The sequence below is a fragment of the Bos indicus x Bos taurus genome, chromosome 7, assembly GCF_003369695.1.
Source record: "Bos indicus x Bos taurus breed Angus x Brahman F1 hybrid chromosome 7, Bos_hybrid_MaternalHap_v2.0, whole genome shotgun sequence".
Lineage (NCBI taxonomy): Eukaryota > Metazoa > Chordata > Mammalia > Artiodactyla > Bovidae > Bos > Bos indicus x Bos taurus.
The window spans coordinates 7439704-7921779 of NC_040082.1; the positions used below are offsets into that span (position 1 = coordinate 7439704).

Genomic DNA, 482076 nt, shown 5'->3' on the forward strand with positions numbered 1-482076 from the left:
AGAAGGAGCACAGTCCATTTCAGTGAGCATATTAATTGGCCTCTGTGCATTATTTTTTCTTTGATGACTTAATTTAAAACCATTTTTGCCGAGAAATCTTCTGAAAGGGAACATGCGATTTTCAAAGAAAAGTTGTGAGACAAGCTGATCAAAGTGCCCATCAGCTAGAATAACATTTATCACATAAAACGGAAAAACAAAACGAACAGCAAGAATGAGCATGGGAGACAGCCCTATGCTGCCAATCAAGCAGTGCTTCACCAGTTCAGAGAGAAGACACCGGTCAGTGTGCTGATGTGATATCCAACTCAGTCCTAGGATTGACCTCCTTATCTCCTGCAGAGAAGAAGTTTGAGAACAAAGTATCACCACTGAAACAAGAGTAGAAAAGGTATCATCAAGATTTCCTTCATACTTACGTTTGTGTTGATATTCAAGGGCACAAAAATAAAACACATTACACTGAGTATGATTTATAAGTAGCAAGTGCCAAAAACACACACCATCATTTAAAACGCACAAAACTGGTTATCACACTCATTTAGCTTCACACTACACTATTTCAAAGAGTTATTTTATGATATTCACAATTGCAAGACTTTATTCTAGGTGTTCTGCCCTTTGCTTTGTGTTTCTATACAAGCAGTTTAAAATTAAAGTCATTCTTTATAGAAAATTATTTTGTTTTCTTCTAAATAATACATCCAAGTGGAAATTCCCGTCACAATCATGAAAAAAAATAATGCATCCACCAAGAGAGACCTCTACACTCAGCAAAAGAAAGAATATCTTAGTGTGTTCCCTTTGGTATGTCCTGTATCTACTTGGAAGGCATTAAATGGCTTCTTTGAAAAAAGTCTATTGGCTTTTCTGTGTCTCAGTTGCAGAATATTGATAGGAAAAACAGACACAATACATCTTCTTACTCAATATGTCCTACATAATGGATTAGGCAGAAATCACACAGATGCTGTCTGTATGTCCCTACTTCTTTACTCAGTCAGAACATCTTAAGTCTTTTTATAAACCAAACGTATATCTTACATACTATTTGATTTCTATACAAACAATATCATATGGGCAAGTTGACTTCTGTCTAAAAGTTATATTTAAAAAAATAAATAAATAAAAAGATTTTGAACCTCTTCCATAGACTCGAATCCATAGGAATCGAGTGGCTTGTTCAGCCTCCTGAGCGGTGACAGGTTTTCCATCAGGCATTGCTCTGAAAACTGAAGGAGATCATATTAGCACCCTGACTCAAGTGACATAGTCCAGCAGAGAGTCAGTCCCATCACTGATAGGAGATTCAGTGAGCATAGACTGTGATTAAATGTTTCTTACTGTATAACAACCATAATACAATAAAGTTTAAAAAGAGACATACACTTTTAAGTAGTGCTGTGGTGATTGAAAGTTTCAAATTAAAATGGATTTATGATAACTGGGTTGCTAATATAGGCAAAATGATCCTCTCAATATTGTTTAATAAACCTTGTTAAATCAAAAAGTGTTGTAGGATAGGACTTGTCTTAAATAAAGTTGAAGTAATAATTTGGGATTTCCATGCATTTGCAAAAACTATTTGATTTTTTAATAGAATCCAAGAAGATATGATCAAAAGATATAATGTTTAAATGCCCACTCATAACAAGGAAGCGTTATTCCTATTCTTAAAGGTAAAAAGTATAAAATCAAAGAAACACGTATTGATTTGAGGCATCCTTTGGGGGAAAAAAGTGGTCTTCTTGTATGTGGCTGTGAGGTAGAGAGGTGAAGTTTCCAAGCCATGGTGACTTTTTTTAAAGCTGATTTCCTCCTTTATGAAAGAGCCTGTTTCACATTTTATGCTCACAGACTAGAGAAAGCAGGCTTGTGGTAAAGCCATAGAGTGGGAAGTAGTTTACATTCTGTGCTTATGTGGGAATAACAAATCAAAACCAGACACATGTTTGGTTTCAAAAGTATGGTTTTGTTATAGAAGATTTACTTAACGTTTGAAATACTGAAGTGCTATTAGCCTGGGGTTTGGATAGGAATAGAGAAAAGTTAACAGGTTGTATTTTTGCCAAAGTATTGATTTACATTCCACTGAAAGCCTCTTACTTGTTTTATATATTTTTTTCTGTATTCATAGAAACAGAAATCTGTGCTCAGTATAAATATCAAGTTATAGGACAAATGATTAATATAGGGTGTTAAAAGTCTGAATTTCTAAAATAAGTTGAATTTACTTCAGTTCTGAGATGAAGACACTTCTAAAATATAGGTTCATTCTAGTCATAATTAAAATTAGCTACATCTAGCTTAAAAGTTCATCCATATCCTTTAGACCAACTATTTGACTGTTTGGATCCACATAATCTCAGAACCAATGTTACTGGTTACAAAGTAAAGCCAAACTGAAGAATAACATTATTTGCTTTTGTTTAAAAATAGCAAAAAGTAGCAAGTAAGGCACAATTCATAGAAAATTTTCCCTTCTGTCCCCGATGCTAATACCTGCATTATAGATAAGAATTAGTAAACTGCTTCTCTCTTTTTGCTTAATATTTTATCTTATTAAGAAACGATTTCCTAAACCAATTAAGTATAGCAATAATTTTTGGATTGATAAGACAAATTTACTATCTGTCCTTTTTGGTGTAAATCCTTCATTATGCCCAATTTTTTGCATATTATAAGCATTTAAGAATCACTTCTCCCTATACCAGTCACCGGATTGTGTAAGGTGAAATGTGTTGAATATGTTTGTTGTATCTTGATTCAGTGAGAAAGGTCACAGTCACATTTTCCCCCTTGTATGAACAATTCCCTGAAGTGCACCAGCTTGGGCCCATATCATTGAGTTGAAAATCTAATTTGGAAATGGTTCTTGTTGATCTCCCATTTACTGTGTTTCTCCAACACATTCATCCATCAGGACTGACTCCTTGTTGTATAACTATTTCCCTTTATACGGATGTTTACAGGGAAGTCACCAGATCTGTTCTTTCAATGCTTTATCACCTAGTTTTGAATACCGATGTGACTCAAAGTCTTCTAATTTGCAATTCATCTTTTACTGTCATCGGGCAATACTAATATATTTGACCTAAAGATAACTGAAACATATTGAGTTTTCATTCAACAAATCTTTAAAAGCAAGAGCTATTTTAATCATGTCCTGAGAAACAGGCTTCCCTGGTGGCTCAGAGGTAAAGAATCCACCTGCCAATGCAGGAGACATGGGTTCCATCCCCATATGTCGCAGGACAACTCAGCCCGTGGGACCACGACTCCTGAACCTGTGCTCTAGAACCCGGGAGCTGCAACCAGTGAATCCATGTGCCGCAGCTACTGAAGCCTGCATGCCCCGGAGCCTGTGCTCTGCAACCGAAGAATCATCACAATGAGAAGCTGGAGCACCGTGACTAGAGAGTGCCTCCACTGGGCATAACTAGGGAAAAGCCATGCAGCAGCATAGACTGGAACTGCCAAAATTAAAATAAATTAAAAAAAATGTTTTTGAAAAAAAAAAAAAGAAAAACAACAAAACACATTAAAAAATTAAAAGTCATAATGTACTAAGAAAGGAAAAGAGAACTAGTTAGACATCAAAGTTTTGTGGGAATCAAAATAGTTTAGAATATTAAAAACATTTGGAAATATAAAGTCTTTCTTGTATACACAGGTATAATGTAGCAGAAACTAAGACAATTCTTAGAGGGTCTTCTCATGCAAAAATCATACAGAGTGAGTTACAGTTAATGAGAGGGAAATATCCTGGGTTTGTTCTCTCAATTCCAAAAAATAGTGTTCTTATGAAAACTTTTAAGGAAATCATTGGCTAGTAAAACAGTTTGGGTAGTAAAACATCTGAAATAGTTAATCTTAATTCAAATATTTCATCAGAAAAAACACTCTTCAGTCATAGAGGTCTATATTTTATCTACTAATTTAAACTCTAAAATGCCCTCAAATGGGATATTGTTGGAATATAAAGAATCTTTTATAATATGTTTTCATTTTTCATTCCGTACATCTCCTTACTCCTTTATGGTAGATTTTGTAATCTTGCTGCAAACTTAAAAAAAATAATAAAACTATTTCTTGTTTATGGAAAGTTTCAACAAAAATTTGAAAATGGTGATATAAGTTAGAGCCTCATCTGTTCTTTATAAAAATTTTGATGTGATGCTTGATAGAGCTGCTGCTATTAACTTTCTTAAGAATTTCCTGTGAAACTTCACATGAAGCACTATTTGTCTGGGTACAGTGTTGGCTTTGAACACATACTGTAATTTTAAAAAATAGATGCTACGGCCTGAATGTTTTCCTCCCCCTTCCCCCAAGTTCACATGTTGAAACCTAATGCCCAGGGTGGTGGTGTTAGGAGCTGGAACCTCCGGAGTATGATTAGGGCTGAGGGGCTGACCCTCATAGATGAGATTAATGCTTTGAGGAAAGAGCCGCAAGACAGTCCCTTGCCCCTTCTACAATGACAGCACGAATCAGCAGTCTGCAAGCCACAGGGCGCCTTCACCCAAACACTGGTCTCTAGATCTTAAATTCCAGCCACCAGAATGACGAAAAATAAATGTCTATTATTTACGAGCCACCCGGTCTGTGGCTTTTTCTGTTGTTGTCCCTGTTATAGTGACTGAATGACAACAACACAGTATTCAAAACGTCCGAGGACAACGAACCAGATGTATATCATTTCAAAAGGTAAAAATGTAGTTTCGTGGAATTGAAGATTAACAAGTTGACTCATGCAAAGTGGACTTTATTAACTTCATGAACTATTTAGATATTTTATACAATGTATATCTAAGATGGTTACATACTTTTCCAAAGGGTTTAAATCCAGAATGTATGTCTCAAATTATTTTACCGTTTCTTAAATACTTAACAAAACAGGTGGGCTTTGAAATTCTTATATTTGTAGAGTGGATCTAGTCTAAGTGGATGTGTTAGTCGCTCAGTTGTATCCCATTCTTTGTGACCCCAGGGACTTGGGCCCGCCAGACTCTTCTATCCACGGCATTTCCCAGGCAAGAATACTGGAGTGGGTTGCCAGTCCCTTCTCCAGGGAATCGAACCCAGTCTCCTGCACTGCAAGTAGATTCTTTACCATCTGAGCCACCAGGGAAGCCAGGGGTCTAGTCTAAACTTTTACTTAACAATCACTTGGTTTGTTGAATAGTTTGGCTTTCTGGAGATAGATGGCAGACTCTTAAGAGTGGCAGTTTATGCCATCTAGGTTTATGTGAAAGGATAAATTTACAGTATGCTTTTCAGATTTCATAGGAGATGGCACATATGATAGGAAAGATGGTGCAATTATTCTAAAAATATCAACTTTATTTAATTTTTCATGGAATACTTTTCAGTTCAGTTCAGTTCAATCTCTCAGTCGTGTTCAACCCTTTGCAACCCCATGGACTGCAGCACACCAGGCCTCCCTGTCCATCACCACCTCCCGGACTTTACTCAAACTCATGTCTGTTGAGTCGGTGATGCCATCCAACCATCTCATCCTCTGTCGTCCCCTTCTCCTCCCACCTTCAATCTTTCCCAGCATCAGGGTCTTTTCCAATGAGTCAGGTCTTCGCATCAGGTGGCCAAAGTATTGGAATTTCAGCTTCAACATCAGTCCTTCCAATGAACATCCAGGACTGATTTCCTTTAGGATGGACTTGTTGGATCTCCTTGCAGTCCAAGGGACTCTCAAGAGTCTTCTCCAACACCACAGTTCAAAAGCATCAATTCTTCAGCACTCAGTTTTCTTTGGGGAATACTTTTATTATCATGAATACCTAAATCTTGCTGCTATATCTACACAATACTGGATTTCTCTGTAGTTTTAAATGACTGAAGTGACAGTTTGGTGTTTTGTTTGTTAGTTTTACAATAAGCACTAGAAAGGCAAAAGTAGCGGTAGCTTATTTTCTGATACAAAATTAAGAAGTACAAATAAATGTACATGTAAATCCTTAGGATAGTTTGTGCATTATAGTGATTGATATTGTACATATAATCAAGTTGACCTCTGGCTATAGGGGAAGCATCATTCAGATTTTAACTTTTCCTTGTTTTTTCTAAACTCTGAATATTAAGCAATGCCAAGAAATAAGATAATAAACCTTATTATTATTTTAATATATATCTTTTAAGAAGACAAGGGTAAAAAGGCTTGAGAAATTAACAACAGAGGAGAAAGTTTCGTCAGCTATAACCCAAGTTTTAATTAAAACCATGATTGATGGCAAGTGCCATCTTGCAATGTGACCTCTAGAAAGATCTACAGCTGTTGACTCAATTGAGAAGACGGTCTCTACTCTTTTCAAAGTAAAACACAAAGTATATAAATCATGTTTAGAATTATTAATCACATGAATATTACGTTAATAATTTAGAAATCTGAAGACAGGCAAAAATGTAGTCCTGAAAAATGAAGGAGCTTTGGGGACGCCTTATTTGGTAAGCCACCATTTCCAGATTATTAAACTAATCATTTAAAAAGAACTTTTCACTGCATTAATCCCATTTAAATTTAAGACAAACACTGAATAGAGATGAAGCTCTATTAGTCGCACAATGTGAATCAAATGGGACTACCGACAGGGCTGGAGAGAAGATACTACAAGTTCAGAAGACATCATTAGCCAAGAAGCGTTTAGCTAGGAAGGTGTCTGAATTGGAGAATTCCTTACCCACCAAGAGTGGTTTTATATATACTCCCAGATGATTCAATCTTTAGAAGAAAGCAAGTGAATGGATGGGACTCACAAAAAGGAAGGAAAAAAGTAAGATGTTCATTATGTTTTGACATCGTTGATGAAGACCACGGGGCAGCTGTGCAGCTTTTCATTTTTTTTTTTTTTTAAGGGATTTAAACAAGGGTCTAGAAAAGCCAGCAAAACCAAGGTCAAACACCCTCTGTCTAGAACTCCCTGATATGAGGCCATTAATGCAAAACGGAAAAGAACTCTAATTCCAAGAAGAAAATTAAAAGACAAAGAATGTTGTGGCAAAAATGTGTTTTCAATAAAAGCTAAAAGCATGTGCATTAAATAGTTTGAAGAAGAGACATTTTTAGTGTCCATCTTTAAGCAAAGGAAATTCTGCTATTTAGACATCACTATGTGTTTTCAGGAAGCGGAGCAAAAGGCAACAAGCTTAAAGAGCATTGAGTGGGATTTACTATAAAAAAGATGAGATTTCCTGCACTAGGAGTTGTTAAATCCAGGAATAAGAGACAGAAGGAAGCTGTACTTTCTTTTGAAGGGGTAGAGAATTAAGGTAGCTTCTCATCTGTCAGGAAAGTTTAAGGCAGGGTGAATGGATTAGGTGACCTTTCAAAATTACTTCCATCCCAGGGTTTATGATGTCAGTATAAACCAGCAGCCCCAGCTGGAAACCTGGCCAGGGACCCCCCGGCTCCTGCACGCGTTTGTGCTTTCGCTGAAAGCTCAGCCAGGTAACGTGCTAGAGAAACTGACGGTCACTAGCGCAAGCTTGGAGTCAGAGAGCTTGGGTTCTAAAACTGCTGAGTTTCAGCGTCTTCAGTCACGAAAGGTGGGTAACTGTCGTACTTGCTTCATTAGCCTGTTGAAAGAGTGAGATGGTGAATGAACATAAAGCGGACAGTATGAAGTGGGAACAATAAATATCCATGTTCTCATTAGACCCTATTCTGCCACTGCAGCAACCATTGCAGTACAAAATAATGTGAACGTTCTGCCTTTCTTTCTTGTCTATTTTCCCTTATATCGTCTATTCCTCCCTGCTTCTCTCAAGAGGAAAGCTCTGTGTCTATCAAGAAAAAAATGAACAACGAAATTTCACCAGGCAATACAGACTGCTGCTACATGAGAGGTAGATAAAGTAAACAGCTAAACGAACACTAAAATATTCGAAAATTCCCAAATATTAGTAAGCTATGCTTTCTGGAGTGAAATTTGATGCATCTGTTAAAATACTTTGTAAAGGTTTCTATTATTAGAAAAAAAGTTTTTGTTTTGTTTTATAAAATACAGCTTTTATGCTTCCTCCTGTCTTTATAGTGTTCTCCAAAAGTTATCAGCTATTAGTCCCAATCATTCTTCTAGGAAGGAACTGGCCCTTACCCTTTATTTTTGACATGAATATAGACTTGGCTTGTAAGTATACATATTTAATAATTTTTAAATGTTTAGTATACACATTTAATAATTTTTAAATGTTTACAAGTGTATCTATTCATACATACATAAATATCATTTGCAGTGGCTATGAAAGTTGTTAGTGGTGAAATAACCATAAATCTGAACTTACTTCTATTGTATCAGGCTTTTACTATAGCTTAGTACAAAAACCAAACCTTCATTTTCTTCCTCATTTTTCTTTGGGATGAAATCTTTGTGAACCAGTAATATGTTATTAAACTAATCAACAAAATGCATGAATATATACATAAAATTATGTATACAAATTATATAGATACTGTTTTTAAAGTTGCATATATGATGGCTTAGATGGCAGAGAATCTACCTGCAATGCAAGAAACCTGGGTTTGATCCCTGAGTCAGGAAGATCCCCTGAAGAAGGGAATGGATACCAGCTCCAGTATCCTTGCCTGGAGAATTCCAAGGACAGAGGAGCCTGGTGGGCTACAGTCCATGGGATTGCAGGGTCAGACTCGACTGAGTGACTAACACTTAACAAATACGTTTGTATTTGGCAATTGTTCTGAATAAACTCATGCGATTCCTGTTTACATGTATATTTCTACCAAACAGGCAACATTTATTTATTTATTGCTCAGTATATAATCTCATAAAGAATACTTTCTTCTTTGCGTCTACTATTTTAAAAGTGAGCCAGTCATTTAAATATTTCTGTTTATTTTCTAATGATATTCAAATATCTCAAAAAATATTGTACTAATCATATTGATAAAATATGAATGATGATAAGAAAAAAAAATCAGCAAGCAATACCCAAGGCCTGTCTTTTTTTTTCAATTTGAATACAGTACTATTGAATTTATTCATTGCTTCCTTCATTCTAGGCACTGTGTTGGGGACACAAAGCCAAATATGATATATGCATTTTCACAGCATGCTGTACTGTTTTCCACATTTGATTATAGATAATTACATCTCTCCCCCCAAACTGTAAGCTGCTGCTGCTGCTGCTGCTGTCACTTCAGTAATGTCCGACTCTGTGCGACCCCATAGATGACAGCCCACCAGGATCCCCCGTCCCTGGGATTCTGCAGGCAAGAATACTGGAATGGGGTGCCATTGCCTTCTCCGAAACTGTAAGCTACTGAATGGCAAATGCTCTATTAGCTTTTTGTCTTTGTATTTCTAGTGCCTGACAAACATTCAGCTTTTTGAGTGATGGAGTCAATGAATGGAACTAAGGGACTGAACTAAGAGTTTATCTCCAAGAGAACTGTTCTCTATTTTCATATTAGACACCAAAATAATGGGATAAAAATATTAAATTTCTTATTCACTATGGGAGTATCAGACACCTCATTTGAACATATGAGAGGAGGGCAGTTACCACTTGCTTAATATTCACTGACCAGCTAACTCTATGTCTTTTGGTATTAAGCAACTTTGGAACAATTATCACATCATGTAAGTTGCCCCTGAATTACTTTGCCCTTTCTAGGCTTTTGTGTGTTTCTTTGTTTATTGTATATAAACCCCAAGTAAACACTGATCAACCGCACGCACACATCACCCTTGTTCTTTAATAGAGACAGAGGTAATTCATCAAGTAAATCTTATAATGTCTCGCTTCTTGTTTATAAGTCCCCTGATTAACCATATCATTATTGCTGTTTTCATAAGGAGACCTAACATGGTGGAGAAAAGAAGACACATGAATACAGCTAACTGATAATAAAAGAACTGATGGAAAAAAAAAAAAAAAAACACACAATTCTGTCAGTCACCTTAAGAAATGTCACCCCCAGGAAAATAAAATTGAGCGTATAGCATGAACCGCATATATCTGCTTACATCCCTTGGGCCAAAAAAAAAAAGTCTTATTTATGTCTTTCACGGCTCTGGCTTACTGATCTTCTCTGGACCTCTTGACTGTCAATATTTTTGTTTGGGGGGAATACTTTTTCTCTTTCCAAGCTGAAAGAAAAATACAAGCTTGTTTTCTCCTTCCCTCCAGGATGGAAAAGAAGAAAAACTGCACTTAAAAAGAAACTATTTTAAAAAGCGACTGCCGTAAAAAAATGGAAGCAGATACATGCCGTGGGAAGAATTCAAATGTGTGCTTATTTCATAAAAAAGTTAGCACTGACTGCCCTCACCAAACTGATCTTGCTATATTCATCATAAAAAAATGAACTCTCTCCAATTAAAAAGATACAGGGAACCCCAATATCTTAACAGATTGTGTTAAATAGAACTATCTCATATATATGTGAGGACCTGAGCCTGATCTTCACAAAGAGATGATAGTGATTTTGATGAGGGCCGCCCTAAGGATACCTGTTGACTGGCTAGGTATTATTTCTCTTCTCTCCATTCCAATCCAAATCAATTAAGGTTATGGAACTGCCAATATGACATCTTCAGCAGTTGTAAATGTAGCACTGTATTACAGATTCAGATTCCACATACCAATTCACTTCTAGTTCACACACACACACAAAATGCTGTTTTAAAGTCTCTATTTATTCTAGATTAACATCTTATTTGACTACTGATTGAATGTTTTAATGCTTGCGATCCTATATAATAATAAAAAAAAATATTGAGCGCATTTACTTCACTGCCTACAATTCAACCAGCCAACTCATAAAAATATCATTTTGGATCAAGTTTTTACCTGATTCCAGGTATCAGAAAGTTGGGGAAAATTCCAAATAAATATACATGAATCTGCCATGCAAAATAATAGGTGCATCCATGCTTTCTCTGTTTGAAGGTGGCATGCTCTGCTAATCAACCAGAATTCCCTGTGTTACAAACTCATATAATATCCTTTAGACACCACCAGATTCAAAATGTGTTTTTTCCCACTAGTCTCAAAATGTCACAAAGATAGAAGCTCTGTGATTTGAAACAGAAAAGGTTTTTGAGTGTGCCTCCTTCCTTTATCCACCCTATTATATGGAATAATATATACACATTTACACATTATTACTTATTCTTACAATTAGCTAAAATGTACAGGTAAAGTCAGGGTGTTTGAGCACAATTCCATTTTATGCACCTGTGTATTACTCTGAATTAAAAACAAGTCATACAGTTAAAATTTGAAAACCTGCTATACTAGGAAAGTTTTTTTTTTTTAATTCTATATGTTTTGTTTTGCTTATATATATATATTTTTTAATATCACAGTGTACTTGCTAACAAAAGACAAAGTGTTAGTCACTCAGTCATGTCTGACTCTTTGTAATTCCATGGACTGTAGCCCTCAAGCTCCTTTGTCTACGGAATTCTCCAGGCAAGAATACTGGAGTGGGTTGCTATTCCCTTCTCCAGGGGATCCTCCTTACCCAGGGATCAAACTTGGGTTTCCTTCGCAGGTGGATTCTTTACCACCTGAGCCACTAACAAATGTTAGAGTCTAATTCTCACATTAGAAAACATGTATGAAGAAGAAAACAAAGAAATTACAGTAGCACTTTATTTAATATTTGGTTTTAATGAAGCAAAGACAAATACTCTACACTTAGCTCTCCACATCTATTCAAATATTGATTTAGATATTTTACAAAAAAGTTCAAATCACAGAGGGAAAATTACAGCTGAATAAAGTGGGCAGAAGCTGGTGCCCTATACTTGTCAAAATTATTGTTAGGGTTTAATGGACTGGCAAGATGAATAGCTTTCATGGCAAAAAAAGAACGAACATTTTGGTCAGGAGTTTAATGAGCTCAATGAGATGCTTACATGTCCAAAAAAGCACACAGAACATCTGGCACTGGTGGTTAAAATGATAATCCAAGGGTTGTTCTGAATGCTATGTAAAAAAAAGCCAGCAACCTGCTAACATCTACTTAAAGTGATAATTTCGGAGATATTAGAAGTGGGAAATCAATATTGTCCCCCAATTTGCAGTCCAGATAATACTCATGCTTTCATTTTCTGAAAAATAAAAATTTTATTTCCCCTAAAATTCCCCAGATCAGAAAATCTATTACACACACCCAGAGAGACACACACAAAGTAGACAAAGCAATCTGATATCTCTTAGCCTCTGGTAGCTTACATTTAAATAGCCATTGAAATAATCATCTATTTTAAAAATATCATTAAGCATGAACTTATAAAACAAGAGAACAAAGAGGAAAACAGATGCCATGAATTTACTGGAAATTAGAAAATTCGTTTATAGCACAATTGTAAAATCAACTTGGAAAGTATTCTACATTTTGAGCGCTTAGTTGGAAAACTGAATCAGTTAAGAAGAAATAATGTTTCCTCTTGCCATTAGTACTATCGTTTTTGACTCTCTGAATTGGAAGCTGGGTTTGCATCTCATTAATATGTGCGTGACTGCAAGGAGATCCAATCAGTCCATTCTAAAGGAGATCAGCCCTGGGTGTTCTTTGGAAGGAATGATGCTAAAGCTGAAACTCCAGTACTTTGGCCACCTCATGCGAAGAGTTGACTCATTGGAAAAGACTCTGATGCTGGGAGGAACTGGGGGCAAGAGGAGAAGGGGACGACAGAGGATGAGATGGCTGGATGGCATCACCAACTTGATGGACGTGAGTCTGAGTGAACTCCGGGAGTTGGTGATGGACAGGGAGACCTGGTGTGCTGTAATTCATGGGGTCGCAAAGAGTCGTACACAACTAAGTGACTGAACTGAGCTGAACTGAATCTGTGTGTGTGTGCTCAGTTGCTTCCGTCGTGTCGGCTCTTTGCGACCCCAAGGACAGCAGCCCGCACATCTCCGGTGTCCATGGCATTTCCCCGGAAAGGATAGTGGGGTGGGTTGTCATTTCCTCCTCCAGGGGATCTTCCCGACCCAGGGATGGACCTGCATCTCCTGAGGCTCCTGTTTGGGCAGGTGGAGTCCCCGATTAACCTCCCCATGCAGAATCACTAGGACGGAAGGGTTAATAGATGCTCCTCTGTCTCACTAGACCTATTAGAGCAGTCAACATATCTTTAACGTTGTGTAACTTTTGACTACTTTTTTAATGTCAGCCTTTTCACGTTGCAGTAAGCAGTTGTACTGTTCATCAGCTTGTGAGTATGTGTCCAGAAGACCTGTGTTCTCAGCTTTGGGAGTGGGTTACAGAGGCCATGGTTGAACGTTCCATTGTTTTTCAGAAAAATATTTTAAAATATTTTACAATAATAATATATCATATACAGCACTATTATAAATATATATCAATATAATGCATTTTTTCTATACAGTGTCTCCATTTTTATAGCCTTAAAAATTGAAGAGCAACTCTGTACTATTGATTTTGTATAGTAAATTATTTAACTTTTAGAAAAATTAAAAGAAAAGTTACTATTGTTTCAGACAGCTTTCTTCATAGAATGTATGGTATATATTAGTAGATAAGGTATATTGATGAGGCAAAATTTTGCTGATGCTGATATCTCGTATTGTACATGCTGGACAATTCAAGGTGAGTAACTTAAAAGACACCATTCTTAGTTGCCGATGTTTGCAAATACAGTGTCAAAATATTTCTAATTCCTTGAAAAATATATTTAGAAATCAATCACAATAAATGCATGACATAAAATACAAAATAATGAACAATATTTACACAGTAACATGTTTTCAAAAAGTTTGTGGGTGTGAACACCCATATAGAAGACAATATCAAAAGTCAAAATACATAATAAGATTCTGAAATACCATTGATGATTTTATGGTGAGCAGTTATTTATCTTATTTACATGAAAAATAACTAAAATTTTCTCATAAGAATATGTCTTGTGCTAAATGTTTGTGATAATAAGCCATAACCAAGGTATTACCTTATGTATGTATTTTTATAAATATTTCCCATAGCAACACTCAGTAAAATTGTTTATACATTTGTGTTCATCATATATCCACTGTATATTTCTGGCAAAAGTTGGAATTCTCCTTGTGAAAGTCATACTACTTTTGTCAGGCATAGGGACTTCTTATAACATTGTTTTAAAAATCTTGGCTAAGGTATTTAGTGAAAGTGAAGTCACTCAGGCGTGTCTGACTCTTTGCAACCCTGTGGACTGTAGCCCACCAGGCTCCTCCGTCCATGGGATTCTCCAGGCAAGAGTACTGGAGTGGGTTGCCATGCCCTCCTCCAGGGGATCTTCCTGACCCAGGGATTGAACCCAGGTCTTCCTCATTGCAGGCAGACGCTTTAACCTCTGAGCCACAAGGTAGTTAGTAGATAATGTCAAAAATAAAATTATCAAAATTTTATAGAAAACTTGGAAAATTTTACTTTTGTCTTAAATGTGCAAAAAGTGAATGTGGTATACTGTAATACCAATAATCTATGCTCTTTGCTATTAAGCATTTACAAATCTCAGGACTGCATCATTATAATTAAAATAAATTGCCCTAATAAATCCCTAAAGCAATTATCAAACCGTACATCTAAATGCTATTTATGTAGAAAGAACAATAAAGTTTGCATAGCTTGAATGAATAGGAAAATCAAGATATGTTACTACAATAAATAGGAAACTAAACATTCCAGATGTACGCAAGGTAAGCAAATCCACTTTGTATTTCAGAAGTACAGATGAAACAGTCTTTTTACTCATTGCATGAAAATGATTCTGTGTTAAAAGGAACCCCCTCTTTGGTCAAAATTACATTTTGTATATAAAGTAGTGATCAAAATAATTTGAAATTTCCAGGTTTTCTAGACTTGGAGGAAATGGTGACTAAAACCAAACAAACCTGCTTTAACTTAAACTCTGGTTCTGATTCATGATGATCAAATGTTAATACCACCCCTCACTTCTCAAAAACAAAACAATATTTATAACAATGTCATGGAATGTATGTAATTCCATAGTATCCTCAGGGAGCCAGAAATCAAGAAGCATCCCTGAAAGGTCAAGAGAAGATAGAAGTAGATTATAGAAAGAAGGCTCAGTTCAAACATAAGCAAGGGGACAGTTCTAAAATATGGCAGAGAATGCATATTCTTCTCTGTTTGATCCATGTAGCCAAAGCCCACTATGAGTATATCAATCTACAAAAGTATTTATGTTAAAATGCATCAGTAAAAAAATCTTCATCAGACATACTTGATGGGTAGCAGTAGGAGAAAAGGGAGAGAAAATGGAAATGAATGAAATTCGGCTTTATTAGGGGGGTGCAAATGTTCACTGACACTAACCTTGACTGAAAAAGTAAACATTGAAAAATATAACACTTAATGTGTATTAAAATAGAATGATGAGATTCAACTTTCTGCAAAGCTGAAGTAGTGGGTTAGCAGTTTAGAATCATCATTCTTTAAACATAAATAAGCTATCCTTACATCATATATATCTAACACATATATATTGTATATATATGTGTGTGTCTGTGTGTGAAAGCAATGGGCATCTCCAGGGCAGTACAAATTTGTGAGGCAAAGACCTATGAGAGTAAGGATGCACACATGTGTACCCAGGATTTGGTACTCTTTTTTTTTCCCCCAACAGATATTTAACTATGCATAGCAGGAAGCTGGCAGGTTAATAAGCTGAAAATAATTTTGAACAGACCATATGGCATTAAGTAGATGGTGAGAACTGAACAAAGGCTTATTCAGTCCTTGGGCTTTGGCTGGCAAGCTGAAGTGGTAAATCCTAAGAGTAAGGTCCAACAAGAAATAAACCAGTCATCCCCAAAATAAAAATCCAGCTTCAATTCACCTCAGTCTTTTATCGGATTAAGGTGACCAGGGATTTCTAGTGGTCAATCTCAGCCATGTTCAGAGGAGGATAATTGAGAATCTCAAATAACCTTAAAATTTTTAACTTAAAATTCCAACACACAAGGAAACTAAACTGCGACTGTAAATTGCAAAACAAATCGGAACATATAAAGAAACTACATGGGCATTGGTAATGTATAATTCAGTTATCGACTTTAAAATAACTACACTTTTCTAAAAAAGGTCTGTATAGACAAAGTTGTGGTGTTTTCAGTAGTCATGTATGGATGTGAGTGCTGGACCATAAAGAAGGTTGAGTGTCAACGAATTGAAGCTTTCAAACTGTGGTGTTGGAGAAGACTTTTGAAAATCCCTTGGACTGCAAGGAAATCAAACCAGTCAATCCTAAAGGAAGTCAATTCTGAATATTCATTGGAAGGACTGATGCTGAAGCTGTAGCTGAAATACTTTAGCCACCTAATATAAAGAGCCAACCCACTGGAAAAGATCCTGATGATAGGAAAGACTGAAGACAAAAGGAGAAGGGGTGGCAAAAGATGAGATGGGTAGATAGCATCATCCACTTAATGGGCATGAGTTTGAGAAAACTCTGGGAGATAGTGAAGTGCAGGGAAGCCTGGCATGCTGTAGTCCACAGGGTCGCAAAGAGTTGGGCATGATTTCGTGACTGAACACCAACAACAGTACAGGTACTTCCCTGGCATTCCAGTGGTTAAGATTCAAAGCTTCCACTGTAAGGGGCGTGAGTTTGACCCCTTGTCAAGGAACTGAGATCCCACATTCTGCAAGTTGAGGCAAAAAAAAAACTTAAAAATAAACAAATAACTAAACTACATATATTTAAGAAATTAAAAGATTACATTAATCATCAGAATACTACAAAAATAAGGAAAAAGAACAAATGAAAATCTGACAAGTGAAAATATAATTGATGTTAAGAATAATATGCAATTGCTTATAGAATATTAGATGCAGGTAAAAAGAGAATGAGTATCAAAAGGCAAATCAGGAAAAAATAGCCAGAATAAAACATAGAGATTAATGAAGTAAATAATATAACAAATGAAGAGGAACTAAAAAGCCTCTTGATGAAAGTGAAAGAGGAGAGTGAAAAAGTTGGCTTAAATCTCAACATTCAGAAAACTACGATCATGGCATCTGGTCCTATCACTTCATGGGAAATAGATGGGAAAACAGTGGAAACAGTGTCAGACTTTATTTAGGGGGACTCCAAAATCACTGCAGATGGTGATTGCAGCCATGAAATTAAAAGACACTTACTCCTTAGATCCAACCAGTCCATCCTAAAGGAGATCAGTCCTGGGTGTTCATTGGAAGGACTGATGCTAAAGCTGAAACTCCAGTACTTTGGCCACCTCATGCGAAGAGTTGACTCATTGGAAAAGACCCTGATGCTGGGAGGAATTGGGGGCAGGAGGAGAAGGGGACGACAGAGGATGAGATGGCTGGATGGCATCACTGACTCGATGCAGTTGAGTTTGGGTGAACTCCGGGAGTTGGTGATGGACAGGGAGGCCTGGTGTGCTGCAATTCATGGGATCACAAAGAGTTGGACACGACTGAGCGACTGAACTGAACTGAATATAACAAAAACAGGATACATAAGAGGTGTAAACAGTGTTCCAAAAGATAAGAAAGAAAATGATGCAGAAGCAATGCTTGAAGATAAAATGGAAGGGAAAGTGGCAAAATTTATGGAAGACATCAACACATATATTCAAAATACAAAAATCACAAGAAGAAAACCATACAAACAAAACCATAACTAGGAACTTCACAGTATAACAACTGAAAACCAAAGGTAAAGAAAAGATCATAAAAGTATGCAGAGAGAAAAGAAGTCTTGTCAAAAGAGCAACAAGATTGAACCTGAATTATCAACAGAAATAATAGAAAGCAGAGGATAAGAGAATGGCATGCTTCATGTGCTGAAAGAAAATAATTTCCAATTTGAAATTCCATACCCAATACATTGCCAACTTAGAATTCTATATGCAACAAAAATATCATTCATTTAAAAAATTTTCAGGAGAGTAAAAGCTAAGATACTTTATCAGTAGCATAAGAACACTAAATACATCATTAAAGAACTTTTCTCAAACATAATATGAATGATCTCAGATGGAAATTTGTAAATAGGGAAAGAAATACAGGGCAACATAAGGTGTCCACCCTCACCACTTTATTTAGCAGAGGTTTGGAAGTCCTAGCCATGGCAATCAGAGAGGAAAGGGAAAGGAATCCATATTGAAAATGAAGTCAAACTGTCACTGTCTTCAGATAACATGGTACAACACATAGAAAATCCTAGAGGCCACCAGAAAACTACTAAAGGTCATCAATGAATATTTTTTTAAGTTGTAGGGTATGAAATTAATATACAGAAATCTCCTGCATTCCTGTACATTAACAACAAAAGATCAGAAATAGAAATTAAGGAAACAATCTCATTTACCATCACATAAAAAAGAATAAGATACCTAGGAACAAACTTACCTACAGAGGTATACAAACTGTACCCCAAAAATGATAAACACTGATGAAAGACATCAAAGATGACACAAAGGGGAAGATATACCGTGTTCTTGAATTGGAAGAATCAGTGTTGTCAAAATGACTATACCAGCAAAGGCAATCTACAGATTCAATGTAATCTTTATCAAACTACAAATCGCATTTTTCACAGAACTAGAAGAAAAAATATTAAAACCTGTTTTCCAGGAGGCACAGTGGTAAGGGTTCTGCCTGGCAATGCAGGAGACGCAGGAGACTAGGGTTCCATATCTGGGTCAGGAAGATCCCCTGTAGGGGGAAATGGCATCCCACTCCAGTACTCTTGCCAGGGAAATTCCATGGACAATGGAGCCTGGTGAGTTAGACACAACTGAGCAACTGAACATGCACTCAGGCATGGGAACACAAAAGACCACAAAAAGCCAAATCACTGCTGAGAAAAAAAGGGAGCTGGAGAAATCAGGTTCCCTAACTTCAGATTATACTACAAAGCTACAGTAATAAAAAAAGTATGGTGCTGGCACAAAAGCAAAAATACATGTCAATAGAGTAGGATAGAAAGCCCAGAAATAAACCCATGAATTGACGGTCAGTTCATGTAAAAAAAAAAATTAAATTAGAACTTTCTCTAACACCATACATGAAAATAAACTCAAGTGGATTAAAGACCTGAGTGTAAGGCTGAATATTATAAAACTCTTAGATATAAACATAAGCAAAACACTCCTTGACATAAATCACAGCAATATTTCTTTGGATTTATCTCCAGGAATAATGAAAATGAAGACAAAAATAAGCAATGGGACTTAATTAAACATAACAGCTTATATAAGCAAACATAACAGCTTATATATAGTCCCATAAGCAAATGGGACTTAATTAAACATAACAACTTATATACAGCAAAGGAAACCATAAAAAAATGAATAGACAACCCACAGAATGGAAGAAAATATTTGCAAACAATGTGACTAACAAGCGGTTAATCTCCAAAGTTTATAAACAACTCATGCAACTCTATGCCAAAAAATCCAAAAAAACTCAATCAAAAAATGGATAGAAGATCTAAATAGACATATCTCCATAGAAGACATACAGATGACCAAGAGGCACATGAAGAGGCATTCAATATTGCTGATTATCAGATAAATGCAAATCAAAACTACAGTAAGGTTTCACCTCACACCAGTGAGAACATCCCTCACCAAAAAGTCTACAAACAATAAATGCTGGAGAGGGTGTTGAAAAAAATGGAACACCTTCTGCCTGTTGGTGGGATTGTTAATTGGTGCAAACACTATGGAGAGCAGATGGAGGTGCCTCAAGAAACTAAAAAGGAAGCATCACATGATCCAGCAATCTCACTCTTGGGCATACCTCCAGATGAAAACATCGTTTGAAAGGATACGTGCACCCCAATGCTCACTGCAGCCTTGTTTATAATAGCCAGGCCATGGAAGCAACCTAAATGTCCACTGACAAAAGAACAGATAAAGAAGATGTGGAACAAGTATACAACGGGATATAACTAAGCCATGCTGCTGCTGCTAAGTCGCTTCAGTCGTGTCCGACTCTGTGCGACCCCATAGACGGAAGCCCACCGGGCTCCCCCGTCCCTGGGATTCTCCAGGCAAGAACACTGGAGTGGGTTGCCATTTCCCCCTCCAATGCATGAAAGTGAAAAGTGAAAATGAAGTCACCCAGTTGTGTCTGACTCTTAGCGACCCCATGGACTGCAGCCTACCAGGCTCCTCTATCCATGGGATTTTCCAGGCAAGAGTACTGGAGTGGGGTGCCATTGCCTTCTCCAGTAACTAAGCCATAGAAAGGATGAAATGCCTTTTGCACCCACATGGATGGACCTGGAATAATCATACTAAGTGAAGTAAGTCAGACAGACAAAGACACATATTATGTATCACTTAATACATGTATATGTAATATGTATTATACATTATGTATCACTTATATGTGGAATCTAAAAAAAAATGATACAAATGAATCAATTTACAAAACAGAAAGACTCACAGACTTCAAAAATAAACTTATGGTTACCAAAGGAGAAAAGTGACAGGAAGGAGTAAATTAGAAGGTTGAGATTAACATATACACACTACCATATATAGAATAGATAATCAACCAGGAACCACTATATAGCACAGGGAACCCAACTCAATATTAATTAATAACATATATGAAAAAAAAATCTGAAGAAGAATGAGTTCAGTTCAGTCCCTCAGTTGTGTCTGACTCTTTGGGACCCCATGAACTGCAGCAAGCCAGGCCTCCCTGTCCATCATCAACTCCTGGAGTTTACCCAAACCCATGTCCATTGAGTCAGTGATGCCATCCAACCATCTCATCCTCTGCCATCCCCTTCTCCTCCCACCTTCAATCTTTCCCAGCATCAGGGTCTTTTCAAATGAGTCAGTTCTTCACATCAGGTGGCCAGAGTATTAGAGTTTCAGCTTCAACGTCAGTCTTTCCAATGAACACTCAGGACTGATTTCCTTTAGGATGGACTGGTTGGATCTCCTTGCAGTCTAAGGGACTCTCAAGAGTCTTCTCCAACACCACAGTTCAAAAGCATCAATTCTTTGGTGCTCAGCTTTCTTCACAGTCCAACTCTCACACCCACACATGACCACAGGAAAATCCATAGCCTTGACTACACCTTTGTTGCCAAATAATGTCTCTGTTTTATAATACGCTCTCTAGGTTGGTCATAACTTTCCTTCCAAGGAGTAAGTGTCTTTTAATTTCATGGCTGCAGTCACCATCTGCAGTGATTTTGGAGCCCAAATAAATAAAGTGAACCACTGTTTCCCCATCTATTTGCTATGAAGTGATGGAACCAGATGCCATGATCTTAGCTTTCTGAATGTTGAGTTTTAAGCCAAATTTTTCACTCTCCTCTTTCACTTTCATCAAGAGGCTCTTTAGTTCTTCTTCACTTCCTGCCAGCAGGGTGGTGTCGTCTGCATGTCTGAGGAGAATGGATGTATGGATATCTGATTCACTTTGCTGTACAGCAGAAACTAATGCAACATTGTGAATCAACTATTCTCCAATGAAAATTAAAAAAAATTTAAACAGAGAAGCGATATGCTACTAAGAAAAAATATATAAGACTAAGGACTTCATCATAGATGCTGGCAACCCAGTTAAAATACGTTAAGTTTCTAAGCTATTTGGAAAGAACTTATGATGTGTTCAAAGTCCATGTCATCAATTCTTAAGTCAAATTTTCATAAGGTATCCCATTAAATATTCCATAGTTTTCTTTTTAAAGTTTGAGTGTTTTTTTTTAAATTATTTTCTTTTTTTTTTAATTAGAGGCTAATTACTTTACAATATTGTATTGGTTTTGCCATACACCAACATGAATCCGCCACGGGTGTACACGTGTTCCCCATCTGGAACCCCCCTCCCACCTCCCTCCAGTAGAAGTGTTCAAGCAAAACATCTTTATTATTTTTATTTTTATATTTGATTATATTAAGCCTGTAAATTCATTTTGATATTCACCTAGAATATACGTATGCACAGAGTGGCAATATATTTTATATCTATAATCTTTAGCTAGGACTATGAGGCTGGTGTTAAAAACCTGTAGCTTCATAGGTGCAAAGTATGTATATTAATATAAATAAAATAATTTGTGGGTATTCAGTAAGATAGCTAATTCTAGGGGAAATGTAATTGTTTTCAAAAATATTCTCAATCTGTGCTGTGCTTAGTTGCTCAATTGTGTCCGACTCTTTCTGACCCCATGGACTGTAGTCCGCTAAGCTCCTCTGTCCATGGGAATACTCCAGGCAAGAATACTAGAGTGGGTTACCATGCCCTCCTCCAGGGGATCTTCCCAACCCAGGGATCAAACCCAAGTCTCCCACATTGCAGGCAGATTCTTTACCCACTGAGCCACCAGAGAAGCCCAAGAATACTGGAGTGGGTAGCCTATCCCTTCTCCAGGGGACCTTCCCGACCCAGGAATTGAACCAGGGTTTACTGCATTGCAGGCGAATTGTTTACTAGCTGAGCTACCAGGGAAGTCCATTCTTAGTCTACCAGAATATAGATAATGTTTATCATGAAAAAGCAAAATTTGACTAGCATCTTCAGAAGAATAAAAGCTAATTGATGTGTTTTCCTTCCTTTCAAAGTATTTTAGAATAAAGAGTTAGGTCATTTTAATTATAAGAACATTTTAAGAGAAATTTGTTTTTGAATAATTTTCCAGACATTATTATAGGGAAAAATATCTAGCTGCTTTTGACACTTGCTATGACAATCTCAGCCTAAGTACACTAAGAACCAAAATAGTTTTAAATTGGTCACTGCAGATGATAAATTTCCACTGAGTGTGCTTAACAAATAGAAATATAAGAATTGGAATAATATGTTTCGATTGGGACTTACACTAAGCAAAGTCTAGTAATGTATGATCATTTCTGGAAAAAAGAATCAATAATGTTTACAAATTAACTACCAGGCCTAGGATACCCTGTTGTCAGATATTCATTTGTCAACTAGAGGAGGACTATTCATGTAATGTCATGGAATGAACAAGAATTCTTTCATATTTATCTCATGGATTTTTTTCTCCTTTTGAAAGCATAAAATGCAAAAAATTCTTGCAACATAAGGGAGCATGCAGTAACTCTCTGAAGGGTTGGTCACGGTGTATAAATGTGGGTTGAAAATGTTTTCCTTCTTCATATATTGTTTTATATAATGAGCAATTCACTATCTTAAAGAAAAAACTTAGAGAAAGAAGTTGGCAAACACAAATATACAAAATGATTATTAGATATTAAGAATGTGTCATCTTTCTACCACAGAAAAAATCTAAGTAGAGTTTTAAGTCATCTGCAAAAGAGCAAACAAAAAATCTAGACTTGCTTCCTGAAGTCAGCATAGAGGCCGTCTAGGTATCTAGGGGTAAAAGGTAGAAGAACAGAAAGCTCTCTCTTCCACTTCCCTATGAAAATCGTTCCCGTCTCTGAGGGGAGCCGGTGCAGAAGCCTTCCGCCGCTATTGTGAGTTCGTCCATTGTGCTTCTCTTTTCCATTTTTTTCCTCCAACCCAACAGAATTGAAGTTTACTTACAAACTGCGCCCCCGCCCCCGCCCATATATCTGAGCTTTGACTGACAGCAAGTTTATTCCGTAACTGAACTTGAATGGCACTGAACGCTTCAGATACTCTTTCCTCTTGCCAGGTCTCTTCTTGCAAGAAGACACGAATCTCTGACTTGATTCTGAGGGAAGTGCTTTCTATCCACATGTGACTTTTCACTCACTGAAATGCATGACAAGAGTTGAATAAATAACACCTACAGATACAATGTGGGCATTTGTTCAATGTATACAAGGCTCTGAAACTTCTAATATCATTATGGTTCTTGAGCATGTTTATGTACAAATGAAGCACACTCAGTCCATCTCAGAGAACTGTTTATTTAACCTCAAAAGCTTGACTGCAGCCAATACAAGCAAGATAATTCACAATACATAGCGAATCTCCATTCTGACACTTCTATTCATTCAATGGTATTCACCTTTCCTTTTTCATTTTACTTTTTGAAGTAGAGTTATAGAAAGGTTTGCACATTTAAAATTCCCCACAGACAATAGCTGTAAAATAGTCACAATACAATCAACAGCCAGGAAGTTGAAGCACACTTCCCTATAGTGCAGGTAAGTCAGCAAGTAGAAGATCAACATTTAATGCGACAGATCCGTATCTGTTTACTGTGCTTTAGAGCGATGGTACTTTAAGTTAGGATTTATTTTCTTCAGTACACTTTATGCAGAAATGTCTCTGAAATTTTCGTATTTTAACAAGAAGTGAAAACAGTAACCTGGGTTAATGTGAAACTTTCTGCCAACTTTGTGCATTTCTTAGAGCACACAGCGTTGCAAATATTCACAAAGAACATTTTGTATGCAGTATTCACCAAACTCAAGTGCAGAAGAAATACCTTTTTAAAGGAGAGAGAATACCTTTTCCATTTCAGTAACAACTTTTACCTAAACCATTCTGATAAATTTTGCATAATTACTTCACTCAGTTCTTGGTAAAGATAGTGAATGATGTCTCATTAAACTACTTTAAGTTAAACAGCTCTCACCAGAGGAAACATTTCTACAAATGCAAAGCACTGTAACTCCTCCTGTACACTTCTGTTTGGAGAAGGGAATGGCAACCCACTCCAGTATTTTTGCCTGGAGAACCTCATGGGCAGAGAAGCCTGGTGGGCTACAGTCCCTGGGGTCACAAAGAGTCAGACATGACTGAGTGACTAAGACAGACACACACACACACACACACACACACACACACACACACACTTCTGTTACATCTAGTAATGGCCTTGGCCATGGAGGGTGGAGAAGAGACTCCAATTCAATTTGAATTCTTTTCAGAGTTAGATGTATCAGCTTTGTATTGATAATTAAGCACTGACCATACATTAAGTTTCTTTAGTAGTATTATATCACAGCTATTATTTTCTTATGTTTTTAATTTTAGCTATTTAAAATTAGTATATATGTATTAAAAATTAGATGTACAAAGGATCTGGGTATGTATTAGTGAATAAAGATTATGTAGTCCCTGTCACGGACAAGGCAATGGCACCCCACTCCAGTACTCTTGCCTGGAAAATCCCATGGACGGAGGAGCCTGGAGGGCTGCAGTCCATGGGGTCGCTGAGGGTCGGACACGACTGAGCGACTTCTTTCACTTTTCACTTTCATGCATTGGAGAAGGAGATGGTAACTCACTCCAGTGTTCTTGCCTGGAGAATCCCAGGGACGAGGGAGCCTGGTGGGCTGCCGTCTATGGGGTTGCACAGAGTCGGACACGACTGAAGTGACTTGGAAGCAGCAGCAGCAGTCCCTATCATTCTGGATATAGTGAGGAAGATCAACAATAATTTAACAGAAGATAAATAGATGACTAGCATAAATCAAGGAAGGAGGTTTCAGTGCAAGCATCAGAGATGGGGTGGGGGTGGCCTTCCTGATATTTAAGGAGAAATCAACAAGAAGGAGCCAGACAGCTGACGAGACATGAGAATGGAAGGAAAGCTGAGGCTTTGTGCTTGAAAACCCTAACACGGGGGACGACCGGCCCCATCTGATGAGCAGGAAAGACGACCTCAGACCCGCGCAGCAGTGGACAAGGGGAAAAGGACTCAAGACCGGTATGAGTGACGAGAAAGGTCTTGGCATGTGGTTCAAAGGCCGTAAAAAGAGCCTGGATTAATGACAGGACGAGCAGGACACGCATCAGTGTTGAGTGGTAGAGAACAGGAATGTTTTCTCTCAATGTAATAGCGATGTGATGAAATACTGACATTGTTTTCAATAAAAGAAAGCTAAATAAAGAAATGCTACTACTGTGAGATCTTCTAATATTTTTAGTAACACTGTACCGACAATAGACTTATTGCCCCATGTCAACTGTCCACACGATAGAGGAGGAGGAAGACAAGAAGAAAGGGAAATAAATAAAACATTATTTTGTTTCTTAAGTCGATCTATTACAGGGCACTAAAGGCAGAGATGATGCCACACTTGGTATGGATCTCATGCTAGTCAAAACAGCTTCTTGCTCCACAGCTTCTATACTGTAAAGGAGCTCTCTAAAATAAATTGCAACTTTCCTAGGAGAGAAAAAAAAGAAAAGTTCTAATGCATGTGCACTGTAGCTTAACATAAAGCACACCATCTGGTGCTTGCTTTTTTATTTGGCAATGATCTATAATGACATATTATAACAGATTTTATCTGTTAATTACTAAGTAGCAAAAGTGATTCTGCTCTGAAATTCAACAGAGCAAAATAAAACAGTTGCAGTGGGGGAAAAAGTGTTTCTTAAGAATTGAAAAATTACTTCAGAATTCCAAAGTCTGTTTTGTAAAATATCACTATTACTCACTGGTGTACAAATTTATAGTAAAGGTTTAGAACATTTCTTATTGCCTGCATTTCCATTGTCTACTTCATAGATGTTTTCATGGTGGTGAAGTCCTTACTGTGTGTTATGGATAAAAACAGCAAAATATGTATATAGCAAAAAAATAAATAAAATTTCCTTAGTTTTTTAAACTGAGGTAAATCCAATGGCTTAATCAGGGTGCATCTCTATACTTAGGAAATGGACAAAAATTTATTTGACAGTTTATTTTCACCAAAATGTGAAAGAATGTGAAAAATGAAATTAGAAATGAATAACAAGTAATATCAAGACAGATGATCCAAACGGCCACTCCTCACGAACAGCTTTAAAGAATTATCTTGATCAACAAAACCTCCCAGAGCCCTGAAGGTTTGCTGCTGCTTTGGAAATAAAATACAGTTGGAAATATATTTTTCTCACATGAAGCCAGATGGCTGGAAGCACATTTATAGGAACACTAGTCAACATTTTCACTCTTTTAAAAGACATCAGTGACACTGATGGGCACTCTTTCTGCTAGAAGGCGTCATTTGCAGGTTCAAGGCAAAGTAATTTTGTTCCCTTAAACCTTTAAGTTTAAAGGATTGAAAGAGAAATCATAAAGTTATATAGACAAGTGGAAGGAGTTTTCAAAGATTATATGTCCAATCAAGCTTAATTTGACAGTGGATCTAACTTGTATTACAATAGTGGAGTGTAGAACACAATTTTAAAATCTTCTAGAGCTGAAAGAGATAACCATTTTCACTGAATTTTGAATCGAACAGCAATTTTGGTATAAGATTTTATACCTTGTTCTAGGATTACACAGATACACTTTTAACCTATTTTTAACCTAATTTCACCATAGGCAGTCAGATAGCACTTCTTTTTAATTTATTTGGATCTATTAGCTATTTTCTTCTTAGTCAATAAACTCCCAAATCTCAGCTTAGCCCAAAAGTGCTTAGAATATAAAGAACATTGACTGTCCTCTCTGGGAGCTAGGCTTAGTAGCCATGACACAAAGTTTTATTTGGTGCAAAGTAAACCAGGCATCTCAGTTACAGAATAAATGAACATTTTACTCACATTCAGAATATGACTTATGATAATAAACTAAATAAAGAGTACATTAAGGCTGTATATTGTCACTCTGCTTATTCAACTTACATGCAGAGTACATCACAAGAAATGCAGGGCTGGATGAATCACAAGCTGGAATCAAGGTTGCTAGAGAAAATATCAACAGCTTCAGATATGCAGATGATACTAATTAAATGGCAGAAAGTAAAGAGGAACTAAAGAGCCTCTTGATGAAGATGACAGAGGCGAGTGAAAAAGCTGGTTTAAAATTCAACATTGAAAATACTAAGATCATGGCATCTGATCCCATCATTTTAGGGCAAACAGATGGAGAAAAAGTGAAACCAGTGGCAGATTTTATTTTCTTGGGCTCCAAAATCACTGCAGACAGTGACTGCAGCCACAAAATTAAAAGACACTTTCTCCTTGGAAGAAAAGTTACGACAAACCTAGACAGTATAATAAAAACCAGAGACATCCCTTTGCTGACAAAGGTCCATTACAGTCAAAGCTGTGGTTTTTCCAGTAGTCATGTATGGATGTGAGAGTGGGAACGAAAAAGAGGCTAAGCACCAAAGAGTTGCTGCTTTCAAATTGTTCTGGAGAAGACTCTTGAGAGTCGCTTGGAAAGCAAGAACAAACCAGTCAATCCTAAAGGAAAGTAACCCTGAGTGTTCATTGGAAGCACTGAAGCTGAAACTGAGCTCCTACTTTGGTCACCTGATGCAAAAAGCTGACTCATTGGAAAAAGACCCTGAGGTTGAGAAGGACTGAGGGCAGAAGTAGAAGGGGCTGACAGGGAATGAGATGGTTGGATGGCATCACAACTCGATGCATGACTTTGAGCAAATTTCAGGAGATAGTGAAGGACAGTGAAGCCTGGCATGCTGCAGTCCATGCAGTCTGAAGAACTAGACAGGACTTAGCAACTGAACACCAATAATGAACCAATATAGCACTGTGAATAACTTTTTTCTATAGTGAAATCAGTTGTCAAGATGTAGAGAAACCAGCATTTCTTTGGCATCAACTATATCATAAATATAAGACATTAAAAAAATCTGTTGGGTTTCCCTAATTATAAACAGGATCAAGCTATGTCTGGAATTGGTGTACTGGTTCATTTTCATTTCACAATGAGCAATCAATTGTTAAATATTTTAATGACAGGAAACAGACAGTTTATCTTTTCAAAAGATGCTTCCTGACACACATCCCAATATCAATTCTCACATACCCCTTTCAGAAATACAACTACTCTTTCAGCTCTGTGTGACCATGACACTAGGCTCCAAGATGTAAGTAGAAACAATAGGTTGACTTTCCTAAACAAAATTTGTCTTTCCTTCCGTATCCACCTGCCTCTTCTTGCTGCCTGAAAAACAATGACCACAGAAGCACCGTGATGGAGCCTACATGGAAGCCACACATTAAACTTGGCAGAATGGCTTCACCAAACCCTTATTTTCAGCCAGTGGCCAGGCTGAACATAAACCACATTTTTTTTTCAAGTCGTTGCATTTGTTATACCAATTTCTCTACATTCTTAAAAAAAGAAAAAGAAAATAGAAAAAGTAATTTGCAAAGTCAAATAATCGCAATAATAATTTCTTTAATTTTAAGCTTTCAGTTTTCTAGTAACTCTGAATGAAGGCATTCAAGTTGACTTTCCAGTTAATGTCCAGGACTTCTTCAAACTCACAGAGTCTATTTTTATACCTGTTCTCCACTGCAAAATTCTTAACTAAACTGTATAAGTAATCATCTGCTAACCTTTAACACTAAATAATAATATATATCAATCAATATGTGAATTATAGCATAATGTGTTAATCATTTATAAAGGTGACATCTTACTGAAATATATTTTATATTTAATAAATCTATTTGGATCCAATAAAATTATTGCATATTGAATTATTCTGAATTTTTACTGCCTTTATATCACAGATGAAAGCAAACAGAATACAAAATTTAATTTGCAAGCCACATGTGTTAAGCCATATAAATGTAAATAAAGCAAAAACAAGTAAAACAATCTGCATATACATTCAATTAATACTGCTTATTATCAACAATCAGTATTAATTACTCCTAACACTAAGTATTAAAAGTAAATTTAAATATGTCTTAGGTGTAAGATGCCATATCCAGAAAATACATAGCTCTCTTAATAACATGCTTTTGCAAATAAAGCATTTGAAAAATTTTGATAACATATATTAACATTTTCATTAGGTACTGATATGATCATATTCTTTGCTATTTTTCCTTCTTTTTCCATGCTTATTTTCTCCTTATTACTCAATTTTGTATATGTGTGCTTTTTTGCATGTTGGGCTTTATTAACTTACCAGTTAGTTTAACTTTTTTAAAACAAATAATATCTGATACACAAACTTATTAAACTTTATATTAATAATCTATCACAAATTTGTGTTTATATCATTTCTTAATACTGTTGTTTCCATTTAATTTTTGATATTTATCTTTTTGAACTGAGACAAAATTTATTTTTAATTTAAAAATTTTTTACTGATAAAAGGTCTTAGTATTAGGTATATAGCATAATGATTCAGTATTTTATAGAGTATACTTCCATTTAAAGTTATTATAAAATGACAGTTATATTTTCCTGTGCTATACACTGTATCCTTATTCTCATTTATTTTACAAAAGCTTAATTTGTATCTCTTAATCATATACCATTACCGTCCCCTTCCCCATTTCTCTTCCCTCACTCCTAACCACAACTTCGTTCTCCTTATCAGTGGGTCTATTTTTGTTCTGTCATATATTCATATTTGTTCTTGTTATTTTGTTGCTAAGTCATATCTGACTCTTTGCAACCTCATGGACTGTAGCTCATCAGACTCCTCTGTTCATGGGATTTCCTAGGCAAGAATACTGGAATGGGTTGTCATTTCCTTCTCCAGGGGATCTTCCCAACTCAGGGATCAAACCCAGATCTCCTGCTTGGCAGGCAGATTCTTTACCACTGAGCCACCTGTATATATTCATATACATTCACGTTATTTTTCAGATTTCACATGTAAGTGATAACAGAGGATTTGTCTTTCTTTGTCTAATTTACTCCACTAAAGCCTAATACACTCAAGATCTAGCCACATGGTTGAAATGACAGAATTTCATTCTTTTTTATGGCTGAGCAATAATCCGAACATCTGCTTTATTAATTACACCAAACCCTTTGACTGTGGATCACAAAAAACTGTGGAAAATTCTTCAAGAGATGGGAATATCAGACCACCTTACCTAACCCCTGAGAAATTTGTATGCAGGTCAAGAAGTAACAGTTAGAACCAGATATGGAACAATGGAATGGATTCCAAATTAGGAAAGGAGCATGTCAAGGCTGTACATTGTCACCTTGATTATTTAAGTCACATGCAGAGTGTGTGTGTGAAAGTTGCTCAGTCATGTCCAACTCTTTGCAACCCCATGGACTATAGAGTCCATGGAATTCTCCAGGCCAGAATATTGGAGTGGGTAGCCTTTCCCTTCTCCAGGGGATCTTCCTAACCCAGGGATTGAACCCAAGTCTCCTGCATTATGGGTGGATTCCTTACCAGCTGAGCCACTAGGGAACTCCTATATGCAGAGTACATCATGCGAAATACCAGGCTAGATGAAGCACAAGCTGGAATCAAGATTGCCAGGAGAAATATCAATAACCTCAGATATGCAGATGACACCACCCTATGGCAGAAAACGAAGACGAACTGAAGAGCCTATTGATGAAAGTGACAGAGGAGAGTGAAAAATCTGGCTTAAAACTCAAAATTCAAAAAATGAAGACCATGGTATCAAGTCCCATCACTTAATGGCAAACAGGAGGAGAAACATTGGAAACAGAGACAGATTTATTTTCTTGGGCTCCAAAATCACTGTAGATGGTGACTGCAACCATGAAACTAAAAGAGCCTAACTCCTTGGAAGAAAAGCTATGACCAACCTAGACAGCATGTTAAAAAGCAGAGACGTTATTATACTGACAAAGATCCATCTAGTCAACACTATGGTTTTTCCAATAGTCATGGATGTGAGAACTCGACCATAAAGAAAGCTGAGCATCAGAGAATTGATGCTTTTCAACTGTGGTGTTGGAGAAGACTCTTGAGAGTCCCTTGGACTGCAAGGAGATCCAACCAGTCCATCCTAAAGGAAATCAATCCTGAATATTCATTGGAAGGACTGATGCTGGAGCTGAAGCTCTGATACTTTGGGCACCTGATACGAAGAACTGACTCATTGGAAAAGACCCTGATGCTGGGAAAGATTGAAGGCAGGAGGAGAAGGAGATGACAGAGGATGAGATGGTTGGATGGCATCACCAACTTGATGAACATGAGTTTGAGTAAGCTCTGGACGTTAATGATGGACAGGGAGGCTTGGCGGGCTGCGGTCCATGGGGTCACAGAGTCGGACACAGCTGAGTGACTGAACTGAACTGCATAGGTATATATACCACATCTTCTTTATGCATTTATCTGTGGTGGGCACTTGGGTTGTCTCCATATCTTGATTATTATAAAGAATGCTGCTATTCACGATGTTTCAAGTTTTCTTTTGTTTGTTTCTGCATTTATAACCAAGAGTGGAATTTCTAGATGATACGGTAGTTTTAGTTGATTTTTGGTTTTTTAAGGACCCCACATACTGTTTTCCACAGTGGCTGCACTATCTTTGGGATTGCCTTAGTTTGGGATTTATTTTAGAATCTATCTTAGTTTCCATCTCTCTTCCATGCAGTTTTTTCTTCCGTTTTCCTCTTGCATTTCACAAAGGTTCACACCAATGAGTTTATTTGCTTATTTCTTTGAAAGTTTTTTCAACTTGTGGGCAATCAGAAATTTAGATCACATTAGGTATGATGAGGGTGTAGGTTTTATGTACTTGTCTTTCTTCTTTTTAAACTATTGTGTTCTAATAAAAAATTAAATTTTGGGGGTGTTGAGATTAATAGCTATCATTGCCTAAGCTACTCCTACTATTTACTAGATTTTGTAGCTGTGTAGGAAAAAAAAATCTGAAAGCTAGACTTAGAAGCAGGAAGTGTAAAGACAGATTTAATTTCTCTTCTTTGTTAAATTTTTTTCCTTATATCATGAATTCTTTTTTAATAAAGCTCTTACTGTTAAGGAGATGGATATTCTCAAATAGACAGTGGATTGGCTGTACTTTGGTTCTAGATAGGGTTTCATAGTCCAAAAAGATGAAAGAAAAAATAAAAATAAAATGAAAATATCTTAATTGGTATTGTTATAGAAATCAAGTTTCACAAATACACATACACACATATGTGTGTATACATGAAATACATGTCACTATAGCTGTCCAAGTACGCCCCCCATAATTAATTGATTTTTTTGGTATATCTTCCAAAGAACAAAAACAACATTTTTCAGAACTCATTTCTTAGATTAAGTATCAAAACGGCTCATAGTAAGTACCCTACTCGTGGTTCCAGTTGTAAACAGCTCCGTTTAGAAGTACATCTATCATCCTCCTCCTTGTATAAATCAGGTACCAGGCAAGAAATATCAGATCAGATCAGATCAGTCGCTCAGTCGTGTCCGACTCTGCAACCCCATGAATTGCAGCACGCCAGGCCTCCCTGTCCATCACCAACTCCCGGAGTTCACTCAGACTCACGTCCATCGAGTCAGTGATGCTATCCAGCCATCTCATCCTCTGTCATCCCCTTCTCCTCTTGCCCCCAATCCCTCCCAGCATCAGAGTCTTTTCCAATGAGTCAACTCTTCACATGAGGTGGCCAAAGTACTGGAGTTTCAGCTTTAGCATCATTCCTTCCAAAGAAATCCCAGGGATGATCTCCTTCAGAATGGACTGGTTGGATCTCCTTGCAGTCCAAGGGACTCTCAAGAGTCTTCTCCAACACCACAGTTCAAAAGCATCAATTCTTCGGCGCTCAGCCTTCTTCACAGTCCAACTTTCACATCCATACATGACCACAGGAAAAACCATAGCCTTGACTAGACGGACCTTTATATGGTGCATTGAAACTGGGTGTTTGGAAGAGCACTTTAAAGAAAGCATTACTGATTCATAGGGAGGCATTAAAGCGACCTACAGAGGATAGTATGTTACTCTAGGGATAAAAAGAACAAAAAGTCTTCACAGTATCTAGCAAATGAGATGGCTTTATAGCATAAACTACCTGGCACAAACCAAGGCTGTCTGTTCAGAGAAAAAGCAATAGCGAAACAAAGCAAAACAAAGCAAAACAAGTATCAACTGCCAGGCAGAGAAACAGGAAAATAATCATCCAAAATCCAGTCATCTACCTTTCTTCTCTATCTCCCATCTCCTGCTAGCTCTTTTGATTAGTCAAACTGAACAGAAAATTGGAAAGAAAATCACCAGAATGATGAAGTTCAGACAATCCACACCCTAGGGATCAGTAGATCTAGAGAGGGGAAGAGATACTGTATATCCATACAAGCTTGTATTATGGAAAAGCTCACTGTGAAGATCATAACATCAAACAAAGTAGAAGCTCTGAGCAGAAGACAGTTTTGCAATAAAAATAAGCAGTGTTTCCCCATGCTGCACCAATGAATATTGCCATCAGATATGTTTTACATCCTCATTCTTTTTCTGTTTTGCACTTCCATCCAGTATTCCTTTAAATTTATGACTGAAGACAGCATACTCATTTGCAAGCTAATAGGACTGGTGATAGGTAATATGTGATTAGAACTGGAAATGAAAGTGCAATAATAGTATAGCAAAACCGGTTCAAACTCTCCCACTTTATTTTGAACAGACTAACTTCTAAGGCAAAAAATATACTTTGAATTTTGGTTTGCTAATCATTCAGTGGGGGGGAAAAAAAAAAAAACTTTCATGCTCTCTCAACAATGGAAAAGTAACTAACTTTCCAGGATAAAAAAATGTGTTCACTGTCTAACATTTTTACACTGAAGATGACGATGAGAAGAAGGCATTTTGTGGCATATAATAGCCATATAAATTCTATGTGACCCATTACCATGTGATTTTCAGTTAGAGTTATTTTCAATCCATCAATGATTAAGAGCAGAAGAAAGAAAAATGATATTAAGATTTGGGAAGCTGGTGACAGAAAAAAGTTGTTGTTATAACCTAGATTTGGGATACTGTACTCTCGTCATGTGTTCTCAGTCCTAATAATTAGTGTATTTACTATATAGTTATCCTGTTTTACTACCTCTTAATTTATTTTATTTTCATCTCTCAAACATCTTTTTTTATATAAAATTGATTTGGGTCAGAAAAGTATGGACAGTCTGCACTCAGCAAAACATTACAAGCTGATAAGCAGATGTTTGCCACAGCGAGAAGAATCTGACGAACTGTGATGAGAACATGCTAACTCAGATGACAAGTAAGGCAGAATGCTTTCCATGAAGTGGGATATGGAATATACCTAACAATGCTTATAGAGAAAACGAGAGACAAAGCTGGGACATTTAAAGTAATGTCCCATCTTCAATCTTTCTTTTATTGATAAGATAATTTCCCCTCCATTTCTGTGTTTTTGTGGACAATGCAGCGTGGTCAGAGAGTAATTCTGCTGTGAGCATGATTGTTTCCCTTTCAGATGCTGTTCTATATTACATTCCATTCAGGAAAGAATATGTTCCTCTTCTATATCACTAAATGAACTTTTCATCTGAAGGAAAAATACAGAAGTCATGGATTAGAATAAAGAAGAGAAGTTTAGACTATTATTTGTCTAGTGAATCCATTCCAACAGCATCATGTCATAAATAGTTGTTACATTTTATCAAACAATTGATAAAAGAATTATCCAAGGATAAAAATCTCAGATGTTATTCCATTTAAATAGTACTTCAAATACACAAATGTTCCAAGGCTTTTTTTTTTTTTTTTTTTTACTAACAACAGTGTACATTCTTTGTGGTTTGTGTGGGTGAGTGTGTGTGTGTATGTGAAGTGCACTACTCATAAAGAATTATGAGCACTTCAACTTTCCTTGGAGATGTTTAGGTGCAAAAAAGCTATTCACCATTTTACCTTTTGCATTTCACTGGAGATTTTTATATTTTTATTGGTTATATAGGGATGCATCTTGACACAACAAAGTTTCTCCAAAATTGTTTTCATGTATCAATAAGTTGGGTAGATAACTAAAGAGGAGAAACTATATTTTATTATATAAAGACAATTTAAATATGTGTGTATGTATATATTTTTTTTCTTTCTCTCTCTCTCACACACACACACACACACATATAGAGAGACATGAGACAGGAGACTGAGCTAATTCATTTTTACTGCTGCTGCTGCTGCTGCTGCTAAGTCGCTTCAGTCGTGTCCGACTCTGTGCGACCCCATAGATGGCAGCCCACCAGGCTCCCCCGTCCCTGGGATTCTCCAGGCAAGAACACTGGAGTGGGTTGCCATTTCCTTCTCCAATGCGTGAAAGTGAAAAGTGAAAGTGAAGTCGCTCAGTCGTGTCCGACTTTTAGCGACCCCATGGACTGCAGCCTGCAGAGGAAAATGAACTTAGGTTTTACTCAAAGCAAAACCAACTATAGCAACATGATAGACCTAGCCCCCGAGAAGCCACTGTGTCTCACAATATATTTAAATTAAACACTGCATCAGAAGCTCCCTGCAGATAGTTTAGACACTAACATCTAATTAAGTGGGGCTTCCCACGTGGCACAGTAGTAAAGAATCCGTCTGCCCATCCAGGAGACAAAGGAGACACAAGAGATGTGTGTTTCATCCTAGGGTGGAGAAGATCACCAGAAGTAAGAAATGGCAGCCCACTCCAGAATTCTTGCCTGGAGAATCCCATGGACAGAGGAGCATGGCGGGCTACAGTCCATGGGGTCACAGAGTCGGACACGACTGAGCACACAGCATGCATGCACATCTAATAAAGCAAAAATAAATTACTAAAAAATTAAATGAGTTAAATAATTAGTGCTGCAACATATTAGAAGGGTATCTTATTAATGAGATGAACAGTATTCTATTTATTTCAAAATAAAAATGGAGATATGGATAACTGAATAGCAAGGGAAGTTAAAAGTTGTCATAAAGTATGAACCTGCATTGCATATTTCTTTTTCTGAAAATGAATTAGACAATATTAATAGTAGATCATGAAAAGAAATAGAAAATGAAAGAATTGTGCTGACTTAAAAAACCAACACTCCAGCAACAAATTCTATCATGAGAATATCACCTTTCAAATGTAAAACAAAGAATGAATTCAGGTACTGGGAATGACATACTTAGCCTTCAAGCAAGGTTTCCATGCCAGTTCTAGTTTAATCCAAGTCATTGCAGCAGCTAAATGTCAAGGGCATGTGACAGCTATTCCAGGATTGATGTGCCATGAGCTGGCTACCTCACTTCACCAGCTCTTTGCAGACAGGTGTTTAACTCATAAAAATCATATTTAAAATGCTGGGCCAAGATCACTTAGATGTAGGATATTCCCTTCTTAGCAACCAAATAATAGCATGCATTTAAATTAAAGAAAACGTAATTGATTAAGGGTTTGTACAGCCTGTATAAATGAAGGGAAAAAAAAAATACAACCAAACTATCTGAACTATGCCCTGAACTATCTGAACTATTTTAATTTTTATTAAAAATAAAATCAAGAATAATATTGCAATTCTGTTCAGGGGCTTCAGCTTATCTCACTTTTACAGACATTCCCCACCACCGCCCCCCACTACTAACTCAGATTATCTAAACATGGGTGAACTGTGACTTCTGTAAAACATATTGTCTGACTGGATGTTGGATGTTAGAGTTTAAGACTTTGCAAGAATATATGAAATGTATCAGTTACTGGTCCTAATGAGGAATAAGAGCAGAGAAATGTTAGATAATGGTCAAGAGATTTTCTTGACCAAACTGAGATTTTCTAAAGTAGAAATTTCTACTGGATATCTAGAGTAGAATTTCCCTGTGATGTTGGCAGATTAGTATACAACAATGACTTCCAAATGATTTCCAAAAGAAGATAGTTTTACATGGCCTGTCTAAAACAAGCACTTCATCAAATATGGTCCACACATTTTCACTGATTATTTTCTGCATTACCAGTAAGGTCACATTTATTTGACCTGTTTTTGGATTAATATGACTAAACATTTTTTCTCATCTCTTGATAGTAATTGCATAAAAAATTATCTATCTTCAGTTTATTGCCATAATGCTACTTGCAGAAGAAACAGTTCACACTGTGTGAATTCTAATATTCTGCAAATGAACTGGAACTTAAAAATTCAGAGGGAGAATCTGAAATTCAGTGGTCTCCTAGCCCAGCTTCTGGTAATTACCATTATATTCAGGAAAGAATTCAGAATGTAAAGTTAGGTCAAAGCTATTCTCTGTAACAGTAGCAATGAAATATAATAGAAAGTTGCAAGCATACTACCTTCACATACATGCCGAAGTGTGGAATCCAATATATATTTGCCCTACAGAGACACTGTTCAAATGATGCATTCACCCGCTTGTACTCATCACTGCCATGTGGACCTTCAAACCTTCTCCTGGGCTATATACCACTCCTGAAATTGTGCCTTCTCACCTATTTTTATCTCAACCCCCTTACACAACCTATAATCATAGGTTAATGATCCAGTGGATGGATATCCTAAAACCTGTACTTTAACCCTGGATCTGCTGAGGTGCAATAGGTCAGGTAAAATCTAGAAAACTCAAAGGTTAAATTATTATCAGCATGCAAAAAGTTCCAGTCACAATCTCTATTTTTTTGTTGTTGTTGTTTTTGATTTAGACACAGAAGATGAAAATCAAAAGTAGTTTTTGGAAAGGAAAACTTACACATACAAGCACACTATGAAACTAGAAAAAGAAAACCAATTTTCACCCAAACATTGTGCACTAAAGGGAGAAATCTCAAACGACCCAGGAAAAAGATGAAATTCAGTCCAGTAGAGACTGGTTTTCTATTCTGCAGTAAGTTAGCAAGGCATTCATGTGACTTACACTCCACAGTGTTGGAGATGGCAAGAGCTAAAAGATTTTAGTTAATGAATTTATATGAATTTGGATATTTTATTGAATATTTCAAAAACAAAACAATTAGATACTAAATTAAAATTTAACATTGTAATATGATTATACAATATATTTAGAAAGTATCAGGATGCTTAACCAGAAAACTGTGTTTGTCCCAACAGTTCGTGTATATTCAAATGTAATTTGGATAAAAAATTAGCATCAGAAGGGTCTATTTTTGGAACATCGTGAAAAAATAAACTAAGAAATATAGTGTTCTAGAAATTCCAGGTGAAGATTTAGCTTTCCTATTTGTGCTGAAACTTATTTTACTTTAGTACTGGACAAATTAAAAAGGAAACAAACAAAAAATCACTTTGGATTAACTTTAGAGAAATTTGACTCCAATTTGTGTAAGAAGTCCTCTGCTTCATTGTGTTTCTCTACTCTCATTCAGAATTACACCAATTAAAAAATTCTGTTAGATGTAGTGAAATTAAATTCAATCATATTTATTTTTTAGCTATCTAAAGATACATGTTATTTATCTCAATTGCTTGTAAATGACTACACTGATTTCAAGAAGCAAACTTCAGCATCTCCTCGTTTAAGAGAAAAAGCTGAGAATCTTAGACCACATGGATGCTGTTTATCCAACTAACTACAAATATTTATTAAAAACCTATTGTTTGCCAAATAATGTAAAAGCTCTTAACAAATGAAAATTCAAAGGACACTCCACCAACAAACTGTTCAAAGGAGTGGAAATATAAACACACGAAATTGTCATTATAATGTACTAAAATTCATAACACCAGAAAATTATGGGAGAAATTATATTGCTTGGTTGGGAGGTGTTTTTCAACAGGAATGCAACTAGTATTTTGGGTGGAATGATTTCCCTGTACTCTTTAGACACTGTTCCTTAAACACTGTAAAATTTAGGCTTCCAGTAGAACTCTGCAATCATTATGACATACATGGTAATAACTCATAAAGCCCCCATTCATGTTTCCAAGCACCTCCCAGTAACAATGGGGAGAACCACTGTTACTAGGTATGTCTATGGATGCTGTCAAAGCTATCAATATCAATTCTATGAAAGGCAAGAACCTAGGAACCCATTTAGGTTTATCCAGATTGTCATGTGTTCATGTAAGGCTATACTGCTCATGAACAGCTTACTTAAAAGGCAAATTACATGTTAAGATACCTGTAATTCACTGTGAAACATTTCAGCAGAGGCAGCATGGTATAATATATAGTAATGTTAATGATTTGCACTTAAATCCTAGGTGCAGTCATTTGAATTAATCAAGAATTCACACAACAAATATTTTTAGGTATCCTTCTTATCAGAAAGTCAGTTATCTTTAGTTCCTATCAACACAAGAGGCTTTGCTGAATTACTGGAAGCCTAAACAAATGGATGGTCAGTCATGGAACTAATGGTGGTCAACACAGTGGACAGGCTGAAATATTTTAGAGACCCTTCCCATCCTTGCAAAATAGGAATGATTTCTATGGCAAACTGCTAATCAAGTCATGGCTGGTGCAGACACTGGAGAACTTTGAAAAGGGCAAGATTCCGCTATTTTACTATAAGTTCCCAACTATGCTGTAATGAAAGCTGCCTCAAAGCAAATTCTGTCACACATACCAACATTTATTAAACAATCACTCCTCAGCAAGGAGACACAAACAGTTTATATTCTGCCAGCTATATTACTTTTCAGTCTCTTTTTTTTTATGTTCTCTGATCAACTCTTTTCATGAAAGATTCTCTAGAGTCAGATCAGACAGTATTCCAGAGGAGGAACTCCATTACATTGCATGGCAAGCATCAGGGAGCCAGAAATTCTTCTAAACAGATAGAGGCACAGGCACACACAGGACTCAAGCTTCGGGTACCAGATGTTTCAGGACGCTTACCACCTGGTCCTACGGGGCGGGGGAGTATCCGACGCACATATCTTGAATATCACTAATTATTCCAAGATGCTGTGTTAACAGTTCCACACTCAACACGAGCAGTAATAGGCTACTAAACTTGGACACGACTGAGCGACTGAACGACAACAAATTTGCAACAATGACAATTTCTAGGATTTTATTTTATTTTAAAAGTCAAAAAATGTTGATATAGATAACAGAGGCTCTGGAAATTCCCTTATAAAAAAATAGTAGCTGATCACTTATGGAATATGGCTCAGGAAAACTGTATCTAGAGATGAAATGGAGACTAAATTTTATAAATATGTATATACACACATGTATATGAATATTATACTTGTATATGTTGAATTATGTTAAAATAAATTATTGAGAACATAGAAACACTTTAGAGTTAATCCCTAATATTCCTGTATCCAGTCATACAGGTGAGCAATTTAGTTGTCTAATGCAAAATAAAAGAATGCTTTTAGACTATATTTATCTATGTCTTCAGTGAAACTTTCTTATACATTGGAATCAAACATCTTAAAAAACATAAAACTGAAAATTCACCAAAGTTGCTAAATAGCTTGAATGACTTTTTTGAGTATGCTACCTAATAAATAAATGTGCAGTAGAATGTGGCCTTGGTCTTAATAACATGGAAGTAAGACTGTAGAGAAATAGCCTGCACTTATCTATCTTTAACTAGAAACTAAAAGAACTCTAGATATGCAAAACAAATTCCTTTAATATTAGCTTTCCTATTTTGTTGGTGTAGACTTCCTCAGATTTCCATATCAAAAAAAAAAATTTTTTTCCCATGTTCTTGGGCTCTACCTCCCTACTCCTTCTCCTAATCCTATAAACAAAACTGAATCTTACTACTGACAAAATACTCTCTAAATCCTGTCCCTATTAAATAATTTGTATTATTCATTTTACCTCCTAACTTTGAAAGAGAATTTTCTATCAGTTGATCTGTATTCTTTGCCTTCTCACAGTCCTTCCTAGGTGTCTTAAACAAACAATTCTACTGAAATTTCTCCCCAGGTTATCCTAGTTATTAGCTTTGATGACCTCCTCTGTGTCTTTATCTAAAAATTTCTCCTCAACTTCCCACACTGTTTACCACTGTAGTCTTGCAATGTTTGTCTTTTTCCCAGTCTTAAACCTTATGTAATCTTGCTAACCTCTTCTACAATTCAGGCTAGTGCTTTTCAGTTTATTTTTTAACTTTGGAATGTAAGAACCCAAAACTTATCCTGCCTATTTATTTATTTATGTATTTGTATTGTGGTAACATTGGTTTACAACATCATGTAAGTTTCCTGTGTATAGCATTACATTTCTACTTCTATATACATAATAGCATACTTAACACCAAAAATTTAATTTCCATTTCTCACGTGTTTTTCAATTTTATTTCCCAATTGCTCTTCCATTTCCACCCCTGAAATCTTAGTATCCCCAAGTCTTTTAATCTTATAATAATTTTCTATATTTTATCTTATCTTACCAACAACAAATCGGGCTTTCCTGATAGCTCAATTGGTAAAGAATCCACATGCAATTCAGGAAACCTGAGTTCGATCCCCGGGTTGGGAAGATCCCCTGGAGAAGGGAAAGTCTACCCACTCCAGTGTTCTGGCCTGGAGAATTCCATGGACTGTATAGTCCATGGGGTCACGAGGAGTTGGAATGATTGAAGGACTTTCATTTCACTTCACTTCACCAACACATCAGCAAAAATGGTTTTAACTCTCAACACCATGAAAGCTTTTACATTATCTCCTACTTCTTTATTTCCAGACTGGCCATCTCCATTGCCAAGCCTTTAAAACTTAAAACAAACAAACATACACACACAACCACCAGAGTATATGATTTCTTACCTATGTCTGTTTTAAATGTCCAGCCTGCCCAGCAGTTTCCAGGAGTCCCCTGTAGTCTACAGGGGATAAGAAACATCTCTGTAAATATAATACCTTGGGTAACTATGTCTAGAATTCTATGATTGGACGTGATAACTGAATAAAACATTTGAGAATTGAGGCAAGATTGCTAATGAAGATGCATTTTTAGTAGTAACTGATATCTCTTAAATGCCTCCTGAGGTGGATATGTCCTGCTAACTACAAAATTCATTCTATTAAGTAGGCAGTAAAAGGTAAGGTAGTATCAGAAGGAGCCTTCCCTTTTCACTCCATCCCAAGGCAACCCTCAAGGTCTTCTCTAATTAAAAGCTGAAAAAAAATGTATTTAAAGGACATATGCCTGAAAGGCTACCAAATTAGAATTTTCAGTGTTTTCAGATCTTGCTCTGCTCTTTCTTCTGCCACAAACCTTCTCCCCTTTAATTTTCTTTGTCAGAGAATGTCATTACCACTCATCACATCCACCAATATAGAAAACTGCTTTGCCTTCTGCTCTCGTTTTCATCATTCCAGATATAATTGTTCACCAATTTTGTTAACTTTACTTTTTAAAAAATTCTACTTCCTCTGCATTTTAAGGGGTAATTTCTTAATGTAGATACTCATTACTGTAATAAGTTTGAATAATAATAATCACAATGAATAAGAGGGTATAATTCATTGCTCCTCCTTTATATACCATCCCCTGACCATGGAGACTTGTCATATTTTCAGAAATATTATCTTATTTAAAAAGTATGTGGAATACCTCCAGTTAAAATGTGCCAATAGTTAAAAAGTTATTTAACAAATTAAGTTCAAATTTCTTGTTTGTTCTCTGTAGCTCCTAACTCTTTGTGTGCAAATCTCACTCTGATGTCATGTCTCAGCTTAAGTACTTCCTCCAAACTGACATTTTCCCCCATATTAGGAAACAATCTCTCCCTCTTCTTAATGCCTTAGAATTTATTTTTATTTTTCTCATCATGCTTTTCACTTTCAATCTTATGCTATAACTGTTTATGTGCACATCCTATGTACAATATGCAAGTCAAATACGTAAGTCAAAATGGTGAGCGTCTTCAATTTTCTTTGTTGTTCAGCCTCTCAGTCGTGTCCGACTCTTTGCCACCCTACGGACTGCAGCATGCTAGGCTCCCCTCTCATTCACCATCTCCCAGAATTTGCTCAAATTCATGTCTATTGAGTCAGTGATGCTAATTGTCTTAATGTACTAATAATCTGATGAATTAATAAATCAATGTTTAATTCTATATTTGGAACATACATATATAGGCTTAGAATTATTACAGTGAGAGCAGATTGGTATTGCTCAGAGATACAGAGCAGGTGCATAAGTAGAAAACTGTAGACAGAGACCAGTCGGGAGGCTACTAAAATACTCCTGGCAAAAGGTCATGAACAAATACATGAAAAAGTATGACTCTTATCTCATTGTATTTTACTATTCAGCTGCTTAAAGAGAAATATCCTTATTATAAATTGCCTCATAAATTTAAAGAACTGAAATCATTAAGCGTGGAAAGTTGACTCTAGTAAATTACACAGGTCCTGGCTGTCATTCTAAGATGGGAAGTTCTGAGGAAATGCCATATTTTCTGAAGTTATATATCTTAGTAACTAAATGAGGACTGCAGTGGGAAATCATCACTCTGTCTCAAACTCTGTAACTCTGTATAGCCTGGCTCATCTTTTTTTTTTTTTTTTTTTTGCATTTCACAGTAAGTAAAAAAACTGAAAGACTGGGTTGATGACTGTTATATCACAACCATTAAGAGGAAATAAGGCAAACTGTCCATCAAAGGAGTGACAACAACAAAAAAGAAATTATCGAGTTTCAAAACATCCAAAACTGATAGCCTTAGTAGCACAGTCATTTTCCAGTGGTCTACCCTTCAAATTTCATGTTCTAATAAGTAAAAAGGCCAAGCAGATGGCCACTGGTCTGGAAAAAAAAATCACCCCGGAAGTTTCATAAGTGTGATGTTTCTGAGTTGTATATATTATCTACCCACATTTTTCATACGGATAGTGTATGATCAAGCCACTCAAGATGGCTGTTCTCTTGCTCTCTATACACCCCAGTGCCTCATCTATATCCTACTCACCTAACTAATCTTTTACATACTTGCTCCAGACCCCAACTAATGACCGGTCTAACTTCAGCCACTGTGATAGATTGTGTCCCCCTTCTGGTTTCCCAAGAAAATGATGAGCTAACCTGACATTGATTCACATATAATTGTTTACCTTCCCTGCTCCCTGCCCCCGAGCGAAGGCTGCCCCCATGCCCTGCCCACCTTCTGCAGCACACAGTGGAGGATTGCTCCAAGACCTTGCTTTAGACATGTAGGCTTCCTCAGCCGTTAAACCACTGATGGCTCTGCTGTTGACCCCTAGCCCTCTTCTTGGGCTTGTGGGCCACCTGCATGGTGCAGCCCAACTGATAGGATATGCATTAAATATTTCTGCTATAATACTGAAGGCAGCTGGCTCTATTGAACTAGATACAGCATACTCAAAATGTTACACAAGAGCATAGAAGCAAATAAAAGCTGCATGAGTATTCAAATAAAACAGTAAACTAGAATTGTAAATTTGCATGGAAATGCTTCCTTCCATGGGCTTCCCAGGTGACTCTGTGGGTAAAGAATTTGTCTACAATGCAGGAGATACAAGAGATGCAGTTTCGGTCCCTGGGTCAGGAAGATCCCCCTGTCGGAGGGCATGGCAACCCACTCTAGTATTTGTGCCTGGAGAAATACATGGACAGAGGAGCCAGGAGGGCTACAGTCCATAGGGTCAGAAAGAGTCAGACATGACTGAACCACATAAACACACTTCCTACCATATATAATATATCACTGATCCAGAGCCAAATTTAAAATTCAAGTATCAAAAAAAAAAAAAAAATCAAGTATCCATTTTTTAAATTATACTGCATTATAGAGTAGCTAATACTAAGAGATATATCAGTTACCTATGCCCACTCTGTATTTCTACTGTTTCACTGGAATCAGGGAAAGAGCAGAACTATAACCAGAATAGAGTGATACCTCTCTAATTCCTTCTACAAAAACAAAAACAAAACAAAACTCTTATCTTCTGGTTTCAAAGACAGTGCCAGGCTTCCACCAAATGCTAAAACAGTGCTATATCATTATCATATATCTCATTTAAAGATCTTTCTTTTCCATCATCTTAATGTTTATGGTGGTTTCAACCACCATCTCCCAAGAGATAATCTACCATTTGAACCATTCCCCCACTTTTCCTATTAAAATATAGCTGCAAATGTTTTGCTTTCTTACCTATAGGAGAAATCTCTTGAACAGACGAGAAGCTTAATAAAGTCCTCTCAAAGGCATCAGGTTTCAATCCCTGCTGCTGCTGCTAAGTCGCTTCAGTCGTGTCAGACTCTGTGCAACCCCATAGGCTCCTCCGTCCCTGGGATTCTCCAGGCAGGAACACTGGAGTGGGTTGTCATTTCCTTCTCCAATGCATGCAAGTGAAAAGTGAAAGTGAAGTCGCTCAATCATGTCCGACTCCTATCGACCCCATGGACTGCAGCCTACCAGGCTCCTCCATCCATGGAATTTGCCAGGCAAGAGTACTGGAGTGGGTTGCCATTGCCTTCAATCCCCAGGATCTGTAAATATTATTTTAAAGAAAAATGTCATTGCAGATATGATTCAGTTAAAACTCTGGATATAGGAAGTTATCCTAGTTTACCTGAGTGGGCCTTAAAGACCATAGCAAGTATCCTTATAAGAGAGAAACAGACGGAGGTTCAACACTATATACAAATGAAGGCAGAGGTCCATGCAGTCAAAGCTATGGTTTTTCCAGTAGTCATGTATGGATGTGAGAGTTGGACTGTAAAGAAAGCTGAACACTGAAGAATTGATGCTTTTGAACTGTGGTGTTGGAGAAGACTTTTGAGAGTCCCTTGGACTGCAAGGAGATCCAACCAGTCCATCCTAAAGAAATCAGTCCTGAATATTCTTTGGAAGAACTGATGCTGAAGCTGAAACTCCAATACTTTGGACACCTGATGGGAAGAACCGACTCATTGGAAAAGATCCTGATGCTGGGAAAGATTGAAGGCAGGAAGAGAAGGGGACAATAGAGGATGAGATGGTTGGATGGTATGACAGACTGAATTTGAGCAATTTGTACATGAATTTGAGCAATTCTGGGAGTTAGGGATGGACAGGGAAGCCTGGCATGTGGTAGTCCATGATGTCTCAAAGAGTCAGACACGACTGAGCAACCAAACTGAACTGAACAAATGAAGGCAAAATTTAAAGTGACTCAGTTCAGAGAAAGGAACAGCAGTAGTAACCAAAGCTGCAAGAGGCAAGGAATGGAATCTTTTAGAGAGCCTCAAATGGATGCAACCCTTTCTACATCTTAATTTTAAACCTCTGAACTCCAGATATGGAAAATAATAAATTCTTTCTGTTATACACCACCAGGTTGGGATAATTTGTTACAACAGCCCCAGGAAATGAATATAATAATTTAATTAATAAATCCCAGCTAACTGGGTCAGGATATCTTGCCCCTGAAAGAAATGTATCAAAATGATGTACTCCTAGAGAAAAATCTCTAACTTAATGGACTATATTTCATATTGTTGGGAGTTTAGCTATGTTACTCACAAGTGTAAGAGAGTTTCTGAGTTGGAAGACTGTGAAGTCAGTAGGTATCACCTAAACCTCTTCATACAATCAAGTTTGGAAATAGTCAATCTTATAATAGTATCTTAAAGTATCTTTAACTCTTCAAACAGTTTATCTTTTTTCCCCTGTTATTTTTTTCTTTCAAACTCAAAATAGCAAAAGCACTAAGTTAATAGCCAACTATTGGAGTAAAGATCCTGAAGAGTTTAAGGCACAAGATCACTCCAGCAGCATTTGAACATTACACACCAGCTAAATCCTACCAGATATTAACTCAGAATACAGGCTGCGTTCTCCAATTAGAAGAGTGATCTATCTTGCAGAATGAAATCTAGTGAATCAGAACTACCTGGATATCATAAGAGCCAAGGTTCACTTTAAACAATTAGATCTAAGGAAGATAAAATGAGAAGACAGAAAACATACTTTGAGAGTATTTTTTTACAGAAAGCATAATTTTTGAAGGCGTAAGATACTTTCTGTGTGTATATTTTGTAAATAAGAGAGAAACCTTTGTTAACTCTTCTTTCTTTCCCTTCTATTCATTCTTCTAACTCCTATGCCTTGAATATGTAGCCTTTTATTCATAATTTTGTGGACCTGTATACTCTCTGAGCAACTTTATTTTTTCCCCTCTTCATTTTCATGAAGATAATAGACCAGAGAGGCAGCAGTCATTTTATGTGTGCTATTACCAGATTAATAATTTAGTAAGAAGAAAATTAGAAACGTTATGTCATAATTTTGGTTGCTATTTTATTAACACTTTTTGGAGTATAGTGTTTACTCAGAAAGGAGGACTGAAATAAGAATATAGCCCATTTATGACCACAAAGAATCTGTGTAGCTACCATCTAAGTCAATGGGAATCTGGGGTTATTATACAGGTTATATCATGACTTTCCTGTGCATGTATTTTGAAATACTGCTTGAGATTTTGCTGGTTGTATGTATACCTTGATAACTTGGGATGGAATTGGTGGGTCATAGAGTACACATATCAATTTTAATAGATAATAACAAATGACTATGCCAATGTGTTTTAAAATTTATACTCCCACACTGTCTTATTTTTTTTTTTATTTTACCTATAATGACAAGCACTATTTGCTTATAATGTGCATTTTCATGTGATGGAAAAGTTAAGAAATTTATCATACATTTAATAGCCATTTGGGTATCTTCTTTTATGATGTCACTGTTCAAAATGCAAGGCAGTAACTCTCTCAGGTTGCCTACATTTTCCTATTAAAGGAATTGTTTGTATATTCTTTGTATAAAATCTCTTGGTGGCATGTATTGAAAATAATCAATCGTTGGTTAGCTATTCCCTTTTACTACTGTCTTTAGATAAACATAATTCTTATATTCAATGTGGCATAATATTAAGCTTTTCCTTTATACTTAGTATTTCTGTGTCACACTTAAGAAAACATTGCTTACCTAAAAATCATGAAGATACTCAGATTATTTTCTAGAAACATTCTTACCTTCTACAGTACTCTTTGCTTGGTTTTCGTTTTTATATGATGTAGACAACGCACTGTAACTGCATTCTGCATGGCGATTGTCTGGGGAATGGCATAAGGAAGGCACTGTTTCTTTGTCTTAGTTGCCATTCAGTTCAGTTTGGTTCAGTCGCTCAGTCCTGTCTGACTCTTTTGACCCCATGGACCGCACATGCCAAGACTTCAGACTATGCTACAAAGTTACAATAATCAAAAGAATATGGTACTGGCACAAAAAATACAAATATAGATCAATGGAAAAGGGCAGAAAGTCCAGTAATAAATCCACCTATTGTCAATTCATCTACAACAAGGGAAACAAGATTATACAATAGAGAAAAGACAGGCTTTTCAATAAATAAACTGGGAACCCTGGAGAGCTGCATTTAAAAAAAAAATGAAATTAGGACACTCTCTAACACCATACACAAAAGTAAACTCAAAATGCATTAAAAACCTAAAAGTAAGGCTAGAAACTATAAAACACTTAGCAGAAAAGATAGGTAGAACACTCTAACATAAATCCCAGCAGTATCTTTTTGGATCCAACTTCTAGAGTAACAGAAATAAAAACAAAAATAAAGAAATGGGACCTATTTAAACTCAAAAGCTTTTTCATAGCACAGGAATCCACAAACAAAATGAAAAGACAACACACAGATTGGGAGAAAATATTTGCAAACAATGAAACCAACAAGGCATTAATCACCCAAATTTACAAACAGCTCATGTGGCTCAAATTTAAAAAAAAATAATAATAAACACCCCAATCAACAAATGGGCAAAATATCTAAATAGACATTTCTCCAAAGATGACATACAGATGGCCAAGGAGCACATGAAAGGATGTTTAACATTGCTAACTACCAGAGAAGTGCAAATCAAAAGTGCAGTGAGCTATCCCTTCACACAGTCAAAATGGTCATCAAAAAGTCTACAGACAGTAAATGTTGGAGAGGGCGTGGAGAAAACGGAACCCTCCTAGACCTGGTGGGAATGGAAATTGGTACAGCCACTATGGAGAACAGCATAAAGATTTTTAAGAAACTAAAACTGGAGCTACCATATGATCCAGCAGCACCACTTCTGGGCATGTATCCAGAGAAAAACAGTTAGAAAGGACACGTGTGCCTCAGTGTCTTTGAAGCACTATTTACAGTAGCCAGGACACGGAAGCCACCTAAATATCCATCGGCAGAGAAATGGGTAAAGTAGATGCAATGTGTATGTACAATGGAATATCACTCGAGTCATTAAAAAGAATGAAATAATGCCATTTGCTGCAACCCGGATGGACCTGTAGATTATCACACTAAGTGAAGCAAGTCAGACAAATATATGATATCACTTATATGAGGGATCGAAAAAAAAAATGATACAAATGAACTTATTTACAAAACAGACACAGACCACACACTTTGAAAACTAATTCATGGTTACCAGGGAAGAAGGGTGGGGGAGACAGACTGAGTCTGGGATTGACACATACACACTGCTAGGTGGTGCAGCGGTAAAGAGTCCACCTGCCAATGCAGGGGATGCGGGAGATGCAGGCTGGATCTCTGGGTTGGGAAGATCCCCTGGAGGAGGAAATGGCAACCCCCTCCAGTATTCTTGCCTTGGAAATTCCAAGAACAGAGGAGCCTGGTGAGCTACAGTCCATGGGGGTCACAAAACTTTGGACACAGCTGAGTGACTGAGCATGCATATTGAAAATAGATTACCAACAGGGATCTACTTCAAAGGACAGGGAACTCTGCTCACTGCTCTGTGATAACCTAAATGGGAAAAGAATCTGAGAAGGAGTAGATATACGTATAACTAAATCACTTTGCTATGCACCTGAAACTAACACAACATTGTTAATCAACTATATCTCAATATAAACTAAAACTTTAAAAAAGGCATTTCCCATTAAAGTCTATGATAATGAAAGCCCTGTATGAGTTGGCTCCAATTGTTGTTTTGTTTTTTTTTTTTCCTACTTCAGTTTCACTGGGGGCTTCCCTTTGGCTCAGCAGATGGTAAAGAGTCTGCCTGCAATGCGGGAGGCCCAGGTTCGATCCCTGGGTAGGGAAGATCCCCTGGAGAAGGGAATGGCAACCCGCTCCAGTACTCTTGCCTGGAGAATCCCATGGACAGAGGAGCCTGGTGGGCTACAGTCCATGGGGTCGCAAAGAGTCGGATACGACTGAGCGACTTCACTTTCACTTTTCACTTTCACGCATTGGAGAAGGAAATGACAACCCACTCCAGTGTTCTTGCCTGGAGAATCCCAGGGACGGGGGAGCCCGGTGGGCTGCTGTCTATGGGGTCACACAGAGTCGGACACAACTGAAGCAATTTAGCAGCAGCAGCAGCAGCAGTAGACTTTATTTGGTAAGTGGTCTTTAAAAAAGGTTTTTAGGACTTTCCTGGTGATGCAGGGAACATGGGTTTGACCCCTGGTCCGGGAAGATCCCACATGCCATAGAGCAACTAAACCTGCGCACCGCAACCAACGAGCCAGCTCACAGCAGGTGTAGCTCTGAAGCCTACACACCGAGCCTGTGCTGCACAATAAGAGGAGCTACCGCAATGGGAAGCCCACACACCGCCACCAAGAGGAGCTTCAGCTCACCTGCTCACCACGACCAGAAAGCTGTGCAAAGCATGGATGAAAATAAATAAATGCATAAATTTTAAAATAAATAAAAAAGATTTTCAAAACTTCATTACCTCAGATCTTTTATCAAGTTGTAATGTATGCTAATCCGCGAGCATGCTTTCTAATTTCGTCCTCCATTATTATCATTATGTAATTTTACTTTCATTGTCCCTCTTCATGATGCCTAACTTTTAATACTTCCCATAAGGGGCATTTTAGATACTGCTTCTTCCTTGAAAAATTGACAGTTTTTTCCTTCTACAAAGTAATGAGCAATTAGTAATTTTTATTGTTCCTTAGTGTGTTGCTTTATAGTAACACACTACATTTATTTATATACATTTTTTTCCCTCTAAAACAACTTACACATTCCTCTAGAGAGATAATTTAATTGTATGTGTATCTAACTTTGATAAATTGTATGATATATACAGAACTGATATTCAATAGGTTACATTTACTTGAAGGATTCAAAGTAAGTTATCACACTAGTGTTCCCTGGGACTTCAATTCAGAACTACCCATGCCAGAGTCCCTTCCTTTATATGTGACCTGTTTTGAAAAGTTATTACGAAATTTTTAAGTTCAATGTGGGTAACTTTAAGGACAATTAGTAAAATTGACAAAAGTTACAAAATAAATACATCATAAAATGTACTTTCTGGCTTCATTATTTAACACAAATATTATTTTTCCTTTTATCTATTTTCAGAGGAGACAGTGAATGCTTGATTATTCAAGAACTGATTACACAGTTTGCAAATTATCCAGGCCATTGACTTCTCCTCCCTTCCGCTGAGTGACTTTTGTCCATTTTCCCTTCATTAGCATTGGGAAATTCAGAGGAACTAAAAAATGTGCAATTCAAGCCATTCAATTTTGCTTCTTGCAGGGGAATAAATAATGAAGGACAAATTTCAATTATTTGTCAAAATAATGCTGGGAATTTTTAATGTTCTATGCCTGCCATTAATACAGTTAATTGACAACTGGCTCTATATTTGGTATTTGAAAATAAATTAGCATTCTTTATTGCCCCTTCAGCAAAATATTGTTCATTATGATGAGTGGCCTGGTGGCTCAGACAGTAAAGTGTCTACCTGCAATGCAGGAGACCTGGGTTCTATCTCTGGGTCTGGAAGATTCCCTGGAGAAGGAAATGTCAACCCACTCCAGTACTCTTGCCTGGAAAATTCCATGGACAGAGGACCCTGGTGGGCTGTAGTTCATGGAATCGCAAAGAGTTGGACACGACTGAGTGACTTCACTTCACTTCATGATGAGTGGCTAGATTTCAAGATTAATCAACATGCGTGTGCCACAAGCTCTATAAATTACTCCCTGACATTCCTAACTAAGTAGAAACTCTACAAGTGAAAGTTGTGTCCAACCACAATACTCCTCCCCAGTTACAGGGTTTTACCTTAACAGGTGAAGAGGCTGTCTTCTCAGGCACAACTCCTAGTAACATAAATATCACTGAAGGCAACATCTCATGTATATGCAAGTTTCATTAAGTATATGATGTGAGTTACATCTTGAATATCCCAAAGAATATGAAGTGAGCACTGGTAGAGAATGAGAAAGTTAATTAGGGCCGATTCAAAGGGCCTCTTAGGTAAGTATTTTAACGTTCAGCCTGTAACACTTTCAATAATATTAATACCTATTGCCAATACCGGAGAAGGCAATGGCACCCCACTTCAGTACTCTTGCCTGCAAAGTCCCATGGATGGAGGAGCCTGGTGGGCTGCAGTCCATGGGGTCGCTAAGAGTCAGGCACGACTGAGCGACTTCACTTTCACTTTTCACTTTCCTGCATTGGAGAAGGAAATGGCAACCCACTCCAGTGTTCTTGCCTGGAGAGTCCTAGGGACGGGGAGCCTGGTGGGATGCCGTCTATGGGGTTGCACAGAGTCGGACACGACTGAAGGGACTTAGCAGCAGCAGCAGCAGCATTGCCAATACACAATTCACTAGATTAAAAAAATGAAAGAAAAGAGAAAAAATGAAGCTAAAGGGTCTGACACCTAGTGTACAGAGAGACAACTTCAAAGAACTGTTAGTGGCTAAATCAACGGCATAAAAAAATTTGATTGATAGACATTCTATCCACTATCTCTAGGACCCTTCTGATTTTAATAAAAGTAGTTAACCCACAAAAAGTGGCAATTCTAACCAATGTTAATATCAGACATAGTGATTTTACTGAAATGAAGGTGACTAATCAACATGCAAAGACAGAAGTAAGTATGAAGAAATGAGCCATTTTCCAAAATGTAAATACAAAAAAAAAAAAAAAAACTGCAGAAAGAGCCTATCAGCAAATACATTTTAAAATAATGTAAACTATTTAGAAACACTATGGTATAAGTTAGAGGAAAGAGCAAAAATAAATAAATAAAATTTAAAAACCACAAGGATTTTAACCAGAAATAAACCTGGGGTAAAACTTAGAACATTCATACACAGAATACGACTGTGGCATTTTTGCTTGAATGTCTGCTAACACTGCCATGTTATTGTTGGGACCTACACCTGCCTCGGGCAGGAGTGTCTGTCAAGGCTTGTCTTTTTCTGCCAGACAGGTGGCACTTGACTCACTCTGGTGAATCAGAGGACTCTACTTGTGTGACCTAACAGAACCAATCAAAATCCTTTACCTGGAATTGAAAATGCATACATTTTCCCTCTAGGTTTACTGAGAAGTAATCGCCATGAAATACTGCAGAAGTCTACAAAGTACGACATGTTGATTTAATATACATATATCACAAAATAATTACCGCCATAACTTAGGTGACACCTCCCTCACGTCATATAATTTCCACTTCTTTTTGTGGTGAGAATATTTGAGATCTACTCTCTTAGCATCTTTCCGATATATAATACACTATTATTTAGTCACCATGCTGCAGTTTTAGATCCCCAAGCTTACTCATTTTATAACTGGGAGTTTGTGTTTGGACCAGCACATGCCCATTTCCACTATCGCCACCACCACCATCAACCCTGGTAACTAGCATTCTACTCTCTCACTGTTTAGCTTTTTTAGGTTTCACATGTAAGTGATACCGCACAGTATTGGTCTCTCTCTGTCTGACGTGTTATTTAGCATGATGCCCTCCCGGTCTGTGCATGTTGCCATTGGATTTCCTTCTTCCTCATGGCTGAGTAACACTCCATTGTACCATATCCTTAAGCCTCTTGACAGATGGACACTTAGGTTGTCCCCATAATTCACACCTTGGCTATTGTGAATACCATTTCAATGCACACAGGGGTACAGATAACTCTTTGAGATCCTGTTTTCAATTCCTGTGGGTATATAGCCAGAAATAGGGTTGCTGGATTATCTGGCAATTCTATTTTTAAATTGTTGAGAAGCCTCCATACTGTTTTCCTTATTGGTTGCACCAATTTACATTATGATCAATGAGTAAAAAGTATTCCCTTTTCTCCATATCCTCACCATTTGTTATCTATTTTTTAGTGTGATAGTCATCCTAAGACGTGTGAGATGATATCTCACTGCGACTTTGATTCCTATTTCCCTGATGACTCGTGAAGTTGCACACCTTTTCATGTAATCTGCAGGTGTTTGAATATCTGCTCTGGATAGATAGTCTATGCAGTACCTCTGCTGAATTTTAATTGAACTGTTTGCTTGTTTTATGTACTGAGTTGCATGAGTTCTGTATATATTTTGTGTATTAACCCCTTTGCAGACATATTAGTATAACTGGCACATATTTCTCCCATTCCTTAGGTTGCCTCTTAACTTTCTTGATTGTCTCTTTGCTGTGCCATTTTTTAGATTGATGTAGTCCCACTAATTTTTGCTTTTCTTGCTTTTGCTTTTGGTGAAATATGCAAAAAAATCATTGCCAAGAACAACATTAAGGAGCTTTTTCTCTATATTTTCATCCAGGACTCTACAGTTTCAGGTCTTGTGTTTAAGTCTTTAATCCATTTTAAGCTGACTTTTGTGAGGTCCAGATTCATTCTTCTGCTTATAGTTACCTAGCTTTCTCAACGTCATTTACTGAAGAGATTATCCTTTCTCCGCTGAGTTTTCTTAGCTCTCTTGTGAAAATATTAGAAGACTGTATATTTGTGAGAATTTATTTCTGGGATCTCTTTTCCATTCTGTTGGTCTACTTGTGTTTTTATGGCAGTATCAGTATATACCTGGTAGTATAGCTTGAAATCAGGAAATGTAAAGTCTCCAGATTTATTCTCTCTCAGTATTGCTTCAGATGTTTGGGGTCTTTTTTGGCTCCATTTAAACCTTAGGATTTCATTTTTTTCTATTTCTGTGAAAAGTGCCATTGGAATTTTGATAGAGATTGCATTGAATGTATAGATGGATTTGGGTAATATGAACATTTCAACAATATTAATTATTGCTCATAATCTTAGAGGAAGATCTTTCAATATTTCACCTTTTGAGTATGATGTTAGTTGTAGGCTTGCTATATTGACCTTTTTTCTGTTGTGATATCTTACTTTGATACCCAATTTTTTCAGTGTTTTTATCATGAAAAAATGTTATGCTTTATCAAATGCTTTTTCTATATCTATTGTGATTATCATATTATAATATTTTATTCTGTTAATATGGTATATCATTTTCATTGACTTGCACATGATGAACCATTTTGCAGCCACTTATGGGACAAGTTTTTGATTACGATGTAAGCTGTTTGTAGCAAGCTAGTGAATTTGGTTTGTTATACTTTGTTGAGAACTTTTAAACATAATTTCATTAAGAATATTGGTCTGCAGTTTTCTTTTTGTGTAGTGTTCATACCTGGCTTTGGTGCCAGCGTAATGTTTGCCTTGCAAAATTAATTATTTTGCAAGTGTTCCTTCCCTTCAAATTCTTAGGAAGAATGTGAGAAAGACTGGCATTAATTCTTAAAAAAAAAAAAAAAAAAAGTTTGGCAGAATTCACCAGTGAAGCCAGGAGGACAAGGGGAGAGGAAAAGGAACAGAACGCTGCTTCAGGAGTAATTCAGTTGGTGTATGTGCGCTCAGTCGCGTCCGGCTCTTTGCTGCCCCATGGACTGTAGCCCTCCAGGCTCCTCTGACCATGGGACTCTCCAGGCAAGAATACTGGAGTGGGTTGCAATTTTCTCCTCCAGGGGATCTTCCCAACCCAGGGATTGAACTCGCGTCTCTTGTGTCTCCTGTATTGGCAGAAGGATTCTTTACCACTGTGGCTCCTGGAAGCCCACAGTTCAGTTATATTCTCTTATTTGTTACTGCCTCTCCACATGTAAAAAAGCAGTCATATTTACTTCAAAATAGTCATGAACCCCACCTACTGCTTTATTTTTTTATCTCTCTCTTTCTTCAATTACTTGCCACTGCCTGCGGCAATACCCAGTGTCCAAAGCTTATTTGACATTATTTCAGGTCATTTTTCTCTTCCTTTTCTCAAGAATTACAGGATCTTTATTCCTCTATACAAATCCCTTTAGTGGTTCAAATCCATTGTTTCATTTTTATCTTTATAGCCCTGAGTTTTACTCACATACTCTAACAAGTCAAAAATTAAAATTCTTCTTTGTAAAAGCTAATTGTAAATAAAAAAGCAAAGGAAACCTTACTGAAAATATTGCGTCATATATAAATAGATGAAGAGACCCTAATATTTTAAGACATGTGCTGTTCCTTTTCCCTCTCCCCTGGTCCTCCTTCCTTCGTTCCCTTCTCTGCCTCCTCATCCCCCGATTTCTTCCGTCCTCCCCTCCCTCCTCCTGCTCATCACGTCCACCCCTCCTCCCCCTCCCCGAAAGGGCTCAGCATGGTGTAACGTGTATTCCCTTAGTTCTGAGAGTGGACAGGTCTGTGCTAAGTGATCAGTCACTCACTCATTCTTTCTTAGGTGCACTTAATTCTTAATTCCTAAATGAGTATTTTTATTCTTCCACAACAGAGATTACTTCCTAGAATATTACATATAAGGAGTACTCTTTTTCTGTTTTTCTAAATATTGGGTTAATAACATTTTTGCCACTACTATCTAACAATTGTTCAGAGTATAATTGATTTTACTGTCCAAACTGTGTCCGATTCTTTGCTATCCTATGGACTGTGTGCCCCCCAGGCTCCTGTGTCCATGGGTATTCTCCAGGCAAGAACACTGGAGTGGGTTGTCCTGCCCTCCTCCAGGGGATCTTCTCGACCCAGGGACAGAACCACCTCTCTTAAGTCTCCTGGATTGGCAGGCGGCTCTTTACCACTAGCACCATGTGGAAAGCCCAGTTCTGAGAATAGGTACTGTTTATTAAGACTCTATAGATATATTTGCTTTATGGTCCATTATCTATGTATCTTTTATCTGAACTCTTATGAAATTTAAGAAAAGAAGAACTGAAAAAAACCCGTTTCTTATGAAGGTAGATCAATACCCTTGGAAAGTTTTCTCTTAATTCATTGCTCCTATTGCACACTTGGCTGCTGATACACGAATATTCTCTTCATTCTATTCCGATACTCATTCTTATTCTCTAATTGTCCCTAATGTAAATTTTGGCACAAGACACCTTACTAGATACTTTAACAATTTATATATTGATAGAAGTTCATTCTTCTAAAGCCATTTCTATAAAGAAAAACTCATTTAAAGACAAAATAGCTAATTTGATTCTGACATGATTTTAGATGTTGCTCACAGGAGGTGAAAGCTTTGGTATGGTTCCAAAGTAAATGTATTATATTGCTCCCTGAAAATGTACATTTCCTGCTTTTACACATTTCAATTCATGTCATTTAGAATTGCTCTATATATTTCATTAGGGATGTGAATTGACTTCAACATATTATTTATAGAAAACACCTTTAGCCTACAAATTTCCATTGTAATTACTTATTAAGATGTTACTTGCATTGTTAATCTGAGCTGAAACAAATTAAATGAGATACCTAATTTACTTTTCCTTAAATCTTTTCTTAGGTGCACTTAATTCCTAAATGAATATTTTTATTCTTCCACAACAGAGATTACTTCCTAGAATATTATATATACGGAGTTCTCTTTTTCTGTTTTTGTAAATATTGGGTTAATAACATTTCTGTCACTACTATCTAACAATTGTTCAGAGTAAAATTGATTTTACTGTCCAAACTGTGCATTTATACCAACTGACATAAATGACTCAGGGTCAAAAGAATGATATATGCTTTCAAAAATCAGAAGGATTCAGCTCTAATCATAAAGACATTTATATGTAAGTTGTCTGATTCATGATGTGACTAAAGAACTTATTTAGTTCTCAGTTTTCAGGCCAATAAAAATGTGAGAGGTGAAGAATAAGATGATATTCATTAGGAGGAGCAACATTGATAATCCTAAGAACCCATAGACATTGGAATCAAGTTTGCATACAGCTCTGCTACTTAATGGTTGTGTGACTGATAAATTCATTTTGTGATCTAGGCTTAATGTTTTATAAAACAGGAATAGTGCCTTGCATGTCTTAAAGGGATGTGTTGAATGCTAAGTGAATAATATCCATAAAGAACCTAGCACAATGTCTGGCATATTGTAAATTTATAGTAAGTAATAACTATATTATTTTTGTTCTATATCCTTTCACCTATAAAATAAATGTGGAAAAATACAGCTATATATCACTGACTACTTGTGTCTATAGCCCTTTAAAAATCCATTTATTAATGGATAATTGTTATATAATCCAAATTGTGAATACATCTTTAAGAGCTGTTTAACATAAATTCTAAGTTGGCAAAACTAGATTATATTCTAGTATCCTGCTTTTCAAGTTCCATGTCACCAAACTAGTAAACAATTGCTTCAGCTGATTATTTGAAATGTTCTTCTTTATATTGATGTGATTTTATTATCCTGATTTAGGGATAGAGTTAAGCAGCTGATAAAACTTGTTGAGTATAAGAACAGTTTAGAGATGCCCTCCAACATTTAAAACAAAACAAATAAACAAAAAAATCTAGCTATATCCTACAGGGAAATTCATTCAAACACAGAACTCAAGAGGACATTTAAAGCACACATTTCATTGGGGTTTTTAGGTTGTACCAATCTTAAAAATCAGATATGTCTCAGCTAACTATTAAATTTCTCTAAACCTGGGTTGACTGCCTGTCAATACTCATCTCATGAAATCAACTAGTCTCTTTTGTATTAGACAATGCAATTCATTGGGATTTCAGCTTTCCAAATTCCTAAGCTCTTATGAAGTCAGTATTGGAAGAAAATGTTAACTTTGGGTGATCTTAAGGTCACCTGTCTAAAAGGAAAAAAAAAAAATGACTTGTCATGGAGGAAAGATAGAAACTGGATTCCTGAACTCACACAACAAATATCAAGTGGGCCTTTTAGCGTATATATAATATAACCTGCTTAATCAGCAACCTGTTGACTAATATCAGCACACTGGTACCATTAATTGAAGTAGTCTCACAATCCTGAGCTGTTTGCTTACAACATTTGGCTCATAGACAGAGCCACAAACATGTGAACTATTTATTTTTCCTTTTTCACTAAGCTCTTTCCCTTCCTCTGTATATAAGATCCTCAGAAGCAATATAAGAGCCTCAAAAGTAAACAACAGATAAACTCATAGCACTGAAATTTTTAAAGTATCCCTTATAGATTATTTCTCTGTTAGGCACTGCTATCGACTGAAAGTTTGCATCACTCTAAAATTCATATGTTGAAATTGAATCCCCAGTGCAATAGTATTTGGAGTTGGGAACTTTGGGAGGTCATTAGGTCATGAGATGAGACCAGCACATGAATGGTGTTAGTGCTCTTATAAAAAGGACCCTTGAGCTCGGCTCCCTCTCCCCTTCCACCGCGTGAGAACAGAGCAAAAAAAGGCCATCCGTGACCCAGGAAGCAAATCCTCATAAGACAGCTTCTGAATTTGTCAGCATCTTCACTGTGAAATTCTCAGTCCCAGAATTATGAGAAATAAATTTGTAAGCTACCCAGTTGGTGATATTTTGTTAGAGCAGCCTGTAAGGACTAAGACAAATAGCTTTTGCTTAATCTCCCTTATCACAACAGCATTGCTATATTCATTTTTTACTGAAATCACTGAGGCAGGGATTATTAACTAGTTCAGCTTGAAGTTCAAGGAAGTCACTTCTTTCTTACGCCTGATCCTGTGGATTTTTTTATAACATATAATAGTAATTTAAGAATCCTTTGAAAAGGCTCTTATGAATGTCAATGAGATAGTTTGAAATGCATATAAATGTAGAAAATTAATTTTTTCCAAGATTTTTTTGCATATCCATATATAAGATTAATTCTACATTTTATAGTTATTATACAGAGATTCTTTATAAGTTTATTGTGCATATCTTTACTACATTTAAATGCATATGTATATGGGTATTTCAAACATATTTTTATTTGGGAAATAGTGCATGCTTATATATAAAGCTTACTTTATCAGATTGAGTTCCTAGTAATGAAGACTGAATTGTTTACTAGCCAAATTCTTTTTTCCCTTCTAAGGACTTTCTGTTTCCTAGACTGTTGTTCTCTCTGTCCTCTATTTTCTGGATGCTCACCATTCATAGCGATTTCTCCACAGCTTTCTTAGATTCCAAGGAATTAAATATTCCCCTTGGCTATTGTTTTAGTTTCTGCAGGAGGTGACACTTTACACTCCTCAGGCCATTCCTCTAACTTAGACTCGTAACAGCAGCTGCTAACCAAACATAATGAAATCTACCTGGAATCAAAATGCGCCCTATGTATCTTCTGCCATTTTACACCAGCTTCTAAAATAATGGAGAGAATCAAAAGGGCTTATTACTTGCTAACTATTTCAAAAGCAATTATTTTCCATTTAATCAAACAATTTTGAAAACAGCTTGAATTGCATGCTTGTTCTGAATTTGAAAACTACTGCTTTTCCTCAGTCCATCTCTGTATAAATCTCAAGTCTGTAAGTATATAACATCTTCCTGGAGGAAAATCTCCTACCATATCCAGATAAATATATTTTCTAAAAGTTCCTGCATTTTCTCCCTATGGGTCTATCAAAGAACAAGAGCACTGTAGTGACTTCTACAAGGAAGAAGGCTATTTTCACCATCTAGATACTTGTGTTGGTAATACGTTTATAGAGCCTACCTATTCCTACCACAGGTAGGAAGAGAAATTGAAGAACAGATCCTTTTTAATCTATTAGAGAAATTTTTTCTGTAAACTATGTCGCTAGGGAAACTGTACTATTTCAAGAGCCCTTGTGGATAGCAAATCCTAACATCATCTTTTCTTTGGAAGTTATTCTGGCTGATGAAGAACAGAAAAGTGCATGATAACGTAATTTATCATATAGTACTTGAACTAAAAATTTTCATATAGTTTAGGAAGATAATGCTTAAAATCCCATGGCTTTTTGTCATAGACTTCAGTTATACAATCTGACATCAGGTATGAGGGAGCAGAGAAGTATTAAGATAAAGAACCACCACCAAGATGATTGGTAAAGAAATAGGCAGACTATCAATGATAACACTCCTGCCTCCCTGCCCCAGTGGTCTCATGCAGGTCAAGTTAAATCAAGAGATAGGTCCACTAAGGATGGAGGGGATATCCTAAAAGGGCTGAACTGTTGAGGGACTATCCTTTTTATTTTGCCTTTATTTTGTGTGACAAACAGATATCCCTGCTTTATTGTCCTGTAGTCAATTATTGCTCTTTCTTCTAGTTTAATTTGTATCAAGGGCTTACTGTAAGAAAACCACTACATTAAGTGTTCTCTGTATCAGTTCAGTTCAGTTCAGTCGTTCAGTCGTGTCCAACTCTTTGCGACCCCATGGGGGTGGTTCTGTACATAGTGGCAACTAAACACAGAAGGCTCTTAGCATCTTATATATATGGATGTCCCAGGATACTACATTAAAAAATAATACTCAGATAATTGCAATTTTCAATAAGCATAATAAAGAAGAAAAGTGGGGCCAGTAGTCGAGAAGGGAAAAGAGAAGTTAATATTGAGTAGTCTAAGATGGCCTCTCAAGGAGGGCATATTTCAGATAGGTTCTAATGAATAACAAGGACCTAGCAAAATCTCTACTGAGTCACTTCACTGGGACTGTTCCCACAAGTAGCATGAGACTCTCCAAGTCTGAATCCCCATTTGTTTGGAGCAGATAAGCTTAACTTTTCAACTGACTTACCATTATCTTCACTGGGTTTCTCTTTCCTTGGACTATACACCATAATGTTGCTGTGCTGTGCCTAGTCACTCAGCCGTGTCTGACTCTTTGCGGCCCCATGGCCTGTGGCCTACCAGCCTGCTCTGTCCATGGGATTTCCCCAGCAAGAATACTGGAGTGGGTTGCCATTTTTCTCCTCCAGGGAACTTTTCCAACCCAGAGATCAAACCCACGTCTCTTGCAGCTCCTGGATTAGCAGGCAGATTCTTTACCACTGAACCATCTAGGAAGCCCTGCATATAATAACCTTGCCCTAAAAGCCTAGCTCCTTTTCACTTGACTCTGAGCAGTCTATTTTCTCAAATAGTGAGAACACAATAAAGACATTCAACATCTAGCACCCTAGGAAATATGATGAATTGTTAAAAGTATCAGAGTCTTGCCAGGAATCTTCCTGTCTTTATTATTTCAGATTATGTTAATTTACTTTAAACCAATAGAGTCTCCCCGACTCCAATCTTCCCTCACCCTCCTTTCCTTATATTTTATCATATGCATAAAGGAATACAAAGCTGCCTCCATGGTCTTTTTGTTGTTGTTGTTCAAGTTTCCTTCTGTCCACAATCATGATCATGAGTATGGCGGCTAATATTTATTGAATGCTAACTCTCCCAGATGGCTCTATGGTAAAGAACCTTCTTGAGAATGCTGGAGCCACAGGAGACACTGGTTCGATCCCTGCATTGGAATGATCCCCCAGGGTAGGCAATGGGGACCCACTCCAGTATTCTTGCCTGGAATATTCCATGGACAGAGGAGCCTGGTGGGCTAAAGTCCATGGGGTCTCGAAGAGTCAGACAGGACTGAGCAACTAACACTTTCACTTTCATACATACTCAGATTCCAGAGCCTGCAACCCAGAAAAGAGAACTGTGACATGATTTTTCAGGTAGCATTTTCTAATACCAATTTTGAATGGGATTGAGTGGAATTCATATCCTCCCAGAGAAAAATAATATGGTATTGGTAAACTAATGAATATATCACATCACAGCCCTTAATGAAGGAAAAAAAATGTGAGACATTGGCACTTAAAACAATTATATATACATACTGACATACAAATCTAATAGCCTTTACAAAAAAAAAAAAATAAGGAAAACAGTCTGATCAATGGGGCTGCCAATCTGATCAAGATGGCTTGGGCTACTTAGGAAATTGATAGTTGATGAAGCAAAAAGCTCTGAAACCTCTGCCAAATCTGGCACAGAATTCTACTCTGACAACCACAGAACAGAGGATTTGCAAGTTTTCTCTTGCTGTAACATTTTGCCAATGTCAAAACAGTTCATTCTGCAAGCCTGCCAGTCTCCCACAAAGCTCTTCATTCAGTTTTTAAGGGAAGAACATAGATGGTAATCAAATGTCTTTGATTCAAATGGCATTACAGCTGACACATGAAAAGATTTAAAAGAAAGGAAAAAATAAACTGACTTCACAACTCCCATAGTCTTAAACAAGAAAGGCTCATCACTCAATAGAATGAGCACTTCCTATGGTCTTGACAGCCAGAATTTTTGTACAGCTTATTGCAATACAAATTCTCTTGCATGCAATTAAAAATGTGAATCTAACTTCAGTTTTCTAGTATTAATTAATAAAGTGGAAAATAAACCATCATAAAAGTTCTCAGCATTCATGAGAAGTCATCCAGACGGGGTGTCTATGGTGGTCAATGATATAGATTCTGGAGTCAGAAGTCCTAGATTTAAATCCCAGTAGGTTAGGTCTTAATCTCCTGGCAGTTAGGAATTATATATATATATATAGCTAATGACACTAGATTCTTGCCTTGCAGTCTAACTGAAAGGGCTCCATTCTATGACCAAGTTGTCCCCCTTTTTTCCCCTCTGAACCTCTCAAATGAATAAAAGAGATCACATGAGCTCTGAGGGAAAAAGTATAATTTAGACAGATAAAATATGATAAAGATGATTATAATTTGGTGACCAGTGTGGACATATAAAAATAAGGAGAAGCTGTAATTAGTATGCCTGCATGCCTGCTAAGTTGCTTCATTCCTGTCCGGCTCTTTGTGAGCCTACGGACTGTGTGCCCACCAAGCTCCTCTGTCCATGGGATTCTCCAGGCAAGAAAACTGGAGTGGATTGCCACGCCCTCCTCCAGGGGATCTTCCCAACCCAGGGATCAAACCCATTCCTCTTGTGTCTCCTGCATTGGCAGGTGGCTTCTTTACCACTAGTACCACCTGTGAAGCCCTATTATTAGTATAGACACATTCTATCCTTTCCTCATGCATTGGCTTCAGATGTAGTTTTGATATATAGATGAATTTTATGTTGAAAAAAACCTTTGGACTTACTACACATGAGCCAAACATATTCTTGTCAATGAACAACTTCCAGTAATAAACTTGTTTGTGTGTTTTAAAGTTATCCTTTTTGTACATAACAAATCATCTGTACTTTATTAACTTAAAAATACGTATATATGATTGAATTACTACTTAAATATTTATCTTTTCTTACATGAAGCCCTCACCATTGGCTAAGGAAAGATACTTATATAACATTACTTGAGTAATCCCATTTTAACTGAATTACTTTAAATGAGGCCTTCATTTATATCAGCAGAGAAAGAATTGTGCTAAGAATCTAATGTTATTGATCTATGTGAAAATTACACTGTGAGGTTCTCCTTAATTGTATGTCAAAATCTAGTTGGCTACAGAGGATATTTATTGTCAGCTTCCACTACAAGATCATGTTTTATTGCCAATATTAAATTCAAGCTAAATACAGAAATGTATACCTGCCTCCAAAAATAGGCCAATCATACAGAGTGAATATTAATTTATATTTGAATAAATGCAAATGTAAAAATTACTCTGACACAGTGTTCACTTTTGAGGATCTCAGAGACTATTACAATATATCACATCTGTCACAAAATAATGCAGCTTACTATGCAAACTACAATAATATATGGGGAGTAAACATCCATTTTTATCACAATAAACATTATTGGCTGCTGTATGATTCCTTAAATAAATCCTAACTCCTTGTTAAATAGTGAATACAATTTAAATATAAATTTAGAAAGGTCTCTATATAAAATGTTATTCTCCTAATTGTTATTACTTTTAATTTTTATGTTATTATTGCCTCCAAGTAGGGTAAGATTTACCTCACTGTGAATACGCCCTGAGATGCTACCATGATATCACTGAAATGTTTACCTCACTGTGAATACGCCCTGAGATGCTACCATGATATCACTGAAATGTTTACCTCACTGTGAATACGCCCTGAGATGCTACCATGATATCACTGAAATGTAATATGTGTTCTCTCCATGGACATGGCACAAGAGTGAGACTGTCTGAAGAAATGGGATTCAGAGAGAGTTGTACTCCTCAAGCATTATTCTTCTTAAAAATTAATTACTGATTAAAGATTTTGAAAAAGGCGTATTCTATTTTATATGTTTCCAAATGATCTAATTCAAAAGGAACCTCTCCCTAATGGCAGGTAGGCAACAGGTCATATTTCTGAAACAAGTCAGAGCCAACTTTTGCTATGGTTTAATTCCTGTTGTATATAAGACTTTAAACTCTAAATACATGTTCAAGGAGTCTTCTGGCTACCTACAACTTGTTGATTTTAGTTAAAAACTAAGAAAGAAGGAGAATCATTATTTCAACAATCGTGGAAATATTTTACTGTGCTAGAAGACAGGAGTATGGTACCAAAATATCTAGATTCGGACAGGTTCTGACTCAGTTAATCCCCAAGCTTATTTATTTTCATAATTTATCAGGCATTGGCTATGATTCAGATACATTCTTAAAACTTAAAACATATATTAGAGGTGTATCTCTGAAATCTACCTTTTATTACAATAACATATCATGTAATTTTTACTAATATTTTTATTTTATATATAGAACATGAATCCAATTAATGTTGTACTATTTTTCATATTTCAAATGAACTCACATTACTTACCTGAATATTTATTGCATCCTTTCTGGTTTCCTAATGTATGCTATAATTGGCATTTGAACTACAATTCAGTTGGAACAAAAGTTACTTTTAATGGTTTTTGATTGATTTGAGTATTTTAAGTGGGCAATAGCTTCCTTATTATGTGACCCTTTTCGATCTTCAGGTGTTTCTGGATGGCACTTTTCATTTCATTAATATATAATTTTATCAATATAGACTTTCTATTAAATAGTGTAGGATCAGAAGTAGTGAAATAAAAGTATATGTTAAAATATAATCAAATGATTACAAAAATGCAAAAACAAGAATCGAAGTTGCTCAGTTGTGTCCAACTCTTTGCAACCCCATGGACTGTAGCCTACCAGGTTCCACCATCCATGGGATTTTCCAGGCAAGAGTACTGGAGTGGGCTGCCATTTCCTTCTCCCAGGGATCTTCCTGACCCAAGGATCGAGCCTGGCTCTCCCAAAGTGCAGGCAGACTCTTTACCATCTGAGCTACCAGGGAAGCCCCAATAGCTTTCAAGCCAGCAGCATTTGATCATTAGCCTCTTTCAGTTTCTTACAAAATAAGCAAGAAGACACAGATAAGTGATTAAAAACATCAACAACACAAAATTTAATACTGACAGACAAGTCACCATCTTGGAGGAACTTAAAAAATATTTTAAGGCTGATAAAGTTTACCTGGAGGAAAAAGATCAGCTAAACTACTTAGACTCAGTCTAAGAGCCATGAGCTACTCAGTAACGGAACTAAACCAGATCATCTAGAAAAATAATGTTGGAAAACATGCTTTAAACCCCCTCACCTGTTCTAATTCAGGGACTATGTAAGTCAGCAATTCTTCTCCCTTGGCCGCTATGCTGTATTTCCATTCCAAGTCTCCACCCCCAGCACATGCATCTGCGCATCCACAGACACATGTAACATATCATTTTCCTCCAAAGACATTAAATTCCAAATAATAGTTTGGTGAAAATAAGAGTGGTGGAGTGTTAGCCATTATATTTTACTTTCTAGGGCAAATTTTTCATAAAAATTCAGTGTTATAAGAAAAAGTGGGAAATCCTAATTTTCTTGTAACTATAACTCTATCTCAAAGGATGGGATGGGGAACAGGAAAAAAGTCATAAAAACAAAACAAAACAAAAAGTATCTTTAAAACTTAAACTTGCCTTGGAACTGAGCACATCCAACTGCTTTCCAAATATATACACCAAGCAATAAACAGTAAGGCCAAAGGTAACCTACTCACTCATATTCATCAAATGCTTTGCCTAGTATTTTTACGTTCTATTAAGTAATGACTATTGGAGGGGAAAAAACACTATGGAGTCAAGAAAATATTAAAGAACCAACAAAATAATATGAAGACTACCAGGGGAATAGCATATTTCAAAAAAAATTACCTATTGTGAGATGCAGAAGAAAATACTCAGATGACATTATCTTCTAAGAATTGCAATAAATTATGGCCTTCATGTATCAGGGTTCTGAATTTAATAATTCAAAACAGCAGGAAATGAAAAGTACTTGTATCAAATAAAAAGAGATAAATCAAGAGAGATAATACTGAAAATTGACTGCAATGGCTGTCAGTCAAGTGGGTAAAAACTAACAGGGAAAAAATATAAAATCTTTTTGAAAAACTAGTAGAATTAAAATGAAATACATAATTCCCCAAACACTAAAATGATTTAAAAGCATAAAGAAGAAATCTATGATGTTGAACTGTGGTGTTAGAGAAGACTCCTGAGAGTCCTTTGGACTGCAAGGAGATCACCAGTAAATCCTAGGGAAAATCAGTCCTGAATGTTCATTGAAAGGACTGATGCTGAAGCTGAAACTCCAATACTTTGTCCACCTGTTATGAAGAACTGACTCATTGGGAAAGACCCTGATGCTGGGAAAGATTAAGGGCAGAGGAGAAGGGGATGACAGAGGATAAGACGGTTGGATGGCATCACTGACTCAATGGACATGAGTTTGAGTAAGCTCCAGGAGATGGTGATGGACAGGGAGGCCTGGCGTGCTGCAGTCCATGGGGTCACAAAGAGCCGGACACGACTGAGCAACTGAACTGAATTGAGAAATAAAAGAGAGCAAGCATAATTGAGACATTTTAATTTTATGTTTTATTTTCCAGTTGTAAATTTTTTTTTTAATCTTCTTGTCTGTTTACTCTCACTTAATCACTTCATCGAGAGGGTCACGCCCATCGAGAGGGTCAAACTGCTGCTGCAGGTCCAGCATGCCAGCAAACAGATCAGTGCTGAGAAGCAGTACAAAGGGATCATTGATTGCGTGGTGAGAATCCCCAAGGAGCAGAGCTTTCTCTCCTTCTGGAGGGGTAACCTGGCCAACGTGATCCGTTACTTCCCCACCCAAGCTCTCAACTTCGCCTTCAAGGACAAGTACAAGCAGATCTTCTTGGGGGGCGTGGACCGGCATAAGCAGTTCTGGCGCTACTTTGCCGGTAACCTGGCCTCCGGTGGGGCAGCTGGGGCCACCTCCCTCTGCTTTGTCTACCCGCTGGACTTCGCTAGGACCAGGCTGGCTGCCGACGTGGGCAAGGGTGCCGCCCAGCGGGAGTTCACTGGTCTGGGCAACTGTATCACCAAGATCTTCAAGTCTGATGGCCTGAGGGGCCTCTACCAGGGTTTCAACGTCTCGGTCCAGGTCCAGGGCATCATTATCTACAGAGCTGCCTACTTTGGAGTCTATGATACGGCCAAGGGGATGCTGCCTGACCCCAAGAATGTGCACATTATCGTGAGCTGGATGATCGCCCAGACTGTGACGGCGGTCGCGGGGCTCGTGTCCTACCCCTTTGACACTGTCCGCCGTAGGATGATGATGCAGTCTGGCCAGAAAGGGGCTGATATCATGTACACTGGGACAGTGGACTGCTGGAGGAAGATTGCAAAAGATGAAGGTGTCAGACTTTATTTTTTTGGGCTCCAAAATCACTGCAGATGGTGACTGCAGCCATGAAATTAAAAGACGCTTACTCCTTGGAAGAAAAGTTATGACCAACCTAGATAGCATATTCAAAAGCAGAGACATTACTTTGCCAACAAAGGTCCGTATAGTCAAGGCTGTGGTTTTTCCAGTGGTCATGTATGGATGTGAGAGTTGGACTGTGAAGAAAGCTAAGCCCTGAAGAATTGATGCTTTTGAACTATGATGTTGGAGAAGACTCTTAAGAGTCCCTTGGATGGCAAGGAGATCCAACCAGTCTATTCTGAAGGAGATCAGCCCTGGGATTTCTTTGGAAGGAATGATGCTAAAGCTGAAACTCCAGTACTTTGGCCACCTCATGCGAAGAGTTGACTCATTGGAAAAGACCCTCATGCTGGGAGGGATTGAGGGCAGGAGGAGAAGGGGATGACAGAGGATGAGATGGCTGGATGGCATCACTGACTCGATAGACATGAGTCTAAGTGAACTCTGGGAGTTGGTGATGGACAGGGAGGCCTGGCGTGATGCGATTCATAGGATCACAAAGAGTCAGACACGACTGAGCGACTGAACTGAACTGAATCTAAGGAAAAGAGCCCAGAGCCGAATAAAAACAAACTGGAGTTCTCAGCTTTTGAAAAGCAAAATATACTTTTGAGTGAAATGAAAAGAGAAAGAGTTTTTGAACCTCAAATGTGAAAGTTAATGCCAAACTATAAATATTTGGAAAAATAAAAAGAAATAGCAATAGCCAGTTTTGTAGGGCAGGATTTCGGCCTCCAAATGAGAAAGTTGAGTGAAAGAGAACTGTAGTCCTCACGTGGAAATTAGAGATGGTTTATCTACTCTTTCTACTTACAAGGTTACCTTCAAAAGACAAGGGTGAGATACAAGGCTCCCTTGGAGAAGTTTGGCAAGTCTAGGATTAAATGAAATTCTCAATGTCTCCCCAGATTACTGGTGAAATATCCTGTATCACCAAGATTGGGAAGAGGAGGGGAGATGACTAAATTTGGAACCTGGAGTGAACAGAGCTGATGCTGTTCCACCTACAACCTCCTGACTCGAAATGTCCATGGGACAGCAGCACAAGGGAGAGTTTGGAGAACAGATGTGTGGGCTGCAATTGGCTGAGTTGGTAAGATGAATTACTGCATCGGCAATGCTGATCACAAAAGAGAATCGGCCAGTTTGTAAGTAAAACAGAATTGTAGTGAGATAATAACTAGGTTTGGAAAAGCAGGAACTTAAATTTTTAAAGAGGTAACTTTGTTCTCAACCCTACCTAGTAAAAGATTAAACTAACCAAAAGACAAAAGGCAAAGGAGGAATAAAATCTCAGGCTTTTATAAAGATGAAATCAAGTCTATGCTTATCTATTCCATCTGTGGCAGACAGATTGTAAGACAGGCAAGTAATTTATTGGTACTTACACTGTATGTAATCCACTTCCCAAATCTGGACAAGGCCTTTGATTTGTATCTAAACAAGGGCAAAGGTGATGAGGTATTACTCGAAAGATTAGTTTACATTTTGGCTTGAAGACTCTGTCTCTCTTGTAGGTTTTACTGAAGCAAACTGCCATGTTTGATACGCCTGTAAGGTAAGGAATTAAAGGTATCCTCCTTCAAGCCAAGAGTCAGCATGGAAATGGGGCCTTCAATCAAACAACCCTTGAGAAATTGAATCTTTTCAAAAACCATGCAAACAAGCATAGAAATGGATTCCTTCCCCAGTCAAGAAGTTGGATGAGACTCTGGCACTGGCTAACAATTTTATTTCAGCCTTTACAAAAGATCATGGCAAAAGGAACACAAGGAACCAGATTCTTGACACAGAGAACTGAGATTTTATTTATATATATACATATATATAGTTTTAATCCACTAAGTTTTAGAGTAATGTGTTACGCAGCTATAGATATCTAACATAATACTTCTTTTAAAACATCTGAATGAATAAAGGTGTCTTGGATCACCACTAAGTTTATGCCACCAAGTAAATCATTTCAATTGATAAAATACTTCAGGCAAAAGAATTAAAGTCTTTCCAAAAAAAGAAGTATTAACTTGAGCTAACTGAAACCAAGTCATAAAAGTGAAAAATGAAGGCAAGAAAGAAAGGGAGAAAGTTAGATAAATCTAAGAATGTGCATTATTACTATTCTTCATTGACTATAATGGATATGAAGCACAGGATATTTTTAAGAGTCATACTTCTAGAGAATGAGCTCAGCCTCAAGAAGACTGTGAACTTTGAACATTAAATTGATACTTGAGTCCCAAGTTTGTTTAGGCAGAAGTCAAGCTGAGAAAGTGGCCCAGCTTCCAGGGAGGGTATATTTTTCAATGTGGCCCAAAAAGATAATTAAGGGAAAAATAAAAACAAAACCAAACTCCCATGGGTAACAGCTCAGGAGCTAGAGATCCCTAGAATGAGGGAAAATTCAGACCCACTTGAGAAACTTTCCCTGTCCTCAATGTAGGGGTTCTTGTAATCTCTGCCAAGCAGGATTTCATAATTAGTTGGAAGACCCGTGACCTACTGGTGTTTCCCATTCTCTGCCTTCAAAACATGCCTCTTCATTCTGGTTTACCCTGTTCCACCACCATATTTAGATAGGGGAAAGGGGAGAACTTGTCTTTTGAGTTCTTAAGCATCCATACCAAGTCAATATCAGTGATGCTGAGGCTACTGCATATCATGTAAAGATACTATATTTTGAGGTTACTCTGTGAATGAATGGGATATTTTGACTTTGCCTCATGAAGATGAGTGAATTTCACTTATGGAAAGGCCAGCTGAATATTTGCTGACAAGATGTTGAACAGGAGTAGCCCATTTAAGCTTATACCAAATAGTTTTCCTCTCCCCTTTTCGGGAACTGTGTAGGACTGGATTTTTTTTTTATCCCCTGTGAAGTTATACCTGAGTTTCTTTAGTCAACAAAATGTCAATAAATGGCTTGTATTACTTCTAGCTAAAGTTCTAAGAATCACTAAACATTTTAACACACATCTTTTCATTTCTGTGGCAATCATGGGAGATCATGTAGGAAGAAGCATCTATCAGAATGAAGCCTTTATTAGCCTGGAAATCTTTGTAAACATAGAGACTCAAGCTTTCAGGCAACCTGTGTGGGAGTATCATGAGCTAAAATGTCAAGTCAGTAAGATTAATGTAATATTTATGAACATAGGGTAACCGAGTCTATCCTAAAACTTGCAGACATCCTTGATTTCTGGATACGAATTTGAAGAGGATGATTCCAGTTTCTTAGGTCTAATGCGAATAGTTTAGCAGAATGGGTTTGGTCTTTGCAATTGAACACGAATAAGAAAAAGTGAAAATGTTAGTCACTCAGTCGTGTCTGACTCTGCAAACCCATGGACTGTAGCCCACCAGATTCCTCTGTCCGTGGAATTCTCCAGGCAAGAATACTGGAGTGGGTAGCCATTCCCTTCTTCAGGGCATCTTCCTGATTCGGGGATCGAGCCCAGGCCTCCTGTGCTGCAGGCAGATTCTTTACTGTCTGAGCCACCAGGGAAGCCCGTCAGTGCACGCTTCAGCTTTAATTCCGGTTCAGTCATTACTAATTTCCAGAAAACTGCTAAAATTTTCTGAACTTGAGTGTTCTTTTATAAAAGTGATATAAAAACCCAAACTGAATAGTTATTTTATGGAGTGAGAGAGCTCAGAAAAGGCAGGACCATGAATCATATGCAAACATAGTGTGTGCCCTGACTCTCCCTCCTTCCCTCTGATTCCTACTCAACTATTTGTTTAAAAATCAAAATTAAATCAAGTCAAGGGGCAAAATGCCATATGTGTATGTTTAGAAGAAAACATCTTCAAAGTTTACTACATAAGCTTATAAAGAGAAGTAGAAACGTACATTAGTTTCACTAGATTGAATGTTATCTATCATGACTGAGCCAAATTTGACAGTGTGGCAGGACCTGATTGATACTAACTCATTAGGGTGCCTTTCACTGATTTGTTTACAATAAACTTTGAGAGATTACAAATAAAAATGTCTATGCACATACAGCTCATGAACATTTTTATTACTCTTACATTTTAAATCCTACAAAATACATAAAGTTAATTTGGATCCTTAAAATAATGAGATCTAAACATTAACTTGAACCCATAAAAATACAAAATTTAATTCATTTCTTTAATATCTTGGGTGACTATTGTCCTATCTATGGTTTTATTAAGAAATCATCATACAGCTGTGTAGTTTTTATAAAATTCAGGGTTTAATTTATACTATACAACAAACTAGTGAGCTCAATGCCATTTAACTTTTAAAAAAAAAAGAAAAAAGTAGAAAAAAAGTTGCTTTTTTTGCACTCTATTTTTATATCTCATGGTACACATTAAACTATTATTAAATTGACAGAACTTGCTGTCTATTATGTGTTTTTCTTATCAATGTTTATAAGTAAATAATTAACTTATGCTATATGGGCGTCACTAAAAGAATTCCACAATTTTGAAAAGGCCAGAACGATAGAAGCACTGTGATGGACTAAAAGCCTTGACCTTGAGAGTTGTCATTAAACTCTTTATTTGGCAACCATTCTTTTAGTAATATTGCACAGTTCCTGCCAGATAGGCAATAAGAACCATTTCCTATTAATGTAGATTACAAATAATTATGATGTAGTATGGTACAGTGCATGTGTCAGTCGTATTTGACTCTTTGTGAACCCATGGACTGTAGCCCGCCAGGCTCCTCTGTCCATGGAATTTTCCTGGCAAGAATACAGAACTGGGTTGCCATTTCCTCCTCCAGGGGATCTTCCCGACCCAGGGGTTGAACCTGTGTCTCTTGTGTCTCCCCACTTGCAGGTGGACTCGTAGTATAGAAAATAAATTATTTATTTGATTTAATGGATAACCAATTTTTCTAAATAACAAAGAAAAAGAAAATATAGCCAAATTTAAATTAATTCTGAATTCTCCATTCAGTGAATGATTTAGGTGTAACTTGTTTCTGACATCACTTTAATTGCATTCTCTCTTTCTGCACAGTGTTGACCATTTTCAGGGATAAAACAGTGTTTTAGTTGCAATCGTATGTTATTAGTTTCATCTTGCTTTCTTTCCCAATTTCATATTATTTTCCCCTAAAGCTTTCTGCCAATATAAGGCATAGTAAGATTTTATAAAAAAGAAGAAAAAATCACCAGTGGGTCAGCTTCACATACCAAAGAATGTTCTTAGAATAATATTTTTAGCTAAATTTGGAAGCAAAAATGTTTATATAATTACCATAGAAAATGGAAAGGTCTACCTATATTTGTATTTTCAAAATTAAGGTCCATTTGTTAAAAATTTTTGAATTATTCAGTACTTCACACAGATAACTTTCTGCCTTCATGTTTAAACTTTAAAGAATGAAAATAGATATTTTACTGATGTGTTATTTCTCAATATATATTCCTAAATAGCTAAGGGATTAGATTATATGAATGGATATCATATAACTCCCTAGTGGAAAGATATGTTGCCTGAGTCTTATTATGAGAGTTTTCTTAAACATGTTGAAAGATGTCCTATAGGAGTAAAGATGAGTCTAAGTACTAATGGAAAAATAAACCAGAGTAATATAAACTTTAAAGTGATGAACTTTTCAAGATGTAAAAATTCCCTAATTTCATAAAAAATATAATACATGTATCCGCTTATTTTAAGAGATATGTTATACATAATACCTTATAGTGATATCTTATATATGGCATGTCATATACAGAATGTGGGAGAAGGAAATGGCAACCCACTCCAATGTTCTTGCCTGGAGAATCCCAGGGACGGGGGAGCCCGGTGGGCTGCCGTCTATGGGGTCGCACAGAGTCGGACACGACTGAAGCGACTTAGCAATAGCAGCAGCAGCAGCAGCATACGGAATGTGTGCGTGCATGTGTGTATGGTAAGCCACTTCAATTGTGTCCGACTCTGTGATCCTATGGAGTGTAGCCCGCCAGGCTCCTCTGCCCATGGGGTTCTCCTGGTAAGAATATTACAGTGGATTGCTGTGCCCTCCACCAGGGAAATTTCCAGACTCGGGGAGCAACCTGTATCTCTTATGTCTCCTGCATTGGCAGGTGGGTTCTTCACCACTAGCAGCACCTGGGGAGCCCATGTACAGAATACATATCATTTAAAAGACACACATGCGCACATAGGCATGTGCATACACAGGAAATACAATGAGTTCAGAGACTGTGAAAATAAATACTTCAAAACATCATTCCTATGAAAAAAAGCCCAACCCGAAAAGGCAGAAGTGTTTCATAGAAATCTTTGAAAATACTTTCCTACTTAGGAATAGCTCTAACCGTGTTTAATCTTGTTTCCTACATACAACATTTATATCAAGATAAATAATGAGACTTTTAAGCTTATGCATGTGAGGCTTTGATCAGAGACAGATTGTTGTATTATGCTTATAGCAATATCAACATCCAACTCAATACTGCCGTGTTGGCATCCCATGCCCAGCCGCCCAACAGAGCAATTCATTGAGAACCAGATGGACAGGATGCCCTACATGAGTTGGAGGCTCACTTAGTAGACAACAGATGGAGAAATATGATTTCCTCCGCAGAGAGGGCAAAAAGACTATTTTGTCTGCTGCTTTTCTAAGGAAGTCTTCTTGGAGATTGGATGGAAGCATATTTATTATGTTTACTACATATTTACTATGTAGGTTGAATGACGGCCTCCCCAAAATATATCCATGACCTATTCTCTGGAGCCTGTAAATCTTTACTTATATGGTAAAACTAGGACTTCTCTGATAGCTCAGCTGGTAAAGAAGCCAGAGGAGACCCGGGTTCAATTCCTGGTTCCAGAAGATCTGTTGGAGAAGGGATAGGCTACCCACTCCAGTATTCTTAGGCTTCCCTGGTGGCTCAGCTTGTAAAGAATCCGCCTGCAATGAGGGAGAGCTGGGCTCAATCCCTGGGTTGGGAAGATCTCCTGGAGAAGGGAAAGGCTACTCACTCCAATATTCTGGCCTGGAGAATTCCATGGACTCTACAGTCCATGGGGTCGCAAAGAGTCAGACACGACTGAGCAACTTTCACTTTCATGATAAAACTTGACTTTGTAGATCTGATTAAATTAAAACTATTTAGACAATTAGATGAGGGACTTAACTGGATTATCTGGGTGGACTCTAAGTGCAATGCAACAATAAATGAGAATGAGATTTCATTCATTTCATGAAAATGAAACAGAAGACCTGACACAGAGAAAAAGTCTTGCGAAGGAAGCAAAGGGAAGTGGAGTCAGAGAAGATGCCATACCACTAGCTTTGAAGATGGAGGAAGAGATCAAAAACCAAAGGATGCTCCCCCACAAGCTGGGAAAGACCAGAAAATACATTGTTCTCCAGAGCTTCCAGAGGAAGCGTAGCCCTGAGAAAATCTTGGTTTTGGCTCAGTGACACATTTTTGTATTTCTGGCTCCAGGAACCATAAGAAAGTAATACGCCTTATCATTTGCAGCAAACATGGAGAAAGTCAAGCTTAGAATCACATGCAAAACAACTGGAGGCTGTGGTTAAAGGCAATTCAAAGAAGATTCAAGATATAGGTTAGGACTTCCCTGATGGTCCACTGGTTAATAGTCTGCCTGTAAATATAGGAGACACAGGTTCAATCCCCCTTCTGGAAGATTACACATGTCAAGGGGCAACTAAGCCTGTGGGCTACAACTACTTCAGCCCGTGAACCACGACTCCTGAGCCCAGGTGTCCTAGGGCCTGCAGTCTGCAATGAGAGGAGACGTCACAATGAGAAAGCCACACACCACAGCTACAGAGCAGCCCATGCATGCCACAACTAAGATAGCCCACATGCAGCAGCAAAGCCCCAGTGCAGCCAACACGGAAATAAATGATGTTTTTAAGAAGATACAGGTTAAATGCTAGGCTAGGAGTCTCTAAGAGAGAACTGGAGAATAAGTCAGTTAGGAGGAACACTGCTGGGATAAAAAACAAATACCCAAGTATTAACTTCAGATACTATTCCTTCAAAAGAACTAACATTTCATTGGATTAATTTATAGAGAAGTTTATACTCTAGTGGATTTATTAAAATCCACTGAACAAAAGGCAGCAATTGGTGGTGTTAGCCATATGGGTGTGGTTAGGGAATGAGAGGAATAGAGCTCTATCAAAACTACCATCAGCCTAGGATAACTAACCATGCGCATAACCAAGGCTGTGCCTTCCTGTGGCCCGATAGCAGGCTTCACAAACATAATCCATAATGACTAGACAAATGGAAAAGAAAATCATAACAAACAATTGGCACCATGAAAAAATTTTCTGAAGACAACTCAAAGATTAGAGGGATATATTTGCAAGTCATGATCTGATAAAGAATTTGTATCCAGAATGTAAAAAATCTGTTAAAACTCAATATTAAAAAGTCAACTAATCTAACTTAAAATGGGCAAAGGAGATGAAAAGACATTTCTTCAAAGAAATATAAATGGCCAATAAGCACAAGAAAAGATACTTAACATCATTAGTCATCGAGGAGATGAAAACCAAAACTATGAGACAGTTTCACACTCCCTAGGATGACAAGAATCGAAAGGTTAGAGAATATCAAGAGCTGTTGAGGCAGTCTGAACCGTCTTAAACTGTTGTCAGGAATGTAAAATGGTGCAGTCACTTTGGAAAACAGTCTGTCAGTTCCTCAAACGATTAAACACGGAGGTACCATCAGATACAGCAATTCCACTCCTAGGTTCAAACCCAAGAAAAATTAAAACACAAGCCCACACAGAAATTTGTACACAGATATTTATAGCAACATGATTCATAGCAGCCAAAAGATAGAATGACATAAATTTCTATCACTGACATATGAATAAACAAACTGTGGTATACCCATACAATGGAATATTATCCAATCATAAAGGTACTGATACATTTTTCAATATAGATAAAAATTTTAAACATTATTCTAAGTGAAAAAGTCAGGCACAAAGGTCACAGTCTATGATTCTTCTTACCTGACATATCTAAAAGAGGAAAATCTTTTAGAAACTAAAAGCAGATGAATGGCTATCTATGGCTAGGGCTGGAGTGGTAAGATGGGGAATGGTTGTTCCTTTTTGGAGGGATGAAAGTATTCTAAATTTGTCTGTGGTGTTAGTTGGACATATCTGTGAATGTACTGATAATCACCTTAAAAGGGTGAATTGTGTGTTACCTGAAATTATCAATATGCCTAATGTAATATTATAAAAAGTTCAAGAAACTGTCAGTTTATGAGCAGGATAAGGAAGAATGATGAGGAAGACACATAGGAGGCCTTAGACAATGGAGAATATATTATTTCCAGCCTTGGTGATAGACACATAAATATTTTTTAAAGTATTTGTTTTTACTTTAATGTTTTATATATATATATATACACATTTATATAGCAATTATCATAGATGTAAAGCTAGATATAGAGATAGGTATTTAAAAACAGTGTATGTCAAGTAATTCAAAATTAATAAAAGAAAACCTAAACTAGGTATATTAAGTTTGATTCCATTCCTATCAACATACATATCATGGTTTCCATTGTATCAGACACTGCTTCTAAAATTGTATTGCCTGGTTTTGGTTTAAAATTGTAGTTGATAATTCATTAATACAAATATGACACTGGCTTCTGGTTCAAGCAACATTTCCTCTGACTCAAAACTATTATTGATTTCAAATGAAGTGTAGCTATTTAGGTAATACATGTGGCATATTATAAATGATTTGCACAAAAACAAAAATAAGTGTTGTGCCTTAAAGTGATACTCATAAGAGTTCGTATCGACTATGCAAAGGCCCAAATGCAAATGCTTTTTAAAAGCAGTTACTTCCCAACATTTACAGGCTTTTCTATAGAACTTCCTGCCATCAAATCAAGGTACTAAGTTGTAAGTTAATCTTCGTAGTTACAATTACTGGCTCAATATATGCCAATGCAACTATTACTCTAATAATAGATTATATAATAGTCATTTCTTTTGCCTTAGAAATGGAATGAAGGTAGATGGGAAAACAAGTAGCAAGAGATAAAATCATGTCAGTAATTCTACAATGTGAGTCTATCTGCTACTCCAACGTGGATAGTGATTCACTTTGCAGAATGATGTGAGAGCAGGGCACAGGTGCGTTTGCACAACTCTTTCAGTTCCATCAGGAGCACCCTTCAGCAGGCAAAACATGTCTGTTGTCACCGGGGTTGGGGGAAGGAGTAAGTATATTTGGGAACTAGCACCCTTGGGTAGTATAAAGGAGCATGGTTCACATTGTCTGAAATTGCTCATGCCCTGGTTCATCCAGCTGGTAATGAAGCAGTCAGCATCCCATCTCTGGAGTGGAATAGGCAATTATTCCAGCTTGAAACTCTGCCCTTGCAAATTGAGTGTGGCAACAATTCACATTGGCTGTCATTACAAAGTCTCTCAAAACAGGGTAGCTATCCGTATCAGATCACAAGGAAAAATCAGAGATGCCTAAAAAGTTTACCTTAACTCCAAATAGATTATCGTGTGGGCTGATGATATGGATATTTAAGCTGCTTTCGAGGAGACCTTTTTGTTCAGTTTTATTCTTCGATCTTACTCCAAATTGCTCCAAATAAATCTAAAATCCTAGTCACGTAGAATATTTCTGTAGAGTCTCATTAACCAAAACCTCCTGTCTTGCAATACAGTTAGAGAATAAAAACATCTCTCATTTCCGTCTAGTTACATTTTAAGGCTGTTACAAGAAATCAAGAAAAGAACAAACTCCTCTGGGAATTTGAACCTTAGATGTGCAAGTAAAACGTTTGTACTTAGACCTCTCAAAGCCAGCTCATGTATGTATCTTCTGGGGAGCTCTCAAAATAGTATCTGCGCCTGGGCCCCACCCTATACCAATTAAATCAGAACTTCTGCACCTCAGATGATTCTAGAATGTTCAAGTTAAGCACTAGTAAAAATTTAACAGGCGTACACATCACCTGGGCTTCCCTGATGGCTCAGAGGTTAAAGCGTCTGCCTCCAATGAGGAAGACTTGGGTTCTATCCCTGGGTCAGGAAGATCCCGTGGAGAAGGAAATGGCAACCCACTCCAGTATTCTTGCCTGGAGAATCCCATGGACATAGGAGCCTGGTAGGCTACAGTCCACAGGGTCGCAAAGAGTTGGACACGACTGTTTCAACTACAGATTCTAACTCAGGTGTTCCATGATTGGGACTAAAAATCAAGATTTCTATACATTTCCAGATAATGTGGATGTAGCTGGTTTATGGACTGCTTTGTTAAGTAGCCAGAATCTAGTAAGAACTTTCCTAGCTTAATCTTAGAATTTCCTGTGGAACTTTTTAAAATTCCTGTGCCCTTGACATCCTCTAGACTTGCAACACCAGAATTTCAATGGGTGCAATTCAGTCATCAGTAGTTTTTTAATGTGCCCAGTGGTTCAAATGTATTGGAAAGGTTGAATATCAGGGATGTAGGTGCCTTACCATTTCCCCAGCCTGACTTTTCCCCTTGACTTAATGACACAAAAATCTTCCATTAAACAAGTCTTGAAAACTGTGATTTCTCCCTCTGCTGCATCCACATATGACTTGCCATGTTTCATTCATTCAGTAACTGAAATATCTGCTGACATCCATGTCTCCTTTCAATTGTCAGCACATATTTAAGGCTTCAATTACCATTTGCCTACTATAGCTTACAACAATTTTTTTTTCAAACAATTTCTACCTAACTCCAATTATTTTAAAACCTGTTGAGTATATTTTACCTATTGTTGCTGAATTAGTCTCCTTAAATCATTCCTAATATATATATCCTTTGTTTAAGGCTTCCTGGTGGCTCAGATAGTAAAGAATCTGCCTGCAATGCATGAGACCTGGGTTCAATCTCTGGATCAAGAAGATCCCCTGGAGAATGGAAAGGCTACCCACCCCAATATTCTTGCCTGGAGAATTCCATGAGCAGTGGAACCTGGAGAGCTATATAGTCAATGGGGCTGCAATGAGTTGGACATAACTGAGTGACTAACACTTTTGTTCAGAATCTTCATATTGCCCTTTGTCTATAAAATCTAAGCAAAACCCCTAAATATAACATTCAATATTCTCTATATTCAGATCTCTACTTAATTTTCACTTAAATTTCAGTGTAATCTCTCATTATTTATAAAGCTCTCCTTTTTCTCACGTTTTTTCTCACCTACAACTTGGTCCTCAAACACCGCCTTATTATCCTGTGTATGACTATCTCTGCTATTTGTCTAACACAGTGTTCTCAGAATACTAAACCACACCTTACATCTTAAGAGCTTATTCAACCATAAAAACTACCTCTAAATCGTATTATACAAACAAAATAAGAAACCCTATGCTTGGACTCCCCTATTTGCTTATAAAAATTATGTTAAACTATTCAAAGTTTGCCTAATCTCTTTCCCAAATTTCTCTCGGCCTTAATAGCCTGGAACACAAAAACAGGATCTTGAGATTATCCCAGAAAGCTCTCCCCCAAGTAAAAGATCAATTAATATTTACTAAATTGAAATGTATAAATATTTTCCATTTGAGCATTATGTGCATATTAGTTAAAAAATATGATTTCTTCCCACAAGTTTACAGTTTACAGGGTTTAAATATGTAAAACAAATACCACATAAGGACATATAGTTAATTCCTCAGGTAGTCAAAGAGATTCATGATGAGATTGAATACTTTGAAACTGCAGCGACTACAACTGGTCCACAGATCTTGACATATAATAGCTTCCAAAAATAAATTCTCAGAATTCAAAGAGAGGGGTTCTTTTGTCATGCTTTCAAGAGAAATCTTGGGTTCTGTAAGTTCTGTGAAAAAAGATAATAATGGCATATTAGATGAGAGAGTAAGTATAAAGGCTAAGGGGAGGAAATGCAAATGGCAGGCTGGATGGAGAATGGAGACGCTGCTTTGGCTGTGACCATGTATGGCAGTTACTAGATGCTTTCAGATTGACGATGTCTGATGAACAAACATTTAGAAAGCATGAACTAATTAGTCCCATGTTGGAGTAAAAGATAGCCCACTAAAAATATTTAGAACACCATCTTACCAGCAAGAACAACATGGTTGAAATCAAGTACAGTTTTACTATTTACACAGAATAATTCCGAACTTATCTGAAGTGAAACATAATTTGCTTACTGGTTGCATGCATTTCATGCATGGCTATTGTAGGCTGAAACAATACAGACATCTTCTAAATAAATGTTTAATAATAATAGATTTAGAATTAGTACACACAGTATTTCACGTCATGGGAAGTATGTTATAAACCCAATTTATAAATATTATTTCAAAACGAATATGGTGGTGATACAAACATCTCTTCACTGCTTCCAAATACATTAGTCCAGCTTTATAGTTGCAAATTTTATAAAACTTTCCAATTCTTCAAGATATAATTTGCCATTAGTTTGACATTTCTCAATTCCTATCTTCAATTCCTATGCTGGGGTTTGAAAATGCAAATTTTTTCTGTAATTTTTTACCAAGTATTTCCTGAAAGTGTACTGTGAATTAGATTCTTTCAGTTCTGAATTTTTTCTTTCTATTGTAGCACTTTCTTTACTCTAGTTATTTTCAAATGTTTTATTTCTCTAGTATCTTACTGTGAGGATACTTAAAAGACGTAGATATTTACCAGAACAGTTGAAAGTAGTTTGAATAGTTTTTGAGTTCTCATTCTTTAAGTTTCATGCAAATTTAAAACCTATACCACAAAATACTGATTTTTAATATAAAATGATGCCATATATTGTTTATCCTTAGGAAAAATGTGAATGTCAATTAAATATGCCATATTTAAGCCTGATAAATACTACCACATACTTTTGTAGAGAAAGCTTCTTCATCTAACTTTGAAAGAAATAATTTCAACCCCATCACACCTAATTGTGTGTCTGGATCATCCTTTCATTTTTAAATAAGCGTGCCATAATTGTCTCTGAAAAAGGATGCACCATTCAGTACAATTTCTTTTAAATAGAATGCAAATATAGCAGATATTTCTGCCTTTAGGAAATCTGAAATTAAAGATGTAAGACACAAATAACAGAAGCAACGTGCCAAAAGCATTTTATACAATGAAAAGTATAGCATTTAAAGTAGGATGAGACCAAACTCTAAAATGAGGGTAATCAGGATGAATTTCATGAAAAGATAGTATTTCAGTTGGATATTACATATGAATAAGGTTTTGGCACATAGTCTGGAAACAGTAGAATCTGGAAAGAAGAAAATATCTGAGCAAAGGAAGAAAAAGAAATGTGCAAGGCCCTTTTCAGAAATAAAATAATAAATTGATTTCAATTGTCAGAGAGAATACATATAATACGTAGAGTTAAAAATGGAAAAGTAGACAAGTCACATTATAGAAGATCATGGACTTTGAAAATTTTTCTTCATAAAGTTATTCGGATGATGAAATGTGGGCTGGTAAGAGAACCAATCAAGAATGTAACTGCTATAATTGATATATCATGCTTTTGTCAAGATGCTGTTGTTTGGTTGTTCAGTCACGTCCGACTCTTTGCAACCCCATGGACTGCAGCACGCCAGGCCTCCCTGTCCATCACCAACTCCCGAGTTTACTCAAACTCATGTCCATCGAGTCGGTGATGCCATCCAACACTCTCATCCTCTGTTGTCCCCTTCTCCTCCTGCCTTCAATCTTTCTCAGCATCAGAGTCCGTTCAAATAAATCAACTCTTCACATCAGGTGGCAAATTATAGCACGACTTAAAAAAATATTGTCCAAGAGAACTGGGAGGAGCATTTGAAGAAACAAACAAAAACTCTTCTGATATGTTTCTAACTATAAAACTAGCTTGATTAGCACTTCTTCACTCTAATGGGTCAGAACACACATGAATTCAAAATTAAGTGCAAAGAAAATAAGCATTTCTGCTTCTGGTAATGAATAGATAATTCAGATTAACTTTTCAGCTGTGAACAACCAACAAAGCAAGAATTTTTTTTTTTAATATATCAACAAACTAACAAGATAGTGAGGAATTGTAGAACCTATTTCTAGAACAAGAATATCCAGTGAAACAAGCTCTGGTATCTAACAATTTTTTTACTGAAAGGTGTCCATGGATTCCATACCATGATAAAGATGACTAGGCCACTTTATAAGCTAAGCAGAGCTTTCCAAAGAATGACATGAGTAAGAAAAAACATATGTAGTTTAAGTGCCAAGGACTGAGACCTTGGCAAGCTTGTCAGAATTTGTGTAGGCTTATATTTTCGGATTAAGGGAAAAGTGGAAATAGCCTTCGAAAGGACTGTGGTTCAAATTTTAATCATTTCAATCAAGTCAATAAGATGATCTCTGATATCTGGGTCCTCTTGGCCTTAATGAAGAAATGTGTAACCCATTTTGGAAGTAGTTAACGTGATCTCATATGTCAAATCACTTTTATAACTTTTCATACTGCAAGCTGTTTGCGATTCATGAATTCATATTTGTAATTTGATCAAAATAGGAATGGATGGCAACAAGAGCACATGATTTGAAACCATGAAAAAGTAAAATAGAGAATCTAAATAGCTGATGGGCGGGCGTTAGACAATAAAGATATCAGACATAGATTTTACTATTATTCTGCCAGTAAATTCAAGAAAATAAAAAATAAAAAATTTCAAGAAGACTAGAAGTCAAAAAATATTCTACTGAAATTCCAGAATGAAGTCTATAAGACAAATAAACAGCAGTTCTAATAGCAGATTAGATTCATCTGAAGAATGACTGATTTGGAAAATAGATAAAAATAAAAGTTCTACAATGAAGCACAGAAAGGAAAAAAAATGGAAAACTTAAAACTAGTGGAATTTTCTAATATACATGGAATTTCTGTATCAGAAGCAGAAAAGAGAAAGAATCAAAATTTAAACATAATTTTTTTTCTAAAACTGATTAAAAGAAATCAATCTGCAGATCAAAAGAACACTACAAATCTTAAACCAGAAAGTACACATACAGGTTTTAGTAAAACTATTGAAAGTCAAAAGCAAAAGAGAGAAAAGAGGAATGTAATAATGAGACAGAACACAAAAGAAGCAATATAATTCATAAACCAATAAAACTATATTTTAGTAGAGAGAACAGACTAAATCTGTCCATCTATAATCTATAGCTCTGAAAATATCTTTCCAAATAAAACTTAATATCTCATGTTAACACTCAACATTATCAAATACGTGAATGAAAAGAATGAATCAAAAAATAATCAGAAAGCTGAATATTTTATATGTTAAAGCAATTATCACTAATTATGTTAAACATCATAGGGATAGGGGTCAAGTGTTTTAAAAGACTTCTATGGACCTTAGCCTGTCAGGCTCCTCTGTTCATGGAATTCCAGGCAAGAAGCCATTCCCTTCTCCAGGGGGATCTTCCCAAACTAGGGATCAAACTTGGGCCTCCTGCATTGCTGGCAGTTTTTTCAACCACTTGAGCCATCAGAGAAGTCCCAGAGACTCCTTAAATACACAGAAATACATACTAAAATTGCCTGCAAATTTCTAAATTGATTTAATGTACTCCATTTTGCAAGTAATAATAGAGTTCCTTGAGTGAGGTATTATCACAAGACCCTCTCTTCTAAATACTTATTCCATTTACCCAGTTATTTACCAATACTTACTTGTATGCTTAATATTTACCAAGAACTGTGTTTATATACTAGAGGTTAAAAAACAAAACAGTCCCTTTCTTCCTGGAAATTGCATTTGGAGAGAAAGAAAGGTAAACAAAACATTATGTTACAATATAAAGAACTATGAAACAAATTGACTAGTATCTGGTTAATGATTACTGAGTAAAAGATTATTATAAAAATATATACAACATGCTATGGGAATGGTATTAAGAATCATTTATTCAAGAAAAAGCTGAGTGAATGCATGCACGTGTATGACTGAGTCCCTTCATTGTTCATCTGATACCCTCATAACATTGTTAATCAGCTATACCTCAATACAACATGTTTTTAAAAAATTCAAAAAGGGTTGAAAAGGTGGGAAAAGAGGTATATCTATATCGTTCTTTAAAAAAAACCTTTGCATCATATCATAGATATCAATGTTAAAGGACTAAAGATCATCTGGGCATTTCTTTTTTTTTAATTTAATTTTATTTTTTAAATTATTTTTTTAATTTAAATTTATGTATTTTAATTGGAGGCTCTATTCACCATGCTCTTTGAATCTAACTAGCACATAAAGTAAGGAAATTTCATATTCAGTAAAACTAGAAAATGAGGAAAACCAAAACTGTGAAAAATAGTTGTCAAATATAATGAGTGTTTGATGAATTTGAACAGAAGACGCACAAACCAGTCCCAAAGCCCCCAGATTTTTTGAACTACAGACATATGAGTGCATGTACATATACACAGTCTCAGAAGTCCTAACCAGTGGCCCCAAATGCTTGACCCTGGACATCCTGGGAGCAGGAGAATCCAGGAGCACGTGCTCGCCTGTGTTACATGATACTGTGTCAAGGGAGATGGACTGAGTGAGAAAACCGAGGATACTCTGTATGCACTAGATACAAGTGGTAAGAAAGGAAATTCTGGGAGAGTTCGCAGATGGCAAGTAGATTTGCAACTGGTACAAAGAACCAGTGATCATGAAATATCCTAACACTAAATCATCATGAACACACACACACATGCCCCTTCAAAATGCTGAGTTTACTGTGAGTTATATAGAATTTCTATTCTCGATAAAAAAGGAAAGGGGTATCACTAAATGTTCTGATTGGTGATAAATGTTCAGAACAGAAAATATAGTTGAGTTGGTGAGAAAAAGTTGGTGGGAGTTGATTCTGCGTTAATTTCACTGGAGAGGACAAGTGAACAGAACCAGAGGTGAGTCCAAGGGCTCAAACCGTCACATTAAGATATATTTCTTTCTCCATCTACAAACCTTGCCTTTCTGTGCACAGTCTTTATTTTTAAGTATAAATTTATCTCACAATGGCAAACCTGGATACAGACTTATTATACAAAATCTCTTCAAAAATAGTCGCATGTTCCCCTTGATTTTAGTAACTGTTCAATAAATGAATTTCATTCTATCTTGGTTTATTTCCCTTAATGAATCAGTTAAAATGGCTAACGAGATGGGGTGCTCTATTCGATTATAAGCGGGTTATACTTGGAGCTAGAGGTTAAAGTCAGCCTTACCTAGATGATAAGAACTAAGAGTAGGACAAGTTGATTTCCAAGAGGGAAAAAACCAAAGAGCTATTACAAAAAAAAAAAAAAATTAAGTTAAGCAAAAAATAACAATGTCCTTTAAGACGCCTTCTTAGAAACTCTTTAGGTGATAAAATCAAATAAGTCAAGAAAGGTATAAAGAAGCTATGTTGAATGTACCAGTACTGATGTCAAAGATAACTAAAAACTGAAAAAATATGTTTACTATGTTACATTGTGGGAATTACAGTTACTTATAGAATATTTCTATTATAAATCCTAGCAATGTGAATTGAGAATAGAAAAACTGGAAAATAAAGTGTAGGGGAGAGGGGGAGAGGGTAGATGAGGAAAGAAATGAAGAAATATAAACAAGTTGACTTTTAACATTGTTCCTGTAGGGTGCTGATAAATTGAAAACAGAAAATCAGACTCATTTTAGAGCAAACACATAGCCTTAATAGATTAATTAAGCATTCATCTGAAGAAGCTAGAATAAAAAATAGATATAAGAAAATCAGAGATAATTTAATTAAAAACAAAACTAACAAATTGTAAAATCAAAGAATAGTAAATTGGAAAACAAAAGAGAAACATTTTTTAAAGATTACCATGTTGATGTATGGCAAAACCAATACAATATTGTAAGTAATTAGCCTTCAATTGAAATAAATAAATTTATATTAAAAAAATTTACCAACCTAAACATGAGACAGTATAAAAGAAGTAAATATCTTAATTTAAAATTTTTTTTAAAATATGGAAAAATGTAAACACTGGGAAATTGAGAATGATCTTAAAAACCCTTGGCTGAATTGTTTTATTAGACTGAAAGTGTGATAAAATATATTTTTAAGGGAAAACATAAATTGCCTAAATTGACTCAAAAACAATTTATAAATTAAAAAAAAATAGGCTAGCAACCTCTATGATCTTATTATTTACTCAAAAGATATATGTGCAAGGGTGAACACTGAAACATTCTGTGTAATACCTAAAAGTCAGAATCAACATAACTATTTATCTATCAGGACTAAGAACGTTAAATGATCATATATTCATACAAAATAATTCTAGTCGATGGTTAACTAATTTATATGTGTTGAGATCTCCCGATTACAATATTAACTACAAAAATGGAAATGACAAAATATTTTTAAGGGAGATATACATTCTCTTTTTAATATATTATTTATACCTTCTATGCACTAAATATGCATGGGTTTTGACAACATAGTCCTGAAATAATTATAACCACATATGCAGATTTCTATATGGAGACTTTCTGAAAAGACACAACATATTACTAATGGCTATAACCACGAGCAAGTAGAGTGGGACAGGGCGTTTACCAAGTGTAAAATTTCACTTTTCACTCCATCTTCCTATATCATTTTAATTGATGTTATTTGCTCATTTTTAAAATCATAATAAACAAAAATAAAAAGCTGTATTTTCTGCTTGAGATACCATTTAACATGAGGCAACAGAGATTCAGAAGAAAATTCATTGTAGATTTATATTATTTCAGATAAACAATTTCTGAGAAGATAAAAAGAGACAAAACTGGGCAGAGTTTTGTAAATTTTTAGATATATTTAACTTAAAATTATGTTATATTTTACCTAGTTCATTATATATGCTGAGTTCTATGCTCAATAAAAAGGGAAAAACACTTTAGGGCATCTATTCTCAGGGAGATTAGAATATAAGACAATGTTTTTAAAACAAACAATTGTACAAGGTAAACTGTAAGTGCCAAATCAGTAACTTTATACTGAATTACTTCAAATTCTTCAAATCTATCAAAACTTCCCCTATTCACCCACCTACCACGTTTCATTTTACTAATCATTCTATTTTTATTTTATTAATTGTATTAAATGTAGACTGATTTGCATCAAATACTTTTAAAAATTGTTTCTCCTTAACCCCATAAGAGAAACTACCCATAAATCCTCAAATGGAATCCCAGAAAGAGGAATTTCTTCTTAGAATCTTTACATACATGAAATTTTCCCTAGAATAGAAGCTATGGCAAACCTAGACAGCAGAGAAACCACTTTGTCGATAAAGGTCCAGATAGTCAAAGCTATCGTTTTTATAGTAGTCATGGAACACAAAGAAGGCTGAGCACCAAAGAATTGATGCTTTTGAAATTGTGGTGTTGGAGAAGATTCTTGAGAGTGCCTTAGACAGCAAGGAGACCCAACTAGTCAGTCCTAAAGGAAATCAACCCTGAATATTCAATGGAAGGACTGATGCTGAGGCTGGAGTTCCAATATTTTGGCCACCTCATGTGAACAGTTGACTCACTGGAAAAGACCCTGATGTTGGGAAAGACTGAAGACAGGAGAAGGGGTACGAGAGAGGATGCGATAATTGGATGGCATGATCGACTCAATGGACATAAGTTTGAGCAAACTCCAGGAGACAGCGGGGGGGATCAGGGAGGCCTGGCATGCTGCAGTCCATGGGGTTGCAAAGAGCTGGACATGACTTACTGACTAAACAACAACAACAATCCTAGAATGATTCTATGAAACTGAAGGATTGGGTTAGCCAAACTTGAAAATATTCAACTCAAAGATCAAATGCAAATGTTACCAAATAAGTTCTGGCACTCTAAAATGTCAATAATTTTAGCACTTTATTTCTAAAAAAGTGCAAAACGTTTGCATGGAAATATTTAACCAAAAAATAGAGAAACACAGTGCTATTGCTAAGTGCTTTGGCTTAAGGTTTTGTGGAAAATACAAGCGATGGTATCTTTCACCACATGTCCAAGATAGATATCATAAGTGAATTCTGATGCCTGGGATGATGTAATGAACACTGCAGCACAGTGAGGCACATCTCTCATGATAGTTTTCAGTATTTTATAGTTTTCAGAGGTAATCAGAAGCAGTTTCAAAATAAATGTCTTCACCTTAGTCTTAAAAATGAGAACAGAGCCAGCTTTTTGAGCTCTAGCCAGACGCTAGATTTTACAGTCTGAACTATGTGGGCTAACTGCTAACAGCTCAGGATCTGAGACTTTCAAAGTTATTTTTAGGACAAATCGGTTAATGAGCAGGTACAAACTTCAACATAAATGAGCAGCAGGGCAGAGGCAGCCAAATGTCAGGGAAAGTCTCAGATGGTAGGACAAATTGTAATTATTCAATCCAGTCGGTGGACAGTGGTGAATAAAAATGAACCATTGCCAACTGCTATCCAGTCAAAGGTTTAATTTTTTATGCACATAAATAGAAAAAGCACAGGAAACACAAACACAATGCCTGTCAGAATAGCTTACTCCTGCCGTCGCTCATGCCAGCAGAGAACAGTTTCCTTTCTTTTTCTGGAACTTTCCTCAAATTAGCTATAATACTTGCATTATGGTTCTAATGAATACTACATCTTGGTTCTGTACTAGCTTATTTGCAACGACAAGGCATCATGTAATCCTTCCACATGTTGCAGAAAACTCCAAGAAATCAGCACAGTCATAATTCACTCCCTCCACTACCATCACACCACCAACTGTGGGGTCTGGCCTCCACCAAGAATTAACTGTCAGTCTCAGAAAAAGGCTCAAATAAATTAGTTCATTTGCACTGAGAAAATCACATCAGTCTACCAGTTATCTGGAGAATGACTAAATCTGGGAGAAGAGAAGGCAATTTTGCCAAAGACATGGCCCTATAGAGCCCTGAAACTCTTAGCTGCTACTCTGTTTGGTTTTCATTGCACAGTGTAATAACAAAAAGAGGTCCAGAGTGTTCCTCAAACACTTCACCTTCATGCAATATAAGAAAACTGGTTATGTGCATTTTTCCCTTGGTTTGGTTTTTGGTTACCAGGCAACCACTACCAGTGTTCCTAATGGTACTCTTTGTCTTGGGAAGGAGACATATTTCTCTCCCATTCTGAATGATCTGGGGAAACAGTAAAATACAGTGCTATGAAAAAATCCCAGAGGATCCTTCCATCACACACAGATCACTCTTTTCATTTCTGAGATACAGTAAATGTGGGTAGGTAATTAAACTAAGCTTCGTCAATCAATCCTCTCTCTCACATTTTGAATCATGAGGGGAGTGACAAGGTGAGACAAATGACTGGAATTTGTTCCTGCTTCCTACCAGTGCAGAAATTTTCCAGCAATTAATGCCCTTGAGACTTGAAAGCTTCCTTTCCCTATTGTGAGCCTATGTCCCCAGCCTCCCTTAAACACTGTGTGATACCCTATGTCCACTGGGTATTTTCATTCCAGCTTAATTTAGAGTCACCTGGTGCTGTCTGCAATCAAAGGCACAGAGTTCGTGGGGAATAAAAAGAAGAAAAAATTACTTCTTTTATGGTACTTTCAATCAGAAAGACAGGCAACAGTTTTGCTATATAAAGACTTATTCTGAGGAAATTTTTTTCTTTACTGTCTTCATACTATTTTTTCCAGTTTTACTGAGAAATAATTGACATGTATCACCATATAGATTTAAGGTTTGACCATGATGGCTTGATGTATATACATTGTGAAGTGATTTTCTCAACAGGTTCAGCTAACATCTATCATTGAGTTTTAGACTGCAAGGAGATCCAACCAAGCCATTCTGAAGGAGATCAGCCCTGGGATTTCTTTGGAAGGAATGATGCTAAAGCTGAAACTCCAGTTCTTTGGCCACCTCATGCGAAGAGTTGACTCACTGGAAAAGACTCTGATGCTGGGAGGGATTGGGGGCAGGAGGAGAAGGGGACGACAGAGGATGAGATGGCTGGATGGCATCACCGACTCGATGGACTTGAGTTTGAGTGAACTCCGGGAGTTGGTGATGGACAGGGAGGCCTGGCGTGCTGCGATTCATGGGGTCACAAAGAGTCGGACACGACTGAGCGACTGAACTGAACTGAACTGAACATCTATCATCTCAAGTAGACACAATAAAAAAGAAAAAAAAATTCTCCTTTTGATAAGAACCCTTAAGGTTTACTCTCTTAATAACCCTGATATATATTCTACAACTCTGCTGTATATTATACAATAACTGCAGTCATTATATTGTACATGAGTCCTTAGTATTTATTCCTTATAACTGTAAGCTTGTACCTTTGGACCACCTTCCTTTAATTCCCCCTCTCCTTACCCTCTGCCTCTGGTAACCACAAGTCTGAGCTCATTTTCTGCGAGTTTAATTCCAGTTTTGTTTTAGATGCCACACATAAGTGAGGTCATATAGTGTCTATCTTTCTCTGTTTGGCCTGCTTCACTTAGAACAAAGCCTTCAAGGCCCACTCATGCTGCTATAAGTGGTTAGAATTTCCTCGATTGTATGGCTGAATAGCATTCCAGTGTGTGTATATGTACACACATGTGTGTGTATGTATGTGTGTAGGTATGTGTGTAAATATCAATAGAGATAGGTAGATAGATATATCTCACAACTTCCTTTTCCATTCATCCTTTGTTGAATACTCAGGTTCCAAGTCTTGGTTATTGAAAATAATGCTGCTATGAACATTGCAGGTGCAGATGTATCTTTGAGATTCCCTTTACATTTTCTTTGGATATATTTCCCAAAGCGGAATTGCTGGATTACATACATGGAGATTCTATGTGTGTGTGTGTATATATATTTATTTATTTTTGAGGATCCTCCATACTGTTTTTCATGGTGGCTGTACCGATTTACATTCCCACTAACAAGGAACAAGGGTTCTCCTTTCGCTACATTCACAGTAGCATATGTTAATGCATCTTTTTGATGATGGCCATTCTAATAGACAGGTGGTATCTCACTGTGGTTTTAACTGCCATTTCCCTAGCAACTGGTGATGCTGAGCATCTTTTCACACACCTGCTGGCTTTTTACACATCTTCTTTGGAGAAATGCATATTCAGGTCTCTTGCCCATTTTTTGTTGTTGTTGTTATTGCTGTTTTGCTATTGAATTATTATGAGCTCTTCATATACTTGGAAAGCCTCTTATCAGTTACATAGTTTGCAAATATTTGTTTTTGTTCTACAGGTTGCCTTTGTACTTTGTCATTGGTTTCTTCTGCAGTACAGAAGTTTCTCAGCTTGCTATACTTCTATTATTAATTTATTTTTAAACTTTTGTGCTTGTGCTTTAGGTGTCATATAAAAAATATTACCTAAACCCATGATAAGAAGCTTTATTCCAGTGTTTTCTTCTAAGAGTTTCATGGCTTCAGGTCTTTTATTCAAGTCTTTAATCTGGTTCTTTCAGTTTTTATGAATGGTGTAAGAAAGGTTACAGTTTGATTCTTTTACCTGTGAAGATCCATTATTTCAGCACCATTTATTGAAGAGTATTCTCAGCTTTCCTGTCAAACACTAGTTGACTTTATATGCTTGGGTTTATTTCTGGATTTTGATTCTGTTCCATCGGTCTTTCTGTCTGTTTTTATGCCAGCATCATACCGTTTTGATGACTATAGATTTATATTATAGCCCAAATCAGGAAGTGGAACGCCTCCTGCTTTGTTCTTCTTTCTCCAGATTTTCTTTTAGCTATTCAGGGTCTTTTGTGTCTGTGCTAGTCTCTCAGTCACATCCAACTCTTTGTAACCCCATGGACTGTAGCCCACCAGGATTCACTGTCCATGGAATTTTCCAGGCAGGAATACTGGAGTGGGTTCCCATTCCCTTCTCCAGGGAATCTTCCCAACCCAGGGATTGAACTGGGGTTTCCTGCATTTCAGATGGATTTTTTACCAGATGGGCTACCAGGTAAGCTATTCAGGGTCTTTTGTAGCACCATATGAATTTTAGGAGTGTTTTTATACTTTCGTAAAAAATGCCTTTGGAATTTTGATAAGCATTGCATTGACTCTATAGATGGTTTTTGGTAATATGGATATTTTAACAATATGTATTCTTCCAATTCAAATTTTTTTCATTTATGCATGTATTCTTTGATTTCTTTAATCCTAATATCAGTTTTTGTTTTTAGGTTTTGATATATATATATTTCGGAGAAGGCAATGGGACCCCACTCCAGTACTCTTGCCTGGAAAATCCCAAGGACGGAGGAGCCTGGTGGGCTGCAGTCCATGGGGTCACTAAGAGTTGGACATGACTGAGTGACTTCACTTTCACTCTTCACTTTCATGCATTGGAGAAGGAAATGGCAACTCACTCCAGTGTTCTTGCCTTGAGAATCCCAGGGACGGGGGAGCTTGATGGGCTGCCGTCTATGGGGTCGCAGAGTCGGACACAACTAAAGTGACTTAGCAGCAGCAGCATATATATATTGAACTGTGGTATTGGAAAAGACTTTTGAGAGTCCCTTAGACTGCAAGAAGATCCAACCAGTCAGTCCTAAAGGAAATCAGTGCTGAATATTCTTTGAAAGGACTGATGCCGAAGCTGAAACTCCAATATTTTGACCACCTGATGCAAAGAACTGACTCATTGGAAAAGACCCTGATGCTGGAAAAGATTGAAAGCAGGAGGAAAAGGGGATAACAGAGGATGAGGTGATTGGATGGCATCCCTGACTCAATGGACATGAGTTTGAGCAAGTTTTGTGAGTTGGTGATGGGCAGAGAGGCCTGGCAGACCATGAGACTGCAAAGAGTCGGACATAACCGAGCGACTAAACTGACTGACTGATATATAAAATAATGTTGTCTGCAAACAGTGTCTATAGATAAGTGACTGATGACAAGTAGGAAAAAATTAATGTATTATGTCTATCAGTTCAGACTTTTTATAAATGTAATTGTAGCTGATAATGATGGTGGAGGTGGTCATGAAGATGGTAATTGATATGCCAAAGAAAACGACTCAAAATAGAAATGCAAATTTCTGTCTCCCATTGGTACTTTAAAATTTATCCAGTGGGGCCACTGGATAAAATTTTTTAAAAAAATGTATTACTTACTTCTGCTGCTGCTGCTAAGTTGCTTCAGTTGTGTCTGACTCTGTGCGACCCCATGGGCTGCAGCCTACCAGGCTTCTCCGTCCAAGGGATTCTCTAAGCAAGAATACTGGAGTGGGTTGCCATTTCCTTCTCCAATGCATGAAAGTGGAAAGTGAAAGTGAAGTCGCTCAGTCGTGTCCGACTCTTAGCGACCCCATGGACTGCAGCCTACCAGGCTCCTCCATCCATGGCATTTTCCGGGCAACAGTACTGGAGTGGGGTGCCATTGCCTTCTCCCTTACTTACTTCTAGTAGATAATAAACAAGCTTATGTGACCTAGTCATAAAACACAATCACAATAGAGACTTTAGGATGAGCAATATAATGCATCAATCAAAATGCTGAGCATTATTTACTGTTAAGTCTTCTTTCCTTCCCTGGCTAGGGTCAACTTCCAGCAGGCTGATCATTGTCTGAGAGGCTGGTATTATATCATGAACTCTCTTTTCTCCAACTCTGCTTACAACCTTGTTGTCTCTGTCATTAGTACTGTTTTCCAATAAAGTTTTCCATCTAAATGCACATGGAAGAGGAACTGAGTGGAAGTGGATCTATAGTTTTGGCCAGTATATTGCAAGTGGGAAGTGGCATGAGTTATTAATATTTACATGACAAATTATTTACTGGTTGATGAAAGACCCTGTAAAATGTCCCTTTCCTTTGGATGTAATAAATGCTACATTTAGGACAATTATGGTTTCTTCTGAGCAGACACTGTTCCCATCCTCTCATCCCACTACCTAACAAGGAAAATGTAATGGGAAAAAGAAATAAACCCTCCTGAACCATTGAGATTTTAGAGTTAATTGTTATACAAGGAGAATGTAACCTCTTCTGACAAGAACTGAAGTACTTCGATAACACACACACATCTAAAACACTGGTTTAGGGACCAGGTGACAAGCTATGGAAAAACTGGTATCTAACGCATCTTGGAAAATAATTTGAGTTAATGATAACTAGAAAGATATTTACTTAATGAATCTGTAGCTTGAAGGGGAGAGAATGAAAAACAGAACATTATCAGTATGTGTTAGTTGCTGAAGGCTGGTTTCGGCAAGTTACTATAAGAAAGATGTTTGTCCGGAAAGAATTTCTGGGTTTTCTGAAAGGAATGAAAGAAATTAAGAGAGTCCTGAAATTTGAAAACTTTTCATCACCTACTAGTAAAAAAAATTAAACTAAGAAAGCCTTTGTGTAACAAATACGGATTCAAATTTAGCTTTGTAGCAAGGATCAAATTGAGAAGGCAGTCTACACATACATTGCTGAAACCTCCAGATAAATTTAATTAATATTGGCCCAAATACCCATTTAAAACCATAGTGTTCGATTACTATGAATTGGATAACATGGCTTAGGCATATGAGACCAATGATGAGATGTACAAAAATCTCAATGTGCCTGCAATTAATTTTGGACAGAGAAAGAATCAAGGGTGGGAGAAAGCATGCAAATATAGCAAATCTAATAGATGTATTTAGAACAGAACAAAAGATATGCCTATTGCAACACAGAGATGACTTGAATCAAATAGATTAGATTCTCATCTCTAGATGTTCCTGAAGTTATTTAGAGAATGCTACTGCTAAAAGGACCTAGTTTAAAATAATTTGAGATTGTTCAAGACATAAAATGACATTTGTCTCCTGTCTCCCCAAAGCCCCACCCCAGCCACTATACATGAGTAAGAAGCATGCTAAGAAATCTAAACACCAAAAACGTTTTCCAGTGTACATTTCAGATATTGTCAAAGATTACTGGAAAAGGAACAGAGAGAAGGTTAGAGGGCCACAGAGCCCAACAGAGGAACTTGGTGGAACAAAGGAAAAGCAGAGGGGCACTGGGGACAGAGTCAGGGACTAATCCATCTCCCATCATCAGCACAGGGGATTTCCAGAACACCTGCTTTTAAATCTGTCATAAACCGTATGTTTTCCAAATAAGATTATATACTATGGCTATTCTATCCTTGTTTTACTTTGGTGTTTTAGCTGTGTGGATAGCAAATACTGTGTCCTTTTGTTCATTGGCTCTGAAGTCAAGAGGAAATTCAGTTCAGCTCAGTTCAGTTGCTCAGTCATATCTGACCTAATCCCATAGACTGCAGCATGTCAGGCCTCCCTGTCCATCACTAAATCCTGGAGTTTACTCAAACTCATGTCCATTGAGTGGTGATGCCATCCAACCGTCTCATCTTCTGTAGTCCCCTTCTCCTCCCGCCTTCATTCTTTCCCAGCATCAGGGTCTCTTCAAATGAGTCAGTTCTTCCCATCAGGTGGCCAAAGTATTGGAGTTTCAGCTTTAGCATCAATCTTTCCAATGAATATTTAGGACTGATTTCCTTTAGGATGTACTTGTTGGATCTCCTTGCAGTCCAAGGGACTCTCAAGAGTCTTCTCCAACACCACTGTTCAAAAGCATTAATTCTTTGGTGCTCAGCTTTCTTTATAGTCCAACTCTCACATCCATACATGACCACTGGGTAAACCATAGCCTTGACTAGATGGACCTTTGTTAGCAAAGTAATGTCTCTGTTTTTTAATATGCTGTCTAGGCTGGTCATAACTTTTCTTCCAAGGAGTAAGCAGAAATACATCAGTCCTAATACAGAGACAAATGGTCATCACCCAGGAATCCTAGACATGGAGTTAAATGCCAAGAATGGATAAGACATTGAGGTTGGATCTGTTGAGAAGGAGGCAGTATATTTTGACTGTGAAACAGAATATGTACATTTTTATTTTTAGCTAGAAAGGCAGATTATGGTAGCTGTTAGTGATGTTAATCAAATATTTCTCACCCTCAGTCTTCAATATAGGTGACACCATGATGATTGATGAAAGTGAAAGAGGAGAGTGAAAAAGTTGGCTTAAAGCTCAACATTAAGAAAACTAAGATCATAGAATCCAGTCCGATCACGTCATGGCAAATAGATGGGGAAACAGTGAACACAGTGGCTGACTTTATTTTTCTGAGCTCCAAAATCACTGCAGATGGTGATTGCAGCCATGAAATTAAAAGACGCTTGCTCCTTGGAAGGAAAGTTATGACCAACCTACACAGCATTTTAAAAAGCAGAGACATTACTTTGCCAACAAAGTCCGTCTAGTCAAGGTTTTTCCAGTAGTCATGTATAGATGTTAGAGTTGGACTATAAAGAAGGCTGAGCGCTGAAGAATTGATGCTTTTGAATGGTGGTGTTGGAGAAAACTCTAGAGAGTCCCTTGGACTGCAAGAAGATCCAATGAGTCCATCCTAAAGGTTATCAGTCTTGGGTGTTCGTTGGAAGGACTGATGCTAAAGCTGAAACTCCAATACTTTGGCCACCTCATGCGAAGAGCTGACTCATTTGAAAAGACCCTTATACTGGGAAAGATTGAGGGCAGGAGGAGAAGGGGATGGCAGAGGATGAGATGGATGGCATCACTGACTCCATGGACATGGGTTTGGGTGGACTCTGGGAGTTGGTGATGGACAGAGAGGCCTGGTGTGCTGTGGTTCTTGGGGGCACAAAGAGTTGGACACGACTGAGAGACTGAACTGAACTGATTGCTCTTTCTGGCATACTGTATTCAAGTAGGCCTCCCAACCTAATTCTGGATGAGCTGTTTTGGAAAGCACTGGCAATTAATTGTTGATGTGAGATCCTCCTGTGTCTCTGCCCTGTGCTATCTGCAGTATTTGTGAAATCTCCATCAGTCTGGGTCCCTGATTGACTAAAATAAGCAGTGACTTTCTGACAACTTGCAAAGAACATGTGACATAAATAAGAAATTAAACTTTTTCTTTTAAGCCAATGAGATTTAGGATTTGTTATCGCAAGAAACTTACATAATCTAACTGATACCCATGTTTCTGATCCCTTGGAAGGAGAAGAGAGAAAGGGAAGAGGGAAAAGAATATGTGACATCTTTATTTGACTAAGGGCTTCCCTGGTGGCTCAGCTGGTAAAGAATCTGCCTACAGTACAGGAGACCTGGGTTCGATCCTGGGTTGGGGAGATCCTTTGGAGAAGGGAAAGGCTACCCACTGCAGTATTCTGGCCTGGAGAATTCCATGGACTGTATAGTCCATGGGGTTGCAAAGAGTCGGACATGACTGAGCAGCTTTCTCTTTCACTTACTTGACTATTATCAAACAGGATTTTAGATTCTCTGGAAATAGCTAGTAGCTAAAGCTGAATTTTTCTCCTGGAAGTATTTTCCTAAATTATTAAGAAATCCCCTGATGGACTCCTCTTACCCCAACTCTTTGCTTTAGCTGGCTGCCCTTGCACCCCCATAAGGCTCAGGCTTTCTCTAGCTTTACTTTCACAGACTCTCCCTTTTAGGGACTCTGAATACTCGGACAAAGGCCCTTTTTTTTTTTTTTTTTGGCTGTGCAGCTCTGGGATCTTAGTACTCAGACCAGGGATCGAACCTGTGCCCCCTACAGTGGAAGTGTAGAGTCTTAACCACTGGGTTGCCTGGGAATTCCCTGGCAGAGACCCTTGTTAAACAAGATCCCTCTTAACACTGCCGATATGCCTACTGGGTCCTGCATGAGTGGTCCTGGAGATGCCGCACGTTTCTCCACCATGAGCAGCGGGGCCACTCGCTCCTGGATGCGGCGGCAGCTCTCTCTGCACTGTGGCTTCAGGCTGCATCCGCGCTGGGGAGTCTCCTGTGTGTGTCAGACAGCCCAACCTTGCACCCCCACATTTCCTAGGGCACACACCAAGTGTTCAGATTGCCTTCTTGAAAGGAGTACAACCAGGACTGAAATTAGAAGAGTGCACCTCAAACTAACCCTTAAGTAGGAATGAGCGAGACTCAAAAGCACTTCAGCACCATATCTAAAAAAAAGGAAAAATCTTTTCACAAATCTCCCCTCCCTTGGCCTGTTATCTTGTCCTTGTGAATTTTAGAGCTGTCCAAGTTTCCCTTATATATTTTAAAAATGTCCATTTCAATCCATTACTTACTTAAGGGATTTTTAACTATTATAATTTGACATATAGGTGGAAGCTTAAAATTTTACATGCTCTCACATAATAGTCACATGTATCATTTATTGATTCCTTGAAATGTGCTAATAATGGCCCCAATTCTTTCAATTTTATACCCACTTTCTCTTTTAAGTCTCATGGGATTTCTATGAAGCTGGGTTATTATTCCAAAACTTTGATTGAGGCTCTGAGAGGTTTAATATTCAATTGTTGAGAGTTTTGTTTTGTTTGGCTTTGTTTAAGCCACACTGCTACAGTAACTGCCATGAGGTGGTATGTATAGTATTTACTGGAAAGAAATATAGGAAAATAATTTGCCTCATTTCTACATGATTTCCTACACATTTTGGCATACTTTGGATATGATTTTAGAGAGAAAGAAAGGTAAGCTTCAGTTTAAGTTGTCTAAGTGCTGTTTAAGTTTATTTTCTAAAATTTTGAACATGTGACCCAACAGGTAATGATCTGTCTGTATATTTCACTTCCCCTCTTCCTTGTAAAGATGCAAAATGGAAGATATGGAATATCCATGTTGAGGAATATCTATTCCAATGGTTAATGTGCCATCTCATTCCTAATTTTCTGGCAATAGGTTTTTAAAAGTGGATTCCAGTATTCTTTATGCTTTCCCAATTATCAGAACAGCTTGAAAGGTTCACGTTTCAAGAGGGATTTCTCTTCAGTCTCCTCTCTGACACCACCGCCCTCCCTTGCCTTCTGTTGTTCTTTTCAAGCCAGTTCTGTTCCTTCCCTGGTTGTGACCCTTTGCTGTGAGTCAGGAGGTGGACTTGTGGCATCTGTCACCCCGAGTCACACTTGAGCGCAGCACGATTAGGGATTCCACAGGATTAAAGTTCTCTCTCAGATACCAAAATATCACCCTTCAGTATTAATTGTTTATTTTGCAGTTAGTGTGACTGCAGGCCAGCTGGCCTCCTTGCAGGACTGCTTCTTCAAGCACATGCTGACTGACACTTGAAAGAGCTTTGAACTTAATAATCGTGTGGCCTTAAGACTTTAGCCGCCACTTAGCCCTGCAACGAGTGAGCACACCCGTCTCTTCAAACACAGGGCTTCAGCCGAACCAGGCTGCAGCAGCAAGAACTGCCCTTGAAGCTAAGGGATAGCCAGCCCAGATGCAAAGGAATAAATATCTTCTGTGATCCTTCTTTTTAAAGCTGTTTTTTAAAATGAGTTTGTTTGGATCTATTGACCTTTAAATTTGGCTCTTTTGTTGTTGTTGTTGTTGTTGTTTTCTAACTGATTTTAAGTGTTTTAAGAAGTGGAGATGTCTCTATTTTTCCCCTATTTTATACTTATGATCTGTACACTCTGCTGCTGCTGCTTGCTGCTAAGTCGCTTCAGTTGTGTCCAACTCTGTGTGACCCCATAGACGGCAGCCCACCAGGCTCCCCGTCCCTAGGACTCTCCAGGCAAGAACACTGGAGTGGGTTGCCATTTCCTTCTCCAATGCATGAAAGTGAAAAGTGAAAGTGAAGTCGCTCAGTCGTGTCCGACTCTTAGCGACCCCATGGACTGCAGCCTACCAGGCTCCTCTGCCCATGGGATTTTCCAGGCAAGAGTACTGGAGTGGGTTGCCATTGCCTTCTCCATCCTGTACACTCTAGTAACACTTTAAAATAATTTAGTGCATTCAAAAATTTTGCTTACATTTACCCTGGTGTAAACTTTCATTATAAAAAATTGAGTTCAGTTAAATGACTTTTTTTTTTTTTCTGAAAGATCCATGGGTATGTAGCATAAAAATCACAAATCACATTTGCATTTCATTTTTAAATTAGTTGTTTCATTCTTTGAAGAGATATTCAAGGTCACAGACCCAGGAAAGGTTTTTAATATGTGATCATGCTTCCATCTGTGCCTTGGAGACCACAGAAAAAGGATGTTATCTCAGACTTCAATTTAAATAACATTCTGAACACCCTACCCAGTCTTCCCTAAATCAAATACACCTGCCAATGATGTTGAGGGACAAGTATTTCTCATTTAATTGTTAAGTAGATTGCGTTCAAGTTTATAGATGAACTGAGAACAATTTTAATTTAAATCTTAAAAAGGAGGGGGGCAATATGCAGAGGAAATATGCAAAACACATTCTTGGAATTTATGGTTTTCTGGAATGAGAAACTAAATTGTATAGGGTGTGTAGAGAGACAATTCAGAATTGGAGGGGGTTGATGGAGGCTACTGTAAGGGAGAGAAGAGAAACTTAAGAAGCAAAAAAAAAAAAAAAAATCAATGCTTTCTTCTCATGCTCAGAGAAGAGTGCCTTGCATAAGACACTATTGTGAGCACTATTATGCTATCAAAACAGGTTAGCTTAACTTAGGAACATGAGCCGCTGACCTCATTATGTTGCTGAAAGGAAGCCACCTTTGCCCCCAAAGAGCTAATCTTTTTTCCTGTATGGTTACCCCGTTACCTAGAAGGTTTTCTGAATTTCACTGAAAATTTCAAATCCCTGTAAACTTTAAGGCATCAAAAAATGTCCTTAAAAGCTATAGACAGCATTTCCTTTGTGTTTGCTAAATCAGATTCCCTTTCTGCAATAAAGAACACATACATATGGAAAGCCTGAATGTTTGAACAGATACACCAAGAGAGACTTACAAGGATCTACATTTTAAAGGCAGTGACTCTAAAACATGACAGTGATTTGTATTAGAATTAAAAAGACAAAAAGCCAATGAGAACACTGGAGGAAAAAGAAATAGCAAGGATTATAGCCACAAAATCAGTATAATAATCCGGGGTCCAAAAATCCCGGCAAAGTATAGGGATATTTCAAACCATCAACTACTATAGGTTTTTAGTAAAAACATATTTACCTAGGATCTATCACATCAGATCTACAAAGAGAACAGCAATAACAACGGCATTATTTTTTCTTTATGGTTATACATGGAGCTGACAGTACAATTTGGCGGTCCTAGCTATTTACATTTTCATCTTCCAAAAGAAATGTGAGCTGAAATGCCATGTTTGTCCCTGACCAAATTTTTCAAAATTGTTTTGAACAAAACAATAAATACCATCTGCCATCATTGCTTACATTTAAGGAACACAGTTTAGTACATTGGAGAGGTTGGAGTGAAAAGAAAGACCGACAACACAATGGTTCTCAGGAAGAAGGCACCAAATTCCTTTGACGTTGCACTGTTTATTATTAGAGAATGTTGCAGGCATATCAGAAAGATACCTTATATGGGATTTGTGCATAAATTTGAATTTTAGGGATTCTGTGTTCATTATAATAAGTCATTAAGCATCAGCTACAACAAAGCAAACTGTCCCATTGAGTCATTTCATACCAGGAAATTTTGCTGATAGAAATACTACTAGTCTTAAAAAAAAAAAAACCTTGCAATTACTAGAGGAGATTAAATTAGTAAGACAGAAAAACATAAATTATAAAAATATAGAATAATATCCATTTAGTCAACATATATGCATTGGAACCTACTACCAGGCGCGATTTCTAGGCACTGGGATTTCAACAGTGTACAAAGTAGGCAAACATCCCTTCCTTAGGGCTTATATGTTACTGGAAGAAGGAGCCAATAAGTAGGCCAAGCAAGAAAAAAATCTATTTTTCAAGATAGTTATGAACACTAAGGAGAAGTGGAATAAGAAGTGTGTTTGGAGAATGAGGGGTTAGAGTGGTCTAAGGAGACCTTACTGAGTAAAGACCTGAATGAACAGAGAATGGAAGTCATGCAGACACCTGCAAAGGAACGTTCCAGAGAGTGGAAGAGAAAATGCTAAGTGAGAAGCCCAGTTGGCTGCAACAGAGTAGGCGAAAGGAGGACCCGGAGGTGTGGTACAAGGCAACGGACCCCACGCAGGCACAGCCTCAGAGATCCGTGAGGACATTTTATTAGGCGTAAGGGTTTTAAGCACAGGAGTGACACTCTGGCTGCTGGGTCGAGAGGAGGTGGTGGGAGGAAAATAGAAGATGAAAGGAAGACCAGCTGCAAAGAGTCCCAGGTAGCTGGCTTTGTCCTCCCAGATCCGTCCTCCACCCCCTTCACCCTTTTCTCTTCCTTGGGAAGCATGGGAGCTCCTGGGAGGAGACCAGAGGGTGAGGCCAGCTGAGTCGCTGCCTTTACCCTGTGGGCCTGCCTATGGCTGCTCACATTATTCAACAAAAGGGTGCTGATCCTTTCAAGCCTGCAGACTTGACTTGGCCTTCTCTTCATTTGTATCAGTTTCCTGGAGCTGCCATAACGAAGTGCCACCGGTGAGCGTGGCGTAGCTAACAGAATTTGTTGGCACACAGTTGTGAGTCCAGAGCCTAAAATCATGGTGCTGTGGGGGAAATCTGCCCCATGCTTCTCACTTCTGGGACACTCAGGCTGCTTTCTCGGTTTACAGGGGGTATTTTCCTTGTGGCTTTACATTGTCTTCTGTCTGTACGTGTGAACTCTGTGTCCAAATTCCCCCTTTTTATAAGGACACCAGTCATACTGGAGTGCAGCCAACCCTAACAATCTCATCTTAACTTATTCATCGCAAAGATCCTATTTCCATTTAAGGTCACATGCATAGGTACAGCTATCAGGACTTCAATATCCTTTGAAGGGGAATACAATTCAACCCATACCATTATTCTTGCAGACTCAGGAATGAAAATAACCTAGCTGCCACGAGGTCCAGTTCTGGTTGTCTTAACACTCCTACTTTTGAAAAATCTCTTTGTGAATAAATTTCTTAATTATTATATTTGAACATGTTATCTGTATAATGCTGGGAGCTTAATTATGTAAAAGTCTGTACCATAAAAGAAACAATAAAGCAGAATGCTGGCAACAGTGGCAGTGGGATGAAGTCACCCATCTGGATATAATTTTAAGGACGAGGTCACAAGATGTGCTAAAAAATTGAATATAGGGTATGACTGAAGGAGAAAAGTCCATGACCCCTGACCTGAGCAGCTGGAAGAATGGTGTCGTCATGACTAAGATGGAAAAGGCCGTGAGAAAAGCAAGCGGAAGGTATGTGTGAGGTCAGAAGCTCAGTTTTGAACATGTGGAGTTTGAGATACCCATTAGATGACTAAAAGGGTCTCTTGGATATATGTGTTTGGTGTTTAGAACAAGGTCTATCGATGCACACTTGGGGATCATCAGAGGATAGACAGCCAGTTCAAAGCCATCAGGCTGAATGAAAATCAGAAAATGACTAAGTGGAGACAGAAAAGAGAGCCAAAGGTCTAACTCTTGAAACTCTAAAGTTTACAGAGAAATGAGCAGCAACCAATAGAGTTGACTAAAAATTAGCAGCCATAAAACCAAAAGGAAAATCAGGCTTTGGGAAGTCGGAAGGGAGCCAGAACAAGATTTTTAGGGAAGAGAATACTCAACGGTATCAAACACTGCTTCTGGTAGGTCAGATAAAATGAGTTCTGAGATGGATCACTAGATTAAATTAGTGAACAAGTAAAAGCCAGAGACTGGACAGGACTGGTTCAGTCCAGTGCACAGCCTGGGGCCAAGCTACCCTAGTGGACAATTCTGGAACTAAAGAGAGAAGGGTTAATACAACTGCACCACATGCCATTTACACAAATATGGATTTCTGGAGAGTTCATTTTATACCATTTCAAAACTTAATTACCATTTCAAAACTTAATTATTAACTTTAACTTAGAGTGGTTTATCCCAGGAATGAAACTGGCAGGACAGGAATTTAATTTTATCTTACAAAGGCCTATATCATTGAGATGATTTATAAGGAATATGTACTACTTCTGTAATCAAAACTGAAAAGAATCCATTCAAAATTACATGTTAAAAAGAATACATGTAACAGTGACCAACTTCCAGTACGATCATATGAGAGACACTCTGCTAACTCACTCGCCAATGGTACTGTTGAAAATTATCACTTCAAAGCATCCATTTAAAGCTTCTAGAAATGGTCTCAAGGAGAAACAGGAAATTAAGAAACAACTTATCAAGAAACTGATGAAAGTGTGAAAAGAGAGACAAGAATATGGTATTTGAACCAAGTCATCCCCCTCCTCCTCTCTCATCAGTGAGGCAGAGACTCCCCTCCAGATGCCTGCAATCAAGAACACAGAGCCTCCACTTCCCCAGCTCCCAGCTTGGGCCTCTTCCTGAGAGAAGCAAGAATTCAATTTTTCTCATCCTGTATCAGATGCCTGCTGTTGAGGCTAACTCCTGGGCAACTGGGTTGGAACACATCTTGTATGTTTAAACACATCTTTCTTATGAAAAGCAACCAATTTATGAAAATATACATTTTTTTCCTGCTGATTTTCCCCAAAGAGAGACTGATGCATTCTGAGAATGGAATTTACAAGTATGAAGGGGTCAGCTAGTCAGTTGACTTGAACAAACATACATGAGCATGTTCTCATGTATGAAAAATATACAATTAGTGAGATTCAGAAACAAACACTTTTTATGTGAAAATGTTGCTATGACTACTTGAGGAATAGTATAAGTGTGAAAATCATTTTTAAAAACACAAAGTGCGGGGAGCCGATGGGAGGACCTCCACCCGAGGCAAAGGTCATGAGGAAGGAGGCTCGACATATGCAAAGGCGGGATCGAGCCTCAGGAGTCCCTCTGGAAATTCTCGAGCATCTACCCCCATAACCAGAGCCTGCCTACTTTACTACTTCGTGCTCTCATCTACATCTCTGACTTTACGGGGGGCTGTCCCCCACCACCTCTTTCGGAGAAGGAGTTAACTTAGAGCTCCAGTTAATAATAATTCCTGGGCATGACAGGAGTGTTCCAAACTTACAAACTCCTCTGAAGGTTCTCTAGCCTGCCCGACAGGCTTGTCCAGCCACATGTGATTGCTCACAGCCCCCCAAACGTGAGAGGCACGAGATGCTTTAAACCTTCTAAAAACAGGTTCTTTAGAGAAGTTAGAAAACTATTAGTGTAAGTATAGTGGGCTGATTAGAAGTTGTATTGGTGAAGGGTTTTTCATTTGTTGAGCCAATGTTTACTGCTAAGTCTCCACATCCCCTGCCCTTACACACATTAATGAATATATAGAAGAAATAAGTATTAACCTTTGATATTAATCATGATGGACCTTAGGCTAAGTAAATTCTTTCCTTAATTAAAACCCACTACACCCTGACCCTGTAGGAATGTAACTTTATCTGGTACCTTCGGAAGGTGGCATCTGTTTTAAGAATAATCACCCTTGGAGAAATAAGTGTTCTGGTTGACTGACCGCTGTCACAATGAGAGGGTCATAAATTGTCAGCAGGCCCCCTGGCCAGAAGTTGATGTAACACCCCTAAGACCTCTGTATACATCTGTATGAAGCACCTGACTTTAATAAAAGTCAGGACTGCTGTCCCCGTGTGACTTTTGTATAATATCTCAGTGTATAAAAACAGACCCTGGACAAATAAAAAATGGGATCAGTTCCTCGATAGACTGGTCTCCTCATGTCGTTCTTTCTCTCACCTTCTGGCTGAACCCCCATCTGGAACGTGGAGGCTCGTCAAGCCTACTAATAATGCCTGGGCTTCTAAGATTTGACCGGGGAGGGCTTAGTGTCTCCTCTCCTTCTGGAGAATGGGAGGATGCCTGTGGCCTACGTAGGTGACATAAATTCCTTGCCTTGGAATTTTGTTAGCTTTCCATGTAAACCAAGCTATTCAGCCTCTTTCGTCCACTGAATTTTCCTACTGAGCTATCCTCATTCTATTACTCTTTATATCTCTAATATTTAATTAAAGCTATCGTATCCTGATCGCCAATGCCGTCTCTCCTTGGAATTTCCCTGGATCCACCGGGGCTGGACCCTGGCAACAAAGTACCTTCTCCTCCAGAAAATAAATCAATATAACAGATTTAAGGCAAAATTCAAACTACATTTCTAAGTCTTTCTTCTCCATCTCCAAAATATTATCTAGACTCTCTCGATAACCCCCTTATCTGCTATGGATTAGTTTGACCAACATTACAGTCCATTAAAAAGACCTTTCTCCTGGAAATTATCAACTTTCACTCACACCTTTCCCCACTGCCTATATCCTCTTATGTACTTTTCAACTTCACTAAAATATGTTTGCTTTTTATTTTCACATTATTCTTCAGAGATTTATAATTCATCATTAAAATTTTCAGTACTTTATAGAAATAGAGTTGGACAATCAGCTCTAGGTACCCTCACTTTAGTCTTAAATATACTCCTTGGGATATTTCTGGATCACAGCCTGTGTGACTCAGTGAAGCTCTAAGCCAAACTATGCAGGGCCACCCAAATGGACGGGTCATGGTGGAGAGTTCTGACAAAACGTGGTCCACTGGAGAAGATGTGAAACCAGAAGATGAGCACCTCCGGTCAGTAGGTGTCCAATATGCTTCTGAGAAGGAGTGGAGAAATAGCTCCAACATGGAAATGCCACTCAGCTGTGGATGTGTCAGTGGAGAAAGTAAAGTCTGATGCTATAAAGAATAACACTGCACAGAAACCTGGACCGTTGGGTCCATGAATCAAGGCAAATTGGATGTGTTCAAGCAGGAGATGGGAAGTGTGAATATTAACATCTTAGAATCAGTGAACTTAAAAGGATGGGAATGGGCGAATTTAATTCAGATGACCGTTGTATCTACTATGGTGGGCAAGAATCCTTTAGAAGAAACGGAGTAGCCCTCATAGTCAACAAAAGAGTCTGAAATGCAGCACTTGAGTGCAATCTCAAAAGTTACAGAAAGATCTCTGTTCATATCCAGGACAAACCATTCAACGTAGCAGTAATACAAGTCTATGCACCAACCACTAATGCCAAATAAGTTGAATTTTTTTTTTTAACTTTACAATATTGTATTGGTTTTGCTATACATCAACATGCATCCGCCATGGGTGTACACATATTCCCCATCCTGAACCCCCCTCCCACCTCCCTCCCCATACCATCACCCTGGGTCATCCCAGTGCACCAGCCCCAAGCTTCCTGTAAACTAGAGCCTATTATACAGAGTGAAGTAAGCCAGAAAGAAAAACACCAATACAGTATACTAACGCATATATATGGAATTTAGAAAGATGGTAATGACAACCCTGTATGCGAGACAGCAAATAAGTTGAATTTGAATAGTTCTGTGAAGACCTATAAAACCTTCCAGCTGCTGCTGCTGCTAAGTCGCTTCAGTCGTGCCCAATTCTGAGAGACCCCATAGACGGCATCCCACCAGGCTCCTCCGTCCCTGGGATTCTCCAGGCAAGAACACTGGAGTGGATTGTCATTTCCTTCTCCAATGCATGAAAGTGAAAAGTGAAAGTAAAGTCACTCAGTCGTGTCTGACTCTTCACGACCCCATGGACTCTAGCCTACCAGGCTCCTCCATCCATGGGATTTTCCAGGTGAGAGTACTGGAGTGGGGTGCCATTGCCTTCTCCTGACCTTCTAGAACTACACCCAAAAAAGATGTCCTTTTCATCACAAGGGATGGAATGCAAAAGTAGGAAGTCAAGAGAAAGCTGGAGTAACAAACAAGTTTTGCCTTGAAGGACAAAATGAAGCAGGACAAAGACTGAGTTTTGCCAAGAAAACACACTGGTCATAGCAAACATTCTCTTCCAGCAACACAAGAGACAAATCTACATATGGACATTACTACATATAAAAGCTCCAGTATTTTGGCCACTTGATGAAAAGAGCTGACTCATTTGAAAAGACCCTGATGCTGGGAAAGATTGAGGGCAAGAGGAGAAGGGACGACAGAGTATGAGATGGTTGTATGGCATCACTGACTCAATGGACATGGGTTTGAGTAAACTCCAGGAATCGAAGATGGACAGGGAGGCCGGGCATGCCAGTCCATGGAGTTGCAAAGAGTCGGACAGAACTGAGCGACTGAACTGAAGTGAACTGAAACTATGGTGGAGGTAATGAAGAAAATGGTGACCTCCTTCAAAAGGTCCCATGCAAGCACTGCTATATTCAGTGCTCCCAACACTGAAGCAGGCCACCATTGACCTGTACCTCCACAGAGACACTCAAACACAGTTCTGCCTCAGTCTCTGTGGGATCACTGGGTCCTGGTGCACACAAGGTTTGTTTGAGCCCTCTGAGAGTCTCTGGCAGGTATGGGGTTTGATTCTCAATGCAAATTCACCCCTCCTACCATCTTGCTGGGGCTTCTCCTTTGCCTTTGGACATGGGGTATCTCCTCAGGAGTATGTCATTTGTATGTTGTCACCCTGTTTATTTAACTCACATGTAGAGTACATCATGTGAAATGCCAGACTGTATGACTCCCAACCTGGAATCCAGATTGCCAAGAGAAACATCAACACCCTCAGAAATGCAGATGATATCACTCTAATGGCAGAAAGTGAAGAGGAACTAAACAGTCTCTTGATAAGGGTGAAAGAGGAGAGTGAAAAAGTTGGTTTAAAACTCAGCATTTAAAAAACAAAGATCATGGCCTCTAGTCCCATCACTTCATGGCAAACAGATGGGGAAAAAGTAGAAACCATGACAGATTTTATTTTCTCTGGCTCAAAAATCAGTTCAGTGACTGCAGCCATGAAATTCAAAGACGCTTACTCCTTGAAAGGAAACATACGACAAAGCTAGACAGCATATTCAAAAACGGAGACATAATTTTGCCAACAAAGTTCCATATAGTCGAAGCTACAGTTTTTCCAGTAGTCATGTATGGATTTGAGAGTTGGACCACATTGAAAGTCTGAGTGCTGGAGAATTGATGCTTTCAAACTGTGGTGTTGGAGAAGACTCTTGAGAGGCCTCAGAGAGCAAGGAGATCAAACCAGTCAGCCCTACAGGAATTCAGTCTTGAATATTCATTGGGAGGACCGAGGCTGAAGCTGAAGCTTCAAAGTTTTGGCCACCTGATGTGAAGAGCTGACCCACTGAAAAAGACCCTGATACTGGAAAAGATCGAAGGTAGAAGAGAAGGGGTGACAGATGATGAGATGTTTGGATGACCTGATGGACTCAACGGACATGAGTTTGAGCAAACTCTTGGAGATAATGGAGGACAGGGGAGCCTAGCCTGCTGCAGTCCATGGGGTCCCAAAGTATTGGACATGACTGAGCAGCTGAACAACAACAGCAACAAAGGAGGATCTAAACTGAAAGTAGGCATGAAAAAAAATAAACTTTCACTTCTCTTTAAAAATTTCACAAATTTGACCAGGCCCCATGAAAAGAACAAAAAAAATTCCGCTTTTGAATCAAGTCCATCTGCTTTCTGTTATCAAAACCCAAGCCTTTATCACCATTACTGTAGATTAACCATGCATTTTATTTTTTGAAATTGTGATCTGATCTAAAATCAAATGATTATAAAATTTTTATGAAACAATGTATCCCAAGTTCCAAATAGTCAGGTAACAAATGAGATTTTGAATGATAACTAGCGTAAGGGCTTCAGTGACTGCATATGGGATAATTTGGCAAGTACACAAAGGAAGCCCAAGTGGAACAGAACATAAAGCTAATTAGCTAAAAAAACTAGAGATCCTGTGAGCCTTGATTTATGTTTTTCTTAAATTATTGTCTTCTTAGCCACAGTACTCGATGAAGCTTAATCACTTTGTTTCTACCATCAATTCCAAAATTTAGCATATTACTTTTGGACATTTTTGTTGTTCAGTTGCTCAGTCATGTTTGACTCTTTGCAACCCCATGGACTGCAGCATGCCAGGCCTCCCTGTCCATCACCAACTACCAGACCTTGCATTATTGAAATTTTCATACGATATGCCTCTTTTCTAGACATTTCATGAAGAATCATCTGGTGAAAAACTTGTTTTAATTTTATTAAAGTATAGTTGATTTTACAGTGTTGTGTTATTTTCTGCTGGACAGCAAATTGACTCGGTTATATGTACATATTCTTTTCCATTGTGGTTTCTCACAGGATACTGAATACAGTTCCCTGTGCTATACAATAGGATTTTGTTGTTTATCCAGCATATATATGATAGTTTGAATCTGCTAATCCCAAATTCCCAATCCTTCCCTCCCCCACCCCCACCTTGACAACTGCAAATGTGCACTTTATGTCTGTGAGTTTGGTTTTTTTTTGTAGACATGTTCATTTGCGTCATACTTTAGATTCTACATATAAGTGATATTACATGCTATTTATCTTTCTCCTTCTGACTTCCTCCACTTAGTACGATAAACGCTAGTTCTATCCATGCTATTGGGAGTGACATTCTTTCTTTGCTGAGGAATATTCCATTTTATACACACACACCGTTTTTATTTGTTCGCCTGCTGATGGACATTTAGGTTGTGTCCACATCGTGAGTACTGTAAACTGTGTACGATGAACTGAGCGGGTGCACGCATCTTTCTGAGTCATAGTTTTGTCTGGGTATACGCCCAGGTGTGGGTGGGATCGCTGGATCCTATGGCAACTATTTTCCTGAGTGGCTGCAACTCCTGGAAATTTTTCACTGAACTTTTTAATCTTAAGTTTTCTTTGTTGCACAACAATCGTTCATTATATCTGCTACGATAAGCATTTTATAAAAGCCACTTTTTCTTTTGAATTATACCAGCTTTAACTCTACATTTTCCAGTCAGGTATTACAAGTTTTCTTTAGTTATCTTTTCTATTCCACTGATTTTTATTTTCTTGAAACTGCCTACAGAAAGCAGTTGTCTATTTTTTCAGGTGAGAAATTTTAATTGATAAACATATTATAAAATAATCATTATCTCTTAGAATTCAACCCATATCTTTAAAAGGACATTTTTGTATTTGAACTACACCCAAGACCACAAAGGTAGAAAAAAATGCCTGTCACATTTTCGAGTAACATAAGTATCTTCCTATCATATTTCAGAGTATGTACAGCAGTGTACATTCTGGTTCTAACAAAGTCTTTGAGCCCATACTTTCCTGATTGAAGCTGATTTTCTAGATTACCTGTATGTGATATCCAATTATACGTTATTATGAGACTCTTCTCATGTTTCACAGGCATTTACTTTGATACTTTTTATCGCACAATGCTGATTGAGCCCTGTTGTAAAGATTGCTAAACCAATTATATTGTCAGGAATGATGATTGTTAACAATGATCTGGATCCTGTTTGGGCTCAGTCCCCCTTCCTGAAGAAACAGTTTGACTCAGTCCATAACTAAAATTTGTTACTGCATCATAAAGTGAGAAATACAACTATTTTCCTAGTAGATATGTTCTCAAGAGAACTAGAGAACATTATTTAAAATGGCAGAGTAAGAACCTCCAAAAATTCTCTTCTATAAAGAAGCAATTATAAATCTATAAAAAATTGTCAGAAGCAACACTTTCAGAACTCTGGAAGTTAGCTAAAGTTTACAGCAGATCTATAACCCTTAAATAAAAACACCTAAACCTCAGCAAGAACAATGAACTTTGTGGCATTGTTAACTTGTCTTCAGATCAGATCAGATCAGTCGCTCAGTCATGTCCGACTCTTTGCGACCCCATGAATCGCAGCACACCAGGCTTCCCTGTCCATCACCAACTCCCGGAGTTCACTTAGACTCACGTCCATCGAGTCAGTGATGCCATCCAGCCATCTCATCCTCTGTCGTCCCCTTCTCCTCCTGCCCCCAATCCCTCCCAGCATCAGAGTCTTTTCCAATGCGTCAACTCTTTGCATGAGGTGGCCAAAGTACTGGAGTTTCAGCTTTAGCATCATTCCTTCCAAAGAACACCCAGGGCTGATCTCCTTCCGAATGGACTGGTTGGATCTCCTTGCCGTCCAAGGGACTCCCAAGAGTCTTCTCCAACACCACAGTTCAAAAGCATCAATTCTTCGGCGCTCAGCTTTCTTCACAGTCCAACTCTCACATCCATACATGACCACAGGAAAAACCATAGCCTTGACTAGACGAACCTTTGTTGGCAAAGTAATGTCTCTGCTTTGAATATGCTATCTAGGTTGGTCATAACTTTCCTTCCAAGGAGTAAGCGTCTTTTAATTTCATGGCTGCAGTCACCATCTGCAAGTGATTCTGGAGCTCAGAAAAATAAAGTCTGACACTGCTTCCTCACAGCCATAACTTTCTGTCTTGCTAAATCTTTTCAGTCATGTCCAACTCTTTGTGACCCCATGGACTGTAGCCCACCAGGCTCCTCTGTCCATGGGATTTTCCAGGCAAGAATACTGTAGGGGGTTGCCATTTCCTTCTCTAAACTCTCTATCTTGGTTGTAGTCTTAAAAACTATCAGTCCAAAATGACAATGAAAACCAGCAGTGTGGAAGCAAAGAGAGGGGACAGAAGAACAGTGTTGGAACTCCTCCAAAGTTCAATTTGCAGAGAATTGTCAGTATTTGACCTATTCATGGATTCCCTAGAAGACATCACTTGCAAAACTGTCTTTATTTGACCTTATTCTGAGTTCACCAAATGTGAAAAGCCTTTCCCATGGGGTATGTGTTGAAAAAATTACAGGTAATTGTTTAACTTTAGAGCTCCTTGGCATAGTGGACAAGAATTAGACCAAGCAAAAGGCTAACCAAAAAACTTAAAAAAAAAAAAAATACAGGATGAGATGTCCATGTAGTCTTTGAAAATTTTCAACACATTCCTGATAATCCAGAAGGCTGTATGCACTCACAGACGTGTACACATATCAAGGACTCTGTACATGCTCAGGCCCCAAGAAAGTCCTAAATCCTCATCTCTGAATGACCTTGAGATTCTATTCATGGTCAGTCAGTTCAGTCGCTCAGTCATGTCTGACTCTTTGTGACCCCATGGACTGCAGCATACCATGCTTCCCTATCCATCACCAACTCCTGAAGCTTGCTCAAACTTGTGTCCATCAAGTTCTTGATGCCATCCAACCATCCCATCCTCTGTCATCCCCTTCTCCTCCTGCCTTCAATCTTTCCCAGCATCAGGGTCTTTTCAAGGGAGTCAGTTCTTCCCATCAGGTGGCCTAAGTATTGGAATTTCAGCTTCAGCATCAGTGCTTCCAATGAATATTCAGGACTGATCTCCTTTAGGATGGACTGGTTGGACCTCCTTGTAGTCCAAGGGACTCTCAAGAGTCTTCTCCAACACCACATTTCAAAAGCATCAATTCTTTGATGCTTAACTTTCTTTTTAGTCCAACTCTCAAATCCATACATGACTACTAGAAAAACATAGCTTTGACTAGACCAATCTTTGTTGGCAAAATAATGTCTCTGCTTTTTAATATGCTTTCTTGGGTCACACAAATGGTAAGTGAAGGCAAAGGTAAATGCTTCAACTGTGTTGAAGACATCCGCTAATAAACACACAGAGCCCCTCTCAGCAAGAGCAGCAAGGATTAGTTTCAGGTGCTTAATTAAATCTCTTTTTCCAAACATTAGCTGATCATGAAACCAAATGAGTAGAGACTTCAGTGACCACATAGGATAAAGAATGCAGGCGTTGCAGAATTAGCTTGTAAAGGTCATAGGAAAACCATTAACAATAATAAACCCTGATAGCAGATGGCAATTAAGGGTAAAATTTCCAGGGTTCCTACATTATATTATTTAAAATGTCCAATTTCCAACTAAAAATTAAGTCTGGAAACAAAAAAGATATAGCCATTATGCAGTAAGGAAAAAAACAAAAGCAGTTAAAAGAAATTTCCCCTGAGGAAGCCTAGACGTTGTACTTACTAGGCCAAGAATTTAAGACAACTACTTTGAATTTGTTCAAAAAGTCAAATAAGGCATGTCTTGAAAATAAACAAAAAACAAACAAGAAAAAAAAAGAAAATAAACAAAAAACAGTATGGCAAAAGTGTTTCACAAGCAAGAAATATCACTAAAGAGATAAAAGAATCACATAGAAAATTCTGGGATTTAAAAGCAAAGTAACTAAATGAAACCTTCTCTTAGTGGCAAGCTAAAAAGAAGACATCAGCAGGTAGAAGAAAAGACCCAACAAACTTTAAGATGGGTCAGTTTAGATTATCCAGACTGATGAAGAGAAAGAAAAACAGAACTGACTGGAAAAGACCTATGAGACGCTGTCAAGCGTGCCATTCTGCGCATAACCAGAGCATCAGAAGAAAGGCCAAGGAGAGAGCAGCAAGAGTGTTTGAAAAAATAATCTCACCAAAGTGTCCAAAATGTAACGAAAACCACGAAGCTACACATCCAAATCCTAGATGAAAAATTCAGAGATCCACACTTAAACACATCAGAGACAAATTGTCAAAAACCAAATGCAAAGCCAGAGTCTTGAAAGAAGTAAAAAGAGACTTACCATGTACAAAGGATCCTCAATAAAATTAACAGCTAATTTCCCATCAGAGATAATGGAGACCAGAGGCAATGGGAAGGCACATTGAAAGTGCAGAAAGAAAAATCTCTCAAACAGGAATTGTATATCCAGCAAGACGATTCTTTAAAACTGAACAAAAAAAAATTGAAAAACACAAAATATACAAAGACTGAGAATATTCCCACTATCAGACTTGCACAATAAATATATTAAAGTCCTTCACACTAAAACAGAGTAATTCAAGTGAAAATGGACTTTCACCTCTTGTTATATACAAAAATAATTAAAACAAATCGAATATCTAAATGTAATATTAAAAGTATTAAACTTAGAATAAATAAGTGCAAATATTCATGGTCTTAGATTAATCATTGCTTCTTAGATAGGACATCTAAAACACAAGCAACCAAAGAAAAATAAACTGGATGATAACAAAATATAAAACATTTGTGTTTCCAAGGACATCATGAAGAAAATGAAAGTATATTCACAGAAAGGGAGTAAATGTTTACAAATCATATATATCAATAGATGTATCTGGACATGATATATCTCAGTGTTTTATCTGTCTGTCTCTCTATCTTTTTCTCTCTATCATATCTTCAGTATCCAGAATATTGAAAAACCACTTACAAATGAATTATAAATAACCCATTGAAAATATGGGCAAAGGTTCAGAACAGATGCCCAACACATATACTCAACATTATTGGTCACTGGGTAAATGCAAATCAAAAGTGACTATGTTATAATAGTCTGGCAATGTTGTAAACTAACTGGAAACTTGATACATGGATGTTGGGAATGCAAACTTATAGAGCTGTTTTGGAAAACAGTGTGGCAGTTTCTCAAGAAGTTAATCATAGAGTTAACATGCCATCCAGCAATACCACTCCTAAGTATATGCTCAAGTGAACTGAAATATCATGTTCACACAAAAATGTATACACAAATGTTAACAGCAATGTTATTCAGAGTAGTGTCAAAGTGAAAACAGTCCTAATGTCCAACAACTAATGAACAGATAAAATGTGCAGATGATTAATTTTATGTGTCAACTTAACCAAGCCAAGTGATGCTCAGACACTTGGTAAAGAATGTTTCTGAGTGTGTCCATATTCCTGAAAAGCTTAGCATTTGAATTCAGTCCATGGAATAAATCAGATGGCCCTCTGCATCTGATGGGCATCATCAGATGGCCATGGGCATCAACATGAATGGGCATCAACCAGTCTGAAAGGAAATGATGAAGGAAGGTTGAATTCTCACTCTGCCTAATTCTTACTCTACTTTGCTGGCTGAGTTAGGACACTGATCGTTTTAGGTCTTCAGATTGTGACGGGAATCCGTATCATCAACTTCCTAGCCATCAGGCCTACAAGCTACAATGGCAGCTTTTACTGAATCTCCAGACTCTATAAAGCCGATCATGGGACTTAGCCTCCATAATTACATGAAATACCTTATAATAAATCTCTTTTATATATATTATTTACACATTTATACATTACAATATTGTAATTAGCCTCCAATTAAATAAATTTAAAGTAACAACATACATTTTACGCATTATATATGTGTATACCCATTATAGATAACGTGAGATGAGATGATATAGGGATGCCTGTTGGTTCGATCCCTGGGTTGGGACCATTACCTGGAGAAGGGAAAGGTTACCCACATTCAGAAAACCAAGATCATGGCATCTGGTCCCATCACTTCATGGCAAATAGATGGGGAAACAGTGGAAACAGTGTCAGGCTTTATTTTGGGGGGCTCCAAAATCACTGCAGATGGTGACTGCAGCCATGAAATTAAAAGACGCTTTCCCCTTGGAAGGAAAGTTATGACCAACCCAGACAGCATATTGAAAAGCAGAGACATTACTTTGTCAATAAAGGTCTGTCTAGTCAAGGTTATGGTTTTTCCAGTGGTCATGTATGGATGTGAGAGTTGGCCTATAAAAAAGCTGAGTGCTGAAGAATTGATGCTTTTGAACTGTGGTGTTGGACAAGACTCTTGAGAGTCCCTCGGACTGCAAGGAGATCCAACCCAGTGCATCCTAAAGGAGATCAGTCCTGGGTGTTCATTGGAAGGCTGATGCTGAAGCTGAAACTCCAACACTTTGGCCACCTGATGCGAAGAGTTGACTCCTTTGAAAAGACCCTGATGCTGGGAAAGATTGAGGGCAGGAGGAGAAGGGGACGACAGAGGATGATGTGGTTGTATGGCATTATCGACTCAATGGATATGAGTTTGGATAAACTCCGGGAGTTGGTGATGGACAGGGAGGCCTGGAGCACTGCGGTTCGTGGGGTCACAAAGAGTAGGACACAACTGAGCAACTGAACTGACTGACTGACTGATGATCCTCTCCAGTATCCTGGCCTGGAGAATTGCATGCACTGTATAGTCCATGGGGTCGCAAAGAGCTGGACACAACTAAGCAGCTTTCATTCACTTCGCTCACATTGGTTCTGTGGTTTTGCTTCTTTGGATCACCTTGACTAACACAATATTGTATATTCATACAATAAAAATATTATTTGCTGCTGCTGCTGCTAAGTCGCTTCAGTCATGTCCGACTCTGTGTGACCCCATAGATGGCAGCCCACCAGGCTCCCCCATCCCTGGGATTCTCCAGGCAAGAACACTGGAGTGGGTTGCCATTTCCTTCTCCAATGCATGAAAGTGAAAAGTGAAAGTGAAGTTGCTCAGTTGTGTCCGACTCTTAGCGACCCCATGGACTCCAGCCCACCAGGCTCCTCTGTCCATGGGATTCTCCAGGCAAGAGTGCTGGAGTCGGGTGCCATTGCCTTCTCTGAGAATATTATTCATTCTCACCAAAATGAAGTACTGATACATGCTACAACATAAACCTTGAAACAGTATGCTAAGCGAAAGAAACAAGACGTAAAAAGCCACGATTTCAGTATGATTAAATTTCATTCAAAGGCTATATGATTCATATAATAAAGAGTTCAGAATGGGAAAATCAATAGAGACAGAGAATTGATTAGTGATTATCAGGGTTTGTGGAGAGTTGTGAATGGGGAGTGACTGCTAATGGCTATAGGTTTTCTTACAGTCTATAGGTTTTCTTTTGGGAGTGGAAATGTGTCTGGAATTAAACAGGGGTAGTGCTGTACAACCTTGTGGAATTACTGAAAAGTGCCAATTTTACATTTTAAAGGCATACATTTTATAGTATGTTATGTAGAAAAGAAAATAAACTCTAAGTAAATATTAACAATCGATTTAAAATTAAAAAGAGAGATAAACTACTGGATGGAATCATAATAAACACCATTATGGACTCAGTTTCAACTAATTCAAGAAGGTCCCTAAAATATCTATGGATTTTAATGAAAAGTAGGAATGCCTTAGCACACTGTTTTAAATCATGTAGTAGGCCTCGGTATCTCACAAAATTTTCCTATAAAAAACTACCAAAATAGTTCCTGAGAAACCAGGCTTAAGAAGAGTTAAGATTAAAAAAAAAAAGAAAGAAAAACAAGAGTAAAGATTATTTTATTAAACCATGTCATTGCACATAGTATATCTCCTAAGTATAAACAAACCAGCCCCTGAAAATGTTATCAGTGGTCTTCAACCACATATACAAATTGGTAGGGAAATCATGCAGATTTCTGATTTCTAGGCCAGGAGGCAAATGGTTGTTTCTAAGCTGCTAACTTTATATACCCACACAATGAACATGACAGCATCTAAGCTGGTCTAGATATATCAGTTACTACATATTAATGTATAGTTTAAGAGGATTTCTTCATCTTTAAATCCAGTGGGGGAAACACATTTGACATACAGACTTTCATTTCTTCCTGTCCACGATGATTTGTGGCCTGTCATTCTTAAGGCATTTTGGAACAGAAGATTGACATCCTGACAGTCTCCTTATCTCTATTTGAGGAGACACAACGGGCTGAGGTTTGCTGAACTCACATGTCATTGACGCTGCAATATTACAGAGACAAGTGTTGAAAACTGCAATTATGAACACTATAGAAATAATCTTCTTTGATCAATCACTCCTTAAACAAAAGGGATTCTCCAAAGTGTATCAAATAATGCTTAAATGTTTCCATAGTTGGAGCCTAACTGGAATTGATTCTTCTTTCCTTAGACTTATTTTCTGTATACCTCTGGAAATCAAGTTCTCACACAGCAAACAAAAATGGCACTTGCGTTTTATTTTACCTTGTGTAAAAAAATCCTTATTATATTTCTTAGTAAATTGTCACTTCCTTGAGTCTAGGAAACATGCTATTATCCAAAGATAGGAACTCAATAATTATTGGTTAAAAGGAAAAATGAGCAAAGGGAAGTGCATTCATTGGTCATGTTGAAAGGAAACCTAAGCCCTTGAGGATCCAAAAGAGCCTGATATTTTTCTGATAAATATGTATGAACTCAGTTTTTTTTTTTTTAGTCTTTCATTCAGACCTTAATACAATATGTGTAAGTTAGTTGTTTTATGATATGTGTAAATTAGTTGTCATGTGAAAATGTCATTAAAACATGACATTTTCTGAAACATGCATTTTAAAGTTTTCTATATAAGTGGTTTCTCCTACAGAATTTGATTTTATGCCAGTTTGCTTGAAGAACTTGAAACATTGGTCAAAGGTTTAGGCAATTAACCCAGCAGGGCTTGGTTTCTAAGTTTGGGGAACTTGTAGGGGTTCTTGTGTCTGAAACAAACAGATCTTCTCCTCTTCTACTGTAACAGAGTTGCAGAGAGCACACAGCGGACCAGCCAGAGGTGACATTCCTCTGCCTCCTATCAAAGAGCCTCTTTCTGAAAAGCCTCCTCCATAAATAGGTTGTAAGGAAAGTGACTTAACTTCTGAATCATCTCCAACTCAAAACACTGCCCACTTCTGTATTAGTGTTCTCCTTTCCTCTTCTTGTGAAAGGGAACAACGGCATGTTTGCAATCAAGCTCTGGTTACCCAGATGAGGACAGCAACCTTGCAGCTTGCCAAGCCAGAGAATGGAAAGGTCTAGACCCAGAAAGACGGAGAAGGCAATGGCACCCCACTCCAGTACTCTTGCCTGCAAAATCCCATGGACAGAGGAGCCTGGAAGGCTGCTTTCACTTTTCATTTCCATGCATTGGAGAAAGTGAAGTCGCTCAGTCGCGTCCAACTCTTTGCGACCCCATGGGCTGTAGCTCACCAGGCTCCTCAGTCCATGGAATTTTCCAGGCAAGAGTACTGAAGTGGGTTGCCATTTCCTTCTGCAGAGGATCTTCCCACCCCAGGGATTGAAGCTGGGTCTCCCGCACTGCAGGCAGATGCTTTACTGTCTGAGCCACCAGGGAAGCCGAAGGAAATGGCAGCCCACTCCAGTGTTCTTGCCTGGAGAATCCCAGGGACAGGGGAGCCTGGTGGGCTGCCGTCTATGGGGTCACGCAGAGTCGGACACGACTGAAGCGACTTAGCAGCAGCAGCAGACCCAGAATGAACATGCAGAGATCCTACAACCTGGACACCGGGTGTGGTGGTATTGGAACCGCTCGCCATCCGAGGAAAAATGTACTTCTCTAGAAGCAACTGTACTCTGGGCTATCTTTGCTACAGCAACTTCGCTCTTATAATGATTAATATATTTCCAAAACAGACATGAAAGAACAAATTTGGGGGGTTTCATTAGAGTTCAAGCAAGGGACCTAGTTCTGCCAATTAGACACACTTAAGTAAGACTTTGATTCAGAAGCTAGTGAGGCAAACAGCAGAAACTGTTTAACATCTATTCTGATGATAGTAATGCATATATATTAAATACTTGATAAACTGATTAATTGTGCACACAGACAGCTACTTGTTAGAATTTTGAATTAAATTCCAAAGAAATTAGAAGGGGAAACCAAAATACCAAGTCCTATTCTAAAAGCTTAATAGATATGTAAAGTTACAACATGAAAATCAGCTACCATTTCATTCGAATGGGCAGAACTAATGCAGCCATTTTCTGTCTTTACTGGTGTCTTTTTATCTGAAGTCTTTTTGGTCCCTAATAAACTCATTTGATAATCATAGTACGTATTCTTCAGCACTTTTAAAATGTGACAGCTTTTTTTTTTCATTTAATTTTATTTTTAAACTTTAAAATATTGTATTAGTTTTGCCAAATATCGAAATGAATCCACCACAGGTATACATGTGTTCCCCATCCTGAACCCCCTCCCTCCTCCCTCCCCATACCATCCCTCTGGGTCTTCCCAGTGCACCAGCCCCAAGCATCCAGTATCGTGCATGGAACCTGGACTGGTGACTTGTTTCATACATGATATTATACATGTTTCAATGCCATTCTCCCAAATCTTCCCACCCTCTCCCTCTCCCACAGAGTCTATAAGACTGTTCTATACATCAGTGTCTCTTTTGCTGTCTCGTACACAGGGTTATTGTTACCATCTTTCTAAATTCCATATATATGCGTTAGTATACTGTATTGGTGTTTTTCTTTCTGGCTTACTTCACTCTGTATAATAGGCTCCAGTTTCATCCACCTCATTAGAACTGATTCAAATGTATTCTTTTTAATGGCTGAGTAATACTCCATTTATCAAGATATGTCTTAGCATTGGTTGAAGCATGAAGAAATTTTGGGATGTAAAGCACAGCTATAGCATTGCCCTCTTGAATTGGTGTTCAAGTTCTTTACCTGTGAAAATCTGAGATCTTTCCATATGCCCAGATATTATTCTCATACGTGAGTGGATAGAATTTATCTATACTGTATAGTTCTGTGATTCTAACCGTATTTTGTAAGTAAAGAGTAAGAAAGTTAGTTGATTAATAAGACAAAATATTTACTAATCACAGGATGCAGGTAAAGTATAATTCTAAGCTTGAGAAAGTATAAAAAGAGTGCCAACACGTTTATGTATTTTTTGATGCTGCTGCTGCTGCTGCTGCTAAGTCGCTTCAGTCGTGTCCGACTCTGTGCGACCCCATAGACGGCAGCCCACCAGGCTCCCCCGTCCCTGGGATTCTCCAGGCAAGAACACTGGAGTGGGTTGCCATTTCCTTCTCCAGTGCATTCATGCATGCATTTTTTTAATGATAATGTTATAAATAATCAGCCAACTGGCAAACCACACATAAAGTTCAGCAGTAAGATAACTGGGGTTTCTGTTTGTTTAATTTCACTTTCTCTATGCTTATAATAAGTTTATATTGGTAATTAGATTTATTACAGATTGGGAAATGAAATGCCGCATCATTAAGGCTGTAACAAATTGCAGGTTTAGTTTAATTAAGAACAATCAGATTTTGTTTGGGAGCATGTATATGTTTTGTTAAAAAAGCAGATAAATAAAACAAAAACAACTTAGAAAATATGAAACGGACATTTAAATGTTTAGCTAAATTTATGAAGGGCTGAGTGCATGCGTGCTTAAGTCACTCCGTCGTGTCCAACTCTTTGCGACCCATGGACTATATAGCCCACCAGCCTCCTCTGTTCACAGCATTCTCCAGCCAAGAATACTGGAGTGGGTTGCCATTCCCTTCTCCAGGGGATCTTCCTCACCCAGAGATTGAAACAGGGTCTCCTGCATTGCAGGCAAATTTTTTACCATCTAAGCTGCCAGAGAAGCCCCGAAATGCTGAGTATCTGCTACCTAAAATCTGCCGGTTATCAGGAGCCAAGTTACAACCCAGCCTTGAGGGACTGTGCTAAGGGAGATGCCTGTGTTCAGGAATTCCTACTTATAAAAGACTGAATTCCATGTTTCAACTTTGAAAGCCTAGTAAACTCATTGCCATGTGAAGACATTTTACCAGACTTCTAAGAGAACTGATAGGTTTTAGAAAGCAAGCGAACTATTTTAATAAGCACTTTTCTCATATTGGAGGTAAATTTGCAACTTCCACAGAGAATGAAATTCCTTCATGTGTAATCTTTGCCACCTACTATTATTTTTCATCTTTATAGTCTAACACTTGAAATTTGTGTTTCACTTTGTAAATATTAGAGGAAATTTTTTAAGCTTTTTGAGCTTTTTAAAGTCTCTTATGCTTACAAGGTGTTTTACATAAAATATGTTTGTTTATATTTAAATTTTAGAATACCAGAGGCCCAACCACTATCGGTTATATGAATATGCTTTTTATTTGATATATATATAAATATGAATGACCAATATTCAAGAATATAGAAGAAAATTAGTATGATAGAATGTAACATTTTAATGATATTCTGACAAACATATACATGTATATGTGTATTCTGACATATTTTACAGTCATTTTAAAAATACTGTATTTACTTCATTTTCTTCAAATGGGTCATAAATAAAAATATAACCTACCATTACAATCAGATTCTATGGATGTTACCTGAAATTTATACTCCTCTTAAAGAAAAGCTTCAGTGACAGGAAATAATAAAAATTGCTTAAATGTTATAATGGTTATTGCATTTTCTAATAAAAATGGTAAATTGACTTTTTAAATATCAGTATGCAAATACTTATGATTTTTTCCCCATTTAATACCCATTTGGGACTTCCCTAGTGGCTCAGAGGTTAAAGCGTCTGCCTGCAATGTGGGAGACCTGGGTTCAATCCCTGGGTCAGGAAGATCCCTTGGAGAAGGAAATGGCAACCCGCTCCAGTATTCTTGCTTGGAGAATCCTATGGATGGAGGAGCCTGGAGGGCTACAGTCCATGGGGTAGCAAAGAGTTGGACACAACTGAGCAACTTCACTTTCACTTTCAGAGGAAAAAAAATGCTCACATCTGGACTTGTGTTTCTTTTGAGACCATTCCATCTCTCTACTCAGTTCTTTCTTATCTTCGTGATGGACAGGGAAAAAATCTAAGAGTGCTGAGTAATCTGAAGGAATAGTGTAAAATTTGTTTTTTTTTTTTAGATGTTTGTAGTTTCATTTGTTGCCTCAAAAAAACTCACAGTACTTACTAGATGTATAGTATGTACACAGCATTAAATACTAAAAGCAACTACACCACTTAACATTTATATCATATGCTTACCATGTGCTAGAATTGTTCTAGCTCGTTTACATGTATTAACTCACTTCAACTTCATTGTGAAATATGAGTGAAAAGTTGTTGTTTAGCTGGTAAGTCGTGTCTGACTCCTTTGTGACCTCATGGACTGTAGCGCGCCAGGCTCCTCTGTCCACGGGACTCTCCAGGCAAGAATACTGGAGTGGGTTGCCATTGCCTTCTTCAGGGGATCTTCCTGACTCAGGGATCAAGCCTTAGTCTCCTGCTTGGCAAGCAGATTTTTTACCACTGAGGCACTTGGGAAGCCCAAGTGAAATATTATTACTGAAATATTATTTTTCCCTTTTTACATCTGCACAATTCTCTTTTGTGCAATAAAAGAATTTTTCCTTTAATTATTTCTAAGACCTCTACCCAGTGACGTTGGTTTTTGCATGTGAGGTGTAGAAACTGTGGAATAATCAGGCAGCTGAGTTCTTTGACTGTAATTCTCTCCCCTTATCTCTTTCTTGTTGGGAGAAGAAACAGTGTTCGCAGTAAGGAGGAAATCCTGAGTGTGCCCTAGACTGGGCTTCCCGATTGTGCACTAATAAAGAATCTGCCTGCCAATGCAGAAGATGTGGGTTTGATCCCTGCGTCGGGAAGATCCTCTGGAGTAGAAAATGGGAACCCACTCCAATAATCTTGCCTGGAGAATCCCATGGACAGAGGAGCCTGGCAGGCTACAGTCCATGGGGTTCCAAAGAGTTGGACATGGCTGAGCACACACACACACACACACACACACACCCTAGGTTATTGACCAGTTCATGGCAAGGAAACCTCCAGACAGATATTGGGATTCTTCTAAATAAAAGTAGTAACACTTAATAAGTGATTATTAAGAAGCAAGAGAGATGAAGTTTCATTTATACAACAAGCTAGTATAAGTACATTTGTTATTTTAGTTACTTGTAAGTGAAGAGTCAAATGAATGAGGGGCCACATGAAAGATGAAAGTACTTAAAATATAGTGTGGTCTTAAGACCACTGGAGATCTCATTTATAAAATTAGCTATGAGTAGATGCAGGTCAGGAAGCAACAGTTAGAACTGGACATGGAAAAACAGACTGGTTCCAAATAGGAAAAGGAGTACGCCAAGGCTGTATATTGTCACCCTGCTTATTTAACTTATATGCAGAATACATCATGAGAAATTCTGGGCTGGAAGAAGCACAAGCTGGAATCAAGATTGCTGGGAGAAATATCAATAACCTCAGATATGCAGATGACACCACCCTTATGGCAGAAAGTGAAAAGGAACTCAAAAGCCTCTTGATGAAAGTGAAAGAGGAGAGTGAAAAAGTTGGCTTAAAGCTCAACATTCAGAAAACGAAGACCATGGCATCTGGTCCCATCACGTCATGGCAAATAGATGGGGAAACAGTGGAAACAGTGTCAGACTTTATTTTTCTGGGCTCCAAAATCACTGCAGATGGTGACCGCAGCCATGAAATTAAAAGACACTTACTCCTTGGAAGGAAAGTTATGACCAACCTAGATAGTATATTCAAAAGCAGAGACATTACTTTGCCAACAAAGGTCCATCTAGTCAAGGTTATGGTTTTCCAGTAATCATGAATGGATGTAAGAGTTGGACTATGAAGAAAGCTGAGCACTGAAGAATTGATGCTTTTGAACTGTGGTGTTGGAGAAGACTCTTGAGAGTCCCTTGGACTGCAAGGAGATCCAACCAGTCCATTCTGAAGATCAATCCTGGGTGTTCTTTGGAAGGAATGATGCTAAAGCTGAAACTCCAGTACTTTGGCCACCTCATGCAAAGAGTTGACTCATTGGGAAAGACTCTGATGCTGGGAGAGATTGGGGGCAGGAGGAGAAGGGGACGACAGAGGATGAGATGGCTGGATGGCATCACCAACTCGATGGACCTGCGTCTGAGTGAACCCTGGGAGTTGGTGATGGACAGGGAGAGCTGGCGTGCTGCAATTCATGGGGTCGCAAAGAGTCAGACATGACTGAGCAACTGAACTGAACTGAAGAAATACCATGAAGGAGGATTTGTTTAGTCACCCAGTTGTGTCCAACTCTGTGTGATCCCATGGACTGCAGCCCGCCAGGCTCCTCTGTCCATGGGATTATCCAAGCAAGAATACTGGAGTGGGTTGCCTTGATCTCCTCCAGGGGATCTTCCTGACACAGATCAAACCAAAGTCTCCTGCATTGCAGGCGGATTCTTCATCCACTGAGCCATCAGAGTTTCGGTGTTAAAGAGCCATTTCTTTAGGCTAAGCATGGTTAATTACTACATGAGTAGCATTTACTGACCGACAGTGCCTTCAATGTAGTAATACTTTTGTACTGCTTTCTTGCTAACAGAAACCTTGAACTCATCTAACCTAAAAAGTTCAAGAACTATGGCAGGGCTGGGCTAGGGGTATGGGATTTTCAGTACTCAAAACTTACACAATTTTTGTTCCGTGTCTACTTCCTTTAGTTACAAAGCAGATATAACCTTCTGAATGTTTAAGCAACAAAATTAAAATTTGTTTTAATCTTCAACTTGTTTGTCTTTAGGTATTCCAGTTTATAGTCTGTAGGTAATATTCCATCTTTCTAATATCTTGTCAACTTCCAACCTCTTTTCTCTATTTTACTTGCACTCTGCATTAAAGTGATCAAGATCATCCATGTATGCATGCACATATAAGCTCACCTTTATTTGAACCTTTTTCTTTCTGTCTTTCTTTTTCTTTCTTCCTTTTCTTTTCTCATATATCCCTGTGATCTCAGAGACATAAACTCCTTCTCTCTAAAACTCACTCCTCTACTCTAGTGGAGTAGTGCTTTATTACATTCTCTTCAATTTTGAGGAATATTATTTCTACGTATCTCTTCTGAAACAGAAAGAGAACGAAATTCTGTCTCATTTTCTTCCAATTTGTTCTCATGTCCTTCTATTTCAGAGAAGAAAAAGCTTTTTAAAAATATTATAAAACACCAGTTATATCAAACTGGTTATATCAAAACACATACATAAAGACAAACCTCTGTTGTTATTACTTCATTATTACTTGTCCCTTCTTTCCCAGTTAAAATTCTTGGGTAACTGCATCTAATTATTGTCCCTGATGTTTCATTTATCTCTTCAAAATTCCATCAACTACTCCACTGAAATTGCTGTAATGTAACAGAAACCATCTTGTCACAAAGCTCACTGATCTGTTTCAATCCTTCTCTCTTTTAGCCTTCCAACAGTTATCACCCTCCTTTACCTTTGCACTACAGTTGTAATAGTTTATGACTTCCTGTTCCTGAATGTTGTCTTCTTTGTAAAGACACAGTATTCGGGTATTTCTCCTTTCTTTTCAAAGTCTTTCTTGATGCTTTAATTTCTTTCACCACATGTCCTTTAACTGTGTTCATCTCCTTTAAGTTTTTAACTTTTAGGGTTGCTTGTCACACTGACTTTATAGAAATGTCCATTTCTTTATTCTAGAGAGTTAAAAGGTCAAGATATAGCCTCTAACATTACCTCTACCTCTTTATGTCTAGTGACTACTTCAGGAGCATTTGTATCTTAAAGTCCTAGCTTCCTCAGCCCAAAGGTCCTTCTCTACGTCTTTTGCATGTGTATCTGTATCATGCAGGGAAACGCCTGCTTCAACACCATCCTTTATTCTTGCCTGCTCTCTGTTCTGTTGGACCCTGTCTGTTTTGTGGCGATTTTTTGTTTGTTTTTGTAAGTACTGATTATCTACTTAGATATCCTTTCTAAATACCCAGGGAAACTTGTTTATTTCACTTAAAGCTTCATCAAAATAGTATGGAATTTTTAGTCCATTGTATGTTAATAACTCATGAAGAGCCTTTTTTGTTGTCTAGGCTACAGTAATCTAACAATTCCATTTGCTTACAGAATCAAAAATTTCAAATTCAAGAAAATTATGAATTTACTTTCAACTCCAATTGGCACATTAAAAAAAAAATTAGGATTCTTATCCCATTTTTCCTTCAGAAGAAAAACAAAATCTTTGGCCAAAACTGAATTTCATCTGAAAACAAGAAAGAGAGAAAACAGTTTGTTTCAATTCTTTGTGTGAAAGAAATACTGACTAGTTTTTGTGCCATGAGAAGGCTACCATTTTTCCAGTGAGTAGAGATGCCCTCTACTATGAAGCTTTGCCATTTAAAGAATAACCAGGAAGCGATTCAATGAAGAGGAATTGTTAAGGATAGGTTTCTTGCTGCATTCCAATCATGTTCTTTTCAAAACCTGGCTTTATGGATTTTACAGAAATCCTGAGGGGGCTCTCTTTTCCTTTGTCCCACGGAAATATCATCATTAAACTCCTCTAAAAACGGTTTCTGATATGATTCAGCTTTCCAGCTGAGGCAACATTTTCTATAAGTAATAACAAAACAGCTGAACTGAGTAAAAGCAAACTGGGCAGATAGGAATATCCATCCTGATGCGACCAAAGGGAGCCCTGTGTTAACTTCTGAAGGACCTGAACTTTTCTGAACCAGTTGGGTTTGACTGAAATTGGAAATGCTCTTTTACTTTCGAATCCCTGCCAGAGGGGGCTCCTATGGTAGACTTCTCTAGCTATTTTTCTTCTTTTTCAGAGGAATTCAAGACGGGAGATGTCAATGTGTGTGCTTAAGCGTAAAAGTGATCATTTTTTAACCACTGGAGGGAAAGTAGCTTGCCAGTGGGGAGCTAAGTGTTGAAATCTGGCATCAATCCAGCAGAGTTGGACCAATAGATCACAGATAACTATACAGTATATGAAGGTGAGTTCTCATGCTTAAGATGAAAAAAAAAGAAAGGAAAGTATTGAGAAGTGAGACAGGAGATTTTTCAGAAGGTACACTACATTGCTCTATTGACTTAAGACAGCCACAAGGAAATTTAAAAACAATTTAGAGAATGGAGTGCAACTACCTCTATGAAGATCACTCTTCATAACATAGGTGGAGAGGGAATATTCTCCTATGAAATATTGTCTGGCATGTGTGCTTACCTTTAGGCTTCAGCAGATACTAAATTGCATTCTAAAAGTTTGGTGAATCTAAGCTGAACAGGCCGTTTATGTCACCCAGAGGCAACAATAATGACACCCCCAGAAGTGGAAATGGAAGTAAATAGCCAAGTGCCTGTCTCTTGAGGGAAAATGAATAAAAATAGAAACCCAATCCTTCCACCAGGATTATGGTGAGCTGGGGTTCTGTTTAAGCATGGCTAAAAGCTATATCATGCTAATCAAGTCAGGTCACAAATGCAAGCTGTTTATTATTTTAAAATGATCATCACAAATCTGAATTGAGAAATGACTGTTTCTGTTTTAAAAAGAAAATCTGAATTAAGGAATCACTTTGAAATAAGCAATCTGAAATGGATTCTGAAATGAATTTATCCTCCTTTTTTTTTTTCTAATTTTATTTTATTTTTAAACTTTACATAATTGTATTAGTTTTGCCAAATATCAAAATGAATCCACCACAGGTATACATGTGTTCCCCATCCCGAACCCTCCTCCCTCCTCCCTCCCCATACCATCCCTCTGGGCCGTCCCAGTGCACCAGCCCCAAGCATCCAGCATCGTGCATCGAACCCTCCTTTTTAAAAAACATAACTGAATTATCATGACTGGAGGTAAAATTTAACCCTACCCATTTCAATTTAGAATAAGTTTTCCCACAAAATATATTTAATTAAACTTAATATTCAAAAAAAAGGTAAGAAACCAAAAAGGAACCATATATAACCAAAACTATTCCATATAAAAGATGTGTTTCCCATAGAACTCTTCAAATCAATGAAGTCAGAATTACAATTTTTAGTCTTATATGCAAATGTTTTCTCTTTCTTGTCTTCCTTAAGATGAAGTCAGAGTGCATTTACCTATAAACACAGCTTCTCTTAAGTTTCTGTCATATTTATTTTGAACCAGGTCCTTCTTTTCAAATACTCATTCATTCACTCAGCATTTGGTGATTAGGTGATTATTGTACATGGTACTGAATCTGGTCTTGAAGCAAAAAGCAGGCTATTGGTCATAGCCTGGCTTTCAGAAACCTTGACCATGCAACTATTCATAATAGAAGTATTGTTTAGAGCAGTTGTAGATGTTTTCTAGTCTCTTAACTAAGAGTTTGAGTTGAGAATTTAAAACCCTGAGCTTATGATTTTCTTTTTGCCATTTTCCAGTGCATTTAGAAGTGACCAACCACATCCATTACACCTCTTATTTAACATTTTTAGAGCAGTTACTCCTTCGTTACCTAACACCCTTCTATAAGCATTTAATCACTATAGACAACTACATGTGATCACTTAAATGACCACTCTGTTAGGGCATGACAGGAGCCAGAAGTGCCACCCTGGCTCATGGAATCCTTTGAATCTAATAAAATAAGAGAGCTACTTAACAAATTTCCATTTTTTAGGCTCTGTTTCCATGGAACAATTTCTAGTGCCAATTTGTTCTGATTATCTCTGCAAAAGCTATCTCTAAACATAATAGCTTAAAGCAACTGTCAGATCACCTCTTACAATTTGGTGGGTTGAGTGGGCACATCTAAATAATTGAGCTGCTCTCACCTCAGAACTCCCACACAGTTGTAGTTTGATGGCAGCTGAGACCGGAATCATCTGCATGTTCCACTGAAATATAGCCGGCCCCTTGTCCTGTCCATGAAGTCTCCGGACTTCTCCTGTTGACATTGTTGCCCCATGCAGTCTCTGCAGGAGGGTAATCAGCCTTTTTACATACTGACTTATGAGTGTGAGCTTTCCAAGAGCAAAGAAAATGGATGTTGTCATCCTTTTAAAGGTATGACCCAGAGCTGGCAAGCCATAATTTCTTCCATATTCTATCAGCTAATATAAATGATAGGATACCCCAGATTCAGAAAGAAGCAGTAATACAGTAAAGCATAGTGGGAGATACTGTTCATGTCAAACAATTTTTGGAGACTAGGTGCCAGAGACAGTTTGGAATTTCTGTCTATAGTAGTCTGATTAAAGAATTACTATTTTCTGGGTCTATAATACACAACTTCATATTTTAATGATCATATTTGAGTTGCATCAGAACTGTAGGCTCATTTATTATGTCAATCTTGATAACTTTACTATTATATATATTTTGTCATTTATTCTGAAAATGGAATTGATTGAAAATTAGAGGGATAACTGATTACAGTATTATTGGTCTGAATAGATCAGATAGACCTATTATTTATAGGCTGGATTTAGAAAGGCAGAAGAACCAGAGTTCAAATTGCCAACATCCATTGGATCATTGAAAAAGCAAGAGAATTGTAGAAAAATATCTACTTTTGCTTTATTGGCTATGCTACAGCCATTGACTGTGTGGATCACAATAAACTGTGGAAAATTCTTCAAGAGATGGGAATACCAGACCACCTGACCTGCCTCTTGAGAAACCTTCATGCAGGTCAAGAAGCAACAGTTAGAACTGGACATCGAACAATGATCTGGTTCAAAATTGGGAAAGGAGTACATCAAGGCTATATGTTGTCACCCTGTTTATTCAAGTTACATGCAGAGTACATCATGTGAAATGCCAGTCTTGATGAATCACAAAACTGGAATCAAGATTTCCAGGAGAAATATCAATAACCTCAGATATGCAGATGGTACCACCCTAAATGCAGAAAGCAAAGAGGAACTAAAGAGCCTCTTGAAAAAGGTGAAAGAAGAGAGTGAAAAAGCTGGCTTAAAACTCAACATTCAAAAAAAAACTAAGATCATAGCGTATGGTCCCATCACTTCACAGAAACAAATAGAAGGAGAAAAAGTGGAAGCAGTGACAGATTTTCCTTATTTGGATTCCATGTCACTGTGGATGGTGACTGCAGTCACAAAATTAAAAGATTCTTGCTCCTTAAAGGAAAGCTGTGACAAACCTAGACAGCATATTAAAAAGCAAAGGTATCATCTTGCTGACAAAGGTCCATATAGTCAAACCTATGGTTTTTCTAGTAGTCGTGTACAGATAGATGTGAAAGTTGGACCATAAAGAAAGCTGAGCACCAAAGAATTGATGCTTTCAAACTGTGGTGCTAGGGAAGACTCTTGAGAGTCCCTTGAACTTCAAAGAGATCTAACCAGTCACTCTTAAAGGAAATTAACCCTGAATATTCATTGGAAGGACTGATGCTGAAGTTCTAATACTTTGGCCACCTCATGTGAAGAGCCAACTCATTAGAAAAGACCCTGATGCTGGGAAAGATTGAAGGCAGGAGGAGAAGAGGGTGACTGAGGATGAGACGGTTGGATGGCATCACCGACTCAATGGACATGAATCTGAGTAAACTCTGGGAGATGCTGAAGGACTGGGGAAATGGCATCCTGCAGTCCATGGGGTCACAAAGATTCGGATAGGATGTAGCGACTGAACATCAACAACAGCAAATTCCATTTCTAAATTCATCTCATCAGTAAACTTCCCAGGTGGTGCTGGTGGCAAAGAACCCACCTGCCAGTGCTAGGAGATGTTAAAGACACGGATTCAATCCTTGGTTTGCGAGGATCCCCTGGAGCAAGGCATGGCAATCCACACCAGTATTCTTTCCTGGAGGATATCCATGGACAAGGGAGCCTAGAAGGCTACAGTGCATAGAGTCATGAAGAGTTGGACATGACCGAAGTGACTTAGCGGAAGACCATAATAGGGGTTTGGTTTTGGTTAAATTTGGGAGGAGGAGGACAAGTGGCATGCTGATAAAGTCATTTCTCCATAAAATAGAAATAATTTTATTGTTGGAAAAGGAAATAAAGTGAATATTCAAAAGGCACATAATGGTCACAAAAACCAAGGTCTCATAATTCCTATACGCAAGACCAGGAGAAAGGATGAGGAAATAAGTTGAGCAAGTTTTGAAGAGTATAATTTAGAGGCCTGATGATATAAAATAGCTACAATCATTTTCAAAACATGCATAGACAAACACTGCAGCCAGGGATTGTAGTCGGCATTGCATTTTTCCAGAGACCACAGGGAAGTAATATGAGAGTGATAATTAATTCTTGTATTAAAAAAAAATGTATTCCCTGCTGTTTCTCTATAGGAAGAGAGCAAGAGAAGCAAAGGATGGTTTTAAAAGAAAAAAAAAAGAAATAGCAACATATTTTCAATTCAGTACAGCATTTTTTTTTCCCTTTTGGTATTGGAAATTATTTTTCAGTGTGCTCACTAAATTTGACTTGTTGAAGCACTACTTTTTCTTCCCTAAAGAGTGAACAGACATTTCTAACATAGGAGAAGAAAATGAATGATTAAGAAAATGAAGTTTTTCAAGAGGACATAATATTTATAATAAAAACAATCTGCTAAAAATAGTTCAGTTGTTTGCAAAAGAACCATTGACTTTCTTTATGTGGGATCCCAAAATAACCAAAATATTTTATTTAGAACATGTTTTATTGATCAGTGAATTTATTTTGACTGATTTGTACTAACTACATGTTCAGCTTACATACTTCCCTAAATTTTAGCCCTTTCAAGTTCCCCCACAGATATACTACAGGCACTTCCATTTTAACATGTCACAAACTGTCCTTATGATAAATCTATGCTTATTCATCCTTCTATAGAACTATCAAGCTTGTGGTCATCCTCTCTATGGACCTGGGTAAGTCTGATCAGCTCCTATCTCTAACAATGTCTGCAACTGTCTCTGTGCCCTAGCAACTTGCCTCTTGAATATCTCTTTTTTTATTCTTTGCACCCTTCTATTGCCATATATTATAATAGATATTATTACATCTTCCATAGACTTTAGAAAATACAAATCACCTCAAATTTCATTACCTGTAGATAAACAAGCTTGATATGTTGCTGTATATTTTAAAATAGCGTGTGCTTATTTTAAAATCTACAGTATAGAGTATATCTGGAGGCTTGATCAGAATAGGTTCTGTTTGTTTGTTTGACAAGGATGCTTTATAGGTGGCACTTTGTATCACCTTGAATGATGAAAGAAGCTAGATAAAAGATAATTCATCGTTCTGCCCTTGAACCAAAACCTGGAGTGTCAGTATTCTGTACGGTACTATAGACAAAGAGTAAGTCAATATCTCACTACCAAAAAAGTTGTTGTTCAGTCACTCAGTTGGTCACTCATGTCCAACTCTTTGCAACCCCTTGACTTCAGCACTCCAAGTGCTGAATCCTTCAACAGCACCCAGAGCATAATCTCACATATATGGGATCTAAAAAAAGTCAAACTCATAGTAACAGAATAAAATGTTGCTTTCTAGTAGCCAGGGAAGTGGGGCAGATAACAGTAAAGGGGAACAAATATTGAGTTAAAAGATGAATAAGCCCTGGAGCCCAAGAAAATAAAGTCTGTCATCTTTTCCATTGTTTCCCCATCTATTTGCCATGAAGTGGTGGGACCGGATGCCACAATCTTAGTTTTTTGAATGTTGAGTTTTAAGCCAGTTTTTTCACTCTCCTCTTTCACTTTCATCAAGAGGCTCTTTAGTTCTTCTTTGCTTTCTGCCATAAGGGCGATGTCATCTGCATATATGAGGTTATTGATATTTCGGCAATCTTGATTCCGGCTTGTAGACAGCAAAATTAGAGTCTTTAGTACCAAGTCAAAATTTGACTGAATCAATAATGCCTGTCCCCTTTCAAATGTGTTTATGTGGGAATAAATATGATATGGTTATCATATTATTGGAGCAAACGCAAGTCATATCTATTGAGTGCTTATACATGCCAGAGACTGTGATAAGTGCTTCCAAGATTTATCTCATTTAATTATTAAACCAACCTTATAAGATGAGGACTACTGTCATCATCCATTTTAATGAATGAGGAATGTGAGTCCTAAAGACGTTAAATTATTTTCTCAAGATGAATCATCTAGGGATATTATACCTACAACATAAAGTTCTGTTTTACACTGTATCCCATAGCTTTGTGTCATTGATGGCATTACTTCATCATCAAAAATCTGGTTTGTTTAATGCTTATAAAGATAACATAAAATTTGGATTTTAATGAATTTATAAACCTGGGCCCTAATATTCACTCATTCACTTGAAAAACGAAGACCAAATTCCGAACTGCACTACTGGGTTAATCAAAAAATACAACACTTAAAGCTCACTGAGAAAAGAGAGTGAAACTGTAGTTGTTTCACTCCCAGGATTAATTGTTTCTCTTCTACCATGAGGAATGTATCTGCTCTTTGACAAACTGCTGACAACTTTGCCACACAGTAGGGGAGCGCATATGCTCTACTGTGACATTGTAAAATGAAAATGCGGATGGAATTCTGTCGCCTACAGCTGTTAACTTTTTAAACAGCATTAGGAAATTTTGCCAAATTAATTCTATATATGTAGTAGAAGAAATAACAATAAACGATTTGTCTTGTTTTCATTAAGAATAAGTACATAATGAAGGAGAGAGCAAGTAGAGCACAAAATCACCATCCTTAAAAAGTCTCACATTAGATTTTCTTTTTTTTTAATTAATTTATCTATTTTAATTGAAGGCTAATTACTTTACAATATTGTGCTGGTTTTGCCATACATTGACATGAACCAGCCATGGGTGTACATGTGTTCCCCATCCTGAACCCCGCCTCCCACCTCCCTTCCCATCCCATCCCTCAGGGTCCTCCCAGTGCACCAGCCCTGAGCCCCTTGTCTCATGCATCGAACCTGGACTGGCAATCTAGTTCACGTATGGTAATATACATCCATTAGATTTTCACAGAGCACTTCACTTTCAAGTGGCTGAACAAAATACAACAGTAAACAAACTGCAAAAACAGTTAAAAATGTAAACAAACAAACAAATAATTAGGTAGGTAAGGCCTTAAGTGTCTCTAATTCCCACTGTAAGAAGAGAATTGAACAAACACTCACTGGACAATGTTTATTTGCCAGGCAATGGTCCAGAAAATTCACAAATTCTGTTTTATGTTATAGATGTTATAGATGAGGAAACTAGAACTTGTACTTTATGCTTCTCAGGAAATCCAAGGGCTTTTCTAGGCTACAGAAAAGATTCCGAGTCTGGTTATATGACTTCAAAATCTATTTTTCCAGGACTTCCCTGTTTGTTAAGTGGTTAAGAACATGCCTTGCAGTGCGAGGGATGCCGGTTCAATCCCTGGTCTGGGAACTAAGATGCCACCTGCTGCAGACCAACTAAGCCTGCGGGCTGCAACCACTCAGTCTGGACACTGCAACGAAAGACCCTGCATGCCGAAACTGAGACCTGACAAAGTCCAATAATCGAATAAATAACTGTTTTTAAGAAGTAAACAGAATATATCTTTTCCTATCTTATTACACTGTTGACAAAGCATAAAACAAATAGAGATCAAAAAAAATTAAAAGAAAGTACTTGATTCATTATGACTTGTTTATTAGCACTAAAAATTTAATTTGAAAAAAAAAATAGATAAATAAACCTGGCTAGAAGTTCTGGGCATCTGACAAGAGGAAGCAACATTACCACCCTGAAGAATTTTTAAGACAACTGAGTGGCTTGAAAAGCAGAGAGCGAGAGATAAAGTCCTTGAAAATCATTCTGTGGCTTAAAGCTGATACATCTGAAAGAGGATATGTGGATGCGATCCAGTGGGCAATTGCTACACAGCTGCCACCTTTACCGTCCCTGCCGTTTGCACCCTCTAACCAACTGTCCCGACCAGTATTCCTGCGCGTCAGCCAGTTTTGCTCCCTGAGACACTGCAGCCTGGTGTGCAGGAACAGTACTGTCAAGAAGTCTTCTTCTTGTTGTTGTTTTTCAAATTTTGTCAGAAATTCCTTTCTTCTGATAAAAGCACAATGTCCCAGATCCAAAGCGAACATGACCTTTTTTGATCTTTCCTTTTCTTTTTATTCATGGTCTGCAAAAAACCCACTGACATATCTTGAAAGAAAAGCTCAAGGTAGGACTTTTCACATGAATTCACTCCTTTGGTATTTCCCAAACAACATTTGTAAGTCAAATATCAGATGCCCCTTTGACCCATACCCTCATGGGGTTCTTTATATCTGAGAAATTTCTTTCATTCACTTACGGCAGTTTGTCTTCTGCTATTTTGTGAAAATTTCTGGGGACACATATGGATAGGCAAATGCAACAAATGTCTCTGCTTCATTCAAAACTATCAAACTGTCTAGAAGCTGCAACTTGATTTTCAGAATAGATGGACACTTATCTCTATCTAAAGAGAAATATAACAATTCTAACTTAATTAAATTCCATGGTAAGAACAAACCAGTGTCTACAGGGCTCATCATTTGAGATAATACAACAAATATACATTGGCCCAGACCTTACAAAGTTTGTTACCTCTTAAATTACAGTAATTCAGATTTTAATAAATATGATTTTTTTCTTGATCTGCCAAGGAACTCTAATTTACCGATTTATTACCTTGGTGGTATAAATCTTTTTCAAATAATAGCTAGAATGACAACTAAAATAAATCCAGTGATTAGAATACATTATCTAGGTTTAGAATTAAAAGCTTTGGCTTTCCTTTAGTGTTTGTGTCCTCTGACCATATCAACAATGCTTTGGCACTGAAGCTTTTTTGAAGGACCATTCCATTTACAGAACTTTACTTCCATTGCTGGAGCCCATACTTTGCCAGTCAGCTTGTAGAATGATTAATCATGTTGGTAGAAATCTTTATAGTACCAACATTTGATTAGAAATTTTTTAAAAATCCTAAAAGTCATGAAATTAAATTTCAGCCATGAAAATAAAAGATGCTTGCTCCTTGGAAGAAAAGCTATGACAAACCTTGACAGAGTATTAAAAGGCAGAGACATTACTTTGCTGACAAAGGTCCATCTAGTCAAAGCTATGATTTTTCCAGTAGTCCTGTATGGATGTGAGAGTTGGACCATAAAGAAAGCTGAATGCTGAAAAATTGATGCTTTTTAACTATGGTGTTGGAGAAGACTCTTGAGAGTCCCTTGGACTGCAAGGAGATCCAACCAGTCCATCCTAAAGGAAATCAGTCCTGAATATCCATTGGAAGGACTGATGTTGAAGCTGAAACTCCAATACTTTGGCCACCTGATGCGAAGAACTGACTCATTAGAAAAGACCCTGATGCTGGGAAAGATTGAAGGCAGGAGGAGAAGGGGATGACAGAAGATGAGATGGTTGGATGGTATCAACGACTCAATGGGCATGAGTTTGAGCAAGCTCTGGGAGATGGTGACGGACAGGGGGGCCTGGCGTGCTGCAGTCCAAGCAGTCGCAAATAGTTGGACACGACTGACCAACTGAAAAACAACAACAACAACAACAAAAGTAAGTCAGAAATATATATTCCAACGTATATCACTTATATGTGGAATCTAAAATGAACCTATCTACAAAATAAAAACAGAATCACAGACATAGAAGACAATCTTAAGGTTGCCAAGGGCGTGGGTGAGAGGAGAGGACTGGAAATTTGGGGTTGGTAGATGCCAACTGTTACACTTAGGATGGATAAACTATGAGGTCCTAATGTACAGCACAGGGAAATATATTTAATATCCTGTGATAATCAAAAAGAATATAAAAAATAAAAATATCTTCAAAGTAGGAATCAGGATGTTTTGAGGATTGATTGGAATTATGTTGCTTTAAAAAAAAAAACAACAACAATACTGGTTTCTGAGAATATGCATAAGTGAAAATATCACTTTATTAAAAGTAATAACTAAATGTACCCATTTTTGACTATTCAGAATTTGGGCATTTCTTAATATGAGGATTATTTACTCTCTGGGAGATATTTTGCATTAAATTCTGTGAGTGACAAAACTGAGGCTACAGAAGATACTGAATTGTGTTTGCTCGTGTATACTATTTAATTTATTCATCGTTTCATCCTGGTAAAGCGGAAGGAAAGCTCCTATAGTCCGTGTCACAGAGAAATGAAGTAAGGTGCTACAAATCTAAGTGACTTTTCCAAAGTCACGCAGCTTACACGAACAGGGCAGAGAAGCAGGAGGTGTGGGGACTAGACTCAGGCACAGTCTTCTAATTTCAATTCTTCCACGAAATAAAATGCCAGGGGCCTGGGTTCCTTCTCCCACACCTGTTAAAGGCTTCTGGGAAAGCCAGACCAATTACCTAATTTCCATGGCTTCCGCGTCTCAGCTGGAAAAATTTTAAGTCATTTTATTTATGTAGTGAGAAAGCTATAGTGAAGAGAGGATGGAAGGAAGAAAAGGAAATGTTTGTGTTGAAACTGCTAATGGATTTAGGCTTTAGCCTTTTTAGATTTTGTTTTGTTTGCTCTGCTTTTCACTGGCACTGTTCTTCACTGGAAAGTCCATAAGAGTATGCAACCATGTTTAGAGAAATATGCAAGCCCCTCTTCACCATAAGCAAGTCTGCATTAGGAACTGCTTTTCTTTGTCGTGCACCTCCGCGTGCCACCCGGTGACCGCGACAGAGGAAGTTCTCATTACACATCTGTTGACCTGAATGGAACATTTTCCTCCTCTTCTGAACAAAGAATCAAAACGCTAAAAGCTTTCTCGGAGGTCTGACTCAGTCCAGCAATTCTTTCCTTATAAGGAAGAGGATAAAGTCAATGGGGTCAATTTGTTAACATAGAAGTTTATATAAACTCTACACAAATTTGTATAATTATCATTGTTCACAGGTACTTGGCTTGGTATTGGCCCTTTATCTTATAAATCCATGGTATGCATGTAGGTCATTAAAATGGATTAATATTTGTTCATTTTTCATAGTGGAATTTCATGGCAAAAATACATCATTTCCTTCACTTTGGGTATTTTCCCTTAGCACTGAGACATACATAATTTTCCACATTTTCAAAGTGAATCAGCGCACAAATGACAGCTTGAGATATCACAATAGTGGTAAACAACTACCCCGAAAGCCACATTTTAAAAATAAGGATAAATTTGATGCTGAAACATTTACCTCTAAGCAGTCTGCATTCTGACAGGGCAAGTTTCTCATATTTTCAAACCCTGAGGGATTCTCCAGGTTGAAAACATAAGCTATAGAGCCCATATTCTGGAATCAGCACCACAGAAAAGCACAGCAGTTGATCTATGACATTATTAAAACCCCAAGGAAATCTTAATTTTTTAGTGTCTGGAGCTTTCAAATTCAGGTCTTTTTTTTTTCTCTCTCTCTCTCACATTATGATTATTAGCTTTACTAAGGGTAATGAAGTCCTCTGAAACTGGGAAATGAAATTTTAACTTGGGAGTATTTTCACTTATTACCTATTAAGAATAGTTACATAATTCTTAAAGTATTTGGCTTTGCCTGTCAAACATGAAAAATTGAGAATTGTAGTTAATGACAGCTGTTTCACAGGTATCATACTCTTCTGGGAGAATGAGTTTATGCTTCTGGACATTGTCCGCAGAGGGCCTCTCAGTTCTAAATTATAAGCACTATGGACCTTTGGAGGAATAAGAAGGCAATTTATACTCTTTTACATGCAGCCTAGACCGGTATTCAAAATCAAGGCTGCCAGCGTAGCAACTGTGTGGTGTTTGCTTAATGAGAGTGCGGCTGGGTCCAGAAACACAGTGGAGACATTTAGATTTATTTTATGGCAGTCCTGAAAACCGGTCTATTCCTAATCAGAATAATTTGCCTATAAATGACTTCTGACAGAGCTCCACAGGAAAAAAGCAAACGTGAAAGTCCTAATCTCTCCAAACCTGCGACTCCCAAGAAGAGACACACTCGCTTTTCTCAGTAAGTTTGTAAGTAGACACAACTGTTAAAGAGATTTAAAAACGACAGTATACCAAAATTTTCCTTAAAATGATAAAACTCCCATTGGCTTTTTATTTTGATCTCCTAGTATTAGGGACCTTAATTTTATCTAACATCCGCATGTCCACAAGATGAATTATTATTCAGTCTCTCCAACTAAATTTAAACTATATTTCCTCAGCGCATAACCCAGGTTACAAAACAGTCCACATGCCCTCAAACTGAAAAACAATAGCAAAGTTAATAAAAAAAAAAATGTATTTACTTTGAAAACTCCTGGCAGTCTCCTTCTGGTCTTTGAGCATTCTTTTTTATTAAATTAAAGTTAAAGAATTAACTTGCACATTTCAGGAATTCTAGTTTCACATGATTTTGCATTATAAATTAAAAAAAAAAACAAAACAGGATGGGCAGAAGGATCTTATAATTCCACAATACAAGAAAAAGAGCAAACTGTTTTTCAGAAAGTATGAATTTGGTAGAAAGTAATGATCAATGAGTCTTATTAAATAATTTTTAACAATAAATGGTAGGATAGTAATTCTTTACTAGAGTTCTCTAAGCAACTATGAAATTATTGTTTATGATCATCTTGTGACATTTGATGAACTAACTGGAAGTGTTCTTTTAAAAATATTCTTTTCATATATTCTATAAACAGCACTTTTTGAAAGTTGGAAATAAACTCTAGTTTTATGTGATCTTTTCTTTACCTTTTTTTTCAGTATGAGAGGACTAATCAAAAATGTTAGCACATGACTAGACAATGCAATTTTCAACAGACATAATGAACAATGCAACTTTTTTTTTTTTTTTAAGTGAGAGTTTTTCCAAGGCAGCACTTCACACTGAACTGACATTTGGCAGTGAAGAACCTTTCTAAAGTTCAGGAGCTGCATTAAAAAGAGAATTATAAAGGGCATCATTAAAATTTAGGTAGAAAACTGTTACTGAGCATTTCAATTACAGAGCTACATGACTGTCAGTTAGAAATAATAGGCACAAATTAGTCCTATTGACTGTTTCTTAACATCTATTCAGTTGGCCTCAGGTATGACTGCCTTAGATACTGTCATAAATTGTGTAATGTTCAATATCTTACTTGTCTAATTATCATTGCTTTCTCACTGTGACCCTTCAAAAGAACTTTCGTTGGCACAAAAGTTATAGACCCAAAACATTCACCTTATTAGCCTGATTTCAGTTCTATTTAGCATTTTATCCACCTTTCTCTCTGCTGGAGAAATACTTTCTTTATTTAAATTTTACACAGTATTTAGAGGCCAAGAAAATATGTAATGCTCATTCCATAAAATGTGATACCTCTAATTAGTCTGCTGAGACTTTAGGAATATATGCATAAAACTGTAGATGTGGTATTAAAGCACATTTTTATTACCCAGAAATTAATGTTTACCATGTGTATGCAAAGCTGCTGAGGATCTGAAGTGTAAATTTAAAGATATTAAAAGTTATTTGTTTCTGCAAAATAGTTCAGATATATATTTTTATTATGTAAAAAATCCTGCTTTCCCCTACTTCCTTCATCAAGATTTTTTGCTTAATATTACTATTTGCTAGACTGTTCAAAGAAATATATATTCTGATGGTTATCTAAATATATATTCTATTTGAGTAAAGTCTTCCCAGTTTCTTCAGATAGTTATTAAATGAGCTGGAAAAAATAAACTCCAAAAAACAAAGAGGGTGTCATTGAAGCCAATGTTGTGTTTAGCTCACTAACAGAAATACAACTTTATAGATTTAAATACTATTTGGCTGTCACATTTAGTCATAAGGACTGAAAAATCTGTAATGGCTGACAGACAGGAACTGATTTATGAGTTTGTGAGAATGGAAGGAAACCAATGGAAATATCCTTATTAAAAATAGACAATTTTTTACTTGGACCTAGTTGCAGTAATAAATGTGAGAATAGGCTTGATTTCACTCAGAATTAATATAGTTTGAAACAGAAATGAGCCTTACTTCCTGCCTCTAGGAGCTCTGCTGACATTTCTAGAATTGTTTCAGAGCCCACATGATATATATAACATATATATATATATATATATATGTGTGTGTGTGCGTGTGTGTGTGTATACAAATATATAATTCCTCCTATATATATGTGCATATATATATAATTCCTCCAAAAGGACAAAAATAAGGTCACACTTTGTTCAAAGCAGAGAATATTAATTATGGAGACTAAAAAAAAATGTCCACTTAGGAAGAGTTTGAATAAGCTTAGAATATCAATAGCTATTGGTTCTATTTTAGCTGAAAAACTTGATTAATAAGAAATATTTAATAATCAAATTATTTTAGAATTCTCTCTCTCTTGTTCCCCCTCCCTTTAAACCTGCTTTTCTCAACACTGGACTTGTTCCTACATCAGAAACTACCAATGCCTCATTCATGCTGCAGAGAAAATCCTTTCTATTCCACAATAGGGATCACAGCGTTTAACAGAATCAAATCTAGCATAACCAACAATATCACAGTGTTGCTGAATATCACAGTTCAAACAACTTTATCTTCACAGAGAGAATTCAGACCGAAGATGTGAAGTTTAGCTTGAAATGATAACCCTCTGCAGGTGGGTTTCATTTGGAAAATAAATGTCACCATGTAATTTTGAGAACCACATCTTTGCTAGAGTGAAGCTCCCAGGCATACAGTCTAGAAAGCCTAAGTCAATCTGAAGTGTGGTACCTGAAGTCGTTAAAATTGGCTCCTGTATACAATGTGGCATCTGAAGCTCTATGCCGCCCTCTTGTCTCCTTCCCCAACCGTGTCCAGAAGGCTTTTATAAAAGTCACATGGTTTAAATTCAGTCAAATTTAAATTGATAGTCCATACCACTGATGGATCTGTCAGCAGAAAAAAAATGCAGTCACCAATTCACGTGGTTACGGACTTAATGGCTGAATTCGCTGAGTCGTGTCCGACTCTTTGCGACCCCGTGGACTGTAGCCCACCAGGCTCCTCCATCCATGGGATTCTCCAAGCAAGAATACTGGAGTGGGGTGCCATTTCCTTCTCCCGGGGATCTTCCCAACCCAGGGATTGAACCCAGGTCTCCTGCATTGCAGGCAGACGCTTTAACCACTGAGCCACGGAAGCAGGACAACAAGCGTTTTTGTTTTCGCTGGCACTAGGCTTACATCTGAGGTGGGTATGGACTGCATCTCTGTTATACCTAGAAAGGTCAAATTTTTATTGCAAGAGAGCCCTTTTATTTGACTAACTACTGAAAATACAAGAGAAACATGGTATATCTGTTTTAATGAGTGCTCCATATTTCTGAAGCAAAAAAGATAGCCTAAAACATCGACACTGTGTATCCTAATAAATAAAAAAATGTATATGATAAAATTAAGATAGAATCTGAGAGAGCATAAAATGTTGTCAAAAACAAGATATTCTTAAGTTAAAATAACTTTGGTCTCAAAGTGAATTCCAAGGACAATGACTTCAAACGGAAAAGAACAGAAAAAAGAAAAAGGAAACACAACTCATTCTGGATTAATGATGATGACTTATAAGTGAATAGAAGATAAAGCAGATTATTCAGACAAAATAATAATCAGACAAAATGATTATATTTTCATGTGACAAACCAAAGGATTCTCTTGAAGTGAGATAATTTATATTGGCAATTTGGAATAGCGTGAAAGAATGCAAATAATATTTAATTTAGTAGAACATTTGTCAGTTTCTATAAATTATTTGGCTTCATTATTCAAAACAACCATAATTAGCAAATAATGTACTTTTATAAAATAATTTTTTTTTACAAGTAGTTTAGAAGAAAACTGATTTGGCAGTTTAATTACTTGAAAAAAAAAACAGATAATCACAGTGGTGTGATCACTCACCTAGAGCCAGATATCCTGGAATGTGAAGTCAAGTGGGCCTTAGGAAGCATCACTATGAACAAAGCTAGTGGAGGTGACCGAATTCCAGCTGAGCTATTGCAAATCCTAAAAGATGATGCTGTTACAGTGCTACACTCAATATGCCAGGTGAATTTGGAAAACTCAGCAGTGGCCACAGGACTGGAAAAGGTCACTTTTCCTTCCAGTCCTTAAGAAAGGCAATGCCAAAGAATGCTCAAACTACTGCACGATTGCACTCATCTCACACACTAGTAAAGTAATGCTCAAAATTCTCAAAGTCAGGCTTCAGCAATATGTGAATCGTGAACTTCCAGATGTTCAAGCTGGTTTTAGAAGGCAGAGGAACCAGAGATCAAATTGTCAACATCAGCTGGATCATCAAGAAAGCAAGAGAGTTCCAGAAAAACATCTATTTCTGCTTTCTTGACTATGCCAAAGCCTTTGACTGTGTGGATCACAGTAAACTGTGGAAAATTCTGAAAGAGATGGGGATACCAGACCACCTGACCTGCCTCTTGAAATATCTGTATGCAGGTCAGGAACCAACAGTTAGAACTGGACACGGAACAACAATAGCATTTCAAATCTGTGTTGTTCAAGGGTCAACTTATATTCTTCTCACTGATTTCTGAATATAACAAGTTTTAATTCCTGTCTTAGGTGTGTGACCTGGGACAATATCATTAACATCTGTGATCATTTCCTCTTCTAGAAAGTGAAAGTAACCTCACAGATTACTGTAATATTTAAATGAATATTCTGGCACATAGGGGGATATTCAGTAAATCTTCACACATATCTTGAGGGCCTATAAGAAGAGATTTCTAGGTCCCACCCTCCCCTCCACTTTGTGAATTATAGGTGACCCCTGAACAACACGGGTTTGAACTCTGTGGACCCACTTATCAGGGACTATTTTTAAATATATATATTGGAAAATGTTTTGGAGATTTGTAACAATTTGAAAAAAAAAACTTGCAGACAAACTGAGTAACCTGGAAATACTGAAAAAGTAAGAAAAAGTTAGGTATGTCATGAATGCATATATTATATATAGATATGAGTCTTTTATCATTTACTACTATAAAATATATACAAGTCTATGTAAGTTAAAAGTTATCAAAACCTATGCAGTTATAGACTGTACGTGGTGTCATTTGCAGCTGAGAGAAATGTGAAGATGCAGCATTAAATCACAACTGAATAAAATTAACTTCAGTACACACTATAACAATTTCATAGCCACCTCCTGTTACCCTTGCAGTGAGTGCAAATGTTATGAGCAGCAGCTTAAACGCCATGTGACATGAATCATCTCCACACGAACAGTTCACTCCAAGAAACTATGCATCTCAGGGAAAAGTGACCTGTTGTGGTTCTCTTCTGGTTTTCATCATATTTAGTGCAATAAGCTCAATAACACACGGGCAGCCACGCCAAGCACCACTAGGGATACTGAAGTACTGTCGATAAGCAAAGGCGGGACGTGACAGGAAAAAGGTGTACGACTTGACCTGGACTATAGATTGAGGTTGGCAGCAGTGGTTGCTTACCATTTTGGAATAAATAAATCCAGCATACAGATCAGAGTGGGGCTTCCCAGGTAGCACAAGTGATAAAGAACCCGCCTGCCAACGTAAGAGACGTAAGAGACACAGGTTCGATCCCTGGGTGGGGAAGATCCCCTGCAGCAGGGCATGGCAACCCACTCCAGTGTTCTTGCCTGGAGAAGCCCTTGGACAGAGAAGCCTAGCAGGCTGTCTGAAGAGTTGCACAGGATTGAAGCAATTTAGCACATGCACACACACAGATTAATACAAAGAAAGGCAGGAAATTCATGAAATGGTTGCTGCAGCTGGGCCAGCAGGCACAAAAATGCTACACCTTTTGGGTATTGAAAATGCAAATTTTATGTGAATGCAGGATTGCCATAAGAAAGGCAAATCTATAGACTGTGATATGATTAGAAAAAAAGAAAAGCCATTATATCACAACTTAGAGCAGGATCTAAAGCTGGAGAAATCTTTTGGCCAGCAAAGGATGGTGTGATAACTTTGGAAAGAGATTTGGCTTAAAGAGATGTGACGATATCTGGAGAATCAGTTTCTGCTGACCAAGAAGCAGCAGATGAGTTCCCAGACACCACTAAGAAAATCAAGGATGGGACTTCCCTGGTGGTCCAGTCTCTGGACTCTGTGCCCCCAACACGTGCATGGGCAGGGGATGGGGGGTGGGGCAGGGGTGGTCTGCTTTGATCTCTGATCAAGGAACTGGATGCCACCTGCCACAACCAAGAGTTTGCATGCTGCAACTAAGGACCTCGCACGCTGCAACGGAAGTCGAAGATCCCACGAACCACAACGAAGTCCAGCATAGCCAAATAATTAAATGTTAAAAAGGAAAGAAAATTACTGAGGAGACAGGAGAGCTCCCAGAATGGGTATTTGATAGAGATAAAAATGCCCTCATCTGGAAGCAATGCCACAAAGGAACTTTACTAGTAGGAAAGAGAATCAAGCACCAGGGTTGTTCAGAATTGAGCAAGAAGGGATAGATAGGCTGGCTTTACATTTTTTTTTGTGAAAATGCCATTGTGTTCATGATCAGGATTGTCTTTATCTGTAAAGCTGCTAACCCGAAGCCTTGAAGGGAAAAGATAAACACCAGCTTCCCGTCTTTCCGTCGTACACCAAGAAGGTCTGGACAATAAGACCTAGATTTGTTACATTGATGCGTCTTCCCTGAAGTCAGAAAGTACCTTGCCAGTGAAGGACGGCCTTTCAAAGTTCTTGTGATACTGGACAATACCCCTGGACACCCAGAAACCCATGAGTTCAACATCAAAGGTGTTGAAGTGGTCTACTTGCCCACAAACACAATGTCACTAATTCAGCCTCTGGATCAGGGCATCATAAGGACCTTTAATGTTCACTGAACACAATATTCTATGAAAAGAACTATGCTATGGGAGAGAACCATGACAGATGGAGCATCATGAGAGTTTGGAACAACTGCACCATTTAAGATGCCATTGTTGTTAAAGCTGTGGAGGCCACTACACCTCAAATAATAAATTCCTACTGGAGCAAACCATGTCCAAATGTTGTGCATAACTTCAAAGGTTTAGTACAGAGCCAAACAACAAAATTGTGAAAGAGACTTTGCACATGGCAAAAAATGGTGAGTGGTGAAGTGTTTCAAGATAAGAACCTTGGAGAAATTCAAGAGCTAATGGATATCACATAGAGGAATCAATAAAAAAAAAAAATCTCTTGCTAGAGATGAATGCTTCCAAACCAGTGTCAGGTAATAATGAAGAAGACATAGAAGAAGCAGTGCCGGAAAACAAATTCACAATCGAATCGGGAAAAACGGCTCTGATGTTTCAAGACTACTATTCATTTCTTTTATGACACAGACCTTCTGTGATACGCGCACTGAAACTAAATAAACTGTTGAAGAACTGGTACTATGCAAATATTTTTAGGGAAATGAAAAAGCACAAAAGTTAGACAGAAATTATGATTTATTTCCATAAAGTCACACAGACTGTGTCTGCCTCTCATGTCTCCCCTTCTAATCCTCCGCCACCTCTGAGACAGCAAGATCAACACCTCCCCTCCGCCTCAACGTGAAGACGAGAATGAATACCTTTAGGATGGTCCATTTCTACTTAATGAATAGTAGAGAGCATGCTGTACAGGGAATGCGCCTCTCTCTGTGTGAGTGTGTGGGTCTCCGTGTGAAAATCTAAGGACTACGGCAAGAACGCCATGAGACGCTTTGTGCCATTATCATCGCCTGAACGTTGCCTGCTCAGACCTTCATGTGCGAGACTTGAAGTGGACGGTCTGTCCTTACACAGGCATAAGGTGAGTGATATTTACATAAAATTAATAATGTATTAATTCTCTCTGGCTTTCCCAAGAATTACACTGCTGTATAGTATGCCTCTCTTTTGTAATTGGAAAAACTGCGTATCAGCCTGTCATCACAGGTAAGTGCTCTTTTAATACGGTAATGAAGTTTCCAAGACTGTATTATGATTATGACTATACTACTGTATGCCACAAAATTTCGTGATTAATTCAAATGTGTATAGGCCAGGCTACTGTGAAGTAATCAATATTGATTACACTAGGCTACCATAAAGCAGTCTCACCGTTTCTTTATTATTAATGCATGAATTTATTTTCATATTGTATCTTCATTTTTGATGTCATTTAAGAGACATATGTGTAATATCTACAGTGTTTTATATCATAAAAGACAATATTGATAAAGTTATTGACAGACAATTCATTTTGTGAACAGATGATGTAAACATCTGGTATTAATAAAATAGTACATTAGTATAAATGCATTTTCTCTTTCTTATGATTTTCTTAACAACATTTCTTTTCTCTAGCTTACTTTGTGGTAAGAATGCAGTATATATTGCATATACCATATGTGCTAATCAACCGTTCATGTTACAGGTAAGGCTTTAGGTCAGCATTAAGCTATCAAAGGACATGTGCCTTCTCCCACATTGCTTGAGGATTTGAGATGCAACCCAAGAATCCATTTCTAACAAGCTTAAAGTGATGCTGGTGCTTCTGATCCAAGGAATAAATTTTGAGAACCTTGCACTATACCACTTAAAATTATTTGCCTTTAAACATGAGTATCAGTGGTAATGGTGGTTAAGTTGCTCAGTCGTGTCTGATTCTTTGCAACCCATGGAGTGTAGCCTGCCAGGCTCCTCTGTCCATGGGATTCTCCAGGCAAGAATACTGGAGTGGGTTGCCATTTCCTTCTCCAGGGGATCTTCCCGACCCAGGGATCAAACCCAGGTCTCCTACTTGGCAGGGGGATTCTTTACCACTGAGCCATCAGGGAAGCCCTAAGCATATCAGTTCGTGTATATTATTTTCTTTGACTCCGGGAGATGGTGAGGGACAGGGAGGCCTGATGTGCTGTGGTCCATGGGGTTGCAGAGAGTTGGACACGACTTAGTGACTGAACAACAAAAACAATTTTCCTTAACCACATGGATTATACATTTCTGGAGGGCAGCATTGATTCTTATCCATCATTTAACTCTCACTGTGTCTAGAAAAGGGATTTACATGTAGTAGATGCCCAAATGGTATTAATCAGAATTCAATGATTATTACTATATTATTTCATGTGGCTCAATTCAAGGGATATAATTCTGCTTTGGCATAAAAGAGCTATTTGCCATACAGTTTGAAATAAGTATGTATTTTTCATAATTTTTTTTAATTTCATGAACTGGGTGACTTTCATAAAATCTATGTAGCAAAATATATTATTTTTAAAATCTCATTTGATATACCTGTGTAGCTAAAAAGTCTCTCATTAAACTTAGAAAATATGAAACAATGGGTAAGAGGCAAATAATAAAATAATCTCTATCATGATTATATCAACCAATATCCAGGGAAAATCTTACAGATCCCAGGAATGGAATAAATGCTTTAGCACTGATATCAGAGGGCAGCGATGGTATACTTTGACAAAGGCATCCCCATGATGATGTCTCGGGTGCTGTGCTAGGCTCTGCAGACAGCCGAGGGGAAGCTAAAATTCTGATTCACGGGCAGGAGTGATTTATTCTACGTTGACTTTATTTGACAGCAGGTGCCTGGTCTGTAATTTAGCCATTACACATTTTTTTCCTTGCCTCTGAACAAAGCTAGGAAGCTAAAACCTGGGCATGGCACCTGCTAAAATAACATCAAGAGAATAAAAGCCCCAGATTTAGAATAGCAGTAAAATAAAAGAAACTAATTCGTTTAGAATAAAGTCAAGGAGCCAGAGAGGTATGATGTTTGTTTTTAAAAATCTAAAGAATGAGATATGCAGGATATAGTGAAGATTAAATAGTGACTAACTAAGGAAAAAATTTTTAATAAACCATATGGAAAATCCTTTTACTAAAGCCAGAATGAGTTTTCAGGATCATGAAAAAGTTTTTAACTATTTAATTTATGCCCTAAATATCCCTTCTATACTTCTTTTATTAAATGCGCATACATGAAAATGTACTTTTCTGAAAATTTTTCACAAACCACATTTTCCCATTTAAAGGTTGAGAATCTCATAGGGTCATTCCAGTATCATTCAATTTGATCTTTTAAAATTAAACCTAAATACTGATGGACTGTTATCTTTTTTAGCACACTTGTAGTCAAACTCATGTTTTCTTTTCTAGCTTGTACAATTTTCCATTGGAGGCAAGTCTCTAAGCTCTTTCTGTAATTTGAAAGACAGCCTTGAGATTCAAATTTAGATTTTCCCCCATTCTAAATCCCACCCAAGACCATTCTAATGGTTCCAGCTGTGATAGGTTAGTTTTGATTCTAATCGAAGACAGCTTGTGCTCATATCCTCAGACAACCGAATCCATTTACTCTGCTCATGGAGGATTGCTCTTCTCTCTGATATCCTAGGTCTATGGAAGCTATAACCCTTCATGGCCCACACTCCCTTCCTCTATGCCTTGACTAGTCAAGACTTTTAACAATTTCAAATGTTTCTACTCTATCACCTTAGAGATACTGAAAACAGATGTGATCTCTATTGTTTAAATTATACGTTCCTTTCTTCCATACGATACAATTGCTAATACCTGTCAGCATCCCCAGAGTTAACACCACGTTGCTATTAGCTTCTGAAAGAAAACCCCCAACTTGCTCCATTCCATCCCAAACCTTGATGCTGCATTGATTGAATTTTTTACCCTTTATTAAACCGATATGTCGATTCCTGATATTCCCGGAAGTTTAGCTCTAATAGAGGTGTCAAACTCATGTCTCCTTCTGTGAAAGCTTTAAAAAAATCTAAGAATTGTAAATTGATTTTGGATGAAGTCCAATCTCCCCAAAATATATTTTTTAACCAAGAAAATAGCTAAAGCTTAAACCTTGGATGAGTATGACGGCTTGTGACTTCCAACTATATCACTTCTAGCCACCTGAGGTCTGTTGGGCTTCTCTCTGCCCATCTCTCCACACACACCCCTGCCATTAAACTTATGTACGTTAGAGTTCATAGGCTGTCACCAAATAAATGTTGCCCAGTCAAGTGATGAACAATATTGGGAATCAAAATGAATGAGATCTCCCAGGTTATGAACATTGTTTCAACATGCATCTTTAAGAAAGACAGACATGCCTTTCAGAATCAAATAAAACCTAATTTCTATTTCAATAATAAGAAACATTTTTAACATTCAATCCAAAGTAAACTTGACTTGCTGCTCAATTGATTTTGATTTTTTCCCATGTGATTTTGCATACAAAAAATTAATAAGTGATTTTTTAAAAGCTTTTTCAAAGTGTGAGGCTCAAAAAACAAGATGTCAAACTGTATCTAACTTCATTGTATTTATAATCCTTTGTAAACCTCACTCACACTGCAAAGTGTGGATTTGCCTAAGATTAAATTAATCCCTGTTTACACATATCACATAATTCTATCTCTTTCATCCCAAGAGACAATACAGAGAATTTCTGAGGCATGAGTGAGCATGCTAATTTCTGACAAAATGAAGTATAAAGAACTAGGAAATGTTTTGTTATGATAATAGCAAAATATAGAAAGAAGTGAAATGGCACACTCCAAGTACCTCCTGTTCTCAAGCAGACATGCAATTCTATTGAAAAACTTGGTTTGGTTTTCAGATGTAAAGTCTTAGGTAATTCAACAATGACATTTTCATCTCATGAGTTCTCAATTATAAGAAAATATGCCTAAATTTATCAGAATTCATAGCACCCGTTTAAGGCAATAATTTTATTGATGCATGCTACATGATAAAATAAAACTCTTATAAAGATGGCATCTAAGAAACTTTTTCTCAAAATTTAATAAATTATTTGGGAACAAATCAGTAAAAGATGATAGGGTCCATTATAAGAGGACTAGAAAGGGAAAAAGATAGCTGTTTAGACAGTATATTATATTCTTAACATGATACTATATTATGCTATCTTTTTACACAGATTAAAAAGTGTACATTCAAAAAAGTAGATACATTTCATACATCAAAGAGCTAAAAAATAACAGTGGATGCATGAAAGTGAAAAGTGAAGATGCTCAGACTCTTCCTGACCCCATGGACTGCAGCCTCCATCCACGGGATTTTCCAGGCAAGAGTAGTGGAGTGGGGTGATTCTATTGTTTAAGGGATCTAATTGTTAAACAACTAATACCAGTATAGCTTTTCTTGTCACTAAATTATGTGTGTGTGAAATGAATAGAAGCTGATAAATCATGTTCACATACACTATTTTAAATACAAGTGAATCTAGCTGTAGATATTGTTTTGGAAGAAAACATCACTGTGTTGTCTCATAGAATAAAAGAAAGAAAAATGGTCCTGAGTTCTTGAAATATAATAAAGGACACTAACATGACTGTACTTGTAGTTTTATTATGAATTCCTGGAAGATTCATTCTGTGATGATTATTGATAACTTGTCTACCCTTTATATCTCTAGAACCTGGAAGTTCTAGAAGGTGGGAGATTTGTCTCCCAGTCTTAGTCCATCATATCCTGCAAGATTAACATTCTAATCCTATGATGTTTCCCTGCATTTCTGCTGCTGCTGCTGCTCAGTCGCTTCAGTTGTGTCCGACTCTTTGTGACCCCATAGACGGCAGCCCACCAGGCTCCCCTGTCTCTGGGATTCTCCAGGCAAGAACACTGGAGTGGGTTGCCATTTCCTTCTCCATCCCTGCATCTCTAGATATTTGTATAAACTGAGAACATTCAGGTATATTGTCTAATCACAGCTGATATTCAGGCAGAAAGGAAAAGCTGGCATGTGGCTATTTGATAAAGTATCTGGGAAAGGAGCTAAAGAGCATAGTAAAAATACTTTTTTCTCCTTCCTACCCTATATGGCTCAGTCGGTAAAGAATCTGCATGCAATGCAGGAGACCCGGGTTTGATTCCTGGGTTGGGAAGATCCCCTGGAGGAGGGCATGGCAGCCTAGTCCAGTATTCTTACCTGGAGAATCCCATGGACAGAGGAACCTGGTGGGCTACAGTCCATGGGGTAGCAAGAGTCAGACACGACTTAGCGACTAAACCACCACCACCACCCTATATACAAATCAATACCAGGAACAAAGAAACAGTAAAGACAACTCAGACTTCCTAACATGGATGTCTTCTGCCTGTTTAGCAAATATGGAAATGGAAAGTTGCATATTTCAGGGCAAGTCAGCTTAATGCTATTTTATTGATTAGGAGTATTTTGTATGGTTCAGAGTAATTCCTGTCTGAAAGGAATCAAGATTTTATTCAAAATCTTTAGGGCTATAAAGCTTTTTCCCCTTTGCCATTTTATTTAGTCTTTTCTGAACCATACATATCATCTTCAAAGACACTTTGAAGAAGAAAATACAGAGTCTATATTTGTAAAATTCTCATTTTAGAAATAATAAGAAAAAAATATGGCTCAGGATTTAGGTGACTTACCCAAGGCCTATGAGTATAAGGAGACTAACTCATGGTTCAGGACCTCTGATTTCTGGTGCAACAAATGTCCAATAAAATACTGCTTTTTAGTCTAAGCTTTATTTTGCATTTATTAAAATGTTTATATAAAATCATATCTAGTAGTGTAAATTTATAAACACTACATTCAGTCTACTACTACATATTATGGGATAAATACAGTGTCTATTTTTTTGGCCACCTGATATATTTTTCTTCGACCTTCTATTCCTGATTATAAATCTATTCTCCAATGCCCTAGTTTCAGAGTACACATATTGAAGCAAGGTTGATCAACATGACTTGGCACATTTTCTTGAACACAGAGATTGGTGTGGGGGCAGGGGGCACTAGTCAGAATCCAAGACTGATTTGAACGGATTGGGGAAGAGACAGCATCTTTTCTGAGAAAATTACTACGTTGGGAATGGCTAACAATGGTTACCTTCCCAACCATGCCTGCAAAATAAAAGCTGAGAACAGACACATAGAAACAGGAGATGGATGGGGAAGAGAGTCCAGGGGAGCTTGAGGCTCCAGCATTACCTTGCTGCCAAGGTTCCTATAGATTTCCCATAGAACTGGAGCACTTTCATAATGTTCTTGACTTTTGCCAAAGCTAATCAAAATTAAAATAACATGATGACAATATTTTCTGGGTTCCCCACAGTGTTCCTGACAATAAATGGAATATGACTGACCTTTTTGACTAAAAGAGTACATGAGACTCTGTTCACAAAACAATCTGAACACAATATTGTAAATCAACTATACTTCAATTTTAAAATGGGAAAAAAAGGTAGCAATCTTAAAGAAAAACTCATTCCATCTCTTATCTTATTAGAAAATCAAGTCCCCCTTGTAGAGAAAATTAGTTGCCTAAAATAATTTACATGTACTTATTTTCACCAAAACTAATGTAATTTTCTGTCCATTTAAATACTTACGGCATTCTTAGGCAAATGATTTCATTAATTTTCCCTTTTCACTTTTTTCCCCATTCAAGGTTCTTATTTTGTTGTTTATTTCAAACTTAACAATTTCAATACACAATGCCTCTTGTACCAAACCCCACCTAAACATATATAGGTATAAAATTCTGATCAAAATCACTGATCAAATTCACTATTGAAACTTGCCTGAAAGCCTCCAGGATATAAGATAGACACATAGGTAGGTATATAGATAGATCAAATAGATAACACTAGATAGATAGACTTCCATTATGTATGTGTATATATGTGTGTATATACATTTATATATATGTATATTTGTATTAATCAGGATTCTCTAGAGAAATAGAACATATATCAATACATGATTACAACATATATATGTATTATAAGGAATGTAATATTTTAAATATTCAAAATATCCTATATATTCATTACAAGGAATTGATTCACAGGACTACAGAGGCTGAGAAGTTCAACCATCTGCTACTGCTAAGTCGCTTCGGTCGTGTCCGACTCTGTGCGACCCCATAGACGGCAGCCCACCAGGCTCCCCCATCCCTGTGATTCTCCAGGCAACAATACTGGAGTGGGTTGCCATTTCCTTCTCCAGTGCATGAAAGTGAAAAGTGAAAGTGAAGTCGCTTAGTTGTGTCTGACTCTTCACGACCCCATGGACTGCGGCCTACCAGGCTCTTCCATCCATGGGATTTTCCAGGCAAGAGTACTGGAGTGGGGTGCCATTGCCTTCTCCGAGTTCAACCATCAGCCATCTGCAATCCAGAGACTCAAGAACACAGGTACTGCAATTCACGCTCATGTATATTTCAGTCTGAGTCCAAAGGTTTGAGAACTAGGGAAACCAATGGTATAAATCTCAACCCCAAAGCCAAAGACTCATGTCCCAGCTCATACAATCAGGCAGAAAGGAACAAATGCAACCCCCCACCACCACCTCCTTCCCCACACCCTGCATGGTTCTATCCAGGCCCTCAAAGGACTGGATGAGCTCTACTTACATTGGGGATAGCAAGCTGCTTCACTGATTCAAATGTTAATCTCATCAGCCAACACCCTCATTGACACTCCCAGAAATAATGTTTAGTCAACTATCCATGCATTCCATAACTCAGTTAAGTTGACATGCAAAAAACCCATCACAATGTTATTCACTATAGGAGATATATATATATATATATATATATATATATACATCTATCTGTAGAGATATACAGGCTATATCTATATATGTAGAGGATATATAGATATCTATCTATATAATAGATATATATCCTACAGTGAATATTATAAGGCCAACAAGAATAAATTTGGATGAAAGTAAAGGGGTATACCAGATAAACCAAGCACATATTATGTCAAAAAAAGACTTGTGAAGTTCAAAACATACAGAAGTTCGGCAAGACAGCAACAAGAAAAAAATTAATTTTAAATTTAATTATAAGTACTCAGTTGTGTCCAACCCTTTGTGACCCCATGGACTGTAGCCCACCAGGCTCCTCTGTCTGTGGGATTTCCCAGGCAAGAATACTAGAGTAGGTTGCCATTTCTTCCTCGAGGGAATCTTCCCAACCCAGGGATTGAACCCACATCTCTTGTATCTTCTGCTCTGGCAGGCAGATTCTTTAGCAGTGGCGCCAGCTGGGAAGCCAAGGTGGATTACAAGTCCATGAGTAGAATTAGTATTTATTGCCTACACCTGACACTTTTTAATTCTAAATTAATCAAGGGAGTAGAACACCTGAGGGAATATAGAGAGCTGGCCACTCAAAGTGGGAACAAATATTACATCAGTTTAAGAACAAGTATAATTTATTTTTTAATCTTGCAAAAGGTGTGCAATTATTCTTTTAAATGCCAAGAATTTCACACTCATTGTGGAGTCCTGAAAGTGAGTAACCTTGTTATGAACAAAGTTATTTGAACTTTGTTATGAACGCTAACTGCAAACTTTACATGAAAAAATGCATAGTCCTCACACTTTCTTTTTTAATTAACATTTTCATTGTCCTACTTAACACTTATGAAAACATAATGGTATACATGATTGGTTTCATTCTTTCCTTTTTTAAATAAATGCAACAATCAAGACAAATATTCCTGAAGTCACCTAAGTATTATTTAACCTACCATCATTGAAGTGAGATAAAATCTACACTCTAAATATACTCTCTATACCACATCTGTAATGATAATGCTTCCTAATGAAGTGCTTAAATACTACAAATATTCTTCAATGAGTTTTCCAGATAAGATAAAGACAAATTTCTTAACTACTTCCTTTGCTTTAACCTAGTTCTATTAAATTATTTTTATGGTGCCATTTAAAAGCACCTTTTTTATTGATCAAAATTGCATTTTTAAAATGAGTTGGAGATAGTCTTAAAGATTTTTATGAACTAGTACCATTAACTGAAACACACTTTTCATAAGTTGGGAAATGACATTTAATGATATGCCACTAAAATGATAGCTATTAAATTTGTGGTACATTAAAACTGCATAAAATATGTTTCCTTTGATGTTTATAAATTGATTCTGCCATGTGTACCTGCAAAGTAATTAAACTTTTAAATTACATATGTGCTTTTATTAATGTCCTCTGTTTGAAGGTTGGAAAAACAAAGGCAGGTCTGTAATGAATGAAAAATGACTAGAAGCAAAATTAAGACTTACTGTTACAGTAAATTTTGAATAATTGTATCATTAATACAACGGACTAGGCTACCCTGAAACTTATTAAGCTTTCCATACCTAAAAGTGCTCAAAGAGTGGATGCCATTTGTCAGATTACAGGAGACTCATAAATGAGTTAGAAAGATGTAACAGGAAAACCTGAATTTCCCTTTCACTGTCTCAACATAAATATTCTATGACTTAAGTAAAAATAAATGATGATGGCATAAGAAAGGATGGATGATAAAACATCAGCAGCTTTGAAAAACAGCAGGGTTTTGAGTAACAGTGACTTTGCACCTTAATGAACGAGGGTCATCAGGGCTTTTCTAAGATGTTGTGTTTTGAAGCCCAGAAAGCTTCCACTCCCTTCCCTTGTGCTTTCACGGCATGTATCACACTGCATTATATTTAAATGCTCATGTATCGGTTTCTCTCATTAGATGATGAGATTTTTCAAGTAAGGGCATATATTTACCTATTTACTTTTGAATATCCAGTACAGTCACTAGATGAAAATTATTAATTTTCCTGAAACATGAAAAAAATTATTAATGTGTAATTAATGTCTCCAAAGTAATCAGTAATGGATAAAAAGGTCAAGATAGTACAAAATTTATACCCAACCTGCTCTGTAGTCCTAAAGTCCTTAATTATTGGGAAGTACTCAGACTGTAGGAAATGATTGTGCTCACAAATCAAATTTTAGGTAAACAATATAACAAAAGCTTAAAATTTCAAATGACAATTTAGGGAATCTCAAATACAAAGATGACACGAACAGATGGAGAGACAAAATACCATGTTCTGAGATTTGAAGAATCAATATTGTGAAAATGATTATAATACCCCCAAAAATCTATAAATTCAATGCAATCTGTATCAAATTACCAATGGTATTTTTCACAAAACTAGAACAAATAATTTACAATTTGTATGGAAACACAAAAGACCCTGAATAGCCAAAGCAATCTTGAGAAAGACTACAGCTGGAGGAATCAACCGTCTTGACTTCGGACTATACTACCAAGCTACAATCATCAAGATAGTATGGCACTGGCACAAAAACAGAAATATCAACAAAGGAACAAGACAAAAAGCCCAGAGTTAAACCTACACACCTAAGGGCACCTTATCTTTGACAAACAAGGCAAGAATCTACAGTGTAGAAAAGACAGTCTGTTCAATAAGTGGTGCTGGGAAAACTGGACAGCTATGTGTAAAAGAGTGAAATTAGAACACTACCTAATACCACACACAAAAATAAACTCAAAATGCATTAAAGACCTAAATGTAAGACCAGAATTGATAAAATTCTTAACAGAAAAATATAAGGAGAACACTCTTTGACATAAATCACAGCAAGATCCTCTGTGATCCACCTCTTAGAGTAATGGAAATAAAAACAAAAATAAACAAATGGGACCTAATTAAATTTAAAAGCTTTTGTACAATGAAGGAAACTATAGACACAGTGAAAAGACAATGCTCAGAATGAGATAGCAAATGAAACAACTGATAAAGAATTAATCTCCAAAATATACAAGCAACACATGCGGCTCAATACCAGAAAAAAAAAACCAAACACAACCAAGTCAAAAAGTGGGCAGAACATCTAAACAGACATTTTTCCAAAGAAGACATACAGATGGCTACTAAACAAATGAAAAGATGCTCAACATCTCTCCTTATTAGAGAAATGAAAATCAAAACTACAATGAGTTATCACCTCACATTGGTCAGAATGGCCAACATCAAAAACAAAACAAAAAAAATCTACAACAATAATCGCTGGAGAAGGTATGGAGAAAAGGGAACCCTCCTGCACTGTTGGTGGGAATGTAAATTGATACAGCCACTCTAGAGATTCCTTGAAAACTAGGAATAAACCTACCATATGACCCAACAATCCCACTACTGGGCATACACCCTAGTTTTTACAAAAGCTAGAATATGGAAGCAACCTAGATGTCCATCAGAGATGCATAAAGAAGGATAAAGTTGTGGTACATACATAGAATGGAATATTAGTCTTCAAAAGGAATGTATCTGAGTCAGTTCCATTGAGGTGGATGAACATACAGCCTGTTAAACAAAGGGAAGAGTGAAGGTATTCCCCTACCCTGCTGCCAAGCCCCACCCCAGCCACTGCCCTAGGGAGGGCCCGGCCCAGTGTCCTTGTCTCCAGGGAAGGTAGACCAGGTCTCCCCCTCCTGGAGGACCCTCTGGAGCACTGGAACCCCCGAGAGGCCCAGCGATGGAAAACGCCAGGCCATGTCCTCCTCCTCCAACGTGGGCAAAGCCTCCTGACTTCACACTGTTCCATCATGAACATTTGCTGATGCATCCGCCGCATACTCAACCACTGAAAAATTCCAGAGTTGTCTTTTTCTGTTCTTGTTCCTTTGTGTACTCTGCTCTGAGGACATTGGCTGTCTTGTTCTTCCCAGAATGTTTGCGCTTTCTCTTCAATTATAAGAGTCTGCTGAACGTCATGTGAGTTTCCCCTCCTAGCACTATAGCCTGAACATTCTTTCAAGGCCGCAAACTGGGCAAGCACAAGATGACTTCATTAGTTTCCACCTCTCAAATATGCTGTCTGATGGCCAAAGGCTGGAGAAAACCTATCTTTGTCTGCGTGGTCCAACTGTTTACTTATTTCAAGGAGGATATTAAAGCATCATTAACCAGTTTAACAGGTATAAAGCAATATGCTAAACTCTACTAGTTATCTATTGTTGCATAACAAAATTACCCCAAAACTCACAAGCTTAAAATAGCACGTATTTATTATCTCACAGTTTCAATCTATAGATTTAATGTAATTTCTATAAAAATACCATAATACTTTTCACAGAACTAAAACAAATAATTCTAAAATGCATATGAAACCACAAAAGATCCCAAATTGCCCAAGCAATCTTGAGTGAAAAAAGCTGCAAGAATCATGCTCTCTTAATTTAGACTATACCAGAAAGTCACAGTAATCACGATAGTATGGTATTAGGACAAAAACAGACACAGATCAGTGTAAAAGAACAGAGAGTCCAGAAGTAAACACACACACCTATGGCGCAGATGGTAAAGCGTCTGCCTGCAACGTGGGAGACCCAGGTTCGATCCCTGGGTCGGGAAAATCCCCTGGAGAAGGAAATGGCAACCCACTCCAGTATTCTTGCCTGGAAAATTCCATGGATGGAGGAGCCTGGTGGGCTACAGTCCATGGGGTCGCACAGTGTCTGACATGACTGAGCGACTTCACAATAATATGGTCAATTAATCTGCAACAAAGGAGGCAAGGATATACGATGGAGAAAAGACAGTGTCTTCTATAAATGGCACTAGGAAAATTGGACAGCTACACATAAAATAATGAAATTAGAGCATTTCCTTCATTCTATTTACAAAAATAAACTCAAAATGGATTAAAGACCAAAGTGGAAAACCTGAAACCATAAAACTCCTAGGAGAGAGCATAAGCAGAACACTATTTGACATATATTGTAGCAATATTTTTTGAGATCTGTCTTCCAGGGCAAAAGAATCAAAAGGAAAAATAAATTAATAGAATCTAATTAAACTTAAACAAGCTTTGGCACAACAAAGAAAACCACTGACAAAGCAAAAAGACAAGAGACAACCTACGAATGGAGGAAAAAATGTGCAAAAGATATGGCTAATAAGGGGCTTCCCAGGTTGCTCAGATGGTTAAGAATATGCCTGCAGTGCAGAAGACCCAGGTTCAGTCCCTGGGTCAGGAAGATCCCCTGGCAAAGGGAATGGCAACCACTCCAGTATTCTTGCCTGGAGAACTCCTTGGACAGAGGAGCCTGGTGGGCTACAGTCCACGGAGTCCAAAGAGTTGGACACGACTGAGCCACTAACACACACACACACACACATACACTCACACACGTACTCTAAGAGATTAACATCCAAAATATATAAATGGTTCATACAACTCAGTATCAATAAAAAACAAGCAACCCAATTAAAAATGGGCAGAAGACCTGAATAGATGTTTTTCCAAAGAAGATACACAGATGGCCAACAGGTACATGAAGATGTTCAACATCACTGATCATCAGAGAAATGCAAATCAAAACCACAGTGAGATTTCAACTCACATCTATCAAAATGGTGATCATCTAAAGGTTTACAAATAACAAATCTGATGAGGATGTGGAGAAATGGGAATCCCAGTGCACAGTTTGTGGGACTGTAAATTAGTCCAGCCACTACAGAAAATAGCATGAAGTTTCCTTAAAAAGCTAAAATTAGAACTACCGTATAATCCAGCAATTCCACTCCTGACTATATATCTGGAAAAAATATAAACACTTATTTAAAAAGATATATACACTCTAATGTTCATAGTCACATTATTTATAGTAGCTAAAATATGAAAGTCACCCAGGTGTCTATTGACAGATGAATGGATAAAGAAGATGTGCTATAAACACACACAGACACACATAATGGAATATTACTCAGCCATTAAATAAAAGAAATTCTTCCGTTTGCAACACTGTGGACGGACCTAGTGGGTATTATGCTTTTAGTGAAATAAGTCAGACAGAGAAAGAAAAACACTTTGTTATCACTTACTTGTGTAATCTAAAAAATAAACAAATGCATATAACAAAACAGAAACAGACTCAAAGATATAGAGAACAAAACAGTGGTTACCAACGGGAAGAGGGAAGGAAGGAGGGGCAAGTGGAGTGGGAGATTAAGAAACACTAACAACTGTGTGTAAATAAATAAGCAACAGAAATATAGTATGCAGCATGGGGAGATACAGCCATTGTTTTGTAATAACTATGATTATACTATATATCTATAGTATATATTGACTATATATTGACTATAATCTATCAAAGTATTGAATCATTATGTTGTACATTTGAAACTAACAGAATATTGTAAATCGACTGTACTTCAATTAAAAAAAAAAGGCAAGTGTCACAGGGAACATTTTGGACTAGAGAAAATATAATGATTGAAGTTACTATGCAGAGATATGTAAATAAAAAATCACTGAGCTGTGCATTTAAGATTAGTACATTTTTATGTTTTATATAAACATTTTTATGTTTATATATTGTATATCAATAAAATTTAAATTCTATTAATTAAAAATAAAAACTCCCAGGTGAATATTATAATTTTTCACAAAATTGAGAACCACTGCTTTAAATACATGGTTCTCAAGCACAGCTATGTATTAGAATTGCCGTGGGAAGGTTTTTAAAACATTTGAGTGTCACACAAATTAATTAAATCAGAATCTCTTATCCCAGGTATAAGTATTTATAAATATTCCCTATTGATTCTAAGGAAGGCCAGGTGAAAATGACTGAAAATTATTTCACTAGACAGATTATACCCTCTAGTCCCTAAAATTATCCTTGCCTTGTAGTACTCATAGGATAAAACTAACTGTTGAAAAAATAAATGGATTAATTAATAAGTCAATAATTAATTGACTCTGGTTACTTTGATTATGTAATCCAAATAAACAATCTTTTTTTTTTTTTTTTTTTGGTATAGTCATTGTTTTGGCAAAAAGCACCAAAACCTTTACTTAAATTACAGAAGTGAGGGTAAGCATCACAGGCTTGGCAAAATTTAATACTGAATTTGGATTCATTTTAAATAAATTCAGAACAAAATTGAACAGAAGGAGAATCTACGTGAAGCAAATTGAGTAAAGACTATTACTAGATTTGAATATTAATATATATTAATAAATACTACTTCAGTTGAATATAAAACATCTCCATAAAAATTATCAGTTTTCTACACATTTCTATCTACATGCTTCCAATAAGCAAATAGAAAAATAACAGGTACCATTTACTGAACACCTACATGCCAGGCATGGGTAAAAGTGTTTTAGACATTATCTCTTATGTAATCTTCACATACTTATAATGTAAAACTTATAATGTAAAACTACTTTTGAGTTTTTTAGAAATGAGAGAATGGAAGCTTCATAGTGTTTATGATACTTAATCAAGGTCTCTCAGCTCTATAAGGTGTCCAAGATGGGGTCGTTCAGGTCAATCTAATTCCGAAGGCCCGCTTAACTTGGTTAAGCACGAGCTCTGTGTTCTACTTAAACCAAGTGCCTGTGATACTACCTTATGATGCACTGGTGATTTTTTTTTTTTAAACATCTTTATAAATGCCCTGTTTACCCAAGAAATAGATGAACATGGTGTGACAGTCACAGAAATTTCACTAACTGCTAATTTGGAAAATATTTTTACATGCTAAAATATGTAACTGTCATTCCTTATAGCTCACTCCTGTTAACACATCAACACCACTTCCTTACATAACTTCATGCTCTTTATTTTGCAAAATACCATTTCAATTAAAAATAGTGGCTACTTGCCAGATTCAAACAGCAGTAAATGCTAGTCTTGCAAATTGAATACACATAATAAGAATGATTTGAAGAGGAGAAACAGCCTTCTTTAATCATTATTTTATGAGAGTAACTAAGCCCCCACCAAAGTGAAATTCAGTGGCTATCATAGCAAAAAATAAATGCCTTTTAAATTCACCAAATTATATGTTGCATTATTTAATAAATCAAATGTGTAAATTTTTCTTCACCCCATGTCTGTTTTCCTATTTAACTTAAAAGTTCTAGATAAATATAAAAATACTGTACTATAGTACATACTTTTTAAATTATTAATAATTTTTATTAAAATTTTTAAATTATTACATACTTGTTAAATTACGTACTTTAGTAACAGAAAAGAACAAATGTGACTCCATATTGGATCTGTTTCTTTTACAGTAACCTTTGTATTCTATTGTTTTTGCTAAGTTAATAAATCATTAAAGGGATATGCCTCAGCTTATAACATATATAATGGCCCGTCTCTGGGAACCCTGCCTCCCATGCTGAGCTTTAAGCTACAATATCTTCCTTTAAGCTCACAGGAAACATCCCCTTCAGAGTCTGGCTGGACCCAGGAAATATTTGTGATAGTTTATCTCCTTTTTTACTTTAGCTTCTTACTTCCCTCTCTTTATAAAAGAAACTGGTGTCCAGAATGGAGCAAGATGATTCTTTGGGACACAAGTTCATCATCTTCTGGACTTGCTGGCTTTTTGAATAAAGTTGCTATTCCCTGCCCCAGCACCCTGTCTCTTGATTGATTGACCTGCCAAAAGGTGAGCAATATGAGTTTGAACTAGGCAACACTTTCAGTACTATTTCCCAGTTAAAATCAATGATTATATACAACCATAGCCAAGCTTACGCAATGGAATATTTGCAATTCAGTGGTGAAGGATGGAGAAGGCAATGGCACCCAACTCCAGTACTCTTGCCTGGAAAATCCCATGGACGGAGGAGCCTGGTGGGCTGCAGTCCATGGGGTCTCGAAGAGTTGGACACGACTGAGCGACTTCACTTTCACTTTTCACTTTCATGCATTGGAGAAGGAAATGGCAACCCACTCCAGTGTTCTTGCCTGGAGAATCCCAGGGATGGGGGAGCTCCAGTATTCTTGCCTGGAGAATCCCAGGGACGGGGGAGCCTGGTGGGCTGCCGTCTATGGGGTCACACAGAGTTGGACACAACTGAAGCGACTTAGCAGCAGCAGCAGCAGTGAAGGATAGGAATCTGGGAAAATGGCTAGGTTTGGTTAAGATCATTTAAAAAACAGAAGATATTTGAGGCTGATTATTGAAGGTCCAGTCCACCACATTAGGTTTATCTTTGCATCTCAGCACAAAGCTGAGAACATTAGAGTGCCCAGTAATTGTGATCTAAATTAATTATAATTAATTAACAGACAAACAAATGTATGGACTTACCAAGGGTCAAATCCTCAGATACATAAGTTGACAACATCACCAAGGTATTGTTTGTGGTTTCCTTGTTTTAAATTTATTCTTTTTTTTTTTTAGGTTGTTCAACTCTTGAATGATATTAAATTTCTTGGGAAATGTAACGCATAAAAAATTTTTGTAAAGATTTATTTAAGCTCAATTGATAATTTCTTAGTAGCTACCATACATTTGTGTACATCCTCCTGGTGTGTAGGTTCATCACAAAAGCCAAATTACATAAGAGAAGCTGCTCGTTAATCACAGAAAAAGGGATAATTGCTATTGCTTTAAAGATAGTTCCATCAGGTTAGTGTTTTATCTTTTATATCTTCAGAGACACATTTACCAAGAATATAATCAGTCTTAGTCATTGGAAGCCTTGAGACAACTTCTTTTTCAGTATCTCTTAAGTAGGCAGTATCTCTTAACAAAACTTTTTTCTCATCACAATATTCTTTTAACAATTATCATATTATAATTATCTAGACATCAGTTTATATGGTATTAGTTACAACTTCAGTTAACATTTTGGAAACAAGGCATATTTACCAATCTTTCCCCAGGATGAAGTACTTCAATCTTTCAGTCAGTCATTAAATCAAGAAATATTCTGTAGTGGACATTTGTGATTCCATTCATATCAGCAATTTCTGCTTTCCTAATAGTCCTCAGTTTCCATGCTAGGAGCCACATGGTTCCAGAAAACCTTACTAGTTGGGGAACACATGAGCTAGACTAAGCCCATCGGGGAGCCAAACACATGAGCACATGAACACGGAACCCACGCTTGACTAACTAGTGAAATCTCTTGCTATATGGTGTGCATTATATGGATAAAAGACCTGGAATGCCTGTAGCTGTTTTGCTTTCATGTAGGAAACCAGTCAAAGGATGGAGCGAATACATAAGGACCAAGACATACAGAATGAAAAGACAGAGGAAATTCCAGGAAAGGAAAACGAGACCCTGACACTACGAACCTCTGGATCAAAGGGCACCTAAGCCCGAACCACTTCTGGGATTACAACTGTCTCACAGTCACGCAACCTCGCCCTCCCACAGAGTCCTGTCTCAAAAGGGGACCCCCCCCTCAAATTTGGCTTAATGCCCTCATGTCACCTTCTTGACATTCTTAATAAGTTTATCTTAGGACCTGCGTTTGTGAATGAAGTCCTATGGAACAATGGAGCAGGTTTATGAGCAAAGATGTGCATGGCAGCAACTAGCACATGTGGGGCAGTCAAGATTTTGGGGGCCCTGTGAGTAAAACCAGTTGGGATCTGGACACAAGAGACTCACAGACAGCAGCCAGGGCTGCGGTGCCGTGGCCTGCCGGGAGGAGGGCTCCAGGTGGGGGCAGTGTGAGGGGCTCGCCTGTCTTTATAGCCATCCCACGGGCATCTGCATGAAAGTTATCTCTAGAGACTGTTGGAACTGTCCACAGTAACTGCAAGTAACAAGAATATACATTGCAATAAAACCTATAATGGAATTCTTCAAATTCTTCGAAGAATTTAGAAGCTGTGGTTTTGAAAAATGGCTGCAACATGGAATATTGCAAAGCAAAGAGCCACAGGCTTCAGTTCAGTTCAGTTCAGTTGCTCAGTCATGTCCAACTCTTTGCAACCCCATGGCCTGCAGCACGCCAGACCTCCCTGTCCATCACCAACTCCCGGAGTTTACTCAAACTCATGTCCATCAAGTCTGTGATGTCATCCAACCATCTCATCCTCTGTCATCCCCTTCTCCTCCTGCCTTCAATCTTTCCCAGCATCAGGGTGAAAAATGAGTCAGCTTTTCCAGTGAGTCAGCTTTTCACATCATGTGGCCAAAGTATTGGAGTTTCAGTTTCAACATCAGTCCTTCCAATGAACACCCAGGACTGATCTCCTTTAGGATGGACTGGTTGGATCTCCTTGCCAAAGTGGCCAAAGTATTGGAGTTTCAGCTTCAACATCAGTCCTTCCAATGAACACCCAGGACTGATCTCCTTTAGGATGGACTGGTTGGATCTCCTTGAAGTCCAAGGGACTCTCAAGAGTCTTCTCCAACACCACAGTTCAAAAGCATCAATTCTTTGGTGCTCCCCTTTCTTTATAGTCCAACTCTCACATCCATACATGACTACTGGAAAAACCATAGCTTTGACTAGATGGGCCTTTGTTGGCAAAGTAATTTCTCTGCTTTTTAATATGCTGTCTAGGTTGGTCATAACTTTCCTCCCAAGGAGCAAGCGTCTTTTAATTTCATGGCTTTTAATTTTAAAATCATCTGCAGTGATTTTGGAGCCCAGAAAAATAAAGTCAGCCACTGTTTCCACTGTTTCCCCATCTATTTGCCATGAAGTGATGGGACCAGATGCCATGATCTTAGTTTTCTGAATGTTGAGCTTTAAGCCAGCTTTTTCACTCTCCTCTTTCACTTCCATCAAGAGGCTCTTTAGTTCTTCGCTTTCTGCCATTAGGGTGGTGTCATCTGTTTATCTGAGCAGGGAGATCTCTGGGCAGAGGAGGAGCATCCTCTGGTGGAGAGGCCACCAGGGTTGCACTGGAGTCGTGAGGCCTCCTACCTGCCAGGCAGTGGTAGCTGCATTGTTATAAAATACCTCAATTAAAAGTGTCAAGGTACCACTTTCAGCATTTAAGTGAAATAACAGTACATTTTAAGCTGACCTTCTCGGTCACATTTGGTTTCTCCAATCAGTCCATCCTAAAGGAGATTAGTCCTGGGTGTTCTTTCTAAGAACTAATTTTGAAGCTGAGACTCCAATACTTTGACCACCTGATGTGAAGAGCTGACTCACTGGAAAAGACCCTAATGCTGGGAAAGATTGAGAGCAGGAGGAGAAAGGGATGACAGAGGATGAGATGGTTGGATGGCATTACGGACTCAATGAACATGGGTTTGAGTGAACTCCCGGAGTTGGTGATAAACAGGGAGGCCTGGCATGCTGCAGTCCATGGGGTCACAGAGAGTCGGACATGACTGAGCAACTAAACTGAACTGAACTGAATTGATCCATGGTATTTTCATCTTTTAGTCATCACCGTAATGAAACTTAACATATTGTATTTTAAATATTTTGTGTGTGTGTGTATATATACATATGTATGTTTTATATGGACTCTTAAAGTCCAAAGGCAGTTTCTTTTCCATTGTCTAATTTTGATCTCTGTTGCATTGTTGGGAACATATAAGTACCTCAGTAAAAACTGGTTCACAAATAGGTGAACAGTTAGCCATGTTTCCTGTAAGGTATCCATATATATAGGACATCCAGTTAAGGCTGTCTAATAGGTTGATTATATAAAAAAGGAGTTAATCTGGGAGATATGTCTTTCCTAGTTGATAGCCACAAATATCTGGAAGTTGAAAGTAACATGTCTGTGTTTGGGACTTACTAAGCTCCTAGGATTTGTGAGTTAATAATTTTCATCATGTTAGGAACCTTTTTGGTGATAATTTCCAAAAATGAATTTTCTGTTTCTTAATCTCTTTTGGGAACTCTAGTTATAGATATAACGGGCCACTTGAAGAGTCAACCTGCAGGTGTATATGTTTCTGTTTTTAGTTTTATTTTTCCCTAGTTTTTTCTTTTTTTGGCAGAGTTTTTATAGCTAAATTTACTAATATTATCCTCTGTAATACAGAATCAATTAACTTCTTTCAGTGATTTTCTTTCTCAGACACTGTAGTTTTTATTTCTGTAAGTTTGTTTTGGGTCTTTTAAATCTTCCATTTAACTACACAACATTATCAATCTCTCTTCCATCTATTACAATACATGGAATACAGTTAACATCTATGTCACCTGTTAATTCTAATATCTGCATCACTTCCAGGTTAGTTTTGATTTAATGGATTTTCTTCCCTTTATAGGTCATATCTTTCTGCTTCATAAGATGCCTTACATTTTTTATGATATGCTATACATGGTACATTTTACCTTGCTGAGTAGTAGATATTTTTGTGTTACTATATTTATTCTTGAGCTTTACTCTGGGACACAGTTAACTTACTTGTATATGGTTAGAGCCTTTCAGTCTTCCTCTTAAGACTTGTTAAGTGGGACCAAAGCAGCATTTACTTTTGGGATAATAATTCCCCAATACTAAGAAAGGCATTCTGAGAACTGTATTAAATGTCACACATATTATGTAGCTGTTCATTAAAAGTGGGGAACAGGTACTCTCCCCAGCCATATGTGAGCTCTAGATACTGTTTCTTCTAACCCTTTAGGGTGATCTTTTTCCTGCCTCAAATAGCTCCCTCAAAAATTCTGCCCGTCATTACTCTGCTGAAGACTAGAGGGCCTCTGCAGATGTCCTTGGTTCCTCTGTCCTCTCTTCTCAGCACTGCTCCTTCATCCCAGTGAGTCTGCTGAATCCCTCCTGGTTGCCCACTTTACTGAACTATGACCTAGAAAGTCCCTGAAGCACTAAACAGGGACAATCAGTCTCATTTCACTTATTTCCTGTCTCTCGTGGTTCGCTGGCTTTGATTGCTTGATCTGCAGTGTTAAGAAAATAAAAGTTTCATAGACCTATTCATATTTTTTTAGTTGTTTAGGCAGGAGGACAAACTCCATCTTTCTTTTTCCATTTTAGTCAGAAGCAGGAGCCCAAAACTCATATGTTTGGATAATTTCACCTAGAAATTATAGGAAAAAAATGTGTCCCAATTTCTCCCAAATTGAAACAGAAAAAAAAAAAAGAGAGAGAGAGAGAGAGAAGCCTATGAAAGGGACAAAGCAGTAGCAGTCACAGAAGGAAGAAGAAAATTGTTTAAAAGAGAAGGGTAAATAGCGAATGTTTATGTGAATTAGCACGTGTGCAAGGTAGAATCAAGAAGGCAGGGATAATCAGTGATACCAATCACTTCACGTAAGTTAGACTGGATAAGAGAATAAAGTGTCTTTAGAATATCTTTGGTGTCCCCAGGATGTTTAGAAACGAATTGGGGGTGAATGTTTGGTTATAAATGAGATGTGAGCACCTGTGACAGCCAATATAGAATAGTCTTTCAAAAACGTTAACTGTGAAATAGAGATAAAGTAAAATGATATGGGAAAAATAATTTTTGTTTTATATATAACACATATATTTTATATATATATATATATATATATCTTCCCTGGTGGCTCAGAGGGTAAAGGGCTGCCTGCAAGGTGGGAGACCTGGGTTCGATCCCTGGGTTGGGAAGATCCCCTGGAGAAGGAAATGGCAACCTACTCCAGTACTCTTGCCTGGAGAATCCCATGGGGCTCTGGTACATGGGGTCGACAAAGAGTTGGACACGACTGAGCGATTTCACTTTCACTTTCACACACACAGTGGGAAAAATTAGCAATTTTTTATATGTTGGAGGAAAAGAGACAAACAGTAAGATGCTTCTAAAGATAAGAAAGAAGAGATGATTAAGAGAAGCATATTTCCCAAAGAGAGACCAGGTAACCCTTCTGTTCATGCACAGAGTCAGAATGTAGAGGAGTGGAGTTAGCAGAGATACATATATCTTTATCGTTTGAGAGGAAGAGGAAGTAAATCTGTGGAAATGTTCCGCTTCCAGCTTTTCTGTGAAGTAGGAAAGTCGTTTGCTGGGTGTACTTAGATAGACTCCAGTACGGGAGGAAAGGGGCAAAAAAGTGAGTGCACACCCAGGGAATGGGTACAAAAGCTGGCTATGGCTACAAACACTAAACTCTGGAGGACAAGGAAGGTCTGGCTCAAATGAAGACTTGAAACCATAGATTTGAAGCAAAACTCAAGATTTTCCCTCCTTCATTATGTCACTTACAAGGCACAGAACCAGAGGAGGAGGATGTGAGTGGAATCAAAGTTGAAATTTTGCCAAGTGGCTGTATTGAAAACAACAACAAAAACACAGTACGAATTAGGTGAGAGCCCAAGGATTTGAGAGTGCAAAATGAAAAAAAAGGGCACCACAGTAGGGCCCTAGAAGCTTCAGGAGCGGGGGAAGGCAAGGCTCTGCAAGTTGTGATGGGTGTGGAAGAGCAAATGTTAGGAGAGCAAGCTGGTGAGATACCTAAAGAAACGCTGGGTATGATGGGAGCAGTGGATCTCCAAATCTGGAAGAGCTGTCATGAAGACTAGCTGCACTGATAACCTCAGGTGTGGGTGGCCTCGGAAGAGATACGGTGCTTTCACCTTGAAAATCAAATGGCCCTGGAGCTGGATTCATCACGCAAACAGCCCTTGAGTTTCCCAGGATCACCTGAGAGACCTGAAGTAATGACAGGACCCTGAGTTGGTCGCCAAATTCTCAAAAGACTATATGGCAAGAGTTGTCTCGAGTGGGTAGGACAAAGCAGTGTCCTGAGCAGGCAAGAGCAGGCAAGGAGGAGGCCTTTTGGTCAAGAGTGGAAGACGCATTCCTATCCTCACTCTCGGGATAAAGCTGAGGCAGGGAGGGGGGAGAGAATAAGCAGATTTCTCTAAAGAGAAAAGTAATAGAAACAGCAGCCTTGAGATCTTTCCACCTAATTTCACATATTTCACGGTTTTCCTGTTTCCATTTCAGAAAGTGTTTTCTGACTTTGCCTCTGAATTCCAGGGAGCACCTTGTTTAATTAAATCACACAGAGAATCCTAATAGAAGCTATTGAAACAGGAGGAAAAACATTTAGTGACCCTAGTCAAGGAAGGCAGTGGGAGAGGCAGGCAGGAGGATCAGTTCGGTAATAAACATAACCCCCACTGTGGGGAGGTCCCCAAGGCAGTTAGACTGGCTGGGAAGCCAGGTCGTGGGCGGGCCAGGCAACAGCTCCAGAGACGGTCTTACTCCACAGGACCCTCACTCAGAGGATGCTGCTTGGATCTTGATTCATAAATAATTTTAATTGAAATACCACTATTTCAACATTTCTTGATGCTTCGGGAAGGCACGTCTTTTACATCGGGAGCGATCTGCTCAGAAGCCCGGGAGTACGGGTTCCATACCTTGTGCCTCTTCTGGGCCAGGGTTGTCCTCACACGCCCGCAACCAGAGCAGCGGCAGAAACTCTGCAGGCGCCCCGCGCCCGCACCTGGGGTTTAAGGCATCTTCGGTCTGCTGCCGCTGCTGCTGCTAAGTCGCTTCAGCTGTGTCTGACTCTGTGCGACCCCATAGACGGCAGCCCACCAGGCTCGCCCGTCCTGGGGATTCTCCAGACAAGAACACTGGAGTGGGTTGCCATTTCCTTTTCCAGTGCATGAAAGTGAAAAGTGAAAGTGAAGTCGCTCAGTCGTGCCTGACTCTTTAGCGACCCCATGGACTGCAGCCCACCAGACTCCTCCATCCATGGGATTTTCCAGGCAAGAGCACTGGAATGGGTTGCCATTTCCTTCTCCGGCATCTTCAGTCACTTCTTTGCAATTCTGAAGAATTTTAGCTTTGAACGTGGGATTTGCAAGGGAGCCCCCCCGGAGACTTAGAAACTCAAACCCCTTCTCCCTCTCTGAGCCGCGCAGGCTCCGCCCTGCACTGCCAGCCTGGGCTGGTCACCAGTGCCCAGAAGGTGAAGGTTGGTCCTGGTGAGATCAAGGGGTGATTGTCCCTCTCCTTGGCACAACCCGCAGGAGACACACAGGGGCCGGTCTTTTCCACCAACCCCCGCCCCCAACCTCTCACTATCCACCCCCCGCCCCCGCAATCCAGGCAGCTGATACTTCCGGGGGCAGAGGTCACAGCGACCCCAGAGGCTGTCTGTCCTCCGTGGTTTGAGCCTGCTTGACCCCCTGGTTCACTATGAGAGTCAGAGTGTTGGTCTGGTGTCTGGCAGGAGGTGGGCACTGGGCAGGGGGCGGGCCTTGCACACTTGCACACTTGTCAAACAGAGCAGAGGCCTCTGAGGGGCCTGTGAACGTCTGCACTAGCCCGCCAGAAATCCCCATGCCCAAAGGGCAGGCCACTACATAGTAAATTTAAAAAATATATATATAGTTCAGGTTGTGAAAGAGGTAGAAGCAGCACAGAAGAAAGGGATTTTATTTGACATACCTTGTTTAGCATTTGTTTCCCGCTATTCGAAGAAAGAGGTCCTACATTTTCGACTTGCACCAAGCCTGGAAAATTAGGTAGCTGATCTTTCTCTCAGCGCTTAGCCGCAGGAGATGATCTGAAGAGGTGAAACCACTCACGTGCATTTGGCAGATTCTGCAGGAGGTTATAAGAACATCCCAGTTTTCTTCCATAGACACATGCCTCCTCCCTTCCGGTGGGTATAGTTCTGTGTCTGTGCCTGCCTGTGGCATCGTAAGGCTGGTGACTGGAAAGGAGCAACATTTATGAACAGAACAATTTCTCCAAAGTACCCTGACTTCATAGTTTTCATGAATTATTTCACAGTTTGTTTTACAATCTTATAGAATTAGTCGCAGGAAAATAATTTTAATAGGCACATAAAATCCCCCATCCCTTAATCTCAGTTTCAAGCCATGAATATACAGCCCAATAAATACCACTGTAAATGATGACTTCACTACTTCCTTGAAATATATCACTGATAAGCTAATGTTAAACAAACATTTCCTCTATTTCCACTTTGTGTTCTGATGCAAGATCTTCTTTAGGAATAAATTCCATCTATGGCAGGAATTGTCATTGTTCTTTTTTATATATGAGGAAGCTGACTAAAAAGGGTTATGCTGTGCCACCGGCCATGCAGTGGAGTGTAGTTGGGAATTGGATCATGGTTGATATACGGCGAAATGACATATACAGATTGGCATTTTAGGCAAGTCCTATGATACAGAAAATCCATGATTTTGGAATCATTAAAATGAGAAGACTTCTCTTGCCAATCCATTATTAATTAATAGAACATGTTTTGACATAATAGATAAAGCTTTTATAACCTTCTGTTGTAACTGTCTACCAATTTTCAAAGAATTCAGATTTTTATGAAAGATATGACAGAGTACTACAACATAAACTGTATTATAAAGGGATTTTTGCTTACAGTAGACTTAGAGAACTGCATTTTAGATAGCCTTTCTTCTCATACAGTATTCTGTGCTGTCATACTGAGAAAAATTTCTCAAATGCAAAATATATTTTAAATAATGTCTTTAAAAATATTATATTTGAATTTATTTATTAAATTTAACTAAAATAAAATTTCCAAAACTGAAAAAAAAGCTGGTCTTTCTCTGTAGAGTATCAATTATTATATTACTTATTTTCAATGAATTGAATTTTTCATTATTGGTATTTTAGATTTGGAGAATTGTGATTGTTTTCTTGATGTTTTGTCAAGAATCCTTAGTATTTTATACAGATTATAGACACAAACCTACTGTGCTATCAATAGACATGAAACAGAAGAAAAAAATAAAATTCAAGTATCTTTGAAATATAATTTTGTTTCTAGAATTACTATTGGTTCAGACTAGAGTGTAGGTTCCCAAGTCAAGAAATGAGAAAGACTGAAGAGGTAACTGCTGATCAGAGAGCCCATTCAGGTCAAAGAAATATCGTTTAAAGGACTAAAGATGAACTATATTTGTACTGCAGCTTTTAGCTTGCTTCAAGATCTATTGCTTTAAGGTTGAAAAAACACTCCAAAGGGGGAAATAATGATTGCAGACACACATTATACTCTACTGGTGATGTCCTTTCCTATCCTCCTATAAAGTGGTTTTCTATCACTGATGTATGCCAGAGCCAATGTGTACCTTTCCCTGTAAATAATGAAAGCAGGCTTAAGCACAAGAAATACATGGGCACTGCTGTAAACAGATACTTCTGTTTCATTACCACTGTTTTATTAACAAATTACTGCCATTAAAGAGATTATGAGGTTGCAAAAAACAATCCAAAATGAAATAGTCCAGGCCTAACTCCGTTTGCAATGAACTGAAGAGATGTGCCTGCAGTCCATTCAGTTCCTTATTGTTCCCATGACTGCACTAGTCTGCTTTGTATTTTGAATTGTGAACGTCCTTGCCCAAGTTGGGCTTTGTGAATCATCTCTTCCAGGGGAGAAGGATATTTCCAATTAAGTCAAGATATACACCTCTCACCTCCTAATGCGAAGAGTAGTGTGTTATATATAATATACCTCACACTGGAACACAGACTCAAAAGCCCAATCTTTCTTACTGTAGTTATTCCACAAGCCAATAGTCTGTGATCAAACTCCATTTTTGAGGCCATCATGACTCCCGAACTTACTGTCAGCAAACTTTCAATCTTAAATGAGTAACTTCACTTTTGAATACTGAAACTTTAACCCTCTAAATTTCTGGGGAAATCCTTAAAGTGTCCCGTTTTCCATTTGTTGAAGTGAAGGAAACCAAATGTGATAAATGGCTCTTGTGTTTCAGAGCCCTATAGTTATTTGGGATGATTCAGGTATATATGAATACAATCTTTTCTTTAAGAAGGTGAAAAGAGATGCTACTCATATCTTTGTTTCATTTTTGGAGCTTGTTAAAATGGTGGCAATATTCTGCCAGATCCAGCACTGGGTTTGAAATGGGCCTGGTCATTGGGAACCAGAAGTCATAGTGGGTTAGCAAAACGAGTGCTGCAGGATACTAACACACCGCTCTCTTCAAGCATGGAGACTCGGAAAATGAAGGCGGGCAAAGAGAATTTACTTCCTATGCAGTGAGTGCTAGACATAAAACGGAATAAATTTTGATTTTATGAAACTCATTTAAGGTTAAACCATCCTCTGGCCCTCAAAAATTTTCACATTTGCACATTACTGTATTTAACCTTTCTTTATACCATACATTTAATAGACTTCATAAACAAGGTTCTACCAGTTGATTGCATATTACATGAGAACTTAAAAAAACATAACTGTATATGGCAAAATGCAAATAATTATTTCTTTACTTATACAATTGAGATGGTTTTTTTTTCTGTATTTCCAAAACAATGCAGGTGTCACTAGTGGTAAAGAACTTACTTGCCACTGCAGGAGATGTAAGAGGTGCAGGTTCGATCCCTGAGTTGGGAAGATCCCCTGGAGAAGGGCATGGCAACCCACTCCAGTATTCTTACCTAGAGAATCCCATGGACAGAAGAGCCTGGCAGGCTATGGTCCGTGGGATCACAAAGAATCGAACACAACTGAGCACTTTAGCACGCACATATACAGTGGCAATAGAAAGATATTCCTGTAAATTAATAAACTCAGGGGATCTCCCTGTGTATAATATACACATATAAAATATAAGCACTCATTTATTTTATGTAAATAAATATAAGATATATACACATATATGTGCATATGTATGTGAAGAGAGAGAGAGAAACACAAACTAGGAATGATACTTGCCCAAGGTCTAATTTGTGGATGATGATATAGTATGTTCTTTTTCTTGATTCTTCTGCTTGATTTTTAAAATAATTTTATTATATATATATTAGTTTGTATAAAATAATTAAATGATTATTCTAAAATTTGAAAACATCATTTTAATGATTGCTTAACATCCATTTTATGTATACACTATAATTTATTGATCATAATAGTTTACATTTCATTTATTTCTAATTTTTACTGTCAATCATAATGTGATGGATATCTTTACCTATAAAACTTTGTACACTGATTATTTCTAGGAACTGATTCTAAGAATCACCACTTCAAGAAAAGGTTTTAAAATGTCTTTAGATAGTAATAAATTGTTTTTCAGGGAGAATGTGTTCATTTATTCTTTAATCAAAAGTGAATACACTGTTAATCTGACCACACACCCTTTGCTCAACTAAGCACTTCATTAACTTTCATTTTTATTTTTCTAGTCATATTTCTTATATTAACAATCTTTTCACATCCACTGTTACTAGAAAGTCTTTTTGCATATGAAAAATATCAGTTTACATTTCCTTTTTTGAATTTTATATAAAGGTCATCATACTGCATGTCATTTTTCCACCTCGTTACTATCATATCAAAATTATCTATGTTATGGCATACAGCTGTAATTCATTTAATTTTCCTGATGCATAATATCCATTTTGTGATTGTCGTAAAATTTATTTATCTATTTACCATTATTTTTTTATTTATCTATCGAATTCATCTATTTAAAGCATTTATGATGTTTCAGAGTTTTTTTTTTTTTTGAGGGGGGAGAGGTTCCCAGGTCATACAGTGGAAAAGAATCTGCCTGTCAATGCAAGAGATATAGGTTCAATCCCTGGGTCAGGATGATCCCCTGGAGTTAGTTCAGTTGCTCAGTCATGTCTCTTTGTGACCCCAAGGACTGCAGCACACCAGGCTTCCCAGTCCACAAGCAACCCTCAGAGTGGTAACTCTTGGAGTAGTAACTGGCAACCCACTCCAGTACTCTTGCCTGGAGAATCCCATGGATGGAGGAGCCTGGGAGGCTGCAGTCCATGCGGTCTCTAAGAGTAGGACACGACTGAGCAACTTCACTTTCACTTTTCACTTTTCACTTTCATGCACTGGAGAAGGAAATGGCAACTCACTCTAGTGTTCTTGTCTGGAGAATCCCAGGGACAGAAGAGCCTGGTGGGCTGCCGTCTAGTGGGTCGCACAGAGTCAGACATGACTGAAGTGACTTAGCAGCAGAAGCAAAGACATCTGCGTATCTGAGGTTATTGATATTTCTCCTGGCAATCTTGATTCCAGCTTGTGCTTCTTCCAGCCCAGCGTTTCTCATGATGTACTCTGCATAGAAGTCAAATAAGCAGGGTGACAATATACAGCCTTGACGAATTCCTTTTCCTGTTTTGAACCAGTTGTTCCATGTCCAGTTCTAACTGTTGCTTCCTAACCTGCATACAGGTTTCTCAAGAGGCAGGTCAGGAGGTCTGGTATTCCCATCTCTTTCAGAATTTTCCACAGTTTATTGTGATCCACACAGTCAAAGGCTTTGGCATAGTCAATAAAGCAGAAATAGATGTTTTTCTGGAACTCTCTTGCTTTTTCCTTTGGTATCTCCAATTTTCTTGAAGAGATCTCTAGTCTTTCCCATTCTATTGTTTTCCTCTATTTCTTTGCATTGATCACTGATAAGGCTTTCTTATCTCTCCTTGCTATTCTTTGGAACTCTGCATTTAAATGGGTATATCTTTCCTTTTTTCCTTTGCTTTTTTGCTTCCCTTCTTTTCACAGCTATTTGTAAGTCCTCTTCAGACAGCAAATTTGCTTTTTTGCATTTCTTTTTCTTGGGGATTGTCTTGATCCCTGTCTCCTTTACAATGTAAATACTTAGGAGTTAAATTATTGGATTATAGGGGAAACAAAAGTTAACTTTACAAGACAAAGTCAAATTGTTTCCCATACTTACTACACAATTTATTCTCTACCAGCATAATTGACCCCCTGAGGCACATCACATGTGAAACTCAGTAGAGTCAGACTTAACTTCTACCTAATGAATGAATCTAAAATAGCATCGTATAGCTATCTTGATTTGTAATTTTGTGATTATTACACATCTTCACACCTCTTTTAGGCATTTGTATTACTTTTCCTGAAAAATACCTGTTCATGCCTAAATACTGTTTCAATTTTGTTCACTTGTCTACTGATTGTCCTGTAAGAGTTATATATTTGAAAATTAATATTTTATTGTTTACATATATTGCAAATATCTAACGCCAGTTTGTGTTCTGTCTTTTCACTAAACATATTTTCACAAGCTAAAGTTCTTAATCTGTATACAATGAAATCTGACAGTCTTTGACGTATTATCGTTTTATTGCTGTTTGGTCCAGAAACCAGCGTTTTCTAAGTCCACTTAGATAACAGTCATTCCTTTGCCCAAAATTCTACCATCTCACATCTGTCATAAAGCAAAATTTCTCAGAAGCAGGGGTCTTTTTAATAATCCTCCACTTTCTTCTATTGACAATTACTTATCCCAGAATGACCTACACACAGTAATATTTCCATTTTATACTAAGATTTCAATCTGATTCCCTATTTTATTTTCTTTTACTGGTAAGGTTTGACTATCCTTGGCCCTTTACTTCTATATAGATTTTAGAAACAGTTTATATTCATTTAGGAAGCAGTTTGTCTGAGCAACACTAAGTCTAGATTTAGGTAGTATTGACACATTTAAAACATAAAATGCTCCTGAACCCCTGCACATGAACACTAAATATCTCTTCAATTATGTCTTCATGTTAGAGTTGTGCGCAGTCGCTCACTCGTGTCTGACTCTCTGTGACCCCACGGACTGTAGTCCACCAGACTCCTCTGTCCATGGAATTTTCCAGGCAAGAATACTGGAGTGGGTTGCCATTTCTTTTTCCATTATATAAGAGTTACTTGGCATGATAATTTTTATGAGTGCCAAAAGCTATCAATATTTAAAGTTTTTAATACTTTACAGTCAGTCATTTTTAAGGTGTTTAAAGCAAAAACATATAATATCTGAATTTTGGAATTGATTGATTTTTTATCTCATGTAAGCTTTTTTATTTAGAAAAAAGGTATAGATACCTATAATATAATATAATTTTTATATAATATATAAAATATAATTTTATATGATGTATAAATATAACACAAAATATACTTAAATATATTAGGTATGAGAAGCAGCCACATATCCAAAGACAATTATATATAACACATATATATATACACATATACCCCACTCCAGTACTCTTGCCTGGAAAATCCCATGTATGGAGGAGCCTGGTAGGCTGCAGTCCATGGGGTCGTGAAGAGTCAGACGCGACTGAGCGACTTCACTTTCACTTTTCAGCTTCATGCATTGGAGAAGGAAACGGCAACCCACTCCAGTGTTCTTGCCTGGAGAATCCCAGAGACGGGGGAGCCTGGTGGGCTGACGTCTCAGGGGTCGCACAGAGTCGGACACGACTGAAGCGACTTAGCAGCAGCAGCATATATATCTCTCAAGGATATCTACATATCTCAAAATTACTTAAATTACTTGAGTCATTATACCTCTTTAATGTTAGCTCATTTAATTTTCAAACATTGATAAAGTTGTTTCAAAGAATCTTATCAATAGTCTTTGTCTATATTTCATTGTGTTCATAACATATTTTTGTGTCACAAAGCTATCTTGTTTAGAGGGCAAATATTAATTTTTTGAGCTTTCCTAAAGTATTACTTTGTTTAACACTTTCTGCTTTGAATTCTTCAAGAATGGTATTGCCATTCTGCTTTCCTATCTTGCTTGTGATAATTCTCTATCTCTTACTAGTTTTTTATTCTAACTACTTCAGATGTATCTCAGAAAATAGCATGCAGTTAGATTGTTATTAAAGATAAACTCTAAAGTTTATATCTATATTGTTATTTTCCTGGGAGGAAACACTGGGCCTCATGTGCCTCTATATCCCCTGAGGAGTCTTCACATCCTTCTGGATAGAAGAAAAATCCTGTAGGATTCAGATCTGTTCATTTTGAAATGCCATCACTTAGTAATTGTCAGTGTGAGCAGTTGCAGTTTAAAATCTGGGGAATTCTGCCTTAGATATTGCTTTGCTATCATGATGTCATGTATGCTCTTTCTCTAGCTGAAAAAGAAGGGGAAACTACATTACTCATCGGGAAACAGAGGTGCGCACGATGAACGGCGCTCAGAGAAAAGCCTGGAAATATTATGTCTTCTATAAAAATCAGCCCAGGTGCTCCTGGTTTTTCACAAAACAAATTCCCAGAGCCTAGACGCTACTTATTCACCATAAAGGCCACTTTTTAAACTTCCGCAGAGATGCTGTGAAAGCTTCCTGCGATTCAAGTCTAGCCAGGAACCAGAGAACTGAACTAATTGGTTAAGTCTGCTCAAGGTGACAAGCTGCCGACTGGCAGACACAACATTTAGAAACCAGGCTGAAAATGCTACATTTAATTTTACTTAGGATGTAAGAAAAGATCCAGAAGACGGGTTTATTTACTGGCAATGAAACATTATCCCCACACTATTCTCAGACCATGTGGGAGGAGGTGTGCTCTTGGAGAAAGAAGGTAGCTTGTCTCCGTGGGTCTTCACATAATTATTATAAAAATATGTTTGTGGCATAACGTAAAGTTTGACACAGAGAATGGCCATATTTTTGTCACAAATATAAACTGCTATTTAAAGTCTTTTTTTCCTAATATAAAAATAAACATAAAAAGAAAGCAAGCAACTTTTTAGCAATCTATAATACAGTACATTTTAAAATTCAGTTATCTAATGGATAATTCAGAAGGTTCAGAAGTATATTTCATTCAAGACTCTGTTTGCTGTGGGCAGTCACATATATAAATTTATGGGCTTCCCTGGTGGCTCAGATGGTAAAGAATCTGCCTGCAATGCAGGAGACCTCAGTTTGATCCCTCAGTCAAGAAGATTCCCTAGGAAGGAAATAGCAACCCACTCCAGTACTCTTGCCTGGGAAATCCCATGGACAGAGGAGCCTGGCAGGCTACATGGGGTAGGCTATAGGTCCATGGGGTTGCCAAAGGGCTGGATACGACTGAGCGACTAACACACACACACATACATATATGTTCTGTGTAAGTGGATGTGTATAAGAGATGTGCAACATTACAATATGTTGCAATAGAGAAGGAGATAAAAGGTGCAGAAGTGTTAATGAGTTCACAAGGGCCATCTAAAGTCTTCCAGGGAAAATCTGAATTTAAAATCTTACCATGCAGACAGTGGTAATCCTTCCACTTAGCTTTCTACTTTCTTTTATGCTTTCATTAGCAATCCATGTTATCACTTATATATTTTTGGAGTTGTGTGGCTTCTAGTGGTGTCTAGAAAAAGCATACAATGAAAATATTGCAAGACTGAACAAATCTATCTCCTGAGATTGAAAACTCAAAATGCTGGGTATTATTCTAACTTAAACAGTTTGGAATATTCCAGGGAGAATACTGGAGTGGGTACTTGTTGCCTTCTCCAGGGCATCTTCCCAACCCAGGGATCAAACCGAGGTCTCCTGCATTGCAGGCAGATTCTTTATCAGCTGAGCCACAAGAGAAGCCCTTTGAGTTAATATAATTCTCTTATTTGACAGTTTTAGACTTTGGCCCCACTTGTTTCAAAGTTACTATTTCTAAACATAAATTTATAAGAAAATAATATGGAAGCATTTATTCTATTCTTCATGTTGCTGTTCCCCCCGACCAGAGGTCAGTATCAATATTTAGACTTTATAAGAAAGTATTTCTGCAAGTCAATGATACATTTTTCAAAAGGACATAATAAAATATAGAAATTTTTGTTTAAGAGTGTTATAAGCTTTTTACCTTTAATTCAAAAATAAATTTTAAATAATTTAATTTAGACAGTATTTTTTCTAGATTACCTGGGTTTTTTACCTAAAATTCTGAAACATACATATCATAACACTACATTAGGCAGAATAAATAAGCTGATGGACAGATGCCAAAATGAATCTCACTATACTTAGCTCAGTATGAAAGCCTGCCATTTACATCGTGGTCCAGAGTCACTGTGTATTCAAAGACCTTAAATAAAAAAAAGTAATTAAGCTGATGAGCCAATTTAATAATGTGTTCTTCAAGAAAGACTGGACTAGTTAGTTCACATTTTCAAAATGTAATGCTATTTCAACTTTAATCCATTGGATCTCTTCCTTATTATGATTAAAGAAAAGATAGTATTGATTTGAAAGGGACCCCAAGAAATAACAAAAGTGTACAACTTGCCCTAATAGGCAATTTGTCCTTGGTATCTTTCTACAGATGGTACTATATGCAGAACAGGGGCTACCTCTGGGATTGCCAAAATTACCTCTGATATGGTCCTTTCACTTTTTTAAAACCTTACAAATAATAAGTTAAAAAAAAAAAAAACTCTGAAAGAAGAAGGCAATATATTCCACAGTTAAAGTATTTTCAAATATATTACGAAGTATTTCCCTGTTTCTGGGATTATTTAATAACTACAGATTTTACAGACATTTCCCAATTCACCATGTTTACTAGCACAGTTCCCTCAGGTTATAATGAAGGTGTTTATAACTAGAGATTAGAAGATAAAGACAAAGCTGTATTTAGTGAGAAACTGAGTGATAAGAAAATACAAACTAGGTGTCTACGAATGCCCTTTGCAAGAGAAGATTATTCAGCAGCTGTATCACATTTACACCTTATAGGATAGCTGAAGAAAATGAAGCATAGGAATATGTGAGCTATGTACTGGCAGTTATTGGAAATGGGTTTTTGGTTTAGTTGCCAGCTGAGAATTCAGAAACAAAATAAAACCCTTTCATGGCCATCAGAAAATATGACTTTCTAACTAAGAATAATGAATATTGTCTACGCAAAGGTTCCCATGTTAATTCATCCACCATCTTTCAGAGCCAGAATAGCACTATTTAAGAGCATTCTGATGGGAAATTTCTAACATTGAAAAGTCACTTGTATACACACAGAAAACCAGATTATATAAACAGAAACACCATTCCCATGGTGAAACTGACCAGGCAAAAGTGAACACACTTTGAACAAGTGAAAATTCTTGACAGTCGCCAATCTCCCTTAGTGCTCCTTCCAGGGTGTTTCATGGTGGCTGAAATTCAGCTGTTTGGTTAGAGTAAGGTAATGGGTCCACACAAGTAGTAAGAAGGGTGAATTTTGAGGCAAGGTTTATGTTGGGGTACACATTTGAGATATATTTTGAAGTCAGTACAGTCAGAGGGCATGTTTAAGTTTCTATTTAATTTTGCTCTTTGTCAATCAATATTTATTGACCACATTAATGTTTTATTTTCAAATATGGGTAAAATATACATAAATTCATATGATAAATACCCATATATGAACACCCAGCTTCAGTCATGTTAATGCTTTGTACTCTATATTTACTACGATCAAGGCATAAAAAGTTTAATTAAATAGAGACAATATGAGAACTATTTTAAAACCTTTTTACAAGAATGTTTAGCAGTCTGACTCCATATTTCCAGTCAAATAAAACTTAGATAAAACATTTAGATATTGATCCTAGCTTTGTCTGTGTGTTTTAAAACTGAAAAGCAAGTTAATGATCAATTTACTAAAAATTAGATACAAGGAATATCATCCTGATTTGACTACTACTATATACCCTTTTTTAATCTTCTTTTTTCATATTCAAAAAATGTGTAAATCATGTGACATGTATATCCACACAGGCTTTGATAAACTTAATTTATACACATATAAATATATATATATATATGTGTGTGTGTGTGTGTGTGTGTGTGTGTGTGTGTAGAGAGAGAGAGAGAGAGAAGGCAATGGCACCCCCCTCCAGTACTCTTGCCTGGAAAATCCCATGGACGGAGGAGCCTGGTAGGCTGTAGTCCCTGGGGTCGCTAAGAGTCGGACAGGACTGAGCGACTTCCCTTTCACTTTTCACTTTCACGCATTGGAGAAGGAAATGGCAACCCACTCCCATGTTCTTGCCTGGAGAATCCCAGGGACGGGGGAGCCTGGTGGGCTTCCGTCTATGGGGTCGCACGGAGTCGGACACGACTGAAGCAGCATATATATATACATATATATGTATATATCTGTATGCTTATTTACATGGATACAAGCATCAGTTTACTACAGCAGTTGGTAAAATTTTTGAAAATAAAATCTTCTGAATATCAGACAATTTTCATTTAAATTTTAAGCACCACAGTTCAGTTTCCAACCAGCCACTACACTCCTGAGAAGATACGAAACTCATAGCCTCACTCACAGACCTTTAGGAAAGAATAGTCCATCCATGTTTAGAGGTTCACATTGAAGGTGAGCTCAATGGTGATTTTAATATAATAAATATATAATAAATAGTCTAGGCTAATAGCTTCTTACAGATATGTCTGTGTTTAGTAAATTAAGATAAATTCAATTAAAAGTGACTTGAAACGTGTACCAAGTTGGAGGTAATGTCTCTAAGACTTTAGAGATATTTTCTCTAAAATACCATCTAAAAAGGACAGTTTTCCCATGAAGAGCTCAAGTGTCACATGTCTCCTCTGAAGAATGAGGAATAACACACGAAAGAGTGCAGGACAAGACCTTCATTACAAATGGCCAAATCTACCACCTCTCCCACGGAAAAAAGTCAAAGATGAAACCTTGGTGCTTTGATACTATGTGGAGCCTTGAAGTCAATTTCTCTCCTCTTTCTTTTTCCCCCTAGATCTTTCTTCTTTGACAAAGTTCAGCTTCACTTTCTAAATAAGATTAATGCTTACGGTCGACACAGATTATTCTGATGTCAGTCAAGGCACTGCTCTCTCCTCGGTCACTAGAACAATATTGGTACTGGCAGGTATAAAACACGCTGTCCAACACAGGCAGACAAGTGAGTTCAGCTTGGAATCTGAATCCAAATTAGGTCCCATATTAATTGCAAATGGTAAAAACCTTTGCTTTAGTTTTCTAATTAAGATTAATGATAGTGGTTTGAAGAGCTGATACCAAGACCCTGGCATTAACAGCAATCATTTTTCAACTGTGGCAAACACGTTTTCCTTTTGAAGTACATTCCAGTCCAAAATAAGAGTTGGCAAGAAGGTAGTGTTGAGGGAGACAGAAGATTCAGTAAGCCGTATTTCTTCAGATTAAACCACAAATATATTGAATGCACAAAAACCTCAGGAAAAACTTTGTTTCAGGCAGCACATACCCGGCCAAAACCTGCTGTCCAGAGAAAGCGCTCAATTTTAGGAAAAACAAGGGGCTCCATATTCTTGAAGGAGATGCTATTGCAAGTTATAAATAACTGGTAAAAATAAATGTTTCCATTTAAAGTGCTTCTGGATATCTGTTGATTGTGAGTGAGATGATTTACACAGAGTGCACAGCTGAAGCACAGACTCACCATCTGGAATTACTAACCGAGAAACCCATAAACTCATCGATGTATTACATGACTTACCGTCAGGCCTCCGTGGAGTAGGTATCATCAGATTCTAAAGCTGCTCATTTAGACCACTTTAGAACTTGCTTAAGACAGAAAATGTTTCATTCAGAAAAAAAGCCTCCCTTTTCGGATTGTGTTGTGTATGCTCTGAAAACAAATTCTTCAGAGGGAGATGAAAGAAAATCTGGGCAAAGAGCAACCAGTAAGTTTTTATCTCCCAGCTGTTTTGTCAGTTTTATACAACCACAGAAATTATGCAGTGGATTTTGTTCCACAATCAGTAATACACGTAATGTCTGAAAATATAGACCTCTTTGGAAGGATGACTGCTTGGTGCCCTTAGGATTTTGAGGTGGCTTTTTAACTTTTTTTTGAAACAATTATGTGAACACAAGAGAACTTTTGTGTGCCAAGACTTACATGCCCTTTAAGCAAACAAAAATGGAAAATTTTAGCACATTCCACATTAATAGAAATAGAGTTGAATTTGCCCGAGTTCTGTTTATGAATGGCATTATTTATACAGCTGTGAACTGTATTGAAACATGACAATGTGGGGAGAAAAATCTCCAGGCATTGAATTATCCAGCTGACTTCTGTTTTTTTAAAGCATCCTCATCATAAAATCTAAAGCATCAATTTTTCAAAAAATATTGAATGCCTTTAGAAGAAGTTTTAAAATTCTTTCTCTCCTGGTATAACTTCTTTTCAAATTGAGTTATGACCTGTTGAAATGAACTGCATGCATGGATTTATTTTATTAACATATCTTATCCTTTCTTTCCTTTAAGTTTTGGAAACCTGCTTGGTTTCTCTCTCTAAATGAGGGAGGAATCTCATTTCCAACTCTCTAGTCTCTCCTGGAATCACTGGCTATAAAGAACCTATGGGTCACTTTCTTAAAATCAATCTCTACAGCATATCAAGATTCTTGTAGTCATTCCTTCTGAAACGGGCAAAACAAGGTGTCAGAATGTTTTATTTCTTCATAAATGCAGAAGTAAATTCATGATAATTTTTGAGAAATCAGTATTAAAATGATAGAATCAAAACCAAAGTAAATATTGAGAGTGTGATCAAAATCTCCATAATCATTCCCAATGCAAGCCTAAGTTTCATTCCTGGAAATCGTATACCAAATGTGCATGCTCACCCCTAGAGACGGCAATTAAGAAACATAAACAGGTACGCTATTCAACAGAAGAGCACACAGAAGTGAGCAGGAGAGTGGATGTTTGGGGCGACTTCGGGTGGCAGAAGTGAGCTTTTGCTCAGCTGTGAACTCTAAGTTCCTTGGTCTTTGTCTCCAGGTGTGCCTGCACGCTGAGTCGCTTCAGTAGTGTTCCACTCTGTGTGACCCTACGAACTGCAGCCCACCAGGCTCCTCTGTCCATGGGATTCTCCCGGCAAAAATACTGGAGTGGGTTTCCATCCCTTCCTCCAAGGTATCTCTCTCTCTCCATCACTATCATATTCTACAGAAGTGAAAAGAGTAGATATTCTTGAGTTTGGGAATAATACCAAACTTTCTATGCATAAATTATTGACTTTTCATGTAGTTAGCTAATTGGCAGAACTGACCATTAACCTGCTGACTTATTATTCTTTTTTAAGTTGCCCCCTACCCCACTCCCCAACACACACATCTGTATAGGGTCTTTCTTCCATAAGCATTTACTCTTATCAACTTAGTTCCAAGACAACTGGGATTAGCTGTTGTATTTTATTTCTTTATCTAAAATTTTCAAGTTTTATGACCTGTAAATCCATCATGGTATAAGTTTTCTATCGCTATTTTGACAAATTCTCATAAACTTTTAAGCTTAACACATTTATTATCTATGATTCCATAAACCCAGCATGGATCTTATCAGCCTAAAGGTTTTAGCGGGACTGTATTTTCTTCTGTTGACTCTAGGGAAGAATCTGTTTCCTTGCTTGCATCCTGCATTCTTTGGCTGGTGGTCTTCTTCTCCATCATCAAAGCCAGACACCTCACATCTCTCTTTTTTTTTTCTCATCCCTTCCACTGACCATAGCCAAGAAAGATTCTCTACTCTCAGAAACTCTGGTGAATATACTAAGCCCAACAGATAATCAAGGTAATCTCCTAATCTCAAGATTCTAAGCTTCATCACAGCTAAAAAGTCCCTCTGTCAAGTAAGGAAGCATATTCACAGACTCTGTGGATTATGGTGTAGACATCTTTGGAAGTTATCATATTTCATACCACATCATCTGAATAATTCTCCCAAATCTCATTTGCTATGATTTACCAATAAAGGACACAAATGGCCAAGACCTAACAGAGGTAAAAGATTAAGAAGAGGTGGCAAGAATACACAGAAGAACTGTACAATAAAGGTCTTAATAATCTACATAACCACAATATTGTGGTCACTCACCTAGAGCCAGATATCCTTGAGTGTGAAGTCAAGCGGGCCTTAGGAAGCATCACTATGAATAGAGCTACTGGAGGTGATGGAATATCAGCTGAACTATTTCAAATCCTAAAAAATAATACTGTTAAAGTGCTGTACTCAATATGGCAGCAAATTTGAAAAATGCAGCAGTGGCCACAGAATGGGAAAAGGTCCGTTTTCATTCCAATCCCAAAGGGAATGGCAAATAATGTTCAAACTACTGCACTCATTCACATGCTAGCAAGATAATGCTCAAAATCCTTTAAGCTAGGCTTCAACAGTTAGGAAAGGCAGAGGAACCAGAAATCAAATTGCCAACATCTGTTGGATCAAAGGAAAAGGAAGGGAATTCCAGAAAAACATCTAGTTCTGCTTCATTGATGATGCTAAAGCCTTTGACCTTATGAATCAAACTGTGTGAAATAAACTGTGGAAAATTCTTAAAGAAAAGGGAATACCAGACCATCTTACCTGTCTCCTGAGTAACCTGTATGCTGGTCAAAAAGCAACAATTAAAAGTGGACATGGAACAACAGACTGGTCCCAAATTGGGAAAGGAGTACGTCAAGGCCGTGTATTGTCACCCTGCTTAATTACCTTATATGCAGAGTATATCATGCAAAATCCAAGACTTGATGAATCACAAGATGTAATCAAGATTGCCTAGAGAAATATCAACAGCCTCAGAAATGCAAATGATACCACCCTAATGGCAGAAAGCAAAGAAGAACTAAAGAGCCTCTTGATGAAGGTGAAAGTAGAGAGTGAAAAAGCTGGCTTAAAACTCAGCATTCAAAAAATGAAGATCATGGCATCCGTTCTCATCACTTCATGGCAATTAGATGGTGAAAAAATGGAAACAATGGCAGATTTTATTTTGGGGCTCCAAAATCACTGTGGACATGGACTGCAGCCATAAAATTAAGACACTTGCTCCTTGGAAGAAAAGCTATGACAAACAAAGACAGCATATTAAAAAGTAGAGACTTTACTTTGCCAACAAAGGTCCGTCTAGTCAAAGCTATGGTTTTTCCAGTAGTCATGTATGGATGTGAGAGTTGGAAAATGAAGAAGGCTGAGCACCCAAGAACTGATGCTTTTGACCTGTGGTGTTGGAGAAGACTCTTGAGAGTCCCTTGGACTGCAAGGAAATCCAACCTGATCCATCCTAAAGGAAATCCATCCTGAATATTCATTGGAAGCACTGATGCTGAAGCTGAAGCCCCAGGACTTTAGCCACTTGATACAAAGAGCCAACTCATTGGAAAAGACGCTGATGCTGGGAAAGACTGAGGGCAGGAGTGAAGGGGGTGACAGAGGAAGAGATGGTTGAATGGAGTCACTGACTCAATGGACACGAGTTTGAGCAAACTCTGGGAGGTAGTAAAGGACAGGGAAGCCTGGCGTGCTGCAGTCCATGGGGTCACAAAGAGTTGGACATGACTTAGTGACTGAATGACAACGCATCTTGTCTTCAGACCATTACAAAAAGTGAAGATTCAGATTTGGTATAAGAACTGGAAGATATGTGGGGGAATCATCATACATATGGGAGCTTCCCTGGAGGCTCAGGTGATAAAGAATTCACGTGCAATGCAGGAGACCTGCGTTCGATCCCTGAGTCAGGAAGATCCCCTGGAGAAGGAAATGGGAACCCACTCCAGTGTTCCTGCCTGGAGAATCCCATGGACAGAGGAGCCTGGTAGGCTACAGTCCATGGGATTGCAAATTGTCAGACACAACTGAGCGACTAACACTTTCACTTAATTTTCAGCATATATGCATCTCAGTATCAGTTCAGTCCCTCAGTTGTATCCAACTCTTTGCGACCCCATGGACTGCAGCACGCCAGGCCTCCCTGTCCATCACCAACTCCCGAAGCTTACTCAAACTCATCTGTCGAGTCGGTGATGCCATCCAAGGATCTCATCCTCTATCATCCCCTTCTCCTCCCGCCTTCAATCTTTCCTCTAAAACTCATTAAATTTAAAGGACAGAGAAAATTATTGTTTTGATCTGCCAATATAAAAGAAAGTTGTTGTTGTATCTTCAAAACCTCCACTGTCTTAGTTTAGCTATGTGTTTTGAATCAGGAGTTCATACATGTATAAATACATGTTGTTCCCATTCCTACAGTTTTTCAGGTAAATGGGGAATAATGTTATAGCCATACTATCCCGTTTTTCGATGCCACGTCTCTTTTACTTTATGTTTTGCCCTGATATTTTAATTTTTATTTTCTGATATCTTCCTAGAACTTTACATCAGCTTATTTTCTCTAATCTCCAACTTTTGTTCTCCAAGGAACCATTCCTTCACCTAGCTTTGTGTTCCCAACATTAATATTTGATATTGTCCTCCAGGCAATATCTGGGTGTACCCTCCACTCCATACTGCACACACTGTTACAACCTCCAGCTTTAGAGTTGTTTCCTAAGTTAGTGTCCCCAAAAGGAAACAGATGTCATTTTCACATGAGGATACTTTGAAGAGAGTTTAACACAGAGAATATTTACAAAATTTCAGAACAGCACAAGTAACAGTGAGATAACAGATCAGATCAGATCAGTTCAGTCGCTCAGTCGCGTCCGACCCTGCGACCCCATGAATCGCAGCACGCCAGGCCTCCCTGTCCATCACCAACTCCCGGAGTTCACTCAGACTCACGTCCATCGAGTCAGTGATGCCATCCAGCCATCTCATCCTCTGTCATCCCCTTCTCCTAGGCTAGTCAAAGCAGGGTTGTTATCCGTCCTAGAAAGTCCACAGGATCAAGAGAGGGAAACGGTTACCAGAGTCCGTAAGATGAAGGTCAGCAGAGAAGGTTGCTATTGGAAGAACAGAGAACTTGTGAGGGATGTAGAAAACCCCAAGTAAGCCTGCAACGAGGAAGTCAGGAGAAGATACAGCCTTCCCATAGTCTGCACCCTACTGGAATACAGAGGGCCTACCATTGTGGTCCATGTGGATGGGACACTGGCTTTGAGAGCAGAATGAGAAGGAGTAGAGAGGAAACTGGGAGGGACAAATGGAAACTATCTAACAATCCCCCCCCCACCCCACCCCCCCCCCCCCCCCCCCCCCCGCCGTCACCTGGACTAACAACATAAAATGTGTGACTTACATGTCTCAATGCATATCTCCTTTAATCGTATGTTTCCATTGACAACGTGGTAGACTAACGACTAAAGGCACTCCAGTCTATGAATCAAGAGCAACATATTCATAAATTTCTCTAATGTTTATATGTAAGATTTAAAGGTTAATGTCTATTTATTTAGATCTAATTCTTATGAGAATTCCCAACACCATTTTGATGGAGTTGATTTTCTCATGCAAAACTGAAAGAGTAAAATAACAGTGAAAATTAGGAACTGAGTGTGATTAAAAGACACTCTTATCTTGCCATCAACATGGGAACATTTAACTTAAAAATAATTAGATTTCAAAAACATGAAGAGAAGATATATATTAGTGTATTGATTTTTTTCTATTAGTCATAGACATTGATTTCCTGTTTACTAATGCAGATGTACTTTCTTATTTCACCAAAATCATACATCACAGGACCTTCACCAATAGCTCAGCTGGTAAAGAACCTGCCTGCAATGCAGGAGACCCCGGGTTGATTCCTGGGTCGGAAAGATCCACTGCAGAAGGGATAGGCTACCCACTCCAGTATTCTTGGGCTTTGCTTGTGGCTCATCTGGTAAAGAATCTGCCTGCAATGTGGGAGACCTGGGTTTGATCCCTGGGTTGGGAAGATCCCCCGGAGAAAGGGAAAGACTACCCACTCCAGTATTCTGGCCTGGAGAATTCCATGGACTGTATAGTCCATGGGGTCTCAAAAATCGGACACGACTGAGCAACTGTCAGTTTCATTTTCACTTTCATGCATCTCATACTTACTGTAATCTATGTTGTCTAATTCATGAAATACATTGTCTTCTTATATTAAGTAAAGCTCTGTGATCTACTCCTCTGGTCTTACCACTCCCATTTTTTCCCCATCCTACTCACACTAAGGTCTGATTTAAAGCTCCAAACATGGCCCCATCTCTGCTGAAAAACACTTGTGATTAGTCACATACTAATCGTGATTAGCCTCCTGAATTAAGAACATCCCTTCTAGAAACATTCAGGATCCTCTGCGATATGGCCTTAACTTCTCTTGCCAGACCAATCCCACACTATCTTCTTATATAAGAGCCCCCAAGCCTACAGGGCACACTTGTTCAAATTAAAAAAAGATACTATCTCTGGAAAGATAAAAGCCTGAAGGTAAAAGTTTAGGCAGAGGACGTGACTGCCTTTGCAAGAAGAAAAATGTCCCTTCCTTTAGATGAGCACATCGTCCACCAGGGTACACGGCTCCTCTAGAAGAGCTTGTCAGGCTATCGCAAGGTTCACAACCATGCACTCAACATCCCTGTGCATGCACACTGTATGTCCCTGTTAAAGTGGATCATCTGCTCTTCTCCAGAGTAACCCCTATGAATGGCTACGCTGGTGCCCTATTCACATTTCTCCTCTCTACTTCCATATTTTGGAGCCTTTCTTAAACTTTCCTAACTTTTAGCTCATTCAGATATGCACTCAACCTCTATTTTGTGTGTGCCTACATAGCATGTCTTATGACTGGTTTTGGAGGTGCACGAAATTGCATATTTCTGATTCATGGAAATGTCTCCTCACCCCCATGACTCATTAGGATTATTCCTTATGATTCCTCATTATGATCATTTCCCTAAGCAGCTCATGCCCAACACACACACACTACTTGACCTGCACTTGCCTTTGAGAAACTGTATTTGCTGCTGTCTCTAGTAATGTTTTGATAAAAAGACATTTTCCTTGCCATGGGCTTCCCTGGTGGCTCAGATGGTAAAGCATCTGCCTGCAAGGCGGGAGACCTGGGTTCAATCCCTGGGTTGGGAAGATCCCCTGGAGAAGGAAATGACAACCCACTCCAGTATTCTTGCCTGGAAAAGCCCATGGACGGAGGAGCCTGGTAGGCTACAGTCCATGGGGTTGCAAAGAGTTGGGCACGACTGAGCGACTTCACTTTCACTTTTTTTCCTTGCCGTTAAACTTGATCCCACAGATTTAAAAATCTCAGTAGCCAGAACAGTACCTAGCTCTATAACTTGAAGAAAGGATTTAAACTCAGTTGAATTATTCATCACCTATCCTGTAACCATAACTGCCACATTCTGATTGTAACTCAGCCCTTGTTTAATAGGTCAGTAGCGCTGAGTGCCTTTTCTGTTCGATTGCACTTTGAGTTACTTAAAGATTATATCCTTTCACTAGAGTTCTCAGCCAGCATTTAGTTGTATCTTTCAGACATGCGGCACTTGTACAGCTGGAGACAGAATGGCAGAATTATATGGCTCTCTGAATTTTTTCTTTCCTCTTTTTTTGGGGGGGGCAGCTTTTCACCTAATGATGAAGACTATTTTTTACACACTCTAGCTTTTTCCTTCTGCTAAATGCTCCATCAACACATGGCCCAGGTAGATATAGCTGTCAACATCTTCACCTTCCTCTTTTTATTTATCTTGACAGATCCCTTGGCGCAGTATTAATTTTATCCACTTCACCATGGAGGTGATTGTTCCAACTCACTTTTATATGCTTCTGTACATGGACGCTCCATTTAATACCAGATATGACTGGTCTGTGGAAATGGAAGTTATTCCCCTAATGAACATAAAATTGGCCTATCTAGCAGTACCTATTTAAGTATTTTAAAATAAAATATTTTTTATATTTAAATAAAATACCTAGGAATTCCTAGATAAAAGCATTTAACTGTACCAGTCCAGCTGTTAAGTAACTCTACTCTCCATAATTGGTACAATAAAGACAGAAACCGTACTGGAATTGATTGAAGAGGAAATAAGAAATGAAGACACAAATCATATTAATTGTATCAGTTATTTTGATAAGTTTTCCAATAAAAAAGAACAAAAATAATGAGTTGGTAGGAGACATGGGTGTGAGATTTTAAAAAATGACTTAAAGGAAGCCAATAGAGTATGTTTTATGCTGATGGAGATTATTAATAATAATGTGGATAAATGTAGAACAGATTTTGCCAGAAAATAACTTGTGATAAAATTCAAAGAATGATTTTCTGTCCTTACTTTATCTGACCTACCAGGGCATTCCATAGGTTTGACCAAACCTTCCTGCCTAAAGCACTTACCTCTTTTGATATTTCTGATAACACATGCTACAAATGTTCTATTTCAATCATTACGCCATTTCTGTCTTCCTTGTTTACTATAATATAATCTTCTACAATAGAACTTCTTATAGAAATTCAAATGATAAATCAGTAAATCTGGCAATTGAACAATTCTAGTAAGATTCTAAACGATGCTGATGCTATAGGGCTACGGAGCATAGTTTGAGTAACCATGAGTTACAGAATCTTTAAATGCTAGGGTGTTTCAGGGCCTAAGTCTGGTACATTTCTCTCTTTTCATCTCTAGATATTTTCACATAGTCCACTGGCTTTAAATAGGATATATCTCCAGGACAGTTATCTATTAGGAAATCCTGACTTAAAAAGACCAATTTGATATTTTTGTATGTCCAACTTCAAATCTGTGGTTGTAACATCCAAATCGGTTTCTTTTCTAGTCTTTTTGCATCTTAGCAGATGATACTACCATCTATCCATTGCTCAGGCCAAGTGTCTATGGGACATTTCTTTCTTTAAACATTTTCTTAGCCAAACAGCCCACCAGTACTTCCCTAATTCTACTGATACTCACTTCTTTGTATCCTCACCTCTAACTCCACCTGCCTACTCCTAATCACCACAATGTCACCCAGACTTCTGCCAGAAACTCACCCTCTGCTATGGTCTTCATACAAATTCAATTTCTCCCAGAGTGAATCTTTATAAAAGTAAATCAAACCATGTAAATTCACTGTTCCTCCATGAGCCATGCCTTGAGTAGCAAGGCCTGCTGCCTGTACCTCCAAACTCCTTTGTAGCAGTTCCTTTTCCCAACTATGTTCACAATGACACTGACCTCCCATTCCCTTCTTCAAATATACTCTGCCAATCTCTTTCCCACCTCAGGGCCTTTGCATTTATGGCTAAGAGTCTCCACCCTACCCTCCATCCCAGGGAGTTCCTCCTTCAGTTCTTAACATATATAACTCCTTTTTTATCCTTTCACATTCATCTTTGATGTACTTATAGAAACTGTTTCAGGCAACTGGATTGAAAAAAGCCATCCACCTCCACCTTTATCCTGCTGCTGCTGCTGCTGCTGCTGCTGCCAAGTCATGTCAGTCATGTCCGACTCTGTGCAACCCCATAGACGGCAGCCCACCAGGCTCCTCTGTCCCTGGGATTCTCCAGGCAAGAACACTGGAGTGGCTTGCCATTTCCTTCTCCAATGCATGAAAGTGAAAAGTGAAAGTGAAGTCACTCAGTCGTGTCCGACTCTTAGCGACGCCATGGACTGTAGCCTTCCAGGCTCCTCCGTCCATGGGATTCTCCAGGCAAGAGTACTGGAGTGGGGTGCCATTGAAAAAGCCATCCACCTCCACCTTTACCCTAGTCACTGTCTAATCCCTAAAACACTATGCTACTTTCTTCCTAACACTTACCATGATATAAATGACCGTATTTATATATTTATGTTTGTAATGTCTGGTTCTATGTGATTGTATGTAGCCTCGAGGAGGACTGGGATCCTGACTGCCAGTGAATCTCCACTGCCTAAAACAAAGTAACTGAAAAAGTGTCCATGATATTGTAGAGTAATCAAGAAAATATTTGTAGTGTTTTAATAGAACCAAATGCCATCTTCACAATTCAGTGCACCCACAGTCTTTGGTGTGCAATAACTATTTCCACTTAATCCTTTGCTTTCTAGAAAATTGGGTAACTAAAATGCCCGTCTAATTTGTTTTTTACAATGATGACAAACTTCTTTAATTTAATTTTAGAGCTTGCTCTCAAGTGGTTCCCTCAAACTGCTTAGACTATTCACTCGAAGCCTAGGTTCTCCACAGGTAAAAGAGCTAATCCCTTTAACTCTTATCCTAAAGTTACTTTCCACAAGTGTTTTATATGGCCCACTGGCACATTACACCCTATCCTTCTGGGACCCTTAGTAAGCTTTTGAAATTGCAGGGAATTTCACAAACCAGTCATGGCTCCAGTCTTGGGGGTTTCCTTAGACTCTGATCAAGATCCATTCAAATGCAACATTTCATTGCTTCCTTCTTTCACTTATCCAATCACTCTTTCATGAAATTTTTAATGGGCACCTACTATATGTCAGACCCTCTGGTATGTGCCAAAGGTAGAAGAAAGGGTGGAAACCTGACAGATGGTTGCTATTCTTAAGGAGTTTACAGTGGGAGATGGATATTAAAGACATAACTGTACAAATGATTCTTTTAATCCTGTGGAATCTGCATGCACAAGAAACTTTGATTTAATCTGAGATCCTGAGAAAATCAAACTATTAAGAACGTAAAAGTGGTGTCTAAAAAACAATGACCCAAAACAAAACCAAACAAAAAATGACCAAAAACAAAACAAAACAAAAAAAACAGTGTCTATATATAGAAGAATACATCCAATTTGTATTCAATATATATTGAATAATGTAGATATGTATAAATATATTACATATACAATATATTTTGTGCAAAGACAGGAAGTATGTAACCATGAACAGATGTGGATAAAGATTAAGGGGACAGAAAAGAGCAAAGATGAGAGTTCTAGTGCTAAAGACATCACAAATATGAGTTCTCGATCAATTATTTCCTTAGTCCATCTAAGGAAATTCATTATCAGTCCAGACCAACTGAACAATAATCCCTCATTAGGAGTCTAATGCAATTTTCTTCCTAGTGTCTGTTCTCATTCTTTTTCTTGCAGAAATACCTTAGAGGAGAAGAGAATCCTAATTCTCTAACTGGAAATTCATTTGGGAAGTCACTAGGCTAGAAGCTATAAATAAATCACAGTGACTTAATACCTCTTTTTTTTTTTTAATCACCTTCTTAGTTTAACTATTCCCACTGTGGCTTTTCCACATTCAATTGGCTTAAATGAGCCCCACTTCCCGCCACCCATCTCTACTTCCCTGGACATCAGTTTTGATCCTTGGTATTATTTATGCAGCCTGTAGAAAAGTGCTACATATTGACTCGGGATTGGAGAAAATTATGTAACATCTGTGCTTCATTTTCTAACTTCCCCATCTGTAAAACTTGATGTCATAATATTTATCCAATATCGCACAGAAGTGATACAGGAATTTATTCATGTTAGTAAGGAACACTGAGATGTAGGGCACACCAGAAGTATAAAATGCTGTTATTATTCTCTGACAGGTTGGTCAAGCTCTATAAATACTTGAGAAACGTATGATGGTCTATAATGACTTGCAGGTGGGCCACAGTCAGGAGACTCGGCGCTCCTATTCTGAAGTGTCATGTCATTGAGGCTATGTAAATGTCATCATGCACATTTTTGTGGTGGTAGCCTTTCAACTCCATAACTCTAAAAATTAAGGTTTTACTTTTCCAATGCCAATGTGAATGTACTGTGGTGAGGATACACACTCCATTTATAGGTGAGATCTGCGTGAGTGGTTTTAGAGGTTACAGTTTAAACTGCTTTCTTGGGCGCTATCATTGGAAAAGGAAGACAGTAATCACATAGGAAGGTAGCTTTTTAAAAGGGCAAAGTAGAACCACAGTTAGTAAAAATACTCTCGTTAGAACGTGCAAGTCTATGAAGAAAATGAAGAGTTGGACTCACAGCCCTCAATAAGGTGAAAGAATGACGTTCAGTAAGTTTACAGTCACTAAGGAAACCACACTTGCCTCTCTCTCTCTGCATTCCTCTTTATCTTTCTACACATCTATGTGACCAAATAAGGCTTAAATGCTTTTCCTATACCCTCATGACTGTGTACATACCCCAACCACCTGTCTAGCCTCATCAGACTAAGAATAGCTAAAGCTGATTGACAAGAAGAGCAATGCAAAGGTTATGTAAAATGTACACCTTTATTAACATTAGGGATGGCTGTGCAAATGTGTAACTTATATTAACTATTAAATCCTTAGGCTTAATCAGCTGAACTTGAGATTAAGAATACCTCAGTCCCTAAATTTACACAGACTGGAGACTAATGAATTGCACGCTTTCAGTGAATTGATGATTTTACCTACAGAAAAAGTTGTTGTCCTCATAAAACTAGACTATGCAGAGAGAAGACTGGGTGTGTAGGCAGAAGCAGGAAATTTTAATTGAACCCATTGTACATGGAAACCAATAGGTGAACTGGAAGTATCATGAGAAACAGAAAAGGTCACAGTGAATGTTTACCTTGTTTTAGAAGGACATTTTGAGAAGGCGGAAATTCATTAAAATGCATTTAAAACAAAAGAAAAAAACTAGGAAATCAAATAAATAAAATTAAACAGCACAAGAAAATATTTTTTGAATGATGTTGAATGATACAGAAACCAGAGTGATCAATCACCAAAGCTACGTTACTGAGACAGGCATTGTATACTGGTCACATCACCTGGGGAAGATGAACCCCTCCTGCATTCTCCATTCGTGCCCAAGTTTTGATATGGGCTAGTGTCTTTTCTTCAATTATATGTCAAGACAGAGTTTCATAAAGAGATAACTTCAAGAAAACTGCCAATGACATCTCAATGTTCCTTTACTATAAAATATACTACGTCTAATGTCTAAAACAGAAAGATTATTTCTAAGAAGCACAAAATAAGACAGAGTAAGAAATACAATTTTCTGCAAAATAGATGACCATGGTCTACTTGGGGACTTGCATATCCGAAGAAAAATAAGATAGTCAATGAAATCTACCCTTATATGGTAAAGAAGATTATATGTTTAAGTTTAAAGAGAAACAAATAATAAAAATAGATTAAAGAATATCTGTTTACCAAACTGAGTAAAATAAATATGAGAGATTGTGAAAATTAATATCTAGGTCTAAATATAATTATCTGGGATCTTAGCCAAGTAGGGATGGTGTTTTCACAAACATCTTTTCTCATTTCCCCTTGCTCTCAAAATAAACCTAAATACAGTTTCTTGTTCATTTTTCTCATTTTTCAGATGGTAAAGAATCTGTCTGCAATGTGGGAGTCCCTGGGTCAGAAAGACCCCTTGAAGAAGGGAATGGCAACCCACTCCAGTATTCTTGCATGGAGAATCCCATGGACAGAGAAGCCTGGTGGGCTACAGTCCATGGGGTCGCAAAGAGTCGGACACGACTGAGTGACTACCGATTCATTTTCACACTTTCTTTCCTGTTAAAAATGCCTCTCCTGACCTTTATTTCATCCTAGTGCTTATCCTTTCTTTATCTTCATTCCCATTATGGACACAGACTTTGAGGAAACTAGCTTAAGTTGTAGCATGTGGGGGTTAAGTAAAGCAAGGGGAATAGTTTCTTTCCAGAGAGATCTACTGAGTAGTGAAAGAACTGGGTGGAAACCCTGGAACTCTTCGTTAGCCATATCTTTTTCAGACATGATTTAAAATATTGGATTTACAAGGAGAAGAACTTTCTACTGTCTCTCTAACAAAGAACTCTCTTTATCCTCCAAATATTTTTTATTTTTTATTAACTAAAATGTGGATTCTGAGTAGGGCTCTGTTTGTCCACTGCTGTTTTCTCATGATTTAAAATAATGCATGTAGCAAGCACTCAAAATATATTTGTTGAATGAATTGATGAACTTTTAGGATGATGTCTCTCAAATTAAGTCTATCTTGAATTTCGCACATCATATGGCTTGTTCAGACTCCATTTTTCCTCCCCTATAGTGATGACAGTGCCCTTTTATCTGCAAAATCTCTCTCTCTCTCACACACACACACACATACACACACACACACCATGAAGCAAGAAGCAGTGAATCAATTCTGCTGATTCCGCAGCATGTCAGCAACCTCTTTGCTGACAAATTTGTTTTGGGGTTACCTGTCTGAATCTGGGTCTTCAGTGGTCAAGTCCCTCTTTGGTAAGTTTGCCCCCTTACAATTATGTGCATTTTATAGATATTCTACCCATCTAACAAGCTGTTACTGAGTTCTGGCCATAGACCAGAAATTGTTCCTGTTTGGTAGACACAAATTTAAATAAATCACAATATTATTCCAAAAGATGTTTTTATACTTGATATGAGGAGAGACCTAAAGAAATAAGGATAATTAGCATGTCACATTCTATAATAAAGGAAAGTCAAAATGTTTATTTAATGATATTGACTGGAAAAGATGTATGATTTAATTATGATTCTCAACATTAATAGTGTTTAATAAATGCTTATTGAAGAAATATTAATAGAACATTTATTCTAGAATACATGGACCAATGTATAGACTAAAAGTGAAACTTAAACATGAATTATCGACTTCAAAAAATGTTCAGAGGTGGCATATAATTTATAGTCTAAGTGGAAAACATAACATTTATAAAATCTAAGCAAGAAGTTTCAAAATGATCAGATTTTTGAGTTTTTACACATACATTATCTTATTTATTTCTTAGTCTTAATTCTAGAAGATAGATTTATTTCTGAAAATAAATAAATAATAAATATATTTATAATAAATGAAATTTATAATTGTATAAATTTTATGAATGTATAATTTATAAAAATAAATAAATTAATAATAAATAAATTTTGCTTTGTTTATAAAGCAAAAATAACAAGTAAGGCAAGTGAAAGTCATTCAGTCATGTCCGACTCTTTGTGACCCCATGGAATTCTCCAGGCCAGAATAATGGAGTGGGTAGCCTATCCCTTCTCCAGGGGATCGTCTCAACCCAGGGATCAAACCGGAGTCTCCTGCATTGCAGGCAGATTCTTTACCAGCTGAGTTACAGGGAAACCCAACAAGTAAGGCAAAGTTTAACATTTTACTTAAATTGCACAGTTCAGTTCAGTTCAGTTCAGTCGCTCAGTCGTGTCTGACTCTTTGCGACCCCATGAATTGCAGCACACCAGGCCTCCCTGTCCATCACCAACTCCCAGAGTTCACTCAGACTCACGTCCATCGAGTCAGTGATGCCATCCAGCCATCTAATCCCCTGCCGTCCCCTTCTCCTCCTGCCCCCAATCCCTCCCAGCATCAGAGTCTTTTCCAATGAGTCAGCTCTTCGCATGAGGTGGCCAAAGTACTGGAGTTTCAGCTTTAGCATCATTCCCTCCAAAGAAATCCCAGGGCTGATCTCCTTCAGAATGGACTGGTTGGATCTCCTTGCAGTCCAAGGGACTCTCAAGAGTCTTCTCCAACACCACAGTTCAAAAGCGTCAGTTCTTCACTTTTAGTCATCATCTTGATAACTGAGCCCTAGACATTGAGAAGATTTCTACAAACTGCTAAGCAAAAACTATCACTAAACCACAGAAAATGCACAACACAAAAAATTATTTCAACTGTGTTTGATACCTTCCAAGGGACTAGATTACATACCACACCTTGGGGCTAACTATAGTCAGTAGCATAGACCTTTAACATAGTCTCAGATGTTTTGACGTGTAGTTATTACATCATTTGTCTTCAAGGTAGAAGCAGAGCGGCTTAGGAGGAGCCTGGGCTCATCCAATTACAGGAGTCATGTGCCACTTTGAAAGTCAGCAACGCAACGTGATGATTCCTACTCAGCAGTAGGACAGAGATCACCAGGTGTTTTCATAATTTTAGCTAAAAATAAAGTCCCTGCCATTAGTATCAGGGTTTACACTTTTCGATCCACTAGCAAATATTGGGTAAAATATGTGGGCACATTTACCGAATTGAGCAGGCTCCCAGAGTGGCCCTGTTTGAAGAAGACTTCTTCAAGGCATTCATAACAGAGGTAATTTTCAAACTACCTGTGACTCACGGTATTAAACCAGCATTCAGCTTCTGGAAAATTCTGATAACTCGGGGGCAGAGGCAGTGTCCTCCATGTGCTCATTAAACAAGTCTACACACAGTAACCTCTCTGACTACCCTCTTGGCACACAACTGCACTATTTTCCCTTGCCTCTCCTTCAGTGAACTGCAATAAATGCCATGGTGCCAGAGGGTCCAGTGAGCCAAAAATGAACTCTCTCACCAAGGGAAATTTTTTTTTTCATTTTTTAAAAAAATTTTATTTTATTATTTAACTTTACAATATTGTATTGTGCCATATATCAACATGAATCTGCCACAGGTATACATGATGTTCCCCATCCTGAACCCTCCTCCCTCCTCCCTCCCCATACCATCTCTCTGGGTTGTCCCAGTGCACCTAGATGTCCATTAGCAGATGCATGGATAAGAAATACACAATGGAGTATTACTCAGCCATTAAAAACAATACATTTGAATCAGTTCTAATGAGGTGGATGAAACTGGAGCCTGTTATACAGAGTGAAGGAAAATTTTTTTTAAAAAAAAAAGGAAGGTCCACTGGCTTGCCTCAATCAAGATATTTTACTGTAATAGTCCCATCACTTCATGGCAAATAGATGGGGAAACAGTGGAAACAGTGACAGACTAGTTTCTTGGGCTCAAAAATCACTGCAGATGGTGACTGCAGCCATGAAATTAAAAGATGCTTACTCCTTGGAAGAAAAGTTATGACCAACCTAGACAGCGTATTAAAAAGCAGAGACATTACTTTGCCAACAAAGTCCATCTAGTCAAGGCTATAGTTTTTCCAGTGGTCATGTATGGATGTGAGAGTTGGACTGTGAAGAAAGCTGAGCACTGAAGAATTGATGCTTTTGAACTGTGGTGTTGGAGAAGACTCTTAAGAGTCCCTTGGACTGCAAGGAGATCCAACTCATCCATCCTAAAGGAAATCAGTCCTGACTATTCATTGAAAGGACTGATGTTGAAGCTGAAACTCCAATATTTTGGCCACCTGATGTGAAGAGCTGACTCACTGGAAAAGACCCTGATGCTGGGAAAGATTGCAGGTGGGAGGAGAAGGGGATGACAGAGGATGAGATGGTTGGATGGCATCACTGACTCAATGGACATGAGTTTGAGTAAACTCCAGGAGTTGCTGATGGACAGGGAGGCCTGGCATGCTGCAGTCCATGGGGTTGCGAAGAGTTGGCCACAACTGAGAGACTGAACTGAACTGAATTGAATGGTAAAGGGTAAAATTACATGGGTATCTGCATCTACTTCTTTGTCTTTTGGTTCTAGTCTTTCCTCAGCTATTTGCAAGGCCTCCCAGACAATCATTTTGCCTTCTTGCATTTTTCTTTGGGACGGTTTTGGTCATGACCTCCTGTATGCTGTTACAAACCTCCATCTGTGGTTCTTCAAGCATCCTGTCTAACAGATCTAATCCTTTGAATCTATTTGTCACTTTCACTGTATAATTATAAGGTATTTGATTTGGGTCATACTTCAATGGTCTAGTGGTTTTCCCAACTTTCTTCAATTTAAGCCTGAATTTTGCAATAAGGAGCAATAAGGATGATCTGAGTTACAGTCAGCTCCAGGTCTTGTTTTTGCTGACTGTATAGAGCTTCTCCATCCTCAGTTGCAAAGAATATAATGAAGCTGATTTTGGTACTTACCATCTTGTGATGTCCATGTGTAGAGTCATCTCCTGTGTTGTTGGAAGACAGTGTTTGCTATGACCAGTGCATTATCTTGGCAAAACTCTGTGAACCTTTGCCCTGCTTCATTTCCAGGGCCAAACTTACCTGTTACTCCAGGTATCTCTTGATTTCCTACTTTTACATCCCAATCCCCTATGATGAAAAGAATATCTTCTTTGGTGTTAGTTTTAGAAGGTCTTGTAGGTCTTCATAAACCCATTCAACTTCAGCTTCTTCAGCATTAGAGGTTGGAGCACAGACTTGGATAACTGTGATGCTGAATGGCTCACCTTGGAAATGAAGTGAGATCATCCTGTTGCTTTTGAGATTGCACCCAAGTACTGCATTTTGGACTCTTGCTACTCCATTTCTTCTAAGGGATTCTTGCCCACAGTAGTAAATGTTATGATCATCTGAATTAAATTCTCCCATTCCCATCCATTTTAGTTCACTGATTTCTAAAATGTTTCTTGCCATTTCCTGTTTGACCAATTTACCTTGATTCATGGACCAAACATTCCAGGTTCCTATGCCATATTGTTCTGCACAGAATCGGACTTTACTTTCACCACCAGGCACATCCACAACTGGGCATTGTTTCCACTTTGGCCCAGCCTTTTCATTCTTTCTGGAATTATTTCTCCACTCTTTCCCAATAGCATATTGTACACCTACCAACCTGAGGGGGTTTATTTTCCGGTGTCATATCTTTTTGCCTTTTCATACTGTTCATGTGGTTCTCAACACAAGGATACTGAAATGGTTTGCCATTCCCTTTTCCAGTGGACCACGTTTTGTCAGAATTTTCCAGCATGACCCGCCCATCTTGGGTGACCCTGCATGGCAGGGCTCATAGATTTGTTGTGAGGTTTTGTCCCACAAGGTTGCCACGCAGCAGTTAAACAGAGAAAAATAATCACCTCCCAATAGTTTCATACCACCAACAAACTCTACACGCACATACAAATACACACACACACTCATATGCACACTCTTAACTCCTGCCACTCCACTATTCTTGAGTTATCTTTTCTGTGACCCCACTAGTTTCATCACCTCTACTCTTCCTATAAAAGATGAAAAGTTCTCTGATGAACGAACTCAGAAAAAGGAGAGCATAACAACGCTTAAAGCTATTCATATTTGCATTTTAAAGAGTGTTCAAAAATAGTGAAATATTGATTTTTTCCACAGATGTTAGTAAAAATCTATGAATTACTATCTCAGGCATTGATTGCTTCTTCAAAATAATTTTACTGAATGCCCATTTTGTTCAAATATTGAAAGATATTGAGGACACAACAGTGTGCTTAGAGGGCACACTCAGTGCCTCTGCAGTTTATAGTCTAAAACACGATATGGAAATTCAGCACAGAGCTATTCCCTGCGAATGAAACAAGAGCTATAAAGAGAATGCTGATGGTGCCATGGGACTGAATCAGGTAAAATCTGGACGTCTCCCCAAAAATGTGAAGACTGAAATGAAATCTGAAGAAACACTAGGAGGTAAGTAGATTAAAATGCTTGTAGTTCAAGAACTTAAAGAAAGCCTTCTGTTGAAGTTTAGAGTGAGGAAGAGTTTTGTACGTGATGAAATCAGAGATCCAAGTACACAGAACACTCATAGGCATGGTGATGATATACACTCCTCATGCAAACCAAGGCACTTTTCAGACTGAAATGGGTTTCTACTAATAATATTAGGCATGGATGACTTACCAGTTACTGAGTGACTGGAGGCCTATAGTCACTCTGTTCATAGGCTACCCTAAAGTATTAGGCTTTATCAGAAAGGCAGTGAAAAGACCTTGAATTTTTAAGCAGAAAGGAAACAGATCTGAATGTGTATGATACTTTGTCCCCACTGTTGAAAATGTTTAAGAGAAAGAATATTGCAGTCACCATCAATGTTTAAGAGAGGGAATATTGCAGTCACCATACAAGATACAGGAGCAAACTCGAGGATGGAAGTATGAAACAGTAAGTCTTAGGCTCCTGTCTTACAACTGGATAGATGGTAAGAACTTTATTAAGTAGGATATAGAAAATAAGCAGCTTTAGTCTGAGGTCAGGGAAAAGGGTGCCAAGTTCTACTTACGGTCCTATAGCGTTTAGAATATATTTGAAGGAAGACATCATGCAAAATGAGTTAAAAATAAAAGTGTTTTACTGGTGAGAAATGAGAGCTGGAGATGTAAAGCTTTGAGGCATTTGCATATCAGTGTAATGAAGGCAGGCCTATGGATACTGCCTAGAGGGAGTTTAAAGTGGGCAAGAGACAAGAGGAAAGAGGAAACCTGAAGGTACTTCAGCTTGAGGATGTAGTTACAGGAGAAAGTAACTGCAAAGAAGGCAGAAAAAGAACCGCCTACGTGGTATAGGACAACGAGGAGAGGCTGACACTGTGAAAGCTGAGGTAAGACAGCCGCTGAGAGAGGCAAGGGCAGAGATGACAAACGACACTGATAAAATACAGTGACAGCCGAAAAAGATGCTTGATTGTTAAAGTGGAGTTGAAGAGCAGGGCTTCAGCAGATCCCCCAGTGAGAATCCCACCTCGTTCATCTGCTAGCTCTGTACCCTAGAGGAAGCCACCTACACTCTCCTTGCCTCGGTTTTCTCATCTGCAGTACAGTTGTGTTGAACAGCTGTTTCATCAAAGCAGTGCTCTGTGGTCACAAGGAGATTCTGGAGACCCTTTCAGGAGATTCGTGAGATCAAAACTACTTTCATAATAATGCTCATTCATTATTTGCCTTTTTGAATGATTTGACCTGCAAAGCCAAGAAAGCAGCAGTAAAATATATTATCACCATTGTATTCTTCTCCATAGTCGATTTTCAGGTAAAAGAAAAAAAAAAGTCAATTTTGTAAAAGAATGTTATGGATGAATCAGTAAAAATATTCATTTTAATGTATTTTGATCTTCCATATTATATAATGAAATGTGTAAATACTGCCAACACCTGTGTATCTCAGTGAACCAAATGTCTAATATATAATGTTCCAAAATTCCACATAAGCAAAAATATCCATTTGAGGTTTAAAACACTCCAGTGTTCAAATGCAACAGACTATGAAAAATGTATTGACATGATTTTGAATTCAACATTGAAATAACAAACAGTTCTCTATTCCTAACTAGATATCTAAATGAGGCTGGAATCTCTTTATATGTTTCTGGCAAAATATCGTATCACAACAGATTGAATGCAAAAGAAGATATGAGAGTCTAGCTGTCTTTTGTTAAATCAGTTATTTTTTAAAAAATTGAAAAATATCAAAGACTGCCACTTTTTTCATTACATTGCTTTTGTGTTGGAAAATATTTTTATTTTCATAAAAAATTTGTTACATTCCTTATAATGGCTTTATCATTATTATCAAACTAACTACTAAATAAATATTTCAAGTAGTCACAATTTTATTTTAGAATATGAAAAATGTCAACATAGTAAGCCTATGTAAACACATGCTCTTTGATATCTTTGATAATTTTAAGAGTATAAATTGATTTTAAGAATCATGGGTTTTTAGAATAAAATAAGGTAATCCTTAAGAAGTATTAGGTAATTCTTGTAAAGCACTTAGAACACTGTCTCAAAATGCTTTATGAGTTGATAGAGATAGATGACAGAAAATTAGATTAGATAGATAAAAGAGAGATAGGCAGGTAGAGAGACAGATACACAATAATTGATTAAGTTAACTGAAGTGGTTTGGGTAAATGTTGAGGATGGAAACCAGACTGAAATGTATTGGAGGGAGGGATATATTTTGGAAACACAAACATCACCCATAGGCAAATTTATTTTCTGCCTCCTCTAGAATTTGATCCTGTATGAAAATACTAAAGTATTACCCCACTTACTATCCTATAGATGTGACCTGACATCTTTTATAAGGAGAAACAGGAGGGGAAAAAAATCAATGAAAGGGAAACTAAAGGCTGATAGAACAGTGTGATAGAGACAGAAACTTCAATGAGAATTCCATCAGACAAGTTAGTGCTTCAGAGAAGGAAAAACACTCAGAAAACAACCTAGACACTGAATCTGAAAGACTCCTAATCTGATTCATTCTGTGAGAGCAACCTTCTTCTTTCTTCTCTTTATCCTAAAAGAATCCTTGAATATGCCTGCTGTTTATAGTTAAAAAGAAAGTCACATAGACAAAAAGCCTCTTTATCATTTCTACAAGTCAAAGGTTGATCTGAAAATACATCCGAATACTTTAAAGAAATATGAAAACCTGTGAAAAGAAGATGGCCCATGGTACCTGATAAATGCATGTATGAAGGCAGTAGGTCATGTATTAATTATATATTTGGCAGCCTGGAACTTTAGCACCCCCATGTCTTCCAGGAATAGGTGTGAGGAAAAGGAATAGGACAGTAATCCTTAATTTTTTTTGCTGGAAAGGAAAAAATCATGCATCCAGTATCAGATATGGACACTCACCCCAGAGAAACGTACATGGACCCAGCCAGTCTTCCAACATAAAATCAAGGGACTGTACACCTTGCCTAAAGACTATCCATGAACTTTGCAAAGAAAAGAATGGATCCCAAGTGAGGAAATGTAAGAATCAAGGAACATAATTTAGGGGTAAAAATGATACTTCCTAGTATGATTCTCCATCAAGTTGCTCTAGATTTTTAACACACCAAGATCAGTCTTCTGAGTACCAGGCGTATTGACAAGGCTTAATAAAGGAATAAAACTGCATTCACAGAAACAAGTACTCACTGGACCCAGCTTTCTTACTTCATTTAACTGGAAATTAAAATCTAGAGATGCTAGAAGTTTGGCTCAGCGTTACAAAATCAGAGAACCAGCCGACCCTTTTCACATTCTAACCCTTTTCCCCAGCTCTCTTGGAAACAAATAGTGACATCTGCTCAGTGTCATGGAAGATTAGTGTCCATACACTGCTGGATTCCAAATCTAGGAACGTACATTATCAAAACTGAAGACTGTGCAGTAAGGTAAGGGAGATGTCTTATCTCAAGAAACTAAGAACAGACTCTAGAACAAAAGTTGATGAGACACAAACAGTATCCGTTGCATCCACAGAGTGTAGAAAGCATTTTGGGAATGCATCATACTTGGTAAAGACGCATATGGGTTGAATCAGTTATTCTCAACTGCAATCATATGACTACAAAACGCCCTTGTACCTGTCAAAGTCACAGAAGGAAAGATACTATAACAAAAGGAGTAAGGGAGGAACACTTACCTAAGGGTCTATTTGCAAACTGTGGACAGTGTTAAAGTAAACCAAAAAGAGAGGACGTGATGCATAATACCAGCGCTGGTCCACGTGAAAAGTCATGCACGCTTTAGGACTGAGAGAGCAGCCGCTGTAAAGGAACGCTAGAGTGCGCTGTGGGATTCAGTGTCCCTGTCTCCATCACCTTCTCCCTCAAATGTCCTGCCAGTGACATGCTTGGCCAAATCGGAAGCCAGAGGTCAAGGGTACCCACTCATACAGTCCAAAATGACAACTTCTCAGGCTGTGGAACAAGGAGGAGACTGATGGATCTGGAAGGATAAATAGAGAATTCCTGGATAATCCTTAGGACATATGATTTGTCTTCTCATAGTTCAGTCCAGTCACTCAGTCATGTCCGACTCTGCGACCCCATGAACCATAGCACAGTAGGCCTCCCTGTCCATCACCAACTCCCAGAATTCACCCAAACCCCTGTCCATTGAGTCACTGATGCCATCCAGCCATCTTATCCTCTGTCATCCCCTTCTCTTCCTGCCCTCAATCTATCCCAGTATCAGGGTCTTTTCTTTTTTTTTTTATTATTTTTAATATAAATTTATTTTAACTGAAGGCTAATTACTTTATAATATTGTATTGGTTTTGCCATACATCAACATGAATCCACCACGGGTGTACACGTGTTCCCCATCCTGAACCGTCCTCCCACCTCCCTCCCCATCCCATCCCTCTGGGTCTTTTCAAATGAGTCAGCTCTTTGCATCAGATGGCCAAAGTATTGGAGTTTCAGCTTCAACATCAGTCCTTCCAATGAACACCCAGGACTGGTCTCCTTTAGGATGGACTGGTTGGATCCCCTTGCAGTCCAAGGGACTCTCAAGAGTCTTCTCCAACACCACAGTTCAAAAGTATCAATTCTTTGGCACTCAGCTTTCTTTATAGTCCAACTCTCACATCCATACGTGAATACTGGAAAAACCATAGCCTTGACTAGATGGACCTTTGTTGGCAAAGTAATGTCTCTGTTTTTAAATATGCTGTCTAGACAGCATAGGTTGGTCATAACTTCCCTTCCAAGGAGCTAGCATCTTTTAATTTCATGGCTGCAGTCACCATCTGCAGTGATTTTGGAGCCCAGAAAAATAAAGTCATCCACTGTTTCCCCATCTATTTGCTATGAAGTGATGGGACCAGATGCCATGATCTTAGTATTCTGAATGTTCTCATAAGATGTAGGAAACTGAGAGCCACTCCTTGAGCCATCAACAAGTTCTGTGCACAAGACCTCATATTTCTAGATCTCAAATCTCTAAAGGGAGACACTGAAGAGAGGGAGTGATTGACCCCCATACTCAATATATACACTAAGGCACTCAGTCTTGGAAATCACCTTAACTATTGGTCTACAGAAAAAATACAAGGATCTCATGCTTGCTTTCAAAATCTTACTTTACCAGGCAATTCTAGGAGATAAATATATATATATATATATATATATATATATATGCATACCTATGGCTGATTCATGTTCGATTTTACAGAAAACATCGAAACTCTGTTAAGCAATCATCCTTCAATAAAAAATAAATTAATAAAAAAAAATGCTTCCTAAGGAGCTGTTGCCTGAAGAAATAATGTTCAGCAACGTAGTGCCTAAAAGGCACTATAGATGGTAAAACTGCTGAATAAAGCAATCCATTAACCAGGGAGAGGAAGAATCAACCCCCAAGATTATTGCTTGCTACTTCTCAAAAGTGGTCACACAATTATTGGCTAGTACTCCCTTGGAATAGCTTTCTCTTAAGGATATTGGGAGTTCAAGACTAACATGGGAAAGCCTTTGGAAGCAGTTGACAAAACTCTAATACTTGGCTCTGACACTGAGGGAAACGTTTGTGTAACAAAGTACCCAAAGCTTAGGGCAGCCAGTGATGCCTGGAATTACAGGTGTAACACAGGAGTCCCCTGATTCTGTGCTGGGACTAAGAAAGGCGTGAAGCCCACAGGGCACTGTGCATGTTTCTATCCCTCCTACCTACCCCTTGCCCATTCTCAGGGTACATAATAATTTGTAATAAGAATGTAACCTTTACTGTTTGAATGCCTCCAGCAAGAGGACAAATGCTGCCCAAATGTTTCTTGGAACAAAGAGGAAAAATAGTAACCTCTCAGTGATTTGGAAACCCAAAGGGATACCGAAGACAATCTTCAGACTGCCAGGAGTTAGAGGTGCATGAAAGAGGTTTATATTTTACTTCACTTTGTAGTCTTCACCTTAGTCAAAATAAATTTTGATATTCAAACTGAAGCATAATCCCTCATTGCTATTCTTACTTTAAACTTGAATAACCTCAGTAAATGGTGCAGACAGGTGCTTAATGAAGCCTGTATTTATAAAACAATATTTTTCTTCACAGGACTATGGACTGTAATACATCTCTCCTAATTGGAATCAAGTTTCCTGATCAGAGTGCCTCTGGCCTTCCCTAAACCATATGTTCAGAGTGTATGGAATCAAGCCACTGTGCCAGCTGGGTTCTCATTACGTAGAATGCATGATAGTTTGGCGAGCATGGCTGACACGGATTATTCCATTCTGACAGAAGTATGCCAACAAACGTGGATGTGTAAGCCTGTGAGGTGACACTGGAGACTGGGGAAGCGGAGTGGGGCTCTCCAAACAGGAGAACTTCCAGAACACAGAAGATTTATCAATGTAAATGTAGGCACTTCCAAAACATGTAGTAGGGAATGCTGCTTTTTAACTGAATTGACCATCAGTGGAAAGCACTGGTAATCTTGGAGAGTTATACAAGTGTGTCCATAGCACTTAGAGTACTAGCTACGTTTGTGCTGTGCTTAGTCAGTCAATCGTGTCTGACTCTTTCAACCCCATAGACTGCAGCCCACCAGACTCCTCTGTCCATGGCGATTCTCCAGGCGAGAATAGTGGAGTGGCTCGCCATGCCCTCCTCCAGGGGATCTTCCCAACCCAGGGATCGAACCCAGGTCTCCTGCGTTGCAGATTCTTTCCCATCTGAGCCACCAGGGAAGCCCACTAGCTATGTTTAAAATACAGCGAAAACTAAGGGAAAGTATTCTCATATTACTTCGAGACAGCAACAATTTTTTAAAACTCTGTGAGTCAAATTTTACAAGATTATTTAAGTAGATCTCATTAATGGTTAACATTATTTCATATCCCTTCAAAATTATTATACAGCCTTTCCCCACCACCCTCCAGTTGTGATATGTGACTCCTGTTTCCTTGCTTTGTTGAACTCACATGAACATGGTGATTCATTTAGGCCCATGAAGTGTGCTTTCTAAACAAAAAGGTTTAAGAACCAGCATGTGAGTTGCCGAATCTCTTTCCTCTCTCTGAAACAATGGGTGGTGATGTTCTGGACAGTCATCCATCAGCCTGTGTCCTAGAGTAAATAGGTTAGAACAGAACTGCAGCTGACCAGTGAAGGATGTTTTACATAAGACAGAAGTGTATACCTGTGGCGGATTCATGTTGATGTATGGCAAAACCAATACAATATTGTGAAGTAATTAACCTCCAATTAAAATAAATAAATTTATATTAAAAAAAAAGACAGAAATGTTTTGTTGTAAACCACTTACATTTTCAGGTTGTTACCTCAGCATAATCTAACCTACCCTGTCTGATGGAAGAATGCATTGAAAAAGTCACATGAATAAGCCCAACTTTTTAATCTTTTTTCCCCTGTTGATGAGATTTTAAATAGCATGTGTCCTTCATGGTGCTTCCAAACCAGAGGACAGATGCAATCACAAAGTCTAAAAGAAATTATACCTTCACTCTAAAGACGTTTAAAATAATTCACCCAGAGAAAATTACATGAAATTGGCTATGATTTTTGTTGTTTAGGCTTCTTATACTTGCAAGCAATTTCTTATGAAGCAGCTACAAAATGTTTACAAAATATCTAAGTATCAGAATAAGATGTCAGTCATCCTTAGTGCCACATAGCACCAGAAGTCTAAAGATGACATAAAAGTCAGATAAATGCTAAGGAGCCAACAGATTTAAATTCAGCTTTGAATTTTGGCCAGTGATTAGACTCTATTTTTGAGAAGAATCCAGCTACTCAAAGTTGGGGATTATTTAGTCTACTGTAGTGGAACTAAAACATCCAAAGCAAATTCAGATAGGAAAAAAGCAAGTTTCTAATCAATAGAAATCCATTCAGAACTCAAGGTTTAATCACATTAATATGATTACAGTAGTTCTCACTTATCTTCAGGGGATATGATCCAAGATACCACTGGGTGCCTGAAACCTCTGAGAATACCAAACCCTATATATAGAGCACATTTTTTCCAACACATATATATCAGTGATAAACCTTAATTTACAAATTAGGCAAAATAAGTGAAAACAAGAGCTACTAATAAAATAGAACAGTTATAACAATACTGTAATAAAAGTTATGTGACTGTGATTTTTTTTTTCTCTCTCTCAAAATATCTTGTGCTACACTCATGTTTCTTGTGATACTGCTGCTGCTGCTAAGTCACTTCAGTCATGTCCAGCTCTGTGCAACCCCACAGACGGCAGCCCAGCAGGCTACCCCATCCCTACCAGGAGATGACAAAATGCCTACGTGGTGAGATGAAGGGAGGTGAGTGACACAGGCACTGTGATGTAGCATTAGGCCACTACTAGTCTCCTTCTGCCTACACATCTATTTCAGGTAATCCTGAATCATCCAGCTATCATGATGTCAGTGGTTGGACATCAGGAGCAGAAGATGTTGATGGTTGGGGATTCTGGGCAGGAAGTAGTATGATAGCATTGAGTTCATCATGCAATTTGGAATAGCATGTGATTTAAAATTCATGAATAGTTTATTTCTGGAATGTTCCATTTAATATTTCCAGACTGCGGTTGACTGCAGGTAACTGAAATGGCAAAAAATGAAACCTTAAGAGATGTGGAGACAACTGTACATAAAGTAAAAAATAAAGTATAAAGAACATACACAATTAAGTCAGAGGTAAAGGGTCTAACTACCATCCTGACCTCTGACAAACTACATGATCTGAAACAAGTTATTTAACCTATTTTCTCTTCAATGAAATGGGACTTAGGCTACCCATAGGCTTGGTATAAATATGAAATCGTGTGAAATGCAGCTGTGAAAAATGAGTACAGTATTACATGCTTTCACTTTATATAGATTTATATTTTGTCTCTGTATCTACCAATTACAATTTCATTAATAAGAAAAAGGATATACTATGCTGGGTGATAAGAAAGGCCGTGAGAACAACAACAACAACAACAAAAAACATGGAGCAACGTTGGAGAATGAAGAGCGGATGTGGTTCTTGTTGCCAATTTAAATAGGATGGTCAGGGAGGCCTGATGGTCAGAGGCTTCCTGGTGGCTCAGAGGGTAAAGCGTCTGCCTGCAATGTGGGAGACCTGAGTTCGATCCCTGGGTTGGGAAGATCCCCTGGAGAAGGAAATGGCAACCCACTCCAGCCCTCTTGCCTGGGACATTCCATGGATGGAGGCGCCTGGTAGGCTACAGTCCATGGGGTTGCAAAGAGTCAGACACGACTGAGAGAATTCATGCAGGGAGGCCTCATTGAGAAAACCCTGGAGCAAAAATTTTAAAAGATATGAGGTAAACACAGCAATAAAATGATCTTCTAGAACAAGGGCTCAATAGGGTGCACTATTTAGCATTTGTAGGGGGCTAAATATTGATTCATGGATGGAATAAAGAACATGTGGCTCATCCAGTCTCAAAATTTTTCTTCCACGGGGGTAAGCTGCAAAAACACTGAGCAGCAGTGTGGAGACTTCCTTTACGGCAGCCTGGAGAGAGGAAATGATATGCTCAGTTACTCTTTAATACATAATTTCCTTTCTGCAGGGAGATAGCAGAATGTAGTAAATAGGCCCAGAGAAGTACACTCTGGTGCGTAATGCCCTTTTAGGAAGACGCGTGGTGTTAGTATATTGAGGTAATATATGAAAAAGAAGCAATTGTGCAACTGTGTAGGGGAGACGCCTACATCTCTAGCATGATGAATCCCAAATCCCCCAAAATACACCCGTGAGGGGAAAAGCAAAAGCAAACGTGGATCTGAACTTCATGGGCAGGTTTTCCTTATCCTCCAGTAGGCAGCCACGTTAAACCCCAGGAGTCCCAGGCTGAAATTTAAGCTTTCTGTACATCAGGAGCTGATGGGGACCCAACGGGGGAAAGTCACGAAGTACATCCTAGTGAAGGCTCCCAAACCCTCAGCCCGCCTGACCACTCACACTTCTCTTAGTGGCTGAAACAGCCAACCACTTTGTTCCATCTGCCCTATACCTTTCGCCACTTGAAAAAATAAACTGGCTGAAGGATTTGGTGACCCCTGGGTGAGACAGAAATTCACAGGCTGTATATTTGCATTCTTTCATCTTGAATATCTGGCTCAACATAACCAGGGAGAAGTCAGTTAAGGTGGTACTTCAGAGGCTAAAAGGAACAGGCAGTGTAACACTCAAAATTGATTTGCCCCCTGGGATCTAACTCTCCTGCAATGCTCATTAAAACCTAACTTAAATTTTTAAAAGGTTTAGAAAGCCCTTTAAAAACACTTTCCAGGATGACCTCACTCCAACTGGCTGTCCTGCTTGGTTAAGCTTACTGTGGAAGGAATGGAATTTTCTGCTGGGTTGCAAATGATTGTATAGACAAAGAGAATAGTTAAAATGCTTTTTACTTGTGATAAAATTGAATGAACTAGCATAGAGGTTCCAAGTCTCCCTAATTAAGCTCTGAAATGGCTTTTGCATTCTTTTTGGAAACCAGAGGGAATTTTGTTGAAATGAACGAATATTTCATATTGTTAAATATTCATTAAAATGAGCAATAGGGAGTGAGCACAGTATCCAATAACAAGAGGAAAACTGTGAAATGGAAAAGTATAGATAAATAAATTAATAACTTAGGATTTTCATATCCTGATCAAATCATCACCTGTTGTTCTTATTTTTCTTATTATTCTTCCAGTAATTTACTCAGCTGTGCCTATAATTCTCAAGTATGTACAAAGTTAATGCAGGAGTTAAAGTAGTTAAGGTCAGGCTAACTGTTTATTTTACTTACAGCCATTTGAATAAATGGAGAAGGAAATGGCAACCCACTCCAGTATTCTTGCCTGGAGAATTCCATGAACAGAGGAGCCTGGGGGGCTACAGTCCATGGGGTCACAAATAGTTGGATGTGACTGAGTGACTAACACACATTTGAATAAAAGATACTACACATTTCTTTTTTATTATAAGAATTTGCAAAGAATAAGAGACTTAGCACTTTCTAAAGATAAAAATGTAAATATCTATGCAACTGATTTGTACATTATGTAAGGAATCATTTAGTATTTTGCCTTTTTTCCAGATGCAAAAGTGTTGAATTCAGTATATTCAATTTAAATTCCAGGAATTATTAATATTTGCTGCTATTAACTCACAGTGTTTTTAAAGATGTTAAAAGTAAATGAAAACAAAGCTTTGTCTAAAAGAGTTATAAACAATTTGCTCTAAATACATATTTATTTGTTATTGATCTAATTATACTAAACATAAATTTATTTTGCAGTGTAAAACTTAGATATAAATAGCCTTTAAATACTGAAAAATTAAACCCTAAAACATTTCTAGTACCACATCAATTGAAGTATGCAGGTCAGGAAGCAACAGTTAGAACTGGGCATGGAACAACAGACTGGTTCCAAATAGGAAAAGGAGTACACCAAGGCTGTATATTGTCACCCTGCTTATTTAACTTATATGCAGAGTACATCATGAGAAACACTGGGCTGGAGGAAGCACAAGCTGGAGTCAAGATTCCTGGGGGAAATATCAATAACCTCAGATATGCAGATGACACCACCCTTATGGCAGAAACTGAAGAAGAACTAAAAAGCCTCTTGATGAAAGAGAAAGAGGAGAGTGAAAAAGTTGGCTTAAAGCTCAACATTCAAAGAATGAAGATCATGGAATCCAGTCCCATCACTTCATGGGAAATAGATGGGGAAACAGTGGAAACAGTGTCAGACTTTATTTTTCTGGGCTCCAAATCACTGCAAATGGTGACTGCAGCCATGAAATTAAAAGATGCTTACTCCTTGGAACAAAAGTTATGACCAACCTAGACAGCTTATTAAAAAGCAGAGATATTCCTTTGTCAACAAAGGTCTGTCTAGCAAAGCTATGGTTTATCTAGTGGTCATGGATGGATGTGACAGTTGGACTATAAAGAAAGCTAAGCACCAAAGAATTGATGCTTTTGAACTGTGGTGTTGGAGAAGATTCTTGAGAGCCCCTTGGAATGCAAGGAGATCCAACCAGTCCCTCCTAAAGGAGATCAGTCCTGGGTGTTCATTGGAAGGACTGATGTTGAAGCTGAAACTCCAATACTTTGGCCACCTTATGCAAAGAGCTGACTCATTGAACAGACCCTGATGTTGGGAAAGATTGAGGGCCGAAGGAGAGGGGACAACAGAGGATGAGATGGTAGGATGGCATCACCAACTCAATGGACATGGGTTTGGGTGAACTCTGGGAGTTGGTGATGGACAGAGAGGCCTGGCATGCTGCGGTTCATAGTGTCGCAGAGTCAGACACGACTGAGTGAATGAACTTAACTGATACACTACATTTCCTCATCAAGCACAACACACACACACATTCACACATACACTTTGCATGGGTGTAATCATTAAAAAAATAAACCATGGTACAATGGTATTGCATAAGAAACAATTCAATTCAAATTTAATTTCCAGACAGATATTGAATTTCTCAACTGTTTATATTTTGTCTTAACTTTGAGAATAATAGTGATAAGAGGCAAAAATTGTCTGTAATGATGCCCTCTTGATAAGGCAGCACCTGGAAGACTTTCTCACTCCTATTGGATAGCAAATAAATATGTCAATGGACTAAAATTCTGGCAGAATGGAAAGATGTGCTAAACTTTGTTGTCTCTGAAATAAGGAAGTTAAAGACAAGTTCATACAAAATAAAAATCATGTTTAATAAGCATTGTTTACTCTCAATGAAAATTGAGACATCCTATTTACACCTGATCATATGTTCCAGGACCAAAATCAACTAAAGTGTGTTAGTCGCTTAGTCATGTCCGACTCTTTGCAACCCCATGGACTGTACCTCTGTCCATGGAGTTCTCGAGGCAAGAATAATGGAGTGGGTTGCCATTGCCTTCTCCAGGGAAAATCACCCAACCACAAACTAAAGCGACCTCTTTGAGATGAAACATTCTCACTTGGTATGCACCGTACTCTTAGCATTCTACTTTTTCCATAATTTTCTATATTCTGTTTAACCAAGTTTGTTTCCAGGAGTCTTAGTAACACCTGACAGCAGTCATTAACTAACCAATAATTTAAAAGTCAGGCGGCTTAAGGAAGCTTTTTCTTATAAGGATACAATTATCAAGAAGAGGAATAGGCAGAAAGACTGAAACATTGTGAAAGCTGTATATAAAACAAAGGACACACAGTTTTGAAAATTTCTGTCATGACGCCTGTTGGAAGCAAAACTACATCCAGTTTTGTTCTCTCAGAGTACACAGAAGATAAACACCTATGTCAGATGAAGCGGCTTTTCCAGCAGGAAGTGTTTGAACTGTGACTGAACTATATTCTTAGCAATTTTCTATTGGTTGTATATTTTAAAGACGCACAACATATCACCTCTAGAAAGAAAAGACCTGTTTCAAGTCCTCATACAATTAAGCAAAAAAGACCTGTATAAACTGGCTTCAAAACCATGATAATTGTTTCTCTAGCTCTTGTTCCTCTAGAGGTACGTAGACTAAGGAGCAGTTTAATTCCAACATTTTTTAACTTCTTGACCAATACAGAATACTTGAATGTGAGCAGTATTTGTCTAACCCAGATAGATGATGCTTAAATGTGTTAAATCAGAAGACAAATCTGGAAACCCGCAATAAAAAAGAGGATCTGACCGCCAGACAGCCCTGTAATGATATAAATACCCTTTCAGTGCTGTCCTTTGTCCCCTGAGCTAGGGCACCAATTTTATATGCGAGTTATGTTGCAGGGACTCTTTCTGGGTGGGGACTAAGGACTCCCAATATTTGCTGGGTCAGTGAGAAGCGCGTCAGCACCATTGTTGCCACACTCACAGAAAATTAATGTATGGAAATTAGAGAAGTTGGTTTGTCTGAGTACTGGGTTAGCATGCCAATGGATGAAAAAAAAGAATGACCTTCAGATAGAAGGGGAGGGTTTAACAAGGAGAGCAAGGCAGTGGGAGCAAGGAAATTATTCACAATTGTTTGCAATTCACGAAAAGCAAATATTAAAAGGAAATTATTTTTAGACAGAAATACAAAGAAAACGTCTATAATCCAGGTTTAGCTTTCCTCTCATTATAAGGAAACACAAATACTGGTTCTCATCATACCATTTGTTAATGATCACAGTCAATTATATCTGCAAAAATATTACTGAAATACCTTTGCACCCTATATTTTATTCTTTTTCTTATAATATATCATTGATAGAGTTCTAAACTTTCTAAATTAAGGTTAGTGATACTCTATTGTTGATTACTTTTTCTTCCTGTTTTAGGAATGACTCACAAATAAGATGTAAGTTAAACCATAAAAGAGAATGTTAAAGACACAACACAACTATTTCCATATGGTATGTCAAGAGATGTAAATACCACACAAGTAATTCACTTTCCGTCATGTTTTACGTGGTATTCATCCACAGTTCAGAAAAACATGCCATGTGACATAGACAAATAAACAATAAACAAAAGTCCTTATAGAGAATTAAAATGCATCATAAAAATGTGGTATCTCAACATAAGGCATCAGTTCAGTTCAGTTCAGTTCAGTTGCTCAGTCGTGTCCTCCTTTTTGCGACCCCATGAATCGCAGCACGCCAGGCCTCCCTGTCCATCACCAACTCCCGGAGTTCACTCAAACTCACGTCCATCGAGTCAGTGATGCCATCCAGCCATCTCATCCTCTGTCGTCCCCTTCTCCTCCTGCTCCCAATCCCTCCCAGCATCAGAGTCTTTTCCAATGAGTCAACTCTTCGCATGAGGTGGCCCAAGTACTGGAGTTTCAGCTTTAGCATCATTCCCTCCAAAGAAATCCCAGGGATGATCTCCTTCAGAATGGACTGGCTGGATCTCCTTGCAGTCCAAAGGACTCTCAAGAGTCTTCTCCAACACCACAGTTCAAAAGCATCAATTCTTCGGCGCTCGGCCTTCTTCACAGTCCAACTCTCACATCCATACATGACCACAGGAAAAACCATAGCCTTGACTAGACAGACCTTTGTTGGCAAAGTAATGTCTCTGCTTTTTAATATGCTATCTAGGTTGGTCATAACTTTCCTTCCAAGGAGTAAGCGTCTTTAATTTCATGGCTGCAGTCACCATAAGGCATAACTGGGTGCTAACGTGCATTTTAAAACCAAAGTGGAACTATTTCACTAGTTCTACTTGAAGGGTAACTGGTAGTCATAGAATGGCTTGCCTCATCTTGCATTTCAAAAAACGTTACAGATAGTAACTGGGAAATGATACTAAAAAATCAAAATTTGCCACTACACGTATTTTTACCCTCTACTTAAGAATCAAAGGATTGTGAGGGAAAGAATGAGGGATGGATAGTCTGAAATTAGACATGAAAAAAAGAAAACAAGGTCATTCTAAGTTACCACAGCAGGCCTGATTCCTAGGCTTGATTTTTCTTTACACTTGAAGAATAAATGCTCCATTAAATATCCGTACCTCTGTGAACATCTGTGAGTATTCTTTCTTTTTAGTTCAGAAGTATCATCACTGGTATAACCCCTCTGGGGGCCAGGACAGTCTGCTTACTTGGAATTTTTCAATTAAGCATCTTAATTGGACCTACAAGGGCACTGGAATTTAGAATATGAAAGTGATGAACCATCTGGGAATAAAAATCTCAGACTAACATTTTACTTAATTATTATCCAGATTTCATTCTGAAAGTTACATTCAGGATTCTACTGCACCAATCTGCATGGCTTACTCAAACATGCTTTAGAGGTTGCCCACAAGGCTCTTTACCCTTTAAAGTGTCAGTTCAGGGTTTTCCATCCCCCTGGAGATAACTGATGCCAATCCAATGTCTTTAAAAAAAATGCATAAGAAACAATCCCTTTATTTTTACATGAGGTCATGGGTGAATCTAAATGCCAAAGCTGCTTTCCCCATTGATCAATTAAGGTGTTGTTCTTGACCCACTGAAAAATATATATGCACAAAGTTAACTTTCCAACAGAATTTACATAATACATACAGTTATATTTTAATTTCTCTCTCCTTTTAATATTCTGTATCAATGACATTGCTGAACAATCTGCTTCAGAGCAATACTGGTTGAAGTATTTGTCAGACTAATGCACATTAGTTGAGAGATTTTCTGTCCATATGCTTAGGTATTAATGCGTTATTGCACAACTGTTATTTTTTACAACTTATTATGCTCTACTTTTTCACCAAAATTAATAAAAATATGAATGTTTAACATAGTAAGTTTTCTAATTTCATATTTTCTAGTCTGATAAAATTATCATACTTTAAAGTTCTTTAAATTTTCATTATTTCTTATGTTATTCTTTACACTGATAGAAAAAGCAGCACCAGTATAACGTGGGTAAAAGTTCTTCCTTCTCAAGTCCCTGGCTGCATGCAAAAATTAAACTGGCAAAAGCAGGGTTGACAGAAGAAAACTGTACCAATGTATTTAATGTAAGTCCTATGTGACATGGGAACCTGCAAAAAGACGGGAAGGCTCAAGAACATATTGAGTATTTTTATTGCTAGGTTTGAAGAAGAACACGGACATGAGTCAATTGGAGAAATATGATGTACATGACGGAGTATATAGCAAGGTGTACTCAACTTGAGGAAACCTGTTGTTTAGGATTTTTCTCAGTATCGCTTTTTCTTTGACCAAGGGTGCTCCATTCCTCCAGGAATAAGGAAGAAACATCTCCCATGAAGGCTACTAAGATGTTTCAGAGGAGAAGGGTGGGAGAAAAGTCCAAATGACCTTCCTGCTTTTGCTATTAATATTTTCATAAACTCCTTCAGCTTAAAAATATTCAATATGCCAAGGTACCACATTTTGAGAGTTGGTGGTGGTTTAGTAGCTAAGTTGTGTCCTACTCTCGTGACTACATGGACTGTAGGCTGCAAAGTCTCTCTCTGTCCATAGGATTCTCCAGGCAAGAATACTAGACTGGGTTGCCATTTCCTCTCAAAGAGACCTTCCCAACCCAAGAATTTGACCCTGGGGTCTCCTGCATTGCAGGCAGATTCTTTACCAACTGAGTTATGAAGGAAGTCTCATATTCTGGGGGGTATGGTAGTCCTAATCTCATTACAGATCACAACTCAGATTATAATTGCATAAGATTCACTTCAAGGTTGTTGTTCAGTGGCTCAGCTGAGTCTGACTCTTGGAGACCCCATGGACTGCAGCACGCCAGGCCTCCCTCTCATCACCAACTTCCAAAATTTTACTCAAACCCATGTCCATTGAGTCGGTGATGCCATCCAACCATCTTATCCTCTGTCATCCCCTTCTCCTCCTGCCCTCAATCTTTCCCAGCATCAGGGTCATTTCTAATGATTCGGCTCTTCCCATCAGCTGGCAGCAAAGTACTGAAGTATTATCTTTAACACCAGTCCTTCCAATGAGTATTCACAATTGATGTCCTTTAGAAGTGACTGGTTGGATCTCCCTGCAATCCAAGGGACTGTCAAGAGTCTTCTCCAACGACCACAGCTCAAAAGCATCAAATCTTCAGTGCTCAGTCTTCTTTATGATCCAACCCTCACATCCATACATGACTACTGGAAAAACCATAGCTTTGACTAGATGGACCTTTGTTGGCAAAGTAATGTCTCTGCTTTTTAATATACTGTCTAAGTTTGTCATAACTTTTCTTCCAAGGAGCAAGTGTTTCTTTAATTCATGGCTAGCTAGTAACATCTGCAGTGATTTTGGAGCCCAGAAAATAAAGTCTGGCACTGTGTTCCATTTTTCCCCATCTGTTTGGCATGAAGTGGGGACTGGGATGCAATGATCTTAGTTTTTTGTCTTGAGTTTTTAAGCCCTTTATCACTCTCCTTTTTCACTTTGATCAGGAGTATCTTTATTCCTCTTCACTTACTGCCTTAAGGGTGGTGTCCATCTGCATATCTGGGTTATTGATATTCCTCCCCACAATCTTGATTCCAGCTTATGCTTTATCCAGCCCCATCATTTTGCATTAGCATTCTGCATATAAGTTAAGCAGGGTGACAATATACAGCCTTGAGGTACTCCTTTTCCGAATTTTGCGCCAGTCCATTTTTTCATGACCAGTTCTAACTGTTGCTTCTTGACTTGCAAACAGGTTTCACAGGAGGCAGGTAAGATGTCTGGCATTCCCATCTCTTAAGAATTTTCCACAGTGTGTTGTGATCCACACACTCAACAGTTTTTAGAGTAGCCAATGAAGCAGAAGTCGATATTCTTCTGGAATTCTCTTGTTTTTTCTATGATCCAATAGACATTGACGATTTAATCCTCTTGTTCTCCTTTTATAAATCCATCTTGAACATCTGGGAGTTCTTGTTCATGTTCTGTTGAAGGCCTAGCTTGGAGAATTTTGAGCATCACTTTGCTAGCATGTGAAATGAGTGCAATTGTGTGGTTACTTTGAACATTCTCTGCATTGCCCTTCTTTGGGAGTGGAATGGAAACTGATCTTTACAGCCTGTGGCCCACTTGCTGAGTTTTCCAAATTTGCTGACATATTCAGTGAAGCACTTTAACAGCATTATCTTTTAGGATTTGAAATAATTCAGCTGTAATTCCATCACTTCCACTGGCTTTGTTCTAGCGATGCATCCTAAGACTCCATGATGTCTGGCCTCTAGATGAGTGACCAAACATCGTGGTTATTTGAGTCATTAGGACCTTTTTTGGTATAGTTCTTCTCTGTGTATTCTCACTACCTCTTCTTAATATCTTCTACTGTTAGGTCCATACCATTTCTGTCCTTTATTGAGCCCATCTTTGCATGAAATGTTCCCTTGGTATCTCTAATTTTCTTTAAGAGATCTCTAGTCTTTCCCATTCCATTGTTTTCCTCGATGTTTTTGCATTGTTCACTTAAGGCTTTCTTATCTCTCCTTACTATCTTGGAACTCTGCAATTAAATGGGTATCTTTTCTCCTTTGCCTTTCAGTTCTCTCTTTTCTCAGCTATTTTTAAGGCCTCCTCAGACAATCATTTTGCCTTTTCAATTTCTCTTTCTTGGGGATTGTTTTTATCACTGCCTCCTGTAGATTGTTATGAATCCATCTATAGTTCTTCAGGCACTCTGTCTATCAGATCTAACCCCTTGAATCTATCTCTCACTTTCACTGTATAATCGTAAGGGATTTGATTAGGTCACACCTGAATAACCTAGTGGTTTTCCCTACTTTCTTTAAGTCTGAATTTTGCAATAAAGAGTTCATGAGCTGAGCCACAGTCAGTTCTGGTCTTTTTGTTGTTGACTGTATGGAGTTTCTCCATCTTCAGCTGCAAAAAATATAATCAATCTGATTTCAGTATTGACCACCTGGTGATGTCCATGTGCAGTGTCATCTCTATGTTGTTGGAAGAAAGTGTTTGCTATGACCATGTGTTCTCTTGGCAAACTCTGCTAGTCTTTGCCTTACTTCATTTTGTATTCCTAGGGCAAACTTGCTGTTACTCCAGGTATGTCTTGACCCCCAACTTTGCATTCTAGTTCCCTACGCTGAAAAGGACATCGTTTTTGGTGTTAGTTCTAGAAGGTCTTGCAGGTCTTCATAGACACATTTGACTTCAGCTTCTTCAGCAACAGTAGTTGGGGCCTAGACTTGGATTAATGTGATATTGAATGGTTTACTTGAAGATGAACAGAGATCAATATTCTCGTTTTGAGACTGCACCCAAGTACTGCATTTCATACTCTTTTTGCTGTCTATGAGGGCTAATCCTTTTTCTTCTAAGGGGTTTTTGCTACAGCAGTAGATATAATGTTAAATTGACTAAATTCACCCATTTCAGTCTATTTTAGTTCACTGATTCCTAAAATGTTGATATTACTCTTGCCATGTCCTGTTTGACCACATCCAATTTGTCTTGATTCGTGGGCCTAACATTCCAGGTTCCTATGCAATATAGCTCTTTATAGCATTGGACTTTAATCACCACCAGACACATCCACAGCTGCCATTGTTTCCTCTTTCCTCAGGCCTCTTCATTCCTTCTGGAGCTATTCTCCACTCTGCTCCAGTAACATACTGGGCACCTACCTACCTGGGAGGTGGTTCATCTTTCAGTGTCATATAGTTTGCAGGCAGAATTTCATACAGGGTGGAATTCTAAAATCAACTATAATTTTCAAATTACTTATTCATACAGGTATGAGCTAAACTGGGGCTTCCCTGGTGGTTCAGATGGTAAAGAATCTGCCTGCATTGCGGGAGACCCATGTTCAATCCCTGAGTTGGAAAGATACCCTGGAGAAGGTAGAGCAACCTACTCCAGTATTCTTGCCTGGAGAATCCCATGGACACGGGGAGCCAAGTGGGCTACAGTCCATGGGGTCCCAAAGAGTCAGACACAACTGAGTGACTAACACACATACACACACACAAACACACACATATGAAATATACTGACTATACAAGTTATTTTCTAATCAGGTTATTTTAGAGCTAAAACAGGTGTTAATATGTGCTCAGTTGCTCAGCCGTGTCCGAACCTTTGTGACCCCATGGACTGCAGCCCACCAGGCTCCTCTGTCTATGGGATTTCTCAGGCAAGAATACTGGAGTGGGTTGCCATTTTCTTCTCCAGGGATTTTCCCAACCAGGAATCAAACTCATGTCCCCTGCAGCTTCTACACTGGAAGGTAGATTCTCTATCAATGCATCACCTGGAAAATGCAGTTAGCAAACTTGTAACCAAGAAGGAAATATCGTCACTCTGGCATAAGCAAAATGTTGTGAAGCAAAATATCTCATTCAAATGTACAGAAACATTTCAAATGGGATCAGCTTTTCAAGGGAACTTGTGAATTGAGAACAACTAAAAAGTGACAAAGTAATGCTTTTTCAGCTTTTAGGATTCATGGCAGAGACACAAACTTAGGACACTGTGTAAAATTATATAAATGATACTATCTCTCAGAACTTAGTAAATAAGCTCATGATATATTCTCATTTTGAAACTATTTTAAGGTAAGAAAGAAATCTTCAATTGTTTCAACCTTTCGTTTTTGCAGTTTTATTGGTAACTCTGAGGAATAACCACGATGGTGTGATCACTCACCTAGAGCCAGACATCCTGAAATGCTAAGTCAAGTGGGCTTTAGGAATCATCCACTATGAACAAAGCTAGTGGAGGTGAGGGGATTCCAGTTGAGCTATTTCAAATCCTAAAAGACGATGCTGTAAAAATGCTGTACTCAATATACCAGCAAATTTCAATAACTCAGCAGTGGCCACAGGACTGGAAAAGGTCAGTTTTCATTCTAATCACTAAGAAAGGCAATGCCAAAGAATATTCAACTACTGCAGAACTGCTCTCATCTCACATGCTAGCAAAGTAATGTTCAAAATTCTCTAAGAAAGGCTTCAACAGTAGGTGAAGCGTAAACTTCCAGATGTTCAAGTTGGATTTAGAAAGCAGAGGAACCAGAGATCAAACTGCCACATCCACTGGATCATCAACAATGTAATAAGTTCCAGAAAAGCATCTACTTTTGCTTCATTGACTACTCTATAGCTTTTGAATGTGTGATCACAACAAACAGTGGAAAATTCTGAAAGAGATGGGAATACCAGAATACCTGACCTGCCTCCTGAGAAATCTGTATGCCGGTCAGGAAGCAACAGTTAGAACTGGACATGGAACAACAGACTGGTTCCAAATAGGAAAAGGAGTATGTCAAGGCTGTATATTGTCACCCTGCTTATTTAACTTCTATGCAGAGTACATCATGAGAAACGCTGGGCTGGAGGAAGCACAAGCTGGAATCAAGATTGCCAGGAGAAATATCAATAACCTGAGATATGCAGATGACACACCCTTATGGCAGAAAACGAATAACTAAAGAGCCTATTGATAAAAGTGAAAGAGGAGAGTGAAAAGGCTGGCTTAAAACTCAATATTTAGAAAACTAAGGTCATGGCATCCGGTCCCATCACTTCATGGCAAATAGAGAGACAGTGGAAACAGTGGCAGACTTTACTTTTGGGGGCTCCAAAATCACTGCAGATGGTGACTGCAGCCATGAAATTAAAAGATGCTTGCTCCTTGAAAGAAAACCTATGACCAACCTAGAAATCTTATTAAAAAGCAGAAACATTACTTTACCAACAAAGGTCCCTATAGTCAAAGCTATGGTTTTTCCAGTAGTCATGTATGGATGTGAGTGTTGGACTATAAAGAAAGCTGAACACCAAAGAATTGATGCTTTTGAACTGTGGTGTTGGAGAACACTTTTGAGAAGCCCTTGGACTGTAAGGAGATCCATCCTAAATGATATCAGTCCTGACTATTCATTGGAAGGACTGATGCTGAAGCTGAAGCTCCAATACTTTGTCATGTGATGAGAAGAACCAACTCATTGGAAAAGACCCTGATGCTGGGAAAGATTGAAGGCAGGAGGAGAAGGGGACAACAGAAGATGAGATGGTTGGATGGTATCACCGACTCAATGGACTTGAGTTTGAATAAGCTCCAGGAATTGGTGATGGACAGGGAAGCTGGCATGCTGTAGTCCATGGGTTGCAAAGAGTTAGACACAACTGAGTCACAGAACTGAACTGAACTGAGGGATACATGAAATCATCATAAACACTTTTATTTCATAATTTGCTAATTGTGCATTCATAGACATTATGTACAGATAATGGAAGATGATTTTCAGCAAATCATAAGTGTCTTAATGTAAATTAATTAATAATTATGTTTTACTTTAAACAATACTTTTCTTGATGAGAAAGAATCAGAATTAGTAGAAGAACATCAGTGTGTCCAAAATAAGTAACAGAGTTCAGCTCAGTTCAAATCAGCAGGAGAATCTGGAATTCCACACCTCTCAAACTGTCCCCTCTAGTTACAAACACTGCTGATTCATGGTGCAAAAGTGAAAACTAGAGCAAAACTAGGTTTAGAAGTACTCTGCTTCACTATGCTCGATTGCAATCATGTAAATCTAGCAGATGAGGTAGTTCTCACAAGCGTAATATACTGCAGATGCTACATATTTATGACTCTAACCCTATAAATTCACAGTTACTTCCTTCTGGCTATCCAAAGCCGTAATATGACTTTTGACAATTTATATATTTTAGAGTTCTTACTTTGAACAGTTAATTTTAAGAGCAATTATTTCTAAGGGAAATACATCCAATAACCACTAGGGCCATGGTTTTCTCAAAGCATATATTTAAGCTTGCTTGAAGGAAATCAGTCATGCATCACCAACAAAAGTTAGCATTCCTGTTATGCCTGGTGCTATTCCCATTTGTGGCAGTTTCTAGCTTTTATGTTTATACCACCTTTTTTTAAGTCAGGGGTTCCCGTTTTGGGGATGTTTATCTTCTTTTATCTATAGGAAAAAACTCACAGTGCACATAGTACCTTTGGTTTAACTAAATCTAGTCAATTTTAAAAGAAATACATGGTGTTTCTTTGCAACAAGTGCCATGTCCTAAGCACCAATGAAAATACAGGGTCAGTTCAGTTCAGTTCAGTCGCTCAGTCATGTCCGACTCTTTGCGACCCCATGAATCGCAGCACGCCAGGCCTCCCTGTCCACCACCAGCTCCCGGAGTTCACTCAGACTCACGTCCATCGAGTCGGTGATGCCATCCAGCCATCTCATCCTCTGTCGTCCCCTTTTCCTCCTGCCCCCAATCCCTGCCAGCATCAGAGTCTTTTCCAATGAGTCAACGCTTCGCATGAGGTGGCCAGAGGTACTGGACTTTCAGCTTTAGTATCATTCCTTCCAAAGAACACCCAGGGCTGATCTCCTTTAGAATGGACTGGGTGGATCTCCTTGCAGTCCAAGGGACTCTCAAGAGTCTTCTCCAACACCACAGTTCAAAAGCATCAATTCTTCGGCGCTCAGGTTTCTTCGCAGTCCAACTCTCACATCCATACATAAGTATCAATATTTTCCAAGTCATAAAAACACAAGTGTGTCTTCTGAAGGATAAAGCATAGAGATGGTGCAGTATTCTATATTCCTAAACATTTTCCAGCCTGACTACCAAAATGGGTACTTCAGGGTACATCCTGACTCTAATTTAATCAATTTTGGTAAATGAGTACCACTTACAGTAAATCTTTTCATATTCTGCTCTCTCTGTTCTGAAGGATTTTTGCAATCTTTTTATTTACTGTCAATTCTTTTTGAAAATAAATTTCCCCACTATAGTCTCACTCTTAAAGACACAGTGATGCTTTGCAGGGTTCTTTGTGAAAGAAAACATAAGCTAATTCAAATATACAAATTGGCAGCTCATTACATAGAACCATAAGCATTTGAAACTTTTTGGCTTATTTCTATGTAGTAACTAATTTTGTATGTTGTTGTAAATCACACAATTTTTTTCAAGTTATTGCAATTGCTATTAGCTTGGTTCAAACATAATTGTGGTTTTGGACTGTGAATTTTAAATCAGTATAACTAGGCTCAAACACATCTTTATTAACCAAAATAGGAACCATTAAAGTCAAGAAAGTTTTGCTCATGAGAAATAAGTCTGTTTATTCCTGTAGTGTAAAAATCCATGCTTCAGGATTCAACCAACTCTTGGAAAGCATTTTCTTCCTCCTGCTGGTTGTGGAAGCCTTTTTCCTGCAAAAAGTTGTCGAGATGCTTGATGACATGGTAGTCAGTCGGTGAGAGGTCAGGTGAATACTGAGGTTGAGACAAAACCCTGTTGCCCAATTCACTCAACTTTTGAAGCACTGGTTGTGCAGCGTGTGGTTGGGTGTTGTTGTGGAAAAGAACTGAGCCCTTTCAGCTGACCAATGCTGGCTGCAGGCATTGCAATTTTCCATGCATCTCATTGATTTGCTGAGCACACTTCTCAGATGCAATGGTTTTGCCAGGAGTCAGAAGCTGTAGTGAATTAGACTGACAGCAGACCACCAAACAGTGACCATGACCTTTTTTCGGTGCAAGTTAGGCTTTGGGAAATGCTTTGGAACTTCTTCTTGGTCCAATCACTGAGCTGGTCATCATCAGTTATTTAAAATCCACTTGTCCTCATATGTCACAATCCAATAGAAAAATGGTTTGTTGCTGTTGTGTAGAATAAGAGGAGACACTTCAAAATGATGTGTTTTTTTTTTTTTTAATTTTCAGTCAGCTCATGAGGCATGCACTTATTGAGCTTTTTCACCTTTCCAATTTGCTGCAAAAATGCCCAGTGACTGTAGAATGATCAGCGCTGAGTTCTTCAGCAACTTCTTCTGTAGTTCTAAGAAGGTCAGCTTTGACGATGGCTCTCAGTTGGTCATTATCCACTTCCGATGGCTCGCCACTGTGATCCTCATCTTCAAGGCTTTCCTCCTTTCCAAAGCTCCTTGAACCACCACTGCACTGTACGTTCATTAGCAGTTCCTGGGCCAAATGCTTTGTTGATGTTGTGAGTTGTCTCCGCTGTTTTATAACCCACTCTGAACTCAAGTAAGAAAATCCTTCAAGTTTGCTATTTGTCTAACACCATTTCCCTAGTCTAAAATAAATATAAAATACATGCAAGTAATAAGCAATTAGCAAAAAAAAAAAAAAAAAAAACCATGAAGTGGTAAATGTGCATTAAAATGGTGCATAACATAACCACATTTATTAAGAATGTATTCCAATATCAAATGGCAGAGTTCAACAATGCAAAGCTGCAATTACCTTTGCATCAAACTAATATTAATTATTCTTCTAGTTTTAATTTCTTTAAAATTTTAATATATAAGAAGAGATCAAAAGTATACTAAATCTGTATATCTCTATCACAAATTGTCAATTATTTTAAATCTATGGCCAATATGACATATTCTATACTCATTCGTGTGTCCCATCCAATAATATTTTGAAGAAAATCCCAGACATCATGTAATTTTAAAAATTATTTTCTTGTGTAAGAATCTAAATAAAATCCACACATTACTACTGGCTAATAATTGTTTAAGTCTCTCTCTCTCTTTATTTTAAAGCATATTAATGCTGTTACTTGAGGCTTAACTTTACAAAACCTCTGACTTTTTAAAAAAATCACTTTGTTGAGGTATGACTGAATATAAAAAATGGTACATATTTAATGTATACAACTTGAATTTGGATAAGTATATACCAGTGAAATCATCATTACAATTGATGTCACAAACATATCTCTCACCATCAAAAGTTTACTCCTACCCTATTTATTTATATTTATTTACTTGTGTATTATAAGAACACTTAACATAAGATATATTCTCTTAGCAGATTTTTAATATATACTGTTAAATACAAAAGAGAACCACTAACTACAGACTCTATGTTGTACAGGATATCTCATTAATTTATTCATTTTGTATAACTGAAACTTGGAAACTTTTACTTTCTTTGTCCCCTCCTGCTTCCACACCCTGGCAACAACTAATCTTATATGAGTTGTTGTATGAGTTTGCTTATATGAGTTTGACTACTTAATACTCCTCATGTAAGTAGTGTCATATTCTATTTGTCCCTCTGGTTGATTTCACTGAGGATAATGTTCTGAAGGTTCATCTATCTTTTTGCAAATGGCAGAATTTCCTGTCATATTTTTAAGGCCAAATAATATTTCATTGTATGTATATACTATATTATCTTTATCTGTTCATCAAAGTATAGACATTTAGACAGTTTCCACCTCTTGGCTATTGTGAACAACGCTGCAATGAACACAAGGATGTGTATTTTAATGTTCCTAAATCTATAGGCTTCCCCTCCTCTCACATGCACATTCTCCCTCTCTTCCTTGCAATTCATTTGTTAAAAAAAAAAAAAAAAACTAGATTTCTTGTGCTCATTATGGCAGCATAAATACTAAACAAACTGGATTTCTTCTACTTTCCAGTTTCCCACAGCCTGGATTTTGCTGACAGGATGCCTGTGTCTCCTTAATATTTTCTCTAGACTCTTTATTTCCTATAAATTGGAAACTGGATTGAGAGGATTAATCAAACACATGTTTAATATTTTTGGCAAGAATACTCCATAAGTGCTATTGTGAAGGATTCTTTAATAGTACAAATATTTACATTTTGACAGCAGTAGAACTGTGGTTAAAATGATGGACTCTGGAGACTGAATACATGGAAATTAATCCTGACTTTGTCTCACTGTAGTGGTGAAAGCTTGGGCAAATCAAATTAATCAGTGCTTCACTTCCTCCACCTGTGACATGGAAATAGTAAACATACCTGACAAGATTTTGGTGAAGATTAGGTAAATTAGTTCTGATTAAGCACTTCAAATAATTTTTTATATCAATACTCAGGAAGTATTAAATATAAAAATAACTATTATTACCAAATACTGAACTTAATTAAGAGAAACATGTAGATAATATTCATAAAAACTTTAGTCCATGTAGCACCTAAACACCCTCTTCCAACAACACAATAGACAACTCTACACATGGTCATCATCAGATGGTCAATACCGAATTCAGATTGCTTATTCTCTGCAGCCGAAGATGGAGAAGCTCTATACAGTCAGCAAAAACAAGACCAGGAAAGGACTGTGGCTCAGATCATGAACTGATTATTGCCAAATTCAGACTTAAATCAAATCCCTTAGGATTATAGAGTGGAAGTGACAGATTTAAGGTATTAGATCTGGTAGACAGAGTACTTGAAGAACTAGGGATGGAGGTTTGTAAGATTGTACAGGAAGTGGTGATCAAAACCATCCCCAAGAAAAAGAAATGGAAAAAGGCAAAATGGTTGCTGAAGAAGCCTTACAAATGGCTGAGAAAAGAAGAGAAGCAAAAGGCAAAGGAGGAAAGTAAGTAATATCCGTCTGAATGTAGAGTTAAAAAGAATAGCAGCAGAGAAAAGAAAGCATCCCTACGTGAAAAACGCAAAAAAAAAATAGAAGAAAACAATAGAATGGGAAAAGACTAGAGAGCTCTTCAGGAAATTAGAGATACCAAGGGAACATATTATGCAAAGATGGACACAATAAAGGAGAGAAATGGCGTGGACCTAACAGAAACAGGAGATATTAAAAGGGGTGACAAGAATACACAGAAGAACTATATCTAAAAAAATACCTTAATTACCCAGATAACCATGATGATGTGATCACTCACCTAGAGCCTGACATCTTAGAGTGGAAAGTCTAGTGGGTCTTAGCAAACAATGCTAGTGGAGGTGATAGAATACCAGGTGAGCTATTTCAGATCTTAAAGAGAATGCTGTTAAATGGCTGCACTCAATATGCCAGCAAATTTAGAAAACTCAGCAGTGGCAACAGGACCATAAAAAGTCAGTTTTCATTCCAATCCCAAAGAAAGGCAATGCCAAAGAATGTTCAAACTACCACAAAATTGCATTCATTTCACATGCTAGCAAAGAAATGCTCACAATTCTCCAATTTAGGATTCAACAATACATGAACTGAGAACTTCCAGATGTTCAATCTGGATTTAGAAAAGGCAGAGGAGCCAAAGATCAAATTGCCATTCTCTTGTATCATAGAAACAGAAAAAGAATTTCAGAAAAATATCTACTTCTGTTTCATTGACTACATGAAAGCCTTTGACTGTGTGGATTACAACAAACTGTGGAAAATTCTTCAAGAGATGGGAATATCAGACCACCTGACCTGCCTCCTGAAAAACGTGTATGCAGGTCAGGAAGCAACACTTAGAACTCTCATGGAACAACGGAATGATTCCAAATTGGGAAAGAAGTATGTCAAGGCTGTATATTGTCACTGTGCTTATTTAACTTATATGCAGAGTATATTATGAGAAACGCTGGGCTTGATTAAGCATAAGCTGGAATCAAGACTTATTGGGAGACTATATGGGAGAAATATCAATAACCTCAGATATGCAGATAACACCATCCTTATGGCAGAAAGTGAAGACAAACTAAGGAGCCTCTTGATGAAAGTGAAAGAGGAGAGTGAAAAAGTTGGCTTAAAACTCAAGATCAAAAACTAATATCATTGCATCCAGTCCCATCACTTCATGGCAAATAGACGGGGGGAAAATGGAAACAATGACAAGACTTCATATTTTCTTGGGCTCCAAAATCACTGCAGATGGTTACTGCAGCCATGAAATTAAAAGACGCTTACTCCTTGGAAGGAAAGTTCTTACAAACACAACCTATTAAAAAGCAGAGACACTACTTTGCTGATAATGGTGCATATAGTCAAAGCTATGGTTTTTCCAGTAGTCAAGTATGGATGTGAGAGTTGGACTATAAAGAAAGCTGAGCACCAAAGAATTGAGGCTTTTGAACTGTGGTGTTGGAGAAGACTCTTGAGAGTCCCTTGAACTGCAAGGGGATCCAACCAGTACATCCTAATGGAAATTAGTGCTGAATATTCATTGAAAAGACTGATGCTGAAGTTGAAGCTCCAAAACTTTGGTCACCTAATATTAAGTGCCGATTCATTAGAGAAGATTCTGATGTTGTGAAAGACTGAAGGCAGGAGGAGAAGGGGACAAAAGAGGATGAGATGGTTGGATGGCATCACCAACTCAATGGACATGAGTTTGAGCAAGCTCCAGGAGATGATGAAGTACAGGGAATCCTGGCATGCTGCAGTCCATGGGGTCACAAAGAGTTGTACATGACTGATCGACTGAACAACAAAGCACCTAAATTGACAAGGACGTTTGGTTCTGAGTGTTCACACCATCGTGATTATCTGGGTTGTGAAGATCTTTTTTGTATACTTCTTCTATGTACTCTTGCCAACTCTTTTTAATATCTTCTGCTTCTGTTAGGTCCAAACTATTTCAGTCCTTTATCATGCCCATCTTTGCATGAAATATTCCCTTGGTATCTCTGGTTTTCTTGAAGAGAACTCTAGTCTTTCCCATTCTATTGTTTTTCTCTATTTCTTTGCATTGATCACTGAGGAAGGCTTTCTTATTCATCCTTGTTATTCTTTGGAATTCTGCTTTCAAATGGATATATCTTTCCTTTTCTCCTTTGTCTTTTCCATCTTTTATTTTCTCAGCTATTTGTTAGGCATCCTCAGACAACCTTTATGCATTTCTTTTTCTTGGGGATGGTCTTGATCATTCATAGTTCTTCAGGTACTCTATCAGATCTAATCCCTTTAATCTATTTGTCACTTCCACTGTATAGTTGCAAGGGATTTTATTTAGGTCACACCTGAATGGCCTAGTGGTTTTCCCTACTTTCTTCAGTTTAAGTGTGAATTTGGCAATAAGGAGTTCATGATCTCAGCCACAGTCAGCTCCCAGTCTTGTTTTTGCTGACTGTATACAGCTCCTCCATCTTTGGCTGCAAAGACTATAATCAATCTGCTTTCAGTGTTGGCCTTCTGGTGATGTCCATGTGTAGAGTCTTCTCTTGTGTTGTTGGAAGAGGGTATTTGCTATGACCAATGTGTTCTCTTGGCAAAACTCTATTAGCCTTTGCCCTGCTTCATTCTGTACTCCAAGGCCAAATTTGCCTGTTGCTCCAGGTATTTCTTGACTTTCTACTTTCCCATTCCAGTCCCCTATAATGAAAAGGACATCTTTTTTAGGTGTTAGTTCTAGAAGGTCATGCAAGTCTTCATAGAACAGTTCAACTTCAGCTTCTATAGCATTACTGGTTGGGGCATAGACTTGGATTACTGTGATATTGAATGGTTTGCCTTGGAAACAAACAGATCATTCTGTCATTTTTGAGACTGCATTCAAGTACTGCATTTTGGACTCCTTTGTTGACTATAATGACTACTCCATTTCTTCTAAGGGATTCTTGCCCACAGTAGTAGATATAATGGTCATCTGAGTTAAATTACATTCCATTTTAGTTCACTGATTCCTAAAATGTTAATGTTCACTCTTGCCATCTCCTTCTTTGGCCACTTCCAATTTGCTTTGATTCATGGACCTAATATTCCAAGCTCCTATGCAATATTTCTATTTACACCATCGGAATCTACTTCAATCTCTACTTACATCCACAACTGGGTGTTGTTTTTGCTTTGGCTCCATCTCTTCATTCTTTCTGGAGTTATTTCTCCACTGATCTTCAGTAGCATATTGGGCACCTACTAACCTGGGGAGTTCATCTTTAAGTCCTAACTTTTTGCCTTTTCATGCTCTTCACAGGGTTCATAAAGCAAGAATACTGAAATGGTTTTCCATTCCTTTCTCCAGTGAACCATGTTTTGTCAGAACTCTCCACCATGACGCATCCTTCTTGGGTGGCCTTACACAGCATGGCTCAAAGTTTCATTGAGTTAGACAAGGCTGTGGTCCCTGTGATCAGTTTGGTTAGTTTTCTGTGATTGTGGTTTTCATTCTGTCTGCCCTCTGATGGAGAAGGATAAGAGGCTTATGGAAGCTTCCTGATGGAGAGACTGACTGAGTAGGAAATTGAGTCTTGTTCTGATGAGCAGGGCCATGCTCAGTAAATCTTTAATCCAATTTTTTGTTGGTGGTCAGGCTGTGTTCCCTCTCTGTTGTTTGACCTGAGGAAAAACTATTGTGGAGGTAATGAAGATAATGGTGACCTCCTCCCAAAGGTCTCAAGCATGTACTGCTGCACTCAGTGCCCCCAACTCTGTAGCAGGCCACCACTGACCCACGCCTCTGCTGGAGACTCCTGGACACTCACGGGCAAGTCTGGGTCAGTCTCTTGTGGGATCACATTCCTTTCTCCTGGGTCCTGGTGTGCACAATATTTTGTTTGTGCCCTCAAAGAGTCTGTTTCCCCAGTCCTGTGTAAGTTCTGGTGGCTCTATGGTGAGGTTAATGGCGACCTCCTGGAATGTGAAGTCAAATGGGCCTTAGGAAGCATCACTACACACAAAGCTAGTGGAGGTGATAGAATTCCAGTTGAACTATTTCAAATCCTAAAAGATGATGCTGTGAAAGTTCTACACTCAATATGCCAGCAAATTTGGAAAACTCAGCAGTGGCCACAGGACTGGAAAAGGTCAGTTTAAATTCCAATCCTGAAGACAGGCAATGCCAAAGAATGCTGAAACTGCTGCACAGTTGCACTCATCTCACACGCTAGTAAAGTAATGCTCAAAGTTCTCCAAGACAGGCTTCAATGGAACATGAACTGTGAACTTCCAGATGTTCAAGGTGGATTTAGAAAAGGCGGAGGAACCAGAGATCCAATTGCCAACATCTGTTGGATCATTGAAAAAGCAAGAGAGCTCCAGGGAAACATGTACTTCTGATTTATTGACTATGCTAAAGCCTTTGACTGTGTGGATCACATCAAACTGTGGAAAATTCTTAAAGATATGAGAATACCAGACCACCTGACCTGCCTCCTGATAAACCTGTACACAGGTCAAGAAACAACAGTTAGAACGGGACATAAAACAGCAGACTGGTTTTTAATTGAGAAAGGAGTATGTCAAGGCTGTATATTGTCAGCCTGCTTATTTAACTTATATGCAGAGTACATCATGAGAAATACTGGGCTGGATGAAGCACAAGCTGGAATCAAGATTGCCAGGAGAAATATCAATAACCTCAGATATGCAGATGAAACCACCCTTATTGGCATAAAGCTAAGAAGAACTAAACAGCCTCTTGATGAAAGTGAAAGAAGAGAGTGAAAAAGTTTGCTTAAAACTCAACATTCAGAAAACTAAGACCATGGCATCTGGTCCCATCACTTCATGGCAAATAGACGGGGAAACAATGGAAACAGTGAGAGACTTTATTTTGGGGGCTTCCAAAATCACTGAAGATGGTGATTGAAGCCATGAAATTAAAAGACCCTTGATCCTTGGAAGAAAAGCTGTGAGAAACCTAGAGAGCATATTAAAAAGCAGAGATATTACTTTGCCAACAAAGGTCTGTCTAGTCAAAGCTGTAGTTTTTCCAGTAGTCATGTATGGATGTGAGAGTTGGACTATAAAGAAAGCTGAGCACCAAAGAATTGATGCTTTTGAACTGTGGTGTTGGAGAAGACTCTTCAGGGCCCCCTTGGACAGCAAGGAGATCATACCTGTCCATCCTAAAGGAAATCAGTCCTGAATATTCATTGGAAGGACTGATGCTGAAACTGAAACTCCAATACTCTGGCCACCTGATGCAAAGAAGTGATTCATTGGAAAAGACCCTGATGCTGAGAAAGACTGAATACAGGAGGAGAAGGGGATGACAGAGGATGAGATGGTTGGATGCCATCACCGACTCAGTGGACATGAGTTTGAGTAAGCTCCAGGAGTTGGTGATGGACAGGGAAGCCTGGCGTGCTACAGTCCACGAGGTCTCAAAGAGTCAGACACGACTGAGCTACTCTACTAAAACTGACAAGTGTTAGGGACAGCCTTTCAATATCTAGTATAAGATTTGAAATGTGAATATACTAAAATATCCAAATGTTACAGCGATCTGATGATGAAAGATACAGCCTTTTACTGGTAAACCAATGACTGAAGACCCCATAGTTTACTAGCGATTGAAAAACAGTCCTACTCTCTAGCTCTGCTGTGTCCCCCCATATATACCATTCTTGACACAACCTCAGAAAGTCACCCACAAGCATGATCAACTCACAACTTATTCCTTCTTAAAAATACTTTGATAGCAGCAAGCTAAGCAAAATCAATCTTTTAGCTAGACAGATGAGCCCATTTCCTGCTATCCTCAATGATACTTTGTCAACAAAGTTTTTACTTTTAGAAATAGGGCTAAATGTGTTTCACACATTCAATCAATCAGTAGTTTACAGAATTTCTAGGGAGCAAATCACCTGATGTACATTTTTAAAAATCATAATCTGGAGAATCACTCTTAACTATGTGCAAGCATTAAGTTATAAAATCCATAAGATTGGAAAATTATGAAGATATGAAGTCTGATGAGCAATGGAAAATTTAAGCTGAGTATTTAAGAAAACTGCCTATTAGCAAGACCTATTAGATAATGGAATGGTACTTTTCTTAACCTCCATAAATTTCAAAAGTAAATTGCAAAACGTATTGGAAAAAAACGTCTACCTTACCAAGGGAATAAAAGAAATGGTCCTTTCATCTCATGTTACTATAAACTAGTCTGCAAATTAGATGTATAAAATCAACCTACCCAAACTATGAACACGATAAGTCCAATATTAGACTTAGTCTGAGTTTCACTGGGAAAAGTTCCATCTCTAGAACCCCAGCCAAAAGCTGAATAATACCAATATGGAAATTTGGAGCAAAATCAATTGTTAAAGTTAGATTATGAGATTTTAACTGCCATTCTAAAACTACTTATACAGCCTTTCTATGTTACTTCCACTTGCCAAATCAACACCCAAGAGTCATTTTGACATTAAAAGAAAAAAAATAAATCCCAATTACACATCCAACTGTTGATTTACAAAGCAAAAGGCAACCTGTGATTTTGGCTTGAAAACCCAGTTCGCCTTAGGGATAGATGGATGAAAGAATTTTTAGCCTACTGTTTAAGGGCTAATATTCCCACATTTCCATATCCCATTTAGGGCGGGCAGATTTTAGCACTTCAGCTGAAGTGGCATCACTTCATACAAAGTGCTTGAGTGGAGTAGGCAGCAAGTGGGAATGGGAAAATAAACGGCAGAGAAGCAAAGAGGCGGCTGCTGCAGGGAGCCTCCCATGCCAACTGCCCAAGGAAAATGCTTCTGAAAAGCCCATGTTTTTTCCATGAGCAACGGATGAGGATTTAAGAGTGAAACAGTAAATTGAGTGTCTGTCTTTTTACCTCTTACTAGAATTTCTTTGTTGTCCTTTGCATGGGGAAGGTTAACGGCTTAGCCTAATTCTTCACTCCAAGGAACTTTACAACCTGTCATTTGGTTACCGGCTAATGGGCCTTCTGGGATTTGACAGCTGAACGCTGAGCTCACTGGAGCAGGCTGCTCCTGGAGGGCTGGAAAAGAATGTTTGGGTTGGAGAGAAGGTGCTGGTCCAACTGCTTTTCCACCTGCAAAAACAGAACCTTTGGGGACAGTAGCACTTGCCGTTAACCGGGGCTCCCAGGAATGAGAAAGGTGTTAAAGTAGCCAGCTCTTCTGTTTTGCCGAGGCTTTTCCGACTTTGCTGTTTTTGGCACAACTTTGAAATATCCCACTTCTCTCACCCTTCTCAAGCCTTTCCCTTTCCATTTCTCAGGGATGTTTTTAAGGACTGGGATGACAAGTCCAAACAGAGAGACAGAATTGTAAGAAGATGTGAAGGTCGCACTTCTGGGTCCCCCACATGCCTCTAAGCAGCACTCAGCTGTGGAGAGATGGAGGTGCTGGGGGGTGCTGTGGGGATGGAGTGAGGTGCTGGGGGGTGTTGGGGGATGGAGTGAGGTGCTGGGGGGTGGTGGGGCTGGAGGGAGGTGCTGGGGGGTGTTGGGGGCTGGAGGGAGGTGCTGGGGGGTGTTGGGGGATGGAGTGAGGTGCTGGGAGTTGTTGGGGGATGGAAGGAGGTGCTGGGGGGTGTTGGGGGCTGGAGGGAGGTGCTGGGGAGGTGCTGGGGGCTGGAGGGAGGTGCTGGAGTGGTGTTGAGTGCTGGAGGGCGCTGCTGAGGCTGGGGTGGGGGATGAGGCAGTAGCCAACAGCCATAAAAGGATCAAGTTGCCAGCCACCTCAACATCCACTTCACATTGGAGAGGGACACTCTCAAACCCCTTGCTGACTAAATCACAGAAAATTTCCAAACATCATCAGTTCAAAGTGCCAGATTTCACTTAGCAGGCTCTGAAAATCAAGTTGATACTTAACCATGTTGAACGCAGTACAACATTCCTTACGCGAGCCCCTGACAAATTGTTTCTTTTCTAAAATTTCCAATGAAAAACCTCAATCATCTGCACTGCCCTAAACCTAATGTTACTTTTTGATTATAAAACATACAATTAATTTTTCTTCTGTATCTCTTAAACTTTTTACTGTAAAAAATACAGAGAGCATAAGATACCATCATTTTAGCTATTTCAGTGTCTAAATCAGTGGCATTAATTATGCTCACAACACTGTGCAAACATCATCATTTCCAAAACCTTTTCATCATTCCTTACACAAACTCTATTTTTAAAAATATAATGTTTTTAAAGAATGCTTTTGGTATCCTGATTTCCATAAGTTGTGCTCAACACAATCTCAAAATAATTACAGTAAGTAGTTATATAGGTGTTTTCTAAAAGGAAATGAATTAGCCTAAAATAATTATCGGGAAAGTACAAAACCACTGTCACCTGTACGATCCATACTGTGGTTTTGATTAATTTCATCTAACTGATCAGGCATTTTTATATAATACAGAATTTCACTGAGCAAGATTGGTTACCTAAACAATCATCCTAATAATTGAAAAAAAATGCTTAATGATAAAAATTAAAAAAGCAGATGTGACGAAAAGGCTAAAAATGTGAAATTACAAAGATGAGTGTGTCAGGCCACAAGACTCAAAATATGATTAAATCTAGAATTCTAATATATTATTATTAGCAAAACATTTCCAAATTAATAATTAGAGTTGAAGGAAAATTTAGATGATCTTTTGGAATAGCTAGCTATAAGTAAGGATCCAGAGTATAAGTTTAGCCAGTTCACATATAATGTTACCTCAGCCACTGATCAAATTGTTCTGTCTTTCAAAAAGCAGAAGTAAAATATGAAATATAGATTTACCAGTTTTAGGCACAGCTTCTCATTTTAGTCAATTCTTGCTCATTGATTAGTAAATCCAATCAATGGCAATGACAATTTGAGAAGTAAATCCCTCCATCAAATCTTAAATCTTGCACACTGCATCTCTGAAGTTCACCCTTTCCTTTCATCACCACGAATTTCAATGCCATGTGAGGTAAGTGCATCATCTATTTTAATCCTGTTGAAATGAATGGATGAACTTAAATAACAATGCAAGCCTTTTTCCAAATAGTGCTGTAATTCACTTTGAAGTGATAGTACTTTTAGGATTAAGATGTATACTTTCTGGTTCTTTGAGTAGTTGTCCTCTCTTTGTGTACTATATTAAGAAGAATTTAAAGCAAAACTAAGTCATATCTGCCTTCTAATACAAGTCTTAAAGTCTTAAACAAATTTCTGCAAGAGCAGCCAACCCAGATCAAAAACTATTTTGAAGAAACTAAAACTATCATTTAGCAACTACAGACTATGCTTTTCTATCTAATCACTTGTGTTAGAGTGACTTCTGATAAAAACAGTCTTGAAAATATTTTCATCTATTATGACATTGCCAGCATTAAAAAGAAAGAAGTTTGAAATACTGTTACAGAAGTAAATATTTAATTCTTAACTTGATGTTTACTGCATGAAAAAATGAATTCATCCAACATGTAAAACAATTTTCTGAGATATTCAGAATATTTATTGCCAACAAGATATTTATAAGAGGAAATATGTTAGTTTTTATTTAGAAGATATGGGATATGGTAAATAACAATGTAATACAGCTTTCTGAAACTAGTTCTAGTGACACATAAAACTATATTTAACTTATTTTAGATAAAATTTAATTGCTAATGGCTTCTATTATAGAATTGTTCAAAATAAAATGTCAAAAGAAAGAAATCTTCTAATATGTTACCACCTAAAGATAAGCATCCTTAATATTTCAGAATATTTCTTCCCATATTTTCCTTCTATATTAATTTTTCCTGACTCAAAAATAGTGTCAGTTATGAAAACTTTTATCAGTTCACTGACACAAAATAATAAAAGAAATAATAATAATAAATTGATGTTTTTAAAACCACATATTGCAATCATCTAATCACTGTAAATAAACTGGCATATATCCTTTGACCTCATTTTTGAATGTTTAATTTATGTGTTTTTCTCCAAACATATTTTAACAGTAATACTTTTGCTTTCCCCTAAATACAAAATTACTAAGTGCCTGATGCAAAAAAAAAAAAAAAATTTTGCTCAGGGAGAGGAAAAAAGGATGTAATAAAATCATTCACAATCTTAGCCAAAAGAATGTACTGATAATTTTATACATATACTGATACAATCAATATACTTTGAATCCTATGTACAGTACTTCTGTTACCCACAAATAGATTTGCAAATAGATGCCAATCTTTTTATTATGCTTCAGAATATCTCAAAACAGAATTGAAGGGTCAACTTGGGGAAAAAAAACAGAAACATTCTCTATTATCAGCACAAGCCATGATAAACAGTAAATCTCAATTTCAGATATCAAGGCCCTCCCAATGTCTTCGTACCTTTCTAACAGATATCTTCTACCCTTCACAAATACCCACCCTTAGCAATTCAGCTCCCTTACTGACTTTCATTTCCTCCTTGCTGGTTTGGCCCACGCTATTCCCTATTCTTGCAACATCGCCTTCTTTGTTGCCATGGATGTTGTGGTTTCACGTTACTATGTGTATGTTTAACCAATCCAGCGTCTAGTCTTCCTACAGGCTTGAGTCAAAGCTTCCCCAAGAGGAATGTCCTTTTCCCCAGCTGTGAGACTATATTCCCTGACAGATGTTTAAGGCAGGGTCTCAGACATAGGGAAACCAGAAAGGGACTTAAGTTATTAGAATAGGCCAAGCCATGGTAAGCAACAGGGGCATGCACGTTCAGTGGCTCAGTCATCTCTGACTCTTTGTGAGGCTATGGACTGTAGCCCTCCAGGCTTCTCTGTCCATGGGATTTCCCAGGCAAAAATACTGGAGTGGGTTGCCATTTCCTTCTCCAGGGGAGTTTCTCGACGCTGGAATAACACCCACATCTCCTACATTGGCAGGCAGAATCTTTACTGCTCAGCTACCTGGGAAGCCCAAGAAACAGGAAAAGGTACACAATTCCTGGAACCAAGACCAGAAAAGGATCATACATCACTGGCTTTTGCAGACAGAATGAACTACTGCTTTTAGTCTCTTGACTGGGAACAGGACTAATTTCTAACCAGGCCTAATGTTTTTCTTAGAGATGGCTAAATATCCCCAGCAGTAAAAACGAAATAAGCTGGAAGAGGAAACCAGGCAAGGCAATACTCTGAACAACTTAAGTCAGTGGAATGATGTGACGTGGATCCAGATTTTGTTGAGGCTTGAGGTCTGTATGATTTGTGTGGCTCACTAAGAAAAAGAATATGGAATTATCAACACGGAGCCAGTTATGGAAGTGATCATTGCTTTGGAATGAGAAAGTCAATGCCAATGAAACACTGAAGCCATGGAGATTCGTGTCTGTCTATATTTTTAGATCTCTTTAGAAAATTTTACAAATATAATTATATAAACATGCTTCCTGACAGCAGTCCACCTCTGATCTCTACCTAGAACATTCTACATCTCCTAAAACTCACGGAGGCCTGTTCAGGTAGAGGGTACCAAAGCTGAAGCACTGTTAGCTTCCTGGTGAATTCACTTCTGGTTTTAATTGTAAAACTTCAGGCAATAGGAGCCAGATGGTGAGATCACTTTAGCAGACAAGGAGTCCTTCCTAATTTCCTTGAAAGTGCACCAAGTAGAATTCTCACTGAGTGCTATAAAGGTATTAAAAAAAATTGCAATACTCTGAAAGTACTATGATTTCTCAGAGGAAAGAGACTCAATGGAGGCTGTGGGACAGGGGTGAGGGGTGGGAAAGGTTTTCCAGAGCTGAGCCCTTAACAGTATCTTGGATTTCAACCCAGAGACAGAAAGCATTCAAGACAGGAATAAAAACAAGGATGAGAGAGCAGGGCAGCCCAAGGAAAAGCAAGAGTTTGAAGTGGAGTTTGACGCACGATATGTGGGGATTTTGGAGTAAGAAGAATGAGTGTAACCACAGACTGTCTCGGGATTTCAGAGGGTTTTGAGTTCTATGTTAAGAAGTGTGCACTGAATTCAGATGGCAATTAGAGCACAGAATAAAAATGGGGTTTGTTTTATTTCATTTTGTGTGGGGTTTGGTTTTTTTTTGGTAGGGGAAACCTGTAATGATATCCTTAGGTTATCATGTACGACATCAGCAGATCAACCAGAAAGTTGCCAGAGGTTTATTATTATAACACCTTAGATCCCAGTAGAGAAAATTTCATATATGTAGGAGTAGAGATTGAGAACCAAAGAAAAGGAAAATCGATAGGTTTCTTCCCATGGGGAAAAAACCGTGTAAGCTTGCAATACTAGTAATGACTCTATGGTGTTAATCGAAGAGGTCTACTCCCAGTACTGAACTGAACTGAACTGAACTCCCAGTACAGGGAGGCACATCCCAGAGAGAGACTTTCTGAATCTGACTTTTGGCTCCATCATTTACAGTGTGATTTTAGGTACGTTGCTCAGTCCCATGGCTCAGTTTTACCATTAACAGCATGGAGCTGGTAACATCTACCTCCCATTGCTGTGCTGAAAATCCACAGGTTGTCAGTTACCCTTGGTTTAGTTAATGTGGCTACACCGTTCACTGTGGTTCTCATTACTCCTATTTCTGGTTCTCCTGTTTCAGAATACTGAAACCATCTCCTGTCCTCAGCTCAAAACTGGACTGCCTAGGGGGAATCCTCTCCTCAATCCAAATCTCTAAACCACAGTCAGTGCACTTTCAGAAGTTCCAATTTGATCATATCATATCTGCCATAAGCTCAGGACAAAGGACAAATTTCTCACATAGCCTGGTCTCTGTCTTTCTAAGCCATGTTCTGTTACTCCTCACCAAATATTTTAAGATCCAGTCCTTCTAAACTCCAGGCCAGTAGAAGTGGTTGCCGTTGTGGTTCCTTCGTAATTCTTCTACCTGGCTGATGTTTCCCCATCTTTTAACTCTTAGTTAGTGTCCCTCTCACTGGGATGCCTTACCCAACGTTTGTGCTGGATTTAGCTGCCCTTCCTGGGAGTTTCCAGAGTGCTCCCTTCTTAATCACAGCCTGTAGCACACAGTATTAATATTTCCTGCTTATAGATCTAGATTTTCTACAATAAATTCCTTGGAAGCGCAGACTAGGTTGCTCACTTTGAGCAACCAGTTCAGTTCAGTTCAGTTCAGTCGCTCAGTCATTTCCGACTCTTTGCGACCCCATGAACCACAGCATGCCAGGCCTCCCTGTCCATCACCAACTCCCGGAGTTCACTCAAACTCATGTCCATGGAGTCGGTGATGCCATCCAGCCATATCATCCTCTGTCGTCCCCTTCTCCTCCTGCCATCAATCCCTCCCAGCATCAGGGTCTTTTAAAATGAGTCGACTCTTCCCATGAGGTGGCCAAAGTACTGGACTTTCAGCTTTAGCATCATTCCTTCCAAAGAAATCCCAGGGCTGATCTCCTTCAGAATGGACTGGTTGAGCAACCAGACTAGCAGTTAAAACCAAAAAAGCCTCACTGAAGAAACAGAGTTAAGAGTGGTGGTTCCCTTTGGGGAGGGGTTGACTACTGACTGCATAGGAGGAAACCTTCTGGCATGATAGAAATCTCTGTCTTGATCTGAATGATGGTTACACAAGTATAGACATGTGTATACATGTATTCAGTTGAATTCTTAAAATTTCTGTATTTCTTTTCCTTCACTGAAAATGTTTTATTCCTTACTTTTTAAAAACGAAAAAACAAACACATAAAAACACTAAGAAAGGCAAAACTGATCTCTACTCTTAGAAGTCAGGATACTGGCACCCTTGTGGTGAGCTTGTAACTGGAAGGGAACAAGAGTAGGCATTTGGAAGGTCAAAAATTTTCTTTTACTTAATGCAAGTCCCTGTTCCCTTGGTATTTTCTGATAATGAAAATCTATCAAGCTGTACACTTACATGTACATAAACATATGCATATTTATGTAGGCATGTTATACTTGACAGGTTAAAAGAGTAACAATGCTGCTGGTGCTGCTGCTGCATCGCGGCAGTTGTGTCTGACTCTGTGCGACCCCATAGACGGCAGCCCACCAGGCTCCCCCGTCCCTGGGATTCTCCAGGCAAGAACACTGGAGTGGGTTGCCATTTCCTTCTCCAATGCATGAAAGTGAAAAGTCAAAGTGAAGTCGCTCAGTCATGTCCGACTCTTAGCGACCCCATGGACGGTAGCCTTCCAGGCCCCTCCATCCAATGAGTGAGTAACAAATGCATCTGTACCTATATGCTTGAGTGTTGTGATGTATGACATAAGACGTCTTTATTTGTTATTTTTTTTAAAAAGTCAATTTCTTCAAACCTTAGTCTCACCTAAGAACCAGCTGGACTAGAACTGTAAAACTCATTCTCTCTTTCTGTCCATACGTGTCGACGAATGTTTAAGAGGACAGACGTGCCTTGTGTTTACATGGTGGCAGTGCATTGTAATAGCAGTTTTTGCACAGTAGTGGATTGCAAACCTCTGAGAAACACAGCTCTTTCCAGAAGTTATTTTTGACACACAAGCTTTAAGAACAATAGCTCAAATTACTTTTGGTGTAAAGCCTTTCTTCAATTACTTTCTTTTATAGATCTTCTCAGAGTCACAAAAATCTTTACACATTCCTCTTGCCTCAGATGAACTATTGTTTAAAACAAGACTTAAACAGAAATGTAATTTAGATGCTTCTACTAAAGATGTTCTTAAAACAGTCTCAGGGCTTAAAAAAAAACAGAAATAGTTTCACAGACCTTGCCCAATTCCCCTGTGAGCATTTATGCATAATTTGGACTCTGTTCGCTATACCTACGCCAATAGCAGGAATTCTTAGCACAGGGGTACATTTAGCAGCCACATTGTGAATAGTATGAATAAAGGAATAAACATGACCTCAAATCAAAATATCAACACAATGCCCATAGCACCCAAAACCAGGAAGGAGCCTACAGCTAGAGGGTCCATGAACGGTGCTCAGAAAAATTTCAGTTAACGAATTGCAGTCAACTGTGTTGAAGAGAAACCCATGGGTAAGCATGGACCAGAATACAGGGCAGAAGCATGAAGCTAGGACTCAATCCCTCTACCTTACTCCACATTGTTTCAATGAACAGCCTAAACTGTAGTGTTTTTAAACAGAATAACATTTATCACAAATCTTTTTATATTATTGTAGACTTCAAAGTGCCAGGAATGTATTTTATTTAACTAAAAAACACAAAACTTTACTATTATGTTTTTGTAAATTCTCTTTTCCATGTATGACTGACCTTCCAAATACGTATGTCAACAACCCAGAAAGTACTGTGTTTGGACAGGAATTTGGGGGCAGCTTTTCTTTTCTGCAAAAAGGCAAGATCTAGAAATGCATCAGTCATTCATGCCGGTCTGTGGCAGTTCAAATTGCCAAAGGTGTTTGGTAAACTTTAATCACTGTCACAACTCTAAAGGTTACTGCGCAGCTCTGACACAGATTAATTACAACAGTAACTGCACAAACGTGAGGGACTGCACGTGTGTGTGACCTTGACTATTACCTTTTCTGGTGCATCAGCATCAAGCTGAGCTACGTACAACAGTAACAATAGCAATAACAATAACAGCACCAACAAAAGATGACAAACAAGAAGAACATATATCATAACTGAGTGACAGACTTAGGAAAACCAGGAGTGTTTTGTAGTTTCCTGGTAAGGTTCCCAGCTTTACTGAGCTGCCTCCTTTCACAATATGCTTATCTGTATGCTAGTCATCATGTCCACATCCCGGGAAAAATTATTAGAGGGAATAAGTATGGAAATCTTATAATCTTTGAGGATATTTCCTGAAATTTACACATAACAGCTTTCATTAGTCAAAATGTATTTACAAGGTCATAACCAATGAAAGGAAAAATCAGTTCTGAGCTGGCCAGCAAGGTGGAAGTCAAAGTCACTCAGTCATGTCCAACTCTTTGTGGCCCCATGGACTATACATCCCTTGGAATTCTCCAGGCCAGAATACTAGAGTGGGTAGCCTTTCCCTTCTCCATGGGATCTTCCCAACCCAGGGATCGAACCCAGGTCTCCCACATTGCAGGCGGATTCTTTACCAGCTGAACCACCAGGGAAGCCCAACACCACTGGAGTGGGTAGCCTATCCCTCCTCTAGCAGATCTTCCCCACCCAGGAATCAAATCGGGGTCTCCTGCATTGCAGGCAAGTTCTTTACCAGCTGAGCTAAGGTAGTCAGCTAAAATTTGGGGTTCTTATTAATAGGCAAAGGAGGAGAACTGATATTGAGAGTATATACAATTTTTTCTCTTGCTTTAAAAACTATAAAACAGACCCTTAGCCTCCTAGGAAGAAATTAAAAAAAAAAAACCTACTAGATGATTCAATCAAATAATTAAAATGAAAATATCCAAACTGTTATTTACCTTAACATAAAAAAAGTGAAAGTGTTAGTTGCCAAGTCCTGTCTGACTCTTTGCGACCTCATGGCTGAAGCCCACCAGCCTCCTCTGTCCATGGGATTCTCCAGGCAAGAACACTGACCCAGGGATCGAACCTACGTTTCCCAGCTTGCAGGCAGATTCTTTACCACCTGAGCCACAAGGAAACCCATAATAGAAACAAAAATTAGTTAAATTTTATTTTGAACTGAATAATCCACTGACTTTCATAAATGTAAGTAAAGAAATCTTTCTCTATATCAGACACATACAAAACTTTTCAAAACTGTGTAATTATAATCCTCTTGGTGGGGGAAGTACAAGAGGGGGCTGATTAATTTCTTTTAAAAGAGAAAAGTTAACTTGGAAATAATTTCATCCCACTCCTAAATCAGAATTAATGCTCTGAGTTGGAAGTTATGCTGTCATATTTGAGAGCCACTGATTTGAGCATACTATTTCTGGAAATGATTTCTTTTAGTAATTACTAACAGTTTATGAAAAGATCTGCAATTTTATTTTTCCAAGTGTTCGAGTAATCTTAACTCATCAAAATGCTAAAATCCTTTATATCAAAGCTGCCATGTAAAAAGCCTGCCTGTTCCCTGACAGCTGGAACCTCTTAGTGTGGGTCTGCAGCCTCAGCTCCACCCCAAGCCCTGGGACCCATCAGGCCTCTGAGCAGGAACCCAGAGCTCACTGTCCAGCCTGCAGCTCCACTCTGACCTGGCAACCAGGTTTCAGTAGCAGAAACCTCTGCCTTTTGCCCAATGCCAGGCTTCTTTCTTATCCAGCTCTAGGAATCCTTCCACAGTATACCAGACAGTGCCTGTCAAGACTGTAAATTAACCCTCCATTAATGGGAACCCACTTCCTCGTCATGTAGCCCTGTATGCTGTTTATTTGAACACCCATTCATGGCTTTAGTAAATCAAGACTGAAAGCTGACTACAAATCAAGCATGCTGCCAGACACTGATTAAACAACAACAAAGTCTAATAGGAGAGACCGTTGTATGAGCTTTCTGGCAAAGAGTTAGATTTGGTCTCCTAGGGATTGTCACCCACTCTTCTTAAGTCGGAAGTGTAAAGTCACATGGCAGAGATTTCCATTCAGACTTTCACAAAGCCACCCTCCAATCTGGAATATTTCAAATAGTATTATTGGGTTGGTCAAAAAGTTACTTTGGTTTTTACGTAAAAACAAAAGACAAATTTTTTTCATTTTTACAAGAGCTTGATTGAACAACTTATTCACCATTTTGTTCCACTACCTTCTGCCATTTTTCAGACAACTTCATAATTCGATCTCAAAACTTTTCATCTTTTGGAGCAAAGAACTGACCCATGTGCCTTTTACAGTCTTCCAGGAAATGGGAATTTTGTAAAGACCAAAATAAATGGACAATGGAAGGTGCAAAGTCTAGTGAATCTGGCAGATGAATCAGAACTCCCCAGCCAAGTTTAACAGTTTTTGCCTGGTCAACAAAGAAGCATGTGGTTTTGCATTATGATTGAAGATCATGCCTTTTCTCTTGATTAATTCTGGATGCTTTTTCTCATGTGCGCATTCATCTGGCCTGATCAGGAGCAACGACTTGTTGGAATTAATCACTTGGTTTTCTGGAAGGAGTTCATACTAGGAACTCCCTTCCAATATCCAGCATATATACAACATCACCTTCTTTGGATGAAGACTGGCCTTTGATGTGATTGGTGATGGTTCATTTTGCTTACCCCATGACCCCTTCCATTCCACATTATTGCATATCCACTTTCACCATTCATCACAAATTGTTTTAAAAACAGAATGTTTTCATTACATTTCAGTAGAGAATCCCATGTGGAAATACAGCCAAGAGAGGTTTTTTTTTTTTTTTTTTCTTTTTCCCGCTTATGTGGAACCCAAACATCAAAGCAAGTAATATAACCAAGCATGGTGCAAATGATTTTTTTAATACTTGATTTGGATAGTTTGAGTATGTTGGTGATCTGCCACATAATATAACTTTGATTTTCTCAATTAATGTCTTGATTTGATCACTATAAGCTTCAACTAGTCTACTTGACCAAGAAGTATCATCCAGCAAGAAGTCTCCACCAGCATGAAATTTTGCAAACCCCTTTTGACACATTTGATCAGTCACAGCACTTTCTCATACAGTGCGCAAATCCTTTTTTTTTTTTTTTTTTGCATTTCAGTCACCTTTTTACATTTCTTCAAATAATAAAGCATAATATGCTGAAAATGTTGCTGTTTTTCTTCCTTCTTCAATATTAAAATGACTACACAAAAGTTCACTGATTTTGATAAGTTTTCTTTAGTGTACATTGGTATGACAACTGTCACAACACAATCTACAACATTACAAGAATACAAGATTCTTTCAAATGAAGTTCAAGACTATGCTACCAGAGCCATCTTACAGAAAAGACCAGATGAACCTTTTGGTCAACTCAAAACACTCACTTTAACATCCATTCCCAAACCTTCAATGAACTCCCTGAGTCCCACAAATAACCTTTATTCAAAAGCACACACACATTTTTTTTTCTCCTCTGAGCTCTTAAAACCCTGTTACTATAACTCTTTAATGAAATGGTGTTTTAATTTCTTCACCCTCTTTTGGGATAGTCCCAATTTGAAAATATGCTTATCAAAATTCAGCTGAGAAATTAATACAGTACTAGAAAAAACCCTAGTAAGTCTTATCTTTATTAACAAAACTTGATTATTTCATCAAGAATAGCATGTCATGATTCTTATCCAAAAAAAAAAAACAAAAAAAACGGTGCAAACAAATTTAAGGAACTTTTCGGATCACTTCTGAGCTGTTGGTGAATCACTTCTGAGCTGTAGGTGAGTTTAAGTTCTGAAAGCACTGGTCCTCTCCTCCTCGGAGCCTTCTTTTAGCTGGTTCCCTTAGGGGCACAGACCAGCCTCATAGTCACCCTGGTGTCGGAATTGTGCTCACATGCTGTTTCTCACTTACTCACTATATAGCCTTCAGAAAATTACAAGATTCTGAACCTGTCATTGTAAAATGATGAAAAAAAGGTTACTTTCTCCTTAAGATCTGTGAAAGTGATATTAGCCCACATATATAAAGAACATTGACTGTAATAGATTAAGGACTTCACATACGTGAAACACTGGAATTAACTACTTTGTCTAGTTATGAGGGATTCACATACAGCTTAGAAATCGTTCATCAAAAATAGACTATACGTGGTCTTACAGTTATCCAGTATAGCCGTGTCATTCTATTCAAGAGTCCTCCGTTAGCCACTCAATATGTGGTGCGTGTCGTGCTAGGTTCTGCCGAACTAAAAATGAATTAAGTTGTGTTAGCTCCAAGACGCCCTATGCTTAGTGGAAAAGCTTACAGGTACATAAGCAGATGCTCCACTTTCATACAGATGGGGTTTCACAGGGCAAACCTCCTGCCATCTCATTCTACCACACTCCATCCTAGAACACAATGTTCTCCAAAGCAGGCAGTGAGCACTCAACACGTGTTGACTGATGCTAATGCAGACCTGTTCACAGAATGCTTTGGTTTGAAGCACTGTATTAATTAATTTCTTTTCAACTTGGAGTAGATTTTACACATGCTGGGGTTTCCTAGTTCTTCGGGTTTAAGGGATGGTGAAAGACACCACTGCCATCTTCCAGAAGAAATATCTAAGAAGTTGATGATGTGAGGCTTAATATGTATTTATGTAATATTATACAAACTTTTAAAAGTACTTGAGGTAGAAAAAATGTTTTGAAAGACATGTACAAAAATTTAAAAAATGAATATCTCTGGGTGGTAGGACCATGAGAGATTTGTTGATATCCTTACACTTTTAAATGTTTCAAATACTTCTTAATGAGTGTGCATGTAAAAGAGATAAACACACAGAGGAACTCTAATAGGAGAAAGGAAACAGATGGTGGGTTGAGTCATTCAGTCGTGTCTGACTCATTGTGACCCCACAGACTGTACAGCCCAGGGAATTCTCCAGGCCAGAATACTGGAGTGGGTAGGCTTTCCCTTCTCCAGGGGATCTTCCCAACCAAGGGATTGAACTCAGGTCTCCCGCACTGCAGGTAGTTTCTTTTCCAACTGAGCTATCAGGGAAGCCAGGGGACCCAGGATTATGAAATTATGGGGACCTAGGATGAAAAGAAATTATGTAATTACGAAAAGCAGTAAGGGTTCTAGGTATTTGAGAGATGCATACTGAAGAATAAGATCAACCACAGAAGGGATTAGAATGATACAGATATTAAAGATACAGATATAGATATTATAGTATCTAGCTACATTTATATTTGGGGCAACTCACAGCTCCAGTTTTGTTACTGAGAAAGTGCATTGTCCAGTGGAGTGAATAAAGTATAATGATTTTAGCCTATCTGTCCATAATTTTAAATAAAAATATGGAAATTAAGCTTATTGCAACATTTTACAAAATAATGTATGGATTATCCTTAAACATACCAGTCTTGTTAAGGTTTCACAATAGAAAAAAAAATCAATGAACCATATACATACACAACCTTGATTTACTAATGAAGTAATGGATTTTGTAAATTTAAGACCTTTGTTTTTAAATATAAGAATCAGGATAAATACAGAATTAATGAACCAAATTAATTTTTAATTGTTATTACCTTAAACACTTCTCCCCCCCAAAAATCAATAGATAATAGATATATAAATTGGCAGAACTCTATCATTTTATTCTTTGATTTCCCCTAATGGATACAAAGTTTATTCCTCTGAATACCCAAAATATCAAATTGCTATCTTAATCATATAACTTGCACATTCTCTCCTTTAATATAGATATTTATTTAGGTATTTTATTATACTTCTCAGGCTGTTAGTTTGTGAGTTCATTATTTGTGTCTTACTCACTTTATATCCCTTGAGAGCAGAACTAAATTATTTTTAAGACTGGCATTATAAAAGTGTAATAAATTGAAGCGTGCCCCTAAAGTTCTGAGAATATTTTGTGGACTCAATCAACATTTATTACTTCAATAAAAAAATATTTTTTGCATTTTGTGGAATTAGATTGTGTAAATGACCCAAATGCATTTCAAAGCTACTTCTCATATGATCGGCTGTCAATCTTTTATCTATTATAAATCTTTCTGAATGATTACTATGCCTTTTTACTCTGCAACTATTACTCTCATCAGCCTTCTGCACATTCAGGATGGGAATGTGGAGAAACCTCATGGGGACGGTCTCCTGTTTCTGAACATTCACCACACTGATAAGTTCTATAGTGAAGACTCTTTCTTAGATTTTGTTGAGTTGCAGTTTTCTTTTTAATAATGACACAGCCAATCCATCAAAATAACGTTACACCAAATCAGATTTCATATATATTTTTCTGCTTAAAGTAGAAAACTCTCAAGTTGCTTAGTGAAGTGCTAAATGCTTTATATTGACAGACTACCGCTGTTCAGCAATCTATATTTGCAGCCTGCCAAAACGAAAGCCATAGTTGGATCTTCTTTGTTGTTCACAGTATTTTAAATTACAAATGATGTTGATTTTAATCATCTTTGCTCAATTCACTCACAAAGCTGGATGCTGCACAAGTCAGCTCTCAGATTCAGTATAAAATACATTTTATTGAGCTTAGCACTTGCATAGCATTTTATACCTTCAAAATACTTTGTAAACATTAACTAGTCAATCCTCACCAAGAAAGAAAGAAAAAAAAAAAGATGTACTATGTAAAACTTGATGTACTTGTGAGGTCTGTGTAAAATAGATCTTAGGAAAAGAGTTTTCCTATAGATTAAATTTGAAGGCAAGATGTTTATCTAGTTGTTTTATTTTCAGCCAAAATAATATATTTCAGGATGTAATTGTCAGTTCTCCATTTTCCATTGTAACAGAGAATATAACTCCAATTTCAGTAATCATGGGAATTAAAGTTTTAATATTATTAGTGACCAATAGAATTTATTGTACACAAGCAAGTCTTAAAATAGTGACTAGTGCTTTTCATACTATACAAAGCAAACGTTTTGTGATAAGTCGATAAGATTCAACCAGTCTCACAGAAGTGACATATACGTTACTGATTTTCCTTCATGTCCTATATGTAGTAGCTACTTCACTTGGTAAAGATGCAGGTAAGATGAGCTCGCCCCAAATAAATGAGTCCCTGAGTTCACATTAAACATATGAAAATATATAGTAAAGCAGGAGTCAACCTAACATTTCATTTTAAAAGTATATTGTAAATTTGGGGGGCTTCCCTCGTGGCTTAGAGGTAAAGCCTCTGCTGGCAATGCGGGAAATCGGGTTCAATCCCTGAGTTGGGAAGATCCCCTGGAGAAGGAAGTAGCAACCCACTCCAGTGTTCTTGCCTGGAGAATCCCAGGGATGGCGGAGCCTGGTGGGCTGCCGTCTACGGGGTTGCACAGAGTCGGACATGACTGAAGCGACTTAGCAGCAGCAGCATAGTTCAGAAACTGAAAGTTGTACATGAAATTATGTTTAAAACGGCCCGAATTGTATGTATTTTCAACAATTAAAAAATCAGATGCAACATACTATGCTGCTGCTGCTAAGTCACGTCAGTCGTGTCCGACTCTGTGTGACCCTGTAGACGGCAGCCCACCAGGCTCCCCCGTCCCTGGGATTCTCCAGGCAAGAACACTGGAGTGGCTTGCCATTTCCTTCTCCAATGCATGAAAGTGAAAAGTGAAAGTGAAGTTGCTCAGTTGTGTCTGACTCTTAACAACCCCATGGACTGCAGCCCACCAGGCTCCTCCATCCATGGGATTTTCCAGGCAAGAGTACTGGAGTGGGGTGCCATTGCCTTCTCCGGCAACATACTATAGTCACAATTAAAAGCTAAATGTCTAAAACCTTAGATTTCAATGAGGAAATACTGCAGATTTAGCGATTTCTTGAGAATCACATTTCTAAATTCTTTGACAGTTCTTCATCCAGGATGGACAAGTTAGGTACTGAAACTTAAAATAAGCTAGATAAAATTTCAATTTAAAATCTGTGGGTAAACCAAACGATCTCACAATCTTCAATCTCCTTTCTTCTATGTGAGAATCATAAGATTTATTTCTGATAAACCTATGGAAACATTATACATATCCATCACAGTTGATTAACATATTTAGGGCAATCTTCAAAAATGCAAAGCAAACCTCTTAACCACATGATAATGTAAAGAAATTTTACATTGGATTTTATATCTAATTGAAACTTCCAGTAGTATTAGCAACATCTGAATCTTGCTCAAACACCACTGCAAAAACTTTGATTTCAAAGCTGGGATTTTTGATCAAGCAAAGATTCAAGAGACTGCCACTCCAACCATAAAAAAGTAGGTCTAAAAATTTTAATATTTAAGTTCAAGAGAATATTAGCATTCCAGAAACGAATGTGTTTTAATGGATTCATTACATGATCTCTAAAGGCAAATATTTTCAAATCATTTTAAAGAAATTTCATGTATACATTTTAATTCCTAAATCACTAGTTTAATCTTTCCTTCCAAATGTCAACCCATATCATATGACAAGTCTTTACCCTCTACTCCAGGAAGACATTAAACAGGTATGGTAACAAACTTAGAAATAAAAAGAGAATAAATGACCACTTTGGATGTGGTTCCTGTAGCCCCAAGAAGTACTCTTTGCCTAAAAAGTAAATAAATAAGATACCCTTCCCCTTTTCTCAAGTGTTGAAATTCTACAAATAATAAGCATTCTTAGAAAAAGCAACGCTTTAAGCTATGAAATTCTAAAGCTTCCAAATAGCATCATTTACTTGACAAATTCTGGCTGATATCAGCCTAGTGATTTTCTAAACAACATATAAAAATTGACCACTATTGAAGGCTGTGTATTCAAAGCCTGACCAGGTCTCATACAACTGGCTATGGTTACTACATGGTTTCTATTTTATATTTTCCACATACACCTTGATGGAAGATTGTCTTTGACATAATAAAATGTGAAACAGCAGGAAAATATAAGCCAAAGGAGTAATCGATTTTAACAACTCACTCTCAGGAAAATTTTCTTCACATTAAACCTAAATCTCTACATCAACGGCTAAGTACATTTAAGGCCATCCTCCGTTGTTCTAGAGTCTGACTGATTTCTTTTTTGTTAAGGTGAAGACCTTATATTTTCAAAGTGCTTCTCAACCACATTTACTAGTTTTTCTTCACAAATATGCCTGAAGTTTAATACTTTTTTTTTTCTTTAAACAGATCCTGATATTGCAGCACAGAGATATTAAGAGGCATGTTCAAGGATACACAGCAAATTAAAAACCCAGCAGGGGATGGGGTCAGAACACCTCAGTTTCCAAGCCGCTGCTTCCCCAAGTGATCTGTTGGGACTCTCATGGCATGATGAATTAAGCAAGAGAAAGAAACTTAAACAAGAAAATAAAAAATATTAAAATTGCAAGTTCTTTTTTCACATATGGATTCTAAAGACCCCATGATATGATGCTTGCCATCAAGCTTCTAAGTACCTTAATAGACTCATTAATCTACCCCCTTTCTGCCTTTATGTGTTCTCACTCATTTACACCAGGATATGAAACATTAGGAAGGAGGTCCTAGATCTCATGGTTGAAATGAGCATGTCATGTCACCTAATCTCTGAGGATCATAAATGTGGAATTTTTCAGAGGAATGTTTGAGCACCTCTGCTCAACTTCTCTTTCCTAACTCCATCCTTCACATCAATCCTGCAGACAGAGATGAAGAAAAGAGAAAAAAGATGGAAGACTTGAAATTTTGAGACTCAAAGATCAGAGCAATGAATTTGGAGATCAAGAGCTCTTGAACTTGTACCTAAATCATGAGTGGATGTTCTGGGATAGAAAGTATAAAGAGACAGAAAAACAGAAAACAGAGCTCTTAGTAACCCCTACATAAAGGAGGGGTTTTTTTTTTGTTTGTTTGTTTGTTTGTTTGCTTTTTTATTATGGATAAGATTCAAACTGAAAACTTCCCTAATATGGGGAAAAAAAAAACAGTCACCCAAGTTCAAGAGGCACATAGAATTCAATACAGGATAAACCCAAGGAGGAACAGGCCAAAACACAAATTTATGAGACTGACAAAATTTAAATACAAAGAAAAAATATTAAAAGGTTATCAGGTGATTTTTCAGCAAAAATTTTTCTTAAGAGAGAGGTATGACATGCCTAAAGCTATGAAAGGGAAATATTAACAACCAAGAATATTCTAACCAGCAAGGTTCTCATTCAGATTTGATGGAGAAATCAAAAGCTTCCCAGATAACCAAAAGCTAAGAGAATTTACCACCACCAAACCAGTCTTAAAACAAATGCTAAAAGAACTTATCTAGACAGGGGAAAAAAGAGACCACAACTACAAACAAGAAAATCACAAATGGGAAAGCTCAGTGGTAAAGGCAAACACACAATAAGGGAGGAGAACAGCCACAAATAATACAGCATCAAACCAGGAACTGTGAGAGGAGGACAGGACAAATGCAGGGTATTTGAAATGCATTTAATTTTAACAGTTCAACAAATTAAAACAATCATGTATTTATACAGACAGCTATATCAATCAGATCAGATCAGATCAGTTGCTCAGTCATGTCCGACTCTTTGCGACCCCATGAATCACAGCACGCCAGGCCTCCCTGTTCATCACCAACTCCCGGAGCTCACTCAGACTCACGTCCATCGAGTTAGTGATGCCATCCAGCCATCTCATCCTCTGTCGTCCCCTTCTCCTCCTGCCCCCAATCCCTCCCAGCATCAGAGGCTTTTCCAATGAGTCAACTCTTCGCATAAGGTGGCCAAAGTACTGGAGTTTCAGCTTTAGCATCATTCCTTCCAAAGAAATCCCGGGGCTGATCTCCTTCAGAATGGACTGGTTGGATCTCCTTGCAGTTCAAGGGACTCTCAAGAGTCTTCTCCAACACCACAGTTCAAAAGCATCAATTCTTCGGTGCTCAGCCTTCTTCACAGTCCAACTCTCACATCCATACATGACCACAGGAAAAACCATAGCCTTGACTAGACGAATCTTTGTTGGCAAAGTAATGTCTCTGCTTTTGAATATGCTATCTAGGTTGGTCGTAACTTTCCTTCCAAGGAGTAAGCGTCTTTTAATTTCATGGCTGCAATCACCATCTGCAGTGATTTTGGAGCCCAGAAAAATAAAGTCTGACACTATTTCCACTGTTTCCCCATCTATTTCCCATCAAGTGGTGGGACCGGATGCCATGATCTTCGTTTTCTGAATGTTGAGCTTTAAGCCAACTTTTTCACTCTCCACTTTCACTTTCATTAAGAGGCTTTTGAGTTCCTCTTCACTTTCTGCCATAAGGGTGGTGTCATCTGCATATCTGAGGTTATTGATGTTTCTCCTGGCAATCTTGATTCCAGTTTGTGTTTCTTCCAGTCCAGCGTTTCTCATGATGTACTCTGCATAGAAGTTAAATAAGCAGGGTGACAATATACAGCCTTGACGAACTCCTTTTCCTATTTGGAACCAGTCTGTTGTTCCATGTCCAGTTCTAACTGTTGCTTCCTGGCCTGCATACAAATTTCTCAAGAGGCAGATCAGGTGGTCTGGTATTCCCATCTCTTTCAGAATTTTCCACAGTTTATTGTGATCCACACAGTCAAAGGCTTTGGCATAGTCAATAAAGCAGAAATAGATGTTTTTCTGGAACTCTCTTGCTTTTTCTATGATCCAGTGGATGTTGGCAATTAGATCTCTGGTTCCTCTGCCTTTTCTAAAACCAGCTTGAACATCAGGAAGTTCACGGTTCACATATTGCTGAAGCCTGGCTTGGAGAATATTGAGCATTACTCTACTAGCGTGTGAGATGAGTGCAATTGTGCGGTAGTTTGAGCATTCTTTGGCATTGCCTTTCTTTGGGATTGGAATGAAAACTGACCTTTTCCAGTCCTGTGGCCACTGCTGAGTTTTCCACATTTGCTGACATATTGAGTGCAGCACTTTCATAGCATCATCTTTCAGGATTTGGAATAGCTCAACTGGAATTCCATCACCTCCACTAGCTTTGTTCGTAGTGATGCTTTCTAAGGCCCACTTGACTTCACATTCCAGGATGTCTGGCTCTAGGTCAGTGATCACACCATTGTGATTATCTGGGTCGTGAAGATCTTTTTTGTACAGTTCTTCTGTGTATTCTTGCCATCTCTTCTTAATATCTTCTGCTTCCGTTAGGTCCATACCATTTCTGTCCTTTATCGAGCCCATCTTTGCATGAAATATTCCTTTGGTATCTCTGATTTTCTTGAAGAGATCCCTAGTCTTTCCCATTCTGTTGTTTTCCTCTATTTCTTTGCATTGATCACTGAAGAAGGCTTTCTTATCTCTTCTTGCTATTCTTTGGAACTCTGCATTCAGATGTTTATATCTTTCCTTTTCTCCTTTGCTTTTCGCTTCTCTTCTTTTCACAGCTATTTATAAGGCCTCCCCACATGGCCATTTTGCTTTTTTGCATTTCTTTTCTATGGGAATGGTCTTGATCCCTGTCTCCTGTACAATGTCACGAACCTCATTCCATAGTTCATCAGGCACTCTATCTATCAGATCTAGGCCCTTAAATCTATTTCTCACTTCCACTGTATAATCATCAGGGATTTGATTTAGGTCATACCTGAATGGTCTAGTGGTTTTCCCTACTTTCTTCAATTTAAGTCTGAATTTGTCAATAAGGAGTTCATGGTCTGAGCCACAGTCAGCTCCTGGTCTTGTTTTTGCTGACTATATAGAGCTTCTCCATCTTTGGCTGCAAAGAATATAATCAATCTGATTTCGGTGTTGACCATCTGGTGATGTCCATGTATAGAGTCTTCTCTTGTGTTGTTGGAAGAGGGTGTTTGTTATGACCAGTGCATTTTCTTGGCAAAACTCTATTAGTCTTTGCCCTGCTTCATTAGCGCATGGCAAATGTAAGCCAAAAATATATGATATTTTGGCTACTGTTGCTGTTCCTGCTGTTGTTTAGTAGCTAAGTTGTGTCTGACTCTTTGTGACCCCATGGACTGCAGTAGGCCAGGCTCTTCCACTTTCTCCCAGAGTTTGCTCAAATTCTTATCCATTGAGCCGGTGATGCTACCTAACCATTTCATCCTCTGTGGCCCCCTTATCCTTCTGACTTCAATCGTCCCTAGCATCATGGTGTTTTCCAAAAACTCTGCTCTTAGCATCAGGAGGCCAAAGTAATGGAGCTTCAGCATCATTCTTTCCAATGAATATTCAGGATTGATTTCCTTTAGGATTGACTGGTTTGATCTCCCTGAAGTCCAAGGGACTCAAGAGTCTTCTCCAACACCACAGTTCAAAAGCATCAATTCTAAAAAAAAAAAAAAAAAAAGGCATCAATTCTTCGGCGCTCAATCTTCTTTATGGTCCAACTCTTATATCCATACATGACTACTGGAAAAGCCACAGCTTTGACTACACAGACCTCTGTTGGCAAAGTGATATCTCTGCTTTTTAATAGGCTCTCTAGGTTTATCATAGCTTTCCTTCCTAGAAGCAAGCATCTTTTAATTCCATGGCTGCAATCACCATCTGCAGTGATTTTGGAGCACAAGAAAAAATCTGTCATTGCTTCTACTTTCCCCCATTCTATTTGTCATGAAGCAATGGAGCCAAACGCCATGATCTTGGTTTTTTGAATGCTGAGTTTTAAGCCAGCTTTTTCACTCTGCTCTTTCACTCTCAAGAGGCTCTTTAGTTTCTTTTAACTTTCTGACAGAGTGATATCATCAGCATATCAGAGCCTGTTGATATTTCTCCCAGAAATCTTGACTTCAGCTTGTGATTCATCCAGCCCAGCATTTCACATTATGTACTCTGAATATAAGTTAAATAAGCAGGGTGACGATTCACAGCCTTGTCATACTCATTTCTCAATTTTGAACCAGTCAACTGTTCAATGTCCAGTTCTAACTGTTGCTTCTTGACCTGCATACAGGTTTCTCAGGAGACAAGTAAGGTGGCCCGGTACTCCCATCAATTTAAGAATTTTCCAGTTTGTTGTGATTCTCACAGTCAAAGGCTTTAGCATAGTCAATGAAACTGAAATAAGAAGTTTTCTGAGAATTCCCTTGCTTTCTCCATGACCAATGAATGTTGACAATTTGATCTCTGGTTCCTCTGCCCTTTTGAAACCCAGCTTGTACCCTGGTATTTCTCAGTTCAAGTACCTCTGCAGCCTACCTTGAAGAATTTTGAGCATAACTTTGCTAGACTGTGAAATAAACACAGTTGTGTGCTAGTTTGAACATTCTTTGACATTGTCCTTCTTTGAGATTGGAATGAAAACTGACCTTTTCCAGTCTTGTGGCCACTGCTGAGTTTTCTAAATTTACCGACATATTGAGTACAACACTTTAACAGCAGGATCTTTTAGGATTTTAAATTGCTCAGCTGTAATTTTTTCATCACTAGTTTTGCATGTATAAATGCTTCCTAAGACCCACTTGACTTCACAATCCAGAATATCCGGCTCTAAGTGAGTGATCACCTCATCAAGGATTTATGTGTGTGTGTGTGTGTATCTATTATATCTCCTTCACAAATCACAGTCTTGTCGTGGTGAAGGGGCTTGCCTCAATAAAGCCATGATCCATGCTGGGCAGAACCACCCAAGATGGACAAGTCAAAGTGAAAAGTTCTGATAATACGTGGTCCACTGGAGAAGCAAATGGCAATCCACTCCAGTATTCTTGCCAGGAGAATCCCATAGACAGAGGAGCCTGGCGGGCTACAGTCCATAGAGTCACAGGGAGTCAGACACGACTGAAGCAACTGAGCACGTATGCACACTAGGAAAAATGCAGCTGCTGGGCCAAAGTGAAAACCTTGTTCAGTTGTGGGTGAGTCTCTTGGCAAAAGTAAAGTCTTCTGCTATAAAGTGCAATGTTGCACAGGAACCTGGAGTGTTAGGTCCATGAATCAAGGCCAATTGGACGTGGTCAAGCAGGAGATGGCAAGAGTAAACACTGAAATTTTAGGCATCAGTGGACAAAATGGATGGGAATGGGAAAATTTATTTCAGATGACATTATATCTATGACTGTGGGCAAGAATCCCTTAGAATAAATAGTGTAGCCCTTCTAGTCAACAAATGCAGAAACCAAAATGCAGTACTTGGGTGCAATCTCAAGAACGACAGACTGATCTCAGTTCATTTCCAAGGCAAACCATTCAACATCAGAGTAATCCAATCTATGCCCCAACCACCGATGTTGAAAAAGGTGATGTTGATCGGTTCTATGAAGCTCTACAACACCTTGTAGAGTTAACACTAAAAAAAAGATGTCCTTTTCATCATAGGGGATTGGAATGCAAAAGTAGGAAGTCAAGAGATTCCCAGAAAAACATGAAAGTGACTTTGAAGTAAAAAATGAAGCACAGTAAAAAGCAAACAGATTTCCAACAACCCAAGAGACAGTTCTACATGTGGACATCATCACAGGGTTAATATCAAAATCAGATTGACTATATTCTTTGCAGTCACAGATGGGGAAGATCCATAGTCAGTAAAAACAAGATCTGGAGCTGACTGTGGCTCAGATCATGAGCTCCTTATTGCAAAATTCAGGCTTAAATTGAAGAAAGTAGGGAAAATCACGAGGCCATTCAGGTATGACCTTAATCAAATCCCTTATGATTATACAGTGTAGGTGATGAATAGATTCAAGGGAATAGATGTGGTAGACAGAGTGCCTGAATAACTAGGGACAGAGTTTCATAACATTGTATAGGAAGCATTGACTAAAGCCATCCCAAAGAAAAAGAAACACAAGAAAGCAAAGTGGTTGCTAAGGAGGCTTTACAGGTAGCTGAAGAAAGAAGAAAAGCAAAAGGCAAGGGAGGAAGGGAAAGATATACCCACATGAATGCAGAGTTCCAGAGAACAGCAAGGAGAGATAAGAAAGCCTTCTTAAATGAATAATGCAAAGAAATAGAGGGAAACAATAGAATGGGAAAGACTAGATATGCACACAAAAAAGAAAAATGAATCCAAACACAACAATTAAGATTGTTATCAAATCATAAGATAGGAAAACAAAAGAGGAAGGGAAGAAAAAAGGCCCACAAAAATCCAAAACAATTAAGAATATAGCAGTAAAAACACACATATCAATAATTACTTTAAATATAAACAGATTAGACACTCCAACAGAATGACACAAACTGACGCAATGGGTACAAAAACTAGACCCATATATATGCTTTTTCTAAAAGAAAATTTAGGAAAACTGAAATCATATCAAACATCTTTTCTAACCGCAATGCTATGAGATTAGAAATAAATTACAGGAAAAAATACAAAAAACGTAAACACATGGAGGATAAATAATGTCACTAAATGTCCAATGGATACCTGAAGAAATCAAATAGGAAATAAAAAATACCTAGAGACAAACGACAATGGAAACATGACAATCTGAAACCTATAGGATGCTGCAAAAGCAGTTCTGAGAGGGAAGTTTATAGCAATACATTCTTGCTTTAAGAGGCAAGAAAAGTCTCAAATAAACAAACTACCCTTCCATCTAAGGCTTCCCAGGTGGCTCTATGGTAAATAATCTTCCTGACAATTCAGTAGACTCATGAGATGCAGGATTGAGCCCTGGGTCAGGAAAACCTCCCGAAGGAGGAAATGGCAACGCACTCCGGTAACCTTGCTGGGATAATCCAAAGGACAGAGGAGCCTTGTGGGCTACAGTACCTGAGATTGCAAGAGTCAGACACAACTAAGCAACTGAACAGCAAAGGACTGAATAGGCTTCTTTTAAGCAAAAAAAAAAAAAGGTGAAACAGCAAGTCTTTATGAAAAAATGATTTATGTTTATGATTTAAATTTTTTTTCATAGTGATAAGCATCCAAGCAAGTTTATGGTAATTTATTTTTAAAGCTAGTTTAATGGCAATATAACAGCCAGAATTAACTTCTGATGTCTAGCTCCTAAATTTGTTTCATTATTGTAATGATTTTCTAAGTAATTCTAATCAGGGATAGTCATTAATCAGAAAAGTCTAAAAACATTACAGCCGTTTACCAATGAGGACCAATAAAGGGTTAATATCCAAACCATACAAACAGCTCATAGAACTCAACACCAAAACCCAAACAAACCCAATGCAAAAAAAAAAAAAAAAAAATGGGCAGAAGACCTAAACAGACAGTTTTCCAAAGAAGAAACACACATGGCTAACAAGCACATAAACAGATGCTCAACATGACTAGTTATTGGAGAAGTGAGATATCACTTCATACCTGTTATAATGCCTATCATGAAAAAGTCTGCAGATAACAAATATAATAGAAGAGGATGTGGAGAAAAGAGAACCCTTCTACACTGTTGGTGGGAATGTAAATTGGTATAGTCACTACTGAAAACCTAACAGAGATTCCTTAAAAAAACTAAAAACAGAACTACAATATGATCTAGCAATTCCACTCCTGGGTATACATCCAGAGAAAAAAATGAATGCACTAACGCAAAAAGATACATGCACCCTAATGCTCACAGAGCATTATTTACAATAGTCAGGACAGGAGGGCAAGCCATCAACAAAAAATTGGTTTAGAGAGATATGGCATATATACAAAGAAAGGCGGTGCCAAAGAATGTTCTAACTAACCGCACAGTTGCACTCATTTCCCAAGCTAGCAAAGTAACGCTCAAAATTCTCCAAGCTAAACTTCAACAGTACATGAACTGAGAACTTCCAGATGTTCAGGCTGGATTTAGAAAGGGCAGAGGAATCAGAGATCAAATTGCCAACATCTGTTGGATCATAGGAAAAGCAAGAGAATTCCAGAAAAAAAAAAAATGTACTTCTGCTTCATTGACTATGCTAAAACTTTTGACTGTGTAGATCACAACAAACTGTGGAAAATTCTTAAAGATATGAGGATATCAGACTATCCACCTGCCTCCTGAGAAACCTGTGTGCACGTCAAAGAGCAACAGTTAGAACCATATACAGAACAACAGGCTGCTTCAGTATTGGGAAAGGAGTACGTCAAGGCTGCATATTGTCACCCTGTTTATTTAACTTATATGCAGATTATATCATGCAAAATGCCAAGCTGGATGAAGCACAAGCTGGAATCAAAATTGCCAGGAGAAATATCAACAACCTCAGATAGGCAGATGACACCACCCTTATGGCAGAAAGTGAAGAGGAACTAAAGAGCCTCTTAATGAAGGTGAAAGAGGAGACTGAAAAAACTGGCTGAAAACTCAACATTCAGAAATGAATATCAGGGTATCCAGTCCCATCACTTCATAGATGGGGAAACAATGGAAACAGTGAGAGACTATTTTCTTGGGCCCCAAATCACTGCAGATGGTGACTGCAGCCATGAATTTAAAAAATGCTTACTCCTTGGAAGAAAAGCTATGACACACCTAGACAGAGTATAAAAAGTAGAGACATTGCTTTGCCTACAAAGGTCCATATGGTTAAAGCTATGGTTTCTCCAGTAGTCATGTATGGATGTGAGAGTTGGACCATAAAGAAGGTTGTATGCTGAAGAACTGATGCTTTTGAACTGTGGTGTTGGAGAAGACTCTTGAGTCCCTTGGACTTCAAGGAGATCAAACCAGTCAATCCTAAAGGAAATCAATCCTGAATATTCACTGGAAAGAATGATACTGAAGCTCCAATACTTTGGCCTCCTGATGCAAAGAGCTGACTCATCTGAAAAGACCCTGTGCTGGGAAAGATTGAGGGCAGGAGGAGAAGGGGACAACAGAGGATGAGATGGTTGGATGGCATCACTGACTCAATGGACATGAGCTTGAGCAAGCTCTAGGAGTTGGTGAAGCACAGGGAGGCCTGGCATGCTGCAGTCCATGGGGTTGCAAAGAGTCAGACACAACTGAGTGACTTAAAAACACCAACAAATATATACAACAGAATGTTAGTCATAAAAAATGGAACACTGTCATTTGCAGCAGCAAGAATAGACTTAGAGAATATTGTGCTTAGTGAAATACGTCAGACAGAGGAAGACAAATGCTGTATCATATAACCTGCATGCAAAATCTAAAAAAATAATACAAACAAATGTATGTGTGAAACAAAAATAGACTTAAGATATGGAAAACAAACCTGAGGTTACCAAAGCGGGGAGGAGTGGGGAGAGATAGATTAGGGGCATGGAATTAACAGACACAGACAAATATATATATATATATATATAAGATAAATCAGCAACAAAGATACACTGGGTGCTATATAAGTGTAGCCCCAGTAATTATGCTCATTATCTTGTAATAATAGAGTATATGCCAAAATACTGAATCACTGTTCTGTATACTTGAAACTAACATAGCATTGTACATCACCTATACCTCAATTTAAAAACAAAATTTAAAAAGTTAAGGTTTACATAGATTTTCAGGTACTAGACTTTTTCTAAACTTTTAAAAAAAGAAAGAACAGAAATTCTAATTCCTGACATTTGAAATGTACTAATTTAAGAAGGCTTTAATTTTAAAGACTCTATTTTAGAAGCATGGGTAAAATAAAATGTCTAAAACTTGCTGTTGCTTGATATGCATTTGGAGTTAAAGAATATGCTGTGAGAGTGAAGTGAGTCAGAAAGAGAAAGATAAATACCATATACTAACACATATATATGAAATCTAGAAAAATGGTACTGAATAATTTATTTACAGGGCAACAATGAAGAAAAAGACATAGAGAATAGACTTATGGACATGGGGAGAGGGGAGGAGAGGGTGAGATGTATGGAAACGGTAACACAGAAACTTACATTACCATATGTAAAATAGACAGCCAATGAGAACTTGCTGTCTGGCTCAGGAAACTCACACAGGGGCTGTGTATCAACCTAGAAGGGTGGGGTGGAGAGGGAGATGGGGGGCAGAGGGGAGGTTCAAAAGGGAGGGGATGTATGTATATACCTATGGCTGGTTCATGTTGAGGTTTGACAGAAAACAGCAAAATTCTGCAAAGTAATTATGCTTCAATAAAAAATTAATTAAAAAAGAATATGCTGTGAAATGTATAAAATGATGTGTAAATAAAAGAAATTAAAGTCACATTCCATAAACTCAGTTGATCGAGAAATCATTAACTTTCCTATAACAATCACAAATGATCTATTCTCCACAGAATAATGGGCCTTCCCTGGTGGCTCAGACAGTAAAGAATTGGCCTGCAGTGTGAGAGACCTGGGTTCCATCCCTGGGTTTGGAAGATCCCCTGGAGAAGGAAATGGCAACCCACTCCAGTATTCTTGCCTGGAGAATGACTTGGACAGAGGAGCCTGGTGGGCTACAGTCCAAGATGTCACAAAGAGTTGGATATGACTGAGCAACTAAGACTATAGAATAACTCATTTTTTCTCTTTTGAACTTACACTCCTCCCTGCTGTAGAGCTGAGTATTAGGCAGTCACCACCATCCCTCCGTTTCCCCACTCACCACCCTTGGTACGTGTTCACAGATTAGAAGAACTAAGTGACGGACTGAACGTGCATTTGGCCTGGATTGCAGCTGCCCCCTGAGGATCCACAGCGATAAAGAACTTGCCTGCCAATGAAGGAGACGTAGGTTTGATCCCTGGGTCAGGAAGATCCCCTAGAGAAGGAAATGGCAACCCACTCCAGTATTCTTGCCTAGAAAACTCCATGAACAGAGGAGCCTGACGGGCTACATACAGCCACGGGGTTGCCAAAGAGTCCAACACCACTGAGCAACTAAACAACAAGAGGTCAACGCTAAACCACCTCACATCCTGCCTCTTCAGAAGCCACGCCTCACTCATTTACTAAGACAACTTGGCCACAGGCATATAGTTCATTCCAGCAACGACGCTGGAGAACACCATACTTTGTAACTCCATGTATTTCTCTCTAACTACACAAACTTCAGATCCCCTGGAGAAGGAAACAGCAACCCACTCCAGTACTCTTGCCTGGAGAATTTCATGGACAGAGGAGCCTGGCGGGCTCCAGTCCATGGGATTCTCCAGGCAAGAATATTGGAGTAGGTTGCCATTTATGTATTCATCTACTAATTAGTTCTTGTATGACACAATCATTTCTGTTTCAATTCTGCTCTTCTTTTTGGAGTATAGGATGTAAACAGGAACCATAATTCTTGGCTATTAATTTGAATTGGCAATCTGAATATCAAAACTCAAGAATTCATGTACTTTGTGTTCTCTGCTTTCTGTAACCTCATCCCTTTCCTAAAGCAAAAGCACTGAATGCTTTGCTGTCTGAATTACAAAAAAAAAAAAAAAAAACTTTATTAGGAGAAAGAAATTAAAAATATATAGAGAGATACAAATTAAAAATATGGCATCACATCACTATGCTCCTCATCATTCCATTGGGTTTTATGTTCCCCCAGCCAAAAAATACTATTTTCTATTCAAACTGACTAGTCCTTTTATCTTCTTTACGGTTTCTAGCTTTGGAGTATTTCAAGGGATCAACAATCTGCTTTACAGAAAAGAGCATGAAATACTGTTGGAGAATACTAGAGTATATTAAATAATCTGTCTCACTTTTAGTCCTTAAATACAAACAATAAAGCCCACACAAAGTGGTTGATGAATGAGAAAAATTTTTGCAAACTGCAAGGTCTTACATAAATACTATATTATAATCTGAAATCCTTAAAGGAAGACATCCTCAATCATCTAAAAGATAGTATTAGTGTCAGCTGAAAAGATAAGAAACACCAGTTTGGAGAAAATGAAAAAAAAAAAAGAATATATATATATATATATATATATATATATATATATACATATATATAAACACCATCTTTTGCTTCATGCCAACAACAGTAAGGACTTCAAGTGTTCTGAATCTCTGCCTCTGTGACAGAATGTATAAGAAGATGTCCTGTTTTTCTCAGTACTCGGCATACAATAAACGTTATGTGTCATTTTTCTTTAGCTCTACTGCTCCTTCAACTTCATCATAAAATACGGAGGCCGAGCTTTGGCGCCGTTACCCTGTGCACACCCACGCAGAACGGCGTTCCGACCGGACTCCAACATTTGGGGAAACACAGTGACAGCAGAGCTTGAGCGGCCCCGAGCAGCAGAGGTTTTCACCTGCGTCCCCAAAACTGCACCAGAACTGAGGGCTTGACCCATCACTTGCTATTTCAGCCTTGAGTATTTCTTGATTATACTGATAAAGTGTAAAACACTGGAAGCAGACATATCAGGCCTTCGATGCAAGCCTAACACTCTAAAAACAACTTTCTAAGTGCAAAGCGCACTTAACTTTCCATTGGTGTTATTTATCTACCAGACAATTACTAATCCTCAAAAAATGAAGGGAAACTGGAATGGGCTTAGCATAAATTCTCCTTTTTCACAAGCTCTAACAAGCAAAACTCACCAGGCAATTAACTGGTTTTTAAAGTGAAAGTAGTAAAATTACGCTGAAATATATGGAAATGGAAATTGCAACATTTTTATGAGATATGTATCTACATCAAACTGATAGAAAGATTAATATTGTAATCTACTCATAAAAACCTATCCATATTATGTAAAACTGTATTTGAATTTCATCCCACCTCAGTGCTTTGTTCATTTTTTAGGCTACCATATTTTTTATTTAAAAAAATGAAAATCCAAACTTTATTTTTAGGAGGTAAGATATTAAAAGTTAATCCAAAACTGTTGTTCTTATGGAAGACCAGTAAACCCATCCTTATAACTAAAACAAGCAATCTGGCCCTCAAAAACTGTTTTCAAGCACTTGAATGAGTAGAGGGTATTCTGCAAATGTCAAAAAGAGGAGAAGATTAATTTGAAAGCTTCCAAGGTATACATAATTCTTCAGGAACACTAGAATTTTGCCAGGATGACTTCTGCCTTTGGAAAATAAATTTAAATCTGCTGTTGTCATATAGCTTAAATCAGTATTTCTCATTGTATCAAATATTTAATGTCATTTTCATCATTATACACCAACAGTTCTTTCTGCAGCAGAATAATCCTATTTGATACTCTGTTTGTCTTTTCTGCTGATACACTCTCACATGTGTAGGGTTATTTAAACAAATGTTTACACCAAATTGTGCAAAGGGCTTGTAATGGAAACACTGAAAAATATATTTTCAATAGATTTTAAAATTCCAAGCTAGCCTCAATATACTCAGTAAAATGTGAGAAACAGAAAAAACTTTAAATCTTTCAATATGTTCATTATTAATAATACATATAAAGAAAGAAGCTACTCTAAACCTAACACATATGCAGGATATTTGTGTTCTGGTGCTGACGGTCAGTCATGAGCAGGCCCGTGGTTATGTTACTTAAAGGGCTATGTATCCGGCAGTGCTGTGCACTGTCAAATGAGCTTTAGGTCTGATGGTAATTTCATTCTCAAGTTCAGTCATATGAGGCTTTCCTCCAGGAATAGGTTCTATCACAGGAGCAAATTATTCAAATCTAATTTAACAGACTCAATAATTTTCCTCAGTTTTATCTTGGGCATTTTGTATTCCTTTCCCTTCACCTAGTGGCTATGTAACAATTCAATTACCAAAGTTCTTCATCCAGAAAGTGCAGTTGATCTCGGGGAATTCTTACTTTGTTTGATTTCTTTTTTCCTCCTAGCTTAACACATGCCAGTTGGTGTTGACTGAGTTAAAAATCTTGAAATAAGCCTGGCACTGTGTCAGTACGTAGGTTAAGAAATGAGAAAAAATTTAATAAAATACACACTAGAAGTGGAAAATAAGATTAGCGGTGACATTTCTTGTCATGAGGGCATTTTTTTTCTCTATGAACACACAATAAAACAAGCTCAATGCAGCTGAAAAGAGAATGAGAGAGATGATATAAACTGAAAGATGAAAAGGCAGAGGGTGAGTGAGTGTAAAGAAACACGTTGAGAGCACACCGAAGGGAAAACCCCAATTAGCAGATTAAGGAAGTAAAAAAAGTTTCAGAATTAAAAAAAGCAACAGGATAAGCAATGTCAAGGAAGATTAAAAGAGTGAAGGTATTAAAACTATGCAAGAGTCTTAGGAGGTTATTAAGAATTTTAGGGAATTATAAGAAAGTTGACATGGTAAAAAGTCTTTACATGGTCTTTCATAAAAGAAAAATCATCTGTCAATATCTCTGCCTGGACAATAGAATTAGGTTCTTATTCTTCAGAATCAAGATAGGCCTTCTGATTAGATCTGGATTCATCTTTCTGCCATTTTGCTAAATACTCTTTCTCTGCTTGATTAAATATGCAAACAGACTTACATACTTATACATAAAGGGTGGAACTAAAAATTCAGAGTCAAATAAAGCAGATTTAATGGTGGTGGAATTTCATGAAATTAAGTATGAAATGAATTATCATAAATCTTGTAAGTATATTATTTATTCTTGTTGCTTTAGCCGCTCAATCATTTCTGACTCTTTTGCAACCCCATGGACATAGCCCATCAGGCTCCTCTGTCCATGGGATTTCCCAGGCAGGAACACTGGAGTGGGCTGCCATTCCCTTCTCCAATATTATTTATGTGTTTGTTAGTCTTTCAGTTGTGTATTATTCTTTGAGACCCCATAGCCCACCAAGCTCCTCAGTCCATGGGATTTTCCAGGCAACAATACCGGAGTGGGTTGCCATGCCCTCCCTCAAGGAATCTTCCCAGCCCAGGGATCAAACTTGGGTCTCCTGCATTGCAGGCAGATTCTTTACCATTTGAACTTCCTGAGAGTAATATTATTTCTATCTACAAATAATATATTAATTAGAGATCACCAAGTGTTTGACTAAATTATTTAATATAAGAAGTTAAGACAGATGAATCAGATAGATACATATTTGGAGAGGGGACCTGAGCAAACTCCCTTTGTCAGTATTGATTAAATGAATCAGACAATGGTTTCCACTTAATATTTGACAAATACCAGCAGGTCCTCTTAAAGACTCCCTTTAGGAATCTGCAAGTTAGGTAACAGAAATACATATAATTAACATCTTGGGAATTTGTCTACCCTATTTTCTACCATTGTGCTTCAAAAAGAGTCTTAATAGACTTCTTTGTAAAGCACACTGTAGATTTAGATTCATAGTCACAGAAAGTTAATAAGAACATCTAACAACTACTCAGCCTTTACTATGAGGAATGTGTCTTATTGTCCCCATTTTGCAGATGACAGAATGTGGGACTGGGAAGTTCTCTCACCCTTTTGTCTTCTTTATGTTTGGATTTCAACTAAATTATACTTCTACATACCAATAAGAAAGAAACTTTATAGAAAAATGGTCAAAGCATATGGATAGACAATTCCCAGGGAAACATCAAATATCTGAAAACCTGATCAACACTATTAATAATCAAGTAAATGGAAATTAAAATAATAATGTCATCATTTGCAGAAAATAGTAATTGACTAATCTGACTCGGCACTGGTGGAGACAAAAGATCACTTATAAGTTGTTGATGGCGGAGGTACTGTGGCAGGATGAATCAAACTCAGAAGTGAGCGTGACGGAGAACCATTAATCCTGTTTGTAGAAATATCTGTAAGAAATACTCACATGTGTACTCACGCATACGAAAAAAGAAACAAATGAACACAACTTCATCACAAAAACATGACTAAATTGCTCAACAATGAGGGAACTATAAATAAAATTGGATCATATTGCTCCTATACTATGGAAACTCAAAAAGTAATTAAAAAGAACAAGATAAATCATATGAAAAGCGCTCTAAGGCCCACTTTAAGAACAAAAAAAAACGAAGAGTAGTAAATAGATAAGGAAATTGCATTGTTACATAGGCAGAAAGAAATGGGATTCGCTGCTGAGACTGTAAAAGTAGGCTATCCCAGTCTTAATTCCATATAGTTCTGGGTTTGAAATAATCTATAAAGTGTTTCTATACTGCTCATGTAATTAAAAACATTCAAATATGAAATTATTTGTGGGTTCTATACTTCTCTCAAGGACTTACAGGACCCAATTTTATACATAAAATTGTTTGTTTGACTTTGTATACCCCCCTATGTATATGTGTTTAAAAATGACTCAGTGAAATTAAAAATTTTCAAAAAAAAAAAAAAAATACAGTGAATCCCTCTGTATAGGAAAGAACTCACACTTAGAATCATAGAACTTTTGCATTTATTCTTCATACAAACTTAAGTCCTTGAAATCTGAACCTGTTTTCCTTACTCAAAATCATATCTTTCCTGCTTGACTTCTCATCTCCATAATCATATCCCCTCTAACTCAACTTCCAGAGCTACTGTCAAAGGCAAAATAATTTGATAAAATTCACTTTGGAAAAGCACAACATTTTATACATTGATAGAGGTAGATGAAGATATTCAGTTAAACTGAGGCTATTAGACAAAAATATGTAATGACTAATACTTTTTAAACATAACTCACTAAACAGCTATACTAGAATCTAGAAAGAAAATTCAAGATTCAGCTACTTGTATTTAATCTTTTACATCTCAAAAATAATATTATCATCAAAAAAATGTTTGTAAAATGAAAAAAGCCAATTGTTTCAGAAGTTTTATTATAAGCTTATAATCAAAAATGGTCTGTAAGACTAAAAGAACATTTAAGATTTTTTCAGTGAAACATTCAGAATTTGTTAGCAGTTTGTTTCAATTATTGTCTGAATGTTCAGAGACAAATTAATTGTAATAAACAGAAACTATACATCTGTATTACTTTGGAAAAATCTATTAGAATCATTCATAAAACTGAATAAATACTTTAGCTAAAAATTGTTTTGGTTTGAAAAAATCGTATGTTGAATAATTAAGATAGATATAGACTGATAAAATATAATGTATGGATGTATGCACACAATCAAAGAAACATAAAGATGCAAGTTCAAAAATTACATTAAATTCAACAAAAAATAAGCCAGTTGCACTCCTTTCTCTAACATATAACCAGAATTTTTAACAGAAAATAACCTGATAAATAATAAGTAACTTCCTGGCTTAGGAGCTAACATACACAAATAGTTTTGGTGGTGGAATATGAAATGTTTATTTAGAAAGTGACAGCTCATGAAAGAGAAAAAAAGAAAAAGAAAAGAGAAAGGGAAGACAAGGTAAGAAAATTATTTAGATTGAAGGTTACAGCAGCTGTGCAAATAAAGAAAATGGTGCGATCAACAGTTCACATCCCTTTGATGGATCATTGAAAAAGCTCTGTGTAAATAGTTTTGATGTTCAAGCTCCTGTAGAAAATAATACAGTAAAAAACATGCAAGCAAGAAGCTATAAAGCATAAAGAATCTTGCAGTCACTTTCCCCCCAGCAGACACAGGCCACTGAACAGCTGATTTATATATTTAAAAAATAACTCTCAGGAGTAATGATTTTTTAAAATGACAAAGAACTGCAAGCTTTGGTGGAAAACTTGGTAAAGGCTGTGAGGGCAATACGGTCTGTTGGCTCGTGGGTACTCAGCAAATGACACCACAATGGCCCCCACTTCAGCCTCAGTGCTAACTCCAGTCTCCAAATGGAGCAATTTCTCTCACCTTAAGATTTTTTAATAAAATAAAGTAACAAAGTTAATGGCCTGCCAGATGTTCACCACAGGGAGTTTGTTTCACGGAAATTGAAGGAGGAACTTAATTTTGAATTTATGGGCACATCCCCCTCCCCTCCACACATTGCCATTTTTCCTTGTTTGTCCCACGTTGCTTTCCGCTTTGTTGACCAATGCCAGAAGCGCCACACTGGGACTCTTTCAGTGCTATTCATCTCTGCATTAGGACAAGATGTGTTTAACTTTTCCTCCCACCACCCCCCCACCCCCGCCCCGCCTTTTTTTTTTTCTCACCAGGGTACAGTTAGAGGTAGCAGAAAAATTATCCTAAAACTAACAACTGCTCTGACAATTTCTGATCAGCTCAACATAAAATTAATCAATGAAAATATCTCACAGCATAGTCAGGTATTCAAGTTGTAGCATTCTGTGAAACAAGGAAATTTTTCAGGTTCCATTATTAGAACCTATGAGTGAGTTAAGTTCACTTCTTAAGCATTTTTGAAAATGGAATCAAAACATTGCACTTGGGTGGTTTCCAAGACTATTTTAAGAGATAATGGTGGAGGAGTCAGATTTTTCAAAGTAGTCTGTGTGTAGAAAGTTGGAAACCTATATGTGTTTGCTTTAGGAGGGAGTTGAAGCAAGAAGGAGAAGGGAGAAGCAGAGGGGAGTTGAGGACAACAAAAAAAGAAGCAATCCACTATTCCTCAAAGCATGGGCCTGTGTTTATGAATAATGTAAGGAGTATGTTTAACATTCATTCACAAGTGAAATTCTCCACAAACTCTAGACTCAATCACTACTTTCTTCTTGAGTAGCACTCAGTCTTTGGAAGTACAAATAGAAATCACCTAAAATCTTGTTAAAAGTGTGAACTCCCAGACTGCACTCCTAGAGAACTTACATTTTAGAAAGTATCTCAGGAAACTTTTCTTTAGAAGGCGTAGGACCCACAACTTGCAAAATACTGCTTTAGATTCTTTTATGGAAAAAAAAAAAAAACAAAAAACCCAAGAATCTAAGATAGTTTAACCTAACAATGGTGGTAATTTCTCTTTTTGTTGCTATCAACAAAAATCAAGCTAGCAATTTTTTTGAAATGAATATCATAATAAGTATTTTATAGTTAATTGAAAGAGATGATACAAACTTATTAAATATTTGCTGAATGTACAAATAAAGAATAAATACGCAAGCAGATCTACCCAACACGTACTCTCTAGATACTCAAAACTTCTAAGCTGGAATAATAATCCTATATACAACTGACTTTCTTGACAATGTACAATTTAAAATCAATTCTTGTGTTATTTAAGCCAAAGTAAATAATCAAAGACTTTGACTGTGTGGATCACAATAAACTGTGGAAAATTCTGAAAGAGATGGGAATACCAGACCACCTGACCTGCCTCTTGAGAAACCGATATGCAGGTCAGTAAGCAACAGTTAGAACTGGACATAGAACAGCAGACTGGTTCCAAATAGGAAAAGGAATTCGTCAAGGCTGTATATTGTCACCCTGCTTATTTAACTTATATGCAGAGTACATCATGAGAAACACTGGGCTGGAAGAAGCATGAGCTGGAATCAAGATTGCCAGGAGAAACATCAATAACCTCAGATATGCAGATGACACCACCCTTATGGCAGAAAGTGAAGAGGAACTCAAAAGCTTCTTGATGAAAGTGAAAGAGGAGAGTGAAAAAGTTGGCTTACAGGTCAACATTCAGAAAACGAAGATCATGGCATCTGGTCCCATCACTTTATGGCAAATACATGGGGAAACAGTGGAAACAGCATCAGACTTTATTTTTCTGGGCTCTAAAATCACTGCAGATGGTGATTGCAGCCATGAAATTAAAAGACGCTTACTCCTTAGAAGGAAAGTTATGACCAACCTAGATACCATATTGAAAAGCAGAGACATTACTTTGCCAACAAAGGTTCATCTAGTCAAGGCTATGGTTTTCCCTGTGGTCGTATATGGATGTGAGAGTTGAACTGTGAAGAAAGCTGAGCACAGAAGAATTGATATTTTGAACTGTGGTGTTGGGGAAGACTCTTGAGAGTCCCTTGGACTACAAGGAGATCCAACCAGTCCATTCTGAAGGAGATTGGTCCTGGGTGTTCTTTGGAAGGAATGATGCTAAAGCTGAAATTCCTGTACTTTGGCCACCTCATGCGAAGAGTTGACTCATTGGAAGAGACTTTGATGCTGGGAGGGATTGGGGGCAGGAGGAGAAGGGGACCACAGAAGATGAGATGGCTGGATGGCATCACCGACTTGAGGGACGTGAGTCTGAGTGAATTACGGGAGTTGGTGATGGACAGGGAGGCCTGGCGTGCTGTGATTCATGGGGTCGCAAAGAGTCAGACACGACTGAGTGACTGAACTGAACTGATGGTTTCCTTGGAGTCACAAAGGCAAAAAAAACTATTAAATCACAATAATACAGAAATGTATGTGGTAATGAAGGAAAGGGTACAAGGTTGATACAGCAGTAAAGAGAAAAGCCAACTGTCCAACTATGAGATGTCCTAGGAAGGTATTTTAAAATGCACAGTATCACCTAGGTATCTCCTCTGAAGACTACCATATGATGCTAATAGCAGCCATGAATTAATACAGGGGACCACATATGAACCACTAACCCTGTGACAGGTCTTTAGTATTATATCCACAACATATCTTTTCACCTTTCTAGCAACCCTATGAACTTAGTATTATGATTCTCCCCATTTTTACAGTGAAGCTAAGGTTTAGAAAAATTAAGTAAACTACCAAGTGTTCCAGCTAGTTAATAATGGATTCAGAACTTAAGCTAGACCTGTCTGTCTTGACACCAAAGCTGCACATCACTTTGTGAGCAAGTCCTCTGAGAATCGTGGAGAGTGCAAAGCTGTTTGCATTTAACCTGACAAAATTTGGCTTTATCACTTAAATTCCTGTGAATTGTTTTTACTCAAAAACAACAACAGAAGTAAATGTTTATTGTAATGCTAAAGCTTTGAAAACTTCTCAAAAAAAAAAAAAAAAAGTTTCACACTTTCTATGAAGATGCTGACATTTATCCTCTGGCTTTATTTTCCTCTGTGACACCTCCATAGTTTGAGAATGTCAGCTAAGTGATATATGAGAATTACAAAACCACATACTATAAAAGAAAATGAAGTTTTCAATAAAGATGAGAAATTCAAAACAAGAAAATAAAGGTAGAAAACATTTGAAATCATGAATAAATAAAGATAGGACAGTAATGTCTTATTTGTGGCTCTGGCAATCACATTTTTATTTTTCTATAGGATGGTTATATATATCTGCATAAAGTTTTCAAACTGCATGCATATATTTCTACCTAGAAGAGTTAGAATCTCTGTAAGCAAAATAGTCTACTGGAATGATTACTTTCCCACTTTTCCAGACCACTTAAATGAGTCTAGGGGATACTGCAGGTATAAGGCATCTATTTAAACTTCATGTTCTCAATATGCAGATAAGAAAGTATAAATACATGTCCTTTAGGATCTTCATAATTTGTGAACATGCCAAGCAGTTATTGCAAGCATTTGCCTGAGACTTACTAAAAATGCAAAAGAGAATTTAAGTATAAGATATATTAAATCTCAAGTCAGTAAGGGTTGGTTTGAAAACTTTAAAAAGAAATCACTTTGCATAATATAAAACTTCTGGGAAAGTCTGCCTCAGCAGATTACACTACTTCAGCAATATTTTCTGAACAACTAAAAGTGAAGCCAGAGAAAAGCTTGCTCTCATTCTTGTGTGTGTGTGTGTGTGTGTGTGTGTGTGGGTGTGTGTTTAATTAGTGCCTTGGTTTCAATAAATTCATATAAATTTCAAACTCAGACTCATTTAGAAAGTGGATTTTTACTATAATTTTTATTCACTGAGCTTTAATTTTTAAAATATATTAAATGCAATTTTTTTCCTGAATTTCTTGGTCCAGTCAACTTTAGTTTTCCCACACACTCTAATTTTCGGTAATGTAAAATCTGTGGTTGGCCATGGATCACAGTGCAGAAAACAGATGCCAAGATGACACAGGCCACTGAGTAGATGTGGAACAGATTTGGACCCAGGATTTTTAAAATGCAATTGACTACATGATTCACAGCATCCAGGATATAATAATAAAGCATTGACAGTCAAGACATTCTTGATTTCTCATCTCAGGCTCAAAGTGTCTGGAGTCATCTCTGACATCTCCCTACTTCAGGCCCCATATTTAATAATCAAGTCCTAAAGTTCTACTGTCATGGATCTTTTAAATCAATTTATTCCTCTCTATTCTCTTCACCAGCGCCATATTTCAGACTTGCATTATCACAATCTGTTCTGTCACAATACAGACTTCACGCTAATCAATCCTGAAAATGCCATCAGGTTAATCTTCATAAAACTCAATTCTGGGCATGTCATTCACCTACTCCAGAATTTTCAGCAGCTCGCCAATGCTTAAAGTCTATACTTCTTAGCTCAAAATTCAAACTGTCTCCTCTATTATAATAATTGCTTGATATTTAGCTTCATCTTAGGTACTGGAACCAGTTTTTCCTTTGTACATAGTAAGTAACTGGCACAGAAATTTACACACAGAAGCATGTATTCATTCTTACACATTCCATCATGACTCATATATCTACCTTTCTCAATTCCATCTAACATTTAATTATAGGAATATGCTCTCTTATTTTTAATTTCCTCTGGATGATAATAGTCATTACTTCAGAAATGTTTCTATTATAGTTTTTCAGAGTCAAGTATCAGAGATAGTTTCTCAAAAAGAGTATCACTGTTTTTCTATATGATCAGTATGAGACAAAGAGGAAAAGACATTCCATTACTTAGCCACGGAGCATAAAATCCTTGCGATCAGACGTTGACCCTAATCTTCAGTCCTCCTCAACCTACACTTACTGCCTTCTTCAGTGTCTCATCAACTTTGCATGAGTCCAGCAAATGTGTTCACTAAGTTCTGAATGTCCAGCCATGGAGAAACCATGGTCAGAGGGGAAAGTACCAAGTGACGCTGTCCAATGCCATATTTGTCTGAACTAGTCCCTCTCTTTTGCTCTGAGTTAGATTATATTGCTGCATTAACAGTCCCCCTGCTCTGGGGTTGTTTATCAGTGTCGTCTCTCTCTGCACAGAGAATGATTACAGGTGAATCTCCACGTGGATAATTTGGATGGGAGATCACTTATCAGACCACTTGTGTTCAATTCAGAACTAAAAATACCACTGAGGCCCATAAACGTTAAATAGCACTAAGAATAATAACAACTAACCTCTTCTTAGTAGATGTGCTCCTGAGTACACACACTTGAATTTTTTCCAATTACAATTCAAGAACATTTCAGTTCCCTTTATTCAGGACCATTATTCAGGCTGTTCTGGAAATGTTTTATTCAACTTGCACATCTCTTCTCCACAATCGTTGATTTAGAATTCAGCTCTCTGATAATGAGTGGAAATTGGGGTCTGAAAGAGAAAAACACCATTTTCTTAAATGATGAATGCTGCAGGCACACACTGTCTTCACCTTAAAAAAAAAATAATGAAACCCTGAAACACTTTCCTAACTGCTAAAATGCTTGACCTTTGAAAACAAAGAAAAAAAGAGCAAATTACAACTACATATTTAAAATATCCAAGATCGCATCCCTGACATTACAGCATAATGACAAGAATAACATCAAAACCTGGTCTGAAAGGATTTCAGTGGTATTCTCTAGGCAAATGTGTGACCTGATGAGGCAGGCATTGTGGGAGTAAGTAAAAAACAGACAATACTTTGTCTTTCTGTGGTGGTGGTTGCTGTTATTGTTGTTGCCGTAGATAATAAAAAGGCCTGATCTCTTCAGGAAGGCTGTGCTCAATCCTTTCCCTGGGCTGTACTTCACTCTCCTATTCAACCTAAGGACACTGGGCAGCCTCTTCAGCTCTGTAATGAAATCTGAGCAAAAAAGCTTTTAAAATAAATCAGTCCTGTTTAAACCGCAGCTCAGAGAGTTGGGACAACTCATTGTGAGACTTCTGTTTTTAGCTGTGGAGCAAGCTGTTTTGTTTTGACTCTCTCATAAACCCAGGTCTAACACACATTTACTTGGCCATTCTTGGAAAAAGAAATCAAAAGAGCCAGTCCTGGAGCGTCTGAGTACTGGTAAGTTCAGAGAGCTTTCAGGGTCCAGGGGAGGCAACAGAGAACTCCCATCTGAATGACTGCTTCTTAATGGAGGGATGAAAGGATATGACGGACGCAGAGGCCATGTCGGACAAGCGTCTCGGTGGGGAAATCTGCCAACCGGACAACGCCTCGCCCAGGGAATAAGGAGCAGTTAGAACCACCTTATTTTCAAATGGCCACCATGACAAGAGCTGTTAAGTATTAAACAGATGTCTGCTATCCGTGATTGCATTTGGATCTCACAACTTAGCGGTGTCAGTAGAACTAATGACTGAGACAGATAAAGTGGCTTACTTCCTGCATGGATTAAGATTCGGTATGAAAGCCAAAATAAAGTGCTGCACACCTGCCACATTTGAGAAAACACAGCCATAATTCCTAAGATGCTTATCTAAACTTTCTGGTCTTATATTCTCAAATGGATCAGCTGAAAAGATTTCAGATATTTGTAAGTTAGACAAAAATCACAAAAACTTCTTTGGGCATCGGTTTCAAATCTCTTACTCAGGCTAGCTTCAAAATTACACTTAATATGGCACCAGCATGTGTGATCCAATAAGATTACTGACATATATTAATTACTGTAAAATGAAACAAAACACTGACTTAGACTGAATAAAACAGTAGTTTTAAAAAAAACCTAGTTCCAGTTCTATTCAACATGTCTTGCTTTTCATTATACAGTGTAAACTGATAAATAGACATTAGTCCATATTATCAAAAATGTATTCTATGAGTGGAAATTGCATCTTTAGAAAAACACAAATATATAGTTAATTGCCATAAGTATATAAAATAATTGGAGTGATAAAAAATTTTAATTAAAAATTATGCTTTCAAAAACTGAAAGTAATATTGGGACACACTCAGAATAATGGAGGAATTTCCACAAAAGACAAAGACTTTTGGGAAAAGAGAATATTTTAAGGAATATGAAAATAGATATAATAAAATAACTATCAGAGATAGGTTAGGAGTTCATATTGCCTGAAACAAATGGTACTTAAAGAGAATGTAGCTCATTAAAATGCAAAGGACATGAAGACAGCAACAAGGTAAGCTCCTTGACATCTCTCCTGGCAAGATATTTTTAGATCTGACTCTGAAGTCAATCCAACCAATGCAAAAATAAGCAAATGAGACTATATCAAACTAAAATATTTCTGCATAGTAAAGGAAATTATGAAAAAAATTAAAAGGCAACCTATTAAATGGGAAAAGATATTTATAAACCAGGTATCTATTAAAACATTAATACTCAATATATATAAAGAACTCAACTCAACAATCAAAAAAAATCAAACAACTAAATTTAAAAAATGGACAAAGGATCTTAGTAGATATCTTCAAAAGAAGACTTACAGATGGCTAACAGGCACATGAAAAGATGCTCCATATTACTCATCATGAGGAAAATGCAAATCAAAACCACAATGAGATATTACCTCACACTTGATAATAGTTCTGATGGCTATTATCAAGAGAACAGGAAATAATATGTGTTGCTGGGGTTACAGAGTAAAGGGAAACCACATGCATTACTGGAGGTGATGTAAACTCTTTCGGCTTGTGTGGAAGCTCCTCAAAATATGAGGAATTTGGAGGTTCCTCAAAAAAATTAAAAGTGACTATCACATGATCTAGCAAATCCTCTCCTACGTACTTACTGAAAAAAAAAAAAAACAACAGTAATTTGAAAAGACACTGTTATTTATAATTGCCAAGATACGGAAACAACCTAAGTGTTCATGTGTCCATTGATAAGTAGATGAATGGATAAAGATGATGTGTTTTATATATATACAACATCTTATATATAACATCTTCAGTAACATGGATTGACATAGAATGTATTGTGCTAAGTGAAATAAGTGAAACAAGTCAGGCAGAGAAAAAAAAATACCATATTATTTCATTTATATTCAGAATCTAAAAGTCAAAAAAAATGAACAAACATAACCAAAACAGAAATAGACTAAAAGACACTGAGAATAGAAAGGCAAACAGGTTGCTGCCAGAAAAGACAGGGTGGAGGGGGTGAGTGAAATAGGTGGAGATTAAGAGGTACGAATTTCCAATCACAAAATAAACAAGTCACAAGGATAAAACGTACATTCACAATCATCGTTTTGTAATATATTGAAATATTGAATTACTGTGTTTACACTTGGAACTAACAGGGTGTTACACGTCAATTATACTTCAATTAAAATATATATATATAAATAGATATATATATATATTACTTGAAATATATAGGAAGTGAGAAAATTTATCAAAATGCTAATGATCATTATCTCTGGGGGTGGGGATTAAGGCTGATCGTTTATTTTTACTTATGGTTATATGTTATTGATATTTCTCCCGTCAATCTTGATTCCAGCTTATGCTTCAACCAGCCCAGCATTCCACATGACGTACTCTGCATATAAGTTAAACAACCAGGGTGACAATATACAGCCTTGATGTACACGTTTCTGAGGCTGTATATTGTCACCCTGGTTGCTTAACTTATATGCAGATTACATCATGAGAAATGCCGGTGATCCAAATCACTGCCAGTGACCCAAAATCACTGCAGATGGTGACTGTAGCCATAAGATTAAAAGGCACTTGCTCCTTGAAAGAAAAGTCATAACCGACCTAGATAGCATACTAAAAAGCAGAGACATTACTTTGCCAACAAAGGTCCGTCTAGTCAAAGCTATGGTTTTTCCAGTAGTCATGTATGGATGGGAGAGTTGGGCTATAAAGAAAGCTGAGTGCCAAAGAATTGATGTTTTTGAACTGTGGTGTTGGAGAAGACTCTTGAGAGTCCCTTGGACTGAAAGGAGATCCAATCAGTCCATCCTAAAGGAAATCAGTCCTGCGTATTCATTGGTAGGACTGATGCTGAAGCTGAAACTCCAATACTTTGGCCATCTGATGTGAAGAGCTGTCTCTTTAGAAAACACCTGATGCTTGGAGAGATTGAAGGCAGGAGAAGGGAATGACAGAAGATGAGGTGGTTGGATGGCATCACCGACTTGATGGACATGAGTTTGAGCAAGCTCCAGGAGTTGGTCAAGTACAGGGAAGCTGGTGTGCTGCAGTCCATGGGGTCTCAAAGAGTCAGACATGACTGAGTGACTGAAGTGAGCTTAACTGATGCTTTTATGTATTTCTGGTTGACTACAATGAACATGTATTGCTTGTAAAATCAGAAATAAAACAATAGATCTCATGGGAAATGAAAAGAAAAAAGAAATGGTTGACTGTTTACAACAAACTTTGAAATTATATTCTTGAATTTGCATTAAAATCAAGTATATTTTTAAGTTTATATTTTCCCCATTTTTAGTATATGTGCTTTTGGGAGACATGGGAATATAATGACATCAAGCACTTTTATAATGCAATCTAGTCATTCTATGACATATAGGTGTATGAAACCATCACGTTGCACACATTAAATATATACAATTTTATTTGTCAATTATACCCAAATAAAGGTTGGAGACAAAATAAATACTGCCAAAAAGATATATGTATCTCTATGTTTATTGTAATATTATCTACAACAGCCAGGATATAGAAACAACCTAAGTGGCCTTTCATGGATGAATGGATAATAAAGATGTACATACACACACGGTGGAATATTAGTCAGCCATGAAAATGAATGAAAGCTCAGCATATGTGGCAACATGGGTAGATATCAAGGGTATCATGCTAAGCAAAAAATGTCAGTCAGAAAAAAACAAATACCATTCCTTATGATTTCATTTATATGTGGAATCTAAAAGAAAGAGAGAGAGAGAAAGAGAATAGTGAACAAATAAAACAAAATGCATAGATACAAAGGACAGAATGGTAGTTGCCAGAGGGAGAAGGATTGAGGAGTAGGTGAAATGGGTAAAAGTGATCTAGAGGTATAAACTTCTCATTATAAAATGAACAAGTTTTGAGGATGCAATGCACAGTATGGCAACTACTATCAATAACACTGTATTGCAAATGTGAAGGCTGCTAAGAAAGTAAATCTTAAAAGTTATCACAAAAGAAAGTTGCAATTTTTTATGGTAATAGATGGTAACTAGACTTATAATGGTTATAATTTGTATACAAATGCTGAATTATTAAGCTATACACTTGAAGCTAATGTAATAGTGTAATGTTAACTACACTTTAGACTCATAAACATAGAAAACAAAGGCATTCGCTCTCTAAGATATATGGTGGAAAATTTTTTTAAATAATTCTTTAAAATATTTTCCCACAATGATATAATATCTGTGGGATGCCCCAAAAGAAGTTATTACAGGGAAGTTCATAGCGATACAGATCACCTAGAAGAACTAGAAGTAGAAGAACAAACGAAAGTTAAAGTTAGCAGAAGGAAGGAAATAATAAAGATCAGAGAGGAAATAGAGATTTAACAACAATAGAAAAAAATCAATAAAACCAAGAAATACTTCTTTGAAATGGTAAACAAAATTGACAAACCTCTGGTTAGGCTCACCAATAAAGAAAAAAAGATTACCCAAATGAAATGAAAAAGAGAAACATCAACTCTTACCACAGATATACAGAAAACCATAAGAGAATACTATGAACAATTATATGCCAGCAAATTAGACAATCTCGAGAAATGGACAACTTTCCAGAAACATTTGTTATTTAGTCACTAAGTTGTGTCCAACTCTTTTGCTACACCATGGACTGTTGCCCACCAGGCTCCTCTGTCCACAGGATTCCTGGCCCATGAAAACTGAATCAAGAAGAAGTCAATAATGTGAACAGACTGATCACTTCCGCAGCTGCTAAGTCGCTTCAGTCGTGTCTGACTCTGTGTGACTCCACAGATGGCAGCCCACTAGGCTCCCCCATCCCTGGGATTCTCCAGGCAAGAACACTGGAGTGGGTTGCCATTTCCTTCCCCAATGCATGAAAGTGAAAAGTGAAAGTGAAGTCGCTCAGTCATGTCCGACCCTCAGCGACCCCATGGACTGCAGCCCACCAGGCTCCTCCGTCCATGGGATTCGCCAGGCAAGAGTACTGGAGTGGGGTGCCATTGCCTTCTCCAGACTGATCACTAGAAACTAAATAGAATATATAATTAAAAAAAAAAAAATCCATACAAACAGAAGTCCAGGACCCAGATGGCTTCACAGGAAAATTCTACCAAACAAACAAAGTAAAATTTTTACTGATCCTTCTCAAACTCTTCCAAATGATTGAAGAGGAAGGAACACTCCTAAAGACATTCTATAAAGCCACCATCACCCTGATACCAAAACCAGACAAAGACTCCATCAAAAAAGAAAATTTCAGGCCAATACCTTTGATGAATATAGATGCAAAAATTCTCAACAAAATATTAGCAAACTGAATCCAACCACACTCAAAAAGGATCATACACCATGAAAGATTCATCCCAAGTTCACAAGGATGGTTCAATGTACACAAATCAATCATTGTGATATATCACAACAAAGGAAAAGACTAAACCATATGATCATCCTCAACAGATGCAGAAAAAGCACTGACAAAAATCAACATCTATTTGTTCCAAAGTGGATACAGAGGGAATATATCTCAACATAATAACAGCTGTTTATGGCAAAACCACAACCAATACAATTGTTTTGATGAAAAACTGAAAGCCTTCCCACTGAAATCTGGAACAAAAACAAGGATGCTGACTCTCACCATTTCTCTTCAACACAGTATTATAAGTCCTAGCCACAGCAATCAGACAAGAAAAAGAATTAAAATGTATTCAAACAGGAAGGGAAGAGGTTAAGTTGCCATTATATGCACATGACGTGATAACTATACACAGAAAACTCCAAAGACTCCACACAAAAGCTAGAGACATGATAAATACATTTAGCAAGGTAGCAGGATACAAGATTAACACACAGAAATTGGCATATTAATTTCTTTACACTAATAATGAAATATCAGAAAAGGAAAGTAAAAAGTAATAACTTTTAAAATTACAAACAAATAAACAAAATGCTTAGTCATAAACCTGACAAAGGAGGTGAAAAATATATGCTGAAAACTATAATACATTAACAAAGTAAATTAAAGATAATTTAAGGAAATGGAAAGATAACCCATACTCTTTCATTAGAAGAATTAATATTGCTAATATGGTCATAGTACCCAAAGCAATATACAAATTTAATGTGATTTCTATCCAATTACCCATGACATTTGCCATAGAATTAGAACAAATAATACTAACATCTATATGGAATCATAAAAGACTCAACTGCCAAAACAATTCCGAGGAAAAAGAACAAAGCAGGACATGTAACCCTTCCAGAATTCAGACAATACTACAAAACGAAAGTAACCAAAGCAGTGTGGTACTGGCACAAAAACACACATATGGATCAGTGGAACAGAAGAGAGAGCCCAGAAATAAACCAGTGCCTGCCTGCCTGCCTGCTAAGTTGCCTCCATCGTATCCAACTCTTTACAACCCTCTGTCCATGGGACTCTCCAGGCAAGAATACTGGAGTGGGTTTCCACCTTCTCCTCCAGGGAATCTTCCTGACTCAAGGAAAGAACCTGCACCTTTGCAACTCCTCATTGCAGGGGGATTCTTCACTGCTGAGTCAACAGGGAAGCCCCATAATGTGCTAAGTTGCTTCAGTCATGTCCAACTGTTTGTGACCCTATGGACTATAACTTGCCAGGATCCTCTGGCCATGGGATTCTCCAAGCAAGAATACTAGAGTAGGTTGCCATTTCCTTCTCCAATACACCTATGGTCAATTAATCTTCAACAAAGGAGGCAAGAATATAAAATGGGGAAAAGACTGTCTTTTCAACACATAATGCTGGGAAAGTTGGACAGCTGCAAGTAAATCAATAAAGTTAGAATACGCATTAAAATAAACTCAAAATGGCTTAAAGAATTGAAGATAAGACACCATAAAACTTCTAGATGAGAACATGGTCAAAACATTCGCTGACATAAATCATACCAATGGTTTCTTAGGTCAGTCTCCCAAGGAAATAGAAACAAAAACAAAAATCAGAAAATGAGACCTAATCAAGATTATAAGCTTTTGTATAGCAAAGCAAAGGAAATTCTAAACAAAATGAAAGGAAAACCTTCAAGATGGGAGAAAATATTTGCAATCGTTGTGACCAAAAAGGGCTTAATTTTCAAAATGTGCAAACAGCTCAAACAACAACAAAAGAGAACCCAATAAAAAACTGGGCAGAAGATGTAAATAAACATCTTCTCCAAATATACACGTGGCCAATAGGCACATAAAAAGATGCTCAATATCCCTAGTTATTCAGTTCAGTTCAGTTCAGTTCAGTTGCTCAGTCATGTCTGACTCTTTGCAACCCCATGAACTGCAGCATGCAGGACTCCCTGACCATCACCAACTCCTGGAGTTCACTCAAAATCATGTCCATCAAGTCGGTAATGCCATTCAGCCCCTCTGCCGTCCCCTTCTCCTCCTGCCCCCAGTCCCTCCCAGCATCAGAGTCTTTTCCAATGAGTCAACTCTTCACATGAGGTGGCCAAAGTATTGGAGTTTCAGCTTCAACATCAGTCCTTCCAATGAACACCCAGGACTGATCTCCTTTAGGATGGACTGGTTGGATCTCCTTGCAGTCCAAGGGATTCTCAAGAGTCTTCTCCAACACCACAGTTTAAAAGCATCAATTCTTCAGTGCTCAGCTTTCTTTACAGTCCAACTCTCACATCCATACATGAACACTGAAAAAACCATAGCCTTGACTAGACAGACCTTTGTTGGCAAAGTAATATCTCTGCTTTTCAATATGCTGTCTGGGTTGGTCATAACTTTTCATCCAAGGAGTAAGCGTCTTTTAATTTCATGGCTGCAATCACCATTTGCAGTGATTTTGGAGCCCAAAAAAATAAAGTCTGACACTGTTTCCACTGTTTCCCCATCTATTTCCCATGAAGTTATGGGACCAGATGCCATGATCTTTGTTTTCTGAATGTTGAGCTTTAAGCCAACTTTTTCACTCTCCTTTTTCCCTTTCATCAAGAGGCTTTTGAGTTCCTCTTCACTTTCTGCCATAAGGGTGGTGTCATCTGCATATCTGAGATTATTGATATTTCTCCCGGCAATCTTGATGCCAGCTTGTGTTTCTTCCAGCCCAGCGTTTCTCATGATGTACTCTGCATATAAGTTAAATAAGCAGGGTGACAATATACAGCCTTGACGTACTCCTTTTCCTATTTGGAACCACTAATTATTAGAGAAATGCAAATCAAAACTATAGTGAGGTACCACTTTACACCAATGAGAATGGCCAGAATATAAAAGTCTACAAGTAACCAATGCTGGAGAGAGTGTGGTGACAAGGAAACTCTCTTACACTGTTGGTGGGAATGTAAGTTGGTACAGCCAATATGGAAAACAGTATTGAGATTCCCAGAAAACTAAAAACAGAATTACTGTATTATATAGGAATCCCATTCCTGAGCATATATCTGGACAAAACTGTAGTTCAAAAAGATACATGCACCCCTATGTTCACAGCAGTACTATTCATTATGGCCAAGACATAGAAACAACCTAAATGTTTATTGACAAATGAATGAATAAAGATGATGTAGTACATACACAGAGTAGAATACCACTCAACCATAAAAAAGAACAAAAGAAAGTCACTTGCAAAATAGATGGAACTAGAGATTATCATACTAAGTACAGTAAATCAGAAAGAAAAATAAGTACCATATTATATCACTTATATGGGGAATCTAAAACATGACACAGATGAGCTTATATATGAAGCAGAAACAGACTCACAGACATTGAAAACAGACTTGTGGTTTCCAAGTCATTTGGCATACAAACTATTATATATAGAATGGATACAATATTTACAAACTATTACATATAGAATGGATGGACAACAAGTCCTACTATATAGCACAGGGAACTACATTCAATATCCAAGGATAAACCGTAATGGAAAATAAGAAAAAAGAAAAAAATACACACACACATGTATATCTGAGCCACTTTCTGTACAGAAGAAATTATCACAACACTGTAAATAAACTATACTTTCAGTGAAAAAACGAATTTGTTGTTGTTGTCATTCAGTCGCCAAGTCGTGTATGACTCTTTGCCATCCAACCATCTCATCCTCTGCCACCCTTTTCTCCTTCTGCCCTCAATCTTTCCCAGCATCAGGGTCTTTTCAAATGAGTCAGTTCTTCACATCACGTGGCCAAAGTATTGGAGCTTCAGCTTCACCATCAGTCCTTCCAAAAAGCATTCAGGACTGATCTCCTTTAAGAGTCACTGGTTGGATCTCCTTGCAGTCCAAGGGACTCTCAAGAGTCTTCTCTAGCACCATAGTTAGAAAGCATCAATTCTTGGGTGCTCTGCCTTCTTTACTGTCCAGCTCTCACATCCATACATGACTACTAGAAAGATCACAGCCTTGACTATACGGACCTTTGTCAGCAAAGTGATGTCTTTGCTTTTTAACACATTGTCTAGTTTTGTCGTAGCTTTCCTGCCAAGAAGCCACTGTCTTCTGATTCCATGGCTGCAGTCACTACCCATTGTGACTTTAAAGCCCAAGAAGAGGAAATCTGTCACTGTTTCCATGTTTCCCCTTCTATTTTCCATGAAGTGATGGGACCAGGGGCCATCATCTTAGTTTTTTAATATTGAGTTTAAAGATTCAAATTATCAATGCAAAAAAAAAAAAAAAGCATTTTCTTCATATGCTTCCCTGAATACTTCAGGCAATCACGTCAAGGATTAAGACTAATGTAAGAGAAACCTGAAGCCCTCTCCCATTTTACCCCTAAAAACTGATAATTCCAAAAATCACTTTTTAAAAAAAATTTCTAAACATCTTACTAATATCCATAACTTATTTTTATTGCAAATACATTGGCAAAACCTTTTATTGGACCATAGCTACACCTATAGTTTAAAATTCATGCTATCTGGGTAAACACTTGGGCCTAATAAATACCTGCATATACCCATTGACTATGCCAAAGCCTTTGACTGTGTGGATCACAACAAACTGTGGAAAATTCTTAAAGAGATGGGATTACCAGATCACCTGACCTGCCTCCTGAGAAATCTGTATGCAGGTCAAGAAACAACAGTTAGAAGTGGACATGGAACAACAGACTGGTTCCAAATCAGGAAAAGAGTACATCAAGGCTGTATGGTGTCCCCCTGTTTATTTTATCATGAGAAATGCTGGACTAGATGAAGCACAAGCTGGAATCAAGATTTCCAGGAGAAATATCAATAACCTCAGATATGCAGATGTCACCACCCTTATGGTAGAAAGCGAAGAACTAAAGATCCTCTGATGAAAGTGAAAGAGGAGAGTGAAAAAGTTGACTTAACATTTAAAAAACTATGATCATGATGATGGCATCTGGTCCCATCATTTCATGGCATATAGCTGGGGAAACAGTGGAAACAGTGAGAGACTATATTTTGAGGGGCTCCAAAATCACTTCAGATGGTGACAGCAGCCATGAAATTAAAAGACGCTTGCTCCCTGGAAGAAAAGTCCATGGGGTCACAAAGAGTCAGACAAGACTTAGCGACTGATCATGAATGCAGTCAAATTACAAAAAAAAGAAATCCAGAATGACCACAACATAGAAATAAAGTGGAAGAAAGGGAAAGGAGATTGAGAGGTACAGAGATGAAAGATGAGACTAGAGAAGTAAATAAGGGTCAGATCAAGGGCCGTGTAAGGTTGTTTGAATTCTCCCAAGAGAACACAGATGAACAGATGAATACTGAAGCAGGACAGAGACCTAAGTTTTCCCTGAGAAAGAAAACTGACTTCAGTGTGCAGAACATACGAGAGGGGGAGGGTCTAGAATCATGGAAATAAGTTAATATTCAAACTTGTTCTGTGTTTACTTCAGAATAAATTTCAGTTCAGTTCAGTTCAGTCACTCAGTCGTGTCCGACTCTTTGTGACCCCATGAACTGCAGCACGCCAGGCCTCCCTGTCCATCACCAACTCCTGGAGTTCACCCAGACTCACGTTCACTGAGTCAGTGATGCCATCCAGCCATCTCATCCTCTGTTGTCCCCTTCTCCTCCTGCCCCCAATCCCTCCCAGCATCAGAGTCTTTTCCAATGAGTCAGCTTTTCGCATCAGGTGGCCAAAGTATTGGAGTTTCAGCGTTAGCATCAGTCCTTCCAGTGAACACCCAGGACCGATCTCCTTTAGGATAAACTGGTTGGATTTCCTTGCAGTCCAAGAGACTCTCAAGAGTCTTCTCCAACACCACAGTTCAAAAGCATCAATTCCTCAGTGCTCAGCTTTCTTCCCAGTCCAACTCTCACATCCATAAACGTTCAAGTAAGTATTAAACAATCAGAACTCACTAGCTAACCACTGAGTACTCTGAATTACCGAGTTAAAATGCAGTGCCTTAACTGTTACACTTAATAATTGCACTGTCTGTAATCTAAGTTGTTTACTATCTGAGATTTCACATTCAGAGAATTGATTAAATTGGGTAACTCCTCTCTTGGATGGAAGCAGTAACCTTCAATAGAATGCTAACTACCTCTGAGAATTATGTTTAACTCAGACTTTCTTTGCCACAGGCAGAAGTAATTGATTTTAGACTGGGTGAACTGTTTCTTAATGCACATTCCCACAGGGAGAATGTCATTTTAATAAGATGCTTCTATAAGCCACACGCTACTTAAAATATATGATTTCCCCTTTGTCTTCATAAGCAAAACCTGAAGGAGCCCTGCTTGTCCTTAAGGACAACTGGGAAGTAACACAATACTGAGTTGTCAATCTGCAAAGTATCTCTTTGCCAATTCATCTATCCATGCTTTGCTTTTGGCTGTAGCTATAGGTTTCCTAGAAAACACATTTATGTTCAGCTTTCTTGAACATCACTAATTTGACCTAAGTCTGCTTGCATTGGTCTTTCAGCTGTTCTCTTGATTTCATGACTTGCTGTTTTGCTTTGTTACCACTGCTGCTGCTAAGTCGCTTCAGTTGTGTCTGACTCTGTGTGACCCCATAGACGGCAGCCCACCAGGCTCCCCCGTCCCTGGGATTCTCCAGGCAAGAACACTGGAGTGGGTTGCCATTTCAAGAACACTGGAGTGGGTTGCCATTTCCTTCTCCTTGCTACCACTAGGACACAGCTAAAAATAAAAGTATCCAAATAATTGGATATTGCGGAGAGGAGGTAATACAACATAATCTCAGAGACTGAGGCAAAAGATGGAGTCTTTTAAAAATATAATGGATTGATCAGTCAAATTCTGATGTTGAGTCACAGACCTGACTCAGTGGAGTGTAAGCACTAAGGGCTACTCGAGACTATTAGCTGAAGAGTGGGGGAAACTGTTTATACATGTATTTCTAACCATGTTTATATAACCATATTTTAAGACTTTCATTTTAATGTATGCTTTCCAACTCACAAAATTATAGTAATGTCATATATTATGTTACATTTATTTATAAATTCATAAGTGTCCATATATTTGGGACTAGATTTCCTATATAATACTGTTAATGTTATGTAATCAAATTTACCACTGATTTTTCTTACTATGCAGCATCTAGTTTACAAAACCCCCACAGATAGCCTATTTCATAGGCATTTACAAAATTAAAAATAGCTGCTTTAAACTTTCCTAATGATGGCTGGTATCATAGTCCTTTGAAAATAATCATGAGAAACTTTAATCCCTCCCAAACTGCAGATGATAACCTGGTTTATTTTACAAAGTACAGAAATAAAAAAAAATTTAAATGCATTAATTATACATTTATCTTAATGGCAGCTGGAAAAGTAGAGCTAGCACATGAATTCAATGGACAATCACAGGCCGGGCACGAGGACCTGGCTTGCCAACCCCAAGGATAAGGCCATCCTGGACATGGGGCAGCCTGATCTCATAAACTACTTTCTTTTCCCTCGTGGAACAGATAGAGCTTCCCAGAAGCCAAGAGCTCACTGTTACTCAAACCTGCACCCCCTACTATCTCCATCATCCTGGAGGTGTGGGCGAAGAGCTGGCCCCTGGAACCACCTTTCAGATTTTAGCTCCAAGAAGCAGCCTGTACCATTTCTATCACCCCAAGATCATGTACCCAGATTCCAACATTTACAAGAAGTCACTCATCTACACACAGAGAGAGTTCATGGGAGGCAGCCCTCAGAGCAAGCCCTTCATTGAGGAACTCATCACCAAATTATCCAAGTTCCCTGCATCCCAGGCTCCGGACTCCAATCAAATGGCCAAGGTCAAAACTGCCTTCTGGTCTGCCCCCCATGACTCTTCATTGTGGAGACAGGATGGAGGAAGCAGACAACATCTCACAGGGAGGCAGAAGAAGAGAAGGAAGAGGAGCAAGATAATGACTCCAGAGAAAAGAATGAAGGCTTTCAAAGAAGTGCTAGAGAGAGAAACTCAGTAAGGCAATGTCCAACTTGGGAAAGATGGTCTTAAAAAATAAGAGACAGAGAAATCACTACCTTTCCAGAGGGTACCAGTCCATACTGGACCAGACACCCTTTCCATACTTCCCTGTACCGTAGAAGGTCTAACTGTTCTCTCTCTACTTATGGCAGAACCACGCTGAGCTGACAATAATTCTCAGACTTTAGCTTATAAGGCATGAGAATGGAAGCCTAGACCTCCAGATCTATCCCTATGAAATACTGCTGGTGACCAGTTAAGGGCAAACCAAGTTGCCTCCAGGTTTGACAGGTGCTTGTCAGCAGAGGCCTTCTCATGGGTATCTTCCATGCCTTCTGCAGCCCTGGGGTTGTGGGACATGGGCTTTTATCCCCATAATAAGGGAGCAGTCCTCCTCCTCTTATCCCTGGCACTGACTGTACAGGGCAAACCCAGTCTGGACTCAAGCACACACAGCATTTATGTTTGTGACCTCTCCCTGTCTCTACTCCCAAGTGAAGGTTCCCAGAAGAAACTAAGGAAAAATAAATATGATGCTTAGAGGTCAGATCTATTGGCTGTCTTGACCACTGGATGGCTAGAACCTTTAGCACTATAAGGAGGAGGGTGATAGTGAGAAGCAGCCAGACAGGCAGAGAAAGTTCCAGAAGCCTGTGTGCCCCCAAGCACCCCTCCTCACCTCACCTTTTACAGCTCCCCCATCACCTGGACCTCTAGCTTCTCAAACTCTATAGCAAGAGCAAACTCCAGCTCAAGGAGACCTCAAAAAGGCAGGCCGCCCTGCCTGTCTATCTAGTTTGCCTTGTCCTCTACTTGCAATGTGAGAGCTGGACTATAAAGAAAGCTGAGCACTGAAGAATTGATGCTTCTGAACTGTGGTGTTGGAGAAGACTCTTGAGAGTCCCTTGGACTGCAAGGAAATCCAACCAGTCCATCCTAAAGGAGATCAGTCCTGAACATTCATTGGAAGGACTGATGCTGAACTTGAAACTCCAATACTGCAGCCACCTGATACAAAGAGCTGACTCATTTGAATAGACCCTGATGCTGGGAGAGATTGAGGGCAGGAGGAGAAGGGGACATCAGAGGATGAGATGGTTTGATGGTGTCACCGACTAAATGGACATGAGTTTGAGTGAACTCTGGGAGTTGGTGATGGACAGGGAGGCCTGGCGTGCTGCGGTTCATGGGGTCGCGAAGAGTCGGACACGACGGAGCGACTGAACTGAACTGAACTACTTGCACCTCCCAAGCTTCAAAGACTCTCACTCTGAACTTGTGGCTTCCCCTAAAACCTTGGCTTAGAGCGGAGGTGTCATGTAAACCAAACCCTTGCTCACCATTAGTCTCCAGGCGATGCAGCTACAATTCTACCTTCCAGTTCCAGCCCAAATCACGGGCAGAACCCAAGCCTTCAGACCCCCTTGGATGGTATCGAGAGGCCTGGCGACAGGAGCATTTCTGAGTGTCCCGGCTCCCAGGTCCTACTCATACTCAAACCTAAAGTACACAATTTACTGGGCCTCTACTCCTTCACACTATATCTCACCTAACTCTCTGCCCTACCTTAATCACACTCCCAGCTTTTCTGCTTTACAATATGCATTTGTATATAATTATATGTCGATATGGCTATATAGATGGAGATAAAAATAGAGATCTCTGAGTCTGTATTTTACTGTCCAAAGCCTGGGCATGATGCATATGATAACGATGGGGAGGAGGGGGCACTCTGCTTAGAATTACAGGTTGCATTTTGTTCCCTTAAAAAAAAAAAATATATATATATATATATATAGAGAGAGAGAGAGAGAGAGAGAGAGAGACAGACAAACAGACAGACAGACAGATAGATGTACAAAAATGTTAGAAACAAATGGTTACCATTATATGCACACACACATTCTGTTGCTCTGCAGTGCTCCAACTAAAACACATATAAGAGGATGGAGGGCAACATCTCCATCATAACGTGAGCACCAAGATATCAGTTCATGCTTCGTATCTTATCCAGTGATGGGAATTAAACTTAAAAAAGTTATCTCCCAGCACAACACGGTGCCTTTGATAATGTCTGCACATTTTTTACAAAATGCTTACCTGAAAAAATATTATTATTATTGAGGTACCTAAAAGTTAAGTGAGTTCCATTAATAATTGTATTTTCAATTTTCTCCTCACCAAATGATCTATTTTCATGTGCTTCTAATCGTGAGAGTGTACTTAAAAATGCTATAGAGTGTAGTGCTAAAGAGATGGCACATTTCCTATTGTGCAGTAACATAAAATCAATGGCAGCCAGTCATACAAGCCTTTTCAATTTCCATCGCACATGGTATACAGCCTCTGGTTCAGTGGATAATCCAATTGTAAACAGTGACTCACTGTTAACAACTCTGGAAATAGGATTAGCAATTTCTAATTTCAAAGTGAACCTATTTCATTTTGTCCTGCAAATAAAAACAATGTATTCAGAGATTTAGCTTTTCAGATTTCAGAACTTCCCAGAAACAAAAATGTTGGACACAAATTTTTACAGTACTGATGCTATTATTGGAAACTATTGAGTATATGTCCTTAATAGCTTTTTAATAGCTTGGTACTAAAACAATGATGACAATGGTAGTAATAATAATAAAAATAAATTGAAGTTTAATCAGATTAAACTTAAAACTTGCATTGAAACAAATTAATTGAATCTCTGAAAACTTAAAATCTTGTATCTACTACTCAATGTAATCAGGAGAAGAATAAAAAATTTATGTAATACTAGAAAGCTTCATTTCCAAAACAAAAGTTTTAGGTAAAATTTTGGGCATCTGGTGTGTCTCAGAACACAGTTAAATTGAATCAGTAACCGTGTAATTTTTGTGAATTGTTTATTGTACCATTCTAAAACCTATTTTCCCCTACCTTATCTGTGAATTCCTTTAGAACATTGCCTCGATCGAAACCTATATCTCTACACTGAGTTATAGACTCTCTCAACTCCCTATTCCAAAGTACAGAGGATGGTGGCTTTATTCCGGTTCAAGAATACATAAGTGTCACTGTGGAAGGCCATAGGGTCTCTGTCAATAACACTCACTCTTGGCTTTTAAAAAATGTTCGTGCTTGAACCTTACACTCAGGGATTTCTCTAATTGGCCTGGTTCCAAACTGCTAATCTGTGTTTTTTAAACTCTACAGATATTTATATCCTATACAGCTATAGTGGGAAACACTAACCTGGATTAACCAGGGAAGGGTTACTCTTCAAAAGGAAGCCTTAGGCCATGTAACTGGGAATTAGAACCACAATATTTATTGTCCAAGCTGGTAGCAAGAAAACTGTACTGACTCCAAAGGGCAAATAAGATCAATCAAGAGATAGAATAAAGTTAGGGGACAGGAAAGTCACAATTGCAGACTGGAGGAGTTTTGTGGAATAGTTTTTATGACTTGTTATCATTAGCAAAAAGTGGATAACTTGAACAAGCCATTCCAAGTTGAAAAAACTAGGAATAAATATCTTCCTAGCTCCTCCTATGTGAAACCTGATTACCTGTCCAGACAATGAAATTATACTATCCTAATAGTGAAAGTTCTGTATTTTCCTTTGAAGTCATTAATCACCGACCTGGTTCACATTATTTTGATATGGGTAAATATTCACTAATGAGATTAGAGAAGGTCTGTGTCACTTATAAGCTTATGGTAGAGAAGTTAAAATAAGAACTCCATGTCCATGACTGACCAATTCACTTTTAAAATCCCACTCACCTTAAAATGTATAAAGTACTTTTATAGATCTGTACTCTCACTGGATTTTGGAAGCCACTAGAATTCATTCATTTATCCATCTTTTATTCTGTATTAACTATATTTGGTAAGTAATATACAAGGCACTAGACACTCAGAAAAAGTGTCTATAATCATTGTCCTCAAAAATCTCACACTCTCATAAACTAAGTAAGAGTTCCACAGCTATTAAAAAGTATATACAATACTGCATAATTAGTGATATGTTGGAAGATAAGAACAAGGTGTGAGGAGGGCAGGCACAAAAGAATTTAACAACTGCGGTTGAGAATGGATTGCTGAGGACCATCAAAATGCTTTTGAAAGGAGATTGTATTTATAGTAATTCTTGAAGCAAAGAAGAGGGTTAAGTCATTATAGTGCAAAGTCACAGTGCAAAAACTCAAACAACATCATTAAGCTTTGGTCCAAACAGGGGCCTATGTAGAGAATGACTTGGGGAAAACAGGACAAGATGAAAATAGGCCAGAAAAGATGGCCTTTTCTTTTACACCCAAGATAGTCTGAGTTCTATCGTAAAGGTAATGAAAAAACAGTTTGAAGATATCACATAAGAATCTGAACAAACAGATATCTAAGAACTGAAAGAAGCTAAATGAGAGGCAGAAACATTAGCTGTAAGACTATTAACATAATAACAGTTGAGAATCATGCTGGACAGAGCTAAGAAAGAGTCTAAGAATACAAAGAGGCCAGAATTCACCGAAGAGGCATTTAGGAATAGACAGGGTTTGTGGACAGTAGGAAAGAGTAGGGCTGGAACAGTAGAGAATGCCTCCCAAGGTTTAGCTTATGAAACCAAGTCAAACTGAAGGACCGTTTACTAAAGGGATAAAATGAAACACCTGATTTAGGACACAGACATTAAGAGGTCAGTCTTACACAACCTCAAGCTGAGGTGCCACCGGACAGCCAAAAGGAGCTCTCTTAGGAGTCGGAGATGTACCATGATGCCTGGGAGGAAACTGTACTTCAAATCAGGAATGTGAAATCATTAAACTATGTCTTTGCTATAACCATGGGTCTCCTCAGAAACACAGTTCCCAGTTTCTCCTTTCTGAGGCAGGGGAGATCACAGAGGCAGCTAAAGGCCATATTGAGGTGACAGAAAATCTGGGAGAATTCACATATTGGTCACTCAGTACATTTTTTAGGAGACAGTAGGGTTTTGGATGGAACCATGGAAAAGACAGAAACATGGAGGATGGTGGAGGATACAGGTCCAAAGAGGCGGCTAAGAAAGACAGGTCAGAAAATAGAAGGACAATGAAGCCGCCGGGAGAGGAGAGCATCTCAATGAGGAAAAAAATCAAAGAGTCAAGTTGACTATCAAATACTACTCAGAAGTTAATTGTACGAGAACCATAAACAACTCAATTTTACAATTAGAAGTTTTGCAAAACTCTGGCAAAAGTCCTTTCACTGATTGGAGTGGAATTCTAATTACAATAAGCTACGTATGAGAGGCAAGGATAAGAACCAAGGATATTCTTTTCCTACTTTTTGGCTGTTAATGGACAGAATGATATGATATAATGCCTGCAACAATATACAAGACGGAGTTCTGGATTTATTAATTGTGTTAGGTTGGAGAGGTAGAAATTTGTTAAAAGGAGTCAGTATAGAAAGAAACATTCAACTTAGGAGATTCAGCCATGACACTTGATGAACTGAAGTACCTGAGGAAATGGGATGATGTGGGATTCATGGCAAAGTAGGAGGGTATTTTTTCAGAAAAAAAGTGACTGCTTCTTATGAGAAGAGTGGATAAAAGGCTACTCGAGTGTATGCAGGTATCTTGCAGGTGAAAGGCTGAGAAACTAGAAGACTCCTCCTAGTCTAATCTAGTCTGTTTTCTCTTATTAATTCCAAGCCACAGTCTACTTCTGGGAGTCGAAGAATACAAGTAGGTTAGGGAATCTGAGAAAAATTGTGGGCACTTAGAATAATAATGCACAGGAGACTGATGAAAAGCTTGTAAGAATTCCAGGAAGATTTAAGCACCCAATCGAAACTAGAAGCTGTAAATCTGCTCTCTCCAATGGGCTTCCCTGGTGGCTCAGGTGGTAAAGAATCTGCCTGCAACGCAGGAGACCCAGGTTCAAACCTGAGTCAGGGAGCACTCTCCAACACTCCCGTAGTAATGTGATTTCCTTTACAGTGCTCAGTTGCCTGGTCACAGTAAATGACGCTCCAAGTTGACAACTGGGCCTGAAAGTGCAGCTATATAGAAAGACGTGAAGGAAAAGGATGAAGGGAAGGTTTCACGGTTTCAAGATTAAATGCAGAGGAAAATGAAATCAGGACGGAGAAACAGAAAATTAGAGAATTAAGGAACTAAGAGTTCTCTCAAATTTAACAAATGGATATATTCAGTAAGTAGACTCATAATTTACTATGGTTTGAGACAGCAATAATTTTGTTTTGTAACTTCATCATCTTCCACCATGCTTGGCACTCAGTAAATGTTTGTCAAATTAAACTTATTCTGAGACAAATAGAATTTTTTATTAAATTGAGAAATAAACCATATAGTGTCTATATTGTAAAATACTTTCTACATGGAGACAGAATATAAATGTCCTATATCCAAGTTCATACACTATTCAAAAGCAACAGCAAACTTATAAGCCTTCAATTTCAAGTTAAAACTCAAGAGTATGTGATTTAAATACCATGTTTTGGCCCCAATCCATGGATCAAACCCAGGTCTCCTGCATTGCAGGCATATTCTTTACCAGCTGAGCCACAAGGGAAGCCCAAGAATACTGGAGTGGGTAGCCTATCCCTTCTCCAGGGGATCTTCCCAACCCAGGAATCGAACTGGGGTCTCCTGCATTGCAGGCGGATTCTTTACCAACTGAGCTATCAGGGAAGCCCTCTATATTTTGGCCAGCAAGATCTAATTCTAAAACTAGATGAGTCATCCTGTTTATGGGATATTTTAAGTAAGGACTGCATTGCATGGTGAAAAGACTCTGTCAGAACCTAAAATGAACACAGGGGAAATACAGCAAATTATACACAATTTTTATTGTTGGCTTTTTCCACAGAAAAGTAGTTACTGGAATTTGACTTCATTCTGCTGAAGAAATTGTTCCTAGGGATGCGTATATTAACAATTATGTGCAAGAATATCTACCATTCTCATTTTAGAGGGAAAAAGTCCTTAGATATCTCTTAAGCCAAGCATTTCATCAAACAGCATAAAAAGCAAGTCCTGAAAAACACCTCTTCAGGTTATGTGTTTTCAACATCATGTGGAGAGTAAGCAGCTGCAATGCTTGCCAGGATCAAACTCTTCCATGATAGTGAAAAACCACTGGAATGGTAAAGACTTTCCCTAGCTTATTTCTGTAAGTATGTGTATCAGGGAAATTAGTAAAACAGCCATGATTTCAACTAAAGGGATTTCTTTCCACCTACCCTTTACAAAAGTACTGTGGGCTGCAAATCCTTCTCATGCATTCTTTTTGTGTGGCAAATGAGCAACAGAAAAATTAAAATAGGTCATAGCACACACACATGTGTGTGTAACATGCATACACAGAGATACAAATGACAGGAAGACAAAAACAGAGAAGAGTGACGAAGATAAGAAGCTATAGGAAAATGCATCACTCACAGACGCAAGTTTCTTGCTCTGGATAATTAGAAATAGGCCATATTCACATTTTTTTCCCCAAATCCCTTTGACTCACATGGTAATTAGCTATATTTTCCATTTTGGTTGAGACATACTGTATATCATGTGCAGTGTAGCTCTGGGCTCAAGAGGGAAATGGATAATCAGGAGAATATTTTTCAATGTCTCTTCTCTGTAAAGATTTACTGAGTTGTCTCTAATGTACACTGACAGCTTCTGCGTTAAAATTTGAGGCAAGCAGACATCGATATTGTCACACTGGAAAAAAAAAAAGCCTCTCTCCTCTCATTTTCATTCTGTTAAAATAAATCAGGTCCATATCTTTTAATATTTTATTAGAATTGTTCATTTCTGAAGGTCAAGAGCAAAAGGACTTTTCAAAGTTTAAAAAAGATTCAAAAAAGGTGGCAGCTAATTGATAGACTCCAGACACCGGTAAAAAAGTCTGGACTAGCAGCTTAAAAGGCATATTATTTCCTTGCCGAAGTTGCTCATGTCAGTTACCAATGCAACTTAATTTTAGTGTATCCTACATTAAAGTTATTTGTTTGAAAATCACAGAAATCTATTCTAGACAACTTAACAAAAAGAAATTTATTAGAAGGCTGTCAGGGTGTTAGTAAATGGATGCATTCCAATGCTGGAAAACCCAGGATTAGAATCAAAGCAAGAACACATTGGAACTGCTTTTCTGAAAAACTGAAAATACCGCTGAAATAATTGAGTTCCAGTTATTTATTCCATCCAGTTTCATTCCACTGGAGATTTAAAATTCCAAAAGAGAGGATCTTTCTGGATAAACTTAGGTTTCACACATACCCCTTGACTGTAACTGTGAATTCAGATGTGGCAATCCCTTCAGCTTCAGTACGTCAAAAACAAAAACAAAAAAACTAATTGATTCCACCTTCCAGACTACATACAATAGCAGAGAGATCACCTTTCAAAAAAAAAAAAAAGTGAAGATATTGACAAGAAATGGAAATTGATTCTGGACAGTAAAAACATAAAACCTATCCCTCTCTAGTCAAACTTCCTAGTGTTGATTATGAAAGGGAAAAAATGTATTTTATTACTACTACTGTTTGTTCAGCTGTGAAGTCATGTCCGACTCCTTGTGACCCCACGAACTGCCGCACGCCAGGCTTCCCTGCCCCTCTCTATCTCCCTGAGTTTGCTCAAACTCGTGTCCACTGAGTCAGTGATGCCATCCAACCGTCTCATCCTCCATCACCCCTCTTCCTTTTGCCCTCAAATTTTCCCTATTATTCTAAGTGCCTCACTTTGCAAATATGCCTATTATCATACATACAAGAAAATGTATACACTATTAAAATTTCCCAATACCTAGACAGCAAAGGATACACGGAAAATCTGGGACAAGTGCCCCCCTCAAGTGATAATGTTTATGAATATCTTTGTTTACCACCAGCAGTCCGAGTGCCTGTGGGACCAACAATCTATTTATTTTTGTCTAGAGTCACAAATCAAACTATATTTATACATCTGGTGAGTCACCATAGTATACTGTGGAGATAGTCATTATGTCCTGGCCCAAGGAAGAGAAGAGGGATCACCTCAGATACCATTTCATTCATGCTTCAGACTAGCATGAAAATCCTGAAAGTAAGTTCTGACTGCATGAACACCTGAGAGAAATTTGCATCAGATAGTTTTGATCTGACAGTCATAAACATTAAACGCTGGTAACATTTAATGTTGTAGAAGTTTCATATACCTACCTTCATGAAGCACTATCTGTTCTGAGCAAAAATAAACCACCAAGAAAAGAATCAAATAGCTTCAGTTTAATGTGATGACTAATAATGCTTAACACCAAGTAAAACTCTAAATTCCGTATCAGTGGTCCCAACAACTTATATATTTTCCAAATTAATAATTGTCTAAGTGCAAATAAATCTTTATGATATGAGCATTATCTTTAATGTATATTGTGCATTGTTTAATAAATAATTCTTATATAGTGAAAAATCAATGAACAAGTTTAAATAATTCCCCAAAACTTTAAATCATTTTATTTATGAACAGAGACGATATTTTGATACAACTTCCAAAGCATGTTACATACATATTTCTTAGAAGGTAACTGAGAAACATTTTTGCCCAAACATTATTTCATTAGATTCTCAATGCTCTAAACATGTATATTGCATAGTTCAGACAAGTCAACACAGAAAACAAGATTGGGTCCGGACAATAATCAGCAGGCTCCTGAATATCAGAAATACATGGCTAGAAAAAAAGGTTATGAAAGCTAATACACTGTCTACTTTTGACATTTCACTTTTGGGGGACCAGGAAAAAAAACAACTGTCACTTTGAACATTAACTCCGGGTTTTTTTTTCCAATAGCCTCTAATTTCCAAACTTCTAATAGGAAACCTACTGCTGTATATTTGCATCTCAAATACCTCCCTGCTAATCCTCTTTTTCCATCCTCAGTAGGTCTTCATGGAGCACCAGCAAGCAGCTCAGTACTAGAATATATCAAATGGTTTTCCAAAGAAATATGGCAACATATTGTCACAATCTGGGACTGCTGTGAGTATGAGAGGTTTGCATAAAGCATTATCTTAAAATAGATATATTTATATAGAGCAAAAGCTTCCCTGATAGCTCAGTTGGTAAACAATCCACCTGCAATGCAGGAGACCTGGTTCGATTCCTGGGTCAGGAAGATCCCCTGGAGAAGGGATAGGCTACCCACTCCAGTATTCTTGGCCTTCCCTTGTGGTTCAGCTGGTAAAGAATCCCCCTGCAATGGGGGAGACCTGGGTTCAGTCCCTGGGTTGGGAAGATCCCCTGGAGAAGGAAAAAGCTACCCACTCCAGTATTCTTGTCTGGAGAATTCCATGGACTGTATAGTCCATGGGGTCACAAAGAGTTGGACATGACTGAGTGACTTTCACTCACTCATTCGTGCAGAGCAAACCATATGTTTATTGTATTTTGTTGGCAAAACATATCCCCCCTCATATGCACACAGAATCAAACTTTTAGGATTAGAAGAAAGTGAGCAGATAAACTAGACTGTTTTTTCCTAAAGACAACAAGATTATTTTAGGTAGGGGAATATTAATTTTTAATAAGCCTATTATTTATGAATCAAAAAATCATGACTGAGACATCAACTGCCTTATCTCCCAGACATGTGCATTATAAAGAAATTAAAGGTTTTTTTGTTGTTTGGTTTGGTTTGGTTTTGGTTCTGATTTGGTTTGTTTTTTCAAAAGGTTATTTTAGAATGCCAACAATTTTTGAATACAGGTGGAGATAATATATGTATTCATTATCCTACTGGAATTTTTCTATATGTTAAAATACTTATAGTATGAGTTACTTTATGCCTCTCTGCATTTTGCATATATTGAACTTCTACATCTGCTCCACTCAATAATTCTAATCATCTTTAAGCTCAAACGTCACTTCCTCAGTGAGGTGACCTGTGCACACAAATCTAGGCTCTCTCATCTGTAACTTCACGTTTATGGTACTTGAACAATGATATTTGTTGCATTCTTCTATGATTACTGGTTGTCAAGACCAAAACTTCCACTTTCAAGATATCAACTGCAAATATGCATTAAAATCACATGGAGAAAGTTTGTAAGTTACTGATATCATTGCCATCTAGTCTTGGTGAGGAATAACTGTCTATATTTTTGTAAAGTCCTCAAGTAAAGTGCTCATCAATAGCTAAGACTAACTGCACTAAACCATAAACTCCTCAATGCCAAAGAGCTTTTCTTGCTTATTTGCCTACAACTTGTTGATTCAAACACATGGCAGACACAAAGCAATGTTTAGGGAAGCGTACAACGTACTCCTAAATATTAATGATGATGATTAAGATAGAATGTGTGGCAAAAACCACCACAATATTGTAAAGTATTTAGCCTCCAATTTAAAAAAAAAGAAATATATAGAGAAGTACAGGTTGAGCTGGGAGACCAATCAGGATTCAATCAACAACCCATGGAGCCCTGTATATCCCTGATCTTTAAGGAAGACTTGGCTGAAGAGACAAGAATGATGAGAGGATCATCCATTCTAGCAGAACAAACTGCTTCCTGTATTCAGGCATAAAACTGTATTAAAGAAGAGAAAATGCTTCCTGCAGAGGGGATCACAAGCTTCTGGTTGTCATTCCTCTAAGATCAAAAGCTTCTAACACACCAATGTGACTATAAACTTTCTATTAAAAAAAGAACTACGTTGCATTTAAATATTTTCAGGTGATTGTGAGAATATTTTCATGAAATTTTAAAAGGTGAACTAACTTTATTACAGGTCATTTTATCATTATTAGAGTCTCATATCTCTTTCCTCTGTAAAGCCACATAATTTTTCTATGTCCTTTAAAATAGTTCCTTTAACCTAAGCATTCTGAATACTATAAAAAAAACGGTTTACTCCACATAATTTAAATAATTATATCAGGCATGAGGTTTAGTGAGTAATGAGTCACTCTCTGAACTAAAATTTAAGAAAAAACATCCCTGCATCAAGGAGAGCCCATTCATGATGAATGAAGCATGAGCAAGTGCTTCCTGAGGATATTCTCCCTTCCTTTCATCTACTGTTATTCACACATAAAACTATTCCTTCTTGCCTAATGTTGCTTTCTTTTTATGAATACGATATTGGAGGATTTCACCTGTTAACAGAAACTCAAATTTTGGAGTCTAATTCAATATATAATACCAATAACATATTAAACAGGTAGCAAAAGGTTAGCATTATAAAGTCATGGACATTGCTGTAATCACCTGTGTATCCCCAAATTCTGGAACAAGACTGGTCTGGAAAACCAGTCACATGACAAATATTTGTTAAATAAACCAGTGAATTAATAATATTAGATCTACTCTTCTTTAGAATAAACAGAATGAGCCAAAGCAAAGTAATGCTCAAAATTCTCCAAGCCAGCCTTCAGTACATGAATCGAGAATTTCCAGATGTTCAAGCTGGATTTAGAAAAGGCAGAGGAACCAGAGATCAAATTGCCAACATCTGCTGGATTGTAGAAAAGGCAAGAAAATTCCAGGAAAACATCTACTTCTTCTTCATTGACGATGCTAAAGACTTTGACTGTGTGGATCACAAGAAACTGTGGAAAATTCTTCAAGAGATGGGAATACCAGACCACCTCACCTGCCTCCTGAGAAATCTGTATGCACGTCAAGAAACAACAGTTAGAACCAGCCATGGAACAAAGGACTGGTTCCAAATTGGGAAAAGAGTATGTCAAGGCTTTATATTGTCACCCTGGTGATTTAATTTATATGCAGAGTGCATCATAAGAAACGCCAGCCTGAATGAAGCACAGGTGGGAACCAAGATTGCCGGGAGAAATATCAATAACTTCAGATATGCAGATGACACCACTCTTGCGGCAGAAAGTGAAGAACTAAAGAGCCTCTTGACGAAAGTGAAAGAGAAGAGTGAAAAAGTTGGCTTAAAGCTCAACATTCAGAAAACTAAGATCATGGCATCCAGTCCCATCACTTCATGGCAAATAGATGGGGAAGCAATGGAAACAGTGACAGACTTTACTTTCTTGGGCTCCAAAATCACTGCAGATGGTGACTGCAACCACGAAATTAAAAGATGCTTGCTCCTTGGAAGAAAAGTTATGACCAATCAAGACAGCATATTAAAAAGCAGATATATTCCTTTGCCATCAAAGGCCCATCTAGTAAAAGCTATGGTTTTTGCAGTAGTTATGTGTGGATGTGAGAGTTGGACCATAAAGAAGGCTGAGCACAGATGAATAGATGCTTTTGTCCTGTGGTGTTGGAAAAGACTCTTGAGAGTCCCTTGGACTGCAAGGAGATCAAACCAGTCCATCCTAAAGGAAATCAGTCCTGACTATTCATTGGAAGGACTGATGCTGAAGCTGAAACTCCAATAGTTTGACCACCTGATGGGAAGAACTGACTCACTGGAAAAGACCCTGATGCTGGGAAAGATAGAAGGCTGGAGAAGAAGGGGACGACAGAGGATGAGATGGTAGGATGGCATCACTGACTCAATGGACATGAGTTTGAGCAAGCTCCAGGAGATGGTGAAGGATACAATAAAAGTCAATGTATGTTAGTCTTCCTGTTATAAAACATATTATTTTTTCACTCAAAAACCTAGACTTCAGATAATCCAGAGTAGAATACTCTATCAGCTTAAAAGTTGCAGTCAACCACAGTGCCAAGACTATCAGTTGACATTCTTCCTATCCCTCTAAATCCTGGGCTACAGTACCCTTGAAAATATTCCAGAGTTGCAGAGGGATGTGAAGTTTTTATCCAGTAAACCATGCATAGTTTTGAAAATAATTAAAATTACAAGACCACCCAGATATGGACATAGTACATTTTAGTATGTATAAGAAAATGCATTCTTTTCTACAACTGATATGTTTATAAAATGGGGGATTTGGTTTCCTACCACCAAAGACCCAGAAACTTGAAAATTTTATCTCCCTACTTAATCATAGTTTAGAAAAAAAAAATCACATGTCTGATACCATAGAATCTCTAATCTGGTACACTTTTTAAAACTTTGTTGGGTACAATATTATTAACAAAGAAATATATCTGGACTAGCATGTTGTGCAGAGATCTCCATGCCGTTAACATTGCTATTAATAGCCAGGAAATTCAGAACCTCTTACTTATTCTCTCACTGTTTGCCCCTGATGTCAACTCAGTCAGAATGATTTGTTTAAAACAGGTAATTCAGTAGGCACCTCAAGAAGTAATGAGGAATGTATAAACCTGGCCTGCCCAATTTCAAATGAAATACAGGAGAGAAATGCATATTAATGTAAAATGACTATAAATCAAAAGCTATTTCATTTTCTAAGGTAGTGTAAAAGCCAAACCTGTTTGAAACCATAACTCAGCTGTCATAATCTCTTAGATAGAACACTGACCTTCCTTAGAAGTTTCTGTCACATAGAAGTGAATGGATCAGGAGGAGCAACACTAAATCTTACGGCATTACTGAGAGCCAGGTACTTGAAAGTAATTTAGCTCACTCGAGCAAGTCCTTAAGCACAAGTCCCACTTTCCTAGATACAGATTCCTTGTACTATACATGTACATACACTGGCATAAAATGCATTCACTGAGTAGACCCTACAAAGAGAATTCATTGTGTATTCCATGCCTGTGCTTACAGATTTTTTTTCAATCAATATTGAACTTGATGCTCCAATGTTTTCAAGAAACAGTTGAAAGATTTTGCATTGTAATTCCTAAAGCCACATTGTCTGATTAACTTCAGAATGTATATTTTCTCTTGGTATTTTACATTTATTATTAAAAATAGCAGTAGCTAACATGATTGCTTGGCTGCATACCTCTCTGAAATGAATTATTCTATTAAAATTGTGATTTTCAATGTTAAGCCTGAGGTAGGAAATGGGTTTGAATCTAAAATCATGTTATTCAAAGTAGGAACTGGTGCTAGGGATAAAATTAAAAAAAAAAAATTCTTTTACAAATAGGGATTAAAGAACAATCTGCCTTTGGAACTCATGGGACTTTTAAACTGGAAGGTAATAAATGATGTTTATTAGGCTTCATTTGCAATTTGTCACTGGATTTTCAACGAAAAGCTGGTATTGTTTCTACACACAATAATTACTTCATCATTACCTATCCCCAAAGGTATGAGAAGATTAAATTGTTTCTTTAAAAGCTTTTTATAACTATGTCAGAATTTCTTATGATAAGGAGGGTAAGATGTGGAGTATAGAGAGATTCAAGCAACTATTACGAACTGAATTAGAAATGGGCGGATCCATGTTCCATCCCCAGAACTTCCTCTTAATGAAAACCTGCCGATCTCTAAAGAGCTTTTAAGAGAAGAGAGTATAATATCCTTGGTTTTATTTAAAACTCAACTGATAATTTTCTGGGTGATGTACACTGTACCTCAATTTTTTACTTATAAGATGTTCAAGTTAGGTACTTAAACACTAAAAATGAATACCTGGCATATAGTAAATGCTGAGTTTCTACCAAAAAATCGTATATTAAAGCACAATTTTAAATTACTTGTATAATTACTAAATGAATGATCGACATAATTTCTTTATGTATACAGAGCACTATGATACATGATGAATAATTTTTCTTTTTAAGAATGCATAGTCCCTGACTTCACAAATGCCACAATATACAGAAAAGTGAAAGTGAAAGTTGCTCAGTCGTGTCCGACTCTTTGCGACCCCATGGACTCTACAGTCCATGGAATTCTCCAGACCAGAATACTGGAGTGGGTAGCCTTTCCCTTCTCCAGGGGATCTTTCTGTCACAATATACATGGTAAAGCCAAAACCAAGTTTTTAATGGCTTCACTCAGGTTTCCAGAGTCATTTATAGATGGACCACGAACCATTTTCTAACAGCCTCATGGCCGCCCCTCACACTGCACGAGCAGAAACAGGAGGCCCGGTGACTTTCAAGGAAGCTCAGCCTGACATGACCTAGTTTCTTGAGAAAGACAGTACTAGACAAATATGCCTTTTCACGTTCCTCACCCTTAAGCTCTTTTAAGAGCTTACAGAGAAACAGGTTTCAACTAACTCCAAGTTATAAGAAAGCAATTACTCTATTGTATGAAATCTGGAAATACGTCTTCTGGTACCAAAATCATCAATTTGATAGCCCCCTCCCCCGATCCTCCTAAGACCCCTGTGGTACAGCTTGTTGCCTGGAACAAAAATATTACAATACGCTAGTGATTCCTGCCCCCCACCAGTTCCTCAGCCACATGCCCTGCTTTTATGAGCATCATCACTTCTCCCGTATCTCAGAACTCCTCTCATATTTACTCTAAAGACAGAAAAAAAAAAAAAAAAATTTAAGCCATTCCCAAAACAACCATTACAGAGAACTGCCACTAAACTCTACCTTACAGGACTCATTCACAAAATCTGACTCTGTCTCTGACTAGTCGGCAGATGTTTGAATTCCCTATTATTACAAATAATGGCAAACTAGAGGCCAGCTACACAGCAAAAGTGGCTCAGACGGTAAAGAAGCCGCCTGCAATGCAGAAGACCCAGGTTTGATCCCTGGGTTGGGAAGATCTCCTGGAGTAGGAAACGGCAACCCAACCCAGTATTCTTGCCTGGAGAATCCCATGGGCAGAGGAGTCTGGTGGACTATATTTCATAGGGTCACAAAGAGTTGGACAGGACTAAAGCAACTTATATGCATGCTCACAGCAAAAGAGAAAAAAAAATATTTGTCTGATGTCATAAATTTGTTCTGAGAAAAATAATTTAGGTATACGTCATTTAAAGAATGTTCGGTTCAGTTCAGTTGCTCAGTCCTGTCTGACTCTTTGCAACCCCATGGACGGCAGCACGCCAGGCCTCCCTGTCCATTACCAATTCCTGGAGCTTGCTCAAACTCATGTCCATTGTGTCAGTGATGCCATCCAACCATCTCATCCTCTGTCATCCCCTTCTCCTCCTGCCTTTAATCTTTCCAGCATCAGGCTCTTTTCTATGAGTCAGTTCTTCGCATCAAGTGGCCAAAGTAACATAAAGAGGAATAATTAGAAAGAAAGAAAATGGGAAGTGTTAAGAAAATACTTAGGTGAGTATAACTTTTTTCAAGAGTATTTTCATAAGATTGCAAAGAATGGAAGATAAATATCCTTTGCCTCTGGGAACTACCTGATTATCAATCACCAACTTTTATAAGGTTCCAGAGGTACCAAGTAACCTAAGCCATGAGAGAGAAGATGATTTGTAAGTTATAAATTAAAAGAATTGTCACATCTCAATGAAGGGACTGCATTCCTGCTGAGGAAGTGATTAAAGGAGTGAAGTATAGGGAAGGTGACTACAAAGACAAATCGTTCATGTCCTCATTGATGAATAAAAGAAATTCACATCAGGAGCAACTATAGCTGCAAAGAAGAATATCTATTGATAGCATATTTTCTTTAATCAAGATCTTAATTACAGGGTGAACATTGCATTCACTCTCATAATTTCAAAGGCTAGCTATATTCTGCAGACTTCCCAAAGTTTATTTCTGAATCAGACTTCAGTTGAACTTAATATGTTTATCTCTAAAGTCTACAGCACATCCCAAAGGCAATTCACACTCAGCAGGTCCAAATATTGACCTTATTTATTTTACTACTGGCCAATTCTTACTCATTTGGACAATTATTTACCCAATATTTACTCAGTGTATGCACTTGGCATTGTTTTAGAAGTTGGCAATATGATAGAGAAAAAAACTTTTCACAAATGTCTTACACAAGGAGTTTATATTCTATTGCATATGCACAAAGTAGGATAAAATGAAATATACCTGATAATGATAAATTCTAAAAAAATCAGAGCAGGAAACAGGGAGGAGTTTTAGACAGTGGGGTCGTCTTGAAGAATTTGATCCTCTTTCTGTGTTTGTGGTCTCAGAATGTCACCAACACACACTCAACCGCCAATCCAAAGACAAAGACTGCTGTTCAATGTTGCAATTATTCTATATCCATAATAACTCTCCAATTCATTCAATTGTTTCCTTCCCACTGCTATGACATTAGGTCAGCCTGACATTATCTTTTGCTGGAATAATTACAACAAACCTCTAAAAGGTCTCCCTAGCCCCAGTCTTGCACAGCTTGAATCTATTTTTCATACTGTAGCAAGAGAGAGCTTACTAACACACAATTGTTGGGGTGCTCAGGTCTGTCTGCATAACGTCCAAACAAGCTATTTTCTCCTCTCTCTTCTTCTCCACCACATCTCTCTCTATTTCACATTGTACTTTCAAGCCATACACTGAGCTACTGACAATCCCCTGACTTTGTCATACTTATTATTGCTTCTACATGTGCCATTTCCTTTTTCTGAAGTACTTCTCATTCTCCCCCTTACTCCCTTTTCTCTTCCCCGCCTCTTTTATTTTCAACTGGGTAAATTCTACTAACTTTTCAATTTAGACACCACCTTTTGCAGGGATGCCTGAGACTCCCTGGAACTCGCTCCTAGGGCTTCCCAGCACATATTGTGTGTATGCATATGAGAAATCTTACATTATATTGAAAACACAATCACTTAGATGATACAATGATACTTTATGATATTAACTTGAATTTCCTTTTCCCTCTCTTTAATTCAAATAGGTAGTTGGTGATGTAAATGGTGCTTCAGGGAGAGATGCATCAGAGTGTGTGTGTGTTAAGTCGCTCAGTTGTGTCCGACTCTTTGTGACCCCATGCACCGTAGCCCACCAGGCTCCTCTGTCCACAGGACTCTCCAGGCAAGAATACTGGAGTGGGTTGCCATTTGCATCAGAGTAGACAGGAAAAATAGCCCATGAATCTTTTGACTTCCAAAGGATGGAGAGGATTTCTAGGTGGAGGCAAAATAACTAGGTTTGTATCATGAAGGAAAACAGATTTCCCTGCTAACAAAAAGAAAATATTCCGTCATGGGGGCAGGAGGGGTTAGAGAACAGAGATCTATGGGGCCAAGAGCAGAGAGGACTTGGGGTTGGCTCCCAGAGCAGAGTCCAGCAGGCTGAGTAACTGTGTGGTATGTGTCTGCAGTTTTCAGACAGCCGTACCCCAAAAGTAACACGAGAGGCAGAGGGCCGCTGGACCCGAAATCCCCACGGGGGCAGACTGGCAGGTGACTCGGGGATATTCCGGAGCACTGGGGACTCAGGACTTCATGCCTTGGCAATGCACGTGAGTCCAGATGGTCATGGTGTGACTGAGGTGGAGAGATTCTCAAAAGGACCGAGGGCCAGTGTGGAAGATGTGTCTGACTGTCTCCTCAATAGCTATCGACTCTTCCACCCTGTTAACAACCTATTTTAGAACCTGTTTTCTTCAGGCTGTCCATGTGCCCAAGAGGAAAAAAAAAACACTCTGATTTCCAGCTTCCCTCGCAGCTCAGAGAGCTCAACAAGATGTAAGCCTAAGTCTTTGGAGGGACTTCCTGGAAAGTCCTTGAAACGTGTCAACCCAACAGGCATGGAGACTTTGCCCTTTGCCTTCGCTCAATTTCTTGCCTATAAATTAAGTGGTGACGCTGAAGACTGTCTTTATCACTGCACCATTCCCAACAAACAACACACAGCATAGTTGTCATTTAATAACTATTATTCAAAGAGTTAACAAATACATGGGGGAACACTGCTCTCTGTAAATATAAGAGGTAATAATATAACAGAAGACTATGTAGCTCACGTATTCCTCCGGAGTAAGGACATACATATTATCCATATTGGACATATTAGGTACACAGAGCCTGATGTCATTTTTTAAGATAATTACCTCTTAAAAAATACCAAATGACTTAAAAAAAAAACTATTCAGAATCACCTTTTATTCTAATAGTATGAGGACTTTCCCTTAGCTCTCAGTGCATAACCCCAAAAGCTGTCCGCCCATGCTGGTTTTCCCATGAAAAGTCAGGTACAAGCCAGGAAAGACTAGTTTATGCAAGAGTGGTCTCCAGCCTTCAAGCCCCAGAGACGTATCAGCAAGAACGTCCTCCTCGAGCTCTTGCTAGGCCCACTGCCAGTCCCGGTGGCTCTCCAGGGTGGCTTTCCGCTCAGAGTGGGCTCAGTACTCCAGCTGCCTTAGTCTCTGACACCGTCATGTCAACACATGCTTCCACAGTCTCAACAGCAGGACAGCAGAGTGCTTAAGAATCTCTTATCAGATATCAAACGTTGGGACAGACAGTGACACATGTCACTGCCACCCACAACACACTGCCAGAACTAGTAACAGAGGCTTGCCCTATTGCAGGGCTACGAGGAGGTGTATGCCTCCCAGGCTTCCGAAAGGAAAAAAAGAAATGGGCACGATGATCCTTTACAGTGTCATACTCAGGCACTTTTTAGAAGGAACATTCTCATATCCCTAAAGACAAAGGTTCTGAACTTGTTACTTTCAGGATCTCTATATACTCATAAATTATAGAGGGCTGTGAGTATGCACGTGTGTGTCCTGGGCTCAGTCCTGTCTGACTCTTTGCATCCCCTGGACTAAGCCTGCCAGGCTCCTCTGCCCAGGGGAATTTTCAGGCAAGAATACCAGAATACAGTGCCGTGCCATGCTCCAGGGGATCTGCCCGACCCAGGGATCAAACCCGCATCTCTTGCATCTCCTACATTGGCAGGTGGATTCTTTACCACTAAGTTACCTGGGAAACATAATAGAGGCCCTTCAGAGCTATTTTTTTTCCCCTAAGAGCTATTTTTGATGTTGGTTTTGTCTATTAACATTTGAAATTAAAGCTGAGAATTTTAAAATATATCAATTCATTTTAAGAGAAAAGTAATACATCCATCATATTATAACACTGAATCAGTTCTAATGAGGTGGATGAAACTGGAGCCTATTATACAGAGTGAAGTAAGCCAGAAGGAAAAACATCAATACAGCATACTAACACATATATATGGAATTTAGAAAGATGGTAACAATAACCCGGTGTACGAGACAGCAAAAGAGACACTGATGTATAGAACAGTCTTATGGACTCTGTGGGAGAGGGAGAGGGTGGGAAGATCTGGGAGAATGGCATTGAAACATGTAAAATATCATGTATGAAACGAGATGCCAGTCCAGGTTCGATGCACGATACTGGGTGCTTGGGGCTAGTGCACTGGGACGACCCAGAGGGATGGTATGGGGAGGGAGGAGGGAGGAGGGTTCAGGATGGGGAACACATGTATACCTGTGGCGGATTCATTTTGATATTTGGCAAAACTAATACAATTATGTAAAGTTTAAAAATAAAATAAAATTAAAAAAAAATAATAATAATTTTTAGTGAAAAATATATGTCCAAATGAAACAAAAAAATATTTGAGAAGTGGTAGTTTTTAATTATTATTTTTGGAAATCTTTATTAAACAGAAGACAGCTACTTACTTTCACGTATCTGCTTCTGCATTCGATTTGTTATGATATCACATGTAGCCTCTGGAAATGCTTTAACATGTACCCATGCCTTTATCAGTAAAGGCAAATAATATCTTTGCATTATTCCAAAAAACGTCTGACCTCACGGAACCCCTGAAAGGACACAGAGAAGCACTGCTTTGAGATGGCTAATGTGACTGCTCAACGGCACAGCCAACTGCACAGAGGTAAAGTGCTCGCTGCTTATAATGTCTCCTGTTTTTCTTTACTTTTGCTCTAAAAGTTTTGTACAGTCAACTCACTGTGCTTTGATTGAGAAGAAGTCAGTGCCTCAATCAAGGGATAAACTTGCCTGCTCGTTTTTCCAGAAACAATCCGTGAAGAATGTCCCCATTATCTTAAATAATAGTATTGTTTTCTTCTGGGGTGCGTGCCTCTTCAGCTTGCTGAGTGAATCCATCTGTCATTTTCTGATCAGCCGCTGAATAGGCACATTTGATTTCACATCCCCTTACATCCCACTCTCTCTATCTGTCAGGCCCCTAAGCTCAGTCTCGGGGACCTTATCCTTAACACACTCTTTCTTTCTACCTGTGGGGTTTCTTATCTGACCCTGCTTTGTGGATGGCCCTTTGGTTTAAATCCCTTTATCAATGTAACTCATGGCTTCTCTAAAATATTAACAGTATGAAAGCAAACAAGCCCCTTCCTTTCTCTGTCCTCATCAAATATTTCCCAGGAATCTCACAATCTCTGCCTTGTGTGAAGCTGTAGAAAAGGGGAAAACCCTGAACCTGGTACCTGACCAGGCATGGCACGGACCTTGTAGGGATCTTGCGACCCCTGGGGAAAGACAGAGACTTACCAAGGAGGAGAAACTCACACTTGCCTGCACAGAGCTTCCGCAAGCAGGCACGGTAGTCCTGGGCTGGAGGTCCCAGCCAGTGATTGCGCAGAAGCAGCCCAGACTACCGGCCAGTGCTGGCAGAAGGGCTGTGCGTGTCAAGGCAGCTAATTCAACAACGACGGTGGACACCACGCGAGGGCCGGGGGCCGACTCTTACCCAACCTCTTCCTGAGAGACCCGACGACCTCTGGAAGGACCTGTGTGATCCAGGCCTCTGCCTCTGCGGCCTCCCAGAGAGACACCCAGACCCCTGGGTGGCCTGACAGGACAGGACAGAGCATCAAACAGCCTGAGTTCAGATCACGGCCCCCTGGCTGATGGACTCTGAAGAGAGAGGCTTTTTCCCGACTCTAAGATCAATTAATCATTCCTTTAGAGTTCACTCTCCTCAACCAAGAGAAGGATGGTTACTCTTCACACTCACTGACCTCTATCACTCGATGATACAAGCCGAGTCTGAACAGGCCATCTGTATATTAGCAAATATCTTGACATGTGTTCCTTTTTCATCATCTTTACCACATACCTTATGGAAATTCTACAACTATTAATTATTATTTCATTTTTAATCATCATCTGAAATTCAGAACAAACTCTAGCCACTATCATAAAATTGCTCCCTGAGAAAAAGAGCAAAGTAAGCAGGACATCCCACAAGATAGCTATTCACAGCTTCTCCTTAAAGTGGGAGGAGCAAACCAAACAGTTAAATTGTTAGTAAAATATTTAAAGAATTAATAATCATGTAAAATATGTCTGTAACTTGAGAAACTGAGATTCTCTAAATGCTATCTTCAAATACCATGGCCTATTAAGAGATATTTTCATGGATAAGCAATCAAGTCCTACTGTATACCACAAGGAACTATAGTTAATATCCTGCAATAAACCATGATGGAAAGGAATATTTTTAAAACTTTATTTTATTTTTATTAGTTTTGCCAAATATCGAAATGAATCCGCCACAGGTATACATGTGTTCCCCATCCTGCACCCTCCTCCCTCCTCCCTCCCCATACCCTCCCTCTGGGTCGTCCCAGTGCACCAGCCCCAAGCATCCAGTATCGTGCATTGAACCTGGACTGGCGACTCGTTTCATACATGATATTTTACATGTTTCAGTGCTATTCTCCCAAATCTCCCCACCCTCTCCCTCTCCCACAGAGTCCATAAGACTGATCTATACATCAGTGTCTCTTTTGCTGTCTCATACACAGGGTTATTGTTACCATCTTCCTAAATTCCATATATATGCATTAGTATACTGTATTGGTGTTTTTCTCTCTGGCTTACTTCACTCTGTTAAAAAGCATACATTTGAATCAGTTCAAATGAGGAATATTTTAAAAAGGAATATATGTGTATAACTGAGTCACTTGAAGTTAGCGCAACACTGTACATCAACTATCAGATCAGATCAGACGCTCAGTCGTGTCCGACTCTTTGCAACCCCATGAATCGCAGCGCGCCAGGCCTCCCTGTCCATCAACAACTCCCAGAGTTCACTCAGACTCACGTCCATCGACTCAGTGATGCCATCCAGCCATCTCATCCTCTGTAGCCCCCTTCTCCTCTTGCCCCCAATCCCTCCCAGCATCAGAGTCTTTTCCAATGAGTCAACTCTTCGCGTGAGGTGGCCAAAGTATTGGAGTTTCAGCTTCAGCATCATTCCTTCCAAAGAAATCCCAGGGCTGATCTCCTTCAGAATGCACTGGTTGGATCTCCTTGTAGTCCAAGGGACTCTCAAGAATCTTCTCCAGCACCACAGTTCAAAAGCATCAATGCTTCGGCGCTCAGCCTTCTTCACAGTCCAACTCTCACATCCATACATGACCACAGGAAAAACCATAGCCTTGACTAGACGAACCTTTGTTGGCAAAGTTATGTCTCTGCTTTTGAATATGCTATCTAGGTTGGTCATAACTTTCCTTCCAAGGAGTGAGCGTCTTTTAATTTCATGGCTGCAATCACCATCTGCAGTGATTTTGGAGTCCAGAAAAATAAAGTCTGACACTGTTTCCACTGTTTCCCCATCTATTTCCCATGAAGTGATGGGACCGGATGCCATGATCTTCGTTTTCTGAATGTTGAGCTTTAAGCCAACTTTTTCACTCTCCTCTTTCACTTTCATCAAGAGGCTTTTGAGTTCCTCTTCACTTTCTGCCGTAAGGGTGGTGTCATCTGCATATCTGAGGTTATTGATATTTCTCCCAGCAATCTTGATTCCAGCTTGTGTTTCTTCCAGCCCAGCGTTTCTCATGATGTATTCTGCATATAAGTTGAATAAGCAGGGTGACAATATACAGCCTTGACATATTCCTTTTCCTATTTGGAACCAGTCTGTTGTTCCATGTCCAGTTCTAACTGTTGCTTCCTGACCTGCATACAAATTTCTCAAGAGGCAGATCAGGTGGTCTGGTATTCCCATCTCTTTCAGAATTTTCCACAGTTTATTGTGATCCACACAGTCAAAGGCTTTGGCATAGTCAACAAAGCAGAAATAGATGTTTTTCTGGACCTCTCTTGCTTTTTCTATGATCCAGCGGATGTTGGCAATTTGATCTCTGGTTCCTCTGCCTTTTCTAAAACCAGCTTGAACATCAGGAAGTTCACGGTTCACATATTGCTGAAGCCTGGCTTGGAGAATTTTGAGCATTACTTTACTAGCATGTGAGGTGAGTGCAATTGTGCAGTAGTTTTAGCATTCTTTGGCATTGCCTTTCTTTGGGATTGGAATGAAAACTGACCTTTTCCAGTCCTGTGGCCACTGCTGAGTTTTCCAAATTTGCTGGCATATTGAGTGCAGCACTTTCACAGCATCATCCTGAAGGATGGAATAGCTCAACTGGAATTCTATCACCTCCACTAGCTTTGTTCATAGTGATGCTTTCTATGGCCCACTTGACTTCACATTCCAGGACTATACATCAATAAAAACTAAACTTAAAAAAGAGATAGTTTCTTGTGATGGGGACAAGGTGTGAATTTTGAAATTCAGAAATGTTGAGTCTCATCTTAAATTTTCAGTTTCAACTAAACTCTTTCTCTCATTAAATCATTTTAAAATGCAGCTGAAGAAAAAAAGAAAACCCTATCCAAGATAGATTCACTAGCCAAGAGTCTGAAGGAATATCTTTAGCATTGTAGGCAAGAGAAGCAAACATGAAAGACACTAACTCAGTGATTAAGTGGATCGCCACCTCTGGACTCAGAAGGACTCAGATCTGACTCCCACTCCGCCATTTTCAGAGGTGTAACACTAGGCAATCCAGTCAATTGACTGGTGTAACCAGTCCATTCTAAAGGAAACCAGTCCTGAATATTCACTGGAAGGATTCATGCTAAAGCTGAAACTCCAATGCTCTGGCCACCTGATGCAAAGACCTGACTCATTGGGAAAGACCCTAATGCTAGGAAAGATTGAGGGCAGGAGGAGAAGGGGACGACAGAGGATAAGATGGTTGGATGGCATCACCAACTCAATGGACATGAGTTTGAGTAGGCTCCGGGAGTTGGTGATGGACAGGGAGGCCTGGTGTGCAGTGGGTGGTCCATGGGGTCACAAAGAGTTGGACACAGCTGAGTGACAGAACTAAACTGAACACTAGGCAAGTTATTCAGCCTTGCTGAGCATCAGTGTCTTCATGTGTGTGTCCTCCCCATCTGTATGATTGAAATGACAAACTGCTTGTATCTGGCATACTTTAGGAATTCAAAATAATTGCTTGACAACATCATCCTTTTGATTAAATTATAAGCTTCGTATGAATTTGAGGTCTAAATTATATGAATAGGCAATTTAAACATACCGAAACTTTCTAGAACATACACTTCCCTTGGCATATTCATTTTCAAGTGATTCACTGTGATCACTACAGTAAAAACTAGATCATTCAGATAATGAGAACTCTAAGAAGAAGGCAATGCTCTTTCGCTCTGCTGACTGAACTGGTTTAATATAAAGGAAAAGGTACCTCAAAACATTCTTCTACTAATGTATTAACCATAAGCTTTAGAAACATGATTTTTAAAGGCTACTGCTGCTAAGTCACTTCAGTCATGTCCGACTCTGTGCGACCCCATAGACGGCAGCCCACCAGACTCCTCTGTCCACGGGATTCTCCAGGTAAGTACACTGGAGTGGGTTGCCATTTCCTGCTCCAATGCATGAACGTAAAAAGTCAAAGTGAAGTCGCTCAGTCGTGTCCAACTCTTAGCGACCCCATGGACTGCAGCCTACCAGGCTCCTCCATCCATGAGATTTTCCAGGCAAGAGTACTGGAGTGGGGTGCAAAAGGCTAAGGCTAATATAAACTAAACATAATTTTTAAACAGCTTTACAAATAAAGTTGTTAGTAAAAAAAAAAATCATAACTAAATGTCTGGAATATTAATAATAATAATATTTTGCATATAAAGATATTTACTGATAGTCTCAACAATACAGTATCGTTTGACAGTCTGAAGTTCATGGTGCAGAAGCAAATGTACTGCTAAGAATAACTCAGGACTGAAAGGAATGACTGGACATGCAGATGACAATGCAGTGCCTTCCGAGTCTTTTTGAAAGATAGAAATGAATAAGGAATAAACTGACAGCTTTCATCAAAATGATTGAAAATTATGTTACAGGAAGTGAAGTAAAGGCACAACTATCTGTAGCTTACTAAAATGGCTCACACGAGCAGGGTTAAGTGTGTATAGTTCAGTTCAGTCGCTCATTTGTGTCCGACTCTTTGCGACCCCATGAACCGCAGCATGCGAGGCCTCCCTGTCCATCACCAACTCCCGGAGTCCACCCAAACGCATGTCCATTGAGTCAGTGATGGCATCCAACCATCTCATCCTCTGTCGTCCCCTCCTCCTCCTGCCCTCAAAGGCCAACATGACTGAAGGAAAGTCTTCAGCTGAGTTGTCAAAATGCTCCTGGTATAGCTTTATATTGGAAACAGTCACATATTTGAATCGAAAGCAATTAAGTGGCTCAAAAAACAAATCTGATCTATTAAATGTGTGAACACTTAGAGAAGCTGAAGGAAAAAAGAAAATTCTCATATAAAAATAAAATATATTTGAATATTGCACTGCACATAACTAATTTTACCTAGTAAAATCCACCTCTGACTGTGACACAGTGATAAAGAATCTGCCTGCAATGCAAGAGATAAGCATTCAATCCCTGGATCAGGAAGATACTCTGCAGAGGGAAATGGCAACCCATTCCAATAATCTTGCCTGGGAAATTCCATGGACAGAAGAGCGTGACAAGGTAAAGTCCATGGGGTCACAAAAGAGTTAGGCACAACTTAGCAACTAAACAACAACAACAAAATAAATGCAATAATCAGTAAGTCTTACTTTATTGACCCGATCTCACATACCGGCTCCCCAGGTGACTCAGTGGTAAAGAATTCACCTGCCAGTACAAGAGATTCTGGTTCAATCTTTGGGAAAAGATTGGTTGGGAAAATGGGTTGGGAAAATCCCCTGGAGTAGGAAACGACAACCCACTTCAGTATTCTTGCCTGGAGAGTCCCAGGGACAGAGGAGCCTGGTGGGCTACAAAAAAGTGGGACACAACTGAGCACGCAGCATACATGTACAATCCCAAAAATAAAATTACAATAAAATCCTCACTGTAATAATTTCCCTGAGTAAACATTTCTGTAATCACAACTTTAACATTCCTCTTAGTCTACATTTACAGATTTACAGATACAGGATTATTCTGGAAACATCTCTATTCAGTAATATTTATATGTTATTTTCAAGTTGTCACATAGGACTCAACACTAAATACTTCCACACTTATGGGAGTGGAAGTTATTCTGTTAGTATCTGTATTTGGCAAATATTCCTGTCATTTTCCAGTTTTAACTACATCTTGCAAATGAAACAATGCCCAGAAAAGCTTTTCTGAACTTGCTACATTTTGTCCATGAAGGTGGCCCCTCCCACAAAAAAGTCATTTGGGAAGTCATTTGATAAGGTATAACTCTGCTTGTTGTTTGACTTTAATCAAATCACTTCTGACACAGTTCCAATTCTTAGGAACCTATCTATGGCCAATTCAAACAAATAAACACGAATAAGAAAAGTAGAACGAAGCCCTGCTGTCCTACATTTCACTTAATAGTTGCTTTCCTGATGTATCCGAGAGGGGTGTTTGAAAGGACAGTATGTATTTTCCTGTGATGCCAAAATGTCAATTCAAAATCCATCTGTTTTAGCAGAAAAATAATACTTTGTCATAAATGCAAGCTAACAGCCAGTATTCTACCTGGCACCCAGAGGATATTGAGAAAATCCTCTATTGTCCTAGCACAATATTAGTTATTATTTATAAGGTCTTATGGAAAAAATAGTTGTCTGACATTCATACAGTTTTCTTAGGAGAAATATTCTCTTTCCTCAAATAGTGTTTGAAACATACCTGGGCAGTCAGAGCTATGGTTATTAACCTTGATATTGAATTATTTTTCTAAAGCTTGTCATTTTTAAAGAAGAGATGCTAAATATTGATATGGTTTTGTTGGCTCCACTGCTTCTGCACTAAGAAGCATAGAGAAAACCAGGAATAAAATAAAACTTTTCTCCCACTGTGCTGTAAATACATTTCATTCAAACCTGGGGTGAGTGCCCCTCCAGTCTACAGTTCATAGAATTTTAAGACTCGAAGCATATCAGAGACAAGATTGCCAAATTAGTACCATTTTAGTGCAATTTAAAATTGTGTAATCTTGTATAAAAAAATACAAGCTGGGATTCATTTATCTGGTGACATTTTTGACTGTCTTGGCTGTCTCATTGGTCTTTACTGTTTCACTCCTACAGATACAGCAAACATCTTTTCAAAATATCATGTGGCTTTTCAGTTAACATAGGGAAAAAATATCTACAGGGGCCAACCATGGTTATTCATTTTCTAAAAAAACCACAGAACTTAATAAGCTGCAAAGAGACCAATTTTCTTTTAATAAATAAAATATTGTGATGTTCTAACCATAACCTCCTATCTGAAATACAATAGAAGTACAACCAATGATTCTTTTAAGAGAAGGTTTCATAAATAAACATATATTAAAAAGACTGGAACACTATGGGGTAGGGTAATTAATGATTTCTTAAATGAGACAATATTCTTGAATGTATTTTTAGTATATCTGAATTTTTTCCCCATCCTCTCCCCAAGGTATCATTAAAAACAACTTTGATTATCATTAAGCAAGGAGAAAACTCACTTTCATCAGACCCTACATCTTAGGTAGAATGAGAGTATCAGATCATACCATTTACTCATTCATTTTGAGTGTTCCCCCAAATATTAAAGAGTATAACATGTTGGGTTATCCTATACACTGGGGCTACATCAGCAAACAGACACGGCCTCTGTTGGAGAAGACTGTTGAGAGTCCCTTGGACTGCAAGGAGATCCAACCAGTCCATTCTGAAGGAGATCAGCCCTGGGATTTCCTTGGAAGGAATGATGCTAAAGCTGAAACTCCAGGACTTTGGCCACCTCATGCGAAGAGTTGACTCATTGGAAAAGACTCTGAGGGAGTCTGGGAGGGATTGGGGGCGGGAGGAGAAGGGGGTGACAGAGGATGAGATGGCTGGATGCCATCATTGACTCGATGGACGTGAGTTTGAGTGAACTCCGGGAGTTGCTGATGGACAGGGAGGCCTGGTGTGCTGCGATTCATGGGGTCGCAAAGAGTCGGACACAACTGAGCGACTGAACTGAACTGAACTGGACTACTGAAGCTTAGACCTGTGAGGGAAGATTGACATTATCCACAACAGCAACAAAAATCTATTTCAACTGTGATCAAGACTGTAAAGAAGCAGTATGTGATACAAAGTATTTGGCAAGGAAACTTGACCTACCGGTGGGAGGATCTTCCAAGGAGACAGAATAACATCTGAAAATGCCTTGTGGTGGAAAACTGCAAGTCAAGTTTAAGGAACTCTAAGAACGTGAGGTTGGAACAAACAAACATAGTTATGGGGCAATAGAACAAGCCTGGGCTGCAGAGCTGGCGAACAGCAAGACACAGTGGGTCTCTCAGGTCAGGGGAAAGGTACAGGGCTTTGTTTCGGGAACAAGGAGATGAGTTCAAAGAATGTAAGAAGGGCGATGACGTGATTTAATTAACCCTGAAGTTAATACTCTACAAATTCCATAGGAATTTTGTTTTTCCTATTATTTAAAATTAAAGTAAGCAGGGCTGGCATTATTATCATCATCTTACTACAGAGATTATGAGTTGGCACAGGCACAGAACTCAGACGGATAAACTGTAACTGTATTACTACACTTCAGAACTAAAATATTGCCTGTCATGAACAAAGGGCGTTGCTGCCATCAAGCCATCACATTACAGCTGCCCCAGCAGCGAGCCTGGAGAACTCAGGGTGGAAACAGACAGTGCCCGCCCCCTCAGTCAACTGCCATACCCTGAAAAGACTCTGGGTGTGAAAGCACAGAGGGGTGGCCCCCGCCAGCTCAGGGGCCTCTGGAAGGGAATGGTCTCAGTGAGCTCCGACTCTTGCATCTTCTCATACACAGAAGTGCTAAATGCCTTAACTTGAGATATCCGGTCTTCTTTTAGTAACAGCAATCTTTTGATGTTCCAACGACCTGGTTTTGTTATGGAAACTCCTATATTCCCCCTCTTCCTCTTTGTAGAAGTCTCTCAGAATTATCTGAGAAGCTGTGTCCTGGGCTTAATTCCTCAGTTTCGCCCACTGAATAAAACATAACTCTCAACTTTCAGGTTGTGCTTTTTGTTTTTTCCCCATTTTTGACTGTTATATTTAATTTACTTCATGAGCCTCAACAGCGAAAGAATAACTCAGACTTTGCAATTCAAGTTAAGCAGTGTCACTTCTTTAAGTTGATCTCTGTTTAGTTCAACTGCATTCACTCCTTAGGATTCTTCCAGCACTCCCATCCCCATCTGACTTCCCCTTCCTCTCTTACTGGAGGTAAGCTATGTTCTAAAGGGTTGTTTGTATGTTTGTATTGTTGGACACCTGGCCCAGGACTCTGAACTCTCCACGTTGTATGTAACTCATCTCGTCTAGGCTCCTTCATCAGATACTGCCATTTTCTTCTGAAGGCCTCAGTCGTACCCAGTCCAAGCATGTATCTACTCCTCATTCTGATCCAGACTGAAAGGTCTCCTTCCCCACTTAGGAGGACAGGACTTTGAGAGAGTCCACCAAGGCCAAGTGTCGGAGGTATTCCTCTCAGTCTTTGCTGCTTTATCCCTCCAAAACCCACTAGACATAAGTGTTCCAGGGAGGATTCTAGTCTCAGCAACTGTACTCTGCAAGGCAGGGCATGTTTCTCTCTCTGCTCCCATGATGCCCTAAACAGATCTGTGTTTCATACATACTCTCCACCCCATTACCTTCCCCTGTACCCAGACCGTGATCCCAGGCAGCCTCTGAGACTACAGTCCCTCTGATCTTCTAATCACCGATCAAAACAAAGCTAGCTCCATTCGAGTGGGCACAATGCCTTCATGTCATTCATATACTCGTCCCCATTCTGAGGTTCCCGCATAAACCCTCTGCCCTGAGACCTCCAGGTTTTGCTCTTGATATTCAGACCCATTCCAACTCAAAAGAGCTTTGACTTTCAGATGACTGACTTTGCAGTAGATTTTTTAAAGTCTACCTGGGAGCTCAAAACCCCAAGAATTTGACTATTCATTCCCGTAAGATTACTTCTGCATTTCTTTCAAAGGGCAATATTCCTCACTTTCTCAAATTAGTTTTATTGGGAGAAACGCTCCAGTATGTAAAGAATAAAGAAAAGGTAAACTATATCTGATACTCTTTTAAAATTTTAAACCAATACATAATAAATGAGACACTAAAACAAGATAATAGGTCGTAACATCCAAGATTGAAAACAGTCTTCTATGTTAATTTGCAAAGGAATAGAAATAAAACATTTCAGACTTTGTTTACGGAAGGAAGGTTTCCTGATATGCTATCCTGATAAATTTACAACAGAAACAAAACTGCAGCTTCACTACTGGCACAGATTAGAAAATCTGAAAGGACTCTTACGTAAAACAAAGAGTATCCTGGAAAACAAAATTTGCTGTCACAGGTTCATAGACGATGCTTAGAATGTCTTTCCTCGGTGTGGCTAGCACTCAAAGTAACCAAATTCCAATAATAACCAAAGCACATTTTCCCCTAGAGTTCAGCTATTTCCATTTAAAATGAAGTCATGCCAATGAGTTAGCTCAGGTTCTGCTACTGAAAATGTGGTGCATGAACTACAGGCAAAAGTATCAGCCGGGAGTTGTTAGAAATGCAAATTTTTCATATCCCTCCCAAACCTAATGAATCAGAATCCGCATTTTAAGAGAATGAATCCCTGTGATGTAGCTAACAGAATCTGAGGAGCCCTCTGGTCGAAGGTATTTCTCTCTTAGTTTCTCTTCTACAAAAGGAAAAAAAAAAGGGGGGAGACATTTTATTAAAGACAGATATAACTATGTAGTAATTAAGGACTCCTTTTTGAAACTCAAAGATAATTTTAATATCATTTGTAGAGCCTCCGATGATGAAAATGTGTAGATTTATCTAACAAGGTACACTAATGTCAATAAGCCAGCACAATGTATGAGTGAGCCCACACTTTCCATTGTCAATTTGTTCCTGCCAGGCTAACACGAATTACATCAAGTCCATTTGTAAGACAGAGTTTAGAGTCTTGGTGCCAATGGATAACTCATTAGATCTCTATCTGCTCTAAAGCATTCTGCTGTGGCCTGAAATAAAATTCCAATCTTTAAACTTTTTTTTCTGAGAGAATTCCCTTTGTGTGTAGTTTCACTGTGTTCAGGAGTATGTGTCAATGGTTGTAAAACCCATCAAAAAATTGACTAGTATAAAGTGATAAAAGAAAAAGCATCAAAGAAAGTGTTATTTACAAGGCTTTTAAAATTTTCATTGGAATAACTTATACATTAAATAAAGTCTTCATAATATGACATATTTGAACATACCATATTTTGGTTGCTTCCATCATAAATTGGAAATCATACGTGGCATGCTTTTCAATAGTGATGATAAAATCTTACTGTGATCATTCACCATCATGAACACTCCCTTATGCACCAATGCATGACCATGTCTCCAGAACCAATGAAACTTGGAGTTAAGCAATTATTCAGTAATTTCTAGTGCCAGGTATGGTCTTGGCCCTGGTGGATGCTTATAAATGTTTATTGATGATGATGTCTTATAAAGCTGCCACTATCTGCTATGAATTACCCATATTGCCTTTTGGAATGGTGAATGTACTCTAAATAACTCCGCCCTTAATTTTTATTCTTCAATCCTGGCACATATGTCTATCTTGAATAAATTCTTCCAAACTGCCCTGGAATACCAAATTTTGAAGCCTTAAAATGTGCCATTCCTATTTTGGCCTTCTAATTCTGTCTATTAAATGATAGACTGTTGATAAATTGTGAAGACTGAACCTCAGAATTCACTCTAAATCATGTCTCAGGCAGAGGGAATGGCTTGTTCCAGGCCATCTGTAGTCTCTTTGCTCTTGTGGCCCACGGCACATAATGGTGAGGCAGCTGGTTGTGCTGGAAACACAGCAGAAGGCAGTTCTACCACAATCACCACCCTTTCATGAAGTTCACCGATCTAGAAAGAAATGCGATAATGTCCGCTGGCTACTCACGGTTCAGTGTATTTCAAATAACATACAGGCGCTTTTCATTCTTTAGCTCATTTAATTTTAAAATATCTTATGAGGTAGGGTATTATTACCATTATTTTACAGATAAAGAAAGTAGGGACTAAAGTACTGAGAGCAGGATTCAGAGTCAAGCTGTCTTGCTCCAAAGCCCTCCTCTCCTCTTCCGTTACCATGGCATTCATATTCTTCTCTGACCTAGGCTGCCCCACACGATACCCCATTTGAAAAACACTGTTCAGGTGAAGAGAAGCACCTTTATATTCTTAAAATAGAAACCTACAAACACATATACACTCACAAGTGCAGGTTTAAAATGGAGTTGCTTCTGAGTTATAAGTACTACACATGAAGTGACACTGCTACAAAAGTATCCAATGTAAATGAAACGAGAATTACTATGCCACTCCCTGGGAGAAGGCAATGGCACCCCCTCCAGTGCTGTTGCCCGGAAAATCCCATGGATGGAGGAGCCTGGTGGGCTGCAGTCCCTGGGGTCGCTAAGAGTCAGACACGACTGAGCGACTTCTTTCACTTTCCACTTTCATGCATTGGTGAAGGAAATGTCAACCCACTCCAGTGTTCTTGCCTGGAGAATCCCAGGGATGGAGAAGCCTGGTGGGCTGCAGTCCATGGGGTCGCACAGAGTCGGACACGACTGAAGCGACTTAGCAGCAGCAGCAGCAGCATGCCATTCCCACTAGATAATATCTAACCTCCCAAACACCCATGCTGCAAATTATGGAATGTTCATGAACGTGAGAATGCATATTCTCTAGATAGACCATCCATGTGAATTCCAATTTCCACGTACAAATGAATGTACACATAGAGACCGCCACTGCTAAGACACACAAACAAAGGACTACTTTTTTCCAAGCAAAATCCTGAAGGCCCCTGTATTCAGAAGCCCACATCAGAAATTTTGTTCATTCTGTGTGCATGAACATCACTACAGGCTGAAAGCTTATTAACTGTAATCAAGAAAGTCCTTTTGGAATTATCTTCCTTAGCCTACTTCCAAGGGAAATCATTTCTAGGTTTCTTCAGGGCAATGGTTATCAACCAAGGGCTCAGGCTCATCTTCAAATGTTCCAGACCAAATTTACTGTAATAATAATAACTGCTCTTTCAGTATTCTGATCTTTTTAACTGCTGTACATCTTTTCATCTATTTCCATTTCCCTTAGGTAGAGTGCAGACTAAGAAATCATCAGACCCATTTTTTAATCCTGTACATCATCAAAAACAATTTTGATAATCACATTATTAGTGTGTATAACCCCATCCTTCAGAACTCTGCTAGAAGAGTCACCTAAATATCCTGCTCTTATTCAGATGCTCTATTTATATCTACAAATGTCAAAAATTCTAAATGAAGCCTAGGAGCCTTGATTGACAAAGAGAGATGGCTCTCTTTTGTGGCACACAAAAAAAATAGTTAATAAAATCCCAGCACCTGCTTAAAACTCATCTTTAAGTTTCTTTAAAATTGTTCTTTGTTAATTCAGATGGTGCACATTTATACTCTGGTTCTGGAAATAGCTTTTTAATGCATGATTATTTGGGAGAGAATATTAGATTTATTACCTTTGCTAATGAACACTTAGATAAAAGTGGTATTCTCAAGGTAAGTATTCTCAAGAGGTGAACTCTGATTACCATATATTAATTTTCATTTCAGTTCAGAATTATATAAAGAGTGAACCTGGTGGCTTTTACATATAGAAAGCGGGACCTCTCCAAAGCACACTCTGCCATAATTATCAAGGGTCCCCTCTCACTTTTCTAATGTCACCTATCAGTAGAACCAGAATTCATCATCATGGAAGTAATTTCAGAGGTTTAAAAAAGCAGTGAGTGAGCCTTAAAGACACAGGATTTATCTTTACGTCTTTAAAACATGTGTGTTAGCCTCGTTTCAGTGAGACTGAGGGGTTTGACATTAAGATGTGCCTTCCCATACACCCAAGAGAATCTCTTACTTATCTGTTCCTTTTTCATAGCAGCATTTAACACAGAGTCAAATGCAGTGGAGAATGCAATCCTTTAGTAAATCCAAGGCACACCTGCATCTCCAATATTGGCGACAATGCCACAACCTTTCTGTACAAATAGTGCACAGCACTCACCTTCTCTGCAGGATCTGTCTTTATCCTGAGGCATCTGTGGCAAAAAGATATACCACGAAGCCACATAACCATAATCTTAACAAAAATATTTAATCTTACAACTAATCGGAATTGAGTACAGAAAAAAATTGACTGCCTTCATGAATTCTAAGTACTAGATGTACCCTGAGCCATCATATATTATGATAGTTTATGCTAGGATATTTGGTGTTCTGGTAGATGTAGAAAATATCAACTTATTGTACACCATTTGCTGCACATCTACATGATTAATTAGCCTGTTTACACTTAACAACATTTGAATCCTGTGTATTTTCTTTAAAAGTATCTCTTCAGATGGCTAAACGTTTTAGTGAAAGATGATCAAAATTAGCATTAAGCATTTTAACTCTTTTTTGGTAATATAACACACATATGGAAAAATTCACAAAAGTGTAGATAGAGCACAGGGAATTATCACAAAAGAAATATATCCATGGAAGCAATACTCAATGAAGAAATAGATTATAGAGTATCCTACAAAAGCCTCAATCCATGTTCCTTCCCAGTAACTACCTCCTCCATTCTCTCCAAAAATATTGCAGTTTAAAAATATGACTGTGAATTCTTTGATAATCCTACATTCAAAAGGTAAATCTCCCTTCTCTTCCCCTTAAGAGTGGATGAACTAAAATGTTTAATAATAATTTGGATCACCTTTCACTAAGTCATGTGAAGAGATACTAATTTTTAAAAAAATACACAGGATAAAAAATGTTTAGTTTGCCAGGACTGCCAAATATCACAGACTCAGTCAGTCACATAATGGAAATGTATTGTCTCACATTTTTGGAAGCTGGAAGCTCAAGGCAGGTTTGTTTCTCCTGAGGACTCTCTCCTTGGCTCGCAGGTGGCCACCTTCCCACTGTGCCTTCATGTGGTGGTCCGTCTGTGCTGCATACAGGGACAGACAGACATACAAAAGGCAATTTCAGTAAGCCCTGCGTATTTTAATTCGAAGGATTTGGACGAATTTCAGAAAAACTTATTACCACTTTTTCACCCAAATCCAACTACTCTAACCTCTTGAAAGAGGGAAAAAATACTAAAACTTAATCCATCAAAGAGCATTAGTTTGTTTCTTTTAATAAATCTGTAATCATTCTAAAAATTGTGTTCCCAAAAGAGAAAAGAAAGAATATAAATTTTCCCTAAACCATGCATTTCTTACTGTACACAATAAGATAATATCCTGACACCAGGTCATATTTTAGCTATGCTTTGGAATCTATATAATTAATGGTGTGCACGAAAGTTCTTATCCTAATGGTAGATGAAAGAATCCCCACATCTGGACTTTGCCTATAGTTACTTATCCTTTATCAACAGACGAGGCCCAGTAAAGTACTGGTAAAACTAACAAACAGATGATGTATAATGAGGCCTTTTAAAAGTGCTTTCCCATATATAGTTAAAAAATTAAATTTAAAAAATAATAAAATAAAAGTGCTTTCCCACAGATGCATTTCTGTTTCAAAGACAAATGACAAAGTCCCACAGACTGGGACATGTTTACTGAAAGTGTCATGTTGCTCAGTCACATCCAACTCTTTGTGACGCCATGGACTGTAGCCCTCCAGGCTCTTCTCTTCATGGGATTCTCCAGGCGAGAATACTGGGATGGGTTGCCATTCCCTTCTCCAGGGGATCTTCCCAACACCAGGACTGAACATGTTTAACAAAGCAACCAGAAAAGGTGCAATAGCTGAAGTACAAAATGTATCAGCCCACTATTTCTTACATAAAACACAGGAATCCAGCAAAAGCAATGTATTGACATGAATGTGAACACCTACAACTTAGGCAGACTCTTATTTCTGCTCAGAAAACACTACTTCACTCAAAGAAGAAAAAGAGTTTATCTTTAACAGAAGAATGGATGCTTAATCATTACAAATAGTCTCCCAAATACATAATCTTATTTTCTTCTAATCACTGTTTTTCTTATGCACTCACTAAAGAGCTAAAGACAAGCCACACACACACACACACACACACACACACACACAAACACTCAAAGAAAAGAAGAGGAAAAATAGAATGAATAGCGGTGCCCAGAATGGGTAACAAGTATTTTAGCTATTATACCGGGGGGTTGGGGGTGGGGGGATGTTAGAAAATACTTTTCAGGTACTGATCTTTCAAACTGCAGTTCAAATGAGAATTTAGTTTGAAAACTTACATTACAGACTTTTATTCATTATATATTTACTGAGCACTCATTATGCTCCAACCAGTGTTTCAAGTACTGTGGATACAGAAGTGACCAAAATGAAGTTTCTGCATTCATGGAGGCTACATGCAAGTGTGATAAATGATGATACAGTAGGGTAAGATGGGCTGGGACAGGATATAAGATGAACATACATACACATAATACTAGGTAGAACTTGGGGAAAAGTTGAAAAATTATTTTTATAAACAAAAGCAGGATAAGGGGATACTTACAGATACTGAGAGCGTACGAAATTTTAGGTGGTGGTGGCAGTGTCAGAAAAGTTTTCTTTCCAACAGTAAAATCTGAGTTGCAAACCAAGAAAAAGAAGTGAGGAATTAGGCTGAATTATGACACGACTTTAGGGAAGAGCATTTCAGGCAGAGCAAATGAAGAAGCTCAGAACAGTAGAAGTGCTTAATGTGGGTGCGGAACTGCCAGAAAGGCATGTGTCTGGAGCAGATTATTAGTGGGAAAAACATGAAGGTAGTGAGATATCCAAGGGTCAGATTATGAAGGCCCTTTCATGTCATACTGAGAAATTTGCAGATTATTCTCAGTGTGATAGGATGTCACTAGGGAGTCTCAGAAAATCTGACTAATGCTTTTAAAACATCACTGTTTATAGACAGAATAGAAGAGAGTAAGGGGGTGAGAGCTAAAGCCCCAAGAAGAGTCACCAGGTCATTACAGAAATAAATGATGGCAGCTTCACGAGAGCAGTGGAGGGAGGGAAATGCAGGATACTCAGTGAGTGTGGAGCCACAGAGGCCCGAAGTAGGAGGGAAAAGAAGATGGCTCCGCACTGTTGGCACTGAGCGACTGGGTAAGCTGTTACTGATAGGAAAGAATAGAAGGGAAAATAGCCTACAGTGGACGGAATTCAGGAGTTTGGTCTGAGACATGCTAAACTGTAAGGGTCTGTTCGATGTCAAAGGTGCATATAGTCAAAGCTATATGGTTTTCATGTATGGATGTGAGAGTTGGACCATAAAGAAGGTTGAGCACCGACGAACTGATGCTTTTAACCTGTGGTGCCAGAGAAGACTTGAGAGTCCCTTGGACTTCAGGGAGATCCAACCAGTCAATCTTAAAGGAAATCAACCCTGAATAGTCATTGGAAGGACTGATGCTGAAGCTGAAACTCCAATACTTTGGCGACCTGATGAGAAGAAGTGACTCACTGGAAAAGACCTTGATGCTAAGGAAGATTGAAGACAAAAGGATTAGAGGACAGCAGAGGATGAGATGGTTGGATGGCATCACCAACCCAGTGGGCATGAACTTGAGCAAACTCCAGGAGCTAGTGGAGGACAGAGGAGCTTGGCGTGCTGGAGTCCATGAGGTCACAAAGAGCTGGCCACAGCTTAGCGACTGAACAAGGACAACAATTAGACGTCAGAGTAGAAGTGCTGAACAGGAAACTGGATGCACACACACACACACAAAAAAATAAAATAAAAGAGGAGTGTCCCATACTGGAGATATGTGTATATATATACATACATACATATACACATGCATACATTCCTACCCATACACACACACACACACACACACACACACACACACACACACAAACATACACTGGAGAAGGCAATGGCACCCCACTCCAGTACTCTTGCCTGGAAAATCCCAAAGACAGAGGAGCCTGGTGGACTGCCCTCGATGGGGTCACACAGAGTCGGACATGACTGAAGTGACTTAGCATCAGCAGCACATACATACACACATATATGCATACACATATGCATACACACAGCAGGAGGTAAACACACACATTATATAATTTACTGGTTATTATATATTATGTAATATAAAATACAGTCACTAGTGTTTAGTTAAATTTAAAGTCTCAGGACTAAGTGAAATTTCCTAGAGAATAGGTTTAGCAGGTATATTCGTTCTAGTGAATCACATCCCTCATTTTAGGCCATGCCTAAAATGGGGTTGGTACTGAGCCCAAACTGAAATTCCTTGGCCTCAGCGAATCACAAACTCCATTTCCTTGGATAACAATGATTTCAGCTTTGTGTCAGGTTCCATTCTGGCTATGAGAAAGGATGATTTCTGGAGCAAAAGCTTTTCCTAATTTCCCATGAAAGCTATCAAAAAGATAATCTTTAAAGACAGGTCTGGATTCAGAAGTGACTTTGCAGAAGGTAAAGTAGAGAAATGGAAAGAAACTAGCTACTCACGGTGTCTTTGATCAACTACTAGCTGAACCCAGAATAACACCTGAACTTTTAAGTAAACCAATAAGCATCTTAACTCAAACAGATGTTTTGGTAGTTTTTATTGATTTTAATAAGCATCTGAGACCAAAAACAGAAATAAAGGTAAGGAAGCCAGGGAACGAGGGAGCAAAGAGAAAAGAAAGGAAGAGATGAAGGAAGGACACGGAAGGATGAAGAAAGGGAGGGAGGGGCAAAGGAGAACACACTTCAGTAAGAGCAGTAAAAAGGAAAAATGAACTGAAGGTATTTCTTCTTTCACTTGGGAAGGGAGTTTATCCAACCATTTTCTTGCAAAATCCACAAACATCACCCAGATTTAGAGTAGGATTGAACCTGCAGAGATGTGGCCCTCTCGGGTGGTGAAGAGACCTGCCAGAAAGGGCCTGAAAGGACCTTAACACTTCTCTGTTTCACAAATGGCAACTGACACCTGTGAAGCCCAATGCTCGGTCCATGTTATTACATTATCATGCCAGTATCAGGTACCAACTGTTAGAAAGACATTACCCTTCCGCCTGACACTTGCTTCCCCAGTGCCCTCTCAAAAGATGACCAAGGCATCCTGATGCTTCATCCTCACTGGGATCTAAAATCTCAACAGATAAAAACTGGAGTTTTGTTATGTTTGTTATTTAGGGCAGTGTACTCGGCTGTGATTTTAAAAAGATCAATACAACACTATTTAAAATAGTTTTTAAAATCCATTTTCAAACTAAAGCATAACAATAGATATTTCCTAGTGCCGGAATTTTCAAGAAACACTCTAAACAAAATGAAACCATTTCAATTAGCGTGACACTAACTGTGCTTTCCTGGAGAAGGAAACGGCAACCCACTCCAGTACTCTTCCTGGGAAATCCCATGGACAGAGGAGCCTGGCAGACTACAGTTCATGGGACTGCAAAGAGTCGGACATGGCTGAGCCACTTCACTTCAGTTGTGCTTTCCAGGAATGGTGAAGGGACCGCAGGACTCCTTTCCCCTCAGCCTCCTGTGCTATTCACCTGAACTTGGCCTGGGTGCTTGGCAGATGCAAGGAGAATAACTGAGGATTATGTTTATCCTTTCAGTTGACATCTGGGAAAAAAACCCCAGGCAAAAGTTAGCAACCGTTAATTCAAATAAGTATAGCTCCTTTGACAATACAATTGAACATCTTTCTCTTTTAAAGATATAAAGTCTCCTTCAAATCCATCATATCTTTGACCACATCTAAGTTTTGCCACATAACTTACACGTTGGGAAGTTGTTCAGACAACATAGTAAGTACTTTCTAAATTCCTAATAAAGATGCATCAATAGTTACAAAAGAATAATGTTTTCCAACAGCCCAATTTTAAGTAACTTCACACATACCAGAAACACCTGCCAGCTACCTCTACAGACATCTTGCTTCCTAACACTGTATACCTTAAATACTCGAATGTATTATTCATGAAGCACTCCTAATTGATATTTGTTATTCAGATGAACTGCAAAGCTGTGGATCTCACCGTCCTTAAAAAGCATGTCATCTGGTTTATAGGAGATTAGAATCAAATTCAAATATTTTCTCTCCCTTTCTCTCTTTCTTCCTTTCTTAGTTACTTTTGGTTAAGTAATGTTCATACGTATTGTGGTATTTGTGACTGGCAACTTGTAGCTTCTATTGCCTAAAAGGGTTTCTTTCCCCCTTAACTCTCTAGGTTACTCACCTGTTTCCTTAAAATGCCAAAAAAAAAAAAAAAAATCTAGCCACCAAGGTTGTCAGGATAATATTCAAAGTGCTTTTGACAAAGTTCTTACAATTCAGCTGCCTGCTGTGTCAAAGAGCAGAATATTAAAAGCATTACGAGAGAAAAAGAGCATAAATACAGATAAAAGAATTACCACATCAGTCACATATTTGCATTTGAGTAGTTACATTTTTTTCAAAACTATACAAAACACCGTTTCAAGTCATAATCCCTTTGTCCTGAGACCTTATATTCCAGTCGTTGTTAATAAAAATATCATGTTTTTAATTTTCAACTTTTATTATTATTATTTTTGGTAAAACGCAAACTGGTTCCATGGTATGGCTATGCTAAGAACCATGATCATCCACCTTAATGGCAACATTTCAACGCACAGCAAGACGGCTGCATATTTGCAACACACTGGTGAAGTCTCAGATGGCATAATCAAACTCCTTGACCAAGATTCCTGGAGAAACCCCACACTGGTACACCCAGTCCCACAAAAAAATATTTCCTACAGCATCATCACTAAATCCCAAATCACAATTGAGAAAACTGTTCCCAGGTTTCTGGGCGTACTCCATTCACTGCTCTAAGTGTAAATATTTACTCACTGTATATTTTATATAGATAGAGGATTTATTCCTAATTACTGGATTTTAAAAAGTCATCTTGACAGGTTCCTAAATAGATACAGACGAGTGACTAAATTCACCTGCTTTCTCGTTTTCTCTTCGTTGTTGTTACAGCTGGGTATCTTTCTATTGTAAAGTAGGCTTGTTTCTTTTAAGACTGGATCAATACCCAAGGAGTCTATCACAGCACATCAAAGGCTTTTTTTTTTTTTCCCTAAAAGAGGGAGGAAAATGCCTTAAAGAGTTAAAAACAGCACCGTATTATAATTATGACTTGACACTGATTCTGCTGAATTCATATAATCACAAAACCTTATTGTTAGGAGTCTTGGTTACCTAACTGGTAAGTACTAGTAAATCGCTTCAGTCATGTCCGACTCTATGAGACCCCATAGACGGCAGCCCACCAGGCTTCCCCGTCCCTGGGATTCTCCAGGCAAGAACACTGGAGTGGGTTGCCATTTCCTTCTCCAGTGCAGGAAAGTGAAAAGTGAAAGTGAAGTCACTCAGTCGTGTCTGACTCCTGACCCCATGGACTGCAGCCCACCAGGCTCCTCCGTCCATGGGATTTGCCAGGCAAGCGTACTGGAGTGGGGTGCCAGAAAGGGGCCTGCTTGACCTGTGTGATCAGACCAGCAAAGGCGGAAGCAAACAGTATAACTCAGCCTCTTGCCACATTCTTCTCGTCATTGCTAAAGTCACTACATCCTGACCTGGAATAAAAGAAAACAAAATGAAATCTGAATTCCCGATATTATTTTAAAAGGAATTTCATATTAGGAGGGATAATGTTTAATTTTAAGCTACACACTGAAGCCATGAAAGGCATTTTCTTCAGAAGAGCTTTTAACAAAAAATGTACTTAAAGGACATTGATGCCGAAGCACTATGGAGAATTTACCCAATTAATGATTTATTTTTGCCTTATTCCTTCAAAAATGTTGACATGACATTTATGTTGTATTTAAAGTATTATAATACCTATTCTTTTAAATGACACATCTTTGTTTTCTCTGCCTCATGAAGGTTAGTATTTTCCTAGAAGATGTGGACAACATAACTATAGATTTGACAAATTTAAAGGATGCTGTATTTAATTCCTAGAAGGAAGTGCCATGTTTTGAACAGGACTGGGAGTATTAAATTCACTCCCAGATCCAACTTTGGTGCTGGCAAGGCTGGTATAGAATTGTGCATTTTCCTTTAGTGGTTTCCTCTGCCTCAGGTAAAATCAGAATAACCATGTACATTACAGGTGACCTTAATGCTTGTTATTTTTCAAATAGGCAAATAATTTTAAGGAAAAGGTGCATTACATGCACAAGCATGCAAATGTGGCAAATAAATGAATCTATATTTAAGGTTAATTTTTATATCCACAAAAAAATCGACTGCTTATTATATTAACATACACAAAACCAAATGCATATACAAATGTTTAACATATTAACTCTGAAATCACACGACCTGAGTTCAATATTCTGACAGTATGATGATTAACTTTTCTGAGTCTTCAGTTCCTTATATGAGAAAAACCGATCTCCATTATAGCTTGTTTTGATGATAAGCATTGTAAAAATATATTTGAAAGTACTTAGTGCCAAACTTGTAGTCAACACGAGGTAGAAATTCCAGCTATGATTATCATTATACTAGTGCATATGGAACAAGTTAGATACATCACCAGAATATAAATCCATAAAATCAGGCAATCAAAATAAAAAGTGGAAATTTAAAAAGTGAAAAAATAAGATTATATGCTTATTTTATGCTCATATGCAGATGACACCACCCTTATGGTGGAATATGAAGAGGAACTAAAGAGCTTCTTGAGGAAAAGTGAAAGAGAAGAGGAAAAAGTTGGCTTAAAATTCAATATTCAAAAAACTAACATCATGGCATCCAGTCCCATCACTACAGGGCAAATAAATGGGTAAACAATGGAAATAGTGAATATTTTATTTTGGGGGGCTCCAAAATCACTGCAGATGGTGATGGCAGCCATGAAATTAAAAGATGCCTGCTCCTTGGAAGAAAACCTATGACCAACCTAGACAGCCTATTAAAAAGCAGCAGAGACATTACTTTGCCAACAAAGGTCCGTCTAGTCAAAACTATGGTTTTTTCAGTAGGCATGTATGGATATGAGAGTTGGACCATAAACAAGTCTGAGAGCCAAAGAATTGATGCTTTTGAACTGTGGTGTTGGAGAAGACTCTTGAGAGTCCCTTAGACTACAAGGAGATCCAACCAGTCCATCCTAAAGGAGATCAGTCCCAAATATTCATTGGAAGGCCTGATGCTGAAGCTGAAACTCAATCGTTTTGCCACCTGATGAGAGGAACTGACTCATCTGAAAAGACCCTGATGCTGGGAAAGATTGAGGGCAGGAGGAGAAGGGGACGACAAAGGATGAGATGGTTGGATGGCATCACCCACTCGATGGACATGAGTTTGAGTAAGCTCTGGGAGTTGGTGATAGACAAGGAAGCCTGGTGTGCTGCAGTCCATGGGGTCGGAAAGAGTCAGACACAACTGAGTGACTGAACTGAACTGAACTTACTTGGTAAAAGAAACCAGTATGCAAACTACTATTATTTTTATTAGACTTACATAGTCTATCAAAGCTCTAAAATACAACAAATTGTGTCATTCCATGCATTCCTTACTGATTTGCTGCAAATAGCTCCATACTTCCTCCCCCCTGAAAAAAAATATTAAGGAAAAATGAATTGCTAAGAAACAATCATTATTATCTAAATACTTTCTATGTCTGAGAACAGTTGACAAATGAAGACCAAAGACAATTAGATTACCTCATGCTTAGAATTACAAAAGTTACAGTAAATTTACCTACTCAAAACCCAGTTCCATTAAAAGCATTTAGATCTTCCAAATTTGACTTCCGGTGCCTTTCATAGTTTTGCTTTACATTCAAATGTGTTTATTGGTTTATTAGGACTTCTCTAGGAAGTTCTCAGCATGCTAGTGAATTTTGTGTGATTTTAATTATCTGGAAATAAAGCCTAAATCTGCAAGAAGCATGAAAAGGTAAGACCAATATTTGTTTCCTAAATGAGGGTTTAAAAAAAAAAAAATTTCAGAGATTTTCCAAGCATCACAGCATTTAGCTTTAAATTCAAGCCAGATTCATGTTGGAATTAGAACATTCAGTTGTTTCCTTGACTTTAAAAAGTCATAAACTTAGTAATCCATTTATTAAGTATATCCTTAGCTATATAAATCATCTTTTTAACCTTTTTCTAACAATATGTCTTCCACATCTAAACAGAATATGGCTATTCCTTTTTATTATTTTTATTTATAGCAATCACTACCATGTATGTGTTGACTAATCACTCATTGACAAGAAAATGCGTGCCCACAGCTCTCCACTCCCAGTTAATGTGCTCCAAAGGGAGGTACCGTATGCTGAAAATTCACCTCGTGTTGGGGAGACCAAATTTCCCTAAAAGACACAATGCCAGATGATCTCTACAAGATGAGCTCTACAACAGAGATTATCGAGTGTAACAAATTCAAATGCTCTCGAATCAGAGACAGAAGTTTTCCTTTACTGGCAAAACACTTTTTAATTACACTACCTGTCTCCTCCATGATAGAATTCAACCTCAACATCATTTTCCAGTCCAGAGTCACAATAACAAATACCATAAACTTAGAGTAATGTCTAGCCTTTAAGTAGTTCCAAAAAATGCCTACATTTATAACTATTTCATGTCTTTGTAAATTTTCTTCTGGAGAAACTATTTTTCTTAAAGGACAATGCAGGAACCAGATAATTCTTAAATGTAAATGTAGACTGTTTATCAACTTTCTTTGTCTTTGTCCTACTTTTTAATCTATCTGACTTAAGCTAGTCAGATAATTTTAAAAATTCTAATATAAAAAGTAATTATGAAAATAAAATCATATTTACATGCAAAAATTTGGACAGGAATGTCCACTAAAGCATTGTTCATAATAGCCAAGAAGCAGAAACTAATTGAACATCCATCAATGGATGAAGGAACAAAATGTGGCCTCTCCGTACAAAAAAGGAAAACCTACTGCTGCATGCCACATCAGAGCTGAACGCTGAAAACATTTTGCTAGGTTAGAGAAGCCAGTCACGGAAGACCAAATGTTGCGGGATTCCATCCACATAAAATGTTCAAAATAAGCAAAACAACAGAAAGATAATAGTGGCCGTCCAGGTATGGCATTGAAAGAGAGGGTGGCTAGAAAATAAGGAGTGTTCTAAAAGCTATGATGGAGATGGTTGCATAAGTCTGTGACTACACTAAAAAAAAATGTATAAGTTGGTCAATTGTATGATATGCGAATTATATTTTAACAAAGATGTTTTTGAAAAGTAATGGCAAAAAAAAAAAGAAAAGTAGTGGCAAATTTCATCAGTATTGCTGCTATATTTACAGACTGCCTTCCTTCCATTTAGAGGACATCTTTTGAGTAGCAAGCTTTCGAACCAGATATTTGAGGTTAATGTCCTCTTGCCCTTCCCTCTTAGAGATGACTCAGAGGGATGAAGGGAACGCTTGTCATGATTCAGCTAGGTGGCCATGATTAGAAACCAAGGATCCTTTCCTCTTACCAGGCTTTTGTCAGTATCAGGAAAGTTTCTTATTTGCTTCTTGTGAAATGGATTTGACCTATCGTAAGTATTCTCTGACAATCCTTTTGTTATACTGTGACCAGCTTCTTTCCTAAAGTATGTATTACTTATTTTTTCAAATGCTTTATCTCAATATGTAAACTGACTATCTTCTTTGCTCTCTTTCTTTTTAAATGGAAGAGCCTCTCACTATTTATGTGGGAGCTAAGTCTTGCACATTTGAAATCAACCACTTTTATATTTAGAAATCTGTAAAATATTTACTATCTTTATAACAATTAAAAGATGTCTAGAAATTATATAATTTATAAATGTATGTTTTTATTTCTTTCTTTGTCTGCTTAAAAGTCGTCCCTTAAATAAATAGTGCTTTAATTTTTTTTCCAGGCATCAATTTGAAAGTAATAATTCATATCATTTTGACTACAGTTATGGTTTTTACATTTGGTATTTGAATCACTGAAAACTCCAGGGTCATCCTCTTAACTTCATAATCAAGCCTCTAAAACATGATACTCATGTAGGAACTGCATATATTTTATTGGTCATATCCTAACTGATTGTCCTTTGAAAGATGGGATCTGTCTTCCACCCCTAAGAAACTCTAACTTTTCCCCTTCCTCTTTAATTCTTCTGAGAACAACTTTTATTCTGCCCTCTTTCTCTGTCTATTCCAACCGTTTGTTTTAATCACCTTACTTCTCTTTTTGCCCTTCCACCCACTTCCTAAACATTCTCCCCTGGTAGATTTTCTTCCCATGTGAACAATTCATCTTAACTTTTGCCTATAAAGTGTCACAATTTTCTCTCTGAGATTTTGAGGAATAACTGTATCCCACATCTAGAAATAAAATAACTGAGACACAAAGATCATTAACAACATTATTATAAGTTAATGTTAAGTTGAAACATAGAGCCTGATTCTTGATATCTACTGTGGACAACCAAGCTACATTGATTAATATAAATTTAAGAAATCAGGCTCAGATTTCACCAAATAAGACAGAAATACTGAAATACATCATCAGTCTTTAAAATCTATCACCATAGTGCCTGCTATGTACGATATTTTTTCTCTAAGTTATTTGCAACAAGGATGCATGCATTTTAAATATTTATTAAAGCCTTGTCCAAAACCACTGATAACGTTTTGCAAAATCATCTCAGGTAGGAAATATGTCCTCTTTCTGACACCACAGTATGTTAAGTATCATGGAATATAGCATTTTTCTGCCTCAAATTCTATGTATGGCTTGCCTCTTTTACTCAAAAAAGAAAAAAAGATTCTTAAGAGTAGCACCCACATCTGAGTCATCTTTTTCCAACCAGTGATATGAGGCAATCCCTTTCCACCCAATAAAACTCAGCATTTGCTGCAGAAGGATGTGCTCCTATCTTCATAGCCCATGGAGCTGTTGCACAGATACAAAATACATTTCAAAGTTATCGTTATTTTTTTTGAGCTATAAGAACTTGATTTATCTTTCCTCTTAACTAAGCAATTATAAAAATAATCGTTATCATCAGAATTAGGGGGAAAACCCTCTCTATGAGCTCTTTAGATCAAACCCAACTATTACAGAGAATACATTTTTAAAAGCCATAAATATTACTACACCCAATTATTTTTCAATGTTTTCCATATCAAACTTGTCCCTTAGAAACCACGTTGAACAAAATGGATCTGTGTATTTCCCCCAAATGACAGACAGCAAGCATCACACGTGAAAGGTGATCAATCTGCCTGATTGAAGCTCCACCACTCATCTAAACAAAACTCAGATCCCTGAGGAAGTCAGAAATCCAATGTGAAAAAACAACTTTGCCAACATCATATGAACACTTCTTTAAAGATGGATTTTTGCTTTAGGAACTTCATAGACATTTCATAGCAAGTAGTTCCAATGAAAAATGTATGAGAAGAGACTGTGTAACGGCCTGACCCCACATAGAAAGAATAAGTTTATATTTAAAGAATATAATTCAACAAAGCTCATTTTTCATAATTTTTCACAGAAATATATTTAAATAAAGGGTTATGACCTATTCTAATTCTTCCAAACAAATTTGATCAATAAAGTAGAATAAGGGGTATATATCACATTAACAGACTGAACTCCAATATCAAACCTGTATTTGAACTCATGACCCACTACTTAACAACTGCAAGACACTGAGCAACGAAGGTGACCACTGTATTTTCTCAACTGAAAGATGAAGTAAATAATTGTTCCTACCTAATAAGGTAATGTGGTTTAAAAGAGATACTGCTTATCAATGGTTTAGTAGAGTACAGGTACATAATTAAAAGGTCTAGATATTTTAAAAATAAAAGTATCATACAATAACAAAGATAACTGAAGTTTTGGAGTTATCTTTATTTCAATTTCTTTTTGAAGTTTCAAAAACAAAAATACATTAAAATAACCTCAAAATGTTACTATTTTAGAAGATAATATCTCATTTTAAGAAACACACTAAAGTTTTAATTTTTGGGAAACATGACTCACTCAAGTAAGACCCAAAATAAAAATTTTAATGTTTTTATAAGAAAGGGGAATACTTCTCATATAACCTTGAGCAAAGAACAATCTCCTATATCTAAGAACATTGCCTCCTTCTATTTTTTCTATTATATAGGTTGGTAGAGGGTAAGCAGTGGTTACAGAAAAGAAAAGGACACTCTCCCAGGTAGCCAGATTAACACTTGAAACTCGTGTATTGCTTTGGACGCCAAAGAGAAGCCATAATGCCTTTCCATCTGAACTAACTTTGAATGTGTGCATAGAACATGTAATTTAACCACCAGGAAATTCAAATACTTATCAGCAACTGAAAGGCAGAGCAATTTCTCAAAAGGTGGCTGGGACCCAGTGGTCAAAATCAAGCTGAGAAGTAAAACTCCTGTCTTTCAGGGTAAAGGAAAAAGGGAGAGTGAAAAGTGCCCAGAATCCAGTTCTTCAGGGACGCTGCATTAGGCCCAAGGCAGAAATGCAGGCATGAGGGAAACACAGAATTAGGGTAAGGACTAAGTCTTGGGATAATACCCTGTAAGATCATTTAATGGTGTCAAAAACTGAACCTTCTCAAATTTCTCCTACCCAAGATAAGAAAGAGTCTGAAGCTCCTCCTCAGGCTGGAAGCCAAATGGCTCCAATTTGAGAAGACAGACTTCAATGTCTGAGGACTCTCACCCTGGGAAGGAAGACTTCTTTGCAGAATACTGAACAATAAAAAGAATACTAGCAGCATCTAGTGGTCTGCCTATGTAAGTGCCCCCAGACCTAGGTCCTGAGATAGAAGAAAGTGAGATCCTAAACATGGTGAACTACTGATGGACTTTAATGGGTGTCTTATTTCTGGGAGAATAGGAGTGGGAAGAGGGCAACTGTCTAGACCACCATGTTCAAAGCCTCGTGGGGGGAACACAAAGAAGCATAACATGTCCAAAGAGTTTAGTATAACTGTATTTCTTCCTGCACAGTTAGGCAAGAATCCATAAAGTATGGCTGAACATATTGATCTTTTCATATTCTTGATCAATCAATATATAGATATTAGAGTAATGAAGAATTGTGAGAGAGCAGCATATGACACATTTTCTGCTCTCAAGGTAGATGCAGTTATTCAGCCGACTTAGATTCTATTCCATATTTACACCTGGTATTTTTAATCACCTGCTTGTAGGAACAGTTCTGTAGAATAACATTAAATGAAGGGAGGCTTTTTCACTGCTTGCCACTTATCCAACCACCTAAATCATTCGCCCTATGTCTATGGTACTCAACCACAGTTTATTCTAAATAGTTCTAAGCAGCTGCTGAAATAAATCATTTGGAAAAATTATTATATCACACAGACAATTCTATTAACAATATTGCCAAACATCTGTGCGTCAAAGGACACTGGTATAGTTTTTTTCAAAGGAATGCATATTTTTTAAAACTGTCAAAATGATCTTAAAGGGCTAGAAGCAGCTTCTAGAAAAGAAGTGTCTGATAACTGAAAAAAAATTAATTAAGCTCCCCTTTAAAGGTAGAAAAGGAATGAACATTACCTGAATTCTCATTCACTTGGATGCTTTTAAAATATTAAGGAGTTAGTAAAATTGTGCTTCTAACTGCTGTATTAGAATTTAGCTTTGATAACTAAGAATCATTCCTTTTCTGAATGCAGCATAGTTGCACGTTCCCTTTTAAAGCCTTTTTAGAAGGCAGTGCTTTTTATTCATAGCTCACTTCTCTTCTTTTCTTAATTAGTAGCTTGAATGTGATTTTCCCTTTTTTAAACTGAGCAGGCTGTGTAGCTAAATGGTGTTTTTGACATTCCTGCACTGGGGACAGATTCAAAACGAAGGCAGAAGACAATAGAGATTGACTACATACTTCGAGGCCCCAAATGGAGAGGAATGCTGGTAATTACAGGGATTCGGCAACACTTTGTCTCTTGGCATCTGTACTTGGAAAAACAATGAAATAATCATGGACAAATATGATGTGAAATGTGTTTATGGAGCAGCATGTTTTATTAACACTGAGCACAGCAGAGAGATAAGCACCACTTGCTAATTTTAAAATTTCTATGAACTGTGGCAATTAAGCCTAATAATTATTTAAAGAGTATAACAAAGATGAGTCTATTCGTACTGCATTTCAGAGAAAAAGAATAAGCAGAGTGCTAAAGTTCAGTTTGGATGATGTTCCTCCAGTGCAATTCTGTACATATCCTACCTGGTATGATTTGAAACTGGACATACTCCTAACATAGGGCTTCCCTGGTGGCTCAGAGGTTAAAGTGTCTGCCTCCAATGCGGGAGACCCGGGTCCGATCCCTGCTTCGATCCCTGGGTTCGATCCCTGGGTCGGAAAGATCCCCTGGAGAAGGAAATGGCAACCCACTCCAGTATTCGTGCCTGGAGAATCCCATGGACAGAGGAGCCTGGTGGGCTACAGCCCTCGGGGTCGCAAAGAGTCGGACACGACTGAGCGACTTCACTCTCATTTTCATACTCCTAACATACTAGTCTCAAACTGAGGGGTCTCCTCAGGTCACATTTTGTTTCTTTGCTCATTTTTTCTTGCTTTTGTTGTTGCAGAAACTATTTCTTGGGGGTCTTGTGTGTCTTTGATGTTAATTTTAGAGTGTTAATACACACCATGGGTGCCCATCAGGAAACCGTAGGTCTAATTGAATAAAGTAGTAAATATATTAATTGTTCTTTCCAGAATTGTCACTTTTCCCATTACAAATTTTTCTCAATAACAAACAAACAAACAAAAAAGCCACTGATTGTCTTTAGTCTTTTGATAGATAACTAGGGAAGGAAGGTTTGTTAGACCCGTGGGCAAAGCAAAATTTATCTTCCACCACCTTAGCTGAATGATGACAACAGGCTCAGACTTAGGATGGCAAAACTACCAGAAATTGAATTGAGTATTAAAAACACAAACAGACAAGGTATCAAATTATTGATCATTAATAAAGGTGTATGTCAAGGAAAAATTTTATATATTTTAGTTTGTTTCCAATGGGGGGAAACAAGACATTTCGGTTGATTAGTAAAAAATAGTATTTCCTCTATTTTCTCCCCTCCATGTTTTTGTGCTATCTTTTGCAATTCACTGTCATTTCCTGAGCAATTTTAAAAGATAAACTTGCATATTTAACTTTGCAGCAGGAGAATGAAAACACAATGAATGGCTGTTCTCTGAGTATAAACCAGGGAACGCCAAGCTTTATTCATCTCTGGGTTCTTTCTTCACGGAGCAAGTTTATTATGGCATTTATACTGAAAAAAAATTATTCATTGTATTTGATACAAAAGGGATGTTGTCAATAATTATTTCTGAGCCAGAGTCCTGTCAGCAGGAATGGAGTAGGCTTGCCTCCCCAACCCACAACAGAAAACTTAACACTCTGTCCATTGCTTGTATTTTTCCTGCATTCTCAGCAGGATTATTCCAAAACACTGGTACACACTCCATAGTTGCAGAGGCAATTTCTCATTAGACCTGTAACTTGATAGAGAACCACATCACACAGGCATATGGAAAAGTAAATTGCACCAATAGCTTATTTTCAATGCCTCTCTATTTTATTTGCATCCACATAGTTGAGGAACAGAGCTGACCTCGGGCAAAAAGATGAAGCTGGAAATCTAAGCCCAGCTTCTTTCTGTGGTGTCTAATCCTCCTAAACTATGAATTACCCCCAGACTCCACAACCCCACCCAACCACCACATACATTAAAACATAGGCACATACCTCAAACTCGCCTTGCTCTTTGCTTCAGGTCAAAGGCTGACAGCAATTTCTGACTCCCAACATAAATGATTCTAAGTTGAGATGACTTTCCCTGAGATATTTGCATTTTAATCTCAACTTCTGTTTGTGAGATCTAAAAAACCATCTCCAGTTAGAGGGTTGGGGGAGGTAAGAGATAGTGTTCAATGAAAAAAGATAAAACTGAGAGGGGGAATAAGATACATTTGGGAAGAAGCTCAAGTGGGGAACGTTTTATTTCGCCAAAAAATTGAACTGGCCACCTCTCAGAATCGGTTTTGAAGGTGAGCATGTTCTGTTGTATCAGAGAAATGGAAGGAAACTGTGTACAGAAAGAATCAACATGAGGTAGGTCCACCCACGTATTCTCACAATTCCACAAGCCTTATTCAGCTGCTCCCATTTAAAAGGAAAAAAGGAATGGAGGAATGGAGAGAAAGGGAAGGAGGGAGGGAAAGAAAAGGATCCCCCACAAGAGGCTATGGACCTAAGAAAGCACATGCAAACATCGTCTGTTTATTCCTATCCTAGGGGACTCTAATGCCCATGTCTTACTCAGAATTTAGGTGCTCAAGTCTGCTTATACGCTGAAAATCACATAAAATCTACCATCAAGAATTCTGTTCATTGATGTCAGTTCACTAAATTCAACACAGATCCAGAGCTGTTTTGCTCCCTCCAGTTGCGCAGGCGGATTACTGCCCACTACGAGGGGCAAGCTGCAACTGACTCTGAGTGAAAAGTAGAATTCCGTCTCAGATTATGCTGCATGCAACTTTACTGGGCAGAGCAGCTGACACAATTGTTCACTTATGGCCAAGGAATCCGAAAGCCGCCCTGCTAAGAAATGGTTTGTCAGTCTCAATCTAGCAGAATGATTTAACAGGAGCACCCATCAGCTCTTGACACAGAGACTCTTAGCTTAAGTCAGCTCTACACCTCAGTCCTTTAAGACTGGAACTTCTGGGAAAGGAGCCCCTGGTGATGATCGTAAAGAATCTCTGAAATGAAAAGCAGCATGGCAGGGAATAAATAAGATGGCAGGAAGAGAGAGTCATGAAGCGCTGGCATTAGGTTTCAGCTAAAGCACTGAAGACAAATGCGTGGGGATCCAGAGTATGCTGACAGTCAAATGAAGAACTTTTTCTTATAAAGTTTACTCACATCTCTGAGTGTGAATATATGATGATTAGATCGTGACTGGTAATAGGAGGAACTGCAAACATTAACACAGTTTTAAAACACTGATCAAGTGATAGAGAAAAGAGGAAATCACAAATTTGATTTCACTATGAAAAAGAAATATTAGTTACAGAAATCCACATAAATTTCATAGCACTGATGGCCTTTTGCTGTGTCAAATAAAAGATATTATACTTATTAAAAGTATGCTAGATTATTGCTGCCTGTTTGACTTTATGCATTCTTGCATTAGTATGAGCGCTGCTGCATGCTCTGCTCACTATTGTTTTTAGCCCAAATAATTGAAATGTAATTTGTTTTGTTTGACATTACATTATTTAGGAAGAATGAAAATGTATATTTCAATACTACTGATAGTATTAATGTGAATTATTTATCAATCAACTATAAGAAGCCTCTTCAAAATAAATATTTATGCCAAACTCAGATTTCTTTTTTGTAAGAAAATATAATACCAATGTCGGAGAAGGCAATGGCACCCCACTCCAGTACTCTTGCCTGGAAAATCCCATGGACGGAGGAGCCTGATAGGCTGCAGTCCATGGGGTCGAGAAGAGTCAGACACGACTGAGCGACTTCACTTTCACGTTGTTCTTTTTATGCACTGGAGAAGGAAATGGCAACCCACTCCACTGTTCTTGCCTGGAGAATCCCAGGGATGACGGAGCCTGGTGGGCTGCCGTCTATGGGGTAGCAGAGAGTCGGACACGACTGAAGTGACTTAGCATAGCATAGCATAGCATAGCATGTCAGAGAAGGCAATGGCACCCCACTCCAGTACTCTTGCCTGGAAAATCCCATGGATGGAGGAGCCTGGTGGGCTGCAGTCCATGGGGTCGCTAAGAGTTCGACATGACTGAGCAACTTCACTTTCACTTTTCATTTTCATGCACTGGAGAAGGAAATGGCAACCCACTCCAGTGTTCTTGCCTGGAGAATTCCAGGGAGCGGGAGCCAGGTGGGCTGCCGTCTATGGGGTAGCACAGAGTCGGACACGACTGAAGTGACTTAGCAGCATAATACCTATGTACATATATATTATGGTTCAGAGATGGACAGTTTATTACATTTATTATGAAAAACAATGCAAATATTATTATGCCCCCAATAGGCAAATATTAGTATGCCCCCAAATGCCATTAGCTTATAATGACAGAAGTTTCTCATTCACTTTGCTATTCAATGCTGATAATCCTGTGCAGAGAGCTGCTTTCTTCCGTGCAGTGATTCAGGAATTCAGGATCCACCTACTTTATAGGTCTTCTACCCCAAAGGGCTTTGTGATTCTCTACACCCAGCCAGTAGAAAAAGAAAGAATATGGAGATGGTGTGTCTATTTTTAAAAGGCTTGCGTTACATTATTTCCACTCCATTCCACTGCATTTTGTTTGACTACAGCTGCCATCACTTTTTCTCCCAGGCCTCTTAGCTCATAAAGTTCACAAAAGCTACTCTTTTGTCTCATTTTCTATTCAGAAATTAAGAACACAGGCACTGAGGACTGAGTAGGACAGTGAGGGAAAGGTAAGTGGAGGTCACTTCCTGATCCTAGGGATCAAGTCATTGATGATCTAACATCAGTACAATCGTAGGGAAAAGGTTGAGCTGGGAGCCACTGGTCCTACATCTTCATCCCATTGGCATCTCTTCCCTTAACTGTTGGGTAAACTCAAAAAAAAAAAGAAAAGAAAAAAACAGTTGTGCTCTTTGAGCCTACGTTTTTGCAGTTATAAAGTAAGGGAACTGTACTAGGGACAACCTCATAAACCATAATTTGAGATTAAATTACTACATGCTGCTGCTGCTAAGTCACTTGAGTCGTATCCGACTCTGTGTGACCCCATAGACGGCAGCCCACCAGGCTCCCCCGTCCCTGGGATTCTCCAGGCAAGACGACTGGAGTGGGTTGACATTTCCTTCTCCAATGCATGAAAGTGAAAAGTGAAAGTGAAGTCACTTAGTCGTATCCGACTCTTAGCAACCCCATGAACTGCAGCCTACCAGGCTCCTCCATCCATGGGATTTTCCGGGCAAGAGTACTGGAGTGGGGTGCCATTGCCTTCTCCAAAATTATGACATAAGCCTGCATTCATGAATCAACTCGTGGTCTTGCCAATGGTAAATGTATAGTTCCATTTATTCTTGAAATATTAAAAATAACTCAGAGATTTTATTATTTGTACTCTTCCCACTAAAACTATATTTACTACAAATTGAATTAAAATGGCTCTTTATTGTTGTTGTTGAGCAGCATGAACAGACAGATAATCTGTATTGTTGCTGTTCAATCGCTAAATTGTGTCCAACCCCTTGCAACCCCATGGACTACAAAACGCCAGGTTTCCCTGTCCTTCACTATCTTCCAGAGTTTGCTCAAACTCATGTCCATTGAATCGGTGATGCCGTCCAACCACTTCATCCTCTGCTGCTTCCTTCCCCTTTTGCCTTCAGTCTTTCCCAGCATCAGAGTCTTTTCCCTTGAGTTGGCTCTTCTCGTCAGGTGCTGTATTGGAGCTTCGGCCACGAATGAATGTTGATGTCCTTCCAATGAATATTCAGGGTTGATTTCCTTTCAGATTGACTGGTGCAATCTCTTTGCTGTCCAAGGGACTCTCAAGAGTCTTCTCCAGCACCAAAGTTCTAAAGCATCAATTATTCAGTACACAGCCTTCTTTGTAGTCCAAGGCTCTTTATTGAGCATTTATTGTATTTCATACATTTGGCAAAGTGAAATATATATATCAAGCTCTACCAGCCCTAAGTAGTACAACTGAGAGACATCCCAAGCCAACTCTTAAACCATAATTCCTCATGGCTGTATTATACTAGACTCACAAACCACTGCTGGGAACCACTAGATAAGAAGACTTATCAGGAGGTGATTCTTCCATATCTGTGTATCCATGAACTCAGACCAAAGAGTGAAAAAGCACTTTAGCCCACAATTCCACCTCTAGCCCACAATTCCACCTGCCATTTTTCAGTTTGAATACTTAGTCTCGGTTTCTTTATTTAAAAAAAAAAAATGAAATTTGTATAGCTAACCCTACCTCCTTCAGATGTCTTAAGTACCAATTAAGTCACTGCTCCAAAGCAATAAAAACCCAACTTCTGAGAATTAACCATATGAACATAAGATAATGCAGCCAACTCAATTATCCATGGTAAGAGATGACAAGGAAAAGTAAGGCTAAATTAAATATACAGGTGTCTCCAAACCACACTTTTGCCAATCACCTAAGCTCTTAGCTAGTGCTAATAAGCTGCAAAATAGATAGATTTGAATTTTATGACTTTACCTCTCCACCCCCTACTCTTGTCTGGTTTCAGTGCTAAGGGGCAGTCAACCACCCTTTAAAAGGCAGGAAAAGCAGAGGCTGGACTGTGCAATCAATAGCCTGGATAATTAGCCTCTGAGTAATTGAGAGAGTTAACTGTCTTATATTAACTTCACCCCATTACTCCCAGAATATGAACAAGTCAGAACAAGTTGGAGATGAATATCTGCGAGCAGAAGAAAAAAAAGTAGGGTAGTACAGGGGATTTATCTGGGGATTATCCTCTGATGTGAACTCTAATGACACAGAACCACATGACAACGGCCGCCTTGCAAGGGAACTCCAAACATGACAAGAGGGCCACGAGAGCTGTAAGGCACCTGCTTCCCCTCGGCACCAAATTATTCTCCTCTTTTCTTCCTACAACAAAAGACTCACTCCAGGCTTTGGCTGTGTTCCCAAAAGATTGGGTAATTAAGCAGGTAAGATTTCCAAGGAGAAATAAATATTTTCCAGTTACTAGACACTGTCATTGGGCTTTGATTCAAATGTGTATAATTTTTGAACAGGGAACATAATGAAAGGAATGTCTCACAAATTAATATAAAGCCCAACGGCATACCTGGCAGCCTCTTACATGAAATCATTGTTTTTCGCAAGCCAGGAATGTCGACTGAGTGCCCATCTTGGAAAATGCTTTTCTCCTTGTAGGATTAGCACTGGTTTTACGGAAGGAAAACTCAACTTGAAGAAAAATGCTCATAAAATACAACTTAAGCCTATTTTTCCTAGCTGTGAAGACATTTTTTAAAAATAGTGATATTGGTTTCCGCATGATCAGTGAAAATTGTGCCTCTTATTCAGAGGTTGAGAAGATAAAGAGAAGACTTAAACGACATGCAGAATTTTACAGAGTGACTAATTCAAATTAGAGGTTTGGATATAGATGCTGGGCTCTGGGACCAGAACACCAAATTACTGTTCTCTAAAAATAATGTACAACTCTGAAAAGTGAAATGGCTAAAATGTTGAGGAAATTCCCCTCAAAATATAATTTTAACTCTGCATTGAGAATGAGTCAAGCACAGGTTGAATGAACAATTTTAGGATGTTGGAAAATGACTGAATCATCACTGGAAGAATGAGCAAATTTTTTTCCCTTATAGTGGTGACAGCTTTAAAGTGATCATTCTGCACTGTCTGTTATCCCTATAGCAAAAAGTAAGATAATGGTTCAACCAAGCACAGTTTACATGAACTTGACTTAGAAAATTTGAAATAATGTGATTAAAAATATATTTATAACTCATTTTATGCAAAGTAGAAAATAATATGAATATAAAAAATTAAATACCTCACAAATTGCTTAATTTCTAAGATGATGAGCTGGCTGAATTATAAATTCATTTGAATCATTAAATACTCCTTTTTTAAATTTATTTTTAATTGAAGGGTAATTGCTTTACAATATTGTGCTGGTTTCTTCCATATATCGACATGAATCGGTCATAGGTATACCTAAGTCCCCTTCCTCTTGAACCTCCCTCCCACCTCCTTGAATTGGTAAATACTCTTCCTATGTAAGAAACACATTTTTGTGTTTTGTATACGATTCAGGGTGCATGTTATGTCATCATTTTAACGTTTACCATCAGCATGATTTAAAATCTTTTTATAGTCTTTATTTTTCAAGTGATTAAGTGGCCATAATGGTGCTTAGTACTAGGGAGTTAAAAAAAAAAAAAAAATCCTGGAATCATTTGGTCGTAAAATTTTAAGGCAATAAAATATTGAGACAAAGGCTGTGCCTGTTACCAACTTATTGTCTGCTGGATTCAAATGCATCCTGCATCACCTGCTCCGTGAAAAACAGAAGGACCCTTTAAGTACTTCTTCCTTTGCTAGCTGGCATGATGTGAACATTTGTCGAGAGACTACAGGAAGAACACAGCATGGGAAAAAGCCTTTCCTTCTTGGTTCTGGGGTGCTCCCAGGCTGGCTCCTGCAGCAGAGGCAGCTTATGCAGGGGCACGAACTTGCACTGGCAGCATAGAAGCTTCCAGAACACCTGGCTCCATCACGTGCAAGTGCGGTAGGGGCTGCACCCAGAGTCAGAAGCTTCCGCGGTCATCTGCCTGAGGCCATCTGTAACTGAAGACATCATGGCGAGAGCACTCCCCAGCCCCCTCGGAGGGAGGTTCCTGACAAGTTCCAAGGGACAGATTTCTAGCAAATTCCTCCAGAGCCTCAACACGATTTATCTGTCATTCAGCAAGCCACAGCTGGGCTGTGTCTTTTAAGATCTGCATGTCAGCTTTGAAGAGGCAGTTCCTCCTTGGGTGCTTTATCTCACCCCTAGGGATAGGGGCTCCTCTTTACATCATCTGATCCTGTATTTTTTAGAATTTTCTATTATTAGCCAACTCTTAGTAACTATAGTCCCTTGTCATGGCTAATTCTTTATTACAGCTTTCCTTGTTCAAATCACTCAGTGGATTTTGTCTTCCAAATGGACTCTAACTGATACAAACTATGACTGAACCATCCTGATTGTCCATAATGTTAATATTAGATCACAGCATATATCTTAGAAAATATTCTGAGAAAAGAAAAATGATTTTTAAAATATGCTAGAAACGTGAATATATGTGCATTTGAAGGAGGCATCCACTGCTTATATTTATTCTTCTAAGAAATTCTCTTGAATTATGATAATTTTAAACTATGCTAGGTCTTCAGAAACCCATCCCTTAAATGTGCTTGCTCCCTACACACACATAAGCTTTCACACACATACGCTTTCTAAAATGCTGTCGATGTCTTAAGATAAGCCCCAGTCTCACTAAATGTTGAGTCTCCAAATTATGCATAAATATAATGCTTTATAACTGCAAATATGAAACCACACACTGACCAAAATTACAGAATGTTTAAAAATATTTTGAAATTGCAATGAGGTATGACTTTGTTCTCAATGCAACACTCTTTTATGCATCTCTTACCAGAACCTGTATCATGCTGATCCTGCCTGTTCAGTCAAGTATCTTTTTCCTTGCACTGAAAAGGAGTCACAGGGGAAATAAAATACTAGGTGGAATGGACCAGCACCTAGCTTGCAGCCCATTGTGAATATTTATAGGGCATTTCAGTGTTATTAGTCAAGTCTTTTCCTCAAAGCACTGTTTTGTTTAATATGTGATCAGAATAGTAACTGAGAAAAGAAAACTCTGTGTGTATGTGTAGGTACATGGACATATACGTACATGTGCTCACATCTGTGTAACCTGCTCACTGGCATTTTTCCTGTGGTATTTTTTCAGTCTCCTTCTTAGGCCCAGTTCTGGCTTTCAACTCTCATTTTACATACATTACAAAGTTTAGAACTAGACCCTCTTTTTCTTGAGACATAAGAAATGGAAGCAGAGTTCACTTTACGAAAACCAGATAGGCTCTTTCAAGAGAAATCAAGAATTACAGGTAAGCAGCTAGCTTCAGCAGCACCTATGCACAAACTGGAATGGTACAGAGAACATTAGCATGGCCCCTGCGCAAGGAAGTACGAAAGTCTACAACCAACAACCATAACTCCTCTAACTTCAGTTCAGTTCAGTTCAGTCGCTCAGTCGTGTCTGACTCTGCGACCCCATGAATCGCAGCACGCCAGGCCTCCCTGTCCATCACCAACTCCCGGAGTTCACTCAGACTCACGTCCATAGAGTCAGTGATGCCATCCAGCCATGTTACCACCTTCTATGCACATACACACACAAGTCACATTCTTCAGGATATTTTTCTTAATATGAAATATTTGCGTCTAATATTTTTCCAATAAATTTTTCCAATTAGTCCATTTGTATGTTATATTTCAGAACCACAACATTTCAGTATCAAAATGAGTATAAGATAAAAGTAAATGATTAAAGGAAGAATACGAAATACAAATTTTTTTTTAAGTCTGAAAAAACCCTGGAACTAGGAATATTTATTTTCTAACAAAGCATTGTGTTGACCAAACAAATTGCTCTTGGCTAAGTACCCCTCTTTTGGAGGAAAACAGCGCTGTTTGCAATAATTAGAATTATTGAAATGCAACTAAATGCCTGAAGTATGTCCAGATATACCAGAAATAGTGATCAGATCAAAGGTTTATGGTTTGAGAGACTGAAATCTAGAATACAAAACATCAAAGCATATCAGGCCAGTTGGTTCTCATTAACTTTCATATTTAATTCCCATGCCCCCAAAAAGGATATGGCCATCTCCAAGGCAGTTATGAACAATCACTCTCTCTTACACAGGATGGTCATAATGAACTTCACCAATCAAGTAACCCAGTGAATTAAAAGTTTGCCACAGTTTCCATACATACTTTCTAAAGTAATGCCCATGCACACACACACACGTGTCTATTTCTTACTTGTAAGAAGAAGGCATTGCCTAAAATATCTCAAGTAAAGGCTGTTCTTTGTTACATAATCCTATCTCATAAAAGTAACTTCACTAATGTGTAAACTCCAGAATAGATTTTTTTCCTTCTGCCAAGAAAACTAAAAGGATCAGAGTTGTGTCACCATTATCTCAGAATGAGATGACATTCTACATTATTCCAACCTTGGACGAGAAAGAATTTCCTAATATGTAGTGATTTATTTTTGATGTTGAACAAGCTAGTTGTGGAAATATATAAGCTGATTTAATGTATATTTCAAAGCATTATGTTGCTATTAGGAAACAGAATCCCTTATCAGAACTAAAGACTTAAGAGCAATAAATAAATTCCCTTTAATAAAACATTAGTCAGAAATAGAAAACACAGTATTTTTCATACTTTTCACTTAAAAGAGATTACAATATGATTCTTAAAGGATTTCAATATAAAAGAATTTTCATGCTATTTTTTTAGCACTAATATACTGCTGATTTCCAACATAAGATGATAATAGACAGAATCACATATTGAGAAGTTCAGTTCTTTAAAGATGAATCTGTGAAACTTCCTAGATAATATATCTTCGTAATAAATTACATATAAGTCAGAGGTTTAGACTGATCAAAGTGGCAAAGAAGAATCAGTAATTAAACTTCTACTCCATGGACAGATTTTTCGCCCAGGGAAATCTCTACACAGGGTCACCACCACCTGGCCGCTTCAGAAGGCAGGAGGTCATTACAATTAATCTCATACTCTCCTGACATTTAACTCTGGAATTCCAAATACCCTACCAAAATACCCACACTATGATTTAGTCAACCTTCAGAATCACGAGAGAAGCGGAGCTTTACTTTGGCAATTAAATGCCTGCTACATTAAAAAAGAAACAAAACAAACACCTGTTTTAAGAGTTATTCAAGCACGCAGAAAATAAGACCTTTACCCTCCTAGGAATTAAAATATAATTAAGAGAAGACATAAATGTGAAAATTATAAATATAAGCTTGTTTTAAGAGACAGCATTCAAACAGTAAACCTATATCCATATATTAAGTAAACAATGGTTGCAACCCTAGCCAATAATGCATTATTAAATTACTGTATCCAAAATTCTTCATAATTTTTTTAATCTTAAGGGTATTCAAGTACAATATTTTGCTGGCTTACATAGAAAAGGATCATCAGTAATTTCAGACTGCTTTCCTCTTATAAAATGTTGACTCTTAGAAAACTGAAACCTCAGAGACAATATATCCTCAAATTACATTATAAAGTGTTACTGGGATGAAAGCCTTGAACAAGACGAACACTACAGATCATCAAACATTTACTTATGAATCATGGAAATCTTGACTCCCGTAAACAAAATCAAAAACTTGGGCAATGAGATTGACAGGCGGGGGAAGAGGGGTGGGGGGCTGGGGGAATTTCCCTCTACCTATCTAGAGACCTTGTGGCTGGAATAATAATAAAACTGACACAAGAAAGATTAAAAGGCAATAAAGAAACAAAGTTTAATGCATGCACACAAAGATGGCACAGAAATAGAACAGAAGACATAGCAGAGTGGGCAGCATTTACACTTCTGGACAAAGAAAAAAGTCGTGAACAATTAGCACAAAAGAACTTGGGCTTCAAGTGAAAATAATTAATTAATTAAAAATTTCTGAAGACCTGAAACAGAGCTTGGGCTTTGGATAGTAAATTACAGAAGTAACAAGGCGATTTTGAGTGTACAGATTTCTCAGCCCGAATTCCCACTCTCTGGCCATAGGGCACCCTTGTAACTCGTGTGGGAGGAAACTTTAAATATAAGGGATTTATTTGCTGCTTTTAGGATAAGACAGAGAAGAATCAAAAGTGTTCCTCTTGCACCCACTGTTTCTTAAGTAATTTTAATTCGCAACAATCAATATGCCATCGAGAAATACTTTGGGTTGGCCTATCCAGGACCCCAACAAGGTTAAATCTCTGATGTATAAACTCAAGAGGGCAGTCTCAGTAAATAATTATAGTGCATATTCAGAATTATTAAGTGAATAAAAATAGAGGACTTACAAATCTTCCAGACATATTTTGGATGGTGGGGAGATAGGCTCATTTTTATATTTCACAAACACACATACAAAAATAACCATAAGAATCACAATGATCTCAAAAGGCCCACTGATGAGAAAACCACAACTGATTTAGGGTTAAATACTGCTTTCTCCAGCATGCAGTAACTAATATTTTTTTTTCAGGGTAGACAACAGTTGAGGAAAAGAAGCTGCACACTAATGTTGGCTCTAAAAGGGGGAGACAGCAGTTTAGAGGTACCCTCAGATTTTGTTTAGAATTATAAAAAGTTGGATTCCAAACTTCCTTGATGGGGGAGAAATTACTATTTGATTCTTAAGCATCCCGAGAATCCACCTTCACTGTTTCTCAAAGAAAAGTACCAGACACGTTTCCCCCTTCTGAAGTCTGACTTCCCCATGATACATCTTGAACTGAACCATGGTTGACAGTTTTATTACAAATATGTTGCACTTGTAATTGTTACACCAAAGAAAGTGATTGAAAAAAATTTGCAAAGTTATAAAATTGGACTTCAGTTCTACGGAGAATGAAGAAATAAATGTTAGCTCTGAAAATAATATCCTCAGAGATGTATATATCAAGACGAAAAGATTCAAATTTGATTTATTATTCACTTTGGGTATAGCACTTTCTGATCTGGGGGAAAAAAAAAAAAAACCGTCTGAAATTATTCCACTTTACATAAGCGGTGACAAATCACTACTTACAGATTTCTTTCCAAAAGTCTCTCTATGACACAAAAATTGCTTGAAAGGGTTCTGTGCGTTGCTATTTTAACATCTCCCACCACACTCTACAAATGCCAGTCTGACCACTCTGCCTCTGGGGCTTTCACAAAGCAGCTTTCTTTAAAGGTTACAGGTGAAGATCTGTCTTCTAAGAATGTCAGCTCTCTTGACAGCTCTTCATGATGTCAACATGGTTGATAACTAAAATTTAGGTAAACATTTAATTTGGGAGAGGATTTTATTCGTGTTTGCTAATTGTTTAATATATTAGTTTTATTTCAAACAAAAGGCATCCTGCTGCATTTGCATAGCTTTTAGCTTTAATTCTTCTATACGTTTCATCAGTTAAAATGATACCTTTAGACCTTTGGACCCTTAGGCACTAGGAAGCAGATGTTTTATTTAGAAATAGCGTTCAGCCTCACCTGGGGAAAGGAGGCTTTGTCACAGTCTTCATTAGAAACCCTCAGGACAAAAGAATCTACTGTAAAAGTCTGATAACCCACCTGTGGTTGGAAGAGACTGAATCTTGTAACATTTAGGAAACTATTTTTATGTTATTTCAATTTTAAAAAGCTGAAATAGATATAATAAAGCTTTACTGTTTTCCTACACAACTCAAAAATTAAGTCACATAAGGAAAATAAGCACAGCAAGCCTTCCATCATCAGCTAAGCAAATTATTATGCCTTTCTGAATTAAAAGAAGTTGCACAGAAATTAAGCTTATAATAAAATGAATTCTAATACAAATATGCAATATTTTATTTTATCCTGGTGTTTGGAAACGTTTACTCTCAATACATGAGCAACAGCCCACAGACTAAGCTAATTAGTGTTCTAGACTGTATTAAAATATTCAATTACAAATCAGGTATTTTAAAACTTTTTCTACTAAAACAAACAACGGTTACTATCTTGGTTTTTCTGTGTTTTTTATTTTTTGTTGGAATTTTTTTTAAGTACAAATTGGTTTGACAGTTTGGTAATACTTTTGACAATGATTTAACAACAACCAAAATATACCTAAAAAACTCAAAATGCATCCTACAAAGATTCAAAGGAAATATATATAATTTACAGTTAACATTTTGCTGAAAATACACATCTAAGCATAAGTAGGAGTACGTTAAGGCTGTATATTGTTACCCTGCTTATTTAACTTATATGCAGAGTACATCATGAGAAATGCTGGGCTGGAAGAAGCACAAACTGGAATCAAGATTGCTGGGAGAAATATCAATAACCTCAGATATGCAGATGACACCACCCTTATGGCAGAAAGTGAAGAGGAACTAAAAAGCCTCTTGATGAAAGTGAAAGAGGAGGGTGAAAAAGTTGGCTTAAAGCTCAACATTCAGAAAACGAAGATCATGGCACCTGGTCCCATCACTTCGTGGGAAATAGATGGGGAAACAGTGGAAACAGTGTCAGACTTTATTTTGGGTGGCTCCAAAATCACTGCAGATGGTGACTGCAGCCATGAAATTAAAAGATGCTTACTCCTTGGAAGGAAAGTTATGACCAACCTAGATCGCATATTCAAAAGCAAAGACATTACTTTGCCAACAAAGGTCCGTCTAGTCAAGGCTATGGTTTTTCCTGTGGTCATGTATGGATGTGAGAGTTGGACTGTGAAGAAGGCTGAGCGCCGAAGAATTGATGCTTTTGAACTGTGGTGTTGGAGAAGACTCTTGAGAGTCCCTTGGACTGCAAGGAGATCCAGCCAGTCCATTCTGAAGGAGATCAGTCCTGGGTGTTCTTTGGAAGGACTGATGCTAAAGCTGAAACTCCAGTACTTTGGCCACCTCATGCGAAGTGTTGACTCATTGGAAAAGACTCTGATGCTGGGAGGGATTGGGGGCAGGAGGAGAAGGGGACGACAGAGGATGAGATGGCTGGATGGCATCACCGACTCGATGGACATGAGTTTGAGTGAACTCCGGGAGTTGGTGATGGACAGGGAGGCCTGACGTGCTGTGATTCATGGGGTCGCAAAGAGTCGGACACGACTGAGCGACTGAATTGAACTGAAGCATAAGTAGTATTAACATTACAAAAAAGTAAAATAATGGAAAACCATAGGCAAAGGAATAATACAATATCAAGGTTTTGAAGACTGAGAGGACCAAACTGAAATAAAACATCATTTTAGGCTTACCACACCGTCACACGAAGTCTGTGCACAATCATCCATCTGGTTCATAAGAATCAGAACATAAAGTCGGATTGCTCTGGTCCAGCACTGACCATGCGAGAGTCACCATGTTAACTACCCCACGTTCTGACCACTGACCACTCTCCTGCATGCTGGAGAATTCTTAAGGCATTTTTGAAGGACTCCAAGAAGTCATTCACCTCTCCTACTGGGCAAAGTTTAAGAAGGAGCATGGTTTCTCAGAGTTGCTTTTTATTACATAATAGCTTATGTTAGCATAGGGCTGTTACAAACTATATCCCCAGTAGTTACAATGTTCCATCCTTAAACTGGTGCAAGACAGCTCTGCTAACCTCCTTTAGTCATGAGGTATGATAACCATGACATACTGCCGTCTCACATGCCACCGTCAACTTTAAGTTTACCGTCAATATGTAACCGAATCTAAACTGTGCATTTCTAGTTTGGGATTTGTTCTATCTCCCACCCCTGACTACCAGGATTGCATCTTAGCTTACTGGGCACTCAGCTTCATCGTAGATGTACAGTTATCTAGTTGGCAGCCATATAGTGGCGTTTCTCTACACTCAGATCTTCACCTCCAGCTGTCTGTAAGTGTTAGTCACTCAGTCATGTCTGACTGTTTGTGACCCCATGGACTGTAGCCTGCCAGCTCCTCTGTCCATGGAATTCTCCAGGCAAGAATACTGGAGTGGGTTGCCACTTCCTTCTCCAGGGGATCTTCCTGACCTAGGAATGGAACCCAAGTCTCCTGCTTTGGAGGCAGATTCTTTATCATCTGAGTCACCAGGAAACCCCTCCAGCTATCTATGACCAAGCTCAAAATCAAAATCATAATCATGTTGTTATTTTTACTGGTTCACCAAACTTGCAGCAGCTTCAATAACAGTTCATAAACTTAGGTGTTTTAATTTTAATGTTAAAGGTAGCATATACCCTTGTTGCAGGTATATACAATCCTTACATCCCTATATGCTGAAAGAAAGAAAGAAGAAAGAAGGGAAAAGGATAAGGAGGAAAGAAAAAAGGAAAGGAATGAAGGAGGGAGGGGGAGAGAGGGGGAAAGAGAGAAAGAAGGAAGGAAGGAGGGAGGGGAAGAAGGAAGGAAGGAAAAGCTCTGCCTTCACCTGGTTGATTATGGGAGAAAGCTTACCTGCCTGGGTGTCAAATTTTTCCTTCAGTTATAACATGTAAATCCTTGTTTTCAACAACTTTACTTTCACAGCCTTCTTGTTGTGTACAATTTTATTTTCAACCATACGTTTAAAGGAATCTGAGGCCAAGTCCAATATTTTAAACAGAAGCCTGGATGTTGACTGCTCTCTAGCAGTGAAATATAGTATAATAATCCCTGGGAAAGGAAAATAATAACTACATTTAGTGAGACCTTACTGGCCTTCCTTGGTGGCTCGGAAGGTAAAGAACCTGCCTGCAATTTGGGAGACTCGGATTTGATCCCTGGGTTGGGAAGATCCCTTGGAGAAGAAATGCTACCCACTCCAGTATTCTTGCCTGGAGAATTCCATGGACAGAGAAGCCTGGCAGGCTATAGTCCATGGGGTTACAAACAGTCAGACACGACTGAGTGACTAACAGTTAGAATGTCAGGTTTTCTGCTATGATAGTCAGTTACACTACTCATTTTTCTAGAAAACCAAGCTATTAACACGGACAAGAAGCAGTATGGAGTGCTGGTTTAGTGGTTAGGAAGCAGAGTCAGTCTGCTGGGTTTGGAATGTCAAGGCTAGTACTTCCTTAATCATATAATTTGAGCAAGTTACTTAATTTGTCAGTGTCTTGGTTTCTTCAACTGTAAGATAGAAATAATATTACTTTCCTTATGGGCTTAGCAGTGAGGGGTTTAAATCAGAAAAGGTATCCAATCATACAATAAATACTTAACACACGTGAACTATTCTTGTTAGATTTAATTTACAGGTTAGAAAAGTGGGACTCAAAGAACTTGAGTAAGAAGCCTAAGTCAATAGTGAGCAAAGGTCGGAGCTAGACATCAGCCCTGTCTACAGTCCCTGAGTCAAGCTCCCGTCCACTACACTGGATGATTTCTGAGATCCTCACCTGCAAATCATCCACAATTCTGTGATACACTCATCCAAAGTTAAGTCATCACACTGTTCATGTATTTTTAATGGGCTTATGTTTCTGACAAACTGATTCTTGATCATTTAAAAATACAGAATCTAGCTACTTTGGTACTGCTGTTAGTAAACTATTCTTACATACATATGAAAACAAAAACCTTTTAAACAAGTGCATAGTATTATATCATATGATATCCCACGATCATTTTCACTGGATCTTAATCATCAGATTTTTTTCTCCAGATTTTTGGGAGGGGGACTGTTCTTTATTTTGTTTGTTACTAAGGGCTTCCCTGGTAGCTCAGCTGGTAAAGAATCTTCCTGCAATGCAGGAGACCATGGTTTGATTCCTGGGTTGGGAAGATCAGCTGGAGAAGGGAAAGGCTACCCACTCCACTATTATGGCCTGGGGAATTCCATGGACTTTATAGTCCATGGGGTTAGGGGGATTACTTTTCTTTATTTTGTTTGTTACTAAAATCAAATTGAAATAAATATTCATTTATAAAAATCTTTGTACACTGGCATGACTCGAGGAATTTCTCACACTGATGACAAGATGTCACTGTTGTATACTGTGCTGTGCTTTGTCACTCAGTCATGTCCGACTCTTTGTGACCCTATGGACTGTAACGAGCCAGACTCCTCTGTCATGGGGATTCTCTAGGCAAGAATACTGGAGCAGGCTGTCATGCCCTCCTTCAGGGCATCTTCTGAACCCAGAGACGGGAAGGCAAATTCTTTACTGTCTGAGCCACAAGGAAGTCCATGAATACTGGAGTGGGTAGCCTATCCCTTCTCCAGGAGACCTTCCTAACCCAGGAGTTGAACCAGGGTCTCCTGCATTGCAGGCAGATTCTTTACCAGCTGAGCTACCAGGAAAGCTCAATATACTGGGCTATATATACTACCAAATCTCCCTTTAAAAAATTACACCAGTTCACATGCTCATGTGAGTATCTATCTCCCCTCTCTCTTGACATCATTTAAGTAACAACATAATTTAAGAAAAGAAAATTCAAACTTTATCTGCAATTACATTATGTTGGTTGGCTTTTTATTTATTATCTATAGATACTCCACTACGCTTTTTAAAACATTTAATGTAGCTTATAGCTTTACATACATATAAGTGTGACTGTTCAATTTAAAATATAAATAGTAAGGAAAAGGAAAGAGAAGTCCCTCAGTCATGTCTGACTCTTTGCAACTCCATGGAGCCTACCAGGCTCCTCCGTCCATGGGATTTTCCAGGCAAGAGTACTGGAGTGGGTTGCCATTTCCTTCTCCAGGGGATCTTCCCAACCCAGGTATCGAACCTGGGTCTCCCACATTACAGCAGACTCTTTACCTTCTCAGCCACCAGGGAAGCCCAATAGTAATACATACCAATAAAAAGGGCAAGTACATCAGAAAATTTGGGAATATTTACTCCTGATTGCTGGGCACTTCTAGGCAACAGAGATATGGTAAAGAGTAAGATAAACAGTATTGGGCCATGGCAGCTGAAGAGGTGTTGGTGGCCTGGGAAGCAGCTTTGCAAAGATCTCCCCAGAGACACAGGTAGTGACCAGAGGCCCCAGTTCCCAGCATGGAGCTGGTATGGATAGGCCCCAGGGCAGACAGTGACTTCTGGGTAGTGAATCAGGTGCACAACCTCAGATATGCAGACGATACCACTTTAATGGCAGAATGCCAAAGGGAACTAAAGAGTCTCTTGATGAAGGTGAAAGAGGAGACTGAAAAAGCTGGCTTAAAACTCAACATTCAAAAGACAGGAGTGCCTCTGTCTTGGCATCCAGTCCCATCACTTCATGGCAAACAGATGGGGAAACAATGGAAACAGTGACAGATTTCATTTTCTTGGGCTCCAAAATCAATGCAGACGGTGACTGAAGCCACACAATTAGATGATGCTTGCTCCTTGGAATAGGTATAACAAACCTAAATAGCATATTAAAAAGCAGAGATATCACTTTGCTGACAAAAGCCTGTATAATCAAAGCTATGGTTTTTCCAGTAGTCATGTATGGATGTGAGAGTTGGACCATAAAGAAGGCTGAGCACCAAAGAATTGATGCTTTCTAACTGTGGTGTTGGAGAAGACTCTTGAGAGTGTCTTGGACAGCAAAGACATCAAACCAGTCCATCCTAAAGGAAATCAACCCTGAATAGTCATTGGAAGGACTGGTACTGAAGCTGAAGCTCCAATATTTTGGCCACCTGATGTGAAGAGCTGACTCATTGGAAAAGACCCTGATGCTGGGAAAGATTGAGAGCAAGAGGAGAAGTGGGCAACAGAGGATGAGATGGCTGGATGGCATCACTGATTCAATGGATGTCAGTTTGAGCAAACTTAAGGAGACAGTGAAGGACAGGGAAGCTACGTGTGCTGCAGTTCATGGGGTTGCAAAGAATCAGACATAACTGACTTAGCAACCGAACAACAACAAAGATAAACAAGCCACTGGTGTCTTGTAGCTTATATCTTGGTAGAATTCATAAATTTAAATATGAATAAAAATTACTTCAGTCACTGAAGAAGTATATCAAAAAAAATAAAAGTGTAACAATGAGTAGGGTTATTTTAAATAGATTAAACTGAGAGAGAAAATGACTACACATGTAAACTAAAGAACCATTCAAGAGGAAGCAATCAATCAGGTTTTAATCACCAGTTGGGAGAGAAAAGCTCTTTTGGAAGAGCGAGATGAGCCTCTTGGTGGATCCATGCCTTTGATAATAAGGGGAAAAGGCAGCTTAAGACAATCATTACATTAAAGAAAAAAATAGTTCTCATTTTCAGATGATATGTTCCCAAAATTCATGGAAATCACTGGTTCTTAATCATTTACCGTATACAATAAGGAGACAGAGGGAATTAAATCTCATATCCAATAAAGGTATATATTAAGAACATCGAAAAGTAGAAAACAGACATGTTTCACTTGCATTACTGGCTAATACAAAGAATCTCACCATTTTTCAGTGAAATTGTTTTCAGCCTTCTCAGAAGACCTCCAAAGTTTCATTCCCAAGTAAAGATATGAAATTAAATATGATTTCCTGAAAGTCAGGGATGAGGCGAGACAACCGGGGTATTTATGAGTCTCTTATTCTGTCGTGCTGGAAACTGTAGAATGTTAAGCAGACTACTGATTCACTAGAGAAATACTCCTAGTCAGCTCAGGTTTGTTTATAACAACAGACAAAGGAGAGACATAGCTCATAGATCAGCATGTCATAAAACAGAGACAGCTTACTGCCAAGGGCAAATTTAGAACTCAGAATGAAGAAAAGATATGTACCCACACAGCAGCCAGACACAGAAATTCAAGCGAGATAAAAAGGGTACCAAATTATAACTGCCATATATAGCACAATAAATATCACAAAAAGAACTCAATTCCAATGTTGTAATTAGAAATTAATGGAAAAAATCTCAACAAAACCTTCAGAGTAGAAAAACAGCCCAAAGGGAGCCACCTGAAATGATTTACCAAATTAATGATTAATTGTCAAAGGACCTATGCAAGCAAAAACAGAGAAGATTTTTTAATTATGTATGAAAAATTCTACAATGATAAATGTGAAAGCATCAATGAGAGGCACTCCTATCTGGGGAAATAGTTAGTTCAGTTCAGTTGAGTTCAATGCAGCCACTCAGTCATGCCCGACTCTTTGTGACCCCATGGACTGCAGCACGCCAGGCTTCCTTGTCCATCACCAACTCCCAGAGCTTGCTCAAACTCAACTCCATCAAGTCGGTGATGCCATCCAACCATCTTATCCTCTGCCATCCCCTTCTCCTCCTGCCCCCAATTCCTCCCAGCATCAGGGTCTTTTCCAATGAGTCGGTTCTTCGCATCAGGGGCCAAAGTACTGGAGTTTCAGCTTCAGTCTTTTCAGAGAATAGTCAGGATGATTTCCTTTAGGATGGACTGGTTAGATCTCCTTGCTGTCTAAGGGACTCTCAAGAGTCTTCTCCAATACCACAGTTCAAAAGCATCAATTGTTCGGTGCTCAGCTTTCTTTATAGTCCAACTCTCACATCCACACACGACTACTCGAAAAACCATAGCTTTGACTAGACGGACCTTTGTTGACAAAGTAATGTCTCTGCTTTTTAATATGCTGTCTAGGTTGGTCATAGCTTTTCTTCCAAGGACCAAGCATATTTTAATTTTATGGCTGCAGTCACCATCTGCAGTGATTTTGGAGCCCAAGAAAAGAAAGTCTCTCACTGTTTCTATTGTTTCCCCATCTATTTGCCATGAAGTGATGGAACCAGATGCCATGATCTTCATTTTCTGAATGTTGAGTTTTAAGCCAACTTTTTTATTCTCTTCTTTCACTTTCATCAAGAGGCTCTATTTTTGGATCATAGAAATGCAAAAGCATTCCAGAAAAACATCTACCTCTACGTTATTAACTACTTCAAAGCCTTTGACTGTGTGGATCACAACAAACTGTGGAAAATTCTTCAAGAAACGGGAACACTAGACCACCTTACCTGTGTCCTGAGAAACCTGTATGCAGATCAAGAAGCAACAGTTAGAACTGGACATGGAACAACAGACTGGTTCCAAATCAGGAAAGGAGTATGTCAAGGCTGTATATTGTCACCCTGCTTATTTAATTTATATGCAGAGTACATCATGCAAAATCCTGGATGAAGCACAAGCTGGAATCAAGATTGGAGGGAGAAATACCAGTAACTTTAGATACACAGATGACACTACCCCAATGGCAGTAAAAAAAAAAAAAAAAGGAAGGAGGAATAGTTATATTTAGTTCAAATAGAAGGAGAAAACCTGAAGAAAACAAAAGTTATAGGGAAAAAAAAAAAGAATTGTGGTTAAAAAAAAAAAATCACAATTTGCCCCTCTTCCCTCTTAGCTCTTTGGCTGGCAATTAAAGTGATACAAAGTGGATTAACAAGAGAAAAATAAATTTATTTTTTACATTTGGGGAATCTACATAAACATGAAGAATCTCAAAGATAGTAAGGCAAGATGAGGTTATATATACTATTCTGGACTAAGAAGAAGAAGGTAGCAGTCTGTGACTTCAAAGGGAAATACAGTAATCCACAGAAAGATGAAAATAATGTTTCGCAAACAGATGTTTGCTGGGCCACCTAGAGACACTAGAATGCAGAGAGGACTTTGATCATATGGGCGTTGCTAGGTCCTTCCCTGTTTAACACACTTAGTTCAATACTTTAATATAGTTATCCACAGTGATAACTCCTTTCTGGAGCAGGTTTTCTACCCTAAGTTTTTTTTAGGCAGTGAGGGTGAAGTTCAAAGGCTCTTCCTGAGTCTTTTAGGTCCTGCTTCTTTTCAGCTCTAAATAATCCACATGCCAGAGCAGCACATCTTAGAGCAGTTTGCCCTGAACTCTCCCTCAGCCTCAGAAAATTTTATCAGAAACTTCTTCCACATCCTCAAGAAACAGATAACTGGTATAAACACATTAAAGGCACAGGAAAGAGCCACTTTGGATGGAAGAATCTTAAGAGAGTTTGTTGATGGTCTGATGTTATTTCCTTGTGAAAATTAGTGTCCTCATCCAAACCCATTTGCGAAGGAATACCTTCCCTTAAGACTTTGTTAGCAGCAATATCGCCTTTTTCCTGGTTCCCTCCTGAAACCAACGAGGACCCAGTGGGGCTCTTGGGCACAGAAGCCTTTTTCTGTCCTGTTTCTAGTTTTTAGCAAATAGGCTTCAGCCTCCATGACCTTTCCTAGGTTTCAAAGAAAGCGAAAAGTGAAAGTGAAGTCACTCAGTCGTGTCCAACTCTTTTCGACCCCATGGACTGTAACCTACCAGGCTCCTCTGTCCATGGGATTTTCCAGGCAATAGTACTGGAGTGGATTGCCATTTCCTTCTCCAGGGGATCTTCCCGACCCAGGGATCGAACCCAGGTCTCCCGCATTGTAGACAGATGCTTTACCATCTGAGCCACCAGGGAAGTCCAAAGGATAGGTTCAAATAGTTGTTGACTGGGGAAAAGAGGTAATATAGGGAAAAGGATGCAGCAGTCAAAAAATACCAGTGCAGCCTTAGGGCAAGATCCTGGCCCCTTCTCAAAGGATACACAGAAGAACATCTTTGAGCTCTTCTACAGTACTAAATCCCCTCAAATGGAAGATGTTAACCACTTGATGAAGCATTCTTCATTTCAGAGAGGGTCACAATCTGATAACCTTGAGGACCGGAGAAGCTCACCTAGAGACCACCCGAGGCCAGATGAAAGCAGTGAAGGCCCTGCACACGTCCCGATGCTTATCAGCACCCCTGCCCTTGAACCACTGTTACAGAACTCCTCACAAAATCCATGGGTTGGGACATAGAGTTTTTGAGGGCACTAGCCCACCATGTCCCTCTTTGCCTGGCAAAGCAATAAAGTTATTCTTTTCACCCAAAATTCTGTCTCTGAGATCCAATTCAGCACCAGGGTACAGATGTCAAAGTTTCATCATCCCTCCCAATTCCTTTCTAATCAGAACAGACGTTAACCAAAGGGGTGGTGGGAGGAAGTTTTCGATGTTATGTTTCTTAGCAGTCTTTGGCATTGCTCTGGGACATTGCAGGATGTATACCATTACTATCAAGTCCCTGATTCTAACTTTGAAGAGCCTCATTTACCTTAATGTTACCAGTGGGAGGAATTGGGGGAAAAAACCTTGCAAGGCAATTAGTTTGGTACAACTGAAAGAACAAAGAAACGACAGGAAAGACATTGTGCAAACGTGTGACTTTTCAAAGCTGTTCTGCCTTGAGATAAGCACAGTCAGATGCTTAGCAGAGAAAGGCACAAGGAGGAGTCTGAAATGCGCCACGGTTCTATGCTCACTTATGAGTCAGTTTTAAATTTACCCTCAATTTGATTAATATTACATATTGACAAATGAAAATAGGCTTAGAGGAAATTCACTTATGAATGGAGACATGAATATTTGCAAATAAGACATAAGCAAATTAAACTCAACAGTGCATCTATCATGATCAAGTTGGTTTTAATTTAGGAATACAAAGATTTTATAATCATAGGAAATCTCTTTTAACAGAAATGTATTCAAATAAGTGAACGCTTTTGACAATCTCGATATACTTCAAAAGCACATGTGATAATCAATACTTATTTCTTATACATATTTTAAGAAATGAGCAATTCATCATTATGTATAAAAAACAGTATTTTTGGCAATTAAATTCTAAAGGTTTTGTTAAGCAGACTAGAATACTGCTTTCCCAATACTATTTAACATTTTTCTTAGTGTTATACATAAATCTGTGGCACAGGAAGAAAAATATAGCAATTGGAAAGGAGGAAACAAATATTCTCATTGGCATAACTCTTTTTTGGTAACATCCTTAAAATGCAGCAGAAAATTAATTATGCCTGCATGCTAAATTGCTTCAGTTGTGTCCAACATGCGACCCTATGGACTGTAGCCTACCAGGCTCCACTGTCCAAGGGATTCTCCAGGCAAAAATACTGGAGTGGGTTGCCATGCCCTCCTGCAGGGGATCTTCCCAACCCAGGGATCGAACTCACATATTCTGCAGGTGATTCTTTACTGCTGAGCTACCAGGGAAGCCCAAATTAACTATAATCAATAATTAAGTTAAGCAGGGTAGCCTTATAAGAAAAGTAGTAAAAGCAAATAATTATAATTAGTTATCACTATCAGAGGAAAACAATCTTCCTCTTCCTATCTAGGTTTTCCTGGTTGGTCTAAGAATTAAACTGATGTAAGGCAAATTAACAGAAGAAAAGCAAATAAAAACTGAATAAGAAGCATATACATGTAACCCAGCAGGACCTACGGGGCCTTCTGTGGACAGGTTCCCCCATATCCCCTGCTTTAGCTTCTCTCTGAAGTACCTAGATAACAGCATGTGTGTGCTAAGTCACTTCAGTCATTTCCAACTCTTTGCAATCCTCTGGATCATAGCCCACCAGGCTCCTCTGTCCATGGGGATTCTCCAGGCAAGAATACTGGAGTGGGTTGCCATGCCCTCCTCCAGGGGATCTTCCCAATCCAGGGACCAAATCTGCATCCCTCATGCTTTCTGCATTGGTAGGTGGGTTCTTTCAACCCACTCCAGTACTCTTGACTGGCAAATCCCATGGGCGGAGGAGCTTGGAAGGCTACAGTCCATGGGGTCGCAAAGAGTCAGACACGACTGAGCGACTTCACTTTCACTTTTCATTTTCATGCATTGGAGAAGGAAATGGCAACCCACTCCAGTGTTCTTGCCTGGAAAATCCCAGGGACGGGGGAGCCTGGTGGGCTGCCATCTATGGGGTCGCACAGAGTCAGACGAGACTGATGTGACTTAGCCGCAGCAGCAGCAGCAGGTGGGTTCTTTATCACTAGCACCACCTGGGAAGCCCCTAGATATCAGTATTGGATACAAATTTCGTGAGTTGTTTTGCAAATATAAACCTCCCCTCCCCCAAATGGAAGACGTTACCTACTTGATGACCATAAGCACATAGCCCCAGGCCTCCTGGAGTCTAAGGACTGATGTAGTTATCTCTTGTGACACCATCCTCTTCCCTCATCATCAGCCAATCAGAGAACTGTGCACGGTCTGATCACATACCCTGTGGGCCCCCTCCTTCATCTGGCTTTTTAAAAATGCTTTGCTGTAACCCTTTGGGGGGGCTCGAGCTTCTGAGGGCACTGTGTCCCCTCATCTCCTTGCATGGCCTTGCAATGAACTTTTCTCTGCTCCAAACTCCGTTTCATTTGTTGGGCCTCATTGTGTGTCAGGCACACGACCTTGCGTGAACACCCAGGAGAGATACAAGAAAACTAAGGAATTCATCAAAAGGACCTCATCTTAGATACCACACTTAGCCAGAGACAGAAGCGGATTTGAGGGTGGACAGCGTCAGTTACTGGAGGATGCCGGGAAAGCACGGTGAGCAAGGTGACTATGAGGCACACAGGTTTGAGTCACTACCCTCTCCACTGATGTTTCTAGAGTTTTGGTCATCCTCCACTTCCAGGTATAGAGAAGGAAAAACCTTACAAATGGAGATTCCCCTTACAAATGTCTCTTACAAAAGGGCAACTGCCATATGGTTTTTAGAGACCTTCCATGTCTATTTCTCAGAAAATAACCAGCTTAAAACAATATGCCAAATACTGTAAAGCAATTAAACTTCAATTAAAAATAAATAAATTTAATTTAAAAAAATATGCCAAAGTGACATATTGCAGGGAGGCAAATTCTGCTCCACTAAACTATAAACTATAACTTAAAAAATGCAATCATATAGGAAACACAATTTAAGTATTTCATATATTTATGAAAAACATATAAAATACTAAGATTTGAGTAAATCATGAGCCATTCCCTTTCTATAAATCATAAAGATGATTTATGTAAAAATGCAGATTCTTCCAAACTAATATCTAGGTTTAATGCCACTGCCAACAAAACTCAGATGGATAATTTCTGAAGTTAGCAGAATGACTCAAGTTTACAAGAATTAACATATCTAACAGGTAATATATTTTTGATAGAGGAAACGTTGTTGTGTTAAATACTAAGATATATATTATGTCAGGCAGGAAGAAAAGGTCTTCTACCCTTCTAGGTTCATCTGGTTAGTCTAAGGATTAAACTGATTTGAGAAAAACTAACAGAAGAAAATCAAACAAAAGTCTGATAATACATATACACGGGAAAGAATAAGGAAAACCAAGTGACTCACTGAAATGACAGAAGCCCTCACTTTTATACCATCCACAGCTCAGAACAAAAGTGCTTATGAGAGGCTACCAGGAAAAGCCCAGAGAACAAGGATAAGATTGTTATGCATAAGTAAGCCATTGTCTTCTCCATTGTTAAGAGTTTCCAGAGATTTGGTCATCTTCTTCTATTAGTTCAAAGAAGTATGTGTTAGTTGCTCAGTTGTGTCAGATTCTTTGCAACCCCAGGGACTGTAGCCAGGCTCCTCTGTCCATGAAATTCTCTAGGCAAGAATACTGGAAAGGGTAACTATTCTTCTCCAGGGGACCCAGGACTCCTGCACTGTAGGCAAATTCTTTAGTCTGAGTCACCAGGGAAGCTGACACCTTAACAAATGGAAATTTCCCTTATAAAGATAAATGTCTTTTAAAAAAAGGGTAACATCCCTAGTTGGTTTTCAGAGTTTCCCCCTGCCTGCTATTTCTTAGAAAACTAACCAGCTTAAAACAATTAATATGCCAGAGATGCATTTTAAGGGTATAAATTATCCTCCCTTACAATTACAAATCTACAATTATAAGAAAATGTTATATTGGCAGGAAAATTTACAGACATAAAAATAAAAGATATTTCTGAAACAGATCTTTGTATAAAAAAGAATTTAATATGTGATACAAAGGACCATGGAGACCAATAATAAAGCGATAAATTATTCAAGAGAAGGTGGGAAAATTTAATTATTTATTAAAAAAAAATTCTTGTTTGCAGAATATAGCATCTGCAGTCTGTGTGTGTACTCAGTGGTGTCTGACTCAGCAACACCATGGCCCATGAGGCTCTGCGGCCCATGAGGCTCTGCGGCCCATGAGGCTCCGCTGCCCATGAAATTTCCCAGGCAAGAATACTGGAGTGGGTTGCCAGTTCCCACTTGAGGGGATCTCCCCGACCCAGGGACGGAATCCATGTCTCACATCTCCTGCACTGAGAAGTGGATTCTTTGCTTACCACTGTGCCCCCGGTAAGCCCCACTACAGAGCGCGTGTGCATGCCTGCTGTCTCTTCAGTTGTATCCGACTACTTGCGAGCCTAGGGACTGTAGCCCACCAGGCTCTTCTGTCCATGGAATTCTCCAGGCAAGAACACTGAAGTGGGTTGCCATGCCCTCCTCCAAAGGATCTTCCCAATCCAGGGATGGAAACTGTGTCTCCTGCATCTTCTCCTTTGCAGGCATATTCTTTACCCCGAGCCACTAGGGAAGCCCCACTATACAGCATACTGCAATACAAATCTCAGATGAATCTAAAAAGCACTATCAGAAAAATAAGGACTTATATAATTGACTTCAGAAAGGGCAAGAACTTAAGTAAATAAGAAAGGAAAATAAACATTTATGTGTATGTATTTGTGCAGTTGTACAAATTTTTTAACAGCATGCATGTCAAAAAAATTAAAGGAAATTAAAATGCAAAATAAAACTTGGACACAATTTTCACATCTAGTAATCTTGAATGATTTAGAGACAATCAAATCTGTGTTACTGCAACAGGGGCTTTATGTCCAAGGAAGGGAATAAATTACATGTCAGGTTTTCTTTTTCTTTTTTCGCCACTGTAAGCAGATAAGGTAAGGAGTCCCCAGAGCAAGAGGACCAGACATAACTTTTTTAACATAAGAGGAGCCATTTTAGGTCTAAGCCGTTCTGTAATCTAAATCTGGCCACAGGTAATTCTCTGGCAGCCCACAGATTAGGACTCTGAGCTTCCACTGCAAAGGGGCACAGGTTTGATCCCTGGTCAGGGAACTAAGAGCTCACATGCCACACAGCACAGCCAATAAATAAATAGGTAATTAAACCTGGCCACAGCACTTGTCCTTGCAGAAGAATAGGTCCCCGTGGGTTATGATCTGCCAAAAGAAGGTAAAAACAGTTATTATCAGGCTAAGGAGATAATTTAATAATAACAAAGATAATAAATTAGCTATAAAGACTCCCAGTTCTGTTTCTATAGTAAAGATCAGCCTGAAGGACATTCTTGAGCTATTTCACAGAATTCAGACTCTTGGAATACTCAACCACCGGATGAACTGGAACCTAAGACTGTAGACTGTTTACTGTCGACCTTTTCTAATCCTTATCACTTTAACTAGAGTGTGAACTCTGTCAACCTCTGCCCCAGTTCTACTACCGAATTCTCCTCTGCTTAAGCCACCTAATAAATATGCATATACCCTTAGCTTAAAACTTAGCAGTTTTGCTGTTTGGGGAAACATTGCTTTAGGAAAGATCTATCAACGGTGTTCACCTTACTTGCTGCAAGTAATAAATCGGTCCTTCTCTTGCTCTTTGACTTGATTGTATCTTTTGGCTCTACACCCACTAAGAGGCAAACCCAGTGCTTAGATGCTAGAAGCCTAAGAAATAAGTAAGAAGAAACAGATGATCATAGTCAACTATGTGATTCCTGATGCAACCTGCTTCATAGTTACATGCCTCCTGAGCATAAGCCTGTTTGCAGAGGTACACGTAAAGAAGAAACAAGCAAAATGAAGGGCAGTAAAAAAAAAAAAAGGATTATTTTTATTGATAAGGTTATTTTCGTTATTATTCTATTTTCAACCTAAGTAAGGAAAGCAAGGCAATGGGGGTGATAAGAGAAAGGAAGGAAGGAAGGGGAAGAGAGAGGGAAGGAAGATGGGAAGGAGAGCTGGGCTTTGAATTTTGAATGGAATGAATGAAAGATTATATGCAGGAAAAGGGAAAAATAATTTTTCCTCTACCCTTCTAGATTCTCGGTTGAGAAACCCCTTGAAATAACAGGAGAAAAACTAACAGAAACTTAATAGCATGTATATCTCCAATGTACATGGGAGAACCCAGGAAAAGTGAGTAACTCTTCCAAAAGGCCCAAGCCACCAACTTACATACCATCTCCAGTTAAAGACAAAAGAGATATTGTGAGGTGGGGAGCCCGTTACAGGAGGCTATGAAGAAAAGCACAGCAAACAAAGGTATGGTTGTTACACAGATTTAAGCCAGTTGCCTGCTCCAGTGATAAAGAGTTTCTAGAGTTTCGGCTATCTGCCTCTTCCTGGGACTGCAAGGGAGACACCCTGACAAATAGAGATTCCTAATAAATGTGAATTCCTCTTACAGAAAGGTAACTTCCCTTCAGCTTCCAGAATTCCCCTGGGTCTGCAGCTTCCTAAAAATAATGAGCTCAAGATAATTCTTATTCCAAACATGTCTATTAAGGGGAGGCAAATTCTGTTCCCCTTTAATATTAAAGGTAGATGATGTGGATAATCTGTGTGAGTCTATTTACACATGGATGTTTTTATCAATAAATATGTATAAAGTACTGGCTTCCCCAGTAGCTCAGTGGTAAAGAATCTGCCTGCAATGCAGGAGAAACAGGTTCAATTCCTGGGTCAGGAAGATCTCCTAGAGAAGGAAATGGCTACCCACTCCAGTATTCTTGCCTGGGAAATCCCATGGACAGAGGAGCCTGGGAGACTACAGTCTAAGGGGTTGAGGTAGAAATTGCTAGGCAGTCAGGGTAGGACTCTGAGACTTGGGTTTTGTTTTCAGTAAACATGTCGCTCCATTAACCTAGACCTATACCCTCTGACTGGAATTCCTGGAATGTGTCCTTGGCCTGATAAATTTTCAGCACTCAGGTCCAGGGAAGGGCAGTAATTCACATCCCCATATGCCTGAGGGAAATGCCAACTGGTGATCACTAATCTTTAGCCTCCTAAAGCATTTATTTTATTCTCTCTTACAGAGGGAGGGTGTGTCTCAGTCAAGAACCTAAATGGGTATAGAGAAATCTATTTTTCTCCTCCAACGTGCAACATGTGAAATAATTCATTTTGAGATACTGCACATACCACTGTCATTGGCAACTTTCCATTTCTGTGGTTAAATGAAGTTTCAAAAACTCTGCTCAAGTCTGATCTAAAGGCCTTACTGATCTCGGTCCTTTGAGAAGTAAAACTTTTCAAAAATACAAAGTAGGAAATTGTGATCACTAAGCCACAGTTACCACTGTGATGTTCCCTGTATATGGCTTATTCAGGGCCTTACAAAAAAGAACTCAAAGTAAGGCGGGGGCCTCTGAAGCTTCAGCCCCATGCTTCTTCAAGGCTGCAATCCTGTGAGCTATTCTTGCACTGGCCTTTGATGTAAAATACTGAAAACATTGGATTTTCCTAAGAATACCATTTTAAAAGGAGGAATTTCTGGGATTGCTTTTTTCCTACTGCTGACCCAGAAAGACCTACCAATCCATGGGCAAGCAGATTGAGACTGTGACAAGACCGTCAGAGACTGCTCAGTTCCAACGGAGGACCTAGAGCCATCACACTCCACGGCAGGGATGAATCACAGCTCCTGTTTCCATAAGGCGGAGGACCTAGAGCCATCACGCTCCACGGCAGGGGTGAATCACAGCTCCTGTTTCCATAAGGCGGAGGACCTAGAGCCATCACGCGCCACGGCAGGGGTGAATCACAGCTCCTGTTTCCATAAGGCGGAGGACCTACAGCCATCACGCTCCACGGCAGGGGTGAATCACAGCTCCTGTTTCCATAAGGCGGAGGACCTAGAGCCATCACGCTCCACGGCAGGGGTGAATCACAGCTCCTGTTTCCATAAGGCGGAGGACCTAGAGCCATCACGCTCCACGGCAGGGGTGAATCACAGCTCCTGTTTCCATAAGGCGGAGGACCTAGAGCCATCACGCTCCACGGCAGGGGTGAATCACAGCTCCTGTTTCCATAAGGCGGAGGACCTACAGCCATCACGCTCCACGGCAGGGGTGAATCACAGCTCCTGTTTCCATAAGGCGGAGGACCTAGAGCCATCACGCTCCACGGCAGGGATGAATCACAGCTCCTGTTTCCATAAGGCGGAGGACCTAGAGCCATCACGCTCCACGGCAGGGATGAATCACAGCTCCTGTTTCCATAAGGCGGAGGACCTAGAGCCATCACGCTCCATGGCAGGGATGAATCACAGCTCCTGTTTCCATAAGGCGGAGTTCCAGAAAAAAGGGGAACTGGACACTGGAAAAATTCCAGAGTCAATTCACTATTGCGGTACTCCTGGGTTGCTTTTTCTTTCCACTAATGAACAGGGAAAGAATTCTTTCTACCACCAATAATGGAGAAGCATCCATAAAAGATGTAATTGTCCATAAAGACCATTTCTGAAATACAGATGTTGTGATCAAAGATGTTCTAGCCTACATTTGCTCAATGAATTTACACTTATGTTCTCTTCTAGCCCGGTGGGCAATTGATGCCTTAGTCACTGTCCCTGAAAACGTTCCAATTTAATCTCACTCAGTTATAATCACTGCCTTGGTTATTCATTCTATTGCACTTTGCATTCAGTTCACAATGCTCCCAGTCCGCTGGCCACCACTCACCCATAATATGGCCATTTCATTATTCCAACAGCCATCTCCTTTATCAGTCACTCCTTTCTTTATCAGTCACTGCCAGCAACGTGGGGAATGACTTGCATTCTGCCCCCTTGGGATGTGACCGCAGAAAGCTCCTTCACATCTCTAGGAGGCAACTCATCAGTCTGAACTGATTTTTCAAGTCAGCTCCTTGCCCCATGTGGTCTATTTCGATTCTATCCATTTATGCCAAGGATGGAGTATACATGCCCTTAAGCAAACACCAATGCCAATTTGAGCCCATTTTCCTCCCCTGTTTTAGCCAAGCATGGCTACTGCCTCTAAACTCTCATTGCGTTTCCTTCGGCCACCACATCTGGTTGCTGTCCTAGAGTTTTATTGCCCCCATTGACTAAAGTACAGGATTGATTTCTGCACTGGGAGGAAAGAATTTAATTGGTGAATAGCAGTCACTTTCTCCCTCCCTTGCATTCAGTGAATTTACAAGCTATCTCAGTATTTCAAAACACCAGGGCCTCAGGCAGGAGTAGCATTTGAATCTGAGCTTTAGCCATCTATCCACCCTGAGCACTCAGTGACCAGTGAAGTCAGGTTGTTACTTAGAAAGCCATTAATAGGCACCAGGGGATCCTAACACATTCTCTCTCACACACATGTCAACAGTCAACTTCCTAAAGAATAAAGACCCAATATAGCAGCTCTCCACTTTCCTTTCAAACTCTGTCCCTACTCATTTAGTTTTTGTGTATCCCAAATTAAATTATTTAAGGTATTTTCCCTACTAAAATTATAACTAAACATATTATAGAAGACAGAAATATTTGTCAGTCTTTCTCAAAAATACAAGAGTTATGGTAAATATCAATACGTTTAAAAGAATAACTGCTGTGTGGCAAGATTAAAATAGCAAGCCCAGAGCCTACACTAGAGAGAAGATGGTACACCCTTGAAGGACTTGCCTCCCTGCGAGGACACCCACAAGTTCTGTACCACGTGTCTGCCTCAGCAACAGAACCACTTCAGTTCTATGCTAGAGAACCAAACTACATCTAACCGCCCTGCACCCTGGCATTGGACAAAGCCAGCTGTAAAGATTAACACATGGAAATAAACGCCATGTCACAGGACAAGGATTCACTGAATAAAGTCATTTATTTTGTTTACGGTGCAGAGGGAGAAAACCCACACTAAAATCAAACAGGAGAGAGAGTGAGTGGTCTGACTGTGAGATAAACTAAATGGGCGCTTGAGAATCTGTGAATGGAAATCAGGGAGGAGTTAGTAGTTTTAGAAGCATAAAAGGTCTCATCCCCAACCCTCACTTGCTATTCACAAATAATTATAAATTTGATATAAAGAATTATTGTAGAGATGGATTTTTTTTCCCATAATGACTACTTGTACTATTTTTCAAACTTTCCATCAATAAATTTTCTCCAAAATATTCTTCTGCTGATGCACAAAGCACATGCTAAAAATGCCAATCAGCTATTTGCTATTTCCACACCAATAAAACATAATTAAATGACTACATGAGGATGAGAAGGAAGTCACACAGAAATGGCAATGTTTATTTCGGTTCTCCAGCATTTTTTTCTTGTTGAAATGCTGTTAAGGATCAAGCAGTAAGCAAGTCCCCTCCTCCCTGCCCCACCTAGGGAGGATATTTAGGTTCAGTTCAGTTCAGCCACTAAGTCCTGTCTGATTCTTTGTGACCCCATGGACCACAGCACACCAGGCCTCCCTGTGCATCACCAACTCCCGGAGTCCATCCAAACCTATGTCCATTGAGTCAGTGATGCCATTCAGCCACCTCATCCTCTGTCATCCCCTTCTCCTCCAGCCTTCAATCTTTCCCAGTGTCAGGGTCTTTTCAAATAAGTCAGCTCTTCGCATCAGGTGGCCAAAGTATTGGCGTTTCAGCTTCAACATCAGTCCTTCCAAGGAACATCCAGGTCTGATATCCTTTAGGATGGACTGGTTGGATCTCCTTGCAGTCCAAGGGACTTTCAAGAGTCTTCTCCAACACCACAGCTCAAAAGCATAAATTCTTCGGCACTCAGCTGTCTTTATAGTCCACATCTCACATCCATACATGACCACTGGAAAAACCATAGCCTTGACTAGACGGACCTTTGTTGGCAAAGTAATGTCTCTGCCTTTTAATATGTGATCGAGGTTGGTCATGACTTTCCTTCCAAGGAGTAAGCGTCTTTTAATTTCATTGCTGCAGTCACCATCTGCAGTGATTTTGGAGCCCAGAAAAATAAAGTCAGCCACTGTTCCTGCATCTATTTGCCATGAAGTGATGAGACCAAATGCCATGATCTTCATTTTCTGAATGTTGAGCTTTAAGCCAACTTTTTCACTCTCTTCTCTCACTTTCATCAAGGGGCTCTTTAGTTCTTCTTCATTTTCTGCCATAAGGGTTGTGTCATCTGCATGCCTGAGGTTATTAATATTTCTCCCAGCAATCTTGATTCCAGCTTGTGCTTCCTCCAGCACAGCGTTTCTCATGATGTACTCTGCATATAAGTTAAATAAGCAGGGTGACAATATACAGCCTTGACATACTCATTTTTCTATTGGGAACTAGTCTGTTGTTCCATATCCAGTTCTAACTGTTGCTTCCTGACCTGCATACAAATTTCTCAAGAGGCAGGTCAGGTGGTCTGGTATTCCCATCTCTTTCAGAATTTTCCACAGTTTATTGTGATCCACACAGTCAAAGGCTTTGGCATAGTCAATAAAGCAGAAATACATGTTTTTCTGGAACTCTTTTGCTTTTTTGATGATCCAACAGATGTTGGCAATTTGATCTCTGGTGCCTCTGCCTTTTCTAAAACCAGCTTGAAGATCTGGAAATTCACGGTTCATGTACTGCTATAGCCTGGCTTGGAGCATTACTTTACTAGCGTGTGAGATGAGTGCTATTGTGTGGCAGTTTTTGCCAGCATCAGGGTCTTTTTCAATGAGTCTGTTCTTTGCATCAGGTGGCCAAAGTATTGGGGTTTCAGCTTCAACATCAGTCCTTCCAATGAACACTCAGGACCAATCTCCTTTAGGATGGACTGGTTGGATCTCCTTGCAGTCCCAGGGACTCTCAAGGGTCTTCTCCAACACCACAGTTCAAAAGCATCAATTCTTTGGCTCTCAGTTTTCTTTACAGTCCAACTCTCACATCCATCATGACCACTGGAAAAACCACAGCCTTGATTAGACGGAACTTTGTTGGCAAAGTAATGTCTCTACTTTTTAATATGCTGTCTAGGTTGGTCATAACTTTCCTTCCAAGGAGTAAGCATCTTTTAATTTCATGGCTGTGGTCACCAGGATACTAGGAGGATACTAGGGCTATTCTTAAAAGACAGATAAGACACTTTGTAAGTAACAAACAACTAATCAACTATAACTTACTCTTGCATTATAAGAGTCAAGCAAAGTGTTACAGGAAAACAGAAAATAGAATACTGTTCCTTCATTTGGAGAAGCAGGAGAGGTATTAGGGAAAACTTTGGAAACAAAGCTGCATTTGAATTAGGTCTTCAGCACTGAGTGGGATTTTGACAACTGAGTAGTGAGAGTGGGAGGACAGGGCCCGTGTGAAACGCAAATGGTTAGTAAAGGCAGAGGATGGGAGAAGCAGGAAACACTTGGGTTACAACCTGTTTGCTATCAATGTTAAAGTAACCTTAAATTCCCACTTGATTTTGCTTGTATCATAAACTTCTGATCTGTCATGTACTCTTCTCAAAGGCCTTTTCACTACCAGCATGGCTAGTGAGGCAAAGGATGTGATGATAGTTTCTAACAGAGACGACAAAGCTGAACCAAAAGAAAACCGTAACCACACTGAACAACTATCTGAACACAAGCTCAAGCCTTTTTCAACTTACAAAGGAATGGCTTCTTAAAATTTGTCCGGACTTACATATAATTTTATCTCTTGTTATGCAGAAGTCTTGACACCACGCTTATGGCTGGGAGCAACACCACCTTTATGGCAGAAAGCAAAGAACTAAAAAGACTCTTGATAAAAGTGAAAGAGGAGAGTGAAAAAGTTGGCTTAAAGCTCAACATTCAGAAAACGAAGATCATGGCATCTGGTCCCATCACTTCATGGGAAGTAGATGGGGAAACATGACAGACTTTATTTTGGGTGGCTCCAAAAATCACTTCAGATGGTGACTGTAGCCATGAAATTAGAAGATGCTATGCTTCTATGCTATTAGAAAAGCTATGACCAACCAGGACAGCATATGAAAAAGCAGAGATATTACTTTGCCAATAAAGGTCCATCTAGTCAAGGCTATGGTTTTTCCAGTGGTTATGTATGGATGTGAGAATTGGACTATAAAGAAAGTTGAGCACCAAAGAATCGATGCTTTTGAACTGTGGTGTTGGAGAAGACTCTTGAGAGTCCCTTGGGCTGCAAGGAGATCAAATCAGTCCATCCTAAAGGAAATCAGTCCTGATTATTCATTGGAAGGACGGATGCTGAAGCTGAAATCCCAATACTTTGGCCACTGATGCAAAGGACTGACTCATTTGAAAAGACCCTGATGCTGGGAAAGATCCATGGGGTCACAAAGAGTCGGACACGACTGAGCAACTGAACTGAACTGAACTAAGCAGAAGTCACAATAAAAATACTATTATTCTAAATTTTATGACTTAATTCTGACCAACAGAACTGACAGGACAGTATGGAAAAAAAAAAAAAAAACAGAGTTTTTATGAAGAAGATGTGGTTTGGAGTCTGCCCATTAAAAATCATTTTTTGAAGCAAAGTTTTACTATATATATAATAAAGTAGAAATTACCTGTTTTTCATATATATGGTAGCATTTTAGGTTCAGAGTAGATAGTTAACGTTTTGTTGATATTACTGTCGGATATAAAAAAATTATTAAGTCACCTAAATTTCATAGCAAACAACTAAATGTTTGATATAGCCTAGACTTCAGAAGAAAGTTCAAAACACTCAGAGATAAGATGCCTATGTCTTCAGAGCCTTAGATTCTGAAAGGAAATAACATTAAGAGAAATAGAAGATTGCAAAAAAAAAAATTAAATTTACAGTATTGATTCATTTGCACTTTAGTTCTCTTCATCCATATAAAAAGAAATGCATAAAGAATTATACAGGTTTGTAGTCTGCTTTCCTGAATGGCAATTTTTGCATGAATTATCTCAAGGTAAAAATATAAGAAGTTAAATCAAAATCACAAAAACAACTATAGTGGATAATAAAATGGCACTTAAAGTATAAGCTTAAGCTATCAACCTATCAGTAAAGTCTGTTAAAAAGGGGCTGATCATTATGCTCTAATAAATTATGATATATTTTAGAAGCATGACTATTCCAGAAACATAAAGTTGCACAACAAAGTATGTATTCTCTGATTTCAGCTCTGTAAAGTATAAATTTAGAGTGGGTTAACAGAAATATACCAAATGATTGCAGTATTTACAACCTTGCAAAATACATCATTTTCTAAAAGACAGCCCATATCATAAAGATACTGACTTATTATTTCTTAAAATTAATGTGTGTGAGAGTGTGCATGCATGCATATGTGTGTTTAAGAGGTATTCGTGTGAAAGAGGAAGCAAATATGCAGAGGGGAATAAAGCAGAACAACAATAAGCAAATGTTCAGGTTTGTAGAATAGATCCATATTTGAAAAGAGAAAAAAGCAGAGAAAAGTTTCTGTTTTGAGACAAACATTGACCCCTTTACCCTCCCACACATGCTCTGATTAGCTCAATAGTAGTCTTTATCTGATCCAAAGCCTTCAACCTTAAAAAAGCACTCATCTCTATGCAAAGCAATTAGGGGGAAAGTGTGCCCTGCACAAAGGAGAGGTTCTCAATAATGATGCTTTGGCCATCCAGAACAACATGGAAAGGGGACAGGCACTAATGAGTCAGGTCTGCTGGAAGTAGAACACATTTTAGAAATAAAAGGCTCTGCTAGAAAGGGCATGATTCCATCCCTCAAGGTCATGATGTCGTCCATGCTCACATTTCTGGATATCATATGCTGAAATTAGAACAGTCCTCCCAAGCTTGGTTAGCATCTGCTGAAGCAGGTCAGCAAAATGAAACCCATTTTAACACAATTTGAAATTCTAATTATTTCAAAATGGTCATTACTTCTGGGGAAATTATTCCAGGAGCATATACTTGTTTAAGAATGTCCATTTAATTTTGTTTCTTGCTCTCAAGCATATGAGCAATCCTGGGGCAACTCACCAAGGAAAAAATTTTTAAATTCCAGTTCCCTCAAAAAGTAACAATAAAGCTAGAATAGTAATATCTGAAATAGACTTAGATTCTCAACCCATGACTTAGCACTGCAATTTAAGTTAAATATTATTCCTAAATCAGAGTTTAAGTTGAAATTTTAGGACAGGCACTGGTAGGATTTTCCAAAAAATGGTCATGATAAAATTTCTGGTCCCACTTAGCTTCCCAGATCCTTGCCTCTCTCCCACCAAAAGGTGTGGTCTATTTTCACTCCTCCAGAAACTGGGTGGGACACTGTGATCACCTTGGAGGATAACACGAGAAGAGATGCTGCGTGACTTCTAAGAGTAGGTCAAAAGAGGCAGTGTGGCTTTCACTGGCTTTCCGTCTGTTTCTGGGCATGAGCCTTGGGAGCGGCCCTCTGCCAATTTATAAGACATCAGTTACGCCGGGGTCTTGCCCCAAATTTGGCAAGTTCACATAGAGAGACCACAGAGGCAGAGGGAGGCACCCAAAGAACCCTTCAAATAATCCAGCCCCAGCCTTCAAACTTTCTAGCTTAGGCCATGGACACTGTGGAGCAGAGACAAGCCCATAAAACTGTGAATATAATAAATGATGTTTTGTGCTATTAATTTTCAGGATGTTTTATTACACAACTACAGGAACTGAAAGAGCCACATACAAGAAATATAGCCTGAGCTTGTAGAAAATGTTCCATTTAATGAATCTGACTCTTCCCTCCATCTTTATTATCTTTGGGGAATGGTGGAACACTTCTATATCAGATTAGATTCTTTTAATGAAATAAGAGAATATCATGTCCCACCAAACACACAAATGATATGATGGCTATTAAATACTCTGAACTGTCAGAAAGATCAAATGAAAAAATTTGCAAAATTTTCCCAATTAAGTTCTAAAGATCTATCCTTTCCCCACTTTTCCTGGGACACTTTCATCTCCACCCCTACAAACACATACACATTAATTCTAATATGGCCAAGGGATAAAACAAATAACAAGCCAGATCACCTCTCTTATTCTTCACCTCTCATCTCCAACATTCCAGCAGCTTGTCCCTAACAAAGTCCAAGCGAGACAAATTACTAACTTGAGGGGATTGTCAGAGGAAATTGACAACCTTCACTGGAAAATCTCCTCACAGAAAGGAAGAATATTTTTAAATGAAGGATTTGCTCAGTGCTTAACTTTTGGTTAAAAAAAGAAGGTTGACATCTAATCAAATTTGTATATTTTTGCTATCTTTACATACTTGCCACTGTTATCATAGTAACAAAAAAGTTTTTTATGACCTATAAAGCACAAAGGAACTAAAATGCCTCTTGATGAAAGTGAAAAAGGAGAGTGAAAAAGTTGGCTTAAAGCTCAACATTCAGAAAGCGAAGATCATGGCATCTGGTCCCATCACTTCATGGCAAATAGATGGAAAAACAGTGGAAACAGTGTCAGACTTTATTTTGGGGGGCTCCAAAATCACTGTAGATGGTGATTGCAGCCATGAAATTAAAAGATGCTTACTCCTTGGAAGGAAAGTTATGACCAACCTAGACAGCATATTAAAAAGCAGAGATATTACATTGCCAACAAAGGTCCTTGACTAGAAGGCTATGGCCATGGTTTTTCCAGTGGTCATGCATGGATATGAGAGTTGCACTGTGAAGAAAGCTGAGCGCCGAAGAATTGATGCTTTTGAACTGTGGTGTTGGAGAAGACTCTTGAGAGTCCCTTGGACTGCAAGGAGATCCAACCAGTCCATTCTGAAGGAGATCAGCCCTGGGATTTCTTTGGAGGGAATGATGCTAAAGCTGAAACTCCAGTACTTTGGCCACCTCATGCGAAGAGTTGACTCATTGGAAAAGCCTCTGATGCTGGGAGGGATTGGGGGCAGGAGGAGAAGGGATGACAGAGGATGGGATGGCTGGATGGCATCACTGACTCAATGTACTTGAGTTTGGGTGGACTCCGGGAGTTGGTGATGGACAGGGAGGCCTGGTGTGCTGTGATTCATGCGGTTGCAAAGAGTCGGACATGACTGAGTGACTGAAATGAGCTTAACTGAACTGATCTGAACTGATAAAGCATAAAAACCTCTTCAAAAGAACTCAAGGGGATAAGAAAATAAATGTCTCTTTCAGAAAGAGAAATTAAGAAAACAATCCAATACTATAGCATCAAAAAGAGTAAAACATGTAGGAATAAATTTAACTAAGAAAGTGAAAGATTTATACACTGAAAAGTGAAAGACATTGATGAAACAAATTGAAGAAGACACAAATAAATGGAAAGACATCCCCTGCTCATGGATTAAAAGAATCAATATTGTTAAAACACCCATAGTATCCAGAGTGTCCTACATATTCAAAGAAAGCCCTATCAAAATTTTAATGACATTTTTCACATAAATACACAAAACAATCCTAAAATCTGTAAGATATCAAAAGGACCCTAGGAGTCAAAGCAATCTTGAGACAGAAAAAAAAAAAAAAAACTGGAGACATCATACTGCTTGACTTCAAACTATATTACAAAACTACTATAATAAAAACTACGGTACTGGCATAAAAACAGACATGTGAAACAAAGGAACAGAATAGAGAGCCCAGCAACAAACCCACACATTTATGGTCAATTAATTTATGACAAAGCCAAAAATACACAATGGGAAGAAGACAGTCTCTGAAATACATGATGATGGGAAAATTGGGTCGCCACATACAAAAGAATGAAAGTGAACCCCCATCTTTACACTATACAAAAAATCAACTCCAAGTAGATTAAAAATCTGAATGTAAGACACGAAACCATAAAACTCCTAAAAGAAAACATATGGGTCAGCTCCTTGGACCCTGGTCTTGGTAAGGTGTTTTTTTTTGTTTTTTTTTTTACACTAAAAACAAAGGAAACAAAAGGGAAAATAAAAAAAAGTTGGATTAAATCAAACTAAAAAGTTCTGCTCAGCAAAGGAAGACATTAACAAAATGAAAAGACAACCTATGAAATGATAGAATTATTTGCAAACCACATATCTGGCAAGAGGTTAATACACAAAGCACGAAAGTAACTCACTCAACCCAACAGCAAAAGAAGCAAATAACCAAATTATTAACAATAAGTGGACAAAGAAACTGAATAGACATTTTTCCAAAGAAGACATACAAATGACTATAGGTACATGAAAGGATGCTCAACATCAGGTATCATCCCGGAAACACAAGTTAAGACCACAATGAGATATAACCTGATACCTGTTTGGATAGCTGGTATAAAAAAACAGGTGAGAGATAATGTTGGCAAGAATGTAGAGAAAAGGGAACTCTGGTACACAGACGATAGGAATGCAAACTATTAGTACAGTCACTCTGGAAAATAGTAAGAAGCTTCTCAAAAAATTAAAAATAGAACTACGACAAGATCCAGCAATACCACTTCTGGGTATATACTCAAAGGAAATGAAAAAATTATCTTGCAGAGATATCTGTATTTCCATGCTCACTGCAGTATTCCTCAAATAGCCAAGGTACGGACACCAACTAAGTTTTTGTCAAAAGATGAATGGATCAAGAAAATGTTTTTACACACACACACAGACAAGAATATTATCCAACCTTTAAAAAAGGAAATCGTATCATTTATGACATTATAGATAAAAACGGAGGGCATTATGCTAGGTGAAATAAGCCAGACCAAGACACCTACTGCCTGATGTCACTTGCATGTGGAATCTTAAAAAACAGCAAAGTCAAACTCCTAGAAAGAAAGTAAAAGAGTAACTGCCAGGGGCTGGGGCTGGCGGGCAATGGGAGAAGATTTCTAGAAGGGCGCTGGTACAGGCAAACAAACCTTCAGTTCAAGGATGACAGGGTCAGGGTTGAGGACGGGGAAACAGGGGGATGTTGCTGGAAAGGTACAAACTTCCAAGTGTAACAAAAGACCCAAGGATCTTTCAAGGACTCGAGTTGACAGTACTGTATCGCGTATCTGAAATTTCATAATAGAACTTAAAATGCCTCACACATACACACAAGAAGGTAAATGTGTCAGGTGGCAGATGTGTTCACTAATTCAACGGATTCAACGGTAGGAGTCTTCACAAAGAGGGTAAGTACATCGGATCGTGCGGCCTGCTCAGTCACTCAGTTATGACTGACTCCAAAGGTATGGACTGTAGCCCGCCAGGCTCCTCTGTCCATGGTATTTTCTAGGCAAGAAGACTGGGGTGGGTTGCCATGTCCTCCTCCAGGGGATCTCCCTGACCCCTGCGAGGGATCGAATTAGCATCCCCTGTGTCTCCGGCACTGGCAGGCAGGTTCCTTACCACTGTGCTACCTGGAAACCCACTGTCAATATTCGGTATCTTACAATCTTGTCAGTTTTACCCAATGAAGTCAGAAAAGACTTTTTTTCAAAGAAAAACAATAGCCTTTTTTTTTTTAATAGTTATTCCAGTATTTATAGAGCAGCTAGAATGTGCAAAGGGATGTTCTAGGCATTTGGGGATAAGAAGACCTCATTTAAGAACGTGTAGTGTAGGAGATAAGGCCTGTCTATAAAAAAGGTAGAAAATAAAGAAATAAAAACAGATATCGTTTTTCAAATATATGAGAGATTGCTTCCATATGTAGAAGAATGGTGCCATGAAAGACCTCATAAATGAAACAGTTCATTTGAATATCTGGGGAAGGACCCCCATAAACCTTAGAATTTGGGAAATGTCACTGGAATCAAGAGAGCATGAGAAAGCGAGAGGGGAAACAGGATCAGAAAGGTAAGTGAGGACTATGTTAAGGCAGGACATTGGAGTCCTTGAAACATAGGAAACTTTAAATTGATTCTTTAAGTAATGAATGAAGGAATATTTTTTTGGAGTAAGGGAACGACATGAGGCTTCCCTGGTGGTCCGGTGGTTAAGACTGTGCTTCCATTGCAGGGGTCACACGTTCGATCCCTGGGTGGGGAACTAAAATCCCACATGCCTTGTGGCACAGCCAAAAAAAGAGGGAAGGGGATGATATAATACATTCTGTCCTTCAGAAATCATGCTTTTACTTCTACATGGTACTTTATCCTGAAAAGCACCTCAGGGTATTTTATCTCCTCTCCCCATCACAAACTCTCTGAGACATGTAGAGACTATTAGCAAAGTAATTCACCATAATCACAATGTTATTTGCAAAAACCAGACTCAGGGCCAAGTCTTCACCAAAGCGCAGCTGGCCTTCTCCTGAAATGAGCAGTGAGCTGGGTGTGGCATTTGAGAACACAGGTGAAGAGACAAGTCAGGGAGGGTTTAGATGCATCCCAGAGGAAAACAATGAAAGTGGTGATGTGTTAAGGCATATTAAGTTAAAAATTCTATGAAATGTTTCTCAGTTGCATTAAAAGCTCAAAACTTTGAAAAAAAAACAAAAAACAATGAGAGTGGAAACAAGATGAGACATGTCTGATTGATACAGGAAACAAAATTATCCAGGTGCAGGATGTTAAACCATATTTCTCACTGAAGAGGTAGAGATTATAAAACCTTTGGATGTTGTTCCACATATATTTCCCTCAGTAAATCATCCTATAATTTTAATATATTTCATATATATTCATATATTCAAATGAATATACCAGATCACCAAGAACTTCTAGAGAATAAATGCCCAAGACTTCCACAGAGAAGACTCACTGGCAATATAATTTTCCAGTTTATAAAAGGAGAATTTATGGACCTCTTAGTAACCAAATTATCAGCAGATAAAATTAAGTGAAAAATGCATACATTTCTTCTAAAACAACATAAAATCTTAACTTTTCTTTATTTCATGAAGTTTATTTTTACACTGGATAAAGAAAATGTCAAGATCTAACTCTTACAGTGGAATCTAAGTCTTCAAAGCCCAGTATTACAAAGAAGTTCAAAAATATTCAAAATACCCTAGCAGTAAACATTTCCCTTGTATTCACCTCATTCTCCATCAAGAAAATGTCTACCAAATAAAAGGATAAAGTACTTTTTCCTTTGCCTAAATCTTAAAACAAGTCATAAAAGTTCCATCAACCCATTAGACTGATATATACAGACCTAATTTTAAAAGTCCAGAAATGCATGCTAAGCTAAGCCTCAAGCATTTGAAATTTCAAAACAATTCAAAATTGTTTTGAAAATCATTAAGAAAAACATGGTAAACTGCAGTTAGTCTTGAAGATCTTTGCAGATTCACAAAATGCTTCCACATCATGGCAGTGGGCCCCAGTGCTCCACGGAAACTGGAAAGTTTTGTTGTATTTCTCTTTCCCCACAAATTATTCTCCTTTCTTCCCTAGTAACTGGTCCTGTGCCTCATTATAAAGGGAAAAAATACCCAGTAATTTATAAACATAAAATCACATCAAAGAGAAACAGTGTCAAATGAATATACCAGAGCCCCAAGAACTTCCAGAGAATAAATGCCCAAGACTTCCCCAGGGAAGACTCACCAGCAGAGTTTCAAGACCTACATGAGCAGGAAAGGAACTGTATCAATTAAAATGTTGCTACATCACAGAATCACCTTCTCTCCCTTCTTAACAATTCTGCCAAAGCTACCCTCATAGGCAAGGGTCAGGAGGTACCTTTCATAGTTGACAATCAAAAACAGCCGCACATGCCTGGCAGGATGAAGATTCTGTGAGCATCTACCAAAGAGACAGCCTAGAAGCAGGGTTTGTGAAGCAAGGACAGAACTCATCTAGATGTTCATGAGAATATACTCTATTAAAGTCTAGGGAGAAAGGGAAAAGGCTGTTTTCTCCCAGGAAAAAAACGTGTTCGCACCTGTACTCACGTGAGCGTCATCCTGTGACACTCGGATCTCTGGACGCATTCATCACCAATCTTTCCCAGATGTTGCTTTCTAAGTAGGAAATATTTAACACTGGAGGTGCTGAGTGGGCCCTTCTGCCTGTAACAAGACCACCAACCGTACAGAAGGAAGTAAATCACGAGGGAGAGAAGTGCCATCAGCTTTCCTTCCCGTATTGTAATAGTTGCATAGTCACTTCATCATTCAGATAGCACTTTTTTTAATCTCATTGAACACTGCTGAAAATACTCTTCTGTATACAGAAAAGTATGCTGATTGCAACTCAATTGGCTTAATCGTTTTAGCGTTTTGATCTTAAGGGTCTTTATTCATCTCAGCCTTTCCCATCAGAAAAAATATTCTTGTATGATCACCTTTCATCTACTAATTTGCTTGACTTGAAAGTCACTCAATGTCTGTGAAAGTTCTATTTTCAAAATGTTAAAGGGATTAAAAAATCTATGATACAAATTGCTGAAAAAATGTTTAAAAAATCCATTTGTAATACTGTGGGTCATACACCTTTTATTTTTTTATTCCCATTAACTTTCCATATATTTATCACATTCTTCCTCAAGTGCATCTTAAATTTCAATCTAAGACTCCATGTGCTCAGACTCAAGAAAGAATCGCCACTTTCCTCCTGAATCTCCTGTGCAGGGTGTTGGCTGTTTTCACTTGTAATCTGGTCTTGATATACTACCTTGACACACTAATAATAAACATGATCTCTCCAAAAAGAAATAAATTTGCAGGGCAACATGCCAACAACTTTGAATAGCAAGGTACCAGTGGCATTTACATCCCACGCAGATCTCCCCTGTTGGCAGGACACAGACATCTGTCAATATTGATGCTGTATCACATCGCCTGGCGTTCTGAAGGAGTGTTTCCACATAACAATGAGTGGGACAGCTTCAGTCCCAGACTTCCTAACCATGCTCATCTCCTCTCTCCCTTCACCTATTTTCATAGGTAGAAGGTTGATGGTAGCAGGTCACAGAAGCAATTCCTAATTATGAATATCAAACATTAGGAAGAAAAAGGCCAGAAGGTGTAGGTAAGTCACATGTTATGGCTTCCAGCTGAAAATACTATAGTGAATTTTCATGGATTGTAGAGTAAAATCTCAGCTCCTTCTAACGGCTTGGAAACCTTGAGGGGTCTGACTCCAATGCCCCTCTTCCACATCAGCTTTATCTATACAAAAGTTCCCCCTTATCCATGGAGGGTACACGCTGAGATCCCCAGTGGATGCTTGAAACTGTAAAAACTAATGAACCCTATATATACATGCATATATGCATATGAAAGTGAAAGTCCCTCAGTCATGTCAGACTCTTTGAGGCCCCATGACTCTACAGTCCATGGAATTCTCCAGGCCAGAATATTGGAGTGGGTAGCCTTTCCCTTCTCCAGGGGAATCTTTCCAACCCAGCAATGGAATCCACGTCTCTTACATCTCCTGCACTGGCGGGCAGATTCTTTACCACTAGCCCCACCTCAGAAGCCATATTATGCCAGTCCTGAGCTCAAATGTCTACTGCGAAGAGCAGCCTTTCCCAATACCTCATCCAAGCAAACCACCCACTCTGACAGGCTGCAGTTTCTCTCGTGTCATCACCGCTCCCTTGTTATCTCATTCTTACGTTGCTTTCTTTCCACTCTTTTTGTCATTAGGCTTCAAGCTCCATGAGGGCAGAGACCTTGCTTCCTTTTGAATGCCTAGCTCTTGACATAGAATCTGAACATATATTGTGTATTTGTCTAAATACATGTCTAATTAATTAGGTATCATGACCAGGAGATTGGATCTTATTATTTGAAATGAGATTTGAGATCCAATCTCATTATTTGGAAAGTCATTTAATTTCTCAGAGTTTAACACTGAAAATAGTCTTTCTACTTATTCCATGGTGTGAAATGCAAACTGCATAATCTACATGAAAGTGACATAGAAACTGTAAATATTACCCAAATATTAGTTGTTATTTAAAAGAAATAACTAAATGGGAGAATGAGTCTAGTTGTCTAACAGCCAAAAACTTAAACGTAACTCCCTTCAAGTCCTTATTTTAGAACTCTGGGTAAACAGTTACTTCCCTGAATATCCCATTCTTCATGGCAAAATGATGGTGACAAGCCTATCCCTTCTCCGTCTTCCCGACCCAGGAATCAAACCAGGGTCATCTGCATTGCAGGCGGATTCTTTACCAACTGAGCTATCGGGGAAGCTCGTATAAGGATCACATATCTCATCTAAACAACTGTAAAACGTATGTGTGAATATAGACAAAAAGTTACCTCTAAAGGAGCAGAAACAGGCCAAGACAGCCTTAACTTTCTCCTCAGCTTGAACATCTAGGGGTCTTCCTGACTATATGCCTGATCTTTCTTTCCTTAGAGTGTTTACTTTAGAAAAGTTTCAATGGTAAGCTTTTTCTCCACCCCTTTGGGAACTAAATCTTCTCTGTGCTAAAACCCAAGAGAGTTTTCCTCTAGGCCCTGGGGCACATCCTTTCAAGATGTGATCATCAAGAAAGATAGTGCCCCATCTCCAAGTCCCTGTGAGAAGGCAGAAGCTGAACTCCGATAAGCAATACTTAGCACGAATGGTCTCGTCACATTTGCCAATGTCCTCCAGGGCTTTTCCATTAATTCACCCCAATCTTCAAAAGCTTTCCCCCTTTCGTTTTAGCAGAACTGAACTCAGTCTCTCCCCTCCTGCAGTAAGCACAACCACAAGAGCCTTGAATAAAATCTTCCGTGCCAGTTCACCTTGTCCAGTGCCATTTTTCTTCAGCACATTATGGGAGTGAAGATACCGACCCTTTGAATTGAGCTCACTGAACTCCACCAAGACAATCTGCATCAGATTAACAATCCCTGACAACCTCTCTCAAACTTTTCTAGCCCTTTTTTTTTTTTTTTTTTTTAATGGAGATTATCTTTTAGAGCAGGCTTAAGTGAAGTGCAAGTCACTCAGTTGTGTCTGACTCTTTGTGACCCCATGGACTACACAGTCCATGTTATTCTCCAGGCCAGAATACTGGAGTGGGTAGCCTTTCCCTTCTCCAGGGGATCTTCCCAACCCAGGGATCGAACCCAGGTCCCCCGCATTGAGGGCAGATTCTTTACCAGCTGAGCCCCAGAAGAAGTCCAAGAATACTGGAGTGGGTAGCCTATCCCTTGCCCAGAGGATCTTCCCAACCCAAGAATCGAACTGGGGTCTCCTGCATGACAGGCAGATTCTTTACCAGCTGAGCTATCAGGGAAGCCCTAGAGCAGGCTTAGGTCCATGGCAAAAATGGAAGTGAAGGGCAATTTCCTGATTTTCCATATACTCCCTGCCGCTACACCTGAAAGCCTCCCCTGTTATCAACATCCCCCAACAGAGAGGTATATTTGTTAACAACTGACGAACTTACATTGGCACAGAATAACTCAAAGCCCATAGTTTACTTTAGGGCTTACTCTTGGTATTGCACATTTTATGACCTTGGAGACATGTCTAATGACATATACCCGTTATTACAGTATCATACACAGACAGTATTTTCAGTGCCTTAAAGTTTCTCTGTGCTCAGCCTATTCACCCTCCTGTCCTTCACACCACCCCACCCAGAAACCTCGGGCAGTCTGGGTTTTACTGTCCCCATAGATTTGCCCTTTCTGGAATGTTATATAATTGGAATTAAATAGTATGGAGGCTTTTCAGGTTGGCTTCTTTCACTTGGTAATATTCATCTAAGATTTCTGCATGTCCTTTCACAGTCTGATAGCTCACCTCTCTTTAGTGTTGAATAATTCTCCATCATCTGAATGGATCCTAGTTTGTTTATCCATTCATCTACTGAAAGACTCATGGTGCTTCATGTTTTGGCAACTATGGATAAAACTGCTAAAAATATCTGTGTGCATGTTTTAGTGGAAATGTGAGCTTTCAGCTCTTTGGGGGAAATGCCAAAGTGTGCAATTGCTGAATCACATGGTAAGTATATGATTAGTTTTCTAAGCTGCCAACCTGTCTTCAAAATGGCTGTGCCATTCTGTATTCTCATCAGCAACAAATGGCAGTTCCTGTTGCCCCGTATCCTCTCCAGCACTTGGGAGTCTGAATTTGGGGCCTTCTAATAGGTGTGTGGCGGTATCTCATTGCTGTTTTACTTTACATTTTCTGATGATATATGATGTGTGGCATCGTTTCATATGCTTATTTGCCAACCATCCTTCTCTCTTTACATTCTCATTTCTTGTCTTTTCTGTGTTAACTATTTGAAGAAAGCATTATTATCAAGTTTCTCCCTATAATTGATGTTCATACGTAACTAATTTGATGACAGTGATTGCTTATCTAATTTGGACAACCTTTATAATACTTGGTATTGTTGTGAACTCAGTCTCTGTTTCTGTGAAAGGAGTAGGGTAACTCAATCCCTTTTAAACTCTGCTATTTGCTGAATCTAAAATGCTTTTCACCAAAGAGGAAATTAAAAAAAAATACCTAGAGAAAAATGAAAATGAAAACATGACAATCCCAAACCTATGGGGTACAGCTAAAGTAGTGATAAGAGGGAAGCTGACAGCAATGCAAACTTACATCAGGAAACAAGAAAAGTCCCAAATAACCTAGCCTTACACCTAAAGCAATTAGAGAAAAAAGAGCAAACAAAACCCAAAGTTAGTAAAAGAAATCATGAAGATTGGAGCTGAAAAAAAGTGAAATAGAAATGAATAAAGACAATAGAAAAGATCAACAGAAGTAAAAGCTGGTCATTTGAAAAGATTAATAAACCTTTAAACAGACTCATCAAGAAAAAAAAAAGGAGAGGGCTCAAATGAATAAAATCAGAAATTAAGGAGAAGGTACAACCAACACACAGAGAAACACAAAGGGTCATAAGAGCCTACTGCAAGCAACTGTACAGCAATAAAGTGGACAACTTAGAATAAACAGACGATCTTTAGAAAGGGACACTCTCCCAAGCCTGAACCAGAAAGAAATAAAAGATAGGAACAGAACAATCGCAAGTAACGTCATTGAAACAGTAACTAAAAAGCTCCCAACAAGCAAAAGTCCAGAACAAGATGGCTTCACAGATGAATTCTACAGAACACTTAGAGAAGAGTTAATGTCTATCTTTCTGAAACTACTCCAAAAATCTGCAAAGGAAGGAACACTTACGAACCCATTCTATATGACCACCATAATCCTGATACCAAAATCAGGCAAAGACAGCACAAAACAAGACAATTATATGCCAATATCACTGATGAACACAAGCAAAAGACTTCAGCAGAACACCAGTACCAAATGCAACAATGCATTAAAAGAATCATATTGCATGATCAAGTGGGGATTTATCCCAGAGATTCATCATGAGGTCCTTTAGTTCCTCTTCACTTTCTGCCATTAGAGTAGTAGTATCTGCATATCTGGGGCTTCCCTGGTGGCTCAGTCAGTAAAAAAATCCCCAAAATGTGGGAGACCTGGGTTCAATCCCTGGGTTGGGAAGATCCCATGGAAGAGGAAATGGCAACCCACTCCAGTATTCTTGCCTGGAGAATCCCCATGGTCAGAGGAACTTGGCAGGCTGCAGTCCATGGAGTCGCAAAGAGTTGGACACAGTTGAGCTACTAAGCACACATCTGCATATCTGAGATTGTTGACATTTCTCCTGGCAATCTTGAATCCAGCTCGTGATTCATACAGCACAGCTTTTCGAGTGATGTACCCTGAATATCAGTTAAATGAACAGGTGACAATATACAGGCTTGTCATACTCCTTTCCCAATTTTGAACCAGTCTGTTGTTCTATGTCCAGCTCTAACTGTTGCTTCTTGACCTGCATATAGGTCTCTCAAGAGGCAGATCAGGTGGTCTGGTATTCCCATCTCTTTCAGAATTTTCCACAGTTTATTGTGATCCACACAGTCAAAGGCTTTGGCATAGTCAATAAAGCAGAAATAGATGCTTTTCTGGAACTCCCTTGCTTTTTCCATGATCTGGCGGATGTTGGCAATTTGATCTCTGGTTCCTCTGCCTTTTCTAAATCCAGCTTGTATGTATGGAACTTCTTGGTACTGTTGAAGCCTAGCATGGAGAATTTGAGCATTACTTTACTAGCGTGTGAGATGAGTGCAATTGTGCAGTAGTTTGAGCATTCTTTGGCATTGCCTTTCTTTAGGACTGAAATGAAAACTGACCTTTTTCCAGTTATATGGCCACTGCTGAGTTTTCCAAATTTGCTGGCACACGAAGTGCAGCACTTTAAAGCACTGTCTTTCAGGATTTTAAACTCCTCAGTTGGAATTTCATCACCTCCACTAGCTTTATTCATGGTAATGCTTCCTAAGGCCCACTTGATTTCATATTCCAGGATGTTTGGCTCTAAGTGAGTGACCACACCATCATGGTTATCTGGGTCATTAAGAGCTTTTTCATACAGTTCTTCTGTGTATTCTTGCCACCTCTTCTTAGTATCTTCCGCTTCTATTAGGTGCTTGCCGTTTCTTTCCTTTATTGTCCCCATCTTTGCATGAAATGTTCCCTTGGTATCTCTAATTTTCTTGAAGAGATCTCTCTTCTTTTCCTCTATTGTTTTCCTCTGTTTCTTTGCACTGTTCACTTGAAAATGCTTTCTTATGTCTCCTTGCTATTCTCTGGAGCTCTGCATTCAGTTGGGTATATCTTTCTCTCTCTCCTTTGGCTTTTGCTTCTTTTTCTCTCATTCAGGGGTCCTCAGATAACCACTTTGCTTTATTGCATTTCTTTTTCTTTCAGAATCTTTTGGTCACTGCCTCCTGTAGAATATTAAAACCTCTATCCATAGTTCTTCAGTCAGTCTATCGGATCTAATCCCTTGAATCTATCTATGTGTCCCTTCCACTGTATAATCATAAGGGATTTGATTTAGGTCATATCTGAATGTCTTAGAGGTTTTCTCTACTTTCGTCAATTTAAGTCTGAATTTTGCAATAAGGAGCTCATGATCTGAGCCACAGTCAGTTCCCGGTCTTGTTTTTGCTGACTGTATAGAGCTTCTCCATCTTTGACTGCAATGAATATAATCAATCTGATTTTGGTATTGAATTTGGTAGTGAATGACACATGGTGAAACCAATTTTAGACACCCACTGTCAAAATTATATTAACATCTCTTTAGCAGGAAATTATGACACAGCTTTAAATTTCCAAAGATTAATTTTAGCTTTGTTCCTCTTTTTAGAAGTTATCAGTCCTATGAAAATAGTACATTAGTGAGTACATTCCTAGGTACATTTATTTATCTCATAACTTTGCCTATGGTTCTCCCTAGTTCCAGAACTTTCATGCTCAGAATATCCCTAAGTTTAGAACCATTAAAGCATAGGCTTTCAGGAGATACATTTGGAAATTCCAGACATAGAGATACTCATGAAAATTAAATGAAAGCTAAGTATCACAGTAAATCTGATTTATATTTGACTCAATGACGGATTTTTATCTCATCAATTGCTCCATTTCTTTGAGATCCTCTCTCAGGTGGATCACTGTTAAATGTGGTTGTTGCTGCTGCTGCTGCAAGTCACTTCAGTCATGTCCGACTCTGTGTGACCCCATAGATGGCAGCCCACCGGGCTCCTCTGTCCCTGGGATTCTCCAGGCAAGAATACTGGAGTGGGTTGCCATTTCCTTCTCCAATACATGAAAGTGAAAAGTGAAAGTGAAGTCGCTCAGTCGTGTCCGACTCTTAGCGATCCCATGGACTGGAGCCTACCAGGCTCCTCTGTCCACGGGATTTTCCAGGCAAGAGTACTGGAGTGGGGTTGCTTTATGTCAAAAGAAGGTATAAATTTGATATTATCAATCTGTAGACATAAACTCAAATTTAGTAAGAATTTGCTTGAGGACCTATAATGAAATCTTCTTTGATTTTCAAAGAACTAATAAGTACTGATGGAACACAATGAAAATCTTCCATGTTTCATGTGGTTTTCCATTTTGCTACCATTTGATGGTGGCTGTCTTGGCAGCAGAAGAGTACACAGAAACAGTTATTTTTTCAGAAATAAAAACTATGGGTTAAGATTTTTTAAAATCAACGTAATATAAGAATTTTAAAGACACAAAGATTTTCAAAAGAAGCAAACACCTGATGCTGAAACATATGGGGAGGGAGGAGGGAGGAGGGTTCAGGATGGGGAACACATGTATACCTGTGGTGGATTCATTTCAATATATGGAAAAACCAATACAATATTGTAAAGTTAAAAAAAAAAATAAATTAAAAAAAATAACATTTAAAGAGCCTCAAAATGACTCAGTTCCTTTTTTTCTAGATAATTCTGTTTTAGATTACAAGGATATTTTCCAAAATACCCTAGTAATTACCTCTGCTTTTTCATTAGGATTCAGAAAATGGGAAAAGAAGTCCAGCATTTACTAACATGTGCATTATCTCATTTATTCCTCATGACAAGCCCCACAAGGGGAGTGTTATATCCATGTTATAAATAAGAAAACTGAAGACTGGAGTGCCTAAATAGAATTTATCCAAGGACATATACTAGAAAAGTTAGAGCTGGATTAGAAACTAGCTCTGTTTAAATCAAATCCTCTACTTTAATCCTCACACTACACTACCTCTGGCATTAGAAGAATGTTCAGGAGAAGAGAAGCGATGTTAAAAAGAGAAAACAGCCGATTGTGATGATACACGTGCTGTCTTTCAGTCCCCCCAAAAAAGGAGGACGGAAGTAAAGCATGGGTTCGATTTAGTCTTTGCTGTCGTGTTTCATTAGACAGGATCCTGTGAAGCAGTGCTTTACATGGTTTCTCAGAAAAAAACGATTTGAGAACTTGAAAATGGAAGCAACTTTGCTGTAAAATATTTTGCAACAGATTAAAGAGCTAATAGTGAGAAATCAAACATCTCCATGTAAACATAATGGATACCACATATTCCTAATATACTTTTTTTTTTCCTTAGAGATTTGCAAAGCTGTAACTAGAATTCAAAGCCAGAGATAGTTCTTCAGTTATAGATGTCATACAAATTTCTTTCTGGCCACATTTATGAAATGTAATTTTCACTTTGTCCATACCCCTAGGAGGAGAAACCTTCTGTATTAACTGGTTGCTTTTCTTAAAGCAATGTTCTAAGTTTATTTTTCTCAAGATCAATGATCTTAAAGAGAAAGTCTGCCTAAAATTAGTGAAAACTGGGATGAAAAGTTGTCACCTTAGGGTTCTTTCTGTATTTCAGGACTCAAAGCCCACAACTCTATCACAGGGACGCTGGTCCAGCAAAGAGGCTGATAGCTATCCTCTAAACACAACCCATCCTTGAATCTGTTCATGCTGTTCTCCCTGACTAAAATGTTCATTTCTAACTCCAAACCACCAACAGTGGTGAAGAAATCCCAAGATTATAATCTGTTGCTATTGTTGTTCAATCACCCAGCCGTGTCCAACTCTGTGACCCCATGAACTGCAGCAAACCAGGCCTCCCTGTCCCTCACCAGCTCCCAATGTTTGCCCAAGTTCATGTCCATTGCATCAGTGATGCCATCCAGCCATCTCATCCTCTGATACCCTTTTCTTCGGCCCTCAATCTTTCCCAGCATCAGGGACTTTTCCAATGAGTCAGCTATTTGCATCAGATGACCAAAATACTGGAGTTTCAACTCCAGCATCAATCCTCCCAATGAGTATTTAGAGTTGATTTCCCTGGTTGGATCTCCTTGCAGTCCAAGGGACTCTCAGGAGTCTTCTCCAGCACCACAGTTCAAAGGCATCAATTCCTTGGCGTTCTGCCTTCTTTACAGTCCACAACTGTACGTGACCACTGGGAAGATCACAGCCTCGACTATACGGACATTTGTCAGCAGAGTAATGTTTCTGCTTTTCAGAACACTATCTAGGTTTGTCGTGGCTTTCCTGCCAAGAAGCAAACATCTTCTGATTTCATGGCTGCAGTCACCATCTGCAGTGGTTTTAAAGCCCATTAAGAGGAAATCTGTCACTACTTCCACCTTTTCTCTATTTGCCATGAAAAGTGGGCCTAGATGCCATGATCTTGGATTTTTTAATATTTACTTTTAAGCCGGCTTTTTCACTCTCCTCCTTCACCCTCGCCAAGAGGCTCTTATCAACCTAGAGGGGTGGGATGGGGAGGGAGGTTCAAAAGGGAGGGAATATATGTATACCTATGGCTGATTCAAGTTGAGGTTTGACAGAAAACAACAAAATTCTAAAGCAATTATCCTTCAGGAAAAAATTAAAAATAAACATAACTAGATAAATTAGAAAAAAAAAAGAGGCTCTTTACTTCCTCTTCACTTTCTGCAATTAGAGTGGTATCATCTGCATATCTGGAAGAAGGCAATGGCACCCCACTCCAGTACTCTTGCCTGGCAAATCCCATGGACAGAGGAGCCTGGTGGGCTGTAGTCCATGGGGTCGCTAGGAGTCAGACACGACTGAGCGACTTCACTTTCACTTTTCACTTTCATGCATTGGAGAAGGAAATGGCAACCCACTCCAGTGTTCTTGCCTGGAGAATCCCAGGGACGGGGGAGGCTGGTGGGCTGCCGTCTATGGGGTCACACAGGGTCGGACACGGCCGAAGCAACTTAGCAGCAGTAGCAGCATCTGCATATCTTAGGTTGTTGATGTCTCTCCTGATGTCTTGATTCCAGCTTCTAGCTCGTCCAGCCCAGCATTTCTCATGATGTGCGAAGCACATAGGTTAAACAAACAGGGTGACAGCAGACAGCCCTGACACACTCCTTTCTCAATCCTGAAGTAATCTTCAATCACTTGCACTTAATAGAAAATCCACCTAACAGTGAGCTAAACAATAAAGACCTTAAACACTCCAAAATTCTATAAATGCACAGGAACTCAGCTTTATATTTTGGTTAATTTTCTGACACAAAAATTTTCAAGGAGCTAGTGTTTTACTTCTTTCAGTTACATCATCACCAATGGGGTTCATTACGTAGTGTAATAGTTAAGAACACAGTACTGGGATTTTTTTTTTTTTTTTACTTTACAATATTGTATTCAGTTCAGTTCAGTTCAGTCGCTCAGTCGTGTCCGACTCTTTGCAACCCCATGAATCACAGCATGCCAGGCCTCCCTATTCATCACCAACTCCCAGAGTTCACTCAGTCTCATGTCCATCAAGTCAGTGATGCCATCCAGCCATCTCATCTTCTGTCATCCCCTTCTCCTCCTGCTTCCAATCCCTCGAAGCATCAGAGTCTTTTCCAATGAGTCAACTCTTCGCATGAGGTGGCCAAAGTACTGGAGTTTCAGCTTTAGCATCATTCCTTCCAAAGAAATCCTAGGGCTGATCTCCTTCAGAATGGACTGGTTGGATTTCCTTGCAGTCCAAGGGACTCTCAAGAGTCTTCTCCAACACCACAGTTCAAAAGCATCAATTCTTCGGCGCTCAGCCTTCTTCGCAGTCCAACTCTTGGTTTTGCCATACATCAACATGCATCTGCCACGGGTGTACATGTGTTCCCCATCCTGAACCCCACTCCCACCTCCCTCCCCATACCATCCCTCTGGGTCATCCCAGTGCACCAGCCCCAAGCTTCCTGTATCCTGCATTGAACCTGGACTGGCGATTCATTTCTTATATGATATTATACATGTTCTAATGCCATTCTCCCAAATCATCCCCCCCTCCCTCTCCCACAGAGTCCATAAGACTGTTCTATACATCTGTATCTCTTTTGCTGTCTCACATACAGGGTTGTCATTACCATCTTTCTAAATTCCATATATATGCATTAGTATACTGTATTGGTGTTCTTCTTTCTGGCTTACTTCACTCTGTATAATAGGCTCCAGTTTCATCCACCTCATTAGAACTGATTCAAATGTATTCTTTCTAATGGTTGAGTAATACTCCATTGTGTATATGTACCACAGCTTTCTTATCCATTCATCTGCTGATGGACATCTAGGTTGCTTCCATGTCCTGGCTATTATAAACAGTGCTGCGATGAACATTGGGGTACACGTGTCTCTTTCAATTCTGGTTTCCTTGGTGTGTATGCACAGCAGTGGGATTGCTGGGTCGTATGGCAGTTCTATTTCCAGTTTTTTAAGGAATCTCCACACTGTTCTCCATAGTGGCTGTACTAGTTTGCATTCCCACCCACAGTGTGAGAGGGTTCCCTTTTCTCCACATCCTCTCCAGCATTTATTATTTGTAGACTTTTGGATTGCAGCCATTCTGACTGGTGTGAAATGGTACCTCATTGTGTTTTTGATTTGCATTTCTCTGATAATGAGTGATGTTGAGCATCTTTTCATGTGTTTGTTTGTATGTCTTCTTTGGAGAAATGTCTATTTATATCTTTGGCCCATTTTTTGATTGGGTCGCTTATTTTTCTGGAATTGAGCTGCAGGAGCTGCTTGTATACTTTTGAGATTAGTTGTTTGCAAGCAAGGTGAAAAGACAGCCTTCAGAATGGGAGAAAATAATAGCAAATGAAGCAGCTACTGGGATTAGACTGAGTTCAAAATCTACTTCTGTTTTACAACCCTCAGAATGTACATAATTTCTCTGAGCTTTAGTTTTTTCATCTATAACATGTAGGTAAAAATAGTATATAGGATTTAATGACTTAATATATACAAAATGAAGATTTACTATTTTAATATGAAAAACTGCAAAAATCTTAAAATAGGACCTAGCAAATAGCATTACATAAATACTTTCTATTATTTTTGTACCCATGGGGAAAGCTAGTATTTTCCTTTCTCTCTCTTCCCCCTCTCCCTCTCTCCTTCCTTCCTTATCCTTCCTCTCTTATAATCTAGAAGGAAAGAGCTCCTAGAAGTCACTCAGCAGTTCATTGGACAGGATTGTATCACATGTCTATACCTAGCTGCAAGGAAAGTTGGGGAAGTGGGCTCCTGATCTGGGAATCAGGTTTCTGCTTCTGATTTGCAGAAGTGGGGAAGTGCTAGATTGAGGAGAGGAGTAACTATACTACAAAAGCTGGCTCCCAAAATCATTCTCTGTATCTATCAAAAAATCACTAGCTCTTCAAGGATTCATGTCAAACACTCCCTCTTCCACGAGGTCTTTCCTGACTTCCAAACCAGGAATTATTTTTTTCCTTTTTCAGAATACTCTATAAACCATAGAAACTGACAAAATATATCATGTGTGATACATTCAGAATGTTTAAAATAATAGAATTTAAGGGTGAATGGGGCTATAAACATGTCCAACTAGCCTTGGGATGATCAAATTACTTATACAACAAAAAATTAATTAAAATAATAAAAAAGTTACCATCTGAGTGCTCATCCTGTGTCATATGTAATAATAGGTGATTCATCTAAGTATTTTATTTACTCTGTATAACAGTCATACAATACTGACAATGTAATTCACCTTGATTCAGAACATATTCCTCACAAACCTCTTTTCCTTCAACCTCTTAATAAAAGTAGATATTCTACTATTCATTTAATTCTCACAATAAAAACAAATCTATAAGTACAAATATATAAGTAAAAAGACTTAATATGGAGAAAATACTTGAATCAAACAGCAACTTTAATAATTCTCTAACTTTCCATTTATTACTGGGAATTGATAGTCATCCTAAATCAAATCCTTTATGATTATACAGTGGAAGTGAGAAATAGATTTAAGGGACTAGATCTGATAGACAGAGTGCCTGATGAACTATGGATGGAAGTTCATGACATTGTACAGGAGACAGGGATCAAGACCATCCCCATGGAAAAGAAATGCAAAAAAGCAAAACAGCTGTCTGAGGAGGCCTTACAAATAGCTATGAAAAGAAGAAAAGCAAAAAGCAAAAGAGAAAAGGAAAGACATACTCATTTGAATGCAGAGTTCCAAAGAATACCAAAGAGAGATAAGAAAGCATTCCTCAGCGATCAATGCAAAGAAATAGAGGAAAACAACACAATGGGAAAGACTAGAGATCTCTTGAAGAAAACAGTGATACCAAGGGAAAATTTCATGCAAAGATGGGCTCAATAAAGGACAGAAATGGAATGGACCTAACAGAAGAAGAAGATATTAAGAAGAGGTGGCAAGAATACACAGAAGAACTGTACAAAAAAGACCTTCACGACCCAGATAATCATGATGGTGTGATCACTGACCTAGAGCCAGACATCCTGGAATGTGAAGTCAAATGGGCCTTAGGAAGCATCACTACAAACAAAGCTAGTGGAGGTGATGGAATTCCAGTTGAGCTATTTCAAATCCTGAAAGATGATGCTGTGAAAGTACTGCACTCAATATGCCAGCAAATTTGAAAACTCAGCAGTGGCCACAGGACTGGAAAAGGTCAGTTTTCATTCCAATCCCAAAGAAAGGCAATACCAAAGAATGCTCAAACTACCACACAATTGCACACATCTCACATGCTAGTAAAGTAATGCTCAAAATTCTCCAAGCCAGGCTTCAGCAATATGTGAACTGTGAACTTCCAGATGTTCAAGCTGGTTTTAGAAAAGGCAGAGGAACCAGAGATCAAATTGCCAACATCCGCCAGATCATGGTAAAAGCAAGAGAGTTCCAGAAAAACATCTATTTCTGCTTTATTGACTATGCCAAAGCCTTTGACTGTGTGGATCACCATCAACTGTGGAAAATTCTGAAAGAGATGGGAATACCAGACCACCTGACCTCCCTCTTGAGAAACCTGTATGCAGGTCAGAAAGAAACAGTCAGAACTGGACATGGAACAGGAGACTGGTTCCAAATAGGAAAAGGAGTACGTCAAGGCTGTATGTTGTCACCCTGCTTATTTAACTTCTATGCAGAGTACATCATGAGAAACGCTGGGCTGGAAGAAGCACAAGCTGGAATCAAGATTGCCAGGAGAAATATTAATAACCTCAGATATGCAGATGACACCACCCTTAAGGCAGAAGGTGAAGAAGAACTAAAGAGCCTCTTGATGAAACTGAAAGAGAGTGAAAAAGTTGGCTTAAAGCTCAACATTCAGAAAACTAAGATCATGGCATCCAGTCCTGTCACAAATAGAGGGGAAACAGTGGAAACAGTCACTGACTTTATTTTTCTGGGCTCCAAAATCACTGCAGATGGTGACTGCAGCCATGAAATTAAAAGACACTTACTCCTTGGAAGGAAAGTTATGACCAAAATAGATAGCATATTAAAAAGCAGAGACATTACTTTGTCAACAAATGTCCATCTAGTCAAGGCTACGGTTTTTCCAGTGGTCATGTATGGATGTGAGAGTTGGACTATTAAAAAAAGCTGAACTCCGAAGAATTTATGCTTTTGAACTGTGGTGTTGGAGAAGACTCTTGAGAGTCCCTTGGACTGCAAGGAAATCCAACCAGTCCATTCTAAAGGAGATCAGTCCTGGGTGTTCATTGGAAGGACTGATGTTGAAGCTGAAACTTCAGTACTTTGGCCACCTCATGTGAAGAGTTGACTCACTGGAAAAGACCCTGATGCTGAGAAAGATTGAAAGCAGGAGGAGAAGGGGACGACAGAGGATGCGATGGTTGGATGGCATCACCAACTCAATGGACATGAGTTTGAGTAACTCTGGGAGTTGGTGATGGACAGGGAGGCCTGACGTGCTACGGTTCATGGGATCACAAAGAGTGAGACACGACTGAGCGACTGAACTGAACTGATAGTCATTTTAAAAAAGTAATAAATGATTGAATGTGAAACATTTGCTTACAGGCCTTCTTTTAATTCTTCATTTACTCCAGTTTAATGACTGTCAAATTTTAGTGTATAAGAGGTACCATACAGCCATATAATATACATGTATATATACATGCAAAATTGGGGGTGTAGTATTTCATAAGCAATGGGATATTTTCAAGCATAATGTTGATTATATATGGCGTTATCATCCTACCTTTTACTTTAGAAAGTAACTCAGTGTAACATGTGGACCCACTGTATTATTACCATTTTACAGGTCAGAAAATAGTCTCAAAGAGAATAAATTATCTGCCCAAGGACATATAGTTAGCAATTAGTTAAAGTGGGCAATTGTAACCCCTATTGGTCTGACCTAAAAGTTAAAGTGGTGAAAAGCTACACCGCCTGCTTTTTCACCTCCCACCTACGGCGTTAATTCCTTCAGAGCAGAAATTATCTCTCTGTGTTGCCCTGAGCACTTTCTTAGCCCAGTGTTTTATGAATAGGTAAAGATCAATGCATACTTGTTGCAGTGAGAATTCTGACAATCATAAAAAACTCTCAGAATCATTTTCTTTATTTTCTGATTCTCAAGTGCCCTAAGTCTCAGAGGAGAAATAGGAACCAAGTTGAGTAGAATTAGCAACAAGAGACCTCCACACACCCTAACTCTGTCAGGACAAATAACAGAGGTATTACTTGTAAATGGGCATTTTCTCATACAATTAAAACCTAACTTGTGAACTAGTCTTACCCTCTTTGGCATTGTGCATAATGTTTAACACTTAGTCCACAAAGTTGATTATGGGAAATGAATCACATTTCCTTATTTGCTCCAAATCAACCTAAAGCCAGTTATAAGCCTTCATCTTTCCAGGCAGTTGATAAATCTAATCTTAGTTATTTCCAAGGCTCTATCCATAACCTTAAGAATGGTTGTGACAAGCCTTGTGGAGCCCCAAAGACGAGCTGTGTTACTCTGATCATTTTTATTTGTCTCCACCTATCACTGCTGAGGGCTTCCCTTGTGGCTCAGCTGGTAAAGAATCATCTGCAATGTGGGAGCCCTGGGTTCAGTTCCTGTGGTGCTGGAGGAGACTCTTGAGAGTCCCTTGAACAGTAAGGAGATCCAACCAGTCCATCCTAAAGGAAATCAGTCCTGAATATTCATTGGAAGGACTGATGCTGAAGCTGAACCTCTAATACTTTGGTCACCTGATGCAAAGAACTGACCCATTTGAAAAGACCCTGATGCTGGGAAAGATTGAAGGTGGGAGGAGAAGGGAACAACAGAGGATGCGATGGTTGGATGGCATCACTGACTCAGTGAACATGAGTTTGAGTAAGCTTCGGGAGTTGGTGATGGACAGGGAGGCCTGGCACGCTGCAGCCCATGGGGTCACAAAGAGTTGGACACGACTGAGCAACTGAACTGAACTGATGACTGCTGAGGTTCTCATGCATGGCATACATGTTCTTTTCAAGGCAGTGTTATGTAGAATCCAACTGGTCTATGATGCTTACTTTTATGTGTCAACTTGGCTAGGCCAGAGTACACAGATATTTGGTCAAGTACATCTGGATGTTTCTGTGAAGGTACTTTTCTAAACGAGATAAGCATTTAGATCAGCATTATAATGTGGGTGGGCTTCGTCCAATCGATTGAAGGCCATAAAACAAAGACTGACTTTTCCTGAGTAAGAAGGAAGGTGGCTTGCCATTTACCTTTAGACTTAAGCTACAGCAACAACTCTTCCCTGAGTTTACAGCCTGAAGCCCACTCACCCTGCAGAGTTGAACCTGCCAGGCTCCACAATTCTGTAAACCAATTTCTTAAAATAAATCAATCTCTTTCTTTCCATATCTCTCTAGGTATGAAGATGACTATGAATATAAATATGAATATATATCCTATTGACTCTGTTTCTCTAGAGAACCCTGACTGGTAAGTATACCACACACTACACACCATACTACGCTGGAAGCAAACCTTGATATTTGACGCTAGCGTGAACCTTTCTCTCCTTTTGATTTCCCAGGATACTCAGACCTCAACAGATGAAATGACTATGAGCTAAGGCTCCATGACTTAAGTTCCTGTTTCCACAGAGAATTTCTTAAATAAGCAACCACTTCCAACACTTACTTTCAATATTCTATCCCTTTATCCACTTAACATGCGCTTTTAATTAATTCCGTTTGAAGAGGTACAGGTAGACATCACCATCTCTTGTTCAAATTATTACAAGAGTGACTTTGCTAATTTTTTGGCTTTAAATTTTCCATTTCTCCATAAAGCAGTCGACGTGATCTTTTGAAAACGTAAATGAGTTAATGCTGTTCCTCTGCTTAAAGCCTTCCAATGGTTTATCTGCATTTATGGTAAAATCTAAACTCAAGGTCATCAGGGCCTATGAGGCCCCATTTGACTTGGTTTCTGTAACCTCTTTAATTTCATCTCATACACCAGCCACACCAGCCACATTCCTGGGTTCAATCAAGCTAAACTTTATAAGCAAACAGCAACTTGGGCCTTGAGTAATTGCTAGAAAAAAGGCTTGAGATGCTCTTCCCCAGGATTTTCTCCTACCTTCCCATAGGAGGCACCGTGAAGCAGTCCCTTCCACAGACAGAGTATCTGTCTGACAAGCCTGAGTCCAACCACCCGTACTATCCCTCCCTAACTTCTCACACTGGTTTTTGTTTTCTTCACAACAGTTTTTATTATTTGAAATTATCTTGTTTATTTGTTTGCTTTGTATGTTTACTATTTATTCCCCTAGAATAATAGTTGTTTAATAAGTATTTGTTAAAAGAAAAAAATCCTAAACAAGGTACCGTCCATTATTTATGGACACAGAAATTCATTTCCTATAATTTTTTTAGTTTTGAGATAACTGTAGATTACTGAGGTTGTAAGCAATTAAGAGGTCCCGTATACCCATTACCCTATTTCCCTCATAGTTACATGTTATGAAACTCCAGGATAATACAACATCCAGGATATTGATATTAACACAGTCAAGATGCAGAGCATTTCCATCACTACAAAGACCCCTCCTCCTGTCCTGTTACGGCCACACTCACTTTTCACATACACTCCCATTCTCAGCTCAAAGCAATCACTCATTTATTTTCCATTTCTATTATTTCACCCTTTCACAAATGTTATACAAATGGAATCATACGACTTTTGACATTAGCTCTTTTTATTCAGCCCAATTTTCTAAATATTCATCCAAATTTTGCATGAATCACATTTGTTCCTTTTTATTGCTCAGTGGTATTCCACAATATGGAATGTAGCTGATAATAATTGTTAAGACAAAGTGAAAAAAATACTAAATATCTAGGAAGCTGAAATATATCAGGGAAAAGAAGAGTTTCAAGAATCCAAGATAAAACCAACAGAGGAGGAATGCAGACAGAGTCCAACAATGGAAAAGTCACACAGCTGCAAAACATTTTCACAGCAGGCTGGGCAGGGGGTGGGTGGGGGAAGGCAATGAACTCATGTGGCAAACGAATGCACGGCCACAGCCTATTGTTCAGCTGAGCCAGCCTCAAAATTCGTGTAAAGTGCAGAGTGAGGACACATAATTTTATTCCAACGCTTTCTTCCTTGAATTGCTATTAAATTTTAAATAAACTGAGACACGAGCATTTACTGAAGTCATTATGACTCCATCACCCACAGCATGCAAATCTGTACCCATCATGCCAGACACTCTTTGCACTGAAATCTGTTCAAAGCCTCTCTTCTGACTTTTTATTTATTTACTTTGCAAATCTTCAGTAAGAAACATCCAGTGTCATCTGAAAGGACACACATCGCAAAAAACTAATTTCCTCCCTTACTGAAAGTAGGTGATGTGTGACTTCCCATTGAGTACAGTCGCCAACAAGGCACAGGTGTGCACCGCATGAGGAGGTGAAAATGTGATCACAGGAAGAGAAATGCTGCGATTCTGTCCCTATATCCGTAAAGTGATCAACCCCAAATGGGCTCCTCCTATTCCTTCTCATAAAACACACGGAGTCCGGCAAGCAAGAAAACCAGAAACTTTGCCGCATTCAGACTCACAACTACTATAATTGGATTTAGAACAAAGAATAAAAGTTTTTATTCCCCATTCATTGATTCTCTGGTTTACTACAGAAAACTGCCCTGGAAATCTCTTGTGTTTTAATTTTTTCATGCTACACTTGTTTAATTGGTAAAATCAACATCAAATGAGTTTTCCTTATTCTTCAATTTAACTAAATCAACCACTTAACACCTCATTCTCTAAAAGGCAGTTCAGAAAAAGTATAACTTCCCATTGTTTTTAGTGACAAAAAGTTGTTTTAACTGGAAATGCTTAAAAATCTGACTCAGTTAAGAGGAAACTGAACTTAACTAAATAAGGCAAGGCATCAAACAGAATACCATTCATTCAACAGCCTCTTATTTCAACTCAGATGGGTAAAAATAAGTTACATACAGGGTTATCCAACAAAGGATTATTTGTATCAGCATGTTTAGGAAAAAACTTAAATATCCATTAATAGGGGACTAATTAAATAAACTGTGGTACATTTAAACGTTGTGTCCATAGTAAAAAGATAACCAAGATCTTTTTGTACTAATATGAAATAACGATCTCTGATACAAATGACTCTAATATTCTCTGAATGCCCTTTGTTTTAAAAAGATAAACAAGGAAGTGTGTGTATTTATATGCTTGTCTATATATGCATATAATGTTTCTGTATGGATATGAACAAAGCGATAACTCTGGTTGCCTGTATGGAGGAAAATCAGATGGCTGAGAAACACTGGTTTAAAGACAACTTTCACTGCCTTTATTTTACAGTTTTTGAATGTCTGAGCCATGTAAATGATTCCCTATTCAAACTATATTAAATTTTAAATTTTAAAATTTTAGAAATAGTTATTGAGTTTCTGGTATAAAACATAATAAAGTCGATCAATAACTATACTGTACTCCATAGATAGATTGTCATTAACTTTGGACTGAATGCATAATGCATCATACTTACATAAAACCAATTAAAATCTCATGAGATAAACATGATCAGGTTGAGTTAACCCAGATGAGCCCCTAACACAGAAATCTACTCAATAGAACTGATTTTACTTATGGGAAAAATGGCAGATAAAGATGTTATGATATGGGAGATGTGATATATATATAAATATGGCCAAATTTACCTCTTTTACCATTAAATCACATTTTCTGTAATTCTCCCTATTGGTAAGACACCGGAAGAACTCTTTAGAAATTTACAATATATTGGCTAGTTTATACATTAGTATAAATCAGGTCACATAATTTAACACAATCTACTATAGTTAGGGTTCAAGTAACCAAGGGAAGATAACACAAGAAAGTCTTACTCTTGCAGAAAGGAAAATTTTGGAACAATCTAGAATCTTTCCCAGATTTACTGAATACAAGAGATGAACACTCCTAGTAGCTGGTTACTAAGTTGTTAAACATCCAAAAGGAATAATTTAAATAGAGGATAGACATCTTAAAGAAAACTTGGTTTAATTTTAAATTCTGAAAACACTAGCTCTCAGCAATGGAAATAGAAGCTTTATTAAATAAAAGCAAGTACCCATTTACAGTAAGGCACTAAAAAATTGAAAGTAATCTCTGACTATAAGTCTCTGATTGAATACTTGTTGTTCTTATCATTAAAAATCACAATATCCTAAAAGTGATTTACTTCTTAGAAAACCTTCCTTAAATTGGTACCAAAAGAAGCCAAATGAAAAAATAATCAGTATTGGCAAAGAGTGGTTGAAATCTACCATACAGCAATTAAAATGATAAATACAGGGTATTTCATATAAACTATAAATCCTTATATTTAAATCATTCTTGGTATGCCCCCTTTCAAATGTTTTCATTTCCATTAGAGTTTGTTGGTATAGGAAGCAGATCCCCAATTACTTTAAACTGAGATTTTACAGTTACTCTTAAGCAGATACATTAAGTCTGAAGGAAGGATGCCAATTTCAGATGGCAATATTTTTTAAGTACCAAGTAAGAAAGCAATAAAAAAGAGTTCGCTTTAGGTAAAATTATTCCAAACATTTGGTCCAAAAGAAAGGTGACTGCAGCTGCAACTAAAATTTTAATGCTGGAAATATTTTTTTTAATTTATTCTGGTCATTAGGTATTTTGAAAATGCATCTTCTTTCTAATGGAAAAAAATGGCCCAGAGAGAAAAATTAGGTCACGGGATCAATAATAAACACAAATATGTTCATATGAATATGAAAAAAGTTTAGAAATATAAGCATTATGGTCAAAGTTACAAAAGTTCAGTAATTAGAAACACTGTTTCTAAATTATCCAAGGTTATTTTAGGGTCCCAAAAGTACAGGGCTTTCTCTCTCATACTCAAGTAGTTATTCTTAAAATCAACCAAGTAAATTTTTCTCAAGAAACATAGTATTAAACATATTGCTGAAGACTGAAATAAAGCTAGGCTAATCCTATCCATACTTTCTGGTGTACAAAACTTTTCATTTCTGGAGTGATCAAATGAAAAGCAAAAGAAAAAATGAAACATATTAATTATTTTTATAAAAAGACAAAGCAACACTGATCCATTATGAAAGAAATCTGCAATTTCTTCATATTTTAATTTTGTTTAAAAAAAGAGTAAGGGAAATACAGCACATTCCAATTCTAGTAATATTTTATTTGTGCATCATGGAATTTAATCAAAAATTAATTTAAATGGGCCTCCAAAAAATATTATAATATATAATAAAATACATTTTGAGGACTACTAAAAAAAGGAAAGAATAATAAAAATAAGAGGCTACTGTGCCCTCCGCTCCTGGGCATCACCCAGCATCAGTCCCAGCCTTCCCGGGACACCCTTCCCAGCCACTCCAGCAGGGCCTTTGCCTCAAGCCCTGGACACAGATTGACCGACACCCAGCGGCCAGTGAAGGTTTAAGTGCTCAATGAGGACCAGCAGTGGGACAGCCAGGGCAGCGGGCATGTCATCCAACTATGCTGAGTGGCTGAAGGGCATGTCCCTGCTAGTTAGGGCCTGACAAAACATGGCCAACTGGACAAGGGAATGGCAAACAGCTTCAGTAGTCTTGCCTTGAGAATCTCATTAACTGGATAGAAAGGTAAAAAGACATGACAGTGAAAGGTGAACCCCTGAGGTCGTAGGTGCCCAATATTCTACTGGAGTAGAGCCGAGAGATAGCTACAGAAAGAATGAAGAGGCTGAGCCAAAGCAGAAACAACACCCAGTTGGTGGTGGTGAAAGTAAAGTCCGATGCTATAAAGAACAATATTGCATAGGAACCTAGAATGCTAGGTCCATGAATCAGGTAAATTGGAAGTGCTCAAACAGGAGATGGCAAGAGTGAACATTGACATTTTAGGAATCAGTGAACTAAACTGGACTGGAATGAGTGAATTTAATTCAGATGACCATTATATCTACTACTGTGGGCAAGAATCCATTAGAAGGAATGGAGTAGCCGTCAGAGTCAAAAGAGTCTGAAATAGAGTACTTGGGTGCAATCTCAAAAATGACATTGGTTCATTTCCAAGGCAAACCATTCAACATCACAGTAATCCAAGTCTAGGCCCCAACCAGTAATGCTGAAGAAGCTGAAGTTGAATGGTTCTATGATGACCTACAAGACGTCCTAGAACTAACACCAAAAAAAAGATGTCCTTTTTATCAACGGGAACCCCAATGCAAGAATAGGAAGTCAAGAGATACCTGGAGTAACAGGCAAGTTTGGCCTTGGAGTACAAAGTAAACCAGGGGATTTGCTAAGAGTTTTCCCAAGAGAATGCACTGGTCATAGCAAACACCATCCTCCAACACAAGAGACGACTCTACACATGGACATCACCAGATGGTCAGTACCGAAATCAGATTGATTATATTCTTTGCAGCCAAAGATGGAGAAGCTCTATACAGAGTCTACTGAGGAAGAAATTAAAAGACTGAAAATTAATCTGTCTTATTTAATACTATCAAATAATTATTTGGAAGAAAGATTATTAAACTTCCAGTTCATGATAAATTTGATGGTGTTGCAAAATCTAGTAAGGACAGAGAAACTAGACAAATGGACCTAAGTGAAAAGAAATATGGGCAAGAAATAAAATTATATTCAATCCAGAAAAATGAAATTTAATATCGCACATTATCAGAAATGTAAACAATCAGCAGGAAATGTAAGAAATAAATGCCAAGTTGAAGCACTAGAACTAGATAAAAATTTGAGATGATAGCAAGATACACATAATAAGCACCAAGTAGTTTCAAATTCACCAACCTGAATTTCTAAGAAATATACTTTTTCAGTCAAAGTAATTTATTACGTGTATACTGACTACTCTTTGCCACACTAAAGGAAGGGATTGAAGAGAGGAAATATCATCACTTCCTTGGTATAAGATATCATAAAATTGTATTAATTTGTATAATTATTTCACCTTTATAAACTACTATATTAAAGATTTTACATGCTTTTTAACCCTGAATTATAAATGTTATACTTTTGAAAGGAAGGCAAGAAAAAAAATGAAGAAAGAAGAAAAAAAATAAAGAAGGGAGGTGAAAAAAAGAAACTAGAAAGAAATAAAAACATTTCATATCCTCCAGATAACCATTCATTTAACAACATATTTCTTTTTATCTTCCACTTCTCCAAACACCTTTAAAAAGCGCCACACTGATCAGACAGAAAATTCTCATTTAGAATCTCCATAGACGTTTACATGACCCAAACAAATAATTAGGGTCATTTCAAGGTCAAATGAGTAAAGTTAATGACACGAAGAGATAGTACGTGGTTGAGCACATTCTATATGACAGACAGGTCGCATATATTATCAAGTTTAATTTTCACAATGACACTAAAAGGTATATTGTTATAAAGACGTCACTGAAGAACAAAGAGAAGAACCTAGCCAAAGGTCAAGGAACTAGCAGGTGGCAGAAAATTAAGAGCCAAGTCTGTCTGACTCCAAACCTTTTGACTGTACCACGTTTCCCAAACTGTATTAAGCACCTTAAAATAGAAAACATATTGAACTCTATCTGGGTCAACAGTTACATGAAATAGAAGAAGAAAACAAAATAAAAAGAGGAGAAGGAAGCATAAGTCAACTGCATTTCAATAAACATAATAAAATAGAGGAGAAGGAAGGAAAACCAAGGAAGGAGAAAGAAAAGGTGCCCCCGAGTTACTTACAATCCTATTGAGGAATGAAATAACTACAGTCTTCAAGGTCTGACATGTAAATAAGTCTCCCAGATTTTATAGAAGAGATTTCTCAGCATAAATTCTGACACAGAAGGTGTCCTAGACAAGACCCTCAGTATGGTATGATTTGAATAAAAAATCTGGGATGGACAAATTCCAAGAAGAAAAACAACACAATTCCTAGAAGGAAATGATGATTAGCATAGAGGAATGAAAAATCAAGTCCAGATATTTTCTGGAATGTTACATCTGCTTATATCCTTAAGTGAACTTTAATTTTTTACATCTTTTTATACTCTAACCAGCTTAGTTTTCCTTTTTTTAAGGTTTATTTACTAGACTTTAAAATTCACAGAGATTTGCAATATTTAACTTGTGAGATAAAATTGTGTCTCATAATCTAAAATCGTTCATGTGAGACTGAATGTTCCATTTGACCAATTATTTCTAAACAGCTGACGTTATTTGTTGCATTTTAAATTCCAGTCCTTAAATTCACCCTGACTGAGCAATGATCTCCCTTTTGTGGTGACAGTTCTTTCTGATAAGTGATTATGTTATTTATTTCCTCAGCAGAGAGTCTGCATGGGACCTACCACCAGGAGTTAGTTTCTCCTGGGATTTATGGTTAAAAAAAATGCTAAGTTTTCTAAATATTACATTATCAAGGTCTTGATATTTTGTACCTAAACAATACTTACACCACTGGGGAAGAGAAGTGAATTCAGCACAGGAATAAGGCAAAGCTACTATTCCCAGTCACTTGTGTTACCTAACACAACTCTCCAAAAGGACATCTTTCTCTGTAGAAACAAGTTTTCATCTTCCACTTATTCCTGTTTCTTTGGAAGGAAGATATTATCTGTTTATGCAGAGCTAAATTATCAGAATGGGAGAATTGGTGTGAATGTGAAACTGTTCAGCTAAAATAATTATATCCTAGTCGGTAAAGAATCTGCCTGCAATGAAGGAGACCCGGGTTCAACTCCTGGGTCAGGAAGATCCCCTGGAGAAGGAAATGGCAACGTACTCCAGTATTCTTGCCTGGACAATTCTATGGAAGAGGAGCCTGGTGTGCTACAGTCCATGGGGTTGAAGAGTAAGACATGACTTAGCGACTAAAGAGAAAAAGAGAGAAAATAATTATAAGATAAAGTTTTTATAGGGGCTTCCCTTGTGGCTCAGATGGTAAAGCATCTGCCTGCAATGTGGGAGAGATGAAGTGAAGTGAAGTCGCTCAGTCGTGTCCGGCTCTTTGCGACCCCATGGACAGTACCCTACCAGGCTCCGCCATCCATGGGATTTTCCAGGCAAGAATACTGGAGTGGGCTGGGCAATGGAGCGAGAAGTGGCCAATCTATATAGGATGATCCTTGGGGTAGTATTACGGAACCCCAGAGGTAGTGCGTATAAAGCAATAGTTTGGATACAGAGACAAGATGCAAATGCGAAGACCATGCCTGGAAAGTAAGGCATCAAGGAACTCTAACCTTCTAACCATCCAAGCCTAAAGCCCCAAGGGATGAACTAAATTGTGAAGACATCGCTGAGCTTCCAGAGTCACCATAGTTGAAGAAGATATGAAACAGTCAGGGCCAGGCCAGAATAAAGACATCTGGCAAGAAACAGAACTTAAGAGAGACAGTAGACCTATAATCAAATGTGGAAGTGTAAACAGCAGCTATGCACAATGCCTAAAAGGAAAGCAAATTCAGCACGTCTGACTGATCTTATGGTCCTGACACTTTGCTGCAGGAGCTTTGGGGTCTTGGCCCCAGTTTCTCAGAGGAAATGAAGAGATTACATGAGTTTTATACCAAGAGCAAACCCTCAATGCCTAAATGTATGTAATGGGGAGGCCTGGTAGATATAGGGTTACAAGATAGCTGAAAGAAAGCCTTGGACTCCCCAAATTTTTTGTCATATCCTGGGCCCTAAATTTCTCAGAATTTCTCAGAGAAAGATTTGATACATATACCACGTGCCCATGTATCAGAAAATGAATTGATAAGGTAGAAGTTATGAGCTAGAGTATAAAGTATAAATATAGGTTAAACCATGGAATAATAATATACAGACAGAAAGAGAATAATAAGGCACTTATCTTTCTTTCTAATGGTCAAGAATGACTTATAATACACAACTTGGGGGAAGACGTTTATACGTTCACATCATATCTCTTCCCATCCTCCTACGATCATCTAATCTAGACACTTCCATTAACATCCTTTTAAATTGATAATATATTATGTTTGACCATTTTGGCAGGAACATTTTAATGGTGGAACAGTGAGGCTGCGTGTGCTACAGTCCACGGGGTCACAAAGAATCAGACACGACTTGGCAACTGAACAACAACCACCGTTTCAAAGAAGCAAAAAACATAAGGGAAAATTTTTCCTTAAATTAAACTTCCATCTCTTGCATCAGTATCCCATAGATTGCTATACAAAACATCAGCAATTTGATTAATGTGTCGTGTTTAATAAAGATTCCATTAAACTACATATCATAATGATATGAAACTTTGGCCATACTTAAGTTGCAGTCACTGGCACATATTTGGGACTTCAGTTCAGTTCAGTTCAGTCACTCAGTCGTGTCCGACTCTTTGCAACCCCATGAATCGCAGCACGCCAGGCCTCCCTGTCCATCACCAACTCCTGGAGTTCACTCAGACTCATGTCCATCGAGTCAGTGATGTCATCCAGCCAGCTCATCCTCTGTCATCCCCTTCTCCTCCTGCCCCCAATCCCTCCTAGCACCAGAGTCATTTCCAATGAGTCAACACTTTGCATGAGGTGGCCAAAGTACTGGAGTTTCAGCTTCAGCATCAGTCCTTCCAAAGAACAGCCAGGGCTGATCTTCAGAATGGACTGGTTGGATCTCCTTGCAGTCCAAGGGGTTTAGAGTAACTAAATCCTAGACATCAAAGCAGTGAACCATGTATATTCTTCAGGTCAAGTTCCATGAGGAAAAGCAAACCACAGAGAGTCCATGGTAATGCTCCAAACCATGATGAACTGAGGCAATCTCATTTTGTTGACCATTGCCTCAGGTCATTGTAATTTAATGAGCAGCAATCCTCTTTAAAAATATGTTTCAGGCAGCAAGGTGCCTGCTGGGAGAGAGTGGCTACGTGTGAACAAATCAATATGCACTGTGTGCTTTCAACCATTCAATAATCGATTCACCCTTGTTATAAGAAAATAAATGTCAAAGTCCCCAAAGTTAATTTCTGAAGAAAGCATTTACAAGGCTATCACATTATTAAAAGTTTCCATGGGTTATCTTCTATTTGCTATTGAGATCTCTGTGTTACATCTCACAATATTCCATTCAAAACCAGTAAGGGAATCCTGAAAGTAAATTCCAGCAGAAAGATTGGTTGCATTTCTCTGCTATCACCAGAGTGTTGAAGGCCTATTTGGACTAAAGCATTTTACAGACTCATCTCTTTTTTCCCCGCTCTAGTCATACTTTTAAACATACCAGCTGCATTTAAGAAGCTATCAAATAAGGCTTTCAGCAGGCTTAACTATAAGATGTCAGATCTTCTGCTTCATGTGTTATTCAGTAATTTTCAATTTCTCAAAATTTGTGCATTAAAAGAAGATAATGTATTCTTTAGACTAGTCAGAATTTTCAAAAGTCTTAGTTATACACTATGGGCTTTCAACATTTCCCTGTTGCCATAGAAATGGGTTTATGAAGGACTGAATCTGTGTAGCATAATCACAAACATTAAACTGGCATATAAAAGCGTTCCAACCTAGCATCTCTACTGTCTATGCTAATGGTTTTGCTGCTTTTATAGCAGCATCTTCCCTGCTGTAACTCATTCAGGCAGCCTCAGACGCTATTTTTCACTGAACTGGATTTCAGAGGAGTGTCTTATACATTGTGTATCATTTTTCTCTTAGCTAGCTGAACTCTCAGCACAGTGCATTGCCATATCAATGAGTTCTCTGAATTAGAAGTCAGACCAGAGAGCTAAGCACATCAGAGCACCAAAAGCTTACTCATCCAATTAGTAGGATGAGTGGTAAGCGAGATTCATTTCCTTCGATTCCAATGTCATTGTCACTTAAAAAAAAAATTGATTAAGAGTTCACTTTAGTGAGTAAATATACTTTCTTGGTCACCTAAGTGACTAAACTTGATTTCCTCACATCTTTTTCTAAGACGGTCACTCATAATTTTAAATGACACGGCACTTACACATAAAGCTGAACATGTTTAGGGTTTTACTTGATTAATAACCAACCCACTCTACCATCAAGCCAGTCCAAAAAAACTCAAGCTAGTCACCTCGGGAGCTCTGAAAAAGTAATACAAAATACTCTTACATTTGTTCCTCTGCTATAAAGTTCAGTCAGGATTCCCAGCCCTTCTATTTTAACAGCTCAAAACTTTGATTTTCAATTCCCTGTAGATCAAGAAAGCAGATGTTCTCTTCTGCTATCTATCTAAACTGAAGTTAGTTAAGTTCTTTCTTATAACTGAAACTAGAATCTAAAATTAACAGCTACTTTAATTCTTCTGTGCATCATCTTTCAATACAATCTGGTGTTGGAATGGTCACTGTTCAGCAACTTCTCACTTAATCATAGAGAACTAGTTTCATTTGAGCTGATGTCAGTGGTGGTATTTTTATTCTTGGGAAGGTCAAGTCACTTGGATAATCCTCAAAGGAAATACTAAACTCAACTTACTTTAACCATATAAAGAGAGTGCGCAGTGCCAGTTGACAAAATAATGAAGTATGACTGTTTTCTGTCACTTAGACATTTAGGTTGTAAAGCAAGGTTGAGAAAACTAAGATCTATTATTATTTGTTGGCTTTGTAGCCAAGTATCTATCCCTGCTTCCTGTGATATGATGTCCTTTACATGATCATTGACATAATACACACACACACACACACACACAATATTTAAACCTTAGCTAGATGGAGTCAGGAGACCAAAAGAGAGAGTTCTCATGCCCTGCAGTAAGAGCAGAGTCTAACAGGAGGAAGAAAGGCTCATCTTCTTTCCTGACAGAGTTGATGGGACATATTTCCAGTACTCAAAGGGATTATCCTCAAAAAGGAGATAAGGCAAAAAATAACACAGAAGACATTCTATCTGTGGTCCCTGATTGTTTCAAAATAAACTTGAATAGAATAACACAAAGTAAAAATATACTATCAGAGACTTTTAGAATTAACTAGTAAAGCAGATTATACCACATTTTTTGTTCCATGAGCAAGCCCTGATAACACAATTAAGGTTGGTCAAATGTAACTTTTACTTCATTTGGGACAATATGATGGCTACTCCTCTGAACTGCTTAGAACACTTATCAATTTCTCTTCATGTTCATGATTCATACTTTGATCAGGCCCCAAAGTACAACCAACATAAGTTAAGGTCACAATTTGAATTAATATCAAACAAATTTTTAAATGTGTAACAAAAGGCCAACATTAGCATGAAGCAAGAGAAGTCACAACTCTGAGTCCATGTAAAATATTTCTCTTTTAGCACTAGCATATCAGAAAATATGTAAAATACCTCTTTAAAAATGTCTACCCAGGCATTAATATTATAAATGATACAAGCAAACTTTTCTTAACCCAGGGTTCTCCCATTATTTTCTTTAACCTGCCGACTCTTAAAAACCACTTATTCCTCCTCACTAAAAAATTACTTACCTCGTAACTTTGTGCATATTTCACACATCAGGTATTTGCATTAATGAAAATAAAGTATAATATGATACTTAAGAACTTTCAAATTCAGATAGATCTATTTTGCTTTTCAAAAATGGGCAAACGGATTCATTTCTCTGATGTTCAGTCTCTTACATGAAGAGAGTATAATAATAACTGACCTAATTGTTTGGGGAAGAAATAAGAGTGAAATACATAAAGCCCTTAGTAGCAAAGCACTCACATATAATAAGCCCCAACAAAAGGCTCAAAGGCAAACTACCAAGCCAACACACCATCTTGGGAGAGAGAAACTTCAGCCTGAGAATTAAAAGTCTTTCATGTTACATGAATTATATGTCTGCATTGGTTTCCTATTCTTGCTATAGAAACTTACCAGAAACATAATGGTTGGCTGATGCTGCTAAGTCGCTTCACTCGTGTCCGACTCTGTGCGACCCCACAGACAGCAGCCCACCAGGCTCCTCCATCTATGGGATTTTCCAGGCAAGAACACTGGAGTGGGGTGCCATTGCCTTCTCCGCATAATGGCTTAAGACCATACAGATTTATTACCTTTAAGTTCTGAAGGTTAGAAGTCTGAAAAGGGTCTCCCTGGGCTAAACTCGGGATGCTGACAGAGCTGCATTCCTTAGGGAGGCTCCAGGGGAGAACCTTTTCTTTTCCTTTTCTAGCTTTGACAGGCTCCCATCAGTCCTTGACTACAGCCTGCCTCCATCTTTACGACCAGCAGCACAGCATCTTCAACACTCTCTCTGACTCTGACTCCCCTTCTGCTTCCTTCCGAGAGTTTACAGGACTTCTGTGATTACCTTGAGCCCACTGGGTAATCCAAGGCAGTCTAACTGATGAGCAAGCTTAATTCCATTTGTATTCTTAATTCCCACCTGCCATGTAGCATAGTATATATGCACAGATTTCATGTAGTAGGACATATGCATCATTGGGAAGCCATTATTCTACTTACCACAACATCTCTTTTTATACTTATGCTTTGAACTACAAAATGACAATTCCTAGGATTCACTTCAAGCCAGTATACTATTTATATTTTTCATTAACCCAGAAAACACACCCATCCTGGAAAATTCACAATTATATTTCTCTACTTTTCAAGTTTTCTTTCATGCCTTTTTACAAGTCTCTTCCATTTTTTTTTCAAATGTCAGTATTATATCCAACAACTTTGTGAGCTTATCTTAAAACTTCTTACACTTTACACACTTTTCTTGATTTTGCATTTAGATAATTTTATTATCTGAAAATAAGAAAAGTTCTTTATAGCTTTTTTTTTCAATTCTTTAAACCTCATTTATTTTTGATATCTTAGTGCATTGTTCAGGTTCTCCAATACAATACTGAATAGTGAGTGTAAAGTGGGAATAACTGTCTCATTCCCACTTCAATAAAAACTACTAGGGGATAACTATCTCTCACGCCTCATATTTCCATAGACTTTAAGTTTACAACTCTATGTGACTAACTATCACTACTTTATCAACCTGATATGTTTAAAAAGAACTGAGCATGCTCTAATCACCCCGTTCTGGGCCACTCTTTGTCAAAACCACTTTCCTTTTGCAATACTGGGTCCTATGACACAGAAAAGGAGACAGTAAAAGGATCAATGGTTTCCAGGAGTTTGGATGGGGAGGGATGAATAGACGGAGCACAGAGGATTTTTAGGGCAATAAAAGTACTCTGTATATAAACAGATGGACTTCTCTAGTGGCTCAGATGGTAAAGAATCTGGCTGCAATGCAGGAGACCCGGGTTTGATCTGGGTTGGGAAGATCCCCTGGAGAAGGGAAAGGCTACCCACTCCAGTATTCTTGCCTGGGAAATCCCATGGATGAAGGAGTCTGGGGGACTACAGTCCATGAGGTTGCAAGGAGTCGGACACAACTGAGCAACTAACACTTTCCTACTTTCATAAACAAATTGATATTTTCAATAGGGCAATTTCTTTGATACACTGCATTCTATTAGAGAATCTTCTGTTCCAAATGTTACATTTTACATATGTATGTATTTATGTTTTACCTCCTTATAAAAATGATAACAAGATAATATAGTTTTAAACCACAAGGGAAATGAGAAAAAAAAAAAAAGTGGGCAATCTATGTCAACAAATGTCAGGATATGGAAAGGAAGTGAATACGTTGTAACACACTTAGATGTGCAGAGAAAGCGAAAATGTCAGCAGTGCAGTGGGGCACACCCGTGAGATGAAGGCAGGAAGCCTCATAAACACCTCCCCAAGTGGAGAACCTGGTGAATGGCAAGCTAGAAGCAAAAGTATCCATCACAACAAACCTCCCCTCACACAAACCCAGACTCCTACTACAGGTAAACAAGGAACAATGCCCTTTGGAAAGAGATGGAGAGCTTTAGTCTTTAAAGAAATTAACTAGACAGGATAAAAACTCGGGGAGGCAGTGCAGAGGATAATAAAGTTAAATTCTATGTATTGAAGAATGAGTTTCCAGCCTTCTCTCCCACCTAAATTCTCATTATGCTAGAAGTCACATACTCTAACAGTGGAGTAAATTAATCTCTGGAGAAAAAGATCAGAGGAAAAGCCAACAAGACATTCAGGGGTCCCAGAATGAATCTTCTGAATGTCTGTTAGACTCAATTTCTATAAATAAAATCTACTCCACACACACACACCATAAAGTTCCCCATCAGTCTTTAGTCCTCACTTCTAAAGTTGAATGGCTGCCAAGAACCAAAAGAGATTTTAAAAAAGGCCTTCAGCATGCAAAAGAGATGGATTAAAGAAAGTTCACAAAATAGAGAAAAAATATTTTCTGAGATATAAAAGAAGTTATTTTATCCTCAAAACAAAAAAAAACAAGGTACAGTTTTGTTTTGTTTTGTTTTTAATGGGGTATACGAAATAGGAAGAGAACATGGAAATGCTAGAATAACTGAAATGTAAGTCTTAATAGTCTACCTTGTGAAAGAAAATGAAAGAGTTAATCACTATGTCCGACCCTTTGCGACACCATAGACTAAACCCCTTCACACTCTGTCCATGGGATTTTCCAGGCAATAATAGTGGAGTGGGTTGCTATTTCCTTCTCCAGGAGATCTTCCCGAATCAGGCATTGACCTCAGGTCTCCTGCAATGCAGGCAGATTCTATACTACCTAAGCCACCAGGGAAGCCCAGTCCATCTTGTAGGAAGGTAATTAAAAAAAAAAAGAAGAAGAAGAAGAAGAAAAGAGTGGGAAAATAGGAAGAAAGGATAGGAAAATTAGAAGATCAGAGCAGGAAGTGAAATACCTAACCAATGTTCTAAGTTAAACACAACAACAAGAAACAATACTTCCAACAACTGGAGGTTAGTTACCACGTTGAAAGTGAAAGTGAAGTCATGTACGACTCTTTGCGACCCTGTGGACTGTAGCCCACCAGGCTCCTCTGTCCATGGGATTCTCCAGGCAAGAATACTGGAGTGGGTTGCCATTTCCTTCTCCAGGGGATCCAGGGATCGAACCCAGGTCTCCTGCATTGCAGGCAGATGCTTTAACCTCTGAGCCACCAGGGAAAAACCACATTGAAAGGGACCACTGAATACCAAGCGCAATGAATTGAAAAAAGGCCCACGCTAAGTTATATTATCATAAAGGTCTAAAAAACTGGGTATAATAGGCTTCTATAGAAAAACTTAAAGGAATATACACAGAGGATGACACAATATACAATATGACATAGCAATTCTCAGCAACAACAGGGAGAAATGCCATCAAATTCTGAAGAAAGCAATACAAATTGTAAGTATATAACCAATCAAACTATCAAGCAAGTCTGAGAGTAGAATGAAAGTATTGTTAAGCATGCAAGCTTTACAGTCTTTACATGATTCCTAAAATGTTCACTAAAATGAGGCAGATAATCAAGAATGGGGAAAGTCTAAAATTCAGGAAACAGGACAACTACTGAGAGATACAGGGAATATTCAGAATAAAGACAAAGAGAAGACCCAGGTGAGTTGTGCTTCAGGCCTAAAGAACAACTATTGTAATTTGGAACAATAATAAAGTATACAAGAGAACTGAGAGTTACTGCATTGTCCACTCTGGTTGGAATGGGGGCAACGGATACCTTTTACATCATAGTCAGTGGAAATGCAAACCTGGAGGTTTGCGATACGAGTCACCTCGTGCATCAGTAAGCTTGGAAGGGCTCCAAATAAGATGCCTCCTGGTCAAAAGAAGAAAGAAAGAAACTGATAAAATTATGAAAAGGCTCTGATGCTAGGAGGGATTGGGGGCAAGAGGAGAAGGGGACAACAGAGGATGAGATGGCTGGATGGCATCACTGACTCGATGGATGTGAGTCTGAGTGAACTCCGGGAGTTGGTGATGGACAGGGAGGCCTGGCGTGCTGCGATTCACGGGGTCGCAAAGAGTCGGACACAACTGAGCGACTGATCTGATCTGATCTTACCATAAAGAAAAAAGTACCCAATGGTGTTTCACAGTTCCACGAAAGAGTCTGTAAGGAATTAGTGATCATTAGAAAGAAAGCTTTCAAAGTGAGGCAATTTTCAACTCTAGGAAAACCAAGAATATCTGTATTGCTGGAAAGGTGAGCACCATGTACAATTAAAAGACACTTGCTCCTTGGAAGAATAGCTGTGACAAACCTAGACGGCACATTAAAAAGCAAAGACATATTTTGCTGACAAAGGTCCGTCTAGTCAAAGCTACGGCTTCTCCAGTAGTCATGTATGGATATGAGAGTTGGACTATAAAGAAGACTGAGCACAGAAGAATTGATGCTTTTGAACTGTGGTGCTGGAGAAGAGAGAAGACTCTTGAGAGTCACTTAGACTGCAAGGAGATCCAACTCACCCATCCTAAAGGAGATCAGTCCTGGGTGTTCATCGGAAAGACTGGTGGTGAAGATGAAACTCCAATATTTTGGCCACCTGATGTGAAGAGCTGACTCATTTGAAAAGACCCTGATGCTGGGAAAGATTGAAGGCAGGAGGAAAAGGGGACAACAAAGGATGAGATGGTTGGATGGCATCACCGACTTAATGGACATGAGTTTGAGTAAACTCCGGGAGATGATGAAGGACAGGGAAGCCTGACGTGCTGCAGTCCATGGAGTCACAAAGAGTCGGACAACAGAGCAGCTGAACAACAAGAATGTACAAGTAGAGTGTGTTACTTGGCATGTCAGTTAACAGTATTTATGTAATCATTAAAGTGAAGACTGAATATTAGTCACGTCAAATACCATGATATAGTTTTGCTGGGACAATATTAAAAGAAAAAGAACATATATGTACACATCCATTTAATAAAGTAATATGGGGTGACACTTAAGAATAAAACCAGCTGGAAGAACTGAACGTAGTTTCTCTTAAAACAAGATTTGGGGTGTGGTACAAGAGACAACTCATTCTAAACTCTATCTTATAAACCCATTTGATGTTTTTTTTATCAAGTAGATGTTACTGTTATTTAGATTTAAAAATACACTTGGTAAATATGAATGTTAGACATTAAATACCAAGTGCTCCTGCTTTGATTGCTGATTGTGCAAGTGTTATTTTAATCTGTTGATACTGCTTTCATGATGTGATCTGTGCCATTGTACAAATTTGATCTAGTAGAGATTCATAATGAGGAAGCTGTTTTTCTCAAATTCTAAATGCATCTTTTATTTTGTCTTTGTCAGTTTCCTTTCGGAAAAAAAATTGAAAATAAGCAGAGCTGATTACAGTTTATTAAGAACAGATGGATAATGTTTCCATTAGGAAGTGGATCAAATGGACATAATTTTTTCTCCCTTTTTATGTCCATCATCTGCAATAGATACTAGAACGTGTTATACTCATAACACATAGATTGAAAAAGTAAATATTCCTAGACTACAGGTTCAAAATCTAAAAGAAAGAATTTTATTTTCCTTCCAGGGACAAACAGACAAACGACAAAGCAATCTTCGTAGTTCTTAATGAGATCCCAAGGTAATCATGATGGTGTCAAAAGTGAAATAGTTGAATATCTGAGTTTTTACGAAATGTTTTTCCTAGAACCTCCGGGTTGATTTTAACAAAGAATACTGGACAACAAAGGTATAATGCACTTTTGCATTCCTGGAACATCAAGATTTATTATCAGGAGTTCAGCACTGATTAATGATATCACAGCAAATACCAAAAGGGAGCATGGAGACATTTGTCACTTATTATAAAGTGTAGTCACATTTGTTTTACTTTCTTGCCGAGGGTCCAAGGAACCAAAGTCATTACTTTATGAATGAAATATTGTATGCCAGAAATTAATCATAGGGCATCTGGAGATCTCCAGTTCCCCTGGATTATCATCTACGCATACAATTTGGGGAGAGAACTGAGAGAGCTGCTTAGGGCTTTCGAATACTTGAGAGCTACAGTATTGCCTAGGGCAAGACACGGGCCCCTCGAGGCCACACGATAATTGTGTGACTGGCAAATTCCCTCAGCTCTAACCTGAATTCCCCTTGATCCCAGAATGATTTTGCTCCCTGCCATCAATGAGCCAAGGGGTAATTTCATTATAAATGTATATTAATTTCTATCTTCCCTGTGACTTATTTTTTCGTGCATTAAATCGTGAACCTAAATTTAATCAAATAATTTTACCTACCAGGGTGTTTCAGTCTCTTAACTCAAGGACACTGAATCACTCACAGTTAACTGCAGGTTATAGACATAGCTAACAGCTAAACTTAACAAGAAGGATGGTTTCATACCTTCACCCAACAGCTGCTGCTAGCATCATTTTTTAAGTGTTTGATATATGTAGCCTTGTTAGACAAGAAGTTGAAATGAAATGCAATTTCATGGGGTTAAAAGATATAACTGTACCTCTAGCCCACATACCCTCAACTGGGTCTTTTATTAAGTTTTGAAAGTGCTCCTGTTTCACTTTGTAGATGGTTCATCTACTACTTTTTGTTTCTTTTTATATCTCCCCCTTCACACACACATACACACACACACACACACACACACACACACACAATTTGTGATGACAGCATTAAACAGATTTCCAGAAAACTACTTCAAAATGTTTATTTTCTAGCCCTATTGCAGCAAAAATTGAAATTAGGTTTTTCCTCTACTATGAACAAAGAAAGTAAAGGGAGCAGTGAACAGATAAGAGAAGAAACATAAATGGGTCTAAAAGAATTAATCGCTTATTTTACTGGTTACTAATCTGTAGAGTCTGTAAGTGGACTTGTACTCCTTGGTTTAATTATCACTCCCTGACGCTATGTAAATGACATCCTGCACCTACTGCCCCTTAATTTCATGCAAAATACATCCTGTACCTGGTGCTTACCTTCCCTGCTCTCCCTTGTAACAGACAGCCCTTGTAGCTTTTTAATTTCAGAAAGAAAGTCACAGGTTGATAAACCAGAAGCAGACCCAATAACCCTACTACCTGACACCAGCTCTGACTGTCTTGAAATAACACAAGAAGAAAAGAACACAAGACTCAGTACTTTGCTCCTCATCAAATATCCCAGGTTGCGAGCCCCGCCTATGCGCTTCCCTCCATTTCACCGTGGAGGGGGCACAACTCTTGAAGCGCTGGACTGCGATGTCTTCCCCCCACACCTGGCAGAGGAATAAAGTCATCTTTCTATTTCCTCCACACTCTGTCTTCATATTTCTATTTGCATCAGTAGACAGGGAGCCAAGATTTGGGCAACAGTCACACTAAGAGTAAAATTTCAGAGCCCAGCATAAAGTAATTTAGTAACTTTGTTTTCCTGTAAATATAATTAAAAAATCATATGGTTAAATTCCCACTTTTGCCCTAGAATCTTAAACCAAACCACTCCCATTTAATTGAAATGACTTTAGAGAAATAAACTTGTCAGCTACGTATAATCAGACACACAAAAAATAAGAATTCAGAGTTTTTAACCATTTGTGGTACAATATTATTATAGGGTATGTCCTCAGGAAATAATATGGGGTCGCACAGAGTCGGACACGACTGAAGCGACTTAGCAGCAGCAGCAAGAAATAATTGACAAAAAAAAATGAAATGATCCACCCATTGACCAGAACTAGCAGAATTCTCTATGGAGCATTATGACACTGAGTACTGTTGTTAAAAATACTGGGATATAGGTAATTTCTATGATTTCAGTACTCCTATTAAATGGCCGCCCACCCCTCAAAAAAAGCTGCTACTCTTTGCTAATAAGGAAATCTCTGAGTTCGTGACAGTATTTGTGACAGAAATTGACATTCTCCTTGAGTTCTTAGGGCTTCCCTGGTGGCTCAGACGATAAAGAATCTGCCAGCAATGCAGGAGACCCATGTTGGATCCCTGGGTCAGGAAGATCCTCTGGAGAAGGGAATGGCTACCCAATCCAGTATACTTGCCTGGAGAATTCCATGGGCAAAGGAGTCTGGTGGGCTACAGTCCATGGGGTTGCAGAGTCATACAGGAATGAGCAACTAACTTAAAAAATTTGTAGTTCTTAATATTCTACAGTCCCCATTCCTACCTTGTCCAAGAGAACTGCTCATGCGGGCATGCGTGTGTGCTTAATCATGTCTGACTCTTTGCGACCCCATGGACTGTAGCCCACCAGGCTCCTCTGTCCATCCAATTTTCCAGGCAAGAATACTGGAGTGGGCAGTCATTTCCTGTTGCAGAGGATCTTCCCGACCCAAGATCAAACCTGCATTTCCTGCGATGGCAGGGGGATTCTTTCCCGCTGCATCACCTGGGAAGCCCGAGAACCGCTCACCCTATCGGACCTGTATTGCCAGCTTTTGTGCTCAGGGATAACTGGGATGGATGCATTGGACCATCTTCAGCCCAGTCCATCTGAATACAGTGGACAGTAGCACATGACCTAGTATTTGAATCTGTCTCTAGAATCTTCCTTCCTGCTATTTCCTTTATACATAGAGAAGTGTATATATATATGAAGGCGGAAATGCACACGTGCACACACACACAAAAACACACAATTTTATCATTCTGCTAATCTCAGACAACAGAGCACCACATGCAAATATATAGGCAAGCCCAGCCCTCAGCCCAGTCAACTTCCAATTCCGCAGAGCCAGTCCCATTGGCTGCAGATTTAAGAGCTAGGTAGAATGGTAAGTGGACACTTCACCCATTTGCTCTTGTTTATCAATAATGAGATGATGAAAGAGAGGCTCCAAAAGAGGCTCCTGGTTACCGAGCAGAAGAGACGACAGCCCATATGGTGGAATGTGAAGGGCACCATTATTTGTGAGGGAACGAATACCTGCTGGAAGATAACTCACAGAATATCAGGGCAAGAGGGAACCTTAAATTTAACTGGTCCAGCTCACCATCTGATAGTTTAATTCCTTCTGGAATTCCCTGTCAGTAGTTGTTTACTATTTTCTTAAAAATCACCCATAAATTTGTAGGGACTGAAATTGAAATACGGCAGGTTTAAGATTAATGAGAGGTATAGAAGGTGAGACAATAAATTCCATGGTAAAAGGAGGGGAAAAGAAGAAAAGGTAATTTAGGGTAGAAAGACCAAGGAGTTAACTAGTTTCTGAGGGAGGCCTTATTCTCAGAAACTTCTAGGTGTGAGTTCAATTTGATACAAATTCGATCTCTTTGTTACTTCATTCTACACACATTACCAAATACCTAGTATTTGCTAGGATTTGGGGACACAGGAGCAATCAATGCATGGTTTCTTTTCCCCTTTAAGGAGCTTAGACTCTGGCTGAGACATGTGCTGCACACAAAATCGTCTTGCAATGGGAGTGGTAAGTGCTAAAGCGAAGTACTCACTCTTAGAGGAGTAGAATTCAGGGAGCTCTCTGTGGGGATGATTATACAGCAGATGTGATTACAGGAGCTGGAATATTTGAGGACTTTGCTAGTGACCAAAGCAGATGGATGAGGTGAGTCAAGAGCCTGATGGAATCCCAAACAGTGTGTTCAGAGACAAAAAGTCCATGACATGATTAGCAAACAGTCAGACGTCAGACGTGGCTGCAGCTTGAGACGTATGGAGAAAAGACGGATGCTGCGAAGAGAGTAGAAACTCCACTAGGAAGGGTTCAGTACACTAAGGAAATTCAACTTGACTGAGCAAAAAATCTACTTCCTACTGTGGGGATTTGGGGATTCCAAGGTTAAATAAGCAGCAAAAAATAGGACCAAAGCAGTTACAGGAGACAGGGTCTTATGTTAGTTATCTACAACAGTGATCGGTCGGATAACTGAAAAAGTAGGAAATCAAGGAAAACACAAGTAATACCTTAAATATTTCACTTTATGCCACATAAGACACAATCATTATCTCCTACTTTTGATATAGGACAAGGTCTTTTCTTAATAAAGCATGGGTCTGATTCTAATCCCCCATCTTCCTTCTTCCACTACTCATGCATATAAACCATAATATGTGATTCCTTAGTGTCTCTCAGACAGGAATTTATAAATGCCATCAGAAAAGCCTACATTATAATAACTTTACTCCAATTGTTTATATTTGGTTTGCTCACACCTCATTTGACGGCAGACACAGTATTTTGAGCAATTTACCTTTATCAAGCCTTTTGCAGAGCATTCTAATTAGTTATCATGGAAACACCTCTTTTCACACTCAGACTACATTAATTCACAGATTATCAAGCAAATTATGTAATTATAATAATCACTGACACAACTGGTTTGGGAATACACGGTGGTAAGCATATAAGCCAGCTGATAGTGGAACAGTACAAACACACCAGACGAGCCGAGCAGGTCAGCAGACTGTTAGCCCTCCGTGCTCTGCAGGCCCCGGGCAGAGGACAGCATGCTGTGAACAGAATGGAGAGCGCCTGCTATCCTGGTGAACTGGTTAAGCGCACAAGGGAGAATAGAGAATTTGCCTTGAAAACCACTTTCTTGCCGACCCTCCATATACATTTAGATATCTCAGAGACTGGACCAGCCTTGGCAATCGTATAGTCACTCTGGGAGAAACAGTAATTCCAAAGATGCTATGTGGCTAGGGATTTTCCAGACATCCTGGAAGTGCCTCATTCGACCCCTAAACATACAAAACATGACATTAGGGTTTAGTTCAGAGGACTCGTTGTCCAAAGGAGTTCAACGGAAAGTGATTCAGTTAAAATTTTTAAAAAAACATTTCTGTAGTATGCAAGGCAAGTAATCAGATTTCTAGGGAGGCAGAGACATCCAGGCAAGAGTTACTATTGCAGTACATAAAGACTTTGCCTCACTCCTGTGCCAACCTATTTTTGAAGTCAGTTTTATACCCCAGAGGACCACGGACTGGTAAAGAAGGCTTAAGTACTGAAACCTTAGACTTGATAAAGGCCACAGTTCGCATATGTTCCAAGTCCAAACCCAACCACAATGACAACGCCTCACAATCTTAAAATGAACACCAGTGGAAGATTTTTGTGGAAGATATGACTTCATTATCCCCATAAACATTCTCACTAAGTGGCAACAAAGAATCCTAACCACGGAGAAGCTTTGTGACTTGTACATTAACGCACATCACTCTCGAAAGAGTATGAAATAAGAAGAACCCATATTTCAGATTCTTTAGGATCCATAATATTGTAACTCTTCAAGTTTTGTTCATTTTGGGGTTATTATGGAAAGTGTTTCAGTTAAGTTACAAAACAGACTAATATTCTTAAACCCTCCTATGGGAGGACATAGTTCATTTAAAACTAACCGGAGGGACTTCCCTGGTGGTCCAGTGGTTAAGAATCTGCCTCCTAATACAGGGAACACGGGTTCCATCCCTGGTCAGCGAACTAGGATCCCACATGCTGCAGGGAACTAAGCCTGCATGTCTCAACCACAGATCTCAAGAGCCACAACCAGAGAGAAGCCCACATGAGCCACAACAGAAGATTCCACATGCCTCGCAACTAAGACCAACACAGCTAATCAATATATGAATACTTTAAAAAATTAAAACTAACTTTGACAATTTTTCAGTTCAGTCACTCAGTCGTGTCCGGCTCTTTGCAATCCCATGGACTGCAACATGCCAGGCCCCCCTGTCCATCACCAACTCCTGGAGTTTACTCAAACTGATGTCCATTGAGTGGGTGATGCCATCCAATCATCTCATCCTCTGTTGTCCCCTTCTCCTCCCACCCCCAATCTTTCCCAGCATCAGGGTCTTTTCCAGTGAGTCAGCTCTTTGCATCAGGTAGCCAAAGTATTGGAGTTTCAGCTTCAACATCAGTCCTTCCAATGAACACCCAGGACTGATCTCCTTTAGGATGGACTGGTTGGATCTCCTTGCAGTCAAAGGGACTCTCAAGAGTCTTCTCCAACACCACACTTCAAAAGCATCAATTCTTTGGTGCTCAGCTTTCTTTATAGTCCAACTCTCACATTCATATATGACAACTGGAAAAACCATAGCCTTGACTAGATGAACCTTTGTTAACAAAGTAGTGTCTCTACTTTTTAATATACTGTCTAGGTTGGTCATAACTTTAAAGAGTATATAAGAGAAAGCAAATTATATAGACATATATGTTTAAATATATAATATATAAAAACAGTATTTTCATATCCCTGTTTGAATGCAAGAAAATTTAGGACAGCTAGTTTGTTGTATATAAAACATGATAATAGCTTTTTAAATCAACTGAAGTAACCAGATAAATTACCAATAATTCTTCACAAAGTTAGGTGTAGCTGAATTACAAGGGGAAAAATTAAATTTGTCTCTCTATTCACTGTATTTATTTTAGTATTGGTTATAAACTACAATATACGGAGAACTCATAAATGACAGCACATACATATTTTAAACAGGTGTACAAGATGTGGCATTTATAACAAAAGTCCAGTGCCTGGTACACACACAGTTAGTGTTCCTGTTTTTCCATGAATATGCTGCCCTGAATATGATTTTATTATATATTTAACCTACTATAATACCTGTAACCAACAATAATCTATTAAAGATATAGAAACAGGATAACTGTACATTTGGATAAACACACTTCACCTGAAGGATCCTACATTTTTTGCACTTTCATCAGGCTTAGGGTAAATGAATATTTATCTAACATATTTTCCTTATAGCATGCATGATTCTCTTATTGAAAACCTTCAAATAGGAATGCATATGACTTTGATTGAGTATATTAGTAAGTCATACGGTAATTATAAACTCACTAACGTGAATTTTTCCATATTCTAGAATTAGATAAGGAACAACACATCTTGGAAAATGATTAAATTTCACATGCTGAGTCACAAGTCAGTGATTTTGGTTTAAAAAAAATGCTTGCCATGATTCTTAAAATACTAATAAAACAACTACTTAACTTTCATGAGTAGGAGTATTTTAATTTTTTTTTAAAGTAACCAAATTCAAACTAAAGTTTTCAGATATGAGCTGAAGCTCAGTTTAATGCCCTAATGCACAGGCTAGCTGTGAGACCTTTTGAACAGACACAGTTTTTTTCATTAAGGCGATGCCTCAGCCTAGTTCAGTTCTGACACACTTTAAATATTCAATAGCACAGACCAATATGCTGGTTATAAGTCATCCAGAAGTTAATGAATATCACCTTTACCCCTTCAAAGGCAGGAAATCTTTTAAAGTAGGCAGGAATGAGTTAATATTTGTGTTCCTCACAGGTGCTTGGAAATTTTAGCAGAAGCTTTTGGGTATCTTTAGCCAGTCACAGAAACGTCAGGTGATGAAAAGGAATTCTAACCATGGGAACTACCTTTGCAAAGTGAGCAAATTAGTTGAAGGAGCACAGGATTCCTGTCACGAATTAAGGAAAGGGTTTCAGTACACTCAATAGAGTGAAGCTAAATAAACAGGGGCTTAGAGTACGAACTATAAGTATGAAGAGACAATGGTTGCTAATTCTGAATCCCAAATTTTGGCAATGGTGAAAGGGAGGTGAGACCTTTGTACATTTGTGGTTATAGGGAAGAAAAGTTCGGAGGTAGAAAGATTGATGATGTTATAGGTTAGGTGTCCCCAGCCTCCAGACCACAGACTGGTAGATACCTCCTGTCAGGTCAGCAGCAGCAGTAGATTAGAAATAAAGTACACAATAAAAGTACTGTACTTGAATCATCTCTAAACCATTCCCCCAGCCCCCGGTCCATGGAAACGTGGTCTTCCACAAAATTGGTCCTGGGTGTCAAAAAGGTTGGGGACTGCTGCTCTAGATCATAAGTGAGCAGGGTCTCTGCAGAGCAAATGGATTGTCACTAGCCCTAAAAAAAGAAGACAAGGGCACACCTTCTTCAGACAAGGAAGGATGCAAGGAAGAAAGATGAGCAGGAAGGAGGGCAGATGGGCAAAGTCATGGCTAAAGTGGTGACCTCTGTCCTTCTTGCGAAACTTGCGGGTAAGATTATCTGACAGGACTGGGTCTGGTGAAATGAGATGAAAGGACTGAAGCCACAGAAACTGACGAAAAGTCTGGTTAGAAAAGTGATACATGAATAAAAAGTCTTGGTATTCACGGTGAGTTTAAAGGTAAATGAGAGGTCGCAGCAAGTCAAATCAACACAGCTGTTTGTTAGCCTGGGAGCATAAAACACAATAAATCAGCCAGGGGTGATCCAGACACAGCAGATCTGGCTATAGGTTTTAACTTACAATGTAAGCTAGGATATTCAGTTCAGTTCAGTCGCTCAGTCGTGTCCGACTCTTTGAGACCCCATGAATCGCAGCACGCCAGGCCTCCCTGTCCATCACCAACTCCTGGAGTTCACTCAGACTCACGTCCATCAAGTCAGTGATGCCATCCAGCCATCTCATCCTCTGTCGTCCCCTTCTCCTCCTGCCCCCAATCCCTCCCAGCATCAGGGTCTTTTCCAATGAGTCAATTCTTCGCATGAGGTGGCCAAAGTACTAGAGTTTCAGCTTTAGAATCATTCCTTCCAAAGAAATCCTAGGGCTGATCTTCAGAATGGACTGGTTGGATCTCCTTGCAGTCCAAGGGACTCTCAAGAGTCTTCTCCAACACCACAGTTCAAAAGCATCAATTCTTCAGCACTCAGCTTTCTTCACAGTCCAACTCTCACATCTATACATGACCACTGGAAAAACCATAGCCTGGACTAGATGGACCTTGGTTGACAAAGTAATGTCTCTGCTTTTCAATATGCTATCTAGGTTGGTCCTAACTTTTCTTCCAAGGAGTAAGCATCTTTTAATTTCATTGGAATGAAAACTGACCTTTTCCAGTCCTGTGGCCACTGCTGAGTTTTCCAAATTTGCTGGCATATTGAGTGCAGCACTTTCACAGCATCATCTTTCAGGATTTGAAATAGCTCCACTGGAATTTCATCACCTCCACTAGCTTTGTTCATAGTGAAAAGGCCCACTTGACTTCATATTCCATGATGTCTGGCTCTAGGTCAGTGATCACACCATTGTGATTATCTGGGTCGTGAAGATCTTTTTGTACAGTTCTGTGTATTCTTGCCATCTCTTCTTAATACCTTCTGCTTCTGTTAGGTCCATACCATTTCCGTCCTTTATTGAGCCCATCTTTGCATGAAATGTTCCCTTGGTATCTCTAATTTTCTTGAAGAGATCTCTAGTCTTTCCCATTCTGTTGTTTTCCTCTATTTCTTTGCATTGATCGCTGAGGAAAGATTTCTTATCTCTTCTTGCTATTCTTTGGAACTCTGCATTCAGATGCTTATATCTTTCCTTTTCTCCTTTGCTTTTAGCCTCTCTTCTTTTCACAGCTATTTGTAAGGCCATTTGGGAAAAAAAAAAAAAAACGCTATTTGGAAAAGCTAGGGTATTAGGACTGTATAAAGGTGATTGATCAAAATTCTCACCTGAGCCAGGACTGAAGTGCAGGCAGAATGAACAGTGACTGAGGGAAATGAGAAGCTGGGCCATCAGAGGTGTCTATAGGACAGAACCCAGTCAACAAGCCGGGGAGAGGATCTAAAACACGGAGCGCAGCCATCTTACCATACAAGGGGCCGGCTGCCCTTTCTTCTTAATAATCTCCCCAGAGTCACGTAAACTCTAAAAAATGAATGAAATAATACAGGGACTTGTACTGAAACATAAACAACTGCTTACCACCATTTGGAGTCTCACTTTTTAGCTCGTAGAGCATTTGTTAGGAGACCTAACCTCACTAAAAAAGAGACGTGTCTGCTACCTTCCAAACAGTAGTGAGTAATTAACAGGCATCAAAACTCACAATACGCTGCAGGTAAGATTATTAACTCAGTTCTCTCCTTGTCTAATCTGCCTTCTGGGCATAAATCAGGCAGCTATGACACAGCTTTAACTGTCGTAGAACTCTACAATGCTATTTTAATAAGGTAAAGTGGAAGTGAAAGTGAAGTCACTCAGTCGTGTCCGACTCTTTGCGACCCCGCGGACTGTAGCCTACCAGGCTCCTCTGTCCATAGGATTCTCCAGGCAAGAATACTAGAGTGGGTTGCCATTTCCTTCTCCAGGGGATCTTCCTAACTCAGGGTTTGAACCTGGGTCTCCCGCATTGGAGGCAGACGCTTTAACCTCTGAGCCACCAGGGAAGCCTAGTTTATATCAATTCAGTAACATTCATTGAATGTCTACTATGTGCTGTTCATGCTGCTGCTGCTGCTGCTGCTAAGTCACTTCAGTCGTGTCCGAGTCTGTGAGACCCCATAGACGGAAGCCCACCAGGCTCCCCCATCTCTGGGATTCTCCAGGCAAGGACACTGGAGTGGGTTGCCATTTCCTTCTCCAATGCATGAAAGTGAAAAGTAAAAGTGAAATCGCTCAGCCATATCCAACCCTCAGTGACCCCATGGACTGCAGCCCACCAGGCTCCTCCATCCATGGGATTTTCCAGGCAAAGTACTGGAGTGGGGTGCCATTGCCTTCTTCAGCTGACCATGCTAGGAAATTCAAACATGCCTAATGCACAAAACTCCTTCGATACATGTATCTCCTTATAGATACTTCAAGACCAGTTGAGGGAAAAAGAAAAAGGGGGAAGGAGATCAGAAAAATGCAGCGGTGACATTTTCTTTCACTTTTTTCAGTGAGGGCTACAGTGGATATGAGAAAGGGAGCTATAAGCCAAAAACAAAAACAAAAACAAAAACACATCAAAACCAGAAACCCAGTTGTAAAAAAGAGAGGGAAAGAATAAGGAATAAAATAGTCAAGCCACAGTTACACTATTAATTAAAAGGAGAAACATAAACAGCACAAAGAACAGTGCCAGCTTCAATGATAAAGAGGTTGCAGGTGAACAGGGTAATAAGCGAACTATACTGGCGGAAGAGTTCATGACTTTCAGCATCCAACCTGAAGAAAGTGATTGTTTGTACTCCAAGTATAATTTATATTATGGTTACTGAATATGTAATCAGTATTCATGGTGCTAGGGCGTTTGTGGATAAGAGATGTAACGAGCTGGAGGAAAATTATATTGCATTTTATACCCACATGATAAGTAAATAATTAATTAGTGGAATGTGCATATTCCCACAAGTCATTTCTGTATTAGGATGTTTTTGCTGCAATGGAAAGAAAGTCAACTCAATTCATGAAACCTAAGAAAAAAATGGAGGAGGCACTAATTTGCCATTTTCTGTGACTGAAAATTTCAGAGTAGATGTTAGCTTCAGGCATGGTTGGACCCAGAGGCTCAAATGATATGATCAGTAGTTCATCATTTTCCTCAGTTTCATCATTTTCGGCTCAGTTTTGCTTTGAGGTGGCAGTAATTTAAGCATGACCTCTCTATATTGTCTGAGCACTGACACTTCTAGTCTTGCATTATCCCTGTGAAAAGCAATCCCACAGAAATAAATAAATAAAACAGCTTCTTCATTCTAGGTCATGGCAGAGTTCTTCCTGGAACGGAATTGTGTGCATCCACCATCTTCATGTGCCAATCTCGGAACTGCAACGAGGAATAAAAAACCCACATGAGCTGCTCCTGACTCGCTAGGTTAGATTCAAATCAGCTAAACTGCATAAAGTAAAAGAAGGGAAGGTGGTTCCCCAAAGAAAAACTGAGTCACTGTTTTCAGAGTCACATTCTAAATCAATATTTCACAAGATAGGTTGGACGGGTGTAGCAGAATCTGGTGGATCAGAATTTATGATCATAAATGGGGAACACAGACAATAAGGGGAAGCATGGATTAAATGAAACTGAGGAACACAACTCTAATTTTGTTGTCTATGATGAGGATATAATCTATTTCATTTGTAAATCCAAACATGAAAGGTATGCTCTAAATCCAAGATATATATGTTATTTTCAAATCTAACTTCACCGAAAATAATAGGAACCTTTTGATATACTATCAACATACTTCCCCCTAAAAATTCCTTTCCACAAGAAAAGCATTCCCTCTAGTTATTCCCTATACTGTCTATCCTTTGTTAGAGCCGCATGTGATAAACATCCCCAGCACAAATAAATCACCTGTCATAAAACAAGGAGTGTGAGACAGAGGGAGATGTGTGCCCAAGCGTGTGTCAAGTCTTGTTTCAAGACTCCAACAATCCCCAAGCTTCAAACACCTGTTTTCCAACTCTGGATACTATTTGGAATATTATTAAGTACATCTAAATTTCTTTCGAAAGTAATATTTTAAGTATATTTACTGTAAAATAAATTTTGGGCTTTAAGACACTTGGAACCAAACTAAACTATATAGATTTTAATAAGTCTTTGTTGCATTGTTTTACATAAAAGACTCTGTCACACAAGAATCACACTGTTTATGCATTAACTTACTTCAGATATAACTATATAACATCATATGTTATTTAGAAAATGTATTAAATCATGCCTTTATGACTTTGGCCTATTTATGAAGATAAATCACTACAATTCTACTTGAGAACATTAAAAAAGAATAGTGTCTACCACAGCATTGCCTATAAAGTGAAAATGAGGAGAAGGCATAAAATATGAAAGAAATGTTGTATAAATTCATCCACAATATGTAAAAAAAAAAAATTGAACATGTAATTACCTCAAAAAGCTGACTTTAAGTTTTCCATGTTGCATTCAGGAACACTAGGTCATTTTTAAAAATCATCATTTAAATTAAGGTCATGGAAAAGATGCATAGTAAAAAAATTCTAAAAAATGTTTGAGGAAGTGTGAATACTTGGGAATTTTAACACTGTTCTTTTGTGTTCTAATTCAGCTACTATTTTGACACCTATTTGAACATTTGACTGGGGACTTTTTTCACTTCTGGACGAACTTAATCGACGAAACTATCAGAAATAGAACCAAGTTAACTTTTAATAAGCTTAACATTATAAATCCATGTATGTACTTAAGATTTAGTTTGGGGATTCTTATTTCTCTTTATAGTCCTCTGTCAGTCACATTTCTTTCAAGCCAGGCTTTTTCTAATGATACACATATTGTTAAATTTTGGTTATTAATATATTTGCAAGAAGCTATTTCCTATTGACTTAATTTTAACTTTTGTTGGCTATCTTCCTCATTTTTTATGATCTGTTCGACTTAACACATTTGTCATCCTACTTAACAATCATGTACATCTTGATTCACATGCACCAAATATCATCTAGTAAATTATTAATTTTTTTAACTGATAAAAATCAATTATTTCAAAGAAAATCAGCCGTACTTCTGAGGTTGAAATAGCACAACTTGTTCATGTGTGTTTTCTAATCCTAAGCAGACCCATCCACACTAAGAGACTGACACGTGATAGGGCACGTGGACTACGTTTTTTCTTTAATTATCCAAGACGGTACGCACTCACAGGAGGAAAAAACGGTGTCATTGTCTTCACCCAGTGGTAGGAGTAACTTTAAAGGTTCAAGTATTTTTCCTACACTTGAATTTTATTCTAACTCATGTATGCTTACAAGATTGCTTTTCCTTTTACAAACTTTCCCTTGGACAATTCTGAAAGGCTTCACTAGGGCTACAGTCTACGGGGCTGCAAAGAGTCAGTCTGAGGCAACTTAGCACAGCACAGCACATCCTTAAATAAATCTTCAATATCAAACCCTAATGCATTTGCAGTCACGTCTACCCTGTCTCAGGCTTCCCAAATGTCACTCGTCAGACCCCTTGCCAGGCCTTGTTTAGTTGTCTCTCACACACACTTTGTTGTTGAGTTGCTAAGCCATGCCCAACTCTTTTGCAAGCCCATGGACTGTAGCCCACCAGCCTCCTCTGTCCATGGGATTTCCCAGGCAAGAATACTGGAGTGGATTTGCCATTTTCGTCTCCAGGGAATCTTCCCAGTTGAACTCACATCTCCTGCATTTGCAGGCAGGTTCTTTACCACTGACACTTACACCTCTAATCAAGCTACAGTATTTTCTATCTTAAACAAAAATGATGAACACAATTTAACATTTTCTTGGGAACCCAGTCGTCAAATGACAGCTATTCAGTAGAGCATAATAGATCTGTGAAACAAACTGAAAGTCACCCAGTCATGTCCTACTCTTTGCAACCCCATGGACTATAGAGTCCATGGGATTCTCCAGGTCAGAATACTGGAGTGGGTAGCCTTTCCCTTCTCCAGGGGATCTTCTCCAACCCAGGGATCAAACCCAGGTCTCCCACATCGCCGGCGGACTCTTTACCAGCTGTAGGAGTGTGTATTCTACCTCTGCCTCATTTACCTGTGTGACCTCATACAAATGACTTATTTCTCTATGCCTCTGTTACATCATTTATAAAATGGAGTAAGCAGCAGTATGTATTCCATAGATTTCAGAAAGATCAGATAGGAAAGTTCACAAAAAGCATATCCTGGTTCATAGAAACGTCTCAGGAAGTTAAGGCCATTACAAGGACTCCCATTTTCATCGTCACCACTGTTATCTTATCACTACCACCCTTCTTACTGTCAGCAGCAGCAGCAGCATTTTTCTGGCTGTGCAGTGCTAGCCTCACAGGTCACAGAGCTTCTTCAGCCCGAGGCCTCCTTCACCTGCAGGTCGTCAGTGTCCCTCCAGCTGACCTGCAGGTAGCGCTCTAACTGCTCTTCCTCTTCTTTGAAAATGTCTTTGAAACAGTACGAGTCGGGTAATCAGAAAATAACTTATTGGATTGTTAATAATCCAATAATAGAAACTCAAACAATGAAAGCTATGAGAGAATCTAAGAAGCCTTCCCATGAATACACTTCATGAGCTTTAGTACATGAGCATATATGTTGGCAACATACAAGCCTTATTTTTTTCATCTCTTGGTTTTAATGGATCCACATAGAGGAAGTGCAAATATCCTTTACCTCCTTGATAAGTGAGGGAATAATTGCTTGTCTGCTTTGGTCCCCACTAGGCTCCAAATATTGTATATCAAACCCTTTCTGTAGTTGTAACTGAATTCCACCCATGCATAAAACAGCATTACTAAGTAGAAAAACTTCTTTAAAAAGTGAAATCTAGCTCTTTCCATATTAGGATTGTCTTAAGCAGAACAGTTGCTCTAGTTAATTCATAATAATCCATTTGTATCAACAAAGAAGTATTTTGTCCCCCTGAACCAAGGAGATGGAGAAGGAAATGGCAACCCACTCTAGTATTCTTGCCTGGAGAATCCCAGGGACAGAGGAGCCTGGTGGGCTGCTGTCCATAGGGTCACACAGAGTTGGACACGACTGAAGTAACTTAGCATGCATGCATGCATTGGAGAAGGAAATGGCAACCCACTCCAGTGTTCTTGCCTGGAGAATCCCAGGGACGGGGGAGCCTGGTGGGCTGCCATCTATGGGGTCGCACAGACTCAGACACGACTGAAGCGACTTAGCAGCAGCAGCAGCAGCATCAGAACCAAGAAGATAGAGGATAAAGCCGTGGAGAACCAAACTTAGGAGTGATTGCTTTTCTGTGTAGATATACTGGCTCAAAATTCCAAAATGATGAAAAAGGTTCTTGAAAAATATCAGTCTCAGGAGTTTTCAGGCTATTTCAACATCAATTCCTGAAAAAATTTTCCTTTTATGTCTTTGAACAAGCTCTAATCTTTCAAGTATCACTAATTCACATACACATCACATACAAAAACTAGCTATTTAATAAGAGCAGGCATGATAGAGAAGCATCTTGCAAACAAGATAGAAAATGCCTTCTTTCAACTATTCTCAAGTTTCCCTCCAAGGTAACCAAATTAACAATAACTTCATGCAGCATTTTTGAAATTTTACATGTATTTGGGGGTAACAAGAAGAATGCTTTTTTATGAACAGTTTAATAAAGGTGTATGTATATTTCTTTTTTCTTTCCTTTTAAATATTCAGTGCAATTCTACTTAGTGTACATCATAATTTAAAACATTGGCAGCTGTTCTAATGCCTGCAAAATCTTTTTAAAGCCACAAATTAAGAAAAAAACGTACTTATGTATTCAAATGGATGAAAAAATTTTCAGTGAAATATAGGGATTAAATTCTTGTTGACATTCATTAAGTAAAATCTCATTTCAAAAATAATATGTTATTACTGATTTCTGCATACTATGGTTGTTATGTTTAAGATCTAAACTATTTTTTCCTCTTGAGTTGTTGGCAATTATCATTTTCGCAACTTGTTTCTTTATGCTAGAAGAATTATACCAGATTTCTTAGCTTTGCCTGAGCTATCTTGAAACCAACTCACCTTTTCTTTTAATGCTACTCCAAAAATACAGTAGATCTAAACATGTAAAATATATATATATCCAGGGTAAAAATGTAAGGTTAGGTGAATATTAAACAACCAGAGTTATATAGAGGGGCAGCTGCATTTGTAAATGTTCTGAGATTTTTTTTTCCCCTTATTGTCCAGTGTGAGAATGTTTATATTAATATTCTAGGAATAATAAATCAAAAAAAGGAAAAAATGAGAGAAAATGCCTAAATTTATACCATAATATCGAGGAACATGGAGGAATGATAACAAGCATGTGTGATAGGTAAAATAAACTAAATCCTTACCTTTACTCATGAAAAGTCAATTAAATAATGTCTTAAAATGAAGCACAATATACAGACGTTCTTTAAAGATAATGGAGGCAGACACCAAAGGAATCAGTTTGAGTCATTTCAAACTGAATAAGATGAACTATGTGAGAATGTGAATTAATGATCAGTGTTGGCTAGACAGAGAAAAATCTAGTTAGATGATCTAAGTTTTTTTCTTATAGAAAACAAACAGAAGATGCTTTACAATAGGTTAGCAATCCAAATCACTAATAACAAATACGTGTTTTGCAGGCAAACTAAACATTTCCATTGGGTTCATAAAACCCAGAGTTAGAAGTTCTTTGCAAATGAAATAACAGCACTTCTTGCTTAGCTCAGCTATATACAAGGCATTTTTTGTCAAAGTAGTAATTCAAACCACTCGGTAGTTTTGTTGCATTTCACACCACAGGTGCAATTTCACAAAGGGTTAAGCTCTCATTTATCACTTAGACAGATATTGGACAGGTGAGCCAGTCATCATGAATGGATCATAAATGTATAATCATGAGTCATGTGAAAAATAATGTAGCTATGGATCATGTGATATTCATCCTGGGCATTCAACTGGGTACAAGACCAGTAAGTACTGACTGAACACTCTTACCCTCATTTTTTGAATGCTTCACCGACCTCCTCAGAACATATTTTCTTCCAGGGTTCACAAAACTATTTCTCATCTTCTGTTAAGTCCTATTCCCCACTCTTACCCCCTAGCCTTCTGATCCTATTTAAGTGCTACCTTCCACTACCCCCAACACTTCATGATTATTCATAATCTAGAATCACATCTTTCGTGAGATTTCTTGATACATCTATAACCAGCCTGTTTTTACTTCTCCGAAACCCTTTAGACTTTTTCACTTTTTCAGTCCCTTTTCTAAAAGTCAAGCACCTGATTTGAGCTCCACAGCCTCCTAGAGGTTAGAGTCTACAAATAATTGAGGCTTTAGAGCAAGGAAGTGCTAATTAATAGACTTTATTCTAGATGAAGTCTTTAGGAGGCTGGGGGGAAGAGGGGAAGGTAAGATATCTCAGCTAAGTTGTAGCTGAGATAACAGAGAAAGAAAAGGTGGAATATTTACTAATGCTCTCTATATATTGGTTTCAGAAAAAGACTTTTCTATCCATGTAAAAATGGCTATATTTTCCTCGCATTTTTTACTTTCATTAAGAATGTTAAGTGTGGGACCTACATATGACTTGGTAGTCGCGTGATTTCTATTTGTGAGGAAAGTTTTGACCTTGCAAGAATTAGAACTTTATAACCTGAATTTATTTTGTCCTCTAGCAGGAAAAAAGAACACATTACCACAACAGACCTCTTGAGTATCATTTTCAAACTAATGCATTCATTTTCCAACAAAGAGCAAAGGATAAACAATTAAACATAACATGTAACAGAACTCTTATCCACCTGCCAACAATTAAACCCAGTAATTAAAAATTGTAGGAGAATACACATAAGCATATCCTCAGCATATCCTCTGACCACGGTCAAAGAGGGGAAAAATCTTTCCTTACATGTTCCCTTTCCTACTTCCCAGGCAGCTTTTCTTGATATTAAACAGACACGAGACTCTGTCAACTGTGTTTCACTTTTTGAAAATAGAAAAAAAGAGGGAAATCCCATCTTTTTCCCTCGGGAGGACTATTATATACAGATGAATGTATTTTGTTATTTAGTTTAATAAATGCAGCGTTCAGAACAGATGTTAAAGCTTGAAATTGTCCAGAGAAAGGAACAGCTCAGGTGGCAATAATGCAGCCTTCTCACCTGCTGTGCTTTCTGCTTTGTCTTTGGAAGAGCTACTTTCACAGGTGAAACAGTATTACAGTATTTATAGCCACTCAAGTCCTCACCACTGGACTGAAGCTGCCAAGCAGGGTGCTAATTAGTACCAGGAGTGGACGTGGCGATGCCGGTTTTATGACACAGTCATCTGGCCAGTAAATTGGACAAAGAGAAACAGCACATTTACAGGAGCACTGCAAATTCCACCATGCAATGGTAAGGGGTGACTGTGAGGATCTGTTTTCTAAAAAAAAAAAAGATGGATTTTTCTCAAAACCAGCCTATTTGGCCTTTCCATGGCTATGCTTTTCTGTGAATTTTCTAATGCACTACTTAAATCACCATAATCTGAAAGGATTTCTTTAGAATACATCTGTGAATAATGGTATGCATGGGATACTTGAATATTTGTCCTCTGAGTATTATAGTTTATAAAACAATAAATCTCACTGTAAACAACAAACTGTTTTTGCAAACTAGAGAGCAGTAAAACTGTAAAATCAAATCAAATAATAATTATTTTAGCATCATTAATAAAATTCATTATACATTATTGTATAAATTTTAAGCAGCTTTATTTAGTTTAAAACAAATTTGCAGTTTATAAATGTGGCCAGTACATTGCCTTCATTGATTTGGGATCTATAGTAGCTGTGATAAAAGGAAAGTATGATATTAAATATAATGGAGGAAATTAATTCATTACTAGGAAAGTTTCATTAACACTTCAAAGTATGTTATTGTGGTTAAGAACAAGAACTTTCAGCTCCAATAGATTTGAGGCTAATTTCACACACTTACTGTGCCATTTGGGCTTCCCTGGTGGCTCAGTTGGTAAAGAATCTGCCTGCAGCGCAGAAGACCTGGGTTCAATCCCTGGGTCAGAAGATCTGCTGGGAGAAGGAAATGGCAACCCAGTTTAGTATTCTTTCCTGGAGAATTCCATGGACAGAGGAGCCTGGTGGGCCACTGTCCATGGGATAACAAAGAATCGGACACAACTGAGTGATATGGTTTTTAATCAATTACTAAGGTAATTGCTCTAAGCCTCACTTTCCCCATTTATAACACCTACTTTTGGGGGTTTGTGAAAGTAAATGAGAAAATATATAAAGCAATCAGTAGAGCTCCTGATGCACTATAATTTTTATTAAATAATAGATATTATTAAAACTATGAACGGCTGTAATGAAGTCACAATGCTTTCTCCATTGTTTCATCTTTTGAATGTAAGGTTTCAAGTTTATCCCTGGTTATTTTAAGATTAAATGATATTAAACATTAAAGATATTAAACATGACAATATATGCAAAATCATTGAAAAATTATAAAAAACCTACATATATTCTACCATTAAGGAATATAAAGTGTCTCATTTTCTATTCAAAAACTAGTTTTTAAAGTGTTCCAAAAGTAATTTTTATTGTCACTTTCCTTCACCTTGCACACATTTAATTCTCCCAAACCATTTTTCACAAAAGGCAAAATGTGTTTCCAGAGTAACATAAATGCATTCTGGCACCAGAAAAGGTAAGGGGAAAATGACTCATTGTATTTTAAGGAGCAGGATGGTGATGATTTTAAGGAATTTGTGCAGTTCATAAATATACACCAATTAACATATCAAGTTCAATGCTTAAAACTACATCTCTGAGAAGTGTTGTCATGTGAAACAGCAAAGGGAACAGAGTGAGGGACTCAATTCTCAGTGGGTATGTTTCTTCATGCTCCCAAAAGTACTATATAGTCATAGCAGGTATGACAAAAAAAAAAACCAAACCTACTATAATAAAGCATGTCATGCATTTCTATCAGGCCAGAAGAACTAGGAACTAAAGAGCATCTTAATGAGGGTGAAAGAGGAGAGTGAAAAAGCTGTCTTAAAACTCAACATTCAAAATACGAAGAGCACGGCATCCAGTCCCATCAATTCATGGCAGATAGATGAGGAAAATGTGCAAACAGCAACAGATTTTATTTCTTGGGCTCCGAAATCACAGCATATGGGGAATGCAGCCATGAAATTAAAAGATGCTTGCTAACTGAAAGGAATACCATTACAGGCCTAGACTGCTTGTTAAAAAGACATCACTTTTCTGATAAAAGTCCATTTAGTCAAAGCTATGGCTTTTCCAGTGGTCATGTATGGATGTGAGAGTTGGACCATAAAGAAAGCTGAGCACCAAGGAACAGACACTTTCAAACTGTGGCACTGGAAAAGACTCTTGAGAGACCCTTGGACTGCAAGGAGATCAAATCAGTCAATCAGAATATTCAGGAAATCAACCTGAATATTCATTGGAAGGACTGATGCTGAAGCTGAAGCTCCAATATTTTGGCTGCCTGCTACGAAGACCTAACTCACTGGAAAAGACTCTGCTGGGAAAGATTGAAGGCGGGAGGAGAAGGGGCTGACAGAGGATGGGATCATTAGACAGCATCATCACCAACTCAATAAGCGTGAGTTTCAGCAAACTCTGGGAGACCGTGAGGAAAAGGGAAGCCTACCATGCTGCAGTCCATGGGTCACAAAGAGTCAGACACGACTGCATGACTAGACAGCGACAAAGAAGAAGCAGAGTAACCATAAAAGCTGAGTCGATTTGGAAGATTTAATCACTTGACAGATATTAACATCCAAACATGTGCCAGACACTGTGCTAAGACACAGGAGGTAGAGAGAAAAGAGTGAGCTAAAGAAACGCAACTAGATTCAGAGCTGTGAGCAAAGCACGGTAACTACCCTTAAGAATTAGAATCGAAAGTAATACGACTGGAACAGAGGATTCATTCTGAGACGTCAAATCTTGAGATTACCAAATAACCCATGCAAGATGATAAAATCCAGGAGATTCTAAACAGAATAAATATCACACAAATGCAATCATTTACAACCTTATTTTGAATCAAACATGATTTGTCTATAAAACCAAACATGAGGACAAAAAAATTGGAATGTTAATCAGTTTGTCAAAATTAAAAGTGAAATATAGCTCAGAATTGATTTACTAGATTTCCTGTAAGAGCTGAGCTTTTCCAAGGAATTACTCTAACCCAAGCAATGGGAAAAGAGAGGTTCCTTATTTCTCTCAACTTGGCTTTGAATCTCTGCAAAAATTCCTACCCATGTCAGAGTTTGTTGCTGGACACTACATTAATTCCTACTCTTTGCTTTCAGAAAAAGAAAATTGCAAAGTGACTGCTGGTATTTTTTTCCCAATAAAACTTCAGCATATGTGATTACTGTTCAATTTAAAAGTACATAAAAATGAACCATGGAGATTTTTAAATTTATATATCCCTGTTCCCTACCTTTAGGTTTTCTATCAATAACTTACTAAGTCATAGACGGAGTCTTGGCATCTGGATTTTTTGAAGCCCAGTAGGTGATTCTGACTCACATTCAGAATTAAGAATCTCTATACGACAGCCCAAGGAAAAAATTTTCAAAAGTGTTCTTCCCTCCCACGACTTATCCTGGAAAAATAGCTGGTATGGAAAAGCGGCACAGCCCATCATGGACAGTAATACCCATTTATATACTAAAAAGGTATGTAGTTTTATGCACTGGCCTGGGCTGGTAGAGGTCAACTGAAGTCAAATTACCTGACAGAATCTTCTGTGGACTGTCACATCCATCATACCCTGCCTTCAAAGACAGTTGGTTGATTTGTTACATCCTATGCAACAGAATATTCCAATGCCATCATCAGACAGTGATGTTCGTCATAAGAAAGACTAGCCCACACATGTGAATTCAGATAATTAAATTATTTACTTCTCCTGAGAGTCAATTCATGAATCATCATCTTAAAAAGTCTGAGAACTAACCACTTTGAAAAATTCCTGAATTTATAAAAGAGACTCAGTTCCATGTGTTGGTACATTCCATTTCTCAGCATAGAAACTTGCATATTGCTCTGCTTATCATGAACAATGAAAACAACTACAGAACGGCATCATGAAGGAAAATATATGATTTTCTGAGCATATTATTCGGCACAGAGAACAGCTGCAGCCAGTGATTGATAACACAGTCATCTGAGACCCACTTAATAGAGAAGAGGCTGAGAAGACAGAACAAGAGGCAAACTCTCAATAAAGCTGGGGTGACCCGGGAAGTCCACGCTGTGACTCTGCCACAGTTGAAAGTGTTTTATTGTCATTAACCAAGTGACCTTAAAGGGGTATGGCGAAGTCAATTAAATCATTTGGCCTGACTGTGTGAGAATATGGATAAATTATCTGAAAACCAGGTGCTTGAAAGTCAGGTGTCTGATAACCGATTGATCTAAAGCTTTATTTGTAAAAAGGGGGCACTTTTTAATTATTGTAACCCCCATAATAAAAAGGTTGGTTATATCTTATCTGTCATTTAAATATTTTTTGAAAAGGCAGTATCAGTGTATCTTTTGGCAGACATTATGCCAGTTGTGTTATGAGACGATTAGAAAAACAATGGGGTGGGGAGGGGATAAATTAAGAGTTTGGGATTAACAGATACATCCTACTACATGTAAAATAGACAAAAACAACAAGGACCTGCTGTATCACACAGCAAACTATATTCAGTATCTTGTAATAACCAATAATGTAAAAGAATCTGAAAAGCAATACACACTCACACGTATAACTGAATCACTGCTGTACACCTGAAACTAGCACAGCATTGTAAATCAACTAGGCTTCAATTAAAAAGTACAATAAACTACACAGATCAATTATTTAGCAAGTCGCTCCGTCACGTCCGACTCTTTGTGACCCCATGAACTGCAGCATGCCAGGCCTCCCTGTATATCACCAACTCCCGGAGTTCACCCAAACTCTTGTCCATTGAGTTGGTGATGCCATCCAAGCACATCACCCTCTGTCGTCCCCTTCTCCTCCCGCCTTCAATCTTTCCCAGCATCTGGGTCTTATCCAGTGAGTCAGCTCTTTGCATCAGGTGGCCAAAGTATTGGAGTTTCACCTTCAACGTCAGTCCTTCCAATGAATATTCAGGATGATTTCCTTTAGGACGGACTGGTTGGATCTCCTTGCAATCCAAGAGACTCTCAAGAGTATTCTCCAACACCACTGTTCAAAAGCATCAATTTTTTGGTGCTCAGTTTTCTTTATAAGCAATACAATAAATAATTTACATGAAATTATATCACATAATCATCACAACCATATTACATGTATTCTATCTAGTATTAGCTCCATTTTACAGAGGAAGAAATTGAGACTTAGACTATCAATATGTCCAAGATCACAAAACTAATAACTGGTGAGGCTGGGATTTGAATCCAGGGAATGTGTCATTGAGACTAGCTTCAATAAAATGAGGGAAAAATTGAAAACATACCATGAAGAGACACAAACAAAAGCACAATTCATAGAAATGTGTCATTTTTATAAATTAAAAATTATCTTCCCAAGTACAGTGAGGTAAACATCAAATCTATGATAGTTTTATACACATAATTCTGGCACAAGGTGTAGGCAGATTCAATTTTGCCTTGGATGTGTTTCTTTATGAGGAGACTATTTTATCAGATGTAAGTGTAAAGAGCGATTTAAAAGTCAAACTGGACTAAATTATAACATTCATGAATGTGGAATACCCTTGTGATTTTAAAACATGCCTCCACATCAACATGCCTCCTTTTAAAAGGTGAAGATTATATTCAGCATTTTGTAATAACCTATAATAGAAAATAATCTGAAAATATAATACATATCTCCAAATCACTTTGCTGGACATCTGCAACTGACACAATATTGTAAATCAATCGTACTTCAGTTAAAAAAAAAAAAGAATCAGTAGAGACTAATTGGAGAAGGCAATGGCACCCCACTCCAGTACTCTTGCCTGGAGAATCCCATGGATGGAGGAGCCTGGTGGGCTGCAGTCCATGGGGTCGCAAAGAGTCAGACACAACTAAGCGACTTCACTTTCACTTTTCACTTTCACGCATTGGAGAAGGAAATGGCAACGCACTCCAGTGTTCTTGCCTGGAGAATCCCAGGGACAGTGGAGCCTGGTGGACTGCTGTCTATGGGGTTGCACAGAGTCTGACATGACTGAAGCGACTTAGCAGCAGCAGCAGCAGCAGAGACTAATTGCTTTGCTCTAGAATATGAGCTGGACTTAGTGACTGCCTTCAAACAAGAGAAATGAAACTAAGATATTAATAGATAAACATGGCAGAAGTAAAAGAGTAAGACTTTCAAGCCTAGGGCATATAAGGTCTCTCTCTTTCTCCTGCTCCCTCTCCCTTTCCACTCACTCTCTCTGGAAGCCGACTAACATGCAAGGAGGAAACAACTCAGGCAGCTCTGGGGAAAGGTCCAGAAGGCAAAGGACTGAGGTCCTCTGCCAGGAGCCTGAACAACCCGGCCAGCCACGTGAGTAACCCACCCGGGACAAAAATTCACCAGTCCCAGTCGAGCCATCACGTAATTCGACCATGCCTACTCCATAATTGCAATTTGCTGAAAAACCTTGAGTCAGAATCCCTAGCTAAGATGCTCCCAAATCTCTGACCAATAGAAACTCTGTAGGATGTTTTCCTGAGTTTAGCTGCTAAGCTTGTTATGAAATAACGTATGACTAGAACAATAATATTGTCTACACAATCAGCTTAGTATCATATCACAGGAGGAAGTTGCTGTCCCTCTTTGTACCTCAGTATTCCTCATTGTGCCTCATTTATAGATGAATTCCCTTACCTATAAAATGAAGAATATATACATACCTCCTAGAGCTGCTGTGAGTATTCAGTGGACAGTTCACAAATGCTTGTTAGAGGAGTTCCCAACAGAAGTGAAGTGAAGTGAAGTGAAGTCGCTCAGTCGTGCCTGATTCTTTGTGACCCCATGGACAGTAGCCTGCACCAAACTCCTCCATCCATGGGATTTTCTAGGCAAGAGTACTGGAGTAGGTTGCTGTTTCCTTCTCCAGGGAATCTTCCCAACCCAGGGATAGAAGCCAGGTCTCCCGCATTGTAGACAGATGCTTTACTGTCTGAGCCACCATGGAAGTCCCGACAGAGGAAGCCTTAAATAAAACTTAGCCATTATTACTACTGTTGATAAAACATTTCTCTCTTGTGCTTGGAGTCTGAATGGGACAATGTCACCATGGAAGAAAGGAAAGTTGAACTCTCTACCTACCAGTCTTGGCCCTGCTTCTTGACTTCACTCCCTTCTTTCATCTGCACAGCTTTTATTTCTCATCTTACATGAGAGGTGGTAAAAGAATACTAATTGTGATATTTCTTCTACTTTATGTTACTTCTTAAAACTTTTCCCATTTGGGCACCTAAACATTTGGCATACATGCAAAGTTTGGGAGAGCAGAACATAGAATAAGCTTTGAAGTGTCAAAAATCTAAGGTGCAGGCGGCTTCAAGGATATAAAGAATATAGAAGATAAAAATAAAGCTTTCTATCTCCATGAAGAAGAGAAGCAAAGATAGCTGAGACATTGATGTGTCCCTAAGAAAGTTACCTGTACACTAACCATGCCCTTTAATTTGGACCAGATATACAGAAGGGGAACAACCAATTCCAAAGAACTGTGAGGAAGTCTAGATTACAGAGAACTACCTCGCTTCCCAGGAAAGTGCAGAGAGGTGGAAAGACCTCAGAATTTCCCTGCTTACGAGACATGGCACAAGAGCAGAGGCTGCCTGAACCCACCAGCTTCGACCTCAGATCATCTTATAGTTTCTGCTGTCCACCAGAATGATTCAGCAAGGGAAAAAAATGAAGATTCAAATGGGGACTCAGCCGACCATGAAGAGACCTCTTAGCCAAAAGCAACACGGCACAGGCATAGTAATGATCTTGGGAAAAAATGCAAAGATCAATGACCCAATTAAAAGAGGTACAGATCAGCAGATATTGAGCACCAAAAGGCTCCAATCTTAACACATTGTCTGGACTCTTCAAAGTCCCCTAGCACTCAGACTCATGCCAGGGAGAGATGAAAACTTCATTGACTTAGATTTTCTATTATCCAGTGAAAAAGGGAGGCTTGGAGTAGATTAAAATAAGTAATAAAATGCAGTTACATTTCCAGCACACCTGATTTTGTAAACTGAGACTTACACCTCTACCAAGTAGATGGCAAAAAATTATTTCGAACCTCCATTTAAACACTTCTAGCCTCTTATACGTCTCAGAATATAAGTGAGGTTGGCCACTCTTTAGTTAGTCTTTAACTACTCAAAGTTCAAAATTTCTCAAATTCCCTGAAATTACACAGTATTCTCAGTCTCCTCTCCACTTAAACCTTCTCAACAAGACTTTTTTAATACACGGATTTAAATAGCCTTTTTGCTACTACTGTTGTAACATTATACTCATGTTTCTTTTTCATGAAAAGTCTGACGTGTCATCGGCAGGAACCAGGAACACCGTCTGAAGGGAGAGTAGGAGATTACTTCAGAAAACAGAGCCTAGGTTTTATATTTTCATTTGCCCTCAAGGGACCTAGCACAGTACCAGTCTCTGCCACTTACTCACTGTGTAATTTAAGACAAATTAGTAACCGCTCTGAGCTTCAGTTATCTCCTCTATAAAATGAGGGCAATGAACCAGCCCTTGTGCCAGTCCAAGGAGATAATGGATGTATATAAAACTACTACGTGCTCTCCAATTTAGCTGTTTAACAAATGAAAATGATTTTTGAACTGACACAAAAGTCTAGACTGTCAAATCACCCTCAAACGAATTAGAGATCTCACCCAGAATCAGGAGGCAAGGGCGAAGCAGGGAGAACTGTGGGGTACCCCAGGCAGCTCTACCAGCCCTTTCTTTCTAAATCCCAGGAACTTTCTGACTCAGGGTAAGTTGGGAACCCAGAGAGGATGCCCTGTAAATCCAGACTCTGCATTTGTGTGCCTTCAGTAATCTGAAAACAAGGACACCAAGCTTCCTAGCATTGCATAGATAAGGACTCTCCTGCTAGTAATGTCAGCAGGAGAGTTGTCGGCATGTCTATAATAATCCTGAAGTTGGTCCCTGGCTTCCTCTCACTGTGAGAGAATCAGCCGGTCTGGTACTCTGGTAGTTATTTGTCAGAAGAGAAATGGGTTGCAGCCCACTTGTTTTAATTCTTCCATTTTGTACTATCTTGTTCAATCATTACTGAATCGATATTGAATTAATGTTCAAACTTAATGGAATCATAAAGTAATCTCTGACTAGAGTCCCTGACTATTTACTGCAAGTGAACACTTCTTTATACCTGGAGTCCTTCTCTCTTTTTCTTTTATGCAAATTATTACACACATTCACGATTGTTTTCTCTGTAAATCAGTTCAGTTCAGTTCAGTCACTCAGTCCTGTCCAACTCTTTATGACCCCATGAATGGCACCACGCTAGGCTTCCCTGTCCATTACCAACTCCCGGAGTCCACCCAAACCCATGTCCATTGGTGATGCCATCCAACCATCTCATCCTCTGTCATCCCTTTCTCCTCCTGCCCCCAAACCCTCCCAGAATCAGGGTCTTTTCCAATGAGTCAGCTCTTCGCATCAGGTGGCCAAAGTATTGGAGTTTCAGCTTCAACATCAGTCCTTCCAATGAACACCCAGGACTGATTTCCTTTAGGATGCACTGGTTGGATCTCCTTGCAGTCCAAGGGACTCTCAAGAGTCTTCAACACCACAGTTCAAAAGCATCAATTCTTCGGTGCTCAGCTTTCTTTATAGTCCAATTCTCACATCCATACATGACCACTGGAAAAACCATAGCCTTGACTAGACAGACCTTGGTTGGCAAAGTAATGTCTCTGCTTTTTAATATGCTATCTAGGTTGGTCATAACTTTCCTTTCAAGGAGCAAGCATCTTTTAATTTCATGGCTGCAATCACCATTCGCAGTGATTTTGGAGCCCAGAAAAATAAAGTCAGCCACTGTTTGCTCTGTTTCCCCATCTATTTGCCATGAAGTGATGGGACCGGATGCCATGATCTTTGTTTTCTGAATGTTGAGCTTTAAGCCAACTTTTTCACTCTCCTCTCTCACTTTCATCAAGTGGCTCTTTAGTTCTTCACTTTCTGCCAAAAGGGTGGTGTAAATACGTTTTCTTGTAAATACGTTTAGGAAAATACAGCAGTCACGGGCGCACACACACACACACACACACAATGATTCTCCATCTGAGCAGCTAATGTATATTAATCAATATTCATTCCTTTACTGTGTCATATCTAAATCTGGGTTTGCAGAATAAATACAGAAAAATACTAATTTATGCAAATATACAGTTACTACTGTATACCTGCACACTATAATCAAAGTGCAGTGTGGGGGGAAACTATGTAAAGAAACTCACGGGAGACGCAAACTTTGAAATTTTGTTTTATGCCAATAAAGCATAAAAATATCTGATTTTAAACAAAATTTTCCCTAGAGTAGAGATACGTGTTCACTTTTTTCAGCTCAAGTCTGTTCCCCTCAGAGTGGCTCTGATGGTCCTTTAGTGTTGATATAATGAGGCCAGAGAGGAGCCTATGTCTGAAAATGAGCACGTTTCCACCCAAGGACGTTTAAAGTATCTTTTTAAAAAAACACTTTTTAAAGTACTTTCTAAAAAGTTTCAGCGAATGTTCATTAAAGGTTTGTTTGCCCGTGGAATAGTCTTTTCTTTTATAAAGTGTGCTAATTTCTCTTCCCTAAATGATGTCACCCAATTATGTAGATAAGCATTTGCCCTCCACCCAAGAAAAATCATAGGTACATAAAATTATTATAAATCATTTTAGCTTCTCTTCTATCCTCAACCTCAAAACCGCAAATGGGGGAATAGTCACTAACTCACAGATGTTGTCTGCAACATATTGTCAGATACTGTGGCACAGGAAATGGTTACATATCCACAGAGTCTGCAAATCCAAGCACTCTCCAAACATATTCCAACACAAAAATACAAGTACCAAAAGGACTCTTCCATACGTGGAATGTTTTCTAAATAATTCTGATTTTCATTCATGGTCCTGAATTTCATCCAGGATTGAAATTAAAGCAATAGGGGTCAATCAATTTATTGCTATTACAAAGGCATCTCCTAACAAAGATAAGAATTAACTCAAAGAAAAATTGAATGCCTCTCTGTATTCCCCACATTTGTCTCTCTCTGCTTCTACTTTAAATTATCTCTTAGAAGCCAAGGACACACTTTTGGATCATCTTTTTTTGTTGCTGTTTTTAAAGATCTGGTTCTGGATTATGAGAGCTAGTTAGCTGGAACACGTTCTCCACATCTGTGCAAAACTTTTGTGTTCCAGCACAGTGTGTGTTTCTCTGGTCTTTAGCAAGGTGTGTATTTTCCCTAACGTTTTAGGTTCTGACACCAGTTAGAGAGATGTAGAGATAGGATAGCTGAACAATTAAAGGTAAATGATTCCCAAGCATTCTTTATCCGTCTTAACTCTATGTCATCTGCTAAAAGAATTAAAAGCAATATACACTAAAGTTTTGCTGTTTATGCAGATTATCTTCGACTATAAAACCTCACATAAATTACAATTTTAAAGACATTTGTTTGAAACTCCATGCTAGTGCAATTTGAGAGTACAGAAGCACAAGGAATGGAATCTAGCTACAGTATGAGAATAAAGAATGGGAAAACAAGAATTTTTGTAGAAAAATCTAGAGGATAAATAGTAGAAGTACATAAAGCATAGGAAAAATACTTTTCCAGGGTATTTAAACAAATTTAAAATATTGTATATATTATCTTTGTACAAAACTTTAAAAAAACAACTGACTATTGACAAGATATCTTATTTGGCCCAACAGTTTTATTAGACTTTCATATTCTCCCTAGTATAATAGCAGTGCCTCATGGTAATCATATTAGTAGGAAAAAATACAGCTTCAATAGTGATGGGCTAATTTTTAATTTTTAGTAAAGTTATCTATTTACTTTTTCATATACTGCTTCATTTCAAGTCAGAAGAACTTCTTCCTAAATCTAGATTTCTGGGCTGTTTTAATCACTAAAAGTTTACGAAACAAATGAATGCATTAAATGTATAGTTCTCATTTAATGGATGACAAATCAGATATAAGGCACTATTTTTATTACCTACTTGTGCATTTTTTTCTTCTTTTGATGTTCACTGTTAACGTTCATGAAATGTACCTATTATGGTAATGTACTGAAAACATTTCCCAAAAGTTGAGTTTTGACAAGAGATTTGGAAAAGAACAGGTGGCCTTCTTGCCAGATTGCAGGTGCAAGGAAGAAGGGACAAAGTTAAGTTAGAGTCAAGGGAACCAGGGGGCAGGTGTGAGAGAGAGAGAGAAAAGCAGCAAAAAGTTCACTGGAAGGAAACTGACAGATACAGAATGAAGAAAGGAAGCAAGCGATCAGAGCAAGCAGTCAGTAAAAGGAGTCCCTGCTGGGAGACATCTGCAAAAAACATCTGTAGACACGTCTCCATGACCGCCAGGAAGGGGGATCCCTGCCACAGAGACACAAAAACAGACTTAACTACCTGTGGTATCTGGTTGAACGGTGTACACAACGCTCAGGGCGCCAGGCTCTAATTATTCTATGACAACCCCAGTTCCGCCCTCCCAGTGGAAAACAGATGTCAGAGCACTTAGGATTGATTGAAACAGAAGGAAATTCTTTGATTCAACCCTTTCCCCACAACAAACCTGCATTATTTCACCCTCATTTGTCTGAGAAAAAGAGGGGAAAAAAAAACATTCCTTCCAAAGAGAGACAGGAAATGGTTCTGATCCATTTATCACAAACTGTTCTGCTTTGCCTTCGTACCCAAGGTTAGAAAAATTTTGCCAACACTGCCCTGTCAGGCTGGCACTGAATGCAACCATAGGTATGACAGAGGTACTAGCAGCTGGGATGGTCCTGTCTCAAGTGCTAGGATTGATCACCGCACCAGCCGCCTGGCAGACTGAACAAGCCATTAGACGATCAGCGGTGAAAAGGACACCCCTTCTCTGCCTGCTGCCCCTTAAATGTCCTGCCCTTCCCAAGTTCTACATTATCCCATTTACAGTTCATTCAGGGCTAATGTAGCAGAGAGGAAATGTGTAGACATCAGAGACAGGGAAAGAAGGCTTGCAAATGAAAAAAAAAAAAAAAAAAAATATATATATATATATATATATATATATTCTTTATCCTGACAAGTGGAGTTCACAGTTTCCAAAAAGAAAAAGAGGGCGTAGATTTGTGTATACACGTTAGTTACCCCTGGCCCATCAAGTCATTCAATCAGATAAAAACTGCCCCTCGCAGACTGAATGCATTTTGTGGGTCAATCGCAGGCATGTCTGTGCGGATGGGCTGCTATCGAGAGCCGGGGTCTCCAGGTCAACGATGAGCCAGATGCCGCCGACAGGGCCACAAGTGGCTTGCTGCTTCTGAGAGCTGGTGCTTTTGAAGTGAGGCCGGCTGAAAGAAACAAGCAACCACAGAAAATAAAATGGACCCCATAAGAGGCCTCGGCAAAAAAAAAAAAAATGCACATACACAATTGCCTGATTGTGAGGCTTTACACTCAGTTACGGAAGTCCGCATTATCTTAGTGACTTGCTGGGCTGAGCTGGAAAGTCAGTAAACCTTCCATGCTAGTCAGTTTTCAATCTATAAAATAAGCTAATAAAAGCAATTTGATATAGAATAGTGTTCCATATAAGCAGATGTCCTTGAAACCACTCACTTTATTTAAGAGATCAAATAGATTAGCTTCCTATTGACAGCCTCGCATGCTATCACAGAAAGTATCCATGAAGGACAATAGTCAAATGCCCAGGGCATTCATAAAACCAAAATTTACAATTAGCTGGAATTTGAGGAAGCTGCTTCTTTTCCCTCGCTCAGGCCCTCCAATGAGAAAAAGTCAAGGGTTCTAAACCCTTCGATTAGCAAAAGCATCAAATTTTCCTTTCCACACACATGTGCAAAGGTGGATGGATACACTGGGACAAAGAATTGAGACCAGTGGAAAAGAAACACTAAAATACTGCCGCATAAGCAATTCAACCATATACTTCCTCCACTCAAACCACTTGGGGCTCAGTGCATAAGTATCTGGGAAATATTAAAAAAAGAAGAAGATTAAAAAGGAAAGGAGAAACAAACACAAGAAGAAACGGTAGAAAAAGGAATGAAGAATAAATAGTTTACGGAACACAAACATTCACTGTCATTTCTTTCCCCTCACCCCTAGTAATATCTATTACCTCAAACTACTATCATTTCAGTTCAGTTCAGTTGCTCAGTCATGTCCGACTCATTGTGACCCCATGGACCACAGCACGCCAGGCCTCCCTGTCCATCACCAACTTCCGGGGTTTACCCAAACCCATGTCCATTGAATCGGTTATGCCATCCAACCATCTCATCCTCTGTCGTCCCCTTCTCCTCCCGCCTTCAATCTTTCCCAGCATCAGGGTCTTTTCCAATGAGTCAGCTCTTCTTATCAGATGGCCAAAGTACTGGAGCTTCAGCTTCAGCATCAGTCCTTCCAATGAATACTCAACAACTGATTTCCTTTAGGATTTTACCTTCAATTCCCAATACATGCTGATTGATAAAGAGGTACATTTTTCAGAGCCAATCTGTTAAAATCTTACCATTGCTGATTTTATAGTCCTGTTTTTAGTCTTGTGTTTATTTGCTTTTGTTAATATGAACCATCTGTGTCTCTCACTATGTGTTTTTAAATAAGCTGCCTAATTGTAGGATTTTAAATTTTTATATTTTACCCTCAAGCCTGCCGCTGATCAGTTTTGTCGAAATTGAATGTCTGCCCTTTAAAAGGTCATTTCTGAGATTTAAACCTGTTGGTCTATGTTATTACAGCAAATCTCACCCCAGATTGTTTGGTATTGTACAATAACAACCCACCCACTGCTGTGTGAAATGAATAACTAAGTCAAAAGCCACTATTTCCTCTTAGTTGTAAAGATCAACTTATAAACACATGCACATTTGCTGATTTTCCTTTTCCCATTTTTCAAGCACTTAGCAAGAAATAGTCTGAAGAAAACTTACCAAGACAATTCCTTTCAGGTAACTCTTTGAAAGGGAGTATTTCTACATGGTTCAGTTCAGTTCAGTTCAGTTCAGTTCATTCGCTCAGTCATGTCCAACTCTTTGGGACCCCATGAATCACAGCACGCCAGGCCTCCCTGTCCATCACCAACTCTTGGAGTTCACTCAAACTCATGTCCATTGAGTCAGTGATGCCATCCAGCTATCTCATCCTCTGTCGTCCCCTTCTCCTCCTGCCCCCAATCCCTCCCAGCATCAGAGTCTTTTCCAATGAGTCAACTTTTTGCATGAGGTGGCCAAAGTACTGGAGTTTCAGCTTTAGCATCATTCCTTCCAAAGAACACCCAGGGCTGATCTCCTTTAGAATGGACTGGTTGGATCTAACGATGATAAATCTCACCAATACACCCAACAAATTTTTTCTCCAATTATAATTTTCTTTGGCCTCATAGATTCAACAACTAAATTATCCTTTATTTTTATTTAATGCAAGATAGTTCAATATTATTCAGTGGAAAGAGAATATATATGCTTTTTAAAGAGAACTGGAGAGAGTTTAAATTACAAGCTTACCAAAAAATCCATAGGTAAGTACAAAACAATAAAAATTTCAGAAATTTTTTTTAAATTTAAGATATAAAAGCACTCCCACCCCCCGCCCACCAAGAATATGGATTAGTTGTTAGAAATGTGTACTAAACTTACAGTCTAGAAAGGCAGTGGTAAAGGACCATCAGGGGGAGCTGTAGTGTTTTCTAATTCTTAATCATTTATTAGACACACACCATCTTCTTTTTCTTGATAGCTGCACAGTTATATTGAATATTGGAATTGTTTGACGTTCATAACCATGACCTAAGGGGATCAAATGCTTTTAACATTCAAGAAATGAAGTAAGGAGTCCATCAGTCGTATTTACTGGTCCAAAAAGCCTCTAACTTTAGAAACTAGTAGAAATAATAATATCAGTAATGTTAGAAATAACAAGTACCTAGTGCATTGGTCTGCATATTTTAAGAACATTAAATACACAGTTAAGGATTCTGAAAGACAACCACCTCAAGATGACAGGCAGATACTTCAGTTGCCATAACTTTTCTTATAGTATATACACTAAAGAGTGCAACTAAAAAATAACTATTTGTATCATTTTTGATACTCTAGAAAGTACAAATATATAAGTGCTGTTGTTCTCTTTAATTATTTTACCCGGTTTGACAATGTGGACAGGGATCCAAATATTAATAGAGTATTAAATGGGATTACCTTTACAACTATTTTACAAGAACACAGGTCTTACATTTTACTGGTATTCCATGGTCGTGTTTCTCATGTTTGTTAAAGAGACGTAATGGCATAAGCATGAATTTGGACGGCAGGCAAATCTGGCTTTGAAATACCTAGTTCAGTACAGCCTGTCTGATGCAGGTTACATTATCTAACCACTTGGCTTCTGTTTCACAGTAGGCACAGCAAAGGTACAAACACAGACCTTGAAGGCTTTTGTGAGGGCAAAATTCATGTACAAAGCAGTATTCACAGTCTCTTAAACACAGTTGCTGCTTAAGAAATATTTGTCCATAAAACAACCTCTCCACAATTACATAAAATGCAACAGCTGAATCATTTCTGAGTTTAATTCTGGAGATTATTTCACTAATATCGCTAGTGATAAAGGCAATACTAGTGGCAAGAGGAAGCTTTATTTTTTTTATTATCACTATCAATGAAATTCTGTTTTATGTTATAATTTCCTTGGCTCCTCTCTGCTTCAATTTTAGCTTCCTCCAATTACACATAATCTCTATCCTTTTGCCATAACACAGTTATTAATAAGGGAGAGGTAGAAACAAAGGTAAACTAATGTCTTTTAGTATCAACAAAAGCATGCACTCGTAAAAGAATATCCAGCTGTAAGTTAAACCAAATACTTTCAGCAAATCAGTATATTTTGAAGAACTGCTTACCAAATATAAAAACACATGAATCAAATATGATCAAAGCTATACAAGCAAAAAATTAAACTCAGTATTAACTTAACGTGATGTCTGATGATGCTTTGCTTTAGTCAGATTACCAGATCTAACACCACTGGCTACCAGTCTTGGTTTCTCTGGCATGCAGGGAAACTGCACAACTGATTTGTGTAAGGACTTCATTTTCCCACTACTTTCTGAGATACCTACTAGCTGCACAGAGGGCATGATCAGAAGACAGCTGGCCAGAGGAGTACAGGGGTCAAGGAAGTGGTTTAGGCTGGATATGTCAAGTTTATCGTTAAACACAGATGTTGTGAGATCATGGGAGGAATGAAAGCACTTTGAGAAGAAGAGGTCTCACAGCCAAATAATCATGATACAAATCATAATGAAATAATGATTCAAACTCAAGAGAAATAAATGCCTCTGTGTGTCTAAGTCCCCCTGTTCCTTTCACCACCTGTTTATGGGTTTGCTTGTATCTTTATTTCAGATCAGGAAAGTTTAAACTATAGGAAGAGGAGACTAGACTAAAGAACTGTCTCAACGGGTGATGATGGGGAGTTGGGAGAACCAAGGGAAGAGTGACAGACACTTCAGCCCCCTTCCATTGCCGCAAGTGTACAGGATTTCATTTGCTTCAAAATATTAGGGAGCTAAAAACTAGTTCACTTAAGGAATTGGTTCTGCTGTTAGAAAAATAATAGTTATCATTGTATGTCAAGGAGAGGGTGGGATGTATGGAGAAAGTAACAGGAAAACAGTATACATATGGCTGATTCATGTTGATGTTTGGTAGAAACCAACACAATATTGTAAAGCAATTATTCTTCAATTAAAAACAAATAAATTTAATCATTAAAAAAAAAAAAGAAATAGAGACAAACTTTATAGCAGGAAGCGTGCTGTGGGGATACATGACCATGGCTACAGAAACCCAGGACAGTCTGGAGCCCAGACGATATAAACCCTGTAATGTGGTAGAATCTTTACACCAGTGTTCTGGCTTTAGCTTAGCTAGGCTACCTGTCTCCATTCATACAACTAGAGATGAAGCTTTCTCTTCTTCGTAACTTCTGTTTGCTCATAATTCTGCCTCCTCAGACCTCTGGCTTGTGATCATCACTCATCCCATGACATCTTTCAATTTTTGCTCCCCTTATTAATCATTAATTATTCCTCTATTTCCCAATCAGCCAAATCAAGAGGGCAGGAATCCATTATCTGCACAAGTCAGATTCTTTAGCAATGGCTGTGGACAGGAAAGACTGACCCAAGAGAGATTCCTAGTTTGTTACACACCAAAGATCGACATCAGTAACTAACAATAAGCACAATTCACTCAACATATGCCTTCAATAAGAATGAAGATAAAAGTTTGCATTTTAAATAATTTACCAAAGGACAGTTACTTGTGGCACAGTATAAGAAAATAGCTGTGACAATAACTACTATCAAAATGAATTAATTTCATCCAAATATAATCTGATCTCAGTGACGTTTGCGTGTATCATGCTGTCCATAATTTGAGAAGCAATTTATACAAATCAATATAGCACACAGGTGACTTCTTAATAAGGCCTGATATATTGCCTACCTCAACTTCAGAAGATTTAAGGACCTTTTCAGGTCACAGTCACTGGGATCACTAAGTCATATTCAAACAACCAGAGAAATCACAGCTGCCAAAAAAATAAAGGGAATGTACTATATGAACTTCTCAAAACACTTCAAATTCATTTCTTTTCATAAGAATGGCTGAATACAAACAAAAATAAATCAACACTTTGGCCACGGTAAAAATCAATTTTTAACAAACATAAATGCTCTAGTTTAGAAATGCCAGCTGAGGAATTAAGTGTGGGAGCTTCAAATTTAGATTTAATAAACGCAAAACTTCCATCCCCACTGCTTCTAGGAACTCTAAAAATCTCCTAATCCTTTATATAGAAAAAGTAACTCCAGAAAACGATAAATGTTTTTTTAAATATTTCAATCTCACAATGAACCGATTTGGGCAGGGTTTCTTTAAAAAGCCTACTTTACAAGCATGGTCATTAAACATGTAGAATGTGCAGTGGAGGACATCAAAGTTTCCAGATAACAAAAAATCTTCTCAAGCAGGTGAGAATTCTATGTCTGATGAAAACCAGATTATATTTCAATTCATTATGAACACTGAGGCTCGGTGTTGGAAGCATTTCCATTTCATTCTCCCTTCCTAAAAAGTTAGGTCATATTTGTCAGTCATTGAATTTTGTACATTCAATAAGAAACTTCTGTTTAACGTATATTTGTTCTGTTCACATAGAAGATTGGTATATAACATTTGGCATAATTAGCTAAGAGGCTGAAAAGAGAAACAAGTAAATCAAAAAGAAAAATCAGAATGTGTTTGGAGTCTGCTTGGGGAACCTATTACCTTGAGAAAGCATAAGTCATCTTTTGATACATACCATCATGCTGATGTGATGTTGTTACTGCTATTTTTTCCATCACTTCAGTGTATAACAGCAATATCACTACCTCCATTTCATTATACCTTTACAGCTATAATGAGGTTTTTTAATTATGCAAAGAAATTATGGATGGATATCATAGTCTCACCCATGAGGACAAGTTATGTAAATATTTTTATGTTTGTTGTTCCTTTTAAAAATCCATATTTGCAAAAAAATAAAAGAAGTACTTCATTGCCTGTTGATTACATAACACATGGAACTCATTATCCTCAAAATGTTATTCAAATTGGAACTCTGAAAAAGTCTGAGTTTAGGTGGATTCACACAGATTGACCCCATTACAAGCTATTTAAAAGATAATATTCTTGAGCTGGAGAATAATATAAAGACAGTACAGTATCATCAGCTCTCCCCAAAATGTAGTTTGTGTGCTATTGCTATAAACCAAGAATCATTATATCATGAAAAGGATGTTACTGATTTCCATTCTTAATTCTCATATTTCACTGATTAGGAAAAAAAAAAAAAAAGAGCTTTTAAAAGCTTAAATAATCTTCCCAGTGTCTGATAAATGGTGGTAGAGTCTGCCTAGAAATTCGAGAGTATCCCTCTGATTAGAATTTAAAATCTAGAGGGACAGTGTTGCTAATTCAGTAAGCATGTTTCAAAACAAAATGAAAATAAGAAATCCTAGAAAATTTTGATAGAGGGAATGGTATCTTGAGTAGATATCATTTTAAGTGATGGTAAAAAAAAAAAAAAAAAAGTTTTACACTCCTCTGTCTTATAAACTTTATATCATAACTGTTTCATAATGCTTTAAAGCAAATGGGAAGATAAGCATTCTGTACTCGGGTAATGTGATATTATTACCACTATCCAGAAACAGCCTTAAGAGATCATTGATCTTGCTACCTATGTAGTACAAGGGAAAAGAGGTAATCAATACTTAAAATAACATAAAATGAAACAAGAAATTATATCTGGCATAAATTCACCATATTTCATGTCCAAAATTACAAACTACAGCTTCACAAGTGGACTCTCAGGCCTTCAACCTTGATTGTCTGACCCACCAGTGTTTTCTTTCTTATTAACTGAATTAATTACAAACATTTAAAAAACAGGAGAGTTCAAAGAAAAATACAGATTTTTCAAATTCAAAAAAACTGACCATACTTGGGTTGCATTTTCAAATGGTAACAATTCATAGAAGCTGAGTATCCACCCCATAAAGCAGATTCTACCCTCTTCAAGTACTCTAGTGCTGGGACCCAGCGTGAGGAACTCCGCCTGTGGCAAAGGTCATGAGGAAGGAGGCTTGGCATATGCAAAGGCGGGATGGAGCCTCAGGAGTCCCCCTGGAAATTCTTGAGCATCTACCCCCAAAACCAGAGTCTGCCTACTTTCTGCTTTGTGTTCTCACCTACACCTCTGACTTTACGGGGGGCTGTCCCCAACCACCTCTCTCCGAAAAAAGAGTTAACTTACAGCTCTAGTTAATAAAGTTCCTGGGCGTGACAAGAGTGTTTCAACCTACAAACTCCTTTGGAAGTCCTCTAGCCTGCCTGAATAGGTTCTTCTGGCCACACATGATTGTTCAGAGCCTCCCAACTGTGAGAGGCATGAGATGTTCTAAACAGTCTAAATACAGATTCCTTTGAGCAGTTAAGAGATTGATTAGAAATTGTATTGGTGAAGGGTTTTTCACTTGTTGGGCCAATGTTTGCTGCTAAGTTTCCATATCCCTTACCTACTGTGTCCCTGGCAGTGTATTGATTAATATAATTGGTGTATAGGAATGTAAGTAGTAGCTTTAATGTTTGTAACCTTGGACCCTTGAGTTAATTCTTTTCTTGTTATAGCCCACCACACCTTTGCCCTATAGGAATGCAACTTTATCTAATGCTTTTGGAGGGTGGCACCTGACTTTAGAATAATCACCTTTAGAGAAAAAGAAGTTTTCTGAAGAAAGGATCTTAAAATGTTAACAGGCCTCCTGGCCAGAAGATGATGTAAATCACCTAAACTTTTGCATATGATAAGTCTGAAAGCCTGGCTTCAATTAGAATCAAGGACTGCTGTCCTCGCATGACTCTACCCCTTCCCCCATTATCCTCTATGCACAACTTAAGGTATAAAAACTACTTTGGAAAACAAAGTGTGGGCTTTGTTCACCGAAACTTGGTCTCCCCATGTTGTTCTTTCTCTCACCTTCTGGCTAAATTCCCATCTGGGGCGGGGAGGCTCGTCAAGCCTACTAATTTTACCTGGGCTTCTAAGATCTGACCGGGGAGGCCTTAGTGTCTCCTCTCCTTCGGGAGAACGGGAGGACGCCTGCAGCCTACGGAGGTGATGCAAATTCCTTATTTTGGAATTTTATTAGCTTTCCACGTAAACCAAGTTATTCAGCCTCTTTTCTCCACTAAATTTTCTCACTGAGCTATCCTTATTTAACCACTCTTTATATCCTTAGTTAATGTTTAATTAAGCAATTGTTTCCTGATCCTCGCCGACGCCGTCCCCACTTCGAATTCCCTGGATCCACCGGGGCTGGACCCCGGCACCCTAGAGTCCCCATTACTCCTTATTCTTCATTCCAATATATTAACCGTGTGGACCTTGTATTCTTAAGACGTTGTAACCTGATTTGCAATCAATATCTAATAATTACACATCAGGTCCCTTTGTTCAAATCCCTAGAGACGTATGCTGTGGTTAACAACATCCATTAATACCCAATTAGGATTAAGCATTACAGATATTTATTAACAGCATCTTGGATGTAAAGGAGTTTTAAACTGAGGGTTCTTACATTGGCCTATTCAGCAGCTAGGCAGTATCTCAAGCACCTAGAAGGTCTTGGCTTCCTGCTCTGCAGTCCTGAGTACACAGCCTTGGTTTCTGTGGCTTTTCCTCTCTCCTTCCAAGCTCACCAGTACTGATCCTGGTGTCACACAGGCCAGTGAAGTCCAGGGTGAAAAAAGAACGAACCTACTCTCTTATATCACCTTTTACCACTGAGGAAATATTTCTCAAAATGTTCTCAGTAGAATGCCTCTAACCTCTCATTTTCATCTCTTGACTAAAAGGAAGACCAACCTCCCCTGAAGCCCTTGGGTTCTCCAAAGAAATAGTACCATTAAAATGGAGATTTATTTCAAGGAATTGGATCACATGATTATGGAGGCTGGCAATTCCAAAGTCTGCAGAGTAGGATGGCAATCCAGAGACACAGAAAGAGCTGATGCTAAAGTTCAGGTCAAAGGTGGTCTGCTGGCAGAATTTTCTCTTGATAGAGTAAGGTAAATATTTTTTTGTTCTTTTCAGGAACAGTGTTAATCTCATGTTAAAAAAAACTGTTACAGAAATATCCAGAATAATGTTTGATCACGTATCTGGGCACCACAGCCCAGCCAAGATGACACATGAAATTAATCATCACATTATATAAAACATCAACAAATGAAAAAGGAATGCACAGATGGACGAACGGCTAAAGGAGGCCAAAGGTGATTCATCCTGAAAGACAGGTATACCAGTTGGTTGCATTGCTTAAATTAGCGGTTTTGAGGAGAATAATCAAACTGGGAAAGGATGTAAATGCTACCTTTTAAATAAAATTCAGATTAATCAAGACTGGAGCTTAAATGGGCCTTCCGATAAGGATATGATACGAGCTACTTGCCCAGCTGGAAAGGTGAGGATGGCTTCAAAAACAATTCTGTGAATCCTCTTTTACAATATGGAGGCTGATACACGGCCACTTCATAAATGCATTCTTAACACAATTAAAATTAAATAAGCAGCATATTTCATCCACTGCAAGAATCACCGGGAAATAGACTTTATACACAGTTGCACCCACTCTAATAGCTGTCTTCTGCTACTAATAGCGTTTAAGAGGCAGGAATGCACAGTAGTTAGAAGTATGGATTCTGAAACCAGGATGCTTGGAATTGGATTCCAGTTTGCACTTAAATGTGTGACTTTGAGAAAGTTATTTAACCTCTCTGCTTCCATTTTCTTCATGAAAAAGTTTTTACTAATGTAAAAACTTAACATGTAAGCACTTAGAACAGAGCCTGACACATGAGTGTAATCTGAGTTTTCTATTTTAGCTCCCTGATAAAAATTTTTGTGATACTTATACTTTGTGAATTGTGCTATGTTTATTTTTTTAAAGAAGCATCAAAATCTTTTAGAAAGAGAAAAACATGTAGTAAATATGTAGAAAAATATGTAGTCTCTCCAGAGATTAAATGCTCACTTTTCCTGGGTGTAGAGAAGAGAACCATTTTAAGAGGGCAAAGGAAGAGGACACAGGGATATGAAATAACTGTCCTTTAGACCAAAGGAAGCATGTTTGCAAATGGAGGAAGAGACACAGGCAATTTGATTTGGGAGAAAAAAAATTGGGGGTTCCCAAGATAAATGAGTAATAAAGAACAGTTTTAGGATCCAAACAGCAGAGAAACTGGAGAAGATTTCTTCTTCTTTTTACCCATTGGTTATCTATTACTACACAACAATATTACTACAAATGCAGTGCTTTTAACAAGACATATTTATTATCTCACAATTTCCATGGGTCAGAAGTCCAGGAACAAGTTGGGCAACTCTTCTGTCTCAGGGTCCCATAGCACTTCAATATGGTGTCAGCCATGGCTGTGGTCTTAACTGAGGCTCAAATGGAAAATGACCCACTCATGCCCTTGTTGGCAGCATTCAATTCCTTGCAAGGCTCGATTCAGGGGCTGAGTTTCATGTGGGCAGTTTTCTGGGAGCTCTTCCCCTCCTCCAACAGCTTTCTCTTCATGGTGGCTCACAATACGGCATCTTGCTTCTTCAGAGTCAGCAAATGAGAGAATTTGGGAGTCCTAGCAAGATGGGCTGTGAAGAAAGCTGAGTGCTGAAGAACTGATGCTTTTGAACCGTGGTGTTGGAGAAGACTCTTGAGAATCCCTTGGACTGCAAGGAGATCCAACCAGTCCATCCTAAAGGAGATCAGTCCTGGGTGTTCATTGGAAGGACTGATGTTGAAGCTGAAACTCCAATACTTTGGCCACTTCATGCAAAGAGTTGACTCATTGGAAAAGACCTTGATGCTGGGAGGGATTGGGGGCAGGAGGAGAAGGGGATGACAGAGGATGAGACGGCTGGATGGCATCACCGACTCGATGGACATGAGTTTGGGTGAACTCCGGGAATTGGTGATGGACAGGGAGGCCTGGTGTGCTGTGATTCATGGGGTCGCAAAGAGTCGGACACGACTGAGCGACTGAACTGAGCTGAGCAAGATGGGTGGTATAACTTTCTATAAGGTAATCCTCACTCATAATCATGCATGTCCTGTCACCTTTGCCAGACTCTTCTTAGAAGTCACAGATCCTGATCATACTCAAGGGGAAGAGTCTGAGCTAGGACAGGAATACTAGGAAGCAGGAATCATGTGGGCCACCATGGAATCTGTCTGCCTCAAATTACTAATACAATTTCTTCTTTCCAACAACTCTAATCACATAAGAATCATATTGCTCTTTCTTTTTGGTCACCAGGAGACCCAAAGCCAAAATTTTGACTCACCTTTAGTACCTTTGTAAGGCCAAACAGTCTATGTATCTGCAGTGTAATTATCTACCTGCCTAATACTGACCTTCCCTATAAAGAAATGTCTACTGTTGCCATTAATTTATACTTCCCTTATTCTTTAATATGTTCCTATAACTGCGGCAAATCCTCTGTAGAATGAGACACAGAATCAATAATTATACCGTAAGGACATTGTTCAAAAGAGTAGCTCAGCTTCAAAAAGTTAGAAGTCACAATGTTGCATCAGCTTCTCTAGCTTTCTCCATTGTTACTGCACACATCCCACCGGCGAAACCATGTTCAACACCTCCCTTGGTGCCATGACTGATTTCCCTAATTACAGCACAAGTCATTCTATTCAGCTGCTATCTTTAGTACAACACTCACTTCATTAACAGAAATGTCCTTTTCCACTTGACTTCCGTAAGCTCTCTCCTAAAAACCTACACAAAGAAAAATAATGCAAGAAACATAATCACATCAGGGATTAGAATTAGTAAGATAAGTGTTTCAGTTTATAATACACATTCCATAAACATGTGTACAAATGATCGCAGAGAGGATAGGGGTAGACAGACACTGTTTTAGAGAAGCATTACTTTGAGTTCCATGAATGAAATATTTTAGAAGACTTTAGCTTAAATTTGATTAACACTAGTATACAACTTGTAAAAGCATTCTGTGTTAACTTTATCGAGCAAATTTTTATCCCATGTTCTTCATGTTTTTATTTGAATGATAGGGCTAAAACACCATAAGAAGAATTCGTATCTTTGAAGTCACCTACATTTTCTGTCAGCTCCTTTCAGCAATTTTTGTTTCCTGATGAATAATAATGTCACGCAATAAGTAAATGAGAAAAATTTTAAAGCATGCTTTCATCTTGTATTTTTCTCACCTTTCTACAAAAATAAGTGCTCTAATGCTTTTCTGCTTTATAACCAGAAGTTTATAACTTTACTCACTCAGAGAATTAAATGATACTCCTTGATGCTCGGTTTAAGCAATAGCTTTGTTTAATAATGGTGATTACAGTCTTCTCTGAGGAGATTATTCAGCTGTAGGAGCCGTCACCTCACTTTACACAGAGGCAGATTACAAAGGATTTGACTGTTCTCTTTTTTGGTAAACTACAGTTGCTTAGTCATCAGAGCCAAGTTCCTATCGCCATAGCTTCCCAGTGTCAGGTAAGCATCCCGAGTTACAACAGGGTAAGTCTGGTCCAGCACTCAGCAAAGTTCGCGGAATGTTCTTCGGAGTGCCCCTGTGATTTTTTTTTAAGAGGTAAGAGCTATCTGCATGATACATCTCCATGTCTTTTAAAGAGGAAAAGGGACACCACAGAGCTGCCTCAGATGGCTGGGGCAGAGTGAAGGGAAGGAAAGGTGGTTCACTATAAACGCAGACACGCCTGCTTTGGAAAGTTAATCTTGCTGCCTGTACTTCACATAGGACTATTTGTCAGCAGATTGCTTTCTGTTCATTATAACTCTCATATTCGGGAAGAAGGAGAACTGGCCAAACCAGTAATATAAATGCATTGTATTCTCTACCCTCCCTCTTTGTGATTAATTCTACCACTGGTGCAAATTTGCATGAATGAATGTCAGTGTGTTTTCTGCCCTGAACATTTCCTGCTGGCTTCAGTTCAGCCCTGCTGACATTTATTACAAATAATAGCTAAATATTCCTGATTTAATAGCTGCAGTGGCCCCACATCTGAAGGTGATGTCTATAATAAAAGCAGACAAGACGAGCTTATAACAAATACTAATCAGATTGTGTTTGCACACATAATGGATAAGCCTCACAGTACACTCAAAAAAAACCGTAATGGTTGTTTTTTTTACATGCAGCTGCTAGAAGTCACAGTTCAAGAACATATTGGTTGCTCTATTCTTTTTCATTTCCCTTCTTCCTCCATCTCCTTAAAGTACCAAAGGCCTCGGCGCACAAGCAAGATTGAATATTATCCCCTTTTTTATCTGGAAAAATGGGACGCTAAGCACAGAAGACTGGCTGTGTCCTTTTATTCATCTTTTGTTGCTCCTTCTAAACAAAGGGCATTGTCCCCTGATAAATTCCATTTTCTACCTCTTATTCAAAGGTAGTTTACACACTAGCTACAGCGATTCCCACACAATGCAGTGACTGGCAAAGATACAAGTAACTTTCAAAGTTCTTCCAGCCTGTTGACCCGGGTGTCCCTTCTGAAAGATACAAACTAGCATTCCACACCTCTCACAATTGATAAAGGAGACTATAAAACCTACGATTACAAAGAGAAGACACAGAGTGCCTACTAAAGGCAGGTTTTAAAAACCTTTGGGAATAAAAGGTACCTTTCTCTTCATCCTACCCAAACTTCATAAGGCTCCATATGAAAATTGAAGAAGGTCAGGGTAACATTGTCTTTTATTTGACATTGAAACACTTAGGAATTTCACTCATTTGGCATTACTGCAAATAATTTTCTGAAAATACAACCTTTTTTCTATTTTTGTAGCATTCTTTCCAGAGTAGACGTTGCAGAAAATTGTAATGAGAGGTGATTACGGTCACAAGAATTTAAAAATACGTCCCACTGAGATATACGACTTGATTGGCAGACATTCCCTGTAGTGCATAAACTATGTGACACTTGGAAGCCAAAGTCTTAAACAATATTCACAGTGATGAATGCCAAAAAGCTACACTTGCAGTTTAAGCATCGGAGACTCACAGACGTAGGCACAAGCCCGCGGTAGAACATCTCTGTTGAAGGACCAGCATCGTGCCCTGTTCTACAAAGCCACCTTTGGATGTGCCCAGTCACAGCTTCTAATCCCCACCCTTCTCTGACCCCTCCAGCAGTCCAGGGGTCAGAAAGGCAGAAAACTCTGCAACTCTACCACTATCGATTGCGTGTCCAGCAATGGTTCCATTTGCATCAACTTGTGTAATGTCGATTCAACAAAATGTACTGCCTTGATACTCAGAAAGCAATTTAAGCTTCCCACCTCATCATATTGGTTGTCACAGTCTCCCAAACTGAAGTTTGTTTGCTCACTGTGATCTTCAAAGACCTAGAAAGCTTGGTGAAGTGTATCCATGTCAGCCAGGAATAGAGGCTGTCCTCATTTTACAGCCGAGGACGCTGAAGCCCATGCAGAGACGCCGAGAGTCACCCAGTGAATTAGGACCGAACCTGAAATGCTGTCCCTGTCTGAATCCTGAGTCAGTGCTCCCTACACGAGACCAGTCTCCATGTTCCCTACCTCACCTGCCCTCTCCCAGTTCACGAGAACCAATCACTTTACTTGTTTCATCTGTCCTGAACTGAAAAGTGTGATCAATCATAGCTTGACTGATCAAAACCCCCAATCGTGGGTTTTCTGGATTCTCAATTTATTAGATCCATTTGGGCCAAACAAATGACCAATGTATTCTTTAGACTCTGAACTATATGGCTGCTGATCACTTGATGGGGCCACTGATTTCTGATACATATACCCCATTTCCCTCGGGAGGAGAAACCTTGCTCAGACTGACAAAGACTTCACGTGCACTTCTTCGTTGCTCAGTGCGGCCCGTCCGTGGCCAGCCTTCAGCGGTCAGGCATTCAGGCAGAGTTGCCTTTCGTCCTGTTGCAGTTCTTCGTTGCTCAGTGTGGCCCGTCCGTGGCCAGCCTTCAGCGGTCAGGCATTCAGGCAGAGTTGCCTTTCGTCCTGTTGCACTTCTTCGTTGCTCAGTGTGGCCCGTCCGTGGCCAGCCTTCAGGGTCAGGCATTCAGGCAGAGTTGCCTTTCGTCCTGTTGCACTTTTCGTTGCTCAGTGTGGCCCGTCCGTGGCCAGCCTTCAGCAGTCAGGCATTCAGGCAGAGTTGCCTTTTTCCTGTTGCACTTCTTCGTTGCTCAGTGTGGCCCGTCCGTGGCCAGCCTTCAGCGGTCAGGCATTCAGGCAGAGTTGCCTTTCGTCCTGTTGCACTTCTTCGTTGCTCAGTGTGGCCCGTCCGTGGCCAGCCTTCAGCGGTCAGGCATTCAGGCAGAGCTGCCTTTCGTCCTGTTGCACTTCTTCGTTGCTCAGTGTGGCCCGTCCGTGGCCAGCCTTCAGCGGTCAGGCATTCAGGCAGAGCTGCCTTTCGTCCTGTTGCACTTCTTCGTTGCTCAGTGTGGCCCGTCCGTGGCCAGCCTTCAGCGGTCAGGCATTCAGGCAGAGCTGCCTTTCGTCCTGTTGCGCTTCTCCCTACAACACTCCTTTTCTCCCATTTTTGTCACTAACGATTACGCTTCTTCCAGGAATCCAGTTCACATGCTTAGCACACTGTGATCAGATTCCTCCGTCTCCCACCATTTGCCTTCACATATATTCAGCTTCACCTGAATGTCCATTATATTTCTGGGTACCTCATAAATAAATCTGGTTTGGCATCTGTGCCCTTGCTGTGTTCTGGGCTGGGAATACCATTTCCCTATCCCATTTGGGTCCTGTTCAGATACTACCCCTTCTTTGAGGCTTTTCCTGACCATTCAGCCAGATGTGACATCTCTCACCTCTGAGCACCTAATGCCCTTCTTGTCACTTCTACTTCTGTAGCACTTCTACACTGGCCTATCTGAATTACAGGATGCGCATTAGGTGCTCTAAACCATGTATTTTATAGATCATCCTTACATGCATAGCACACAGCAGAGGTCCTGCCTTCCTCGTCACTGGGGGAAAAAAAAGTACACACATATATACACACACACAAATATTTGTTATCCAAAAGTGATAGCCATATATTTTAATCCCTTGTACAAAACAGTCTCTTCTAGCATTCAAACAATGAAAGTGAAAGTCGCTCAGTCAAGTCCAACTCTTTGCAACCCCATGGAC

The 482076-nt window shown here is 38.4% G+C and overlaps 2 protein-coding genes, 1 long non-coding RNA gene and 1 other non-coding gene across 5 annotated transcripts; 2 read left to right on the forward strand and 2 right to left on the reverse strand.

Moving 5' to 3' along the window:
- Positions 1-214: 214 nt before the first annotated feature.
- LOC113894922 (ADP/ATP translocase 1-like) lies at positions 215-72626 on the forward strand. Its single transcript, XM_027545447.1, has 5 exons — positions 215-282; positions 7365-7604; positions 68616-69345; positions 70932-70972; positions 72569-72626. The coding sequence occupies exons 1-5, from the start codon at positions 215-217 to the stop codon at positions 72624-72626; spliced, it is 1137 nt and encodes a 378-aa protein (XP_027401248.1).
- Positions 72627-80525: 7899 nt separating this feature from the next.
- LOC113894956 lies at positions 80526-335630 on the reverse strand. Of its 2 annotated transcripts, XR_003511713.1 has the most exons (4): positions 335502-335630; positions 284155-284347; positions 175560-175827; positions 80526-82262 (listed from the first exon to the last, which is right to left on the reverse strand). It is a non-coding gene; the product is annotated as an uncharacterized LOC113894956 (long non-coding RNA). The 2 variants fall into 2 exon arrangements; XR_003511714.1 differs by lacking the exons at positions 80526-82262; positions 175560-175827 and adding an exon at positions 264590-264627 and having other exon boundaries at positions 335502-335629.
- Positions 335631-360406: 24776 nt separating this feature from the next.
- Positions 360407-360510, forward strand: LOC113896713. Its single transcript, XR_003512087.1, has one exon. It is a non-coding gene; the product is annotated as a U6 spliceosomal RNA (small nuclear RNA).
- Positions 360511-382485: 21975 nt separating this feature from the next.
- On the reverse strand, positions 382486-383154 carry LOC113894923 (basic salivary proline-rich protein 1-like). The gene has a single exon (XM_027545448.1). It carries the CDS (start codon positions 383152-383154, stop codon positions 382486-382488), a length of 669 nt encoding a protein of 222 aa, XP_027401249.1.
- Between the last annotated feature and the right edge of the window lie 98922 nt (positions 383155-482076).

Bases quoted from the DNA above. Each gene is read 5' to 3' on its own strand.
- LOC113894922 (XM_027545447.1), top strand. From the start codon at position 215: ATGAGCATGGGAGACAGCCCTATGCTGCCAATCAAGCAGTGCTTCACC. The intron at 283-7,364 runs GTCAGTGTGCTG...CTTCCATCCCAG, and splicing joins AGTTCAGAGAGAAGACACCG to GGTTTATGATGTCAGTATAA. The intron at 7,605-68,615 runs GTGAGATGGTGA...CTTCATCGAGAG, and splicing joins TTCATTAGCCTGTTGAAAGA to GGTCACGCCCATCGAGAGGG.
- LOC113894923 (XM_027545448.1), bottom strand. From the start codon at position 383,154: ATGGCTCTAGGTCCTCCGCCTTATGGAAACAGGAGCTGTGATTCATCC.